General features: G+C 41.7%; 5 protein-coding genes across 15 annotated transcripts; 4 read left to right on the top strand and 1 right to left on the bottom strand.

The window, feature by feature from the left end:
* The first annotated feature begins 2,102 nt into the window (after window positions 1–2,102).
* On the top strand, window positions 2,103–99,144 carry arhgef3 (Rho guanine nucleotide exchange factor (GEF) 3). 5 transcript variants are annotated; one of them, XM_042339589.1, is made up of 12 exons: window positions 2,103–2,556; window positions 23,929–23,995; window positions 36,085–36,147; window positions 83,307–83,414; window positions 87,179–87,346; window positions 88,696–88,758; window positions 89,403–89,499; window positions 89,747–89,823; window positions 93,487–93,744; window positions 94,729–94,899; window positions 96,968–97,154; window positions 97,560–99,144. In XM_042339589.1, exons 1-12 carry the CDS (start codon window positions 2,522–2,524, stop codon window positions 97,907–97,909), a joined length of 1,644 nt encoding a protein of 547 aa, XP_042195523.1. In that variant the 5' UTR covers window positions 2,103–2,521; the 3' UTR covers window positions 97,910–99,144. The 5 variants fall into 5 exon arrangements, with proteins under 5 accessions (XP_042195523.1, XP_042195522.1, XP_042195524.1 ...); XM_042339588.1 differs by lacking the exons at window positions 2,103–2,556; window positions 23,929–23,995 and adding an exon at window positions 30,242–30,411; XM_042339590.1 differs by lacking the exons at window positions 2,103–2,556; window positions 23,929–23,995; window positions 36,085–36,147 and adding an exon at window positions 71,892–72,159.
* An 8,974-nt stretch (window positions 99,145–108,118) lies between these two features.
* On the top strand, window positions 108,119–131,341 carry tasora (transcription activation suppressor a). 6 transcript variants are annotated; one of them, XM_042339443.1, is made up of 24 exons: window positions 108,119–108,582; window positions 109,913–110,061; window positions 110,215–110,307; window positions 111,402–111,474; window positions 111,655–111,746; window positions 111,889–112,023; window positions 112,269–112,396; window positions 112,758–112,777; window positions 113,376–113,481; window positions 114,199–114,302; window positions 115,856–115,959; window positions 116,303–116,375; window positions 116,509–116,583; window positions 117,060–117,785; window positions 118,605–119,143; window positions 119,524–119,668; window positions 119,902–120,854; window positions 121,553–121,672; window positions 122,122–122,281; window positions 122,612–122,720; window positions 122,871–123,049; window positions 123,142–123,297; window positions 124,679–124,759; window positions 124,880–124,944. In XM_042339443.1, exons 1-23 carry the CDS (start codon window positions 108,207–108,209, stop codon window positions 124,711–124,713), a joined length of 4,650 nt encoding a protein of 1,549 aa, XP_042195377.1. In that variant the 5' UTR covers window positions 108,119–108,206; the 3' UTR covers window positions 124,714–124,759; window positions 124,880–124,944. The 6 variants fall into 6 exon arrangements, with proteins under 6 accessions (XP_042195377.1, XP_042195376.1, XP_042195375.1 ...); XM_042339442.1 differs by having other exon boundaries at window positions 124,661–124,759; XM_042339441.1 differs by lacking the exons at window positions 124,679–124,759; window positions 124,880–124,944 and adding an exon at window positions 130,781–131,341.
* ccdc66 (coiled-coil domain containing 66) lies at window positions 126,440–143,663 on the bottom strand. The gene is made up of 19 exons (XM_007890534.2): window positions 143,645–143,663; window positions 139,977–140,041; window positions 139,699–139,724; window positions 138,906–139,335; window positions 138,124–138,280; window positions 137,546–137,649; window positions 136,860–137,002; window positions 136,400–136,570; window positions 135,949–136,080; window positions 134,944–135,191; window positions 133,892–133,976; window positions 133,459–133,620; window positions 132,892–133,036; window positions 132,679–132,804; window positions 129,654–130,180; window positions 128,809–128,867; window positions 128,251–128,483; window positions 127,704–127,831; window positions 126,440–127,492 (listed from the first exon to the last, which is right to left on the bottom strand). The coding sequence occupies exons 1-19, from the start codon at window positions 143,653–143,655 to the stop codon at window positions 127,409–127,411; spliced, it is 3,036 nt and encodes a 1,011-aa protein (XP_007888725.1). The 5' UTR covers window positions 143,656–143,663; the 3' UTR covers window positions 126,440–127,408.
* An 18,560-nt stretch (window positions 143,664–162,223) lies between these two features.
* LOC103176771 (ERC protein 2) lies at window positions 162,224–462,140 on the top strand. 2 transcript variants are annotated; one of them, XM_042339596.1, is made up of 20 exons: window positions 162,224–162,939; window positions 182,730–182,753; window positions 184,851–185,267; window positions 215,610–215,684; window positions 221,998–222,153; window positions 226,346–226,513; window positions 253,106–253,273; window positions 281,710–281,847; window positions 296,038–296,178; window positions 297,095–297,235; window positions 301,079–301,114; window positions 303,207–303,400; window positions 311,110–311,121; window positions 322,975–323,110; window positions 330,070–330,201; window positions 337,111–337,271; window positions 379,364–379,511; window positions 384,128–384,259; window positions 424,044–424,235; window positions 459,760–462,140. In XM_042339596.1, the coding sequence occupies exons 1-20, from the start codon at window positions 162,256–162,258 to the stop codon at window positions 459,895–459,897; spliced, it is 3,393 nt and encodes a 1,130-aa protein (XP_042195530.1). In that variant the 5' UTR covers window positions 162,224–162,255; the 3' UTR covers window positions 459,898–462,140. The 2 variants fall into 2 exon arrangements, with proteins under 2 accessions (XP_042195530.1, XP_007888717.1); XM_007890526.2 differs by lacking the exons at window positions 182,730–182,753; window positions 301,079–301,114; window positions 311,110–311,121.
* Window positions 462,141–477,194: 15,054 nt separating this feature from the next.
* On the top strand, window positions 477,195–486,417 carry wnt5a (wingless-type MMTV integration site family, member 5a). The gene is made up of 3 exons (XM_042339644.1): window positions 477,195–477,437; window positions 479,777–480,069; window positions 485,693–486,417. The coding sequence occupies exons 1-3, from the start codon at window positions 477,200–477,202 to the stop codon at window positions 486,149–486,151; spliced, it is 990 nt and encodes a 329-aa protein (XP_042195578.1). The 5' UTR covers window positions 477,195–477,199; the 3' UTR covers window positions 486,152–486,417.
* The last annotated feature ends 22,866 nt before the right edge of the window (window positions 486,418–509,283 follow it).

Raw genomic sequence — 509,283 nt, 5'->3', positions numbered from 1 at the left:
TTTTAACCCTCTCCGGCTACTTTCTCTTTACTCCCCCTCACACACACGCGCACACCATCAAATTCCAGGAGATGGCACTTGTCTGGGAAAGCTCCACCGTCAGAAGAATCAGTATATAAAGCTTTGCTACTGGTGATCAGATCAGATCACCAGTACACTGGAGTCTTTATTGTGCTGTTTACATTGCTGCATATAATTATACACAACTTCATTCAGACAATGATCTGTTGGGAACAATTAGAGAAATCTAGAGGTCCACAATTCATAGCCAGCTCCCAACCATCCAGTTTGCTTCTGGTGGCTTCACAATGTCTATGTGGGTGTGTAGTGTGGCGTTTGTGGCTGGATTTAGAGGAAGGGGATTTGGAGGAAGCAAGAACCATAGAGCATTAAAACACATTATAAGGCCAGTCAGCTCATGGTGGCTGTTTGAAAGAGCGTGTCTACCTTCTTCCCAATACCCCATGTAACTTACTCCATTTTAGATATCTATCTACCCATCTCGCTAGTTTCCTCTTGAGTAATATGGATCCTGCCTTGACCACATCTCTTGTAAAGTTGTTCCACATTCCCATGTGTGTACAAAAAACCCCCGTGATCTTCCCCCTTTGCTCCTTCAGGAATTAATTGCTATAATTGACCATCAGCCACTGAAGGGAGAAGCAAAGTGAGAGAAAACCTGTCAGTAACTGCAGCCGATGGCTGTATTCAGGTGAGATTTGAGGTGGGGGACCGGGGTAATTTGGGAATTGTGCTAACCATGTGTAATGAGGGAATTATGAGTGTATTTGATTAACCAAAAAATAACACAGGGCCACACAAATTGTGTGAGAGCAGAGGAGGGGGAGGGTGGAGCTCAACAGATGTCTTTACACATTGCTTATCAGTTTTGGGAGAGGTTTTGTGTTTTTTTTAATTATATATGGGACTTTTTCTCTATGGCTCAACCAATTGACCTGTGAGAACCCAGACAGTGAGTTATTGTGTTTAAAAGCAAGGCAAAATACTGGAAATCTGAAATAAAAAAAAGTAGCTGGGAACACTCAGCAGGTCAGATCAGGCAGCATCTATGGAGAGAGGAAAGTGAGTCAACGTCTCAGGTCGATGACATTTCGTCAGTTATTGTATCTTTGATCCTCTGGGTTCTTGATATCTGTGGTTTATGGCTGTTGTAGCTGTAGTTGTAGGAATCAGGTTTGGGAACCATTTCCCTAGTCCAAAGACCCAGCTTCCAGAAGCCAAACAGCTACTGTGGTTCAACACATTCTGCACAGATAGAGATATACATACAGATATAGCAACCTTCACACTCAAATCAGCTCTGATTCCACTGACTGCCCTCTGTGTGAGAGCAGATCTCAGTGTGTATGTGTGAGAGGGAGTGTGTGGTTTAGAGAGGGAGTGTGTGACACTGTGTGTGTGTGAGGGGGTGTGTGGTTTAGAGAGGGAGTGTGTGACACTGTGTGTGAGGGGGTGTGTGGTTTAGAGGGAGTGGTGGAGTGTGTGGAGGCGGAGTTGGGGTTGTGCTCAGTGAGGCAGAAGCCTCGGGAGCTGCTCACAGACGGTTTACGCACAGTTCCTCTGCTCTCGGCTCCCAGTTCCAGAGACCAGTCTGAGGTGTGAGGCTGCCCTTAGCTACATAGAGGGTGTGGGGGCTACATAGAGGGTGTGGGGGGGCTACATAGAGGGTGTGTGGGGGCTACATAGAGGGTGTGTGGGGGCTACATAGAGGGTGTGGGGGGGCTACATAGAGGGTGTGTGGGGGCTACATAGAGGGTGTGTGGGGGCTACATAGAGGGTGTGTGGGGGGGCCACATAGAGGGTGTGTGGGGGCTACATAGAGGGTGTGTGGGGGCTACATAGAGGGTGTGTGGGGGCTACATAGAGGGTTAGTGTGGGGGGGCAACATAGAGGGTGTGTGGGGGCTACATAGAGGGTTAGTGTGGGGGCTACATAGAGGGTTAGTGTGGGGGCTACATAGAGGGTGTGTGGGGGGGCAACATAGAGGGTTAGTGTGGGGGGGCCACATAGAGGGTGTGTGGGGGCTACATAGAGGGTTAGTGTGGGGGCTACATAGAGGGTGTGTGGGGGCTACATAGAGGGTGTGTGGGGGCTACATAGAGGGTTAGTGTGTGGGGGCTACATAGAGGGTGTGTGGGGGCTACATAGAAGGTTAGTGTGAGGGCTACATAGAGGGTTAGTGTGGGGGCTACATAGAGGGTTAGTGTGGGGGCTACATAGAGGGTGTGTGGGGGCTACATAGAGGGTTAGTGTGGGGGGCAACATAGAGGGTAAGTGTGAGGGCAACATAGAGGGTAAGTGTGAGGGCAACATAGAGGGTAAGTGTGGGGGCTACATAGAGGGTGTGTGGGGGGGCAACATAGAGGGTAAGTGTGTGGGGGCTACATAGAGGGTAAGTGTGAGGGCAACATAGAGGGTTAGTGTGTGGGGGCTACAGGCACAGGAGCCGCCCTGACTGCCCGCACTGACCTCCCAGCTTTGGGGCAGGACATCCCGGCACATGCAAACAGCAAACCCGGAGCTGGAGGTTTCCAGGTGAGAACTTCCTCATTCCCAGTGTCTGTCTGTCTCCTTTTCTCTGTCTGTCTCCTTTTCTCTCCCAATTTTATGCCCGGTTGTTGTTTGGAAACTTGGGCTATTTACTCTCTCTGTACAGAAAACATTATTCTTTTACCAGACTACAATATTTCCAACAGCTTTAGTTAATGCAATCTTGTTGTTGTTGTTAGGATAATGACTTATAATAACAATCCCCGATTTGATGTACCATCGTATCACATTGTCGGATCCTCGCAAAGCGCTTCACAAGATATTTCTGTAAACTGTATTTCCAGGTGAATCAGAGAAGTGCAGCAGTTTTTTCATAATTTGGTGCCTTACACTACAATTCTACATATTTTGTGGAAATTCTCTCCCTTCCTCTCCTAAAAGCAGTGATTATTGCTGAGATTTGGTGCTATAGGCAATCCTGGTACCTGAACTCGTCTCTATGTTTAAGGGAACCACTTCGTATTACTGTGTGACAGGGTTTTGCAGCAAACAGAAAACCTGTGCCCTGGACAAACTTAGTGAGTAGCATTTCCTGATATATCCCGTTTTTCCTCCCCTTCTCACCCTTGGGGAGTGTCCTAGATTCTGCCCTTTACTTCCCGAAAAAAAAATCAAAAGAAACTGAATTTCGAGGTCTTTTTCGTGATGACAAGTTGGAATGCAATATGACAGTAAATATAGTTCTGCTGTTGTTATTTTAGTGTTTATCCTACAATGGGGTGTTACTGAAGGTGAATCACCATATAACGGCTCCAGTCATTAGGTGTGACTGGAGGAGAGAGTGACTGACGTGTTGCTTTTGGCAAATGCCAACAGTGTAACCAGCCCAGGGTTGGCCTATGTGTTTAGATTGGCTCAGGGCAAACCCACATTTCCTGGTGAATGCTTCCTGGTGGCTGTCAGTTGTTGGATTTTGTTCATTTACAAAAAATCTTTCTGCCACAGTTTTAGTTTCTAGTATTTAGTCATAATGTCTCATTAACAGCCGGTGCTGAACACTTTGAGAGCAGGAGGCTGGCGAGTGGGAACATGCACTTAGAAAGACATCCACGATACTGAAAGCGAGAATCTTTACAAATTTCCTGCAATTATTAGGGGAATCTGATCAATCTCAGTTCTGCTATTTATCTTCTGAATCTACCAATGGAGGTGCCTTTCCCTCAATGCACTTGGAAGTTCCCCATCAGTCAATAGAATTTGCTGATTGACATTCTTCCTGACAAGTCAGCACTGCTGCCCAGTCGGGGGAATGCTGATTTTTGTATCTAAACCTACATGATGGGAACACTTGTTTGTCAACGTCTGATCTTTGCCTCCGCTTCAGGGCAAATGTGAGACTCGTGTCTGAAGACAGTCATCGCAGGCTGTTCCCAGTCATCCTCTGCCAACTTCTTACCACAGGCACCGCCTGTCATTGCCTTCCCTTTTGTCGTGTGTTTGTTGGCAAACCTAACAGCCCAGTTGTGCACAGCAACATCCCACAAACAGCGACAGGACAAGGTGCTGTAGCAAATGCAAATCTTTATTTGCAAAAGCTATAAAGGCAAAGAGTTCTGTGTTCACTTGTGGTTTTGCTTTAGTTTGCCTTTCCTTATGGGAAGCACAATGTCTGTACTCACTACCTCTCACCAGACACAGATGTGGATGTAATGAAGCCATTGTGAAGTCAGTGTGAACTGAATGTTGTGGTGAGCAGTAACTCCGCTCCTCATACTTCAGTTTTCTGTTTCCTCAAAATGTCAGAGTTCTAACCATTGTTCTTCTTCCTGTGCAAATGGTTTGACATGGAAAGTGCCGGCAGCTGCTGTAGATATCGTAACCCACTTCTGGTGTAGGGAGCTAATGAAGTGCAGAAAGGAACCTAATGTTCTTGCACAGGTTGCTTACATCTTATTGAGCGTTTCTTTGATGGTCCAGTGGGTGCAAGCCTCTGCTGTAGAATCAGGAGATAGCAGGACTCCCTTTGGGATCACAGGCCTACATGTCTACTTGTTTATACCTAGCCAGTCCTCGCACATAGGACTGATGCCAGAGCCATCAATGATTTGTAATCTGGCCTGAATAGTACATCTCCATCGGTCCTGCTCCTCCGCCTACTCCATCAACTCCACCAGCTGAGGCTGTGTCACACATTGGGCTGCACCATCAGTGAGTGAGCTTTCACTCTGTGAAATAGCTTCTGAATTCCTTTTATCTTGCTCCCTCTGAGGCAGCTTGAAAATATGTCTAAAAAGCTATTTCTTTGACTGTGCCTTTACTTACCTCCATCTATTCCTGCCCCCACTCGCCCCTGGTGACTGAGTACATCTCCCACTAAGTAGTTAATAATTTGCTCTTTGGTGTAATGCTCAGGGTAAAGCACATTTGAAATAAATTCGATGTATTCCAATCACTGGCTGATCTGAATTGTGCCTTGTGAGATCTGTTGAATGTGTGTGATTCAGCTCTGAGGATTGTGAACAGAACTTGCAATAGATGTTTTGTTTTCCTGCAACACATAGTAAAAAAAATCTGTTTACATAGTCATGCATTAATTGCACGTCTGACTTTCAAATTGAAGACTTCAACACACTTATTTTTCAGCACAAATGGAGCCTATTCGCTGCTTGAACAATGTTGGTTGTGTTGTTATCTTAGGTCGGCTCATTCCCTGCTCCAGTGTTCAGCACAGGACAATTCCAGCTGTGTAAGATACTCAGGATTCCATCAGTGGGTCTGGACATGCCCAGCGGAGCATGGCATGAACTGGCTCCAACACGTTCATGGTGACACATTGCGACTGAGCTTTTATTGCCTTACAAGAAAGGACTGTTCATCACTGAGGATATGACTGTTCTGAACAATGCGGAGCCATTGACCAGCTCTGTAAATGTAGTGGGTTTCATTAATCAGATGTTATTATGCACAGTTATAATAATCCTTGCATTTGATATAGCGCTTTTCACGTCTTCTAGACATCACAAAGGGCTTCACAGAATACACTGTAAAGTGAATTGAATGTATATTTGTGGGCAAAATGCGTTGTTATAAGTTGGTGGGGGGTGGGGCATTGCTGAAAATCACCCACCCTCAACACGCTAAGTGCCAGCTTCTGTTAATAATTCAACTCTGATGGTTCATATCAGGGAAATTTGTCAACGCCAACTTCAGGAATGTTATATTCTGGGGCCGTTCTGGCCTCACAATCAGCTGTCGGTGAAGTGGTCTCTCTCTGTGTGTCATATCAATGGGCAGAAGGTTCATTCCCTGCCTGTCTGGAGGTTGTTCGGGGACTGGAATGATCTGCACAAACCGCAGCATTAAAACTGTACTTGTGTTTTAGTTTCAATATCACTGGGCATCTATTGAGTGTCAGAGTCTAATCCTACAGTAATGCAGCCTTTTATATCGATGCAGATTATATTACACGAATACAATACATGACATTAGTGTATATTTATATTATTTTATAGACCAATAGTCAGTTGTGGGGATTACGGTGCGAGCCAGATGTGTTTTGCTAGTAATGGGGATGGGATTTTGGCTGCTTTGTTCCACTTGTTTTTGGGATCGTGTTTGAGACGAATGATTGTGAATGTCACAGCTGGTGCTGCTCACACCCAATGAGGGAACTTTGCCCTTGGCAACTGCTCATCTCCTTTACAAACTGAATCCAATACCATTTGGGGTTTAACATGTGTAGAATCTCCCCCCACCCTCAGTCCCGCTCACTCTCTCAGCCTCTGTTTGTATTTCGTTTTATGGAGGAACTTGGAGAAGCCACAAGGTCTGTAAATGTCTCAAAGTCTGTTACCCACCAGCTGACCATCCACAGCAAACAGTCTAATGTTGACTTAGAAGCCGATTTTCTTTACCTCCAATAAGTCGCTGAAGCTGTAAAAGTGCAATTGTGTTGATCTTGCGGCAGCTTTAAATATCCAGTGAAGCAGGTGTGAGCTCCGAGCCTGAGCTCCGAACTGAAGCCATTTCACTGGAGTCTCTGCTGTTTGGAGGCTGAGAGCGAATAAACTATTCTCCAGTTCAAGCTGGGCTGCGACAGGATTGGAGACAAAGTAAAGTGACCACGAGTACCTTACACTGCGACATAGAACCAACTGCAAAACAGTCTGACAACACATTACACAAGGTTATAAACCTGCTCTGTGCTGATCTCAGCCTCGGCAGCAGTTAGAGAGACATAGTTGGCCTCACGGGTTAGTACAAGGCAAACAGCCAGAGACCTGGCTCCTGATCACTGTGCAGGGACCTCTGCTGGAGTACGTTTCTATGTAGGTCTTTGTGTCTATGTGTGTGTCTGTATGTGTGTAGAAAGTGGGATTACCTGTGATGGTCGCGTAACCTGCCAACTCTCTGTTTCGACTCGTGTGAGAATACTAGACTCTTGGGTAAGTTACCAGAAGGTGTTCAACTCTAGAACCATGGAATGTATGGTGTAGGAGGCCGTAAGTCTCAATGTTTTGTGTCAATGTTTGTTCCTCAAAGAGACATCCATTCTCGGTCTCTCCCAATGTCCTCCAATGCCCTCCCTCCTAATGTACTTATTCCATTCTTGTTGACATGCTCCATTCCCTGACAACATCCATTCTCCTGAACATCTCCTTTTGCTATGTTGGTCACAATCTCCAATTCACACCCTCCAATCCCTTTCCAGCAGAAAGAGATTGTCCTGATTAATTCATTCAAACCCTTTGATTAACTTAAACACCTCTATCACAACACAATGAGTTCTACCCACAGAAGCACATAAAAGGAGTCAAAATGAGAAAAGAATACATATATTAATATAACAACTATAATAGATTCAGGGAGAAGAGCTGTGACTTTGCTGAGTACTTTGAGGCCATTTTGATTTCTAAAATGTATGCAACTTAGTTACATTTTAATTTATAGATCGATTTGCGAAAGGACTTGAAATGCTAATTATCTACCTTTTCCTAAAATTACGTTCTTTCAAAGAGTGTCCATGAGTTTGAGAAATCCCAGCCCTGATTGTGTCAGATCAGGGTCTTGTGGAAACAGCTGTGGTTCCAAAGCTTCTGAGACCCACTTGTCGGAAGTTGGTTTGGAGCCAGGGAACATGTCAGGCTTTGGGACTGGAGAGGATGAGTCACACTTGGTGATTCTCTCACGCACTCGTGTGGCTGAGAAGCTCAGTAAAGCTGCTTGTGCTGTCAGCTTCACCACCATCAGGTGCCTGATGCAAAGTCAACCTGGGCATTGCTGTTCACAGCACCACTCAGAATGTTAGGCTTCAGCAAACTTATCGACACTTTAATCTCCAACTGACAGCAAAACAAATCTGTCCTAACGCCACCTTCAGATAAACTAAAGCTAGAGTTTGCCGACCCAATACGCCACAAACATAATAAACCATCCTCGGAAAAGGCTTATTGTGTCTGTGATTATGACTTGAATTCAAAATTGGATCCAAAGCTGCCCCCGGGTGGAATCGGAGGTGACTTTGCTCTCAGGCGAGGAGGCAGTGAAAAGGCTGTGAGATACATTCATAGAACAAGAGCACTCAAAAGTATTAACACTAATGTGCTATGAATCTATTCCTGCCAACAAGTGTACACAGTTATTCAGTGCTGGTATTTACCACTGAAGAAAGCTGCCTGACACAATCAAATGGACATGGTCAACAGGACATTGACATAGCTGTTTGTGTGGTACCTTACCACGTGCGGTCTTTACTGGATGTATCAGTTTCTGGTACATTTCCATATTGTAGCTAATCTGTTGTACATTTTGTTTGCAGTTTTTGAAGGAACATGCTTTGGTACATTGAGTTTCTTGGCATAGTTTGTATGTTCTGGGACTATAACATGTGGGGGAGGGGGAATGGGGATCCTATCACTGTCTAAAAGTGTACTGCTGTAAGTGGCTCAGATGTCTTTAAATTTCTCTCCACTTTCCATTGATCCGAACCAGAATAAACCCTTGAGTGGCCAAGTGTACTCCTGCCTGGAGCTCCTCCACCCTCCTGTACTCTGTTACTATGTTAGGCCTCACCATGGTGTATGCTGACTATGTTAGGCCAACGGTGCTATCCCTGGTCACGGCAGCTCTCCTCACTAAACACCCTAACGGTGACATGTTGCCAAAGTGCAAGATATGGGGTTTAGAGGCTGAGGCTAATAGATTGTATTTCCAACTGAAAGCATTTTTATTATTTTTACTTGTTTCTTATTTAATTATTTATCTTTAACATTTCAAATACCCCCCCATCTTAGCTGTGCTCAGCTAATAGGTTCAGTAAGCTTTGTGCCTTGATTCACAGTTCACTTTTTATTAAATTGAATGAAGCTTTGGCTTCTGGAGATGTTTCAAAGAGGAAGTGGAATCACGTGTGTGTTCCTCACAGTGTAGCTTTCTATTTAGTTTCAGACAAAACCAAGTCCTAATTGTAGTTTTAAACATAACAAACTTTGATTAAAGTGATTGTGTTGCCTGACTGCATCCACTCCATTGCCTTCAGGAGGCACAATATACAGAGCAGGAGATCAGGCCTTGTCTCGAGAAGAAACGTTCGTCCCAGAGGAGGAATTCTCTCCAGTGTGAAGCTCAGTTACACAGATAATAATCTAGTAAAATTAAATAGGACTTTCCTACTTACCTCAGCTGTGCCATGAACACAACTGAATCCCAGGTACGTCATATAATTAGGCAGGGTTTGGCCTGACACAGAAACCAGCATTGGAAAGGGAAAGACTGAAACAGAAATCTAGGAACAGGACTGTTTTGGTTCCTCTCCTCACTCGAGTGTAATGTACAGCCCTGAGTCAAACCCAAATCCACTGGACTAATTTTCTGTAGGTATTTCATTGCTGTGCGGTTGCCTCTACTGAAAATGTAGGTTTGAAGCAATTTATTTCAATGCATCAGCTATGGGAATGGGCTCAATTTCTCACAATGGCAACAAGCATCAACATGTTGGCATCACTTGGCACATTGGTAGGAATTAACTAGATACAAACATCCAAAATAAAGTGAGGCCACCTATACAGTACATGTGGAGAAGGAGACCGAACAATGTAAAAGCTTCATAGATACTCAGGAATTAGACATAGGTTAAAGCTCGTTTGGAAGATGACATATTTTGATTTTTTATTTGGGACAAAATAGTCCCCTTCAAGTGCTGCCAAACTAGCGAAGCAACCGTCAATGTACATACATGTGAGTCTGTATCAGCTTGACAGTTAGTGGCGCTCTCGCCTCTCAGGTTATGGGTTCAAGCCCTAAGTTAGGATTTGGAACATAGCAGTGCTAGGGACCACTGCATGATCGGAGGTTGTGGTCTTTGGATGAGATATTAAACTGAATCTCTCTCTGCCTGTTGAAGCAATGCTATTTGAGAAGAGAAGGGAGTTTCTCTGGGTGTCCTGGCCAACAATTCCCCAGATAAAATTGGTCATTTATTTCATGGTTGTTTACGGCACATTTCTGTGTGTAAATTGGCTGATGCACTTACCTACAAAAATACACAAACGATACACAGTCACTACAATGTATTTTGACAATGTGCTCTATTAAATGCTGGGTTATTATAGGGTTATTATATGATCCGATGCAAAGATTATTAATAATATAGATGGGTCTGAATAAACTGTCCTGACACAGTGCTTGAACCTACAAACTTCTGACTCAGAGGTAAGAGTGCTACCTCCCAAGCCAGGCTGGGTCTACCTCATGCTTTTCAATCTTTTCTGTATCGATGCTTTTACTAAATGATGGGAATCTACAGCTTTGCTTCGCTTTCCACCTCGAGCCTCTCACTGAATCACGTCTGCATCTCCACGTACAGTACAGACAGCAATAACATTGCGTGTTTAGTTGACCTAAATCTAATGCCTGACTGATTGTTATTGAATCCCAAATGTTTGGCCAGTTAATATTGAAATGCTGCGATGATTAATCCAGTGGAAATTGTGATGACTTGTTTTTTTGTGTGAACCACTGACTAACCTTTAGAGCTGTCCCTGTTGGGTGTATATTTTATCGGGTATTGCCCAAGAGTTCCATTCTTGTTATTTCATGTTCTCACTAATTTAACTCCCTTTTATGCAGTTTGTCAAATTATATGAAAAGCAGTTAAGTCGGGGGGTGATTCTGATTCTATTCCAGCAGTAAAAGTGCTTAGTGTAACTGATAATTAAAGACAACTTTATTTTTTGAATGTTTCTGTAGAATTGTCCATCCGACCAATGGAAGTGTGCTTGACTGGGTTCCCCAGGCGGCAGCGTAATTTCTCTGAACGTCTGAAGTCAAAAGGCAGTCAGGGCTGTGAATGAGGTTTGGGTGGAGTTTCCTGATCATGAATCAGACAATCCAGCAACTGAGTTGCTGAGCAGCCGCTCCCCTCCCTCCCTCCCACACCTAATCTGATTGAATTCACTGAACCTCATAGCCACCCTGTGTGGGGTCTCACCAGGTCTGAGCGAGGGTCACAGGGTTGTTGTGTGCAGCGTACAGTTGTGATGGAGGTCAAATTCCTGGAAGAAAACGAACTCAAAGCATTTTTACAAATACTAATTATTTTTTATATATAAATTGAACATATTGAAGGTGTTTTCCTACAAGACCCAGAGGAAGCTTATTAGAGAAATAATAATTAATAATTAATATTATTATTAGAGAAAGGGCAGTGATAAACAGGTGATGTGGAGAAAACACATCCTGAAAAGAGGAGCTGTAAATATTCCCAGATTCCTGAATGCTGACAGAATGTAGGCCAGCACTTCAATCATGATTTAACATACACAGCACTTAAGAAAAATATCCTGTGCAATGCTTGGCACTCACTCTCTTTTCCTTCTGGCTGCTGCCAGTTACAGTTGTACAGAGAGCTGGGCTTCTGTGAATGAAACACCACAAATGTAAACTGAATGAGAAGACTGAAATGCTTTATTTCTGTTCATTTGTGGAAAATCAAACACTAGCGTTTCTGATCTTCAGTGTGTTCATCTCCAGCAGGAACCCAATACACACAATCACATAAGCCTTGTCTTTTGCCAACCTGCATCTAATTGGAATCCTTTAGCTCAGTGGTTAGAGTACTCGCCTTTGCAAGCGAGAGCACCTGGGTTCGATTCTGGGCAGGGCGAAACCATAGGCAAATTTTCTTATTCCACACACACGCCTCTGTTTATCTAGCAGTAACGAGGAACCTGGTTGTTAGTTGATTGGCAGATTGCTTTTCTGGGGGAGTAATCCCTTGAAAAAATAAATACTGTAAATAAAATAATTTGGTCACTCAATCCACGACTGTCCAATGAACAGAGGAGACCTCCTTCACTTAGCTGAAGTGTTGATCTTATACTAAATTTGGATCAGGTATAGTTCAAAAGCAGTCTTTGTGATGTCCCTGCCCCTCTATGCTAATGTCAGATCCATTTCTCATTGAGCACTGGTGTAAATTGGATGACTTCTGAGATACATTGGCAGCAGAATTGCCCGAGTTCCTTCCTCCCCCTCAAACTTGTGAATGATTCTACTATAGTCTACAGCCAAGGGGAATGTTCAAGTGGCAATATTGTACAGGGCCACTTCACAAGGCAACACAAGCACAATGACAGTGAGGCCTTACATTCTTCAGTTCTTAAGAAGCCAGACTTGATTTTGTAAAATAAATGTGTTTCATTTTCCAAACAACTGCAGCTTTAATGTAGTGCTTCAAATGAACACAAAAGGTCAGAGAGCAGTCAAGTTAACACAGATTTGTAACCCACTATAAACACAGCTGTCTAGCGGACTGTCAACATGGGTCTAATATGTACATCTGCAATGATGTATTACACTTTCTTTGTGTTGCTTATTTCAGGCATTTCTCAAACAACTTTATTGAACTCGGATCCTGAGCTCATTCCCCTCACACTCGTGGACGAGTTGATTTAAAACCTCCCCCTCCCCTGCTGAGTACCACCTACATAGAAGATAAAAAGGCCTGATTGCGTTACAACCCCATGCAAGTAAATAAACATCTTGCCAACATGTGGACAGAAGTAGACCAAAAATACAACCAACAAATACTATTTTATTTTTGAAAAAAGTTGTGGCCCAAACCTTACATTACATCCTGCTGACTGGTGACTGGGAATAAACCGAAGCTCATTCACATTTACAATCAATGGTTGTACTCTGCGCTGCACTAGGCAGAAGCTGGTAGTCAGCAAGTCTAACATCCTGGTTATGTTCGAGCTGTAAGTTCCCATCAGACTGGAGTTACTGCTACAGCAGCAACACCCAGGAGGAGAGCGTGTTTGTGGAAGTGGGAACGGAAGGGTGGAGACTATGTCAGAGTGCAAAGGCAGCTATCTCCCTCACAAGCTGGGAAATGACCACTTCTGAGCGATTTGCTTAGATCTACGATTGGTGCCACAGCACAGAATCGGAAAAAAAGGCCGGGAATTCTCAGGGGCTGAGGTTCTGCTGTGCACACGAGTGGAGGATGTTTGAACAGAATATGTCTTTGACATTGGTGTCATGGTTGAGGGGCTACTTGAGCTAATTAGTGCTGTTTGAATAATGGTGGAAAATGGAATTAGGAAGCAATTCAGCTACTTTAGTCTAATGATTCCACCCGACCTCCAGCAGATTATTGAGCTGTGTGGCTCCATTTCACAATGATTTTAGTTGGTGGAAACTTTGCTCCCTGTCTGGGGGAGGGTTGCCCTTCTGGCTCTGTGCCAATTGGATTCTTGTGACTTGAGGCAATTTGCTAAGGTTAAGGTCAGTGTCTGGTGCTGTATTGGCTCACAGATTGCCTGATGATGTTATTGGTTGCAAATTGGGAAGAACTCCCTGTCCTGGTAATTTCACCCCTTGTCATGCTGAGGGCTGATCTGCTCCGCTCCTGCTGTGTCTATCCTTGGCCCTGCACTTGCGACCATGTGGTGATGCCCAACTCATCTGTGCTATTGGAAAGGAAATAGGAGGTTGTCAGGTGAGCAGCAGATGTCAGCAGGTTTCTGAAGTCTCTGAGCTCCTCTCTCTCTGACCCTCTGCCCAATGCTATCTCAGGGTGGCCAGGACGTGCCGTTGGAATATAACTAAATAGGAATCTCTTCACGTAGTTTGTTTTGTGCTCAGTCATTTCCGAATTAGTGGGTGGAACAGCTGCTGTACCACTAAACGCTGCGAGACGTGAGGGGCTGTGTATAAATACAAGTTATTATTGATAGCAAAGGCTAATCTTCGTTCCTCCAGGTCTGGCCTTCTCCTTGTCCCCCGAGTCCTTCGCTCCACCCTCGGCGGCCGTGCGTTCAGTCACTATGCCCCGAGGCTCTGGAACTGCCTTTCTCATTCCCTTGGCCTCGCTCCCTCTCTTCCTATTTTCGGGTCCCTACTGAAGACCTTTCTTTTCGACTGCGCCTTTGGTCACCTTCTTCCCTCTCCCCCTGGCTCGGCCTTGGGATCCGTTACTGTGAAGCGCTCTGAGACACCATCCGGCAAGGAGGGCACTATATAAATCCAAGTTGTTGTTATTCTTCCAGTTCCCATCAGTATCCACATCTTCCCCAGGATTGTACTTCCCTGGATTTGCTTTTCCTTTGCCTTTTCATTACCAGCACAAACAGGATCAGACACTCAGTGGCTTATGTGTTGTGGTGGTGCCCAATGTGCTGGGGAAGGGGACAGTGAGGTTGGGGAAAAACAAATTAGCGTTGAGGAGAAACCAATTAATCTGAGCTGTCAGAGTATTCTGAAGCAGTTTGCTCAGGAGGAGTCTTTACACAACGCCCTCGATGCTGACTCAGTTTGCAGTGAAGTTCCCACAGCCTCGGGAAGTTCTCGGATACTGATTGTCCACTGCAAATGTCGCACTCGCCTGAGGAAACTCTTCCCGTCCCAAATCTCTGTGGCTGTTTGACTTGCTTATGAGTTAAACTCTATGCAAATAAAGAACTCCACTGAAGGAAGACATTAATTACCCTCGGCAGAAAGGATCAATGATCAAGGTTCAAGTGGAGGAGGTTTGTTTTTGTAACTGCTTGAGGGAAGGAGCCCTCTCCATTAGTTAATGCCCCCACCCACCCCATTATAAATTCCCATTTCTTATTATGACATCCTGTCCTGTGCATGCTCATTAACCCTTCAGCCCCCAGTGTTCCTGGTTGTGTTGACATGACCTCTTATCCATTCTTTTTCTCCATCACTGTTTATTCTCTTATCAGCAATGGTCCCCACTTGTGTTGCTGATCCCAAGGATCTCAAAGCAATATTTGAAAATAGAGGGAATTCCTTCTGATCTTCTGGCCAACAGTTGCCCAAATAATAAATTGTCATTAATTTCATGGCTGTTTGTGGGATATTGCTATGCGCAAATTGGCTGCTGTATTTGCCTACAAAATACACAGTTCCTACAACTTACGATATAAGAGACGTCTTGAAGATATGATTAGGAGCTATATCAAATGCAAGGATTATTATTACATTATTATAACCAGTAAAGTGCTTTGAGACGTCCTCCAGACGTGAAACAACAACAACAAAGGTGCATATCAACACCAACAACAACAACTTGCATTTATATATAGCGCTCCTTGTGCAGGATAGAGTCCCAAAGCGCATACATATGAAATGTAAGGATGCGTCACTAGTTCCTGATGTAGGTGAAATAATTTCCCTGGATTTGGATCTTTAGGTAACCCTGAGTGATTAATGGGGATAATTTAGTTGCTGGCTTCGTGTCTCACTTACTAAGGAACTAAAAATGTCAAAACGTGTAAATGTCAGCTGTGTTGTTTGGTTGATATCGATCTCACTTTGACAAACTAACTAAAAAAACCTCAAGACATGTTGTCTCTGACCAGCAGAGGGCACGATAATCCAACAGAACATCTTTCCATCAGTGTCTTCTCAGTGAACGCAATGGAACCCATGCATTAGCGATTCACGTTGAATATTAAAGGAAGCAAATACCTTATTCCGGTACATAGGTTATTTCCTTCTCCTCCTATGGAGTGTTTAGGTGAATAAAGCCGATCGTGTCTAATTTAATCTGGACTGAAAGAGGAGACGAGGAACAATTTACAGTAAGAAGTCTCTGCCATCTTGTAAAAGGGGTGTTTTGGATGCTCTCAGTCAAATCATCCCTGTGCAGTTTGGAATGTCCGAGCTCATCACATAATGTGCTGTGACCGCAGTCGAGTGCTCCGAGACGCTATCCTCCATAATGGGGCGCGCTGTATAAATGCAAGTTGTTGTTGTTGTGATAGACTTAGGTCAGAAACGCATTGTGACAGATGGAGCTACACCTTGTCAGCCTCGGTCACTAAAACAACACACTGACTCTTGTTTCAGGCCACGGCAGGGAGTCCCCATAGTAAGCACTAAATAGTCTGTGCTTATTACTGACCTGTTTGGGGAACGAGTAACATTGCTGATGCTGATCTGTGTTTCCTGTGGAATATCAGTGATGTAATAAACCCTATAAATACTGTTTCCTTTTTGCTTCTGATTGTTTGGCTCACATTGAATTAATTTTAAAATGCAAAAAAAAGCTTTCACTGAATAGCAAGAATGAACCTAGTGCACTGAGGTCAAAAAGTGACAAACAGCTCTTCGCTTCATACATCATTTGTGTCTGTGAAACTCAAATAAATAGTGGATTGTAGGAAGAAGGAGAGGTAAGGAGTTGCAGGAATGAATTGGAGTAGGATGTGGTCCAGTACATCTTGATTTTCATCTGGTGAGGGAGGAGCAGTGTCATTCAAAGTTAAAAGAAATGCGAGAGAAAAGTTCAGAGAAGCAAATACTACAGTAGCTCCAATAAAACAGATCAGAAAGGTCATGATGGAGAGTGAGAGGCTGAAAGCTTGGGATAAGATCAGAGGAGCAGTGACTTTCCTGAATCCTGTGTAGGAGTGTGTGTGAGATAGAGAGAGAGGCCGGAAGAGGCTGCCCAGATATGGGAACAGTGCTCAGCTTTAGGCAGTTCTCTTTGGTTGAAAGCTGTGAAATGCAGTTGAACTGCTAACCGTGGACTTGTTACAGACAGAAAGGTCATAGGGTCAGATCCGGGTTGGTGCTGGGTTAGATGATCTCAGTGTAAGGACAACACTTGAGGAAATACAATTGCCCTCAGTTCTCCAGGTTAGGGCGGGGGAGAGGAGTTCCTTACCCTGTTCATTAGCCACAGAGTCCAGGGTTTTTATTGTTGAGAACTTATGAGGGTCTCAGAGGCTAGTCAGAGACTACGTTGAACCAGTTGTACTATGAAATCCACTTGCTTTGTGCCTGATCAGGTTGTGATGATAAACAGCTGGGAACGCTGGTATTGTGCTATGTGTGCAGTTACCTCTGAATCAAATCTGTTCATCGTGTTCCATACTGAATCCTGCTGTATGAACTGACACAGATGGGAATAGGAGGCAAGTGGAGCTGTTGTAGGAAAACAACAAACAGCACCAATAGTTCATTGTATCACAGGAGAGGGAACTAGTTCAACAAAAGGCTGGGATCATTGGGAAAGAATACCTGAACGAAAGTATTTTTTGAATAAAAAGTGTATAAACCAGATGTAATGTAGCCCGTGGAGTGCTCGACTCATTTAAGTGAAATATAAAAATAACCGCTAAACAATAATAATCTTTGCATTTGATATAGAACCTTATCACATCGTCAAAATGACTCAAAGTGCTTTTCCAGTGCCTTGGGACGTCCTTCCGACGTGAAAGGCGCTATACAAATATAATCTTGTGGTTGTTAAAGGATTTAGTGATCATAGACATTTGCCTCTACTGTAGTAAGTTCTAGCTGACGTGATCAGTTCTAGTTTCACTCGGGACGTTGAGAGATCCAGAGAGTTGGTGCTGTGTGTTCCTTGTCTGTTTATTGTACCTGAGCATCCTGTGCTGGTGAACAATGACTCAATCTCAGATCCGTAAAGCTGGGGTTGACAAGGGCCTGTTAATTGAACGGGAAATGGGTTGATTGTAGTTTCAATGCTGCTAATGATTTCTGGTGGAGCTGTACAAACTGGCTGGAGCCTGAAATAGCAATAAAAAGGTCTCCGGAAAAAGGCAGAGAAGGTTCTTGTGGCAGTAAATGGTCAGTGTTGCTGGGAGCCAGAGACAAGTTGCCAAGCTCAGTGGTTGCCATGACATCTAGAGCACATCGCAAGCCCCATTCAGCGATGCCACAAGCTCATGGTTGTTCCACGCACACTTACTGTCACATTGAACTTCTTATTGTTTTACGAAGAGATGATTAGAGAAAAGAGTGAGAAACAGATTGATGGGCGTAAGCCTGATTGTACTAAGATTACTTTTGTTTCATGAATGAGTGCAAATTTACTGCTGTTTTTTTTAAACCTACACAATGGGTGAAGATTCAGGTAAAGCATATTTCGTGGGCTGATCACTGGTTGGTCAATGACCTGAAAATCAATGGCCGCTTGTCAGCATGGAGCAAGCCGTCATCTCAGGTGTGACCTGTAAACACTGGAGAAGGCACTTCACGTCGTCCTCCTGTTTCACGCAGAGTATCGGAGCTTAAAGCAATGCGTTTCTGGTATGGAAACCTTTCTGTGTTGGGCACAATGTCTGAGTCTCATCTCTAGTCCACTTAACCTAAAAACATTTGGAAACCCTTTCCTCTTTCTGTCCTGCGCCCCTGAAGACATTTAGTTCTGTTTTATTTTGGTTTTCCTTGTGTTGAGGGTTTGTTCCCACAGGGACTGGCTCACTTCAATAGCCATTCTTCATGTGTGAGCCTGGCCAATAATGAGCGCTGAGTTGTTTGACCAACAGCTGAGCCTCGCCTGTCATCACACTGAGCAAACCCGGTGAGCCATTGGGGCAAGTCTCTATAGACACAATCAACAGTATGATTGGCTTTATTCTCACCTCTCCCACAATGTGATCCGACTCTATAATTAAAGTGAGAGAACAGTGTATAATTGTGTGCATCAGTTGGGCCCCATCATTAGGTATTCATACTGAGGAAGACTAATAGACCAGATAGTTAGGATTTGGTAAATCGACAGACATTGAAAATGAAGTTAGAGAAGGTGCAGGGATGGAAATCACCTGCTTTCGTTGGTTGTCATTTCTGATAAGAGTAAAAAAAGTCCTTATAGATTGACCGCAAATGTAAACCATTTCCCTTCTAAAGAAGACCAGACAGCCTTGTTTGATGTGGGCATCAGATTATTCGAAGCTCTGTATATGGGTGTCTGGAAGTTGCCTCAGTCATGTAGTGTTTTGGCCAGAGGTAGATCATGTCCATGTAACCCACCTATTCAGCTTGTCAAGACGGGTGAAGGCTCGTGTGGAGTATAAACACCTTCCTGGGCTCAATAATAATAATAATAAGCCTCGCATTTCATATAGCTCCTTGTTATATCTTCGAAACGTTTCAAAGCACTTCACAGAATATTCTCTCTCTGTGCTGCATCCCTCTTTTCCTAACTCGCCGACACGGCTCTCAAGCAGATACTTATTCATTTCTGGTTTAATTGGCTCAATGGCGACTTGTGCGGTTGAGAGTCTGCTCCACATATCCCCTGCGCAGGTCAGGCTGCCTCACACAACCTGCTCCAAAGCCTTTACGGCTATTGTAACCAGATTATTCTGCTGCAGACCCAGTGGAATCACGGCTGATGAATGGTGGGTTAGGTTTGTAACGGAGACTGGTTCAGAACTCTCGTTACAGGTCAAACACAACGGAAACTTTGTGAACAAACTTTTAAGTAGTTGGTGGAATTGTGCCCACCTGTTCTAATAACAAGGACAACACAATCCACATTTCTAGTTATGTAGCGCCTTTCACATCGTCCCAAGGTGCTTGACTATGACTACTTTACAGCAAAATGTCCGAGTTTTGTACGATTAAAATTTCAGAAAACTTGAGATAGACATCGGACAACAATAGGCCTTCAGATGCATTGGGTAAAGAAATCCACACATTATATCCATTCAGAGTTACACCATATAGGATAATAAACAAGTTGCAGTGATATGTCAAACTGACCTGGGAATGTGTAGGCAATGTCCATTCACATTACCTCTCCACATATCACACAGCTGGGACAGGAGAACGCACAAGAAGCCAACCTTTGAGCTGAGCCTCAGTGAGATCCAAACGTGTGTGAAGCCAACTCTCAGCCTCATTAACTGGCAGAGGAGCCCAGGAGCCAACGCAAACACGCGGGCAGCCAAGCACCAGAGACACCAGTCTGCAGCTGAGACTCAGACTCAGACCATCTATCAGGCTATCATCTGTAATAAGAGGAGTATTTGATATTGAGTCGCTATGTCACCAAGAGGCACAAGTTGCTGCTAATGTTTTGGAAACCTTGTTGACAAGTGAACACAGGATGGTGTAACTCATATGAATGAGCATAAATAATATTAGTGCTGATAGCTTGCTTCACAAGCACTGACTCCATTACGAGAATATCCAGCCGATATCCAGCCGAGTACCATTAGGTGAAGAGTATTCCCCCCCCTTCCCCCACATGACGTATGAAAGGACTTTGGTGCAATCACTTTACCAGGAGACATTTGAAAGGACTTTCATCCAGATTCCAGATATGCTTGTGCTTTACATTATACTGATGGATTTGCATTGTGTGTTACAAGGTGGAGGTGCCAGGCTCCTTACGATAGTGACTTCAGCGCCATCCCCCCCACCATCCCCCACCACCACCCGGAGCATATCTTCACCAAACAGCTTCCATTACCATCCTCACAGATTCATAATAGCAAGCCATGCTCTGTAGTCTTGTGGGCAGAACAGTTGAGATGAGTCAGATTGAGAATCTCAATGGTTTGCCTGTGTGGGCTGGAGACTTCTAACTGCACTTTATATAAAAGCAAAAGATAGTTACCCAACACATGTGGGAACATCTTCACACCCACTATTGGAGAGTTATATACTACTCTTTTTGACAGTGGCTTAGTTATCATCATCTTAACATCATCCAGTGGCATTTTGTGTAGCGAGACTTGATACCATATATGGTCTGTCTAATGCGCAGCACACTCACAATAAATGATTATAATAAATTATCTTTGGAGACAATTCTAATCCTTGAACAAGAGCATCATTTCAGTGTTGTGATAATCAAACTACACTGCCTATATATTATATATATATATATATATAAAAAAGGTTTGTTTATAACATGTCTACTTGCAGTGGTAATTCACTCTATCAACAAAATTGTTTCTTCAAGGATTTTGATGACTATTGCATTCCATTGATTTTTGACCATAAACGTTTTTTTCAAAAATGAGCATTTAAGATGACAGCATTAGGTGCTGGGGGGGGCACTACTTTGCTGGAGGTGTGACTTCCTTCAGTTGAGAAACCGGGTTCCAATCTGCCTGTTCAAAGTCGATGTTAAAGATCTCATATCACTATTTGAAAAGGGGGTTTCTCTCTCCCGGTCCTGGCCAACAATCCCCATGACACAAAATGTAAAATACAGCAGATGCTGGAAATCTGAAACAAAAACAGAAGTCGCTGGGAACCTTCAGCAGGTCAGGCAGCATCTAATGAACAAAGGTTCTGATGAGGGGTCATGAACTGGAAACGTTGACTCACTTTCCTTTCCATAAATGCTGCCTGACCTTGGGACGTCCTCCCGACGTGAAAGGCGCTATACAAATGTAATTTTGTTGTTGTTGTTGACCTGCTGAGTGTTCCCAGCGAGTGTTCCCCGATACAACTGATCACCCACTTCAAGGCTGTGTGTTGCACATTGCTGTGCACAAAAATTGGCTGCTGAGTTCATCTTCAAAATATATAGTCACTGCACATTACAGTAAATCATTGAGACAACAAGATTACATTTGTATAGCGCCTTTCACATCGGGAGGACATCCCAAGGCGCTGGACATTCTCCTGAAATGAAAGATTCTATATCAAATACAAGGATTATTATTATTGTCAAACGTGTGAAGTGTTGGACTTCTTATGTGGGTTTTTCTTCCATCTGAAGGTCGGTGAAAGTGTATCTAACTTCACGTCACTGCAGACAATAAATTGGCGCTATCAGCTAACTCTCAACTAAGCTGTTTCACCGAGCTCCAGGGAATTGTGTTAGTAAAGCCAGTGATGACAGTGTGTGCATAGATGAATATTCTGGTGTTCTGTTTGATAACCTTCGGAGAATATCTGTGGGGAATTTCACCTGCAAAGATTAGATGGGCGGAATGGGGCAGAATGTGTGTGGTCTGTGGAGGAACTCGATGGGCTGTGGATCTGTGAATATAAACCAGTTCCAAGTGAGCAACCTCCACTGCAATGTTTGCTCGAAGCTCAGACACATGCACGTGTAAAACACACGCACGGTTTGTTAACCAAGTACTGGATGTGGGGAGAATGCTGTGCATTATGTCCTTGTGTGTGGGGGGCGGTGGGGGGGGGGGGGAGATGGGGAGCTGACTAGATTTACAGCTTGTTGTTAACTTGTGGATAACTGTTAACCTGACCCTTTCATTGGCTTTTGTTTTCTTTTGGAAGCAGTAAAATTCCCGAGACATTTACAACACCTCTTCGTGTAGCTATCCTTGTTTTCATTACTTTGACTAGAAGGAAATCCCTGGCTTGTAAATCATACAGAAGTTCTTTACATTGTGGCACCTTTTACTACAAGTCAGTCAAGCTGAAACCTTGTGTAATTTTTGTATGAATCGGCTTCATTTTGTGGAACGTTCCATGGCCGTATTTCTTCTTTTGTTTGCACTTTATTTTTCTGTAACCATTTCCAGAGAGGCTTTCTCAACGTGCTTTCTGTAGGGTTGAGCATATTTTTTCCCATTTCCGAGCAGTATAATTGAATTCCTTTGTGCCTTTGAGTAAGAACTCATATATACAATCATCCTTCGAACAAGTGACCTGATTTTACGCTGTGTTTTTATTTCATCAATAAATGTTAATCATTGTGTTAGTTTGGACATCTTTCATTTACAGTATATCCTTTGCAGTATAAACTAGAGTTTCCATATAAGTGCAGTTTTACAGCAATATGGACTGCCACAGATTTATTTGGTCTATAAAAATATCCAGTTTGTCTTTGGAGGCTCTTATGTGGAAGATAAATTAATTTGTGAGAATTGCTTTCTGTGATTTTTTTGCTTAAATTCTGTTAGAGCCTCACACTATCATTATCTGAGTCTGCTCTTCAGGGCCATGTTTCTTAATGGCTCAATCTGCTTGTTGTTCAGTGTGGGCCGTTACCTTGTTCAGCATCTAGTTGGGAAAGACCATCTGAGGCAGCAACTCAAGTATGAAGCCATCAAAATTGGGCAGGTGTAAAACTTTGCCAGCTAGCACTTCAGGGCAGTTCCTAATGGATATGGTTTACAAGAAAGACCTTCCCTAACGGCTCCTGTCACAGCTGGTGAACAGACAACATCCTAAACCCCAAAGCAACGACTTGGCCCAATAGTCAGAACACGGGCAGTGAGATAATGTGCCGGGCTAGACTGTAAGTGGAGAGGAACATCTCCAAGTAAATAAATACTTTGCAGATTCCCATTTGCCCTTTTTTATTCCCTGAGGATTGTTGAAAGCAGCTGATTGTCACTACAAGACAAAATGGCAACTCAATTAAATAGCAAAACCAAATGTGGCGATTGATGCCTTTAGGGTAAGTCCTTTGGCTTTACAGCACTTTGTGTTGAAATATTCGTAGCATAATTAAAATGTTGTTTCAGAGAGGCTGATGGACTAGACGGGAGGATTTAACCATTGGAAATGATTGATGGATGATGTGTATTTATGGTGTAGGTAAAACCACTAGCAAATCTGTGTAAGATTGTCACAACTCTAAAGCTTGCGTACTCATGCTGGGAAATAAGCCACGTTTAATTTGGCCTTTCTGTTAGCCACATTTTAATCCTCTTTCATTGTGCAAATCTCTTGAGGTATCAAGGTTCACTGACTTTGACAAATCTTTCTGTCTGTGATCCCAAAGACAATAAGCCAAACACTTACTTAAGTCCCACCTGAACATGAAATATTAGAGAAATTTTTTCATTTTTAAACATTAACAAATGTGGAATTTTGCAAATGTTTTATTTATGACTGGTGATTTGCTGGGAAAAATATTAGAAAAATAACCATATTTTTGTTTTTAAAATAATGAATGTAAATTGTATTTAAGAATTGCCCTTTTATTTGTTCTCTGTGAATATTCCCATTGGATCTCCCCTGTGACACTCCCTGGTGCCTTTGTGTTTAATCTGATCCCAGGCTTTCAGCAGAAGGAAATGCCAGCCAGGCCTATTGCCTTTGTCAGGCCAAGCGTGACTGTTGGTAAACCTCAGGTTGGTTACCTGATGACTGAAAAATGCTCTGAATGTGAACAGTAAACAGGTGTATCTTTTCTTTGTTCTTTTCCAGGTCGACCTTACACCAAGGCAGCGCCTTCTCTCTCTTTACCCCTGGCAATGGCTGGAATCTCAAGGGGGTAAGTGCTTCTCCACTTGGAATGACTTTGTTCAGCAGGAGGGTATGTGGTGGGTTGTAACCTACTCCAATGTTCTTATCTGTGGAGCTTGGAGTTTGATGAAGCAGTGTTAGATACTGTGTAATGCTTCATTATACAAACATATTTAATGCTAGATACTGTGTATTTGACTTTAAAAAATTCTCAGCAGATCCTAGCAGAGAGGATTTTTCTGATGATCTATGTTCTCTAGTGAGGTTGAAATTTCAACACCCTTCCACAACACCCCCTCCCCTCCCACCCCTACTTGCAGAAGGAACATTTCCATGTTTGTATGTATAGCTGCTGTATGATTCATGTGTTCATCACTATGCAAAGGATCCGCACAAAGTAGTCAAAATGGAAACCATTTAATTCTTTGTGCAAAAAGAGTCCCCCACGGGAGGGGGTGAACGGCTAAACTTAGCTCACGTGTGGGGCTGGTGTGAAGGTTTATGACTCGCACCATGCGACCACCTTATGTTGATAGAAGGCTTTGTTCCTCTCACTTTCTCCGGTATGCAATACCCTTGTTACTCAGAGATGCAAAAACAGTCAGCTTTTCCATGCCATGGAGAGAGTACAGTATTTCTAATTGCTGAGTTTTTTTTTATATACCACTTGTTGATCTCTTCAACACCTCCTCCCCACCCCACATTGGCAGGTTAGGGTCTAAATCCCAGTGATTTCAAATAGGAATCTTTAATTAAGGAAGGTAACACAGACTCGCAGGGACTCACTCCACCACAGTTTACTCTGGGAGTGTAGTCCCTGTGGGTCAGAATGACACTAATGTTTATCCAGGAAACCACACTAGGATTCTTTACTGAGGGTGAAAGGCGCTCTGCAAATGTAATGTTGTTGTTATTGAGGGAATCTTATTTGAAGTTGCCAAATTTTAAACTCCAACCCACCTCCTAGTTGTCTATAAAGTCGAGCCCCCGTTATAACATGGTGGTTGGGAGTCCATTAAACCCCCAATCAGCTGTAGCGGGGCACAATCGCAGCTCAGGTTCTCTGGCCAGTGCTTCCCACCCTGGTAACTGAGGTACTCTGGGCTGGACTGACAGTGTTAGTGACCAGTGATGTACTCGCACAGACAGGAGCCAATACTCCTTTTTTCGGTTACAATTTTTAATTTAACTTCAAAGCCTTTGAGGGGGAACAGCGCAGTGTGAAACAAGACCCAGTGTCTAATTTTAGATGGACTTTGTGCCTGTCACTGCTCAAGCCAGGGAGACAGAAGCTCAAATAGATCTCAGTGGGAAAACCACAAAAATATCAATAGTTTAAAACGCTATGGTTAACTACTTCATTACTTGTTTAGACTGTTGTAAAGTATGATATTTACAATCTATCTGAAAAAATTCAATATCAAATCAATATGCAATCGCCTTTGGGAAATTTGTTGGTAATAAACACCTTTTGAATGGTTAAAAGTCTGGCTGGAGTTAATGTAAATAAGATGTTGCTGGTTACTGCAGAGATGTTTTTATAAAACTAGAAAAAAAATCAGTCGGGCTCAACCTTTATACAATCCCAGCCTAACTCGTTCCCAATGATTTCAGTTCATTTTATTTTGTTGCTGAAATGAATAAGTCTCTATTTGTGGCCACCAAGTGCCAGGGTCAAGTTGTCGCTGGACAGAGGCAGAGCAAAGCTCCCTTCACACTCTTCCAACTTGATGACTTTCTGTAAACCTTGGGAGAATGTGTGTCTCCTAATGGAGCGGTGTGACATCGCTGTCCCTGTGGCCTTTCTCAGGGCGATTAACACATTACAGGAGTGGTTTTATGCTGTGGACGTGGGGCAGGATTGTCTGAACGGCTTTGGCTAAAAGCCAGTGACTAAAAACCCAACATGACTGCGTGGGATTGGAAACCAGGCAAGTCCCCGGGGTGAAAGGTCAATGTTCCAACCCATTACACCGCCCATTTCCTAGTTCCAAATGTACTTGAATAAACACTTACTATTATTGGGTATGGGGGAGAAAGTGAACAATTGATTTTGTTGATGTCTGTAACTCTTTGCATTTCAACAAAATCAACTGTTTTTTCCCTAAACCATACTTTGCTTATTAATCTTATTAATCTCATCCAATGCCACTTTAAAACAATTACAATTCTTTTTGAAACAAAATACAAGTGCTAAAGTGTCAGACTTCCCCTCAGGCTGGGCTAACAGCTGATAAATTGTCCTAGGAGCAGGAGGAGGCCATTTCAGGCCATCGAGCCAATCATGCTAGTTTATTGAGTCATCTTTTAATTCCATTTCTCTGCCTTTTCTTCATACCCTTTAATATTTCCTCCCACATATGAAGGTTCTGTCTGTGAAGCGCTCTGGGACGCTACCCTGTGTGAGGGGCGTTAAATAAACACAAGTTGTTGTTGTTGTTCCCCACACAGTACATTTTCAGAGTCCCTGATAGTCACCAACCGCGGAAAATAATATCGTCCAGAATTACTTTTTCACTAAAACTTTTAACTTTTGTATATTTTTTCTGAAGAGACTATTCACATACTGTTCAGATATGGTTGTAATTTTAGATTTGAGGTTTGTTGGTCTTTTATGTGTTACACCATGCTTAGCCTCGTGCTAACAGCGGTTGGCATTGCACAGTTGGAAGTCAGGGCTTTGAGCTACAAATAGCAAGTATCCATTCTACCCAACTCACATCCTTCCATCTGAATCCTGAGTTTGTTTCCTTAATGGATCACAAAATAAAACAAACTTCTACCAATTCACTAACTACAAATTTACTTCAACACTAACTAACTATCCAGCGCTTTGGGACATCCTCCCGACATGAAAGGCGCTCTACAAATGTAGTTTTGTTGTTGTATATTTGATGCAGTTGAACGGTATCTGATGGGTTTATGACAGATGTTGAAGATTATTGAAAACTGTTTGGAAGTCGTGAGCAAAAAGTAAATTGCTTGTTTAAATTTGAAGCTTAATGTCCTGCTGCACAAGTACAAAGTTAAACCAATGTGGTGTGGGAGGGAGTTTTTTTGAGGGGGGTAGTGAGGTTGAGGGGCAAGAACCTTGTTTTCCAATTGACAAGCGATGAACCTCACTGTTCATTGTTAACCATTTAAAACTGAAACAGATTCCATAGCCATTAAAGTGGGTTAGCTATGCTATTCATTACAGTCTCTCCACAATCCCCTGAAGCTCTGTGCTTGTTTCTAACTTTATCAATGGTTGAGGTCTGCTCTGGACTGAATAGTAATGTCTACAAAGCAGTTATATTTTAAGGATCCCTTCTTGTTCTGCTGTAACTTTGAGCAATATTTCACAGCTTTCCGTTGGTTTATAATGTTGTAAAAATAGTCCAGTATGTTGACTGGCAGCATATAGTTGTTTACTGCACCAAAGCAATGTGTCCTCAATAGGCAGAATCCTGCTTGATGCACTCACTCTGTGCTGGAGGCAAAGAGCAATTCTGCTCGGCCAATTCAGTCAAGGCATCAGGTCCTACAGGAGGCTTCCCCTGTGCCACATTGCTGTACTTTTGAGAGCCACATTGCTTTGATTCCAGCAGTATAAACAGGGCACTAAATAACCAAAGGGTTAATGACAGACGGCGTAAGTGCTTCCTGCAATTGTGAGGCTTTATGGATAAATGAAGTTTCCAAAGTATCTCCCGACAGCACGCAAGCACATGATGTCATCAGTTACACTGTAAATGTTTACATTTTCATTCTTTTTATTTAACGTTTATAGCTTTCTTCATCCATTGTCCATTCATCCATCAGGAGGCTCAGTTCTGGTTAGGATCACGGCTTGTGAGAGACTGTTATAGGGCTGTTATTGTGTCTCTGGGTGGAGGGAAAGGCTGCACATTCTCTGGCTAAGTGGCGCCACTTTGAATTACTGAAGTCAAACAGTTGGCAGTTTATATGTGTTGGGTGGCATGCTTTATCAGAGGGCTGACTTTTCACCAATTGGGCTTGAGTCTGAATCCAGGCAAAACAGAATACACAAAAGCCAATCCTATCCTCTGTTCCCAATTAGATAAACAATGAAAATGAGCGGCCTATATCGTCATCGCAACATATGCTTTGCTTGGCTGCATGTGGCTCCCACATGTAAAGCAAATTTTACCCAAGTTGGAAATGATGGTTCTTATTCTTGCTAGCAGCAGCTATTGGGATGCAAGAACCACATTGGGGGAGCGTTGGTTACAGGGCTATTAAGATTTGTTTGTTTGGTCTTGTATCTTGGCAGCAAATCTCTGATGAATTACTGCGGTAGTTTGGCAGGAGCTCAGATCACAGGCAGACATCGGGTGCTCTAACCCTCAAGTAAACTTTACCACTCCACTGACTGAAATAAAGCATGGCTGTTGTACAGTGTGCGGAGAATAGACTGGGAAAGTCTCTCTAGCAAAAAAATTTAGCAACTTTGATGAAATAGGTTTATTGTAGGAAAATCCCATCAGGTGTCAGGCCTCTTGCCTCTGAGTCAGAAGGTTTGGGTTCAAGTCCAATATCAAGGGCTTTGAGCTCATATTCTAGGCTGACACTCCAATATGCTTTACTTTGTGGGCACTGAATGTCCATGTCTGTGTAGTGTTTCCCAACCCAGCCATTCTCAATCCTGTGTCACTGCACTTGATTTACAGACTTCATTGTGTTGCACATTTCCTGACAGCCTGTTTCCTTTGGGGATGCGGAAAACTAATCTGACTATTACTGTGGAGCTGGGCTGTGGTGAAGAAGACCCTTTAAGAAACAAAGATGGGTCACTATGGAACATCAGGTGCAGCTGTGACATGTTTAATTTCCTTACCACATTCCTTACAGAAGTAGCGGAGAACACAGCAAAAAAAACATATAAATAAATAGATGTATATTGTATCATTCACCTACAAAATACACAGGAACCACACATTAAATAATAATAATAAACCTTGCGTTTGATATAGTGCTTTTCATGTGAGGAGAACATTTCGAAGTGCTTTGCAGGATTCAGAGTAAAGTGTAGTGACTATTTATGTAGGTAAACATGATAGCCAATCTGTGCACAGGAGTGTCCCACAATAGTGACCAATTGTATCGGGGGGGGGGGTTGTTGGCCCCACTGGGGAAACTCACGTCTCGTTTCAAATAGAGGCACAAGGTCTTTAACATCCACCTCAACAGGAAGACAACATGGGTTAATATCTCTGCCGAATGACCACAAATCTGACAATGCAGCCTCCACTGTTACTCTTACTGTAGAGTCTGTCTAGACTATGGGCTCAAAGTGCTGATATGCAACTTGAACTTGCACCCTTCTGACTCAGAGGCTGGAGTGTACCAACTGAGCCAGGAACATTTTGAACCTGACTGTTATTTCACATGCAGCAGTAAATCTAATCTTTTTTGGATTTTCTTACTGCAGTTGGGAGGTGGCGGGCTATTCTAATCCTGCCTTCTCTGAGTTGCTACCCTGCACAGAGAGCACTATATAAGTCCAAGTTGTTGTTCTCACATGTTAGATATCTGCCTTTCCCAGGTCTATTATTGTTAACATTGCAATGTGACTGTGGCTCAAGTTTATAGCTTGGAGCGGTCCCTGGCTATCTGGTAGACATTTCCCAGGAGCTTTGCGGCATGGAATATAATCTAAGGAAATACAGGGACAATAGGGTTTGGTGTCGTTCCAAACTCCTAACCATAGAGAGAATGACCTGCTCCCAGCAGCACATAGTCCAGAATGTTGGGATAGCAATGGCGATTTGGAGACCTCTGCAATCAAAAATCAGCAAAGGTCTCCAAATCACCACAGATGACTGACCAGCCTGGCTCATCAACAGGACTTGGAGGGGTAGATAGTCACTGGGGAGAATCAGAACCATCGTTTCCAACTTGGGTAAAGTTTGCTTTACATGTGGGAGCCACATGCAGTCAAGCAAAGCGGGAAGGGAAGGGCAGGTATTCATCTAACTCAGTGCCTATTAACCTTGAAAACTAAAGCCCTAATGGGGAGAATGGTTGATTTTGTTTAATTTGTCAAAAAAAGTGCTTTAAGAGAAGCTCAAGCAGGTTAATTTGCTTTGTGCAGGTCTGGTCGGTCAAGTGAAACAAAGGAAGGATATTTACTGCTTTTCTGCACAGAAATAGCATTGATACTATGAGGAGACACCTGGCAGAACACAGATTGCATTACCGCTTTGTGCTGAGCATCTGTACAGTAGTCTAGCTCTACATACAGTTAGCGTAGCTTGGCTGGGGTCACTTCCTCTAGCTCCGGCTGCTTTTGGAGGAGAACAATTAAAGGCAAGGCAAGGCGTGTGGATGTGTGTCTGCAGTTGCTATATGTTAGTCCAAGGTATTGGGCATTGGTTTTCTTTTGCTGGTGAAAACACTCACAATTACCTCATGGTGTGGTGTTGTTTCTTTCTGCATCAGGTAAGAAACATTACTACAGTATTGATATTGGGCAGCTTCAACTGCATGATAATAACACTAGTTAATTACTAAATAAATAAACAAACAAAGAAACAAATAAATCAGTCAATAAATAAATGGTTTCAGGTTGGGACGTTCACTCATAAAAGGGCATTGTAAATTTTGTAAATAAATGTAAAACTTTTAGATTTAAAATGCAATGATTAAATATGTGGAGATTAAGATCACTGAAACTTACTTTTGTTATCTGAGTGAATGGTGTTCATGAACGAATGTAACGGTTAATTAACCTTGTTTGACTTTCCGTAGCTGCAGCTCGTATTAAGATTAGATAGTGGGTTAACGAGGTTTGTGCATTCCCACTTGGGTGTTCTCCAGCTCAATGATATGATGGAGTCAGGCTGCACCCAGTGTGCTCATTGTACTCATTCAACAATGACCATATGCCGACTTTCAAAGAACAGTAACAAATGAAGGAAACTGTTACCAAGAATGAATCCAAATAGGTTGTCGCTTTCAATAGAGTATGAAGTACTGCTGATGTCGGATTAAAAACAGGAACTGGCCTGTGGTTTTACACAAATCAGCACCTTATGTGGTTTAGCTGTGTGTGTGTGGGGTGGGGGGGTGTGAGTCTAGTCAGCTTTCAGCCTGCTGGTACAACAACAAGATTACATTTATATAGTGCCTTCCATGTTGGGAAGACGTCCCAAGGTGCTGGACAGATTACAGGATTTCAGACCCGAGTTGGGGAAGGGAAGCGGGGTGGCTGATGGCATGGTCGAAGAGGAGGGTCTTGAGGTGGGACTTGAAGGAAGCTAAGGAAGGGGCGAGGCAAAGTGATTCGGGGATGGAATTCTAGAGGTTGAGGGTAGAGTGGCTGAAGGCTCTCCTGCCAATGGTGGGGCGGGTGGGTCGGGGGACATGGAGCAGGCAAGAGCCGACTGAGCGGAGGGAATGGGTGGGTTGGTAGGGGGTTAGGAGGTCGTAAAGTTAGGGTGGGGCGAGACCATAGAGGGCTTTGTATGTGAGGACCAGGATCTTGAACTGGATCCTCTGAAGGATAGGGAGCCAATGGAGTCGGGCGAGAGGGGGGGAGATGGGGTCACGGAGTTTGGTGCAGGAGAGGACATGGGCTGCAGAGTTCTGGATTATCTGCAGCCTGTCGAGGTAGGAGTTGGGAAGGTCGACGAGCAGGGCATTTGCATAGTGGAGCCTGGATGTGATGAAGGCATGAATAAGAGTTTCAGTGGCCTGAGGGGTGAGGTAGTGGCAGAGTCGAGCGATGTTACGGAGGTGAGGGAAGGCAGAGCGGGTCATGGCTTGAATGAGGGGGAGAAAAGACAGTTGAGGGTCGAACAAGACACCTAGGTTCCTGACTGGCTTGGTGAGTTGTAGTGTGCAACCATGGAGGTTGATGTTGCCAGAGCCTGAGGTGCCTTACAATGGGACCTAAGGTACAATTGGTACCTTACAATGGGACATTTTAAACTGCTTGAAAGCAGCAAAGAAGTGGTGAATATCTCCTGACTTCTGTGCTGATGTGAATAGTCAGCAATCTCGCTGTGTTACTGCCATTACAACACCTCGCTGATGGTGGTGTCTGCAGAAATTTCCGCTTTGCTCCCTGCCACCAAACTACAGGTGTAACATTTGATAATGGTGACATATACAGGATAAGGTCAAGATGTAACCCTACATTCATTCAGCTTCTCATCCGGGTGCAGTTTGCCACAGTAAATAGCAACACTCAGTAGCTAGTAAATTCCCACTTTTATTTGCTAATATTCCCTTCTCCTATAGAAAGGTCACATGGACACCCAACACACACCCAAACCCACGCATGCACACACATGCACAAACCCTGTACACACACACTGCGACTTGAGCACATTGTCTAGGTTGCCAATCGATTGTAATACTGGGGGAGCGTGTGGGGTGGGGAGGTGTGGTAATCTTTGTCAACTGCTGTAGTTTCCCAGGCTATCAGTTCCCCATCATTGAGCCCTAATGACTGCTGTGCCCTGGCCTCAGCGTGAGCTGTTCCTGTGGCTCTGCTATCGCTATCCTGTGTTGTGTTAACACTGGTGCCCAGTGGCCTGCAGTAGGTTCACAGTCCAGGTACCAGCCTGGGGAGGGCAGTGTTTTTACTTCTGCACATGTTATTGAAATCTAGTTGCACAGACACAGCCTGCAGACCCCAATCCAACGACTGGTGATGGTTGTGAGACACGTGGAAAGAGATCAGGGTCTCGCTCACACCCCAAGAATTGGGTTTGACATTTCCCTGATGATGGACACTTTCCGCCTGGGGTCCTCGGGTCCTCCTGAACTCTCACCGTTCATTCCTTTTCATTTCAAATTCCAGTAATTTCCTTCTAAGCTGTCTTGTGGAATGTTATCCTCCCAGGAACCAACATAAACTCCGACATTTTGTGATTTGAGCAGTGAAAGGCACAGTTTTTTTAAAGAATTGACTTTGGCTGTTTTTTATCAAAAAATAATGCAATTGTAAACTATCAGACGAGTTCTGTCTTTTAGAACAAATGATGCCACAGAGTTATAATATTGTTGAGAATGTCTGTCTTGAAGACGAGTTTAAAAATGTTGGTGGAATATCAGTTCTGCTCTTAGCAGAGCTTTAAGTAAACACGACTATTCAGAGAATGCTACCAATAGATTGTGGCTCGCTGACTACAGTTTGTGCCATCAGTGAGGTATTTTGAGGCAATGACACATGTACAGATAGGCGAGGTTGGATGTTCTTAGTGTCGAGTTCTACGGATTGATTTCCCTGTGGCTCTGAAACCAGATTCCAATCCTACATCGTGGAATCCAAGATATTTCTTTACTGTTAAAAAAAAAGCAAACGCCTTCAGCTCTTACCTTCCACAAGGACCGATGTGATGGTGCCAAATGACCGACAAGTCAGAACGGTGCTTGCGTTACACATTTGTAAAACCACAGCCCCAATAACTGGAGAGAGGGAGGGATTTAAGAGGAATTTGTCAGATGCCATTTTTCTGATGAAGGTTGCGTCATTTTTCAAAATCTTCTTGATTTTTATTAGCCAGTATTGAGCAGCGTAAAGACTGGAGGTTTGGGAGTCAGGTGGTGGCATTAGGAGTGTCTAAACCTCTAGAGCTGGGATTTGGATTCAGACCAGACCAATCGGGTGATTGCCTCCTTTTCTTTGGTCGTCTTGGAGAAGACACAAGGAAATCGAAATGTCACACTAGACCGTAAGAGGTTCTTCGCTAAGCATTGAAGTTGAGTTACAATTGTTGGTGTGTGTGGGTATGTGTGTGGGGTGAGGGGGGTGGGTTAGTAAACATTACCCTGTGAAGTTGCTGATCTGTTGCTGACAATGGGTGGAAAAGTCAAAAAATATGAATTTACTCAGTTGAAGTCCTTCATCATGATCTGTACAAAGGTCAACGTGTCGATATCATTTTAATAGAGTATAAAGTCTGTTAAGAAATGATGACATGTCTATATTCTGTGTGATGTGATGCACTAGGCAACACAATGGTCAAGTTATCCCAAGTGGCGAGATAGGCATAGGTCCTCCCCAGCCACAGGGGGGTGCTGTGACTGGGGCGGGCACTCATCGGAGGTTGGACATGCAGAGGCCTCTGGGCTATTGCAGGGCCACACCTGGATTGACGTGTGGGCTGTTGGCGAGTTGTTGCGTGTTGTTGAGGTTGAGTTTAAGAGGCATCCGAGGAGACTTTCATTTGTGGTTGTACATTCCTGTCATTTTGGCAGCCAGTGAACTTGCATGTTTGCCGCAGGCACGAGATGTTCACTGGAATCCTAATTGTTCAGATTTCAATACCCGAACAATCCCCAAGTGAAGTGAGAGACAAGCTGGTAAACTTGAAGGAGCATTATTGTCAGTAATCGCTATCTCATCCTGTCATTGCGCCTTTGGGTGTTGTGCTCACCTTTACCTTACATTGCTCCATAAAGAGTTCTATGTAAACACATGATCTGTTTGCTGGAATCTGCAAACTCTTGAAAAGGACGTGGAACCGAATCTACCAATAAAAGTCCCCAAGCGATTGACCCAATAGGAGCAAGTGTGGGAACAGCAGTTTATTTAATAGAGGTTGTGGGTTTAAGCCGACCCAAAGCATTCTGTGAGCCAGCTCAGTTTGTTTTAGGAACAGGAGAATATGATGTTAAACAGACCTGTTAGTTTACTGCTTTCCTTCATCTGCTCATGACTAGCTGCCTATATTCTGTGCTATTTGCACTTGTGGCATAAATACAATCCTGTTGCTGTGCAGAAAACGAGAGACTATTTTGAGCTGAATGTACTAAATGATTGTCAGATGTCAGTCACGATATGACCCTCACACATAATGCAGAGCGAGAGAGAGATCTTATCTAACTTTTCCAGACATGACATGTTATCAGCAAATGTCTTTTGCCCAAATTTACGCGTACACAAGTGTGAGCTTCCGCCCGGACATTTCCTTTTGTTTCTCCTCCACTCACTTCAAAATGTTCCTCTCTTCCTTTCCCTCCTTTCAAGTTCCCGCCCCCATCTTGTTCTGCGCTCTGGTATTCTTCTCCTGATTGTCTACCAATTGCATCTGTAACCAGACATCAGGGAAAGTGGGAGGGAGCGAGAGGTCAGTTTGTAGGTAAAGGCTGAACACAGGCATTACTGTATTCCACTGTTGAACAAGAGTACTATTCTTTAATGTAAAGAAATAAACGCACTCTCAGCAGTGAATGCAGGTCCACAGGCATGAGCTGCTTGGGGCCATTATGTGTATGAATGACAGCTACAAAAGAAAGGACAAACCAATAATTCGTCCCATTAAAGTCTGCTCCTCTGCGCTGGGGAAACTTACCCAATTATGGATTGCACCCAAACTACTCTATCTCTTTTTGAGGGCGGGGGGCAAAATTTGGATACAGTAATTACTCTGAACCTGAAAATATTGAGCAAAACATCCTCCAGAATATTCATCCTCTGCCATATAATAATCCTAATAACAGTCTCCATTTTCCACCCTGTCGGAAGGACTGAGGTAGGTCAAGGTATCAAATGATATGTTGTGAAAGGCGCTATACAAATGTAATTTGTTGTTGGTGGTGATATGGACGAGTATTTGGAGTTGAGGTACAGATCAGCCTGGATCTAATAGAATGGCGGAACAGACTTGAGGGGCTGAATGTCCTACTCCTGTTTCTATGTTCCTAGATCGATTTTAACACTGGACCTGAAGACTGATAGAGAGGGGACGAGACGAAGGGAGTCCCAGAGGTTAGATAGTGGGGGGGAAAGGGGATATATACACACAAGCCCAAGTTGGCCAAACAGAGTGGGTGGGCAGAGGCTGGGCCAGGCAATCAGCAAGGTGGGACGCTGCCAGGAAATGTTGAGGTTTAGCAGTGAGGGGTGAAGTGGAGCCTGACAAGGGTGATCGATATACAGAGGAGCAGAGTTTTGGATATGTCCAGGAAAAGAGAGAAAGTAAAACCATGGAGGAAAATTTCCACTGCTATCTAGGTTTAATCTCAATGTTTCAGAAATTCCGAATATAATATTCCGTATCTAGAGTGTTTAGCACAATCCTAGAAATGTGAACCATCAACTTGGGTGGGAAAGGTTGCTGTTCCCTGGTCTGACTGAATTGTTTATGGTTTTGTTTGCAGAAGAAAAGGAAGCAAAGGAAGCGAGATGAAGACGCGCTCAGTCTATGCAGCCTGGATGGAAATGTAAGCAGCTTTCTCATTTTTACTGCGATTTATACAAACGTATTTGCTGCTGCTGCTGTTGTTGTTAGCTTCCGTTAGGTCATACATTCCTGAAGATCTTGGAGGGAAGGATCCAGAATTTATTATACACAATTGATCAGATATGTAACTGCTTGATGCCTTGTCCTCCTGATGTGAAAGGCGCAATAGAAATGTAACTTCTTGTTGTTGACTCTTGTTGATTGATGTCTGTGTGGCTCTATACTAAGTGGCTCAAGTCACCAAAAGCTGCAGCGGGGGATGTTTCTTTAGTAAAACGTATGTGAAACGTTACCAATGATTTAATTTCAATTCAGTTTTGACCCGACTTTAATGATTAATTATTAACGCTTATAAAAATGTGACATTGGGAATGACTCACAGAACACGTACAGTGTTAATGTTGAGCATTGCGTGAAGTGATACCTGTGCCTGTGTGTAATGTGCAGGAAATACCTTCAGCATTCAGTTCCCATTAACTTCTCAAAGTGTCGAGGGAATGCGGTCTGTAGAATATTTAAAGCTTCTGAAATATTTTTGACATAAGCCATCAGATCAGCTACTTGTGTAACCCACTGATATTTTGCATTGAAAAATGTTTAGAAATTCACTTTGTACTTTAAAACAATCCCATCTCTTCCGGCCCCTCTCCTGCTATGTCAGTGTCTGAATCTGTAGATACATTGAGACCTGGGCATTTATTTAATCAGCTTCAGTGTTCACCAGAACTGCTCTCAAGGTAAGGGTTGTGCATTGCATGGTCTTTGTTGTTTCAATGAAGGTGGTATAGCTCCCCTCGTACATTTTACTCAACTAGATGAAAGCACCAGCCCATTGTTTTTACACAAATCCTAACTCCTGTGTCTGTGGGGTGGGCAGGTACGATGCCTGTGGGGTGGGCAGGGACGATGCCTGTGGGGTGGGCAGGGACGATGCCTGTGGGGTGGGCAGGGACGATGCCTGTGGGGTGGGCAGGGACGATGCCTGTGGGGTGGGCAGGGACGATGCCTGTGGGGTGGGCAGGGACGATGCCTGTGGGGTGGGCAGGGACGATGCCTGTGGGGTGGGCAGGGACGATGCCTGTGGGGTGGGCAGGGACGATGCCTGTGGGGTGGGCAGGGACGATGCCTGTGGGGTGGGCAGGTACAGTGTATGGCTCAGGGTATGTTTTAATGGAGTTTGAAACCTACAAACGCAAAATGTGTCACCGTCAATCAGAGTGAAGTACCACACAGGGTATTTCCTAGTAATCTGCCGTCAAACATTCCAGCCACGCTTTGTGACATAACAGCTGAAAGCATGTGGCACAAGGTCCTTCTGTCTTCAGAAACAGACCAGCCAACACACGCAGCATACAATCAGGAGCTCTGGAAATGTGATACCCTTTATCCTAGGATTTACACAGTCTGAGGTCACTTGTAACTAGCAAACTAAAGGTAACTTAGAGAAATCAGTTAAAGCATATTGAGGAAAATGTCATACTAGGGACTATCATTGTACAGTATATTCATTGTCAATTGGCAGCAGTTAAATCTCTGGCAACATATTCAAATCTTCTCTTATTCTCCCTGATAACCACTGTGTTCTCACTGTGTCCCATCAGTCAGCAGTTATTCTGTTTCCCGATTTGTTTTTTTAAAAATCTTAGATCACTATCGAGTGGCTAAAGCTAACACAGGTCTGATCTTAAACAGAGATCTTGTTTAACTCCGAGCACACAGACAATACTACTCGTGTTGCTCAGCGAGCATGTGTCATAGCAAAGTCGTGAAGGCAATAATCTGAAAGGCAGCAAATCGCCGGCAGTGAGTCCAGGCTGTTGTCAGCAGCTCAGTCTGTGGCTGTCTCGTTCAGGTGGAACATTTTACGTTCTGGGAGAAAACCTCCCATTGTCCACCTCCCTTTGCCAGGAGTGTTCGGCCTTCATTTCCCAGACTATCGGTGAGGTTTGCCATGATTGACGTTACAGGGGGCGAGGAGGGGAGAGAGCATGTAAACCATCAAACTACGAACTCTGTTCTGGGAGTAAGTGTGGAGGTATAGGCCTCGAGAAATGTAGTTTTGCTTCAGCAGCAATTTAACAACTGTATTAATCAGCTAAATGTGACATCTCGATTTTATCAGGTTATATAGGGCGAAATTAACCAAAGACAAATAATACAACAAAGTGACAAAGTACAAGGCCCCCCCCCCATTGTAACATCCTTCTATGTAGCCCTGGCGTCCATACCAGTCTTGTGGACATTGTTGTCACATCAAAGCCTGCGAGCGCCATTATCAGCTTAGCTGGAGCATCAGGAGAAGAGCGTGAGAGGGTGAGGGACATGGCCAGTGACATCATCAACTCTGAAGACAGGCAGCTGTTTTGTGCTGAACAAAAATCCTTGTTTGTGTCCACAGTCGGTGCTGCTATTGTATCTGTGTCACCCCAGGCTGATGTAATGGCTAATGTAGGGTAAGTCAGGGGTTATTGAGCTCCAATACACAATGTTGGCATTTTACATAATGCATATTTTAAAATATAACTAATTTTGAGGGGGGAGTGAGTCATTGTCAACCACATTCGCTCACAAATATACAGTCAATTCACTTTACAGTGTATCCTGTGAAGCGCTTTGAGACGTCTTGAAGATGTGAAAAGCGCTCTATCAAATGCACGGATTATTATTATTACATACTGTACATCATATACTTCACACCCGTACTTTTAGCGTTAGTGTAATACTACATTCGGGCAGATATTTAACTCTTTGGATACCGCAGTACCTGCAGATTTCGACTGCGGTTTGGTTTTCAGCAGATTAAAGGTTAAAAAAGGGGAAAGTTTGACTTGAATGAGACGTGTTTTAGCGCTTCACAGCGAGGGGGATTCCCGATGATGTGGGTGAAATGAATAATTATTGAAAGCAAGAGCTCAGAGAGGCTGACGTTTACTTTCTCTTATGAGTAACCCTGTTTCCTGCCCATCTTCACCTTTTAAAAGGTGCCCCATGTTAGCGGTGAAGGAAGGGGCCTTAGATCAAACGTGGCTGTTTCTTCTGTTCTCCAGTCTGACTTCACATCAAACAGGCAGCACTTCAACATATTATGCTTATCTGCCATCCCTGAACCAGAGGAAATTTACAATGAAGAGGGGGTGGATACAGAAAGAACTCTCATTTTTATAGCACCTTATACTGAAACATCTCAAAGTGCTTCACAGTAATTATTAGCTGTAGTGACTATTTTTCTGGGACTGTTAATGAGGAATGTTAAATGTTCTGGTGTCTCTTTGAGGTACCTGATCTCAGACTGGCATTGACACAGACACTGCTCTTTGTCTGTGCATCGCAGTGAGAGAAAAAGGAATTGTCCAGCTTTTCTCTTCCCGATCCCTATCCAGGATCCCGGCTGGAGAAAAGTTACGTGTGGATGCAGGGCCGGGAACTCTGCTCATCCAGCAAAGGGAGGAAGCAACGCAGGAGACTCTTTGTTGATATCTAAAAGTGAGGAAGTGAGGGAAAAAATAAACACTTAAAATCCTTCCACTGTGATGATCACATTGAGGCCATATTTACTGCTTATTTTTGTCTCCAACTGAGAATGGTTCTCGGCTCCAGGGAACCTGAGAGATACCGGCTCCACAGTTAAAAAACAATCTAATATCCTGAAGCATCTGTTGGTTTAGTGAAAAGGTGCCTGTGACATATCCTCGGTCTAGCCAGACACAAACGCGGAGAGCAGTGACGTGCTGCTCACAAACCACTGCTGGAATAGGCCCAGACTCCTCATAGAGAACTAGAGGTGTCAGGGCCAGAAATTAAGCATAATACAGATTTTTTTGTTGAGGATTTCTAGCATCAACAAAAACAAATGAGATTTATAGAGTGCTTTCCACATCGGAAGGACATCCCAAGGCGCTGGATTAATCCATCAATCACACTGTCGGAGCTGGTTAATTCAGATGTTCTGTGGCTTTGGGGGTCAGTAGAATGGAAGCTGGAAGCTTTAGCGGAGATGGTTTATTCGCTTTAACAGTGGCACTCTGTAAGCACGTGAGCTTGATGTGTCAGCACTTGTGAGTGCCACACTAACAGCCTGCCAATGCTATTCATGTCTGTTGCCAGAAGCACTACTTTTGTGAGACAAATTTTCAGGGATAATGGCCCTTTTAACCTCTCTCCAGAGTGACACATGGTAACTCCAGCAGGATATCAGAGCAGCTCATGATTGTTGTGCCATCAGGAATGAGTGAAAGGTTTGTTCCTTCCATATATAAAATGCCCCCGCAAACACTACATGAGCACATTATTGTGTGACTTAATCTCAGGCCATCTGAGTGTTTCGCCCCCCCACAGGTATTTTGCCTCCCTCACCCCCCCCACCCCTTTCCTGTAAACTTGTGAGTGGATTCACTTGATGAACAGATGAAATAGGAAGATTTCTGTGACATTTAACCTGCTTTTATTTTCTGTGCCATTAATTAAAAACTCGTGTATCACGATTCTATTACCGTTTACTCTACAAACCGGCATTTATAAACCTGACGTGTCTATCACAGCTGGCTTTGCAGAAAAAAAAGATATAAACCACAACAACATCTTGCATTTATTGCATTGCATAGTGCCCCTCACACAGGGGAGGGTCCCAGCGTGTTCAGGGCTTGAATGTGGCAAAGCAAGTGCCGGCAATCAGTTGATGATGATATGAAATGCCCCCGCAAACATTACATGAGCACATTATTGTGTGACTTGATCTCAGGCCACTCTTGATCTGAGTGTTTCGCGCCCCCGTACACAGGTATGTTGCCTCCCTCACCCCCCCACCCCTTTCCTGTAAACCAGGCCTTAGGAAGACGAACGGTATGTTAGCATTCATTATGAAACGATTAGTGTATAAGAGTAGGTAAGTCTTGCTGCAACTGTATAGGGCCCTGGTAAGACCACACCTGGAATAGTGTCCAGTTTTGGTGGTCTCATTTAAGGAAGGATGTACTTGCCTTGGAGGGGGTGCAGCGTAGATTTACTAGGTTAGTACCAGGGATGAAGGGGGTTGAGTTACGAGGATAAACTGACCAATTATTACTGGGCCGATATTCTCTAGAATATAGAAGAATTAGAGGGGATCTTATAGAAACCTATAAGATCACCAAAGGCCATGATAGAGTAGATAGTGGGAGATTGATTCCCCCGGTTGGAGAAACTAAAACCAGAGCTTCAATTCCAGGCAGAGGGCGAAACCTTGGGCAAGTTTCCTTACTCCACACAGAGCCTAATAATAATTCCTCCAGATTCTCTTGGGTAGGGGTGATGGGTCGGGAGGGTAACATTCAAATATACCCACGCCTCTGATCAGCTTGATGAGAAACAGTACAGCACTGATTTAATGGCTGCAATTGGTGTCACTGATATAATCTGGTTGTTTTTCTTTCCAAAAGAAACCAAAAATATCTGAGTGTCCAGTTATATATTTTACTCCACAACTAATGCTCATTTTCCAATTTGTGTGTCTGCATATTAAACACCATTTCTCTGCTTGATCCAGGTTTTGCAGTTTCCCACTGTGCAAAGTAACATTTGAGTTTGTCAGAATTTGTAATAAATATGGATAATAATCCACCCGTTAAGTTATAGGTCTTGTGTTTAAAAGCTGACAGTATATTAACTTCACAAGCTGTTCCCAGAGGAGTGGGTAATATGTGACTGGGATAGAAACCTAATAACATAACAATGGCTGAACTTATCAAGTGTAGCTGATAAACGGAGGCCTTGATCATGTTTCAAAACAAACCTCGAGGACCATCTTTAAACAAGACAGAACTCCCAATTATATAGTTCACTTAACTCTTTGACTGGCATGAAACAAAAAACATATTCAAGACTGAGATTGATAGATTTCTAAAGAATAGAGGGATTAAGGGACTGTATATTTGTGGGCGAAATGTGGCAGCAAATTAGCGCACAGCAGTATCCCACAAACGGTCGTGGATTGAAAATGACCAATTTATTATTGCTTTGTGTCTTGGAGGAATTATTATTAGGCTCTGTGTGGAGTAAGGAAACTTGCCCAAGGTTTCGCCCTCTGCCTGGAATTGAAGCTAGGTGTCTCACTTGCAAAGCGAGTGCTCTAACCATTGAGCTACAGGACTCCACATTGGACCCATTAAGTCACATCCTACCTGTCTAGACTGGACTAAATGTAATGGGGAGTTTAGGAGGAACTTCACGCAGAGGGTGGTGAAAATGTGGAGCCCATCTATCTATATAATATGCTCTTTGAACGTATTGTAAGCTGATTAAAGACTAGTCCAGAGATGCCAGATCATACAAACAAATTGTTATCAAAAATATTTCAAGTTTCTCCAAAAGCTTTGCTGGTACAAAACAACACGGACCAAACAGTCATGGATCCAATTCCCCGTCAATGTTGAGTTGTCTGGTCTCAGCCAGAGCAGGTGTTGAGGCCCTTTAACTGGTCCCCAGTGTCTCTGGGCTCGAAAAGTCAGGTTCCTGATGGTCATCAACACGCAAAGAGCTCTGCTGGAGAGTGTACAGGTGGTTGAGAAGGTATGGGAAAAGGATGTGGTTTAATTCCACCCCAAACGAACACTCACTGCTCAGGCGGATTTGTTACAATGGTTGGCTTCTTGGATGAGTCACAGAGTCTGCTGTCCCCTCAGCACCAAGCCCCAGCCCGAGTTTACACCTTCACGAGGGAAGAAAAGCAAGTCTTTAAACCGAGCACTGGCTCTGCAATCAGTAAACACCCCACAATTAGAGGCAGTTTGTCGGCAACCTGTGAATCAGCCACAGCAGTGTATTCTTGATAAATCAGGTCAGGCTGCGCTTACACATGTGAAGCTTCTGTGGATGCTCAGCAACAGTTACTAAGGTAACGCTAAACTCTTACGTCATCACCTTCTCCAAAAGTGCCCTTGATTGTGGTGCTGGTTGGGATCTTCACACACAAACTGCATTGGAGCTTTGTTGAATGAGCTAAATGAGTCTCTTTACCACTTTTACCACCTTTGCTGTTTTTGGCCTCAAACTTGAAATTCAACGCGTAAAAGAACGTGTTGATGTGCTGTAGTAATGTAAGGCCACATCTATGTGATAGTGAGTAATCCACAGGAAAACTTGTCAACAGAGCTCAGGTGTACGGCTGATACTTGGCTCGGCTCAGAGACTGCAGGTTGTGTAGAGATATTACCCACATGGTCCTGACAACAGCAACTTACTATATATATATAAATAAGAACATAAGAAATGCTAGACGACAAAAGACCAAGGTCCATCTAGTTCGCTTTCCACCTTCCTGGCGGTCACATGCACATATGCCCAAACACCCTATGTGCTGTAACCCATAATGTTATTTCCTAAAAGAAAACTATCTAATCTGTGTTTGAAAGAATCAACACTTCCTACTTCAACCGTCTCCCTCGGGAGCCTGTTCCACAGGTTCACTATTCGCTAACTGAAATAGTGTTTCTGCAAATTTGTTCTGAATTTACCTCCTTCAATCGCAATATTGAAGGGGGAGTCCTGTAGCTCAGTGGTTAGAGCACTCGCTTTGCAAGCGAGAGACCCGAGTTCAATTCCAGGCAGAGGGCGAAACCTTGGGCAAGTTTCCTTACTCCACACGGAGCCTAATAATAATCCTCCAAAACCAAAAACAATAATAAATTGGTCATTTTCAATCCACGACTGTTTGTGGGACATTGCTGTGCGCAATTGGCTGCCGCGTTCGCCCACAAATATACAGTCAATTCACTTTACAGTGTGTTCTGTGAAGCGCTTTGGGACGTCCTCTCGACGTGAAAAGCGCTATATCAAATGCAAGGAGTATTATTATTATATATTTATATACACACACACATCCATATATATACTACACTGCCCATAGCCACACATCACCAGGAGTGTTTTATTGTTGAGGGTCCTGTATATATAAACATGTGCACTATTAATACATTCAATACAATAAAAACGTTACAGACTTACAACACAAAGTGCGGGGTTTTTGTTCTTCTGCGAAGCTAAAGCCCCTTCCCTTCCTGACACATCTGGTGCTCCGACAACCCTTCCTCATCCGCTGGTAGCCACAGCTATATATGGGACGATACGTGTGGCAGGGTTAAGAATAGACACCACAATAAACCCTATATTTAGTAAAAAGGAAATTATGTAAGATTTTGTTGTTTTGTTCCCATTGTTTGTGTGCTGATCGTTCTGAGGAAATAATGTTCACTATGTGCTTCCTGTAACTTCTTAGTGTTAAACGACCAGACTCTGGAAAAGCCTTTTTTAATTTAAAAAAAAGTTTGGTCACCAGCAACTGTGTTTCCTCACTGCATCAACCCCTTCCGATCCCGTCACTTAGAGCAGACTTTGGGAAGAGGGGTATTTCAGAAACTGGACATCACAAAAGACATCAGTTTTTGTTTTAGTGGACAGAGTCGCCCAGTGATTGGCACACTATTTGTAACTCGTTGTCAAATAGATTCTGGGTGTAAGTCATGTGGCTTAAAAAAAACACGATGCCTAGAAAAAAAAAATCTTTACATTTGATGTAGCGCCTTCCTCTGCCACAGCTCACCCCTATAAACCCTGAGAATCAGCCTTGTTATTGCCACCTGATCACAACTGGTGGGCAGCACTGCCTGCAAACCCATTCTGACCCCTTTACAACTTGTGCTTCCCTCCAGCACCTCACCAAAGTCTTCATTCTTAATGTGTAAGTGTGGACAGTGAGTGGTGAAAGTGTATTTGAGACCGAGTGTGTGTGTGTATATATACAACAAGATTACATTTGCAGAGCGCCTTTCACGTCGGGAGGACGTCCCAAGGCGTATATGTCACAACCAAGCCTGATCCAGTCCTCGCCCAACACCCAGGAGAGGTCACTGCCAAGCGAGCGGAGGCCTGTGGCCATGATGTGTTTCCCTCCGAAGGCCAATTATACAACCATCATTGCACAGATACTTTTACAGTGCTTCACTGAAAGTGCATGTGAATTTCACCGTCAGTCAGCAATGCAGACTCCCATGTGCTGCTAGAGATTATGAAGGCAGACGGGAGCGAGGGAGAGGAAAGCCTAACGATAAGCATTTTCAGGTGAATCAAAGCTTCAGCTGCAGGCCAGAGTCCCAGGATACATTGCACAAAGGGAGTTGGATAAACCATGTGAATTCAACAGATGAAAGGTTGCATGCGATTGGGGCCATGTATCTTTCTCATGGGTAATAATCATGTGTTTGAGTAAGTAAATAATTCAGGAGTGGTGGTAATTACTGAGTTTATATAATTGTATATTAAGTATTGTTAGAGTATTTGCCACAATACATTAGTTAATTGTTTATTATCAATCGCAGGTGGCTATGTCTTTTATTCACACATAGAGTTGGTGTGAATAAGCAGTTTGAGCTGCAGATAGGGTGTGATGGGATAAAGCTGCCGGGGCGGACGTGTAAAAGGCAGAACAATGCGCTGTTTGAGGACAAAGAGTGTAAAAAGCATTAAGAATCATGTGCTGATTGAGTTACACCATGAGCGGTGGCCATCAGCAGTATGACATTCCATGCCGAGATGTCATTTCTTTTAAGATTTGATCAATGCTCTTTGGAGCTGCAAATAATGGTTATTAAATACTCTGAGTTTTTCAGTATCTCTGCCCCGAGTGGACAGGCAGATGTCTTGCATATCTTCTCAATTTACAAGACAGAACGGACACAGGCTGTATTGGCTTTGGCCCCAAAGACAGCATTGTCCTTCTGCCTGTATGGAGAAGCAATACACATTGTTGTTCTGACATGAGAGCCAGCAATAAACTGTCTCAATTGCTTTGAAATATTATTTTAAGAGCTTTTAAGGAGAAAAGTGCAGCATTTGCTGTACCTGTGCAAATTGCACATCCACTGGGGCAGCAGGAGAGATGGGCATCGCTACAGGTCTATTCACGTAGCTTTACAGAGTTCCTGCTCTCTGTCACCAAGACATCAGCTTGTCACTTCACTCTCCAGCACTGCTATAAAAGGAGTCCTTTGTCTCAGGCCGGCCTGCATTCATGTGATTGATGTTCTGTGCAATTGAAAGTGTCCCTCACTTTCCTGCCAACTTTTTTTTCACAAAAAAACCCCAATGGACGTTTGCGGGGATGACATGAATGAACACATGACTTGGGTGTTATTGTGTCTTTGAAAGAGTCACTGTGTCTTTGTCTTGTTGAGGTTTTTGTGAACTTGCAGTTAATTCCATATCAGAAAAATGAATAAACGCAGAACACAGTCATCTCTGTGAATGGCTGTTGTTAATTTTACACTGAAATCTGTATTGTTAGCATGAGCTCAGACATTGCGTAAAGATTGATTTTCAATTATTCCACCACCTGAAATCAGCTGGGGTTTGGTGAGATCATAACCTGCGGGCAGCTGAATGGGGAAGGTCGCTCTGAGCTTGACAAGTGGATAATTAAAGTGGTTTGAAGCTGAAAAATCCTTAAAATTGTAATTAGAGACGTGTTACTGTGTTGAGCTAAAAGTGACACCCTTTCAGAATCTTGCAATTTCCTTTAGTGTACAAAACTGATTGGCGGGCAAGGTTTAGTTTCATGTAGAGGCTGATTCCCTCTTGCCTGGATTTTCTACCAACCATCAAGCTACAAAAAATATCACTAAGCTTTTCAGAGAAAATTCAATTTCTTTGCATCCTCAGAATCCTTAACCTTTTCTATGAGGACCTTTGTCAAGTATGAAGACCCCAAATGGGAAACAAACCACATACATTTTTGTATATATTTCACATTTGTGTCCTTGAAATGTGGCCCTAATGTAAAACTTAATTTTCCTTGATAAAATACTCATAGCCTGAACTTCAATTAGAAGGAACCTTCATTCTTTAACAGCTGGAGCCTGTCAGCATCATAGCAGAAAACGGTCCGTGTTAAAAGTGTCTTGTTTCTTTTAGGCGGTTTTCCACAAAACATCTTACTTTAGCTTTTGTTCTGATCTCTAATCATCCAGCTTTGTTTTGTATTCCCAGTGTAATTAAGGAACAAACAAATGTTTCTAGAGAAATTATAAAAGCCATCAAAACCACAGAGAGTTTTAACTGTGTGGAGTTGTCTGCTTCGGAGTGAATCAAAATGATCTCAGCTTGCGTGTTTCATCTTCCCTGAGGTCCTCTTCAATCCAGTTGTCAATTCAGATTGGTTTCATTTCTGCCACATACCACTGGAGACAGCGGGGAGACAAACTGATGTGAGATGCACCAGTGACTCATGTTAGACTCACCCCCATTCCTGCTGAGAATTTGCCACTGGATTCAAGATGGTTTAACACAACTGGAAGTGCTGCCTGATAAGCCCTCACCTTTAACAATTGCATCAATTTCTCTTGTGGGGAAGTTTCATCCACGTCTGGAAATCTGGATGATTTAATGTGACAACAAACTGGTTTAGAGGATTATCACAACCGGATACAAAAGTCTGAGTTCTTAATAAGAACAGGACTGGTCTAGAAGCCCATCAGAGTGAGATTTGGACTGTGGCTGTGGTTGTGGCAGCCATTCTCACAATGAAATGGAGCAAAGTCCACAATATTAAAGTGGTGAAGACAGATGAACCAAATTGAGTTAATTGCTCCATGTAGATCCAAAAAAAAATCCGATTTGTTATATAAAATACCTGTTACCCAATATTCAAAAGGGAGAAAATATCATCTCATGAGGCTGAGTAATTTTCCAATATGCTGCATAACATGTGATCCTCGTGTTTTTATTTCTGTGCAGAATTCTCACCGCTGCCTTTGTAAAAAAACTCAGTTGAGAGCTTTGCACTGAACTATTTGCACAAAGTGGTTTTAATAAGCGGTTGTTGCAATGTCCTGACACTCAGTTTGGTATCTCATATACAGCAGTATTTTTAGACTGCGGTTTTCTCGAGTTAGTTGCAGAATGATGGTGTTTGGTTTGAGTGAATGCAATTCCCAGTTCTGTGAACCCTACACTTCACTTAACAGTTTGTTGTTAAAAAGTTAATTGCTCATTTCTTGTAAATGTGCCCGAAATTATCTCACTGTGTGTGACTGTGGGAAGTGAAGCCAGATTGTCTCTTTGATAAGATGCTTGTGTTGCCCCAAACCTATCGATTGCCATCTGAAAGTTTGTCCTTCAGTGCATGTGCCTGGGACTGGTTACGAGCAGCATCCATTCACTTATTCAGACGATTCCTGCAGCATGATATTGATCGCAAGATAAAGATGATATATACCCCCACTATGGTCGGCCACAACACGGAGAGACAAAAACCTGTTGCTGAGGCTGAAGGCAGGGAATGAAAAGCCACACCAATGAGAACAGACATTTTAAACTTGTTTTAGGTTAGATACTCTTCAAATATATAAAACTGACAGAGTTGGTGACCCTTTGCAGAGTCACGATGACTGTTGTTACAATGAGCTGTGAAATCAGTGATTGTAACTAGCGCTGGTCCAACAACAACAACAAAATTACATTTGTAAAGCGCCTTTCACGTGTGGAGGACGTTCCATATCATGTTGGGAATTATCTTTCTCTAAACATATCTCCTCAGGATTTGGTGTGAACTGTGACACCAACCAATTGACACCAAAACCGTGACGTAGACTTGCGGAGACACGTGCACATTGTCAGAGGCTGCATTGATGCTGAACATTGAGTTGATCTGAAGCAGAGTTCCCAGGTGCAATCAGTATTTTATCCCATTTCTCTTCTCTGTTCCAGCCCTTTATCCAGGAAGGCCAGACAGCGAGCGAGCCAGATGGGATTGAGAAGTTTAAATGTTTGCTTAAATAACAGATATTCAAACCAATTGGGCCTTTGGCAAATCTGGAGATACTTTTCAGCTAATTGAGGTCCAGATCTACGAAGATTGACACATTATGCCATTGCCTGTGAAGCACTGTTAGACTTTTGTTTCAGAGTTCAAGGCATCATTACATCATAATCTGTATGAGGGTTATTATTACTGTATTTACTTACAGACGCGTTACCTGAGGAACAGATGCATCGTGTGAAACTCAGAGTTTAAAGAAGCAGCAAATGCGGTCAAAGCTTCAAGGCAATTGGGCTGTATGAGTGGCCCTTGCACACACAGACACACACACACACACTGTACAGCTATTGACACACACGTTTAAGATACTTGTAAACCATTGTAAACACATCTGAGAGAAAGTGGTGGCCTGGGCTGCAACCTAGGAAGAATGGGAGAAAAAGATGAGATAGTGGCAGCAATGTGAAGTAGCTGTTACTCAACAACAACAACAAATTGCTCCTTTGTGTGTGGGGGGGCGGGGGCTGGGTAGGGGATGGGGGGGAGTTATGTGTATGTGTGTCAGGGTGGGGGGGATGGGAGAGGGGGTTGGGTGGGGGTGGTGGGTGTTGATTCATAATGTGCCATGTATAGTCATCTTACCAAACTGACTGTACCCGACACCCACTGCTGATGGGCAAAGATTATTTGATGGTACAGTGGGTGGTTTCCCAATTTTTAATGAACACCCATCTCTAGTTGTTTGGGTGGGTGCAAAAGCTCCATTCACTAAAGCCCATTTGACTGATGGTTTATTGGTGTTTAGAGATCCCGTGGCCATGGCTTGCCAATGTTTGATACACAGAAGGGAGGCTTCCTGGTGTCCTCCCTGATCCAAACTCACAAACACAGATTAATTGTAGCTCTTTGTGGGCTGTTGCTGGCACACATTAGCAGCTGTGTTTGCCTACATCCCAACAGGTCCTATACATTAAAGTCACTCATTCGGTGAGGCCTTCAAAGTGCTGTGGTGCCATACTCAATGCAACTCTTTATTACTATTATTGTTATTTTTATTATTGTTATTATGTTATTATAACAAGCAATGTCAGGTATTTACAGATGTCTCTCGTAGTCACTTTTTTAATGGGTGAAAGCCTCACGGGGAAGACAAAGCAATAAAAATGCCAGGAATGTTGCTCTGGAGCATAGATCAGACACAAATTCCTGCTTTGTGAATATTCTTGATAAGCAAGTGCCATTTGGGGAGTTGAGCAGTCCTGTACTGAATGTGAATGCAATCTCTGTGTTCTTGTTCAGCTATTAATGGAATTCCTGATAACAGTGTGGCAGTAACACCTGTGAAACACAACGATTGCTGATGCATTAACTCTGCATCAACTCTTTCCAGGGCTGCAGACCAGCTGAACCCTATAATGAGGATCTTTAAATGAACGAGATATCACCAGAGTCGTGTAGTTGTGTGAAACAGACTTGGTTCTTTAAAGCCTCACACAGCAGAGCTGGAGGCCACCAGCGATCATTAAGAGGAACACTGTTCAGTACAGACACTCTACAGGATGTAGTGATATATATTGTAACGTCCAAATGAATGAAAGTCTCCACAGAATGATATATATAGGAGTTATTAATGAACGGGGTCTGCTGTAATCTCCCAGCATTTCAGTAAGAATTAGTCAGTTTGTAACTATGTTTACTTTACAATGCACTCATTGAGATCTTAACAAGCTTGGACTTTTCAATGCTACTTTTCAAGGTTGTGAGAATTAGATAGACAAAAGTGAAATAAATGTCTGAAAAGCATGCCTTGCCAAAGAAGTCCTTTCAATATATTTTGACAGAATCCAATCAGGTTTCAGCAGATTTTGAATTTTGTAAATGAATTTGTGTGATACTTTTTCCGAAGAGTAAAATGGCAACGTTTAGGGTGTGAGAAACCATCTCGTGATGATAATAATCCTTGCTTGATGACGAGAGAACAAAATTGTTGTATTGAGAGACACTATACTGTATGTTTTGAGTAAAGTTTCCGAGTTAAGTAATTCAAATTCTTTCACATGTATCATGTTGACGCAAGTAGAATTATATGCAGGTGGTTGGGAAATTTGTTTATTTTGTGTAATTTAAATCTTTACAGTTTGTGCAATTGCATCTGTTGTGTATTTTCTTCATGCCCAAAATGCCTCACAGATGTGAAATCCTGAACATGTCAAACTTTAAAGAAAATCCGGCGCCTGGTTGGAAACAGCCTGATTTGCACTATTAGTTCATGTGTCTGTATCCAGTGCTGCCTTTAAGTCGGAGTCTCGTTCAGAAAGCTCTTGGGAATGTTGTTTTGGTGTTGACTGCCTTAGCCCAAAAATATTGCTCACAGTGAGGGTTTCAGTTCAGGTAATTTATAGCTTTCCTTCAACACTGGAGTGTCTTGTCAGTCTAGGTCAGCGCCTTGGGACGTCCTCCCGACGTGAAAGGCGCTCAATAAATGAAATCTTGTTGTTGTTGTTGTAGGTTATGAGCCCCAAATCCTGATGTCACCGTTTGAAACCACAATTTTCTGAATCCGAGTGCAATCAGCTGAGCCAACCTGACACTTCAGATCACAAACAGGATCCTTCTCTAGTCTGCAGTGGTGGAGCCAACTGTTGTTCCTCTACTGGAAATCACCCCTGAAGACCTTCCTAGTTGACAGTGCTTACTGTTAACTCCCCCCGGCTTGGCGACAACCTCCGCCACTGTTAAGCGCTCCGAGACGCTATCCTATGTGAGGGCGCTACATAAATGCATGTTGTTGTTGTTACTGTCGCGCTAGTGAAACTAGCTGGAATTTGTTGGTTATCAAAGTAACCTTTTCAACTGTGAAAATCATGGTCAAATATCATAGCTTCACATAAACAGAAACTATTTTATGATGAGATTCATGGTGAGTAATCAAATTCATTGGGTTTGATGGAACGAGGCTGGCTTTATAAGCTGCAGACAAGGTGTGCAGTCTGCATGCACACATAAATTATTTTTACAGTTTTACAGTGTTAAAAGTACAACAAGAATAGGAAGTTAAAGGGGGGAGATGACACCTGGTAAATAAGAAGTAAAGTATCCTTGCATTTGATGCCACACTTTTCATGTAGGGACGACATAGGGAAAAGAGCTTCACAGGATTTTACTGTAAAGTACAGTGACTGTGTATTTGTGGGTGAAAAGTCCTGAGGCAATGGCTGATATGCTATGGGGAGAATTGAGCTTCTCATCTCCTCAGAGCCTTACACTGGCTCTAACTGACGCGTCCTCTCTTCGCAGTCAGTCTGGGTTTCGTCAGAATAACTTTTAAATGTCAGAGTTTCTGCCGATTTATTTCAGGACGTTCATGTTTAGACAGTGGCTGATTTGGAGGCCTTCATTTGCCGCTGGAGAAGTAATCAAATCTAAACGAAACATTAAAAACTGCCACCACAGAGAGTATGTGACTTTGACCCTAACCAGTGGCTGCTAACCTACATAACCTAGTTAGCAGTGCTCTCTCTGGCTGCTGTGCTGCTGTCTGTAATCGACTGTATCTGTCATTGTGGCTCGGTATGTGGGCGACACTGGCACATTTATTTTCCATCCCTTGTTGCTTCGAGAAGGTGAGTTTTTCTCTTTAAAACACTGCACGTCTTGTCAGGAGATGCTCCAAGTTGATGTTTGTTTGGGAGATTCTAGGATGTCGATCCAGCAAGGAGGAATATATGGCCATATACGCTCAAGTCAGGATAGTGCATGAGTTAGAGATAATGTTCCTCTAATCAACCCTGTTCTTGTTGGACCCCACCCCTCCTCAACACTACCCACAGCTCAGACTGTCATAGACTGTCCAGCTCCCTGGGACATCCTCCTGAAATGTAAGGCATTAATAAATGTGATTGTTGTTCTTTGTCTGGATGGTGATGGTCGCAGGGCTAAGAGATGACGTTTAAGCATTGCTTGTAAGTTGCTGTAGGTAACACTGATTGCAGCCGCAGTGCGCGGGAGAGGGAATGCTATTGTCTTGAGTGACCGTGATGATTTAAGCGATGATTTCTCGTAGATTGTACTGAGCAAACCTTTCGAGGTGGGAAGTGAGTGCTCCATCATGTTCCTGACTCAAGCCTTGTAGAAAGTGGAGAGGCTTTGACAGGTAGGAGGTCAGACACCTATCTCAGAGGACCTAGTCTCTGCCTTATTCTTCCAAGCACAGTGTTGCTGTGACTAACCCAGGATGTTGATAATTGTGGCAATGAAGGTCAGGAGGAGCATGGCTCTCTCTTGTAGAAGATGGTCATTGTTACCTGTTGTACTGTCATACAGGTCTTGCTGCAGGAAGTTGCTCTTTTTGGTAGAGAGAATGATCTGGATTGACCGGCTCTGCCTGTTATCATAAGGTCATCATTGGCAATCAGGTGATTAAGGGATGAAGCACATTTCCCATTATTGTTCAGGCTTCCTGTAGGTCCTCTCTGGAAATCTCCTTGATCTCTCTTAGGAAAGACCTGCGGACATGTTCAGTTAGCGACCTTAACTCCAGCTTGTCTCACCACAGTTGTTGGTGAAGTTACCCACATTGGCAATGGGCTATTGAGGATTATTTCAATATAAACTCACATCACAAAGCTCAGTAAGTTTACCTGCCGAGTGTCGCTCTTCTAGTCTGTGTTACTAAACGGGAACGTTTTAACTGCTGCTGAATATATCATTATATTTCCCCTGTTACTGAAGTCCCTCAGGGAGAATAGGAATTGCTGTATTTGTCTTTATTTCTGTACTTGCATCTACTCAATTTCAAATCACCACTAACAACCATATCTCAGTAGTTTAGGAAGCAAAACATGGAACCCAACAGTCCAATTTCTTCCTGTTTTCCCCCAAGAGCTACGGCTTAAAGTTGGGGTTCAAAACTTAGATTTGCAAAGAATTGTAAAGATGGAACATTGCCTTATACAGGATATAGTCGCAGCGCGCTATATGACTCCTGCCCACAGGAAGGAGATTCCATTGCAGTGGATTTCTTACATAACCGATTACCGGCGGGGTTGGAAACTTTACATAAGAACATAAGAATTAGGAGCAGGAGTAGGCCATTCAGCCCCTCTAGCCTGCCCCGCCATTCAATAAGCTCATGGCTGATCTATTCTAACTCCACCTACCCGCCTTATCCCCATATCCCTTTATCCACAAGAAATCTATCAATCTCAGTCTTGAATATATTGAAGGACTGAGCATCTACAGCCCTTTGGGGTAGAGAATTCCATAAATTCACTACCCTCTGAGTGAAGAAGTTTTTCCTCAACTCAGTGCGAAAGGGCTTACCCCGAATTTTAAGACTGTGACCCCTGGTTATAGTTTCTACAACCAGGGGAAAAAGTCTCCCACTATCTATTCTGTTGTGCCCCTTAATAATCTTATAGGTTTCTATAAGATCACCTCTCATTCTTCTAGAGAATAGAGGCCTAAATTGCTCAACCTATCCTCATAACTCATCCCTGGTACCAACCTAGTGAATCTACGTTGTACCCCCTCCAAGGCGAGTACATCCTTTCTTAAATAAGGAGACCAAAACTGCACACAATACTCGAGGTGCGGTCTCACCAGGGCCCTATACAGCTGCAGCAAGACTTCCCTACTCTTATGTTCTAACCCTTTTGTAACAAATGGCAACACACCGTTAGCCTTCCTAATTGCTTGCTCTACCTGCAAACTAACTTTTTGTGACTGGTGTACAAGGACACCCAAGTCCCTCTGAACGCTAACACTATCGAGTCTCTCTAGGAAACCTGAACAATCTATCTAATCTGCTCTACTGTTTTTGCCACCGAGGTGGATGACTTCACACTTCCCCACATTATACTTCATCTGCCACTTCATAATCCGTCGGGAATCGGGGTTCCGATTCCTGCAGTTTTTAATCCAATGTCTTGCTGCTTGTGGAAGTCAACTCTAGATGCTGTGTTGTGTGTAAGGTGTAATTAATCAATCTGGTACTTTTATGACAGGAAAACATACAACGCTTTCACATTGAATCCTGACACTTGTTTTGATTAAAACACTGTAATATGTTAGTGGAACAATGGATTTGTTGTGGCGCTGACTGAGAAAAGTCTTTACAATGCAGCAGCTTTTCCATTACAGTGAAAGGGGAACAAATTAGTGCCAGAGCCAATGTTCTCTCAAAACACATGTTCCTATGACTAGGATTCTGACTATCTCATACTGTACACTTGCTGATCGGTAATTGGAGAGATGATGTTGTCCAAATAAGTGGAGATTTATGTGACAAGCAAAAGTACGATGTAGAAGGAAGTAATTTAGATATTTTTAATACATTCATGCATATAAATTTTGCTTTTGAGATTTTTTTCAAGCAGTGTTGGGAGGCTAAACAGGTTTTGGCAGAATGAAAAGAACAATTAGTTTTAGTTCTTTCAGCTTCTCAAGAGCAGGAATTGTATATAGGCCTGTCTACCTTGAATCTTCTAAGACACCATATTTTAATTTACCCCCCACCCCACGTTGTTTTTTTTCCCTTTAGTTTACTTTTTAATGTATAGGATTTTTTTCCCCAGAAACCGATTTGGCCAGCTCACTGTTACTGTCGTAAAGACTGACAACATCTGACCAGCAGAGCCATGGTGTGAATTCCCCTGTTTAAAGCTGTAGTTGTCCCAGCTTGAATCCTTTCCCCTCTAGTGGGATACCATCACATAGCTATCCTGTGGTACTTGCTAATGGGAACATTATTAGTGTGTGAGCCTCGACAGTGACAATCAGGGGGCAATTCAGAATGAAGAGCAATGCAACTGAGCTTAATCTTATCCTCACTCGTCAGCAGCATGTTCCAGCAGGGATCAATGGTAGAACAGTCATCATTGTAAATCCTGGCAATGTTGCTTTAGGTTAGATCAGCTAGGATGTCATTCTGTATATGTATGGTTTAATTCCTACTGGTTTGGATTCTATTAAGCACGGTAATGGGTTTACGCATTAAATTGTCAGACACCCGGCTGACCTCCAAAAAAATCATCTCCTACACTGTCCCCTCAATCCATCTAAGCGCTCTGAGACGCTACCCTGTGTGTGGAGGGCGCTATATAAGGGCAAGTTGTATTTCCCTTTATCAGTTTATTTGTTGTGAGTAAACTTTGCTCCCATGTTCTTTTCCTTAACGTTTAAAAAATTGACTTCTGGTGTCTGGTTGTGGCTGATAAATTAGCTTGGACAGATTTGGCCACTCACTTTAATGAAACAATTATGTGATGTGTGACTCCTCCCTCCAACAATGATTGTTGTTTAATCTGTCTGAATGAATGTCACTATCAATAAGGCAACCAGGCTTGTAACATTGGCTTTCCTTCTGCTCTTGTGAGGATGCAGGGAACCGTGTCTGCCGCTGGCTATTGTACAGTGTATGAGAGAGTGTGGGAGAGTGCGGGAGAGATGGTTTGAGACCGTTTTAGGGACTGATTGTTTTCATTCTTAGCGCAAAAAACACAACATTGTTTCTGTTTTTTGTCAAACAGTAAAATAATCCCTGAAGGTAATCTATAATGCTTTCAGTTGGAAGTTCGGTGGGTTGGTTATGGAGAGGAACTCGTTCTTTGCTGAGAATGGGTTATCTGTTTCCCTTTGTGAAATGTTGCCACAGATTGTAGAGAAGATGGTAGATTTATATATCAGACAAAAGTTAGACTGAACAAAAGCTCTTTGGCTCCGTTTCTGGCAAGTGCAAAAGCCAAGTGCTATATAATATCCCCAATTCTTATTTACTTCCATTGACTTACAATAGGATTATATAAATGCCAGTTGTTGTTGTTGACTTCATTAACATGACACCAGTGTGATTCATGGGGAGAAAGAGAGGAACACTATCTGCTACTCCAACAGCTATTGTTGCACAATTTCAGCCACAAACTGAGCATGTTCATGCAGAGGGATCTGTCACATTACATGTGTTCAGCGTCTACAGGAACATTGCATGATTTAACATGATTTAATTTTCAGCAATGGGGTAGATTATAATTTCAGGAATGGACTGGCTGTCAGACAGCAACTGTGGATAAATTGAGTCTTTTGCTCCATTTTCCTATCAGACTAATCTATAGTTAGCTACAGCACAAAGAGGTTGAAGATCACTGAGTAGAGCCCTAGTCACTGTTGTCAGGGTATCTTACATTTCTATAGTTGTGAATAAAATGTGCGGAGGCATAGCCTGGATTCACAAAGAATTAATAAATATCAGATCCTGTCCCAGCGAGACTGATAGGGGATCAGAGTTGCCAAGGCTCAGTGTGACACAGACACACTCCATCACAATCTGGCTGTCATTCCTGCACTTACACTACTCTGTACACAGTAAATGACACCAGACCAGAGGCCCTGGACCTGCTGGGTTGATAGTGATTCTTGGCTTCCACATCAGCTAAAATAGTTTCCTGAGTTTTCACTCTTCACTGCATCTTGTAGGCATTGCAACATACTGTACAATCAACCATCAGTTCTCTCCAGAAACATTTTGATCCCACTGCCTCTGGCAACAGTGATGTTGGGATGGGTTCAGTGAGGTATCAAAGTCTGATGCTTAACTGGTTTTGTCAGACAGATATTCAGAGGCTCACAGAGAGCCAGACCCTCTCTAGCCTCTCATCATTATTGCCTCTTTATGAGGGGAGAAAACTAAATGCTCCAGGCCATTCTATAGCCGTTTATTGATTTGTCGACAATGGGTTTGAGATTGCAATCGAGATTTCATAGATTTTCCACCAAGCTTAAAAATCTAGTTTCCCTTCTCTTTAAACCCTCAAAATGAAAATCCACATCACATTCATGTTTAAAACATTGTGAATTTTGACAGACATGAGTTGACCTGATAGATAGTATTCATCTGCTACTAAACCAGATTGACTCACGGTTGATTTTAACCAGCTAATTAAATAATGAAAGGATTTGGCAAATTGTTTAGTTGCGGTGAATACTGTGACATTTCAGGAGAGTGAGTGCATTTTGTCTGAGATATTTTGTCCAATTTTCTTCCCTGTTTTGAGAATTCTTCCTGTGTCTAGTCTTCAGCTGTGCTCAGACAATGAGAGCTGACAGGCCATTCGACCATAGAGAGCCTCACAGCCAATCCTGAGCATTTCCTCAGCTGAGATCCACCTGTGAGAGTCTCTCTGACCTGGCTCTCTAACATAGTTTACTGAATGATGATAATAATCCTCACTTTTGGTATAGTGCTTTTCTCATCAGGAGAACATCTCAAAGCCCTTCATAGGATTCACTGTAATGGGACAGTGTATTTTTATAGGCAAATGATCAGGATCACGATAGGAATCCTTTCTGACTTTCCCTCTCTTCCCCCTCCCTCCCACTCCCAGGCGGTGGGTATTAAGGCCAATTATTGTATCTTTGATTAGATCAGAAAGCTCAGTACAGTCCGTCAATCTAACCTGAGCGACCTCTGTGACACCGACCAGCACCTTACCCACTATATTAATAGCAGAAACAATTCTTATATTCGGTGTAATTTCTTTCATGTTAAGAGGACGTCTCAAAGTGCTTCACAGGATATACTGTAAAGTGTATACGTTAAGCGAACACTAGAATAACGGAGATTAGTGGTTCAGGGAACATTTTGTTTGTTCTTGTCAAAGAGCTACATAGCAAAGAAATGCTAACAATCCATGTATTTCAGATAGCACTTAAAACTCAGTGTTTCATAGGTAATTGCTGTCAAATTAATTGACTTTGTTTCTGGCAAAACGTGAAAGCCAATTTGTGCACAGCAGTCACCCCATAAACAGCCATAAAGTCAGTCACCAACTTATCTGCAGGTGTGTTGGCCACAACTCTAGGAGGATCTGACAGTCTCTGTTCAAATTGGTCTCTAGGTTCTTTAACAGGTGGACCTCAAATAGGTGGACAGGGATTAATATAGCGTCTGAATGATGACACCTCTGACAGGTGCTCCTCAAACATGACGGAGTAGACTATGATGAACTCGAGCTCTGTGAAGCAGCAGCTGAGTTTACACTGTAAACTGATGGGACGTTTTCCATTTAAGTTGCTGTTTTGTATCAAATGCAAAGATTATTATTATTTACTTTTCTAAAAGGAAATTAAACATTAAGAAGCTAATGAGCTTTTTCTGCTACTTAACATTTTGATTTATTGTTTGTAATATTGTGTTTTTTTAAGCTCACAGTGCCTCTTCTGCTGACTGAAATCTATGATCTATTATAGCAGGTATCAGGATTATCCTGAACTAAATTACCTTGATGAGAATTGTTAAACTAAATTGTATGGTGTCTGGCGTACACTGGAATTGTACACAAGTAAATGATGTATTCTAAATCAGTGGGTCACTGCTCACCGATCAGGGAAAATTGTTGTTTCCAGAACTTGCAGGTGCCAAAAGTGAGTGAGATCAGTGTAGATTTGACACTCAGAGCAGAGTGAGTGTGTGTGGCTCACTGGTGAAAGAGCAGCCTGAGGCAGGTAGGAGTTGATTAGTAGAATATAATATTAATAATAATCCTTGCATTTGATATAGTGCATTACCATATCTTCGAGATGCCTCAGAATGCTTCACAGAGTATATTGTACAGTGCATTAACTACATTTTGAGGGAGAAACTGCAGTGTGATCTTTCTGGCTCAAAATACAGCAAAGCAAGTACCTGTTCCTGGCACTGCCCTTGGGAGATTCCCTCTTGACCTGCAAGTTTCATTGATGTTATGTTTTTAAAAAAAAATGCATTGTGTTGTTTTGTGTTTATTTTTAGGTCCCATTATCCCCACCCACCCCCTAACCGCCCAGCTGCAAAGTGCCCAGTAACAGGAGCTGACCTGGTCTGCTGTGTCCAGGATTGATCACCCAGAACGGTTTTACTGATCCCTAGCCTTGGAGCAAAATCTTTGGAATCAGTTAAGAATACTCTATTCGTAAACAATGAGGTCAGCTTGACGGGTTCTGTTACCTGAAATCTAAACGCTGTGAAGCCTGGGGGAGTCCCAGGGTGTCTGCCCCATATCATCACCTATTCATGTTTTACTGATTTTAAAAATAAAATGACTTCTGCACACGTTACTTTACATTTGAAGCAATGTTGCTTTAGAGTTAGTGCACCATCGCACACTGAGCTTGGCATCAACTTGTAACATAGGAATAGGAATTCCTGAGACAACTGCCAACTTTGCTCAAGAACAATTATTTCTCCTCTCTCTCTCTCTCTCACACACACTCACAGACACACACACACCTTTTCTCTCTGACACACACAAACACACACACTCTCTTTCTCACACACACACACTTTTGGAAAATATTGCCCGTTTCTTCAGAGGAGCTGTCTACCTTTTCTCAGAGTCGGAGTGTGAGCAGCTGAACCTATTGAGTGAGCTATTATGGAAGTGGTGCTGATGTAAATGAGCATTCCAGGGGGAGTAGCGTGAGACCTGCCAATGACCACAGCTGAAGTTTCACAGAAAAGCCTGGAGGCCAGTGAGCTCGTCTGTAGCTGTTTGTGAGATGGCAGCTTTACACCGAGGCAGCCAGCAACACATACCACAGGGGCTAGAGCACCAGCACACACAGGTCCTTGCTTCTCAACCAGATAAAAGGGAAATTGGCCCAAGTAGCTACAGATTACTTTTCAAAGCCGCAGCAAAGACATTTTACAAGCCCACCATGAGCTAATGATGAATAATCCCTTTGATCCCAAACTGGAATCAAACCCTATGTTTCATTTGAAGAACTTGATGCTGCTCTTTTCAAAGCCGTTTACATCCAGTTAAAAGTCTTTTAGATCCACTGATCCTCCTCAGACTGAAATGCTAGAATCTGTCTATGAAACACAGTAGATTTTATGTGAGTGTGGACTGTATCTGTCTACATTTGCTGGGGTGCATACCGTTTAACACTGTATAGCGCTGGTAACTTCATCTTACTATTAAATTCTGATGTGAGGGTAAAAAAAAATCAGCTTTTTCCTTGGCTGGTGACCTGAGTATTGTAATATTGTAATGCTGGCCAACATTGTGTACTTGGTTACAGACTTCTTAGAAGAATAAAGAAATGACTTGACGTTTTAAGGTGCCTGTAAACAGCGATACATCGCAAAATATTTCAGTGACTTCATTCAGGTGTAGTGACTGCTCTTTGTCAGCCACTTTGCACACAGTGAAGTCTGGCAAATTAACCCAGGAGGTGAATGGATGATTGATCTGAAGAACACTGGGAGATGAAATCCCAGGAACCAAAGTTCCTCTTCAATTCAGACACCAAAGCCACCCGGTCAATCTGTGCCAATCTCCCCGAGGCTCTTTTTCTTTCCCAACAAGGCAGCCAAGGACCGATGGGGGAGGGTTGTGATTGGCCTCAAAAACCAGTCACATTGCTGCACATGCAAAGATGTGAAGTTCAGTATGTGATTGTCAAAAATATGTTGTTTCTGCAAACCAAAGATAAACACGATTGGCTTCAAAGTGGCTACATCTCTTAACTGTATACAACAACAAAATAAAATTACATTTATAGAGTGCCTTTCAGATCGAGAGGACGTCTCAAGGCGCTGAAAGAGGGTAATAACCCCTTTTTACTACGCCTCCTGATCGTGCGCAGTCGCACTTAGAACTCTGTGTCCTACGGATCTGCAGTAACTTGAAACACAGGGTATATGTGGCTCCTGGGACAGATGAACTGGCTTCCTGTGCTAAACAAATGGCCAACTGATGTTGTTTATTGTGTGGTGCATGTGCAATCTGTAATAATAATCCTTGCATTTGATATAGCGCTTTTCACGTCGGGAGGACGTCCCAAAGCGCTTCAAAGAACACACTGTAAAGTGAATTGACTGTATTTTTGTGGGCGAACGCGGCAGCCAATTGCACACAGCAATGTCCCACAAACAGTCGTAGATTGAAAATGACCAATTTATTATTGTTTTGGTTTTGGAGGGATTATTATTAGGCTCTGTGTGGAGTAAGGAAACTTGCCCAAGGTTTGGCCCTCTGCCTGGAATTGAACTCAGGTCTCTCGCTTGCAAAGCGAGTGCTCTAACCACTGAGCTACAGGACTCCACACAAGTCACTTCAAGTTACTGCAGATCCGTAGGACACAGAGTCTGTGTGATGTATGTGCAATCTGCACATAGCGTGTTTGCTGTATGTGCAGTCTGTACACAGCGTGTTTGTATTTGTAGTCTGTACACAGGGTGTGTGTATATGTAGCACCAGGAAGTGACATCAGTGGCATTCTCCCTCTGTGCCCATTGCAACAATTCAATGACCCGGAATCCGGCCAGTTTTACCCACTTCTCTCTCTGAGAATATTGGGCTGAGATCACTGCGCTAGAGCCTGGACGTCAGTGCCAAGGCTGGTATCTGCTGGGTTCCAGTCACAGGCTCGGTTTCAGCTGTAGACTCCACATGCATCACACAGTGTGTGCTGACTAGCCTTTGCTGGCTACACTACACAGGTCTGACTGCTGTTGCTGGCACTGCTCAAACTGCCTGTAATGGAGATTATGTGGGCAGTGTTTAGACTATTACCATCAGCATGCGAGGCTGGTGGGTAAAAACTCTATTTCAGCATTACACGTTATGCCTTTGGCCAGGCAGGAGCACGGTGGGAAATCCCGTCAGTGACTCACATTGTCGATGTGTATGTAGCCCTGATTTGCAATACCCATTGGCCAAGGTATTCCTCAATCTAGCAAATCAGGCACAGGTGAGAGGCAAAGCTGATGGATGTTACTTGACTTGGTTGGTGAGAGGAGGATTAGTGGGTACAGGTTTAACCGCATGTCTTGTGGAGCTGTGAAACGTGCTCCCAAAAGAAGCAACATCAACAACTGGCATTTATATAGCAGCAGCAACAACAACAACACATTACATTTGTTCAGTGCTTCTCATATCAGGAGGACGCTCCCTTTACACGGGATAGAGTCTCGGAGCGCTGCAGAGTGGTGGGGAGGGACACGATTGATGCCAATCCAATTCATTCCTTCAGAAAAGGATTTAGCTGAGGAGACGAAGAGGCTAGCATTGAAAGTAGGAATGAAATAATATTCTGGAGTTTATCATCGATCAGTACCTATGGAGAACTTTCCCTTAGGGGATGGGGTTGGGGGAATGGAGTGGTGGGGTGGGATGGAGTTTGAGGAATGGAGTCCATGATAGATTGGAGTTTTATGTTCTGTGGAAGGAGTGAGTTTGATGGACCAAATGGCAGTTACCTGCTCCCATGATTTCGGTTGCTGTTAATGAAGGGAATTTCATCCAGCATTTCCTTTAGGAAGAACGCTCTTCAAGGAACTCATGTCAGGACATCCCATGATGATGGACACAAAGATATCTTTCCAGCACATCATCACATCGCATCGCTAATTTGTCTTATTGTCAAATGTGTCCTGGTTAGTGTTGCTTCCAAAACTGCTTCAGAAATGTCCAGACGAATAATCTGACTTGACGTCATGGAAATTGCGTATTTGTTGAGATGTAGCCCGGAGGACTGGAAACAGCTCTTTGCCTGAAATATTTCTGTGATCAAAGAGATGAATATGACTGCTACCTTTGATGTGAAATTTACCTTAGGAGAGAAACTGCCTCATTCATCATAAACACCCAGGTCTCTTTAGGAGAAAATCAAGTTGAGTTTTGGTGATTTGCTTTATCAGTGCACTCTCTGAAGGGACGACAATTATTATTAATATTGGTTATAAATCTGGGGTTGAATTTGCCTTTTGTCTTATATGACTGACTTTGTTAAAATCAAATTGATGGTTTCATTCAATTTGCCATTAAAATAATAATAATAATCCTTGTATCTGATAAAGTTACAGATTGTGTGCAAGAGAGAAATGGCCACAATAGATAAAGGAAGAGAGGTTGAGAAGGCAAGACTGAGGCTAACAACACTATGCACACAAAGAGACGGAAGTCTGGCCTTACTGCTAACTCTACCCATTGGCCTTTGCTTGTCCCACTGTGCTACTCTTCCGTTTAGGGATGATGCCTTTCCTTGAAAAAAGGTAGCAACCCTTCCTGAATTGCTTACACCAAAGCGCAAGTTAGGCATTACCTCATCCAATTAGTAGTTTGATGCATAAAGTAGGGATGTGTTTTGACATCTGGTCTTGTGGAAATGTTCTCCTCGTTGCCAATAAGTAAAAATTATTGCTGTTCACTTCTTTACATTACGCATCACATCTTAAGTGGGTTACACACGCTATCTGAATGTTGAAATTATATTCTCTGATTTGTGAACTTTTTTTTCAGGGACTGCTTCAATGCTTTTTGACTTGTGTGAGCAAAAGGCTTTGGAAATAGTGACTCCCAAGTCGCAAATAGTGCCTTTAGCTGGAACTAGACGTGTGACACACTCTCCAGTTCTAGAGAACTTGCCACAACCCTCTCATGTGGAAATGTGGCCATTGGGTTCTCTGCAATGGTAGGCACTGTAACTGTTATTACCTGTAAAACCACACACAGTGATGAGGACCTACACATGGCTATGCCCTCATTTCCACAATTACTGTATCCAGTTTTAACGATCTAACTAGGTGGTAATTTACCAGAGCAACGTCTTTAAGTAGAAACCTAAATGAAAACCAAAAGATGTCTGGTTCATACACTGTAAACTGTGTCTACAAAAGTGACAGCTTAGGGCAGTCAGCCAATAATTCTTTTAAAAATGAAGCCCTCTCGTGTTATTTAAACCTCATAGTATATTCATTTCAAGACCCGCATGTGTATATTGTATGTTAAAATAAGGGGTGTCCCTTAATGAAGGGGATAAGCTCTAGCAATCGCTAGGCCTCTAATGCAATGGATCCCCTAACAGTCTGCCCTTCATTATGTAGACATTGTTGTCAATACTATGATCTAAACTTTAGCAATTTGTAACCGGAGGAGTTGTTGATAGTAAATATGAATTGAAAATAAGAAACTTATCAATAAGTCACATCGGTCTTTCCTGCCCTGCTGTAATCTGTGTCTAGAGTGAAGTTCCTGCTGGTCAGACTGTTGTATTGCCAGTTACTAGAAGGAAATTTCACTTGTGATGGGAAGCCACACAATTCAACCTTCAATAGTTGACTGGAAACCGCTCTGTTTCTGATCAACAATGAGCCCATTTTTCTCTCCCAAGCAATATGTAGAATATGTAGAAGTTTCAAAAAGAGTATTCTAGCAACCCATGACACTGGGGGAAACTGGAAGGTGACATCTCTGTTTTCAGCCAAGTTAGATGTCCTGGGCTGGGGCTGACTTCGGCCTTCAGGAGGGTTTCTACAATTGGGACTTAACACTGAGTGAGGAGGAGGAAAATTCATGTGTGTATGTAATTGGGATGAAATTGGCCACAACATGGCTTCAGTGAAATAGCCAACATTCACCCATCAACATTGGCCTGTTATGAGTGGTTTCTGAGGTTGGCTGGCATTAGAGGAACTGAACCCAGGAGCAATTAACAATTAGCAATTTAGGGAGAGAACTATTGCACCTAGAAAGGACACTACCTCACAATTCACTGGTTTGATTAATGGAATCCAGCTCTTAGCTAAACACAAATGACCAGTTTTGTCTGCTTTACAGATGATATCATTTCCTTGGCAAAACCAGGCCTTTTGAACATGTGGTGAGCTGCAGGACCTGTTTGATGTAACACTGCAACATCTATCCAATGTAAAGCAAGATTGTAAACATTAGAAGAATTGTAGTTATTTTGGTTCTGTTCAATCTATTCAATGGGAGACCTGAGTCTCGTCTGAAGTCCAACCCATCTCAGTGTTAAGCTTTCTGCCCAGGAGTGATTTGGGGGAATTGTAACCTTGTAATAATCATAGCTGTCCTCAGGGACAATGACTTTCTCTGGAAAGTGTATAATGATTCATCTCATTATTGAGCTATTGATTGAGATGTGGTTCAATATTGGGGAATATTCAGCCAACAGCAATTTGGCTGTTTGTTTTCTTATATAAAACCATTTGGATAAGATACCTGAGAGCTGCCCAGATATATAATACCCCAGTACCAGTCAGCATCTTTAGCCAAAACACAGTATAAGAGAAATTGAATAAATCATTGTGTAAAAAAGCCTTATTTTATCAGGAATGGGTGCAGAGTCTGTGTGCAGAATGTATCACACATAGGCCAAAGAGAGAGTTTCTGTGAAATGAAGAATGCTTCTTTTCCATGGTATGTTGTTTGGCCAAAAGTGTGCATTGTTTTTTTCTTTCTACATTGCCAAGCTATCGAGTTTGCTTCCAAATACTAACCGATGATTATCAAGGAATTAGGTGGTGCCTTCAGGGAGAATTGGGTGGTTTCCACAGACGCTCTGGCCTGAAACAGAGACATTGCAAATGTGAGTTAAAGTTGTTGCATCTGTAATTCCAGGACATTGATGATGATGCATAATCATAATTTAAGATGATGAGATTGTTGATGCTGCAAATATATTAAAGGTAATGATAAGAAAAAAAATGAATCCAAGGAATCTGAATTAAAAGCAGCTCAGTATTTTAAAGGGGAAAACAGGTTTACTCCAATTATTTCTGGATCTCATGGTCTGGGCTGAGAGTCCAGTGAAGTATTTTCATGGCAGCATTGGTTTAGCAAGGGCCATCCTTTGGATGAGACATTAAACCGAGGACTCGACTAGCTATTCAGATCCCTTTGGTAGTATTCCAAAAGAATCCTCCTCTTCCCTCTTTGGTTGGACATTTCTGGGCAAACATTGGCTGCTGTGTTCGCCTACAAATAGACAGTTTCTACACTTCATATTTACTGTGAAGTACTTTAAGACATTTTGATGTGACAAGGCACTGTATCAAATTAATTATTATTGTTGGGAGTCTGTTCTACATCTCCACTATCTGTGAGAGAAAATCTTTGCATTCCCAGGTCTGCCTCTAGATCAATTGATTTGTCAGTTTTGCAGCTCAGTGACCTTCATTGTTTTTGTTTGAGTTGTGGCTTTGAAGGTTTTAAGCCAGATATCTTTTAAGAGTTGATATTTGGATTTGATTCAATTCTGATGTTTTCTCTGGATTTCTTCAGTTTGGCTTTCGAGCCATATCAAGTACCGTCATAGTCACTGGCTGCTTAATGATGCCTTACGAATGTTTATCATCTAGCCTTTTGCTGACTCCTTGAACGAAATCAAAAAAAAATTCAATTTTATACTTCTACGTAAATCAGTTTGGGGGGGAAAGTTAAGAATGCTCACAGGTCCAATTTTCAAAGCCATTCAGGAGATTTCCTTTTTGGAAAGATTTACAGTGTGGACTCCTGAGTGCTGTGCATAGAGAGAAAAGTAAGTCACGCAATGAAACCGAGAATGAAAAACATTCAAAGGTTCCTGCTTCCCCCACAAGCTGTCCTCCAGCTGTTCCGAAGGATGGTTCCAATTAATCCTTCTGCACCATAATTACAGCTGTTCTGGTTGTGTGCTGTGTGCAACACTACATTCTTCCCAATTACCAACTCAGCATTTCATTATGCTCTTCCTGCTCCATAGTGTACAGGTGTACGGCTGCATTTTAGTAACTCCGCCAAGGAGAAGATTTTTTTATAGCTGTGATTTTAATGTCAATAGCTTTTAATCTGCAGCCTTGACTTATGTGTTTTTTTTAAAAAAAACTATCACATAAATCGGGATTTTAGAGAGAATGTTAAAACTTGGATTTCAAAGTCACAATGAAAGTCTGACATTTGTTTAAGAGAATGTAAACATTTCCTTTGAATGTGAATAGTGAGATATCTGTTTATATAAAACAGATCCGCTTGGCTCTCTATAAGAATTATTCTGGTTTTGATATTTGAAGTGTTATCAAATATTTGGTTGTAAACTCTGGTGGATGAAACGCACCATCGCCCACTTTTTGATTGCTTCAAATTGTAAGATGAGTGCCTTAATAATCAGGTTGTCAATTGGTAGGATAGGGCAGTGCTTTTCGAGCTGATGTGATTTATTATCTGGCTTCAATGGCACATTGGAAAGAAAAGGTTTTTTTTGCACTTCAAATGATTGCCTGTTCACCACAATCTCTCTGTTGAAAACAATGGGTCATTTTATTCACTTAATTATTATTATTAATGATGGTGTTTGATAAAGATGATGATGATTGCGGCAATATCTAGGTTCACACCAGGCTTCATATTCTCTGCTTTACATGCAGGATGTACTATGTCACAGATGCGGCTTCCACTTCTTATAAAGAGGTTATTTCACCATATTACATTTATGACGAAGCAATAGTTAAACATCCTGTTTAAAAGGTGACATTGCCTTTTTTTAGATATCCTGCCCTAGTTTGTGTGTTTTTATGGTTTAATATGGTTCACATATTCAGTCATTTCCTAGCAACGAATAGAATTTTATATTAATCTGAAATTAAATGTAACATACATATTTCTAAAAACATCCAAATTCTGACCAGCTACCTGAAGACTTGCCAGCATAGTCATGGGCTCTGTATAGTGATCTATACTACATTACCAACATTAAACACTCTTATCTCATAGTGCCTTAATGGGAACAACTTATTCGATCAAAATATCCTTTTTGTCTAATAATTTCCATTAGGCAACACGTACACAGAGAATTACATAAAATGACACAGCATGGAAACAGGCCATTGAGCCCATCTACTCTGCCACAGTGTTTATGCATGAATTAAGGATTTTCTGATCCTGACCAGAACCAGCACATTGTTGGGCAACTAAAAAGCCAGCTCCGCGGCTGAGTGAGGCACAAAGGTCTCAAGGCAGGAGGAAGATTGAACAGATTGTATATTCCCCCCCAAATGAGATGGTTTATTATTTCAGTAAATCATTATTGGGAGAGGATATGTGACATGAGCCTATGTCGTGGCCAGACACTTGGTGTGATAAATGGACTCAAGGGCCAACTGCATTTTTCTTGATGTGGAGCTCCCATCACCTCCCTGCCAGCTGTAACACATCAATGTGGAGGGGATTTACTGCAGTGACATCTCTTTGGCAGGTGTCTGCTCTGCGGAGGCAACAGGTTCCAGTCTTGAAATGGGACTTGGAAAGAATGAAGGTAAAATGCCCACTTGTTACTACTGTATTCATTCTAATTATACGCCCCACCCCTCACCACTGCTCCTCCCACAAATAAAATATAAATCTGTGCATTCTGGAGCAGGGCCTCATCATCAGGCAAAGTGTACTAATCCTTGATCTGCAGTTTCGTGTGTGAACCTATGCAAAGCAATTCTCATCGTAGTGCTATTGGTAGATAATGTGTGGTAAGGGAATACACTGCATACACTTTATCTCTTAATTTGTATCTCTCTCGGGGACATATAGGAAGTGTTTTATTTTGCAACCGTCTCTCACCCCCACTGACAATCCCATCATGTGGTGCCCCCATGTCTTGTACAGAAACATCATGCAATGCTGCTCCCATAAGTTTTTTTTTGTCTGCATGAGCTTTAGTCACAGGACTTGGGGGGTGGGGGAGAGAGAAGGCTATGATATGATTGTCTGTGGGGAGAAAACTGCGCCATTGCAAACCATGTCATGTAGTCCTTCCATTTGATATTCCGCGTCACCCCCCCGGCAGAGACAATAGTGAGTGCTGGACACCCAGCGGCATCAAGTTGGTTAGTTTGAGGGGAGAGACAACCTAGTAAAGCCAAGCTGGCTGGTCCACAGTGTCCAGGAGCAGGTCATTACAGCTTGATGGACACAAGTCACAAAAGAGCTTAGGTTTGGAGGGTTGTTGGTGCCAATTGTCAGCCGTGCTCTGGCAGCTAAAGAGAGAGATTATGGAATAATGGGTGAATGGAATGATAGGAAGCACCAGTGGCCAAGCAAGTGTTTCTGTACAAAACACGAGAGTACAAGAGCATGCTCCTGTATAGATCTCCCATCTATTGATATGACCCTCAGTGTCATGTACTTTTATGCTACATCAATCCATCAATTGTGAGTAGTGTCATAGCACAGTACAGTGAGTGTCAGGTCATGTCTAATCTAATCAATGACAAGCTAGTTCTCTCCTTCCAGATATAGGTTCAGTTTCACAGCTGTTTTATTCCCACTGTTATCAATCGCTTGCTTTCAATGTATGATTTTATTTTAGTGGAGGTGAGCACAGATTTTATACTCAATTCACACTTGAACAGCAAGGGTCTGTTACATTGGAGCCAAGCGGATGATTTGGACAGTTTGTAATCAGTTTGCAAGTTTAATTTTTAAAAAAATTGGAATCCTTCTCCTCCCTCCCCCCCACCCCACCATTAGGATATGGTGTAACACTTCATTCTACAAACTAAACTTTCCAATGTTTTCAGATATTACCCTGACTACATACTACAATGGCTTATCACAGCTGAGAGAATCCTGCCCACACTAGTACAGTTCTGGTATAATCTTTGCAATGTGATATAGTGCCCATGGTTAAAGGTTGTGAAGCATTTTAGTTATGGACTGTGTATTTGTGTACAACAATGCCCCACAATCAGCCAGGAGGTCAATGATCACTTTATTTTGAAGCATTGTCGGCCAAGACACCAGGAGAAACAACCTTTCCTTCTTTGACAATAATAATTATAATAATCTTTTAATTTGATACCGCGTTTTATCACGTCATCGAGGCATCTCAAAGCGCTTCACAGGATACACTGTAAAGCACGGTGCTGGGTTTTCACTTGTGTCAGACACTTAGAAAGAACATTACCGACTCTCAGCCTAATTGAGCTGAAGCCAAGGGGCAGGGAAAGCTGTGTGATGATTGGCACTGAGGGAGGGAGGCTGGGGAGGGAGCAGGTCGCCTTGGGTGAGGAATGGTTTAGGGTTTGGGAGAGGCAACGAATACAGATTAGAAAGAGTGAAACCCTCATCCCTTCAGTGAGGTCAATTCTGATCCCACCCACTGACCCTGGCACCTCTCCAGTCTGTGAGCATCAGCTGCTCAATGAATAAACTCGGGGATTCACTTTAAACTGGAAAAAAAGAACTTTAATCGAAACTCAGAAAAAATACCTAATGGCAACTGTTGGTTTAATATGTTCCAGTGTAGGTGAGTGTCTCACACACACACAAGAGCAGCATTTCCCCTTTTGCAGCTAAAATAAGTTGCAGCTAAACTTCTGAGAGAGGTCAAAGCACATTTGCAAAAGATGGAGCTGCAGTGAATGTCGTTGGAAAGTGTGTGTGCGTGTGTGTGTGTGTCTGGGGGGGGGGGGGGGGGTTGTCTCCATCAGCTGTGTGTGTGTGTGTGTGATTGAGTTGCTCCATTGGGTTAATCCGGTTCCGCAGTGTAACCCGCCCCCTGATGTGGAGTGGAGTGGGTGTGTGTGTTAGTGACAGAGTCAGTGTTAGAGAGAGAGGGAGAGCCACACACACACAGGCTGTGCGCCATGCACACACCGGGCTAGAGGGAGAGCCACACACACAGGGCTACAGGGAGAGCCACACACACACACAGGGTTAGAGGGAGAGACACACACACACACAGGGTTAGAGGGAGAGACACACACACACAGGGTTAGAGGGAGAGACACACACACACACAGGGTTAGAGGGAGAGCCACACACACACACACACACAGGGCTACAGGGAGAGCCACACACACAGGGTTAGAGGGAGAGCATCACACACACACACACAGGGCTACAGGGAGAGCCACACACACAGGGTTAGAGGGAGAGACACACACACACAGGGTTAGAGGGAGAGCCACACACACAGGGTTAGAGGGAGAGCATCACACACACACACACAGGGCTACAGGGAGAGCCACACACACAGGGTTAGAGGGAGAGCATCACACACACACACACAGGGTTAGAGGGAGAGACACACACACACACACAGGGTTAGAGGGAGAGACACACACACACACACACAGGGTTAGAGGGAGAGACACACACACACACACACACAGGGTTAGAGGGAGAGACACACACACAGGGTTAGAGGGAGACACACACACACACACAGGGTTAGAGGGAGAGCATCACACACGGCAACACGGTGGCTGGGAGAGGGAGCTGTGCCTTCGAGCTTCACGCTACACTGTCAGCAGCTGTGAGCTCCCAAACCTCAGCCTCTCCGCCCTGTGCCCACACCATGGTGGCCAAGGATTATCCCTGTTACTTGGCAGCCAAGAGGACCAACCGAGCCCTGGACCTGCGGGCAGTGAGCCATCCTGTCACCGAGACCGAGGTACATGGTGTTGGGGGTCAGTGTTCGTTTGCTCTTTGTTTTGTTGCTGTACATTTTGGAAAACATTTTCTTTCCCCAGAAGCCAAACCCGTATTTATATCAACTGAAAAGCCACGTCTTCTGACCTGCCCTTTGCAGCCCTTTTTTAAAAAAAATAACTATTATTTTGTATAACTTTTACAGACTTTCTTTTTATATCAGTGAAGTGCATTTGGTGATTGGTTTTAATGGAGATTTTTAAATTTAAATCTTAGGGTTAGGGAAGAAGAACAACAAGATTGCACTTACAGAGCGCCTTTCACGTCGGGAGGACGTCCCAAAGCGCTGGACAGTTGGGTCAGGACCCGAGCAGTGGGGAGATGGTCAGAGGGAGGGAGGGAGGGAGGGAGGGGGGGAGATGGTCAGAGGGAGGGAGGAGGGGGAGATGGTCAGAGGAGGGGAGGAGGGGGAGATGGTCAGAGGGAGGGAGGGAGGAGATGGTCAGAGGGAGGGAGGGGGGAGATGGTCAGAGGAGGGGGGAGGAGGGGGGAGATGGTCAGAGGAGGGAGGGGGGGGAGATGGTCAGAGGGAGGGAGGGGGGAGATGGTCAGAGGGAGGGAGGGGGGAGATGGTCAGAGGAGGGAGGGGGGAGATGGTCAGAGGGAGGGAGGGGGGAGATGGTCAGAGGGAGGAGGGGGAGATGGTCGGAGGGAGGAGGGGGGAGATGGTCAGAGGGAGGGAGGGGGGGAGATGGTCAGAGGGAGGGAGGAGGGGGGGAGATGGTCAGAGGGAGGGAGGGGGGGAGATGGTCAGAGGAGGGGAGGAGATGGTCAGAGGGAGGGAGGGGGGAGATGGTCAGAGGAAGGGAGGAGGGGGGAGATGGTCAGAGGGAGCGAGCGAGGAAGGGGGAGATGGTCGGAGGGAGGGAGGGAGGGAGGGGGGAGATGGTCAGAGAGAGGGGAGGAGGGGGGAGATGGTCAGAGGGAGGGAGGGAGGGAGCGAGGAGGGGGGAGATGGTCAGGGGGAGGGGAGGGGGTAGAGAGGCGAGAGGGGAGCTGAAGGTACGGTTGAAGAAGGATTTTTTTGTGAGAGTGGAAGATGTTGAGGCAGTGAAAAATAATTTTGACAACCCTTTGCTGCCCTGACTTTCTGTGTCTCTGGTCTCTGTGTGTCTCTCTGTCTGTGTGTCCCTCTCTGTCTGTGTGTGTGTGTGTGTCTCTCTCTGTCTGTGTGTGTGTCTGTCTGTGTGTCCCTCTGTCTGTGTGTGTGTGTCTCTCTCTCTCTCTGTCTGTGTGTCTCTCTGTCTTTGTAGCTTTGAAGTCTCCAATCCAGACAACAGCTGATTTGTGTTCTTTTTGCCAAAAACACTGCAATTTGCACCGTGGCTGCTTCCCTCAGTGGTTTGTCCTGTGTTTATACAGCAGTTAAGTGTGTGCCACCCTTTTCAGAATTCAGATTCAGGTCTGGCAGCTCGGGGTGGGGGTGGGGGGGGGGGGGGGTGTGGGGGGGGTGGGGTGTGGGGGGGGGGGGGGTGGGGGGGGGGGGGGGAGTGTGGGGGAGTTGTATAGTTTAGTTTTGTTGAGTTTGAAGCTGTAGAGTTCCTCTACCAGAGTATGTTTTCCACCCGGCTTTAGGAACAGGAGGAGGCCATTCAGTCCCATGAGCCTGTTCTGCCATTCTATAAGATCATGGCTGATCTGTACACTCGACTCCCAATTGCTCCTTTGAGATCTTGAACTGCAAAGTAAGAATTGCAGCCTGAAAAAAAAGTGTGGAGAAGTTATCCAGGTGTGCAGGAAAGCTCAACAAGTGTCCTCGCCAGAGGGGTTCTCAGTGTCTTTGTTATAAATCTCTGTGGTACATCATTTATGTTTTGTTCACAAAATACACAATCAATTCACTTTGCAGTATATTCTGTGAAGCGCTTTGAGATGTCTCGAAGACGTGATAAGGTGCTGTATCAAATGCCAGAATTATTATTATTATTGTCTGATGTTTTCTCTTAAAATAATTTGAGGTTGATTCTGAAAACAAATTCTAACAACGCTGAACAATGTCGGTGATCTCTGGGTGTGTGCCCTTAATTTAATGGTCAGACTTAAAAAGATCGTTACAACTTAAAAAAAAAGACGATTTGATTCACTGCACAGATTTGAAAAAAAAGTGAGAAATAGATTAGTCGGTGCGTACAGTTTACAATCTGCTCAGCAACAAGTGCTTGGCCGCTAAATAAATACACACCAGCGAAGCCCATTGTTCATTGGCAAAAACCTGCATCTCAGTCTGCCATTTGTCTGTCAGGTTTCCGCCTACAGATGTGAAACATTTTGTTGAGTTTGAAGCTGCAGAGTTCCTCTACCCGAGGCTGTGCTTTCATCTCAGAGAGATTAAGAAGCCGCTTTTTACACTTTTGACAAATAATCTGTCTTGAATATTGTTCCTTTGTGTATGTGTTTTTTTTTACTTCCGAGCCAGCTGTAAATCTGTACAGACTGTTTGGGTGCTGGATAACTAATGTTCAGTCAGTGCTGGTGGCTGTTTGGGTGACAGAGGCAGTCTTTCATCTGCTTTGCTCACTATGTGTTTGCAATCAGAAGCTGATTGCTTTTAAACGATCGTCCCAGCAGAGTCTTGTTGAACTTGCCCACGTTATGTTATTCACCACAAATGGTTCTCTGGTAAAATTCAGACCCGCAAGCATAACAGCAGAGTGATTGACTATGAATAGTCCTAGCCATGGCGTAGGATGCCTTCTAGCTTCAGTGTGCTGCAACAGCATTCGCATGTGGAGAGTTCAGGCAACAAAGGGTTGTTTCTGGGTTGAGTATATTCAAGCAGTGAGCCCTGAACACAATCTCGCTTGTTAATTGTGGAGACATGAACCAGGTGGATTTCATCCTCTTCTTAACTTACGTAAGGTGTTTGTGCATCTGAGTAACCTGTCCTCACAGTACACGTTCCCCACACTCGGTGACATGAAGAATCTATCACCTCAGATTGTCTAACCCCTTCCTGTCACAGCCCGTCATGTTTTTCACAGTTTAGTTTCATGGCTTTCTTGATAGGCTTGCTTATGAAATACCAAAGTAGCACATTGAATAGCGGGTTCCAGCTGTCATTTCTCGGTGCTTTTGGTTTAAAAAAAACAGAAATTCTTATCAGAAGGATCCCTGTTGGAAGGAAAGGGAGTGATTTTTGTTTGTGTATGTGGTAACAAAACTTTAGAAGTAAAGTTGCGATTGATAGCCAGCATTAGATATCTGGTTACCCAGATGAGGAGAGTGTTTGATATAAGGGTAGAAACACCTGTAATCTGGGCTGACTGTTTATAATAGTAATAATAATCCTTGCATTTAATATAGTGCCTTAACACATCTTTAAGACGCCTCAAAGTGCTTCACAGAATATATTGTAAAGTGTAGTGCCTGTGTATTTTATCGGTTTGGGAGAAGATATATTGGAAACGTATTGGAAACAAATTCTTCTCTCACCTTCTGGTCATTTGACAGAAATACTGACTGTTTGGGGAGAGAATTAGGCAACAGTAATATTGTTAACTTTGACTCCAATAAGGTGTCAGTTGGCCACGGATTTTGTTTGGCTGAGCTTTGAAAGTGCTCGGGTTAGAGAGTGACTTGTAGGGAGCTGGGACCGGACGCACAGCTGTGGTGAGAATGTTCCTCTGACTCCAACCCCCTTAACCTCAGGGTATTAGCAAAGCCTGGCAACACCTCACTCCTCTTTGTTCTCAAGCTTCTCCTCCTTCAGAGCGAGGAGCAAAGTGTGTAATTGTGTAATTGTGAGGGGCGGGCGGACAGGTTGATCAGCCTAGAACACAAAGGATGTATTGATGGGTCACGCTAATTATTGCGGTATCAATGTTGAACTGCTCAGTTCAGTACAATGTTTACACTTTTTTTTTAAAAATCAATGAAACCTTTTAAATTTCAAGTAAGAACTTTGTAGACTATTTTACGCTGTGATATTTGAGTCTTGCCCACATTTAGAATACCCAGAATTGTACAGTACTTTGTTACAACTACAGCAACAACTTGCATTTATGTAGTGTCCCTCACGCAGTGTTGTGTCCCAGAGCTTGTTTAGCCTTCTTGTAGATGAGAACGAGCAAGAAACAGCTTTGTGGGAAATTGCAATCATTATTTTGTGTTACAGTTTAGTTCACTTCATGTTAAAGGAAATGTTCATGATCTTTGGTTTGTGATCAGTTGATGATAATTCAAGTCAAAGGAGGTGCAACTGGCTGTGGATTGGATTCTCCTCAGTCTTGGGGTGCAGGTAAAAATAGTTCACGGATTGTTGTTGTGAATCACTCAAAAGAAACGCTAGTTAGTGTGCCCTGCATAAAGGGTTGCCTGTGGCTGAGCTAATGTAATTCTGACCAGATTGAAGGTAGTGAGGAGACAGACTTCAGTGTAACTTCTGAATCCACTTTTCCTTGTAGCAGGAAACATCTGACATGTACTGTCCACAACGGGACTACAGCTCCAAGCTGATGTCGTGGGGAAAAACCTCTGTTAGTTCCAGGAGGCGAAGGTCTGTTAGTTAGCTCCTAACCAGAGCAGAGGAAGTCAGATTGTAATAATAATAATCCTTGCATTTGATATAGCGCCTTATCACGTCTTCAAGACGTCTCAAAGCGCATCACAGAATGTATTGTAAAGTGAGTTGATTGGATAATTTGTGGGCAAAACGTGGCAGCCAATTGTAATGTAGAAGAGGCATCTTTCTGTATGAAACCTTAAAACAATAAAGGCTGCCGATTTGTCAGGTCTTATTCTTTTGTGCGTTCGTCAGATGAAGGGAATCCATGGTGACAGCTTGAGTGCTCCATATAAGAGCAAATGTAGTTGGTTTGGACATTACAAATGCATGATAGGCTTCACAGAAATGTGAGTGCAATGATGCAGTCCTGGATAAGCTGATTTTTATTTTATCAATTTAAAAGAATATTCTGACCGCAAAGGGCCTGTCAGACAATTAGGCAGAAAATATAATTGCTTTTTGTTTTAAAAGGCAGCTCAAAGATAGACCTTGGCAACAAATGCAAATTAAAAGGTAGGATAATATTCACAGATGTGCGGCTAAAACAACTGTAAATCTGATCAGTCTAAATGCCAAGAATTACTGTACTTAACAAAACATTCCTAAAAGGGAGAGAGAGTTGAATATAATCCTTCAAATTATGATTTACCCAAGTTTCGAGGGTTTTCTGGTGTGGACAGAGGAAACGGGACTGCTGTGCTCTGTAAGGCAGTAAGGGGTATCTCTTACAGAAATAAATCAAGCAGACTGCACCATCTTACCATATAATTACTTTAAGCTCAAAGCACAGGCTGTTCCATCGTTGGGAGAGCAGACAGCTGAAACAATCTGTTCGATAGCGCTGGGGTCCATTTGGATGATACTCTGCGATATTCAATGCCTTTCATCTCAGGAACATCCTGTCATTGGAGAAATTCATAGAAATTGAGTGTGGTTATTTACACTTTGAAGAACCAGGGTTGTAACATTTGCCGCAGAGTTGAACTGTACCAAGGGAATAATTTACATGAAATTGAGAGTAGTACAGTATGACAAAAGACATGTTGTGTAGATTGATCGAATTGACTGAATAATTGCCATGTAAAATGTATAGACTATCACTTTTGCAGATGCTACTTGATATGTCTTTCACATATGTCCATAATCCGTCATTAGGTCAAAGATCTATTTCGAAATCATCCCTTTGGACAGACAGCAACTTAATAAAAAGAAATGAAGATTCATTAAACTTTACAGTGGTTAAAACATGAGAATGCTGGAGTCTAACGTGTGACACCAAGTTCATAATAGACTGGAAATATCACTGTTACAGTCGATAGTATTCCTGTATATCCCAATACTTGTTAAAGCTCAGCTTTCAGGTCGAAGGTTGGTGGATTTACTCCTCGTAGTGCTATAGAGAATCTCTGTAAACCACTGGACACTAATTCTCTTAAAACAAAGAAATCTGTTGAGTTCCAAAGCTGGTCTCTCTCTCTTCCCCTTGTGACAATGTGAGTTGGACCATGTCACCATGTTGGTAATAAGTTTATTACTCTATCATAGAGCTACTCCCTGCCCTGTTGTGCCCATCTCACTTTGCTCATATCCCTCTAACCCTGACCTGTCCTATAGATTTTGGCAGCCTATTCTTAAACATGTCTATGTACCGAAAAGATTAGAAATGGTTTACTGTCGTACACACAAGAAATATGTGGAGTCCTGTAGCTCAGTGGTTGGAGCACTCACCTTGCAAGCGAGACACCTGGGTTCAGTTCCAGGCCGGGTGAGACCTTGGGCAAGTTTCCTTACTTCACACAGAGCCTAATAATAATCCCTCCAAAACAAAACAATAATAAATTGGTCTCTTTCAATCCACGACTGTTTGTGGGACGCTGCTGTGCGCAATTGGCTGCCGCGTTCGCCCACAAATATACAGTCAATTCACTTTACAGTCTATTCTGTGAAACGCTTTGAGACGTCGAGAAGAGCTGAAAAGCGCTTTATCAAATGCAAGGAATATTATACTATGTGTAGGAGGATGTGGGCCAGCTATTTTAGCATCAATAGAATTATTTCAAAGGGAAATAGAAAGATATCTTAAAAAAACGAACAATTTGCAGAGACATGGGGAAAGGGCACTTCAATGAGCATTGCTGTTTCAAAGATCCAACACGCAGGATTCGCCAAATAGATGCCTTTTGTGCTGTACATTTCTGTGGCTTAGTGAAATATGTCCAGTGTTTAAAATACTGGAGTTGAGGTACAGATTAGCCATGATTTTAACAAGCTCGAGGGGTTGAATGGCCTCCTCCTGTTCCTATGTTCCTCATAATGCTTTCAGAGGTGCTGAGAGTGCAGGTTTCTCAGTCGGTGGCAACACAGAATGAACAGGTTCTGGTTTGCTTGTGGAGCCACCTATACAATTAATCACATTAGCTGCTGTGTTTGGAACCCATATCTGTGCTAAATCTGTCAGAGCTAAACAAAGGTAAATTACATGGTAGAGCTTTACACTGCTTTGATTTCTTGGCCAAATCCCCAAAATTGCTGCATTTCACAACATGTATTTGTTGGGATTAGTTGCCTCTCTGTAAATGCTGGAGCCAGACAGGTTGATTGTACAGACCTAATGGTCAATTGTGTCAGCTGAGCCTCAGTCACTTCTGTACGTGGGTGTGTGTGTGTATATATACGTACGTACGACTTCAGTCAAAGGATTGCAGCTCTGGGGACAATACTAATGGAATAAGAGCTGGAGCAATAAAAGGGAATTTACTTATTGTGATTATCCAGGTTTGAGGGTTATAATTCACTTATGTTATTCAGGTCACCGATTTACAGACTTTTCAGCAGACAATGTACTATCTCTGTCTGGCCTGGTTCTTCCTCTTGGATCAATTCATGGTCAAATCAAACTCAAGCGATGAAGTGGTCATTTGGAATTACAAGGACAAGTAGTTGGTCTGAATGGGGGAAATGCTCAGTCTTTACAAGAAGATGTGACTTGATCTGACAACTTGTTTCTCAGCCCATGCGAGAGGCCGTCTGCTGCAGAGAAATGTCAAGGCTTTGACAATCTGGTGGTTGCTTCAGAGAAAATTACATTATTTCAGCTCAGCAAATATTTAATAGAGAGAGATAGGGTGGTAACTTCAAACATAGCAGGCAAGTTTACCCATAAAATGAAATACAGCTAATAAAATCTACATACTGCTTTATCTCAACCGTTAACTACCCTTTCATTCTTCCTTACCACTTTATGTAGAAAGAATTTACATTTTTATCACACTTTATCATGTTGAAACATCTCAAAAGCACTTTACAAATGATTGCAAGCCAAGTGTAGTGACTTTTTTTTATATAGGCAGTGTAAGATGTGGGCATCCAGCAGGCAGGGAAGCTCAGTAATAATAGCCACTTAATGCACTTGAGTTAAAATCGAAATTTAACCGGGCTCTTCTCCAGAGCCAGGAACATTCCAAATCCAGGAATGTTGTGTTGTAATTTATTCTGTAGTGAAGAATGCAAGTTTGCCTAAACACAAAATGAGCAATAAAGAAAGCGCACACCCAACTATTACAATTACTTTGATTCTGTTTGTAATTTTCCAATTGTATTTCCTACACACATCCGTGTCAAGCATCGAGCAGGTTCAACTCGGGTTAAAGCCACACATGGACAGAGTAAACAAATCTTCTGTGCAAATTCCAACAATGTGCTCTACCCCTAATCTCAGTATAATAATAATCTCACCCGGATGCTTCTGGATGGAAGATTGCATCACAGTGACATTTCTATTTCAAAGAGCAGATAGTTTGGAGTGAAGGTTGTTTGATCAGGACTAATTTCCCCAGAATTATGAACTATTTTCTGCTGTGGACTTTACCAACAGGAAGTGGGTGATGGGGAGAGAAGACTTACATTCTTTGTTGGATTTGGTGCTTCAAAAGGCAAGTTCTAATGCACCATCACCCGTTCCAAGCCCTTATGGGTGTACATAAAGTCCATGCGATTCCCATTTAGTGCGATATTAACAGAACAAACATTTTGTTTTAATAAAACTTGGCACAGGTTAACCTGTCTTAAAGAACTCAGAGTTTGCATTCAGAACAACTATTAGATGGGAGTAATTCATAAAGAATTGAGTTATTCTAGGTATGTGAGATGTTTATAATGGAACATCTTAGTACTTCAGACACTGGAAGAATGAAGGATTGTGCAGTTTCTACAATCCTGGTTCACTGTTTATCATAATCATCCATGATCTTCAGTGTAAAATGCCAGACATTCATTCAGGATGATCCTAAAGATATCTTAGTTTTATTGGAACTTTTTGATACTTTTGTATATTATCTCTTTGTTTCTCCCTCTTTCTGCCATTCCAAACAGAGTGACGTATAATAGGTTTCCACCAGCAATGCCATGTCTTGTGCAGATGGCCATTCAGTAAGCTGTTTGCTCGATGAGGAGGAAAGGTGATTTCTGTCCTCACTCAATCCTTCGCACCTGATGCTCACACCTGATCATCATTACTGCTCAGAAGTAATGCGTGGTTAATCACCATGAAATTCTACAGTCAAAGTGATTGATGTTTTGTCGATGGGTTTGATTTAAGCAAGTAGGTATACTGTGAAAGGTAGCCAACTTTGCTAACATATGATGCACGAATGTGGCTCAGTTTAATGTTTACCATTATATAATCTAGCCAATGACTAAACAAAGATGGGAGTGTGGGGGGAAGGGCGGTCAGTGTTGAATTATTTTTTTGTCTGGAATTTAAGACACAAAATATTTCTTTGTGATGTGTTTTGCTCACCTGACACACATGAAATGATGAAATTATGACAGAAGCCTCTAAACAGGGAGAACTTGTACATTGATCTGAACAAAGAATTCAGAGATTTGATAAGCTGCAACTTGCTTTACATTCCACACGGCATCAGCTTCTCCGACACAACCTGAAACACCTGTTTTACACAAAACTCTGCCTACAAATACAGTCACTATATCTGCAGTAAATCCTGCGAAGGACTTTGAGACATCACGGCACTAAGGTGCTGTATATTAATAATAATAAAACTTGCATTTGAAATAGCATCTTATCACGTCGTCAAGATGTCTCAAAGCGCTTCACAAGCTATACGTAAAGTGAATTGACTGTATTTTGTGGGAGAAATGCAGCAGCCAGTTTGTAATGTAAGTGATATATAGAGCGTGGGTGATGCCAATATTAAAACTGAGAGTTGTAAAATGTCCTGACCGGCTGTGTGACTGGGTACCACACTGCATGGTTGGCAGGCAGCCACATGACTTTCAGTTGACTGGCACAGAGCGTTAGACAAGGTGCTTTTCCACAGAAGAATTATTGAGGATCTGGAAGAGGATTTGATCAGAATACAAATGAAACTGCATTGACGTCAGCAGGTCACAGTCTGATCTAGAGGAGACGCTGATTGCAGACGAGGGTTTGGGAGGCGTTGAAGGTTCTGAAGGGAGAGTTACACAAGAGAAGGTGACGAGATTGACCAGGTGTTTTTGCTGAGGTTTAAGGAAGAGCAGAACGCTGGTTGACTAGAAGCCTTATGGTGTCTTCGAAAGCCCTATAGTGAGGGTTCCCATGTCTGAGAGCATTGCAAGACACTTTACTCCTTCGCTGCAGTATAAGATGGAAAGAGAAATGCTGTTTATCAACCTTGTGGTTCTAACACTGAGACAAATGGCTCCTGGAGATCAGAAGAGATGCACACTGCTTCTGTGCCTGAAAATCCTATCGCGGTAACTGCATTCTGCTGTGCAGTTACTGCATTCTGCCGACCTCTGCCTGATTGTTTGTGCTGCAGCAATCAGCTAGACTGTCTTCAGCCAGACCGCTCACTCGCTCGCTCGTACTGAATCCGCAGAGACACAAGGCTTTACAGGCAGGGCTGAGGAGGAGAAACTGGATTTCCTTTGTGTGTCTATCAGATACAGAGATGTTTGATCTGAGGCACTTCTTTATGGAGGTTTTTGCTAATAATTTCCTGGGATTTTATCTTTTGGAGACCTTTCTTCTACAGCTTGGGGAATGGAGATTAAAAGATACAAGGTACATGTCTTTTCAAAAACAGGGACAATTGATCTTTCCATCGTCTTAATTGCCCGGCAGCCTAATTCACATCAACACTGAATGTGCTGAACATTAATTTTGGGTGTTACATGAAATAGATAAGCAATAAAAGCTGCAACCTGAGTATTATTAGAATCTCCTGCTTGTATTTTATTTATTGAAGGAAGGCACCTTGAGGGACATTGTTATTGTGCAAATGTGAAGGTAGAATGAGGATGTGTGAGGACAAGACAGTCTATTACAGCCGGTCAGGAGGCATGATAAACATCTCTGTGGTTTCTGCAGTCCTGAGCCTGACCTCTGGGCTTAACGTGGGTATTCAGGATATATCTGCGATTCGTTCTTTGACACCATATGTAGCTCAGAAATACCCTCAGTTATTAGTCCTCGGAAATTGGCTTCCTCACTAATCATTAGGAGGAACAGATGCTGGTGTAGTGTCTCCACAGTCTGGGGCAAGGCAGGTGAGTTGGGAGTTGATATCCATGTTTTGACCACGTTTTCTTCTCTTCTCCAGGAGCCCAGTAACAAGCGGGTGAAGCCTCTGTCCAGAGTCACATCGTTAGCAAATCTCATTCCACCTGTGAAGGCTACACCTCTGAAACGCTTCAGCCAGTCATTGCAGGTAAGAACCCCTGTGTGTGTGTGTGGTGTTTGTGGGTAGTGCGTGTGTATCTTACATGTGGACAATGAGGGGTGTATTGTAAATTCCCGCATAGTCTTGGTACTTGCCATTCACGCTGTTGTAAACCCAGTGAGAGATTGCTTACACCACAGCACTTACACTCCAAGCCAACTTGTTACAATATTGTTCAGGTAATGTCCATATAAAGTACAGCATCCATATTATTCTGCTGGGCAGGTGAGTACACAGATGAATTGGGCAACTTCAAGACATCTCCGTGAAAAGAACAATAAGGGATATTGATGTCAGAGGAGCACAATTACTGGGAAGTTCAAGTTGACATCCTGATCTGAAGACTTGTGAATATACGTTGGTGTTTATTTCTCTCGAGAAGCACGAAAGGCTCTGTTGTCTGAATGCAGGTTACAAGACAATGCAAGGACTTGACTTTGCTCCTCATTGAGAATTCAGAGACGCTACCTTCTGCAGTCATATAGTCTGGGATCAGTCAGGCAAAGAAAGCTCATTGGGAAAAGACTTGAATACTTGTTTGTTTAACAAAGGGGAGAAATTGCATAACAAATGCTCATAATGTCACTGTGAAATAAAGAAAACTGGTTCAAGTTGAGGTACAAAGATGTTCCTTCAGTATTTCTAGATACTCACTAACAATCCCCATTCATAATAATAGCGCTAATTGTTGTTTAAATGTCAAGCTTAGGCTGGGCTGTGGTTTGACATTTTAGGCAGCAGTCCTGCCTATCTGACTTATGTCATTCCATTTCTTATACAGTTTGGGGGATTTAAACTGGACTTTTAAACCTATTTTTTTTAAAAAGAATATTTTGGTAAAATTACTTTTTTTCTCTAATCTAATCTTGAGTGTAAATTTGTTTTTATTGGGACAGTTTGATATTATCAGGAGAAGTTGTAGATTATCCACTGTATAACAGTTATTGGAAAAACTAGTTTCTTTGAGCTAGAATATTATTTACACATCACATTGGGGTCCCTGTCGGAGATCGATCTGACATGTGCTTGAGAGCAGCCACTAATTGCCATGACACAGCGATGGTGGGATATCAAATGAGTGCCGTGTAAGTGATGATTATACAGCACATCAGGGGAAGTCATGTACTGTTTCTGGGTGAGTCTGGGTCACAGGATGCCCATTTTCATGCTCCATTAGAAGCATGGTTCCATTTTCAGTTCACAGTATCCATGTTGCTCAAATGATCCTCAACCAACTGCGGACACACTGGTATTTTAGGGTTCTCTCATGGGGAGGCTGATGGTCAGTGTTGAGCTATTTCATCTCAACTGATCTGTGGGGTGGTGAGAGAGAGAGAGAGAGAGAGAGATTGGGATAAGACAGCAGCCAGGCTCCATGCTCAATGGTTTATGGAGGAGAAAGGTCAGAAGAACTTTCTGCTCCTCATCTCTGTCTACAATACTTGTTGAAGTGGGTGGACATCATGGAATCTCGAATAACCTGCTGCCACTCGCTCACTGGCCTCAACACATGAAGAACGGCTTCTTACCTGAGGTGTTGGCTTGTATGGAGCCAGATCTCAGTCTGACTGACCCTGTGCCTCCCTGAGAGATGAGCAAGAAATGGGAGATAAAAGTTAGTGGAACTGGGAATATGGGAGTATTGTTGTCATTGAATAGGGTATTGTTTTACTGCCCCGTTACAATGACATGCGGATTGGAGCACCCATGTTAATCCATTGGTAACTGTTACAAGGAGAACAAGTGGTGTTTGTTGAGTTATGTGGGATTGTGCCCATAGGTAGAAAGGAGAATAAGGAGAGTGTTGTGTTTGCTGTATAAGTAACAGGCCCTTGCGGGAGGGGGGAGGGGAGGGAGGTAGCTGACTAATTTAACTTCAGTCACTGTTTGATGCAGAAGGTAGGGAATAGCGTGACTGGGCTCAGATTCTTGCGTTCCCTGGGGCCAATAAATCTCCTGCTGGAATTTATGTGCGAAAAGTTTCTGCCGTTTCTGAAAGGGAAGGGACTGCATTAGTTCCAGTTGTGTTGAGCGTGAAAGCAAATTATGCTTTGGCTAGACTTCAAGCCCAGCCTGGCACCCTCTGTCTACCACCACAGGCATATTTGTACAGCTGTTGGGGAAGCTTTGTAGCTTGCAGCACTCGACTTGCAGCAACTTGAAAATCAAATTCATTTGCAAACATGAATCCTTTTCCATTCCCTTGAAGACTTCCTTCCTTTCACAGGCAGGTAAGAGGCGTTACACCAGACAGCGAGAGGTTTTGTTCAAATAAAACATACATTGCCAGCGCACTCTTGTTGCACATCCCTGTTTACTGTACGGAGAAAAAAAGGAATCCATATTGGGGACTGGATTTGTTCCTGCCAATAAAACACGGTGTCAATTCAGTCTTTATCACCAGAGGAAGCAGCTTGAGCAGCAGTCTGTTAGTTTTGAGAGCAAGTTGAAATCTGGCTGTTGCACTCTGCCTCACAGCTGTACTAACTGTGTGGGTTGCTGCGTGCTGCTAACACTGAGAAACGACTGCAAAGTGTGTATGTTAGAGATGTTTAAAATAAAGGTTAAATGTCAAACCTTTATGTTGGGCGCCTGTCAAATATAAACCTGGTGCCGGAATCTGAATTGTGATCAGTGTGCTCACTGGGGGGCAGTGCAATATTTTTTCTTTAAGGTAATTTCCCATTTTTCTATATAATATTTTTTGAAGAAACTGCCTTGTGAGCTTTTGAGATGTTAGGTAAAAAGTTTCATGAAGTAAATGTTGCCCACAAACACCCTATTTGTGTAGGTAAGTGGAGCAAGTTTGTATTGGCTGTAATCCCGACCCCTCACTCCAGTTGGCTATTAAGTGTTTAAGGTACAAATACACTGGGAGTCTCACAAGTGTTTTTGCTCAAAAAGGAATCTCGATTCATTAAATTCCTACCCCAGAGAGGATTCAATGCTCTACATGACATCAATCACAGCAGTCTTGTGATGTATTGAAAAATAATCTGGTTTTATGTCCTTTTGCATCTAGTAGATTAGGTCCTAATCAGAGTCTGTTCCAGTGTCTAAGGTTTGGGACTGTTTGGTACAGTGATTATGTATGACGCCAGCAGCCCGGTCATCACTGTAACACGGTGAAGTAGGGGCTGCCAACGGCAACAATTCTCACGGCATCACAATTCTCAAAACACAGTGGGTTCCTGAGCTCAAGGTATCAAATTAAAGTCTCCAGTGTGTGTGTGTGTTACATGCTGTGAAACCGTCTTACTGAATTATTCTACGCTTCCGTGAATATTTTCAGTGAAGTTCAGATGCAGTAAAAGTGAGACTTTCTAATTGTCTTTGGCATCGGGGTCAGACTATAACTCAGCTTTACGCTTAACACAGCCACTGCCGGTTAGTGGGGTTTCTATCCCCATTCTGGGGGTCAGCACAGCAAGGCACACAGTGAACCTGGAGCATCATCTCCACCTGGAGCCAGGCTGGGCCATGTGTCTTTTCTTCTCATGCACCATGAACCTTTATGGAGTTCAGTGAAGGCCAGCAGCTGGAAACAATGTCCTGACTCTTAACTTAGCAACAGCTGGGAATTGGCAGGCTCACACTTGTCTGATAGTGTTGGTGAAGCTACCATCCCAGTACTTTGGATTCCATCCCAATGGAGCAGGATCCACACAGCCTTCAGCCGCACACATCCATTTGAGACCTTTCTCAAGTTAACTTCGTACCTCGTTTCCAGTAAATCCACTTTCTGTTTCCAGCGTTCCATCAGCTTCCGCAATGACAGCCGACCTGACATTTTCACCCCAAGACCTTCTTCAAGACATGGACCATCTGTTTCAAAGCGTCGAGATAGCAAACTCTGGAGTGAAACGTTTGACATTCGTGTCAATCAGATGCTCACAGCCAAGGAAATCAAAAGGCAGGAGGTAAGGGCTGCAGACCAGACTTATTCCTTCTCAACAGAGGAGTCACTTAATCAATGACAACTTCACTTTGAAGTGATGCTCGTCCACATTACACTTATTACTGTTCTCCAGGAGAGAGTGAACTGTTAAAGATCTTTGATTACACAAAGGCAAACTGCATTTCACCCTGGTTCTTATCGCTTAGACCAACGAGCCTTTGTTTATTGCCAATGAGTATCTGATAACTTCTTGCTAGAGTATGGGGATAATTAATTAAAACAATTGCAATGAGTTGCTGTATGGTTAATGACCAACTAGATGTCACAAAGTTACAGGGAGCCAGAGCCAAGCTGTTCTGATGTACCGCTTCAAACCAGATTTCACACATTTCCCGTTACGCACATATCTGCTGTTTGGGATTGAATACCATCGCTGTGCAAACACAATCCTAAAATGTTTTGCTCCTGGAACAGCTGTTGTCAAAGTGTCCAGTGAAAACATTCCTAAGATGTACCTTAACAATTTTGTAAAAAGATCCTGTAAACAGGCCCTTTAGGTCTATCAGTGAGAGCAGATTACACAAATTATCATGTTCTCTTCTGCTTGTATATTCCTGATGTGAAAGGCGCTATACAAATGTAATCCTGTTGTTGTTCACGTCGGAAAGACGTTAGAAGATGAGAAGGTGCCACGTGTGTTTTTTACCGGTTCTGTCAAAACTAGAGAATGATTAACTCATTGGTTTCCCAAATGGAACTGGTCACAGGCCGAGGTTAACCTGTAAACCTTGCCTTGTCTGACATCTAACATTCATCTGCTCCCCAAGGCTTTTGTGATGAAGGATACGAGCAGTTCTTACCTCTTATAGTGCCACTGAATGGATTTTCCCATTATATACACTTAGCAGGAAGAGGAATTTGGTCCTAATCCACCCAAGGGGGAAGTGCAGTTATTGTGTTGGATATCGAGTACTGGGGTGTGGAAGATCATCAAATATCCTTTCCCCTTTGGCAGGAACCTCCTTAGTTTGATTATCTGATATGTTTCAATGTCTGGTATTTGGAAATGAGGTGGCTCTTAGCCTATGGCGTGTGCAAAATTGCTGGCAGGTTTTTTTTAAGACTTGTGTCCATTCCAAAGGGTCAAGATTAACCTCTTGTTCCTCACCACATACGTTCAATTTAGCAAATACAATGTTTTGGAACAAACGCAATGTATGACAGTTCCAATTCTGGAGTAATTTTCCTCTGGGAGATTAGACCAACAACTAAATTGCGTGAGCCAAAAAACATCTTAGTTTAATCGCTTTGCATGCAATAGCAATCCTTCTCTGTATTAAACTGTTCTGTAACCAAATCTTTCTCTTGCAGGCGATTTTTGAACTTTCCCAGGGAGAACAAGTTTTAATTGAAGACTTGAAACTAGCAAAAAAGGTAAGAGAATTGGAAGTTGCATTAAAAATGTCACATGAGGATTGTTTAATGCCTTTCGCACTGAGTTTCCAGTCCTTCAGTAATGCTAACATTAAACAGACACTTTTCAAAACATAATAATATCAGGCATTGAAAAACCAGACCCTTTATTTTTCCCCAATCAGTAATTCTTTTTAAAATCTCCCCTCAGTCCATGTTTGACGTATTCCTATTGAAAAATTGACCCAATGCTGCTTGAATACCTCACAAGTGGTCAAATACTCTACCCCATCCATTTATTTCCTTGAAGCTTGAGATTGAATGCTGTAATCATTGTGGCGTGTGGGTGATTAGCACGCAGTGCCGTGCTGTGTGAGAGCCTCAGGTGCAAGAAGCTCTTAATGTGCTTGCAGTAACTGTGAGATCATGGAATCATTGTTTACCACAAGCCGTTCAGATCTCTCTGGTGTGTGCAGACAGCTCTCAGGTCCCAGTCATGGCCTCTTGAGACTCTACAGCTTTATAACTTATGATTATCAAATTATTTCCACATGTGTGGAACCAGTAATGAAACCACTCAGACGTACACACTGAGACATAATTTGACACTGTTCTATTTTCCAAATTGGGAAATTAAACACACATTATCTGTCTCTCGTCCACAGGCTTATCATGACCCGATGCTCAAGCTCTCCATCATGACGGGACAAGAGTTGAATCAGATCTTTGGCACTTTGGATTCTCTCATTCCTCTGCACGAAGGTATGATATCAAATGCAAGGATTATTATTATTATGATGATTATAATTCTGTTATCAAGCGGTTGGTTGTGTGTGTGTGTGTGTGTGTGTGTGCGTGTTTTAGCAGCGAAGATAGACATCTGTGATGAGAACCGCAGATGTAAGAAAGGGTTTCGGATGACTCATAGAAATGGTGTCGCGTTTCTGTAAGTGTTTACCTGTTTCCTCTAGAGGACGCTGAGCTGATGTTTTCTAGTTATGTTTGTCAGATCTGCTGAGCAGGCTGCGAGACGCCCGAAACCCAGATGGGACAACGGAATACGTTGGCCACCTCCTTGTGGACTGGGTAAGCAAATGTTCCATTTAAAGTCGTTACCACATCTCTTTAAAATGTGCACAAGAATGAGACTTTAACCTGAGATCCCATCTGACTGTTCAGCTGGGCCTTAGTAATCCCATGGTGGCTGTTTGGAAAGAGAAGATAGTTTCTTTCTAACGGTGTCTTGGCCAGCAATTGCCCCCCCGCAGATAAAAATACGTCAGTCACTTCATGGCAGTCTGTCAGACGTCGCTGTGCACAAACTGGCTGCCAAGTTTGCCTACTAAATACAGTCACTACACTTTGCTGTGTATGCTGTGAAACGCCCTTTATCAAAAGCACGTATTATTATAGAATGTATAAAATCTAATTATAGCTTTGCATTAAGCATATTACAACTACATTTTTTGTCTATGCGTTGGTTCTGTCTTAAAGACCTGAGAGCTGTCTACACACATCAGAGAGATCTGAACTGCTGTCTTGAAAGATTCACTGCTGTTCCTTATAGTTTATTAGATGTATCCCCTACACTGTGGTGTTTCCTATACTTTATTACATGCAACCCACTTGCCCTATGTTGGGTAGTGAGTGGATGTGGGGTGACCAGCTGTGTCGTGTGTGTGTATGTGAGAACCATTTGTCAAAATGCACTTAATCAGATTTCAAATCTAATCTTCCTCCTGCCTGGATTTCAGGAGCTGTAATAGCAGGAAACCATTTAAACATAAAACATACTCTATATATTGGAATCCTAATGCCCATTACTGCTGCACAGCAAAGTGTTGATGCAACGTTTGGGGAGAAATGCATAAAGTGTGACCACTAATTTGCAAATATCTCTTGTTTATCTTTTAGCAAATGACTGATTTTTTTAAAAAAAATCTGCTTGCTAAACGTGGATGAAACGTTAGTTGAACCTTAACTCCAGCCATCCTGTGACCCTCTTTCTCAACATACACTCTGATACAATAGCAAATTAGTGAGTGCAAAATAGTCACAGGTTGAGGAATTTGCAAAAAAAACATTAATTAATTACCCGGTAATTGTAAACAACTATTAGCAATTATTTTTTTCCTAAAGTCTGATACAGAACTTTATTAAACAACAATAATCATTGAACTAGATCCATCCGTTGCTAAAGACAGAACTAAGAATACCTCAGACAAACTCAACGGTAATTATCTTACACCAGAAGCGAACATGCATTGCTAACCCGCTCCTGCTTGTTTACCTTACAACGTGACAAGTTATCGATGGTTGCTATTTTAAGTCCATGTATATTTATTCTGCTGGCATGTGGTTTGACTCGGAATCCAATCTGTTGGTCTAATCACAACTACAGAAATGTTCAAGGTAGTGACTTTGAATAGGATCAGTCGAATTTATTTTAAAATGGTGTAAAGATTTGTCAGCATAATGGGTTAGTATGTGAAAGAACTACAAAGATACTTACTAAACAAGTACCCCTTGATGTTCCTGCTGACCCTATCGGTTCAGATGACCTTGAGTGAATTAGTCCATCTCACAAGTCTCAGCTTCTCAAATGCTTCTTTGAAAGAAAATCAAACTGCTGATTCTCAAAGCCTTTCCTCAGTGGGAAAACACTCAAACAATTGGATTTTGTTGTGTGGCTGAATCTTATCACCTTTTTACTTGAATTAAAACTGAGAGTAAACTGGATTTAGGCAATGAGACAATCCATCAAGCAGGAAGATGGTCTTATTTCTTGACCACAAGTCTTGGCGACACGTTGGCGAGAGATTAGTGGTGCAAATCATCTGCACTTTATCTTTGTCTATTAATTGCTTATTTTCTCCTTTCAAATAAAAAGCTTGAGTGTTTCTAGAACTTTTGAACATGCAAGAGATTTGATTCATATCCTTGTGATCAACATTTTTTACCCCGTGGTGTTGCTTTGCCAGTAGTTGGGATTGCTAACTGGTTTTATCACTTTAACCAATTGCAATCATTGATCACAAACTTTGTCAAAAGGAGCAAAGGAAGAAACAGCACTTATGAATGTATAAAAGTCATAATGTTGATTTTTTTTTAAGGCAAATTTTGTAAAATTTGCCGCTATGTTGCATTGCCTCAATTTGTGGAGTCCTGTAGCTCAGTGGTTAGAGCACTCGCTTTGCAAGAGAGAGACCTGAGTTCAATTCCAGGCAGAGGGCGAAACCTTGGGCAAGTTTCCTTACTCCACATAGAGCCTAATAATAATCCCTCCAAAACCCAAAACAATAATAAATTGGTCATTTTCAATCTACGACTGTTTGTGGGACATTGCTGTGCGCAATTGGCTGCCGCGTTCGCCCACAAATATACAGTCAATTCACTTTACAGTGTGTTCTGTGAAGCGCTTTGGGGCGTCCTCCCGACGTGAAAAGCGCTATATCAAATGCAAGGATTATTATTATTATATCTGGAGTATTTCTGAAGAACATAAAACAGTGGAAAGGGCTGAGGCTAAAAATAAAATTTTTTGCCATATTAATCCCAAATCTGAGTGGAAAAAAATCATTTTTTGTTGATCTTCCACACAATATCCTATTTCCAATTTCTTGTATGAAAAATGTATGTATTAGGCAAAACACACATTTTGTAATGGAAATTCATATAACATGACATAAGGCCTAAATCATAAATGCTCCACAAAAAAATACCTAAGTACAATTATTTCATGAGAAATTGAGCATTTTTTNAAAAAATCTTCCAAAATGGATGTGTTAACCATCCAATATCATCCTTTCCTTCTTCTGTATTATATAACGCTAGTATACATTGTGCTCTCACATTGTGATTCTGGCTTTTCTAGGCCTTTCTGCTTTGCACGAGCTTTTGCTGTCAGCAGTCCTGCAGCATGGGAAAGTGCTCTGCTTGCACAGTCTCTCAGTACAATACTGATCCACACCTATTGTGGGCTGATGTTGCTGATGGCAGCAGATCTGCCTTTTGTTATGATTTGCTGCGTTCCCGTCAGCTTTCGCTTTACCCTAAACTTTAAGCCGAAGGACAGTCAGAAATCCAGGGTGATCTTGCAACTGCGGAGAATTTGGGAGATGAATGAAAACGGAACACTTAAGTTTATAGTTCGAGATTTACAGATTAGCTGCCGAGAAACATCATTTGTTTAATTAACCCAAGATCTCGGAAATGCACCCACCCACAGGCTTCCTGTAAGTCTGAATAAACCTCTTCGACCTGAAAGTACAAGGTCTGGTCCTTAGGAACTGAATCAATGGTTTAAACGTCCTGAGGCAATTCAGATAGAAGAGCAGTTGATAGATGAATGTTCACACATTCGGTTATTATTAAGAAGTGACCTGTTGAAGTGAAACACCTACCAAATTGCTCCTTTGATCCAAATTGTCATGGCTCAATTACTGCCGTGGAGTGATTTCCACATGTAGGTGGGAGGCATGGAAATCTCTTGGTTTGGAGACTCTTATGCATGGTGATTGCTTTCCGCATGCGTCAAATAACTGGCTGAACAAATAAATAAATAAATATTCAGTGACAACTGATTTAGAAATCCAGTCTAGCAGTGTATCTAGTGTATGTACACCTGTGTAAGTGTTTAAGTGTTTCGAGACGTCTCAAAGACATGATGAGTTGCTATATCAAATGTTGTTATTTTGTAGGTTTCCCTGGTTTGCATCTTAACTCCACTTGTTCCTCTTTGCCTCCTAGTTACCTTGCTTAAACTCCTATGACAGTTACTGTAGTAACCAGGTGGCAGCCAAGGCTCTGTTGGACCACAAGAAGCAGGACCATCGAGTTCACGACTTCCTGCAGCGCTGTCTTGAGTCGCCCTTCAGTCGCAAGCTGGATCTCTGGAATTTCCTGGATATCCCACGGAGTCGCTTAGTGAAGTATCCTCTGCTTTTAAGGGAGATCCTGAGACACAGCCCGAACGATCATCCTGACCAGCAGCACCTGGAGGAAGCGGTGAGTGTCGGGGAGGGGGAGAAATCCCACTGGAGTGTTGTTCCTGCCGCTCTGCCTTCCCCAAATTCCCGATGACAAAAACCTTTTCCCGCAAATCAACCTTTGTGGCTGTCGTTTACGGCTGCTCTGAATTCCGCTGTTCCGCAGCTGTTTATTTCTGCCTCGTTTCATGGGCTGATTCATCAGAAAATGCCGTTTCAAACAATGAAACCAGATCTCCTTATATGGGGTTTAAATTTACGAAACACCTGGCTCGTCAGATCACAATGATACGAGTATCCATTTTTCCCCCTTTATTGTTTAATACTAAGATGATGTGAACCAAAAAAAGGAATCAGTTACTGGCTATTTGTTTTGCAATGAGACCACTTGATGAAAACCATTAAGGTCTCAGAGTGCATTATTGGACACTGTGTGTGTGTTTTGTGCGTAGTGGGTGTGGTGTGTGTGTGTGTATATAATATATGTATATATATATACAACTATAGTTATACATAAATATAAACCCCATTAATCCAGCTTTGATGAAACTTCAAAAGTTGCTAGTGGATAAAATACTTCATGAATGACTCAATAGTCATTTGGCAAATGGTATTGAGTTTCCTGCTGACGGCAAACTAATCGTCATTGAACCCTCGATACCGAATGTTTAGTTGCACTTTCAGTCCAGTGTTCTTTGGTTCCTGGCCATGTCTGAGGGGGTTGATATGGTTTATCATCGTTACAAATAGTTTTGCTATGTAATTGTATATTGAAAGCCGTGGTACTTTTGCAAAGTTTTGTTGCCCCCCAACATAAAAGCCCTAAGGTACTACTTCTTGTCTGCAGGTGCACCAGTTGTTCATCAGTACAAAGGGTTTGAATTTAAATATCCTCTCCTCTCATGTGCCCAAGGAAGTTAGCGCCTGATTTCAAGGCAGGGCCAAGGCAGTGAGTTTGGTGAATCCTCTCTGACGTCTTTCTCCATTCTTTCTCCTCCTGTAGATCAACATTGTTCAGGGAATTGTAGCTGAAATCAACAAGAAGACGGGGGAGTCTGAATGCCAGTATTATAAGGAGAGGCTGTCGTTTCCTGAGGAGAGCCAGAGAGACCCTCTGATTAATAATTCCAAAGTGCTGTGCTGTCATGGCGACTTGAAGAACAACAGAGGAGTGGTAAGTCCTGCTGAGCCCCCCCCCCCCCCCCCAACACACCCCCATCCCCCCCCGCCAACACACCCCATCTACAACCCCCCATCTACAACCCCCCATCTACACCCCCCCAACACCACCCCCCAACACCACCCCCCACACCACCCCCAACACCGCCCCCCAACACCGCCCCCAACACCACCCCCCAACACCACCCCCAACGCACCCCCATCTACACCCCCCCCACACACCCCATCTACACCCCCATCTACACCCCCATCTACATCCCCCCAACACACCCCAATCTACACCACACCCCCATCTACACACCACCCACCCACAACACCCCCCCATCTAGACACACCCCCCAAACACCCCCCCAACTACACACCCCCCCCAAACCACACACATACGCACACTCCCCCCACATACACATCCCCACACCCCCTCCCCACACACACCCCACCCCTTCTCTGTTTTTCATTTATTGCCAGTTTATCTTTTATTGAAGAATAAAATCTTGGTCTGTGATCATAAAAAAAATGGCCATAAATAGAAAATCATTTTGATTTGATTTTAAAAAAATCACTGTCCATTTTGAAAAGGTGGAAATAAACTATTCTGTGGCCTCAAAGCAAATCGGGGTCAACATCAACAAGAATATTGCAGAAAATGCACCAATCTCACTGCCCTGTCTTTTGTTTCAATTTGGCAAATGCTGATTGTTGTTGAAAATCTTAACCAAATAATGCAAATGCTGTGAACTTTATTAAAACGTGAATGCATTTCCAATAATAGTAAACCTTGGACATTGCAAAATAGTTTTTTTTAAGTTTATCTTTAATTGTGTGTTGCTGAACAATATGAAGAGCAACTTGAATTAGCATCAGCCGAGGCATTAAGAAGAACTGAGATTACGGCCTTTGAAGGTGACATTAGTAACAGGAAGTTGGCTCCTGCATCGATGAGATCTGCTTTGTGACTTAAGAGCGAGAGATGTAAAGGTCACCGTCTCGCTGCTCTTTCAAGCTCTCACTTTTATGTTCTTGCTCTGGGTTGGGCCTTCATGTCTGATGCCTTTTCCTTCCCCACATCACAGAGATCAGTCATCAAACCATCCACGGCCTGACCTTTTGGGAATTGAGGTTCATGTGAAACAAAGCAGGAAGGAGATACTTTGATCCTCTTTTTTTTCAAATTTTCTTTTTTTTTACAATAGAAAAAGTATATATTTTTAAAATAAAGCACTCGAGTTTTCTAACAGAGTAGTAGACTGCAGTGGGGGACTTGCCAAGTAACGTCAGGATAAACTGGTTAAAACTTACTGTGTGTTTGCTGTTATAATAATCATGTCTTGTGGTAAAGCACAATCATTGTCATAACAGTGAGAGAGAGTCTAAACACCCGTCAAAGACCTTTGTATTTTAACAAAGAAGATTTTTGTAAAAAAATGACTATTATAGGATCACTGTGAACTTGTAATGTTGAGATTATTTATGATCGGGAACACACTATAGCCTCAGACCCTCTAAGGTGTTTGAGATCCATTCAGTGTTTTATCAAGGTCTATTTTATACAGTCTCCATTTGTGAGTCTACTATAAAAAAAAACTTCCTCAGAACCATAAAAATCTGTTCTGTTGTGCATCGAATGCAATAAACCTTTCTGTTGACAAGATTGAAGTGCTTTCATTCTCACTTTAGGTTTGTTTATTTTGGTTCTCTCTTTAGCAGTTCTCTAGATTTGACAGGATGGAATGAGTGGCCTATATACAACTGTGTGATTAGATATCAAGTGAGATCTATCACATATAGGGGAGTATTTGCAGGCTGTTTGCAAATGACAGTGTTTAATGTCCAAGGGAAATTTGGTCTCTTCTTTCACTGGTTTAAAATGGTTCCTTCTTGTTTTTCCCACTGTGGCTGAGAGCCAGATTGCTTCCACCTGATACTGCAGTCTAGTGGTTCCACTTCTGCTTAGACCGATCTAGAAATGGGGAAATTTCAGGACATTTAGTAAAATGATGGTTACAGTATTTGAGGGGTTAAATGCATTATGCTGATTCCCCCCTCTCTCTCTCTCCTCATTGCAGAAACTCCATGTCTTCCTCTTTCAAGAGGTGCTTGTGATTACCAGAGCTGTAACGTGTAACGATCAGCTGTGTTACCAGCTGTACAGACAGCCCATCCCTGTCAGGGACCTGGTGTTGGCTGACCTGCAAGATGGCGAGGTACGATTAGGAGGATCCATCAGAGGAGCCTTCAGCAACAACGAGAGGAGTGAGTAAAAATCTCTTCTCTTTTTCCGGGTGTGATTTAGATTATGTATGTGTTTAGATACATAAAATACAAGGATTATTATTATAATATCTGTAAATCAGAGACACTTGGGGGAGGGGAGGATTCTGCCAATTTGACCATTCTGATCTAAGACATCGATAGAATAAGAGAAATTACATTTAAAACTGAAGCAGGAGCTGACCTATTTAACCTGAGATGTTCATGTAATGGCTTGAAATTTGAAAATACACATTTCTGCTGTACATTTCTGCCTGTTATTCTAACCCAGTAAATGTTAGAACACAATCTAGATGCGTTTCTTCAACACAGAAAAGCTTTTGCGTTTTTTTTAAAAAAGAAACAAGTTTCAAATCCCTATTTTTTTTATTGTTGTTATTATTTTAGCAAAAAACTTCTTCCGAGTCAGTGCTCGAGATTCATTGGAAGGACAGACCCACTCACTTCAGGCAAACGATGCTTTCAACAAGCAGCAGTGGCTGAACTGTGTCAGACAAGCCAAGGACGCTGTGCACCGGGCATTAGGGGACAAGGGGCTGATTAACTGTGACAGGAACAACCGCCTGACTCCAAACGGCATCAGCTCGTCGTGCGAGCAACCAAAGCACGAGAGAATGGACCATTCGGACAACGAGTCAGATTGTAGCATGGACACCAGCGAGATCAGTGGGGACTATGAGCAGATGGAAGAGACGGACTATTGTGCAAATCAGAGAAGAATAGAAACGAATGTTTGACAGCATCAATGCAGTGGTTATAAATCCACGACATCTTACCTGTACAGTGTTGGCATTCCCTGAGGAGCATTTTGGAGAAGCACTTTTATTCCTTGTGATACTGTCCTTGGTCTCTTGATTGTGTAAACTTGACAAGTCCAGTCCTGCCACAGTACGTCATTGTAAGCTGGGATCTCTACTGTTTGTGTGTTTCTGTGTTCTCCAACATCTACTTGATGGATGGACGAGGTGTCTGTGTACGGAACTCCTGCGGGAGAGTTCTCTTGAATGCTGTTATGTTTCGGGCTAATCTTATATAGAACGGTGCACTTAGAGCCCCTAGTCCAGCTGCTCAGGTGATTAACACAGAACCTCAGGCAGCAGTTTACTGTATTTGAGCATAAACTGAACAAAACGGTGAAACTTGCCTCTAGAACTGAACTAAAAGGATTTCAGTTTTGTATGGACACCTTCCATAACTGACAAGGAAGGTATGAGTGGAATGTTTTGAGAATAAATGGTTAGGTGGAGTTCTTTTCAAGGGTAAACTTCGAGAAACTGCCTGATGTGGTATTTATTCACCCTATGCCAGCTGGGGAGGTTCGACCACCTGTGTATGATAGCACAGATGTGACTGCTGTTTTTTTTGCCAAATCATGGCTGTGTTTTGCCCAATTTGTTTGCAAGTCTACTGGGCGAGATATAATGCAGACTGTTTGTCTGTCATGTTGCTTTTTGTACATAATGTGCTACATGTACAATATACGAGGAATCTGAGCGACACGTTAAAAATCTGTAAGAAAACGAGGACAAGCCAAATCATATTCCTTTATTATTTTGAAGAAAAAAAGTAATGTTTAATTTTATCTAGTAGATTTGTTTTTCTGTATTTATAGTTTTTACACAAGTTGGGAAGTTTCCTTTGACCATTTGTGATTTATTTGAAATGCTTCAGGCTTTAAAACGAAACCCTACAGATATCAGTGACTCGCTGTTTATGGACTGGAAGCAAAATACAGCTGTTACTGAAGACGGGTTCTGAGCTTGTTGTTATATTGATGGAAAATGAAACCCCCTTGTGTTCATCTGAATATGATTGGAAGTTTTATGAGAGAATTAATAAGGATATTGAGTGTTGCCATTGGGGTGGGGGAAAGAGAATTGATGAGTCCTAACAAATGTGATCAAATATTTTTTTAAAATGTAAAGGCCTTAAACTTTCACGAAGCATTGAGAAATAAATTGTATAAATTAAACCGGAGGGTTTTCTGCCAGCTCATTTTACACCCACATATGTCACACTGAAGACGACTATTGTTTGAGGATTCAAAGACCAACATTATACACATCATTTGCAAGTCTACTGGCGACATATAATGCAGACTGTTTGTCTGTCATATTGCTTTTTGTACATAATGTGCTACATGTATAATATACGAGGAATCTGAATTTTGCAAGGAACAGACTCCCCAGGGAGACAGTGGGAGCAAAAAGTTGTTATTTTCAAGAACAAATTAGATCGATTTCTGCTAGAAAATAATATCTGGGGAGTTGGCGTATCGTTTGGGACACGACATGTCAAGCGACTGCCATGAGGGTGGAAGGCGAACGAGATGGATCTTGGTCTTCTTTTGCTTAACAAATTCTTCTTATACACAGAACCTGCTTTTGTCAAAACTCCTAATTATGAGCAAAAACAATTCCCGTTGTGTTTAATGCAGAAGCTTGAGAATTCTATTGCTTTTTCACATTATCTTTAGCATTATTACTGTTAATTGACAGTGAATAACCTGCTTATTACAAACTACTATTTTACTTATGAAATGTTCAGGGTAAAATGTCAATACGATTTGTTATTGTAACGGAAGATTTCTAAAACGCAAATGGTTTCTTGTTGCTTTTTTTTAAAAACAGACTTAATCTCTTAGGCATCTTGCGGAAATATCAGAAAGTCTCCAAGCATAATTTGCCCTCCTCTTCTGAATGCATTTGGCTCCTTTTTCCTTCTACTGAATGTGATTCCAGAGACAGATGCTCATGTTTCCCTCACCTGTCCACTGCTGCTCATGTGTGAGCGGTGGCTGGGAGTATTGTTGGGTCTCTGATCGTGGTGGGTAGAGGACAGGTAAATGCTCAATCTGGTTTGAATCCGCTGTGACAGACACCCACCTGACCAAAAAACAAACGTTTCATTTAAATTTTGGGAAATGTTCAAATCAAAATCCAATAGTAATGAAGTTTATGGCAGCATAAAATATGCCACGGAATGTCAAGCCATATATTCTTCTGTGGATTATAATAATCCTTGCATTTGATCTCAACAAAAAATAGGCTACATGAGGAGACTATGGATGGTATGGATGGTAATACAGTGTACTTCCCTACAGCTTGTCACACAACACAATTAGCCATGGCCTAACCACATAAATCTCCTGTTTGTCTGTCCTTAGGCTGTGAGCATGTTCTCTTGCTATTCTTTGTATTTGTACCAACACAACGCTGAGCTCTTCAGAGACAAAGCGAGGCCAGCAGAGTGCATGCACCATTCGCAACGTCTGAACACGACGGAAAAGACCAAGTTTGTAATCATTGTGTTCTGCAGAAGGTTACTGCGATTATCAGTGTCGGATTGGTTCCCATCTCTTAAACATTGGTGTTGACCTCAACAAATGTAAGTACATTGCTTATTTTGCTGCAGTATTTTGTTTGTTTGTAGTCGGACATGAAATTATTGTATGAAGATAACCCTCTAGAATCATGACATTTTCTTCAGGTCAATTAAGTTACTAGCGTTGGCCGCCTGAGGTTATAATGGGATTTTTGTGAGTGATCATCAGTAGAAAAACATCATGTGTGAGAGGATTCCTTTGCCATTACCTGCAGCGACTGTAACTATGTGTGTTTTACAGTGTGTAAATCCCACTTTAAATGTGTTTATATAATTGCAAGTGCCTGACCCTAGCAGAAAGGCAACTCATTTTGGTAAAAAGTTCCATCGAACAGATTCCCAACAACATTATTCTGGCACCTCGTTGAGTGCATTTTCAAGCAAAAGTCTTGATTTGTCGACTGACCCTTTACACGTGAGCTTTTTCCAGGCGCATTGATTCCCAAGCCGGGAGCTATTCTAATAGAATCCAGTGAAATAAAAAGGAAGTTGGCATAAGAGCTTTGTATTCTAGGAAAAGGAAATCCCACCAGAATAGAGCTGGAGACTTGGGAATTTTAAAGATCCAGTAAACATTAAACCGCAAGAACTTTCCATGGATTTCAGTTAACTGAAAAGCTAGTTCTGAGAAAGTACAGAGTAACTTCTGCTGTATTTAAATAGGTGAAAACCTTGGAGGTCAGCCAGTCAGAATACAGTGAATCAATCTGAATCGCTTGACTGTAAAACAAATGGGAAAAAACACAACAAAAGAAAAAAGATTTTTTTTTGATTTACTGCCGACTGGAACAGGAGCAAAGTCGCTGACTTAGATAAGGGAGAGGAGAGTGGTGCTGAGAGGGTGATGGATGTAAAAGGCAAACATTGCCTGTGTGCGATGGTGTGAATATAATATCTCCCGTGCACACTGAATAGCAATGACATCAGTTTCCACTCTAACTGCATCCACTTTACAATATATTATTTCAAGATAATGGAAATGTAACAAATTGTCCATAATTTACATTGGTCACTGGCAAATGTGAAGCGCGATAAACTACAATAAGCAAATTAATATATTAAGCTCTGATCGGGCAGTCATTTGGATGTGGTCGACAAGACTGGATTAACAGAATAGCGATAGGAATGTGTCTGCATCGTGGGCACAGATCAATGTGAATCCAGTCGACAGCTCAAAGATCTCTGAGTACATACAATCCTGCGTAATCCCAAATCAACACTAACGCTGTGATAGGAGGCGAGCTATGGGACATCACTGATATCAGGTGTTGCCCCCGAGGAGATCCCCCGAGCATCACATCAACAATTACAACAGTAGGAGAGGCAACACAATTGGAGAATTGGCCTCAAATGGGAAGTTCAAATGTGCAGGGCTATGGGGTAAGAGCATGTGATTGGGACTAGTTGGATAGCTCCTTCAAAGAGCTGGCAATTGCACAATGGGCCGAATAGTTTCTTTCTGTGCTGTAAGACTATCAATGGGAGGAAAATAAGAGATACTGAGGAAGTGAAGATAAAATTGACCAAAAAAAAGGAAATCCCAGGCCCCCATTTTAGCAGAAGCTGCTAGTCAAACAGCAGTTAGTAAAGATATCCATCCACACAAGCTGGACTTGCAGAAAACTGTTTGTTAAACTCAGATTGGAGCTAACATTGGAAATTGGAGAACAGATGTGAGATGATGCGATTTGTATGGACTAATTTTCTTATCTTTTAAAGGGTGAGAAGTGGGAGAGCCAGGCAACAAGGAGGTTTTATGAACAAAAGCTAATAAGCTGCTTTGCAATTTTTGGGACTGAAAAGTGAGCATGATTATCAGTAACGAAATGCAGACGCACCTGACCACAAACATTCCAGACTCTTTGGTGATGTCTGAATGTAATTAGGTTTAGTCAGACCAGCCCTGTCTCTGACCGGTACAGAGAGTAAAACAGTCAATTGAACGACCTGAAACAGCAAAGAATGTGAGACATTAACACACAAGCCAAACATATGTACAGTGCAGATTTTTCTGTAGGTAAACTCCGACCATTTCCTTTTCCCAAGGCCTGCGTGTAAACATTCAGCATTCCTCTGAAGTTCAGAGGCAAACTTTCCAGAGCAGATTGTGTAACAACATACAGCCATTTATACACCCATCACATGATCTGTTTTCTAATGGTTTCTGTGTTATCTTCTGTTGGGTAGTTAAAACTTGGAGAACAATTCTAAACCCTGTTGTAATTCCAACCTGATTCCAACCTGATTTCAAACCTAATCCAGCCCTTCCTTTAGCTCAATTTATTGGGCAAAATCTTATTTTTGACTTGACGGAATCGCAACTCCCCTCTGATATTTGCCCAGATAATGACACTAATGAGTAGTTACAGCCTATTTGGGGGCTTTGCTGAGCTGAATCCAACCCTATCCTCACCCAATGTTCAAATGCACATTCTTTCCAGCAGAATCTCCTCCTCCTCTCCCCAGCCCACCCCAGGAGATCCAGATTGTCAGCCCCATTCCCCCCCTCACTCCGACCACTACACTGCACTGACTCTGACTTCATTGTGATATTATGCACTGATGCAAAAAGATTAAAAACAGGAAGGTTTTACAATCAATCGCTGGGTAAGGACCATCTCTGTTGCTGCAAACAATTCCTTAAATACATCTAAAGCTGTCAGAATGTGACTCAGGGAGACAAACTGGGCAATTGATCAACTCCACACAATGTGTGACAGAACGTTTGAGCAGTTCTCAGATGCACAAATTTATTTAGTTCCAACTTGATGCAGCTTTATTATTAATTATTGTTAATATAAATTAACTTAATGAACAACGTCCCAAGAACAGAACAATGTAGAGACACTGCAATAGGTGAGTGGATTTGGGCTGAGTAGTTTTCTCCTCAACAGCTCCCTATATTTTCGCCCCATGTAAACAATGTCTCAGGATAGAAAATCTTCTGCGTTAGATTTTTTGGGATCTAGTTGCAGACTGTATGATACTGCCTAGGATCCCACACAATACAATTGGCTTTAAGCCACACTGAATGTCTGCAAGTCAGGGGCAAACAACATGTTTTATGGTGCACTGCAAGACTGAATTACAATGTTCCGAGAAATTATTATTTTTATGCTGTGCTCTTAACATATCAACTTAGTTAACGAATAGAGTTTTTTTTGTGTAACGAGAAACATGCTGGTGAATTGCGAGTAGCATGAATGGGCGTTTGTTGTGTGATGATTGATGCTGTAGTATATACATACTCCAGGCTGTACTTTCCTGTGCTGGGTAATCTACAAGTAGGTTGAAGGTCATTGAGTGAATCGCAGAGAAGAGAAGACATCTGTTCTTAAACAGCTTAAATTAACAAACAGAAGCCACAGCCTCAAGAATATTAACAAGGAAACAAACAAGAAACACCTCCCAGCCGAACCGCAGAGCAAAATGCAGAAAATAGAGAAATATAACTGACTGTGCACTCATTCCACCCTCAGCCACTGCCACTAAATAGTCAGATTCATCCTGTTCACATCCAATTTATCTTGTTAGTCAAATGAAATGCAATTCACACATCATTTCTCTAAAACAACAACAAAATTACATTTGTATAGTTGTAACTAAAGGTTAGATTGAAAATCTTTGCAACTGCAGTAAACATGTTAAATAGATTGATTAATGCTAGGCTATTTACTCGATGTACTGACTCCAGCTAGTCTAGGGTTCACATACCCCGTATTTATTTCCATTTAAAACGACTGCAGCTATTAATGGGATGTTGGATATACAGTACCTACTTTCTTTCTCTTTCTCCTCATTTCATATTGGTTTGTGTTAGAATGTATCCTCGCTGCTACTATTATCAATAATTACCCAAACCCTGTGCCAACTCTCCTTAACGTCCATGTCTAGTTGGGAGTCTGGCCTCATGGAGCCATGTTCTGTTCCCTCGCTGAAGCCTCAGGAATGCTGTGATAATAACCACCTTGTAATGACAATTCTTTTAAAAAAAATTATAAGCAGGAATTCCATAGTACCATTGGAGGGCTTTAACTTGGTACGTTCTTTAAATAGATTATACAGTCAATTCACTTTGCAGTATGTTTGCAAGTCGCTTTATAATATTAATAATATCCTTGCATTTGATATAGCGCTTTTCACGTCAGGAGGATGTCCCAAAGTGCTTCACAGAACACACCGTAAAGTGAATTAACTATACATTTGTGGGTGAACGCGGCAGCCAATTGCGCACAGCAACGTCCCACAAACAGTCATAGATTGAAAATTACCAATTTTTATTATTGTTTTTGGTTTTGAAGGGATTATTATTAGGCTCTGTATGGAGTAAGGAAACTTGCCCAAGGTTTCGCCCTCTGCCTGGAATTGAACTCAGGTCTCTCACTTGCAAAGCGAGAGCTTTAACTACTGAGCTACAGGACTCCACAGGGGCTTTGGGGATTGTTGTTATTATTTGCTGTTGTGCTATTCCAGTGCTGCTTGTGAAAGGCCGCATTAAACAAACCATCTCAAATTGCCTTCTCTATTAAATTGGCCAGTTTTCATTCCTTCTGCGATGTGTAAGGACACTGTGCCTGGCTCCTTTCTCTGCGTTGCAGGCAAGTGTTCACCAGCGTGAGAGGGGGTCAGCTTTGCCCTGATGATCACTCATACTGGGCTGGGTCCAGTCATTACACTGAGGGACTGGCAAACAATAATAATAATAATCCTTGCATTTGATATAGCGCCTGGTCATGTCTTCGGTACGTCTCAAAGGCTTCACAGAATGTACTGTAAAGTGAATGGACTGTATTTTGTGGGTGAAACGATTCTAGAGTTATCAAAATACCTTGGATTTATACTAATTTGGTGCTTTTTATATGCCGTTGTGACCATTGAGTCTGCGGAACACCACAAGTTGGCAGAACAGCTACTGACCAACGCTTCCTGACAGCTGTGCAGATGACTGTAGAGTAACACCGTCCCCTGCTGGAAGTTCTTTATATGACTAAAGGAGAAGGATAAGAATCAGGAATGGACATGATTAGAGGTGGTTAAGAATCCAGGAGGTGCTATAGAGATATGTTTGGTGTATTGAAGTAGCAATACTAACCAAGGCCGTGCCATTTCAAGATGAATAATAGTAATAACGTACATCTACAGCAGTTGGAAGACCTGTAACTTATTTTAATATTGACTGTTCAGCTCCTCCAGTGGCCGTCTAGGTAAAGACATCATCTGCCCCTGGACCGTGACCCGGGCTAAATTCTCCCAATTTCTACAGTAACTACAGATGATTGTAAAGGTCCGGCCACAACTTGTCTTGGCAGCTGATAATTACTAAGGCCACTCATTGAACTAATGCAAACTGCAGTAGTTGTTGTGAAAGGTGGAGAATTTAGAAGCTGCAGTGGTTATGGTAGATAAAACTGGTTAAACAGCAGCAGGTGCCAGTGGTTAGCCAATCAAACCCCATTCACGAGTACTACAAACTGCTGTGAAACAGGATTTTCAGCCTTGATGGTGAGTAGGACCTTTACATTGTTCAAGCTACAATGACACCAAACTTTGATCAACTCATCAAAGAGAAACAAGCTCAAGTTTCTCATTATGTGGAACCTGTGATTTGTGCTCAAGTACTACATTTTAATATTTGCTGCATTTAGTGCTTATGCATTACATTAATGTGTGTATTATATATTGTGGGTAAGAAATATTTTGTAAGCCAGATGTTTATTTTGCACTAAAGCTATTTACTGGGTTGCAACAGGCAAATGAGCCCAAAAAGGTTGAGAACCACTGGGACTCTACCCCGTGTGGGCGCTATATAAATGCAAGCTATTTTTGGTGGTTGTCTGAACAACCTGCACCAATTACACTGCATTATGTTTTGAGCTTGGTCTGGGCATTGCTGCTGTGTAATATTTTCTGTCGATCCTAGTGTCGTGGTGGTTATGATTGTATTGTCACTTTGCAATCTCCTATGTGATTTGAAGAGTCAGTGTCTTTCGAGGCCAAGACAACTCTCTTGTTTATTGATAAAGACATCTGGACTTAAGTTTGAAGCAATTTATTAGGTCAAGTCACTCAAGCAGCTCTCCAGCAACACTCAGCAAAATAATGCACAGTGAGTGATCGAGCCCGGCGGACACACTGACAGGACTTCTCTTCAGAAGTAAAAGGTGTAGCTGTGTCTTCTCGTATATTTCTGTACTTTGATACTTTACTCAAACACAATTTAGATTGCCCATAACATCCTGTCTACCATGTAATTCGGTCCTAAATGGCACTGACGAGTTACCACAACATCCTGTCTACCATGAAACAGAGATAGCACGGTTGAATATGGGTTTGAAGAGGACAGAACGTCTGTCGGATATCAAGAGCTAACTCTCTAGAGTTGAACATCAACAAGTCCGAGGCCCTTCTGATTGGCTCCCATCGGCACCTCCTCACTTCAGGCGCTGCCAGCATCACCATCCAAGGATGCACCTCACTGAGCCAGTCCAGAAACTTTGCACCTTGTTTGACCCTCAACTATCCTTTCTACCCCACATTTGAGCCATGACCCGGTCTGCCTTCACGCAATGTCGCCCGGCTTCACCGCTGTCTCACACCGCAGGTCGCCGAGACCCTCACACACTTGACTATGCAAACTCCTTGCTTGTCGGCCTCCCCAACTCCTCTCTCCACAGTCTGCGGATCATCCAGAACTAACTCTGCAGCCCATGTCCTCCAGTACCAGGTTCCGTGACCCCATCATCCTCACCCCCACCAGCCTCCGCAACCCTATCACCCCATCCTCACCCGACTCCACTGTCTTCCCATCACACGGAGGATACAGTTCAAGATTCTTGTCCTCCCCCCAACCTCTGCCACCACCTCCTCCTAACACCCTGCCTCCTGCTCCCTCTGCCCAGTGGGTTCTGGCTTGCGTCTTGTGCCCTCCCCCCTCTGCCCCGCCCTTTATGGGGAGTGCGGGCAGGTTGGACTCTCTGCGATGCAGTCCCGATGTGAACGGCGCTATATAAATGCAGGTTGTTGTCGACAGTGCGCACATAATTTTGGGGGCATTGCCGTTCGACGTTATTAATCAATCCCGGGGTGTGACCCGGCGCCTGATCACGTCGTCGAGACGTCTCAAAGCGCTCCGCGGGACACGCCGTCAAGTGTAGTGACTGTGTGTTTTGTGGGTGAAACCCAGCGACGTCCCCACAAACAGCCGCGGGATCGAAGCCACCGAATAACCTGCAGATCATTGCACAGTGAAGCTGCGGGTGATGGCCATTGTGACAGTGACCCCACCCCCTGTGTGCAGCCCCCCATGACCAGGCCCCGCCCCCGTGTCGAGGCCCCGCCCCCATGACTAGGCCCCCCCCCGCGTACAGGCCCCACCCCCGTGTCCAGGCCCCGCCCCCAGCTTGGTTGCCGTGGATTGGCTAAGAAGATAGAGGCCCCGCCCCCATATCTGGTGGCCGTTGATTGGCTAGGACCCTGAAGGCCCCGCCCCCATATCTGGCGGCCGCTGATTGGCTAAGACGATGAAGGCCCCGCCTTCTATCTGGCGGCCGCTGATTGGCTGAGGCGGGGAAGGCGCGGAGCGGAGGCCATGGCGCCGGGAGCGTGAAGCCGCCTCAGCCCCTCACTCACTCACTCACTCACACACACACAATGGCGTCCAGCAGCGACAGCGACGACAACAGGCGGACCCAAGGCGCGGGGAGGCCCCCGAGCAGCCAGTGCGGCCCCGGGGCCGCCATCAGCCTGAGGCCGGCGCCGTCCGTGACCCGGAGCGGCTCGAGCTCCAAACAACAAAATGGCGAACACACGGCGGGAACAACAACAACAGCAGCTCCTCCTCCATCTTCATCCTCATCTTCCTCACCGCCTGCTGTGTCTCCTCAGGAGGCGGCCGCTCACAGCCACAGCGAGGAGCCCCCGGGCCCGGCCCCCGCCCCGCACAACAACAACAACAACACCAACAAACCCGGAGACCCCGCGGCTCGCAAAGCCTTTCACATCCCCAAGAAGAACAAAGAGAAGAAAGGTCTCTCTCTCTCTCTCACTCCCCCTTCCTCCCCCTCTCTGTCTCTCCCTCTCTCTCCCTCTCCTGTCTCTCCCTCTCCCTCTCTCTCTCTCTTCTCTCTCTCCTGTCTCTCCCTCTCCCTCTCTCCTGTCTCTCCCTCCCTCCCTCTCCTGTCTCTCCCTCTCTCTCTCTCTCTCCCTCTCTCTCTCTCTCTTCTCTCTCTCCTGTCTCTCCCTCTCCCTCTCTCCTGTCTCTCCCTCCCTCTCACTGTCTCTCCTCCGCGCTCTCTCTATCTGCCTCTCCCTCAGTCCTGATTAAATTAAGTTTATTTACAAATTTCGCCCACGAAACACACAGTCACTGCACTTTACAGTGTATCTTGTGAAGCGCTTTGCGGGGTCTGGAAGACGCGAGAAGGCGCTGTGTCGGACGCGAGGATTGTTATTATTTTATTAGATTCTCTCCCAGTTATCATCATCGTCCTTTCGACCGTTTCTGCTGGTATCTGCCCCCAAGCTGCGCGTTGCAAGCGAAGCTCTTGTTGACGAAAACTGACTCGTTCACTGGCACTTCAGAAGCCTTCTGCTTACAAATCAGTGCAACGTCAAATGCGGGGGAGTGGGAGGGGGTGTGGGGGCATTTGTGACTCACTGTACAACCAGCCTTTGTTCTTACCCACTGGATTAGTGTATTGTCAAACTCCGTCGCAGCCTTATCTACTGGGAGCTTTGGCTTTCATCCTGGGAATGCACGTTGTCCTTGAATCACGGTTGTGGAGCGTTCTTGGACAAAAAGAGCCTTTTGGTTCCCTCCCCTGTTCTTTCTGGAATTGATTAAGCTCGTTTGAGATGCCAAAGCTTGTTCGTGTTAGTTATTATATTCATTTCTAAAACCAGCACAATCTTAGAAGTGTACTACGTATAGGTTATCAAGGTAGTAAAATGCATGTTTCTTGAAGTATTTGAAATGTTGAAGAAAGGAGTTGGGGAATGCATATGATTTGGGCTATTACAGAGGCTGTGTTAGACATCTCATTCAGTATATTACTGTATTTGACAAAGTTTCTTATGCACCTCAAAGCATTTTCTATGATGTAGAGTGTGTTTGTAGACAAATGAGGGGGCAGTTTTTGCATATGTCCCATGCAAAGTCCCTCAACCACTGAAAATTTCCATTTAGTACATGGCTGTTACGGATCTTGGAACAAAGGTCTGTTTACCCACCAATATACTCCACTATTTCCTTCACGTGAATTTAGTTGCAGTCTATTCAAATATAGCAATTTGTTTTTTCCATACTCCCCCATCACCACCACTGTATCATTGTACTAATTGGATCCTTTTGCTTTCAGAACTTTTCCAATCTATACCCGTGGCCTCCAGAGAATTCAAGCAAGATATTTTGAAAATTCTCAGTTCTTCTTACCTGGAGACTTTGTCGAGTACTAATTTTGCTTATGTGAAGGCCAGCATGATTCACAATGACAAGCTGGAAAAAGAGGTTGGTGGATTGATTACTTGCACTGTCTTAAACGTGTCCAGGAATACTTCCCATGTGTGTGTGCCTTGGGATGTTCTCCTGACGTGAAAGGTGCTATACAAATGTAATTTGTTGTTGTGCTTGTGAATTAAATCTTTGTATCTTAACTTACAGTTCACGGAAAAACGGAAAGAATTGAGAACTGAGGGTCGGACTGAGAAGGAACTCGCTGAATTGTACGCTTTCTTGCTAGTTGACCCTTCAGAGGTGTGTGTGTATCTTTCTGTTTTAGTTTAAAGCAGTTTTGTTCAACTTTAGTTGAAGTAAGTCTCGTCTCTTTGGGGCTGCGTTGGCCTCGAGGTGACATGTCTGGAAACAGCAATTGATTAAGGAGCAGCCAAGCTGGCTTGTTGGCATGACTTGGAGGAGCAGATGAATCACTGGAAGTCTTCCCACTTGAATCCTGATAACTCTGCAAGCCAAAATCCTATTGGGAATTGTTCTCCTGGCTGGATAAGCCTCAGGAAGCTTACCGGTGTGGTCAATTCTCAAATGAAAATATTATAAGAATATATCGGATTGTTTCGCTATAAAGTCATAATCAAAGGCTACGGAATGTGGGGGTTAAGTACATCTGCACAAAAGAGCCAAGTCATGGTATAGTGAAACATAGTGGTTAAGGTGTTGCAAATTTTAAATGCTAGATGGCAAAAACAGGAACCTGTGACTTTGTGCACACCAACTTTATGTACTTGTATCTTGCCATATAAGGAAACAAATTGTCTGTCTATGGACATGTGAAAAGATAGTGAGTGAGGATGAGGTGCGATGCAGTTGAACTGGATGTCCATTGTCTCACTTCCTGTGCCATGCAAATTAAGTTTGAGCTTCGTCACACACTGATGAATCTCATGTCTCATACTGCACAAAGTTGGTATCGCAACATCAGGCTGCGCTGTTATCTAACCATCAACTCCAATAACAGTACCTCACACTCTGGGCTCTCCAAGGCTTGAGCCTTACTAACCTGCAGCTGAATTCCTCACAAGCAAGTAAGTAGGTGGCATCCACCCGAGGGGAGAATGCAGAAACCACCAACTTGTATTTATATAGTGTCCTTCTCCCGGGGTAAAGTCTCAGAGCACACTTCATATAAATAAATGGAAACCATACACAGGTTGAACTGTTTGGTTGTTAAGAATGGTCCTGGGTTTGTACTTGTGGATGACTACATGTAATAGATTGATGTACTCCGACCATGTACTTTGTGATAATGTACTTTGACTATTGGAACTGTAACTAGAACCAGATGTCCTATTTTAATACTGGATTAAACCATTGTTTTCTTATGTCTATCCTAGGCTTCCATCATTTGTGATAAAGGACTTGCTGTAGGGAAATCCAAGGTAACCATTCTTGGAAACCCTGCAATGGGTAAGGAACCATAATAATTGTTTTTCTCACAGATGAGAGTGGTTTGTTAATTTGTAAAGTTATTGCTGAAAATTATTCCAGGTTAATTATGCCCATGTATTTGGTTTAATGCAAGAGATATTCATAAAAGAATGACTAACCTGAGGATTCAATAACAGGTTTGCTCTTTTCTGTCCCCAGGTGTTTATCTTTCTAAATACTCTGATATACTTCAGCCCAATCCTTTGGATACTGGAAAACAGGCGGATATTATCATTTTCAAAATCATAAAGGTGGGTGTTTTTAGTTTCAGCTGGTTGAACTTCAGTAATCCCACCCCCAACAATCTGGCTTTTACTGACCTGCGCCGAATCATTTCTGGAATAAAGTGGGATACTTACCCTGCTCATTTCTTATTTTCTTTGATTATTTCAGGGAAGAGTAAAAGCTGTGTTTGATAATCCCACCAAGAACTTCACCCCTCCGACACCAAAGCACGATTGCCATGTTTCCAAAAACCTTAACCGGGTCACTTCACTCTTCACTTACAGAGCATTTGACATTACTCAGGTACATTTTGAAAACGTGCAGTGTCTTTTCAACACAATCATTGTAATAACCTCACAGTCATCCTTCGAAGTCTTTGTTAAATAAGAGAGCTGTTTATTTTCAGACAATCCTTAGGGATTGGAGTTCAGAATTTAGCTAATTGCTATTAAATGCAGGTGTTTGCTAAGCACGAACAGAAGTGATGTTCAGCAGAGAAAGATTGTATCCCAGTAACTTCATTAAACTTGCAACTCTTTAATTTTCAGTTTTATCTCTATGAAATTGGGAGTGAAGGTGTAAGGCAGATCCCGAGGCATGTTTGCCCATATGCTGTGGTCTCGTTTGTTTACAAGGAAGACAAGATTCCCAAAACCCCTAAATCAGCGGTGTTCAGGTAGGAACCTGTGCCTTATAATTCATATGAGCTTCCAGAAGAGTAGCTTCCTCCTGGAGTCCTCCTGTGTCAACAGTCTTAGACGCTAACCTGCGTGAAAGACACTATATAAATGCAAACTGTTGTTTTACTTTCATGGGGAGGGTAGAAAGAAACTAAAGCTGTTTTAGAAAAAGGTTCTCTGGAATATATTTTGAAAACTTATAAAGAATTAAATGTTCACTAGATTGCCCTAAGCATGGAATGTGTTTTGTGATTGGAGAGAGGCCGGGGGTGGGAGGAGAAGGAGATGGGACTATTTTTGAAATTGGATCTACATTGCTTGCATGAACAGTAAAATGAATTTCTTTCTGTTCTGCAGCATGGATGACATCCAGTCAGGTATGTATATTGCAGTTGTTCATATGTTTTAAATGTTATGTGAATTGTATTGGCTCCCTTCCTCTCCGAGCTCGTCCTTACACAGGCTGCAGACCATCCCGAACTGCAGAGCATGTCCTCCCCCACCACAGCCCATTATTGCTACGATCTTATTATAATTGTCAGTTTTCTATGAGAGAAATGATAAATGTAAGGGAATTTGTTTGTTCTTTTCCATGTTTGAAATAATTGAGATTTTTGTGGGGATTGATACAATATCATTCCCCACGAATCATTGCCTGTATTCATTCTTCTGCAGATGGAACTGGTGAAAAATATATTTTTATAGTTTATCTTCAGCCTCCAGGTTTTGATGATTAAATGTATTGAATATCTCACATTGTTAAAGAATCTAAACCTCTCAAAAGATCTAATTTTATCTTCACATTTATGGCTGCCCTGATTGTTCTCAATGAACATCCCTTCACATCAGTCCCAAGCTCCGTCTCACAGGCTCCTCTTGGAAGTGTTTCGAGATGTCCTCCTGACATGAATGTTGTGACATAAATGTACAATTGTTGTATTTTGGTTCAAATATCAAAGAGTTTTCTTTGTGCAGGAAAGTCTCACTACACTGTGTGGAAAGGACAACTGGTGAATAAGGGGCGATTTTTTTGCTTTGGTTCCCTCAGAGCAGCCTCCCAGCCATTCCTGCCTATGAAGTTGTAAGTAAGGTTGCTTCTTCACACATTATTGTTTAATGGAAATATTTGAAATAAGTAAATTTGATATTGGTTTTGCTGACCGTGCTGATGCTGTGAATTATATATAATAATAATCCTTGCATTGATATAGTGCTTTTCACAACTATATAGACAGTACAAGCACCAAAACAAGCCATTCGGACTAAATTGTCAGTGTTGGTGTTTATATTCCTCATTCCAATTGGGGGCATTCTTCCTAATTCTGTCCCTTGTCGGCCGTACCCCTCTTTCTTCCTGATATTGTGCACTGCACTCTCTCCATTGATACAATGTGCTTGTAGTATGGCAGACGGTGTTACAGGTGTGATCTAGCGAAGATTTTATGCACATTAGACATTGTTTCCTTGCACTTGTACTCTGTTCTTTATGACCTGTAAATCTGGGTGCTCAGATCTCTTTGTGAATGTAAGTTCTGCTTTGAAAGGCTCTGTTGGAAAAGAGAACTGCAGGGTTTCTCTGAGGTGGGCTGAAGACTGAAAAGTCACAAAAACTAACGTTCTGTGGAGAGTTTGAACCTCGGACAGGGTAGTTATACAGTGTTTCAAACACCTTGTCTGCTGTATGGTAATTAACTCAATGCATAATTTAGTTTAAAATATCTTAAAATGGATTATTTAATTTTGTTGGGCAGTCAAATATGTAAAACTTATTCTTATATTGAGTATTCTTCTATTTTAGACCTGAAAAACTTGATGTTGAAACTGTTATGAGCATCGATTGCTTAAAAACCAAAGTACCAGCGGCAGTGTTCCACAAAAATACTTTTTGTGGGTTAAGAGAAGGTAAGAGTTTGGTCTGATTAAGAAAAGCTGTTGTTTGTTGTGTGTGTTGGTATTGTTATAAATGATCAGAATGGCACTAATCACTCTATTTAGCATGTCATAAGGTGTGGGCAGAACAGAACCAGCTATTCTGTGTCTAGTCAAAGTATAGAAACAAGGACCTGAGAATAACAATCTTGCTTAACAATTCATTTATTACAGAAACCCATGAATATAGTTTCAGGTTAATATAACCGGCAGTAAGTATTACACTTAACTTCGAGTACGCCACTGATGACAATATCAGAGTTGTCAGCCAGCAGATATTCTCTTGGTTTGAGAGCAAGATAGCGAGGGTTGGATTGTTCATTGTGTAGGTAGGTGTGTAGGTGGCTCCCTGAACGTCTGGTGGGAGTTTTGCTTTGTTGATTATAGCAAAAGCTACAATCGTCTCGAAGGCATGATCAGGCACTATATCAAATGCAAGGATTATCAAAAGCGGTTCTCTACTGCATGTCCAAGCCGTTACACCCTAGTTGTTTCCTTCTGCATTTACTCCCGCTTCCGTAGTCTCAACACCTTGCTGAGTTTCTCCCAGTCTCACATGTTTTATCAGCTTGTGAGCATGTTTTGCAACCTTGACTAATTATTTTCTCATTGATGCAACCTTCACTACAACACATACAATGTGACAATGTGTACATTATTATGAGCACATTTTACTTTTATCACATGTTATACATTTATTTATGCAACCATCTTGGTCAAGAATAACAATACACCAACTGGGGCTGACCTTGCCCTGTTACATTCTGTAAACAATCAACCTTATTTGCATCAACAAGCAGATTATATTTCACAGCAGTGCATGTCCAGTGCCTTGGGATGTCCTCCCGACATGAAAGGCGCTCTATAAATGGAATCTTGTTGTTGTTGTTTAAGATGTTTCACTTCTATAGCATTTTCTGGTGGTACTATTGTATGGAGTCTGAACATCAGATGTATCTGAGCATTGTTCTGGATGGGCAAGAATGTTAGCAGCCTTGCTTTGTTAACGTGTGGTAGGTTTGGCACTTGAGTAACAAAACTAACACTTGATATCGTGGTTTCCGCGAAAGCCTAGTTGTGTATTTCTAGGACTTGCCCATTGAGCTTTGTGGTGAGGAGTGGAAAGTATACATTGATCATCTGCTCCTGATTGCTTTATTGTTCACAACAATATTGCTTTGCATTTAGCGGCATAAAATAAACAATCAATTCACGTTACAGTGCATCCTATGAAGCGCTTTGAGACGTCTCAAAGATGTGATAAGGCGCTGTATCAAATGCAAGGATTATTTTTATTACGATTGGCTCCAATTTAATTGGGTTGAGAAAGCGGAACAATATTCTGCCTCCCACTGCTCAAGAAAATTCATTCCTCCCTTTTCTTTCTCCCCCACCTTGCAAAAACATCCAAGTTTGACTAACCTATTGCTATGAATGTTCTTTGATTTGTGATTTCTTTAGTACTGAGCTGCGTTATTCATTATTTGCTAACCCAGGTTACCAGTTTCTCTTTGTTTTTTCCCCAGCGTTGAGGAATGGACTGTATTACAGTTTGTATGAGTTTGTGGAACGGGGAAAAACTGGTAGCAATTTGGAGGCTCTGCTTCATAAGCTGGAAGAAGATAAACAGGTGAGTGAATTGATGTTCTGGATGCTGAGATTTATGAAGTGTAATTATCACTGAAATAAATTACTCTCGTTCCCTTAAACATGGCTTTTCTTGCCCTGTATTCTGTGTGTTTGCTCAGATTGTAAATGGAAGCATAAATCTACCTGGTATTGAATTGTAGTAAATATTGACAAGCTTGTGTAGTGCGATGTAAATCAACGTGTGTGTGTGTATGCATGCAAATTTGCAACGAAAAGCAAGTAATCTCTTCTGTTTCTTTGAGTGTGTGCGTAAGTTATTGGGTCTTATCGGCTGTGCACTATGTTCAGACTATTTCAAAGACAGCCTTTGTTTTGATGCACAGGTTCTTATCAAACCACTGGGCGACCAGGGATTCCTGCTGCTGTTTTCTCCGTCAGAAATGGCTGGGAATGATGGTGAGTCTATTCATTTCTATTGAATAATTTTGTATTGATTGTCTGGATTGATCTGAGGGGTGCGTTCACCTAGTGTCGATGGAATTCTCAATCCGGATGTATTTTTATGTCTACTCCATTCTTTTTAAATTAGAATTTCAAGGCTCAAAGTCCAAGTTTCTTCAAGCATTGTTTTTGTTTCCAAAGCCTCGAATGATGTCCAGTGTTGGTAAGCAGACGATATCGTACGTGTGTGCGCATGTGTATTTTCTGTGGAGTAGCCAGAAAATGTCCAGGAAATAATTTGTATGTTATTGGCAGAATAAAGCTGTGCAGACTTGCAAGTTTCCACGGCAACAGTGGATGTAATTTTTTTCCTATTTCCAATCAACCTATCGTAATTCTGGGTTTAAAGCTAGGTGTGGGTCTCTTGACTCCAGAATTCAGAAATTTTATTTTACCAAAAAATATTTCCAGCCCTGGAGTGGAGAAATTATTCCAGAATGTTATCTTGTCACTATTCCTAGATTTTAGTGGATAATAAATTTGAGATAACACCCCCCCCCCCCCCGTATAATCTGTATTTATATCATTCCAAAGCGAGTGCTGCAAAGATAAAGTAAAAGAAGTTTAAATGTCCTCGGTTACATAACTTGAGAAATTGTCTAACGTATAACTGAGATCTTCCTGTCTGGTGTTTTGTAGAAGAAACAGAGAGACATGCGGAGACGACAGCAGTTCCCCACATTGGCCCTGAGGCATTACCTGAGCTGTCTACACTTGTTCCTGCGCTGCACTTTGCTCTGGACAGAATTCGGAAAGAGCTGCCCAACAGTTTACAGAAGACAACAATGGATGTTGCGTTTGAAAATAATCTGATGGGTTATTTGAACTGTTCAGGAAAAGAAGCTTCTGCTGAGAATGGGAAACCTAAATTCACCCTCCCTCCCTACGAGGAGAGACGGTTTTCTACAGTCAGGCAGAAGAGACCAAATGTTCACAGAATCCTGCGCTCGTACTTTTTCAACCCCTTTCATTACCAGTTTGACGTTTCTAAAGCTTTGGAGATGTTGGAACATCATCCAAATCGAGAGGCCAAGATTCCCAGTCCACCCTTGGAGTGTTCAGGAGACAAGCAGAAACTCGAACCACAGCCTGCTCCTGAGGAACCCATTAACTCCACAGTCACCAGCAGTATGGCTGACTACAACTTTATGATACCCTCTGTGAACATAGCTGATTACGACCCTGATAAAATTCAGGAACTTATTGACTTAATCCACACCAGGAAAAGGCACAGACCTGGTGAACCCAGTGTAGTGAATATCGAAGGACTTGCACATTGTATATCTGATAAAAATAATCTTGGGTTGAAAAGGAAGTTAGTATGTGTCACTGAGAGGAGTCATAAACGCATGAAGACCACTCAAGGTACTGCAAACTGTGTATTTTATATTTACTATATAAACGATTGATGAGCAGGGTTAGTGTATTGAGAGAAGAGAAAAATCAGGCATAAAAGTATCAAACAGTTCTATTTAACAGGACTCTGACTATAGAAAGTGGATTGTGGTGATTACTCTGATAGCTAGAGAGCGACTAAAGGAAGAGGAACAACAGTTTATTTAATAATCCAGAGACCCATCTGCTGAAGCTGCAAATGGCCTTGGAGAATTTGTCATTATTGCACGGAGTTAAATCGGTGGAAAGACGAGCAGCTTTGTTTTCATGGAAACTTGTATTTTTAGGAGCTTCCCAGAGTATATTTGTGGAATAATATTTGTTGAAAAATGTTATCTGTACCTTGTAGCAGGAATCTGATTTCAGGAAGTTTTACACTCACAGTGCAAGGATAGGAATAAAGAAGCTTGTCTGTGCCCATGTGAGTGTTTCCCTGGTGCGAGATGGAATTTTACTGTCTTATGGTCTACCTTTAGAGCAGACTTGGAAATTATTATTTGATGCAATTTTATCTGAATACTTTTCAGACTAGATGATTAAGTTGATATACTGATTTGCTATTAACGAGTGCAGTGGAAAGCTCTGTTAAACTGGATTAAACTGTCCTGAACCCAAACCTCTAAGCGCTTCCACTTTTCAGGAAAGCTCGACAGCCTCAACTGAACTCATAGCTGTCTCTCCTTTGTCGTTCTATTATGAACACTAATTCCCATAAGAAGGTGCACTAACTGTTCATTCTTAATGGCCCAATGTTTCTCGAGTTAACCAGACGTGTTTCTTTTCTTAAAGGTGGTCCATTCTCTGGCTTGTTGGGAGATAGTGAATCATTGAGGTTGTCTGATTTGAGTCCTGAAGAAACTAACGGGCTTGTCTCCAGTGACACTGTCTTAAGACAGTCGGATGCCACAACATCTTTAGCTCCAGACACTCAGAAACTTGTTGGTTTGTTACTGGAAGTGCTTAAATCCACCTCGTCTCAGACCCCTGGCACTGGAGCTCATTTAAAGCAGGATATAAGAATGTCTGTCTGCTCAAGCAGTGATGACGTGAGTCGGAATGCTGCTGATTACTGCTGGGACCAGAATAATTTGCTATTGCACAAGGAGACCCAGAAAAACAATGATGATCCAACTTCACAGAATGAGGCATTGACGCAAAAACTCTCCGAGGCAGGGTTTCCATCCAGTCTCAATCCAGAAAGTCCAAGATTGTTTGAAAGTGACTCTTGTCCAACGTATCCAGATAATATTCATTTCAGAACGCAAACTAATGAACAGCCTTCTGGAGAAAATGTTTCACAGCACAATATGAGGGCTGAATATCCAGAGGTGAGCTGGGCTTTGTTGTTCCCAATCTCACTTGGTCATTGTTAAGGAATGTAGAGTATGCATAATTTTATATTTTCTTCTTCAGGAAATTAAAGCACAGTCTTTATAGTTAATTCTGAGTTTTGGTAAAGTCATAAGCCACAAGACCGATGCACAGAAATGTAGCATCAAATACACTGATTTGGGGGGAGATTACTTCAACTTCTGGATAATTACTATTCAATACTTCAGGAATCTCTCAATTTATTAGAGCCCTTTATGTTAGTGCTCAAAGCCATTATCCTACCTAGACATTATCCTGTAAACAAGTTATGTACTTAATTGCTGAATATTTATTCTGTGTTCCATCTTACGCATATTTTCTTTGATCTCTTATCAAGGAGCAGAGTTTGGAAAGTGCAGGCAGCGTTGATGCTTGTAGTCCCTGTACAAATGCATCCCTCGAACAACTGTACAGCAGGAAACCAAGTACACCAGAGAGCGGCAGTGAAAACGAGATTAACTGGAAACTTGTCCCTATCACACGTAAGATTGTCGTGTAGTTTCAGCAGCTACTTTGATTTGTGACAATTTAAGATTTCTTTTCAAGAGATCCACAGTTTATATACAGACATTTGATGTGTGGGTATTGGCATAATAATGTGTAATAAACCTTGAACCCTGAGTAACAGTGGGCTGTTGTGTTGTAAGGATAAATATAATCGACCTTCTTGCGTCTCGTTTGTAGAATATGCGGTAATAGTTGTCTTCGTTTGTAGATATGAAATCACGGAATGAACAACTGTTCTATTTACCACCAGAGGATTCGTGCCCCGTTGATCCACGGGTAATAATACGACAGATCGACATTAATCATTATCATTCGCCGTCCAATTCTCAAGCTGGAGCGGGCAGTGTTTCAAACGAATATGTCCCGGATCTCCAGAATGATGACCCGGACCCCACAGTCTATGAGACCAACGGGCATCTTTCTGCTTCAAAAGACTCTTCAGCTTCAGTGATCGAGAACATGGTGTTGTTGGAATACAATACATTTGCAAATAAAATGCGACAGTTGCTTAAGAAGGAAAAGGTCCGTTACAGTGCTGAGAAAAAACAGCCAACCTTCTCTACACCAAGCAAGGTTCCCTCCCTTTCCAGATTTGCCAGTGTGTGCACACGAGATGTTGCTGTCCAAAATTACGTGAGCCAATTGCGCAAGAAGATGAATTGTGTAGTTGCTGATGCCTGCTCTCATCGATCTTTTAAAAACGTGTGTTTGAATCCAACCTCTCCTAAAGACCTGGCACAAACGGTGCAAAACAGGACTGCAGCAAGCAGTACAATTGTACAAGACCTTGATGCATCCACCAGTTCTCGGTTACATACGTTAAAGCCCACAGCAGAGGAGGCTGTAAACAATACTGGCGGTACATACGATGGACAGACTTGTAGTGAAAAGACACGAGAGCCTGAAAAAGATCCCAAAAGTGACTCTCTAAAGCCTATTCCTTCACAACTGACCTCTGGACTAAGTAGTGTTGGGTTGCAGGAAGTCAGTGGAATGACAGACCTGCCTAAAGCTCGGCCCTGCATCACCAACCTGATCCAGCAGCTAAAGCCTGAAATGTTTTGCAGTTTAGTTAAAATTATTAAGGACGTTCAAAAGAACACAGTGAAGTTTTACGTTTCTGAAGTTGAGGAAACGTCATCAGTTTGTGCAGAAATAAAGGTATTGTATTCCCATCCATGTTTGTGTTGTCTCCGATCAGTTCTCATTTAGCAATGTGATGTTTGGCAACAGTGAAGCTGGTCCAAGCCAGCCCCGAGTCAGTGACAATTCCGTAGAGAATCGTGGGAAGAGAGATCCATGCTAAGTGACAACATCTGTGGCTTGATTTCCTCATCCTTCACCCCAACCCAGAATACCTAGTTAAAAGCCCAAACAACATTTATTGATTCACATTCTTAGGGTAGGTGTTTTTATGTTTCCTCTCCCTAAAGCGCTGGGATGTGCTGGAGTGCAGCCCCTACTATGCTGCCCGGCTGCCCTTCTGAACCTTGTCCAAGTGACCTTGTGTGAGCCCAGACAGTGAGTGTGGTGAAACATTCAGTTGCAAGAGACATCACAGCCCGATTCAAATCCTCACACACATGCTTTCCAACAGGAACGGGCAGATAACATGGACATTTTCTATTTTAAACTCCTTTTAAAATCTAGACGTCTGTTTATCAGGATGTTATTTTCTTATTATGCAAATTTTTACCCTTGGTTCCTTGGAACTCCATCCCAGTCAGATGTGAAGTACTTTGAGACATCCTCCCGAGGTGAAAGGGGGCTGTCTAATGCAATGCAATTTCACTTTTGTTTTAAAAAGGTGGGAATTGTGTAGCTGATTTAAATGAATTTCTTAATTCCATACAATGCAGGAATATTTGACTGGACTGGGAAATAAGGAGTGTCATCCCAATCAGTTTCTGAAAGATGGTTGTATGGATAAATTATTGATCATAATCCAGAACGAAGACATTGCAGCTCACATCCACAAGGTAACAGAACTTGCGTGTATTTTTGTCAAATTGATTTTACTATTTTCAAAACATATGTGAATTGATGTTCTGTTATGTGAGTGCAGAGAGATTTTAATTTAAAAGTGCCTAATTTAAAATGATCGTAAAGGTGTATTGGAGAAAGTAAAAGAGTTAGTTGTCAAGATGGTATTAGAATTGTTCAGTGATGTTTTCATGAGGCAGTCAGTGGTGTATATATAAAATGCAAGTATTATTATAAATACCAAATGCATGTCAAAATCTAGTCTCCATTGCGCCCAAGCCATACATTGACCTTGTGTATGTCCCACACAGCCTGAGGTTAGTGTGTGGCAAAGACAATCTTTGTTACTGACTTTAATGTAGTACTTTCAAACTTTCCTCAAATCTAGAAGTAATTTGGATATTATGTGTTTCAATTAAAAGGCTGTGGGTTATTTTGATTGCAGATCCCATTATTGATGTCATTGAAGAAGCTGTCCTCTGTGAGTTTTGCTGGAGTGGAAAGCTTGGATGATGTACAGAATCACACGTACAATGAATTATTTGTGTCTGGTGGATTTGTGGTGTCTGATGAAACAGTATTAAATCTGAAGTCTGTCACGATTGGTAAGCTGGACTGTGTTCATCTTGTGTCTTTGCTATTAATGCTGATCAGGAGTCATTCCTATTTTGAACGTAGTGACAGGACTGTTGAAAATGTAATGTTTGTTTGGACATGGGCGTGTGATTTGTTTCTCTGAGATAGAAGACCTTATAGCCTGTGATGCTCCATCCTATGCATTGACTGAAAATCTGATTTTACCCACTGGGGTAGAGCAGAGAGACTGGAATATTCGATTGCCTCATCAATTTGCTTTTAAGTTTCAAGGGGTTACAAAGAGTTGTGCACTAATTGAGTGTGTGGAGGATTTAACCGATTTAAAATATTCCCCTCAGAAAAACTACAGATGTTCTTGAAATTTTTGGAAGACTTGAGCAGCCCTGAAAGCAAGTGGCTCTGGAAAATTCACTGCAAAATATACAAGAGGCTAAAGGAGCAGGCCAGGTTTGTGTCTTGTTTTAGTGTTTTTTACCATGACAAATTTACATCAGGTTGTGTAGAATTTGAGAACTTGTTTGTTGATTTCTAGTCGTTACTTGGGTAACGATATAAATACTCTAATCAGCTGATTTCCATTTACACATTGTGTTGCAGGACCAATACAGCAGCCTTGAATATTCTGTCACTTTTGAATAAGTATCAGAAGTGCAATGTGGTGGAAGTTCTCTCTTACCACGACTGTGACTCTAGAGCACGGAACACCATTGAACTGGAATGTTTAGTGAAGCTGCAAGCCCAGAACATACAGCACAGACACGTAGTTTTCCTGACCGGTAGGGAGTCAATCACAGGAAGTCATTTGTAGTATCTTATGGTCGTGTCATTGCTTTTCCCTCTCTAACTTCGGGGCGTGTTTCTCTCTTAGAAAAAAATCTGGAGACTCTTCCCAGCTATTCTCAGTGTGGAGTTGTAGTTGCCTGTGTAGAGGACTTTGTGAACAACTTCAGAAGTCTGATTGGCTACCACAGCTCCAGTGTGGAGAACAAGCAGTTGAGAGTAGAATCTCAAGAGAATTTACAAGGTAAGTGAGGTGTTTGAGACAGGAGATTCCCTGAAATTAGAGCTCTTGTTTTCCCGTGTGTTCCGTTTCAACTAATGCAGTTTGAGTTTATTTGACTTTTACTAACGCAGTTATTGGGAGTAGCTCATTTTCTATTAGAAATGTAAAGACTGTATATTACCTTATTTCTTACCACAACATTATCAACTAATTGAAATCACAATTTCTATTTATACTGTCGCAATAAATCTCATTTCTCTTCTCTTCTTACTTCATAACTGCTTAGAATTCACCAACCACCACTTTAATAGCTTGACATGCAATGCATACCAGGCATTACATTACCCTCTTCCATCCAATGATAGATTACCTTTCTAAGGTTGCCTTTATTTTCTTTAAAGGAATTCATCCTCCTACAAATGCAGTATCATGAAATAAGGGTTTGTGTACCATATAGTATTCCATGGAGGAGCATTTACCTGAAAAATCATTATTGGGCTCAAGAGACTTCAAATGTAATAGAATATTTATTACAAGGAACCAAAACAATAACTTGCATTTACATAGCGCCCCTCACGGAAGTTAGTGTCCCCAGAGCGTTTGTTTGAAGTGTAATTTTTGTTTAAAATGAACCCTTACTATACACGCTATTAAACATTTATTGTGATATTCACTGGTCTGGCGGAAACCGATATGAATACACAATAATATAAGGTTTTTGGATTTATTTAAATTTTTCCTGTGGTTAATTATTCATTGATTTTGTTTAAACAGTGAGGAGTGCTGACCTTGTCAGGGAAACTTCTCTCAGAAAAATTGCTGAGTCTTGCAATGCAAGGGAACTGAATTGATGTACACTTAACAGCAGGTGTGACCGGATCATTGGGAACTCGTCTCCATGGGCTGTTATTCTATGTGTCATCTCCTGCAGAATAACACTGAAACAGACCCTTGTATTATCACTGTCAGGAGCAGCTTTACTACAAGATTGACTGTGCATTGCTGAAAAGTGCAAATAATAACATTTAGCTTCTGTTCATTCAGTTTCTCTATTCTCTTGATTTTATTAAGCTTTACTTCTAATATCTATCGCATTTCTAATTTAAAATTTCCTTCTGTTTTCATGCACTTTCTGGGTCTGCCCACCATTCAGTTTGGGTGATAGAAAATCAGTTGGCCTCTAATTGATTGACAAACCAGTCTTTGTACAGCTGTCAGTCTGTTACATTCCAGGACAAGAAATTCAGACATTTGCTGCTGCAGGGCAAGTATTATGTCGTCTGTGGTGCTGCAGTTCTGTCACACCCAAGACATGGTAAATCGTAATGCAATGCTCAAAGGAGTGACTTGATCACTGACATACTTTTATTAACTGGTGATTCAGATCCCTCACACTTTGCAGCTCAGGAATTTTCTCCGACAAGTTTCCACTGGTGAGATCGCCACTCCACATTAACACATTTTTCCTAAAGAAATATTGCTGGTGAGAATTTCCTCTTCATATGCTCAGAAAAACTTAATTTTCAAACTTTTCTACCAATCTAATTTTTAATTGATAATCTCTAATGGTCAGGTACATTTTCTTCAACTGTTTTGGATTTAGCTGAAGCAGAAAGTGCTGATGCAGAGAATCTGGTAACTAGCGAAGGAAACCACGATGAAGAGGACATGTCATTGGATTCTGAAGATGATTCACCACGTATTGAAATCTGTAGTGAAGAGTCAGAAGATGTTTATGTTGCCGACAGTTCACACATTGAGGTTCATGGAACAGAAAGAAACCCGAGTCAGCCTGAGGAGGAGCTGCCATCAGGTGAGGCTAATGTGGCCCCAAGCTCCGAACTAGATTTCAACAATGTCCAGTTGAATGTTGCTGCTTCCACTTCACAAATTAGAGACAGCAGGAAAGGCACCAAAGCAGAAGAGTGTATGTACAAAAGCAGTTTGTTCTACCCACATTTACAAATAGAATCAGACTACAGGAACTTTAATGTAATGACCCATCAGAGTTTCCTAACCAGTGGAATTAAGCCTTCATATGTTGCTTCTCTAAATCACAACAATCAAGACCCAAGTAAGTTCTGTTTGCCTGGATACAGTCACAACATGGTTTACAATGAGAATGACAAAATGACCAGTAGCTGGGATCATTCCTGGAGTATGGCCAGTGAATCTCCGCTGACCTACCAACAGCAGCAGCAAAAACAGCAATACTAAGTACAAACATATGTTTTTTTCCTGATGAACTTTTGTAAAACTTGTTCGAGCAGGTGCTTACCCTTTGGAGTACACGTTAGTCAAGATGTCTGAAGACCTTTTTCTTTCTAAGCTGATATCTACTGAAACTGATAGGACGGACAGTGTCATTATGGATTAGCAAATGGGTACACCCTGTATGTGTTGATTAGTGACCTGTTTTGTTTGAAATTAAAAATGTTATCTGGTCCTTTTGATGTTTTTCACAATAGTGATTCATTTAATGGTTGAATCTTTGTCCTTAATTTCCTTTGGGTGCCTCTTTAAAGCAAGTTTTTAAAAACCTTTGCTATCTTTAAATGTTTTTGTAATCTCTTGCATATTTTCTTTATTTAAGAAACTAATGTAGAATTGTGTAATCCTCATGGCCCAAACTGCAATAGTTCACTGGCCATTTATATTAAATACAATTTTTGGTGACTGATCACATGTCCCAGGTCAAACTGTACTGCAAGTACTTCTTTTGAAGCATGTTACACTAGTGTGTGTGATCAGAATCTGTTTGATTATATGTGGTGTACAGTTTCAACCATTTCATGTTATCAGCTTATTAGTCTGACAAATGTGGTTAAAAAGATGCATTTTTGCTTAAGATTTCAAAAACGTACTCATGATCTTCAGTTTTTGATAAGATTTTATTTATTTTGTACAGTTTCATGAATTTTTTTAAGTTATGCATGTTTAGTACTGTTTATTTGGCCTTACAGCAATATGCTGTACTTAACTGTATTCATATACCTCAATGTCAAGTGTATTGGCTTTTGTTTTCTCGAGCATTTAAATAAAACACTTGCATACACTTAATGTAAATATTGTAAAATTCTTCCATTGTATTAATAAAATGTTTAAAATCTACTCCCTTCAGTTTTGAAATTAAGTTAAATTTCCTGTTTTATAAAGCTTTATAAATGATCGGTTGTGCGCATTAAACTGACTTGGTAACTAAGCATATTTAGTGCCGTAGATACTGTACTGCTTACATACTCATATGGCACTGTGTGGCTTTTGCTAAACCAATGTTGATTTGGGGCCACAGACAGAAAGTTCTGGGTTTGAATTGTGGTCTAGAATACATTTCGCATAAACCAAACTGGACAAACAACTTGCAAACAAAAATTAAGAGGTGAAACTCACACAATTACTGATTGGCACAATTTATTCAGTTGTGCATAATTGCCAAAATAATGAAAAACAAAGCTTTATTAATCACTCAAAAACACAACACATTTAACACAAGTTTAAAAGTAGAGGTAATGGTCAATCAAATAAGCTGCAATTTGAGTGTTCTGAAATCCCCAATGTTTACTTCAGGTATTCTGCATAGGGCACAGTTCACTGTTACACAGTGGCTCTGAGGGAGGAAACATTTCGAGGACTGGTCTAAAAACAAAATTATTCTATCTGCACCTGGAAGTAGTCAACTAGTAGAAAAGCCTTCTCAATATAGTATGTGCAACATTGAAAGAGGAACAGAAAGTAACTCATTAACTCTTCAAGCTCAACTTAGCAAGTCCAAAATTGAATGAGGAACAGGAAGCCCTAAAGAAATCTGACCTTCCCTTCCCATCAAAGTTGCCTCAGCTGTTCATTTCAAGTAAACGGAGTCTTTTGTCACTTTAGAAGACAATGCCGTTCCTACTTTTGCATAGTGCTGCCCAACAGTACAACCTATTATATAACTGCGGGTGACTTGATATGTAAACTTCGTAGAGGAATTATATATAAAAACAACTAGCAGCCAGTAGATGTGGTTCAGTGCATTCAATAATTTCCAATAGGTTTACAGATTACCCAGTAATGAAAGTGCTTTAACTGTTTGATCCATGAATGTCAGAGGGCATATTGAGCTGTCTCAGAACAGTTTGTTTCTAATTTATCATATATGCTGAGAGGGAATATCTTGATGTAAAACAATGGGAGTTAGACTGGTCTCTAACTCCTTCCGTTTCTGCATTAGACCCTGGGGGAGAGAAGGGAAAGGATTTAATGTGGCACTGGGTTTTGGATGTTAGTTTTGAAACTGAACGTTTCAATACAATGCTTTATACCTTTGTTATAATTGCGCAAGTCTGTCAAAACATAAACAGTGCTTCTCTCGGCAGCTACTTATTGCACAGTTCATCTCATCATAAGCGACCTTATGCTATAACTGGCTGATCAGAATACATTACCTGGCGAAGCTCAGAAAGCCCTTTCAGAATAGCCTGTTGCCTTTCCCGGTTTCTCACCAGATCGGGGTTCAGTAAGGGATCTTTCTCGTGGCCTGCAGTGGAGCTGTGAATCTGCGAGTCGTCAGTCACTGAAAGACGTGGAAATCTGAATACAGTAAAACTCACATAGATTGTATCAATCAGGACCACATTATTTGACCTGCACAAAGTCTGAGTTGCAGGCAAACTGTATAAATCATATAAAATCCAATGTAATCAATAATGTATACCGCAGGTGGGCAATTCAATGCAGTTGGCAAGTGCACATACAGTGATGGTCAAGACTATGTTAATGGGCTTCTTGACTCGTCGCCACCTGCAAATTTACCGGCTGCAGTGAATTGCATATGTGCAGTATAGATTAGTGATTAAATCGGATTTTATATGAATTGGAATCACGTTGAAGTAAGGGAAATTAAGTTCTTCTGCGCGTGCAGCGATGGATCAATACTACATTTCCCGTGATTCAATGCAGACAGTAAGTGCAAGTGTAATGGAGGCAAAGTACCTTTGCAGTGCCTGTACTGAGGGTCATTGGTTGAAGGCCTTGACATTGGAGCGTCAGGATCCAAATGGTACACCTCATCGGTGCGGACGTAAGGAACAAATTTGGATGATGGAGGCCTCTTGATGTCCGGGTCGACATTCACATTGTGAGCTGGATTTGTAGGGTCATTCACTTGCTTCGGCTCCATTTGAAGCAATTTGTTCTTCACGGCCGGAACTGGTGGAGAATCACATCTACAAGCAAGCAAACTCACAGTAAAACTCAGCAAAGGGCAATTCTCCATTTTATTTTTATAGGAGTAAAGGCTTCGTGATGAATGATTTCTGTTATTCCAGGAAAATTACTCTTAAGCATGAATAGTTGAACTGGCTGACCAAAACAATGCAAATTACATTTCACCCACATTTCACATTTTATTGCAGACATTGTATAAAAATTGTACCTAAGTCTATTGAATGTGGAACATTTTAATTGTGTTCCCTTTAAAAATTTTCCCACATTCACTTTCGCAAAATAATGCTTTTATCTGGATTTAATCCCAAATGGTTTAAATCCCACCTGTAATCTTTGCCTGGAGGAACAATGCGGTTTGATTTGCTTCTTGGCTCGTTTTTTTCCTGTCAAAAGATTTACCACCATTTAAGTTAAACAGTTATTTACACATTTGATAATTTGAAAATTATACAATTTGAACAGCTTTAAACAGTTTTCAGGGTTCCAGACATCTACCACGCGTCAAATCAATTGAACATCCTTTTCTGCAAATTTCCCACCTATTGTGAAAGAATTTATTTTAAATTTTTCACACATGTAAAATTCTCTTCTTTGAAGAGGATTTTTTAAAACCCTAAACCACTTTTCTCAGGTGCATCTTCTTAGATCAGATCTCCCTTCTGGCCACAACATTCTATTCAGCTGATCTGGCCACAGAGACAACGAGGACATTGCAGAGTATTCAATTCTCTTCTCCACGATGTGGAGCTCTTACGAGGCCCATAATCTTTCCTAACCCTGGCAAGATTGGCCAACTCAGAGGTAACTGTGTGAAGCCAGAACTCATGCTTGTTTTTCAGTACCATGTCACTCTGTGCTTTCCACCACTAATATTTGTGGCACCACAATCTTCATAGAACTAGCAGAATACTGCCTCTGGTTCTGTGTGTCCGCCACTGTTAAGCGCTCTGAGAAGCTACCCTGCATGGAGAGCACTATATAAGTGCAAGTAGTTGTTGTTGTAGTACGTATGTACAGGGTGACCAAAACATCGTTATACCATGACGATGTATAATAAGTCCTAAAGAATTGATGATACGTATTTTTTAGATAATAGGGTAGATATTTTTTGGTCAGCCTGTAGTATTTACCTTACCATGATGCTGGATGAGTTACAATATAGTTATTACCTTCCTTTGTGAAGGTCGTACAAGCTTCTCCTCAGCCTGAAAGGAAACCTTAGCAGCGACTTTGGCTTGGAGTGCAGGGGTTTCTGGTGAAGATGGTTTCTCTGGCAAGGCCTCGGCTGAGCACTGCTGCTTGTGGGTCCGATGCTCTGGAGCATTTTTTTCTAACAAATGCAACAGCTCTGCCTGTCTTCTCATTTTACTGACTTCTCTCTCTTCCTGTAACTCTACCGGGTAGCGCTTTGATGCTGGAATGTACTTTTTATTTGTTTTGCTTGAGTTCCATTCCGGCCGTGTGCTTAGTTTCTCTTTCCCCTCGACTCTCGCAGTGCATTTGCCTCCGGAAGTTTGTTTTAAAACATTTTCTTTTCCTGCAACAACCACCTTCTCAATTGGCTTCTGCTCCTTTTTCATTCTATTCTCATTAGATGCCATTTTGTACTCTGCAGAAATGTCTGGAGTGTAACAGACTAGATTGTGGTCTAGAACTTGTCGAATGTATATCACTTTCTCAGCTGGATTACAATGCTCTGCAAAACAACAAAAGTATTGACATTATAAATCAAATCAGTTTTCACCACGATCCTGTTTGCCTGATTGGGTGGAGTATCTCCTAGGGTCCTGGACAATAATCCCTCAAATAAAATTGTTCATTCACTTTAAAGCTACTTGTGTGACAGGACTATCCACAAATTGGCTGCCACTTTCATTATAAATTACGCAGTCACGATACAGTATATCATGTGAAGTGCTTTGGGATGTCCTCCTAATGTAAGAAGAGGTTTAAAATCATTGTTAAAATTATTGTTTGATACCCCAAAGTGTATGTAAAATAACTGGGACAATTTTGATTGATCTTAAGGAATGTGAGAGAGAATTTGAATCAAATGGAGTGAGGTCTGTGTTTTGGGGTTCTGTGACATGGTTGATGAAAACTTGATGGATAGGTGTTATTCCATTCCTTATTTGGGAGATGGTGTCTCTTAACAATCTATCTCAAGTAAGCAAAATGTAGATTGTGTTGATAAGAGGGACTTTACAATCAACTGAGACCAAAAGTCAACCTTCAGGAGATCAGAAATGTGTGGCTTCGAGGTAACCTGATTAATGGAACTCTTTGTGTCTTGCAGTCTGCTTGGAGGAGATCTTGAAAGGATTTTACAACATGAAGGTGTCAAGGAAGGACAATTAACTGTCGAACTGAACTCTTCACACTTGGTATCAGAGGCTTTGAGAAGAACTCCCAAATTCCTGAGAATAAACCTTGATAACCTTGGGGCCTCGCATGTGGAAAAATAATTAGATGGATCAATTCAGGAATATGGTTGGACAATCAAACTGTGAACTTTGGATTGGATAGAATGGCCTCTGGCTACAATTTCTTATTTTGTAATCATGTGTTCGAAATTTGGGATATAAAGGAACTAAACAAATGTTAAGAGGTTGGACACAGTGGGACACTGGATGGGATACCGTATGAGTTTGTGAGTTAAACAATTAGCCAAAGGATTATAAATTTCTCTTGGTGTCCCCAGGGAAGATCGAGATCAGCCTGCACTGAATCGTCTTCTGCAGTTGTAAGCGTGAAACTTGTAACTGTTCAATAACTGTCTGCAAACATTTATGACATTGATAGACCTTTTTCATATCAAATCAGGATAGTCATGTAAAATTTAAAGGATTTTGTACATTAGTGTACAACTATAAATAAATGAACCCTTTGATTTATCCATTGCCTCTACTATCGTACCTCAGGGTTGTACCACATAAAAACCCTACACTAACGTGAATGGATTATATAGAATATAAGATTATTATTATAATTAAGATGAATCCATTGGAGTTGGAAATTCAATAGTGTTCTAAAGGTTCAGCCTGCTGCACTTAGGTTAGCATTGCTGGAAGTACAATATACTAGTTACAGTAGGAAAGATGGGAAAAAAGATTGAACTGTTTAAATTCTGACTTGAAACAGCAAATTAAATGAGAAGGAAGAGAAAGAGAGAATAAACCTGAGCAAAGAGAGAAATGTAAAGAGAAACAGAATGACAATATGACAGAAAGTGTGCGTCAGGCTGGGTAAGTGATGTCCCAGGATTCTGCTGGAGATTCAGCCATTAACATGTGCACGACTCCAAATTATAACAAACGTGATGATATTTAAGCACTTCTAAACACATTCAAAATGCTTGTGGAACAGCATTGGTAGGCATGAAAACTAGTGCCAACACTTACAGGTAAGGGGCTGATAGCACTCTCTCTGATTACCAGACGATCATCTGGTCAAGAATGTAATTCATTGTCATTTCAGTTTACGTCAAAATCATGGAATGTTCTGCGTCTTGAAAAAAAAACCTCTGAGAAAGAGTTTGAGGTAAGTATTTATCTATGTCATTTGTATTTCCATTGAATTAATGGTCTCCAGGTAAACCAATTGTAAAAGCTGAGTGAGTTTATCAAGCAAGAGTAATTTTTAAATACTGTACCCAATGATGCAAGATATGTTTACATGACAAAAGCAGGTAGCGTCTCTCAGATTATGGCCTGGCTGAGCAGTGTGCTGGGTATCTAGAGGTGACTAGGTGAATGGAGGTCGGTCTGAGGGATCACCACATGGGTCGAGGCTGCAAGGTAAACAGGCTCCTCGTGTAGAGGTTAGAACAGCCCCAAAGGGTGGAATGGGATCATGTGTGATAATTGTGGCAGGTTAAAGCTTACGGATGCTGGTCTAAGTGATGAGCTGCAGCTGTCAATAGGTGGTAGAATCTAATACCACTCCATTAGGTGTGTAAACGAACACTGGAAGTTCCTCAACCTTGCAGACCTTCTGTGATACATTTATTACATTGACGGACATTTTTCATATCAAATCAGTAGGATAGTTGTGTAAAATGTAAAGGATTTTGTACATTGAAAAGGCCTTCCCAATGTGTAACTGTACACTCTCTGTGTTGTTGTCTCCAAGCTTTAGCCTTGGGAGGGAATAGTTCAAAAACTGCAGCTTAGAATTCATCAAAAAACTACCCACCTTTCTGCACACATTGTTTTGTTGTGTTAGAGTCCTCTATCCCTGACATCTGTCCCAGATCCTCATTAACCTCATCATATGCAAAGCTCAGGGCATTGCAGGGCCCTGGAGACTGACACACGCAACCTAAGACAGGAAGAAATGGTGACAAAAACAATTGAGAGACAAACAAAATATTATAATCTTCTTGAACTCAAATACAAACTTGCACACCTTCTATGTTCTTCTGAAGATTTGAAATGTCATGTCCTTTGCGAGCCAACTCTTTCATACGGTGTTCCTGTTTTTCCCGTTGCGCCATCTCTTGAGCTCGCTGTATAACCTCATACAGCTGGTTAGTTTTACGAGTGGTTTGCTTCTAGAAAATTGAAAATGATGTTTGAATCAGAAAGTTGAAGTTTTAGTCTAGTTACTAATGAAGAAGTGTTATTCTATTATTGAAAACAAATGACAGAATTTGGTCAGTGTGACAGATTCTCAATGAATCCAACAAGTACAAGTTACTGTTGAAGCAGCATGAACACTGCTGTAATCAAAGCTAAACAAACACTTATGGACTCAAGCAACACAATATCTAATCATTTTGACCAGTAGTAAAATTCCTCTCTCCACCCACTGGCACCTACAAGTGAGCAAACAGAGCTTGCATTGACATAAATCCTCACTCATTAGTATTAACTGGGTTTCACCTGCAGTACTATTCCCAACATGCAGCAATGCTAGGTGAGATGCTGGCCTATCTTGCCTTCCTGGGGATGGTAACACATCAGTAAAACCTACTTCTTTCTCTCTTAAGAGCTTCTTTTCTTCTTCATACTGTTGTTGCAACTTGTTTCTCTCCAGTACCAAACGTAACTCCTCTTTCTCGTCTTCTTGACGTTTCTTATCTTCTTGCAGCTGTTTGTGTCTGCGGCGCTCCTCCACTTGCACGGCTATGGCTTTCTAACACAGAAGCACACACAAACATTCATTTGTTTTCCCCCAATACAATAAAGGTAAAAATAACTGCATTTGTCTACCAAAACTATTACAATAATTCTTGCATTTAAAAGAGCGCTTTATCATGTAGTCAAAAAGTCTCAACATGTTTCACAAGATCTAGTGCAAAGTGCAGAGATTGTGACTAGGGTCTATACTTCACTAGAGTTTTGCTCACAGGAATGTGAAGTTGCCTACACTGCTGAACCAGTGAGGCTTGAGATTATAAAGATACCTGGTGCTCTTGCTGTTTCTGTCGTCGTAGTTCTCTTTCATCAAGCTGTGCAGGATCCAATAAAGCCGTCATGGAACGCAGAAAGCTGAAAGGCAACAAGAATACTCCATTTCTAGTACTTTTTATTATCTTGGAAAGCATAAAAAACAAGTGCAAGCAGCATTTAGGAGAGCAATACAATACTGTGTACCCCTAATACTACATTGGTGTGTCAGCCTAGACGGAGCTCAGTGTGATAAAGTGGAGCCTGAACCCACAATGTTCTGACTCGGAGTTGAGAATGCTCTAACTGAGCCACTGCTTTATTGAGAAAAGGGTCACTTTTTTACAACAAATTAATCAAACAGTTTGTGATGGTAACATACTGAGTCCTATTGGATTCCCGGGTCCAGTGCAAGGAAAACCCATTGTGGTACCTGTGTACTGGAACAAGGCAGGGGAAAGCACTTGAGTTACCCTTAAGGGAATTCTTGATGGTAGATTCTCCTGGTCTAAGGGTCACAACCCAGGAAACTGCATGATACACGAAACAGCACAGACCACATATGGTTGTGCATAGTGAGGTTACAATAGCCCAGCATAAAGCTACAGCTGTGAATAGGGGCTGAGGGGAAATGAGTCAATTAGGAAACTGATTAAGGGAAGTAAAGGGAGACAAAGCACGAGAGAAATAATGAAGTTCAAAACAAATCAAGAACAGGGAAAATGAGGAAGTAAAAATCCAAGATGGACAAAAAAGCCAGTGATACTATAAGCGGTTAAAAACTCTACTTATGGGAAGGAACAACAGATTAAACTACCAAATAATAAACAAATATAAACTTGGTAGTGAAAGGAGGCAATCAACTGAGCACACAAGTGTTCTTGAGAGCCAGAGATGTATCAGCTTGATAGTTGAGAGTTTTTCAAGAGTTTTACCGATGCCATCCAGCTTTTAGCATTAAGGAATTGTGAGTATATTTTGACCATTAGTTATACTTCATTTATCAGTACTCTTAAAAAGAGGATTATTTAGAAATTGTCTCCCTCCATCAATCCTAGCTGGAGCTAACCTGGCTTTTTGTACAGTAGCTGTTGGATGAGTTTCAGTGTGAACATCTGTTCCCACAGTGTTGAGGTGATTGGGTGGAGGAACACAATGAACAGAAGGCTGTTGCCATTCAGATAAAGCATTTTGCTGATAACTTCCCAATGGCTTTTCCACTGTTCCTCCGATCGCATTGACAGTAACTGGAAAATGGAGGTCAGATTTCTTTTGAAAAGAATCAAAATGCATCGCCCATCTGCTGTGATCTTCAGTCTATTGAAGCAGAAAAAAGGTAAAGTGAGAAAAGTGTTGCAGTTTCTAATGATGAAGTCTTAGCCAGCTTGGCAAGTCTTATGTACAATATGCAGCCGGAGGAACAAACCACTCTCACCAAAGTAACACATGAAGTCAACCTTTAGGAAAAAACACCACAAAATATACATTTTGGAATCCTGTAGCTCAGTGGTTAGAGCACTCGCTTCGCAAGCGAGAGACCTGAGTTCAAATCCAGGCAGAGGGCGAAATCTTGGGCAAGTTTCCTTACTCCACACAGAGCCTAATAATAATGCCTCCAAAACCAAAAACAATAATAAATTGGTCATTTTCAATCTACGACTGTTTGTGGGACATTGCTGTGCGCAATTGGCTGCCGCGTTCGCCCACAAATATACAGTCAATTCACTTTACAGTGTGTTCTGTGAAGCGCTTTGGGACGTCCTCCCGACGTGAAAAACGCTATATCAAATGCAAGGATTATTATTATTATTTATATTTTTGTAAATTAATATTAGTCTTTTAAAATGAAAATATTCACGGATTTTGATAGTTACAAAATCATTCAAAACTAGAGGAATAAATTAGAAAAAAATATCTGGCACACATTTACTTTTTTCTATTGTACAAGAAAAAACAAACTGATATAATTTAATATATTAGTGACTTGTAGCAACAAAAAAGAAAATACATCTTATTAAATCCTAACGGAACAACATTCTGGTACATTCTTACTAGGTTGTCATTGGAGATATACCTCAGCATATTTTAACTTTTCTTGGATTTTCCTAGCTTTTAATTCTTCCCTTTGTTTATCCAGTTCTTGAAGCCATTTTTGCTGTTGTTCCCTTTTTACTGCATTGAAAAGATCCTCGGTTGGTACGGCTTCCTGAGAGATGCAAGAGTAAACATTTCTATAATAACTTGCTTCAATAGACCAGAGTAAATCAGACATGATTGCACTGTCTGCACCAGCACCTTGGGATGTCCTCCTGACGTGAAAGTCACTATCCAAATGTAATTTGTTGTTGTTCTGCTATAAGCTAGTTTTGCAGCTGAGAATTTCACCACATCATCCAAGAGGTAGTACTATTGTATTTCAGTGCCTCAGGACATCCTCCTGATGTGAAAGGTGCTATACAATGTCATTTTGTATTGTATTTACTGGTCTTGTGGAACACATAGTGAAATGTGCTAATGGCTCTTACCCCAAGGACAAAGACTGAGCGGATGGCAGCAGGTACATCTGGAGAACTAAAATGAGAGGATTGTCCACTGTGTGCTTCTGAAGGCATTGGTGCATTCAGCACGTGCTCCCCAATGTTAATCACTCGACCATTAGAAGATGGGCCTGATGAGGATGGCACTGCTGAAGTAACCTGTAACCATAAGGAAAAGCAAGAAAGAGCTCACTTTTTAAAGTGTCTGATATATCAAAATGTTCAAACTGGTTCCCAAAATTCAATGATTGTAATCCCACAGATTAAACAAAATGGTGCAAATCATCTGTTTTATTTGCCTACATATACAGTCACTACACTTCACAGAAAAACTTGTGTGAAGTGCTTTGAGATGTTTTGATGTGATAAGGCACTATAACAAATGCAATCCCAATTCACAGGCCAATTTAAGAATTATTCTCCAGATACCAGCACTAAATTGGCCTACCTTAGCTTCACCATCTCTGAGCACTTTCCCTGTGTTCACTGACATGGGTGTTCCTACACCAGGGCTTCCCCATGGATTCCACTCCACCAAAGCTTCAGGTGCAAGACTTTTTTGGAATTGTTTCTTGTATGCCACCTGTTCATCTGCAGATTTAAACAACAACAAGATTACATTTATATAGTGCCTTTCACAGTCATCAAATTATTTCATTTATCCTAAAAATTGTAAATATCAGACCCAAATTTTCAAATAATTTCCTTAGAGGAGATTGTGTATCAATATTGGGAGATGGAAAATGTTTCACCTTTTTCACACCAAGTGAAGTAAAACACTGATTAGATACCATATAAAGCTCCCACTGAAGTCAGAAAATGCCATTAAACATCAATCAGAAAATAGTTGATCCTTGGGTTCTGCTATGATCTCATTCCACTCCCATCCCCCAATGCTTGAATAGCTTGTTGTATCAATGGTTTACCTAGAAGAACTTTAGGCTGAAATTCTCAGTGATTTTCAATTATTTACTGTCAAATGTAGCGATTGATTAATATTTTAATTTTGCTTCCAAAAACAATCACATATCCCGTTTAGGAAAGTTTAATATATATGGTAAATTCTCTATTAGTGATTTCTTTTTCCATAGATAAACTTCCAAAAAAGGTTTCTTTTTTTAAAAAAGCACATACCCAGCTCTTTCTTCCACTGGATTTTCTTGGCTTCCAGGAGTTCCTTCCCATTTTCTCTTTCTCCAAGGCAAGTGAACAAACCATATTCACCTTGCTTGCAGGTGCTGCTCAATTACAAAAATAATCAGATTTTGTTGTCACACTTACGTTTTTTCAAACAACTTTTAAAGTATAAATTTTAATTAAACCAATTATTACTGTATAGCTCAAAGCAGTTCTATCAGAATGATACGTCCTCCCAACTTGAAAGGCGCTCTATAAATGTAATTTTGTTGTTGATGATCAAGTCCAAACCCAACAGATCATTTTTTAGTTATATGAACTCTTCAAATAGACAATGCTCTGGAATAATCAACAATAGCAGGGAAATAATTATATTGTTTCCTATTAGACAGCGATAAGAGAACCGTGACATGCCATAGGATGTTTATTTAATACCTACCTGAACAAGCAGATGGAACAATGCAACAGTCAGCCCAGACTATGAGTTCCAAGTCCCCATGTGGAGCTCGAACCCACAACCTTCTGACTCAGCTGAGAGTGCTGCAAACTGAGCCCAGGCTATGTTCAACACCTACCTTTTGTCAGGGTTGGTGTTTTTGCCACCTACTCCACATTCATTAGCTCCCTCTGGTTGTTGCGATGAGCTGTTCAACTGAGCGGCCTTGCAGTCTGGCCCAGTTACTGCCTCTGTAACCACGACTCCCTCAACTCCCTTTTCTTCAACTTCTTTTTCTAATCAGAAATAAGACATTTGTAGCTCCTTACAGAAACCTAATCTTTCTACAGACTTTTGGGGGAAGGGGAGTTTTCAAAAAAATACTGGAAGTAGAATTTTAATGAATCATGTTGTTAGCAAAGAACAAATGTCAGCCAAGAGAACATTAATGCTAGTCAGCAATCTCTGTTAAAGGGTCACATACATGTTTGGGGGGGGGGGGGGGCTAACAGGTACAGGACATGGAGTAGCTCAGAGGCTCAGGCTGTCACAAATCCTGTTGATTCGCATCATTAAATCTAACTCATAAATAATGATTCCAGCTCTAGATCAGCCCTCGGGTGAAGAGTGCACTTCAGCAAGGGGATATGTTCATATTAGGCAAGATGTCCCCACAGCTAAACTGAATCACCTCCTGACATAATACTATCCACACTCACACAAGATAAATAGCAAACAGTAGGATTCCAGAGGGCTGTCAAGGCCATGGAGCTGGAGCAACCAGTGCACAGCAAAGTGAAGAAATATAGAACAATAGGAAAATTATTCTTTTCCTTTCAAATACAATGGACACGCGTCAAACTACCAAACGCTAGCAGAGCAGCATATTCCTCTGGTCACCAACAGTATCTGGGGTTGTACCTTTAACTTCTTCCTGATTTTGATTGGAATTTCCTTTCACGTGAGTTATAGAAGACAAAATCTGCTGGAGCTGCTCCTGGGTCAGACATAGCAAATTTTTTCTCACGTCTTCTGACAAAATCTTTTGATTTCTTGGTGGCTGTTTGGATGTGGGAACTTTCTTAACTGTAGTTTTAGGCTTTTGCAAATTATTTCCAGACTGACCAGTGTTAAGCACTGCTTCTCCATGGTTTGTAGAATTAGCTGGTGTATTTTTGGCTGTGATCAGTTCTTTATTTGCACTGTTCTCAGGCACAGCAGCAGTAAGATTTATAGCAGGTTTTAATGCCGTCTTTTCTGTCCTAGAATAGCTTTCATTGGTTGGAGCAAGTTCCTGGATTGCTTGTTTGGTTCTGAGCAGTTGAGTCCGAGTTCTGCGCTTGTTCTTTACCTGTCAATTATTTAAAAATATATATTGTGGCTTAGAATATTGCATTTATATTTAAGCTTCCTTAAAAGTATTCAATTATTTCTATAAGGTTATGATATACACCTATGAGTTTAACACTAAAAACCATCCTGATCTTCATCACTGGATAAAGTCCACTTTCACATGTTACAAATGCTACCAAGACTACTAACTTTGAAGAGATCAATCTGTGAGATCTACTAGAAGTGTTGGCAAGATTGTTTCAGTACTACTACAATCACACAAGCCATAAACCACTGCTGGGATATGTACGAAATCTGAAATCCTAGTATTGGTAACATGCTAATTATTTGCACAAATGAAAAATCATTTTGAACTATTTACCTTTTTTGTGTCTTTTTCCAAATCATCTGTACAAATAAAATTAGAATAAACATGAATAGTGCAGAACAGGTAAATATCGGTTTCACTTTAATTAGTTTAACATTTTTAGCTTTTCAAATGAAAAGCATTATTTAAAATAAACTCTACCTTCAATAGCTTAGGTGTCAGCATAAATTAGATTTACTACTTCTGATGAATTGGTAAATGAAAAACATTGAAGCCGATTTCTATTTCTTCAGANTTTTTTTTACATTTGCACACATGAAATTGACACTTACCACAAGGTGCTAAAAGTATTCGAGCCTTTCCATTTAAAACCTGTGTTTCAAGCTTTAAACCATCCCTACAAAAAAGGAAAGAACTGCTCATGTAACATCAATTGAAGCACTATTCCTTCCCACACCCAACCCAGTGGGTAGAGTCAGCAATAAACCACACAAACTAGGTTTTAAATCCCAGTCTCTCCAGATTCAGCTAATCTTCCAAAGTGCAGTAATAAGGCCCCAAATGCACTTTTATCCTCTGAATTCAAGAGAACGAATGATCTTAATTACATGTCTGCAGGTAATTTGTCATCCAGAAACACAAGAGCCTAAATCAGTGATTTATACGCCATCGATGGACAATCTCAGAATACTCACTGCTCCTTTGGATCAGTGGTATACTAATTCAACTTAATTTGATTAAATATTTTGCTCACTAATCAATGGATTGATATCTACAGAAAGATGAATTGCCGAACATTCTGCCACAGAAAAAGTAATGTTGGAAGTACGTATCGTTTCTACCTTTTTTGACCACTCTTAATCACCTCCTCCCTTCCCCCTTTTGGCATCCAACCCCATCCTTTGTAGGGCTCTGAGATATTATCCTATGTGAAGGAAGCTATAAAAGTGCAAGCTGTTGGAGAAATATCTTCTTTGGTGTCTTCATACACTTTCTATGCATAAAAAACATCCTCACATTTGATATAATCCCTTTCACTTTGGGAGCAAGTCTCAAAAGTGCTTTACAGAATTTACATGCCAGGGTGAAGAGGGCAGTGAACCCGGTGAATGACCAACTTTATTTGTTAATGGGGATCCCATTAATGGGAGCAAATTCTCTTCTCTCCTTGTGTTGTTTTATGGGTATGCTTATTGTTAGGGCTAAATGCTTTTTAAGAGTGTCGAGATGACCTGGAAAATTACAATCTTGATTAAAATTTGTTGCGCTGATTGGGTGATGGTTGCTTATGCTCATCAGTCACTAACAAAATGACTTGTAGACTTCAAAGCCCAATTAAATTGAGCTGAGTAGTAGAATTTATATTGAAGTGTGACGTGGTAATGGGTATAAATTGAAATAAAATGTCAATATGTTGTGTCTTGAAGAGTTACATTGGTTCAGAAAAAGTGAATTTATCACAGCTGCAGCTTGTCTTGCTAATTGTTGATGTAAGTGTCCTGCATTGTTTTTAATCAGATCAGCCAAAGGGCAGTCCCAGCTCGATTAAACAACTATCAGATGGGTGAGGACATGTAGACCTGCACAGATCATCCTGATGGTAAAAAGAATGGAACCACGTTAAAAGCATAAAGTACACTGTGATCAGTCCGAGTATTCAGTCCAAGTTGGTAAGAGCGAGTATGTCTTTTCCTCCTCCCCGTTCTGTTCCAAGGTTGCAGCAACATTGGAAGAAAACGGAACAGACTACAACGATACAATATACTGCAAGAACATAGCTGCAAGAGATTTAACGCCTTCTATTATCAGCATTCCCAAACAAGAAGTTTGCCTCCTGCTTATAAACTTTATATCGTCAGTACCATGTTATATACGAGCCTAACAGCACAATAGTCTATCATTGCCCTGCTTATTGTATCAATGCAAAGTTATACATATTTCTGCTTTATAAAGTTAATGAACTGTTGAGCATAAAATATAAGTAGCTTTGGTTCCTCTGTTCACAGGTTCTTGATTTTAAATTTCAGCTAAACAGAATAAGCTGGTCTTCTCTAGTCACGCCTTTTGTCGCAGGCTACAGCAGTTGTTAGTTCCACCGCTGGCCACACATTTAAATCCAATATTGCTCTCCCCCCAATTACAGATTATTAAATGAGATGAAAGCTAATTTCAAGATGTACTACAGCTTCAAATAAGCTATTTTCAAAACAGTGATAAATTACTTTCCTGCTACTTATTGGACAGGCTTTACTGGTTGCTAAACACACCAGGCTTCTTTTCCATGGCAATGTCAAACTACAGCTGAGTATAACCAGATTTATAGCGACCCATTGTTTACTATGGCTTCCTTTTCCATAAGGTAATTTGTTACGCTGTGCATACAGATTAAAAAGTGATCCAACATCTTAAGAAGTGGGGAAGAGGGAAGCGAGAGGAAAAGTGGCTGAAAGCAGTTGATCAGATAAAGCAGGTTATGAAGGACAATCAATCCAGAGGAACTCCAGGATAGAGTTCCAGAGTGTGGGGCAAAGTGGATGAAAGCTCACCCAACGTTGGTGAGGTGGACAAGCAGAGGACATGATATATACCAACATATGCTGAGCAGAGGGAGACTCAGGCAATAATGCGTACTCAATAATAACTGAATGGGTTTACACTGTATATGCAATACTTATTTTTATATAGCAAGTCATGTAAAAATATCCAGGTCTAATCAAGTACTGTGATCATGCAGGGAAATTAAGAGCTGCAAATACAGATATCAATCAAAGAGATGGGGAGATCAGCAAATTATTTGCTGAGCAACATGTCCTTTGGGTGGCTTAGAATTAGAGAAAGTCATACCTGGTAGGTCTGGCATTAATTTTAATGCAGACTGAAGACGTATACATTTAAAACAGTCTAAATTACTAAGAGTACTGTTCTTTAAAGTTGCATAAGATTTGAATTATTTCACAGCAAGGCGAGAAAGATTAGTGAATTAGTCATTTTACACACACAAAAATAACTGTAGTCTTAAATTTCTTTTAATTTTCAAGTAAAGAGTTGACAGGGTTGCCCCAATTCCCCCAAAATATGAGCAGAATCATATTGTACCCTGAGCAAGCAGGCAGCACGGTCCACTGATTTCTCGCCTGACTTGATTTGAGTTTATGAGATGCAGAGCAGCTTTGAGAACAGGGAAATAAAAATGTCCCAAAAAAACTCTCTCCATCTCATAATAATAATCTGAGTAAAAGAATCAGAGAGACTGCAACCGAGTGGACCCAATCCATCTCTTCGTTTCATTACAAGGCTCTAATAACCTGGTCAGACGATCAATTGGTTTGGAAGACTTTAACACAATAACTTTAACCTCTGTTTATCGAGCAGTATATAGGAACCCGCTTGTTAATCGATTGGCAGATCGCTTTTCCGGGGGTAATCCCTTCAAAATAAAATGGATGTCTGGATACATAATAATTTGACCACTCAATCCGTGACTGTTTGTTGGGACACTGCTGTGTGCAATCCGCTGCTGCGTTTCACCCACATTGTACACAGTCACTACACTTGACAGTATATCCTGTGAAGCAGATAGAGGGAGATAGAGATGGAGGCATAGAGGGATAGTAGATAGATGGAGAGAGAGATAGAGAGAGAGAGAGAGATAGATACATACATAGAGAGATAGATAGAGGGAGAGAGATAGAGGGAGAGGGAGATAGATAGATAGAGAGAGAGATAGTGAGGGAGAGATGGAGGGTGCGATAGATACATAGAGGGAGAGAGAGAGAGATATCGTGAGAGAATTAAGTAGAATGTCCCGTTCAGTTAAACCCCGCTCCGCCCCCCCGGCGGCGTGAAGTAGCCGCAGCCGCCGGTAAACGGCGCCATTGCACAACAACAAACAAACAAAACAACAACGAGCAGCGGCCACGGCCACAGGTACATACAGCGCCCCGGAGCGCTTGGTACAGTACTACAGTAAAGTCCAGAGACGGGGAAAATAGATAGTTACCCCAGGTTCATGGCACAGACGTCATGGGGGGGGGGGGGGACGACAGCCGAGCGGTGAAGCCCGGGGCGGGCGGGGGCCTGAGGTAACGACACCAACAGCAGAAGCCGCCAACGGACCCGACTCAGCCCTGTGCGCGTCGCGGTTGCTGGCTTTACAATAAGAGCGGCTGTGATTGGCCCAAACGTCTCCGGCCGGAGGCGTTTAGACCAATCACAGCCGCTCTTATTGTAAAGTCGGCCACTCAGCGCGCGCGCGGAACCGCCTCCTCCTCCCCCCCCCCTTTTTGTTTGCGCGCGCGGCCCGCAGCGACTCAGCACCAATCAGGTGGCCCGCATTACCCGGCACGTGACGCCCGGGCCGCGCGTGGAGCCACTCCCCCTTCATTCCCTCTCCCCCCCGCCGCACGCGCTCCCTCTTCGCGCGCTTTTTTCAACCGTCACTGCAGTCCTCCGGCTCAGAGGCGCGTCCGTCGGGGAGTCAGAGAAGTCGTGAGGGAGCGGCAGATTAGCGACGGATAGACTGGACGGGCGGATATGGACGGGACCGATTTTGAAGGCAGGAATCTGACAACAAACCCCGTACGATTATTGTTTTACATCGTGCGAGTTAAACCCTTGTCACCGCCCCCCCCCCCCCCCCCCCAATCCTCGCCTCGTCTCCACCGACGTCCCATCAAAGCCCCTCCATTACCTCAGCCGAGCTCCTCCAACCCCCCGCAAACTCTCTCTCTCTCTCTCGCTCGCCCCGCTGTCGGCGGGCGGGCCTTTCCGCCACTCCGGATCTCCACCCCGCACTCCCTCCGCCCTCCTCGCCCCCTCCCTCGCCGCCTGTGCTTTCGATCTCCCCGCTGCCGCCCCACACCCCCACCGCTCCGACCGCCCAGCGCCTCGGGTCGGCCTCCCCCATGCGCTTTGCAACCTCGCCCGTCACGGCAGCCATCGAGAGTTCGTGACGTGCTCGAGGCCCGGCCGGCGAGCCGTCACCCCGCGCCACCGCACCGCGATCCCCGCGCCCCGGACAGCAAAGCCGCCGTTTTGGACGGACCGTTTGCGTGTGGAGAACGCGTGCGGTTGGGGCCCGCGGCGCCTGCGGTCCCGACCGTCGCGACCTAACCGCTCCGTGCAGTTCGTTAAGAGGGCGGAGGGCGAGGGAAGGTTCTGCCCGCGGTGGCGGGAGGAGCGCAGACCCGGTGGGGGCCCCCGACGGTCTGTCTCTGCGCCGCGGTACGTTCTGACCGATTCTCTCTCGTGTGCGTTCCAAATAAACCGGTGTCGATTTTCACCGGAGAGCGCCGAGACGGAGCGAGTGTTGAGCCGACGAGAGAAGTAATAATGCGGCCAATGAAAAAGGGGGAGGGTTTCCAGCCCCGACAACGGCGAGAACATCAGCCGTCTGCGTTTTAGCAGCAGCGCCTGATTGGGGATTATTGATTTTTGGGGTTTGCTTCGGTTGAGAGCTATTGACTACTCATATGAATCACATTCGTGGGGTTACGGACTGCTCTGTGCAGCAGCAACAGGACCGCCACTCTCGGCACTGAGCAGCGATTAACCCTTTAGCGACGTAGTTCTTCTCTTCGCGTGTGGCGGTGAAACGGACATCTGCCATCCAGTCATTTGAAAATAACGGCCTTTCCCTCCGTTCCCTGAACACATCGCCTGTCAGGAGGCAGCCGTCGTGCAAAAGCTAATAACGATGATACAGCTGCACACCCTCTGGCAGTCTGTAGCATGAAGTATTAAGTGTTTAACGCCACCAATGCCAAGAGTTCAAATCCGAGGAAAAAAGCTGCACATATTCAAACTGCGGGACAACATCAGATAACGGTGTAGACGAACACCTTTCGTGAGTTCACTGTTGGCTCTTTGATGAAGGTATTGCCCCTCAAAGGAAAACCTGACAACTCGGGTCTTACTTCAGGACAGTTCACTTCCTGTGGACATTCCATATAGCTATAATGTTGAGGAGATAGTACAATTGAAAATGTCATTTGTTGTTGTCTGTGCTTTGCCAATCAAAGCAGGTGGACACATCTAGAGTGATTAGCTGGTGTAAAGGAAAACTACAAATACCAACGTTCATTTTAATATAGTGTATAATTCCTGATATAAAATCTGATCTCATAAAGAGCCTCAAACATATACATCGCAGGCAGCCATTACATATCCTACTGTCATTAACATTCAAACCTGACTCCTTTTTCTAGTAATGTATCTGGTACATAACTGACCCGTGTGTCTGTAACCCACTATAGCAAGTGTTGGATGTAAAATCCACTGAGAAAGGCCTATTCTTTCATGCACATACATTAGAATAGACAGTACAGAAACAGGCCGTTGGGCCCAACTGGTTTATGCTCCACCTGAGCCTCCTCCTGCCCTTCCTCAACTAAGCCTTCAAACATAACCTTCTATTCCTTTCTCCCTCATGCAACTATCTAGCTTTCCCTTAAATACATACTATTCTCCAGATCAGGAAGAATACTGATCCTTGAAATAATTGGGTGAAAGTTGTTTCCTTCAAATAACTCACGTTGGATATTATTTTACCGCCAATGTAAAGTAGCTTAGCTTTAAAGGGGAAGAAATGCATCATACTGGAAATCTATGAAATCCATTTGTCAATTTAATATTTAATCTGAATTCAAACTCATAATAATCTTGCAAACTGAAAGGAAGATAAATTACCCCTAAAAGTCTGTGAAGTAAGGCCATCTCAGGCAATAATTGTTTACCTTGCTATAATGTCTATTTTCAATGTGGGGATTTAAGTGCTTAACCTAAAAAACATTAAGCAGGAATACTTATTGTATAATGGTAATTGTCACATACATAAAATACTTATTAACCACCCTTCAACTTGTATTTCCAGAGATCAACATTTATTTCATACCTATTACAGCTGAACGTATTAGTTGATGAGGGAACAGCATGATTACTTTAGCATCAGCTGTGGTCCGTCAGTTGGGAAGAAAGAAGGCCTAGAAGGTTGTACATCATATCTGATAATAAAGTCAGCTGAAGATGATTCCAGTTTATTATTTTTTACATCCATTTTTATCAACATCGTGTCAACTTTTGATAAGAAAATAAAGGTCTCTCCTAATCAGCATAATTGACATTTTCATATGTTAATCAGTGTTTTAAAATAAGGGTTTATTCCTTTAGAATTTGCAAATTCTTTATTATTTCCATGCTTGACATACAATTAATTTGCATAGTCTCAATGAAGCAGTTAAGAAGTTTACTTCATGGTTCTAGCCCCAGCGATGCCTAGTGCCTGGCAATTGGATTTCTCAGCCACGTGTGCAATGTCATTTGTTGGTGTACAATCAAGCTGTTGGATCTCATGGAAAATCTGCTGCTCAGTAAAAGATAGCTGAACTATAGGACAGAATGATGTATGGATATCTATCAGCAACAATGGAAAAATAATAAGGTAAACAGGAAAGGGAATATGGTGATCACACAAGGGTGCATTGCTCGTAAGTACATTTTAATGTTTTCTGCCAGTTGGTTGATAATTGATACTGGACCAAAAATGAAGATCTATATTGTGCTTGAGCTGTAACATGAGTTCCTTGTGAGTTTAAGATGACTGACCAGTGACAACTATGCAAAGAAAAAATATCAACAAGAAGTTAATGCTTGGAAGCAATAAGGTTTTGATTTCATCAAATGCTGCCTTCTAGTTATAAGTACTGATGAGTACATTAGTTAAGCAAATGCAAGGATGATTATGATGGTTAATGTATGACATTATCTGTGAAATTTAGATTCAGGCTCAGTTGTGTCACCACAGTAGCTGCACAGCATGAAAATCCTCACAGAGTGCATAATTTATATGTTGAAGGTTGTCAATATCAGTAATTATTTAAGGTGAATTTAGTTCAGGTGATTTATATAGAAACAATTCATGATTTATGGACAAGTCAGTTATGACATATAGCGGTATTCTATTATATTAACAAGATTCATTTGCTCCTCTATTCTTTTGGTTAAATGTGTGTTTCTTTAACTCGTGAGTTGTAATCTTTCCGGAGTATCTCAGGCATGCTAATAAACTAGCTGTGTGCAATAGATTTGGATATTATCTCACAAAACAGTGTTAGAAGATGGAAATAAATACTCTGAAGTATATCAGTTTATTCTTGCCGATTTTAAGTTGATTCAGGAGTCAACTCTTTGCTTAACATCAAAGAAAATGAATGTTATATACAAAATAGAATAGGTTTAGTTGGAATTTCTGGCTAATTGTATACATATGTTGTACAAATACTGTACAAATTTAATTATAGAGTCTCCAGCAATCTGGTAGATAGATTGAGAATTCAATATAGTTAATGAGAATTTGGGTGGGCACTGAACCAAACTGAGCCATATTGGATGTTGACAATCGTACACAACTCTATATGTTCTTGAAGCAGATACACTGGAAATGTTCCAATGGTTTGAACTTTTTTTTATGTTGCTTGTACAGAAAATATTCGTTCCACTTTGTTTCTCAGTCCTTTGTTTATCTCAATTCACATTCATTACACTCATCTGTGTTTACGTGCTTTCAAATGTTATGAAAATGCTCTACTCCACACATATTATGCCCATCAACAAAAGTCAACTCAAGAACTATAAACTGCTAAACCATTCACCAATCATATCAAAGGTCATGATAATGTTTGTGAATGAGAAGCTATCTCAAGCACAGCAATCTGTTATTTGATTACACGTTTAGCTTCAGAGAAAATTGGTTCACTTGTGATGCAATCGATTGTCCAGAAATTGAGTGTTTCCCTGTAAATTTAGTATGAATTTCGAGCAGTAGTCGTCAACATTTGTAGAGCCTTTGATAGATACAACATTCTCACTGAGAAGGTAGCATATTTGATCAACTAAATCTTTGATGGTGTCAATTCTACATATTCATTATTTTATGGGATAGAAATTTTTATAATCTCTGCTTTGGGTGAAGTTTGTTCAATTTCAATCCAAGTTCACTAGATCTGTACACACAGGCTGGTTCCACTAATCTAATTGCATCTGAGTCACATGTATCATAGAGCATTTTAGACATAGATCATGTACCCCTAAGTCATTTCTCTAATGAACACTGCAGTGAAACTAGCCCATGGGATAAATATTCAACCCCACGTAACTAGTCACTCACTCAATGTCCCGGCTGTTTGAGTATACTTTCTAAATGCTGTACTTTGGATCAGTCAAGTCTAATAAGAAGTCATTTGAGCTAGTTCCGTTGGGTGACAAGTTACCAGATTTTCACTTGTAATTCAGCTCTACAAATCTCTCCCCCTAATCTAAAGTACAAGTCCTGAAGTAATCTTTATTGCCTTTCTCAGTACCTTTCTGAGACTTTATAGCTATGAATTTGTGTATGTGTGGATAGAAAGTCTTGAGCAGTGGAGTCTACAATTGTGTATGCACAATGGGTCTGATCGATCTGAGTCTCACTCAGTTCTATTCTTCCTTGCACTGCAGTAAAGCAGCTTTTACCTGGTAGGAATGTGAATTCAATTTAAGAACAAATATGTTTGAATGGTGCAGCTCCATTGCATAGACATGCACCATTAACCAAGGAGCAAAACTGTTCTTATGGCAGGCTAAGTCATCCATTAATTATTTAATACAAATATTGCTGAAGTAAATCTGATTTTAAAATAGTTTCAAAATAGAGGCCAGTTTGAGTCCATTTTGCTTTTCATCTGATTCAAATCGTATTTCTTTTTTAAAAAAATCAGTCTTACTACCATTCTGTGTATTTGTAATCATATGTTCAAATGTAGTGTATAATCTGGGATATATAATTCTGAATTGCAGCAATATTTAAATATTTTATATAAAAATTTCATAAGCAAAAACGTGATCAATCCAATTTGCTTCAAAGGTCTGTGTGATGAATGTTTTATGTTGAAAGTTATTAGGACTCATAAATCAGTACAACACATATGTCTGAAGAATTCGGTTCACAAACCAAACACTGCATAAAGATACGGATGTTAATTAACCTCTTCATTTACTATCTCTTGGCAATTTGAAATGTCTGTGCTGCATATACTATGCATTTATTTATACAAAATTTATACTGTGCATTTGTACATTATATTGGCTGTAATGCTATGAATTGGCAGCCCAGAAGTGTCGCCACACCTTTATCTTGTATTTCCATCACACTCTGCATTACTCTTCTGAGAAAAATCATTATTTAATAAATGAACATTTGTTTGGTGTATTTTTCTGGCATTCTTTCACCACTCGTCTTTGGGCTTATTTTATTTTCTCAGTCCTTTGCTGCTTTAGAAGAAATGGAGTGTCTGTGTGCTGGCTCAGCGAGCCATTTGATGCAATTTCATACTAATTTTATTATAGCCTCTCAGCTAAGATTGACTAACTATCTAGAAATAAAGAGAAACTAGGTTTTATCGATATCACCTGACTAGATGAGCAGATATCATTTTCTTAAGCTCTTTCAAATGGCCATTGGCAATGACAATTGCTACTGCATTATATCAGTAACCTTAGAAATGGCAGTTCCTTTATGATTTTTTCCCTGAAGTATGACTACTATAAAGCTTGCTACAAATAACATGCAGCCTTTCATCAGATTGTAACTGTATAGCTGAATGTACCATTGATTCCTATCTGTCTTTTTGTTTTTGCTGTCTCCATTGCACGATGGGCAATCCCTCCTTTGTTCAGTTTCTACATTGGGAAGAGCAGAATAATAAATAATAATCCTTGCATTTGATATAGTGCTTTTCACGTCGGGAGGACGTCCCAAAGCGCTTCACAGAACACACTGTAAAGTGAATTTGTGGACGAACGCGGCAGCCAATTGTGCACAGCAACGTCCCACAAACAGTCGTAGATTGAAAATGACCAATTTATTATTGTTTTGGTTTTGGAGGGACTATTATTAGGCTCTGTGTGGAGTAAGGAAACTTGCCCGAGGTTTCGCCCTCTGCCTGGAATTGAACTCAGGTCTCTCACTTGCAAAGCGAGTGCTCTAACCACTGAGCTACAGGACTCCATTGTTCCAGTGTTATAAACAACTTTAGTCAAAGCAAATGTCCCAACATTTATTTCTTCCTCCTTTAGTTTTGCTTAAAATCCGTAAGAGCAATTGTACACAGCTCTGCCAATTTAATTTTTTGTTTCACAGACAAATTCCCATTGTCATTTATATACAACATATTCAGAATGCAAAATTCCTCTAAAGAATCTTTATTGTTATGCAAAGGAAGTGTCTGGAGACTTGAAAATAAGCAGGTTTCACAGCCACATGCGCATGGTAATTTCTGCTAGTTACTAATTATGGTTCAGACAGAAAGTGAGGCCCTTAATTACATACTATTTACTGTTGTCCTCCTATTTGTCCAATTAAATTACAAACAGTTCATTTTATTAGTTCGATAAGTTATTTTACATTTTATTTTGAGGGTAGTGGGCATTTTGTGCTCATTAATGGAATCTTCAACGTGTTTATCCGTTGCCAGCATCTCCACATAAATGGATAAAAATGCAAACAGCAGTTCACTTCAGACAGCCTGAGTCCAATAACATGCCTTAATTTCAATTTCAAAAGAGCCCCCCTACTGCAACAGTATAATATTTACAATTCCCTGGTTTCCTCTCCATGGCACTGATAGGGGGAGGGAATGAGGGATTACTGACTGACTTTGATTTGGATTCTGAACCTATTCGAACTTCCAATAATTGCTTCATTTTATAGCCACTTGTATTTATGGATGATGGGAACATATGCTTGCTGGATAGAAGTGATTTCTTAGTGTTAAAGCTACCTAATCGGTATATTGTTGTCAGTCACAACAATAACAACGACTTGCATTTATATAGTGCTCTTCACGCAGGGTAGTGTCCCAGAGCTTGAGTCAATAGTCAATTAATGCAACTCGCCAGAGCACGAAAATAACTGGAAAACTCTTTAACAAAACCATTCTAACTTGCAACCAAATAGCTTCTGATCGAAAGACTTATATCCAACCTGAAAACAATTTGTGTTATCTGTTTAATTGTACAGAAATAAATGTGAATTAAAAAAAAATGAAATAGTATAAGACATCCATGTTCTATTTAAACGTGTTAAGATATTGTCAGTTGGGAGAATTCTTTCTCTGCAGTGAGTGTGTGTATGAGTTGATGAGCCCATTGTATCTGCTGCTGCCGAGGAAATCAGGTCAGGCAGTAAGCTCAGAAATGCACACCTGTAAGTCTGCAAACCTCTCAGCCTGGGCAAGAATGCCACTTTATCTGATTGAAATCAAAACGATCATGAACGTTTAAAAACATTCAACTGGAAGATTGTGGAAGTATAGTAATGGCAAAGCTCCTTTGATCAGTAATTTCGTTGGGTGTGTGGCAAAACTTTAAGAAACGTTTCAAAATAAAACAGATGTTCAATGATGTTTTACTTATCATGTCTGTGTTAGTAAACTTTGATTATAAACTAAAAATAAATGTAAACATTTGCCCCACAGCAATCTACTACAATGTTGCTACATACTTAACCTGATGGCTAACAGTGGGCGCATCCAACAGAGTTGTTTCCTCATTATTCTTGCGACTTATCCTGGCTAACAACTGCCAATATAGTCAGAATACCTTCTGCTGGAGTCAAATATATTCCACAAGTTTGTCAGAAATGTTTTTAAAAAATTTTTAAACAAAAAAAATTGTTTCATTTAGGATTATAGGAAGGAAGATAAGTACATTGGATATGTTGTGGTTTGTTGCAGTTGAACAGACAAAGAGCATACAACTGTACTGATAAGTTTCGTAGTAAAGTGCTTCCAATTGAGAGTCCACATTTTGAATTTTTGTGTTTATTGATTTTCAGAAGCATAAATTGCATCTCATTCTGTGTTTCCTTGTGCTACAATTTATCTTCCTGTGAGGAATGGATGGAAACCAGATGACAAAAAAATACAACTAGGTTACAAGTGTTAGAGGAATACATTCTAATATTTGATAAGTATATACTTTATATCAAAATGTGGCTAAATATGCTAAATTGTCAATGGCTTTGAACAGTACAGTGTACTTTTGAATAAAATACAAAATTACATTTTCAAAATTACACCTTTCACGTCGGGAAGATGTCCCAAGGTGCTGGACAGTCAGGATTTGGACCCGAGCTGGGGGTTGGGATCAGGGAGGGTGGAAGACTGGGGGGATGAAGGGTGATCAAAGATACAGTCGAAGAGGAGGGTCTTGAGATGGGTCTTCAAGGAGACGAGGTGGGGAGGTGGAGGGACTGCGGGATGGAGTTTCAGAGGGTAGTGACAGAGTAGCTGAAAGCCCGCCCGCCAATGGTTGGGCAGGCGAGACGGGGACGTGAAGCCTGCTGAGTGGAAGGAGTGGGCAGGTTGGTGGTGGGCTAGGAGGTCGCAGAGGTAGGAGAGAGCAAGGCTTTGAAGGTGAGGACCAGGATCTTGAACTGTATCCTCTATGTGATGGGAAGCCTGTGGAGTTGGGCGAGGATGGGTGTGATAGGGTCATGGAGCCTGGCGCGGGAGTGGGCACAGCCTATGGAAGGAGAATTATCGGAGGCCGACAAGCAGGGAATTTGCGTAGTCGAGCCTGGATGTGATGAACGTGTGGATGAGGGTCTCGGCGGCCTGAGGTGAGAGACTGACGGAGCCGGGCAATGGTGGAGGTGGAGAAAGGTGGAGAGTATCATGGCACGGATGTGGGGGATACGAAGGACAGTTGAGGGTCAAACAGGATGCTGAGATTCTGTATTGGCTCCGTAAATGCACAAATAACAATTACAACGACTGGAAACCTTTTAAAAAAAACTTAAGTCGAACCGACTCAACCATGAAGCTAATTAAAGTGCAGTGCAATCATCAAGTGTTTTAATTAGCACTACCCTCCTTTATACAAGAGCAGCCAATTCAGTCCGGCAATGCAGTCATTACTGGATAGATCAGGTTGCAACGTACCTTGATGTATTTTGTTTGTCTTTTTTTAATATCTTGGAAAAAATAGAACAAGGTAAACCTCAGCTAAAATTAGATAACTGGGCAACCAGTCTGAATTCTAAGCTTTTCTCAACTATCTACTGTTATAGGTATAATTGGCTTTCTGTTGGTGGAGCAAAAGCAGAGATGATTAAAACACAAGGAGCATCCAAGTGGTTTAATCATTTTTTTTGTTCTTAACTCAAACATAGTTGTGCAGGATTATTCACTATTACTCAGTAGGTAAGTCATTATAGAAGTGCGGAATTTTAGTGCACATGATATCCACTATCTCAGGATAATCTGATAACTCATTTTGTTTATCTGCTACTGGAAAATAGCAGTAATTTCAAGGACGTCAGTAGTCAATATTTAACGCATTCAACTGCTAAAGGTGGCATTGAAAGTGCATTCTAACAGAGAAAAACAAAAATCAGTGAATTTAGCTCTGGAGTACAGAACTTTTGGAAGCCAATATTCTAAAAGCCAATTTCTATTTTAAAATATATTTGAAAAAAAGATGGGAGTCCTGTAGCTTAGTGGTTAGAGCACACGCCTCGCAAGCGAAAGAACCTGGTTTTGATTCCTAGGCCGGGAGAAATGTTGGGCATGTTTCTTTACACGCCTGTTTACCAGCAGTAAGTAATAATTTGGTCACTCAGTCCATGACTGTTTGTGGGACACCGCTGTGCGCAATTGGCTGCTGCGTTTCCCAAACGAAAAATACAGTCAATTCACTTTACAGTCTATTCTGTGAAGCGCTTTGAAACGTCTCGAGGACACGATAAGGCGCTGTGTCAAATGTAAGGATTGTATATTATGGGTAGTCAGAGTACTCTTATTCTCATTTTGTTTTGCTGTGTAAAGCAATTCTTTATTAAGTTTTAATCTTGTATTATTGACTATTATGTGCATCAATAAAACAACGGGCTGCAATCATGGGTGTCAAGTCAATATCTGTTTATTATGTGCGCAGTTGAATCTGCTTATTGTAGTAGGTATAATCGCTGCATTTTCCCCTACTCTGCTCCTTAGTTGAAACAGTGACATGGATATCCGATTTCATAGTCAAATATACAGTTTCAGGAGATACAGAGGACAAAGACCTGCGGGTACCGCTCAGCGGTGATGGATCTATAGTACCAGAGACTCCAACCCCAGCCAAGGGCTCAGAACTGGGCTCTGCATCAAATGCAGCGATTATTATTATTATTGTTATTGTTATTATGAGCATTGGAGTGACACCTGGACCATGCGAGCTCCAAAGTCTGGACCCGAGGGCTGATCCTATGAACCTTGTGACTCCGGGGCCAGAGTGCTCTGGAGTGGGAATGCCAAGTGGATGGCAGAGTAAGGTCGCTGTCTCTTTAAATTCCCTCCTCTGTTGGGGGCAGTCACAGCCAATGGAGCAGAGGGTGTAGAAGGCTGACTGGGAATGCTGGGAATTTGAAGCCAAGCCTGGCTGCTGGGGGAGCTGAATGGTGAAGGGAGGAAGGAGGAAGGAAGGGCTGAGAGAGGAGAGGAGAGAGGATTCCTGAGGAACAAGCTTCTGTCAAGATAGAGAGAGACGCCTATTCACTCAGTGCTTTTGCTGCTTGCAGCCCAGTGCATTCCCAGAGCCTCTCCCTCTCTCTTATTTATAATAATAATAATTATTAATAACAGGAAGAAAAGCAGCTTAGCAATCGGTGTCACATCAGCTGCCCCCCCCCCCCCCCCTTTTTTTTCACATGTTTAATGTGACTTGTGCTGTGAGGACTCGGGATGCAATGATTGCAGGTGAGCGATTGGCTTTTTTTTAATATATATATTACAAAATTAGAAATGATTGCAGTTTAAAGGGAAATCCCTTTGGTGGGTGAATGAATTAAGAATTTTTCTGGCAGTCCACGATTTTTTTTTTCTGTTGCAAAAAAACGTAGTTGATATGAAAGCACAGATATATTTTTACATACAGTATTAGAGAGAGAAAAAAATCTCAGAGGGAGGGAGGGAGAGGGCCTGTGTAAATGATGTATCTGAGGGTAGAGTGAGTAAATGTGTGTGTGTATATGGAATGAGCAGGACAAACGCCCAATGCTAGGATGGATGGATAGATAGACAGACAGACAGACAGATAAGGAGGTGGGAATATTATTTGGGTTATTGTATTTTATTTACTTATCTATCCAGAGGTTGACATTGCTGGGTGTTTGCAGTCTCTGGGATCTAAGGCACTATATGTGTATATGTATACCGCCAGTGGTTGCAGGAGGGCAGGGGGCTGGGGGGCAGGGGACTGGGGGCAGGGGACTGGGGGCAGGGCTGGGGGGCAGGGGATTGGGGGGCTGGGGACTGGGGGGCTGGGGTGGGGGGCAGGGGATTGGGGGCAGGGGACTGGGGGGCTGGGCTGGGGGCAGGGGATTGGGGGCTGGGGCAGGGGGCTGGTGGCTGGGGGCAGGGGACTGGGGGAGCTGGGGGGGTGCTGTGGGGGTGGGGGGGTGCTGTGGGTGGAGGCTGGGGGTGGGGGTGCTGTGGGGGGGTGGGGGGCTGGGGGTGGGGGGTGCTGTGGGGGGGGGGCTGGGGGTGGGGGGTGCTGTGGGGGTGGGGGGTGCTGTGGGGGCTGGGGGTGCTGTGGGGGGCTGGGGGTGGGGGGTGCTGTGGGGGGCTGGGGGTGGGGTGGGGGGGTGCTGTGGGGGGGTGGGGGGCGCTTGGGGGCTGGGGGTGGGGTGGGGGGGGCTGTGGGGGTGGGGGGGTGCTGTGGGGGGCTGGGGGTGGGGGGGGTGCTGTGGGGGGGTGGGGGGCTGGGGGTGGGGTGGGGGGGACTGTAGCTTCACTGTGTAATGGACAAGATTTGATGGTTCCGCGGAATCTGCTGTCTCCACCAAACCTGATACTTGGGGGAGGGGGCGGGGCCGTGGCGCGTTGTGCCTGATTGATAGCTGGGAAGAACCAATCAGCGACGTGGTCTTCGGCCATCCCGGTTGCAGTAACCAATCGGGCCGGCGGATGGGCGGGGCTTTCCGACGTCAAGTTGGGTTGTAGTCTTGAGCCTTTCTGTGAAAATCAGTGCATTCATTGACAGCCTTTAACCCATTGAGAGCTGCTCCACAGCTATTGTGCTCTGTCATTTCCCACCACATCTCTAATGGTTGAAAGGATCTTCCTTCCTTCCTTCCCTCCTTCCTTCCCTCCCTCCCTCCCTCCCTCCCTCCTTCTTTCCTTCCTTCTTTCCTTCCTTCAGTTAGTTTTAAGATGTGGAAAGGCAATCTAACAAAACATGATTTTAAAAAGCGTAACACATCGTAGGGTCAAAATGTCTACATGTGTGTAAATTGTATATATTTTTAGACATTGTGTGTATATATATATATATATATTGGATCTCTGAATACTTACTGTGTGCACTGCACCCCAGAACCAATCCTAGTCATTTGCAAGATGTATGGTTTGTGAGAATCACTATTATTGGTTATCAATGTCAGATTGCAGAATGTGTTCTTTTCTCTGATACATTTTCGCCCATTAAATATATATTTGATTCACTTTACAGTATATCCTGTAAAGCACTTTGAGATGTCTCAACGACATGATAAGGTGATATATCAAATGCAAGGATTATTATATTAAAATATTGTATATTATTTAAATGCGCATGGACTCCTACAGTGATATTTAGTGAATTACTGGCTTTAATTCATTTGTGCACATTGATAATTGATATTTCGGGGTTTTTTTTGCCTATAAATTTAACTCCGCAATGAAATAACCTATAAACTGAGATCTCTTTTGTAATGTACATTAAAAAGTCTGAATAATGCTGGTTGGTAAAGTAGATTCATTGAGTGATTTTTACCTCTGCGATCAGATTGCAGCATTAGGAATGAAAGCATTGTCATTCTCTCTGATGCTGTAAGGGTTTGGAAACGATTGGAGTTTAAGCAGCCTCATTCTAGGTCTATATTGGGCGTGAACCCGCAGCCCCAATCATGTCCATAATTCAATGTTCGCTCACAGGTTGCAGAAGCTGTGGGGGAGTGGGGAATCGAATATCCTGCTGGTACATGGGGAGTGCCTTGTTCAGGGTTTAGAGCTGTATCCTGCATCTGATCCATACTATAATAATCATCCTCGCATTTGATTATCACGTCTTCGAGACATCGCAAAGTACTTCGCAGAATATACTGCAAAGTGAATTAACTGTATAATGTTGTGGGCGAAACGCGGCAGCCAATTGTAACGTGGGAGTGTTCGATCCTGCCTGACGGCAGGTGGAAAGTATTCATGCCTTCATCTGCTCAGAATAAAATCCACCCCGAAAAAGTATCTACTGCAATAAAATCTACCGCACAATGTCACAGACTACAGTAACCAAGGCAACATTTTGTTCGCCGGCTTTGACAGTGTACTATTCCTGACTACGGCAAGGCTGAGCTCACACTACCCCACATGCAACATGAGCGTTCTGTCTTGAAGGAGAAATAGCAAACTGATAAAAACGCCCAGGCATTTAAAAACACTGTATGTAACAAATCAAGCTACTCGTGACCCTCTAAACTCAATTAATGCAATTCCCACTAAATATAAAGGCTGCAAAAATATGTATCAGATATTACATTGTACATAAATCAGGACGATTGCTCGGTGCCACACCACAGTGTTGCTGTACGCTGCGGTGTGCAAAAATGGCAGCGGGTTTGTGCCTGTGATTTTTAGTAATTTATTTCCCTCAATTCTGCAACGACCTATGAGACTGAAGTCCTGACCCCTCTGTCTGCTCAGGTGGACGTTAGGAATATAGGAACAGGAGGAGGCCATTCAGCCCCTCGAGCCTGTTCCACCATTCTATACGATCATGGCTGATCTATATCTCAACTCCAGTTACCCGCCCTTGCCCTGTATCCCTTGATACCTAACAAATATTTATCCACCTCAATCTTGAAAATTTTAAACAATAGAGGTATTAGGGGACATGGGCATAGGGCAGGTAATTAGAATTAGGTCAGAAGATCAGCCATGATCTTATCGAATGGCGGGGCACAGGCTCGAGGGGCCGAATGGCCTACTCCTGTTCCTAATTCTTATGTTCTTATGATCCAGTATCCAGTATCCAGCCATATCCTTATAACATCCTTATAAATCTACACTGTACTCCCCAATTCTACAATATCTTTCTGTAAAATGGCAACTAGAAGTGTGCGTAGTACTCCAGATGTGATCTAACCAAGGTTTTATACAAATTTCAACATGGCTTTCCAACTTATGTACTTGGGACCTGAACCTTCATAACTCACTAGTTCCCAAAGAGCTGGTGAATTATGAGCCTGTTGCATTTGTGAAATCCTAGCAGTAATGTACAATCATTAAGGCAATGCACCATGTTACATGACCTGCACAAATCACTATTTCGCATTAGTGAAACCTATTTGGAGACCCATTCCATTGTTTAGGTTCCATCTGCTGGCATAATGAAATGCCATTAAATGAAATGTTGTATACCTGTTTGAAAAGGCAAGTAGAATTCCTGCACTAATTCAGCTGAGGGGTGAAATTTGGGACAGGTGTAGGCCATTTAGCCCGTCCCACCTGCTCTGCTGTTGTCTTAGATCATGGTTGATCTGGAACTCAGTAGAATTTTGCTTGCTTTTCCTTCATACTCCCTGATAGCCTTACTAGCCAAGTATTTATCTACGTCCCTCTTAAATCTTCCCTGCATTAAACTCTGCATCCACAGTACTTTCCAGGAAGATAAGAGTGTTCTGTTTGTTCATTCATTTATATTCAAATCAATGATTTAACTGCCATTTAAGAGATGTTTCACACCTTGTGAAAATGCTATAATTGGAATATTTCTTGAGCTATGGTTTTTTTTTGCTTCCCTGTCTTGCAGTCTCTTTCGCACTCTGATTTTTGTGTACATTTCAAACAAAAATTGTCGCTGACACCTGAATTTAGCTTCCCGGAGCTGCTCTAGATAACGTAATCCCTATAGATTACCGACATTCTTTCATTTTAAAAATACTATTATTCAATGTTCCCATTTGAAGATGAAAATGGATTTTAATAAAATTGGGGTGTGGTCGTGGGCAGAGATATTACACCTCCATCTCCTGTAATGGTACCTTCTTGACATATGGTGATTGCTTTCTGATTGAAACATTATTATTTCGACATTTTGCACCCTGGCGCTTGTTACTGTGGCACCTGTTTTATTTGTGGTGCAGCATTAAATTTATTCCCTTTTTCAGTACAACTAGTGGATCATTTCAACCCTTTACAACTTCTTTCCTTCCCCCTTTCATTTCCCCCATGATGATAATAATAATAATCCTTGCATTTGATACAGCGCCTTATCATGTCGTTGAGACGTCCCAAAGCGCTTCACAGAATATACTGTAAAGTGGAGTGACTGTGTATTTTGTGGGTGAAGCTTATATTAGCTACAACCATAGCTAATGAATACATAGCAATTGAGAATTTGAGGAAAACCATTAACAATTACATTTTTGTCAAATTATCACGTTTTGATCATCTTTGGTGCAAATGTGCTTGAAACGGTGGCTCAATGAAACCTTTTTTTCCAGTAGTAAATCATTGGGTTTTATTTTACTCTGATTGTTTAAAAAAATATTTATTCTTGCTGTGTCTTGTGGAATGGAATTTCCCATTATACATGATGACTGTTCAGTGATCAGCTTACGGTAACTTCCTCCCCCGCCCATCCCCATTGTCGCAAGCATTTCTGTCCTCTTTCAAGCTGTGCCCTTTGCTTGAAAAAGGAATGGCGCAAAAGATGGAACGTGGGAGGGAAGAGAGGAGGACCTGGGTGGTCCCAGTGGTTTACATGATACATTTACCTCAAGAAACCACCTTCAACTTCAACTCAGTCTGATGGACTCAGTCTCTTCTCAGCTGAACACATTTAGAATTAAGTTTGGCAGCCTTAACCTGGCTCTTGGTGGTTGCAGGTCTGTAATATAGAACTGCCCATATTACTGTACAAATTGGCGATCTCAAAGTGGTTGGTAGAATGGTTAGTGGATGACCTCAACATTGATGCTTTTGAGGGTGAGTTCAAAGAATGTTGAAATCGAGGAAGAGCGTTTAGTCAACAACAACAACAATTTGCATTTATATAGCGCCCTCACGCTATAGTGTCCTAGAGTGCTTGACAGTGGTGGAGCACGATGCCGAGCCGGAGGGAGGGAGGAGGTGACTGTTGGCCCAGTCGAAGAGGAAGGTCTTCAGGTCTTCAGATAATCAGTGTCTGTCCTTTGCTACACCTGAGCCAGGAATGCGTTATCCTTGCATGGAGTTCCAAAACTTCCTGAGCTGCCACATCCTCTCTCCCTTTGAGCACAATTTCTGCTATTTTGGTTACTTCCAGGTTTATGACACAATCTAGATTTATTTAATATCAGCTGTACCCGCTGCAGCTTCACTTGCAACCAAAGGATCCAATATGGAATGTAGGTTGACGCACAGATAGACATTTCGTCTTCATCTTTACACAGCTGCGAGGACTCAGTGGGAGGACTCCTTTTGGCTCGGCAATCGGTTATTGGGTTCTTGGTGGATAGACACGCAGATTGTCTTTATTAGTATTGATGTCAACCTAATTTTAATCATAAAATGCAGCTTTTTATTTGGCCCTGTGTAATGTCTCAAGTTCTTAGTATTCAAATGTAGAAATCTACAAAGACTCGCACAATTGAATATAATTCCACTAATGCAGTAAATGGAAGTCAAAACAGCAGGAAAATATCAAGTGATTTGGTTCCCTTTTTTTTGCAACTATCACAAAATGCAGAATTTATTCCTGGTTGAACACTTGACATCATACGTTTCACACAGCACAGAGCTGATTTCATTTTGATTACGATTCGCCCACAAAATATCCAGTCAATTAATTCACTTTACAGTATATCCCATGACGTACTTTGAGACGTACCAAATGCAAGGATTATTATTATTACTGTGCTGAATGCGGTAACACTAAGGGTGGAGCAAATACCAAATAGCTGATGGTGGGCGAAACCATACAAAAAGCCGGGGATGATTATTCAATCATATACAGTATGTGTGTCACCCATAAACCCTCACCTTAAAGTCCACCAGGAATTTGCCTACATTCTGATGTTTTGCATTTGGCAATTGTGTAGTTGTTGGGTGGTTCATCTGTAACTCTATTATATTATCTGCAACTTTATCCCACACAGTGCTTTGGGTGGCTCTAATGCTCGTCTATTTGTGTTTTTTGGGGTTGTTAAAAAATGTTCTTAATTCCAGCACCTCTCTTAGTTTTTTTTAAATACTGTATATATGTTGTGGTTTTTTTTTCCAGATCTGCAAATTTGGTGGGAATGCAGGAGTAACTATAACAAGCCAGGACAGGCAGTCAGAGACTGAGTGAGGCGGTGGTTGACACACACTCACACTCACTCATTTTTTATTTTAAGCTTTTTTTTGTGAGTGAGTGAGAGTGTGTGTGAGTGAGTGTGTGTGAGTGAGTAAGTGTGAGTGAGTGTGAGAGTGTGAGTGAGTGAGTGTGAGTGTGTGAGAGAGAGTGTGAGTGTGTGAGAGAGTGAGTGTGTGTGTGAGTGAGAGTGCGTGTGTGTGTGTGAGACTTGGGTAGACTATGTATGGAAGTTCCAGGGTGGTGGGCCATGTGGATGGCAGTCCATCACGATCTCCGCGGCTACCCCGATCTCCTCGCCTGGGTCACAGAAGGACCAACAGTGGGGGAACTGGTGGCACGGGCAAGACCTTGTCCATGGAGAACATCCAATCGCTGAACGCAGCCTACGCCACGTCGGGACCCATGTACCTGAGTGACCACGAAGGGGTGGCCTCCTCCAGCTTCCCCAAAGGCACCATGACCCTGGGCAGGGCCACCAACAGAGCCACTTACGGGGGTCGTGTCACAGCCATGGGGAGCAGCCCCAATATCGCCTCAGTCGGACTCCCTCCAGGGGGTGACGTCCTGACCTTCAGTGACCAGCACAGCGGTCCCTCCTCTCACCATCATCACCAACAGCACCACCACCATCATCATCATCAAGTGCCCTCCTCCCTCAGGCAACACCAGGTGCGGGACATCACCATGAGTGAGCTCCAGGCGCAGTTCAAGGAGGTGCAGAGAGAGAACGAGTTACTCCGCAAGGAGCTGGAGGTGAAAGAGACCAAGTTAGGCTCGTCCATGAACAGCATCAAGACCTTCTGGAGCCCTGAGCTGAAGAAGGAGCGAGTGCTGAGGAAGGAGGAGGCAGCCAGGATGGCAGTGTTCAAGGAGCAAATGAGAGTGTCTCACGAAGAGAACCAGGTACCAGTCATTTTCGTTGTTTCATCCCTCTCTCTCTCTCTCTCTCTCATCCAGAGACTTTTTTTTCTAATATATATGTACAGAGACAGAGGAAACAGGAAGACTACTCTTTCTCTCTCTCTCTCTGGCAGCAACACTGAGGAGGATGCAAAGCAAAGCATTGAGTTTAGATTGACACAAGCTGAAGCTCTCAGCGCTCCCTCCCCCCCTCCTCCCCGCCCTCTCTCTGTATCTCTGTCTCTCTGGGGAGGAAGCAGCATCCGAAATGGACATAAGCTCACAGTTGTACTTTAGCCATGAAATATACACACACACACTGGGGAAAATGCGCACACACACACACCGGGGAAAATGCGCACATACACACTGGGTCTCAATGGCTCTAGGTTACAGAATGCATTGATTCTGCACTGTCAGTGTGGACAGCCTGTGCACACATCTGATTTAAACGTTAAAGAAAAAGTGACCCACCCTCCTACAGATCACACAGTATTTATATTGTTGGAAATAACGTATGTGTATAGTGTATAAACAGCATGTCTCATTGACAGGCCCTTGTTTATGTTACCGTTCCCTGTGTTGGTGGGAAACCTTCTGTACGTGTCACTGGTTTACGCACCTTTTTTTAAAAAAATTATCTGAAATCACATAAAGTTTGATATACATCAGATGTTTCAGTCGTTTAACATGAAATGTGGATTTGATCAGAAGCAGTGACGGTGTGAAGTGTGTGCAGTTCATTGCAAGCCTGAAAAACTATACAGTACTTATAATAATATAATAACCCTTGCATTTCAGAGAGCTATTGGACTTTATTCAACAATCCAAAGATGCTATTTTCCACTGTCTTATCACCTCCTCCGCGCACCCACTCAAGCCCCTCAATCCTCACGTCAAATGCCAAGTGTCAAGAGGTCCTAGACTTCTTTGCCTCGAAAATTGAAAACATCCACTTGGCTGCATTGTCCTCTCCCCACTCCCCAACATGTCCCCTTCCGCCCCACCCAGACCATCCACACCGCCTTCTCCCTCCTCCACGACTCCTGCCGCTCCCCCTTCCTTACACTCCTTTGCCCCCATTTCTCCCTCCTCCACCTCAACCAAATTCACCCGGGTGAAGTTCACCACCTGCCGCTTCGATCCCCTCCCCATCCAGCTGCTGGTCACTCAACTCCCCCTCCTCTCCCCCTGCCGGCCGACATGGTCAACCAGTCTCTCTCCTCAGGCTCTGTTCCACTCCCCATGAAAACTGCTGTCATCACATCCCTCCTCAAAAACCCCACCCTCGATCCCTCTAATCTCTCACACTACCGTCCCCTCCAACCTGCCCTTCTTTTCCAATGTCCTAGAATGCATTGTTGCAGGTCAACTTCGGTCACACCTCTCCCCCCACTCCTTCCTTGAGCCCCTGCAGTCTGGTTTTCACCCTGACTGCCCATAGCACAGAGACAGCGCTTGTCAATGTCACAAATGACATTTTCTCTGTGACCAGGGCCCCCTCTGCCTCCTTGTCCTCCTGGAGCTCTCTACCGCTTTTGACACAGTCGACCACGCCATCCTCCTCCATTGCCTCTCCTCCCTCATCCACCTTAGTGGCTCAGCAAATGGTTTCTCCTCCCGCCTGGTCATCCCAGGGCTCCATCCGTGACCCTCTTCTTTATCTATATGCTCCCTCTGGGTGATGTCATCTGCAGACACCGGGTAAACTTTCACATGTTTGTGGATGAGACACAAATCTACTTTGCCTCCAGCACCAACCCCAGGTCCCTGATGTTCCATCAGCTTGTCTGGCAGACATTGAGGCCTGGATGCGTGTAAACTTCCTGCAGCTGAATATGGACAAGACAGAAGCCATACTCCTTGGCTCCCGTCAACCCATTCACTCCTGTGGGATCTAAACTGCTCAACTTTCCTAGGCTCTCCCTCAGACTCACCAAACCAGTGCGGAACCTAGGCGTCCCGTTCAACCCCCAACTGTCCTCCCTCCCCCACATTCGGTCCCTGACCAGGACCACCTTCCTCCACCTCCCTCCCTTTCCGAACTCCTCACTTCCCAATCCACCACCCGGCTCCTCCGCTCGACCGGCACCGGCTTCTACACATCCCTCGCATCCTCCGCTCCACCATTGGAGGTCGCGCTTTCAGCCACTACGCCCCGAAACTCTGTAACACTTTTCCTCAATCCCTCGCCTTGCCCCCTCTCTCCCTCTTTCAAATCCCGCCTGAAGACTTTCCTGTTTGACCGTGCTTATGGCCACTTCCCCCTCCCGCTGGCTGGGAGTCAGGCTCCGGCACTGTTAAGCGCTCTGAGACGCCACCCTGAGTGGAGGGCGCTATATAAGTACAAGCTCTCTCCTTTCTTCCCTCTTTTGTTCTCTCTCTGTGTTTTGGTTCAGAACAATAAATAGGTACGTACACCAACTCAGTGACCTCGTCAGAAATTAACTAATCTGTATTGTTTACAGGTCATCAGTAGTTGAATGAGACAAATGTAAAGGTGTAATGATAATCTCTCTTATTCACAACAGTGGATCCCTGATATATCAGTACATAGACATTTCTGAACTTGTACGTAATTAACATTTCTTGACATACAGTGCGAGCAGCTTATAACACGCCTCCCCTCTCCCTCCCTAATTAATTACAGGTATTCCAATAGGAGCTGAAGTCTGGAACTGTCTACATGTTATTATGGTTGTAACCTTCAGAATTCATCTGATCCTGAACAGATATGACAACAGGTTGTGGTTCTGTATTTAAAGTCTTGATACTACACGTGATTTGTTAGGTGATAACAATGCTGTTTTATATATAGTATGTAGTATCTGTTAGTTACTGTAATGGTGAGAACCGCTTAAGATCACTGCCTGTGACTCCGAGGAGAAAATAAATTCAGCTGTAAAGATTGTAGAGGCAAATTTAATAATGTTCTTATTTAGCTGCTGGGACAAAATTGTCTCCATCAAAAGGTACATCTGCTTGACTCAGCGATGTTGTGAAGCGACTGACTTAACTCTTTCGATTTCTGACAGGTTATAGAAACTCCCAACTCCCTTGAACCTACCAGGTTTGCAAATGCGACACCGGAAAAAAATGTAAAGGGTATTAGAGCAGGAATAAAGTTATTCAAGAAGGATAGCTATATTACCTTGTTAATTAACTTAAGAGCAACAAAACTAAAGGCAACTTAAAATGTTACTCATACTGCTGTCACTCTTCTCCATTCCCTATTCTCTCCTCGTCATTTTATTTTCTAACCTTTGACAAAAAGAAAAATGTTTGGCCTTTCTGCTGTCTCCTACTCTCACCATTCATTTTGCAGATGGAACCAATTGTTTTTATATAGTAGTTTTTTAAAAAATATATATAATACAATGTCTTTATCATTGATTGAAAACCATCCCAGGGGCTAGTTTTGCAGCTAATGAGAATTGCAGGCCTGAACCCTTGCCTGGGATGATCATTTCCTTGACAGGTCCCTCAAGAGATGGGAGTCAAGATGGTATTGATAGAGATAAACCTGGCCAAATTTGAATCTGCCACCTAAGGAACTCCTACGCTGAGCTCAAACTGAGATTAGCACCCACTAAATCAGATTTATTCTTCATTTCCCAACTGTTCCAACCACTGAATTAATCGCTGCTACTTTCCTACAATGCGAGCATTCATGGAATCTAGATCTCTTCCCTCAAGGCAGCAATCTGGCAGATATTCTTGTGCAATTTTAAAATGCCATTTTTAAGAACTTCTCCAGACCATTGCATGTTTAGGGGATTCACTGCTGTTTTCGTATTTAGAAGTTGCTTGAAGCTAAAATAATTTAGAAAGGAATCCACTGATACAATGCGAATATCTTTCCATCTCTATGGAGGTTCAATTACATTTTTTTTTGCTTCCTCCACAAATCGTTTCCCATCTGCAGTTATCCTAATATTGCAAAGTGGAACTAGAGCCACACAATCCTCACCCTTGAATCTGACAGATGTACATTGTTGACCGAGAGTAAATAGTTCTGTGGTGTGTTAAGGCTTTGGTGCAACATACATTAAGGTGGTTTAACGGTATGCTTGCAGTTCAGTTATATCCAACAAAAGAAGTACATGAACCAGGCTTGTAGTTTCAGCCCCCCTCACACCCCCACTCCCACACCCCCCCATCCCCTTCCCCGGTGGTTTCTGGCTGCTGCTCGGGGTTACTGTGACTGTTCTTGTAATTATATTGTTAACCTAGCAGTTGGGATGAAGCTCTAGTGTGTTCTCTCTCAGCGCCTGGTCTCTGGATTTGCTGTTTGAGGTGGTGCGTGTCTCCCACTAGCTCTTTGTGTTGCTGTAGCCTTGCCATTGCGGGTGCAATGTCAGTCACTGGGTTACTGGGTCACTCCTGTACTGTTACGCTTCCACAATATGACGGTGTTTATGATGGTCACCCATTCATCTGCTTTGAACAGTGTCTTGATTTGTTCGGTTCTTCAGAATGATCCTCACTGCATCACTATTCTTCTGGTGTGGTCCTGTGAGGGCTGCAGTGCAGATGTACAATCTCAGAAAGCCTAAATGTCTGTAGATTACTTATTAACGTTCTGCCAGTGCTAGAGTAAGCCTCTGGATTTTAAACCCAGCACCTTGAACAACACTGCACCCAGAATATCCTTAAAAAAACCGTCCTGCTTTTGACCACTGGCTTCCGCGATTCGCCCACAGAATATACAGTCAATTCACTTTACAGTAGATCCTATGAAACGCTTTTGAGACGTCTCGAAAACATTATAAGGCGCTGTATCAAATGCAAGTGTTATGGTAGGAGATATTCTCTTGAATTGCCAATGCATTCAAGAAGTGTTTAGACCACTTGATGCAAAAGAGTCAGTGACGGATGCTTTCTTTACCCACAGTTGGTTTAATTTATTTGCAGATTTGATGTTAAATTCATGCTGTGTTCTCTTGGGTTCATAAAACTAGAAGAGGACAGATGACTTTCAATTTGCACCTACATTACAACATTGCATCTCATTTACATGACTCATTTACGATGAGTGTCAGACACATGCACATGTATCTAACACCTGACTGATTCGTGCCACAGTAAACTCTTCAATACATTTTTGGCTTTCTCTTCATTGGATTGCAACCGTTGATCTAGTTGATTAAGTCAATTTTATTTTTAATCTCTTAAAATTGAACGCAACATGTGAGCGGAGACTCACAGAGAAATGAAAGGACCTTCTTCCCCCAGTAGTTTGTTTTAAATAGATGTCATCTCTGAACGTGGAAATGTTATGGAAGAAGAAATAAATTCTTTGTGGGTTGTGTAACCTAGATACGAGATTGTTGACTTCAAATAACACAACGATCATTCACGGTAGAATGTTCACTGCCTCATCGCTGGGCAATCATTCTCCTTGTATGACCCTTTACTCTAAACATTTGTTTCCAATGTACATTGGGAAGGAAAAATAAATAATGTTGGTCATTGTTTGATTTTAAAAATAGTAAAAAAAAAAGCCATAAGCTTACGAATACACAATCTTTATTACATGGCACACTCTCAATTTAAAAAAGTAACTTTTCCAAAGTTGTCAAAATTTATAATGCAATTATATCCTCCTGATGTGAAAGGCGCTATATGAATGTAATTTGTTATCATATCCTTTGTGCTACTTTTTGGGGGTAAATTTTAGTTTCCCGCAAAGCTGCGTTGGTTGGGACTGTTCAGTTTAGTTTGACAACTACTCAACCCTAGCCTTTTCATCCCCAAAATGGATGAGAAGCTTTACGGTGTATTTTCACAAATGTATTTTGTGCTTGGTTGACTGTGTTGAATTCTTTGAGTCTTGTGTTATAAGACTATCCATCAAATGCATTTGTCTGCATTGTAGCCTCAACTATAATTGGCTTCAATTTTTATTGGAAGCATTGATGAAAACAGCCGGGAGCAACCGGGAAATAATTGGAATTGACCGGTCTCTGAGCTGAGCATCACATCCACATAATCGAAGGCTACGGAGCATGAATATGGATTAATATTTCAGTTTAGCTGGAGAAACAGTGGCAAATATTCATTTGATGTTAATAGTGAGTTTACTCATGGCAAAACAACTCTAAAATGGTTTAAAAGCAATCAACATAAACAGCAATGCATAACTTGTTCCACTGATGGATCCACTGAACAGCATGATTACCCGGTGTTGCTCGATTTTTGTAGGTGACACGATTTAATTTCATGTCTGAAAAATGGGCGTGAACACAGAAAAAAAAGTCAATATTTACCAGACTTTCGAAAACCTGCCCGAGGAACTCTCCCTGGCAAAAGCCAGCTCGGAAGTAAACACATAAAAATATAGTTTATTTAAAATAAAAATAGTGAGTTTAGGAATCAAATGAGCTTATAACCCAATTAGTCATTAAAAAAAACTATAATATTAAATTATTTTAATCCGTTAATTGACTAATTTGAGATCTTCATTATGCCATTACTCTTCATCTGACACTGGTGTGATTGCATTTCGTGTCCTTATTTCTCATCCCCTCTTTCATATGTTGAAGTAAACACAATGCCGTACCCACTGCGCTTCCATTACACACAGTTGGCTTATGCCCTGGAGGGTCAAGTGCTCTGGGCGCTATATAAATGCAAGTTGTTGTCGCAGGATCTTGTGTGTCTCTCCCTTCCTCAAACTGTTGACCATGTCATGTTTGTGCAGACACATTCCCTTTGCAATACCGGAATCTAAACTGTGTACATGAGGGAGAAAATGGAAGGGTGTGGGATTAATGGCAGGTGGGCAGCGTGAGGGGATTGACGGAGCCTCGTGTGGAGTATAAACACCAGCACGGACTAGCTGGTCTGAATGGTGTTGTAAGGTGTGTGATTCTGTCTTCTATTCGAATGAGGGGATCAACATCTAAACTGCGTGCAGAAAAGAGTAGAATCCCTTGAACTTTAAACTAAATGACCTTTATTTTGCAAATTAATTGCTTTACATATTTAAAAAATTCTGGTTTTAATTAAAAAAATGAAAGCAGTGATCTTCCCCCCCACCCCCACCCCCCCGGGGGCAACTTGTAAGTTTGGATAATGAAGGATTTGCATAAAGAGATGCAGACCTTATAGCGGAGAGTGCTGACAACGTGTAGCATTTGCCTTTCCTGCTTCCAAAGCTGTCAGTATGAAGGAGGGTGTTAAGAGAAGCAGAACACTGTGTTTCCAAGGTGTTTGAATGTTGATTTGTCTTCATCGTTCTCAACTTGATGTGAGGTACCGACATGCAGCGATTCCATCACCGTTAGCAATGGTGACGTGCTGATATTCCTTCACAGTCAGCAACGTTAAGAGCAAGTGATCAGAGAAATAGGAAGACTTTTTCACAAGAAAAACTCACACTTTTTTGATACGGGAAACTGAATAAGCTTGCAAAGCCACAAAGGTTTTGTCGATTGTGGAAAATCAATTGTAAATTATTTTTTTAATTGTTTTTGTTTCAGATTTCCAGCATCTGCAGTATTTTGCATTTTGATAATAATCTTTGTATTTGACGCAGCGCCTTATCACGTCTTCGAGACGTCTCAAAGCGCTTCACAGGATACACTGTAAAGTGAATTGACTGAATATTTTGTGGACGAAACGCAGCAGCCAATTGCGCACAACAGTGTGGATTGAGTGATTAAACTTCAGTTTCTGGAGAGATTATTATTATTTTGATCATTGCAGCCAGAAGCTGTGGGATAAATGAAGTGCAAAAATCCCAATGTGGAACTGAATCAAGTTCCACTGACTCTGCTCCACCGAAACACCGCCAAGTTATTGGATTGACGTGAAATCCTCTACATAGATAATTGTTGTTGTTGCATTGTAATGTGAGGAGTTGGATGCAAAAGCCCTTAATCCAATCTGGAGCAACTGTGTGTAGGTTTGTGCTGGCAAAACACTTCCTCTGAGGAGGGCAGAGGCCGAGATGAGGAATAGTCAGCGTAGGTTTAGGAGTAGATAATCCCTTATAAATCTGCAGGTAACTAGGCTATAAAGTCATGGTAAATTACTGTACTTGGATTTTCAGATTTGCACTTAATTTGACTGAAAATATAATTTGTGATGGAGGTTGTTATTGCAGGAAGTTTTTCTGAATGAACAAGTATATAGACTTGGCTCGCGTTGAGCACTTGAAGGCTCCTCTTCATCCGTTCATCTGTTTCCTAGTCTGTGCCCTGGCTCCTGAAACCACTTTTTTCCAAGGGTGGATCTAGAGGTACATTGATTCACATTGCAGGAATATAACATGTTATAATTTATTCGGACTTCACAATGAAATGAATAACGTTTAAGAGTCCGACGTACAGTGCTTAAATAAGTTTAAATTTTTTAAAAATAATTTGTTGTGTTCCCATCTGATGTACAGAACACTCCTCAGCCCTGGCTTAACACAAGATCCTCCAAGGAATATAATTTCACATTTGTCCTCTCGCTCAAGCGGACATTACTCACATATGAGCTTTGCCAGTTCGTATTGGCAGGTTACCCAACTGCAGGAGGCACCCTAGCCATTTGGCAGTGGTCAGGAAGAAACCCTTGGGCTTAGTCTTGTTTGGGATCAGGATGAACGCTGTGGGGAGGCCGGAGAGGTTTGGGCTGGTTCTCGTACCAATGTGTGCTTGGCGGTTGCTTTGATATCAGCCAGCCAATAAAGCTGATCTTGCATATGCTCAGAAGGTGTGTGGGAATGTGTTCTCTCCTCCACAGCCTCTCTTGCACCTGAGACCACGAGGCTCCATCTATGCAACAGGTTGAGCTCAGTTGTAACTTTGTATTGATTTGGGCAGAATACTAGGAAATACCAAGACAATTCTCAGTTGTTCGTACAGTTTGGTTGGCCTTCACCTCTGGCTCATCTAAACGGTATTAATAATAACAATAATAATAATAATCCTTGCATTTGATATACTGCCATATGACGTTGAAACTTCTCAAAGCGTTCCATTGTTTTTTTGTGTAGTGACTGTATTTTTAGGCAAATGTGTCTCGGTGGATCTGTTGGTAACAATGAGCACATGAGGCACTCTACAGCGGCAGCTTTAGTTGGAGACGAGTCGATGGATTGTTGAATAATGGAAACCAACAATCCAGCCTGGAACCAGACACTCGTGTCACATGTTTATTTTAGCTTCCACCCATTAAAGATACTCCGTCTCGCTAAGCGATCACCCAAGTCATTGACTTGGGCATCATTGGGTCCGAGGCAGTGTGCATTTCTGCCTACCCGGAGCTTGGTATTGTCCAGAAAGGATTTCTCTACAGGAACACTTCTCAGAGGCTGAGTCAGTCTTCGTTACCTGCCAACGACTGTCAAAGCATCTCATTCTGTCCTACAAATCATTCATTTTGGTTCAGCGGTGTGTCGGAATGTTGATGTAGTCTCAACTCGATATAACTTCCGTTTTTACACAGCTACCTCAGCTGTAACATGCTTCATATCACTCCCAGACCTTCCTCTGAACCGTCGAGAATTCTAAAATAACACATCCAAGATCAATGTCTTCATTCACCTCCTGTTGTATTCCCTCGTGGAGGAAGAGAGCAAATAGAATTCTGTCCAGAAACCGTGTAGAATGATGTACAGAGAGCAAGAGAGTAGGGAACGGTGCTGAGTGAGTGCAAAGTGACAGAGCACCAACTTTAATAACACAGCGGACAACCAAGTATTAAACCGTAAAACTGAACAAACAGCACCACAGGCTCCAGGGGCAGGAGAGGTCTTTTAAAACGTGGTTTATCCGACTCGCAAAAGTGACAGAGCAGCACAGTGTAAGGTCATAAAGGCTTTACTTGAGCTAAGGAACAGGGATGAGTGCCTTTTTGTGGGTTGGTTAACTAATCATGTACGTACTTGTTAAAGTGCACACTGTAGGGCAGTTAACATTTCATACAATGCAGGTTTTGTAGTAAGTCTGAATTATTGTGAAGTTGTAAAGGCATGACTGGCCCTTTCCAGGCTGACTGAGCATGACTACCTCCAACAATGCGGTGTGTACAGAAGATCCCAAACCGCACCTTAATTCACTCTGGATAGGACTGTACGGAACTCACAACAACAGCAACCATTTGCATTTATACAGCACGCCTCACTAGGGACATGAAGGAGGCCGGAGCCAGGCGAGGGGAGGTAGTGGGTTGGGGACTAAGCAGGTCGGAGAGGTAAGGAGGTGCCAACCTTTCCAACAGCATCTTTTTGAACATTATAGATGTTCCATTTGGGTTGTTCCCAGGAGAATTGAAGCAATGCCTATAATTCTGTGGCTATCCTCTCCTCATTGGGAGAGGCAAGAGCAGGTCAAAGATTGAGGGAGTCTCGTGACCCCATGTCCTTTTGAATAAGAAGCGACATGTTTGATCCGTGGTCTTCATTACATCAGGAGGCAGCTTGTCTGGAAGACAAATCTTTTTTCAATGGCAGTCAAATAAAAAGAGGGCTTATATAGTCAGCATTTGCCCAGAACTAGAGGACTAGTGAAAACGTTTCACATTTGAACAGATTCAATTGCTGGCGATGCACTGTGTCCCATTTTGAAAACTCGAGTGATTCTCATCGATAGATTCTCCTTGGGATCCTGTTTGTATCTGGTGACTGTGGGAGCTTCCTTGACATCAACTGAAGAGTTACGTTGCTCACATCTGCTTTGCGCCAGTGGTGTTCGGATACTCTCTAGAGACTAATCTTGAATGCTTGGTTTGCGTTGTGTCTGCCAAGTGTTTGTGCAGACTACTAGATATTCCAGCTAGTTGCCACTGCAACCTCATTCTGTTCTGGGCAGAGCTACATCCTGGTGCAATTTGGTGATTTATATAACCATATTCCCTGCTTTCATTTCTCTTTTGTTAATGCACGTGTGCCTCTCACTTGCTTTGGAGTTGGGATAATAATAATCCTCGCATTTGACACAGCGCCTTATCACGTCTTCGAGACGTCTCAAAGTGCTTCACAGGACAGACCGTAAAGTGAATTCACTTTATAAAGTATGTGGGCGAAACGCGGCAGCCAATTGCGCACAGCAGCGTCCCCACAAACAGCCGTGGGTTGAAGTGACCATTTTATTATTATTATTTTTTTGAAGGGATTATTACTCCCGGCATTGCCTTGGCCTTGAGTCTTGGCGGAAATCTTGTTGAAACTTTTAGTGTTGCATCTGAACATCCTACGATAGCGGTGATGTGGATTTGCTATTTGACACCTTGCGTTATTTTCAGAGAGAAGGTGTCCTGTGATTCTGCCCCCTCCTGGTTTGGCACTCGGCAAAAGTTAGCGAGCTTAAACATGTCACATGTACTCGATAGACCGGCAACCCCTGCTGACAGGAATTGCCACGTTCTGCCGTGTGAAACCTTGTGAAGAGAGAGATACAGAGAGAAAGAGAGAAAATGCTTCTGTCACTTCCTGCTCTGTAGGTACTGCTGGAAATTAAAGTGATTGAATCTCTGCGCAATAAGAAAGATTGAGGCCAGTGGCGATGTTCTGAGGAAGGAGCACTTTCTCGCTTGTATTGACGTACAGCTGTAGAGGTTGGCGTTGTATATTGTAGGGATGAAAAGCAACATTGGAGATGCTGGGAATCTGAATTAGAAAATGCTGGGAACGCACACAGGTGAGTCAGCATCTGAAACGGAGACGTGCAGTTTAATGTTTTGTGTATAATGGAAGCTGGGAGAACCTGATTGTGGGAACCAGCTGGGGTGGGAATTAGGCATTGGGAAGAGGTTTAAAGAGAAATCGCACACCGAGAAGCATCAACGGGTTGAGAAAAGCGTTCGAATGAGAGAATTATGACGAACCAAAGAAGATGAGGCAGAAGTAAGAAGGTGTGAAATAATAATAACAATCCTTGCATTTGAAATAGCATCTTATCACATCTTCAGGACGTCTCAGAGCGTTTCACGGAATATCCTGTAGGGTGAATTGACTGTATCCAATATTGCAGAAAAGCAAGTAGGGCAGTGGAGAAGGTTAGCTCTGTGTACAGGTCTGTAAGCCGAGTAAAGGGTGGCAGCTGTCTTATTGAAACAGTAAATCTTCCCAAGTTCTTTTCAGTAGTTTGCTTCTCTGCTGCCACAGCGCCTTTGTGATTTGCATTTGTTCTGTGGCTGAAATTGCTTTTCAGCTCAGCTTTTTTGTGCGTGAAAAAAAAATGCATTTAATAAATGCTCACCGGCTGCATTGGTATTTTAAAAAAATACTGGAGAACAGGTGTGTGAGAAACCTGTGTTGTGGTGGTGTGACAAATTCAACTTTCACTGCATTTCTTGAAATCCATTCACAGTAAACTAGAAGCAAAGTACATAACTGTACATAAGCATGGGCGTTACACTGGGGCGGGTATTTTTGAGTGAGTTTACCGATCAGAGAATGAGCTCAATGATGCTGTCTGTGGCAACAACAGGATTCACAGGAATACAGGTTAGATATTTGGAAACGGTGTGTTTTGTGCCTATCTGGAATGTTTGGCGAGTGCACATTAATGAGGTGGGATTATTTATGTAATGCTTGAAAGTGACTTGGCTCCAATGCTGCCTATAATTGCCATGAGTGTTTGTAATTTACTTAGGTAGGACTCAACAGTAAGATTTTGATTGTAATCAGATTCCTTCATAGTGAGAGAATACAGTGAAATCCATGGGATATTGGATTATCCATAAAATGTCCATTGTTTAGGCCATTAAGGCATTGTGTGCTCCAGGGTTTACTGAATTACAGGAGTTTGCGCTTTTCAGCCTTTGCCTTTCTTTGCAGTCTGGTCAGATGCTTGCAAATTGGGTTGTAGCATTCCTGTGTGAGTGTGTGTATAAATGTGTGTGTGAGAGTGTGTGTGTGAATGTATATGTGAGTGTGTGTGTGTAAGTGTGTGTGTGAATGTATGAGTGTGTGTGCTGGGAGTGTGTGTGTGTGAGTATGAGTGTGTGGTGTGTGCTGGGAGTGTGTGTGTGTGAGTATGAGTGTGTGTGCTGTGGAGGATGTCCTCACTTAGGTGGACCCAATTTGCAAAAGTCATTCAGTGAGGGAGTGCTTCCTGCTGGAAGCCCAGGCAGAACTCTCCCATTGCAGGGACACTTGAAAACCCCTGAGAGTGGCAGTGCAATGGCTCTTTGCTGACACCCTGATGATTGCACTGCATTTTTTTGCTATAGATTGGCTGCTATGAATTTAAGAAAGACTGTACACTTGAACGAAGATAGAACAGCATTTGGCATTTTGATCTTGGCAATCTTTCAGCCAAACCCCAATGCTTGGTGGGCAATACTGGCTAATGTAACACTGCATTCAACTAAAAATTGTATCAGTAAATATTTAAGGGACCGTTAAATGAAATGACAGTTATCCTGTTAACAGGTTGAAAATGCATTTCAATGAAAATCTTAATCGGCCCTTCCCGTGTGTGTCCGTTGTAGATTTAGCTATGCAAAGTTCTGCTTTTTAATGAACATTCATTCTACGTTACTTGAACCTTTTCCAAATGGATTTCAGTACTGCATCGCCAAACCTCTGCGGGAGTCTTGTCCAAAGTTAACTGCCCTCATCTTTCTGATTCATAAAGAGAGGGCACATTCCTCAGGGGGAGGTGACGCAAAGTAAACCTTGAACAGGTTTATCAGTGAAAAGCACTGGTTGGGATCAATGGAAGTGGAATGCTCAAAAATACTTGAACTTTGGAAATGATAAAAATGTACCCGCTCTTTCTATCTTGTTTTCACGTGCCTGAGGCCGGGCTCTTACCAGCTCCAATAAATTAGAAGTTGAGTATTTGTAAAAGCGTGCAATTGTACTTATGTCCTGCTCTTTTATAACAGGCGAAACCGCTGTATGGAGCGACATTTTAATTTCTTTCTGACTTTATGCTTTGCAAATGTAAAATTACTTGTCAGAAATTCTTCATTTTGTCTTTATAAAATACATTTCTAATATTACTGCCTACATTTACCTTGAACCATGGCAGCGTATATTTTTTCCTGAATGGAGTAATTGAGTGTGGCGGGGGGGAAGAGATGGTAAGTAATAATTAGGTCTGTAATTTGTATTGCTGCTTGCTGGAGCTTGGGAGGTTATCCTGATATGTCAAACTCCACACAGAATTATACCCGACTCACTCGCGGGATATATCAACAACAAAAATTTATAATTATGTTTGCCTTTCACGTTTGGGAGGCCATCTCAAAACACTTCACACCAACGACGTCATACAATGGGCTATGCAGTCTATAATAATAATAATAATCCTTGCAGTAGGTACAGCGCCTTATCATGTTGTTGAGACGTCTCAAAGCGCTTCACAGAATATACTGCAAGGTGGAGGGACAGTGTTTGTGTGGGGGAAACTCGGCAGCCAAATTGCACACATCCACAACAAAACCAATTTTTTTTTTTTTTGGGGGCAGCGTGGAAATCTCAGGTGCAGTTGATGTTTTATACCTAACAGAACATTGTTTTCTTGCCCTTTTTTGGAGGTTTAATTTGCTTCTCGTTCCAAAAATCAATAATTCTGTGAATTATTCGGACCCGTTGCTGCCATCCAGTGGAGAGGCTGTGGTTGACAGTAAAGATCTGCTGAGGTCAAGGCGTCAGATTAATGTTGGGCTATTTCCTGGAAACCAAAAAGGATTGAACAAGGATTGTGTTTTGCCTGGTTTCTCTCCATCCCCCCACAGCCCCCCCCTCCTTCCCGCCCCAGTCTCAAAGTGCTTCACAGGATTTACTGCAAAGTATAGTTACTGTGTATTTTTGGGTGATCGAGGAAAAAAAATCCTGCACGGAAGTTTTATGTAACCCAAAGGAATTTAGAGTCTAGTGTAACTGCAGTCCATTTTTTTTATTTGGGTTTTATTTTTGAGTTAATGGAGGCTTGTTTGCAACCTCGTCATGCTACAGGTTGCATTGTGCATACTGTACATCCATTGTTGGTAGAGAAGGTCAGATAGGTTAGGAACATAGGAACAGGAGGAGGCCATTCAGCCCTTTGAGCCTGTTCTGCCATTCTATAAGATCATGGCTGATCTGTACCTCAACGCCAATTACCCGCCTTTGCTCCATATTCCTTGATCCCATGACTCACAAATATCTATCCACCTCAGTCTTGAAAATGTGAATGGAACCACCACCTTCTGGGGAGGGAGAGAGAGTTCCAGAATTCCACCGCCCTTTGGTTACTCATGTTAGGAAGCTTGGTGAGCGAGGTGAAAGAGCAGTGTGTGACTGATGGATCTCTAGCTTGGCTTCTTCAGAAATAAAATATTTAAATAACGTAATGTATTCCAGATTTGTTTTGAATATAACCAGCTCAACCCCTGCTGGTTAGTTAATGCAGGTAGAATAGAGCCATTCAAACCTCCCAATTTACTGCTCTACACTGAATACAGAATCCTGCACTGCATATTTGCCGTTCAGTTTGTGATCTTGTGACTGGCTTCAACAAGGAAAATGCTTTTTAATGATAAACAATCAATTCAGAAACCTTTCAATTACAAAAATGTCTGTTGTGCCATTTGTGGAAATATTTACCAAGCGAGTATATATAAAAAAAATCCCACCTTTCTCCCACTACAGAAAAAGAGCTCCTTGTGCTTGGGTAAGGTGACATATAATGCGGGTGTTAAGTTCAAGTAATGTCAAGAGGAAGTATTATTAAATTGCTAGCAGATTTTAATTGCTTTCATAACACCTTCTAAAGTTAGAGATGCCAGGCTAATACTGGTCTGATCCTAGAATATGAAAAATTGGTTATTTGACTAATATATAAGCTAGGGCTAGATGCCAGATGGTGAATAGGCTGTGAAGTATTGTTACTCTTGACTTTGATTAATATGATGGGGAACTGGTAATTGTTAGTTGAAAACTGTTGTGTCAAATGTCATTGAAAGCAGCACACATACTGTCTACACTAAACCACTGGCGAACTGAATCTTCAGTTACAGTGAGTGGAAATGTAGTGTAGCAACTTTTTAAAACAAAATCTAGTGAATATTGTACTATACATAGGAATAGGAGTAGGCCATTCAGCTTCTCGAGCCTGTTCTGCCATTCTATAAGATCATGATTGATCTGTACCTCAACTCCAATTACCCGCCTTTGCCCCATATCCCTTAATACCCTGACCTAACAAATATCTATCCCCCTGAGTCTTGAAAATTTGAATGAATCCAGCATCCACAGCCTTCGAGGGAGGGAGGGAGTTCCACGTTCCCACTACCTTTTGGGTGAGAAACTGCCTCCTGATTTTACTCCTAAATAGCCTAGCTCTAATTTTAAGAATATTAAACATATGACTAATAATTCTCTAAAGCAGGATCAATAGCACAATGACATTGAACCCTTGAAACTGCTTTGTGGGGTCTCTGAGTAAATATAGCTTGGTTTTTACATTTGGTAGTTATTACTCATTATTATAATTGCTTTGGCTTTCAGTGCAGTCAACACTTCAGCTTTCTGTGCGTATTTGTTAAAATTCATTGTATCATCTTATCGGAGCTTATCCAAAAATATTGAATATAATGCTACTCAATGTTTAATTGCAGATCAATTTTTCTCTTGCGTCTCTCTTCCACCCCCCCCCCCCAACAATTGTAATTAATTGCGCACAGCAGTGTCCCACAAACAGTCGTGGATTGAGTGACCACATTTTTTTTAAGGGATTATTACCCCCAGAAAAGTGATGCGTCAATTGACTTAACGACCGGGTTCCTACTTACTCTTAGGTAAACAGAGGTGTGTGGAGTAAGGAAACTTGCCCAGTGTTTCGCCCTGACCGGAAATCAAACCCAGGTCTGTGAGTGCTCAAACCACTGAGCTACAGGACTCCACTGGACTGGTGGTGGTGGTGGTGGTGGTTGTTGTTGTTGTTGATAGCCTGTGGCTAAAGAAAATCTGAAGAGGGGCAGAGAGAAGGAATAGGACAAACCGACCTCACAAACAGGATGAGTAAGGTGATAAAACCAATGCTGCTTGTAAAGTTATGAAGTGTTATTTTGTGTGCTAATGAGCACTTTGAGCTTCAAAAAAGGCACTAAAACACCTTCCTAATTGCGCATTTACTCTTTCAAGTGCAACTAAAATGTTTTGCTTCGGGCGAAATTCCGCAACGAAAGATGAAACTTAAAACCACCCGCTTTTGGTTACCAAAATATATTACTGTACAAATAGACAGAAATAGTCATTTTTTTTCAGTGACATTTCATTAATATGTACACTGGGGGCAAATCTGTTTGAAAATTCCATTTGAAAATTTGACCTTAGATGGGAATCTCTGCCCCCTTTTATGATGGAAAGCTGCCATACGCAGTACTCGACTGAGCAACCTGCTGGAGACTGATTGCCTTTCACAAGCAAAGTGGTTTATCTACTCCTGCATCGGACGACTGTGAAATATATGCTGACGAGTGGATTTTTTTTATTATTTTACAATTCTGGCAAAGTACTGGACATGCTTTATTCGAGAGAAACGTAGCAGGTCTGTCTCATAAACTGATTGTAGGTTTCTGCCAATTGTCCTAGTTGGATTGTATTGTAATCTTTTCCCTTCTTTATGGGATGAAAACTATTCGACCTTCACCTTCTACTTTAAGTGTATATTTTATGGGATTTTTACTGTATGTGAGTTCAGGATTGTACTCAATATTCCATTTGGAATTGTAAATGACTACCTTATAAATGACACTTTTTCACAAACCTACAACGAACAATTTGGATTTTGGTTTTCAGCCGCACTGATGCAAGTCTTTCCGTCACATCAGCTCTGGAATATTTAATGATGTCGTCATAAAGGTGCAAGTATCACCATTACAGTCAATGGTTTTAACCCCAGGACCAAGGCTTATAAGATGAGGCAACCAAGTTCATTTCTCATCTTGTATTAACTAAGGCACAGAAGTGTATTTCTTCCTCAGTGGTGATGTTTTCATATGTTGACTTGTTGCTAGTCATTGCTCTTCTCCTTCATATTTTTCCCCCCCCTGCAGTTGTCTCTTTTCGCAACTCACAACTTAAGATGTTTTTCTCTGATCTTTTGCATTTTAGCTCCTTGTGTTGCTCGTTTGTGGTGCTTCAAGAAAAATGGTGTCCTGTAAATGTGAAGTGGAGAGAGTGTGCGAGACCAAAGTAACCACTTTCCCGGCACCTCAAAGCTTTTGCAGTGTCTCGCTCTAACTCGTCTCAATTTTGTTGTGGAATTCTAACCCACAAAATTGTTGCCCAAGGATTTCACAGCCTAAGTGAACAAACAACTCAATACAATTTTTCTCTCTTCAATACTCGATTCCTCCAAAGAGGAAACGGGATGTTCTTGAAAGTGCCTTTTTATATATATATACACATATTTAACCACACACATACATTTTAAATGTTGACTTTGCTCTGCAGCCACATTGGGAATGAAGTGTATGGATGGTATCTTGTCTGTATCTGCATCCCCTGCACGAGTCAGTCTGAGTTTGTTCTGCATCCTCCTTGTTGCCGCCTTTGTTAGTAAAAATGTCACGGTGTTTCTATAATGTTCTGCAGGCCGGGTGTTTTGGTTGTGATTTCTGTAGCATTTCATATGAAAGCATGTCTCTTTCTCATTATGCTTGTCTCTTCAGAGTTGCTTATCCATATCGCTTGCTGCCTCCTTGCCTCGGGGAGCGATTGGGCCGAGTGAAGCTGTGGATTAAGCCACAAGTTGGCCACTAGTTTCTGCTACATGGATCAGTGGGGGAAAGACTTTTAGTATATGTAATATATACATATATATATATAGACACACAAAAAACTCCAAACATTGAGTTTAAACAGAAACTTGAGTACAAGCTGACAGCGAAGCTAGTACTCAGTAGTACAGCAACAACAACAATGACTTGCATTTACACAGCGCCCCTCATGTAGAGTAGCATCCCAAAGCACTTGACCGTGGTGGAGCACGACATGGAGCCGGGGGAGGAGAGGGGAGGTGACCATAGGCCCTGGTCAAAGAGGAAGATAAAGTGACTCATTTGAAGACAAATAACGACCTGTTCAGATAATCTACCCTGTTCTTGCTCTTGTTTTTTGCGCTCTCTTTAATAATGACTGTTTACCTTTAGCCCCGTGTGCAGCGGTTTTGACGGGTGCGGGAGTTGCCTCCTCACAGAGTCTTGGGTGGCCTTCCCCCTTTGCGAGTTATTATTGAATCTGCCTCCACCTCCCTTTCGGGTTAACTTTTACCGTTGAACTTTGTGTGATATGAAATTGTAGTGAGTTGACACGAGATGTGTTGTCGGCTATTGGCTGTCACTGTTTGTGCTGTGAGGAAGCGAGCTGCAGTACACGATGGGGTTTAAAGCGTGGACAGATGCCCGTTGTTCCTCAGGCCACAACGCCAAATGCTGGAAGGAAAAATGTGAAATCCAAGCAAAAAACTATTAATTGCCTAACTGTTAATGGGAAATTCATGAGTGGCAAAACTCACTATATTCCATAAATGTATAAAATATGAACGTGTGCTTTTTTACAGGACAATAAACGTCAGGTATAAAAAGTCAGGGGCTCTCATTTAATTGTGCTCTCTCAAGAATTTGGAACAGAAATAATTTGCTGAGAGCCTCATGAGTTTTATGACTGATCCATTAGCCAACGTTGATGTTGTAACTTTCGAGTCCTGTTTTTACAAAGAATAATTTGTGGCTAAATTAATCTTTTGTGGAGCTATTTTTAAGCATTGCTTCTGTTGTTTGCTATTCCTGCTTGCATTATCTGTATCCCATTTATGTTGATTTTTGCTACATTTTTTTTCATTTGCCATGCTATTCAGCCTTTGGATGCCAGGAGATCAAAGGTTTGTGTTATGTTTGCAAAAGTTTAGTTTGCACAACATAAAATAAATTGCAATTTGCTTTGTGTGTCTCAGTGATGTGTGTGTGTGTGTGTGTGTGTGTGCGTGGTTGTCGAGTGTCTTTTATGTGTATTAAATGAGATATTAAATTTCTGATCTGAGAAATCTTTTTAGTTGGTGAGACAATTAGATTACACCTTTAAGTAAAATTAACGGTTTATTTTAGTACCGTAACCTCACATAAAATGGTAATGTATTTTGTAGCTTTCACAAATAAGAGCCCCTTATCGTTACCTGACTGATGGATGGTTTATATATGTTTTACAAATTGTAAATATAAAAACTTGGGTGTAATCTAATGTCTATGTGTTCTAACGCCTGAGGATAATATCATACCCGATGAGCAGTTACCTACCTCTCTGTGAGGTTGCTGGTGAATAAGACAAGACAATCAATCTGAAAGAGTTCACAGGCAGTTTTGAAAATGATTAAAACATATTTATTCTGTACTTTACAAATGAGGTTCATACAGAAGTCTCTCACTCACTCTCTCTCTCACTCTATTTCACTCTCTTTCCCGCTCACTGCTGGCAAAGGCTAGTTTAGATTTTTGTGTCATCAAATATGGTAAAATGGAACGGAACATTTCAATGTAACAGAAGTTTCAATCCCTTCTGTTCGGAGGGGTTTATTATCCCCATTTGGTTTGGTAGTGAAACGCCTCAATATTTGATAAATCACAGTCTGCGTAAAATAATGTTCTCTGTCACAGCGAATCTGTTTTTAAAAGGAACTATTGTGTATATCACAATAGTTATTTGAAGATCATTTTTGATTCTGTAATGAACAGTCTGGCAGGTCTGTGTATAACGCTGTTCAGCTTTTCTCTCGAGGAAGAGAAGACTTAAGATGTACGTTACCTTTAAGATGTATTCTACTTCAGAGAGGTTGCATTAAGAAACGTGTTTTAGCTTTGATTTTAAAAGAGCGCGAAAGCTGGGAATGTTTTTTGGGGGGATGGGGGTGGCTGGGGGGGTAATCTCGTGGATATTTTGAAAGAGCTGCTGGGTGCAGTATAATGATTGAGGGACTGACTGATTGGAAGTCCCAGAGCTGCTCGTTTCACTGGCTTGCCTTGGTTCCAGTCAGTGAGCTTTCAGGAGATGGTGGAGCTGCTGCGAGATAGGAAGGCGTTTGATTTCAGTAGGGAGAGGGGACAACTGACATTGTTCAGCTGGTCCCCCGTGATTTACAGCTTTGCCTAACCAAGTCTGGAATGTCGTTGACAGCAGTGATGGGAAAAAGTTCACTCCGCAGGCCCGACCCTCATGTCCTAGCAGCTGGGCGAGAATTGGCAGTGAGCTGCCCACAAGGGAGAGGAGTTAAGGGGTAAATGAAAGAAAATTGTCAGCTGAGTACAGAGGGCATTAGCTCGCTTTGTCACCTGGAGCAGATTTTTTTAACATAAGAATTTGCTGGCGAAAGAAAGACCAAAGTCCCATCTAGTTCGCCTTCCACCATCCTGGCAGTCACTTGACAAGTCGTGTCCCAAACTATACACTGTCTCCCCAGATATTATTTTCTAGCAGAAATCTATCTCATTTGTTCTTCAAACAAACAACACTTTCTGCTCCCACCGTCTGGCTCCCTGGAAGACATAAGTCTACTCCTCGCTCACTGAAGTAGTGTCTCCACAGATTTGTTCTGAATTTGTTCCTGTTTAAGAGAGAATATTTTGACTATATGCTAGGCACATGTGGAAGTGCAGAGATACTTTTAGTTTTGAATATGTAGAAGCTTCTGAAGTTTTCTGCAAGCTTTTAATATGCAGTAAAGATGCTAGCAGGAAGGTAAGGTATTCAGATAGTATTTGCTCATGATCAAGAGACCTGTCTGTCTGTGTGTGTGTGTGTGTATATATAAATAAAAAGTACATTTCATGTGAAAATAACTTGGGTAAAATAGACTCTTAACAGGTCAAGGAAAGTGATACTAGAGACGATTTGTAGTGCGGGGTGTAGAATGTGTTCTTTGTGAGAAAGCATTTCTTTTCAGAAAGGTTTGTTCAAAGCCATTCTGTTTGCATTATCTCCTGTACAGCACCTGCAGCTGACGATCCAAGCATTGCAAGATGAGCTGCGAACACAGAGAGATCTTAATCACCTCCTGCAGCAGGAGAATGTTAACCGGGGCGCTGAACACTACACCATTGAGCTCACCGAGGAGAACTTTCGCAGGCTGCAGGCGGAACATGAACGGCAAGCCAAAGAGCTCTTCCTTCTGAGGAAGACTCTGGAAGAGATGGAACTGCGGATCGAAACGCAGAAACAGACACTGACCGCCAGGGACGAATCCATTAAAAAACTCCTGGAGATGCTGCAGAGCAAAGGGTTACCTTCCAAATCCATGGAAGAGGAACACGAACGGAATCGCAGGATATCGGAGGCAGAATCTCAAGTTAATCACCTGGAGGTAATTCTGGACCAGAAAGAGAAAGAGAATCTCCATTTGAGAGAGGTATGTGTATATCTTCAAATCAATTTTCTCTTGAACCCTTGTAATTACTGATAGCCTAATGCTTTCCCGAATTAGGTAAGCAGGATGGATGCATCCCATTAGGGAGGGGGAGAGAGAGAGAGAGAGACAGGAGAGGGAGCGCATTCCATTCCAACAATCTCTCTCTGGGATGAACATTTGTAGGTGGGATGGTAATCTCAGGTTGGTTTAGAGACTGTTAAGCAACGGTAATAACATGTGTCAGATACCGGGCTGGGCAAAACAAAATAATAATTACTGATATTACGAGATTCCATTAAATTAAGCTTTTCTGGTAGTAAATAGATTGAGTTATCATTAGAAAGAAAGAATCGATGTTTCTATAACCTCTTATATCATGTCTCGAAAGCAATTCCCAAGTGTTTTTGAGGATATCGGAAGTCATTTTCTGAATGGAAAATCTAAGCAGGATTGATTTTGTTTAGTTTGGGGCTGGGCTCTTTGGAAAGGGAGTCTAATTACAATTGTATCCCATACGTTTTAAAACAGTTTTCACTGTTGAATACAGTTCCTTTAGACGCGCTGTCTAAACACTGGGCTTATTCCTACATTTGAAAACTGAGAAGCTGAAATCTTGTTTGAATAGAAATTGGAAATAGATTAATGAGCAGCTATTACTAGAGGTCAGTTGCTGTTCTCATGACACTCACTGTACTTATTGATTGCTCCCTGTTAGGGTTGTCTGCACATGAAAAGGCAGATTAATTGTTAAGAAAATCTATACACAGCCCGATCAATTTCCCTTTGTTGTAAGTCTGCCACTGCTCACCATGTGGAAACGTGTCGTGAAATCAGCACCATTGCAGCCGGAGAACTGATTTAGTTCTCCGCGGTGAGAGTTAGGGGTTAAATGTGCAGTGAGTGGGAATGTCAACCTTGCGCAGTGTTGTAACTGAATGAAAGGTGTTGTGTCTCTCTTGTACAGCACACTGGTTTCACATAACTGATGTGTGTCTGCGGCCTGTTTTCAATCCTTTGACTTGATGGCATAGCCCACTGAAACCCAATTAGATGCACCAACTTACAGTAAGACAGCTGACCTCCCATTACAATCGTTCCCAGATGTGCAGACAAATGAAATGCAGTAGTTTTCATACATTGATACACTTGACCTTATCATATTGAGCCCGGGGGGAGAGTGGGAATGGGGGGGATTGAGGTGGAGGGAAAGAGGGAAAGAATCCTGTCTTTTTGACCAGGTGTACTTTATCTAAACAAACCCTTTATTGAACAAGATTATAATTTACTTTCCGTGAATAGGAAAAAAATAAAGTACGTTTCAAAATAGGCTTTGAATATAAAGATTAGAAGTCTAATTTAGTGTGTGTGTGCACATAGACACTAGATGGCACTCTGGTTTGGATTTAGATTGGATTTGAAAGTACGCTCATTTTTAAAGCCTGCACAATTGCATAAAGTGTTTGCAGCTTTCAACGTTAACATTTCACTGTTATATTTTTGTGTTCTCATAAAAAAAATCATCTGTTCTTTCCTCTGAATTAGGATATTAAATCCTAATAATAATTAGGTCACTCAATCCATGGCTGTTTGTGGAACACTGCTGTGCACAATTGGCTGTGCAACAGCAAACAGGACCCGCTCCAGTGCTCACACCCCAAGTGTACCTTACACGCTGACTGCTTCTAAGTGAATCTCCCCTGCTGCACTGTTCTTCAGAAATTCTGTTGACTTTCTACAATCTGAAGCTAGCTGGTAGCACAAAGTGGAAATAACTGGAGCCGCGTGTCAGAAACGGTTGTAGGAGACAGACACCATTTGGCTTTTTATAGATTAAATAAAACTTGACCAAGTAGGGGAAAGTTCTTTATACATCTTGCAAGAAAAGTATCTGTCCTCCTCTTTCCCCCATTCTTCCCCCCGCTCCCTGGGTTCAGGGAAACTGAAGCTAATTATGTTTGCCTAAGATTGAACCAAAAGACGTATCGGGTCTGAATGGCTTAGATTCACAATAGACGGTGGCTCCACGAACTGATCTTCTGAGCTGTTCTGTAACCAGATCCTGTTGTGGGTTCCTGGCTGACAAATGGTCCCTCCGGTTTTCTTCTCTCCTCCTTGGGATTTGCTACCTCCTCTGCTGTATTTGACAAATTCACCATTGGCTTGAGGTCAGGAGCTCATGTTGTGGGGAATTCTGAATGCGTGTGGTTTCTCCATTTGAAAATTGTTTGGAGAATCTGGGGAACAGAGGCGGCTGAATTCCCCAACTAGGAAATTCGAATGGGAATAGCTGTCTCCTCCCTTAACATGAGGAGATAGATACAGACTGCTCCTGAGATATTTGCTATCGAACTTCGCCTGTTTGCATGCAAAATATCCCAGCTACAATTAGGAACTAAAGCCAGAATGGTTTCACCAGTAAAGCTTCACACAGCTGCCAGCCAGCAGGTACTTAATGTAGAATTCAAATAGTAATTTTACTGAATGTCCCATCTGTTTGGAATGCCAAACGTATTGAATCCACAAACCCTTACATTGGCCACAGTCCACTCTGAGTCAGAGTGTTGGTCATTAAATAGTGTGTATGTGGTTCAATTCTATGTGTCTGCAAACATGACCGCTGCAATCCAAACCCTCCTCCTCCTCCTATTCCACAGCATTTCACCACTTACCTTGGCTGCTATGTTGGTAATCTTAACACAGCCAATTGTCCAAACAAGATTCACAAGACCATTAGACTGGATGAGATGAAGAAAGTTCTTTAGCCTCTTCGATCCTTCCAGAATACCCACATGGGTTTCTGCATGTGTCAGACATTAATTAAATGCGGCTTTTTAAAAGTAACTTCAATTAGATGTTCGATGTCAGTGCGAGCACGCACTGCTTTTTTTTCCCTTTGGTCTTCTTTTGTTGAGGTACATTTCTTTGCTAAATTTTGGGGGAAAAGTGTTGGGTTGGGATGAGCAGTCGGTGAGCTCTGTCAGTGTGCTCACTGACGAAGTCTTAGGGACATGCTGGCTATGCTTTTCTTTACCTAACACCTGCACTCGAAAGGGACAACTGAAGCTAACAGGGAAGATGGATGCAAATTCCATGAAGATTCAGGTAACAAACACCTCATTGGTAACGGTCCCTTTGGCTGGACAGTTATTTCAACATTACATAGAAAGTTACAGTAACCTGATTGGGCCATTTGGTCCAACTAGTCCATGCCCATGTTTGTACTTCAAGTTGTGTCTCCACCTTCCCAATCATCTCACCCATTCCCTTCTCCCTTGTGTCTGCATCTCGTAGACATTCCTCCCTTCTCATTTCTTCACTCTCATCTGCAGGATTCAGGGGTGGGGCGGGTGGGCAGGGTTATGGGAGGAGTGGGAGGGTGTGGAAGGGGGAGAAACGGTCATTCTGAAAACCCCATAGTTCAAACCTGGTCCTGCTTCTCCTTGCCTTGAGCATTACTCTAAACCTAGTTCATTTGGCGCCTGCTTTTTTTCCCCATGGATTCCTACCCAACATCCTTGTAGTTTAGTAGAAACGCGAAGGATTGCGCTTGTCCATTCCATCATATCAAAGGAAGGGTTATATTTATTTGTTTTTCGCAGCCCATTTAATTTCGTGCAAAAACTTCCGAGAGCGAATGCAGCGAAGTTTCAATGGGCCGTGCAAAATTCGGGTTCTACACCAGTCGCCTGTACGAGCTCACTGGCAGACAGAATCTGTTTATATGGCAACCTGTCAATAGCACAGTTCTTAAGAGAACCAGCTTGTCCAACCTGTCCTTTTTAATCTCTGTATTTCAAATGTTAAAGTCATAAGCCTTTGCATATGATGTTCTCAGCATCTAATAAAAACTTAAACTTCAATGACGAGATGTTAAGGTAAATCTAAATTCCTACAAACAAACTGTATTGTTGGAGTGAATAATGATGATGCTTTTCTCAGTGAGTCACAAAAATCAGAAATGATTAACAACAACAATAAACCACATTTTACACGGCGCCTTTCACATCGGGAGGACGTCCCAAGGCACTGGACAGTTAGGGATTTGGACCCGAGTTGGGGTTTGGGATCAGGGGGGCTGGAGGGTGGGGAGCGTAGGGGTAGGAGGGTGACCGAAGGCGTTGTCGAAGAGGAGGGTCTTGAGTGCCTTGAAGGAGGTGAGGGAGGGAGCGAGGCGAGGGGACTGTGGGATGGAGTTCAAAAAGGTGGATTAACAAGTGTCAAGTGAGTAAGAGAATTTGTGCAAAGTTAGGCACAGAGTATAAAGCTCTCCACATGTCCAGTGTGTATTTGAAGCATAACGTTTTTGTCATGTAAAAAATGAAGCTCATATGAACACGGATGATTTATGCAGGGTTACACTGTGGGGCCTCATGAATACATTTATATTTTCAAACCCAATTCTGTAATGTTACTGTACTTGATCTGTCCCTGAAGAGTATTAAATAAAACATAGAAAAATCAAAATATAGCAAAGGGGTCATTTCAAGTTTAGGCAGATTGTGTCATTATTCCCTGAAGCCATTATGAGAAACAATAATGTTTTAAGGACTACTATGATTTAAAAATGTAATTCGATTGTGACTGTAGCTGCCCCAGGGAATATGATCAGTGTTTTACGTTTTAAGGGGTGTTTTAAATTTATTTTTGACTTTTTTTTCCCCCTGAAAAACGCGTTTTAATTTCTTTGGTTAGTTCTGTGATGTTGGGAACCATTTAGCACGTTTCCCACAGTGAGAACAGCGGGGGGGTTGGTGGTTGATGGGAAGTTGTGGCTTGTGTCAAAGCTGCTTCATTCTTGGCAAGACTGAAGACTATATTTATTAGATCAGGTTATTTAAGGGATACGGAGCAAGGGGGTGGGCAACTGGCCTTGAGGTAAAGATCAGCCATGATCTTATAAAATGGTGGAACAGGCTTGAGGGGCTGATTAGTCTACTCTTCTTTCTAAGACGCAAACTTCTGGATGCAAAACTACCTTTTCGTTCTTCTGAATTTGAAGCTGCCGGTCAGTCTCATGGCCTCACTGAGGGCTTGTGAAGTTCTCTCATCGAAGGCAGTCTAGTTGGAATGGCAGTCAAGACTTACTTTAACCTTGTCTCTGCAAATGCAATGGCGATAGCTCCACTGTTAAAGCTGCGTCTTACTTAACCTTGAGGTACTGACAAACTTGCATTTTTTTGTAAACACAAAGCGGAAGGAAACCTTTGGAACAAAATGGACTTATTGAAAGTGCCATCCACCAGCTTTATTGCATTAATTTTTCCCTTCACGATCTAGAATTGGAATTGGAAAAAAAAGAGATACATTCCAGATATAGATTCTAATTACCTGATCTTCTGTATAATATCATTCCAAAAAACAGACCAGTGCACACAAACCACAAGGGGGTTAGAAGGATTCCAGTACATTTGGAAGTGTGATGCTCTTGTTTGCTGTAATAAAGGTTGAAATGGAGAAAATTGCATTTTTTTCAGTCCATTCATCCAAATGAATTTCATGCAGACTGGAATTGTTGTCCTTTTGGGTCAGATTGGAGTTGCATTGTGCTCTTTGTACCATCATCTTTTCCAAAAGTTCATGTAATAATATAATAATCCTTGCATTTGATATAGCATCTTATCCCGTCTTCGAGATGTCTTAAAGCCTTCACAGGATATACTGTAAAGTGAATTGACTGTGTATTTTGTGAGTGAAACAAAATGAATGTAGGAAATTAACCTACCTGTTTAGGGTGGGTACAGTCTGATTGACCTTTGCAGCTCCTGAAATCTCAGTTACTTCAGGCAATGAATGAGTTGCCAATCGCAGCGATGAGGTACAGGGGGAATTCTGTTCAGCATCATTAGCGTATTGCCTTTAGTGATGTGGGACTTTAGTGAGATATCTCATTATAGTTGCGAGTTGCCAAAGAAGCTGCAATGCAACGCTGAATAGATTGTTTTAATCTAGTGGTGAGTTGTTTTGAAATTTGGAGAGAGAGGTGACCCTAACTATTGCTTACTATTTTGTGACTGCCTTCAGACCAGCGGTGGTTGAAATCTGGGAATAAGCAATTGGGAACAATCTCCCAAATCAAATTGTTCATTCAGTTCAGTGCCTTGGGACGTCCTCCCAACGTGAAAGGCACTATACAAATGTAATCTTGTGGTTGTTGTTGTTGCTGCTGTGGGCAAATTGGCTGACACATTCACCTACCAATACATGCACTACACTTTACAATAAATCCTGTGAAGCCCTTATTAGACAACAACAGCTCTCGAATGAACAGATGAATACAATTATTATTACTATTATTATTAATGTTATTATTATCTGGCTTCCTCAATGTTTTCTTTTTCTCTCTTTATACAGTAAAACTGCACATGGTTTAAAAAATATATATAAACCCATCACCGCAAATCTACAGAATAGAAAAATAGCAATTCAAATAAAGGATTTGTCCGGGGTGCCCCTAGGCTGTGATAGCATGTTAATCGTTTCAACATCAGATTTTTATGGGAACAGAGTTGTCCTTCCTTCAGACAGTTCTTTCCAAAATAAGTCATTTTCCCATTTGAGTTTGTGCGTTGTAACTTAACCAGCAATGACTGAGTCAGTGCATGAGAGCACGTTCTGTCTGCTTAGTTTTATGTAATTGTACATGGCCACAACTGTGATGGAATCTCGGATTGTGTCAGTGAGTTGGAATCGCTATAAGATAACATGTGTTTTTCATACCTGAAGGACAGTTACATCACTGTAAGGACTCATGGTAGTGTTTTTGCAGCTGATATTGACCATTCATGTCTTAATCTTTCCGCATGATCTGGGTCTATATTATACTTAACGATACTTCGGTTTTTATTTTAGCTCAGGGAAACATTTTTTTTGTAACCTAACCTTAGAAATTTACAGCGCAGAAGAAGACCATTATGTCTGCCAGGCTGGCTCTTTGAAAGAGCAATCTATTTAGTCTCCTTTACCTGCCTTTTCCCCATACCCCGCTCAAATTACCACTCTAGATATTTGCTCAGTTCCCTCTTGAAAACTTTGCTAGTTTGTTGATTATCTTTTTAATTGATTCCCTCTAGTCACTGACTTACCAGCTAGAGGAAATCATCTCTCTCTCTCTCTCTATCTCTCAACTCAAACAAGTCTCCTCGTAGTTTTAGAGACCTCAATCAGATCTCCTCTCAACTTCCTCTGTCCCTGTAAAAATAGGCCCAGTTCCTCCGGTCTCTGCTCATGGGTCAAAATACTCAGCCCTGGTATCACCTCAGTAAATCTCTTCTCACTCTCTGGCTCTGACATTTTAGGGCAATCAAAGTAGGGTGACCAAAACTGGACATAATATCCTTACTGTGGCCTAACTAACGATCTATACAGGTTAACATCAATCACATTCGGTGCCCCCATTTAAAACAAAACCAAGAGCCATTCGCCACCTTCCCAGCTTTGTCAACCTGCCTTCCCGTCTTTAAAGATTTCTGCGTGTCAACTCCTCAGTCTCTGTCTCTACTCTTCTACATTTACAAAGTGACTATTTAGCTCTCCTTATTCTTTATGGCGTATATTTCGTTTAAAAAGCTTTTTTTTAATTGATCTTTAATCTCTGGGTGTTAAGGGCAGGTAATGGCAGTTGAGATTCAGATGAGCCATGATTTTTTTAGAATGGCGGAACAGGCTTGCGGGGCTGAATGGCCTACTCCCGTGCCTATGTTTCTGTTTCTATATTTTGTACGCTGATTCATTTTAGCTGTGGTGCATGCCTACATAAGCCACTACATGCCAAGTTAGCAATTTGTGTGGATCGCTTTGACCTTTAAACATAAGGTGCTACATCAACTTATTCTATGTATCGGCCAGAAGTTGCTGAGCACATTATATCGTTCAGTATTACTATTAAACGATTATTCTTCTGAAACAGTCCCTCATCACATTTTAAGTTGCATTGAACCATTTTTTGTTCAGAACGTCCTCTGAAGATGAATGCAAGTAGTCTTTGTAGCGTTATTGTTTTCACAGGTAGATTATTATTAAAGTTCGCAAGGGGGAGAGTTGTGTAAAAAAAAATTATGAACAATTGTGTGTCTATATAAATATATGTCCAAGTTGCCTGTTTTCACCATGCAGGTTGACTCCCATGACAAACTAGCTACGCTGTGGATGATTAAGCACTTGGTCCTTTTAAGTTGAAAGGTATTCAGACATCCATAGTTGATGGGTTAAAATCACTTCCTGTAATTGTGGCATTTTTAAGATGGCCACTGCAGCTGTTACCAAATGCCTTTTCTTTTTATTAAATGCGTGTCCTGTAAGTTAACTTTTACAATGTCTCGATGCTTGGGGGATGGAGAGTGGGGGGGGTGGGTGGGGGAGTGGGTTATATACCACATGCATAATGCATTTTGGGTTATTAGTCTCAAGCCTGCTGTCCACTTCTCTTTCTGGAGCCTATTTACTGTAATGTAAATTGGCCCTGCCTTTGAGCAGTATTTGGTGGTTACTTTCCTTACACAAAATGGGTTGATTGTGAATGTCAGAAGTGGGCTGAGTTTCTGCACCTGCTTTGAAGGGAAACTGTTGATTACAAACAGCTGTTGAGCAGGAGGTAGATGACAAAGTGCGTCATTTAGTCCACATGTTTGTGTGAAAAGTGGCTGGAGGCCTCCGGCATATTTTACTTGGACCACAAAGGGGTTTGGGGAAAAAAAACTGGGAACGAGTTCCGCACCTTTTTTTTTAACTCCCTGTTGTAAAGTGCAGTGTTTGCAGTATTGCTAAATGGGTTCTCTCTCTCTCTCCTTTCCTCCCGACTATAGGAAGGAATATTTTTTATTCTACACAGGCATTATTTCTAAACTCAAAACTGGAGACAGCAGTATAGGGCAGTGTTGAGTCAGTAGATGGCAGTATTTGTTGGCAGTTCCATTACTGAAGCCCGGTCTTATGGTGGATGTGGGAATTTTTTGGGGTCTCAACAACAACAACAATAAAATGACACGTGTATAGCGCCTTTCTGTGTCAGGCGCTGGACAATCAGTGATTCGGACCTGAGCTGGGGGTCAGGAACGGGGAGGGTGGAGGGCAGGGGGGGGGAAGGAGGGTGTCCGAAGATAAGGAGGGTCTTGAGACGGGTTTCGAAGGGGGCAAGGGAGGGGGCGAGGTGGAGGGACTGTGGGATGGAGTTCCAGAGGGTGGGGGCAAAGTGGCAGAAGACCCGCCTGCCGATGGTGGGGCGGGCGAGGCGGGGGATGTGAAGTAGGCAGGAACCCGCTGAGTGGGGGGAGCAGGCAGGTTGCCAGGTGCGGAGCAAGGCCATGGAGGGCTTTGAAGTTGAGGACTCCGAATTGTCTCAATATTGACTGCTCTTCATTTGAATGTTTGAGAAATCACTTGAGCACTTAACACAGAATAAATTCTCTAGACTATAGCACCTACCTGGAGCTACACACTTCACAGTGCAAATAGCTCCTGTAATCCTTTAAAAGGTTGCATTGACATTTCTTGATGCACACTTTGATTCATATCATGACAGTACTTTGCATTTTTTTTTAAAGTTCAAGATAACACATTAAGTCTGAACTCGTCCATTGACATTTGGTGTCTTATGGAGAGAGGAACATTTTCAAAAGATCAGTATTTTTCCTTTGGATTTGAAGTGAAACACTAACTATAAGCTATAAGCTATAAAATCGCTGGCTTCCTAATAATAGAGGCTTCCCTAGCAATACTGATGTTGCAAAGTTTTATTTTAATTGAAAGTCAAAGTTATTAAAGACCAGGAAATCTACTCCTTTCTCTACCTGTGTTTTCATTCCTTCACTTTTGTCTTTTAAAAAAAAATTTCATTTAATTAATCAATTTCTTTTTTTTCTTTTTGCATAATTGCTTCGTGCTTAGAACTCTTGCTCCCACTACCCCGACCTGGCAACAACCTCCCTTCACTTTATCTGCCACATTTTTAAAATCGATTTTGTTGTATTATTCTTAACCTGATTCTCACTGACTGTTGGCCTTTTGTCAGGTAGGACTTAAATAATCCGATAATAATCTTTGCATTTGATACAGCGGCTTATCACGTCTCAAGGCGTTTCAGAGAATATACTGTAAAGTGAATTGACTATTATTTTGTGTGCGAAACGCGGCAGCCAATTGCGCACAGCAACGTCCCACAAACAGTCATGGATTGAGAGACCAAATTATTATTATTTTGACTTGGAACTAAAGGAAGAGCTGCTGCTCCAGTCATAGCTTCCCCCAACTCTCTTGCTAGTTTTATTTATTTCTGCCAGGGACCTGGTGAAGAATTGCTGTAACCCTGGCAGCCTTGACTTAGCTCTTGTGCAAGTTATTTCAGCTGGCCCTGTGCTTTTAGGCCAATAACTAATTATAATTTATATACTGTAGTGCGTATGTATTTGAAATGTAGGATCAAGAAAGCAATTTCTCTAAATACCTTCAAGTCACTTTTTATCAGAATTGTGAATGTGAGCCCTTCTGCGGTTTATTGCTCTGATATTGAGGGGGTGGGGGGCGGTGGTGGGGTAGGGGAGAGAGAGAGAAAGATAACAATTTTACAAACTTTGGTTGACTAGCCATAATTTAGAAAGCTGGAAAACAGTAGCTGAATCTGAAGACTCCCTTTACTCATTGAATTTGGAGCAGCTTTGATCTGTGTCCAGTTTACCATTGGGTTCAGGATACCTCTGCAGCAGTCTTTTCCACTGAATGTGATCTGGTGTCTTTGCGTTACAGCTTTAAGAGAGCTGGCCTTGTTGAAGAGCGAGCTCTCCACGTGTCTGTCAGTTGGCAGTTTTTCTAGGAATGAGGTGTCTGCTAGAGCTCAAGACAAGGTTGCTTTAGACAAGTCATTGTGGCCTCATGGGGCCTGAGTGGACCCAGGTTTCCTGAAGTCAGCGGGAGACACCCACACACACTGCCAGTGAGTCACATCCTTCACATTGATGGGTAATTGGGTGTGTGACTGTATCAACTACATGTTTTGTACAGGATTCAGAGATGGGAACACTAACTACTATTTAAACCATGGTTCAGCCTATTTTAAAGTCTTGTATTTTGAAACGGTTGTGAGAATACTGTAACAGTGAAAATGTTTCCAATCACGCTCATGGTTGCTTCTGCTGAAATTTGGTCACTCAATTCACTTCTGTTTGTGGGACACTGCCGTGTGCAATTGGCTGCCAAGTTTTGCCCACAAAAATCCACTTTACAGTAAATCCTGTGAAGCTCGGGTCCGTAACTCCGTCTGCCCGGCACCTTGGGACATCCTCCCGACGTGAAAGGTGCTATGTCAATGTAATTTTGTTGTTGTTGTTGTTGTTATCTCAATGACATCATAAGGAGCTACATCAATTGTCAACATTATTATTAATGATAAATGTAAAAAGTTATTTGCACAGTTTCTATAAACAGTTCAGGTTCAGTGCAAGTTCTTATTTGCCATCTTCCAAATTGTGGATTTGTATATACACTCACACACACTCACACGCACTCGTGCTCACATAGACTGAACCACTAAAAGCAGATGCTGGAAACTGCCTTTTTATATAAAACTCAAATATTGAATGTGAAGCTTTTATGGAGTCCTTATCCCAACTTAGTAAAAGATACTTTATTATCTGTGTTTTGTTCAGGATACTTTGCCCACTTTCCAATGCATCTCGAGGAAGATGCTAGTGACACAAATAATCCCTCAGGCTCCAATTTAGGTCCCTTTGACATCAATACTTCTGAGGGTGTATCTCTTTTTGATGGGTTTAGACGGCCATTTGGCCCATTGTATCAATGCCGACTCAGTAAAAGCAAATCTATTCAGTCCCATTTACCTGCCTTCTCCTCATATCCCTGCAAACGACTGCTGTTTAGATATCTATCTCCTTTCCTCTTGATAGCTAATCATGGATTCTACCTCGATCCTTGCACCCGGCAGTGATTTTCACATTCTTGTGACTCCCTGACTTTTTTTAAAAAAACTTTCCTCCACTGATTATCTTAAATTCATGCCCTCTGGTCACTGACTCGCTGAGTTTCTTTTGGAATCAGATCAGTTACCAAAGTACAAATACATTTGGTTTTGTTGGAAACTGCACATGGCCTCCTCCCCACATGCTGGGGTCCACTTCCTTAGAATAACTAGATCCAAGGATAACTTGATCCAGGATCAATTCCCTTAGGACTTCCTGCAGATTGGCCCTTACAGCAGCTTTGCATTGTGGTGGTGGATGAGCCTCTTGTTATCCATCTTAACCGGGAATGAATTGGGGAGAAGTCTTTATTTTCATTTCAGGACAAAGGCCTTGTTACCATCAATTGTCACCACCTGAAACTCTTGCTTTATCTTGTTCTGTAGACACTCCCTCCAGCAGCTTCCATTACAGTTAATGTCATTAAGGAGATTTCCATTCCGCGAGCTGGCTCCAGCGTGATGGACATGCTTGACAACAGAATGTCGGAACTGAGTCAACCTTCTATGCCGGGCTCGGTAGTCTGGTTCCTGATCCCAGGGTCTGCTTTACTCCAGGCCAATGCTATTGACAGACCACCTAACCTGGCTGCATAGCAGCACTTCCAGGGGCAGATCAGTCACTGAGAATGGGGATTCTTCCTACTTAGCTCCTGAAACCCGAACCCCTAATGGGTAGGGTTGTTGCTCTGCTCGGACCATCCAACTCGTTAGGACATGCAAGAAAGCTTGTCAGACAGTGCTCTCAATGGCAAGCAGGTTTAGCTGGGTACACTCCAGCAATACTGCACTCCACGTTCTGAGATCCCTAAGCCTTGTCTCTTGCCAACCTGTGCCAAATACTCTCTGGAATCAATTAAGCACAGTGTGTCCCTCAAGGGAGAGAGTGCGCTTTCCATGTGTCGCTGAGATACATATGTGGAACTCTGGCAGGTTTAGATACTCCTAAGCACGGTGATAGGTTTCTGCATGTATTAAAACAAAATGAAATATAGACTGAAAATCCAGGGAAGAGCACTGTTTAGCATTGATTCGTGAAAGCAGCCTTGAAGATCTGACCTTGCCAGTGAGCTTCAAGGTGTTGTAGGAGTCACTATTTTTTCTTAATTTACCAGTTCGATTGGGCTGTTCTTAGACTTCATCCCGGTTTTACCTAAAATGGTTTTCCGAACGCTCTTTCTCAAGAGATTACCATGCTGAACTTCTTTCAGCCAATACATTCCTTCAAGATTGAATGCAGATTTCACTGCATAGACGTCTTTAGAGCTCATACTATACAAATAACACTAAAGATTTTCGTAAGCTCGACAGTTATTTGCTTCCTTTGGTGATAAGTTGAGATAACCTCATTGCAGACCAGTGTATTGCTGGATGAGCCATGGAATGTGTATTTTGAGCTGCAACACTGATGATGGCAAGATGAATTGAAAGGTAATTTTGCTTAGGCTGTGGCCTCAGATCTGATGGGAAGAGTGACATGAACGCCATTGTAGGCATTTATTATAAATAGTCAGTACACTTTACAGTAAATCCTGCAAAGTGCTTTGAGATGTTGGCCCAAACACCGGGAGAAACTCCCTTCTCTATTTGAATATCTTTAACATGAGATCTTTAACATTTACTTGAACAGGCAGACAGAATCTTGGTTTAAACCTCTCACCTGAAGAATGGCACCTCCAAAATGCAGCAACTCCCAGTGATTCACTGCAGTAAATAGAATGATGAAATTGTCAGTTTCCACTGTGTGTCAAATTAGACAACAACGAGAAAAAATTGCATTATCTGGCATCTTTCACGTGGGAAAAGGTGACATTGTACAATGAGTGGAGTTTGCAGGGTTCCACACGTAGGAGGTGAAGTAGTTGGCTTCTAATGCGGAAGTATTGATCAAGCCTGTGTTCAGTGAAACGGAGAGGAAGATATTTTGCGCAATTTATATTCAGGGCAAAACGGCATCGTAGGCTTTCTCTGGAATAGTTTTATAAAGACGTCATTGTGAAAAGCTTGACCTTTTGCTCCCCACTCACCTCCCCCCACCTCCCCCTAGAAGTTAGAAAGTGTTGACAGATTTAAGTATTATTACCATGTGCCTTTCCCGCGTGTGAATTCTGTTGAAGACAAAATGAAATTAGAGGTTGAATTTATCGCCTCCAGGAGGATACCTTGTTCAGAACACAATGACACTCGTCCAATTAAATTCTGAAGTTTCTATTGTGTGCTCTGAGATGCGTTAATTCTCTTTCTCTCGAGTGTTCCACCTGGCTTACCAGATGTTGGGCAGACTCTCTCTCGGACCTAAATTGAAGGATGTGAAAACCTGGGAGAACGATTCTTGAGAAGCAGCTGTACACATTTTCAGCGCGACACTTCATCAGAATTACTCTAGCAGACACGTATGTAATGGGTAAAGTCATTGTGTGCTGCATTCACATGAGATGTCTAAGGATTGTACCTTGAATTTGTTGGCATTGCCTCATTGAGGGCAGCGTTGTGGAACAGCAGACAGGGTGGGTTTGCTTAGTCACGAAGCCTGTTAGTCATGTGTCTTAAAACAATGAAGACCACTTGGGATCATTAGCTGTTTGAGTTTATGGCAAGATGCTACAGAATGTATATGGATAAAGGTTTGCATTTACTGGTCCAAAGGGAGTTATCGGGGACTAAATCATCTAAAGCAGCTGAATGTGTGTAAATCGTGTTCCTTTTTTTAATAACATTGAATTCTCCCTATTCAGATTTTAAGTTGTGTTTAAATCGCTGGCAGGCAATTTAAAAAGGTGCAACTAGATGCATCATTTTTTCTTAAATTGCATTTATATATTGTGGCTTTCATGTCAGAAGGACACCCCAAGATGTTAATCCTCCCTTGAGGTTGAGACATTATCGATGAAGTGTTCATTCTTTCTAAGGTTGTATTTTATCTACCACCTTTAACACCAGGCAGATGTGTCAAAGTGCTTTGAATGCAACAATCAATTTATGCACAGCAACGTCTCACACACAGCCACGAAGTGAACGACCAATTTTATTTGGGGGGAATTGTTGGCTCGGACACTGGGAGCTTGAGTCGTGCCAGGGGAAACTTTAACATTCCCTTGAAAACGCAGATGGGATCTCGGTGTAACATCTCATCCGAGGAACCATGCCTCTACCAACGCAGCACATCCCCAGCACCGTGTTGGTGTGTCAGCCTAGACCATGTGGATTCAAAGTCCTGACTGACTCAGAAGCAAGAGTAGTAGCAATCGAGCCAGGCTGATATTTAGCAATAGAGCCAGGGTAAGGACAACATAAGCCATAACAGCTGCTATTGCCTCCATAATCTTTCTACTACCTGAATAAAAATCTGCGCATCAAACTTTCAAGTGCACATCCAGAAATGCATGGAGAATATACTAACTGGAAAATTATTTTGTTCCTTTAAAACACTCCATCATTATTTTCAACGCATCCTGAGTGAGTGCTTGGCGTTCTCCAGTTTATTTTGGCTGGGGTTGTGTTTTCATAATTTATTTGCAAGGGACTGAGAAATTCTAAACATAAAATATGACAGGAATAAAATTGCCTCTGCATCGAAATCATGAGATTTTTTTTGGCTTGAATATGAAAATCAAACTCCCAAAAAGCCCAGGGTGTGATTTATACAGTAGGTGACTTTGCTTACTGCTGGCTGGAAATGTTTATGAGGAGCTATGTTGCTCTGCTAGTGGTATGAGCATTATTAAACGGTTTTAACTCCTAGCCTGCGGTAGTCACTTACTTTTAATGCCTGAAGAGCACACATCAGGGCACTGATGTACATACACTTCAGGACTCGCAACTCAATGCTGGCCAAATAAAGAAAAATATTAAATTCCCTCCCAATTCTCATGAATTTAAATATTTAGTCTTCTATAATCAAAAAAAAGGGCTTGCATTTAATGTTGAGTGGTTACTTTGCACGTCAACATCTTACACTTGAGGTACCTTTAGGATCATTGCTTCTCTGGCCCATCGGCTTTTGTGCCTCCGCAGGTAGGTGAGATGGATGATTAGTACCATGCTGGTCGCATGGTGTTTTGAATGAACAATTGCTGCAGAAACCTATTGGAGCCAGCAGGTGTTTGGTGAGCATTCCAAACCTGGCTTCTGTTTCTGTGTGTACCTGAGAGGCTACTTGATGAACTGTGGAGCACAGAGAGTGTCGCACTTGAAGGAAAATCTGGATAACTCGAGCAACCAATCAAGGACTTTTATGAGGACGGGGAGAAAAAAAATTCTCTGTTCTACGGTTCTCCATTTTAGTGTTTGGTTTATGCAACACATGTTTTCTGTTTAATTCCAAGTTTTTTTTTAAAAAAATCTAAGTATAATGAGGACTATTACAAGCGCAAAGAGCTCTTTAGTAGGTAATTTGAACCGCCTGTCAAGCTTTTCCAGAAGAGAGTGGCTGCCATCTTGAAGATGCCTTTAGGGTACAAAAAGTTGAACTTGCAGAACTAAAACGGAATGTATTGGGGCAGTCAGTCATGAGGCAGACTGATTGTTTTAGTTTTGCGACTCCATTTCAAGAACAAAAAAAGTAATGTTAACTTTTTTTTCCCAAATTGGAGTTTGGCTATTGTACAGAATTAAAATATACCATTACCCTCGAATACTCAACAGATGTTGAACTCTGGCTTTCGGCTGTGTTTTGGGCGGGGGGGGGGGGCGGGGGTGGGTTGGTGGGGGGGGGGCGGGTTGTGGGGGGGTTGCGGGTTGGGGGTAGAGGGAGAGAGGGGACAAAAAAACTTTACATCAAATGAAAGAGCATAAAACCGCCTGTCAGGCTGTGTGTGGAAATATTCTCTTGTTTAACCATCCTGACCTGTGAATTTCCTCTTCCCTGCAGAGGGGAGGTTTCTGAATGACAGCGCTGGGGATTTCTGACTGGAGATAGAATTTTGTTGTTGCCTCCTCACACCACACCAGCAGATTCATTCCCCCATTTGCACCATTGGGTTCACATTTGTTACTGGCTGCAAGATTTATGCAAGTATTTTATTTGCATGCAACTCTTCTAAGCCCTCTGCTGCACTCATGGTTCTTGTTGGCCAATGATTAGCATAATTTCAGTGGAAAAATATCAAGCTGCTTCCAATAACATTGCAGCCCTCAAGGTCTCGGTTACACTGGTCTAACAGAAGACCCTCCTATTGTATCAGTGCTGGGGGTTTGCCTAATGCTAGTCGGCCTCTGATTTTACAGTAAACTGCCTGTTTGGTTTCAGGCCTCCATTGTTTGAGGGGAAAATCTCATCAGTTGCTTTACAGCAAATATTGGGGTCCCAGTACTCTGTAAATAACTGTTGAAAGCAAGAACTCTGATGGAAAGTTGTGTCGGCAAGACGTGAGCACTGAAGCACAGTTTTCTTCCCAAAAACGTTTTGCTTAAGAAAGAATTGTCACCATACAAAATGGTCTGATTATTGTGCTTAAATACTTAATCGAGCTTTGTTCAGCAATTTAACCCTTAAAGTGCTATTTCTAGCATTTGACTGAGTTGCTAACCCTACAGTAAGTGATATATGTGTGCCAATTGCAGATGTGATTGACCAAACTCACAAGATCACAAGACCATTTGGATGATAAAGGCTTTTTATCTTATTTGATCTTATCCTTCCTGAATACTCAACCTACCATCCTCCCTAAAAGCAATCAATCCATTTCTTAAATGAGTCCCGGATCCTAGAATATTTTCCTCATTCCTTTACATCTTGTATCTGTAAACAGAAGACCTATAAATAAGAGGCAAACCTATAAGAATGAAAACTATCACAAGAGAGGTTTGGATGAAGACATTTCTTCAGCCCATTTGATCTCATCCTTACAGATCTCCCACATTGCTGTCCTCCCATTACAGTATCGAGCTGTTTGCGTCCTGGCCTCCAACACCTTCCCTAATAACTCATTCCAGTGGTTAATTACCTTCTGGGTAAATTATTTATTTTCGGTGTCTGACCCAAAATTTGGCTTTACAACCCTAGACCAGAGCCTTCTTGTTGTGCTGTCTTGACACATTCAAACATGGGTTTACTTTCTCAATCTTATTGACAACCCAACATACCTGTATAAGATCCACTGTAAGATATGTCTCTTCAAGACTAAAGAGTTTGCATGTTTAACCACTCATTGCTATAACAGTCAGGATCATCCTCATTGCTCTGCTCTGCCTCAAGGGCCAAGGCAGCCCCTTTAGGTCAGGACGACTGCAACTGTAGGTAATACCCAAGGTCTAGCTGACCAGAGTGCTGCGTGGATGAAATGTCGCTGGAAAAGCTGAGATAAATTAAGTTATATAATGGAAAGGTTTAGTTTACAACTTAGTTCCAGTCCACTTAGGTCCACAAATTTAAACTTCAGTTTGTTTTATGCTGCATTTACTGAACAATGTCTGAAACTAGAAACATAAATAAATTGCAGACTGTTCTGTTTTGAAATGATCATGTTAAACCCAGACAGAAGAAGCTAAAGAGCAAAAAGCATTATGGGCAAAATTTCCATCTAGTTTCTCAAATGTTCAGTGTAGGCAACTGGTTGACGGGTTCATCTGTTGCTGATGCGTTGTTTTGGCTACTGATTAGTGTATGAAAGAGATCTGAAAGTGAAGATGAAAGGTCAGTGGCTGTGCTAATCTTTGTTCGTTTAAAAAGGAATTGGAAGCAGACTGGTTAGGAGACTGTGACGGTAGTAGGAAAACCAAATTCAAGTTGGGCATTCATTTATTTCTTCTATATCTTGTAATGCTAATTTCAAGTGAACTATCTGAACAGCATTTGAGGACAAGTGGAGAGTGGGGGCTGGTGGGGAGGGCGGGTGTAGCAATGGGAGAGCCATTAGCTATGGACTTTTTTTGTTGATGAAGTGATGCTTGATGCTCCAGATCCAATGCTGGACAGCACTCTTTACTTTCAGTGTTTTGTGTTTTTATTGGTACTAGTTCCTTGCCTGAGTAAGTGTGGTCAACCTATTCAACCACCCTCCAATCCTGTTTATACCTGATGATAATCCTTGTGTTCCACCGGGATCTAGATTTATTTACCCTATTCTCTTAGCGCCGCAGACCGTCCAGAAATGGGCAAATTGTTGAATTTCATTTTAATTTTAGAGTCAGTTTTCTGTCATTCTTAAAAGAGCTTGCAAAGAACTGACTTCAAAATTAAGGCTGTATTTAATTTGCCAAATTCTGAAGTGTTGCATTAATAGAGTAAATCTAGACCCAGGTGGAATTTCTACCCTGCAGTCTTTCCTTAAACCCACTTGGTCATTATGGGAGCTATGTGAATGGTTTAAAGCCAGTTTGGGCAGCTATTTCAAATTGTTATTTTTGATAGCAAGTCCGTCTGAATCTTATATAGTTTGCAGCATTATGACTCCTAGTTCTATGTCTTTTTGAAGTCTGAAAGCGGAGAAGGTTGAGTTATACTGGAAACACATTTTCTCCCTAAAGCCTTGTATGTAGTCACATTTCTGAAGCAAAATGAATTGATTAACATCACTGTGTGTCTGAATTTCTTCCTCAATTTACACAGCAAGTTACAGGAAAACACTGTGGGGATTAAAAATTTGCAAAAGTTCTTTTTCTCAGCATAGTTATTAGAGGACTGTTTCTCATTATCCTCCCATCCTTTCTTCCCGGTATCTTGAGTTGCCTCATTTTTATGTATTGCTAAAGGGAATGTGGTTTTGTTAGTCCTGATAATTGGGCTAAGGTATGTTTTGCTGTCTGGAGAGAGGGGGGATGTTCTGTTGCGTCTTTTGCTTTAAAAAAAACTCCCCTTATGCATCTTATTTGTAAGATGTAAATGGATTATGGGGCAAACACTGTATTTGGATTGCTAAGTCTAAGGTGAAATTTGTAAATTAATCAGTGGTCTTTTTGCTTGGCATTTTGACATAATTTTCCTTGATTTTATGTGTGGTTTCTGTTCGCCTAAAATAGCAATAAGCAACAAAATGAACATTTTTACTTAAGACAAGACCATAACAAGAGCTTAAACCCATGCTGGTATTTAATAGAAGCAGTCAACATTTTAGAAGAAAGTAGCTGTAGCGCTTACATGCTTGGGGAAACCACATTTTATACTGAGGATGTGAGACAAACCCATAATGACAAAGAGGCATTAAATCTCATTGGAGGTGCTGATTAATCTAAAGTGAGGCTTGAGTTTTATATCATTTCTTATAAAGCAATTTTCTGCTCAGGATGTTGGTAATTAGTTTAACAATCATACAGAGAAATGCATTTATTGCATCATTTTTATATCCTTCCCACATAGCGTACAATTTCTAAATTTGTTTCCGATTTATGAGTAATTTTCATAGAATCATTGAATCTTACAGCACAGAAGGAGGCCATTCGGCCCATCGTGCCTGTGCCGGCTTTTTGAAAGAGCCACCAACTAGTCCCACTTCCCCGCTCTTACCCTATAACCCTGTAATTTTTTCCTTTTTAAGTATATATCTAATTCCCTTTTGAAAGCTATTATCGAATCTGCTTCCACCACCCTTTCAGGCAGTGCATTCCAGACCGTAACAACAACAACAACTTGGATTTATATAGCACCCTCTCTGTGGTCAACTCTCTGTGTAAAATAACTCTCTGTGTGTGTAAAAAAACAACACCTGGATTTATGAAACCCTCCATGGCAGTTTTGTTTACTGTGAAACTGCAATGGTGTACGTCAATAGAGAAACTACCCCTTTAATTTAACCGTTTTTGAGTTGGAAGCTGCGCTGTCACATTTAACCCGAGTTAAAGATTTGACTACAAGTTCCCAATTTGCCTACTACTTTCAGTAACTTTCTCTTCTCCCTGCACCGCCCCCCCCCCCGCACCCCTCCCCTTCCCCACCGCACCCCCAACAATTTACTTGTCTCAAACCCTTCGCTTGACATAAAATTGGCATTGTATCAATATCACCATGCATCCCTCCAGGATGTGCTATTATTAAACACACCAAACTAAACGTACAGCCACTCCGATTACTCACCAGCCATTGCTGCGGCGCTGTGCACATCTCAAGGAAAAGTTTTGGCTTGTCTCGTTTTGGAGTGGTTGATGAGAGCTTTGGAGACGTCTCGTAGGGATTCTAGAATCCACACAATTCTAACCAGCGCATTCATCACGGCCTTTCCTGTTTCAGAAGCGATGCCAAACTGTCTTGATGCCGGGGAAGTTGTGGGATATGTGCTAATTTTATTTTTGACAAATCTACAGCAGCTCAAGAAGATCTTTATCATAATGATGATAATAATAATAATAATAATAATCACCATCATCATAGTCCTTGCGGTTGATATTTGTACCTTTCGCATTGGGGAGGTTTCAAAGCGCTTCACAGGTTCTACAATCAAGTGCAGCGAATATGTCTTTTGTGGGTGACCAGCGCCTTCGCGTTTTTTTTAAAGCGATCATTTCAGTTCTGAAATGCAGCCGCACTCGTCAGGAATAGAACCAATCTCGCAAGAATGGAAATCATCAACGGAATGCCAGTACTCCAGTGGCGATGGAGCGCAGTAGGGAGGAATGATTGCAATAATAATGATGTACCAATCCCTTGGAAGAGGAGGAACCTTGGTTTAACGTCTTATCCAGAAGTTGCCATCTCTGACAGCGTATCATCTCCCTGGCCCTGCACCAGCATATCAGCATGATGGACTGAAAATGTCTGTTTCTATCCCTTGGGCAGAATTGAGGTCGTGTTTTCACATCTAACTTTTACCCCAAAGATTCTCCAGGTAAACGCACCATTTGCTGTGGCCCCGAGTCACACGTAGAGCAGCGGGAAGGATCAGTGTTTTTTGTACTGGGGTGAGCGAGCCAATCTCAACACATTCAGGGTCAGCGAGGGCAACATTTATCCACGGTTTCCTTTCCTGATTCCTTCCCCCTAACCACTAAAGGTGTGCAAGTGAGAACGTCTGGTGAAAACTGGCTGGGGGCCAGTGAGCTATGTTGGCTGCCACGATTGAACAGTCCAGCAATGCTTGCTGTCCAGGTTGAAGAATGGCCTCTATGGCAAGCTGCCAGCGTGAATCATTACCTTTGGGAGAATTGGGATTTAATCGTGAGCTCACCAGAGCACAGAGAAGGGGGTGGGGAGGCACAAGCCAGTTTTATGTCCATCACAAAAGCTAATATCTGCCCCAGGCACCTAAGACTTAAATATGACTAGAGTCCCCGGTTCCTGTGTGCAGATCCCCATTCTTGACTGCTGTAAGTTTTTAACACCACAAAGCAAATTGCCACGTGGGTGGTCTATCTGTCTGTCTGTCTGTCTGTCCGTTGCATTGCTGGCAGCAGCCATGTGCAATCCCACTACAACACACACAATCCACTGAGAGGATTTGTAAAAAAAAATTTCAATCTTGCTTTGTGAAGGAAAAGTGCAGACTTTGGAAGCACTGTAGAGATTTTTTTAAAAGTGTCTTAACAACTGCAGAATGTCTGTCCAGTGCTTGTTAAAAAGAAAGAACACACTGTTTCAGAAGAGAGCCTGAAGTCCAATTGTGCAGATAATATTGCAGTGTTTTTTAAGATAAGTAATAATAATAATAGTTGCATTTGATACAACGCCTTTCCATGTCTTCGAGAAGTCTCAAAGTGCTTCACAGAATATATTGTAAAGTGAATTTACTGTATATTTTGTGGGCGAAACGCGGCAGCCAATTGCGCACAGCAGCGTCCCACAAACAGCCGTGGATTGAAGTGACCAAATTAATTTTACCCCTGGAAAAGCGATTCGCTAATCGACTAACAACCGGGTTCCTATTTACTGCTGGTAAACAGAGGTTTGTGTGTGGAGTAAGGACACCTGCCTAACGTTTCGTCCTGCCCAGGAATCGAACCCAGGTCCTCTCGCTTGCGAGGCAAGTGCTCTAACAACTGAGCTGCAGGACTCCATAGTCCTGCAGTAAATGGCCAGAATTAGTTAATGGTAAAATGTTCCCAGAATTATAATCTGTTGAAAAAAATTGCATCTGTCATAAGAACATAAGAATTTGCTGGCGAAAGAAGTCCAAGGTCTATCTAGTTCGCCTTCCACCATCCTGGCAGTCTTTTGACATGTCGTGTCCCAAACTATACACTGTATCCCCCAGATATTATTTTATTTTTATTATATTAAGAACATAAGATGATGCTTTCATGATTTAACTGTAAATGGGGGTTTATAACAGGTGGCTGGCAATGCGTAGCTTAATATCTATAGGCCACCCAGGTTGGAAACAAAGCCTCTAGTGAACTGCCTTTCAAATGTTTCACTAACATTCAAGGAGCTTTGAAGAAAACCGAATTGTATAAGTCGAGAGCTGGTCCAAAACCCTGGACACTGATTGTGATAAATTCAGCCTAATGACAATGTATATAATATTACTGTGGGAAGTTTGAGCTGCTCCCCATAACAAACATCTATTCTGTTGTCTGAAGCATGTGCATGGGGAGCGACTGACTAGTGAACGGTTCTGTGGAATCAATCACAGCAGTGAGTGTGTGCAGTGAGACTGGGGTGTAAAATCAAAGAGCTGAAGTCTAACTGTTGACATTTTCTTTGTTAAGGAAAAGCAATCATTTTTGTTCCAGCAGCAGGCAAGCATTTTGTTTTTGAAGGAAATACTATTTGTTTGTACCTGGGTTTATTGAATTCAGAACATGACGACAAGTTGCATTGATACGGTGCCCTGCACACAGGATAGCGTCTCAACAGACATTTGCAACCTGATGGACCTGAAGATTAGGTTAAATCTACTGATGTGTGTTCCTTTCCATCAAAGCCTTGAATTGAAGCATCTCTCGAGATGGGGAGTGTATGATGGATTACAACCTCGGCTTTCACCTTTGGACTGTTGTTTAAATCCAACTCAAGATGGAATGAAAGTCTCCCTGTGACTGACAGCTGCAAAGGTCATAAGTATATAATGAGTTTAAAGTTTCAATCTAGGTCCTTGTGGTTGATGTTCACAGCTCTGCAAATGTCGTCTCAATATACCCGGTAAGAGAAATGGAGATATACTGGCCCAATGGCGGATGATCTAGTGAGTTCCCCCACATTGATACACACTGTAGAGAGAACTTCACTCAATGTCTAACCCATGCTGTGAGTATTTGATGTGTAAATGGTTTAAAAAAAAGGCAGCAATTTCTCTTCTTTGCATTCAAGTTTTGGGATTTACAGCTTGTAGCTGAATCCCCAATAATAAATTCCTTACAATAAGTTTGCTAAACAGTGTGCCTCTTATACAGATGCGGTTATATAGGAATGTACCCTAACCCGTTATACACTAACCATGCTCCACTGTACAATGTGGTGCACCTGGTTGTGAAATGCTCTGTGGAAATTTATTGCAAGTTCTCGTTGTGCTGAGTAGCAATCAAAATTGGCGAGTAACATAACCATTCAGCCAGTTTAGAGCTCAGTCATGTGGGTTATGACAGTGGGGTTAGACACTTAAAGTAACCCTCAAGCCAGAGGTCAGGAACTTAAATACAGGACAAAGCATTCTTGTTTTACCTTGGCTTTACTGGGCTTTAGATACTTAGTTATGAACGTCCATTCAGTATACAGTAACTGTCTGTTTGACTTTGGATCTCTGAAGTCCATCTTGACACTTTAATTAAGTAAATGAGGGGATATTGGGTGATCTTATCCTGATGAACAATGATAAGCTGTTAATGGACAGAAGCATCTTCCATCAGGGGGTTAGGTTTCCCAGTCACAATGCAGTCTATGGTTTGTCTTTGTTGGGCTGTCAGCCTAATGACAAATCCCAAGCTGTCTGCCATGCCAACGCTATCTCGGGGAGCATTAAACTGATCTATTTTGTTGGAACATTTGCAGGATTTAATATTTTTTTAAAAAAAACAGTTGATCAGTGTAGAAGCAGAATGTGGAAAGGCATTGTCGTATAGTGCAGTAGTTTTTGCTTTCAGGTAATGAAACACATCTGTTGAGCGTTTTACTGTCTATCTGAATATAACGTAAGCTTTTGTAGTAATGACATTTGAAAACAACTTTAATGTCATTAGCTCGACTCCGAACAAAGTATCGGTTTTGTCGAGCTGTACATAAAGTATGGTAAGCATGTCAGGAAAACTGTTTTCCTGTATTCTCACAAATGTATAGTAGCACATTGATGGCCTTTGGAGATTGGTTCCAGAAATCAGCAAAATGTTGCGATCCCAACAATGCTGGTTTTGTGTTGGCTCTCAGTGTTGGACACAAGAGATTTCAGGAGAGATGTGGATTTGTTAGCCCCATAACACCACCTAGATATAAAATGTACTCAAACTTTATTTGATTACAGCGAATCATTAATATTAAAACGTTAAAGGACATGCTGATATCCGAGGTGAAATACAGGTATTCTTGCAAAGGGTGCAGTTGGGTCAACGGGTAAACAAAGGCTTTGCCCTGTACCTGCGGAGCGTAGGTTGGACAAATGGAATGCTGTGCGGTGTATGTTCATTGTGTCTGTCTCGCTGGCATTGATCCTCCTACTCGCACGTGCTCAAATGGCTTGGAGCGACATGTTGAATGTGGCTGGTTCCCTTGCATTCTCGTTTTCCCTCCCAGTAATGTATTTTACAAACTGAAGTAGGGCTAAAAGAACAGCTGGAGATGGAAAAGTCCTGTGATTAGCATTGTTTAACTCAGTGGGGGCTTGTAGGTACGTTGTCGGAGTGTTGTCTACAACAGGATTCAGCAATTTCAAAACTACCTGATGTTAGCAGGCAGGAGAGAAAATGTTTCTTCTCTGCTTGACTACCAAAACACACACGTTCGTGTTTACTTTACGTACGCTCTGTATCCTGAATCACAGCAGCATTTATACATAGTTAATTGCATTTAATTTCCTTAATGATGTATACCATCTTTTAAATAAGCTGCTTGGAGCTAACAGAATAGGGTTTTTTCTTAAGACTATAAAAACACTTGCTTCGGTAAGTGCTTATAAATACTTCAAGGAATGGTATTTAAAAAGTAATGGGACCGTTATTGCCTGAAGCTTTTTCCAGCAGAAAGTGGTGAAGTTCCCACATTAAATCAATATTCCACTGATAGTGATATAATATTTATGGTCAGGGTCTGCCTGCTGTTGCAAATAATTTGTAATGCTTGAAGGAACAAAATGGGTTTGTAGTAACTGGGGAAAGTGCAGATTGCTGAGAATAACTTTGAGAGTTTGCACTGACCATTGGGAATTTGATGTTTTCATCTATTCGTCACATAGTGAAATGTACATTGACCTCCCAGGGAACAATACTGTGAATAACTGGCGTTACTCGATCCTGCTATATTTCTGTACAAGCGAATAAATGGGCCAAGTACTATTTGTACAGTAGTCCTATTCAAATGTTAAAAAGGGATATGGCCTGAAATTGACCACACATTTAACAAGTAGCAGCAAATCTGGCAGTCACACAGTCGGAGTTCACTTTGTAAAGAGATTTGGAGTTCCGAAAACGTGACATCTGATTTAAGATTTGGTTACGAATTTGAACATTTCAGACTTCGTAACTGTAATTGTTTTTAACAACAACAACAAAATTCCATGTGTAAAGAGCCTTTCATGTGGGGAGGATGTCCCAAGGCGCTGGACAGACAGAGTTTCGGACACGAGCTGGGGGTCGGGGAGGGGGTGGTGGGGGTGGGGGACTGTGGGAGGGCGGGTGGGGGGAAGCAGGGAGATCGAAAGCATGGTCGAAGAGGAGGGGGCGAGGCGGAGGGACTGCGGGATAGAGTGGAGGTAGAGTGGCAGAAGACCCACACCTAATTTAACCTAATTTACATCTGCAATTCTTCCCAAACTGATTACTCCGAAACCCAGGACAATTCTCACGCAGAATATCAATAAGGGATCTCCCCCCTTCCCTCCTTTATTTCATCAGTCGCTTATAACATATTAGGTCACATTCTATACATCCCAGTAAGTAAAATATTGGATGTATCTTTCACTTTCGTTCTCTGTGCCCTTATTTATGTTTCTGACTGCGCTTTCTCTACCTCCGTTCCGACACTGAATAAAAGTAAGGATGTAAACATTTAACCTTAACGCTGTGGCAAAAAGTGTAATTGTGAGGGTCGTATGCAAGGTTGGTAGGGACTTATTCGCTGTGTGTGTATGTGTGTGTGTGTGTGTGTGTGTGAACCCGTAGCAAGTTAACAGCCTCTCAACTTCTTACTCGGGGATTTTGCTGATATCTCACAGCCTTTACACCCACTTCTGCCGCAGACACTGATGTGTATAAACATCAGCATGAGGAGAACCGGTATTCTTGTAATCCTTTTGTCATTTTACATTGATTATATTTGTCTCCTGGTGATAAATAAGGAGCTAATTGATGATTTCTGTGACACGGACAATCCTGCCTTGTGACGAAGGACAAGATAATAATAATAATCCTTGCATATGACACAGCACCTTATCACGTCTTCGAGACGTCTCAAAGTGCATCACAGGATACTCTGTAAAACGAATTGACTATATATTTTATATTTTACGATAGTACGTGTTTGACCGGAAAGAAATGAACGGTGAGTGAGGAACCTTTGGGATAACTGCCAGGGTATACAGAAGCAGTGTTTTCAAACTGCTTTAGAGCAGCCAAGAAAGAATTGGAGAGGGACGCAGTAGTGGATGCAAAACCCAATGCTAAGAATTCTTCCAATATCATCAGCGTTAGAGTTGTGGAGAGGAAGTTAAGCCCTAAGGGACCCATGGGATTTGAAGTTGAGAAACTAGCAGGAGATAAATATATTAAGAGACTACTTTTTAGAGTTTTACCGGAGAATAGACTAAACATTATGCTGTCCAACATCCTAGCACTTGGTCTGTGAGCTCTGGAACCTTGTCATTAGGAGCCTGGAAACCCATACATTCCCCCAGGAATGGGTGAATTATATCCAGTGTTACAATAAATAAAATTTGGTCACTCAATCCAAGGCTGTTTGTGGGACGCTGCTGTGCGAGATTGGCTGCCGCGTTTCGCCCACAAAATATGCAGTCAATTCACTTTACGCTACACTCTGTGAAGCGCTTTGAGATGTCTCAAAGATAAGGCGCTATATCAAATGCAAGGTTTATTATTAAGGATTATTATTATCCTGGGAGGAGAATTGTCAAGTACTGACTCTCTTTTCGAAGAGTCTGTGGACAGTATTATATTGTGAATCAGATAATAACTTCCACAGTTAAAGAAAAGTCACACCTGGCCAATTCAGATGCTGTTTGATGGCACTGAGGACTATAGTTTATTAGATGACCCAATGGACAGTAAATAGGGCAGGCAATCTGTTTGTATTACAGCTATTGTCTGAAATAGATTACTTTTGCTCGTAGCGGTTTAATTTACGGTTCAGGGCACTTTGAAATACAAGTTAAGATAGATAACCACTTGAAAAAATGCAGACAGAACACAGGCTCCTATGTCGGATGCCTATACGAATAATTGCATACAGTAAACCATTACAGTCTTTGGTCAGATTTATTAGAATATTAGCTTTGTACACATAAAACAGCTTTAAAAATGATGGCCCTGACGTTACAATCAAACGTTCTAAGACCACGACAAAAACCCATTAAGGAAATGAAATGTAGTGCAGAATGTTTAATCTTTTTTTGTGTGCTCCTGCGTTTAAAGGTTGGGGCCAGTGCTGACTGGCTCTGCTTCAGAATCTTGTGAGTGGCATCAATCCATGTAACAGCCAGGAATAACAAGTGTGTGACGTGTCGCCCACAAGATATGCAGTCAATTCACTTTACACTATATTCTGTGAAGCGCTTTGAGACGTCTCGAAGACGTGTTAATAATATAATATTAATAATCCTTGCATTTGATATAGCACCTTATCACGTCATTGAGACGCCTCAAAGCGCTTCACAGAATTTGCTGCAGAATAGGTTGACTGCATTTTGTGGGCGAAACGCGGCAGCCAATTACGCACAGCAGCGAGTGTCCCACAAACAGTTGTGGATTGACAGGAGGCTTAGATAGAGCGGACGGAGAAAGCTTATTTCTGGTGGTCGGGAGGGGTGGGTGGGTGTCTTGAATTCAGTTATAAAATCTGAACTGGTGGGTCCATACTGCAGATTAGGAGGAATTTTTTCACAGGGAGATAAATGCCATGTGGAACTCTTAAAATATTTCTGTGCTTTAGTATATTTTATTGGGTTTGTGAAGTTTTGACGTTTGTTGAACAAATGATGGGGAGGTGGGGAAGGGGTGTTTCAACACAGTTAATGGCTCTGCCAAATGTTAGCAAGATATCTCTGCCGGAGAAGTGAGAGGATAGAGTGAGTGTAGGCCCATCTGTTTGGATAAAATCCTGCATATTTCTTGTCCTTTTGGATCATATCAAATTGATTGCAGATTAAAGAGGAGCTTTGACTGGACTGACTGTAAAATTGCACTGTAAATTTATGTCCTTATTTTAAAAAAAACTGTAAGAGGGCAGAGAGGCTTTTACGGAGCAGTGTTGATAGATTATTTCTAACTGAAAAAGAGAAAGGTGCACTATCTTTTGATCTGGGACCTATTTTCATTTAACAAATAATGCCAGACTAGATTTGTTTCTGATAAGTGTCCAGCTGTTACACGGCTTGGAATAGCCGGACAGTATTGATGTATATTGTAGTCAAAGGTTTGTCAGAATTTATAAATATGTTTGTTTGATATTTATTTTTTCTTGGTTTCTTTTTACACGGTCTGGATCTTTGCCTGTTAAGTGTGTCGTTTCACTTCTAGTCAAATGTTACTTGATTATCGGGGACATTTGTTTTCACTCATTTGCATTTTTTTTCTTTCTTTTCTATCTGTGGCTTCTTTCAAAGCTGTTTAATTCTTCCTGTTCAAGAAAGCCCAAGGTAGTGTAAACACTCCCACATGTAGTGTAAATACTCACCCTTTTATATTTCTTCCCACAAAACCACTCAATTTATCACAATCCTTTCTATTATTTCTATATAATTAAGTATTGGCTTTGCCATGTTTAATGGTAAGCTGAGTTGATTAGACTATCTGCGATAGAGAGGGACGGGCAGGATTTGATGACTGTGGAAGTTGCACTGTTAAATTAAATGTGCTGAACATTTGCTTGCTGTCTCTATCACAGTTGACATTAATTATTGATGGAAGCTGACATGGCGCATGTGTTGGCCGTGATGACTGTAATATAAGATAGAAATTGCAGTGTTCCAGGGAGATTATCAGGGGAAGGACTTGCAGCGTGCAGGTCTATTTATCTGAACCTTTTTATGAAGTAATTGCTTGACTTCTGTAGAGTGTATTGTCTGTCTGGCCTTGTGCGGAATGGAACCATGAGTAGTCACCAGGCTTACTTTTACCGGGTGCCTCCACAGGAACTGCACAGGAGAGCTCCACTGCAGCCCGAGACCGCCAAGACCAAGGCTCTTCAGACTGTCATTGAAATGAAGGTAAGGCCATTTAAGGTCCTTCAGCGAACTAAAGCGGTTTGACATTGAAAAAACTAATGAGCCCCAAGTGTCATTGCTGCTGTGTGTGAACTTGGAATAATTACATCAGTGCGGAGTAGCTGTTGCGCTGCACACATCAAAGCCTGCCTTTAAATTGGATCGGTTTGCTTCTATAGCTGAACGAAAATGCTGCACATCTAAAGCTTAGCAGGAAGTGAGTGAGGGTGTTGTTTCCCAATCTGTATTCAGGGCCAGGATTTGTGCAGACCAAGGACACAGTTAATTCTCTGATGATAACACCCATCTTTCCGATTTCACGTTTTTGCAAGTTTGTTCCACTCCTCCAGTTGTAACAACAGCAATAAAATGACATTTGTATAGGCGCCTTTCACGTCGGGAGGATGTCCCAAGGCGCTAGATCGATCTGCTTAATCCGCTAAATTTTAGGAAAAAAATTGAAAACCCCCGAAGACAATATTTTTCTTTCCTGACAGAAAATAATTCTGTGCCACATGGCTTGAACGATAATATTTTGGTGTGCCCTCAGTGCAACCATAATTGTTAAAGCCATTATCTCTGCTTTCTATCCTGGTAGGATAAATAACCAGGTTAGTGTTAGAATTTCCCATTAAAAGTGATATAGAGATTTTTTCCCACTCTGTAAATTTATATGATAAATACATCTTAAAATTGGCCCATCAGTTCAATGTTGGGTTTCAATAGATCCAATAAATGTTGTTGTGAAATAATAGTCAGGAAAATTTTTAGATCCTTACTTTCTGGGCTACATGGCCAGTTTCCTCACATTGGGAGGAATTATAACATAATTACAATCTTAGAACATAAAAACATAAGAATTAGGAGCAGGAGTAGGCCATTCGGCCTCTCGAGTCTGTGCCCCACCATTCGATAAGATCATGGCTGATCTTCAGACCTAACTCTAATTACCCGCCCTCTCCCCATATCCCCTAATGCCTCTGTTTTTTTAAAAATCTCTCAGTCTCAGCCTTGAAGATGTTCAAGGACTGACATCTACAGCCTTCTGGGGTAGTGAATTCCATAAATTCACTACCCTCTGAGTGAAGAAATGTTTCCTCAACTCTGTTCTAAAAGGCTGACCCTTAATTTTAAGACTGTGACCCCTGGTTACAGATTCTCCCACCGGGGAAACAGACCCTCAGTGACTACTTTACTTTATCAGCCCTTTAAGAATCTTATATGTTTCAATAAGATCTCCCTACTCTTCCTTAACATTGTGGTGATGTGGTTGAGTTTGTATTTGCATTTGTCTTGACAAATCTGAAATGTCTTGGTGCTTGTCAGCTCTGGATGCTTTGATGTTGTCTGCTGTTTGACGTTGTCTGATATACCAAGATGTTAAAGTTGAAATATGCTTGTTAATCTTTCAGGTAAAGGTTGAATTACAGTTGTTTTAATTTCCAGAGCAATTGAACATTGGTTTCTATACATTATTACATAACTTCCTTTTCTCCTTTTAAGTAACTGCTTATCCCTCCACTAGGCCAGATGCCTCGAACCATCTCCGTGAAGCTTTGGGATTTAACTGACTTAATTGAAGATGCTCTCTAGTCATGTAGAGTCTGCTACAAGGCACAAGTTTCATTTGTTATCCTTTAAGATAACAGTTATTTGATTTCCCCTTCGTGGATTTTTTTAACAGAATGTTTCTGATATTATTTAAGCTATGCACCGTTGCTTTTGGCAGTGAAACGAATCTGAGAAGAAAAGAAAAGGACGGGTTTTTATTACCAGCAGCAACAAGAACATAATGAGTCAAAAAGCTTTTTGGCCCATCCAGTCTGCTTCTCCACAGCTCTGATGGTTCCCACCACTCCATCTCCTGGGAAAAGATATTGCTTTTGGAACAATTGTTTGTTTTTTGGCCAGTATGGTAGAAGGCGAACTAAGATGGACCTTGATCTTCTTTCGCCTAGCAAATCCTTACGTTCTTATAACCCGGGGGAGAATCGTGCAAATATTTATTCATTGCTGCGTCTGAATCATTGAATGCAGGGCTCCCCCATACCAGAAGCCCATACTTCTCAGACCTTCTCCACCCACTCACTTCCTAACTCCAGTAGCACACAGATGCTTATGGCCTGCAGAGCGCTTGTTCATTTTAATCTGCACCATTAGCCTTTAAAGGAAATTCTATCGTCGCCTCAATCTTCCACCCCTGCCTGCTTGGTGTCTGACCCCATCATTATGAAGCACTCCGACGCACTCTCCTACGTGAAGGGCACAAAGTAAGTGAAAGTTGTTAAAGGGAATCCCATGAGAAAATGCAGCTATAGAAACAACTATTTGAAATATATTTGAACCAAACTACAGTATAACATAGTTCACCAGGTTAAGTTGGACCTGCCAGATAGGGTAATTGTGACCAGGTGTGATTTCCAGGAAAGCCTTATTGCCTGGTGATAAGAGGCTTAAACTATCTGTAATCCTCCCAAGGGTTTAATATTTAAAATTCCCACGTTCTGCAATGACCATTCTTTTGCCCAAATAAGTGCACAGAATCAGTGCACGTCAGTACCTTTCAGAGTAATCTTATAACTATATTAATATTATTTCAGTTGCAACTAAATCCAGTGTCAGGCTGCTTAACTTATTCCCTGTTTAAACTATGTGCAACACTTAAATCCATCCCTGCTCCAGCGGTGGAAGCTATATTCCAGCAGTATAAACACAGCATAAATCAGTCGACAAAACCTGATTCTCCAACCTTCAAATGCAGGTTATTTTGAATAGTAAATCTATAAATTCGGAACAAAAGGGTTAAATAACTGATGTGTGGTCGTGATCTCGAGCATATGCTATCAATATTGTTGAGCCTATCTTGAGCTAGCCACCATGGCAACAGAGCCTTATGGAGGCCTATCAGTTTTCATGAAAGAATTGCCTACAGACTTTCCTCAGCTGGGTTGAGCTCCATCCAATGTCTCTTATTTCTCTGGTTGATTTTACGCAGCCATGTATATTTAAAACTCCAAAAAGGGAATTTCATGTAATGTTTTATTGAACTGTTTCCCTCCTTGTTTTCCTTCAACACACCATTTATTACTGATCTCGAGTACCGCATCTCCCGTCACCGTTTACCCCCCCTCCCCTTCCCGGTACAATACAGCATCATCTTTTCTTTGCCTTAAAACCAAATTGCCTATGAATTCTTCCAACTGGTGAGTAGGGTTTGGGCTGTTTGGTATGATTGCTTTCAGAAATGCTATGGCGGCAGGAAGAGCAAGAGGCGTAGGTTCAGGGTTGCAAAAAGGGTCATTTTAGAACAGTCACCAGGAAGTATTTATTTCCTAAACCCCAGAACCACAGAGATGATTCTGGACGCGGAATGCTTCTGAAAACCTTCCTCTTCGACCCCCCTCCCCAGCCCCCCACCCCGGCTCGGAGTCAAGCTCCGCCACTGTTAAGCGCTCTGAGACACTGCCCTGTGTGGAGAGTGCTATACAAGTGCAAGTTGTTGTTGTTGTAGTTGCTCTTTCATTTCAATCTGCGTTTATCCCTATATTCGTTCAATCTGTTTGGAAACAGAATACCCGATCAGTTCTTTTCTTGAAGGAGTTAATCTACTCAGTTCCAACTCCTTGTGATCGGAATCTGTTCCTGTATTCCAAGAGTCTTTCTTAGTTTTAAACCTATGGCCTCCGGTTCCATTGTTGTTTTTCTAAGTAAAATAAAGCTTCTGTTTATAATCGACATCATCTATACCTCTCACCACTTTAAAATATCTGGATCCAGCACTGATCTTCGTTCTCAGAAGACAATGTTCAGCCCTGCGCGAACCATTTTTGTACAAAATCCTGAAGTGAAAGATTTATAAAGCTCATGGGGTCAAAAGATAGAGTGGCCATTAGGCTCAACATAAGACTTTACAGATAAAGTTTTTTTTTTTAAGAATCAGATTAAGAGAGCCACGAGAGAACTAGAAAGGGACATAATAGTAACAAATGCAAAACAATGTCCAACCAATTATTTTAATATTGCAATATTTAATAAGAGGGTAATTAGAGAAGAAAAGAAGTTGATAAAGAGAATGAACAGGAGTAAGCGTAAATGTTAATTACTACTGGTGAGGTTTTTTCACCACGAGAACACTAAAAACTTGTTCCCCCCCCTAACATCCAGCAAACATTGACGTTGGGAAGTGCGAACAATGTATCTGACTAAGATATTTCATGATAAAATTAACCTAATTTATTCTCCTAACTGCATAGATTTGTGGAGCTAATTAATATCTTGCAAAATCACTTGATTTTTGTTTGGCGAATCACATCATTTTAGCTCATTCTACTAAAGCATTGAATGATATTGTGTTGGTGACAGGTTAAACCCTTGACTCCTTAGTAAGTGATGATAGTGCAGGACAGGCAGCGCTGAACTACATAAATACTGTTGAGTCTAATATATGAATTGGCATGTGACCTTTAGACTCTGACATATATCTGGAGAAAGACAAGCTGATGAATCAAGATACGGCAATCTTAAAATGCAGCAAATTTAAGCAACTCTTAAAAGATCTTAACTGCTATTTTTTCAAATCGATGAGTCTTATTTGATGTGACATCAATTCCAATAGTAAAACGATTTGGAGCGGGAAATCAGATTTCTGTTCCAAAACCGCTGTAGCCCGGGGCTGACGAGAGCTTTGTGCATGCACAGGATTCCATTATCTAGCCCCAAACCTATTTTTTTGTTAAAGTTATGAAAGAGCCAGGAGGGTAACTGGTTCTCTATATCAGTAACATTCTCAAGGCCACTTACTTCAATGACTAGAAAAGTTTAAACTCCGCATTTTTTTAAAGAAAAGGTTAAAAGTTTGCTGAAAATATTTTTTTGGGACTGGAGTCCAGAGAACCTTAAAATAATTGCAGCACAGAAGACGCTCACTTGATAAGCAATCCCTGCAGTCCCTTTTCCCTGCCTTGAAGCACTTTGAGACATCTAGAAGGCGCTATAATCAAATGTAAGGATTATTATTATTTTATTATTTCCCCTAAACCCTTGTAGCTTACCCCTTTTAAGATGTTTATCTAGATCAGTGGTGGCCAACCGTTTTGGTCGGCCGACCAAATACATGTTCCTTTATTGAATTCTTCTTCATTCACAACGACGCCATGAGTATCGTGACTTGGTACCTATTGGTATCAAGATGTTGGATTTGCGCAGACTTGCCTGGACTGATGGGGGTGTTCATGTGACCACTTCTTGATGTCCCAACAGGGGCTCCAATACCAACATGGGTTTAGCACATTGTGTTAGATCTCTCTCCTCGCAACCAGTTTTAGGAGTCAAAGGAAAGTTGCCTGATCTGTCCTTGTTCAAAATTCAACCCCTGTTTTCAGTGCATGGGTTGAGTACGTTCTCTTTGATAATAAACACTTTTTGACATTTTAAAACCATATTAGATTACCACTTAACTCATTTACAGGCTTTTGCAGTGAAGATTTGCTAAAAAGTGCTGGCTTACCAGATAGCACTGGTGCTACGTAGGTTTCGAGGAGTAAAGTACACGGTTTTAGCGGTAGATTTGAGTTTGAACTTTTGAAATTTATTCTTCTGGGGCCTGTTAGTTTAGTTACTGTCTTCCTTTAATATGTGGATTTTATTTTTCTACAGATATTAATCATAAAGAATCAATATTTTACAGACTTGATATATTTGAAGACCATTTGATATCCTATCCCTCTAGTTATTTACGTCCATAACAGTGCAGCTCGTAACTGAAGTGAAATTTGTGTCTCGTTTTCAGAATACAGGAGGTTTTAGTGGTTTGGTATCTCACTATTCCAACTGAAGCTGGGAATCACAAAAAGCAAGTGAAGCAAAGCTATGCCAAGTCGCCTTCTCCCATTGCTGGCTCTTGTAAAAGCAGCAAAGGATCTGACTCTCCAGCAGAAGATTAAGAGGTTGAGTCTTGAAACGTGCAGGACTTGTTTGGTCAGGTGTTGCTTGCCCAGTGTAGGGTGAGCCTGAGGAGAGAGAGTGCAAATGGTCATCGTTTGCTTTGCCACAGGTAAGTAAGTCACTCTTCCTGCTGCCTGACCAGTGAGAGTGCTGACTGTGGAGGACCCCGACCAAAGACCTTCTCTGCGATGGGAGAGCCACCCACGTCATGAAGATGCGAGACAAATGTTGTGTTGCTTTATTAATATGAAACCAGACTTTCATTGGCTTGGTCTCCTTCAGTAGGTGTTGATTATTGTACTTCCTATGACTATTATACTCTGCTAACCGTGACTCAAAACACTATTTGCTGTTTATTTCCTTGCATCAATAGGACACCAAAATAGCTTCACTTGAGAGGAATATCAGGGATTTGGAAGATGAAATTCAAATGTTGAAGACAAATGGAGCCTTGACTTCAGAAGATCGGGAAGAAGAGATTAAACAGATGGAAGTTTACAAGAGTCACTCAAAGTTCATGAAAAACAAGGTGACATTTTCCTTTTGGATAAAGTGTTAAGATTTGTGCAAGTAACTGTGACAGCTGCCCCGAGGAGAGCTCCTGTATTTGTTGTTATTTAATCTGCCGATCGCCGTACGTTGATAAAATATTTGAACAAATTAACACCAATTTGTTTCAATGCTTTGGGAAGTAGTCCTGTGTCACATGTGTTTATTTTGGGGAGCTGCTGTCGACCGCTCACTGGATAACATTGGCGCTCAGGAATATTTCTGGTATCAAGGGTATTCCTTCTTAAATTGATATTTGCTTTAGCAAGCTCCACGCATTTCACTCAACGAGGGACTCCTACTGCTGTGTTAGTGCTTGGAAATGCATTTTACTCCTTACTTGTAAGTGGGATGTGGTCAAGATGATAGTCTGGATCGCATTCCACATAGTGCTTGGTGCTGTCAATGTGCCAGGTTGTTGGCCTGATTGGGTCTAATATCTTACATGTTTGGGTTTATTAGAGCCAGTTTTCATCAAATCAAGGATATCTCAGTCTCCTTAAAAATAGGACACTGGGGGTCAAGAAGTTTCAGTGTCCTTGGGACCTGCTGGGCTTCGGAGGGTTAATGTCAACTTTTCCACTCCTGAAGAAACGTCCTCACAAAGTGCTGCAGCACAGAGCTTCTGATATGAGAAGAGGATTAGGGCTACGTTATTGTACTGAGATAATGTGGTTTTATTACTATTGATTCCTTTTCAAAATCGTTATTTAAAGCATCATTAGCACCCACTGATGAGATAGCTAACGGCGAGAACGATAGAGGTGGAATGTGCAGTGGGCAAAACCTAGTTGAGGAATAAGTGCTCGATTGTTGGCAGCTTTGCATATGTTATCACCCGTGTGTTGTAACTAGTTTCGTGAAATTTCAACCTGCTCCAGGTGCTTGTCTTTCAAATTTATCATGAAAAATACAGTAGGACCCTGTTATAAGGCAGGTATAACGCGAGTTAGCTTATAGAGTGATTGAGGGTGGAGACTCTGACATCTAAAAGGCACATAGAAAAAAACATCTGGCTCGCTTCAAAACACCATCTGACTAAGAATGTAAAAGCGTTGACACCAAAGAGGAGCGAGACTGTCCTTTTTTTATAATAATAATAATCCTGGCATTTGATACAGCGCCTTATCACGTCTTCAAGAAGTCTCAAAAGCGCTTCACAGAATATACTGTAAAGTGAATTGACTGTGTATTTTGTGGGTGGAATATTGAGGAATAGAATGACATTTTATAGTGCTGTCCAGTAGCACATTCCCCCCTCCCCACCCTCAACTTTTTATTATGAAAATGGTGTTGGAAATGGACAGGACTGTATCAATGATGTGGGCCCTGTCTGGTTTCACCCTTTGACTTGTTCAATGACTGTGTGGCTGGATTTTAGCCAGTGTTGACGAACCATTAATTTAGAACTGTTAATAACACCGCAGGATACAGAGACACTACAAAAATGAACAGCTGGAGGCAATATTTTCATGGAGCACCTTAACCGCTGATCTACCATGTACCACAACCCAGCATTGATTTTATCAACATAGTATTTGTGTCTAGTCATTTGAGAGAAAGACTTTAAATTCCTCAGCTTTAAAATGGGGTTTAACAAAGCAGAGATGTGTTTAATGTGCTTGTCATTGTCTATTCAATAGCTTATAACAAAGGACTATCAATGTAATGGACCTATCTTGCTCCTTGTTACCACAGTTGCATGTTGCAGAGGTCTTTCAGCAGCAACTCATCACCCATCCATATACTTGTTTTTAAGTAACTTATAGATTGTCTTTCCACCCCAACCCACCCACCCCGCGCTTACATTCAACAAGTGACCTTTTGAGGTTGGAAACGGTATTTATTTTTCTGTCATCATTAAGATCATCTCTTCCTGATAAATAAGACCAACATTTCATTGACCAAATTGCATGATAAGAAAAATAGGAAACTGATGACCAATATTTGCAGAACAAAGGTCCCCTTTCATTACCTTCAGGCTGTGGGTGCTATAATCCCTGTTAGTGCATCAGGTAGAATCTGTTTCAGCAATAAATAGCCCAGTGTAGTGAACAGTGCAAGGCAACAGCTGAAACCATCAAAGGCTCCAAGAGCCTTTCCTACCCTTGACTCAAAGTCATCCCTGGCGGAAGCGTCGAGAAGTACAGCACAAGAGGAAGCCATGATTTAATAGTTGTGGTTCCCTGTGTTTAGACTGTTGACAAAGGGGTTGTATGGACCTCCCTGGCAGCGTTACTGCCTGCAACTCTGTCTGTTGTAGGTTAAAGTTCAAACACTATCTGTTGAAGCGGAGTTATTTGAGCACGTGATGGGTCATGGAAAGGTGCTGAGCTGAGCTTGTGCCTTGGAATTCCACCACATGTTCTCAATGGTATATCTCTGTGTTACTGCCATCCACAATGGAGGACAGATGTCCCACCCCAAGTCTGTGTTTATATCTCTCTGTGGAGCAGACTGCTCAAGAGGTGTGAGAATGGTTTGGGGATACAGTCCCACTAGGTGTGCTCCTTCCTCCAAGCGGTCCACACAAATGTCCACACTGGCCGGGTTGGCATTGAGCTGTGCAGTGTGGACGTGCCTTCGTTCACTCTGTGGTTATGTCTGGTGGGGCTCCAATGAATAGGCTGTTTTGCTGAACAGTAGATTTTTTTTCTCTCAATTCCCAATGTTCTTTGAACAACAATGTTCCCAAATTCCTGGTGTTGAAATGCTGCTGCAGTCCTCGTAGGGTTAATGGTTTGGGTCAGCATACTTTATGAATGCTATTTATCTGTCAGTAAACATTAGGTCAAATGGTATTTCGGCTATGTTAACCCTTTGCGTGCAGGTTCAGAGACCTCAGTATGACCTTTAGGGTCAAAAGCAAGAACAATCAGTGAGTGACTTTGGTATAACAAACCTTATTGAGGTCTTTCTTAAATACTATCAAGGATACGTTGACAACGTTTTATTTTATTAGATATTATTTGAATATCCTGCCTTCAAAACGTGAAGCGGAAAAGTGCTACATTTATAATTCATATCATTGCAGAATAGGAACAATAGATGAATTTATAATCTAACAGCAGTAGCTTCTGAGCTCTTAGCATCATTACTTTTCCATTACATCACACTTTTTTTTCCGTTCTGTTGTATTTCCTTGTGTTCAAATGAGTTGAATGCATGTGAAACCAGTTCAATTACTGGTAGTCATTTTGTAATCATTGGTTGTGTGGAGAGTTTTCTTTTTAAGAAGAAAGCCACAGGTCTGTGTGTAATGTGCTGTTTATTCCCCAAGACTTCTCTTGAGCTTCATCCCCCTATATCCTTTGCTGACCTCTGGTTTTCTTGTAGTTTTGGTGCTCGCTCTCTTCCTCTCTATAGTTTCCCTGCTTATTTTCTTCTCACGTGCGGTTGCTTTTCTTTCACACAGTATGGTTATTTTCTTACTGTCTTATTTTCTTACTAACTCTCTGCCTCCGTTCTTGACTTCCCTTTCAACCTCTCCCTGACACGCAAGCAAGTCTGTTCCTCCCAAACTCTTAAGATAAGCAGCGAGTACTGTACTAGTCCTGTACATGGTGCTGAGATTAGTGGGAGAGCACATACACATTGTGCATTGTCTCTGACAATGTATTTATGCAGTTACCCAGACTGGAAACCGTGGAGCTGTAGTTCTCAGGAATTTCCTGCTCATCTGCATTCATCTGCAGCCAAGCATTTCATCCCAGTACATCCGAGAGCACTGATATATCATTTATATAAAAGAACTTCCAAGATATTGGAAGTTTCATTGCCTCATTAAAATACATTTGAGGCTCCATCCCCCACTCCACGATAACTGGAGATGTTCGTGTTGCAGTATTGACTTGTGATTTGAATCAGAGACATTGTTTGTGTTTAATAAATATAAGGAAAGTCTCAGCTCGGTATTGTTTGCGTGATGTTTCAGCACTAAAACCTGCCTTATAGATAAATTGAGACATCTTCATTTCTAGTTTCTCCAGATAATTGCTGAGTGTGACCAATCTATTAAAATGTTCTGTTACTGAAAAGTAATCCATTTTGGACTAGTGTATGCCCGAGGACATTAATGCGTGTGCAGAAACACTGCGTTGAAAATCTCCTGTAAATTTTTAGCAGTGGTCTTCACAGTTTGTAGTAAAAACAGGCTTTTTTTTTAATTTCAGATTGATCAGTTGAAACAAGATTTGTCCAAGAAGGAATCCGAACTCCTTGCCTTACAAACCAAGCTTGAAACGTTGAACAATCAAAACTCCGACTGCAAGCAACACATTGAGGTTCTCAAAGAATCTCTGACTGCCAAAGAACAGAGAGCTGCCATACTACAAACAGAGGTCAGTGACAGCATCAGCCCATCGATTAAATTAATGAATTGAATCCAGAAATCTTTGGATGGCAACACAGCTGATCTTTAATTCAAAGATTTCTCACTGTCAGCAAATGCTACATTCAACCTGTTGGAAGTTTGAGCAATTCTTGATTTTTACTTTACTTAATTGGGTGGGAGTTGAGTTTCTCATTCATGGGGAGATCTTGGGAAGGACTTTACTGCAGAGTTTTAGTGCTTCTCCAGACATGTAGCAAGTGAATGAAGCAAGTGCTCTCAGATGTACTAGAGAGCTCACTCATCATTTTCTCTCTTTGGTCTACAAAATGCACAGTCACTGCACTTTACATTCACTGAAACATCCTCTTGATATGAAAGGTACTGTATCAAATTCAAAGATTATTTTCATTAATTAAATTAACTGAGAATCTTTAACAATATGTCCATCATATTCTTAGTATGTAGTAGTTTTTCTCTTTCTTTAAACTTATTTAATCATTGTGGAGAGCCAATGATCATTTATATTATTTATAAAATACAGCATCCTTTCATTTCTCCTTCACAATCCTAACATTTGTATAGCGCCTTTCACATCGGCGCTGTTACTGTAACACCAGGTGTTGTTACGATCACCGTTACCGTGAGCACACCAAGCCAGTGAAGAAGCTACACCCCAATGAAATTGGAAAAAGAAAATAGGGAGATTAATTTTTTGTAAACCATTCATTCACAATCTTTGGGGTTTATTCACCTTTCGCAGCATTAACTAATTGTGACATTACCATCCTCTTTATCCTCTCTGTCTTTCTATGCCCCAGTCAGTCAACAACAGCCAGTTCAGATCATTTGAGGACTTGCAATTGAGACTGATCCACATCCAATGTGTTCTCTCCATTTTAGCTGGCACTAATCTGGAGCATTTTACAATGCCAACTATTGAGGAGGTGTTGGAGTTAAACGGACTGTTAAATCTGTGTGAGCAGTTTTTGAAACTGTTATAATTTTTATTGTGCCGAGAAAAACTGAAAGCCAGCAGCAGCCTCGCAGGATTGGTTCAATTCCAATAGAAGCCAACGGGATGATGAGAGTCTAGACTTAATCACAGGGTGTGAGCCTTCTGGTTTCAAATCTGTTTCCTGAACATGACTGAAGCTCAGTGTCCTTGAGGTTGGAGGCTGCCTATGGGAGTGCTCTGTAACCTGGTAGCTCACCATACATTGGGCACCTCATTACCAACCAGTGTACGATAGGACTTCACCAGGAGATCATCCCAGCACCCACTGACAGACATCTGCCGGTCGGTTGGATATCATTCTGTAAGATTATATCTGTATAGAGTGGTTGAGCAATGGGAGTTTTTTATTATTGGTCTCTCGATATAAGTTTTAGCAATCAACAAATTTGAGCACCAAATGATTTTGTTTTTAAAAAGTTCGGTGAGATGGGATATAGTCAGTTCTACTTGTGTTGTTTTAAAAGTTCCCAACTGAAAATGCCAGGGTTCACACAAACAGAAAGAGGCATAAGGTTTTCAATAGGAAGTTGATGTGCGACCATGATAAGAGAGAGCTCATACTAATGTCAAGAATCCAAATGGGGTTATGATCATTCTGTGCCTCTGTTGTGTCCATTCACGTTGAGACCTTGATTCTTCGAGGGTTGACAACTTTGGTACCTGCATTACCCTCTTGGCTCATGTCTCCTGCCTTTCCTATGGCAGGGATTACTCTCACATCTATACTGATTATTGGGTGATTGATCAACTGCAGATTGGGTAGGTAGGCCAGCTGAGTAGGTCGGCTGAATGAGCCACACATCAGTGCTACTTTGGGAGGACAACTGGTGTTTTTCTAACAGAATTCCCATATTGTTATTAGAATGTCACTGAATGGTAGGGAAGAGCACTTTAGAGCAAGTTTTTAGACCAAAGGGGAATGTGATGTCCTCTTGTGTTTCTGCTAAAACAAGAACTTAATGGAGCCCTAGTAGAGATCAGTTGGTTGGCAGTGATTCTGGTAAGAGATTGCCACTTTGACATTGATGTGAAGACACGGATGTGGTTCATAGGATTATTCAGCTTACATTCCCCACCCCACCCAGAGGAGTCATACTAGTATTTGATGAAATTGAGTATGGAAATGGCTACACATATGGCAATATTTTAAAGTGTATTTAAAAGCTACATTTTTTTTAAAAAAGGTTTTACCCTCGATGCTGATCTAGGGTAAAACCTTGGCATTAATAGCACTTTAGCCAGAGAGTTTATGAAACTCCATTAATTCTAATCTCATTCCTCCTTTGGGACTGTTTTAATTTATTTTGCCATCTTCTTGAAAGGTTTTTGCTCCACATCTGTTCTCTGGCTGAGAGGCTGTGCCAGTGCTTCATTCCAGCCAGCTGTGACATTGTGTCTGGACTTATTTACCCGATTCTGTTTTAATTACTTTAGGATGGACTTATCATGACAACCGCTCGATTTGCCCATTGATTTCCCAATCAATATTTGGCATTCGAATACCCACCATGTATAGTAAATTAATCAAAAAAAAAACTCACTGTTCTGTCTCCATAACACATGCTGTAGATCCACAGAATGAAACAGCACGAAAACAGGCTATTCGGCCCATGAATGTGGTTATACTCCACACCGGCCCTCACCCCCTCCTCTTCTCCTCACCCCCTCCTATTGCACTGACCCCCTCCTATTCCCTTCACATATAGCCGTTCTCTTCTCTTCTTCCTTGTGTATGTATCAAGCCTTCTCTGAAATACATTGACGCTTTTTTGCTTCAACCACTGCTTCCAGCACTGAGTTCCACATTTTTGCCACCCTCTGCATGACGAAGTTCCTCTTAAACTCCCCATTAGATGTATTACTATCTTATATTTATGCCCTCTTGTTTGGGACTCACTGACACGTTGAAAAACAGCAAATTTGCTTACAAAATGCACAGTCACAGAAACATAGAAACAGGGGTAGACTATTCAGCCCTTCAAGCCTGCTCCGCCATGCTATAAGATCATGGCTGATCTTCGTCAGATCAGCACTACAGTGGGGAGAGAGCTGCAGTGCGTTTGTGTAAAGAAAGAAATGTTTTAATTCCAGTGTAGCAAATCGAATAGCTTAAAGGAATGAATATAGATGCTGTAAAACTGCACCACAAAATCTGAGGGCATTTCTGGCTCTGTAATGCCTTTTAGAATAGTGGAATGTTTTACAATGGGGGTCACTTTTTCCTGTACCATTGTCTGCCCATCTGTTTGCCAGCCTCACACTGAATATCTATTTCATTCTGTCGGACACACTGTGGCGCTCACGCAACAAGCCACTTCCATCCATCTGCCTTCAGTTTATATGTCAGTAAATTCAGAACTTGCTGATGCAGTTTCCCAAACATGAGAGACTTTTCCTCTTCTTGTTCCCTGGGATCCTTTTGAAGAGAGACATGCTTTGGAATTGTCAGCGCATCTGTAAACATTCTAGGCTTGAACATAAATTTATCAGCACAGTGACTGAAAATCGTGTTGGATTTCCACCAAATTCCATGAACTAACATTTCCTTTCAGAAAAAAATCAAACTTTCTATTTCATTACTTGGTTTCAGTTGTACTCCCCTGTTCGCTCTGTTGCTGGCCCCAGTTAAAGATATCGTTAGATTTTATCTAGACTTACATTTCTTTCATTAGGCATTGGATGTAAATATCCAGCAGGTGGGAACATTTTGTTACTCAGTGTGCCAGCTAAACAGCGTGGTGGGGAGATGTCAAATGCTTATAGTGCGCCTTCCAGTTTTTTACAGTGACATTTACCAGCCTGTGCACTTTTCATGACATTTTGACTACTTGTGTAGGCTGATGTAGGCTGATTTCTACAGCTTTATCTATCAACACATTCTCTGAGGCATATTTGGGAGTGTTTAAATTTCTCAAGTTGACCTTGCGGTGGAAAATAAAATGCACAACTCCCAATTTGCCTATTTTTTGTTGAAGTCTGTTCATCTCTTCTTCCGACTCATTCTTCATAATTTTTCGACCAATCTTGTTACTGAATGAACCCTCTGCCTCCCGTTATGCATATCAGAAGAAGTTAGATTGAATTTCAAAAGGTTATTCCAAAAGCAAGCCTTGCGGTATTCTATTTATTTGGTTAATTACCCAGAGTCTTGGGACGTCCTCCCCACATGAAAGCTGCTCTACGGATTGAACTTGTTGTTGTTGTTATTAACATTGGCCTCAATAAAGAATCCACCCCAAAGAGGATGTATTTCCAAAAAGCAAACATTTTATTTTTTTCAGAGTTAATTAACAGCTTGGAAGATCAGTAGTTAGTTGTCGAGCAATTGGTTGAAATCTACAACTTGCTTCAGAATGTGCTGTGATCTGTGAAGATCGCAAAAGATGCTTGTTTTGGGTGCAATGCTTCTTGGTGAATAAGTTGGGCAGATGTTCATTGATTACTTTTACATCAATCCTATCATTTTCAAATATGTAGAATATCATTCCTACCCAGATGAGTAAAAGTCGTTCTTGCCAATCTAACTAATTATTACACGTGGTGCAAAACGTTTGGATGTTGACAGTTTACATTTTCTTTAGCGCTAGTGGAATTGGGACCTAATGTTTTTATCATTTAACAACTCGACTAGGAGTTAACTTGACTAGTCCTCAGTTGGGAAGATTACTCAGTTTGCTTGTGGCAGAAATGGAGAAAGCTGGTTAATGATGTCGTCTCTTCATTACAGGAAGCAATTTTGGGGAAAAATGAGGTGTAATTGTCTATACATGTGCAAAGTATTTTGGCAATAGGGAAGCTGAATATGTCACACTCCAAGCTATTAGCTGGATATTTTCTGGAAACAGGAGCCTCAAACTGCCTAACGGGTTAATAGATAATTAGCTCTAATGCACGGATATATTATGCTTAATTGTGAAATATGCAGGAAAAAGTTTTCCAGACTTCAGTATCCTGCATAGATTACGTAAGGAGACGTGTGTGTGTGTGTGTGTGCAAGAGAGGATCAAAATCTGGTTAAAGTACAGAATTATTAAGACATAAGAACATAATACAGGACTTTGCTAAGTGAAAGAAGACCAAGGTCCATCTAGTTTGCCTTCCACCATCCTGGCAGTCACTTGACATATCGTGTCCCAAACTATCCACTGTATCCCCCAGATATTATTTTCTAGCAGAAATCTGTCTAATTTGTTCGTGAAACAAACAACATTTTCTGCTTCCACTGTCTGTCTCCTGATGGAGCCTGTTCCATAAGTTTACTACTTGCTCATTGAAGTAGTATCTCTGTTGATTTGTACTGAATTTACAGTCCTTCAATGGAACCATTCACATGTCCACATTTCTGACAGTTTTGGCTGAAGTCTACAATTATATATATTAAAAAAAAGTTTTTGCTAGTTTTTACATCCTGGGTTCGATTACTGGGCAAGGTGAAACGTTTCCTTACTCGACAAGCGTCTGTTGAGCTAGCAATAAGTAGGAACCCGTTTTTTGTTGATAGGCAGATCGCTTCCCGAGGATAATAATCGTTCAAAAAAAAATTATATGAACAAAAATGTGGTGACTCAATCCACGGCTCTTTCTGGGGACGCTGCTGTGCGCAATTGGCTGCCGTGTTTCGCCCACAAAATGTACAGTCAATTCACTTTAGAGTGTATCCTGGGAAGCGCCTTGAGATGTGTTAGCGTCCAGAGGGACTTGGGTGTCCTTGTACACCAATCACAGAAAGTTAGTCTGCAGGTGCAGCAGCGATTAGGAAGGCAAACGGTATCTTAGCATTCATTATGAAAGGATTAGAGTATAAGAGTAGGGAAGTGTTGCAACTGTATAGGGCCCTGGTGAGACCACACCTGGAATACTGTGTCCAGTTTTGGTCTCCTCATTTAAGGAAGGATGTATTTGCCTTGGAGGGGGTGCAGAGTAGATTTACTGGGTTAGTGCCAGGGATGAAGGGGTTGAGTTACGAGGATAGGCTGACCAATTTGGGCCGATATTCTCTAGAATAAAGAAGAATTAGAGGGGATCTTATAGAAACCTATAAGATCACCAAAGGGCAATGATAGAGTAGATAGTGGGAGATGGTTTCCCCCGGTTGGAGAAACTAAAACCAGGGGTCACAACCTTAAAATCAGAGGCAGCCCTTTCACACTGAGTGGAGGAAGAACTTCTTCACTCAAAGGGCGGTGAATGTATGGAACTCACTACCCCAAAGGGCTGTTGACGCTCAGTCCTTGAACATATTCAAGACTGAGATAGATAGATTTCTTATTGCAAAAGGGATTAAGGGATATGGGGATAAGGCAGCGTCAGGTTATTAGCTGGAGTTAGATTAGAAGATCAGCCATGATTGAATGGCGGGGCAGGCTCGAAGGGCCGAATGGCCTACTCCTGCTCCTACATGTTATGTTATAAGGCGCTGGATCAAATACAAGGATTGTCTATCTTTGGAAAAGTACAGCATTGTTTTGTGGATCTCAACAATGGGTCCTTTTTGTCAGCATTGCCGTTGAGAAGTGCATGTGCCGGGATCACCCACTCTCTTTGTTTCCTCTTTTCTAACCAGCAAAGCACACTGCATTCAAATGGCCACAATTAGCAAAATGCCAGTTGTTCGGTCACGGAGCAATGAAATAGTGGCGACTAGGAGGGTTGTGTTACAGGGTTAGGATAGGATGTCATGCAGTCTATTGGTTTGATTACGATGTGAACTAAATTTCACCTCACCGCTGACTGAATTTCTGATTTGAAGATGCGCATCAGTATCTGTTGATGACCTGGGTTTGTGGAGAGTGCGTGAGGGTTGCTTTCTTTCCTAGGACCTGAAATTCTCAATGAAATATCACACATAGCATTTGCTCTGCTCAGTGAGAGGGCAGGTGGGGCCATCCACGTCAACCAAAGTGGCAAGTGCTGGAACTAATGAGAGCAAGAGTGCTTCATGCTCACAATGTTATTGCGTTTGATGCCTCTCTGTGGAGTCTATATTTAGCTGTAGAAAGGTTACACTCTTGTCAGTGTAATTTCAACGCTGCTGGTACCTGCTAGCATTTTGTTCATTTTGGGAGGTGTTGGATTGGGCTCACTTGTATGTAAGTGGGTAGGTTTCAAATGACAGAACACATATACTTCACTTTTACGGATGGAAAGCGTAGAGCGTGTTTCGGATTCCAGGGCACTATGTTTCCCAGAGAATTCCAGAGATGGGCAGTGATAGTAATGATTAATAATCCTTTCATTTTGTATAGCACCTTTTATGTTAGGTGGTTGTCTTCAAGCGATTTGTAGGATTTCCTGTAAGGTGCGATGACTGTATATTTTGCAGGCAAATTTCTCATTATACTTGGCTAACCATCCGTGGCCCTCCTTACTAGAATCCAGGCAAACTGATTCAGTCTGGACATTGATTCTGTTACTGCTGCAGGTTGGCTGCTGCCTTTTGCTCTACAAAACAATCGCTTCACATTAAATCATTGTATGAAGTGCTTTGATGTGATAAGGTGCTGTGTATATATACAGATATACTATTATATATATATATATATATCAAGTGCAAGTCATTTATTGTTATTATTGCCAACTTGAAAAGCAAGTATCTGTCATCAGATTTGGGTTCAGAATCAGCAGGCGATTGTGATCGTGTCACACGAGCAACAAATCATTCTCTTGAGGACCTTAACTCAACTCCTACTTAACCGACTTCCTCTCAGCCCATTTCTGCTGCATGCCGGGAACAAAATGATCCATATACCAGCGAGTCCATTTGTACACAGCCACACGTCACTGAAACCACTTCATAATTGTTCTGTCACCTTCTCGCTGAACTCGATAAGTGGGTTCCTGGTGTCAGGCTGATGGTTAGCAAGTGGAAGCTAAATTCTTTAGGGGAACAAGGGAGGAGGAGCGGGGTAGGGTTGGGGGGGGGGAACATGTTGGGTTCAGTCCAGTAGGTGAGTTAAGAAAGCAAATATTATAAGGGAATGGATGGAGAACAGGGTGTTGTGGGAATCAATAATAATAATAATAATAATCCTTTGATACAGCGCCTTATCACATCATCGAGACGTCTCAAAGCACTTCACAGAATATACTGGCCATAAATGTCTCTTCGCCTCCCCATAATATATTACAAGGGAAATATTGCAGTCTTCTCGTAACTTGTGTTTAGGTTTGCGTGTTAGTACCATCATGGCTGAGTGTTTGCTTTCTTAGTTAGCGTTCACCAGGGGAAGATAATTCCGCATGTTAATTAAATGGAACAGAAATGACTGATAACCAAACCCTCTTTGGCCAACCTGATGAGTACCTGGGGGAAGTTTGGACCGACTAGGCTGGCGTGTCATATAAATAATTTTAATATTCTTGGGCTCAGCTCAAAGCAGAATTTTCAGAACTGAAGTACCTGACAGGCTTTGCAGCGTAAATTCCGCGTCAGTGTTTTATTAGTGACTGTGCTGCTGGTTTATGGCCATTCCAAATGCCTCCTGACCTCACTTAGCAAATGCGTTTAGAGCCTTGCTTTTTACTGTGCGCTCGAAGAACAGCAAATTGTTTCAGTAGATTTCAGTGGAGGGTTACATGAAGCTATGTAAACTTTTCCTGTACCAATAGATGTAGTCTCTGTTTAGATTCTTCCTTTATTAATGATGTAAAAACATTAGGGTCAGATAAAAATGAGCTTAGGTCAGTTTACCAGAACGGCATAACATTATAAAATTGTAGGGACTGTACAGAGATGTTGTTTGAGGAGGATGAAAGGAGATACAATGAACGTTTCAATGTTTTGCAGCTGTTAGGTATGGCTTATCCAATAAAGCATCACATGGCTTACACACAGCCCTGGAAAAGCGCTGGCTTTCTCAACTGTCCTGTTTTAGTGCATTTGCCGTTCCCATCACTTTTGGGAGATTAATTCGTGCGTTTTTTTTTTTGAAAGCCGTTATCCTGTTCCATTGCTGCTTTTCCAGACCAAATGGTTGCCGCTGCTCAATGATAGATTTGATCAGAACAAACGTTTTGTCTTGTGTAACTTTTAGCGAAAAATAAATACTGGTGCGTTAAAAGTCCCGTGCATAAATAAATCAACATAATTGCGCGGAAATGCAGTCAAATCGTATATCATTGTTATCTTTGGTTACATTTTCCGTTCTCTGTGTTGGCTTTAATGGCACTAAAATAAATAGCACTAACAGAGGAGTTCAGAACAAGCCTTGGCTGTATTTTACCCTAATTGTGGGCCAACCAACCGCACTGTGGAGGTGTTAGCTGTATTTCCTCTAAAAAAAAATTCCTTTGGCTACTCAGACAGGCAGCATTACAATGTTGTTGAGCATGTGCGCCCCACAGCTCTGTGGCCAGTGTGTCCAAACCTTAAGGTTTTAGACATGACCATCTTGGATGTGCAACAAATCATGCTGCCTTGCCAACCCCACCACCTCCCAGCCCCCCTCCCCACACACACACACACGCGTGTGCGCACACACACACATACACAAGAGATGTAACTGCATTTTAGAGTTGCAGACACGGAATGTATGCATTTAGCAATTTAGTAGGGTGTTTTATTAAAGCCAAGTGCTTGCTTGTACATATAGGGATAACTAGTAATATCATGCTGTCTGTATTTTGTGAATGTTAAATGTGATGAGCTTTTTTTTTAAAACTAAGAACAGACTATGGGGTAACCTCTACCTGATGGCGTTTAGAAAGTGGGGGAGTGGAAGCAAAGTATTTTGACACCAGCCACCATTGTAGTTGTGCCTTGTGCGACCACCATGGTTTCTTGGCTGCACACTGCATAAAGAGATCTAAAAACTGCAAGTAACATGGTTAATAGGGCTGTTTAGTGGAGTGCCAATAAATCAGGGTGTCAAAAATGTAAACGAACTGACAAAATGATTACCATCTGTGAAAGAAGTATTTATAAAACACTAATGTACGTGAGTATGCTGTGGTTTCAACGGGAAATGGAGTAACATTAGATGCGCTTTAGTACCGGTTACAATTATGAGCCTTAAGATGATCCTATGTTGCGGCTGAATGCTGATTAACCTCTAACCTCCAACCTCACCCCCACCCACAGTTTCCAACGCACAGTTTTACAGACAATGTTTAAGCAAAATGTTCCTTTATCCCTTGAGGTGGTTTTCAAAGGGTTTCAATCATATCGCGCAATATCCTCAATTTAATTTGTACTTCATCAAAAAAACAGGGAGTATTTCCATTCCCAGAGGAAGGGATTCTTCAAATGTCCAGTCTTTATGAAACGTTAATACTTTGCGCCCCGGCTTTCTGTCTTCTCTCGGTTTCTGTTTTTTTTTACGCACAGCATTGTCCCATTTTCAGCCTCTCATTAGCAGCACTTCACCCTGGAGTCGTGAGACTGCCTGGCTGGTGCGGTGGGGGGGGCGAGTGCAGGGGGGAGGGGGAGACGAGTGAGGGGGGAGAGAGGGGCAAGTGCGGGGGAGAAGGGCGTGTGGGGAGAGAGGGGCGAGGGCAGGGCGGGAGTAGAGGAGGGATGGTGGGCGAGGGTGGGGAGTGTGTGGGGGTTATTTGGAGTTGCGTTTACAGTTTGTTCCCAGATTGTAAATTGAGAAGATTGGATTTGGTCACATTTGGAACTCGCCGGCAGCTTCGCTGATCGCTCGGGCTTCGGAAGGTCAACAATAATCACACGGCGTGGAAACACAATGTCAGCCCACTGAGAGGGCTGCCCTCAATTATCTTTGCTTCTGGTTCCTCGTTTCAAGCTGGAGATTCATTTGAACTTCCCCCCTCGTGGCAGCTTTTCCTGGCGAGTGTGACGTCAGCCGACCCACCTCCGTGGGCTGTTTATTTGGGGGAGCGGGGAGTGGGGGCAGCAGGTTGGTGGAGTGAAGGGAAGCTAATGGGAGGTTTTGTTGATGTAAAGCAAGAAACACGAAGCGGCATTTTAAGAATTCCCTCCCCCATAAATATTCACACGCGTGCTTATCCAACCCCCTAGTGTATTACATACTTTGAGAGGTGAGAATCTTGTTCAGTAATGTAACATTAATGGAAAGGAATGGCTTGGAGGAACTTCTCTACAATTAGAAGCCCTCTGCATCCCCATCTCTCTTTTTTGCCACGTTTCCCCACAAAATACACAGTCACTACACTTGACAGTGTAATCCCGTGAAGCGCTTTGAGACGTCTCGAAGACGCGATAAGGCTCCGTATCAAATGCCAGGATTATTATTGTTGTTAAAAGCAAGGTTTCTCTTGTCTTTGTTTTCACCGTGGATCTTGTCTTGCAGTGGAGATTGCCTTTTCAGTTCCCTGCTTGCAATCGCAGACATGTTGCTGGAGAGCTGACATTGTGTGGCGCCCGTGTGCGGCTTAGAATAACTCCGTTCAACATTGGCTCACGTTCCAGTGGACGTTTCTGCTGTCAGAAATTCGAATGTTACAGTTAAGCACGCCAGTCAAACAAAGACTAGTGTGTGTTTTGTTTTCTACTGGTTTTTCAGGCACCATTTTGGTTTTACAGAATCTAAAATTGGTAAAGAGTCATTTGTTTACTTTCCAAATTACTTTGATTGATTGGGCTCGTCATTTAAATTCTTTTTAAAAAGAAGCCTAATTTTACTCACCTCTATTTCCAGTGTGTTTGAAGGGTTTATTTATGCTGTACTATATTGATGTCTGCGTTATCTTTAGTCGTTGGTAGTATAAATGTAACTTTGAGAAAAAAAAGTTTTACAGAGAAATGTAAATAACATAAGTTCCCAAATAGCATGACATTTTTAGAAAGATTTAATTTAGCTCTGACTCAGAAAATTGTTTATAGGGCCACTCTTCACCTCTTTACTTCCCCCATTCCCCAGGCATCAGTGTATTTAGTTTTTATTAGAATTCAGGTTCCCCTTTGACCAATTTTGTTCAGTTTTATTCTTGTAGAGTACATTTTTGACTCGATTGCTTGAAACGCTCAAATATTATTATACGCATAGAGTGAGATATAAATGCAAGTTTGTAGAGTCCTGTATCTCAGTGGTAAGAGCACTTACTTTGCAAGCGAGAGACCTGGGTTCGATTCCCACAGGGTGAAACCTTGGGCAAGTTTCCTTACTCCACACGCCTGATAATGATCCCTCAAGAAAAACAATAATAAATTGGCCATTTTCAATCCACGACTGTTTGTGGGACATTGCTGTGCGCAATTTGCTGCCGCATTTCGCCCACAAATATACAGTCAATTCATTTTACAGTCTATTCTGTGAAGCGCTTTGAAAAGCGCTCTATCTAATGCAAGGATTATTATATTATTATAAGTTGTTGTTGGAAAGCTTCCTGTTAATATAGGGCCTCGACTTAGGATATCTGCAGTCATTTATCATTTTGTTTGGCAGTGTTTCACCGTAGATTTGCTCTGTTAATTTGTGAAATGTTTGGTGTTCAAAATCCTAGAGAATGGTTTTGGAAGAATTCCCCCATGTTCCAATAGAAAGTTAATAATAATAATCCTTGCATTTGATATAGCAACTTATCATATCTTCTACACGTCCCTTTTTTCTAGACGTTTTTTATATCGTAGATAGTAACATAGCTGTTTCTGACATTCAAAAAGCTTTGTTGCTATAATATCTTTGAGTTGAAAACTTACAAAGTTGCTTGGTTCAGGCAGACAGGAATTTCTCTGGATCTCCTCGCACTCTGAAACTTATCTTTTTCTGTTATATTTTGAAGGTCACGTGTCGAAGCTTACTGGCTGACATTAAAGGCTCACTTCAGGTGTGAATTCCAAAGGCATTGGTCATTAAAATGCAATAAAAGGCTAAACATTACATAGATAATACGTTGATATATGTTGCATTTGCAGTCTGAAGTGAACTCTGGCAAATGCACAACAATAATAATAATAATAATAATAATCCCTGCATTTGCTCCTTATCAAGTCATTGAGACGTCTCAAAGCGCTTCACAGAATGTACTGCAAAGTGAATTAACTGTATATTTCGTGGGTGAAACACAACAACAAAATTATATTTGTAAAGCGCCTTTCACGTGGGGAGGACAAAATAGTGCAATTGTGCTGGACAGTCAGGAATCAGGATTGCAGGGATCAGGCAGCCATTGCGCACGGCACTGTCCCACAAACAGTTGCGGATTGATTTTTTTGCAAAAAATTTTTAAGCGCCTAAATACCAAGGATAGAGCAGTGTGAGCATTCCAATAAATATTGTTCTTTAACGCTCTTAACTTGGCTTGAATGCAGCTATTTTGAGATGACAAGAACTAAAGAGTCACAAAATTGTGCAATTTAGTCATTTGTATAATTAGGACCCATTTCCCGTGACCAGTATCAATCTGCTGACCCACAGTTTACCTGCAGCGCCCAATCTACCCCAGCTCATCTACATCAAAGTAAGTTCGCAAGAATGAGTATCATGGTTTCGCCCACAAAATACATAGGCAATTCATTTTACGGTATATTCTGTGAAGCGCTTTGAGAAGTCTCGAAGATGTGATAAGGCGCTGTATCAAATGCAAGGATTATTATTATTATAGATTTAGGACTTACAAATGGGCTGAGGAAAACTTGGTGTGTGTCAAAATAGATGTAGCATCGTTTATTTTAAAAGCAAAAAAAAAAACCCACAGGAAAATAAATTAAAATTCCTTTAACTGTCTCTCATGGGATTGAAAATGCTGGAATCTGCACGTTTATAAATTACTTGTAGTTCATTGAGAAGTGTGATTAGTTCCAGTGTATGTATAATGCCGTTGCTTGCCTGAAGGGGGAAGTAATGCTTGCTAGTTAAGCTTAGTGGAAATTTAATATCTGCTGCGTGTTTTTCTGGCCTTTTCCGAGTATTCACATATCTCCTTTGCATTCGTTTTACAATTGTTAAATGGAATCGAAACAGAAAATGCTGGCAATACGCAGCTTTTAAAAGAAAATAATTCGAGTCAGCCCCTTCATTGGTTTGCTCCCAGCTCTTACATTGTTCTTTTGGAAGCAATCTCCACAGATCAAAATCTGATCTAACGCATCGTACAGCGAACTGCTTTAAGAAAGAATAATGCCGTACGGCGGAAGTCTTCGAATAAAATATTGCCTGTGATTTCCATTTTGCCACAGTGTAGGTGTCAGCCAAGCTCAGTGGGTAGTATTCTCTCACCTCTGAGTCAGGAAGTTTTGGGTTCAAGGCCTCGCGTAGGGAGTTTGAGCTCAGTGTTCAGAGCTGGGGGGGTGTGGTGGGGGGGTGGGTTGCATACTGCTTTGTCGTGGTGTCATCCTTTGGACGTTAAACCAAGATCCCATTGGCCTATTGAGGTAGATGTTAAAGATCCTAATGCACTACTTGAGAAGAGAAGGCAATTTCGCCTGGTGTGCTGGCCACAATCCCCCAGATATAATAGGTCATTCACTTCATTGCTGTTTGTGGGATATTTCTGTGTACAAGTTGGCCGCTGTGCTTGCCAACGACTAAATAGTCACTGCACTTTACAATAAAAATCCTACGAAGCCCGCGGAGATGTCTTGACAATGTTACAAGGCGCTATATCAAATGCAAGGATTATTATTGTTACTGTAAGTGTATGTGTGCACTCACTGAACTCGGAAAGCTTGAGGAGGTACTTGCAATTCCAATCGCCTGGACAAACAACATAATGGCAAGGTAGCCACAGAGAGTGGCACTCCTCACCCAGCGGAACAAAAGCCTTGGACAAGGTCTTTAACATCAAAGACATTGTCACAGATCCTCCTGATCCACATGGAATGGTGATGGGGTGAATGTCCCTCAGTGTCTTAGCTCCTGGGTGAGCACTGGCCACTCAGAGCTCCATAATAAGAACTGGAAATGTCTTACTAACCAAACTGTGCTGGCAGCTAAGACATTCTTCGGGGGGGGGAACGAACATGCCACAAAATTAGCATCGAGTTGATTTGCTGCTGCCATTCCTTAATGAGAAGGTTTTGTTTTGGGTATTGGGTCAGTTGATAAGCCGGGCTCTAACAGGAATGCCTGATCTGCATCCACTTCTGGTTCTGTTTACGTTGGTGATTCAGGTTCTTGAGCCCCGGCTGGAGTCCTCTTAAGGGTTAAGTCCATCACACACAACTGACACTTCTCTGGTAACTTTAGCTTTGAGTGACTCTGGCAAGAAATGTGCATTCAAATTGAAAACATAACCTGGTGCAACTATTGGAGGTTAGTGAGTGAGTCCTGGGCCTCGCATCGCTTGTGCCCTCACTCCCTGCCGGGCTGTTGATTAAGAGGCAAGACGTTAACTGCAGACTGCAACACCGTTCTATTGTCCAGTCAAACTGACACCATTAAAAATACACAATCATATTGAGATGCTTCGCAATATTTAACGTTTTTCAAAAAAAACTATAGCCTCTCCGTTAATATACTGAAAGACTTAATGTTTCGATGATCGCTGTGACTGTGATTGTACAGTTTGACCCGTGTTAACTGTGCAGATAAATCTGTGCTAAGAAAAGTCTTCGGTTTACAGTTTTTGTGGACTGGGTGTATTCATTTTAAAACATTACAATTATTAAATGCTCATTCAATTGAGAGATGTTGCAGTGGGTTAAATGGAACTCATCTTTTTTTCATGAACGGAGGCTAAAGAGAAGAACTCAGACATTTTTCGTGTAAAGGTAACATCTTTTTGTTTGTCTGGGCAAAGCGAAACAAACCTGGTTCCTCTGGTAACACATGTCTGGCACAAGAATCCACAACTCCTTTGAAGAAGCAGAATAACATCTCAGCTACAAACTTGCTAAAAGGAGCCCAGAGTAAATTATGTATTGTTTGATGTAGACGCAGAAGATTTTAACTTGAGATGCTTAAAATGAGGCCTTTTTAACAAGGCTTTCATTATACACTAAGTGGTGGCGTATCCGAGCCTGACTGGAGTGTGTGGGATGGCTTTGCCATGGTGGGCCATGGCAGGGATTTATTTCTGTTGCCCAAAGGGTTTCCAGTGAATGAAGTCCAACCAATGTGTATGAGAGTTTGTTGACATGTGTTAGTAATTTTACCATTTTCTCTTGCTTCAGGGAGGAATTAAATCAGAGGTACACTCTTAGCCATGAAAGCTGCAGTTGTGTGAGATATGTGTCATTTAGCACTGCCTGAAAACTGAAATGAACTATCACGGTCCATAATGATGTCTAGCAAAGAATTTCCATTGATTTTTTTTGTTTCCCCTTCAAACAAGGGTGTTTTTAAGAGGAATATTTCCATTTAACTTCAGGCTAGGAGTAGAGAGTGACAGTGAAAGCTATCTGATTGTGTTTAGCGAATCAATCGAACAGAAAACATTTCTATATTATTTTCATTAGATTAGAGATATTGTAGGCTTTAACAAGAAGAAGGATTATTTGCCTTTGTTTTAGTTGGATCTGCAGGAAACCCCAGCCCAGACATTAAGAGGGCAATGTTTTTTCGAGTTATTAGGTCACAATGCTATGTTTAGATAATTATTTTATTGAATCTATATTATCTTAAATGTAATAAAGTTCATATTACCATAGTTATGGATATTTTCTCCTAAATGAAGCCGCTGTTTTTTTTTCTTTTAAAAAATAAGAGATCAAGCACAAACCGTTGGTTAAGAATACCAGCGCATATTAGGAGATGACCACACACCACATGGTGTGTTGGTTTTGTATTATAATACTCCCAAATATTATTTTGACATTAGTATTTACTGTAGGGAATTTTAACTGTATATTTTAACTAGTAAGCCAACCCCTAAAAAGGACTTCAAACTCAATCGACGGATATATACCTATCAGTATTTGTAATAATACACTCTTTTGACAATCGCCTTGTGTGATCTGCCAGTATTTATGTTGACGCCAAATGTAATTTTCTGTTTCTGGCGAGTGTTTTTCCTTACCCCACCATCCCAACCCCGACTCTCACCCAAATACCCAGAAAAGGTGTTTGCACATCAACAGCAAAGAGATGAACTACCCTGGGTTGTGTGTCTGTATGCATTATGGCTGTTGATTCCTTGCATTTAATACAGCGCTTTATGTGTCAAAAGTGCTTCACGAGAATAGTTTGAAATGAAAGCTTGATCTAAATGTGACAATGTTGCGTGGAAAATCGGAGACAAGTTGGCAAGTATGGATTTCACAACACAACCTACATTTATATAGTGTCAGCGAACCTTGAGTCACAGCTTGTGGAGGAGAAGTAGATTCGGATGTCGTCCACTCTACATGTGGAAGTTGACTCTGTGGATGGCATCACTGAGAGGGATCATGCAAATGAGGAAAAGAAGGGGGGCCAAGGATGGAACCTTGGGGTACTCTACCGGTGACCGAGTGAGGGTGGGAGAAAAAGAAACGTTAGCAAAGATGAAGCGATCGATGGTGGTTGGTTATGTTTACAATGTTTGGCGGCTGGAAGTTGTGCAGTAAATTTGGAAGTGACTCTACCCATGGTTTTGAATCGTCACCGTGTGGATGAAATGTTGCCAACCTTTCGTTCCCTCTGGATGGATGAGTTTTATATCTGTTCTCAGCAGGCTCGCTGGCTGGCTGGTCAGCACTCTGTGTTGGACGACTGCTGCATATTTCCCCCAACTTGTCTGATAACAATCATGCCATTTGCTGGCTTACCGTAGACCTGTTAGACGTGGAGAAGTCCAACACTCTGGTTGCCCTGGATGTAACCTTCAGAGAGAGAGAGAAATGAGGAACAAAATAAAAGCTCTAAGATTATAGAGTGTGGAGCAAGCCATGGATATTCTTTCCAAGTACAGTGTCTACGAGCAATGGAAAATCAATAAACAGCAAGTGGCTGATCAGAATTGAGTTGACCCTCAAAACCTAGTGTCGAAACTAGGAATGGTAGAGAATTTCGCTTTCACTTCCCTCCCCTAATAAAAGTAAACTGACCCATCTGTTCGCAGACGGCTGGAGATGCAATACGTTTCCATTCCACTAATTGAAGGGCTTGATGCTGCAGGGAAATCTTTCCCTTGGTTTACATTGGGCGCTCTACGGGTTTTGAACGTCCCTGAGCATTTTATAATGTGGCTTTCGTATTTAGTTGTTTTGACCCGAGCATTCATAAATAACGAATGCTGTAATTTGGGGGAAAAGTAGGTTGGCACATGTTTTAAGTTATTACAGTGCTCTTTGGCCGACGATGGAGTATTATACACAGAAGGCATGTTCCAAAACATTGTTCTGCAAGGCACAAACACACTGCGTGCGTGCTCGCATTCATTTTGAATTGAAGAAAAACCTTCCAGACTAAAACCCTAATAGGCATGGTTGGTTTCAATTATTTTTGATGATTTGATAGAAGATAATGATGAGAAAGTTCACTGCACTGGTCCACAAAGTCTTTCAACTGAACGGGGAAAAAAATTCACTTCCCTGCTCCAATTTAAAGTCCCACATACAGGCTTTTTAAACACTGTTGTTCTTCTCTTGCACGGGAAAGCGCTTTGAGACGTCTCAAGGATGTAATAAAGCTCTGTATCAAATGCAAGTATTTATTATAAAGCAAAGAGTCGGCCTGAGGAAATAGAAAATACCTGCATGCATGGCTTTGTAATGTTTCATCAAACTCGTTTGGTCAATTTATTTTGCATTTCGTATAAAACCAGGTAGACTTTGCAAATGAACGAACAAAACATTTTTTTCTTTTCTTGCTTAAACCAGTGGTAAAATCTTGTCCGTGCTGAGAGGGAGGTTGGATGAGAGAGGCTGAGGCAGACAGATTGTGCTGCTGAACTGTTATGTTTTGCTGCTCCATCACAGAGCTGTGTTAACATTGACTCCTGAGAGGTCTGAAGCCCAGCCAGGTTTACTCGGGTGGCTAAAGGGCTTTGCGTGGTTTGCACACAGTAGGGTTTGGGATGGGGTGGGAGAAGGGCTGTCCAGATTTTTCAGTGACATTACAAGTTAAATCAGAAAAGACACATCGAGCCCCATAAATGATACCAACATTCAGAAAACACAATGCTAGTATGACCTAAAAAAAAAACCATTATTCATCTTTAGCAGAATAAACCATGCCTTCCCTGATGTGCGGAGGTTAGGAGTTCAACTTGAAGTAAGGGATGTATACATAAGCTTGCACTGTAGCCCACAAAATGCATTTGTTTGATTCATTTGGTAGCACTCTCGCCTCTGGGTCGGAAGGTTGTGGGTTCAATTCCCACTCTGGGATCAGAGCTCACTGTCTACGCTCACACTCCAGTACGTTGCTGTCTCTTCCCTTCTATCACTTACTAAAAGGTTTATGTCATTTAAACAGACATCCTCAAATGCAAAACACTTTTTGGTTAACTTTCCCCCTTTTTTTTCTATATAAATATATTTATATATATCATTAAGAATCATAGTCCCCACAATACGTTACAGCGACTTACTTGAGGTGCAGATGTGACGTGAATAAGACCGATGGAATAATTTAATTGCAACGAGAGGCACGGAAATTGGAAAGGGAAAGTTAATGGTTTGCTACATCTGTGATCTGTTTGTCGGCGATCGTGAATTCTCACAAACTAAAAGTCAAAATCAACGCAATAAAGAATAGTTTGCAAATATGGTCAGTCAATCCATGACTGTTTGTGGGACACTGCTGCGCACAATTGACTGCTGTGTTTCACCCACAAAAATAAATACAGTCAACTTTACAGTATATTCTGTGAAGTGATTTAGATGTCTCACAGATGTGATAACGCATTATATCAAAAATGGAAAGATTATTATATGGCAAATTAGACCCTATTTCTTCGCATCAAACCAAACGTTGCACATTGTACAATTCGAGACCTGACTGTATTGTTCAGTCGAGGAATTGAAACCGTATCAAACTGTGAAGCAACTATACTCTGTCCTTGGTTTCTAAATAGGTTATATTAACTGACAAACAATTGTAAACATTCATGGGATCCACTGACTTCTGTTAAAATAACACATGCTAAACTGTTGCTGTTAGTTCCATTAAAAGAAAGTTTTGTTTAAATCTTTGAAGTAGTATTGAAGGTATAAGGAGCGGGACATTTTTCAGATGGACAGATGATAAAATAACATCTCTGGAGAGTGGGAAGAAAATTTGTTTATTCTCCCTTTCAATGTGAATAATAATGATAAATTATTCCAAATCCCTTTTATCGGGGGAAAAGATTGCAGAACAATAAATCACACTCAATTTTTCTTTTCAAGAGGCTTTTGCCAGAAGTCAGATTTTTGAGAGTTGAGTTTGAGCTTTTGTACTATTTATTTTACTAGTTTTCTCCTTTCCTGCCCTCATGAAAATCCCTTAATTGTTGTTTTACTAAGATTCAGTTTGGTGGACATCAGAAACTCACCCATCGCTATGATTCATTCATACGCCAGGGACAAGGTCCATTGCGGCTGAAATGCGCGCACATGCACACACCTCCACACACACGCACACACGCTCATTAATAGCGCGTGCACATCCGAATGAACTTTCTCATCCTTACAATTGTACTTTTTGTCAGAATATATTTTGAACGATTATTTCCTGAAATGTATCTTGTTGGAAAAGGTAGTGTACAATTAGTGAAACTTCGTTCTCTGGAGATATTTTGGACCAGAACTGGTGCTTTCCTCATAAACTGGAATAATTTTTGGAGCTCTGTGTGTGTTAGTGTTTCTGTTCGCGAACGGCAGAAGGGTATGATCTAAGTGGCTGGGATTTTATATGTGTTTATGGCACAAATAAGAGTACCACATTATAATGTGTATCATGTGAAGTGATTCTCGTCATTCAGGTCCAAGATTCAAAAAATAGCAGGGAGTTTTTCCCAGTGTCCTGGCCAACAATCCAGCAGAGAGAGAGAACAAAAATTGGTCGTTCACTTCACAGCTGTTTTGTGGGACACTGATGTGCACAAATTGGCTGCCCCATTCACCTACAAAATACACAGTCACTACACTTTACAGTAAAACCCGTGAAGCGCTTTGAGACGACCTCCCGATGTAAAAGGCGCTATGTCGGATGTAAAGATGATGATGGTTATGAATCCACGGTTGGTGCTGAGTTGGGTGACGTCAGGGAGCTCAGTGATGGGTTAGGAGACCATAAATAGCCTCAGTCCCCCTGGCTTTGTAGAAGGGAGAGGGAGGGAGGGGTTTGGTGCGGAGGGGTGGTGAGCAATGGACAGGCAATTGGAAGGAAATAATATACACATCTTGGAATATTACACTGTACTGGTAGTAAAGGAAATCTAGGTAAGGTGAGGCGAGGATATAATTTGTGGACCAAATTGAACCAACTTGACACATTAGGATGAAGTGCAGGAAAGTAACATAGGCCCACACTTACTTAACAAATCGGTTTACATTGTGTTGGCTTTGAGAGGTTGGCTATACTGGTGTGTCTGTCGCCAGTGAAGAAATTTATAATATCTTATGTTTGCAATTCATGTATACAGTGCATACAGTCTATCACGAGAGATCTAAACACCAGATGACTGCTCTGTATAGTGTAACCATGGAATTTGACAGAATATCAGTTTGACACTACACAGCGCACTTCCATTTACAAGATGAAAGGATGCAAAATTCACCACCATGTAATATTAATTTATTTTGGGCAAAGTGCAGAATAGTTTTGAAATGATTCAAGATTTTATATATATATATATATGTGTGTGTGTATATAATAAAAATATATGTGCGTGCATGAATGTGTGTGTGTGTGTGTGAGTGCGTGTGTGTGTGTACGTGTGTGGGTGTATGTGTGCGTGTGTGTATGTGTTTGTGTATGTTATATAAATCTTCTACTCCTCATTTTAGGTATTTTTATTTAACACTTGCAGCTTGGTCAGGAGACTGGGGGCTGTCAGTGGATGTTCCACATTCTGACAAGCTGCTCGGAGTGTTCTGTCGAAGTGATCTTGTGTTTCCTCCCTTCCCCTTTGGGCATTGTACAAATGAGAGAATATATTGTAAATAGTTTCACTAGCAGGTCGAACATCTTATAAAATGACGTGGATTTTTCTGGTGTTGCTTGGCTCGGTTCCCACCTCTGCTGTCAAGAGGGACAGATGAGTATGCTGCTCCTACAGTGTCTCCGGTTATTCAGTGGTTAGAGCGCTCGCCCAGGAAGCGAGAGGACCTGGGTTAGGGTTAGGGTTTGATTCCCAGGCAGGGCGAAACGTTGGGCAAGTTCCCTTACTCCACACACACGCCTCTGTTTACCTAGCAATAAGGAACACGGCTGATGGTCGATTGTTGGATCACTTTTTCAGGAGTAATAATCCCTTAAAAAAAATAAAAGATTTGGTCACTCAATTATTTGAATCTTTCCCTAATTTTCTTTTTATAACCTGTTTCTAACTGCGACTGTTTGTGGAGACGCTGCTGTGTACAATTGGCTGCCACGTTTCGCCCACAAAATATGCAGTCAATTTACTTATAATGTATTCTGTGAAGTGCTTTGAGACATCTCGAAGATGTGATGAGGCTCTATATCAACTGCAAGGATTATTATATTATTATTTAGTAAAAAAAAATTGAAACTTTGAATAAGAATCCAGGAATCAGGCTTGCCAATAGGTTGAGTTAAACCTCTCGACTCTGTAGGTGAAGTGAAAGTGGAAAATTATTTCTCCTTGCCATCTGTTTATGTTTTCCAAAAGACCAAATTGTTTCAGCTTTTCAAGAGGCTAAATTCTCACCCAGATCTCCATCTTATTTGAAGCTGGGAAGGAATGTGTGAAGCTCGATTGCATTTATGCCTTTCGTGCCCTTGTTTCTATTCAGGCTGACCACTAAGACATAACAAAATCATTCCTTCATAACTGAAATACCAATCTGTCATATAGTGTTAGTACAGGTACTGTCCAGGTACTGGAGTTCAGTTGTAGCTCACACATGTGCCACTAGTAGCAGTTCTTTTTTGTGGTCTTTACCCAATGACATAGATAGTTCAGAGTTCTGAGTGGACTTGTGCTTTGAACCTCACTATTTGTGTAAAAGTAGCTATTGACCTAAAATAAATAAACATAAAATATACAGTAGTATAAAACTACAGGGGAAATTTTTTTTAATGAGTTTAGGAGCATTTTTGCACCCAATGTATGTCCTTTTTGTTTTGGTAGATATTAGTATTTAATCATTGTGTTGAAATGATTTCTTTGAATAAACGGTTAACTTAAGTCACATTTGCAAGGGTCTATAATGCTAAATGTCCCAACATGAAGTCCTGGGCAGGTATCAAAAAGTCACCCAGAGTGCAACCGTACTTACTCTTGTGGTAACCAATTGGAAAGCTAAAGGATACCGACTGCTTAGACCCAAAGAGGCTTGTGCTGCATATCTACATCTAGAGCATGAACATCATATAATGCAGTATTGTATTACGGCAGATTGTAAATGAGCTCACTGAAGAGACTGAATGGACGGAGAGAGATTAGTATTAGATGGATGACACCGTGCATATATTAGGGAAACTTGAGTCTGAACTTGGCAGCTTGAATAGACCTCACTCAAACCAGATATTTTAGCCTTTGTCCAAGTGATGCCAGTTTATTATTGCTAGGTTTGTTGCCAGTGGGTTGCTTCTGTCTCAGTGGGTCTAATGTCAGCAAAAATGTTCAACTCATATTTGAGACTTGCCGGAATAAGATAACTTCATCTAAGATTTCAGTGCAACAACTGTTGAGTAAAACCCCCTCCTGTTCTAACAAGCAGTCATAATCAGAATTTACAATGATAATCCCTAATGTAATGTTAAGGAGTGCCAAGCAGAGCACAGAAGCTAATGGAAGAGTAAGTAAGGATTTAAATGCTACTGCATGACCCTTAAAATTATATGGCGTTGAATGAAGTCGAAGAACAAAGCCCCTCATTCTGGTGTGAATCTGTAATATGACCAGCGTCATATTTCATTTCAACCGTGTGTTTAAAAATACATTAGCGTGTACTTAAACAATCCTCGCCCGAGCATCAAACCCAAGAGGTGGGCTGCTGCAAACTTCTGATCGCTCACGTGAACCCGAATTTAATTTGTATGAATTTCCAGAACTTTATACCTTACATTTACAGGACCAGCGCGGCAGGCAGGCAGGCAGGAAGGAAGGAAGATATTGCAAAATATGTAGAGGAAAAACCGATCAGAACTTGAACAAGTGGGTGAACGAGTAGTGTCACACGTTCAATCCACTTTGCCATACATTCCCTGAAGCGCTTTGAGATGTCTTGATGCCTGTGACAAGGGGCTGCATCAAATACAAGGATTATTATGGTCTAATCGTAAAACTGATTCAATTCTTGTATGTGACACAGAGCCCATCACATCGGTGCTTCATATGATTTTACTGTGAAGTGTAGTTACTGTGTATTTGTTGGCAAACAGCGCAGCCAATTAGCACACAACAATGTCCCGCAAACAGCTGCGAAATAAAATGACCAATGGGAAATTGTTGTCCAGAACAGAAACCACCTTCTCTTTTCAAGTCGTGCCATAGTCTAAGGGTTAAGGAACATCTTGCTGTTTTATGAGGTTAGTGTGGTTGTGCAACACAGAGTTCAAGATCTTCTAATTATCTTGTTTTTTGCGTGCACGTCGTAACAGGGCACAATTGAAGGTAACTACAAACAGAACAAATGTCTTGTCGACTTTGAGCCAAGTGCCTATGGCGTGGGAAGCGTGGGTGGACTTTGTAAAGGTTTAGAGGTTTCTCACAGTCTGGTGCATGGTCCATCGCCCCTGGATCAGCAGTTGTAGTTAAGACCATGTTTGGACTTCTGTATACAAGGGACCAAACATGAGAGGTGGTGGGTGAAGTTTGGCCACTAATGTTCTGTACAGATGACTTGGATTAATGTAGTGGTAGGGTGAGGTACAGCTGCAGTCACTCGCTGGTTCTTGGCATAAACAGCAAGGCCTGATTTAAGTACTTACCGCTTCTCGCGTGCAGCTGCAGACATGATGGTGTAGAAGGCTCACAGCCACCTGGGCAGACCTTTTAGATTTTATTTTCCTGGATGTAGTTAGTCATTCTGGTTGGGCTTATTTGGAAATTGCTAAGAAAAGTTTTCTGTGCGAATGCAGGGCTTACTGCAAATAATAATAATAGCAACAGTTCTTGCATTTCACATACGGCGCCTTATCACGTCTTCGAGACGTCTCAAAGGGTTTCACAGAATATACTGAAAAATGAATTGACTGTGTATTTTATGGACAAAGTTGTATTGCTTGGGGATATATCGTTTGTGTAATGACCTTTGTGCCTGCAGTGGACTGATTAGAAAAAAGAGTAATTAACTGTAACCTCTTTGCAGTAGGTTAGCGTGACTAGATTTTATTTTTGGAAGGGGCCCATTTTGAATAATAATCCTTGTATTTGATGTAGTGCCTTTCTCACAAGCTAGTTCTAATGATACCACCAGCGCTCTGTTTAAAGAACTATTTCAACAAAAGGATCTTAAACATGATCATTATTCTTTATAATTCGGTGACTTTTCAAATAGGTTTTGGTGGGTGAAGCTCGCTGCGTGAAATTCAGAAATGGAAGTTCAATTTGCTGCTATATATTACGTTTAAGACCACCTCTTCAGATGTCTTTCAAAGTGGTGCAAGTTTATACTTCACACAATAAAAGCAGCTTGTAAGAAAAACAAACATGCGTTGCATGGGAATGAAGGGTTTCACAGTAGTCAGTGGGTATTGGGTGAGTTCCAATGTTAACCACAGCAGTGAAATGCAAACACGAGCTCCATGTGGGCAAATGAAACTTTGGCAAATGTTACCATTAAGCGCTGATGTGCAAGCCTCATCAATTTCTTGCCCTCGCTTCACCAGTGTTGAGCGAGCTCAGCGATTGTCCTGTTTGTTCCCACTTTGTGTAGCACATTGTGAAAGGTAAAAGTTGTTGGTGAGTCCTGGCTTCTCAGTGCTCACGTCCCACACTACCGTAATAGGCAACGCGTCATCAATAAAATTCTGCAATTGGATTTACAACAAGAGGACAGTGGATGTTTCTTTACCGCACAGTTTCGCCTCCAACGCCAGGACCTGTTGGTGAGATGGGAGCACTTGCTGCCCAATATCCGGCTAGGCTGACAGTGTACATGCTCAGGGCTTGTTTCCTGTGGCAGTCAGGAGAGTCCTTGAAGCTTTTTAAACATGGTGTCATTTGACCACAAATGTTGAAGCTTGTGCTGTATGTTTAATTCAGTCTCAAAATGAACAAGACCTGGTTAATAACCATGGGTGTCTGTTCATGATGGAGACATTACATTCTTCACGTCAATTCTGTGAACCCTAGAAAATCCCATTGAATTATCCCTAGATAATTGTACATCTAGATGTGTTTTACATCTAGATGTGTTCACATTTACTGTTGGGAATTTTTACTGGCCTGGAAATGGGGAGAGCGTGCTGGAAATTGAACCGATGCCATGATGTCTCGAAGAGTTTCAACTCCTGTCCCAGTGTCTGGTACCAGAGCTGGCACAATGTTATTCATTGACCAAATGCTTGGGTGAAATCCATGCATTTCATATGCCCTGTATGACGAATTTCACATAATGTCCCTTCTACAGTTCAATGATTGCATTATGTCACTCCATTACGCTGCTTTTTATACCTGCAGGTGGATGCACTGAGGTTACGACTTGAGGAAAAGGAAACCTTTCTCAATAAAAAGTCCAAACAGCTTCAGGATCTTACGGAAGAAAAGGGAACACTTGCAGGAGAGATACGCGATATGAAGGATATGCTGGAGGTGAAAGAGAGAAAGATTAATGTCCTTCAGAAAAAGGTAGGTTTGTGTTTGTGTAACCTGGAATATTTATTGTGAGATATCTCTGTCTTATTTCCTTTAAATCTTAAAATCCTATTTGGAGGATTTTATTTGAGTCAATGTATAGATTCACATTTATTTGGCCGGAACAGAATTGATATTGTTTTGAAGCCCAGTGACACCGTGTGATACTTAGAGCATCCACCGCCTGTCGAGATTATTCCATGTACTGCCTGTCACAGCATTGGATTCTCTTGTTTTCACCTGTTTCACCATTTTCGACTAGTGTTATTTGCTGAACCACCAGGCCTTACAAGCGCTCGTTCAAAATAGCAATGTGTTTGGCAGCACTTGAGGAAGCACTTTCCAAGACTGGGTTTCAGCTTGTTGTGCAGTGTGTTTCCAGGGCAGAGGATTCACGCCATCTCGTACAATGTGCCCTGAATCCTAGAGGTGTTGAGTTGAAAGTCCACATCAGGACGTGTGCAGGGACTTCATTTTCTGGTGATTCTGGTTTGGATATAGACCATGTTGTAGAAATCGGAATGTGAACGTCTTTAATTTCTCAAAGTATTCCATTTCGACAACCATTCCTTTGGTATACATTAGTCATGCTAGTTACCATGGCAAGTTCACATTTGTCGAGGCCGTGATTCGGGTTTGCTTTTATCTGCAGTGTTTAACAATTGAGATGAAAGAATTTCAATGACTGGTTCCTGTTTCCCATGTACTTCATCTGGTCCCTGGAGCAGCACTCAGATGGCAACTCTAATCGACTGCACAAAGGGAAGGTAATGCTGACAAAACAGCAATACGCTAGGCTTCCTTCGAGGAACGAACACCCTTATTGCACGTCAAACCTTCCCTTTTCTACAACGACACTCACTAAAGCAAAGGCTGTAAATGTACTCAACTTGAATCTGTGGCTGAGAGAAAACATTCCCTTTAGACTCGTTTCCCTATTAACACCATGTCCATTAACTCATGCACTGCACTGTGTTGCTAAAGGGATTACGAGCTATGTTTAAATATGGGTAAACTGTATTGTATAACCATCCTGTATCGACACTCGAAAGTGCAAATTGGTAAGTCACCAGCGAACTGGATCTGTTTCTAATTTGGGTTCTGCATTGATTTGCCCGAGCACCTGTGGCTCTCTGGTATCTATGTGACCTTCTCCATATGTGTATAATGTGGCTTTTTGTTCTTGATGACATAAATCTGTTCTTCGCATGATAGTTGTTTCAGCTAAATGCTATTTCCTGTGATTTCATAGCAGAGCATATTTAGTTTAATTTCTTCCTTCCTGCTCTATCATGAATATAAAACAGTGTATTACATATATCCAAATTTATCTCATAGTCCGCTTGATCAGAGGTGACTTTGAGTCATGTGAAATTACCGGTAATTCTCTGATCATTGCATTCAAAAGTACTGTTTTTCTCCATTCAGAAAGAGAGGCAGAAGAATGCTTTGTAACAAAGGATTTTAAGCAGTATTACCTTTCCAGTGATGTTCACTTCTACTCAAAGTAAAGGATGCTGCATAGATCTCTCAACAACGAAAAATTATCTCTTCCTTTCAAAGTGTTTTTTTCCCCTGGTTATGAGGTGGGGAAGTAGTTATTTTGGTATAATGTGTGGTGAATTTCCAGTGTTAGAAGAGAGTTGTGTCCAAAAGAAGAAATCACACTTCACACGCCTGCTTTCAGGGATTCAACTTTTATTAATATTTGGTGCTTTAATCTATTGGCCAAGTGAGTGAGTCCCTTGACTGGCAACTACGTGGGGGAATCTCACCATAGTGTGACATAACAAGCTGTGTTTGGTGGGTCTTGGATGAAAACTGAAAACAAAAAGTCATGCAATCTGCATCTAAATTAGATCCAGCTTCCATTAAGTTATTTAAAATATTTATTGCTGTGCCACTGATGTGGTCAATTCTAATACATAAATCGCTTATCCATTCAGCTTGATACAGTCTCTATTTTATCCAGGTTAGATTAGGGCAATCAATAGGAAGCAAAGGCCCTATCTCTTCCCCTCTGTGGTGCAGCTTCTCTTGGTCTGGCACGTGGCTGCATCGGATACGCTTGTCAACTTCGGGCATGAAATAGGTTGCATTTTCTTTTGAACCCTTTAGACTGGCAGCAGATCTGAGGACTTCAGCTGAAGCTCTGTCCCTCTGGACTAAACCCTGAGACAGTGATACAGTGCAACTCAGCAAGAACTGCCTTTACTGGAGCCAGTTTGTTTATCAACGCGTCCATTGTCCATGCTCCTACATGACCCGCAGGTTTCTCACACCCGGATCAGCTTTTCACTCTAAAATAGCCGGCATCTGGATCATTAGGTTTCTGTCAATGTCACTTCCCGCTTTTCAGTGTGTAAAAGGTATGCGTTGTGGAGCTTTGTCTGGTTTGGGTACTCGTATCCACGGTGATGGGTCTCTGCACTTGCCAGACACGCGGCTGAGATCCCAACCAGCTTCCCTTTTTGCTGCACATGTGCAGAGCAGAAAGTGACAATCCTAATGATCTGGAAGTCGATCATCTTAGCCGTTTGCATGGCAAAAATGGCTGAATCCTGGGTCATCGGGTCACGGACCGAAGTCACTTCCTGCTTTTCACATAACCCAACAAAGAGGAAGTGACATTACGGTGACCCGCTGACTTGGAAGTCTAGACTTTTTCTTTTAAGTGCAGGAGCCAGCTGTAGCATTCCCCACATGCCAGCTGGTTTGTGCATGTTCAATAAACCCCGCTATCCCACCGCGCAATAACACGAGTTGGGATTTTATGAATTCCAGACATCGTATAATGAGACTCCAGTATTACAGTAAAGCTAGTTAGCTGTCAGGAATCACTGTGTAAACTCTGTGCTTAAAAACAAGCGTAAGTTTAAAAAAAAAGTCTTATTGGTCCCCACTTCTTCTCCCCTTCGAGCCATGTGTTTCCTCAAAGTAGATCAAATGTATTGAGCTCCTCGGTTGCACAAATCAAAGGTCCTGTGACAGGTAATTCCACCATTAGGGCAAAACGTTCAACTCACTAAACCGCTTTTTTGATCATAGACGAGTTGCCTGTTCGGGTGGATGTTAAAGATCCATTGGCACTATTTGAAAAGAGACGGGGAATTTCTCCCAATGATCTGGTCAACGATTCCCCAGATAAAGCTGATCCTTCTCTTTGTGGTTATTTGTGGGACACAAATTGGCTGCCATGTTCACCTCAAAATTACAGTCAGTATGTTTTGCAGTAAATCCTGTGAAGCACTTTGAGACATCCACCTGATGTGAAAGGCACTATATCAAATGCAATGTGAGGATTATTATTACTCAAATGGACAGAAATGCATCATTAAATCATTGCTCTTCAAATCTCGCCTCCCCACCCTCCCTCGCACTCCCCTGGAGAACAACTTGAACTGCTGTGGTTGAATACTGCACTGTATGGTAACAATTCACTCTGGTTCAATCACACTGGTGTCTAGATCAAAAACCTATATAAAAATATCATTAAAAGCAGGAGAGAAGTCGCATTTTAAACGCAAAATCCAACCATTGAGCTCCGCAGTTTGCCTTCATTAAATGTGTGAATATATTACATAAAAAACACTCCACACCACACCACGCTACAACCTGTCAGCGACCGAAGGGAACATTTAACGACAGCCTCAGGCTCAAAGCCCACGCATAACAACATCTGCACACAACAGGGACCCAAAACCAACTGAACTCCCTAACAACTGGCTCACCTCAGGGCAATTCCCTGCCTAAAATACCAGCGTGTCGCCACATCAATTCACTTTTCTTTGCAAACAATTGTTTATTTACTCTGATGTGAACTCTAGCGCTAAGCAATTGTATAAACAGACCATTGCACAGCTCCCCCTTTGTGAAACAACATTTACACAACTCGTGGTCCTGATCTGCAGACTCTCGAGCCCCGGCTCGTGGGCACTTCTGCTCGTTGTTTCTGACGAGGTGTAACCTGGGACCCATTTGCGATCCTCTATATGATTTCCACTCCAGAGCAGAATCATTTCCCAACGCTTTCACTGAACCTATTGCACTGCCCTCTCCAAGAACCATAAAAGCTTCGGAGAGGATTCCCTAGGCTCCGATGTTAAACCCGAGATCTCATCTGCCTGTTCAGGTGAACAGTAAAAGATCCAATGGCACTTAGTACAGTCACTACATTAGTAGTGTACAGTCACCTTGCATTAAATCCTGAAGCAATTTGAGATGTTCATCGATGAAATAAGGTGCCAAACCAAATGCAAGGACTATTTTTGACTAGATTACAGCAAAAATAATACTTCTGATGTTGCTATTACTTTGTAGAAAAGCCCTGCTTACGACGGGTGTATCGCCACTCTCAGAATGTTGTCACTCAATCCACGACTGTTTGTGGGGACGCTGCTGTGCGCAATTGGCTGCCGGGTTTTGCTCATAAAATACACAGTCAATTCACTTTACAGTGCATCCTGTGTAGCGCTTTGAGACGTCTCGAAGATGTGATAAGGCGCTGGATTAAATGTAAGGATTATTCTTCTTATTATTTCCTACACTGCAGCACTGAGAAACTTGAGGAGTTGAGTCAGCATGTGCGTGAAGGTTGAGCAGAACACACAGAAAACCTTCCAAGTATAGTAATAAACTAGAACTCTTAAAATCAAGCCACCTAAATTACTAGAGTAGCTAATAAATTGGACCCAATGTATGATATTTATCCAGACATGAATACGCTGAAGGTGCCCAACAGACTGGATTTATTTAAAATGCTAGAAATCACAGTTGCTGAACAGGTGCAAACCATTTATTTTCGAGGTGGGAATGTTTTTCATGTGAAATGTTACATTAATGCTAATACATTAAGCCGGCTGACTGGTTTGGGAGATGGCCGGGGACGTCCGAGTGCTGGGTTTGTGCTGCGTGTTTGCACGCTGACGTTCTGTTGCCAAACCTGCAGTTGAAACCTGGGGCTGAGGGAGTGACACCACCCTCGCAGAGACCTCTCATCAGCAGCCGGGCTCTGTCCTGTCCCTTTGAAACAAAGGAGCATAGGAACAGGAGGAGGCCTTTCAGCCCCTCGAGCCTGTTCTGCCATTCTATAAGATCACGACTGATCTGTACCTCAAATCCAATTACCCGCCCTCGCCCCGTATCCCTCGATCCCCTGACCTCACAAACATCTATCCACCTCAGTCTCTGTGCACGACGTCTTTTGTCTGAATGTTTGGCCGACTGACACCTGTGTGTTCGGGGGGAGTTCACTGTCATAAGAATTCTGGGCTAAACATACTGGAGGTCTTCCCCAGGTACTGGGGCAGGGTTCCTGATAAGCACCCAATGGGCCGCTTCATTGATCTCCTGCTGTGTAGCCTGTGTCAGTCCATCCCAAGCTACTGGTGCCAGGGCAGGAGATTCTCGCGCTGTTGACTGAATCTGAAAATAGACCAAATCCAAGAGAATAAATAATATGTTTCCTGCGATTGATGAGAGCCAAGGTCAAGCGTACCTGCTTCCCCTTTCAAACCGTAATAGAGTCTAACATGTACAACTTGAGGCTCTGGCCTTGAACAGCTTCGTTTAATCTCTCCTTTTCAGGGCCTTTGACACAGTTACAATAATGTCTCACCAATGACTGCTCCCCCCTCTCTCTCCCCAACACACTCACACGCTCCCTAATAGAGTTTAGTGCTAATTGCCAAATCAAACATTCGTTGGATTCTCTCTCGCTTTTTTTTTTCCGCGAGTCTCTCACTGTACAAACTAGCATTGCAGAATAAACTTCTTTTTTTTTTAACAGAAAAAAACTGGTATTTTGCTTTTTAGAAAAAGAAAAGAAAAAGTGTGGCTACTTTCCGCTCACAAAAAAAAGTGTCCGTTGATCTAGTTCCTAAAGGTAAAGTCGCTGAATACCTTGACCCAAGTTAAGAATGTGCAAAAGTGATACCATATGTTAATTATTTTGGTAATTCATAAACCTGCTGTGACCTTGTATTTCACCAGTGTGCATTGTTCAGCTTCAGTTTTGGGCCAAACTCACAAGTTTGCTTCAGGATTAATGTGGATATTTGTTACATTTTATGAAGGATTCTGCACTACTTGTGTTTGACATTATATCAGAGTGAGAGTTAATGACAAAACATGATAATATACCGTTACCCAGTGTGATAATATCTTTGCTGTCGCACACTCAAGTCTCTGCACTGTGTAACACTGACACAGACGTTCAGACAGACTTGCACATGTTTTAAAATGTGTCTTATCCTGATGCGGAGGGTCCAAAGAAACTCTTGTAATGAGGTTGGGGTGAACCTGACCCTGGTGTTTATCTCTGTCTCCTGGTAGAATAACATCTGCTCAAAGACGAGGTTTGATATTTTTCTGAGGAGTGGGGGAGGAACGAGAAATGAAGAGGTTTACTTTTCGGTGCGTTACTGACCTGGTTAGCTGACTCTTGAGTTTGCTTGTCGCCCCCACTTACGCTGTCAACGTTTCGTAGGTTAGATTTCCGACGGACACAGAAACTGCTTGATAAAGTTGCATTCACCTTCCAACCTAGGCATTGGATGAGGGCAGCGTTTTAAAATTAGGATTGAGTTGTAGCAAGGCGACATAGACACAACCAATCACACTGTTCAGCCCAACTAGTCCATGTTTGTTCTCCACATGAGCCTTCAACCATCCTCATTTCCCCCCTTTCCCCAACCAGCCTTTCCTCATACCGTACCCCTCTATTCCCTTCTCTCTCGTATATCCATCGAGCTTCCTCTTAAATGCATCAATGCTTTCTCCTTTGACCACAGTTTCTGGCAGCGAGTTCCACATTCTAGGCACCATCTGCAGAAAGAAGTTCCTCCTTAAAACTCTCCTTTAGATCTAGTTACGGTGGGGTGAAGAGAAACCTAAACTGAAAGTTTAACATTGGCGTTATAAAGCTACCCTCGATGGTGACTATTTTACTGTCAAAGTACTGTGATGCTGCAAAATGCTGTGTGTTGCTGCCCCTGACTGAAAAGGTACAGAATGATTATCATTGCAGTTGATATACAGTAGTGCTTTACACCTCGAGAGGATGTCTCAAAGTGCTTCACTGGATTTACAACAGCAACTACATTTATATATTGTGCTGTAGCCCTTCAGCAGGCTGGTGTCTCAGACCTCTGACAACTGTATCAAGTGTAGTAACTGTTTGTTTTGTAGGCCAGTGTGGTAGCCCATTTGTGCACAACCAAAACGTCTCCCATTGTGAGTGACCAATTTATCAATTCCACCTTTTTTTTTAGAAGACTTTCCTCTTTGACCGTTACCCCCCCTCCTTCCCTCTCCCCGGCTCGGCTTTGTGCTCCGCCACTGTCAGGTGCTCTGAGTCGCTTCCCTGCCTGAGGGAATAATAATAATAATAATAATAACAATGCCGGTTATTGTTTTATCGGAACCTCTTTTCCTGTGGAGATTAGGCTCTGTATGCAGACCTGCTGGCGATTTAAGGGTTAACAAGGAAAGGCAGCCTAATAATTACTTTGCATGTTGTTTTAAGACTCGTATGAAAGTCATTCCATTCCTGGAACCATTTTTATCCATGGCGTTGACCTTTGTGTTCAACTCCTGTTGCTTATTTTTCCTGTTATTTTTTTTTACAGATAAGTTTCCTCTTTCTCTCTGCCAGTTTCAGTCACATCACCACAAGGAGTCTCGAGCTCTCACTGCAGTGGCCGGCTGCACTGTACTTTCAACATTGATTTCAACGGTTTCCACATCAAACAGACGTAGAATGCAGCAGAGAGTAAACGAGGCTGGTTTGATCGCAAGTCCCACTCCCATCAAACAGGCACAATTGACTGACTGACTGACTGACTGACGTATATAACTCCAGTTTTTAACTGCAGCGAGCTGATTTGAAGTGAACTTTCAAACTTGAAAAAAAAGTTCCACTGTTTCTGGGCGGTCGAGAGGACCACCCGTAAAGGTTTCTTTTTGTTATCGGAGGAACCGGTCGCACTCCCAGCTCTTTCCTAATTTTAAACATTAGCTAGCGTTTGGCCCTGGATAGGAAAGCTCTCTACATGCACGCAGCTTTGCTCTGCTTGAACACAGCCCCCAGGCCAGAGCGATTCGGTGTAGGTAGAGTAATTCCGGTTTCTAGGCTTGAATCACTTTACAACTGGCAGCAATATTGCGTTGCTGACCCTCTAGGGTGTATGAGAATGTGACATCTTTTTTGTGGTAAAAGCTCAGAGTCTCTAGCACAGATCGGTGGTAGATGTTGCATTTTACATTCTGCATTTTACTTTGAATAAGAAGTGCCTTTTGTAGGTAGTTCATTTACTATCCCATGTAATCTAGAATAGTAATTCAGATATACAGGATGTTAGAATTTAATCGATGGTTCATTTGACATCCTTTAACCACAGTTCAAAGAATCATCTGAACCCCGAGAGTAAAGTGCAGCTTTAAACTCGTGTGATTTCATGGGGTCTTGAAGTTAAATACTTTTGTTTCATGAGCATTCCAGTATATCTTGTCACTTGGAGGGTAGATATATCCAGTGGCATTGATCAAATCAGATGTTGTTCTCCTGTGTGATACTCTTAATTGCCCACCTGACAGGCAGAATATTTCACAGAAGCAGGATGAGTTCTTTGTAAGACATCAAGATCATTGGTGAGACTGTTTGGAAAGTTGGGTACAGTTTAGGCCAGTGAACCTTCAAAAGGGCCTTGATGTGTTGGAGAGCATCCAGAGAAGAACCTCAAGAGACGTAAAGCTGTAAATTATGAGGAGAGGGTAGATGGTGAGCGATAATTCTTATTGCTAGGTACATCGATAACAAAGGGGTTTAAACTCAGGATTGTCACTGGACGCGTTAAGGGCAAATTAGAAAAAAAACGAAGCAGGTTATTAGGATATGGAATGGATTACAAGGGGCTATTGAGGCTGAGAGCGTAACATTTAAAAGGTTGTTAGATACACACTTGAAGAGGAAGAAAAGAAGAAAGTACGAGCAGGCAATTAATAGAGCAGACAGCCCCAGCTGAGGCTCAGTGGGCCGAATGGCCTCTTTACTATTCACTGTTTTCTATGAGAGGATTCCAGAGCTCAAGTTGATTACTTAGCAAAAGGGGGAACAAGGATGAGGGGGATATAAGCAGGCTGTTTGACTTGCACCATGGGAGCTGGAGTAGAGAAGCAGAGAATGTGTGTGCCAAACCAGACTGAAAGGATTGCTCAATCTGGGCGATGATTCCATGTCATTTCTCGGGGAGGATGGCCAGGAGGATTCCAATCAGTTGCACTAAAGCTCACGAAAAGCATCAAATGTGATAGAATGCATCGGTTTGAAAGTTGGGCAATGCTCATCTGCTGAGAGTCGTTGCATCATATTGCACTATTTTGTTAATCTTTGATGTGCTTTGAAATAGTGCAGAACATTGGAATTTCAACCCCTTGACCAAGACATGTTTCATATGATGATAGAAGGGTAATCTTCCTTTTCTGTCCAATTTTAAATGATTAAATCATAAAATAATAACAATCCTGGCATTCGATACAGCGTCTTATCACATCTTCGAGACGTCTCAAAGCACTTCACAGGATAGTGAATTGACTGTATATTTTGTGGGTGAATTATTAATACTGTATATCAAATGCAATGATAATATCATAATAACATCATAATACATTTAAGCGATGGTGGATGGTGGTGCCTGATAGATTACCTTTCCAGACAAATCACTGCTATGTTTGTTGTGGACTATCACAGTTTTCCGAGCTTATAACACAGGAAACAGGGCAAGTTTGGACCAGAAATTAAACAGCCCCACTTGTGTCTTAGTGAGCTGGAACCATGTTATCTTTTCAGCTTTGCAAACACTCAGTTCCTCTAGATACTTTCTCATTTCTAATTGACTATTACAGTTATTACGCACAACCGAGACCGAGACGTGGCAATGGGTCTTTAGTATCTATTGGATGGAGTTTCTAGTAACATTGGATCATCAGGCAATCCTGTCATTGGAGATTATTGGTGGAAGGTTGAGGCTCCCATTGGGCATGTCTGGGGTCTAAGCTGATGAACGGGAGTCAATGGAAGCCTTGAGGGCTAGTTGGGGAATCCTGGACATCCTGTCGATGGTAATCTTAGAGTGACAGACCCCCTTGGGAGGAAATCCTCCAGAATTTTCTAAGAGAAATTTGAACTTCTGAAGTGTGGGTTGAGGGAAGTGGTCATCGGGGAACTTTACATGCTGGATCTCACTGTTAGTGTCACTGTTAGTGTTAGTGCGAGTGTTAGTGTGAGTGTTAGTGTTAGCGTTACTGTGAATGTGAATGTTAGAAGTAATGTGGCAAATAGTGAAGAAAGAGAATAAGAGGAGAGAGTAGGAGCTATCGTGAAGAGGTGTAACAGAAGTGAAATGTAAAATGTTTTATTTAGATTTATTTATGTTTATTAATATTTCTGTATGACTAATGAATCTGCTCCCGCTGGAACATTGGGGGTTTTCATGAGATGAAATATGTTTTCTTTAAAATTTGACTGTCCCAGCAAGTAGTGCTTTCCTGTAGCTGCCAGCGCTGTTATAAGGGTTAAATGTTCCAGATGTTACTTTCTTATTTTTTGCATTTTTGTCTTAAATAGATTAAAATGATGAGAGGCATTGATAGTGTAGAGCAGTAGCTTTGTGGTTGGCCAACAAAATAATCATAGAAATGGCTAAATAGCCATAGATTTAGGCTACAAATCAAGAAATATTCAATCAAGAAACATTTATTTTGTTGGCCAACCAAAGTGTTTGATCAGCATTGATGTGGATATAAATACAAAGTTAACCCTTCAGCACCAATAGAGCACTTGCCCCGCAAGCGAGAGGACCTGGGTTCGATTCCCGGGCAGGTCAGGGTGAAACGTTGGGCAAGTTTCCTTACTCCACACACACGCCTCAGTCAGTAGGAACACGGTTGTCAGCCGAATGGCGGATCGCTTTTCCGGGGGTAATAATCCCTTCACCAAACCAAATAATAATTTGGTCACTCAATCCATGACTGTTTGTGGGACGCTGCTGTGTGCAATTGGCTGCCGGGTCTCGCCCACAAAACATATAGTCAATTCCACTTTACAGTATATTCTGTGAAGCGCTTTGAATAACCCTCTACTACCACTCTCTGTTTCCTATCCTTTAATCAACTTTCTGTCCATGCTGCTACCTTTCCATTTATACCATTAATAGTGGTCTTTTTTTTTAACAAAGCTTTTCGTTTTGAATAGTACTTTGTACACTCTTTCCAATTTAGGCCATTTGAGAGTGTATGTATCAGGCATTCCTTTGTATAAATAAAAGTTATTGATTTAAAACATTTAGGGCTTTATTTTTAAGTGTTTGTTTTACAAGTTTTTGGTACATTTTTCTACCTTCCCTCCTGATCTCTTGAGTATGGCTCCACAACATTTTCTGTTTAATGGTAATGTGTTTGTATTTGGCTTCTTATTGGTGATTCTGTTAACAAGAATCCCATATTAGGGCACTCAACTCCTTTTAAGTCACTCCTATGCGATCACTTTTTTCCTACTTTTGTGCATACAGTCTCGTCCGCTACCAGTTTGAACATGCAAAATATGTCAGCCATGTCAGTGAATTGATGGAAGTTGCTGATAATTGAAGTAGAGCATAAAGTGATTGTGGGGAAATTTATAGCACATTTTATGAGTAATTTTGCTCAGGCAGAGAAATGAGTCAGAAGTTTCACTCGAGTTTATTTAATGCGGGTGTCACTTTAGGTGTGTATTTATGTCCTTCGCGAGTACATTCTAGTCAAATAAATAATGGGATACGCCAAATAACATTGCTGTGAACTTGCTGCAATATTTATGCCTTCTTTTTATACATCTTCAAGGTCATGAGTTCAGGGCTTGATAGAGATAAGGATTCCAACTGCAGTTTTGAAGGGATGTGGGTTTTACTCTCTCGGAGAAACCTTTTTGGTTTGGTTAAACATTGTGCAGAAGCGTTCATCTCATCTGCTGTTGACTATGTTCCAGACTCTGTTGACTATCGATCCCGGAAAAAGCAGAGTTTGTGTTTCCCTGAGCAATTTTTCTCTTCGATCACTGGTCCATGGGGCTTTGAATGCTTGCTGAATCGCTCCTCGTGAGCTCTTTATAACACATTGCCACTTGTGCAATATTGCTAGACTTCAGAATGATCGCTGCACCAGACCACTGATACAATCAGGGTTTCATCTCACACTTTTAAAAGTCTTTAATTTTCAGAATGGATTGCAGCAATTGCGCTTATTCCAGAAATGAAGAGCAGGCACCAAATAAATCTTTAACTGGGTTTTGTTCAGCAGACAGCTAAGATTTTGTGGGACTTTGTGAACTTTTCTCTGTTGTCCATTTTTCTGGATTTGAAGCCAGCCACTAATAATAATAATAATATTAATAATCTTTGCATTTGATACAGCACTTTTCACATCAGAAGGATGTCTCAAAGTGCTTCACAGGATTTACTGTAAAGTGTAGGGACTGTGTGTTTTGCAGGCCACCAGTTTGCACGCAGCAATGTCCCAGAAACAGCCGCAAAGTGAATGATGCACCCAATTGTATTTGGGGATTCACTCGATGGGTTAACTCATGTGTCATAGACACCAGGCTGACCAAAACAACAACAATGCTTTGGTGTCTAGACTGATACGATATTAGAATCAACCGACGAACCATCATCCCCAAGGCTTGCGATCATACCACATGAAGATGCTCTGTCATCACATGAACATTCTGTATAATCCCTGTACACCACGTCCCACTGCATAGGGTTTGGGTTTCCAGTTGATTCTGCAGTTTCTAATGAGGGTAAAATAGAAACAGCTGACTGGCCAGCCAGATAGTTGGTTAGAGATTTGTGGGCTCTGGCCATCATCTCTCGTGGAATTACTCAAACAAAGTAATCACAAACTTCAAGACTGATCCACTCCAAGCCAAAACTGTTCCTCTGGTGATCTAGCCTGGCTTCCAGCAAAGAAATGCTTCTTTTGATAGCAAAATGGACATAGAGGAGTGTTATGGAGTTTCGATTTGAAGCTTTTCTTTAGGGGATAGTGAAGTCTCATAGCAGAGGAAGCCATTTAAGACAATGGTGGAAATGGTCTTCATGGGCTGAAAAGCCTTTGGTTTTTGCATGCTTTGTCTTTAAATAGCCTCGCTACTTCTCTTAGTTTAGTGAGTTGTAGCTGTTGTCTTGCACTTACCTGCACTTGATCTGGATTTTCCGTTAAAATACAAAAAAATTGACAACAATATGCCGATGCTTCTTAGCATTGAACTTATTTGCTTCTCACAGCTAGGTTCTCAAGTTCAAAAAAAGTTTGTGGAGGATGGAGCATGCATGGGTTTGGGTAAATGATGGATGAGACCTTCTCTGTGCATGTTTTGTGTTTGCTGTGTTTCATGGTTACCAGGTGCAGTTGATGCAGTTGGTGCCAAATTGTGGAGAACATTTTCTTTGATATAACCTGATGCTGGTATTAAATCGATGAAGCTGAAAGCCAAGTCAGTATGTTTGAATTAGTGTAAATGAAAGAGTCATCAAGCAGCTGCCTTGGGTCAGGCCCGAGATGATTTTTTTTAAAGTAACATTGCGACTTAGCAGATCCGAAAGCCAATTATTATTTGTGATCACAGGTTCTGTAACGATATCGTAAGTGAAGACGGCTGAAAATTATCCCAAGTGCTTTATACCCAACATCGGCTTTGTACTGGAAACAATTCCCTATTGATGAACATTATCAAGTATTTTATGAAAAAAATTGTGGACATTCAATCTGTGCCAGTGTTTATATTGCACATAGGTCCTCAAGGCTGTTATAGAAACATAGGAACAGGGGTAGACCATTCAGCCCCTCAAGCCTGTTCCGCCGATGGCTGATCTAACTCAACTCCAATTACCCGCCCTTGTCCCATAACCCTTGTTACCCTGACATAACAGATATACCCTTCTATTCCCCGTAGTACCACCCTGGGGCTGTGTGTACCAGCCTCACACCTGGCCCCTGCACCAATCCTACAGTTTCCGGTTCAAGGAAACGGTAAAAGCAAGAATTTAAAGCTTTCCAAATCCCAAGTAATCCAAATCAGATGAAATTAAGATTCGTGCAAAGCAAATGCCGTTGGATTTCACTTTCAGGTTTGGTGCTTCTCCCCAGGGGACTAGGTTCAACATGGGAACTGTGCGAGTACACCGCGAGATCCTTTTCCCTTCATTCTTAGAAAGGAGTTAAAAGAAAGTCATGGTAACCCGGCTGACCTAAATAAATATACAATGTTCTTGACCAGATGAATAAGAAACAACTGAGGATAGCGTGATATGAAGGAGAGAAAGTGAGGAAATTATTTTATTGTTAAAGCTAAATTCTGCTTTTTCAATACACTGAATATTGGTCCTGACCCAACTGTCCAGCGCCTTGGGACGTCCTCCCGATGTGAAAGGCGCTCTATAAATGGAATCTTGTTGTTGTTGTTGTTGTTGAATATGTGTTGCATTAATGTATATTTACAGTATAATCTGTGAAGCGTTTTGAGACGTCACGAAGATGTAATAAGGCGCTATATCAAGTACAAGGGTTATTATTATTTTTATATAGATTTATTTTTCCAACAAATATATTGCACCCTTCGACTGTCCTCCTTGAGGGGAGGTAAAATAGGTTCTCCTTGGAGAATGAACAGGCTCCATGATGACATATTTGGCAAAGGAATCTCAGAATCAAGCCTAACCTCTAGGTGGTCTTGTTGGTCCAGAACCTGAGCCAGACAGGTCTGCAGTTCTCCAAGTTCTCCAGGGCATTGCTGATAACAGCCCAGCCAGCCTGGCTCATCGGCAGAACTTGGACAGGCTGATCAGTCACTGGGGGTGGGGGCAGAAACTCTCCACACTCAGCTCCTGTTAACCCCGCAAGCCAAAGCCCTAATTGGTAGCTGGAGTAGTGGTGGGAAAGCATGCCAGATAGTCCTTTCAATGAGAAGCTTTGTGGTTTTAGCTTTACTAATGCCTGGCCCAATAAAGAAAGGTCCCAGTACCTGGAGACTTTAATTTTCCAGCAGTAAAGTGTTTTTAATAAACTCAGTCTTCCGGTTGATGCTGAGAAAGTAAGGTTAGGATGCACTGTTGGCAGCACCAAACGTGAACAGAAAACAAACAAAAAACTCGGCCAATAATGTGTCCACTCCCAACATCCACACACACTTTCCAATCTTTTAAAGAGTCTTTCGGAATTATGGCTTCATGTAATCCCACTCCACTTTTCAAATTATGATGTTCTGATTTGCCAAGTTTGAGATTTGTTTGGCTTTTAGTCCGAATGCTTTGTGAGTTGCCTGTTGGCTGCCTTTGTTCAGTCTTGTTGAAGTTGTTAATTGGAAGTTCTGTAGTATGAAGGTATTTCTCATAGCTTTGTAATAATATTCTTACTCGAAATAATAAACGGATAAAAGCGATTTGTGTAGAAAGGTTCAAATGACTATCAAAGTGCTTATTCACCGCATTTTACCCCCGCTTTTCCCGGCGTAATAATCCCTTCAAAATAAATCAATAAAAAATTATTTTGTCATTTAATCCACGATTGTTTGTGGGACGCTGTTGTGCGCAATTGGCTGCCACATTTCGCCCATGAAACATACAGTCAATTCACTTTACAGTATATTCTGTGAAGCACTTTGAGACGTCTAGAAGACGTGATAAAGCTCTGTATCAAATGAAAGGATTATTATTATTACTTTTAAGATCTGGTGTGAATAATAATAATAATAAATATTGCTATAGGGGGATAACTGACTATAATTTTAGGTTTTCTTTTCTGTTTGCTTCCTGCATTATTATCTGAAAGCACAAACATGTTTATTTCTTTTCATCCGTACCTTTTAAACTCACCATACTCTATTAAACGATAGTTATTAAATACTGGAAATATGACAAATTATTTAGGTTTTATGTGGAAAATCTAAATGTGGATTGTCTACTTAATTTCATCTGTTTTTGTATGTTAGTATTGATTACTCGTGAGAATTCAATGATAGCTGGTGACGACTTAATCCAGGGATAATGTTTGGCTAATTCAGTTAGAACACTGTTGTCTCCGAGACAAGTGACGGTTTAAGCAGGATGACCAGACAGAGAGATTTCTCTACACATATGAAGGGATTGACACTAGCTGTGTAGCGCAGGTCACCATGAAACCTGATAGGATTGGTTTTGTTTCTTCTTTACCAAACGTCTTTCACAGTGGATTATCATTCTTTCAATTCTCCCTATCATTTGAAAGCCTGTGGCAGCTTTGATATGCTAACCTGGTTGGCTCTACCATGGTCCAGAGTGTAAAGCTAAACTCCTTCGCTATACATTTCAAATTCAAATCTTCCCCGCTGGCCCCTGGGGTAGACACAGGACCTGTGCTTAACCCTAACAAGTCAAAGCACTAAAAGAGTAGTGTGATCCTTACAGTTACTGTTACATCAATCCAATGGCTTCTGAAAGTCGACATGTCAGAGGATGAGGGGAGAAAACAGGAGTGTGAACTTAGACTTGTTGGCTAATGTGGAGGAAATCTTTAGCGCAGACTTGATTGATCGAATGACCTCTTTCAGTGCTGTTAACGTTTTATGATCCTCACTAAATCATATCGACTGGCTCGTCTACACACCCGTTGGCCTTGGAGAATTTCAGTAAGTTTGTGAGACAGGACCCACCGCTTCTAATTCTGCCTTGGTTGCTCTTAATGGCGTCTGTGCCTTTCAAATGAGCAGTCACAACATCCTGTACAGGCTGCTCAAGTCATTCTCCACCACAGATGTTGCACAAACTACTCCACAATTTCCAGGCTCATTTCTTGCTAGTTTTTGAATAACAAGGATAACCTTTGCTGTCCTCCAGGCCTTGGATGCAGCTTCACTGTTTATACAATTCCTAAAACTATTAACCAGAGCCTTATGTATTTATCATAATCCAAGGGTGTTGTCTATCTGGCTCTGGCCTGCTTGCTTTGTACGCACTTAAGTTACCAATTACCAATTCACAGTGAATTTTCCGAGCAGAAAAAAAATTAAATTGCAGTTAAGAGTGAATTAATTTGGAGCAATATTATTTTGCTTTAAGCTTACAAACTTAACATTTTCTCCATGGCTAAGAACAGCGTGATATATAAAAAAATCTAAGTAGGAAGTTTGCAAAAAAAATCTTATTTGGAGGAGTGTTCCGTATTTTCTTAGTCTTTCTCTGTTCTTTTCTCTCCCCACACCATCACCCGTATCCTTCTTCAGCAGCAGATGATCTGAATTCATAATTATATTCTCAGACACCATCAACTTTGGTCCACAGTGGGCTTCCGTGACTATAAAGCCAGATTCACCTTATTACCTGAGTCCAACCAACGTTAATTGGCTGTAAACTTCAGGCAGAGCAGTGTAGGCTTATACTTTGTGCGTGTGAGAGAGAGTCGAACATGGGTTTCCTGATCAATGTCACATTGATCTTAGATTCTTAATTAATAGTTGTTTTGTTTCAATAGAAATTTAATTAAAAATCCATTGATTGAAAATATGCACGTTTTGGATTGATTCATAAAGATTGATGCTCAGCAAAGGGCTAAGTGAATGTCAATCAACTGTATGTTAATGTGTTCAACCTTTGTTAAATGAATGCATCTTTGTGTGACTAGCACACCACAGCTACTCTGTTTCTTGTTGTTTTAATGGGCGGAGGCGCTTGCTTACGTTTACAACAACAACTATTTTTATTATTATTATAACAGCTTGCAGTTATGTAGCGCCCCCTCACACAAGGTAGTGTCTCAGAGCGCTTATTCCTAGCGCAATGGCAACTAGACTTGGTGAAGCCATGGACAGTTCAGAAAGTTTGTTGACTCAAATGGGAAGAGTAATTTTTTATCTTTTTTTTTGCCCAAGGTGCTTTTTAACAAGCGTCAGCCTTGCAAAGATGAACGATAGAACCGGACGTGGAAAAAAAAACCGCAGCATTGTTCCTTTTGTCTTCTGCCAAATGTATTTATGTGTAAGGAAATGTTTCATTATATTGGAGTAGTTCCAACTGATATAAACTCTGTATCTGCCCATGTATATCGTTTTTGTTCCAAACCTCTTGTTTCATGGCCCATATTAGGTAAGAGTGAAAACATTTCATATTTGGATCTAATGTGCGATATCGGAGAGACTGATTCTAATTGAGAGCCAAACGTTGAGTCTCATTGGAGCTAAGATAAAATACTTCTATAAAACTGTATTTATTCTCAAAAGCTACAAACAGATCTGCCAGCCAAATACCTGATGTCAGCTGGAGCACAATGCTTTGTAGAGGAGAATTGAGCATCCAGAGATATGGAAAAATGTTATAAAACAGCGAGTTATTGAATGGAAACCAGACCTGTACCAGTCGCCTGTAAGGATCAGTACTCAAGCACCCTTTAAAGGTCATTATTGACCATAAAGACACACAAATGTTGCTTTGCATGTTGATTCCTTTTAATTCCAGGTTTGTAATTACAGGCTTCAGATCCTATTTCAGATCCTGTTGGTATTTGATTATTCCAGTGACTTACAATGTTCCACCTTTTGAGAGCTTAATGTTAAATTGATCTGATCTCTGGTTAGAATGAGGTGTGACAGAAATGTCATGAAGATATAAATTACATTTTGAAACCAAACCTTGAGCTGCCCCTCATTGAATACCAGAAATAGTCAGCAAAAGACTTGACCTGATAACCCACAAGTGCAAAGTTGTGAATGAGTTTTGAGCTTTGACCTCTTGCATAATCTCCATTGTTTATGTCTCACTCACCGGTTGGTAACCGTGTAAAATATCCTCATTGTAACTTGCCCTTTGTGCTCTGAGTGTGACTGCTGGCCACAGTTCAACACATGGCTTTGGCGCACAAGGTTTTTTTTGTAGCAGGTTATAGTTCCACAATAGCTCAGTTGCCCTTTGCTTTCTTGCTTTGGATTCCGGAGCCTTGCTTATCCAATGCTTGAGTTAAGTTAAGACTTGGCTGTCTTAGCCTTGGTATGTGGGTTACGTGTCAATGGATTCAGAGAACTCTACTGCTGTGACTTTGCATGTTTGGACATTCCTAAAACTGCTTCAATGATATTCTCCCCCCCAACCCCAAACCAGGGGATGAGACGAGGAGACCTCACAGGATAGTGAGGGCAGTTTATTTTTGTCAAGTTGTGCGGATTCCTGAGCTCTTACCCAACAGAGTAGCACACTTGGTCTGATGTGTTGATAAGATGCTGAAACCTTTTGTGTCTGTGACTCTTCCATAAAGACGTTTCCATAATTCTCCCATGGCAGCGAGCATTGGAATGCAATGGAAGGTAACGCAGGGAGTTTGCATTCTCCCCAACAGATGCTTATCTTTAATTTGTTTTATTTTTCTATTTTCTTTTTTTGGGAGGGTGGGGGGGAGGGGTGGGCGGAGAGAAGGGGAGAGGGGAAAGAATTGAAGAGTGTTCAGTAAAAATTAGTGAATGAGATTAATCAATGCTCGTTATCGAGCACAAGCTTGGAAGGTCATGTGGTTTCAACTGGAAATGTCTTAAAGAAACCAACATCAATATAATCTCCTCCCCCTCCCGCTGAAAAGTGTCCCTGAGGCCTGGCTTTGTATGTAACTTGATATAAAGAATGAGGAGACTGTCATCACAAAGGTAAGTTGCAGATCTTTCACAGGAGGCGTGAGGATACTTAGATTGTTACACAAACGCCTTTCCAAAAGAACGCTGCTTAGTTCAGTATCTCCTCCCTGAAGTAAGTTTTCTTCATATGTTACAAAACAGAGCCTTGTGCATCACCGAATGACATCAATGGCAAACACAATAATAATTTGGTCACTTCAATCCACGACTGTTTGTGGGACGCTGCTGTGCGCAATTGGCTGCCGCGTTTCGCCCACAAAATATACAGTCAATTCACTTTACAGTCTATTCTGTGAAGGGCTTTGAGACGTCTCGAAGACTTGATGAGGCGCTATATCAAGTGCAAGGATTATTATGATTATTATTATAATATATATAGCCATTAGAAACTATTCCTGAGCTCATTACATTTAAATGGATGATATTCAACAGGCCACATTTGGACCGACCACTTTCAAAGTGAAATAAATTCTCTTTACAATACAAATCTAGGATTAACATTTAGTTAAGAGCTCAAGTCCAAACACTGTAATTTAGTGAATTGGAAGAGAGAACATTGGGAGATGTAAATATTGTAAATGTTGTGGGCCGCTCTTAATGGTTTTAATTTGTCCAAAAGAACACTTATCCCAGCAATGCCTACAGGCAGTCCCTCATCACAGGACAATCTCTGTACTTCCAGGGTAAAAAAAAAGAAAACAATTTGATAAAATATAAGACCGAAAAATAAGATTCCTGCGTACAAAAGGCCTGTGCTGATCTGTAGCCAGAGGTCACAGCAAGACCGCAACTTGGGGAAGATCATAGGAGTTCTTAAGACTTTCATCTTAATGGCTTCCATCTGAGTTCTAAGGATCTGATATAAGTAGAACATTCTGTAGCATCAGGCTATCTGATAACCTAACGTGGCCAAGTTACAAGATTGTGGTATTTACATATATATTAGTGGCCATGTTCTGAACACTCTGGAGATGTTGGGGTGGAGGGGAGGTGGGCTGGGATTGTTTTACTTCCATGCTCTTTGAAAGATGGTATCGGATTCCTGGCTGCAAATGCTCAAATTAATCTTAGTGGCTTTATATAACTTTTTGGTGTGTGGCAAACGAATACGTCTGCATTTAATTTCCTCGCTCGCACTTACAGTGAGTAATTACAAATCAATTACGCAGTCAGTAAGACTACACATATGTTGTCTGCAAATATCTAACCTAGTAAAATAAATTACCCTTGCATCTGATATGGAGCCTTATCACATGGTTGAGACATCTCAAAGGGCTTCACAGAATATATTGTAAAGTGTAGTGACTGTATTTTGTGGTTGAAAGATGGTTGTTTATTGGATATGACATAGTTCCTGCAGCAGTTGTGCAATTGATAATAAGGACCAATGATTTTAGCCTTGCATTTGAAACAGGATTTCCATTTGATTTATAGAATCATGGTCGTATGAATAAAGAAACCCCATTGAAATGAGCACAACATTTCCTATTAGGGTTAATTGTTAAAAAAAGGCTGCTTGATATTTTTATTAAATTTAAAAAAAATTTAGAGTCTAGACGTAGATCAAGAGTTCTTGTTGAGACTAGTAATCCTTCGCTGAAGGCATGTTTAAATTGATCTTGTGTTTATGTAAATGTTAGACTTTTTTGCTATTATAAAGCTGTTATAAGGTAACACAATGTTACTGGAAAACATTTCGTAATAATCTAATAATCCTTGCATTTTGATACAGCGCCTTATCAAGTCTTCGAGACGTCTCAAAGCGCTTCACAGCATAGACTGTAAAGTGAATTGACTTTATATTTTGTGGGTGAAACGCGGCAGCCAAATACTCACAGCAGCGTCCCCACAAACAGTCGTAGATTGAGGGACCAAATTATTGTTTTGTGTTTTTTTAAAAAAAAAATTAGGCCAAAAAGAGATAGAAACAACTTGCTTGTTTGACAGAAGGGCAGCAAGCATTTTGTTATGTCAGTAATGTATTATTTCCCCTGATCCATACATAAATGCAACTTGTTGTTGTTGATCCCTCAAAGATTCAGATAGTTTGATAGCTCTTGAAGCCCACTTTGACCACTTTTACACGGAAAAGGGTTTGAAAAGTTACGGCAGGAATCTGCCCTAGCCAGCAGCAGGTGCAATATATGGATTAGGGTGGATTAATATGTTTAAAAAAAACATGTCTGATGCTCATTCTAACCTATCCAGTCAGGAGCATGACATTACAATAGAGAGGCCAGTTACCTGCCCCCATTATAGATAAGCAAACAACATGGATAATTGGACATTACATGCAATAGAAATTAGCTATAGCATCACTACAAATAATTCTACCATGGGTTATACTGTCAATTATACTACCACACTATGCTAACCCTTCTCTCTCGCTGTCATCCTCTCTGATTTCTCTCTTTTTTTCTCTCTCTCTCTCTCTCTCTCTCTGAGTTCTCGCTTACTTTCTATCTCTCTGTTTCTATGAGTATCTCTTTGTCGGACTCCACACTGTACAAAGGTACAAAGACGTACAATCACATTACCATAAGAAGGTTCCAGGTACGCTTATAGCCGAGGTCCTTACACATGCACTTTTTAGCAGGAGTATATACGGTATAAATTATATATATATATATATATAACACTTTGGATTTCAGCTTCCTGCATATCCACAATTGTTTCCAATCTCTAAAGGCAAGTCCCACCAGAAGATTGTTCAACTCCTCCGATTCAATCAAAGTCTAGTTGAAACATCGATGGGTCCGGATTAGGGAGGGCGGGGAGGTACGCCAGGAAGAATTGACATTTTCATCTCATGGGCCATTCTACTGCTGATACTATTCTTGAATTCTATGGATAGGGTGTGCCTCTGTTTTTTCCCCAGTAGTGCAACTGAGTGTTGTCCCTCGGACAAGGTCAAGTTAATCAATCACAACAGACCTTGACCTCTTGTCTAAACTGTACTATGACCATCAATTCTAATTTGTCCCAGAGCAGTTCACCTGTCTGCAGAGAAACCTTGTGAACAGACACTATTGAACAACATATTCTCTCCAGAACCTGTCACCTCGGCAATGGGATGATGATTTAAAGGCACTGCAACTTCTAAGAGTGGGATTTATTCCCGTTGATGCTGGAAAAGCTTTAGTTGCCTGTGACCCTCTGTATCAAGTCGAAAATTTGTTGAAATGGGTGCAAAACTGTTCCAGGTTCACCCCACAACCAGAGCAGGATAACTACACATGTGTAAATTAGCAACGATAATTTAATCCCAGAAACCGGCAAACACAAATTGTCTGTCGTTATAAGTCGCTTGTTTTTTTTTCACATCCAATTGTTTTTCATATTGATAATATTTCGGGCTCATGGCTCTATTTGAATTTCAAATAAATATGATTTAAGTTTACGACAGGCTTGGCAGACTGTGGTTTTACAATGCGCACTAAACCAGCATTATTAAAAAGATACAGAGACCGGTATATGACATTCAGTTAGTGATCTCAAGAAGCACAGGAGCAACGCTGGGATATTTATATTATTGTCCAGTAACCACTTAAGATGCTGCACAGTTTATACTGTAACTCACGCTAACAGAAATACATGTCATTTATTTGCAGTGATTTCTGTGGAGCGTCGGATTGGATATTGTCCTGCTTCAAGTATCGGTTTCCCTGCCTTTCCCCTCGGTTTCTATTAGACTGACTGCTCGCCACCAGAGGGTGGATGGGGGTTACCTGTTGCCACGTTTTGAGCTGAGCTGCTGTTGTGTGGATGAGTGATGGCTTTTCCCATCGATGTGAAGGCTTCAGACAGAGTAAGGGCACTTCTCCATGAAGGAGGATAAGGAGTGCTAGGAAGGGCAGACCAGTCACTGGGGGGGAGGGAGTCATCCCCCTCAGCTCCTGTTAACCCTACAGCCAAAGCCCCAATGGGTAGGGTGGTCTTAGTTGGACAAGCAGCAGGAAATCTTGCTTATCAATGGCATATCATCTGAGATCATTAATATCAATGGCAAGCTATGTGTGGTTAGTTTATTATTATTATTATTTTAGCTGCTTAGACTCCAGCAGTTAACCCATCGCACACTCTGGGCTCCCCCCCAAGCCTTGACGCTCGCCAACCTTGCACCTAATACTTTCCGGAATTGAGTAAGCAGGATGCATCCCTCCAGGGAGAGAAAGAGAGTGAGCGCATTCCATTCCAACAATCTCTCTCTGGGATTTCCATGTGTAGGTGGAATTCATGGAAGCCCTTCAGCTTGGTTTGGAGACTCAAGCAACGGTGATGGGTTTCCTCGTGTGTCAAGACACCCGGCTGGCCCCCCCAAAAAAGGAAGCATAGTCTTGGCAAGGGTTGTGAAAAAAATATTGTCCACTGCATTACATGTGGAGTATCAAGGCCTATTCCACTGAATATAATATGATCAGTGGGATGAATTGAGGGATTATGTTTTGAAAAGTCCATTTCAAAAGCATGCAGTGTCTTGTTTTATTAATGCTTATTCAAAATAGTATTCATTTAAAACCTATTTGTTATAGTTCAGTCTTTACCGTCAGCCAATTTAGAAAAAGGAAGTATTTTATTAAAACATTAGGAAGGCTTAATATCTAAATAATCTTACCAGTGCACTATTATGCAATATAGTAGCCTAGGAGAAGCACTCATCAGTGTAATAGTGCAGATGAAGTTTGTGTAAAAAAAATTGAATTACTGGTAGAAATTGAGCCAAAAAGAATTTGCTAACATTTCTTCTTGTAAAAAAATAGCAATTTGGTTACTCAATCCACGACTGTTTGTGGGGACGCTGCTGTGTGCATTGGCTGCAGTGTTTTGCCCACAAAATATACAGTCAATTCACTTTACAGTGTATCCCGTGAAGCGCTTTGAGACGTCTCGAAGCAGACGTGATAAGGCACTGTGTCAAATGCCAGGATTATTATTATTGTTATTTCACTGACATCATGCAGATATTGCAGTGTTTGTCTCTGAAAGTGTTCTTTGGGAAAGGTGACCCACTCGCCTGTGCCGTCATGTTACTTTGGCACAGGCAAACCTTTCTCCCAGTGAGACAGGCACGTAAATGTACCTGTATGTACAGCAACGGGTGGGCGGGGAGTGATGTGCAGTTGGCTTCGGGCTTGTATGTGCAAGTGTGGCATACTCCACATACGCTGGCCGAAAGCCAGCTCGGGAACTCAGTCACCACAGCCATTCATCATCCTATACCTGAATATTTGCGTCTATCAGAAAATCATTTTTCTTTGTATCAAAAACACAAACGGCGAGCAGCATCCAGGGCCTGCGAATCCCGGCCTGCAGCAAGAGTTACTCGTTTCACGTTGTGTTAATGGAAAATGCCTTTCATTATGGAACCTCTTACCTACCTCAGGTTTACAGGGATAATGTGCTGACGGTGCAGCAAGTCTGGTGGGCCACTGGGTGGCAGAAGACAAGTGTTTAAACTGAACCCTCAGAGAGAAGGTTTTTAGGGGCTGTCTTTACTTTTTTTATTTCCGATTATTACATTTTTCGGTGTTAAGATCAGACAAACGCATTTTGATTGTGAGGCGTAATGGCAGTGAAATGCTTACTGTCAGTGAATGCAACTAACTTGTAATTGTGCCCTCTGACTATTCTTGTGACTACTCTTGCCAGTGTAGGGGAGAGGGGCAGCGAGATCCACTTCTTCATTACCTCATCTCTTCCTGTGTGATTCTCGCCTCCTCTTGCCCCTCCGCCCACCCCCCCCCCACCCACATACACACACAATGATCTGAGGCGGGTGGGCCAAAGGATTGCACACATACTCCTTCACAGATTTCACAATAAACGGCTCGTCTGTTTTCAGTGATAGCTGCACTTGCTGTAGGCACGACCCAATATGACAGGTTTCCTTCCCCTCCCTGAGATGAGGCTTCTTGTATGAGGCAGTCCACCTGGCAGGCAGGCAGGCAGGCTGGAGAACTGCTGAAACTCGATACCCTACTGCTGAGCAGATCTGAATGGCTGGGAAAGCTGAGACTTAAATCCCAAAGTGGATTCCTGTAGCTCAGTGGTTAGAGCACTCGCCTCGCAAGGGAGAGACCTGGGTTCGATTCCCGGCAGGACGAAACGTTGGGCAAGTTTCTTTGCTCTACTCACACGCCTCTGTTTACCAGCAGTGAGTAGGAACTCGGTTGTGAGTCGATTGGAGCATCGCTTTTCTGGGGGTTAATAATTACTTTTAAAAAAATGGTCACTCAATGCACGACTGTTTGTGGGGACCCTGCTGTGCCCAATTGGCTGCTGCGTTTTGCCCACACTTTACAGTATATTCTGTGAAGCGCTTTGAGACGTCTCGAAAACGAGATAAGGCACTATATGAAATGCAAGGATTATTATTATTAAGACCACATGGTGAGAGCCCAGAATCTTATCCTGTACTTTACTAAGCCACTGCTGCTACTCCAGTTGTCTCTCACCTACATTGGCAAGAGGCTGAGTCTTTGTGCCATAATACATACTTGGAAGCAAGGCTGGAAGCAAGGTTCTGCTGGAAGCTAAACATTTGCTGATGTTGCTGGTGAATATTATGACTTAATAATAATAATTCTTGTATTTGATGTAGCCCCTTATCATGTCTTCGAGATGTCTCAAATTGCTTGGAAGAATTATATTGTAAAGTGTAGTGACTGTATATTTTGTGGGCAGAACGCTTGTTGTTTGTTGCTCTGAATGTTATATTTTACTTAACGTGAGGTGCTGTAGTTACAGCTGCGCAATTATTCTGTACCCCATCTTTCTGGGAGGGGAACATTCCCCCTTCAGCCGTAAGGAAGGCCGCAATGACTTAAAGAAATCATTTCCTGAATAGAAGAATTGTAACCATTAGGTTTACTGAGCTGATAAAATTCCACATTAAGGCGTCTCTACCAGAATCAGTTGATGAACAGGCGTCACTTGAGAGGCTGATAACATGTCAGATTTTTTAAATGCTTTATCACAATATTGCATGAGCTGTGGGGCAGGGCGGAATATTTCTAAGCCTCGGTACTATTTGCATAAAAATGATAGTCCTACCGTATATGTCGCCTTTTCTGCTCTGTACGAGGTGTTAAGCCTTTGCAAAACTCTTGGGGTTGGTGTTGCATCCACCTCGCTGCTCGCTGCAGGAATGGAGAGGATATTGGAAATGCTACACCTCCCTCAACACTGGGATGTCTGTGTTACTTTCAGCCAACCCCTGCCTGGTGTACAGAACCCACTTTACAACACCTGGGGGAAGCCATTGTGTGTTTTCTCTCACATTTCTTTCTTTTAGCGATTCGAATTTCAGATTCTAGAAAGCTGTGGTAGTTACAGTGGGCATCATGTCGCCCATTAGTAGACGGGGGCTTCAGTGCTAAGACATACGCACTAATCTGTCATGTGGTTAGTTTTCGATCTCAGTGGTTGTTAGAAGCAGACACCAGGCATTTCCTCACAAGTCCTGTAGTGTAGTGGTTAGAGCACAAGTGAGAGGACCGAGGTTAGAATCCCAGGCAGGGTGAAACCTTGAACAAGTTTCCTTGCTCCAAATGCCTCTGTTTACAATTCACCAGGTCATCGAGGTAATTCAGTACAGTTCCAAGGTTACCTTGGCAGTGGTTCTTTCTATTCTGGCCCATTTACCACCTATTGTCATATAATTCCCTGCACCAGATGAGAGTTTCAGTAATAAACATTCCTACTTCAACAGTGGGCTTGAAGAGCATTTCATTTGGTGAGTTACAAGTTATTGGCAACCAGAGTCCGGTTGTCTAACACCAGTATTTATAAGACCTCAGTTTTTTAACACGATTGAACATTGCATAAGTGTGTCTGGCACAACTATCGCTACCTCCTGCCGCGTTCACTGTTGGTGGAAAATATTGTTAAAAAAGTAATAGTTAACAGGCGACGGTTGTGAAAGTATTCATTATAAAAAACGAATACCAATCTCGGAAAATACCAAAGCCTGTCCCATTGTATAAACAATGTTGTTCTCTATCCATCATAACTTTCAATCCCCACCTTCATCATAAATCTATCTACTTCCCTGTTTGAAATTGGGCAATGCTGTCTGTCTCCACCTTTTCCTGGGGCAAAATGTTCCACATATTTTCTGCCCTCGGCATAGTTATCTTAACATTTACATTCACATTCCCCTCGTTGGGCTTTCGAACCATTTACTTCTTGGCTCTTATCAAACATAAAGTTCATCTTATCTCCAGGATTCAATACTTCAATACGATCATCTTTTAAATATATGCAGTTTCTCCTTGTAGCTCAGGTGCTCTCTCTCTCTCTCTCGCTCTCCAATACATCTGTTTGGTCACCCACTGATGTCCCCCATCTAATGGTAGAGCTTCCCTACTTGTAGGAAGGACCTCAGACTGTGTAGGGCAGGGAAGCTTGGTGCTTTGTACAAGTCCATGATGATATTGTCAAGAGGTCAAGCGCAAGGCTCACAAAGGGAGAGTTGAGAAGTTTAGATTTAACTTCTCTGCACAAAGAGTGGTGACTTACGATTAGCCCCTTGAGCCAGACACCCTATCATGTCCTTTGCTTTCTTTGTTGTTGCTGCATTGTGTGTTAATGATTTCAGTGAATTATCTGCCAATAGCCCACGTCTCACAGGCGTTCCACAGTTTGGTGTTTATGGAGATGAGTGAAACAAAAAAGGTTGTCTTGCACATAAGCAAAGTACGGCTCTTTTAAAGTCTGCAAATTTTATCTTTTTTTCCTCCTACAGATTGAAAATCTTCAGGAACAGCTTAGAGATAAAGATAAGCAACTTAATAACCTTAAGGACCGGGTTAAGTCGCTACAGACTGATTCTAGTAATACAGACACAGCATTAGCCACGCTGGAGGAAGCTTTATCAGAAAAGGTAATGGATTTCAGTTTAACTCTTTAACTACTAACCGTGGCGGTCATGGAAATTATACACTGGTCTATCAACAGTGAACACATCTTCTCTGTGTACCTTTAGAGAGGTAGTTTGGTTACTGACTTGTGAGTAACATGGAAGTGTTTGTTGAACGGTATTTATTCTGAACATCGAGGAGTCAGCAATGGACTGTGGGCTTTAGCTTATTAGCACTTTCTGGGACCAATGGATTTTGAGGACCGTGAGTGGGGTTTGTTCTCTAACACCGTACAGTCCTGGGGGTGTAAAGGTAACTTACATTTCAAAGATTATTTGTGGTATACAAAAAGCATGGTAAAAAATGGTAATAGAATATTTGTTTTAAAGCATAAAACAGACAGAGACATACACGGACACACAGACACAGGCACACACAGACACACACACACAGATAGACACACGCACACAGACGCACACACACATGCACGCATGCACAGACAGACTCAGACACTGTGTGCGTCTGTGTGTGTGTGTGCCTGTGTCTGTCTGTGCATGCACACAGCACACACACACACACACAGACACAAGCACATGCACACACAAGCCTGAGAATAAGTTGGTCAACATCATGTACACAGTAACTTTCTTCCCACTCTCCACAAACAATCTTGATGATTTGCGTGTCTCAGCCAATAAACGGCAACCTTTTTGTGACCAGAGGAGTTTTCAGTCCAGCTCCTCACATTGTTAATCCTCTTTCCTTCCCCGAGGCAAAGCAATGACTGATTAATGGACACGGTGCTGTCTGTCCAGTCGTCATCTGTGGTCAATTGCATTCTGTCTCGATAATGTGGGTCTTAACCACTAAATTCAGTTCCTTCCAAAACTGGGATTATTCAGCTCATTAGTGGCCCGATGTTCTAAACCTTGGAACAGTAATTGGAATGTATTCCCACCACTCTCCCCCGATGATTCCCTGACCTAACTGTGTCCGACTCAGGAGCTACCAAGCGGAGGTGAAGAACCTCTTCTCCGGGAGAGACCAAGAAAGTCAGAGCCTTTAGCAAACCTGTTTCCTTCCTATCAGCCAACCGTGTGTCGGTGCTGACCGTGTTAGGAGTGGACTGGCCAGTGTTGCGGTTGTTACACTAGAGACATGCCAATGGGAAGAAAATAATACTCACCCGCCACCATTTTATTAGGTCATCTGCATTCTCTCCATATGCCTTAATATCCTTTACTTTCCAAGGATCTATCTCCTTGTTAAACCCCCCGAGAGGGGGAATTCTCTGCTACTGTTACAATAGCACACATAATAAGTAGAAGATAGAGTTAGTTGGTTGATGAAAGGAACAATGGATTATCCCCATTGATGGTCCCATTAATACAGTCACTTCACAGTAAATGCTGTGAAGTGCTTTAGGATGTCCTGCCATGAAAGACGCTGTAACAAATGCAAGTATTATTATTATGATTATTAGTAGTATGATGATGATAATGGGAAGCAGTAATACCATTGGTACTAACCATAGTTTAACCTGGTGAAAGATGTTCGTTTTCAGGTTTCCCGATCCAGACTCCCCCCAAACTAGAGCAGACACTGAGCCATGTGCCACGTAACATTTAAAAGGAAGGTTTGTTTACCCCTTGAGTGAATTCCTACCAGCTGCTTTGCAGTTTTCTCACCAGCGGCAGCTTAAGTGATAGACCGCAGCTGTAAGGAAAGTCTGTTCTGGGCTCATTTGTACATATAAATGTAGGCCTTCTGCCACCAGGAGCAAAACCATTGGTGGATCTGCTGCTCCCCACCCTCCGGGGAAAATGCCAATTATTCCCTTCCGCAGTTTGGGTATTTATCATCTCTGATGGGATGTAGCATTACCCTCTTCATACACGTTTGAAATTCCCAAGCTTTCTCAAGGTTTAAAAGGTGGCCACAATCTGAGCTCATAATAATATAATAATAATAATAATAATCCTTGCATTTGATATAGCGCTTTTCATGTCGGGAGGACGTCCCAAAGCGCTTCACAGAACACACTGTAAAGTGAATTGACTGTATATTTGTGGGCGAACGCGGCAGCCAATGTCCCACAAACAGTCGTAGATTGAAAATGACCAATTTATTATTGTTTTGGGTTTTGGAGGATTATTATTAGGCTCTGTGTGGAGTAAGGAAACTTGCCCAAGGTTTCGCCCTCTGCCTGGAATTGAACTCAGGTCTCTCGCTTGCAAAGCGAGTGCTCTAACCACTGAGCTACAGGACTCCCTCAATACCCTCTTCAGACTCATGAGTCTGAAGAGGGTATTGAGACTTCTTTCCAACAAGACTGATTGAAGTCTATTTGGAAATATCTGAATCGGTATTTTGCATTCAGACCCAACTGTTTGTTTTAAATCTATAGTAGCGTTTCGGCAGAGGACAATTTGGATAATGAGTGTCCCTCTGGACGTGTGTAATGCCATTCTGTTTGTTGTGTTGCATGCTTGCCTGAAGGCAAGTGTTGACAGCTGGAAGGGAAGCAATGGTATGTTGTATTGTTTGTTTGGGGCTCATGACTGGATGTATAAATAATTTGGGTGGCTATATATGTTCAGTGGGTCCATATTCCCTTTGTGTCTAATAGTGCCTGCCTCCTTTCCCCTGCCAAGCTGGGAGTAAGTAGAGGAGTGAGGGGAGAGTGGGTGTATATCTCACACTTAAAGAGTGAGGTGTTTTGATGAGAAGAGGCATGGTACAAAGCACAAGTATCAACAATTAAGCTGGGCACCAAGCTTTGAGCAACCAATCTATTGAGCGGTGGTGGTCTTGTGTGAGGAGAATTCTCTGGATATGCAGAAATAGTTACTACTTTTTCTGCTAGAAACAGGATCACAACAAAGACTTAACAGAGTACTCTTTGGGGAGACCACTGCAGCTGCCTTTGTGGATCAGCATGCCAAAGTCTACATGAGGCCATTATTTGGCACAACAGAGAACAAAAAGTTTAACTTTCCTCCACCCCCCCCAGGGCAGTGAGTCATACAAGGTACAATTTCACTGACAGCCCTCTGCTATCTCATCCAAATGACAATTTTTCATGTGTGAGTCTTGACGAGGTGGGGGCATGATCAGTTGTCTGGCATACGAGTGAATTCTAGCAGACAATTCATCCATGGCGGACATTACATTGAGCCTTGCTCAACTTTGCGAATAGGGTCACAGGACAAGGATCAGGAGCAAAGACCCGGGGAGGAATGCTTTCTTCTTCTTTCTGTTCCAGAATCTCGAGCGCTATTGTGCTTGCACTGTTGTCCTCGATGAGATGAGCTCATTTGACGGAGACCAGGGATAGAACCTAACACCTTCATCATCTGTATGGCTCACTATATTGCTGCTCAACTATTGAATCATCTAGCGCACGGTGCCTTGAAGGAACCTCTAAAGTTCTAGGGATTGGGGATAGCTTGGCAAACGCTCTCGATCGTTTTCTCGTTTCCTGGTTGTGGAAATTGCTGAATGTATTTCCTCCCTTTTGGAAAGTGAGAAGAGTTGAGGGGAGGCCAGAAAAACAGTTCATTTCTGGCCATAATGGCTTTTATTTCCCACTAAGTTGCGCCAATTAAAAAATCACCTCATTGTTTGCCATGCAGGGAAGTTTGAAAGTCCCATAAAAAGGGAGTTTTTTCACTTTCCAGTCTGACTGACTGCACGCTAATTGAGTGTGAGCGTTGAGTGCTCAAAGCCCACAGAAAGAGGCAATTCAGACAGTTATTGCGCACAGAAAACCTGCCACCCAAGTAGTGTTTGACAGCAAGTGGCAGAAGCTTTCTGTCAGATTCTAGGACCAGTAAAAATGGTCTGACAGAAAGTCAGAATCTGACAAAGTGTGTGGAATCCTTCAAATCTGTTCCTGACTTCAGAAACATGCTAGACTTTGGTTTCACACCTGGTTCTGTCAAGGTTCATGTTAACTGGCTTAGTGAATATCTCCATTCCCACAGGAGTAGGTTCAGTAGGTAACATCCTGCGAAGTCCAGATATTTGAGCAGTGATTGGAACACAACAGGCTCACTCTGAGAGCTCTCAATCCTGCCTGATAGCTGAACGGAGCTTAAAAACAAACTCAACCAGACTGACTCATTGTGTTAGAGAACAACACGGGTTTGACCTCACTCCCTCCCTCTTTCTCTTCCCTCCCTCTTTCTCTTCCCTCCCCACTGTGACAATCCCTCACCCTGAGAAAAAAACATTCTTCAATACGGGTGAACAGGGGATCGTGGGCCTGGGAGATTCTAGGACACAGACACGTTAGCCTTTCCCCTCGCAACCGACAGAATGCAGTCAGTTCACTTTACATGGTGTTCTGTGAAGGGCTTTGAGATGTCTCGAAGACATGATAAGGCGCTTTATCCAATGCAAGGATTGTAATACTTTCAGATATTCTGTGAGTCACACAAGGAGTACAATGTTGTGGGATGTTCCTTATTTAGATCATGCTACTGCTAAAAGCAACAGTTGAGTGTTGGCTCCTCTGCTTCTCACACAGCCTCCTCCAGGTCTCACTGCAGCTCTTCACCACTAACTACTGTTGAAAGAGCCTCTTTGTCATCCATCACCCACAACAAAGTTCCTTTGTCCTTGAACTAAGGGCAGTGACATTGAGTCCATCTTTCAATACAGCAGCTTCAACTAGTTCTTCGACCAATGTCTCCATCACCAGTTCAGGCTTGATTTAAACAAAACTAGAGATGATGTAGCATGCAATAGCATTGCAAGAACCAGGAAAGGGGAAGGATTCATGACGCTGGATAGTTCAAAGTGCTCCAAAAGGGATAGGCATACTTTCTGGTGGGCTTTGCCGGGATATAAGAGTTCCTGGACACTAACCCACGCGATATAAATGCAAGTTGTTGTTGGATATTCACTCACGGATACGGAGGAGAATGCTAAGGGTGACAGGCACAATAGCACTTGTCAGCCATTGCTTTTTGAGAATTGATCTTCAAATTTAGAATATTATAATAATAATCCTTGCATTTTGATATAGCGCCTTAGAGAGACATCCAAAAGCGCTACACAGAATACACTGTGAAGTGAATTGACTGTATATTTTGTGGGCAAAATCAAATAATCTCTGTGGAAAGGTACCAAGTCAGTTTTTAACTAGAACCACCATTTCTGCACTTAATGTTTCAAAGCCATGCCAGTAACGCCAGTCTTTTTTGTTCCAATTATCCTCCAGATTAATGAAATAATGAAGAATAATGCTGACTTGGTGCATGGGTTTGACTGGCTTGTAGCATCAGAGCTGCAATAGGATAGTGATAGGGAAACAGAGTGAAGTCTCAGCTTAGTGATGAGACATGCAAGGCAGGGAGGTGAAGCTCCAGACCACTCTGCTTAGTCACAGTAACACACACTTTCTGTAACACTGATAGATATGAATGGCATATCTGAACATATCAGTATTGATAGTCCATCCCAATTAAATCAGCTCTTTTTCTGCAGCTCGGAGGACGACAGTAGCTAAGTTACACCATATGGGAGGCTAATATTCTAGAAGCTGCTGACGTTAATGGTTAAATTACTGTTTCCAATTAGCGTACAGTGATTTTGTTGCAGTGGAATGCTATAGAATTTCTCCTAATGAGTTGTGTAACCATTGAGCTCAGGGACACACTTGCTACTCAGTTAGAAACTGGCTTGCTACCTTTTGACGTAGATTGAAATGGAAAGAAAATATTTAGTAGAAGTACTTAAAATATCTGAATAGTATGGCGGAGGCACTGGTGCTGCATATTCATTGATAAACGCACATTGATTCACGTTAAATCGCATTATTTTTCCACGGAGCAATAGGAATTTCTTATCGAATCCCAGGTTAAGGGAAGGGAGGGCCAAGGCTCGTAGTCTTAAGATTGCTGCCGGGTTTTGGAGGTGAGAGAGAATGAGATTAATTGAAATGTAATGCCTAGGAGATGCAAAGCACATTTTTTTAAAAAAAGATTGTGGATTGTAGGGGAGACTGTGGATGGCACCGTTTCCTTACTCGGCGAGAGCCAACAACCATAACTTGACCTTATACAGTGCCCTTCACACAGGGTAGCGTCGCAGAGTGCTCCAGTTGTGCCACCAGAGAGAATCATTGAGCAAGTAAGCTTCAGTGGCTTTGGAAACCAAAAGGGCAAGTGGCCCATTGCAACTAACTACAGTCTAACGCCTCTCTAGCACCTCTCGTGGGCAGGGTATTAGAAAAACATTTGTCTGGTTATCTTCCAACTTTTCTGGCCTACGTTTATTTTATGACACTATTGTGTGCTGCTTCTCTTCTCTTTTTTTTCCTCCAAATACTTTGCCCCACACGGACTTCTTTTCCTCTTCCCTTTATTATCCCTTTATTGAAATCTAAATTCATCGCACTGTCTCTTACTTAACATTCTTTCCCAGGCCCTCCAGCTTGTGAAACTGCCCAGTCCTTTCTTCCTCATTCAATCTCAAGGCTTTTAAAACCCAGGCTTGGCGTCACTTAACCACTTGCTTATTTGTGCGTTACTCTTTACCGCCTCGGTGGTGTACTGCAATTGAGCCTTGGCCCTTCACCTAAATCCTCAATAATAAAAGATTAAGAGCAGCTCAGAGTAGGTCACCTACTGCTCTCCCGTCTGGGAAATAACTTGGGAGACTTCAAGGGGGTGAAGAACGAATGGCAGTGGAAAATAAAAGTAATTTAAAAGGGGCGAGAGTAAAAAAATAAAGTAACCTGCTCTGCTGTAAGGCTTTATTTCAGTCAAGTTCCTGGAATTTGGATTAGTCGTAACCTAATGGCCACAGTTGTATCAGAGAACATTAAGACTGGAAAGTGCGGTTTTTCACAACTGCAAAGGATCCTTTAAACTTTGAGTTTGGTTTATTGCCAAAATAAATTGTGGTCTGCCAGTATCAATAGTAGTTATGTACCTCTGTTGAGCATAACCTGGTATTACAGTATAAATGCCAAGAAAGTACATCATTTCAGACAATTGACACCCATCGATGACTGTGACAGTTCGATATGCAATGTGTTGATTGGCATGTTGGTTTTGTATGGCACATTTCTCCCTTTTGAACACTGGGTTGATTCAGTTGACTGCAATAACATCCTGACCTATTCTAACTCAGATCATGTTCATTGACGTTGGAGTGGCAGAGGTACAGTACGTGCCTGTAACTGTCATCAATCAAACTGGTGTGATCTATCTCGGTTTGCATTGCCATGTCACATTGTTCCTTTAAACAAAATACCGAATGCAGTATGCACTGCAAACATTTATTTTGCAATCTTTTTTTGTCTGAGCTATTTCAGACCTATTCACTTCTAATTCTTATGCTTCCAGTTACTGCATGAAACAACATCACATCCATGGTATATGGCAGACAAAAATACAATGAATTATGCACTACTGTATGGTACTTAGTCATTCACTTGATGGCTGTCGGACATCGTTGCACACAAATTGCTTCCTGCGTTCGGCCACAAAACACACAGTCACTGCACTTTACATTATGTCCTGTGAAGCGCTTTGAGACATCCTTCCGACGTGATAAGGGGCTATACCAACGAAAGGATTATTATTATTATGGCATTGTGCAGGTGAGTCACTTCCAGGTGGATCTCTTACAATTCTGCCCTAAATCGTAGCGTCAACTGAAGTTGGAAAGATTGCTAATTTACCATTTGACAAATTCCACGTACAAACCCGTGCCCTGCAAAACCTGTGGGGCTATGTAATATAATAATAATAATCCTTGCATTTGATATGGTGCCTTATCACGTCTTTGACACGTTTCAATGTGCTTCACAGGATACACTGTAAAGTGAATTGACTGTGTGTTTTGGGTACCCAAGGCATTAATGTCCAGTTATTTGCAAACGATTTTGACAAGCGATCAGTGGGTTTCAGGAGCACTGGGGCATGTGTGGAGAGTGCTGTAGATAAATTTCTGCTCAGTGAGCGTGGGTCAGAGGAAGCTGCTTTCTCACTGCATGCATCGTAAATCTGTCTTAAAGAAATAAAATAACCAAAATGTATCTGAAACGATTTAATGCACATTGAAATTTTGGGGGAGAGATTGAAACTGATTGCTGAGAGCTCTGCTAAACAGAATGAAAATGCTAGCCTGTTATCAGAATTTACAAGTTTTAAATATTTTAACACCGAATTAAAACCTGGGAGCCTCAGATCCGCTCTTCCCACAAGCGATCTGCGATCTGGCCTGTTATTGGCTTCCACCTCACTTAATCTCCCCAGGAAACGCCCTGCAAGTACATTTTGTGAAACAATCGCTTTTCCAATCTCTCCATCTCCTCTCCGCCACCCCAGGCCAGCTGAACAAATCCTGACTAATGTTCTCTCCTTCTCTCAAAGTGTAAAATGTCTGGCCTCTGATGTATTGTCGGAGGTGAACGGCTCTGGACTCTGCCACCAGGGACGGTGTGGTTGGCCTCAGTGTGGCCTGGACTGGGAAAGGGGAAATCAGACAGTGCCTTCCAGTGCTTGTATTGTTTCTCCAGTCGCTGCTGCTGCTGCTGTTGCTTTGTTACTATCAATCAGCTGCTGTCATTCTCCCCCCCACACCCCCCCACATGCTATTTCTAAACAGGGTAATGTTTCTGTAGTGCTGCTATACCTTACATCCTTCACGTTATGTCTGCAAGGGATAAATGCTGAATCAGAATCAGTCGCACAGATTAAGGAGGGCATAAATCACCCAGGACTCTTGTTCTTAATCCTCATTGAGAGTGTCCCCGGGAATGTCAGTGTGTGCGTGTCAGGTGAGGACAGAACTGGCTTGGCTCCTTTCACAGTCGAAGAGCCTGCCAGCACTCAAGGTCAAGGCTAGTGTAGGAACAACAGCTAGTTGGGTAAGGTATCACAGGGCCAACTGTCGAACTTGAGCACAGAGGGTGAAAAATAAATGTCTATGAATAGCGGTTATACAATGAATCAGAAGGTCTGGATTTAAAAAAATCATCTCAGTTGACATTCCAGTGCAGTGCTGGGGATGTATTGCGTTGCTGTCAGAGGTGCTGACCTTCCGGTGAGATGTTAAACTGAGATCCTGACTCCTCGATCAGGTGGAAGTTTGATTCCGCTGCACTGCTTAATGCTTAACAAAGAGAGTTTCTCCCAGGGTTCCTGCGAACAAATCATGCAAAATAAAAATCAATTGCTCACTTCATGGCTGTCTTTCAGGGCATTGCTTTATGCAGAATTAGCTGCTGCGTTCCCTTAAAAAATATACAATCAGTACTCTCTGAAGTCATTCCTCTAAAGCACTTGGAGACGTTGTCTTGATGTGAAAGGCACAATATCAGATGCAAGGATTATTATTAGTTTCTGCTCCTCTTTGTACTGAGGTGATAAGTTCATCTGTCACAGGATTTGGCAAGTTCCGATGGTAATACAGAGACTTTACTGTTAGTTCAAATGTATGTACCCTGAAATCCTGTGATATGTGAGTGCTTTGTTTGGTAGTGAGCTCTGGGGGAGGGGAAGAGGGTACAGAGAATTTGTGATTGTAACTATGAGAATGAATGATGTCACTATTAGCAAACTAAAAAGAAATTCCCATTGCTGATAAGGAGTGAGACACGCCTGATAATAAGCTACTCATTGCTTTAATTTAGTTCCTGCTTCTATGATAAAGTGCACATAGATTAAAGTTCCACAGAGTTAGATTGATGTACAAGTTAACCATTGCCAATGCAAATAAGATGGATAAAAGAGCATATTGTTGAGATTACTGCTGCTGAGATCTGAAATGGAACGCAACATCACACCATATTGGAGTTATTTGACATTTGGATTACTTTTGACATTTGCTCTTCGAGTCGCCCTGATTTCAAATCTACCTTCTGGTGTTTTTCAAGTTATCAAATATGTTATTGATGTACATCAAACTTTAGACGCCCGATTCTAAATAACTCCACTGTGAACGTCGAAATCCACAGACCCATAGTGAACGTGTTTAGTTTGATATCAAAATGAAACCGGAATACTGTTGATCTGAAATAAAAACAACAACATAATGCTTTCAACAACAATAGGTCAATGGAAAGAGAAAATAGTTTTACCATTTCTGGTACCAACAACAGCAACCATTTACCTGTTGTGCCTTTCACTTCGAGGGGATCTCTCAAAGCACTTCACATAACTGACTGGGATATGGCCTAATATCCCATTGTACTGTACTGTACTGTCCCGCACCAGGCTTCGGGACCACATCACTCCTACCCTCGCTCGCCTCCACTGGCTCCCCATCCCCCAGAGGATTGATTTCAAGATCCTCATCCTCACCTACAAGGCCATTCACGGCCTTGCTCCCTCCTACCTCTCCAACCTACTATCCCCCTACCTACCTGCCCGTACCCTCCGTTCCTCTGGCTCCGGTCTGCTCCACGTCCCCCGCCCCAACCGCCCTACTATCGGTGGTCGGGCCTTCAGCCTCTCAGCCCCCAGGCTCTGGAACTCCATCCCCCAGTGCCTTCGCCGCTTCCTCCCTTTCCTCCTTCAAGGCCGGTCTCAAAACCTTTCTCTTTGACCGTGCCTTCAGCTCCCCTCTCGACTCTCTTCCCCTCCTCGCTCCCTCCCTTCCCTCCCCTCACCCTGACCATTTCCCCCCTCCTCGCTCCCTCCCTTCCCTCCCCTCACCCTGACCATTTCCCCCCTGCTCGGGTCATGACCAAACTGTGCAGCGCCTTGGGACGTCCTCCTGACGTGAAAGGCGCTCTATAAATGGAATCTTGTTGTTGTTGTTGTATGGAGGAGGTCAAGACTGTAATTAGGAAGAATCCCAATTAATTTGAGAAATAGATGTCGATTTGAAATCGTGGCAAGAGCCTGTGAAGGACTTAAGCAAGAACTAAATGTCTTCCATGAGGAGACGGATTTCACATTGGGGTCTTAAACGCAACGTTTGCAAACAGAGGCTCTTGCCAGAGGCCGATGGTGCCTTGTGCCAACCCACAGGAACTCTGCTCCGGTTTAACCGACATCCAGTGAACAGCTCCGACTCCCGTCAGGATACACTATACGCAAACCTGTTAGCAAATATCCTGTTTTATTTCCTCTGTGTATTGATTTCTGACTGTGTCTGTGCATTTTTGTCTGTTGCACGTCTTTGCAAAGTCCCCTGTTTGAAGCGGAGAGGAGGGGGTGTGGGTGACAAGTTTTTAAGTTCAAATCCATTTTGACTGGGGCTTTTTTTTTGGGTGTGGTTTCTATTTCGGCTGTCATTTTGTGTATTTTTGTGTTCTGTCTGGTTTACGATGTGATTGATGTGGTAACAGTATTCTATAGTATGCCACTGCCCCCTCAGGCCTTTCCGACAGATTTGTGATGCTGGGATTATGGGCGGTGTGTTTCTGTGCAGTTCATCGTGAGAGAATGATTTGAATTCATTTCTGTGGCTGTTTCACAATGTTAACATTTATCTCAGAGTAGTTGTTTGAATGTTTCCACCCCCAAAACTATTAAAGGATTGTAATTGTTCAAATGCAAGGAAATATTGTCATCATCATTATCATCATCATCAGGGAACTTGATTTAGACAAACTTAACAGCAGTATTGGGTTAATTGTGGCTTGAAATTCCACCTCACATCAGCCTCGAAGATCATTTTGTCTTAAAATGTAAGATCTTGCAGAAATGGGGGAGAGAGAATTTTACATTCAGCCTCAACTTTCAACAACTACAGAAAGCTTGTTTCCAAATAAAGACGGAATTGAACAATTGAACATTATTCTAGACCATCTTATGTTTTAAGGCAAAATGGTCTTACAGGCTGAGACTAGCTGGAATTTGGGGCCCTTTGAAGCCACGTAGAATGCACTTGGCCGTGTTTGACATAGTGCACGTGAGCAAATGGCATCATATTCCCCCTGGGGTCACTGCTGCAATGTGAATGGTTGCCTCTCGGATGCTACCCTCCGTGAGTGGGGGGGCTACATAAATGCAAGTTGTTGTGGTTGTCTCAAACGGACGAGAGCAGAACTCGACAAGAAGTTACTGTTGTATTTGCAGCATCTTTTAGTATCTTGATTCCCTGGCGGTGAAGAACTCATACCGACCGGATGGAACTGTAGACTTTTTTCCACAATGAGATAAAGTTAGTGATATTTCTCTAAGGCAATAGAGTCACTGTGTAAATGCGAGTAGTTATGGAACATTGATATTCAGCCCTTATATCTGGGTTTGGCAAGTGGCCCTGAACTGAAGGAATGTTATCGCTTTACTTATGGGATTTCCCCGGAAAATACCCTGGATTCTCCAGCCCCTGCTCAGAGTGTGAGGCACGGCCCTATAGCACAGCCTGAGTTCCCCTGCCACGCTGACAGACCGTATAGTACATGGACGTGTGACTTTGACAGATTATTGACATGGTTGCTGGTACAGTGTGTTCCCCACGATGTGTACATGTAATGCTCTGGGGCTGGGAGGGGTCAGGGTAGACTTGCTGTAGCCGTAACTCCTCCAGACCCCTCAGAGAATTGTTACGTGAACCTTTCTGGTGTCTGCATATTTCCAGCATCGCACCCAGTGACCCACCTTAGTTCAGGTTGGAGCACGAGGAACTACAGTGGAGTCCTGTAGCTCAGTAGTTAGAGCACTCGCTTTGCAAGTGAGAGACCTGAGTTCAATTCCAGGCAGAGGGCGAAACCTTGGGCAAGTTTCCTTACTCCACACAGAGCCTAATAATCCCTCCAAAACCCCCCAAAATAATAAATTGGTCATTTTCAATCTACGACTGTTTGTGGGACATTGCTGTGCGCAATTGGCTGCCGCGTTCGCCCACAAATATACAGTCAATTCACTTTACAGTGTGTTCTGTGAAGCGCTTTGGGACGTCCTCCCGACGTGAAAAGCGCTATATCAAAAGCAAGGATTATTATTATTATTACAGGAAGGAAACCCCAATGGCACTCGTTTTGTCTCGGAAACCACGGCAAATGGTTTCATGATCGCCCAGCCCACAATAGCTAAACATTTAGACACGTAAACTTGTTGGGATTCCAGACCAAACTCCTTGACCTCAAAACATGGGGTTGGGGCGGGGGGAGAATTTGGTATTTGTTAGCTCAGGGGATTAAGGGATACGGGGCGAGGGCAGGTAATTGGAGTTGAGGTACAGATCATACGTGATCTTATAGAATGGTGGAACAGGCTCGAGGGGCTGAATGGCCTCCTCCTATTCCTATGATTTCTGTGTTTCTAGAGTACGAGAGAGTCAATTAAATGCTTCACCTCTCAGTTTTAGCCAGAACTCAATTCCATCAGTTCGTCTCTTTCCCTTTCGTGGCCCGTTTGGGATTAAACGATCTGTCGGAGGCAGAACTCCGTCGACCAGTCCTGGCACCAGGCCAAGCAAGCGCAGGCCGTGCCAAACAGCAACCATGCCTCAGGGTCAGAGCCCGTTTCCTTTCGCCTTTAGAAAATCCAAGGTCCCCAGAGACTGAAAAACAACTGTGTGATTATATAAAAAAAACTTGCATTTTTGTGGTTTTATTGTAGAAACTGTGGTCTAGAATAGCACCGTGACACAATAAACTCTGTTATAAACATTTCTCTGAGTGCTGGCTGACGTTCTATGAATGGTGCAAATCTCAATTAGATGAGCCTGTGTTTAGAACTATTATTTTGCTGATCCTATATCAATCAGATCAGTTGTTTGACAATGTATTGTCCCGAAAGCTATTGTGACTTTTGTTTGACGTATTAAAATTTCTTGCTTAAAAACGAGGAAAACAGGGCTATCATGAACACGATTGAAAGGACATATTTTTACTGTACTTTTATACTGAAATAAATGTCAATCAGGTAACTTAGAAAAAGCCGGTTTTCAAAGGCATTTTTTGTTTCAATCCGATCTATAATCCTGTGCTTTTTCGAAACTTGATCGAAAGCAATTTGTGAACATTTTTGCGTAAGCTACGCACTGAATGCCAGTAGCTGAAAAGTCCTTGCCTGAAATCCACACATAGAGCCGTAGCAGCAGGCTTCACTGTGGACACTCTGATTTGTTTTCCTGCTCCCCAGTTCAGGGGCACAGAGACCAACGGTAGGGCCCAACTACTATCCCAGTCAAGAACAAGTGAGTGAGTGAACCATTCAAATCTTTAAGTTGTGCCGTAGGTATCCTGCGGCAGTCAAGCTTGTTAAACTTCCGATTCTCGTATTTGTCTCTTTTAGGAAAGAATCATAGAACGTCTCAAAGAGCAACGGGAAAGAGATGATCGTGAAAGAGTGGAAGAGATTGAGTCGTATAAAAAAGAAAACAAGGACATGAAAGAGAAGATTAATACTTTGCAGTCAGAACTAGCAGAAAAAGAGGTTAGTGTTTTTTAAAAAAAACAAATTATGTTCATCGTGTAAGAATCCAAATCATGACTTTATTTCAGTTATGTTAACAATTATACATTTAAATAGCTGCAACAGGTTAATTAAACATTACAAGATCAACGGATAATGTGCTAGAAAGATGTCAGTTGGAAGCATTATTACCTCTGAGTCCAAAGGTTGTGGATTCCCGTCCCATGTTGAGACTTGAGCTCATAATCTAGGCTGGTACTCCACTGCAATGCTGGAAGTGATGTCCTTTGGATGAGATGTTAAAAACCAAGATCCTGACTTCCCTACCAGTGTCCAAGCCAAGAATATCCCAAACATCCACTCTCCCTCTTTCTCTCCCTCCCTCGCTCATTCGTTTCATGGCTGTTTATGGGACATTGCTGTGTGCAAATTGTTTTTCACTTTCACCTAAAACATGCGCAGCCCCTACCCTTCACTGAAAATCCTGTCAAGGACTTTGACACATTCTCCCAGCGTGAAAGGTGCTGTATCAAATGTAGATCAATATACAAACACTATTATTTGTCATGTTCATGAATTTCCCACGTGGGGCGAAACCTTAGGCAAGTTTCCTTACTCCAATCACCTCTGTTTGCCTAGGAACCCAGTTGTTAGTTGATTGATGGATCGCTTTCCACGGGTTATAATCCCTCAACAAAAATGGGGTCACTCAATCCACGACTGTTTGTGGGACGCTGCTGTGCGCAATTGGCCGCTGTGTTTCGTCCACAAAATATACAGTCAATTCACTTTACAGTATATCCTGTGAAGCGCCTTGAGACGTCTCAAAGACGTGATAAAGCACTGTATCAAATGCAAGGTTTATTATTCTATTATAATAGAACATACAAATATTATCCAATATTCCTTGCATTAATGACGGTTTGTTTCCTTTCAGTCTAGTTTGATTGACTTGAAAGAACACGCGTCCTCTTTGGCTTCCTCAGGCTTAAAAAAAGATTCAAAGTTAAAGTCTCTAGAAATGGTCATTGACCAAAAGAAGGAGGAATGTAGTAAGTTGGAAGCACAACTGAAGAAGGTAAGTGTTGGGTCAAAAAGAGTTTGCTTGTCCTGCGTAATATTTACAGGCAATCGTGTAAATCTTTTGCTAAATGATTTCCTAAGAGTTTTAAAATTGAATGATCCAGGATGGGGGCAGGTGTCTTAACTCTCAATTCTCATTCCCTGAAGTGCATCACATCAGATGCGTGGATCACATATCGACATAGTCCTGCTGTTTAGCGTAGCTAAAATGTTTACTTGTACTTTTTGTACTTCACCTATAGACATGATTCTCTGCTGTGTCCCAGCACTAGTGTCTTGGGCTGCTTTAGATTGAGTTCTTCCTTTTTCCTCTTCAATTTAATTCCATCAAAATCCTGGTGCCTTTCCATCAGTGAAGTATTGGATTGTTACCCAGCCTCAAGTGATCTTTCAAGGACACAAGCTCTTCTGATGGACATTTTATGCTACTTTAATGTCTTCAGGTCAGGAAAGACCGTTCCCATTGTACTGTCCATCCCTTTGGAATTCCACTGGCTTCTTGGAGCTGCGACAGAAGCCAGTTAACAACCTCAAATGAGTGTTTTTTACCTGGAGCTTCACTTCTGTGCAGCTAATAAATGGAAATAAATGTCCTTTCACTTGAATGAGAACAAATTGTGAGATTGTGAGTCTCCCTGGTGATAACCTCAAAGCCAGCAGAGCACAGGTGTACACAGAGGAGGAGGGTGGGGAGNAAAAAACTGTGTGTGGAATTAGTTAGGTTCCAATCTTAGGCAACTGCCAAAGTTTCTTCCGTAATTGAAAAGGAAAAGGCACCTTTTCTCCTATCGAAAAGAATAGTTCTCCAAGCATAGAGCACTGGTTATTTTATGGATACTGTACTTTATGGATGTGGCCACAGATAAACGTGAATGCTTCGGGACTCCAAGACGTCAAACTTTATGTCAGACACTTTATGACTTGGCTGAAACATTTGCAGACATGTCAAAGATTCATAACAATTAACAGTTTGCTGCTTGCTGGAATCCAAACCGATAGTTATCAAAACAGCCAAAGTACAAAGAGGTTTTGTAAAGCAGCCACTGAAACGTGAATTTCCTCATAAACATTTTGGCCAACAATCATTTATTTCCAAATTGAGACAAACACTAAATGCACGTGAAACTTTTCCCAATTTCTCTAAAAGGAACATTGGAAAGCTGCATAGTTTTTACCTTTGGAATATGAATCATTTGGTGCTGATTTTCAGTGAAGTGATAATTATCTCAAAAAAACTTAAAATAATGTGATAATAAGCATTCCATTGGCCTTGTGATTTCTACTGGCTCTCTGTGTGATGTAACTTGGTTTATTTTGGCTGAAAGTCACACAGGCTGAATCCAAATGTCTGATGTTTGATGTTTTAATATTCTAGGTTTTCTATTAGGTTGAGAAATAGACGCCTGTAAAGCAAAGCTTTATCTGAAAAAGGAAAGTGATTTATATTATGTGTTTTTCTCAATTAAACTTGCCTGAAACTGTTTGGTACAAAAAAGGCTTCCTTAGGACGCAAGGAAACCCTTGTTAAATGGGACGTCTATCACAGTGATGCTGGCTTTCGTGATGCTGAAAACTTTANTTTTCTTGATTAAAATCCTTAAATAGCTTTACAGATTTGTGTTTTTTTATAATTCGTTATTATGTGCTACTTTTCCTTGGAAGCGAATCATGTGGAGCACATGATCTGTGAGATTGTTAGACTTCTTTCAATGTATCTGTCACCACATACCCTGTAGGCCATGTATTTTCCAAGATAGAAAGTAAGAAACAGTCTTCATAATTAATTGTTAAGAGTGTGATTGAAGCAGTTTCCTAGTTTTTTGTTAAAAAAATTGTACTTAAAAGTTGTTTCAAAATATATCATTTATACTAAACCTTATCAGCAGTTATTTTAATTAATTTAACCCAGCCTGTTCTGTCCCCATTATTCACATTTGTTCTTGTGAATTTTTAACAGAATGTGGAGACTCGAAATTTATAAAAATTGCAGTTATTTCATTCGCTGCATGTCTAAGTTTTGAATTCTGGACATTGAAATCTAATGAAAGTGCAACTTTTCAGAAATCCGTTTAAATCCTGATCTGAGGTTTTGCAAACGCAAAGATGGGGAGTACATAATACCCAGTGTACTAACGTAGTAATGTGTTTTTAAATTTTAAAACAACAGCATTACTAGCAGTGGTATTTTATTCCTTAAGAGTATTTATTGCATTGTTTGGTTTTTGTGAGTTGTGCAAAGGAAAGTTCAATCTGTGCCCAAATATTATGCTGCACTTTGGGAGTGGTGGCATACCACAAACCTCCTCATACCAGCTCCCACAGTGTGGTATAATGCTGCCTTTGTTGGCCTGACTGCACCCATAGTAACCCTAGCGAGGCTGTCTCCGACAGGAGAACTTGCATTGTTTTTTCCTCTGTTTTCTGTCATTTCCTTGATTCTATGGCATGCACTTTCTTGCTCAATGTTTACATCAAAACTGATGGTTCAGCCCGATCTTCTCCGTCATGAGAGGAATGAATGGCAGTGCAGGTGGCAGCACTAATGCTAGTCAGGGCCAGCGTGTTTGAAAGTGGACGCACAGTTTTCTTATCAGCCTTCCCCGATCTCCATAGCAATGTGAGCAGCCAGTGTAATTCATAGCTCCCACTCGCACTGCTATGTACTGTACCAACAAGGCCAATAAAACCAAGGCTTAACTACTCAACCTAATGCCTTAAAGTGAAAGTCACAGTTCAACATTATCGAGCTGTTTTCCTTAGAAATTCCAAATTGTGCGTTGAAACACCTCATGTGAACGTTGCCTGAGGGAGTTCAAAGCAACGTTGGTACCAGTTCTGCCACAAACCACGTTTGGGCAGAAAAAGACAGGAATCTGGACGGGATGGTAGAGTGATGTGATATTGCCATCGAGTGGCGGATGTTGTAACATTTGCCACCCACGGTGCTGGTTGTGAAAAACCCGAGCTTTCATTTTCTGATTAAAATTGTCACTAAATAAGTTTCATTATTACCACAAATTGTCACGGCTATCGATGAGAATAGTAACTGGGTTCTGTTTTATCTCACGCAGAAAATGGTCCAACGTATCCTGTGTACATGGTACATTCATATTGTTTGATGAGCTATATTGTAATTAAATAACAGGAACCTTCTATTGGCGAAGCCCACCCCCCCCCCCCCCCTTTAATCCCATAGAGGAGCTTCAGAATTCACCATCTGAATTAAATGAATGAATGCTTTATAAGAGCAATAAATATAAATGTGTAAAGGAAATGGTATATTAATGAAGAATTTCAAAGTTAATCAGATTAAAGGCATTGAACATTCAATCGTCTGTCCTGCCAAGATTACATTTCCTTTTAAAAAAAAGTTGTTAAATAACTTCAACGTTGTACTAAAAAGAACAAGACTTAAAATTTTAATATTGTGAATTAATCGAACTTATCTTAACAACCAACTTTGAAGCTGTTTCTGATTAATTATAGTCCAGCGTAAACTAGCAGTGCTTTCGTGATTCATCACTTGAGCAGAACACTAAATGTATCATCAGCAGTGGGAAGCTTGCTTTATTTCATGGGCTATTTAATTTGAAAAAAAAGTAAAGTAACACAAACCCCAAAATTCTTACTCTAGCTATTCTTTTTAGCAGCCAAAAACAACATTTATGTTTCCTTAGTGCCTCTCACTTTCACATCGGAATGTTTGGAAACTTAAATTTCTGCTTTTAAAAAGACGTTCTTCTGTGTAAATTCGTTGGATTTGTTGAGCTAATGCTGTTTTCCTGAATCTTTCCTTCTTCCTGTCTGTGCTTCACTTCTTCCCAACTTTGCAATGTAGCAAGCTGAACAGTTGTTCAATCAGATGTACACACCAGTAAGTGGTTCTAAAATGCCCTCTGTAACATATGAAAGCATGAGGACCCATTGACCTGACATTGTGCTTCTATCTAAGTGCACCTCTGCAAACATTTCAGACAATCACAAGTTTCAGTCATGGCTGGAATAAATGAGTGATGTAGACTTCAAGGTCTTGGCTACTTATGCATTAATGGTAACTAATTAGAAACTGACATGGTGAAGCCATGATATTGTTTCTGTTAATACTACCTTTAAGTCTACAGACCCTTGCTGGAAACTGACAGTTCAACTCACAGAACAAATTTACTACAGTAGTATTTTGAATATGTTAATCAGTACGTCTGCCTTGCCAGGCTATGATAACTGACAAATTGTGGCACACTGGCGTGCTTTGCAACTAACATTTACCCTTAAAATTCTGGTGGGTTTGTGGACGCTTATGATGATGATGATGAAGAGACATAATGGAAAATACAGGACACCTTTTGTTCTGTGCCTAGACTGTTCTGTCAGACTTAGGAACTCATTGCAGAACTGGGAGCACTTAGAGGTTCATTTATTTTATTGAGAAGACTTAAATTTGTTCTAGTTTGCATGTTTCAATTACTTTGTTTTAAGTCACACCAGTTCCCAATTCTTCTGCACCCAATGATTTCTTTTTTTTCCACTAAATCCAGCCCCTGAATATTTTAAGTCGCTAATTTTGTTCCATCGGCTTTAGTTTAAGGATTTTGGTATTTACTTTTCTTGCTTTTTCTGTAATGTACAAATTTGTAAGCACTACACAAATATTGATTGTTTATGAGGTTTAAAATCTTTTTTTACATAAAAGAAAGATTCTACTACTTCAAGGCATGTAGCTTTTCACAAAGAGAAATACAGCAACTTTGAGGCTGTATTTTAATTCAAGTTTGAACTTAGTTAAGTGAACTAATGCTTAAACTGGATCCATGGATTGCTGGCATCTGAATGAACTATTATTGGTTAACTATGCTCTCTTGAGACTCAGATCATGGAATTAATACTGTTAACAGTAACTTGTTTCATTGTGTTCATTACACTTTAGGAAAGCTGTTCAATCTGCTTTTCTTCATGCTGTCAATCTAACATAAATAAATGAGAAACCCTTTAATGTTGAACTCAGCCATTAAGATTTTTTATTGCTGACGTGTGTATAGCAATACAAAGACTACATTGCGTTGTCTTTTCTAGATTTATTTTAGTAGTATTTAAATTAGTAATGATGGATGAATTTGTTCTCATCTCCTCAGCCGCTTCGTGCCTAATAAATGAGAGATAATAAACCACTGGTTTTAATGACCTGTTTAAATAACTTTAAATCTTAATTCACCACACAATGTCATTTATCTTGGCAAAAAAAATTATATTATAAATGCAATTTATCCATAAATTAATCGCTGTGCTCTTGTGTTATCCTCATGCTTAGAAATATGTTACACAAAGTCCAGCAGTTTCTATTCTATTCTATTAAAAATTTCAAAGTAACACAATGATACTTTATTCAATGATATGGTTGTATTTATATTGGTACCTTTGGTCAGTTTAACATCTAATACATCTTATTGGTATAAAACATCATTGCAAAGACATTTGGCATCCTTAGAGTAGTAATGCTGTATTTTTCATTGAATATGTTGGTGTATGATTTTGCTCTGTTTCATTGCTTGCCTTTTCCCTTACGTGCTTGATTTTTTCCCTTCCCCAAGATACCAATTAGGGATGATGGGAACCATAGGGTAGGCCAAACATTGTAGTGTTTTTTTTTCTCTCTCTCTCCATTTCCACCATTGCTTAAGAGTATATTTGAAGCCTAAAGTGTGAACTCTTTGGCTGCACATTATTCTGTGTGGTTGTTCATAGTATCTTCCCAGACTATTACAGTTCGTAAAGTTTTCTCTCTGTGTGTGAAACTACTCTACCTCAAAGCATGTGTGTTAGGTTTTGTTGTGTGATTAAAGTGTTTGTGTGTGTGTGTGTTCAGTAGACTGTGGAGTGCTGTGGTACAGTATAACGTCTCCGAAACAAAAGCAGTGATGTTCGTTCGTTTGTGGTTTGGCTCATTTTTCATTTTTTTTCCCATATAAAAGGCTCACGATGCAGAACAGGATGCTCGTTTGAACCCAGAGCTGGGTGAGAAAGTCAGACAACTTGAGAAAGATGTGGTTTACTACAAAGAGGAGTCTGGCAAGTCCCAGGCCGAGGTCGACCGTCTCCTCGAGATCTTAAAGGAAGTAGAGTCTGAGAAAAATGACAAAGATAAGAAAATAGCAGAACTGGAGAGGTAAGCACCAATTTTTTTTTAAAACCAGCGTAAAATGTAGAACCTAAGCAAGTTTAGACACTTTCCTTACATTGTCGGACAAGAATATTTTATTAAGCACCTGGGCAAGGCAAAAACAATGGTTAAAAACAAACTGTAAACAGCCCTGGGTTAACCTGAAATTTCCATTAGTTCATCATTAAGCTTCTCAATCTGCAGAAGGGCATTCAAACAGAGTTCAACTACGGTTGATGTCATGGAGGAAAAAGTCATCCTATTTGAAATGCTCACCTCATTCCCTCAATACTGTTTATCTAATTCCTCAGATTCCCGCTATGTTCCACACTTTCTCCTTCAACCTGGAGAATAGCCTGGAGGCCTGTTGACCAAGCCTCTGACAAGACATCTCTTAAACCACAAGAGACAGGGTGATTTATCCCCAAGTTTTCTCTCCCAGTACTCTGAAAAATCTATTGTTAGCATCAGCTACGCCCACCCCCCCTCCACCCCGCACTCCACCACCCTCATAAAACCATTAAGGAAAGTGACTCTACATGGGTATTATCTTCAATCACCCAGGTTTTGTTGCTATTTGGTATTGGATTCACTTTACATTTTGCAATGAAATTCATTTTTAGAGCATCTTATGAGGGAAAATAATATCACTGGTCATCACAACAAAGGTCTGGTTTGAAGACATTTGATCTCCACCTTCTAGATCTCAATGCTCCCACCTTCCAAATACAGCTTTGAGCTTGTTTAAAAATGAGTGCAGAACTTCCTGGGCTCACCTATCCTGTCACTGCTGTTAATTACCCTGTGGGTAAAGAAATGCTTCCTAGTATCTGTCCTGAAATTGCCCTTTTCAGCCTAAAACCCCTGTGCCTCTTGTTCTGCTGTCTGGGTACATCCCACATGAACAACATCAGATGCTGTATTCTCTTTACCAGTGTGTTCGAATGGTTATATTTTTACAATTAGGTAACGTGTAGGTTATTATACTGGAGAGAATTGTGCACTTCTGTGGGCTCTTGTTTCGTTCCTCTGTTCATTCGAGTGAACAAGTAGCTGGATTCTGTCTGCAAATGGCAATGGCTGATAGATTAATGAAGCCCCATTTAATCCTTGTGAAAACAATGCCTAAGAGATAGCCAGAGCTGCATTTTCCATGGACTGTGCAAAATAATAAACCCTGCAAACGCCCAGATTATTAATGATACTTTGCTTTGATCAGTTATTTTAACCAAATCAGTTAAATTGCATCAGTTTTTTAAATCTACAGACTAATGAAATTTAGTGTTTAGAAGAGAACAGAAATGAAGGGGATTGCTTTCATATACTGCGGTGGGGTGGGGGGGGAGGGGGAGAGGTGGTGGGGGGGCTGCTAATGATTGACGGGGTAGAGCACCAAATTGTCTAACAAACTTTCTAACAGTATTAATTGTTTTGGCCAACGGAGCAATTTGCTTTTTCTTCATTGGAAACTTTTTTGGGATTGGAGTAATGAGATTTTCGAAACGTAATACGTTTTATAATCTTATAAACCAGCTCCGTAATAATTCTGAACAACTATGTTTAGATAGAGACTCGAAGAGTTGAACAATCTAGATATGACGCTGCTGGTAAGTATTCCAAGGGACTTTACAAAGCTTTGATCATCAATCACAGTGTTGATGTGGATCTCAGTCTGGTCTGACTTTCTTTGATCCATATTAAACAGAGTCGCAATTTTCGTGAAAAGCTATCAAATATTTTAATAAAGACTTTGCTTTTGCTGCCGGTGGAAAATTCCAAATATTACCGTTCAGTCTTCAGGATAAAGAGTTGTAAATTCCTGTTAAAGTTCGAGTTGAACCCAGCCGATTCCCTACGTTTTCTTGATAATAATTTGATCTTTACAAGTTTAAAATATTACTTTTCTTTTCAAAATCTTAGAAAAGCAGCCAATTCTGTTGAAATCTGCTGTAGATTTATGGTTCTCAGTTTCGCACTGACCGTCCCATTGCTGACCTCTGTCAGTGCGAAGATGATTAATATTCTACAAGGTTATGTGCTACATATGAATTTTGGAGATTCCTTTATGAAATGTGAAGTGAAGACACATGGTTCTTTTGGATTTGCTGTTGAGCAAGATACTTTGCGCACAGAATATACAACTGTTTTAATGGGTTGAACAATTTAGACAAGCTTTTGTTTTGCTGTAGGTGATTGTGGTAAATTTGTAAAGTATATTGTAATTCATGTAAAGATCTCAAACCCGATGCCATGGTTTCAGTTCCCAAATGTTATTTGATAATTGGCTGGCACCGTAGTCCTGCCTTGATCCCTCTGATCAGTTTGACAGTCATCATAACCTGATTGATTTGCTTTGTGTAAGAAATAATACAGATTGGTTCTTACAGTTTCTAGGAAAGTGTTCCTTTCACGTTACCAAGCCCCATTCAAGCTTCCCACTCTGCGTGCGAATTCAAACTTAATTTTAATCGGGCAGCGTTTTATTACTGACAGATTAAGTGGACGCTTTTGAAGCTTTAAAAGATGGTGATTAACGGATCAGAAAACTTTTGTTACACACCCCCAAAAGAAGCCGTGAAATAACATTGGAACTTGCTCTTTGCAAGGAATAATACCAATTTGAATAATGGCCTGGCTTAAAAGAAATACTCTTGTTAAGTACGCATCTAAGGAAATAAAACAAGTAATTGGTCTAACCGTTTACCCGGAATGATCATGCTGTACAATTATAGAAAGTCCAGTTAAGTTAACCGTAAAATATGCTGGGACAAATCACATTGGTGTTTGCATCAGAGGAAATATAACATAATGTGTGTGTGATTTCTATATGAACTCAGAATGCTTATAGCATTGACGTGAAAAGAAAAATAAGTGAAAGGGAACTGTGCTATAGATCAGTGTATCCGCTTTCTAAAAGAACAGTGGCAAAAATATCCCACTTGTTTAGAGAATGTACAGGTTTCAATTCTGTTGTCACTCTTGTGTACTTCAGTTCACAGTATTACTTTCACAGTTAAAATTAAAATCCTTCCACAAAACCGTTCACTATTCTTCTGAATGGAATGGAAGTTGGAAGTGAACTTACCAGATAATGTTGGCCAAGATTTCAGGCAGCTGGAGATTTGTGCAATGGCTGCTGCTGCTTTCGCCCACAAAATATACAGTCAATACTTTTCACAGTATATCCTGTGAAGCGCTTTGAGACGTCTCAAAGACGTGATGAGGCACTTTATCAAATGCAAAGATTATTATTATTATTATTTATCCTGTAATAATTAGTCTTTGATGAGTTTGTATCCATTCATGCACCGCCATCCTAACCCAGGTTTGTTGCATGGAGATTCAGAACACAATGTGTATTGCTGATGTTATTGTGTTTTGTGTTTTCTATTGTATGATTTGTGAACTTGGTAAGTGTCGGTCTTGTTGACGAGAATCTTCTCCTCTTGTCCCCCCCCTGCTTCTGTTTGTCTCTTCCTGTCCAGTGGCAGAGCACAAGCTCAGCAGCACGTTTCGGTCTCAGCTCCACAGCAGATAGGGGGGTTGGTCTGGGATTTCTTGGGAAAGTGAGTGCTCTGCCCTGACATGCGTTGCCAATGCAATATATGCTCTGCTGTGTTTGCACATGCCCCTCCCGCCCAGCGTCTTGTCTACCTGGCGCTGGCGTTTCCTATCATTTGCATTTTGTTAAACATGCAGTGTCCTGTTTTGTTTCAGTAACTACCAATTCACAGCAAAGAAAATGCACAGTTTTCTTGCGTTCCCGCAGGATGGGAGCTCTCGAGTCACATCTGTGATGTATTAAGATTCCAAACGGTAATCACGGCCACGGAGATACAATAGCAAACGTCTACGGCTGAAATAGTTTCCTTTTCTCCAGATTTGATGGTGAAACACAGTTGCTGCAATAAACCCCAGAGCAGATGATTGTAAACACTGTTAGATGATGTCTTCCTCCCCTAAACCCAGACTAATTATCTAGATGTCCCTGTAGTAGGAATTCCAAAACTTGACAAAGGAATGGTGGCTGAAGGCAGGTTGTTGGCTCCTTGCCCACACACACACCTTCCTGTTATCTCAAAGTTCTCTGACCTTCTGAGGGAAGTGGTAGTCAAAACTAATGAGGAAACCAGTTGACAAAAATATGTTTGTGGCGTTTCTCACAGTACAACTGAGTGCCCGATAAGAGCATCTTCCATTGACCAATTCTGTTCAGTTTCCATTTACTTCTGACCACAGTAAATTGGGTTTTCAGCCTTTCGACAAGTCTTACATCAGACTCTCAACCATCTCCGGCTCATGTCTATTTGAAAGTTGTATGTAACTGCTGCTGATCCATTTTAACACCCACATTGGAGTCCTGTAACTTAGCGGTCAGAGCGCTCACCTCACAAGCAACAAACAGGAACCCGGTTGCTAGTCGATCGGCGGATTGCTTTTCCAGAGATAATAATCCCTTCAAAAACAATCAAACAAATAAACAAACAAACAAATATTATGATCACTCAATTCCACGACTGTTTGTGGGACGCTGCTCTGCACAATTGGCTGCCGCGTTTCGCCCACAAAATACACAGTCAATTCAATTTACAGTATATCCTGTGAAGCGCTTTGAGACATCTCGAAGACGTGATAAAGCGCTCCATCAAATGCAAGGATTATTGTTATTTTGTGAATGGCTGAGACTGTAACAGCCTGCAGAGTGATGCTGTCCATTCCAGTTTCACCTTGAATAGTTTGCTTGATCTCTAATCTGTGCACGATGTGTTAATGTCACAGATGTCGATCTACAACCTGATTTTCAAGGGCTTTTTAATGGTTTGTCACTGGCGACATTTATGTTGGTTCCAACCAACCAGATATGAAAACTTGAAGGCGGTAGGGAGGAAAATGGAAATAGATACCTACAGGATGAAGGCATCTTAAAATTTTTATGTGATCTCAATGTTCTCACTGCCATATGGCAGCTCTGATCAGTTATTTCCTGTAGGTTGCCATTTGTTTCCTTGTACAGTATTTCCATGGTGAGGCACAGTAGTCAATGCTTGAATAAACAAACTGCTTTACGATGCTTGAAAAGTTAAAGTAACGGAAGTAGATGGGAATATCGGAGAACAGGAAAGAATGGATGGCGGTGGATGGTAGAGAAATACTAGTAATAAAATATTGTACGTTTAAAGAGCGAAGAGGTAGTTGAATTAGAAATAAAGTAGAAGGCAGCGCGATCAACTATAGACTATACGAGGGAAAAATGGCTGGCTGGGAGCTCTTGATATTCCCTGGACCTGCTGGCTATTATCAGGGTTAATTCCCGTTTGGGACTGAATTTGAGTCTAGATTTTAGAGGTGAATTTGCAATGATTTAATTCCCCATCTCACTCAGTCGATGTGTCGAATCTCAACTTTGATAAATTTTCTCCAAAATAATACTTGATCGTGGCTTAATTTAGAAGTTACCGTCCTCCACAGTCAACTCAGTAGCTCAAATGGCTGAACACTTAACACCCCCACCCCACCCCAGTCAGGAGGGTGTGAGCTCAAGTCTGTGCACTGCTCAGGGGAAGGTTTCAGTTCTCAACTGGTTAGAGCATCATACAGAGGAAAGGAATTTTATCTCAGCGCAGTGGGGAGAGAAAAATAGCAGAACTTGGCTACATCCTTTGAATTATGCTTCAAATCAACCAATTGAGGAGCAATATCTACAGCAGACGTGGGCGTGGGGGAAGATGTGATCTTCTTCCAGTTTAAGAGAGAGATCTGCGGGGGGATAAATAACTGGCTGCACCAGGAAAATCCATTGTATGACTCGAAACCATTCCTAGACTTTCTGGAAATCACAAGCATCTGACTTAATAAACTCTATCAGCAAATAAGCTTAATGGAAAACTCTTAATGCTGAAAACTATACCTGTGCACACTTCAAAAACTTAGCCTATTTATATGCTACCACTCAAAATGGGACATTGCATTTATTATAATTTTTTTTAACAAAGGTGCATTCAATTGTGTTTTGTCTTTCTTTTCGGCTTCTGCATTTGTTTGTTTGTTTGTTTGTTTGTTTAACCACCTCAAATCAGTGGCAACATATATTTTTTCTTCACTCCCTCGTAGCCTTGATTCATTGAAGCCGGTTGTTAAAACACTGAGCTTTTGCGCTGCGGTGTTAAGCTGTTATTAATATGCTCGAGTGGAGCAGTTTATTCCAAAGCCACTTAAAAAAAAATAAACTCCTCGTCTTTCACAGTCATGGTAACTGCTTTACTAAAGATATATATAATTTTCGGGATGGCAAAGCTTCAATAAATGTTAACCCAGCAATAGTGTTGAGACTTTGTTCAGAATTTACTGAACCTCCATTTGTCTTCATTTATATCTTAGCGAACATTTCTGTCCAGGAGATGAAATAAAACAGAGTTCATTTATAAAAAAAAGTCATCGTTTATCTTCTGTACCGCAACCACCCCCCACCCCCTTGCTCCCCCCCACACCCTCCCAAAAATCAAATTCCTAAACATAAAGAATGATGCTATGTAAATAAAAGTGAGTCCAGAATTGAAGCACTTTATCATTATTATTGTTATTGTCCTTAACTACTGTGGGAAGAACCAGAGACTGGGGTGGCCCCGTCTGTCCCACTGTCCACCCCTATTCACTGTACCTTTGAGATAAATCAAGGAAGTGGGCGGGAGAGGTTAAGGGAGGGGGGGTTGATCATTGTTTGGTAGGTCAGGGATTAAGAGATATGGGAAGAAAGCGGGAAATTGGAATTGAAATGGATTAGTTGAGGCACAGATCAGCCAAGATCTAATTACATGGCGGAACAGGCTCGAAGGGCTGAATGGCCTCCTCCTATTCCTATGTTCCTATGGGGAGGGGGGGTGGGGTTGCAGTGTTCAATCACCTGGAGTCCTGTAGCTCAGTGGTTAGAGCACTCGCCTCGCAAGCGAAGGACACAGGTTCGATTCCCCGGTCAGGGCGAAAAATTAGGCAAGTTTCTTTACTCCACACACACGCCTCTGTTTACCAGCGGCAATTAGGAACCCGGTTGTTAGATGATTGGCGGATCGCTTTGTCAGGGGGTAATAATCTTTTCAAATAATAAATAAATACATAAATAAATGATGATTTGGTCACTTGATCACACCCGTTTGTGGGACACTGCTGTGTGCAATTGGCTGCCGTGTTTCGCCCTGAAAATATACAGTCAATTCACTTTGCAGTGAGTGATAAGGCGCTTTATCAAATGCAACGATTATTATTATTATTATTATTATTAAAGCTGTTACCATGATTCTTTGTAAACTGCACCTTACAAAAACTAGTGTGTGGAACTGAATGTGCATATGTGACAGTTCTAGGAAATATTCATGCTTCAAGTTATAGAATGTTGAATGGTTTAATTTAAAGGGCATGTCATTATTATTGTACAAGTGAGTCAAGCATCTGGATATTGTCAATGACCAAATATGTGTCGTATTGACTACCATAAAAGTCGTTCAGAGTTTCTGAACTTTTAATCTTACAAGTTTGGTTACTTTTTTTCATATATTGCCACGTTCTTTTAGAACACAGTAGATTTGAATGCTTTTTAAACTGCTTGTATTTGCATAATTATGTTGAATTAATCCTAAACTAATCTTTTCCCACATTATTCTCAACTTTCTCTGATATCTTCCGCATATCCTCCAACCTCTTATCTCGCTTGCTTCAACCAGCTTGGCTTCCAGGTCAGTATCTTCTGCTATCTTGTTCTCTTATGTGCCACTCATTCCCTTTCTAGCTTGTACTGTGTTTGGTAAGCTTTGTACTACTACTTGCTCAAACCGCATATTTCTGATCTGTCGTGAGATGAATTGAACATTACCGACTGCTACCATTTTTATGATCTTTCATAAATCCATTACTTTTACAAGTCGTACAGTTCTCAACAGACGGTTAGCACAACGATAAAGACGTCAGGTAATTGGCCTGTACATAATGATAAGGTACAGCCCATCCCCAGTAAAAACTGCACAGTGAAATACAGCAGTGATCCGAATCTGTTTATATTGTCATACACCAATGGTATTGGCGCACAAAAACATGGATTGATTTTAATTTATTCCAAAATTCCAAAAATTTTCTTGGATGAAGAATTAAAAAGCATAGATTCACACAGACCGTCCAACAGCAACAAAATGACATTTGTAAAGTGCTTTTCACGTCAGGAAGACATCCCAAGGTGCTGGACGGTCGGGGATCAGGACCCGAGTGTGGGCGGGTAGGGTTGGGATGAGGGAGGGCGGAGAGTGAGGAGGGCGGCTAAAGGAATGATCAAAAAGGAGGGTCTTGAGTTGTGCCCTGAAGAAGACGAGGGAGCGAAGCGAAGGGACTGTGGGATGGAGTTCCAAAGTGTGGGGGCAGAGAGGCCCGGCTTCCATTGGAACACGAAAGCAAGCCGCAAGGTATCATCTAGTCCGTGCCAGGGAGGAAGGAGGAGGGAGAGAGGGTTAATTGTGACTCAATTGCATGAAAAATTAAAAGTGAAAAAAAAATGAAACCTGTTTAGTTTGAAATTGTATTTTAAGAAACTTTTAGCCTGAAATAACAACTTTCCATCTTCATGATGTGGGAGGAAAAATATTAATAATAATTGTCACAATATGGTCACTCAATCCGCTGTTTGTGGGGACGCTGCCGCGCACAATTGGCTGCCGTGTTTCGCCCACAAAATACACAGTCAATTCACTTTACAGTGTATTCTGTGAAGCGATTTGAGACGTCTCGAAAATGTGATGAGGTGCGATATCAAATGTAAGGAATATTATTATTAATCCTGTGATAACTGTAAGTTACATAGCTACTCCACTTTGTACCTCTTAGGACTGAGTGCCTATTCGCCTACCGAAGGGAGGGAGGAGAGCTAGCTAGAAAATATTATATCCGTCATTCCTGAAGTCTCAATATTTGTTTAATGATAAGAATAGAAATGTTCCATTTCACTACAAATATGAAAAATAGGTAGTAGGAGGTGAGGATGGGGGAGAGGGGGAAAGGTTAGCCGTGGATGTCATTCCGACAATGAATGTTTGACATATATTCCTGATCTCATACACACAAATTGGCCTGAATGCATGTTATTGCTACAGAAACCCCAGAGTACTGTAGTTTCTTTCTGTTGCATACTCTTGTGACAGTGCAGAATATTTGGTACATAAGTCCATGCCTGGCTTAGACTGACCTAATAGATTTATATTTGATTATTTGAATCCTTCCCCAATTTTTTTATATAACCTGGATCTAACTACGAGTTTTTGTGGGACGCTGCTGTGCGCAATTGGCTGCCGGTTTCGCCCACAAAATATACAGTTAGTTCACTTTACAGTGCATCTTGTGAAGCGCTTTGAGACGTCTCGAAGACGTGATAAGACGTTCTATATCAAATGCCGGGATTATCGTTATATTAAACGACAATGACCATGCAAATAGCTCCATAACCTACTGTAGCGGTAACTGCACCCGTCACTATCCTTTAGACACTGATCTGCTATGCATTTCCAGTACTTTGTGTTGATTTATAGGCTGATCCTATCTGAAGTGCAGTTTCTCCCTAAATCTCAAATTGTTCCAGTAAAAGGGTTAAAGACAGCGGCTCGATGTCAACACGTCTCTGCAGCCAATCTCTGCAATATTCTTGTGAAGCGGGAGGGCGCTCGGCATGACCATTAAATTCTGAGACCCAAGAGCTTGCTGTTTGTTCAACCCTTAAAGCGAATTTAGCATCTCGCAACTTCAGTGGAGCGTGGATAAATGGCAGCTCTGTGGTTTGCAGAGCAGACTGAATGTGTTGACTGAAGATCATTACCTTAGAGGAAGAAAGAAAAGAGAGATGCGGACTTGTACTGCGGACTCGTACTTGTAAAATGAGCTAAAATTTGGATATAGGCGTCTTTTACAGGGGGTCGAACTAGGCCTAGCTGACTATGTTCAAGTAGCAGAGCATATCCTTATTGGTGAACCTTATTCCCTGCCAAATCCCCCTGAAGGAACTTGATTGACTAAACAGATTTTTAAAAAGTATTATTCACATCATTTTTTTCCCCAAAGTCACTCTATGGTCCTTTCCTCAACAGTGCTGCTAATTATGCAAGTAGCTCATGGCCAGTCTTCATTTATGAAACTGGATGGTGAGTGTTAGATGGCTTTTGGATCAGAGGGAACTTTGCACATAGGGATTGTCTCAGTCCACATATGCAGTTCCAACAAGTGTGGCTGGACAGTGATTGAGAAGAAGGATCTTTGTTGAGGAACTCAGTGATCACCGTGAGCAACTCCATGTCTGGCTGAGCATGACACACTCAACAGAGATCGAGTGTCAGACGTGGTGGAGCCCACCTGATCCATCGCACTCAGTAAGGCGGCAGCAATTTCACTTCTAAATGTACAATATTTAAGTTGAGGCAACCTAAAATTGGTTTCTAAAAAAAATGACTTTATATATATATCTATATATAAATATAACTTTCACAGCAAACATTGTTTTATTAAAAAAAGAGTTGAATGTGGATCTTTCATTATGGGAACGTTACATCAGATTACGAAACTTGGCACCCTCTGAAATTGTTGTGGTTAATAGGAGGTCTCTCACTCTCAACAAATATGTGTGTCCAGTATTTAAACCATTTAATCTTTGTCATTTCATCTCGAAATAACTTAAATGTTTCAATTAGATTTCTTTGAAGTTATCATCATGATTCCAATTACAACAGATACTTTAATGCTATTAAACAGATGTAATTCAGCAATGCTCGTCTCCTCCAGTGGGTTAGTTCCATAATCTGCAGCCCAAATGGGAGAGTTCTGTACCTTCCCCTGTAAGATCATGTTGTTAGGTTGCTCCTATATCACACTTAGCTTTCCTTTTGTACTTACGGTACATGTGTACTCACAGGCCCGTTGCATCTCTTCTTTGATGTTTATGCCAATGTGTCACGTAACAGGTAATGAATGCACTTGCAGGGAAATTGCAGCTCGCTTTCAGATGTTTTTATTGCTTCAAAAAGGTTTTTGTTTGATAATCAGGAACCCAGCACAATCTGGGCTAGGGTAGTTTCCCACTAAGTGCTTGAGAACTGGCGGTCTGCACTGTAGTCCTTGTAACTCGCTCCCCACAGAAGTTCCCACCTCCTAATTTGGGTTGCAAACTGATTTTGGTTCCCTCGAGAGGAACAGATGGTTGTATTAGGAAGTGCTATCGATATTAAAGTGGAAGAAATGCTATTTGAATTAAATCACCACTCGACCTGTTGGGTTCCTTTTCCAGCCCATTTTGATCGTTAGAGGAGTTTCCTGGGTTCGATTCCCGGGTAGGGTGAAACGTTAGGCAAGTTTCCTTACTCCACACCCCTCTGTTTACAGCAGCAAATAGGAACCTGGTTGTTAGTCGATTGGCGGATTGCTTTTCTCGGGGTAATAATCCCTTCACAAAATAAATAAATAATAATAATTTGGTCACTCAATCCACAGCTGTTTGTCGGACGCTGCTGTGCGCAATTGGCTGCCGTGTTTCGCCTTTAAAATATACAGGCAATTCACTTTACAGTATATTTGAAGCTGTGAAAAGGTGCTATATCAAATGCAAGGATTATTATTATTATTATAATAACTCACTGTGAAGGTAATAGGATATTTGACTTGGGGGGAACACAGAATGCAACCACCTAAACATCACCTACAATTATAAAGAGTACACTTCCAGCATTTTCACGTTTTGGGATGTTAAAACCTCTTGATTAGTTCCTGGCTTGAATGTACACCTCACCTTTGACGTGGGATAGAATCTCGGAGTGCTGATCAGATTGGGACGTGATGGTTGTGTGAACCAATCTCAATTTAATGGCTTGGTCCATCATTGCATTTGTTGTGTTAAGGCAATCCTTTTCCCAGACTACCTCGGTTAGTGATTACTATCCATGACATGGCTGAGATTTTTTTTTCTCTCACGTATTGAGGTTTTATGTTTCTACCATTGAGCCACACTAACTAAATCAGTGTATTCTGGTTAATGTTTAAAGTTCATTTGGCGGACAGCTTTTCTTGGGGATAACTAATATTATCCAGAACTGTGATGCGCTGTAAGGAAAGGCAGACCACACTGAGTCCAAGTGGGAAAGATACACCATTTTGCGGTTACATTTTTGTTTCCTTGCCATTATAAGCAGTACACAGATCACTCGAATAACTGGTACAGCCTGCTTAATGTTGAGATTTCTTGGAACTATTTTTTAAAATTTCTTGAAGTGATAAAACCTGGAGGTCACGCTATACTCAAATTGTTACTCCCACGTGCTTCACCGGTGGAGGGAGGTGATTATCTGGGTTAGACAGTTAATAGCCACCGTAAAGTCTATTCCTTTGTCACTTGCCTATTACCTTTTGCCTTCCTTCCATCCATCTCCTGAAATAGAGTGCAACATATACAGTGCTGCATCATTCAGTTTACAACCAATAAAGGTCAACCAGTGGTGGTAGATGGATGAAGTTGCTATTTAAAACCTTATCGTTTCTCTTTCTCTCCCCCCCCCCCCCCCCACCCCCGTCTGCACCCCAAACTCGAGTCCAAACTCCAGTGTGCTACAATATATGTCCAGCTCCGCGGAAATCTATTTTTTCTTCAGTAGGTAAAGAAGGACATGTTAAAAAGCAGTGAGATAGGCTTCCAAATAGCTCATTCCAATGTTCTCCTGTGGAAACCTGCTTTTTCAGATCTGTTCACTCTGACCATGGAGGTTGCTGGCGTGACCGACGGGAATAGGCTCCAAAAAAGTTTTGTTCCCATCCACAGGAGCTGGCACTTGTTTGGCCTCTCACCAACCTCCTGAGTCGAGTGCAATTGGAGCCAGCAATGTGCCGCAGCAAGAGTATTTCAACTATGACTAAATTGGCACCCACCCTTGCCGTATACATTTCATTCGATATTGAGCAAGGAGTTGTGAAGGCTTACCTGTTAATGACTTTAGCTATGAATATATAAACATCTGTACGTTTAAGAAAAAGCCTTCAGTTTGTAACTTCCTTGAGTGATTAGTTGAGTTAAAACCCCATACTGTTGGACTCCAGTTGTCCTCAAGGGGAGATTTCTAGTTTCATGTTTCTTTCATGTTCGCTCCTGGCTGCATTTCCCATGTTACTGATGTTTGGGTTTGGTTTCCCACGAGGATTTTCAGCCAAAGGTTCAGAGCCTTGACTTCTGTGACTTCACAGACTTTTGTGTAGATGGGGAATAATTTTTCATGATTGCAAACTTCTGATAAGTTTTCATTCAGAAGTACAAGGGAATGTCAACACAATTCTTGTAAATGATTTTGATATTGCGGAGTTTAATTAATTCCAGAAAGAGTGGTGAACGATCAGCTCCATTAGGTTAGGTAAGCTGTCGTGTCCCTTGTTGCTTACATTATTGTAAAACAATTCAATGGTTCAGACAAACATCTAGAGTAATATATCTGCTCGTCCATTCAAAATAGGTTTCATTTTAAAAATTGAATTGTTTTGCAATGGTATTTTAAATTCATAATTATTCAAAACTCAATGACTAAAGGTTAGTCTAATTGGGCACAGGCTTGTGTGTGGCTAACTGTCGTAGATTATGTGGTTGTTAGTCATGTACGTCAAAAAAGTTTCTTTACAATCGCGTTTCATGACAAGCTCAAAATATGACCTGGTAATAAGTTCCTACATTCAAACTCTGCTCTAAGGTGGTCCATTCATGTGGCTTTCTCTGCTATTGATATTTCCCCTGTAGATGTTATGAGTTGGATTCTTTAATAATGCCTCCAGAAGAGCTTCCTTGCATTGGGGAGGTTTCTCTCGATCCAAAAGCGATTTGCTGTCATGTGGCTATGTCTAACAGCTTACTTTTATTTCCCGTTGGGGTTGTGCACTTGCAGTGTTGCAGGCATTAGATCCTTGTGGATATGGACACAGAGTATTTTGACACTAAGCAATCCCAATCCCATATCTCTGTCAATGATTCCTGGAGCCAAACTTCTACAAGTCAATAAACAATTTGGCTTTGAGTAAATCCTTCCAGAAGGAGTGATGTATGGGCACTCCAGAACCCTCAGTAATCCTCACATCTTCAGCATTTATGTCTATCCATGTACTTTATCTTTGGGGCTTAGATGAGTCATGGAGGACATGTAATACTTAAGAGTCTAAGTAGAACACTCAGATATGCCTTTGAGCCTAAGCAAAGACGTGAATCTCGTCATTAATCTTCTTTCCACGTCTCTTTGGTTTCAGATTTGGATTATTGCTCTGTGATAAAGGGAAATTATAGCTAGTTAGTTTAGACCAATTTATCCCCTTGGGAGGTTTCTGTTCCTCCATTTATGATAAGAGTCTCTTGGATTCCGTACTGATGGGATCATTAAAAGCTGACCTAATTTATAAAGCCGCCCCCCCCAAAAAAAAACCTAAAAGCCATCAATATCGAGGTATAAAATCTCTCATTACCTTCATCCATTGTCCATAAAACCAGCAACAAACTAATGTGCATTGAATTATCCACAACAATATTAGAGTATGGGCACAATGAGAATGCTCCCTGAAACACTAGGTTCCCCTTCTCACTTGGACTGGTTGGAGGAGATGCCAATCAAACAAACAATATTTTTACAAGAGGACAGTGTGTCAGCTTGTAAACTACTACGACATTTGTGTTTGAGCACCAACAACAACAAATTATATTTGTACAGCGCGGTTCACGTTGGAACTAGTTGGAGTTCAACAAGAGGAGATCTGGAAACCCATTGCCTTACTATGCCATTGCTCGGAAATTGTGGGCAAAAACAATATACTTTGGGGTTTATAGGAATGGCATCTCTCTGGAAAGAATTTAGTAAACTTCCCCAGAAGCCCCCCCTGTCCCCCCTCCAAAAAAGAAAGTTTGCAAAGTAATTTTTCACCAACAGTGTCCCTTTAAGTGTGAATTTACAAGATTGAAAAAGTTTAGTTCACAAAGGAATGCATGTTCACTGGGTGATGAATGATGGCGATGCATTCTAATCTGGTGCCATAATTTATAGCTATGGTGGGTGTTTTTATTTATATAAATATAAGAAATACTCGTTAATGCCAGCTTTAAATCAGAGGAGGGGTAACTGGTGTTTGACTGTAACAGGTTGAAGCAGGTGCAAAAGGTGACTGTGTCCAATATTCCTGTAGTAATTATCTAGACATGCTGTCTTCAATGTCACATTGGACAAGGAGGCATTACTTGCAACAAGTGGAACCCTGTAGCTCAGTGGTTAGAGCACTTGTCTCGCAAAAGCGAGAGGACCTGGGTTCGATTCCCGGTCAGGGTGAAACGTTGGGAAAGTTTCCTTACTCCACACACTCGCCTCTGTTTACCCAACAGTGAGTAGGAACCTGGTTCTTAGTCAATTGGCAGACTGTTTTTCCACGGAGTGTTCACTCAATCCATGAAAGTTTGTGGGACGCTGCTGTGCGCAATTGGCTGCTGCAGTTTCCCCACAAAATATAGTCAATTCACTTTACAGTGTATCCTGTGAAGCGCTTTGAGACGTCTCGAAGACGTGATAAGGCGCTGTATCAAATGCAAGGATTATTATTATAGCTATAAGCTGCATGAGCTACACTTGTGTGTAGGGGCTAGGCATTGGGGTTGGTGGAACAAGCCTGACTGCTACTCGGTTAACTCTTGCTGAGGGGCTTGGCTCCAGAGGTCATATTTTACTGGAGCCGATTCATCAACCCTTATCTTGCTCTTGCATGTCATCAATATTTCAGTTGGAGCCAGCATTGATGGTGTGGATTTGGCTAGCTCTCCTCAAATCTTTCTTTAAACCAAGGGGGATAACCTGCTACTAACATTTGTAGTTTGTCTTTCCAAACACATTATTACAGCTAACATATTTTTGCCGGACTGACATAATTACATCAACACTGAGGTTCCGCGTATATAATAAATAGTTGGAGGTTCTGGCATTGGAACTGTTACATTTATCCTAAATAACAGAAATTATTTTTTTTTAGATATTAGATATTGCGAGTGTGATGTATTTCTTTTGAGGAAATACTGTAATATCAGAGACCCTGTCATTTGCTTATTGTTTTGGGAATCTGTCTCTTGTCTTGAAGTCCTATCACCACCTTCAGGGATGTTTACAGTAAGCCTAAGTCTAGTTCCTCAGTCCATCTTTCTTCTTTAACGTTGTGTATTTGCTTTAGCAGATATCCCATTCCGGCTAGTATGTTCACTGAAAAAAAATCTGCTTGTATTGCCCTGCAGGCAGGGAATAATAGTTACTCACTCGCACTGGTGTTGAGTACTTCAGACATTTAAACAAATAACGCTTGCTTTACAACGTAAGCTAGAAATCAGAGGTGATTTGTATACTGTATTTGGTAAGAGACTGAAGTGTGCAAGTAGAGACTGGAGCATTACTGGAACAATTTAATACCAGTTCTGCATGATTCAGCGAATGATGTGATATTTGAAATGGAAACGAAATGGCTTTGTTAGTTTTAGATAATCAGAGTGGGGCGGGTGGGCGGGGAGGAAGGCAAAGGAAAGAAAAAAAATTGTAGAACGGCTTAAATGGACCTTCATCAAAGAAAGTCTGAGAAATCTTCTCACCACACTTTCATTCTTGATAGTTATATAGCTTTCTCTTAAGTCTAGCGATAATGCCTATTTAAATACAATACCATAAGAAATGTTTTATGGAGCCTTTGAAGCCTATCCAATATCCCGTTGCTGACCAAAACTTTTGGAAACCATAAAGGGCTAATTTGTAAATCAAACTTGAGTAAACATTTTTCCAAACCACGAGAGATTTGCTAACTTTCAATGTTACACGTATTTTATCGTGGCGCTCTTAAGAATGTTGCTTGAGTATCAGAAAATATCACAGCATATAACTCATGTGCATCATCTATATATATATATATATCTGTGACACCTGATTGATGGAATAATGACAGGAGCACTGAGTGATATTCTCTGAAATAATAATAATAATCCTTGCATTTGATCTAGCGCCTTATCATGTCTTCGAGATGTCTCAAAGCGCTTCATAGAATGTACTGTAAATGCCAAAGAAAAGTTTAATTGTGACCCAAATCAAGTTTGTGAACCATTGATACTATTCCCATTGCTTCGATTCTGTTTCATTCTATACCAAAAAAACAGCCTTTGCCTCTGCTTAGCAGAGGAAATGTTTTACAGTCCAGAAGTGCATGGTGAAAGGAAAACCTTTTCCCCAGGTCAACCACACACCAATGATGAAAAGATAGTAAACTGGTTTGAACAAAAAGCATTCTTTCTGAAGTTTGCTATCTAAAAAAACTGGAATAATTTTTGTGCCTCAATTAGATGCTATCATTTAAATAGTCCAAAACTCGTGAGAAAACACTTTGCCTTTGGAAAGAAGAGATTTTGTACACTTAACTTATTTGTTAATACAGTGCTTTTCAGGCCATATTGTGGAGGCAGCAGTATTATTTTTGCATTTAAGCTGTAAAACGAAGGGTTCTCCTTGCTTATATAAGACATGTTAATAATTAATACTTTCAATGAATATTTTAGCTGGTCAAAGTTTCAAGACATCTTGTCTGTCGCTGTTTAAGCTACTCATTCAGGTTTTATAATATCTTCTGCAATGTAGTTTAACCCCAAAACCATGACCAAATTGTTAGTGGTTTCATGATGGCAGAATCTATGCGGTACACAACAGTATATTTATTTTTCGGCATAAGTATACCCCTACTGGCTTTTGACAACTATCTTTCTTTATCCACTTCGCTTTCCTTCGACAATTGTAGATGTTTTGATTATGAGGCCTTGAACTTAAATAGCAAAGTAAAACGTTTATTTTATCTGATGTGTCAGAGATACGGCAAGTTTGTTTACTGGAAAACAACTCTGCAAGTTTCATTGTGGCTGAGATATGGCGAATGTTGGAAACAGGCCCATTGTGTGATGCCTGCGTTTTTGCATTTCTAATTGTGGAAAGAAATGGGGTGTGGAGACGTCTGCGTGGATCCTGTCCAAGAGCAGAATTCAAAGTGACCCTAAATGCCGAAAGAATTGAAGAGAGAGAATAACTCTGCCTTGTTGCTACTAAAGTGACTCCCGTGCCCTAAAGAAGTCAAGCTTTTTTTTGCTCTGTTCACGCTGTGGCGAAAGTGCAAATGAAAGTTTACACTTGAAAATCTTGCGATCAGTTTGGAGCATTAGGGCATTTACTGTGTGTGTACGAGGGACCTGATTGTAATGCGAATGCTGGGACCTGGAAAATCCCAATCCACGTCCAGGTGCCAAACCAGCTGTCGGCAATCAGCATCTCCTGGTTTGCGACATAAGAATTTGCTGGCGAGAGAAGACCAGGGTCCATCAGGTTCACCTTCCACCATCCCGGCAGTCACTTGACATCGTGTCCCAAACCATACATTGTCTCCCGGGATAATATTTCCCAGCAGAAAGCTATCTCATTTGTTCTTGAAACAGACAACACTTACTGCTTCCACCGCCTGTCTCCCTAGACAGCAAGGGTGGAGTCTGTCGCTGAGGCTCACTGCGCAGGGCTGCTGAAGGCTAGCCGCTAGCTCTCCCACAGCGGACAACACCATTCTCGCGATCACGAGATTTTCATGTCTTGACGTCACATAATGTCGAGCTCATAAGCTGCTTGTCTTATAAACAAGGCAGCACTACACTGAAGGACATTACAATGTACATATGTATAATGTAAAGAATAACCCAGCTTATTCAGTCAATGATATCTCCACTCACCCAAGTTTAGCCTAAATGACCGACACAGTGATCGATGCGCTAGAAATGGTGAATGCTTCACCGCTTGTATTTATTTGCCGAGTTAATCCGATGATAAAAAAATGTAAAAAATGTTGCCTCTTGTAGCGAGGCAAATAATGGTTGGATTTTTACCATTGCTGGCTTCCTGACGTGCTCCCCTTAAAGAGGAAGCAACCCTGAGTGGTGAAGTAATTGACTTCATTAAGATGCTCATGTTCACTCATCTCTCTATTTAATTGCTATGAATGTTTCTCAGCTGTTTCCTACCACCCCCCCCCCCCCCACCCTCAGGCTCAGAGTGTTCTGTGCTAATTATTTAGACCACCTGGGTTGCCATGGCATATTAGTCATGGAGGAATTATAAGCAAATTGTCATGTACATTCATAGGTTGGAATGTTATAATTGCTATGAGCTGTAGCATAAAATGCTTCTTTAGAAAAATGTGTCTACCATAATAGATAAAATAGTTTTAAAGATTTAATAGGTGTGGTATACGCCACAGACTGGCTTCATAACTGAGCAATGAGATATAAAGCAGAGGCGTTCAAACCAATTACAACAACTGCATTTATAGAGTATTTTTGAAAGATAAGGAAGGGTGCAGGGGGTGTTGTACAAATGGGCCTGTTATACTAAAAGCAAATTCATTTTAAATCGTGGTTATATATATATACTCTGTGCTTTAAAATGAATTCCATCGTTTAGAATAAGCGATAAGTTTCCATCTTACCTGGCCTGATCATTCTCTGACATTCCCAGACAAGTAAAGGATCAGAACAAAAAAGTGGCCAACCTGAAGCACAAGGAGCAGATGGAGAAGAAGAAGAATGCTCAGCTGTTGGAGGAAGCTCGCAAACGGGAGGACAACTTGACGGATAATTCTCAGCACATGCAGGTGGATTCATCTAATATTCTCTTGTACGCCCAGAAGTCTCTGAATTGTGTGTTTGTTGCCTTTACCTGTTCACTCTATTACAGTATCTTCCTTTTTTTTGTGCTGAAACTCCCTCGTGAGATGGCGGTGACACGAGCCCCGTCTCTCTTTACGTTCAATAACTACAGATCGTTCAAACGCAGCTGAAGCAGGAGGGTAACAACCGCTGATGGTCTCGTGACAAGTGGACTCACTTTGCCCATGCATTTGAAGCCGCAGTATTAATTAATTTCAGCGCCTTGGGACGTCCTCCCGACGTGAAAGGCGCTGCACAAATGTAATCTTGTGGTTGTGGTTGTTGTAATCCAGTCGTGAACAGAACTGATGTCAGCAGTTTTTAGTTCACGACCTTCTCTGTCGCACCAGCACTCCAAAGAAAAAAAAACTGTGGATGTCTTCGACGTGTTTTTTTTTGAGATGGAAGACAGTTCTTCTCGGTATCGTTTATTTTCTGCAGGAATTGATCAGTATTAGAATTCGACAGAAACTGTCCACGTAGCCACACTCGGTTTTGCGAGGCAGGTTGACATGGTGGTGAGTTTATGCATTTCCGAGAGACTGTTAAGTGTAGTGTCTGTGCTACGTTCAGAGACAAAAGGCAAAATAGTACAGATGCTGGAAATCTGACGATAGGTCATCAACTTGCCACGTTGACCCACTTTCCTCTCTCCATAGATGCTGCCTGACCTGCTGAGTGTTCCCAGCCACTTCTGTTTTTATTTCACGCTCAGAGACAGGGTGATAAGCAATGAATTTCAAGTGTCAAAATGCAATTGATCTTGATCATTAGAAATCTGAAGATATCATAAACCCGGAGGATTGTAAGAAGCAAAGTCTAGAATGGTGTCTCTGATGATCCAGAGTTCAAACCAATGCTTTTATTTCAGATTTTTACTAATTTGTGTACATTTTGTAACATTTATTTTCCCAGGCAAACATATGTAAGCTGTTAACATTTTATCTGAGTAAAAAGGTTGCCATCATTGAAATAACCAGATTGAAACCGTAGCTGACAATTATTTCCGTAAATAATTCATTCCCTTTTTCTCTTTTACTTCCTCCCGAAGAAGTGTTGCTAATATCCACTATTCTCAATGCATTCCATATGATTAATGCACTTTAATCCCTTTCCTCCACAGTCAATCTCCATGAGCTAGCGGCCATACAACTGCCCAAACAGACAAATACGTTTAACACGTCGGAGTTTTTCTTGTTTATTTCAGAGGATGGGGTTTGTGGTGCAAGAATTTCCCTTGAGCTTCCCTCTTGAGTTTTACCTTTTCTGTCTGAGTAGCTGCAGCCTGCGTATGTGGAGAGGAGTTAGATCCAGAGTAATGAGCTGTATTATATCTGCTTTGGATAGTTAAGTTTACCGTAGAGTCAAAACAATTTATATCGTTGTTTTTTTTAAAAGGTATTTACAGATTTGAAAGCTTGTTTGATTTCAGGCTGCTTCAAGACTTGGTGTAGGACAATTTATAACCTTCATCAAATAAAGTTTCTCAGGTTCCCCAGCAATAGTAAAGCTAAAAATCAATGTCCTTGGTTCAGCTTAACCAGAAGCCAAGGTTACGGGCAGAGGCGAGAATCGATGTCAGACTTGAAGGGGGTGAAATTCCTTATGTTGCCGTGTCTGGTGGCTTTAGACTCCTTGTGATATGAATAGGAAAATGTGGTTAAGGCACACATCATCAAAACACTTTCACTTAGTACGTCGAGACTGTAGGACCCCAAATAATTCCTGCAGGAAAACTATATATAACATTTCTAAGGATTTTCAAAGCAGCCTCCTACACCTGTAATGCAATGTGCTGCTTTACCTGACCCGCCTCATCACATGACAGGTCCAAACTCGGCCAAACACTGAGCCAACGAAGGAGCGTTAGATTAGAATCCATCGATGATAAATAGGTGATGGTGTACAGTTCACTGTGGTCACATTTTAAATCAATCGCCGCCTTTGAAACCAATTGGCCTTTATCTGCTTTACTGAGTAAAGTATTAATATGTTTCAGGATTGTTAACTTGGATGAGTTTGTGTGCATTTGTCTTCACTTGACCAGTGGGGGTTCTATTAAGTGGTGGATCAATTCCATATGTGATTTGAACTACAGCCAAAGGTTTAAAGATATGTTCGGGAGAAAAACTGTTCCATTGTTGAAAGAATTTAATTTGAAGAAATCTGCAGCTGAGGGGAAAGTGCAGGCAGGGTATAAAAAGCCAAGTTTACACAGGTCATTAAAGTCAGTGAGGAGCAAGTTAATATATAAATATTGACTGCTACAGAGGCAGTTACAAAGTGATATTTATTGCTTAGTAAATGGTGCTGACTTCACAAATTCAGACATTGCCAATACAAATGTAAACTGTCAGGTATACATAGCTGTCTGGAATTATAAGCAGGTATTTGTAAATGAAAATGCACAAGGTGATTTGTAGCAATCTCCAGAGACCTCTCACATCTTCTGAGCACCAACAATCACACTGTACGATCTACTTCAACTCCAGAGTGATTTTAGGCATCTCTTACACTTTACAGTATCATTTCAAATGGTTTGGACAGAGAGATTTGAACTGGGAAAACATATGTATAACGGGCATTTTAAGTGTGCTTTAATAAAGGCCTTACAGTTTAGAGTAGAATTTTTTCAACCTGAAATCATTTACATCAACAATGCTCAACCGTTCAAGAACACTGTTGAAGCTGGATTCTTTCAAACAGATCATAACTGGGAGACAGGATTGTGATACAGAGCTTTTGTCCAGAAACTTTAGAGAAGAACTATTTTTTTACTGGGGTTGGAAGGTACAGTATTGGCACTTTAAACATTTTGTGTTCAATAAATAAATAAATAAATGGAGTTCAACAATTACATCAACTGTTCAGTTTTTCCACAAGAACTGAGAGAAGGATCACCTTGTTAGATAACAATCTACTTGTTGTATCTCGACCAGGGGTGCAGGGTAGATTTTTTCTTAGCCTCTTGAAAAATGAGAGAGGTTTTAGATCAACTTGAATGTCATGAAGAATATTTAGAGGTAGAGAAATGTTTGGCTTGAAGCAGGAAGCCTAGCTTCTTGCGGCCTGCTTTAGCAAGTTGGGAATTCTATCTGAGATCAGAGGAAATGCTGAAGTGACTAGAAAGAGAGGAAAAAGGATGGAGATAAGTCATCATGAGGAACATGAGGAAGTTGTGTCTTTGAGCAATTAAAGAGTCCAGACAATTATTGCCCATCAAGTAAACAGAAGACATCATGGTCTAGTAATTCAGCCATCACATTGCAATCTCCGAATGCATTAGTTAGTTAATTAATTAATATAAATTACCACAGAATGAAATCATCAACAACTAAAAGATCAGAGTTATTGTTGAGTAAATGGCGGGTTCTTGATGTGGAGAATGAATAAAATGAGAAAGAGAAGTGGACTCTGGAATAACCCTCGGATTGCTGAGGAAAAGATCACACATCAACTTCATGAACAATATCACGAGAGGGAGTGATTTGACTAGATTTTAGATGGACACAAACAAACTTTGTTTGGTGGAAGATCTGAAATTTGTTCAGCAAAGCATAATGTCCGACTCTGTCAAAGCCTTTGGAGATGGCTAAGATGGCGACTATTGATTGTACAAAGTGTTCAAGTCGTGTGTTAACAGGAAGAGAGAAAGTACAATTTTAAATCTATAATTTGTGGGCCTTTCGCCAATTATAGAGTCACAACACTTTACAGTATGGTCTGTGAAGGACTTTGAGGCGTCTCGAAGACATGATAAGGGCGCTATATCAAATACACGGGTTATTATTATTATTATTTATTGTTCTTTAGGGTCTTGATCCTCCCATGTAGTGATATTGGCAGTAATCTTGGAGTAATTTGGTTGCCTGCTTCCTGTCTTGGCTGGGCTGTGTGCAGGAGACCCAAAGTGGGGGAAAGTGGAGGAATATAAATGGTTTAGCAAAATAAAACATACAGCTGAAGCGAGTTACTAGTAATTAGGTTATATTCTTTCTAGATGCATTGTGCTTAGCAGAGAATCTGGTGAATGTGGATCCAGATTTTCAGGGCTAATGATTAAAGAATTTGCATTTTAACTTTCAAACCTGACCTTAATTAGCAGAACACCATTAAAATGTCTTCAAATAGAAAAGTAAGGTTTCAACAGCCTTGAAGCAAACTTCTTCTAATGGTATATTGCTATTTCAAATCAGGCAAGATCAAAATTCAAAGCAGTTCAATGGCATGAGCTTAAACATTTCTTTTTTTTTTAAAAATCACATAATATACCAATTTCAGTCAGCACAATGCCATGTATAACACTCTGTGCCACAATTATATCAGGCACAGGAAGGGATAAAATCAACCATAAATTATAGGGAACTGTTCAGCCTACAATAAGACATTTGAAGGCCAACTGGAATTTTAAAAGGCCACGTTTAAGTATTAAAACAGTATGACTACCTTCATTCATGATTGAAACCTTCATTAACAGATGTGCTGGATTATAGAAGTTAAAGATGGAAATAGAAATATTTGCCATGTTAAAATATAAAAAGAAAATGTGTTTCCCCTCCCCCAATAAAAGTTTTTTTTTAATTAAATGACATGTTCTGCTCTAATTGGAACAAGGAACCTCATTTGCCGAGCTTTTTGTGGTACTTAGCGTTAGTCCAGTTTTAAAGTTTTTCATTTTGGAGGCATGACCTATTCTCGCACCACAAGTGGCCAAATCCTCCACAAAAGATTCCTCTGCAAGGCTCGTATTCCGAGCATATTTCTCATTGCAGCTCGATTGCAAAACACTGAGATATTTTATTTAGAGATAAACAGACCGGTCTCCTGCCCGTTGGAGACGTTTTAGGGAGTGTAGGGGTGGGCAAGGTGAGTAATCTATTATTGAGGATTTTTTGCAAAAGTTAAGGAAGAAAATGACATCTCTTTTTCACAATGATGACACTTGCATTTTGTACTTCACTTGGCATTGCCGTGTACATCTATCTTATAAAATAATTTCCCCAAACGCCACCATTTATTTCCACTCGGGATGAATTCTGTTTCTGTCGATGAATCTAATGGTGCGTACTACAGACACCGATTTGGGGAATTGTCCAATACGGCGTTAACCATTAAATGCTTTACGAGTCGAATGTGATTGTAAGCTGTGAACCTATGACTATTGATGTTCAAAAGTCCACTGTGTTGTGGGGGCGAAGAGAAAGAATTGGCTCAACATTTCTTTGTTTTAATCACGTTCTGGTCTAATTCTTGTTGAAATGCACTAAACCGCCCTGATTATGAAGGTATTTTTTAACTTTAAATGATGAAATAATGCACAGTTGTTTTCTCTTGTCAAATAAAAAGGAGCTGCTGATTTTTTTTAAAAAAAGGACATTCGTACGTTAAAGATATTTAATTTTTACAGCCCAGTTTCACCAGCTGGGGATTGTGCCATTGAACTTCCTTTCATTGGCTTGGCTGCCACTTTAGACACAGACAAACCTGTTAGCTTAAGTACCCAGGATTGTCTGGTAGAAATGCACTCGAGACCTACCTTACATCGACCACAGATTTAAAGAACTATTCTTAACTAGCCCGTGCTGGCTGGCGTGTGGCTTTATTCATTAACCCTTTAAACAAAGCATCGCTTGTTTCACACCTGAGGCAATTACAAAACGAGCTGAAAATACAGAAAAACCTGGAACCACATCATTTCTAAATCAGCTAAAGAACACTTACTCACATGGTTATATCTGGGATGTAATTGACTGAACATTCCACTGAAATAGTCAAGCGGGGATGAAAGCAGCACACCTTGTTGTGGTGTGTGATATATAAGGCTTAGTTTGCTTATTATATTTAAATCTATTATGTTAGCTGACACATTTCATCAAATCTAAGTGCTCAGTCTTGACACAATTAGCCTAAATTACAAAGCACAAGTTGGCTTGTTAATGATAAGGTTGGGATTGATTTATATGACTGGATGGTGGGAAGAGGATTTAATTAATACTTCCGGTACTTGGAGTGACTTTGACACTACATACTTATAAGGTGCAGTAACTAATGAGGGACAAGTGAGTAGAAGTTACTTTGCTTTTGATGATGATAATAATAATAATAATAATGATAATAATAATCGGCTTCTGAATACATTTAGAAATCTCTGTGACCATTTAATAGGCTGCAAAATTCTGAAAATACCGGCATTGTCAGCTCTCACATCTGGGGTTTGAAATTGCTCCTTCAGTACCGAGGTGGATAACACATTCATTCACTATTGATTTTAGTGAATTAAGTTGTTCGCTTCTGTCAGATTCAATTTGTAGGTGGGATTTGCCTGCACACAGCTTCCCTGTGTTACTGGCCAGCACCAACCACAGCTGAGGTATCTTTGATTTGTTTTGGCTTTGTTTTCCCTCCTAGTTTGTGAAAAGAAAGGATCATTTTCATTGAATCCAATGCGCCCAGGCACATCCCCGCTTCGCGGATCAGGATCCGTTTAACTTTTTTCACGTTTGTGCCATTGATTCAACAAAATGGCTTTAAATCGTGAGCAAACCCAGTACCATCGGATTGCACTGAATTAACCTTTTTTGATTGCAGGACTTACCTTTATACTCTTTTACAGTTTTATCCAGAGCGGCAGAAAGAGCTGAAGCATTGCTCATTCCTGTGCTTAGCGCGTAAGATTTTTTGGGGGTGGGTGTGTGATCATTCACCTCATGTTTAAATCTCTCAGGTTGCTCTGTAGATCCAGGGTTAGCGTTTGAAAAAAGGATCCCGCTTTCACTTTAACCCGTTGATCTCGATTGATTTCGTTTGTTCGAGCGGAAAATAGTCAGAGAAGCCTTCGAGCGGTTTCCTTGCTCCCGTTGCTCCCACTGAAATAACGCTCCCAAGTTTTCCTGCCTTTTCCCAGGATACGATGCAGCAGAAAGAGAGTCGGATTAAGGAGCTGGAGGAAGCCCTGCGTGAGAGTGTGCAGATCACTGCGGAGAGAGAGGTGGTTCTAGCCCAGGAAGAGGCAGCTCGATCTTCTACAGAGAAACAGGTCTGCATGAGAGAACTTGGCTTTGCTCTTTGCTCTTGACGGCATATGTCAGGAGGCATTCAATGGCTTAAAAGTATCTTCTATTCCCATGAGGTGAAGTTGCCTTATAAAATAACTGTTCTAATCCGTGGAAATCAGGGGCAGGAACCTACCCGGTCTGAAGCTGATTTACCACATTTGGTTCTGTCCCACCCTCCACCCCTCCCCGATCCCGACCCCCCCCCCAACTCGGGTCCAAATCCCTGATTGTCCAGCGCCTTGGGACGTCCTCCTGACGTGAAAGGCAGTGTGTTGTGCTGTAGTTAGATTTATTTATATTTTCTTCAGTTTGGAGATGATACCTCGGTGAGGCACTACCGTAATCTGAGAGATGTTTAGTTATCGTGAATAATTTGGGGTTATGGCGGCAGTTTTGTGGGGTGGGGGGGGAGTGGGGGGATTTCCTCACTAGTTTATTTGACTATTTTTCCCAGTCTTCTCGAGGGACTTCCTCACCTTCTGCTGATCATTGGCCAGTGGGACTGAGAGAAGGTGAACAAAGGCGGGTCCTCATACTCCCTTGTCAATGGGGAGGGACCTGTCTTCTCTACCATGAGCCTCCCAGTGATGTAGGGAATCTCTCCTGAGACCGTGTGAGAGATTATGCCCGACCACTTCGACACTGAGCAGGCCTCGGGGCTTCTGAACCTCCCACTGGTCTTCATTTTGTTCCTTGAAACTCAACAAGGAGCTGATGGAGAGTTCAGATTGCATTGGATTTGAGCAGATCAGCCACAACTGGTGCTTGTTGCTTCACCCGAGTGCAGCTGCGGCTCGATTCAGATGTTTGGTTTGTGGTGTGTGTTTTTAAACTCTCTCTCCGTGTAATGGCTACCTGCCCTTTTTATTTCTTCCGTTATTGTGAATTTTTCCATCATGACGTGCTGATCTCCAGTAGCCATAGAAACGACAGTCCACAGGTGCTTCCCTGAGACTTCGTGCCCTCCGTATCATTGCGCTTGTCATCCATCATGAAGCCAGTGACTGCTCCCTGACAGAAGCCCTCGTACTGAAAGTTCTTTCATGTCCTGTGCTTTTCATTCTCTGTACCTTTCAGCCGGGCTTCACATAATTGGAAGTGTGGAGCCAGGCAGATAAAGAATCGATCTCTCCTTTACAAGATAACCACTGGCAGATCTTGGGCAGGTGTCACCATTACTGTCATTAGCAGCACTTACTATACAAAAGACCTGGAAGGAATATGAATTACAGGCGAAAGTTTCAAAGGAAGTTTGTTCATCAATTCAATACTAAAAAACAAATTAAGACATGCTGCCAACCACAGACTCCTTTCTTGAGATCCTAATGGATTATTTCTTCACTGTAAAAAGATGGATTGAATTGCGCCAAACAGTGAAAGTAAAAGGTACTGATCTTCACGCAGTGATGCAATGATCAGATCAACTTACAGAAACAAAAGTGATTTTTAAAAGACTTATTATGGAATCGAAGCACATTGAAAATGTTAGCTGGGGAATTATCAAAGTTTATTATCTTAAGGGCAAATGAGCCAATTGATTTCTCTTTTTTAAAAGAGGCTCCATTATACCTAAACAATATTACATTGGGGCAAATAATCACTTTTAAAAAAAAATTATAAGTCGGTCGCTCGATCAATGGCTGTTTGTGGGGACGCTGCTGTGCGCAATTGGCCCCCGTGTTTCGCCCACAAAATACAGTCAATTCACTTTGCAGTGTATCCTATAACTTTGAGACGTCTCAACGATGTAATGAGGAGCTATACCAAATGCCAGGATTATTATGTTATTATGTATTCTGAACTCAAATGGCTAAAATGACAACTGAGTGATATCTTGTCCAGGGACCTGGGGTGCACATTGTTTCAGTGAATCAGCTGCCTGCTGAAGAACCAGGTTTAAACCTCTGTGCACTGTCTCTCTCTGTCTCGTTTCTTCCTGTAACATGTTGTTTCTGCTTCTGCTGTTTTTACAATGTGTGATTGTGAGGTCTGCACAGGTAATGCATATCAATCGCTCTTCTTAACGTTATCTCTTTTCAGTTCTACAACAATCTCTTTAAAAACTAATGGCTTTGGATTCATTTTGTGACTGTTAATATATTTTTACATGGTGTTTATGTAATCTTGCCCCCCACCCACACACACACACACACACACACACACACACACCAGGCATATTAGGAACATTACTGGGACTTGACCTGAGATGCTGTCAGATATATCTGCTGCCCTACCTTCCCTGATCTGCCTCTTAATGTCTTTCTACAGGCAAAAAGAGTCATTTTAGTGCCTTCATAAGTATACAGAGATTGTCAAACGAAACTTTCATGCTAACAACTCTTGAATTTTCACAGCTGTCTTAACTTTCTTCTCCATTTGCTTCTCGTTTAATTCCATCCCTTTGGCTCTTGAGCATAATATTACGTTAATAGCTTGAATTGTTTCAACCTAGTTCTGCACATCTACTTGCTAAATAAGTGAGATCAAACCTAGTGATTCATTCATCTCACAGCCTCTTTGCATTCGTGATCGGAGAATTCTAACTTCACTTTCTGCTCTCTGGACTTCTGTTTCCTTGTCGGGTTTTGAACAATTCTGATGACCCCAGTATTGTGTTGTGACTGTTGTACTATAGATAATGCAAACTTTACCCACAGAGTCAAACTGGGCTGCTTTTTTGCAAACATTTAAAATGCGATTATGGGATGCATTCTAGAGACTTTTAAAGTTCAGATTATTGTGCACAAGGAAACCGTTGTGGAGTTTCTTGTAGTAAGAGCTTGTTCCCAATGGCTCGGACCTAACGTGAGAGCTGAATGGGGACATTGTATGCCAAACCTACAGGGTGGGATTTTTACAAAGGAGTTAGATGATATGACCATATCATCTTAGTTGTTTACAGTATTTGCTTGACCGCCTGATGCCAAGTTGTTGGAATTACTGTGAAGTTTACTCCACCATCATATGTCTCAGATTCCACTCAGGGCTGAGTACCTACCAGCATCCAGTAATCCTCACACACGCAGGTGTTGATGCACATCCCGGCCTCAGGCAGGAATCAGTGGTGCAGCTGTTCCATGCATTCTGGCAACATGACACAATCATAAGCAAAGAGGATTTCCTATTGCGCTATTTATTTAGATTCAGGTGGCACAGGCAGCACCAAAATTCACTGCTTCTATCCAACGTAAACGTTACATCTTGCAGCTGCGCCTTTGCTATCCAAGCAAAACCACCATTGATTGTTGATCAATCAGTTGTGACTTTGTACTCTTTTCAGAGTTGCTTCCTCCTTAAATGGTTCGCTGCGCTAGACTTGGAAAAGATCGTAATAATAATAACAATCCTCGCATTTGATATAGCGTCGTATTACATCATTGAGACGTCTCAAAGCGCATCACAGAAGATAGAGAATGTGTATTTTGTGGACAAATGCTTGTTGGGTTGCATATTACTTCAGGCAATATTCCAAAGCGAGACATAAACTGCCTACATGCTTTCAAGTACAGCTAATGTTGATCATCTAATACATGCACTATGATGAAAGTAGTTCTATGTGCATGTATCTTTGCAGAGCTCAGCACATTGTGGGAAAGAGCTTTGATGTGATGGGGTCATGTGGGTGGAGAAAAGAATGATGAAAATCTGGTAAGGCCATAGGTAAATCAAGGGTTAATGTTTCCTCCATAAATTCTCTGCAGTATTTTTGGATACAAACTTTTTTTTCCCCCTGAAATGCCCATTTAATGTTGCCGGCTTTTCAGTCCACAATAAGAATAATTAGCAAGTACAAATGTTTCTTCAGAAGATTGTTTAAGATGGGAGTGGATAGATAATTCAGTTGCACAGTGCAGATAAACAAATGAATGGGATAGCACTGTTTCAAATAATAGCTTTTTTTTAAGGCAGGTTGAAATGCTGTGTGGCGTAAATGAGCTGCAATGGTCTGCAAAGTTGCAGCTGAAAATTATAGGCAGAGAGCTGGAGTAGTGGTGTAATGGGATAAAAAGGCTTAGAGAGCAGTAACCCACAACCCGAGCTTTGTGTTGTATAAAGGCAACGTTTGGCAGTCTCTGAAAGTAAACACACATTTTCTTTGATGGTGTTTATAGGATTAAATGCTTGAATTATTTAAAATATATAGTATGAAATGAATTCTGGCGGCCTAAATACAGGTCCCTGGACACGAACAATCCGCAGCATGAAACCGCTCTCAAGTTCCGCACTAATTCTGAATTCCCACTTGGAATAGCCAAGAATAGTTAGAAATAGAAATGTGAGCGCGGAGTAAGTGGACCTTTTCTTTGCTTCCCATCACACGCCATCCTTTGGACGAGATGCCAAACTGAGGTCCTGGCTATCTATACAACAACAACAACAAGATTGCATTTATAGAGCGCCTTTCACGTCGGGAGGACATCCCAAGGCGCTGTACAGTTGGGTCGGGACCCGAGCAGTGGGGAAATGGTGAGGGGAGGGAAGGGAGGGAGCGAGGAGGGGGTAGAGAGTCGAGAGGGGTGCTGAAGGCACGGCTGAAGATAAGTTAAAGGTGGGAGTTAAAGATCCTCTGGCACTATTTGAAAGAGAGGATATGGCTCCTAGTATTCTAGCCAACAATCTCCCTAATAAATGTTGTCGCTCACTCCATGGCTGTTTGTGGGACGCTGCTGTGCGCAAATTGACTGTTGCTTTCGCCCACAACGTAGACACAGCCGTACAACTTGACGGTGTATCCTGTGAAACGCTTTGAGACATCTCGAAGACATGATAAGGCGCTGATTCAAACGCAGGGATTATTATTAAAGAATTCTACAGTGACTCGAGACACATTTTGCATTTCCTGCAAATTGCACTTAAAAGAAAGACACCAAATAGGGAAACAATTAGATGTTAATATATATATATATGTACACACATGCTGTGAATGCGCAGAAAATCAGGGTCTTTGTTCTTAACCCAGAGCTGTTGTAATTTTGCTAAAACATGTGACCTTGTTTCCCACGTCCCACCACTCTATTATGTTAGCATGAGTTGATTTGAATCCAATAAAGAATTTTAAAAGCTGTAGAGCATTATAAGAAACTGTCATTTACTTGGAATTGTAAACCCGATTTCGGTTTTACTATTTTATGTTCATCAGTTTGTTCCTTTTAATCTTTCAAAATAATTAATAATGCTTAATCTGAAGAACCCTTCAAATGCTTTAATGTGCTTTAATTACAAGAGGGAAGAAACAAATTGAACCGAATAACTTTCCCGAGTTCAGGCACCCTAGGAAAGATTGGCCATCCAGGATAGCAACTATATGGCTCTACGTGTTACACACAGCCTGTCAAATAAGGAGCAAGGCACTTACTCCACATACTGGAGGCTAAGAGAGCACTCTCTCCTTGCCCGCTGCTGGTTGACTAGCCAGGTGTAATAAGTATATCGTATTTACTGGTGCCCAAAACGCGTTGGTGATTCAGCCAACCACACAAGACACTATTTGAAACCATCTTCCGAGAGGCGTTTCATGCTTGACTGGCCATGTCGTTAGTTGTAAGCTATTTGATGCGTTAAATGGTTGTGATTTGGGATTCCCTCAGAATGTTCAGCAAACCTTTACTAACTAACCACTCTCTTGCTCAGTACAAGGTCTCCTCGTCTGAATTCATTCTTCCCCAGGATCTCAAAAGTGTGGAACTCTTTACTCCCTCGCTCTTCCATTCCTTCTTCAAGCCAGAGACTTTTAAAACCCAACCGTAGCGCAAACTAACCACTGCTTATTGTGTTATTCTCTTACTTATTTTGTTACTCTGTTATTCTATTCAGCCTCACTACTTTGACAAGAATTCACACAAAAAGGTGATTATTTTGAGGACTGATTTGATAAAAACAAATTGGATGGAAAATGTGAGGTGGAGAATGTCAGAGATAAACGTGATGTGTGTGCATTTTTTAAGCCAAATAATACTTTTCCCACAAAATACACTGTTTGCACAACAGTTCTACACGCACCTAAACATACTTCACGTTTTGAAAAAGAAAACAAATCGCTATTACTTTTTTATTAAAGGTATTATTATCACAACGATAATGTGGTATGAGATGTAAATGTTAGGGTAGAAACCTGAAACTGTTGTTAATCTCGGTGGTGTTTTTTTTACGCTGAAGGCATTTTCACCGGTCATATTCAGCAGTGAATGAAATAACCATATTTGGTATCCTGATGGAGTTCCAGGCAATCCTGATCAAATTGGAGTGCAATTGATGCAATTACATCCTTACCGGCTTCAGGGACAAGTCCAAAGTGCACTAATCCAAAGTGTGTCTTTAAATAGGGCAGTGGGTGAGGGAGAAGGTATTTAGGTCAGTTAATGGCCAAATATGGACCTGTCATGTTTGGATTGTAATAATTTGTACAATTTTTTTAAAAAAGCGGTTGACTTTCAGAGGCAGTTCTGAATCGGCTCTCGTTTACTGGGTGCAGTTTCTTATTAAAATTAAGTCAGGAATGTTTCGTGTACATTTTGTCAACTAGTTTATATAAAAAAAAGGCTCCATTTGGAGAATTGTGATGTGAAGACTGTGGATGTGATCTGCCTACTGTATAGCTGATATCACACCATTCATTCACATTGATATATTCATCTCTATGGATCTGTTCACCTGACTAACTTAAAATCAAGACGAGAAGGGGAAAGTTTTAGGCTGGACTTGATCTTGAAATCAAACACAATTTACAAGGTTATGTGTCTTGTTGGCAATTTGAGGCAAGATACATTAGCCATCAGTGTCTCACACTGTTCAAATGTGAAGCTAAAGAATTGTTGGGATTCCCAGAATGACTTTAATTTGTGAGTTTTTAAAGTTCTCTGAAGACTTATTTATACCAGTTTCTTTAACAGTTGGAGGAGCTGATGGCTGCACTGGAGAAGACAAGGCAGGAATTGGATTCCACGAAGGTTAGGCTGACCTCGACACAGCAGTCTCTGGCTGAGAGAGAAGCACACCTTGCCAATCTGCGGATAGAACGGAGAAAGCAACTGGAAGAAGTGCTGGAGATGAAGTAAGTGCTCTCTGCGAAGTTTATCAGAATTAGAGTTCTATAAATGTGAAACAACTGTGATGATCATTGTTTTCTGAAGAATAAAGTTAAGTAGCAACTAGTCAGAAGTGTTAGAGTAGCATTACTCTACCTTTTGTCCACAATGGTGCTTGAACTTGATTTGTTTAATAATAATAATAATCCTTGTTGATGGTGTATATGTGTATTATGTGTGGGATGTAGCTGAACTGCGTGGTGTCTGAATCTTGGTGGGAGGAACGTCGAGAATACAACAGTAAGGAGAGAAATGCTATCAGGAATTGTTTCCATATCTGAGCTAGAAGTGGACTAAAGCCTTTTTTAAAAAAGAAATGAAACCAGCTTAAGACATTAAAGGCAAGGTGTTCAGCCAAGTAACAGCCAGAGCCACCAGACTGCCCTTCCCGCAATGAGGAGGCTTCTCCGTAGGGGGTCAGATGTGGGTCAGGATCACTTCTTTGATGAGTTCAAAGCTGTATTTATTACCTTCGGTGATTGTTCCCATTGCTGTGGTGTTCTTCACAGGTGCCTTCAAACAAAAGGGAAAGAAATAGGTCATTGCAACTGTGTTCCTGGTCAAACTGGTTTATTCTCTCATGGGATTGAGTGTATGATCGGTTGCTGAATGAGGCTTGACCATGTTGTCAGTCCCACTTGTTGACCATCAATCTCCATGTCCCAGAATGAATTATAATAATCAGTATTGTTTAGTTACAGTATCATTTGTTGGTCAAAGGTAAAAGTATGTGCCTTCCTTCCTTTACAAGCAAGCATACTGTCTTTTACTATTTCGCTTCCAATGGTCAGATGTAGGCATGGAGTAGTAAACAGTCTTTTTCTAGCCAGGAAAAATTGTGCTGTTATTAGCTGTTAAATGGTTCATGGGGTGAAGTGTTTCCAAATGGAAAACTTCCAATACTATTATTTCTTAAAGGAATCAGAGTAAACTATGTGATAGCAAGTATAAAAATCCGTGCAATAGATATGAGCTTAAACGTCTTATTCTTGCACGTTTGAGAGTGTTTTCACCAAGGAGACTATAAATCAAAAAGTTGCACAGTTGCTTTAGATTGCACCCCCTCCCCATGAGGTTAATGGAATATGCTTTCTTCTCACCAAAGATGTCTCCAAAAAACTCAAGTTAAAATGAAGACCATATCTGTTACCTTTCTGCACATCTACGATAGTCTAGAGGGAACACTGGGCTGCATCTGTGTTTATCCCAATGAGCTGTAGTGGAGTAAAGTTCGGAAAAAACGATGAAAGGTGCCGCTTAACAGATAAAATGGTTCAAAGAGCCAGTCTGCTGGGGAAAGTGGACTTGCTAGTGTGTGGCCAGGCTGACAGGAAATGTGAACGGTATACATGCCAAGTTCCAAATAACGTATTTAGATTGGTGTGTGGGTGTGGGAGTGAATTTCGCTAATTTCAGAGTTTCTGAAGTTAGTTCTTTGGGTTGAAATTATTGATTGGAAGCTTGGGGGGGGTGGGAGGGGAGTGTTTATCATACTTGTTGTCTTTATCAAAATGTACAATTCCTGTTGAACACTAACTTCAACGATGACTGAGTCCTTTGGGACTGTGGCCGACAAGGTGCAGAGGGCTATTTTCATCTCACAGCGCTGAGCTGACGAAAGTTATAATAGCAGCTTAAGAAAAAGCAACTTCCCAAAGAGTTTTCCTTGAAGAGGTTCTTAGGCAAGTACCGCAGATCCTTTCTTAAAGCCCAGCTGTGAGATTCAGGACCGAGTTGTCAGTTGGATTTGTGAGAAAAGGAAAGACGTGCTTACGGTGGGGAGGGAGGGCACTGTTTATACCGAACTGTCATCACACAACCTGAAGGTGGAGTCAGTCTCACAGAGACCTTAGCTTGTCTCTCCCTAATGGTCCATGTATTGAGGACCTGTGTTAAGTCGTTTGTGTCAAGCGAGTCACATGAGCAACATTGGACTTGTGCATTTAGAACAGCGGTGACCAACCGGTGGCAAAGGTAGTCCTCATAGATCTGTTGCTGTTGTTGGAGACCCTTAAGGTCAGCAAGGAACTTCCTTGAATGCCAGATACCCAACTGTATTGCAATTACGCTGCCATTATCATCTTCCTGTCTGATGACCAGAAGACTCTAGAGATTTACAGATGACGAAATATCAGGACTATGTACTAATCTCTTGACACCCACTTCTTCAACATCAATGCTATATTTGGTCTTTTATTGAAACAAAGCCTACGTTTAAAGGCACACTGTCTTCCCAGCCAACAGTCCAGTTACACATCTCATCCCCTCAGCCCGCATGGTTTCCCAGTACTGCCACTCTCTCTCTAATGATGAGGGCAGGAAGAAGATAACATCACAGGACCTCCCAGCTCCCGATTCGTCTTTCACCAAAAGTGCTCTTTGTTGCTGTAAAGCTCCTGTGTAAGTTCTCCGATTTGGTGCCAAATTCTAAACACGGTTGAGCAGAAAGGAAGCGTTTGCGGTGTTGAGTAATGCAGATAGTTATTATTCACACTCGTGTACAGAACAATCGCGCCTTCTTCGGCCAAACGTTCCTGAGATGGGAGCGTAGACGCAGCTGAGAGGAAGCGCAACTAGATAGACCGAGGCAGGAAGGGAGATTTTGCCCCTTTGTAGAGTGTATTGGGAGAGGGAATCTGGGACTCTCTGTCTCTCCCCCAAAAGACTGTGGATCCATTCACATTTTCAAGACTGAGGTGGTTAGATGTTTGTTAGGTCAGGGGATCAAGGGACACGGGGCGAGGGAGTTGAGGTACAGATCAGCCATGATCTTATAGAATGGCGGAACAGGCTCGAGGGGCTGAATGGCCTCCTCCTGTTCCTATGTTCCCAGTTTAAAGCTTAGTTTCTTTGGGTTACCAAGGAGTCTCTAAGGAAGAATCCAAAATCAGGGTGCCATCATCAGGTTGGGACGCACAATGTCCTTGCAGTAAGTTTGTGTAGGAGACAATGCAGCTGAGATCCCATTACTACTGAACATGACCTAAGATGTTTGACTTGCGTTCTTCACAATTACTTATCCAGTGTTACTATTCCCATTCACAGTTAAAATCTTTTCAAAACAAATTGATTTCGTACTATATACCTTCTGAATGAATGCCCACAGTTATCAATGATCAATTGTTTTTTTTAACAAATTTTATTTGTTCACTCAATCTACGACTATTTGTGGGACACTGCTGTGCGAGGATTATTATTATACTATTATTATTAAGGCTGTTTAAAGTGTGATCTCCAGTTACTGAAACAACTCAGTCGCCACTCGAAACATTCTATTAAAAAAAACCTAAATTCCCTGGTACCTGTTTTGCACACGTCGGGGTGAAGAAAACGTGTTGCTTTTGGTCAACGTTATCAACGAGGATGATATCTCAGTTGTGCTACTAAACGGTGTGTGTGTGTGTGTGTTTTGGGTTTTGAAAAGTCGCCCCATCTGGAATGAACTGGAACATTGTGTTCAGAGAGCGAGAGGAGAGAGAAAGAGAGAATTGCCCTGAAGAAGTTAGTTTGCGGGATTCATGCTGGGAGTATAGAGAGTCATAGCCAGAGCTAAATACTTCATGACACACAAAACAGCAGGATGTTGATACAACTGTGACTTCCACAGGAAGTAGTTTGAATTGTAGCAGGCGTTCTTTAAGAAAACCACCTACTTGGCGGAAAGTCTCCTGTGACTGTATTTGCCTCTAAGCAGGACCTGTAACACAACAGCCCCCCCCCCCCCCCCATCACCCCCAAACCAATGGCTTTCACACAGGCTTGCAAACGTCGTAAAGATTAGAGGAAACACAAACAAAGGCTTTTGTTCGCTGCAGATGAAATATATCGGAGCAAGGTGAGGTAATTGTTCTGTGAAAGGGTCCAGCAAATGGGCAGAAAGCAGTAAAACTCTCCTGTGAATAAGAAAGAATATATTTAAGGATAGCAGTCGTCTGTTTGGCAGTAAAGGCTCGAATCCATTTGAAGGAAAGGAGGGAGGGGCGGAGGGGAGAGTGTGGCTGCTGTGAAGCCTTTTGCAGTGTTTATTATGATTGGAAGCCATTCCCAAATTTGCCATTATGCTGCAGTCATACAATGTCAGCAACACTGTTATCTGGAAGATGGATTATGATTGTGTTTAGGGGTTGGTGACACCGTAACAGAATCACTTTGTTAATAAAAATATACAAAAGGAAAACCGATATCTTTCATTAAAACCAATTACCGTATACAGTGATGTAAATTAGCTTTGGAAACAGTAGGAGCCTCTGTGTCAGGTGGTGAAAAGTACCTTCCAATTTACACCACGAGCAATCGACAGGTCGTGTCTGCATTGTTCGAGGAGCCTGCGAGGCAAAAGATATCCTTGTTCCTGAATTCCTGTCCCTGACTATGTGTGAGCGACAGAGACTGTGCCTGAGCAACAAAGACGACCGACAATTGCAAGCCCTCCATCAGATTCTCAGCCAATGTGGAGTCCTTTAGCTCAGTGGTTAGAGCACTCGCCTCGCAAGCGAGAGGACCTGGGTTCGATTCCCGGGCAGGTCAGGGCGAAACATTGGGCAAGTTTCCTTACTGCACACACACACACGCCTCTGTTTACCAGCAGTCAGTAGGAACCCAGTTGTTAGTCGATTGGCAGATCGCATTTCTGAGGGTAATAATACCTTCAAAATAATAATAATAACAATAATAATTTGGTCACTTCAATCCATGACTGTTTGTGGGGACGCTGCTGTGCGAAATTGGCTGTCGTGTTGCATCCACAAAATACACAGTCACTACACTTTACAGTATGTTTTGTGAAGCGCTTTGAAGCGTCTCGAGATGCTATATGAAATGCAAGGATTATTATCATAACACTGCGAAATGCACCTCTTTGTACAGTACACCCATTCGTGTGTTTAGTTGCATTATCTTTTCATATCGGGGGCTAACAGTTTAATTGATGTTTTAAAGTACCACCTGTGCTCCTGGCAGTGAGTTAATAGCAGCCGCACATCAAAATGGATAAAAACCCTGATGAAGTGAATGCTTGAAATTAATCTCAATGGGAACTCGAATATGGAGCTTAAATGTGGCCTGCAGCGTTTTTGAATAATTGTAATAGGAATGTGGTCAGGCAAGAGTTTACACAGTACAAAGCAATAAAACTAAAATAAAAAGGATGGATATAAGCTGCTCGAAACATCAGTTACACTGATTCAGCCAACACCATCTTTCCTCCCTCCCCCCCAGAGGCAATGAGTCAGCCTGGGTACAAATCAACAGCCCACCAACAACTCACTCCAATGTCTATTCTTCTCTTCAATTTCCTAGTATGGGTGCACGGGTGTGCAAGTGCTTGTGTGTGCATTTGCTTGTGTGTGTGCACTTGTGTGTGAGTGTGTGTGCATGCGTGTGCGTGTGTTGGTAGGGTGCTTGACTGTGGGAAACATCAAAGCTGAATCCAAACCGACTTTCCCCATCCCACCTTACCTTCCCCCGGGGACATGCGAGTGTCGCTCACGTTCCATTTGGGATTGCAAACCTCACGCCGCTCCGGGCAGGAACACTGAGGTCAGAGTTGGTGCCGTCCATCCCTCGCTTGGTGAGATCAGCTAACTCAGCCGGTTAATCTTTACCGAGGCGAGGAGACTTGCCCAGTTTGAATGTGCCTCTTAGAAGACTGGGTTGTCTTTAAAAACGGGCCTGTTGACTGCAGTGGAGCTCTCTTACAACACACTTTGTTTTAATGTGGCTTTGCTTAGATAATAATAATAGTGCCCATAGTAATCCTTGCATTTGCTATCGCTCTGAAACATTCTCCCTCAATCCCTCCGCCTTGCCCCCTCTCTCCCCGCCTGAAGACTTTCCTGTTTGACCATGCTTACCTTACGGCCATCTCCCCCCCCCCCCCCCCACACCTCACTCCGGCTCGGAGTCAGGCTCCGCCACTGTTAAGCGCTCTGAGATGCTGTCCTGCGCGGAGGGCGCTATACAAGTGCACGTTGTTGTTGCTGTTGTGTTTTTCACGTCTTCTCGACGTCTCAAAGTGCTTCGATGACATCAGGTACTGCAAATTCCAATGGATGTTACAAATCCCACGACTATTGAAAAAGGGAAGAGAGTTTCCTCCAACAATTGTCCTGGCCAACAATCCCCCAGATACAGTTGGTCAATCACTTTATGACTGTTTGTAGGACATTGTGTGCAAATCCTGTGAAGCACTTTTGAGACATCCTCCCAAGATGAAAGGTGCTCTGTCAAATGGAAGGACTGTTTCATTATTTATTATAGTGCTCTGCATAATGCCAGAAACTCCACACCCATGTTAGCACCTGCGCAACAGGTGACGATCTGATTGAACAGATGTGCGGAGATCAGTGTGCGGGATGTCTAACATTCTAACTGCAATGGAAAACTGGTCTATTAGGAACAGAAAGTAAAACTTCTGTGCTGTGTGTGATTAAAAGCGGATGATTTTGCCTATGTCACACAGTCACTGCACTTTTACAGTAAATCCTGTGAAATTTTTTGAGATGTTCATCTAAAGTGATAAGTGCTCTATCAAATGCAACAATGATTATTTATTATTATAACAATATATTGGCAATAATGATTATGATAGAAAGCCAGGAAACTATCTGGGTATTATTTAAGTGAACTTGTTGTGTAAGATTTGATTTTGAAAAAGTGGACGGACAACTAATACCTCCAACTCCTGAACAAGCTGCGTGAGTGCCAGGGCTTTATCTGTGTATATTCTTTCCCTGCACAAAACTAATTAATCTAAACTACTTACCAAGATCCTTTTCCGACAGAGTAACTGCAAAATACCACTGTCCTCTGCCAACGTATGACTCCAAACTTCATTTTACAATCAACATAAACCCAAACATACAAATCAGGGCAGATTGCTGATAATGTCCTTCCTTTAGCCTGCGAGTTGTAACGTTTCCCAATATAATAAAGAAAGATATTGTGGGANTTTTTTTCTCTCTTGTAAATTCACAGCAATGGATTTACCAGGAATCCATTACCTGCCAAAGCTGATGTTTTCGCCTCATAAATACAGATTCAATATTTAAATCCTGAAATATTCACCCGGCTAGTCCTCTCTTGTCAAATACCCATTAGGTCTGACCCCTTCGCCGTGGACAAACAAGTTGACTGTGAGATGTGAACGACTTAATAAAGCACACCCAACAGTGGTACAGTCACGGGTCCTCTCCTCCTGTGTCAAACGCTCACTCTGCATTCACTCAACATTTGGGTGTTGGGTGAGGGCTGCAGTTTTTAACCTCATGTGAAGAAGTGAGGGTTGAATCCTGCAAGAATAATGTTTTCATCTTGGGACCAAAAGACTCACTGGAGAGTTCCAGGGAACAAATAGCTAAGTGGTACCGGCCTCTGTCTAGCCATGTGATTTTGCAAAATAATTTCAAGATCGCTTTAAACCAAGTTTAGGGAGGTGAATATCTGAACAGCAATTTGGCTGACCTCGGTGTGCAATCTGTGTTGTTGCAACTGCAGAAGGAATGCAAGGTGTGATCGTGACTCTCTCCCTCCCTTCATAAGAATACTCCCTGGTAAGGTTGATGGGTTTGTCAGCAATGAGCCATTCCTATATAATGAATGGAAGCCTCTTTGTTTTTTGTCAATTTTCATGAAGATTTTTAAGAAGGTTGCGGTGGAGGCGGAGGGGAGGGGTGGTGGTGAATGAATAAGCCCCAGCGGTTTTTGTGAGCTGGATAAAAGTGGAGCATTTGCTGTGGTCTCAGCCTAGACCTGTGCGAGTCTTGGAGTTCCAGTTCCAAATCCACAAGTTGGAAAATAGTTGGGAAAGATACTGGAAGACAGCCAGCGCTTGTGAAAAACACTTTGAGAGGCAGCGCTTCACAAGTAAACATGTCGGAATTGGCAAGACTTCTTCTTTGGAATGGAATTGGCAAGAGTTTTTTTTTAATAAAGCTGTTTCTAAACGTGAAGGGAAGATACTGTAATTGATAACATTGAAAGAGCCCAATTAATAACCTTGGACTTGACCAAAGCCATGCTGGTAATCAGAAGGCCTATAGTGGGAGAGCAAAGAGATAAGGAAGTGAATGGTGGCTAGTCCCTGCATGTATAAATCTGGGGTGACAACAGCAACAAATTACATTTGTAGAACACCTCTCATATTGGGAAGATGTCCCAAAGTGCTACCGCCCACTTGTAGGAAGAGCGTTTTAAAATGCAGTTCTTTTGGGTCAATTGCAACATCTTTTACATGATTTCATTGCCTGTAAAAATAGTCACTACACTTTACAGTAAAACCAGTGAAGAGGTTTGAGACATTTTGACGATGTGATAAGGCGCTATATCAAATTCCATATTTATTATATTTTTCATTGAAAGAGACTTGAGCAGAGGAAGGGTTCCTTTAGCTACAACAACAAGTTGCATTAATATAGCACCTCCCATTGCCGGGTAGTCACAGACGATCTGCAGCTCCGCACTGATCTGAAACGGATCTTGCTGAAGCTGAGGGTGTAACTAGTTATGTAGTTAATCTTTCTGCCCTTTTGGCTCGCGACAATGCAATCGAAACATGTTTTGTTATGTTCAGAACGGCGTAGCGAAATAAAACCTCAGGTCTGAAGAGAGAGCCAGCAAGCGAACAAACGAAGGATAGTTAACCACGTGGATTATTTACATTGTCTCGCGTAAACATCAGCCGTCGCACCTCCATCTAATTATTAACTCAAGATCGTAGAATTCTGACTTGCTGACGAATCTGTGAACTACGTTGCTTCTTTGGTCCATGTGAACCCGAGGTGCGGAAAGGAGAAGGGTTCTTTCCTGCTACGCTGACAGAATGAAGTGTTGGGAAATCCACTGAATTGTTTGCATCCTGTGAAAGTAAACCTGTCACCAGGAACAGGCCGGGGGCATTGGTTGGAAAGAAAATACTGCACTGCTGACTAGCAGTGAAAGATTTTCCCCATTAAGATTAAAGCTTAGAGCGCGAGAGAGAGTGTAGTCAAAGTACTCTCGTTTAGAATTGGGGAAAAAATAAGACTGCTGTACTAAACCCTGTCCCCTGCACAGAATCTGTTTGGTACGCACTGCTGCTGAGTGTCGCTGTGCACTGCTCACGACAGCGGTACATGTCCTCAGAGTTAACTGGCTCTGGATTGACTTATCACATAAAGGGCCTGGCCTGGCCCTGGTAAACACATTGAGACCATTCCATCTGCTCTCCACGGCACCCGTCCTCGAGTGTCCTGATTGGAGTTGGTCAGATTGGTTGGAGAATAATTCTTGCTCGCTAGTTGCATAATTTTGCCTCTTCCTTCAGAGTGCCCTGGCGATTGAAGAGTGCAGAATGGTGTTGCTGTGTAAGCTGAGTACAGACAATAGTTTGGGTACTTTGCATGCGATTGTCCTCGTGACTGATTGACACGTTGGCTTTAAGCGACAGGAATTCGGGGACCTTTTGGAAGAGGTTGGCATTAATAATCAAAAGAGGCGATTGCTTCTGGCCCGGGGCAAACCACCACATGCTTCCGTTACGTCACCACAAATAGATTGCTCCCAATTCCACCGAGTTTCAGAAACAAAGCTCTGAACTCTGGAGTAGAAGGTTGGAGCTACAGTCCCCTCGCCTCGCTCCCTCCCTCGCCTCCTTCAAGGCACGTCTCAAAGACCCTCCTCTTCGACCGCGCCTTCAGTCACCCTCCCTGCCCTCCACCCCTCCTGATCCCAACCCACAGCTCGTGTGCAAATCCCTGACTTTCTAGTGCCTTGGGACATCCTCCTGACGTGAAAGACGCCGTGTAAATGTAATGCGTTGTTGTTGTTGGCTCCCGTGGGTTCAGTTTCTGTGAATAATGTGGTTTTCGTAGATTTGTAACTGTTCCGAACCAATTGGACTTTTTGATTATGAACTGGCAAAAAATGTTCTCTTGGCTTGCGGGTTACTTTATTTTAAATATCTGTGGCTACAGCAATTAATAATGGGTGTTGGGGGGGGCCTTTTTTTAAAAAAAAAGAGAATGATTTTAGCTGATTTATATCCGAAAAGAACGCTAATGCATTCCTTATTAGCTGTAAGCCTCTGTGCTTCTTTTGAGGGGATTTCCGTGTACGCAGGTAACCTTTTACAGCAATCTGTGTGGTCTTTTAAAAAGGGGAAATGAGTTACATATAAGTCTATGGGGCTTCATGCAGCAGTGAGTGCTGGAGCTATATGTAATAGGCTTCACTTTCAACAGCAGGAAAGCAGGGCTAGATTGGAAACTCATGGTAAAAGCACAGCCACCTATACACTGTGCCATATTTCTCAAACTGACATCCAACCGTCTAATGCATTTAATCTAGAGAAACGACTCCCAGCGTTTGCAAGGAAAAAGAAATCCAACCTGTGGGTAAAAAAATTGGGTGTCCTAATAATATTGATCTAATAATAATAATCCTCATATAGATATAGAGCCTTCTCACGTCTTTGAGGCGTCTCAAAGTGCTTCACAGAACATGGTGTAAAGTGAATCGACCGTGTGGGCGAAATCATCAAATCATGGAAATAAAAAAAAAAGTGAATGCTTTCCACATTTTCACAATGTGTCTGGCCTGAGTTAGGGAGAGACGTTTTTAATCCAAATGTTTTTTTTTGCTGAGAATTTTTTTTTAAACGGAATGAAATAATGACGGAAAATGTGAGAGATGACATGAGGCCGATCCTGTGAATGAGAAACAAAAGCTGGTTATGATTTTGTGCCGTGTTTAAAGTATAAAAATAGTCTTTGCGTTTTATATAGTACTTTTCACACCAGGAGAATGTCTCAAAGCGCTTCACAGAATTTACTGTAAATAAAATGCAGTCGCTGTATATTGTTGAGGCGGTGATTGAATGTATGAAAATTCCGAGATCGCAACTTTGCTTGGAAAAAAAATCAATCTATTGAGTAGTCATATCACACTTGGAATATATTTTGTTGGTGGATTCAATATACATTATTTCTTATATAATATATAGATATAGTCTGCAGTGCTGTGTTTTTAAATAGGTCACTCATTTGAGTTAAATCAATTCTTGATTTGTGAAGTCTAACGTACCGTTATTAATGATGTGGTTCAGTTTCTAGTAACAGGAGTATTTTACAAAGAGAATTTACAAAGAGAAAACCAACAGTCTGACCCCAAACGAGAAGGATGGACATGTAATATGGGATTTCTTACTCTTACACCATATGATTCCACTTACATTTTAATTGCTTGTCTCTATGAGTCTAGAATTAGGTTATGAAGGAACCATTTCACTGTGTTTACGGTAGGATTTTTGACAGTCTTTTCCTCTTTCATGATATACCTTTGACTCAGCTCCACATTCAGAATAGCTTTAAATAAACTCCCCTCGCCTCGTTACATTAATAAGCCTCCCATATCTCAGGCAGGGTTCCAGGTACAGAGGTGTGGACCTAAATATTTGTGGCCTGGATCATAAAGCCCCACTGGGGTTTCTGGTGGAGAAGAAGGTGATTGTAGGTAATTTGAGTCAAAAATACCAAATTACCTTTATTGTCAAAGACTAATGATCAGGTAAAAGAGAAATTAAATGATTTGGAGCTGCATTAGGAAGAGTTTACACCTGTTAGACTAACCATTTAGCTGCAACTGACCTGGCTCCGAGATGGCTTACTTTACCAATGGGCAACCCTCTGAGGAGGTCTCAATGGTCTTGTTCCTGAGCCAGTTGGGTCCGTGGCACGGCTGATGGTAACTGAGGACAGATCAGTCAGCCTGGCTCATTGGCAACACTTGAAGGACAGACTTGCACTGGGGACATGGGTACATGTTTTAGTGGGAGATGTTATACCAATGCATGTTGTTATTATTAGCCCCAGCGATAAGCGTTTTACCGCAGAGGACTTGATCTATCGGAGTTAATTATCGGAGTATTGAATCGCTATTTTATTCGTCCCAGGTTTTGTGATAATTAAGGTATATTGCAGTGTAAGTGCTGATTGCACCACTGGCCTGCACTGGCATAAAGTATCTGTTTGGACTTCTACTGACAACTTAGCAACACAATTGCTGGAAGCATCTATTTGTTTCCTTGATGTTTACACAATCCGAGTAGAACATTTACCCTCTACCTCCTCGTTGTTGCCAACAGTTAAATTGGGCGATTGTGTAGAAGTGTTTGTAATGGTGTTGTAATGGGAAGTCACCTCATTTGACGAATGTGTGGCAGAGAGAGAGAGAGAGCGGTTTGTTGAGAATAACTTGGCACAATTTAAAGCCCTTTTGCCTGCATGGAATTTGCTTTATAACTTACCGAACAATTCAAATGTCTAAAATGGATATATGCCAGTTGTTATTCTCTGATTCACATCAGATAAACTTGGTAGTTATTATGCCATTAAACCTTCAGGGTGGGACATTACACATGGAGATTTCCAGCTATTTGCTCTCACGCCTACTGAAGATTAATAATATGTTGAACATTAAGAGTCTTCCCTCGGTGACTGGTCAGTAAGGGAATGATGCCATGCCAGTGAATAGATTATGAATGTCTTACATCGGATATTGTGCCTTTCACATGTGGCACCATCTCAAAACGCTTCACAGGATGCACTGTAAAGCGTAGTGACTGTGTATTGTGTAGGTGAATGCTCCCGAGGTACTTTGTTCCAAGTGGCCGTGATTCATGAGCCTCATCATTGACGTGCTGGTAAGGTACTCGACCTGGAGGGAGTTGGGTGTGCGTGGGAGGTAAACCAGACCCAATTCTCGCCTGAAATGTGCGATTAGACGCGGGAACCTTGGCTAATCTTTCTCTTCCTAACCTAGGGCTCCTGAACCTAATGATGCCACTGGAATGACATCAGCAAACTCTGACTTGGATTTGAACCTACAGTCTGTTGATGGGTATGGCCTAGTGCTTTTGAAGTGGTTGCTGTGCGTTTTACCCTCTAGGGTGAAATAGATACAATAAATAGAAATGACGAGTGTGTGTGATTTCCTTCTCACATCCGGCATCATCTGCAAGTTCACTTTTTAAAACCTTACATTTTAAAAAGCCATAGATGTAGTAGTGATAATAATATTAATCCTTGCACTTGATACAGCACCTTATCATGTCTTCGAGACGTCTCAAAGCGCTTCACAAGGGTACACTGTAAATGTCGATTAAAGAGTGTGTACAGGGGGTGGTGGGAATGTGGAACTCACTGCTGAAACCTGCGGTCGAAGGAGAAAGCATCAAAAAATTTTACGAATAACTTGATACATACACGAGGGGGAAGAGAGTGGTTGGGATTAGGAGGGGTTGGGGGGAAGGCTCGTAAACACCAGAACAGACTAGCTGGGCCGAATGGTCCAAGCTGCAGAGTCATAAAATGTCACTTGGAGCAGACCTCACCTTTGTTTGAGTCATTCTCATCCAAGAAAACCATTCTGAAATCCTGCCCAACCTCCCGGGTAGCCTTTAAATTCCTATTTTGGTCCCGAAACACGAGTTTTAAGAAAAAATGCACCAGTTTGGTTTTCGCTCGTCCGCCTTTTCAATTTGTTTTGCAGCAAAACCCTGTGGGAAAATTCAGAGTCAAACTATATTTGCTTATTTAATGTGTCTTGGAGATAAAGCTGTGTGGAAAATAAGTCTAGGCCATTTTTGTTTTCTCCCAGGCAAGTCAGAAGCACGGTGAAGGAATTAAGTTGTAACAGTTAGATAGTTGTTTAACTGTATCAGCCACTACTCCTCAAAACTCTGGAACACTCTCCCTCAATCCCTCCGCCTTGCCCCCTTTGCTCCCCTTTTTCAAGTCCCGCCTGAAAGCCTTCCTGTTCGACCGTGCTTACTGCCACCTCACCGGCTCCGAGTCAGGCTCCGCCACTGTTAAGCGCTCTGAGACGCTGCCCCGAGTGGAGGGCGCCATACAAGTGCAAGTTGTTGTTGTTGTTTGAAAGAAAAAAAATGATGTTTTTTTTCCCCCAGACATTATATTCTAGCCCGGCTATCTCTCCCCTGACAGAGGAGCACAACTTGAAGTAGAACAGTCACTGCCCTGTGGAATTCAGCCCCAATGCAGACAAGGAGAAGCGGATTTGGGGAGGTGCATTGTCCACACACCGGGCGTAATAATAATCTCTTGCGTTTGATATCGCGCTTTATCACCACTTTGTGGGTGAAACGCGGCAGCCAATTGCGCACAGCAGTGTCCCACAAACAGTCGTGGATTCAGTAACCAAATTACTATTTTTATGTATTTTTGAAGGGATTCTTATCCTACTGACTGCTGGTAAACAGAGGCATGTGTGTGTGTGCAGTAAGGAAACTTGCCCAATGTTTCGCCCTGTCCTGCCCGGGAATCGAACCCGGGTCTCCTCGCTTGCGAGGCGAGTGCTCTGACCGCTGAGCGACAGGACTACACATGAATAGACACATGGCAGGCATTGTGGCTCTGGCTCGGCTGCTGTTCTAATCTACCTTGACTTTTAAGAAAAAGTTTTAACCCATTAAAACTTCAGCAAGTAATCAGGAATCTGGGCAAAATGAGTGCCCTGTAAATTGCTGAAGAGAATCTATTGATGGTGTACAGACATCTATCCCTTTTTGTGCATTTCTGAGGCCACGTGTAGAGTTTGTGGTCTTCCCTCTACACCCACCAGGCCTGGCTTGGCTGTCATTAAGACTTATTCAGGAAACTTTTACTCACTGAAACTATGCACGAGATCCAATTAAAGGCAAAGGCTTACAGTGGTCTGATGGCTGACTGGGAGCAGCGGGACTGGCCTACATCAGGTATACCTTGTAATCTTCAAGCTGGGAAATAAGTGTGTAGGAAGTCAGACGGCCACAGCTGTTGGTTGTTATATTTACTGCGTAGCTAGCGAGGTTGCTTTAGTGTGTGACGTCAAACTCGTGCTCTGAGACGCTACCCTGCACGAGGGGTGCTATGTGAGTGCAAGTTGTTGTGGTTTACACTCCTCGTTATACCCTCAAAAGATCAGCTGCAATTTATTTATTCTCACTTGGTACTGCTGGAGTCGGTTTTATATAAATATATCTAGCCTGTGGTGGACTGCACTCATGCAGATCACCGTTCCGATGACATCAAAGTCTTTTTGGCGACCAGACTCCAGTAAACAGTGACTTTGTATTTATATTCTCTCCCTCGTGAAACACTGATTCAAAATGGGAAGAGAGCATGTGTTTCCTTTACATGGTGCATGTGTGTTGGTGTCTCCAGAAATGCTGAAACCTAACTGTGACTGCTGAGCAGACCTGGACTTTTATTGCAAAGCAAACAGAAACTGCAGTAAAAGTATATTGCTGCAGTGGTGCCCTCAAGATGTAAGCCTTGGGGGACTACAGAGCTATTGCTGATCTCAAACCAGTATAAATGCAGCACGACCACCATAAAATTGAGTAAACGATGTTCGAGCACCTGATGGTTTAGTTTACGTGAAAAAAAGTAGCGTCCCTCAATCCACGGCTGTTTGTGGGGACGCTGCTGTGCGCAATTGGCTGCCGCGTTTCACCCACAAAATACACAGTCAATTCACTTCACAGTCTATCCTGTGAAGCGCTTTGAAACGTCTCGAAGACATGATAAGGCGCTGTGTCAAATGCCAGGATTATTATTATTTCAACAACTTGCATTTATATAGCGTCCCTCATGTAGGGTAACGTTGCAAAGGCGCTAATTATTTAAAGAATAAGGATTTTGCCATCTATTTATCCAGTCAGGGAGTGGTGAATGCAGCGGGCGAAACAACTAACCCTCCACCAAAACACAACAAACTAATGTTTCCTATCCTAATAGTGCTTTTATTTGACTGTATTTGCTCCACAGAGGGTGTGTGGGGTGGGGGGGAATTTGTCATCATTCCTCCCATTTTAAGTCCTGCGCTTATCATTCTCTGCTGTTCTGATCATCACATTCTTGAGAATTAGTTGTGAAACTAATCACTAACATCCTGGCCTAAGTCGCTTGAGATTTTACACAGAATGTCTACGAAACTGGGGCCATATTTTATCTTGAGTACTTAATTGGATTCCGTTGCAGATAAATTGAACAAGATGCCATTGAACTTCACAGAAAGCGTGGATCTTATAGAATCCTAAACATTTAACCGTCGAGAAGCCTAATTTGAGTCTCTGAAGTCCTGTGACGTCACCTAAATAGCAGCTCACGAGATACGCGGCGAGTGGAATTGCTTTGCACTGAGAATAGATGCGTCAGTTCCACGATGGACAGCTCAGCTTCTGCTGCAGGAGAAGATGTTCCATACTCCCCATCAGAGACCCCGAAGTGCACTCTCGTCTGCCTGTACCTCTGGGAGTCGCACAAAGGTGTTTCTTCACCTGGCTCCAATGCACAACAAACATGTTAGCTGTCAGTTCCTTTTGCGGTTTATTTATGTTTGACACAGCGAGAGAGGTCTGCAGTATATCATCCATCTGCACTATTTGCATAACCTTTCCAGGCTAATGGTTGCCACCTTGACAAGCTAAATTGGTTTCCTATGTCTCTCTCTATGGTGTAAAATCCCCTGGAAAAACCAGCCCCCATTTTAATTGGTGGATGTTATTGGGTAAATGTCATAAACAAATTGGTTACAGGCTCCCATTATACTGGTAAATGAAGTTCAAGGGAAAATGATCATCTTATAAGCTTTGAAAGCTTTAAACCACAGGGAATTTAAAAACTGTCCGAGCGACAGGGGACTTAGTAACGTTTGGGGATTGCCCGTGTTAAATGGTATAATTATCATAATAATAATCCTGGCATTTGATACAGCGCCTGATCACGTCTTCAAGACGTCTCAAAGCGCTTCACAGAATACACCGTAAAGTGTAGTGACTGTGTGTAGTGACAATACTGAGAGATCACTTGTTGTGATTATCAATCAGCACCAAGCCATTGACAATTGCTTCATATCCACAGATGGAGTTCACAACACTTCTTCATATTGTATTTCATGAACAGTAATTGTTTCTCAGATTGCAGTGGTTTTGAAGGCAAAGAAAGGCTAAGACAGTAATATGCTTTTTTACTTCAAGAATATAGCGCTTTATATATCCTGGTACCTCCCTCTATTCCCCAACTTCCCCTTCTGCCTCCAGTCGCGTAAGCTATGGATCCTCAGCCCATTCCAAAACGTGATCCGGCATTAAATCAATAGCGTTCCCAGAGAGACATTCCCGTTAGGCCACGCTGATTTCCCAGCTGTCAGAGGGTATCAGGGCCACCCATGTACACATTTCCTCATGGTAGTTGATATTATAGTTTCTGCTTGGTACTTGTCTACTCGATAGAGCTTAGTAAAGGAGTTGACTGAAATGCATTTCACTCTGGGGCAGCAAGTGATAGCTGATCCCCCCCCCCACATCACCACCTCCCCCCCCGAGGAAATTATTCCAACTCTAACCCTCGTAGTAAGTGAGGTTTGTACAGACGAGCAGGAATTATATGGAGGAGCGCTGCACAGGAGATATCTAGGCGTGGGACGCTGCTGTGCACAGTTTCCTGCCGCGTTTTGCCCACAATATACACAGTCACTGCAGTTTACAGTGTATCCTGTGAAGCGCTCTGAGACGTCTCAAGGACGTGATGAGGCGCTGTATCAAATGCAAGGATTACTATTGTTATAATACAGACTCACAGGTCAGGTGGAGCATGAGTTAGGCAGAGTTTAATGATTTCCTGCACAAAATATGCAGCGTTTCCATTTCTCACAACTATCCTTCGGCTTATCCTTGTGAGAGTGAGATTGCCCAATTAGCCCCAATTTGTGACAAATTTTCGGTTGTGGTCACAGCCACTGGAATGTAATGGAGCTCTCTGTTCAGAACCTTTGACTCAGCCTTTGACACACAGGGTGCGAGAAATGGGGGAGGATTTATTTGTGGACAACGCTTTTAGAATGAGGTTAGGTACTTGTAACCTGGAGTGCACTGTTCACCAGTAACTTAGTTTATGACTCTTGTGTAATACTGGTGTGAAATGAATGAAGGACAATCAGCAGCCCTGTTGGCAGGAAGGTTTTAGTTCTGTGCCAATGAATATGAGGGTGGGGAACATTGCTCATCTTGTGCTAATAAATGGTAAACACGGATCCTGACCCCTCTCTCTGTGTTTGCACGTAAACTTGTGCTGTGGTTCTTCAACCTGCACATTCTTACTGCTATATTTATCGCCATCACTGGGCGTAAGACACCCAGCTTGTGTTTTCCCTATGAGGACTCTGCCGAAAATGTTCTCGATAGCTTTTTAACATTGCAGTCTTGGCCTTCCAACACAAAACATTTTGATGGCCTGTTGACATCTTTCCTGCAGCTGTGTTGACTAACCTTGCAGCTATGCAGTGCATTGAAACAAAGCGAAAGGAAATGCATAGATTTCCTGAATGTGTACATATGAATGTCCAGTTGACTTTTGCAAATATTTAAGTTAGGTCATTGATTTGCATTTTATAACCACTGTTAGTACTCACTTTTTTTTTGCCCAGCCGTGTCTGACACATCCAGAGACCCATCACCGTTGCTTAAGAATCTCCAAACCAAGCCGAAATTTCCCCGCCTCCCACCCACACATGGAAATCCCAGAGAGAGATTGTTGGAATGGAATGCTCTCTCTCTCTCTCTCTCTCTCTCTTTCTCTCCCTGGAGGGACGCACCCTGTTTACCTAATTCCGGAAAGTATTAGACGCATGTTGGCAAGAAGCAAGGCTTAGAGGGGGGAGCCCAGAGTGTGTGTTGGGGTAACTGCTGGAGTCTAACCAGCTAAACCCACACGTAGCTTGCCATTGATATTGCTGTCTGGCCAGTATTCCCACTGCTTGTCCAGCTAGGACCACCCAACTCATTGGAGCCTTGGCTACTCACTGTACCATGGCCATGAGATCTTGGAAGAATTCATTTGACTGTATTAGCAGAGAACTAGCAACACCTGTTCTTTCTGTTTAACAGGTAACATTCTTAATGTGCACGACTGTTTACCTATAGCATTCCTTATGAGTGGAGCCAAGCTTTAAGTCTTAGGTTAAACTCTTGGCATTGACACTTGTGTGAAAGCTAAAACTTTAAAGCGTGTGATTTTCATAGACTTAAAGATGAACAAAATGGCTTTATTAATTGCAGAACCTAGATTGAAACAAATGAGTTTGTGGTGCTTTGAGGTTTCTGCTTTAAAGACACTTGTGTCCTATATATATTGTTGAATCTTAATCTTTTAATGGAGATACCTTGTACTGATCAGACGGGGTTTGTTTTCTTAAAAAAACACAGATTGATTGGTTATCGCTGTTTGTGGCATATTCATGGAACTTGTCTACATGCTGATCAGCGTTCACTATATTACCTCATTGTGTTAGACATCTCAGGGTGATAATTTGCTATGTCAATCCATGGATTATTAGAAAATATTTTTATTGGATGATAATAATCCGTGCATTCGATATAGCTCCTTTGACCTCGGGAGGATGTCACAAAGCACTTTGTAGGATTTAACGTAAAGTGCAGTGAAATCAAAATGTTTTTTTGAGTATGTTCACAAATATCTGAAACCTTCATTAACAGACGTATTCCATTTGGTCTGCATCAGAGTTTGATTACAGGGACTTGAGTCTTTTATTATTGCTACAGCAGTTGAAGTTTCAGCTAGAATTCTTGATTCAGCAAATTCCTGATCCCTACAAGGTGAAGTCCTTTTTTTTTAAAATATAACATAAAATGTTGACAATTGTATACTTTGGGGGGCTGCAAAAGAGGATAATATCTCTTTAAAAAAATCCCATGTTAAGTAGGGTAGAGGTGAACTCTAGTCCTAAAATTCTGATCCTGAATTTGCTGACATAATGTTTCCTTTATAAAAACCAAGAGTTTTAATATTGAGTAGTAAAACCATCATTATCAGATTGTACATGGAATCCAGTGTGGTTGTTAATCAAACCCCTCGTAGCATCTGGTAAAACTTAGTGAGTATGGACTTGTTACAATTAGAGGTTTGCCATGTCAAAGACATCATTCACTCATTGCAATGACCCATGTTGTGCTGAACAAACACATGAGTTTTTAATACAAAACAATAGTCTAACAAACTCTTTCCCAGCTTTTCCTTGAAAGAAAACTATGCGCCTGTGGCAAATTTGGCCCCGAGTCATATTTTTGTGTTTCTGCTTATTTAAAACCTTGGCCCACACTTTAAGAGTAAACTCGAATATGCAAACAATTCCTGCAACAGGGACTACCACGTCACAAAGATTGTGTAAACACAAACTTCAATAATGTCATATTAAAATCAACATATAAACACTACCTCCAAAGTAACCTTAACAAAACAGAACAACACGTTGCCTAGAATAACTAGACTTAAATACCCTTATAAATATAAAACCGGAGTGAATTTACGGCACGGGTAAACATACAAGCACAAGCTCTGGTTGTATTACTGGTTTTGACTCAATGTTGCCTCTTAGCTTTGATAATCCGCACTGTGAGTTGCCCGTAGAAAGCAACAATAATCTAGGCCATGGAATAAGTACCAAGACCGTCATTTACACACTGCCCTCAGTGTTCTGTCAAGTAGTGTCTGACTTTAGCATAGTTTCGGCATACACAGTGTGTTGCGGAGAGTCCTGCGTGAAGTTAGAAAGATGGTGTTATGATGAAATGACGTGCCACTACTGCTAACCTGGGGAACGTAGGACTGGGAAATGATGTCAGCACTTGGAGTCAGTGATCAGCGCAGGCTGCTTGGCTTGTTTTCCTAGTTCAGTCAGCACCATCTTTTATGGTGGAATTCAAAATGTCACACGAGATGCAAAGTGATGGTGTAGAACCACTAAACTAAGTCAACATTGTTTTATGTTTGCAGCGAAACATTAATTAAGGCTGGGCTTTTTGTTTCAAACCTGTGCGTGGATTTGGGCTCTCTAAAATTACAGCCGTCGTCATGACCTGCACATGAACCAACACATGAACCAACACAAACCATTGGAGGCTCGAAAAATTTTCATATTGTTGAAATTCGGACTGTTTTGGGTAAAAAAAAATCTTAAAAGGGAAACCTGTGGAAGCGACTGTCTGTATTAATTGTAATCCCAAATGTAAAGGTCCGTTTTTTTTAAACTGACGTTTGTTTTCTTATATTAAGAAGTTTTGTAATTTCTTGAAATGCGATTGCCAAAGCAAAGGGTGCTTTGTGGACATGATATTAATAATAATAATCATCCTTTGCATTTGATATAGAGGCTTATCACGTCTTCGAGACGTCTCAAAGCGCTCAACAGGATACACTGTCAAGTGGAGTGACTGTATTTTGTGGGCGAAACATATTCACAGATTGATATTGAAACATAGCAGCAACAGTGAGAGACTCTGTGGGTTGGAACACTTCGCTTTGACGGCGAGAGCCTGAGTTTATATCCACAGCCTGGTCTGGTGGAACGAGGCTCATTTCTTGGCCAGTGAAGTGGGGCTGTGCAGTCTTCAGGAGGTTCCTACTGGGTGTGAAGCCACGGGTAACACTAAACTGTTCATTATTCTAAATGAACTGGTAAAATCTCCCTCCCAAACACAACGCGGTTATATTGTTGGAGTAGAGAAGGGGGAGCTTTACTCTACATCTTGGTCGAGATCTATTTGACAACAGGAGCTTCACACTGAACCTCTTGCGTTAAAGGTAGATCCCATTCTACAACAGCGAAGCTTACTCTTAAATGTTCAGCACAAATATTTTTAGCAGCTGAATATGCCTTCAAGCAAATGATGTACCAATGTGTGTGCAATGTGCTGTGCGCACTGAGTGATAAACGATTGAATGTGGAATTTATGGCATTTAAGAGCTGGACTTAACACAGCGACTTCTTGTCTGAGGCAAACACAAAATGCCCCTAATTTGCTGTTAAGTTAGAAATCGTACTGTGAGAGACCTCAAGAATGGCTGAGTGGAAACTTCACACTAATGCAGTGGGCAGTGCTTCTCTTAGTTATATTAACGTTAATATAATAACTGCTCTGAAACATTCCACATATGAAGTCTGAGGCTCTATGTACATACAAGTTGTTGTTGTTGTTAATAAGCCTTGTATTTGACACAGCATCCTTCACAATAGGAGGACATCTCTCTTCTATTCACAGTGTGAAATGTGTTCTGAAGGCGAACACAGCAGCCAATTTAGCACAGCAATGTCCCACAGTCAAGTCATGAAGCAAATGCCTTATTCTATCAGGAGGATTGTTGACCAGGATAACGAGAGGAACGCCCCTCTCTTTTCCAACAGTGCCAAGGAACCTTCAATGTCCACCTGAACAGATAGACGGGGACCTTGCTTTAACGTCTCATCTGAAGTCTTAAAGCACGTATGACAACACAACGCTTCTGCCCACACTGTGCTGAGTGTCAGCCTCGACTACATCAGTTCAGAGTCCCAACATGTATCTTGCGTCACGTCCCCCCTGCCTGACCCATCACCCAAACGCTCTTTACACAGAAAGATTCCTGATTTCTTCAGGCTTTTTTCTGGACTGTGTAGAGCTGACATGGTTAGGGGCAGGAAAGAACGAAAGGAAATTTGTAGAGACTTTTTTTGGGTTTTTCAAAAAAAAATACTCCTGAATTAACACTTCATTCATCTGAAACCGCTGCTTGATCTTGAACCAGAAGAAACAAATTTGATTCACTCGTGACACAGACCTTCAGTGCAGACAAGGCCCTAGTCATGTGGCTTGTGGAAGAACTTCTAAAGAAAGAGCTGCAGCAATGCAGGTTGAAGATGGAGAGATAAACACATTGATGTTACTAGCGAGTTGGTGAGTAGGTTTTCAGTTCGCGAGAGCTAGAAAGTAATGTGCCCTCAGGCAAGTTAGCAAAAGGAATTTTCCAGCCCCGGTTCTAATGCATTCTTGGCCTTCAACATGTAATTTTAAATGGTAGAAAATAAAATGCGATCGATTTCCATTAGCACCGCGCTAGCATTCTTAAACAGCAATGTTTGTTGCCTAATATGATTATAAAACGTTGCTAACTTGCTAGAGTAAAAGCGGGTAACTGGTTCTAATTTAATACACTTAGAGATATCTGAAATATCCACGGAATATCCAGCAACTAAGTCACCGACCAGTCTAATGACCCTTTTGTAAAGTTTGTGTCTGGCTTCTGCTCCTGGAAGTGATTAATTATCGCTTCCATTAGTAGAGTGGAATAGTTTTATTTGGTGGGACTGAGGAGAGCTCGGAGCATGTGTGACTAATGTTGGTTTAGTTATTTACTTTCCATACATTAAAAACGTTGCCTTATAAAAGATCTTGGGTGGTCTATCTATGGCACCGTTTTGGTGAGAGCAAGAGGTCAAGGAACATTAACACAGGTACGGTGACCCAATGTCCTGCTGAAACCACTTCTCTTTTCTGTGCTTTCAGTAACCGAGCTGTACAACCAATTGCTCCGTCTTACCACGACTTCTACAGCTCACACTTACGTGGTCCTTCATCAGAGGTAGAATTAAACGTCTTGAAGCATTTTCCAGGGGTAATAATCCCTTCAAAAGAAAATGCCCCCCAAAATAATAATAATTTGGTCACTCAATCCACGGCTGTTTGTGGGGACGCTGCTGTGCGCAATTGGCTGCCATGTCTCGCCCACAAAATGTACCGTCAATACACTTTACAGTATATTCTGTGAAGCGGTTTGAGACGTCTCGAAGATGTGATAAGGCGCTGGATCGAATGCCAGGATTATTACTATTTGATGAGATATCATCGATCAGAAATGGGTTGATTGTTGTCACGTAAACACGTGCAGTTGCCAATTTGCACCAACAACATCCTGCGAATCGCAATCAGAAGAATTTGGGCAAAATTTGGTGGGGAACATGTAATGGGTTTGTTTATTTTATAAAATGTGTCTGAAACCAGATTTTATATCACAATGGTTCAGGTACAAAGTGCAAAACCAGGGATAAAAGGTTTGTCTGAAGGGATAGGACGCAGCTTTGGATTCTGATTATTTTTTAAAGAGTTAAATGCTCCCAGGCAAAAATAATTTACTGTGAAGGCCGTTAGATTTCCTGCCACAGGTGCAGTGGTTGCTGTGCCTTAGATCAGTCTGCGAGCGAGTGCGATGATTTTGCCGTACGGATGATCGATACTTTCCAGAATGTTCCACCAACGCAGCAACTCTCGCGCAAGCAAACCATCCTCACCGGGCGCTGGGACCTGAAATCCACAGTTGCTTATTGGTCTTGTTTTGCACCCACACAAAGCGAGCTGCTTGCCGTGTGTCAGTCCTCGGGAAGTCTCCCTCATTTACACCTCGCTTAGTGATGCAGTCTATTATTTATAATTAAAATAAATAAAAATAATAACTCGGTCACTCGATCCGCGACCTGTTTGTGGGACACTGCAATTGGCTGCTGTGTTTCGCCCATGAAATACACAGTCGATTCACTTTACAGTGTATCCTGTGAAGCGCTTTGAGACGCCTCGAAGACGTGATAAGGCGCTGTATCAAATGCCAGGATTATTATTATTGCTATTTCATATTCTGTTTTCCGTATGCTTACCTGCCAGTAAGAATTATTCGTACAGCATTAAATCGATTAAACCAATGTAAGTGTGAATCTTTCCGACCATTTCACAGTCTGTTACCTCGCAATTACAAGTTTCCTATCATTTCTAGTTCCCTGGCAAACAGTTGGAATGCATTGAAGCACAAAGCACTCCTGTTATTTTTAGCTTTCCGATTTTCTTCCCATTCCTCTTCCTTCCTCTCCTGGAGGCACCAACTTCACTCTGGTGCATTGCTCAAGCACTTATTCTTAACTGCCATTATCCAGTAAGACCAAGGGAGCAGTGCTACCAGTGCTGTGGTTACCTGTAGGGTGGTCCTAGTTGGACAAGCAGCAGGAAAGCTTGGCCAGACAACAATATCAATGGCAAGCTGTGAAGTTTTAGCTGGTTAGACTCCAGCAGTTTCCCCAACACACACTCTGGGCTTCCGCCCCGCACCCCCCCCCCAAGCCTTGGCTCTCGCCAATCTGCGCCTAATACCCACCGGAATTAGATAAGCAGGATGCGTCCTTCCAAGGAGAGAGAGAGAGAGAGAGAGAGCGTATTTGATTCCAACAATCTCTCTCTGGGATTTCCATGTGTCGGTGGGATGGAGGGAAATCTCAGTTTGGTTTGGAGACTCTTAAGCAACGGTGATGGGTTTCCGCGTGTGTCAGACGCCCGGCTGGGCAAAAGAAAATTAGCTTCCCTGCCCCTGTGCTTCCCAGCCGGGGGCAGAGAGCAGTGCTGAGGAGCAACGTATTTAGCCACTGAACCATTGGGGGAGCAAGTGGTCTGTGTGTTATACCTAAACTCTGTATTTTAGCCAATTCATTTCTTGATCAAAATTCCTGAAATGCTTTGGCCCCCGTGGTAGGAGACTGAAGCAAACTCTAATGTATATTAGCCTGATAAGCACTTCAATGTGCCGGAAAAACGTCTGACCTGACATAAGCACATAACAATGTCAGATATAGGCTTAGGGTACAGGTCACATAACACCCACTACAGACAGCAGTGACAATGGCCCTGGCATTGTGACAGCTCGACACAGCATCCCACACGACTGCACTTTGTGAGCTCGTGTTGCTGCCCTGTTTACCTGAACGTTTTAACAGCCAGTTTTAATGGGAACATCCTTTCCCAGAATAAGCTGTCTTCCCCCACGCAAACCACCAAATCAATTAAAGCAGCACCCGTCAAACCAGCACTACAGAACACTACAGCTATCTCTCTTAATTTTCTGACACACATCCAGTGCTATCGCCTGTGTATGTATGTATATATATATCACGTAACCATAAAAACACTGGTTCTATGTCGGCTTTCTCCACCTCTGGAAATGACTTCACGAAAAGACCAGAAAATAAGTGAGATGTCCGGTTGCCCAACATCAAACACTGAGACAAACCATTAGAGCAAGTGTTTCTCTGGGACTGTGCCCTGCGTGAGGAGGCACTATATGAATGCAAGTTGCTGTTGTTGCTGTTATGTAGCAACGTGCAATTTCTTTTATATAAAGACAGTGATTCTTCAGAGGTCAAACTGAGTAAGATCTCACAATGTAATTAGCCACAAACATTCTAAAGCTTGTGAAATGTAAGTTCTCTCCACATCTTATCAGTCCATCTCTTATCACCTCTAGCTTAGTGCACACGGACCTCTTCCGAATGCTTTTAAACCTCTTGCGCAAGCGGGTATCCTTTTGGTAAACTTATGGAAGTCTCTTAAAAGGAGAAAGAATAAACTTGACCAGCATCCATTCCAGTGGCTTGTCTGTGTGAAGATTCTCCTTGTGTTTCCCGTGACCCCCCCCCCCCCCACCAGCCACTCTTCAGAATGGTCACGCAAAGTCTGAAGAATACTGTGTTGCTGATTGGATCTCAGGGTGTATTGCCTATATCACCTCTGCAACTGCTGTTTAATGTAATCTGGCAATGGCTCGTGGATACGTGACTATACCTTTTTGGATCCCTGCAAGTTTTGGACCATTGCGAAAAAACGTGACTGCTCAAATTGCTCGCAATTTCTGCTGTGTTTTCGGTGCAGAGAACAAATAATTAGAACTGATTGATGGCTTCCTTTTCTTTCTGTGTGCAGTCTGTCGAGTTAATCATCCTACTTTCTATTTTGGTATCAGATGCTGAGAGTGGGTGGATGCCAGTTTTGCACTTGAAATTGAACAATGCTCCTTCTCCTGTGAAGTGAATTCGTATTTTATTTACATACAGAAACAATCTGGTGGCTGTACTTTAGTTCCGGCTTTCGGTTTCATAAAACGTGTGGAACGAAACCCAGCAGGAGATTTTTAACACAGTCTTGACCTAGTTATTCTCACTTTCTGACCGTGTGGATGAGCAATGAGTTGTTCAGCTTTAATTACCCAAACTAAATGGAGTTTTGAAATGAGGGTCGCCATCAGGATGTTTGATAGTATCACGGGAATTTTAAGAACGTACCACCCACACCCCCCCCCTCACAATTTACATTCCACACATTTTGCAATATTGCTATTTCCTTTACATTTATTTGCATTGGCAATGCTTTCTGATCAATTAGGCTTCAGATTTATAACTTTTGGACTCAGGCTGCTAGAAATGATACGTAAAAATGAAAAGCAAAAAGAAACCTACTGCGAGCTACAGCATATTCATTGAAATGAATAATAATTCTTGTGTTTGATATAATGCCTTATTCACGTCTTTGAGGTGTCTCAAAGCGCTTCACAGGATATATTAATAATCCTTGCATTTGATATCGCGCTTTTCGAGTCTTCTAGACGTCTCAAAGCGCTTCACAGAATATACTGTGAAGTATAGTGACTGTATATTTTGTGGGTGAAACGCAGCAGTCAATAGCACACAGCAGCGTCCCCACAAATAGTTGTGGATTGAGTGACCAAATCATTATTTTTTTTGAAGGGATTATTATCCCAAGTATATCTTAGTTAAACGTTTTGTGCATCCGCACATAAAAAATAATCATCTGAATTATCCTCCGTGCCAGCTGCTTCTATTTTTAAAAAAAACTTCAAATGTAAATACAAGTTCAGAACCTCTCACTGTCATCCTCCCCAAGTTCACTTCATAACATTTTGTTCAGCTAATGTGTCTGGGTAATTTAATACAAAGAAAGCAAAGGCCTTGCTCATCAATTTTCTTAAGGGAGATTGTGTGGGCTATATTTACTTTAACATTTCCTGTTAATTGACCTTAATCTTTGTTTTGTACAACTTTGGGGGATCCTGAGGAAATTAATGCTAGATTGAAAGTATTTCATGCACACAGATAGGTTACGTGGAACAGTTTATTATAGACGGGTTATTTCAAAAGAGAAACAAAATCCAAATGATATTGTGACTGTCTGAGAGGGTCAGCACATAGTATTTAATATGCTCCCTCTTCTCTTTCTCTCTCCATTAACATTCCACTTAGTTTTTAGTTGTGACATATGTGAGAATTCTTCACAGTGAATTTGCTCGGAGTAAAATCCCACCAGGAGGTGACCGTAAGTCCTTTAAGGAAGCAGATGAATTAACGCACAAATTTTTTTTATCACATTGAGTTTGGTGTTTTCTTGTGAATCAAAGCGTATCAATTCTCTGCTGCTGGATTGCCCTGGAATGCTGTACACACTCTCTTTGTTTTAGTTCATCCTGACTCTCTGGGCCTCTCTGTATTTTCTGGCTCGGGAAGGCGTGTTGATGACCTGCCCCCCAGCTCTTTGCCAACTTTATTCCTGGTCTCCCCTGCCAGCCAGTATATGGTGGTGGGGGGGGGGGGGGGGGCGGGAAAGGGGGTGGGGGCAAGGGGAGAGGGGTGGGGGGGGGCGGGGGGTTCGGAAAGTAAGTGGCATCCTCCTTGCTGTGCTCCACTCAGTGCCTCCAACTGGCCTCACGCCGAACATCGGGGAGTTAGCTCTAAAGGGAATCACGGACCACATGCTCTTCTTTAAAACGGAGCCTCAGAGCAGGACAGGAACCTGACTCTGTCCTTTCAGTATTACACAGCGGATCCAGGGGCTGTGAAGCCAATCAGTCCCTCGCTCTTGTGCTCAGCGATCTCTTCTCTTGTGCTTCTAAGTTGCCTCAAGCCTCTGCGTTTCTCGACACTGAACCCATTCCACATCTTGCTCAAATTGCCACTTCACGGCTTGTTGGCTGAGGGGAGCACCGAGTAACAATACAAACCCATTTCAGATTTATTCTCTAAAGCGTGAATTTGGAGTTTCATTAACATCATTTATGGAAGACGCGTGTTTCGTTTTTTGTGTTTTTTTGCTTCCATCACATCGCCCGCGGCCAGCCGAGAGCAGACAGTTCCTGCGGGCAGTGTGATCAGCCGCCGGGGGATGTGTGTGTGTGTGTGTGTGTGTGTGTCAGGTCTGCTCGGCACATCATTTCACAGCACAGCAGAAATCAGGAGCTAACCGGGAAGGGAAAGGAAGGGAAGCGAGGCCTTTGTGGTTAGGCACCACTCACTGAAGCTCCTCAGTGCTGCATCGTCTCAGGCTCCTTTGCGTTTCTCACAGAGAATTCATTCATTCATTTTTCCCCCAGTTGATATCTGTGCGCAGTTGGCTGCCGCGTTTCGCCCACAAAATATTACAGTCGATTCACTTTACAGCGTATCCCGCGAAGCGCTTTGAGACATCTCGAAGACGTGATGAGGCGCTGTATCGAGTGCAAGGATTATTATTATTATATTCTTTATTGTGTAGGTGTAAGAGCAAGTGTAAGATCTGAATGATAAATGCCGAGCAGGTTATTGAAAGCTGATTCAGTGAGATGTAGGGACTGGTTTTCACACAGGCGTGTTTCTATACATTTAGACAAAAATTTCACAGTAACAATTAAGCGAAGTTTCTTCAGTGTTTTTGCAGGATGTGGTATAAATTTAATTTCCTCGTGACTATTCCATTTCTTTGGTATTGGACATTGAGATGATTGTTTGGCGATGTGAGTTACTCGAGGCTGCCAGAAAAGTTTTCAACAGGATAAGGACATTATTTTTTACCTCTTGTGAGTCTTGAGGATAAAAAGACCCGAAAATTCCGCAGTCCTTTTTTTTCCAAACTTCCTGCTATTTTGTTCTTCACAGCCCACAGACTCTTCCATCCATGGAACTGTGGTATCAAATAAACCAGGCACACCATAATTGGCAGGAACAACAAAGACAAAAGGCTTTGTGGCCCTCTGGGCACTATGGAACCCAGACTCCTCTCTCTCTCTCTCTCTCTCCCTCCTTCCCTCCCTCTCTCTCGCTTCACATCCTCTTAAGTAACAGATGCAATAGGTGAACTTTCTTTTAAAAAAAAACGCTAATGTGTTTTTTTGAATCATTTCTAAAAGTGTAAATGTTTCTTCATGTGCCGCACTTTTATGTCTGAAATACGAACAGACACATTTGAGATCAGCATCGAGAAAAGTGTACCAATAATGCCCTCCTTTGATCTGGCTTTTTACTGGGTACCTTGTAAATGTGAACAGCCCCGGTCCTTGCCGAGATCTGGCTCTTTAATGTTTGCAATAAGTTCCTAAGCTTGTGGTTCCGAGGGAGGCTGCAAACGGATTCTGCAATTCTTTGTTGCTGCTTGAAATGCAGCTCTCAATGGTTGTGTGTCAGTCGACTTGCATTTTGTCGTGCAAGATTTTTTTAAAAAAAATGTCGTTGCCTGTGGTGCATTTACATTCCCAAACCACAATAATAATAATAATAATAATTTGGTACAGCGCTTTATCACGTCTTCGAGAGTCTCAAAACGCTTCACAGGATACACTGTGATTGTGTTCTGGGGGCATAGCGCCTCGGGACATTCTACCCCATGTGAAAGGCGCTGTATAAATCCCATTTGTTGTTGTTGTTGGTGGTGGTGGTGTCCTGGCCAGTTTTCAGTGATGTTTAATTAAAAAAAACTGGTTAACTTCCATTTCTTTCATTTGAATGTGTGGGGATGAATGGCATGTGGCAACCAACTTTGGATTAGGAAGAAAAACATTCATATTACTCATCTCATATCGTTCCTTTTGGTGACGAAAGAGAGGGGGGGAAGTGTAGATGTGTACCACTCGCCCATTTGTTAAAGCTATTCATTTGCTTGAGGAAAATTGTAAGTTCCCATCTTACTAGAGACAACTCCATTTTAAGCCTGAGGCCCTCGGGCTCTCCTCTCACGGGTCTAAGTGTATCTGTGGATCTAATTTGGCCCCAGAATTGTATTATTGTCTTCCAGCACATCTGTTGCAATGTCACTTCCAAATGTAGTAATAAAGTCTTTTTTTCCCCATTTTTTTGGTGGCCAGTGATATTCCCTTCATAGATGTGCATCTCTGTTAATAAAATAATACAATTCCCCTCCACCAAACGTGTAGCAATGTGGCTTGTTAAGCAGACGTCAGAGTTAGCTGAAGGACATGTGTTTCTGAAGAATGGATCATACCTTAGAAGTCACAAACAAAAACACCGAATACTGGTCAGGACAGTGGGAGAAACTCCCTTCTCTTTGTGAATATATTTTCCGACATCAATCTTTTTTTAACGTTAAAAAACATCAATTTCTTTGTACAAATGCATTGATTGCGGTTTGATGGAACTGTTGACAACTTGGACGGCGTTAAAAAGGGAACTTGTAACTACTCTTAGGCCAGTTACAGAGAGAGAGAGAGAGAGAGAGAGAGTCTGGGGCATTTGAGGTTGGTAACTGATTGAGCCGGAGGCAGATAAAGGCAGCTCTTTTTGTGCTGCTTTACATCTTAGCATCAAACTCTGCATTCTGCTATCTCCAGTCCCAAAACAATTACCCCAACTTCCCAAACATGACCAGAAACCTTTTTTGCCAGGAAGCTGTGTAAATGTGCTGCACGTTGCATCACTTGTTGGGATCCCGATCAATTAGCTCAAGAACTTGATACCTAGAATTCTCGAAAATCAGAATCGACCCTCGGCACGTCACGATGGGGAAGAAAGCAAAGGAATCTGAATGTTTAATGCTCGATACACTTTTATTTTAGAATATCAGCTACGTCTCAAAGCACTTCACAAAGATAATGTCAAATGAATTGACTGTATATTTTGTGGGTTAAATTCTGTGTTGGAAATTGTTCACTTAAGTGACAAGCTTTTACATTCGTTACCTCTCAGTCTTGTGGCTCCACAAGTAAAGCTTCTTTATATTCACTTTTTATATTCACACACACTCTCTATCTCTGTCTTACCTGTTTTTGCTTTCTGTTTATCGTCCACAGCTGCAAATTTGTTATAGAGGCAATCTCATTTCCTCTTAAAAAGGCCTTAACTGCTCGGAAAAAGTTGATACTCTAAATAAAATAAAGTTAAACCAAATGTGTTCTTTGGGGTTACCACACACACATTTATTATAGTAGTCACATCACTCAGTTAACTATGGCTGTGACAGACCAATTTTGCTTAGCCTTTAGAGTCAGCATATTAGAAACAGCTTCATTGAACCTCATGGGCCTTATGCGATCGCCACTGTTTGGACAATGTTTGCGATTTTTATTTGGACAAAATCCAGGATATAGTTTATTCTCTATTAAAGTTTTGCTGCACGGGTTAAGCAGAATTGCTCCAATGCATTGCTAATACAGTATGAACTAATCTCTCACCTCCAATTTAATGTACAACTTGCAGTGCTTCATATCAGAGTTATTTTTCCTCTTTCTCTCTCTCACTCTCTCTCTCTCTTCTTCACATCTGCATATACCTTGCCCCATCTGTTTTACACATTCTTAGTTTCCAGTTTCTTCACACAGGTTTTCATTATATAGATGTGCAGTTGCTTTCGTCAAACGACATAAAAGTGCCAGTGTTAACTATCTCAAACTTGACTCATTTCCTGAGATAGGGGAGAATAAACACAAAGCAATCACAGTTTCCATTGTATGTTTTCTGTACATAGCATTGGATTTTTCACCACAAGCCAGGCCTTTGAATAAAAAGAACCCGAAGATTAAAAAATATGTTTGGAATATTCCCAACTAATAAATCATTTTATATCCAATACAGATTGCATTTTTCTCTGGTTTTGATGCTACTTGTCATGGATATAGTACAGTTAATAAATTAGACTGCAACTTGTGCGTGGTTTTCCTGACAGAAGAAGAAACATTTAAGTATTTTTCAGCCTGTGGGGGGATATATCCCAGAGACTAATACTGATAGCTGAATAGAGAAGAACGACCTGTTTATGATTGTGCCAATTGGCATTTATCCATAAGTTAGAAGAATGGAGTCCAATGAGCATTTTGCTGTAGAAAATGTTAGTTTTTACCCCCACCAACTAATTTTTCATTAAAATGGATTTGGGTAATAGAATACAATGAAGTATAAATTGTGGCCAATATATATACAGAATTTGAGCATGTTGGAAATCCAATCCTTTAAAAAAAATCTGCCATCTTTCATGCAGCCGTAGTTAATAATTAGAACCTTGCACGCAAAGATACGGTGGGATCAAGTGGAATTCACTGTGGTCAACAATGGAGTAGGGAACATTACGTCACTCTGTTGTCGTTCGCCTACAGTGAGAAGAGGCATTTCCAGTGTTTGTTCAGTTTAAAGTGCAAGGTACCTTCAGAGTTGTACCAGACTCTATCCCTGGTTGTGGGGCTTGCTGAATTGCACTGATTATTGAATGATATATTGCGTGTGCGTTAAAGCTCATCAAAAAAAGCTTAGGAACAATTATAAAATAAAACCAGTCCTGCGTGAGCTAAATGGCTGAAAGCAGTTGTGTTTGTTATGTATGTGCACTATCAAAAACTCATTGGTATTGTGACACTGTAAGAGAGATTACATGCTGCCGAGGCAGCAGTTTATTAAAATAGAGCAGGTTTAGAAAAACACATTGCTTTTCTGACAGAAGGGAGTCTAGCCACAGAGCGATCACAAGTAGCAGCTTTTAATGCTCGTTTTTGAGGCAGGCACAGTTTGATGATGTCCTTGGAGGTTTCAAAGCTACAGCACTCCTCCTCAGGATATGAAGGTTGAATGTCACGTGCAGTAAAAGCAGTCGGGGATCTGCTTTCAGACGCATGATTTTTATTTCATTCCCAAAATCCAAACCGATAATGCTTGGGAGCGCACAGCGGTCAGTCAGGCGGCATCTGGAAGAGAAAAAAGGAAGTTTTAAGATTTTTCTGGAGTATCCCTTCATCCCTATTCCTGTACGACAGGCGCTTACAACAACAACTTGCATTTCTATAGCGCCCCTCATGCAGGGTAGAGTCCCAGGTTTATACCTGTTTAACAGAAGCATGTGAAAGGAATATTTAAAGAACTCGGAGTGGTTTGCAAACCGCTTTTGTTGCTGTTGTTTTGCGGTATCTGCTTAGATTAGGATTATAGAGCAGAATGCTATTGGATGAGTCCTGCAAAGCCAGTCAGTTGCTGGTCACATCTGGTGTGTGACCTGGGGAATCTATTCCTGTAGGAGTCCTGTAGCGTATTGGTTAGAGCACTCGCCTCACAAATGAGAGGACCTGGGTTCGATTCCCGGGCAGGTCATGGCGAAACCTTAGGCAAGTTTCCTTACTCCACCCGCCTCTGTTCACCCAGCAGTAAGCAGGAACCCGGTTATTGGACGATTGGCGGATTGCTAACTGGTGGTAATAATCCCTCAAAAAAACAATAATTTTTTAATGAATCCACGACTGTTCGTGGGACGCTGCTGTGCACAGTTCGTCGCTGCATTTGGCCCACAAAACATACAGTCAATTCACTTTACAGTATATTCATGCTCCGCCACTGTCAGGCACTCTGGGACGCTACCCTGTGTGAGGGGCGCGGTGCAAGTGCAAGTTGTTGTTGTTGTCATCATTGGGGTGCCACCTTGTAGCTCTGTGTACAAAGGCAAAATACTGTTATTTCATCGAGTCACATTCAGTATCGGTTGCTGGATGGAAAGACTCCCTGCTTCAGGGTTTGGGCCAGTTTACGTATCTTCTGCTTTCGAGTTCCTTTGACTATCTTATTGCTTCATTCCATGTGGCATATTTTTATTGAACAAAATATTACTTTGAATGCATCTCGTATTGTGCAACCAAACTCCGAACACTACAGATGTTCGTACAGCTGGCTCTTAAGTGAAGGGCCTGATTGAAACATTGTGATCAACATCCTATCTCAATTCTTCTTTACTCCCACAGCATATAATTCTTGATGTATTCCTGAATTAAAACACGCTCCTGTACGCTCCATTTATTGTCAGATTTCACTTGGAGGCAATGGCATGTTTTAGAAGCCTTAAATCACTTCTGTGTAAAATATATATTTTTTTGTTAAGTGTTTTCTGTTGGTTTTGTTTGGATTAAATTGCTGAATGGATGATTAATGGGCTGTAATACGAAGATCAGCAAACTGGCCTTTTTTATCTGGAGTTTACAGAAACTCTGATCCAAGTATAAAAATGTCTTGGCAAGCAAGCTGTACATTTATCAGGATTCCTCTGTAGTGCAGTGAATTCCTGTTGTCACTTTCCATTTGCCAGCCAACAAAATGACAAGCAAGGAAGTGACGCTAACCTGATATCATTCTGGGATGAGATTTGCACTGAGAAAAACTTCCACGAATGACCTATTTTAAAACCATTAAATAACTCACGTTTCTAGAAGTTCCTTCCCAAGAGCTCTTCCCACCCCCCCCCCCTCACCCCCCACCCTCCAACTCCCACCCCCCCCCCCCCCCACGCACACACACCTCCTCTAACAAAAAAGTGCGATCGTAACATTTAGCAAAGAGTAGGAAAGTCTTCCATTGAGCTAATTTGATTAATGACAACATTCAGTGTAAAAAAAATGGGTGATGGCAGAATTGCTCGCTCCACAGAACAGTGTTTACCAGAGAGTAAAAAAGCAATCTTAGCTGAGATATGACTACAGTGCATGTGACCGGCCTACTTTCACTTCATAGCCATTTGTGAGACATTGCTGTAAACAAAATACACAATAAATCTAATTTGTAAAGTAAATCCTGTGGAAAGCCTCCTCGAAGAAAGGTGCTATATCAGGTACAGGGATTATTATTATTATTTATTATTTACTCTTGGACAAAGGGGTTTGGAGAATTTAATCAGCAAGTGGGCGAGGCACACAGATTGTTATAGCTTGGCTGACTTCAGCTCAGAAAACGAAAGACACCCAAAACAAAGAATTAATTCCACATTGCCTCTCACTAATTGGAACATCTGTCTATTACGTGAAGAATTTTAATTGTTTTGTGCGGTGAAGATTGCCACAAGGTACGGGGAATTTACCACTTCCTACTTGCTTCGGTGCACAGATCGAGTGAACGTGTTTCTAATTGTTTTTTCTGTTTGTCTGGAGAATGCTGTAGTTTGGAATTCTCACAGTGGATTTCAGTTTTGTGACTTTGTGATTTAGCGCATTGCGAAAATGTTCACCAATCTCACTGTGAGTTTCTCCGACAGCATAATAATAATAATAATAATATCAATAATAATAATAATCTCAGAATAACAGCAGTTTGTCCCACAAACAGGCGGGGGTTGAGGAATCGAGTCAACATAAGATCCTGTTTAGCTTCTGAGTGATTTGATGGGAATCGGGGAAGTGTTGATTGGTTCATCTTCTGACCTTCTTGACAATGTGTTGGATTTACCCAAGCTGCTGGTGACGGATGAGTTTAGACAGATGACTCTGTTTCATGTCAGGGTCCACATTCTCTTTAATGATGTGATGTGAATGGTTAATCCCACGTGTAATCTGGGAACAGCTGGCTGGTGGCATCGTGGCTCAAATGGATCTTGACCTTTCTGTGTGAGGACCCCGATTCTGATTTAGAATAAAATCCAGGGGCAGTGTGGCTTTGTAAATGTTAATCTTCAGATCAAGTGGAATAGAACTTAATCTCCAGAATGTCTCGAGCTTCCAGAATGCCACCCAAGTGAGAGTGTGTTTGTGTCCTCTTCAGATGTCATCAAGAGGCTGAGAAAAATAATTGCCTTTCTCAGTTACGTTTCTGTCAAGTGCCAGGCTCCGTCTGCTGTGAACCACTTTTGCAAGTTTATTTTCTTAAATCGGTTGTTGCAAAATCAACCTCTCTCTGGCTGCCTTTTGTGGTGTTTCGGGACGTTTGTATTTCGACCAGAATGATATTGTTTGGAAATTCTGTGACATTGAATGAAGGCTTTACATAGGATTTCTCCAGATCCCACTTAGGTAGGTTGCAAACGAATGAATGTGACTTGTGCAGCAGGGGATACATAACTGATGAAAGGGAAAGGGCAAAACCTTGAACAGTATTAGGACGTGATGTGTAATTTGTGGTTGACAGACAGGGTGACTTGAGCTTTGGTGCAGGATTCTGATCTTCCAGAGGTGGGACACGTTATTAATCCAATTAAAATTTCTTAAAATCTACCAGCAATGTAGCAGAGCCTTCTGAGAATACTGTGCAGTCTAGTGCAGTCCTGCAGCTCAGGGTTAGAGCGCTCGCCTGGCAAGCGAGAGGAAGGACCTGGGTTCGATTCCTGGGCTGGACGAAATGTTGGGCAAGTTTCCTTACTCCACACAGCGCTGTTTACCAGCAGTCAGTAGGATCCCGGTTGTTGGTCGATTCGCGGATCACTTTCCGGGGGTAATAATCCTTTCAAAAAAATAAATAATTTTTGGTCACTGAATCCACGGCTGTTTGTGGGGACGCTGCTGTGCGCAATTGGCTGCCACGTTTCGCCCACAAAATATACAATTGATTCACTTTACAGCATATCCCGTGAAGTGCTTTGAGACGTTGCAAAGACGTGATAAGTTACTATATCAAATGCAAGGATTATTATTATTATTATTATTATTATAGTTCTCCCATGCAATTGAGCCTCGTTACGATCACATTTCCATGGATGATCATTCCCATAGAGAAGGAATGATTAATCACAGTGGGCTTGACAAAGCTTGATATATTGCATTGTGATATTGCTCTGTGTGAGGAGCTGACCCTATACACCAGGCCCTGGCAGAGGGTGTAACAGCGTGAGAGTAGACTTAAATTTTGTGTGCGCCGCACTGGTAGTTCTCATATTGTGAAACTCTGGCCTCAAATCATTACAGAAGTCCTGTGTTTAGTCATTCAGTCTAAACAGTGGATAGATTAGTGCGCTTCTGGGGATAGAATTAAACACTTTCCACCTGCAATAACGAAAGCAACGTGCAAGTATTTAAAAAAAGATTCAACACTATGTTGCTGCAATTGACCAGGGCAATGTTGGCAAAACTGGTGACTTTATCACAGCCTAGAAGGCACGCAATACAAGTGGAGAAATATCTGGAAGAAATTTTAAAATTGCTGCTCTTGTTATATGCTCTACCTGAGTAAGCCTTCCCCAAGCTTTCTGCGTGAACTGTGTATAAACAGCCAGGACAACCATATTATGATCTATCAGTTTATGTAACTAAATATTTTTCTTGTTAACTGTCACGAGAATTGTGCCTCGTTGCCATCGAGTCCTTTGATTCGCTTTCTCATTTTATTGCCGCTATATCCTGCTTAAATGTCTGTTGCTTCCTTTTCACACATTTACATGTGATTTTAATAAACGGTGCTTTAATGTTTTTACACAAGCCGGTTTCTCTGTATAGCCACAGAGCTGCTATTTTCTCCAGGATATACCGGAGTGTCTTTTATAGTGTGCCTGGATTCAGTTTTCCCCTCGAGCACAGATTGCTCTTATTAGAGCTTTGCATTCTTTTGAAACCGCTCTTAAACCTTAAAAACTCGGTTCAATCTCAGGGTCTTTAAATGTGCCAGTTCCTTTGAGTCTATCAAGGGCTTAATGTTGAGTATAAATATACCCCTCGCTAAACTAGATTGGGGTCTTATTGTGGAATATATTGTCGCATTTGGTTGCTTGTTTTCTAGTCAAACTTACTCAAACCTTTTAGCTTGCAACTGCCTTTACGTTCCAAATGGAAAACGTTACGACATTATTATTATTATTATTACAAACTGCTGCAAAAAATGTTTTCTCTCTGAAGTTCCATTGAAGTCAGGATAAGATTTCAGACCTCAAAACTATGAGCTCCTGATAAGAGTGATTATTTTGTATGACTCTGGGTTGTAATCATATTTCACCCTAGTAGCGTTATTTGAAGTGCAATAAGCAACGAATATCAATTCCGTTTCAAAATGTTTTACAATCTCAGATGTGATTTGACTTCACCATTGTCGTCTTTTTGCATTAAAGTTGCATGAGTTCTGACAAGTTGCATACGTGCCGAGAATATAGAACACATAAAACCTGTCTCCTCCACCACTAACATTGCCCATATTGCACTCAGGTACTGGCTCCTCTGTTGTGATGTGCATAAGGTATAACAAAATTTTTTAAAAAATAATATGGTCACTCAATCCACGGCTGTTTGTGGGGACGTTGCTGTCCGCAATCGGCTTCCGCATTTCTCCCACAAAATATACAGCCAATTCACTTTACAGTGTATCCTGTGAAGCGCTTTGAGATGTCTTGAAGACGTGATAAGGCGCTGTATCAAATGCAAGGATTATTATTATTATTATTATCTCTTTTGAATATTATAAATATTTAATCCACTAGAAATGCCACTCAATTTTAACACAGTATATCACTCTAACTGCAATATGTATAGACCAATCTGTAGCTCTTCTCCTCTTGTTAGAATCTGCGACTTTCTTCTTGTTTTCTTTCTCTCGGATATAATCAGAAGGGACAGGTTTTCGTTTTCTTCCATGTTTTTATCCTTTACCACTCTTTATTCCAGCACAAAGGGAGCTCCACTAAAACATGCATTACAGGTGTCGGAACTTTTCAAACGCTAAAGTCTTTGTGGGTTTGAAAGCTGAACATATATCAGATATAACTCACCAGAAAATCAATGCACATATGAAGCATCCTCATGGGTACAACAAGTTTTTAAATACATATTAAATTACTTGTGTGTGTGTGTATGTGTGCAAGCGTCAAAGTGTTTCCACAGACCTTTTCTCCATTTACTATTTATGGGTCCCGATTTGAACTGATTTTCTATTTATCTTTAATACCTTGAAAAGATCACTTGTTTGGTGACTGGATTTTTTTCAAGTTTCCTTTCGCTCTCCCTTTTTCATTATCTTTTGTCATTTGTTAACACTGCCTTAAAGGTTTAAATGTTAATGGTGCTCCCTCTACATGCTGTCTCCATTCTACCCCCCCCCCCACCACCCCACCACCTATTTGTTTAAGAACTATTCCTTTGACAGCTGTTTAGGCTAGCGTTTGATAAAATAATACACTTTACCCCCTTTTTTTTTATCAGTGTTCAGCAGCTCCATGTTGCCCTTTTCATAGCAGCGTTTTATCTATTTTCTCTGTGGTTTTGAGTTTCCCTATTACATATAAAATCCTTTCTCTACCCTGTGCCAACTGCCCCCAAAAACTGCGCTCTACATGTCCGTCCGTACCTTTGCTGTTTTATGGCCATCTTAAGCTAAGTACATATTCTGTAACCCAATACATTATTTTGTAGATTTATATTCTCCTACCCTCTTTTGCTTGTTTATTCTGGTACATTCTTTTTGAATAAACCCGAGAATGAAAGGATTGGAAGACAGAGCAATATTAAGTCGAGGCAGTTGAATGAAATGATTAATGTTACGATTAGGTAGTGTATCAGAGCCAGGATTCTGCGCTAGACGTTAGTTAATTGAATAAACTAGGCAATTCCAGATGTTTTCTTCAGATAATTGCGCCCAAAAAACACGGTGCTGAATTCCAGAAGAGTAATGTTGTTTATTTTCAATCTTATAGTAGGGATTAAATAGTGAAAAATGGCTCTCGCTTTTTGGAAATAAAAGTCAGAATGGCTAGTATTTTTAATTAAAGAGGCACTTCGCATGGGGGATGGTGAGACCAAATGTGTCGTACAGCTGTTCGCTGGTCCATCGGGTTGATATTAGCGGGCGGGAGTACTGACCAACATTAACTGGATGGTTTCGAAGAGGATTTGGGGGAATCGGGAGTACAGTCTGATGGACACCAATTCCATTCAGTGCGATAAGCAAAATGCTAGGCTTTTTGTCTGTTCCTAAACGTGTGGTAGACTGGGCAAACCAGGGAACATATTCCTTTTGTAATCCATTTTTTAACTGACTCTTGAAAACCCTGTCGAGAGAACAAAGCATTCATAGCAACTTTACTTGTGTTTTTACTTAAGCTCCCAGTACTACTTACCAAACATAATGGAGGAATTCTAAATAAGCTGTGCGTTTTGTTTAGACTAGAAACTGTTGAAGATGGTGTCAATTAGGTTTGATTTTCACAGTTAATAAGAAGTCAGCGTAGGGTCTCAACAAAGCCTGAAGATCTTAGGAGAAGCGTGTGAAATGGGGATATTTTCTCCTAATTTCCTTAAAGAAAACCAAACTGCATGTTACAATTCCTACTGTTTGTTCCTCCGTTTGTTAGAAATACCCAATCTTTAAGGCAAAAGGAGACCAGAAATGTTGTGCTTGTCTTTCTCTCAAGTGTTGATGCAGCGATCAACCTTATTCAATGAAATCTGATCTTTCTGGCACAATAGTTTAAAGCTGAAACGGCTAACCTGTGCTCCTTTGTAGGCAGAGCAAGAATGTGCTAACTCAAATAAGCCAAAATCGTCACAGATTAATAGAAGCTTTTAAGTTTATAGAAATATTGAATGTACGACTGATGCCAATTCCTGACAAACGTAGCAGAAAATATTGAATCCAGTGTTCTGTAAATACATACTTCACGTCGATAGAAAAGGTCAATCGGAACGTAATATGAATAAAACGATTTATTCACTGTATTAAACCAAAGGAACATGTTTTCATACATAGCTACACTTGGAGATGTTGTCGGTGTTAGGGGTTTTATAATCATATCATTTTTTCAGTATGTATTTTAGTTGAGATATGTATAACAAAGTGTAACTTTCTTCCATTCTGTGTTGGTTTCACCAGTATATTATTTGTTACTTTGCTCGGAAATTGATAAATGTGTAAAAGTTTTTTTTTTATTCTCAATGTCTTCCACATGGTGAGGGATAATGTCCAGGCCAATCCCAGAATCTTACTGTATCCAAAAGGTTTGAGGCAACGCCTTGTGATGTCAGCCATATAGGTACTCGCCAATGTTGTGGACCGTACAAAGTCTATTTAGGAAAGAAAGCTCTTTGCCTCACATGAACAGGGTAATATCCAAACAAACATTGGTTAAACAGCCAATTGGGAATAGATGTGGGGCGAGATTCCACCTGGATCTAGATTGACTCTATACGTAGTGTTTGAGAGCGTCCAGAATTTGGTAAATGTTAAATTTAGTCTGAACGTTTCAGTTGGTTTTTTTTTGGTAGTCCTGCAAAGAACTTAAAGGGGAAAAAAAAAACAGCTTCAAAATGAAGTTTGGAGGGTAGGGATAGGAGGGTGACAGACAGGAAGGTCGCGGTCGAAGAGGAGAAAGGAAACTATTATTATTATTATTTGCAGAAAGTTCAGCTCGAGGTGCCTGAGAATCGTTTGATCAGATGTGGATTTGTTTTTTTTGTTGCAGACAAGAAGCTTTACTCGCGGCCATCAGTGAGAAGGATGCAAATATCGCCTTATTAGAATTGTCCGCCTCCAAAAAGAAGAAGACACAAGATGAAGTGATGGCTCTGAAACGGGAGAAGGACAGACTGGTGCAGCAGCTCAAACAGCAGGTGAGCTCTCTGATCTGCCGTCGTGTTGGTCGACATCCGTTTCCTACAAGAGAAGAGCAGCGGCGATCTGTATTTCACTTGTATTTTTCACGGTGATCTGGTCTTTCGGTGCATTTGGTCATTAATAATAATAGTATTAACAATAATAATAATAACAACGATAATAATCCTCGCATTTTGATGCAACGCCTTATCACGTCTTTGAGATGTCTCAAAGTGCTTCACGGAATATACACTGTAAAGTGAACTGACTGTGTATTTTGTGGGCAACCAATTGCGCACAGCAGCTTCCCACAAACAGTCGTGGATTGATTATTATTATTATTCCCCGTGGCAAATGGCTGCAGGAATGGAACCACTGATGTCTTAATTGGTTAACATTTATAACTGGTCCACACTGGCAAATCAGTACCAAACAGCAAATCAGTACCAAACACTCCTTAGCAGGTCCAGGAGAATTGAAGTGAGAATGAACTGCACAGTTTGAGAAAACGCTTATTTTGCTTTGGATTTTGTTCAGCCACAGGAAAGCACTTTGTCATCTTCACAAGGGATTTCTTTAGCTGCAAGAATTTACCGTTGCTGCTGGTACTTCAGATCATGCTGGTTTGCTGTAGTCCTTCAAAGAACCTGTCAGATACAAGTGAGACAAATTAATCTCACTCTGAGCACATCCCTTTCTTTTTGGGAGAGTGTCTTAATGCAGGTACTGTTACCTACAGAGCTAAGCAGGCTTTCGTTTCAGGATAAAATTCCAAGTCCCGGCAGTGTGGCTTTTTTTGTGTTTTTTTAATCCCAGTTAAGAATTAAAAGATGATTCAGGATATTGTGATTTCTCTAATTTCAGATCTTTAACATATTTTAATCAATTATGAGTGTCTATTGATCTGTGTTCAGAAAAGTACAGGGATTGTGAAATGGGATGCAAACGTTGTGGAGATTAACTAGATTTCCCCATCTGTAGTCTGTATCTAGTATAGAGAGTAGTGAGCTTTACTATGTAGAAATGCCATTTGGGTCTTTGCAGGGTTAATGTTACTCTGCCAAAGCACAGGACTTGTTAGGTTGGGAACTCATTGGGTGGGGATTTGCAAGGCACACAGGCGTATCCTACAATTGTGGGATACACTGAAAACTACGATGATGGCAGTATTGTTGGCAGGAATGCAGGAATCCCATTATATTATGCGCTATATATAATATCCCATTATAATCCTTGCGCAATATCAAATGCAAGGATTATTATTATTATTATAATGAGGAACATTCATGGGTAAATTGTAACTTAGGTACAGGTTCATTACTTCTGAAGATCTCTATTAAATAGTTTCTTCCAACTTGCTTTTCTCCTTCTGGGATCAATTGTGATTTTATTTCTTGTCCACTTAATTTTATGGTTATTAAACATTCATTATTATCCTTTTTTTTTTGCAATTTACTTCATCAGCTCATTGGTATGTAATGATTTCCTGTGTTGGAACAAATTCTGTTAAAAGGTGCAATTAGAGCATTTTTGGTCATTTAAAACTTAAGTGAGATTAAATCAATAACATGGTATTTCTCACCTTGTGTTGCTCTTAGTTGCCAACATCGAATTCAACTCCATTTTGAATCCTCCCAAGTGGAATTGTGGAAAGTTCATTGATAAAAAATGTTTTTTTTGGTCGATCATACATCTGACACATGCAGAAACCTACCCTTCAATAAATTGGTCGCTCCATCCACGACTGTTTGTGAGGACGCTGCTGTGCGCAATTGGCTGCCGCATTTCGCCCACAAAATACACAGTCAATTCGCTTCACAGTATATTCTGCGACCAAGTCGTGATAAGGCGCTATATCAAATGCAAGGATGATTATTATTATTATGCTTTCAGAGTATCTAGACCTGACAGAGTTCCGCATACCCGTGCAACTTATACATAGAACTTTCCCTGTGTTGTTAATAGAACTTGCACGGTCTCTAGGAAGGGACACATTCTGTTTATCTAATTCCAAAGAGTATTAGTTGCAGGTTGGTAAGTCCCTGAGCCTTAGCTCTTGCCAGCCTACGCCAAATACTTTCCAGAAATAGATAAGCTGGATAAGGAAGTGCATATTCCATGCCAATGTGCAGGAATTTCATGTGTAGGTCGGATGCACGGAACTCTGTTTGGTTTGGATACTCTCATGGGGATGGGTTTCTGGTTGTTTCAGACCCCCGGCTGACCAAAACTAAAGCTACTGTATTTGTAGGCAAACAATTTTGTATTCAATCATACATTTTAAGGAACGCAATTATGTCAATCAGGTAACTCATTCATAGATATTATCTTAAAACAAAATGTACCTGCCCTCCCTGGGAGACTGCCTACAGACTCCACGTATTGTTGGGTTTCAGGTTTAACATGCTTTGAAGGTGCACAGTATTTGCATACCAGGTTTGGCAAGTGCGTCAATTGACATAAAATGTGCTTAATTGTTTCCAGATTCAAAGGCTAAAGCCACGTTACTTTACGTGATTGTGAACGCCCTTGATTTGGTCTATTTTGGAATCCCATTTATGTTCCCATTAAGTTGTTTGCGCGCATTGTTTCTCCTAACCACACTCTCCTCGGTTTGTGTTTGAACTTTAATTGCTCACCAACTCTCACCGTGAATGTCCAGCTTCCTCCTACTAACAATTTGCTTCTCACTCTGTGGTCAGTCAACAGGCATCTCTGACGCTCTCTCTCCCCCCCACTGACAAACACTCAGCTGCCGTGCGTGGGCTGTTCCACATAATTGACTTCTCGGTTGTTTTCTCTGCTCTCGCCAGCCTCAATCTCACGAGATATCGGGCTGGTTTTTTGTTGTTGTCTTCAACTTATTCCTCTTGTTCTGTCTGGTGGAGTCTTGTACCTCAGTTAGAGCAATGGCCTCGCAAGTGAGAGGAGTTGGGTACGATTCCTGGGCAGGGCCCAACTTTGGGCAAGTTTCCTTACTCCACACACACCCTTTTGTTTACACCTAGCAGTAAGTAGGAACCTGATTGTTAGTCGTTTGACAGATCAGTTTCCTGGGGTAATTTCTCTCCTTGTTCCATTTGCTCAGGTACCAAAGGCAGTTAGTTCTCTCGGACCTGGCCCAAGTGGCCATTATTCTCAGCTGAGCCTAGACAGTACGTGCTGACAGGATATTTGGCCATATTACCCAAGGCCAATCTTGTACTTTCCTGAGAACCACCCACACACACTTTGCAACATGCATCACCTGATAGCAATTATTTCCCTCCTCGCTAGCCAGCGCGGCTCAGTCATAACATCCCATCTTAGTTAAACTATCTCAACACTGACTGGGAATTGACTCACGCAGCCTTCTTCTTGCTGCCCTCTTTATTAGCGAAGCCATTACGGAACCAGATGCAGCGCGGTTTACAACCTTGTCAGTTTTGTATATTGCCCACAAAACACACAGTCACTCCACTTTACGGTATATTCTGTGAAGCGCTTTGAGACGTCTCAACGAAGTGATAAGGCGCTGTATCAAATGCAAGGGTTATTATTATGATTCCCCCTGCTGTGGTCGTGACACTTGACAGAGCCGGGTAAACAGTCTAACCTGCTGCTGCCAGATGCTGTGGTCACATCACTGTGGGTTTGGCACCATTGGCTTCTATGCACCTTCCCCAGAGATCAGCAAAGATTTAAACAACTGTGGTTTTATGAGTCCTCCCACATGCAGTTGTTTCCATGTAGCAGATGTGCCTTGGATTCCACCCTGCGGTGCAAATGGGCGGCAACCCTTAGGTTAATTAAGAACCAGTTTTATTTCAATCGCTGCTTCTTAGCTTATTCCAATCGCTTCTTGACTATAAACTAAATACACCACAGGCTCCTTTTCCCAAACACTTGTCTCTTAACCCTTTGTTAATGCTTTTGAAATATGTTTCTGTATTTTTCTGTTCGCCTGTAGCAGTGGGCGACGTGAGTGACCAGTTTTATTTGGGGGAATTGTTGGTCAGGACACAGGGAATGAGAGAGAAACTCCCTTCTCTTTTTGAATAGTGCCGCGAGATCTTTAACCTCCACCTGAACAGGCAGACAACATGGCAACGCGACATTGGAGTGAGCGTCAGCTTAGACTATGTCTTTCTATATCCTGACTTGGGGCTTGAACCCACAACCTCCTGACTCAGAGGCAAGAGCGCTACTAATATGTCAAGATGACACACGTATTAGTGCCTAACATCTTCCTAGGATTACTTGTCATTAACCAGATTAGCATCTACTTGCCAAGAAGTGGGATGATCTAATCCCTCCAGTATGTGCTTCCGAATACAATCAAATAAAATGCTCTTGCCATTTTGAACAAGACTTTTGCTTTTCTTCACATATGGTTTAAAAGCCGGTTCCTCTGTGAAATTTACCCCGGAGCAGATTATACACTGCCGTCATTTGGAGGAGAGGCACTGGCTGTTGGCGGGAACCCTTCGGCCACTCTCTCTCTCTCTGGTGATGGCTTTGTAGAAACACGTTAATGGTAGCATGTTTTCATTTTCTGTCTCTTCCTTGAACTGTGGCAACTATCTCTGCTCTTCATACTGAAACACGGCCTAGAAGAGAGGAGATGGCTTCAGAGTGTTTGTTTTCTCCACAGACGCAGAATCGGATGAAGCTGATGGCAGACAATTATGAAGATGACCATCATCAGCACCACCATCACCATCATCATCGTCACCGGTCACCGGCTCGATCTCAGCATAGTAACCACAGACCCTCTCCTGATCAGGTACATCCCCCAGTCGGTACTCAAAGTGTTCCGTGGCCTTGTTCCTTCCTACCTCTGTGATCTGCTAACGCCATCTCAACCTGCCCGCTCCCTCCGCTCAGCAGACTCCATCCGTCTGGCCCTGACAAGCCATTTTACGGTGAAGCTGGCTCAAAGGGCCAAATGGCCCACCCCTGTCTGTCCCTGACTTCCTTCTACTGAAAGTGCTTGTTCATGTGTCCTTATCTTTGTCATCTAAATAGAGTCTGCGGCCAGCTCGCTCTGAGGAAGGGAAGAAACGTCTCTGACAATGATAATACGTTGCTGTGTACTCACACCCTCACATGCACTTTCTCATAGGATTTCCCCCCCCCCTTCATTACTATTGTCCTGGAAGCCTAACTACACACTGCTCTTTACTCTTGGCAAAGTGGTCTTTTTTTTTCTGATTTGGAACGAGACAAATGGGTAGGAATTGAACACTTGTTACTCATAAGCATTTTTTTAATAAAAACTTATTTGGATCCAGTATTGTTACAGACAAAGGAATGTCTGGTTTCACTGGACTTCTCTGCAAAGATGAAAAGAATCTCTGAGTATTCCAGATTGGTTGACCATAAATATTACTTGTTTGTTATTGAAGAAAGATGTGTTTTCATCAGCAAATATGACACATGTTTAGTAACGCACTGTTTTACTAACACACTGCTCAGTAACGCACTGTGGAAATGTCTTGTCTTTTGTCTTTTTTTGTTACCCGAATGCGTCTATCTGTCCTTGTAGCTGTGATCACCTGAGGCTAAAGGCTTTATCAATGCTGAGCTTTGTCACCTCTCCGTTGTCTTCCGAAGCTGACATTACCCTTTGTAGTGAATGCCCCTTGAACCAGCAGGATTCGCCTGCAGTTCTTTTCAACCACAGCAAAATATAAGACAAGTTGCGGTAGGAAAAGTTTAGTTGGAAGCTTGGACCAGATTGACAGATGTGCTGAGATTGTAAATTGGACTTATTTCTCACGAGATGCATCCTTTTGTATGTTGTTTTATCATTCGAAAAATGAGGCAACATTAGCGTTAAGTGACACATGATGGGAATTCTTCCGCCCCAACCCCCAACCCCCTCCCCACTCTGCTTCACAGCCATTGAGGGAAAGTGTTCCTCCCCAGATCCCAGTGTTTGGCTTATTGTGTTCCTCTGTGGATGAAGCACTGCTTTATGGCCCGATGTGTCTTTGTGAAAAGGTTAAAGGGAATAACCAGCTCGTAAAACTTTGTGGAGTGTACGGATTTTACAATACTTTAGGTGCTGGGGCTTATCGTAGAATCAAAGAATTACACAGCACAGAAGGAGGCCGTTCAGCCCATCGTGTCTGTGCTGCTCTTTGAAAAGAGCTTCCAAATCAACCCCACTCACCCGCGCTCTCCCCATAGCCCTGATCAACCCCACTCCCCCACTCTCTCCCCATAGCCCTGATCAACCCCACTCCCCCGCTCTCTCCCCATAGCCCTGATCAACCCCACTCACCCGCGCTCTCCCCATAGCCCTGATCAACCCCACTCCCGCGCTCTCTCCCCATAGCCCTGATCAACCCCACTCCCCCGCTCTCTCCCCATAGCCCTGATCAACCCCACTCTCCCGCTCTCTCCCCATAGCCCTGATCAATCCACCTGTACCAAAAATACAGCTTGCTGGCTTTCTTTATGACTCATTTTCCACCTGCAGCAGAGAGAGGTTTGAACATTTCAGGGTAATACATTGCGATACAGATGCTCTCTTTTTAAAAAAACAAAATCTTTTTTTTCTCCAGAACACTTGTGGTCAACGACGCCTCTTGTTTTTGTCCAAAAAACGCTCATTTTTTTTTACCAGCTCACTCCAGTCCCAGTGTGTAATTCTCATCACTGGGGTCAGGTCAGCTCTTGAGTATTCTGAATTCAAGACCCATTAATTCTGGCCTAACTTTTAAAGAAAGTTCTGTCTGAGCCATGGGATTAGAATTGGGTGGATATGTCAATGACAAGCAAAGTGCGATCATAGCATGTCATTCGGGGCCTTGGGACGTCCTCACAACGTGAAAGGCACTATACACATGTAATCGTGGTGGTGGTGGTGTTGTTGTTGTCACGAGGAGAGCCCAGAATCCTACAAGCGTGGAGACCTGAGATTACACATGAATTGTGTGAGACCTTTGTCATCCACTTTGCTCTACTCCTACTACTCCTGCTCCTGCTGCTACTCCTGCTGCTGCTCCTGCTGCTGCTCCTGCTGCTGCTCCTGCTCCTGTTGCTACTCCTGCTCCTGCTGCTACTCCTGCTGCTACACCTGCTCCTGTTGCTACTCCTGCTACTGCTGCTCCTGCTGCTACTCCTGCTGCTACTCCTGCTCCTGCTGCTACTCCTGCTCCTACTGCTACTCCTGCTCCTGCTGCTTCTCCTACTGCTACTCCTGCTACTGCTCCTGCTGCTACTCCTGCTGCTACTCCTGCTCCTACTGCTACTCCTGCTCCTGCTGCTTCTCCTGCTGCTACTCCTGCTGCTTCTCCTGCTGCTGCTCCTGCTCCTGCTGCTACTCCTGCTGCTTCTCCTGCTGCTACTCCTGCTCCTGCTGCTTCTCCTGCTCCTACTGCTACTCCTGCTCCTGTTGCTACTCCTGCTGCTGCTCCTGCTGATACTCCTGCTCCTGCTCCTGCTACTTCTCCTGCTCCTGCTGCTACTCCTGCTCCTGCTGCTTCTCCTGCTCCTGCTCCTGCTGCTTCTCCTGCTCCTGCTGCTGCTCCTGCTGCTACTCCTGCTGCTGCTGCTCCTGCTGCTACTCCTGCTGTTACTCCTGCTCCTTCTGCTACTCCTGCTCCTGCTGCTACTCCTGCTGCTGCTACTCCTGCTGCTTCTCCTGCTCCTGCTCCTTCTGCTACTCCTGCTGCTGCTCCTGCTACTACTCCTGCTGTTACTCCTGCTGTTACTACTCCTGCTGCTGCTACTCCTGCTCCTGGTATTGCTGCTCCTCCTATCGCTGCTTTCCGTTTAGCGATCAAATGTGTTTACAAAACGTATGGAACTGAAATGAAGAAGTTGCAAATTTTGTTTTTTAAAAAAAACTGTTGCATCGTATAACTCCCGAGACCTGATTACTTTTATTACTCACCACTTAAAACCCTGGTTCTTTTCACTGCTGTTGATCGCTCATGTTCGTTTCCTGTCTGCTTTCTCACTGGAGTCACTGGATGTCTCTCAGGATCATAAACCTCGTGTTTAATGAGCCTCACCCAGTACTGATGGGACAGAACTAAAAGTGGTAAAAGATTCTGCGTTGTGGGAAACTAAATCACTTAAACGTGCTTTGTGGTCAAAGCCAAACCTAGTGGGTGTCTTCCCTTCGTTAGACAGGGCGAGGAGATTCTTCCTCAGCATTTTTCCCAACTTTTGGTGAGTGCGTGTTTCTTATTCTCTCCTGGTTGGAACATTTACTGACCCTTTGTGGCGTGAGCTTAAAACAGTGTGTTTCCGTTATAATCTTACACCAACGCATTGTGGTAAATGTACCGAGCAGGCGAGAATTACCCGGGATTTTGTTTAACGACAGGAACTGGGATAATGTCCTTGTTGTGAAGCTGTACAAAGTGAAAGAGTCACTGATTTCAGTGTTGGTGGGTGCAATGCATCGCTTTCACCTTTCAAGATTGAAATAAAATCCCACTATTCGGTCACAAAAGCATCAACATACATTGAAACAAATGCAATTTTTTGGATAAGTGGCCCTTTTTGGGTGCATAATAACACTTACATTTGTATAGGCATCTTATGGGCATTTAGCTGCTGTTCAGTATTGAACCATTTCCACATCCTGCCCGATCTTTCCATGGACTTTCCATTTTTCAATGAAAAAAGATTTTTTTTTCAGTGAAAATTCAACTCGATGACACTTGAGAAATTGAGTTTCAGTTCAGTTGAATCTGAATAAACACAGAACTGGTTTGCCAGTAAATGTTATGCTTGGGTCAGGATTTCTATAAACTGAGGCTAAAAATAACTAATTTTCAAATCGTACCACAGCCCATTTAATCACCTTTCAGCAATTCAATCTGAACAAAAATACATACAATTAGCACAAAAGGAAGCGAGCACACAACTAAAGTGTGTTACATGTCTCGGCCAGATTTGAACCAGTGTTTTAATTTTTATTCTGAAACATTGGATAGATGAGAAACATTTACAAATGTTTGCAATGTTCAGGTATCGTGTTTGGGTCAGGGAAAGTGAGTGGAGAAAGCGCTTCATCAAATACAATGTTCAGATGCAATTGGATTCCACACCTCATTTGTATAAAAGTAAATGGGTTCCGGGTTTCATAAGAACGTAAGAATTTGCTGGCAAGAGAAGACCAAGGTCCATCGAGTTCACCTTCCACCATCCTGTCCGTCGCTTGACATCTCGTGTCCCAACCTCTATCCTGTATCCCCGGATAATAATAATCATAATAATAATAATAATCCTTGCATGATTATTATTGTTATTATTATTATATCTTGGGATGCAGTATATGGTTTGGGAGATATTAGTTTCTATTTCATTTTGTTCTTGAAATAAACAACACTTTCTGCTTCCACCGTCTCCCTGGGGAGCCTGTTCCGTACGTTTACTACTCGCTCACTTAAGTAGTGTTTCCGCAGATTTGTTCTGAATTTATCCCCCTTTCACAAGCTGTGATTTCCCACAACACATGTATTATTAGTGTGGTAGTCTCAGGCTCGGCTCACTGGCTGGAGAGCGAGCTACTCAGATCCCAGAGATTGCTTGTCCTCTATTCTCATGGCTTCTAAGTACTGAATTAAACACAGCCAATGAGTGGCCCCAATGACCTTCAGCACACGTCAGAACTCAACATAAATTCTGGAATCCTCGGATCGAGAATATTGAGAGTGTCACCATCTACAGTAAATACAATAAATACAGGACCAAGGGAGTGGGAAAAGATTGATCTTTTTCTAAGATTCCCACGCTATCATCCCTCATCTTAATGAGCATTAGAAGATGAAGTGATAACTGAGATTGACAGGTTACCTGGGTGACTTATTTAAGAACAACCTAATCACGCTGAGGGACTTTTCTGGCTACTTGTGAACGTTTCTCTTCCCTGAGTTTTAAAGACAAGTAACGTTTAGATCCTGGGGGATTACAAGGACATGAACTACTCAAAAGAATTAACAATGATCTGCGATTTGCTAACTGTTCCCAACTCTGTAACTTCCTGCACTGTGGCACGGTGCCCGAAGAAAGGAGTTTCTTCACAGCAATTTTTCTCATGATGATGAGACCTTATAAAGCAGCCTTGATAAATGTTTAGCCGCACTCAGTCCTTATGAGTGCCCTATAATCTCCTGACCTGTGGAACTGCACCTTGTTTTTTTTCCACTACACTGGATAATGACCTCAAGTACAGAAGTTTGACGAACCATAGTCAGTGATTTTAAGGATGAGTAAAGAACTACCTGGAGGGCTTCGACACTGATTGCAATAGTATCTCGAGCAGCAAAAAGCCACTGCAATTCAGTGTGTAGCTAGATTGTCTGAGCTGTACGTTGTACTGTTCGCCAGTAGCAGAGGGAATAGGGGTGGCTGGGGGTGGGGGGGAGGAAGGGAACTACTCTCCCGCTTCACCTCTCTTCCTGTCGCTCTCCGTGAAGTCTCGTACGGTCTGGGGAGAGGCAGTGCGGAAAGTGACGGGGAGAGAGACGGAACAGGAGATATGAGGCAGCGCGGAGAGGGACAGGAAGGTTGGTGGCACGAAGGCCCATCGGCCCCTCTAGTTGCCAAACCCCGGCTCCCCCACTGGAGTTCGCACTTACCTCTGTCCGGGGTTGAGATCCTATTTATCTTGCAAGATTTGGCTTGAGACACCCATTTGCTTAGTAAAAGCGCAGGATTTCAGATTTAAAATGATTTTCAGATTTGATTCTAAAGCCTCTCAAACTCCCCAAAACTACCTCCAAATGGGATTCCCGGGCTGGTGTTCCGGTGTGGGGTTCCGGGCCGGTGTTCAACCGGTGTGGGATTCCGGTCTGCTGGATGCTTTGGAGTATCAATTGGAATCTGGACGGCCGGCTTTGAGGAAAGGAAAAGAGCGGAGCTAAACGGAGCTAAGCTTTTAAAAGGTCTAAATTTTTTATAATATTAGAAAGCCATCTCACTCCTAGCTCTTTACTAACAGGGCACCGCTAACCAGTTCAGTGCTTGCTCGTGGCCTTGGGCAACAGCATTTTTCAAGTAGGGAATATAATTCCCCCTTCCTGCTCTGAATTACTGTGCAGCTGGGAGTGCAGCGAGATTGCTTCTGCAGTAATAATCATGTCGTGCGCAATGCATTACTCCAGTGTGTTTAAAACCAGAAGTGGCTGGGAACACTCAGCAGGTCAGGTCAGGCAGCATCTATGGAGAGAGGAAAGTGAGTCAACGTTTCAGGTCGATGACCTTTCGTTAACTCCGCTTTCCTCTCTCCATAGATGCTGCCTGACCTGACTTGTTCAGTATTCCCGGCGAGGTCTGTTTTTATTTCAGATTTCCAGCGCCTGCAGTATTTTGACTCCCAACTCATTCGCTGAGTTCCTACTTGTGACAAGATAACAATGGATGACTAACATTGACCATTTCTTACCAGTCTAAATAACAGGTCTCCAGCTTTGCAGTTCAGATCAAATCCACTTACAAGGGATTATTAAAAGTTTTCACTGATTTTTATTTTGAAGCTCTCCGCGCACTGCCAAGTTAGTGCCAGCGTGAATCCGCGATATAACCGTCATCCCGGCATAGAGGTTTTGCCAAATTGTCTGCTCGCGTGTTCTGTGGAACACAGAGGTTTTTGCCACCAGACAAGGTGTGTTTTCGAATGGAAGTGTGCGCAGCACTGGCACATTGCCCTGTTCATGTAATGTACAGCTGTTGGCGATTATAAATAAAGGCGGAACTCCCAAACTCAGGGCTACCCCTATGACATGCAGTGTAAATCGGAACAGTTCCATTTCAACCGTTGCCTTCGCTGCCGCGCCAGTCAACTCTTAAACGTGACGTAGATCAGGAACGAGTCCCTTCGTACCATTTACACCAGTGATGTATCACCAGTTGTCTGAGGATCCACAGTAAATGCCAGTCGACAGCAGAGCTGTGAACAGGGTTGAACGTCGAGGCCAGAAGGCCTTGTTGCCACACACTTTGGAAGTTGCAAATACACTTGTGACTGCAGACTCTTATTCCACCTTTAAATTGGAGTTTCTGAAGTTTGCTTCCCTAATAATAATAATAATCCTTGCATGTGATATAGCGCTTTATCACGTCTTGGAGACGTCTGAAAGTGCTTCACAGAATACTCTGTAAAGTATATTGGCTGCATACTTACCCTATAATAATAATAATATTAATAATAATAATAACCCTAATGCACTCCATAGAGTTTTGAAGAGATCAGAGGGTTTTAATGCCCGCTGCAGTTACTTCAGAATGAAGTAGTTTCAGACACTTGCGTCTTCCGCACTAATCAGAATTTCAAAGTGAAGAAGAAAGAACTGAGAGGAATTTGAGCAGCAGTAACGCATGTTCCAGAGAGCCACGTGAGCCTGTGGGTCACACACCGCCCTGATGTGCAGAATGGCGCCGGAGGAATTTTGAGACGTGAAAAAAAAAACAGAGGATTGTCAGGGGGTCTCTTTAACAAGCGCCACGTTAGTTCATTCGATTCTAATGCCCTTTGAAAGGATAACTAGCTCAATGACTTGTAAGCACAGAATAAATGAACGTGGATTCCTGCTATTGCACAAAGCGGCTTCTCCCACCCACTCCTCGCAAATCGGAGACTAAAATATGAAAAGGGCCTCAATGTGAATGGTAATCAGTCACCAAAGCCCAGCCATCTAGAGCAATTTCTAAGTGGAGATTAAAGCAAACTGATCTGAGGCTGACTTGCTATAACAAGGTAGGTATTAGCGTGTGAAATGGCCAGTACGTGTCTCACTAGAAGCAAGTGATTAACGTACCACTCCATGTGAAGTGGCAGGAGCAGATAATTACAGCGGATGCTCACACACACACACACACACACACACACACAGACGCATTGTGGCTGATCTGTCTTCCCAAGTCCTGCGAGGACTAACGCTGCCCCACGTTTATCTTGAAATGTGTTTGNTTTTTTTCGCGTGTGAAATCCTAGAAGTGCCATTCTTTTCAGAAGTCTGCTGTTAGTTTGACACGACCTGCTTATATACCAAGTTATGCCAGAGTATGTCTGGATCTTTTACATACACGGCACACTCAAATTTGTTTTCTTCTCCACTCTAACAACAAGATAACCAACTTACTCATGTGGTTTCATCTCTGTTTCTATGCATCTGTTGTCAGCCACCCTACTACCCCTTACCCGCCCTGCCCTTTGCTCCTCTTGATCCCAACTCCCTGCTCGGGTCCAAATTCCTGACTGTACGTCCTCCCGATGTGAGAGGCGCTGTGTAAATGTAATGTGTTGTTGTTGTTCACTGTGGCTTTAGGTGACCATGGAAATAGTACTTTCTAAAGACTCGAGATGCTCTCTAGGGTGTAAAACATGATAAGTATGTGCTGAAGTACATTAAATTGCTGCACGCACTTAAATCTATTTTTCTTAAAGACACTGTTGTAACATGTATGATAATTATACCTTTATTTTTGTTGGTTTTGCTGTGTTGGGTTCTGCAAGAATGCTTTAAGTTTTTTTTAAAAAAATGAAGCCTAGTTTCTTAACTGGAACATAGATTTAATCAGAATTCATCTTTTATTAGACTGGCAAAGTTTATTTTCTTTTGTTGATAAAATAGGTTACCTTTTGTTTGATAATAATAATAATCCTTGCATTTGATATAGCGCTTTTCACGTCGGGAGGACGTCCCAAAGCGCTTCACAGAACACACTGTAAAGTGAATTGACTGTATATTTGTGGGCGAACGCGGCAGCCAATTGCGCACAGCAATGTCCCACAAACAGTCGTAGATTGAAAATGACCAATTTATTATTGTTTTTGGTTTTGGAGGGATTATTATTAGGCTCTGTGTGGAGTAAGGAAACTTGCCCGAGGTTTCGCCCTCTGCCTGGAATTGAACTCAGGTCTCTCACTTGCAAAGCGAGTGCTCTAACCACTGAGCTACAGGACTCCACAGTGATTAGAATCACTGGCATTGTTAGACAGAACTCGTATGTTCCTACAATGGATAAGATCAGCCAAACCACTGATATTCTATATACAAAGAGAGAAGTGGTTTCTGGTTTACTTATGAATTCAACCCACTATACATTTTATGCACTTTGGATCTAACGTTTTCCTCTGCATTTGTTTGTAGATGTTTCTCAGCACCCTCCGCTCCCTGTAGCCCCTCTCAGTCTATTACCTGTGCCATGCTTAGTCAGTTACAGCTCTGAAAGATTTGTTTCTAATCTTTGAGAAAGTCTTGCTTCGTTTTATTTCCGTTTTTGTTTCCGATTCCTTGCTGAGGATGTTAACGTTTGCATAACTAAAGTCACAAAGTCCTCGGCTGTAAAGAAAGCTGCTTTGTGAAAGGTATTATATTCTGCGGATTTTACAAGACAAGTCAATAATTCAAATAATTTGAAATTCTAATCCCAAATATCAGGTAAATAATTCCTTCAAATCAAAGGACACCCAGTTGTTCTTTGCTTGTGTCTGCTTTGGCTCCTATTGCATAGGTTCTAACCATTTGTACAGTTTTATATATTTCTTGTCTCTGCGCTGATGTTTCAGGCTTTTTTTTTCTAATGTTGAGAAACAAAACTTACATTTCTACCAACAGAGGTGAAAAGGTTCCAGTGTGTGGCTGACTAACCTTCTCTTTCTTTCATTCCAATGCTGCATTGCATGCCCTCAAACCGCATGGGCCAAAAGGATGATGAGGAGGGCATATGGGCATAACAGTACACATGAACCAAAGCTACAGTTTTGTTCTGAGGGGTGAGAGCCTGGATTTTGTCTTCTCAGATCAGATTGCCATGCATGCTGTAATGCTCGACCTTTGTGTTGTCGTTGTGCAGTGTTTTGCCCGCAATGTGTTGTGTGTGTGTGCGCGTGTGTGTTCTAACGTGTTTGATCTGACGACTCTTATGTCTGCAGTGCTTTGCAAAGAAAGGTGCTGCATTGAAACACATTCAGTGGTTCATAGTGTGAAAATGCTCACAACGTTGCAGATTTTAGCTAAATTCTATTTATAAAGGGTGGTGGAAGCCAATTCGATAACAACTTTTAAGAGAGAAGTAGATAATTATTTGGGGAGGACAAGTTTGCAGGGCTATGGGGAGAGAGCGGGGGAGTGGGGTTGATCAGGGCTATGAGGAGAGAACGGGGGAGTGGGGTTAATTTAATAGCTCTTTTCAAAGAGTCGGCACAGACATGATGAGCCGAATGGCCTCCTTCTGTGCTGTATAATTCTCTGATTCTATTAACTATCTTGTGTTGGTATAAATTCTTGTGTGAAAAGCTTCATGATGGAGAAATCCTGGGATCCAACTCACTGGTGAAGTCAGAGAAGGAATTTGTGGCAAATCAGAGGGAAGCGGATAAACAGTGACTAAGTGTTAAAGAATATGAATTAATTCTTTGCATGTTCCAGTGCAAAGGGATCTGGTTATCTAGATGTTCAACCCTGACCTGATTAAAGACAGCAATTCTGTTTGTGATAACAAAACTAAACTTAGAAGAACTCACAGGGGCAGTGTAGAAACTGGAGCTAGGTGGGGACAGAGGTAGAGAGAGGTGAGTGAAAGCATGATTGAACACAGAGAGAGTGAGGGGTAGGTTGATATCTGGAGATTGAAAGCGGTGAGAGCTGTGCAAAAGGCCTGAGTTTGCGGAGCGGGGGAGATGTGTGGTAGTGGGTGGGGGGAGAGTAAGGCCAGAGGAGATTGTAGAGATGGGGTGGTGCAAAGACATGGGGATTATGGTTGTTTGTACCCACCTTCTACTCTTTGTTCACTCTTTGATAATCGGGAGCGCTACTGAGACCCGGGACTGACGAATTGAGCCCAAAGGATCTATTTTTGTGCCGTATCATCTGTATAATTTGTTGAAGTGAGCAATACTGGAACTCTGCAGGTTTTGGGGACAAAAGCCTGAAGGTTCTTGTACTCAAACTCCTTGTAAAATGAAATGATGTGAGTTGATATCTATTTAAAATGCCTTATCACAATTTTTTTTAAAAAAGTGCATTTTGTTTTACCCAGTTCCATCTTTCCGTGTTCAGAAGGGAGACATGACTATTCCTTTACCAACATTCACATTAACTGGAATGGATGTTAAATTTGGTGTTTAAATGAAACTAAAGTTTCAGTTCCTGTGGTTCATCAAATGGTAGAGAAGCTTCACGAGGTTTGGATCAGGTTTGAAACTGATCCGAGGCACTTGCAGCCAATCTACAGATGCTACACATGAAAATAATAATCATTGTGCGATTATGGAGAAACAGGAATAACTAATTCTAATTTCCTGCCTCTTTTGGTAATTGAATCTTAAATGAAAGAAAACACAGATGAAAACGGGAGGTTATGATAGACATTTGTCTGCATGCTGCGTGCGTGAGCTTCATTCAATAGCAATTTGTTTTGACAGTTTGATGTTGCCTGGAGGGATTTGTATCGCTCTGTGAAACTGGAGATTCTTGAAGAAACTCATTCTCAATCCGTGTTTAATCTTGCTGTTCCACAAACAAGCCCAGCTCTCGTCTGAGGGTGAATGTCAGGGAGAGCATCAATTATCTGTAGCTTGGGTCCATGTCTGCTTTAAAAATAATTGGTACTTCTGTGTCTTAATGGTACTTGATGCTCTCTTATACATGCGTGTATGAACATGTGTGTATGAACATGTGTGTATGAACATATGTGAATTTGTACGCTTTCAGTGCAAATGAGCATGCATTACATCTAACGAAGGTGAATGTTTTAACGTCGGTTGCTGTACCGGGATTACTGCTGAGCCATTCAATCAGGGTTATTCCAGGGTTGTCTCGTTGTGTAGACCTTTCAACTGGAAATAACAAAGTCACTTACTCATCAGGCCTTTTTCATTCCAAACTCACGAGATCAAATTAAAATCTCCAGGAAAGCAGCACACCCTGATCATCTGGGCGAGGTCTGTAGCCAGTCATCCTCTTGAACATTATGGAAAGGATGGGGTGAGGTTGGTGAGACTGATCTCAGCAGAGTTCGCTCAAAGTGATGCAATGATGCACATCCTCTTGTCAAATGCCGTGAGACCAAACTCTAGTCATTAGATGACTGGTCCTCACAGACTCCTGTATCGGGAGCTTGTGGTATATACAAACCTCCTCTGGAGATTGCTACATCCAGCAGTTGTTTATAAGGGATTTAACCGCCCAGATATTGGTACGTGCAACTCTGCACCAAATGGACGAGTTCCACTAACTTCTGTCTACCCGCCCAAGGGTTTTAGAGGCTTTGAAAGTTTTGACTCGTGCAAGTAATCTGCAGGCCACCTAACGTGAGGGATCCTTTTCACGGACGTGGCCCATAGGCAAGTGCTAACTGTCTGTCTTCTTCTGAAACCTGTTATTTTTCATTTTTAACATATTTTGAACAATGGTGATGTGTAGGTACATGCATAAATGGATAAGATACACATGTAAAGGGCATGTGGTGTCTAAGCACAAACCTCTTTACACACATGCCTCCAGGGATCAGGATGGATCTTACAACCTTGAATGAGGCCCTGGGGACATTCATTTGACCTTCAATATTTATTTGCATTAACCCTGGTGAATACATCGATGACAGTTCTGTGGAAACGAAACAGTGTGTTTAAGCTTGTAAACGAGCAGAGGTGTGAAAAGAATTCCTTGATCCAAGTCACTTGTTAGATTGGGGAGTTGGAGTGAGGTTCTGCTGTCGGAGAAGAAGTCACCTGGGTTCAAGTATGAACATTTCTTAAGATGTTGCTGTGGTGGGTGACACGGATGCTGGTTTGCGTGGCTAATGTTATAGATGCTTAGAGAGTTGCCTTCATTTAAAGAATGTGGACTATTTTGCCTGAAGACAAGGACGTATTTTTGTTGGAATCACCTATTGGTAACTCTGGGGCAAATTGGATGAAACGTGCAAAAAATAACAACAATGTGATGTTTTCCTCAGTATAGACGAGGGAAGTGAGTTTGACAACTTGACAATTTACCTCTCCGTTCGGTGTAGCTTTTTTGTAGCTCTAACAGTAGCCAGGTTTCTGGTGCTGCAGTAAATCCTGTGAAGAACTTTGAGCAGTTTCAATGACGTGATAAGGTGGTATATCATCAAATGGAAAGACTATTTCCAATAGCGGATGCACATTTTTCCTGAAAAAACTGCGGACAGACCTTTACGCCGTCATCGGCTTCAGTTAGATTATTATTGCCCCCATTTGCGACCTTCTCCAGGGCAGTCTAGAGCAAGGCAGACTAGGTCAGAAAATATTCTCTCCTCATAATGTAGCATTCCAGTTAATATCTCCTGTCGAGTTGTTTTACTTCAATGCACTCCTAGAATATTTAGAATAAAAAAATCCCACTCATCCACTGTAATTCCTCCATTAGAAATGTTTAGAAACAGTGCTGATGTTTTTCTTCATTAAGTTGGCTTTCCTTTGCCTTTATATGACTCAGATAACTTCGCTAGGTATTCTGCTCTATGTTCTCCATGTAATGAAATGGACTTTTCTAGCGTTTTGAGACGTCTTCCTTGCGTGAGAGGCGCTCTATAAATGTAAATTGTATCGTATTTCCTCCCAACAAATTTGTCTCAGTACATTTACAAATACTCACTGCACTCACTGCACTTTACAGTAAATCCTGTGAAGCACTTTGAATGGATTTGACAGCCTGATAAGGCGCAATATTAAATGTGAGGATTATTAGCATTATTATTGTAACAGATTTTCATTTTACTTTTAGGGTTTATAATTTAAGTTGTTTTTGGAACCGGGCAGTTTGTGATGGTATCGGAAAGGTTTAACTTTTTCCTTTATTGCCGTGTTATTTCTAATTTCCAATAGCCTTGCATTGTTTAAATGGTCAAAACTTAGTGGACTTAAGCACACAGCGAACATGAAGCAAATTAATCCTCCCCAGTCCGCATCGCCTCCCACTCATTAGAAATCTGCTCTGGAATGTTTTGCGACCATTTGTTTTATGCTGCTTTGAAACATTACTCAAAAAGTGCGTCCAGCAGGTTTAGATTAGGAATAATTTTGGAAAGCCTTTTCGGCAGCGCAAAGGATTCCAATACAGCAATGTCTTTTAACGCAGTATTAAAAAAATCATCGATCCGCGGACATTTACATTTAAGTTTACCTTTAAATGTAGCTTTTTTGACAGGAAGGCGAGAGAAAAGATTTTGTGTATGAGGTGAAGTGAGGTGTTCATCTCTGAAACAACAAGTCAACCCAGTCAAGTGGAATATTTGAACAAAGTGCTACAAATGCCAATCATAGACCTTCCTCTCACAACCCCCTCCCCTTCCTGTAATCGGGAGAGTTTTACTTTACATAACATGTTACAAACACTTTACATGTGATTGGGTAAGCTTCCCTTTCTGCCTTTATTTCCAAAATCCTTTATAGTAATAATAATCCTTGCATTTGACACAGCGCCTTAACACATTCTCCGAGACATCTCAATGCTCTAAACACAATATACAGTAATGTGAATTGACTGTATATTTTGTGGGTGAAACGCGGCAGTCAATGCGCACAGTCGCGTCCCATAAACAGTCGTGGATTGTGTGACCAAATAATTATTATTATTATTATTTTAATTGAGTCTCTGGTTCGCTGCTTAAATATAATGTGATTCAAAGATGTGCAAATAAAGCTGTGGAAAGCTACAGTCATAATTACAGTTGCGACATTCATTGATCCAAAGCACTGTGGACATGTAGTCAGTCTTAACCAGAGCAGTTCATCAGAATAGGCAAAGAAACCGAATGCAGATTTCGCAGGATAAAAATGTTGTTTAAGTGGCATCTGCTGAAAAAATGCAAAAGCCTAAACGTTTGCGAGTTTCTTCCGCTCACATGAAAGGCGGAGGCTGCTTTCATGTCGTGGTATGTACTTTCTGTTGGCATTGTCCAGCCCAAAGCTGCACAGTTTCCCATTGTCTTTATACAAATTTGGCTGCACATCAGAATATCCCGATTCATAAAAAGCTCCAGATTGTTAATGGTTTTCCTTGCAGTTTAACACTGCCCTGATATTCAGCAGCTGCTTAACAAACCCCTGAATCTTTTTGTCTAACATTCAATAAGCCAGCCTATTGTTATAATTCACGCCAGAAAGCTATCGCTGGATTGCTTGGGTCATTTAGATGACGTTTCATTTATATTAAATGTCACTGACAACTTTGACAGCATTGGCTCTTTAATATGGAGCACAGGCCAGAGTTCTTTGCAGATCTTGTTTGTCTAAATCGAGGCAGAACTTGATCATTAGGCTGACTAATCCATTTTGGGTCTGAATTTTGTTTCAACATTTGCCAACATCCCAAGATTAGCTGCAGAGGCGAGCAGCATTTCCGCAGTTCAGTTTTTATTTGAGGTAACGGCTGGCATGATGTCTTAAGTTTGTTTTGAAAGAAACAGAATGCTCACAAAGATTAGGACAATTTTAATATTCGATCTCATGAATGTATTCCCCCTTTTTTTTAACCGGATATAAAGCCCTTATTTCTATTTTTCCAAAGATTTTTTGTTCATAAAAATTAATCATTTGTATCTGGTAAACTTTCTGCAGTGAAGGAAATCTCTGATTGTGATCCCTGACCGTCCAGGGTTGTGGGATGTCCTCCTGATGTAAAAGGCGCTATATAATAATAATAATAATAATCCTTGCATTTGATATAGCGCTTTTCACGTCGGGAGGACGTCCCAAAGCACTTCACAGAACACACTGTAAAGTGAATTGACTGTATATTTGTGGGCGAACGCGGCAGCCAATTGCGCACAGCTATGTCCCACAAACAGTCGTAGATTGAAAATGACCAATTTATTATTGTTTTGGGTTTTGGAGGGACTATTATTAGGCTCTGTGTGGAGTAAGGAAACTTGCCCAAAGTTTCGCCCTCTGCCTGAAATTGAACTCAGGTCTCTCACTTGAGTGAGAGTGCTCTAACCACTGAGCTGCAGGACTCCACAAATGTCATTTGTTGTTGTTGTTGATGATTCATAAAATTGAAAGGAACCACATATTAACTGATCCACTGTTAGTCACACAAGCATATTATAATGTTCCCTTGATGATCGAATAGGTAAAGGCACTGTCTCTTGCAGTATTAACCCATATAGACATGAAGCTCACAGACTCGATTCCCAGTGGGTGTTCGGATTGACTGATCCTAGGAGACAAAGGTTTAGGAGCTACTATCGGCCCCTTAGCGTCACTACCCGAGGGAAGATAAGATCATCCATGGTCTTGCTCCTGATCAATATCTGTTAACCTCTAGTGAAAATTGTGTACGTGCTAGGAAATAAATTGGGTGAGGACAGGTTTGGGTTTGGCTTGATTCTCTCTCTCTCTCTCTCTCTCTCTCTCCGCCCCCCCCACCCCCCACCCCCCCCCACACCATCGCCCTCCCACCATCCCCCCCCACTCCCCAAAGCACTTCACAGAATATACTGTAAAGTGTCGTGACTGTATATTTTCTGGGCGAAATGTGGAAGCCAATTGCGCACAGCAGCATCCCCACAAACAGCCATGGATTGAGTGAAAAGCGATTCACCAATCAAATAACAACTGGGTTTCCTACTTACTGACAGAGGCGTGTGGAGTACGGAAACTTGTGAGTGTTTTATACCGTTGGAAATGTGCTTGATGTTTTAGTTTGCCTTGCCCCAGCCCGTACACCTAAGCAAGTTTGTGCTGCAGGTGTTCCTTTTTATAGTGTTACTTTCTTGTGAGCTTTCGTTGAAAACATTCAGCAACAATTGGCTGGCATTCTTGTCCATCTAAATATTGTAATTTACAAACGTACATTTTGGAAACTTGACGTAGAGGCCGAGCTTCTAACTTGTTTCACAACGACTTGTTTCAAAATAAGGAAAGAAAGAAAGGAGGTTGTCATCTTTTAGCTGCATTTGAAATCCTTTTAAGGGTCGGCTTGAATTGGTAATGATCTGGTGGCTGTCGTGTGAGAGCGCCACAGAGAGTGTTTGGATTATACCCTGATGCCTTGAGTGGTGGTATGCAATAAGTAACAAAATACTCAGTATAAAGAGAAATCCTGAAATTTATCCCTGCAGCAATGGGTCAGTTTAAAAGACAGACAGGATGTAAAGTAAAACCATCACTTGGCCCTTTGATCAAAGGACAGGTTACCTACCCCCACCCAGCAGGCGATTAACACATAAGTACATTCCTCCGTTAAACAACACTGACAAGGCAGTGAGAACTATTTGAAGTTTCAATCTTCATACAAATACAAGGAAGTCGTGGATAATTTCAGATTTTTTTTGACATTTGTTGGTACTATAGCACTTAAGTATTGCACGGCAAGTGTTCAGCAACACAGTAAGTACACTTTGAGGTACATAACTGATTTCTTCCACAATGCCACAGTATTTATTTATCCAAGACATTTCAGAAGGCACATGGCATGGTTTAAAAATGTTTAGAAACCTGACTTACTTAAAGAATAGGACCATTTAATGAACTCTGACATTGTGAATGATAGGGTGTCAAACTGACCCGTGTAGATGAACAGCTAGCAAGTGAGAGGAAGGACTGAGGCCTAAAGATTATGATCGCTCCTACAATCCTCAAAACAGTCTAATTAAATGAAGAGAAGGAAATATGGCCTTGAAACGTTACTTAAGCAGCAAATGCAATTGAGTGATATACTATATCTGCTCTTTCAAACAATGTATTTTCTTTTAAGAGATTCCCTTTCTGATTTCTATATTTTCCTCGATGATTTTTCCTCCTGCTTTGGAATCTGATACTTTCTTCTTTCTCCTCTCTTCCCCACCCACCCCCTGAAGCTGCTCGACTGTTCTGAATCTTGGAGGGCTCCCAGGCTTAATAAACACTAGTTTATGGAAACATTGCAAAAAAATTTGCCATTGTATTTGAAGCTAAAATCTAAGGGTTTTGACTTATCTTCAAATCCTCAATCTCGTGTGTTACTTTCTGACAGACTTGGTTGTTGTTAGAATCGAAAACCACATGAATCATTGGGTGTAGAAAATAACCTGCGGTGCCCATGTGATATTTATGCAACTGGATCCCAATTCCAACTGAGCATTCAAATCGTGTCTAACCTGTGTCTCGTTTGGGAGCACAAGTTGTTTTAAGTATTGTTTTGCCCCAACGTTGCTGTAGGGTTAACAATCCACACAATGCACGTACTGAGCGATGACAGAACTTTTAATTTTTTTTTCTAAAATTCTTCCGCTCTATTTTCTTTAAACTCAGCCATTAGTTCGGGTCCTCCCTTCCCTGGAGGTGAACACAAATCGACACCATCCAACCCTCGTCTTGACTTTGAAGTACTGAGAAAAGTCAATACTCCCACGGAGTTGGGCTTGCTTCATAGTTACATTGGAAATGCACCTTTAGTGTGGGTTGTCCTTCTGTCTAGTCTAGCGAGGCTTCACATCTTGCTCAGAGTCTCTCTAACTCCACAAACAGTGGCTGCTGTGGCCTACAGGACATGAGCTGCTTTCACTGTATACGTCATCTCTTCCTGGTCCTTCAAAAAAAGACTAATCTGTACTCGGTTAAAGTAAAACAATGTGTTGGCCACGCAGACTAAAGCTGTGTCATTTTTCTTCACTGGCCCGGCTTTTGAAATATTTTTCTTTGCATCATTTACACCATTCCCTGACCGAGGGAATAGACAACCGACTCCCTGGCCAAGGTCGTGCTGTCACTGTGGTATGCACGAGAGCCATGAGAAAAGACTTGTTCTGCAGTTCTTCCTCAGCTCTCCCCGGCCGAGGCAAGTAAATAACTATGTATAAAATCCCCTAAGTTCTGTCACTCTGTGGCACAGCTAGTTAGCTGACCGGCATATCACACTTCAGCCCTGCCTCACCATGTGGAGGATACTTCCTGTGCTTATGTGATATTTATACAACTTTTTTTCACTCGCACAAAAAAATACAGTGAATTCACTTTATAGTGTATGTGAAGCGCTTTGAGACGTCTCAAAGACGTGATAAGGCGCTGTATCAAATTTCAGGATTATTATCATAGCTTGATCCAACTGAATATTGAAAAGGTGTCTAACTTGTGCCTGGTTTAACAGTGTGAGTTGGTTGAAGTATTGTTTTGCAGCCATAGCCGTAGGGTAAGCTAAACAATGAACATACTGGAATAATGTGATGACATGTATGTATCTCGCCATTAAGAAACAATTATCCCTTTTGACCCAAATACAGTACATGCACAACACACAGTTTTCATTTCATTAAACACGTTGGCGACAAAGTTTTAAAAGTGAATGTTGCTTCTGGTAGAATGAAATATTTGCCATTGGCTGGGTTGTGTGTTAAATAATAGGGATTAATCACAGATAATTATCCTCTTTATCATATTGCTGATGTTCCTGTTTTACTCTTTGTCAATGTTTGTTCATTTCCCTGAACAGGACACAACCCAATGATATAATTCTCATACTGGTTGCAGCGTCACGATGCATATTCTACAGACTGTTCACAGTGATAATAACACAGTGATTTGATAAAAAGCCCTATTCTGTGGCATTTCTGCTTTATAAACAGTAAACATAATCTCCTAACACCTTGTGATGTCCTTCACTTTGTTACCTGTGCTGACAGGCTAAGATTTGTCATTCAAAGGAGAGGTGTATAAAACCTGTCTCAACTGATGTTAGGTGATGATTTATGGCGACATTTTCAACATGTTTGGAGAAACTTCACTTAAAATATATTGTTCCTCAAAACAACCAAGAAACACACAAGATGTTGTTTTTAACAAATGAGTAACAGCTAAGTCTGAACAGCAGAATCCTAATCAATCTGAAATGTTCAGGGCGTCAGGTGCGTGTAATTCATTTCCTTTTGACAACATTTTAGCTTTGTGAGTTTTACACAGTTATTTGTCCTGTGTTAGGGGATAACCATTGATCATTTAGACCTTTCCAATTGCCCTTTATAATGCTTGCCTTCAGATATTTGCAGAAAATTGAGTGGTTTGAACATCTTGGAGAGAAGCGGTTTGTACTTTGAAAGCCAAAGCTGTCCAGTTATGCTCAAGTGGTTATTTAACAAATAGAGGCTATTTGCTCTGCAACAGATGATTTTTGTCTCAACCGGTGTGACCCAACTAAGCATCTAAGTATGTAGGTGTGTGTCAGATTGGATGACTGGTTTGGGGGTGGGGCGGAAAGTCACGGCATAAGGCATGAGCAAATATACCTCTTGGAAATGGAGAGGAATGCCATCACTTTCGAGATGTGTAACATCTTGTGTTTTAGTTGATCCCAGAGGAAATGATTGACAAGCCTCAAGTAACAAGCCTCAATATTTTTGCTAAATATTTTGAGGGTTCTGTTTATCCCTTATGCAGAACAATCTTGCCTTCGGACCTGTAGAATGCTTATGGCTTCTGTTATGTGTCACTCGGTTACGCTTGGATCTTGCAACCAGCTGATGAAGTTCTGAAGTTAAGGTACCAAACTTATCCTTCAGAAACCCACCTATTCTACAGCAAAGACAAAAGCATCCCGAAGGCAAAGATTCCCTTTTTATTTTGCTCGGTTTATTAAATTAGGTTTAGTCTGAAAACGTTAGCCGATGGGAAGGGAGGAATCTGGACGAGTTATTGGCCACCTAAATTGTATTCAACCTGTCTTTAACTGACATCCAAATCCTTAAATGAATTATACGTGGAAAAAAAAGTACTGGATCATTCCTCATTGGTAAATTAAACTGAGAATGATTGAGTCATCATTGGCAAAGGTAAATAGGTTAAAGATAAACTATCAGCTTTGTTATTTTTGGTATATACTTTTACTTTGTTTTTTTCGCATAGATGAGAGACAACGACAGATACTTTTAAAATTCAGGTCTGCTTCTGTGAAAACACTATTCAAGATATCTTGGGGAATTAGTAAATATCAGGGGGTTTTGAAATCCCTTTCTGCCGTGAGGCTGGCGAGCTAGGAGTATTGTTTTAAAAAGAAGTGCACTCTCCAAACAGGTGTGGAGATCAGACCTAAGTGATCTGTTCTGTGCTGTCAACTCGTGTGAAACTGGAGGGCTCAAAGGCTATTCATTGTTCTGTTTACATGTTAACTCGCTGTGTTAAATAAAAGATCAATTCCACTGTGTTGCTGTTTAAGCCATTCTTATCTGGGTGCTTTGTGGAGTACTGACAAGTGTCTTTCCCTAGCCAGCCCTTGACATAGTGTCACAACTGCCAATCACCCAGAGCCTTAAGTAATCAGCCGGTCCCTGGGGTGACTATTTGTTTGCTTTCCTGCGTTTCCTGTCAGAAATACCACTGGGCTTTGTTACACCTGTAGGTCATGAATGTCACTGACCTATCACCTGTCTGGTAACAAGCATCTAACCCTTTAGTTAGAACAGCATGTTTTAACATCCAGTCTCCTAAATAAAAGGAACTAATTAAAGAACGTCCCATGTGTACACACAGCCTACATTTCTCAGTTAGATGGTGTTGGTGTTGTTAGTATCTGTAACAAGATGTAGTGTTAGCCAAGCAGGGAGTGTTTGTTGGCCCCCTTCTAAAGTAAAGTGTCTCACTTGATTGCTGTTTAAGAATAGTTTTAGACATTGTTGTACAGGTCATTATATACGCGGGTGGCCACGCAATTTAAGAAGCTGGTTTTATTTGCAGATTTTATAGGATGAATTGCTTTTATTCACATCATCTACTTCATTCGTGTATGTTAGCCAAGCCCACGGCATTGCTACACTGCAGATGTCATTTCAGTAGTTAATACACCTCCAATTGGTTATGTTAGAGTTGAAATTATAGCAGTGAAATATTTTGTTAAACATCAGTAGATCCATTCTAGTGTCTTTGATTAAATAACTTGTCTGTGCTTCCGTAAAACACCTGAGTAATCTTCAGTCAAACGCAGGCATAGACTTTCCTACAGCCTTTGCTTTGCTCAAATCCCAATCCCCATCTTAACGTGTGATCCGTAACCCCACCTCAACGCTCTGTTCTTCACACACAAACACAGGCCAACAAAGGCCACGGCCGGGAAGAAAAAGAGCAAAAGAAGAGGGGAAAATGTTAAACCTCATTTAGTGGTTAGTTATTGAAAACCCACATTTAGTTGACAACCAAGTTGCTAATCCCCATTACAATCCAACATTCCTAAAGTGCAATTGATCTCTCTCTGTCTCTTTCTCTCTCTCTCTCTCTCTCTCTCACTCGCTCTTCCACCTCCTTTGCCTCACACACACTTCCCTTCGACCAATGCATTAGATCACAAAGCTGTACAATTTCACATGGTTGACGTGACACCCTTGCCTAGTAAAGCATGTGTTGTTTCTAGGATAATTGATTTTATGCCTGGTATATTTCTGGGTGATGAATGTTGTCTGCTCAAATCTTTCACATGAAAAATACCCATCTTTGCGTACGAGCCCAACTTATACACAGGGGAAGTCCTGGGTGCTCTTACAATCCAGCGAGACTGCTTTGTATCTGCTTGGCAGACGTTTTGCAGAAGGGTCTTTGACTGAGATAACAGTTTGGTTCTGTCGTTTATTACAGTGAGGAAAACAAATAAAGATTATAGCCGGGCCATGTGTTTCTTTGTTTTAGGATTGTTTTCAGTTAAATGACCGATATCAAGACTTTCAGGGGTGTTGGCGGGAGAAAATCAACAGTGCCAATTTTGTGAGGAACACTTCAAAAAATTGCATTTGGTCTTTCTCTGTTTGCCAGAAAGTTGCGTAAGTCTGACCATACGTGAATGTTTGTTATGATTGATAGCAGGAAAGGAAATGGAAGTAGTTACCTCTGACATATTCTGTTCCCCACTGAGTTTCTAAAGTAAAATTAGTGAAAACAAATGTGTGGCTTTTTTTTCCCCCCTTGTTTTATTTTCACTATGATGGGCTGTCGAATTTCCATGTTTTGATGGCGTTGAACCTGAAAGTCTATTTTGAACTTTTCTTCTTATTTTTGGTGGGGGTGGGAGGGGGCTGCGGAAGGCATTGGCTTTCCCTCGCTAATCTGAAAACTGATCTAGAGAGAGCAGTCCAAAACTGAGGAACGGGAGGTTATTTCAGAACATTTTCATTGTTGGACAAATGAACATATCCACATCGATGGAAAGTGTCGCCTTTTGCTAGAGTGAGTTCTTAGGCACATCGGAATAATAATAATCCTTGCATTTGATATAGTGCCTTATCCAGTCCACGAGACGTCTCAAAGTGTGTCATGGAATTGGCTCTATATCTGTAGGCCAAACATGGCAGCCAATTGTGCACAGCAGTGTCCCACAAACAGTCGTGGATTGAATGACCAAATTATTATTATTATTTGAAAGGATAATGCTACTTATTGCTTACTATATGGAAGGAGGGAAAATGAGAGATCTGAACAAGCCATTTTATGGTTCTATTCTTTAAATTTACTCTCCGCATAAACACGCCACTTTAATTTTCAAACTACCTCAAACCTTACTCCTAATCCTCTCTCCTTCCTCCCCTCACCCCAAAGCTCTCTGTGTTGAATTAGAATTCTGTCAGTTCCCATATGTTGAAGCTGGGGATTTATTCAGGTGGTGTTACACAGATGAAGCAGCCCAAATATCAATTGGAAGAATGGACTAAAACCATTGAGAAGTTATGATAATAATAATAATAATAATAATCCTTGTGTTTGACATGGCGCCTTTCACATCGGGAGGACATCGCAAAGTATTTCACAAGATGTACTGTAGAGTGTACTAATTTGTGCCGTTCGTTAGGGCAACTGAAGAATAAGCATCAAAAATAACATTGAAAATGATAATCAAAAATAATAATAATAATTTGCCCCCTCAATCCACGGCTGTTTGTGGGGACGCTGCTGTGCACAATTGGCTGCTGTGTATCACCCATAAAATATACAGTCAATTCACTTTACAGCGTATCCTGTGAAGCGTTTTGAGACGTCTCGAAGACGTGATAAGGCGCTGTATCAAATGCAAGGATTATTATTATTGAAAGTTGTTGCAAATCGGATTTGGGTGGAAAGCTGGAGCTCTCTGATTCAACATCTTATTCCCACCATCTGTGTGAAACATGGACAATGGGAGCAGATCCATGAGCTGACGTACATGAAAGCTTCCTGGATCTATGTTTACTTTTACAGCCCCCTTTGTCAGGATACGTTTTAGATAGGTTTGAAAGACTCCGCATGTTTTAAGTTATATTTTAAATAAATCCTCTGCATGAGGTCTCACCAGTACAGACCGCAGACTGACAATAAGCTCAATCTGTTCCTTCCCTTCCACAAACGCTGCTCTTGATTTGACCACCAAGAGGTGAATGAAAGTGGTTTGTGACGCCTTATCGATTTTCTCTCTCAGTCTCAGTCATTGCCTCACCACCTCCCCCTCTCGCCGTAGCATATCTCAAATTGAGATTTTGCTATGCGGAAAGTCCTAATTGTGATTAGAAGCGTAGTAACAGGAGGAGGCCATTCAGTCCCTCGAGCCTGTTCCACCATTCTATAGGATCATGGCTGATCTGTACCTCAACTCCAATTACCCGCCCTCGCCCCGTATCCCTTGATCCCCTGACCTCACAAACATCTATCCACCTTAGTCTTGACATTGTGAATAGATTGTGCCCCTGATTACTGACAGACTTTACATCTTCATCCCAGGGATTTCCACCAGCTGATGAGACTAGACTATTTGATGTGGTTCCCCCTGAGAACTTGAGGCCTCAATTTGTTATTGCATTATATTATTTTATAGAGGTCGGTAAGGATTCTTACCCCCGCGCCCTCCCCCCCCACCCCATCTTCCCCCCCCCAAAACAAGTGTTTGGGGATGGGATTTGTACAAATGTCGGTGGGAAAATATCTCAAATTGTACTTTGCAGGGGATTATTGACGGACTTCTGTGGCTTATTGTGCAAAGGTTCGTGTGGGTTGCCGAGTGGAATGCCTTGTGTAGTTACGCCTGTCAAATGTAAAGGAACCCCGCAACTTGTTCCTCAAAATCTCCATGTCAAACATCTGGCTTCCTGACCAATCTGCCTGTATAAATGTTCAGTAGCTTTTCAACCGTACAGATAGTCTAAACAGAGGGCAAGTAGAGAATTTCGGGGATATTTGTTATGAACTGAACCTTTTTTTTTGGAAGCATTACATCTGTATAGATACTCAATAGCAGGCATTATAATTCATAATTCAGACCTGTGTGGTGGGAGATGTATATGATAACATTCACTTTTATTAAGTCCCTGAAACTCCATTTTACGTTTTAACCTCTGTTTGTAAGAATAAATCTTTCTATCCTAAAGTAGATGTACTTACACATTGTAGGTAAGGGAGTCGCTGTGTTTCCAATCTCAGTTGTTGTGTAAATGTTTACCAAGTACGTTGTTTGGGTTAGTATCTCGGATAGCCTGCACTGTGATGGGCCGGGTCAGAAACCTAACCTGCAAGTACATTTTTTACGTTCCAGCACAAACGTTTCTTCCAATACCTGAATGGATTTGGAGCTACTAATGGATAGATCTTCACTCTTGCCAAAGAGAAATTAGCATTCTCAGAAATGTCTTGGGCGTTCCAGCAAAATTAAACTGTCGTCCCATGTTACTAACCGACCGACATAGTGAAGATATACAGCCAGCAGTTTACCACAAAAACTCTTGATTGTGCGGTTTGGCTTTTAAGGAAAAAATGCCATTCCCGAACTATAATTACAGTTTGGGTAAGCTAAGAAAACNTTTTTTTTAATAAAAAGAAAATTGAAAAGATTGCTATGACATTACTTCAATTGGACATGTTGCAAGATATTTTCTAAAAATATGGCCGTTGACAATCTGAATTCCACATATGTAGCTCATGTTATTCTCATTAAATTTAATGCCTGACAACCATTTGGCAGAAAGTCTATGAAAGCATTTCTTTTGGGCCACGCCAGCTGGGATCCTTGTAACCAAGATTTGCATCGTAACCATTGTCATTCTTGCAGATCAATAACTTGTTTAGGTGTTGAGCAAGATCCTGGGGGCATGGTCCAATGTTATTTATACTTATTATTAACAATAATACTTGCATTTGATTTATCGCGTTTATCACATCTCCCAAATGTCTCAAAGTACTTCACAGGATTGCCAGTGTAGAGACTATATTTGTAGGCAAAACTTTGTTTCACTTGTGCAAAACTCAACAGAGAAGCTGGTGACATATTTGGTGATATGAAACCTAAGAGTAAAATGTTTTTACTGTTTACTGTATTCTGTATTACCAGGGCTGTTAACATGTGTATTGACTCAAAAGGCTAAGGCCACTCACCGGTTTTCATGAGAAACTGCTGGGTGCCCCTGAATGTAGTTTTTAAGAGGAGGAGGGTTTCTGTTTGTTAAATGGTTAAAGATTAAGATTCATATCCATTTCATTTCCTTCCTTCCTCCATCTCTCTCATCACCTACAGCTTGGAGGAGAGGTGGGACTTTGCAGAGCTGGTGAGGGGAATAGCAATTTTAACAACCCAGATTTAATTGGAAGGCACATAATCACTTGGTGTCTGGCAACCATCAATGATGCTCCAGAAATAATTTGAAGATGTGTTAAAATTAGAAGCTGCCCTAATGTGCTACAACATGGCGTGTGTCTCTCAAGGTCTCGTATCAGAGATGCATTCTGGGGAAGGTGATTCAATCAACTGCGACCATTTAGAAGTTTGTTTCACCCGTCTCTTCCTTAGAGAAAATGTCTCTTCCTCTCCCATAGACTACCTGTCTGAGATAAGTGACCTGTTGTTCAGGTCATTGCAATCCGGAGTCCCCAAACTATTATACGAGGGATATGCTAGTGCGCTGTGATGGACGTGGGCCTAATATTATCTATCAAATGGTAAATCTTGGATAGAGAGACGTTTTAAAATGCATTCCCAAGATGTGAACTTTTCCCCAAAAAAAAACTTGTTCAGAACAAACATAACACTTCTACTTTTTCAATTTCACTCCATTAAGATCTCCCAGGACCTTTGGACCTTAGAACAACGATACACTACATTTGTTTAGCGCCTTTCACGTCAGGACGATGTTGCAAGACCCTAGAAGGAACAAGTGAGGGCAGTGAGGAGCATTGTCCATAGTGTTATCATTCAATGGAGGAAATGATCACCTGTTGGATAGTGGAAAGGGGAAGGTATATCTGGAGTCGTGTTAGACTCCGCTCTGTGGAGAGTTGTGAGTTGTTGAGAAAATAAGTATTTGGCACAAAACAGGAAGGAAGTCCATTCAGCAATGGGGCAATGTGAGAATTTTGTTCCATAATTGAGAATTCTGCACAATGAGAGGCCAAAAATGTCAATAACGGAGGTAAAACCATCGAATGTAACAAGTGGTTACTCAAATTTATCTGTTAATTGAGACTGAGATTTTAATGGTGGGGGGGGGGGGGTTCTGACTGAATTGCCCAAACTACCAGGCTGCATGTGTTTAATGTGTGAGCTGTGTGTTTTATGAAAAATAATAAATCGGCAACTGATTTTGAAGACGCACCATAATAATAATGATAATAATAATAAGGAATTGAAAAAGAAATGCTTTGAATCTCAAGCTAGCTGATTGCTTCCAGAATGTGCAGTGATGAGTGTTATTGCTGCGGAACCTTGCTGAACAGAAGCTAATGCACTTTCTGACCCTTTTTCATACAGTCCACCTAACATCATTTAAATGAATCACAGAACTAATTTGTTTTTGGGCCAAGTAATGAAATGTCACAGGCTTCAAATAGGGCAGAATGTGGTGTTTGCTTTCTTTCCAGGATTGATAGGTTGGGAGTTGAACCCAGGTCCCAGAGGTGAAGGGACCACTGTGCCACTCAGTGTGACTGATTTGTCACCTGTTCTGCAAAGATTTTTGATAGAGATAAATAAAGTCATCTCATTCCTTTCGTCCAAGACTCCTGAGGCATCAGGATGATTGGTTTTGAAAGCTTTTTGTGGGTTGTGCTATCGGCTGTTTTATTGGTTGGATTTCAGAAACAGCCTTTTAAGTTGTGATATGAGGACAGCAATGTCAGGACCTGATAAGTAGGGTTGTTGCCACACTTGTGCTCCCCATTATACACACTTTATCAGGTTCAGTTGCTTTTACTGAAGGCGTAAACTGACCCTCATCCTAGATTTTAGTTACACCCTCTCTAGATGGATGACCTACAGACATTCTGCTTCTGCCTGTGGTCAGTGCATACATCTCAGTGCATCAAATAGTCTCAAATAACATGCGAGAACAAGAAAATCACTTTTGACGTGAATGCAATCAGCCTTGAGTTGCCATCCTTTTTATTATGCTTTTGTTTAAAATGAAGTCCCGTCATCGCAGTGATCTGCGGTCAAACAGCTTTATATACTTTTCTTTATCTGTGATTCTCTTGCTCATCCAAACCGGTTCTTGCTCGACCACATTTACCACCGCATTAATCTCTGGTATAACTCGGTTCAACTTTCTCAGATGCTGCCAAGTTGTTCTTCATAGGCTGATCTGTGCTTTGGAAAAGCCTGTAATTTCGCAAGTATTCGTAATGAGGATCTTTCTGTGTCACGGAATATGAATGTGGTCTCTATGTTATCTCATAGATATGGCTGGTTAGCAATGGTCAGAAGTGCGAATAGATGGCACCCCTTCGATACGTTTGCATCTTGAAGACTTCAAAACTCAGTTTTGTAAAAAATAAAGTTTTAAAAATGCAAAATACATGTAAGTCTGTATATTTAAACATAGCCCAACCAATAAGTGTCAGGCCTCGAACCCAAAACACCCTGACTGAGCTTTGGAAACGAACTGAAAAGAGCTAGTGACCAATGGAGATTCTTCTGCAATGGTTTATTTATCAGTACATTCCTGTTGTGTGTATCTATTACTCCATGTGTATCAAATGCCAGCAGAATGGGATTGGAAAGGAATAAGAAGTTGGTCTGAAAGGTTTACGTATAACACACAAAAGCATAGACAAAGGAGGCAAGAAACACAGAACAGAACACGTAGAGTTGGAGTGAGATACAATAAAAGGCCACAGCAGATCAGAATATGAAAAGAAAGGGTAAGCGACATTTTAAGAAAACATTTGAATCATCAGTGTATCAGCTGAGAGAAGACTTGTGCTTGTGTGGTCAAGAGAGTAATGATAGCGCTTCCCAGTCATATCTGTTAAGCCCTTCAAGGCACTTTATAAGTGTATGGTGTAACAAAGCTGAGTTTTTACAGGTTCATATCCGGACTTTTGTGGGCAAAAATAATCTGAGCAAAAGAAATACTGTTTTATAGACACCATTAGTTTTCAGAGCATGTGTGCAATACCTTCTGTAAGGAATGCTGTACTTGTATAAGTTTGAGACTTCTAATTTAGCCTCGATTTTGATAAAACTGCTGCCCGAGTGACACTTTTTGTGAAGGGCGTATTCCAATATATGCGTTTGTGCATTTTAAAGCTCTCTACTTACAGAGAGAGAGAGATTAATCTCCAATTAAGATAACTATTCCTCTAGATACCGGGTAGAAAAGTATTTGGGAACTCAAAGCACTGCAGGTGCATGTGTAGTTTAACACCAGCTATGTTTGCAGTGCATCTGACTCTTTATTTGAATGAGTGACTAAGGCCAGGTTTCTGAGTGAGCTCTTGAACTTGCAACTGAAGCGGTAAAGTGTACTGTAGTTTTCTGGTTTCGCGTGACTTAAATGATTAGTTTGCGGGGGAGTGAGTGAATAAAACTCCCCCAACAAATTCAGGATAGCTGAAAGTCAAAAACCATTTCATTCCTTCAAGTGTCCAAAGAAATTAAAGTGGATTTAGACGTATCATCTTGTTAAAGCCCCGCATTTGAATTGTTCAAAGAGTTGATTATCCTTGCCTCGGTAACAATTCCATGGGATGGTTTGATCTTATGAACCTAAGCTCTATTGACAGTTCCTCATATTAATGGATTAGGTGGCTTTGGGATACTTGTATCTTTCTTGCTCATTCCTTCTAAAGAACGCTTGCTCATACATATTTTACAAAGGCTCAAAAAATGACTCATCCCCAGATTATATCTTGCGTTTCAAAAATCACACAGATTATGTTACCGACTACGTTGCCAATATTTGAAATGTAAAATCCAAGGCAGACTGCAAAACAGAGCAAGTCTTAAGGCGCTGTGTGAGCGACGAGAATAGTTCTATTCACTGGCGGTTTCCCGTTTTTTCTGCCACTGCAATACAATCCGGCATCAGCGAATTCTGCAGCAAACTATTTCTGTTCTTTTATATCTCAATTAAACTAACTATACCCTTATTGTGCTGCTGGACAAGGCAAGCGAGCACAGGAATCAGGCTGGCTGCAAACGGATCTGCCTTGCAGCTATTTACCTGGACACGAGTAGAGAGATCTACTGCGAGTTCAGGTAACACGAGGCTTCTTCTGTGTGCACCGTGACACTTGTGATTGGTAAGAACCCACAACACAGTCAGAATCGTGCTCGATTGTTAGGTTTTAAAACTGTCCAGAAATAGAACTGATGAATTAAGAAAGGAATTGCAAGAGGAGTCTTATCAAGAAGGGAAAGGATGTTTCAGAAAGTATGGTAGAGGGGGAATAACTGACTGCAATTGTTGCAAAAAAAAATACACTTTTGTACTCATCCTGGGAAGAAAGTATTGGGAGGAGAGTATTTTCCACTTGTCACCCAGTGAGAGGATGAAGCACTTTCAGGTCAAGCCTAGGTCTGGTGATATATAGTGAATCCTCCAAAACCAGAAGTTACTATTAGTGCTGCTCGACTCAGAAATCTTTGTTAATCTTCCTTCCTTTATTCTAAATGATTTTGAAGTAGATCCAGCTGGGGAGAGGTTTCAATTGGATCAATTGGATAGAGAGATGATGTGCAATAACACAGAATGCAGGTGTGTAGTGTTACCTATCTACGTGTAGGACAGAAACTATGCCTTTGAACAGCCTGACTCAAATTGGTGGTTTATAATATGGATTTGTAGATCAGTAACCTAGGCAAAGCGACTGATCCTACTCAAGACCAAAGTCTGATGTCTCCTGACCTGCCCCGGCTTGTGCTGAACCCTGGCTGCAACCCACGTCACTCTTGCATTAGCCATTCCATCCATCGCTTACGTGATGTCTCTTCTTTTATATACTGTGTGACCTTGACACCTGTTTCTTCCTCTTTGCTCACACGTACTCTGCCAACAACAACACTATCCTCCTCAGTCAGTGAGTGGGCAGGAGCCAGTAGATAATCCCCTTACACACTCACACAGACAAATGACTCCTTCTCTGACTGTTCCTCTCTCTTCCCAAACCCACTTGCTCAGTTGAGACTTGCCTGCTGAATCTTTGAGCAGTTTAGGTATCAGCATCCAGAATCATGAGTATGATATGAAGAATCTTGACATAATCCATTAGAAAAGGGATGGGTTCTTTTTGTTTCTTAAAATCGGACGGGTCCAATTATTTTTTTCTCTATCTCCCCACGGAGGCTAATCTCACAAATCTCCTCTATCCGGGGTGCGGTCCCACAGGGGCTCGTTAGCCTCCAGCGCTTCTCCTAAGTGGCTGCCATTCACGTGCGAGCCTTGGCAGTGAGTGTTGACAGGCCACTCGACTGGAGAGGAAGTCACAGCAGAACTTGCCAGCTTCCCCACTCACTCAGCCACTAGGGGGTGCTGTAGAGGGACCAGGAGCAGGATCCCTGGCTGCTTTTCCCCTCCCCAGGGCCTTATTCCCAAAACCAGTAAACATAGTACGGACTAGGATTTGAACAAGTGTAATCCCTGTTCATCAGCTACAGCTCTACCCACTGCACCATCAAAGCTGCCCACTCGGTTGTTTTTTTTTGCTTTGTAGGTTCCAGTTTAGGCAGCACTGGGACGTGAATCTGACTAACTCCTTGACTCGTTAAATGTTTATTCACAGGGAGGCAACATAACAAAACAAAACCTGTGCTGAGATTTATATTTATAAGCTCACTGTGTCGGAGTTACAATAGGAAGACTATCATTCAAGTGGTCTAGATTCATTGTGAACTGGAAATTAAACCTTTTTATTTTATGTGCAAATTTGACCTTATAAAAGAGAGGGAAGGAACAACAAATCTTGTACCAAATTGTTCTCTTATTACTGTTTGAAAAATCACCAGATTCCTGTGCCAGTCACTAAATGGTTTCCATTTAAGAATCCCATTTAATATTAATGTTTCTAAACAGGGAAAAAAAACTATTGATGGCACCTGACATCAACTGCAAATGATTTTTACCTATTTACCGGATGAAGGCGGGTCATTCAATAAAATAGTGCGTCTCCAGCAATGCTTGGAATTTGGGTTGTGAATTGTCTGCCAGTTAAATGAGTGGATTGGATTTGTAGGCTGACTACGAAGGGTTTGATGTTCAGCTGCTTTTATCAAACATTGGTGTCATCTTGGGGGCTTTTCTGAAGGGTCTGGATGTCTGGCCATTCAACATCATGTCCGTCGTGTAGACAGCATTAAAGGAATGGAGATGTTGTTTGCAAAAGCAGCATTCCCAGAAGCTACGGACAAGAAAGATGTGCGCCATTTCCTACATTTAACTCTTTAAATGATGTTAGCTTGGCGGTAGCGCGTAGATTCCTGGTTTATTTTAGTGTTTCAAACTAATCGATAGATATCAGATTTTAATAAGTTTGTAAAAATGTAATAAGTAAATGTAAAATATCAATTAAATAAAAATTGTATTGAGNTTTTTTTAGTTTAACTATTCCTCTTGTGTTACTCAAAATTGCTTAATGTAGTTGTTTAGTTTTATGGTTGTTTTTGTGTTGTCTTAACAAACTAGCAGTTCAAAACCTTGGGAGGAAGAGGACTAGTTGGCACTATCTAATGTATACTGTGACACAAGGCATATCTTTTAATTTTCCTCATTTTCTCAGTCTCAAAAGGCTCGCCTTAAATCTGAACTTGTGCGGTGTTAGCCGGTTAATATTTAGCGCTGAGAATTGAAGATGTGTTAAGATTTCCAGTATATCTGAATACACAAGATGTTTTGTTTATAATGAGGTGGTCTGCACTATTCAGCCTATATTGGGGAGAGTCAGTCAGTCAGTGTGTTTAAAGGGTTCCAAATGAAGTTGTTTATCACGCTTGACTGCTCCTGATTATTTTGGACTTTGAGTGTCTGGTTAGTGGTTGCTGGTTGTGTATCAGGCAGTAATTTGGGCTGATCCGACTTAATTTCACGGGCAAAGTTTGCCTGTGCTCATTGCCTCAGCTTAGCCCTAGGACAGATGCTTCTTTAACATCAAGGGATGTTTTGTTAAGGCAAGGAGAATGTTACAGACACGTCTGCAGGAGTTGTTCTGAGCCCTTTGCTTTGAGGATGTGATATACTGCCTGTATATGAGATCTTGTATTTACTCATAATAGTTTGAGCTGCAATTACGCAGTATGTTTTACTCCGGTTAATGAGGGAACAAGGGGGTGCAGAGAAAAGTTAGAACATCCAGTGAATTCGTTTGCTTATCACTTGTGTGTAACTAACTATCTGCTGAAGGTTTGTACATCGTATAAAATAAACCGGATGACGAACAAACTAGGCGTTACATTTTATGGTGATTGTACTTCCCAGGACTGGAGAGAGAGAGAGAGAGCAATAGTTTGGAAAAGAGGCAAATTCTCATTCTACAAAGAACACTGTTTGTAATGTGCATAAACATTTCGGTAAAGGCACAATTATCAAATGAAATAAAACTTGTAATACTCTCAGAGACCGTTCGTTTTCACTCCTAGAATATAAAAAAACTTTCTAAATCATTGTTTCTCATTAAAAGCGAAATTAACAATTCTCTTAATCATTTGTTCCCTAGATTTCTACTTGAGAGTCAAAGAACTTTACAGATTTTCAGCAGGCTAAGGTCAAAGGACTCAAAGATAAACCCTCTTGCGATTGCAATAATAAATGTTGCAGTGGGGTCCACATTTCCATGGATGTTTCTCCTTTCTGATAGCTGTGAGGGTACGGTTACAAATGTCCCTGTGTTTCCCTCTATCATGCCCTAATGGAGTTGAATTCAGAGCTTTCTAAACCATTCCTCACTGTAAACTCAAATTCACAAGACCTCAAACGAGTATGTTGACAATGGAAAGGCACCTGACAAAGTACAGAGACATCTGCAGCAGAGGAATGGCAGCTTGACGTGGCATCGCAGTTGGTGTGTGTTACAGTCCGTTGGTTATGAGCAGAGTGGGAAAGGGGTAAAACTGCGATAAAATGTTGACGTATATTTGGAGCTGGATCTGTAAAGGAACACATTTTTTTTTTTCCGTTTTGCTATTTACTGACCAAACTTGCTGCGAAACGAAATCTGTTTCAGCAAACTTTGCATGGCTGTTTTTTTTAAAAAAAAACAATTCGGATTAACGCTGCTTTTTAATGTTCTGGCAAAGGCTACTGGTGTCACAGCAGTAGTCAAAATATACTTTTGGTGGAGTGTACGCAAATGCAGCAATTACTGTAGATGCTAACCTGCCCTTATTGTAAATGAAAGTACAATTAAATTAAACGATTTACCTTTTTTTAAAGTACAAGTAAAGGTACCAATTAAATGTTAAACAATTTGTACCTTCTCCCCCCTACCACCACCCAAAAAAAACTTGATGTACTCAAAGCTTTGCAATTGTCACAACGCAAACACGCAGACTGAGGAGACGCTGATACAATGCAGCGCAACACTAACTCTCGGCTGTAATCTAAACAAGAAAACTTTGCCGTTTTAGAATTTTCCCCATTTTGCTTTATGACAGCCAGCTCTGCCTTTAATCTTTGTGAAATTTGTTAAAGCCGGGTGACAGGAAGGGGATCAGTTTCTCTGTGCCTTTTTAATCAGTTTGGTATTTGCTCACCAGTCTAGGTAGTAGCTTGGCTTTGCGATGACAGACTTTGCACTGAGATAAAGATCTGAGATTCCTATTACAGTGCTTTGTCTTGCACCAGAGAAATCCATGTCAATATTACTTATATCGTATCACTTTGAATTACAGTTAGCTTTATCTGGAGGTTGCTGCTTTGAGACCGTTAACTTAACTCTCTTTACTTTCCTTGCTCTTCGTATATTGAAAGGTCAAGCTTCTCACCAGATGGTTTATTGGAACGCGTGGATATATATTTGGAACATCATCCAATAGGCGCTTTCAACTCGTTATCGTCTTAAGATAAAAAATCATTAGAAGGGCAAATAAACAAATTGTCAAAATGAGACTCTTGAGAAAACATACTTTAGGAAGCATATACAGGGTTTATAAATCCCCTGGATACATTTAAATCTCTAAAGTACTCAGTAGAAGAAGCGACTATATCTGTACTGCGGAAATCAGTGATTGTGAGTAATGTTTTACTGAAGTAAATACAGTGCTGTTAAATGGCCTTCCCAGATGTACAAGGGACCTTTATGTGGTGGATTTTGTGGAGTAGGAACAGGAGGAGGCTATTCAGCCCCTCGAGCCTGTTCTACAAGATCATGACTGATCTATACCTCAACTCCAATTACCCTCCTTGGCCCCATATCCCTTGATGCCCCGACCTCACAAATATCTCTCTACCTCAGTCTTGGAAATATGAATGGATCCAGCCATAATCCACAGCCTTTTGGGGGGAACTTTGTTAAACTTTGCCATTGTATCTGCAGCCATCACGGAGTTAAAAGTAAAACGTGAGCCGAGACCTATCATAACTAGTGTAACACTTCAAAGTCAAATTACATTTTTCTAACACGAAAATCGCAAGAACGAACTAAGTGAAATATGTTTAATGAACCTGAGGGCAAAGGCTTCAAAGCATAGCATGCGGTCTAACCTGCACAGGGGCTGTCGTCTTTGAACTGTGGAGAAGTAGTTTATCCTGGGTTAGCTTGATCTCTCAGCTGCCCTCCTAATCTGGTGAAAAAGCCCTGAATGTGAAGGGTTACCCCCATGTGAGAGTGACAGGTTTGGATAAAAGTGATCTATAGTTACACATACTGCTGCTCCCTTGACTAGGAGTCGCTGAATCAAGGTTGGTAAACCCAATGGATTAAAGGCATTTATTGAATATTAACCCATGAATGACTCATTTGAACCTTTTTCTGCCCAAGACAGTCGAATAATAATAATAATAATAATGATGATGATGATGCCTCATTGAATAAACCGAAGACAGATTCAGGTTGGGACTTAATTGGATTCTAAAAGTGAAAGTACGCATTGTGGATCGAACAACTAACTGAAGTTATTTGTTAATGTTAATGTTACCGATTGGTAGTCATCACTCCCCACCCCCCCCCCCCCTCCACTTCCCCGGGGAAAAAAAGAGTCTAAGGTGAGGTAAAGTTGAAAAAGTTAAATGCACAGTGTTAGAGAGATTATTGTAATAAATTGCGAAGTGTATGAGTGTGATAATGTGTGTGTGATTCATCGTGATTACAGACGAGCAAACAGGCGAGCAAAGCCGCTTCACACACTTATCCATTGCTTTATCCTGGGAGCCTTGATATGAGAATGCAACACTTTAGCTTTCACACCTAATTTTTTTCCCCCGATCTATCATTAAAATCAACTGGACAGAGTGCTTCCTGCAGCCCTGATCAAAGTCAGCTCCTGGTCCCAGCACTGGTCAACGCAGCTCTCCAACTTATGATGATGGTGTCGGAGGCGCAGTTTGTCAACTTGTTCCTAAAAACAAAGTTGACGTACGCTTTGCCTGAGAACAGATGATGAGAAGAAAGATACTGTGCAAATGTGGATCCTCCCGAACACCAAATTTGTCACCGAAACAGCAGCTCGCTGGAGGCTGTTCCCTTCACACAGACTTGTCCCTCCTGCTAATCCCAGAACATTATTTACAACGCTTTGAAAGATGCAAATTGAAATAAAACTAGTGGAGGTGGAGACGTAATGGGTGAAGTTTGTTCTCAATACAGTCAGTACATGCAAGGAATATTTGTTAAACAGAAACCTGCATTGGGTTCAGTGGAAGCAGTATCCGCTGTTTACCATGACTGTTTTGATCAGAATTAATCATACGTTTGAGAAACCTTTTACATCCCTGACCTTTAATTAAATTCAGCTGTTCTGCAATTTCAACTTTTAAAAAAAAAATAACCTCTTTGCTCTGACATGTGGTAAGTCAAACCCTTCCTTGATAATGGGTCGTCACAAAACTATTGGCGCAGTTTGAAGTATCGAGCCATATATTTTACCATGTGAAAACACAACTATTTTTAACCCTTACATTTGGAGTTCCTGTTTGCGGAGCAGGGTAGGTATGAGCTTGAATAGCACAGTCTAGGTCAGATGAGTGATGCTGGCCTAACTGCTAGCTGGTTTCACAATGCTCTGCAACTAATTTACCATCCTGTATGTCTATCTCTCTGCTCAAGAACTTCCTCTGCATAATGTTGTGGTTCTGATTAAACACAGTTTTCATATCCTAAAGGACCCCAGAGGTTTGCATGCGAGGAAATGATATCTGCTTGAAATTGAGTTTCCATCCTCCAGCCAGATATCTGATATTGATGATTAGGATACAAAAAAGGAAAGGTTATTTGATACAAAGTGCAGCTTTCCCCTCCAAACTATGTGTATGTTCATACCCACATATTTAATCTACAATTGATACTTTCCTCTGCCTCGCGTGCAGTAATCCTAATAATCCTTGCAGTTGATATAGCGCCTTATCACATCGTCCAAACGTCTCAGAGGGCGTCAGAGGATTTAGTGTGAAATGTAGTGCCTGAGAATGTACAGCCATGAAGTAAATGACCAATTTTATCTGGAGGATTTCTTGGCCAGACCAGGATTATAAAGATATTTAACCTATTATTCCTACTCATACGCAGTGTCTCTCTCCCTCTCACTCACTAACACACACTATCAGCAGATGGTTATAAAGCGTTGTTTGCAGTACTAAGCAAGTCAACGAGCTAACAGTTGTCCTTGCCAAATCTTGTGGTATTTGCTCATTGATTTGAGTGCAATGGACGGCAGGAGATGTAAATATACACTGACTTTTGTTGGTGCGTTGCGTTTACCAATCTACTTTTAAGGAGAGCAAATGTTGAATAAGTATGAATATGAATATTGAAGTATTAATGTGATAAGTATTTCTGATCTTTAAATGAGCTCCATAATCCCGTGTCAAGATTTATTGGGTGAAATTGACAGTGAATAATGGTAGATTTGGCAGCGTATCGGAATTCTTAAACTCTATGGCTGAAACTTCAAATGGCATTGTACTGTGATATGTTTTGGTTCAAGAGCTCGCTAAATATTTTACGCTGTAAATCTGAGTTCAACATCCTTAAAAAAACTATACATTTTTTTCGAAACTGCCTCACACTATTTGGCCTCATCACAGCGCCTTGGGACGTCCTCCCGACGTGAAAGGCGCTAGACAAATGTAATTTGTTGTTGTTGTTGTGTATTGGGATATAATATTCTTGTAATGTGTCAGATATGCTCTTCTACTTACTTACAGCTGATTCTATTTCCTAGAGAAAAAAAATCTTAATAATCCCGGCATTTGACACAGCGCCTTATCACGTCTTCGAGTCGTCTCAAAGCGCTTCACAGGATACACCTGTAAAGTGAATTGACTCCGTATTGTGTGGGCGAAACACGTCAGCCAATGGCGCACAGCAGCGTCCCCACAAACTGTTCTGTTTGGGTTTTGACAAGGTTATTTTTGACACCGAGGCACGTAAGGAATTGTTCCGCAAGGGCTGACAGGCACGGAACGGGGGAGGGAAGAGGTTTCAAAGCAAGTTCAGGACTTGTTGAATCCGAGCAAACAAAGCGTAGCACAGTTCCAGGGAGCTGTGTTGGATTGATGGAGGTGACTAGCGAGCTAGGTGCCTGAGGCTTTAGTGCCACCGCCTTTATTGTTTACAGTGTACATAAACGACTTGGAAGGAAATGGAAGCAGAAACAAAGTCGGCCAAGTTTGTTGACATACCAAATTAGGTGGGGTTGCTAATTATAGGGAACCAGCAACCAAAGTACAGAGGGTTCAGGACAGAGTAGGCTGTGGGGCTGAGAAGTGGCAGATGCAATTTAATGTGAATAAATATAAAGCAATGAGACAGAGCTGGAGAGGGAATGTGGGTGCTTACAAAATAATTACTAAAACATTTTATATGCAAATAGCACTTATTCTGTGGTCACTTGTTCCATTCTTTCCCCCAACTTTTCTTGACTATTTCCACGCAATCTATTTAAAACGTTTTTAATGTTTTAAGGTCAAACAATTAACTCATCTGTTTTTTTTCCTCCCACAGTACAGTTTGTAGAGTTTGGAGCATTTTTTTAAAAAAAAACATGCTTTTTTTCCCCCCCTGCTTGCAAAGTAGCATCGTTTGACACTAGCTAAAGACTTGCCCATTATTTGTCTCCACTTTATTGCTTTGGGTTGTAATTCCGGTATATTAGTGAATGTCAGGAGCCGAGGTTACTCCACTGGAATAAACTTCTACATAGTGTTACAATCCGATGCCAAAAAATAAATGCCTGTTACGGTGCAGTCGGTAGCAAAAGAGGGGGAGCTGTGGGATGTAACTAACTCTCCTCTTGCGCCAGATGATCCAGTCACTGTTGGAAGCATTCAGCCACCGCCTCAAATTAAAACTCTACATCGACCACCTGACCACACTTTGCCTGGAGCGGAATCCACAAGTTCTGGCTGAGCTGCCAGTGTTACCAGCCCACGAGGAAGAGGAGGAGGATGAGGTTTCCCGAGAGCGTCAGTTGCAGAGTTTGACACCTGAGCAGGTGAGCTGTTCCTGTTGCATTTTCCACCAAGCACTGTGGTACGTTATCCGGCTTGAAGGGCGATATATAAATACAAGTTGTTGTTGCTGTTGTTGTTGCTCTCACAACAACCTTTGTCTTTACCCGTTACACCTGATCATAAAGAGAGGGAAACAAATCCTTGATTTAGCCTAAAATGCGGTTCGATTCGAATGAATGAGCAGTGCGATAATAATAACAGTAATAATAATAATCTGCATTTGACACAGCGCCTGATCACGTCTTCGAGACGTCTCAGAGCGCTTCACAGGATAGACTGTAAAGTGAATTGTTGACTGTGGGCGAAACATGGCAGCCAATTAGCGCACAGCCTCGTCCCCACAAACAGTCGTGGATTGAGTATGAAAAGCATCTTATTAATGTCACGTTATACGACTGCAAAAATAATAATATTCAGCTATTTATTGTCCAAAATAATGAAAACGTGTCTCCCCTTTGTCCTTTGGGTTATCAAATGGATGAGGTTGAAGAATTTGCTACATAGGTATTTGACCCCTTAACCCAATCATGCTGAGTGGTGTCTGTAAATGACAAAGAATGTATTAAAGTGCGGCTCCATTAAAAATAGGGAGAGGTTTTTAAGATTTTGCTGCTTGACATTAATAAAAGTGAAGTGATCTGAACATGTGCACCAGTGGGTAACACAAAGCAACTTTGAGCTATTAAATAGCTCATTATATAGCTTTTAATCCAGTCACATGGGAAGCTACACTCTGGAACAACCCTCATGAAACGTGAAACTATGGGAACAGCTGAGTAAGTGCAAACACATTGTTAATTTTGTGTTAAGAAAACTGAGCGTATGAAAAGATAACTGCAAGGAAGGAGAACCCCCTTTTGTTGCAGTTATACAGAAAGCAGCTGGATAGAAAAATGACAACTATACCAAATCTCTTTTTAATTTTCCAAGTGTTCCCCCCCCCCCACACACAACACACACAACACACACGGATGTGTGATATTGAAATACAATTGTTGTATTGTGAACTCTTCCGACCATTTGGAAGCCACTGGATAAACAGCGATGTTGCAACAACAGCGTTCAACAGCACTTTAGACTTTAAACTCACTCACTCACGTTTATAAATAAAATGTAATAGAAAGGAAGTAGCTTTCCGTTATGAGCACAGAGGAGTGGGACGCTCCAGAGCAATGTGGAGTGATTTATTAGTATTTGTGAACCAGCGATATGAGCAGAGGTGGCTTTCCGGAATCGCCACTAGTTATCCTTGTGTTCTGCTGAATATCCCACAAGTGTGATATTGCTGGGAATACTGCTCAATAGGACAGAGGTAGAGACACGGTGTCGTATGCTTTATGAAGACATCAAGCCCAACACTTAACTGCAATAAATCCATTACAAAACTCTGCTGCTCTCCCAGCAAGCGATTGCTTCAAACCCTTCATCACCTGAAGAGCGTGAAAACCCCACCACCGGGAGGCCGAATGGTGTGAAGTTTGTATCCGTTTTTCCACCTGCACGTGGTACGTTTCGCCATTTGTTACCAGGACAGGAGCCAAATGGCATCTGATGTGTCAAGAATTGGGCAAAATAAAAATGGGCCTTTGAGAAAGAAGCAAAAATGTCTCCACTGTGCTTCACTTCGTGCTTCTGAACTGTGTAGAGATGCCACCGTGAGCAGCGAGCCAATATAAATAACCACTTTACAATTGGTTTAGACTTTTAATTAAATGAGTTGTGAGTGCTGTTAATAAATAGAATAAAGTCTGAATTACTGACATATGCTACAGTTACTGTGAGCCGTGCACCTCACACACTCCAGATGTAAGAATAGCATGTACGCAGCTTGTTCCTGCTCTTTCGCTCCATTGTGTAGACTTTATGATGCAAACATGAAATATGCCTCCGACTGTTAGCGTTTTAATAATGAGCACATGGAGCGTCAGCCCCAATGCCCTGCGGCACACTCTAAAGGTCTGATTACTTTTCTCGTCGCTTACTTAACAATGCGTGTGTCTGGATGGAATCGCTAAATGGTGAATTTTAACTTTAATTTTAGGAAAACGTGCAAATTTGGTATTTGTAACTTCAGTTTGTAGAGATCCTTAAACCGTAATTTGTGTTGGTGCGCCGTGTTTTTTTTTTGCTTCGATTGTATGTTGTCTTTCTGAGATGTTAAACCGACGTCTCGTCTCTTGCCTGCTCAGGTGGACGTTAAAGATCTCGTGGCTCTGTTCAAAAAGAGAAGAGCCTGTCCTAGTGTGCTGGCCAACAGTCCCCCAGATACATTTGGTCGGTCTCTTCTTGGCTGTTTGTGAGGCATTGTTGTGGCAATAATTGGCTGCCATGTTCACCTCCACATTCGTAGTCAAAAAAGCGCTGTACAGCAAATGGTGTGAAGCACTATGAGACATTTTGATGACGTGATAAGGCGCTTTGTCAAAGGCAAGGATAGCAATAATAAAAGTAACAATTACCACGTCTTTGAGACGTCTCAAAGCACTTCACAGGATATACTGTAAAGCGAATTGACTGTATATTTTGTGGGCGAAACGCGGCAGCCAATTGCGCACAGCAGCGTCCCCACAAACAGCCGTGGATTATTATTATACTCATATTCAAAACAACCTAACAATTATACTCTGATTAGCAATAATGTTTGACATTTGTGTGCTGTTCTACAATTGCTGAATTCTTCATGTTCTGATGCCTTTTCCTGAGCTATAATGGAGCTGTCACCTACACTGTAAAATGCCAATATAAATTCTGATGTGTGTGTGGAGGAAAAGGATTTGACTTTAAAAGCGAATGCTGTGATGTGGTCCATGATTCTTGGCAATGCCTGGAGTTTTTCCACCACCTCCCAATTTTCTTCAGCAAATTGCTACACATGGTGGGAATATTGGAAAGTGTCCAGCACGCAGTGCATATGGCAACAGCCTTTATATATAACCCTTCATATTCGATAAACAGCTCTGAGGATTTCACAGTGATCGTTCCTAGATAAAGAGAAAGGTGGGAGGTGACCATAGGCACTGTCGAAGTGGTAGGTTTTCAAGTGGGACTTAAAAGGTAGATAGAAAGTGTGGGGTGGGGGTGGCGGGGGTTGAAACAAAGGAAGGCACTTCGAAAGATGTTGGGGGTATAGTTGCTGAAGGCGAGGTCGCCGATGATGGCTTGGAGGGGGTGAGCAGAACAGTGGGATAGGAGAACAACAACAACAAGATTGCATTTGTATAGCGCCTTTCACGTCGGGAGGACGTCCCAAGGCGCTGGACAGAGCACAGCATTTCAGAGATGCGAGGGCACGAAGGGATTTGTAGGTGACGATCTTGAAAGCCATGCTCTGGGAGGCTGGGAGCTGGTAGAGCCTAGCGAGGGCTGGGGTGATGGGCATGCAGAGGTTGGTGCAGGTGGCAGAGTTTTGAACAAGTTGAAACGTGGAATTAGGGAAGAATGCCTTTAAAAACTCGAGTGGGGAAGGTAACCAAGTTGGGAATAAGGGTTTTGGTGAGGCTCTGCGTGAACAGAACAGGTGCTGATGCCTTGTCAGCGACCGAATGTGAGGCAGGAGGGGAAACTGAGGACTTGAACCTAACCCTAGGAGTGCACACTGACAATTTTAAATTGCCTTTTTTTCAATTCATAAAGACTGGAACCTAATAATAGTAATTAACGTGGCTGTGAGAGAGCACTGATCATCCTGCCAGCAATGCTGCCTGTAACCCATCCAGGGCTCTGAACTGAGAGGTTGGCAGAAGCAATTATAGATTGTGCTTATCGGATGTCGAAGTGATACAAATGAACACTGAGAACATTGTGGGAGAGGGTTGGGCACATCAAAAAGTGTTGCGGTAGAGATAAAGAGAAATTGAGCTAATTTAAGTGTGCTGTAATGACTGACTGGAGCGCAGATAACTAACTGATGATTCACGTGTTACTCTGCGAAGCTTTAGTGATTGTGATTGTTTGTGACTTTGACACACCTGGTTTACAGGCTGGAGGTGATGTAACATTGCTTCCAGCAGTAGAGCAATTCGGAATGGGCAACGGGATCTGCATATCCTGCTTCTAATTGCTCTCGTCTAGGGTTGAGGAGAGAGAGAGTTCAGGGCACATAAAAACCTGCACTAACTGCTGTTTGTTTTTTAATGTTATTAAGATCAACTCTTTAATGACTTAGCAATGGTCCCTTCAGAAATTCATGCTTGATTCATTGGACGGCTGAAAACCGTTTAAGGGACTGTTTTTTTCTTTGAGCAGGGACCAACTTGTTTTGCTGTTGCCTGCGATGATGCACGTCAATGTTCTGGTACCAATCACTGCCCTTGTGTGACCATATGCCCTTGATAATAACTACCTCTGCATTTGAAATTATGCAATGCCTTTCGCATTGGGAGGACGTCTCAAAGTGCTTCACCCGGCAGGCAATTTGCACACAGCAGCAACGTTCCTCAAACAGCCACGCAGTGAATTCTGAACTTTATCTTGGGGGGGTGGATTGTTAGCCAGGATGCTGGGAGAAATTCCCTTCTCCTTTTCGAATGGTGCAAAGGGATCTTCCAAAATCCATAAACAGGACCCGCGACCTTCTAATTCAGTGGGCGCTGGGCAAATCTGTTTTGTTTGAGGATGCCAGAAGACATGTGTGCTTTTGTCCTGAAGGCACCATGAACAAATAACACATGATGCATTTCAGTGCAATTTACCTCATTGCACTGTGTGCTTGGAAACCATTTGCCAAACCCTTTTGACATGAAGCAGAGTCCCTTTCCTATGTTTGCATTGACCAAGTAACATGCATTTCAGCTCATTGAGCCGAGCTCCTAAAGTGTGCAGGAGTCCCAGCTATCTTCCTTGATGTTTCCATAGTACTTAAACCGATATTAATTCTTTAAACTGTCTGTCACATTGAACGAACTTCATTTAAAACCTGTGAACCGCACTAAATAGCTTTTGCTGATAAACAATATTACATAGACACATGCAGCAATATAATAAAAAGTATTTTTTTTAAAATATATGGTATTCTGGGCAATATCTTTCACTTAAGCCATGTAATAAACTCACGGTCTGTGATCTTCGAAAGCGAATACTGGCCAATGGACTATCTGTCTGCCAAACCAGTCATAAAAATTCACCAGTGTACTTAACAGAGGGTGACACTGAATGTTTTCCTCATAAAGCGCTGATATTGAGTGTACAGTCGTAAAGCCGAGGGCAGTAAAAATGAACATATTAAGGGACCCGAGTCCTTGTGAAGGATGACTGAGCAGGGAGCAGCAATTTGGCCACATGTCGGGAAAGATGGTAAGTTGATTACACGGCCCAGTTAGATCGTCTAATCGAAGGTGGAATGTCCTGAAAAATAAAGTGATTTCCGTTTAGTTCCCTGTTTTCCTTTAGTTCCCTGTTTTCCTGTCTTTAAAGAACTTTGGCTTTGGTATGAGTGAAACAAGATTATTGGCCTCAGACTTTCAATGAACCGAGCTGTTGACCCGCCTGATGTCATTAAAGCAAGCATTCATAAACACGCTGGGAACACTGGCTGCCGATAGTCCATGACCATGTCGCACATTTCTCTGCTGCTTTGACCAGTAATTGAGCCTCAGGGTATTCTCAAACAGTGACTGCATTGGTTTCTGGCAGTGGTAGTAAAGTTATTGCTCCCCTCTGGTTTCTGGCTGCCACCAGTGTGTAATAATGCTGGTTATAACACCCTCCGCACACTTTTTCACTTCCCTGGAGGCAGCACTCTTTTATTTATGACATTTTTCGACTGTTGCGAAACAGATATGACATTAAGCATTGAAGCCTAAGTTGAGAATTTGCAGATTGTTCAAAACTGGATTTAAAAACCTTTCTCAGCCATCCTTGGGCTAATCATTAAAGCCACCTAGTTTGTCTGTGATCATTTATGAAGAGGATTGTGGAAAATTGCACATATTTAGTCTTTAACACCTCTCTAGAGCGCTTCACTGAAATAAAAATATCTTATGACTAAAAGTTCTGAGCACGTGTTGCAGCTTTTAAGATTAATATAAAATATACAATAAAATACGTTCAAGGCTAAATAATTTTTCTTCATCCCTTCCTCGTTGAGGTCTTCTGATGCGAGTGGAAATACTTATGCAGTTTGCCCATCCAATATCCCCACGAACAAATAAGATTGTGATTGTTTACGATCTCAGGGTAGTGCTGAATCATACAGACAGGAACATCCCTGCTTCCAGCCTGGCTCGGTGCTCAGTGAGTTGACCTCAGTCGGACTGTGAGTTGAGACATTACAACTGTACTTCAGACCTTGGGAGGGAGGTTAATCCACTGATTCTGAGTCCAGGTTAAATGTGAAGAATGCTCAATGTGAATAAGGTACTTGAGGCCAATGTGTTAGATCACCGCAAACATTTTAATCCCATTTTGTGGCCTTTCCTCCAGATCCACATTACTTCCCGACAATCAGTCTATCTCTCTCTCTTTTAAATATCCCAATTAATTCTGCATTTAGAGCTTTCTACCTAATCCCAACCCTTTATGTGAAGCAATGTTTTCTAATCAAACTTCTAACAGATTTAGCTCTGATTTTAAGACTAGATCCCTACCATGGTCACCCCTTTTCAAGCTTGTGAATTCTCTCATTGTATTGAATACTTCAATGAGAGAACGTTTAACCCCCTCAGATCTTAAACGTTCTTCCAGAAGATTCTTTGAGGGTGTCTTAATGATCTTAGCCCGAAGAGTAGCGTTGGAAATCATGGAGAAACAGTGAAATTTTGGCCGACCCTCAATATATTAGACTTTTTTAAAAAACATCAGTGATTATTTTTACCAAGTAAAATGTATCTCTTGTATAATATTCAAACACGCTCTGATTCTGCTTCCAATCAACTCAGTGGTGAAATTCAGCACTTTTTGATTTGCTTGTCTTCATAATGAGCTCCAGTGGATCTGGGAATATTGATCTGAGTTGTGTTTGTCTGCCTTTCAACTTTGCATCGTAATTTTAAATAGAGCAAGTCAGAATCTGCTTCCTTCGAGAAAGTTCACCCTGTCACAGATGGCTTTATTTTGGTCCCAGGCATTGAACCGTGACTTCACATTGTGTGAGTTTTGTTTCCTCTCGCTGGGAGGACAACACAGAACAAGCTCTTAAGTGTTTGAAAGTCCAAGGTTGCTGCCCGAACCCCACAAATCAAAGGAGCCATGAATCTAAAGCCTTCATTCTCCCATATTTGTTAATCAGAAAAGAAGCATTAAAACCCGATAACAGTTTGATCAGTCAGCACAAGCCATCGTCCCTGGGGTGCAAGTTAAGCGTGTGGTTGTTTGTGTAGGAGAGGTCAGTAACCAGCTGTTACTATGGAATCCATCAGGGCCCAAGCTGTGATGTAGGTCCTGCAGTGCAACCCTTCAGGTAGACTGAAAGCCTTTATTTGCACAGCATACAGGGGGATATCACTAGGGCTGTACAACTCACAGCAAGAGACCAGCTATTTCTCAGATGAGTCCAATATCCTGGCTGCAACCAAGCCTGCATCCCTTGACTACGATGGTTTGAGCTCAGAGCAAAGGCACGGGCGAACATAAGTTAGTAAAATTGGAGACAAAATACTCTCTTCACACCTTAGCTGAGCTGTTTGTACAGACAGCAAATGAATGGAATGGAATATACGCTCAACTCAAACATATAAGAAAATTGGTTTTAAGTGGTCTCATTGGGTTTTCCTCTTTACTGTACTCCATTATGTCACCTCGGCTGAAAAAATGTGCTGGAAAAGTGGTTCATAAAACCAGCCCTATTTTTTATTATATGAAAAATTTTGTTCCATTTTTAATAATTCTTACGATGAGATGTTAATGAATAGGTGGAATACAGAAACCTGCTTTTATTTACAGATATGACATGTTTAATAGCATGTGGTAGGATATTCACAAGGAATGCATAGACTGGAACAAGTCTGTGGATTTGCATTCCAGTTTAATGTTCTGATGTACGTGGGAAAACTCTTTGAACCTCAGGACAGGAGTGGCTGTTTTCTTGATTATCCTTAAAAAGAAGTATTTTAAATTAAATTTGTCTTGTATATTTCCACCCCATAATCTGCATTGTCAGTCCAACTAACCTCTGTTTAACCACATTGTTTGGGGTGAATAATAATAATAATAATCCTTGATTTGGTATAGCCCTACAATGTCAAAACATATGAAGCTACTTTCACATTAATTGCTGTAGTGAAATGACCCGACTGTGCATTTGAAGGCAAACATGGCCTCCAGTTTGCCCACAGCAATAGCCCACAAAAAGTCATAGAGGAACGTTGAAGCAAGATACTGGAAGAAACTCCCTTCTTTTTCGAATAGTGTCAGGAGATCTTTAATGTCCACCTGAACAGGCAGATGACACCTTTGTTTAATGTTTCTAACATAGTTTACTCCAAACTAGTAGAGCTGACAGCTGGTTTAGCTTTAAAATGAATGTCTTTGCATGTCCCAAAGCAACAGATCCCAATTGGTGTTTGTTTTACTCTTGTAGACAGCTGCTAAGTATCCCACATAAGCACCAGTATGTTTTTCTCTATGTCTAGATGGTGTCTGATTTTTTTTCTTCATCATTACTTCATTTATGCCAATCCAAAAACTTGGCGTCCGATCTAAGAAGATGCTGTTTCTTCGCATGAAGTGCCAGTGTGCAGACATGAAGTCATCTATATATGTGCTAGATTCAAATTAGACCATCTTTTAACTGATGTCAAGGCCACTCAAAACGGATGAGTGGTGAGTGCTGTGTCACTCTGTCTACCTGGAATGTTCAGTAATTACTGACAGTCGGCTAAATTCTTGCTTCACAAATATTGCTTCGCGCTCAGATTTCCTCCGCCAGCACCTGTAGTGCGTGCCATGGCCTGGCTGGCTGCAGAACACAAGCATATCATTTCACAAGTTAAATGATGATCAATCTCAAAGTGCCAGGTGTACTGGCGACACGGTGTAGGAGCCTGGGACGTTTAGGTAGGCAGTTGATTTCAAGCCTATCTACACATTGGCCAGAAAAGGCTTCACACACACACACACACGCACACACACGCACACGCACACACACACACATACACACACATTATCCTTTTGGCACTTCTGCAAACCTACATCAAAATAAAAACTGATGATAGCACCGAGACATTGCCTGTACATGCCAGTACGTGAGTGCATGCACACTTGGATCGGAACCTCTCCTACAGTGGTCACCAGGCCAACAACCGTTCAGTTTAGATTAAAGGGAACTTTTTTTAATGCAGTCCAGGCATTTTTATAGCATCTTAAATCTGTAATAATAATAATCCTTGGATTTGATACAGCGCCTTCCCACATCTTTGAGACGCCTCAAAACGCTACATAGAATAAGCTGTAAAGTGAATTTTGTGGGCGAAACGTAATTCGGTGAAATTCTAGCATGCGGTAACTTTGGAGCATTCATTTATTGTAACAACAAACACGCTACTATTGTGTGTTTTCTTAGAGATAAAACATAATAATAGGCATTTTTACATTTAAAAAATTCCGATGTTTTTAAGAGCCGCCTTGTTTCCCGGTGGATTTGAAAAGTGTGGCACTTGGTATCAATTTGTTTTTCTTATTCTTTATAATACGAATGCCTCGCCCACTCTTCAATCCCTCCATTTTCAATACCAAGCATTCATGCTTCATTTGAAGTCTTAATTTCCCAGTGCAAAATATTCAGCTATTCAGTAATGCTTTCCACTTTCAGTCCGTTTTCTTCACTAAATGAACACAGACCAGTTAAGTACTACTTGTGCTTTACAGTACGGGGGTTATTGAACTTTTGCAATAAACCTGTCAATCATTCCCAAATCCATGTGTGGGACTGGAAGCAGTTAGTCATGGAGTTCATTTATTTAAAAGAAAATACAGATTATTTACATATTCAAGTATTGAAACTTGGACTATTTTTATTGAACATAAGAATTTGCTGGCGAAAGAAGACCAAGGTCCATCTAGTTCACCTTCCACCCTCCTGGTAGTCGCTTGACATGTCGTGTCCCAAACCATACACTGTATCCCCCAGATATTATTTTCTAGCAGAAATTGATCTAATTTGGTCTTGAAATAAACAACATTTTCTGCTTCCACCATCTGTCTCCCTGGGGAGCCTGTTCCATAAGTTTACTATGTAGTGTTTCCGCTGATTTGTTCTAAATTTACCCCCCCACCCCCTCCCACCCCTTCAATCGCAGGCTGTGTCCTCTGGTTCTACTGTTCAGAACAAGATAAAACAGCTTGATTCAAATTTAAACTTGAAAACATTTTTGAAAATCTTGTGAAACGCATTGAGAAATCCCCTGGGCATGCATCAAATGCCAGGATTATTATTGTTGCAATACTTACCAAAATATTGGTAAACCCACCGCCCAGACTGAAACAGATACAAGTTCCACTTTCGAACCACAGTTCGGGCTGAGTTAGCTGAATTGGGAAGAGTAAGGGTACCGAAATTGACTGTTGCACCCTTGGACTAGAGAAGAAAATATCAGGCTGGATTCCTGCCTCTGACCACTATCCCACAAACTTTCTACTGGAAAACGCACATGCAGCGGCATCAAGTGAAGCCAAAGGCAGAGTTGACTGTGATGTTCCTTGTGGTTGAATAGCCTGCCAACGGTCACCACAAGACGAATGGCCACTTGGATGAGGTATCATTGGCCGTCCAACCAGCCCTCACAGGCCTGTGTCTCAGAACCCACAGGTGAGGGAATGCATTTGTTGGCATTCACCTACAGATAAGTGGTTACTGCACGTTATAGTGAATCCTGTGAAGCATTTTGAGAGGGTCTTGATATGAAATGGGCTGTATCAAATGTAAGGATTGGTATTAAAACAGCTTGGCCACACGGGGAATTAGTCGAGGTGCTAAGCACCCTTTTTGGGGGACCTTTTACCATGGCAGGAAAATGGAGTAAGAGTGGAGAGGAGTTTTAGGATTACATTATGATGTATAAAATAGCAAATGAGGTCACGTTTTCGTTCATTCGCATTTTTTACTGCAAATCAGCAATTGCTTTAGGGGAACGTTATACGGGTTGTATTGGGAGGGTTAGCTGATGTGAGAAGGGCATCTCATTTGTAATTGTAACCTTAAAGAGCAGTACATTTACCAACAGTATCCATTGACTAAGGAATTACTTCTTGGAAGTTGTCTATAATCAGTCAGCTACCATCAGTATAGAGAGATTTTCAGTGGCGTTACGGTGATTTTCTTCTCCATATCTCCGTGCAGTTGAACTGATTTGGAGGCTGATTAGTTTCAATAGATACAGAAGGTTATGAATAATTTAACCCATTGCATAAACCCTTGGCCATAAACAAACCCTCCTGAAAGACTTCCTGAAGTATTCCTGTTGTGTTCCAATAAAGGTTTTCCATAATATCTATTATTGAATATCCCATTCCCTAAGTGATTTCAGTATAACTGAAGCCCAGTGGGTCTAAACTTCCTTTTGTATCCATTGAAGTGTGTGTGTGTCTATGTCTCTGTGTGTGTACACACATGCCTGCCAAGAATTTTTTAAAGAATTTTTGGAAACTGAAACTTTGAGATTTCCAGATGGTCACAGAACCATTCTGTACTATATATACATGTAGTCATATAAACCTGTCTAACATTACTGAGGCATTGGAAATGCAGAAGTTGATGTATGCTTTTAAGAGAATGTGTAATCAATTAAACTCACATTTTCATGTCTTTCCTGTCAATGGCGTAGTAGGACAAGCCAAATTGAAATGTGTATTCTTACATTTTTTGCGATGCTTCCTAGTATGCAGGCATCTACTGTTACCATAAGTGTGTCTTGTACAAACAGGCGAGGTATTGTAGGGTACACCATTGGCTCTATGCTGAACTCTTCCTGCTGATTCTATGAATAGATGCCCTGGATTTCCTGACTCAAAGCAATGTGTTTAAATTTGCAGGTGACACTAGGTTTTCAAGGGGAATAGGGTGTGTAGAATTGGAAGAAGCAGATTACATCGTACAATGAGAGCCGGACAGGAAGTGCCCCTGGGCTGATCCATGGCAAATACAGTTCAGTACCGAGAGATGTAACGTACTGTACATAGAACGTAACGATAGGACTATTACATGTATTCCAAGGATAGGATTGAACTTGCCAAAGGGCAAGTTGAAAGAGACCTACTGTGTGTCAACCTGATTCAGTTGGTACCACTCTGATCTTTGAGTCAGAAGGTGGTAGGTTCAAGCCCCACATCAGGACTTTAGATTCACACATACAGTTGAGGCTAATACTCTAATGGGGATGTGCTGAGAAGGAAAAGGAGTTGCTTCCAGCGTCCTGGCCAAAAATCACCCCGTTCAAATTGGTCATTCACTTCATGGTTTCATGTTGCTGTGTGCAAATTGGCTCCCACATTCACCTATAAACATACACAGTTACTACACTTTACAGTAAAACCTATGAAGCTTTGAGACATTCTCCCGGCTCAAAAGCCGATTAATTAACTAGTCACTTACAATGCTCAGTTTGAGGTAGCGATGAAAAACACTGAAGGCCATTAGACTTTAAATGTTATAATGTTTTTTAAAAATTATTTTGATTAACCATTCTTTTTGGTCAACCGGGTGTCTGACACATGCGGAAACCCATCACCAACCAAACCGAGCTGAGAATTCTATGCCTCCCACCTACACGTGGAAATCCCAGAGATAGATTGTTGGAATGGAATGGGCTCTCTCCCTCTCCCGGGAGGGAAGCATCCTGCTTATCTAATTCTGGGAAGTGTTGGGTAAAGGTTGACAAGAGCCAAGGCTTGGGCTGACCTGCACCTAATACTTTCTGGAATTAGGTGGATAACATAACACGTGAAGGTGCCCTTGAATAGTTCGCTGATGTGCATATAAATGTTGGCTTGTTTATAAGCATCCCCTTGGCTCAGCTTCCAGCACTCTAACTTCTGGATCAGAAGATTGTGGGTTCAAGCTTCATGTCAGAACTTGTGCTCGTAATCCAAGCTGAAGCTCCAGCTCGGAATGAGGGAGTGCCCCATTGTTAGAGGGACCATCCTTTGTACGAGACATTAAACTTCGGCACTGTCTGCCTTAATGTTTAATGTTTGGACATTAAACATTCCGTGATATTCGAAAAGGGAGTTTCTCCCACCGCCTTGGCCAACAATCCTCCAGATTAATTGTCATTCTCCTCATAGTTACACTACTTTGCTGGTGCAAATGACTGACATTTTCGCTTGCAAAACTAATCATTATACAGTACTTGACAGTAATTACTGTGAAGTACTTTGAGACATGATACGGCATTATATATAAATACAAGTTCTTTATTGGTGACTGTTGTGCAATATCTTTCTTGTTCACCTACAAATACATTGCCACTGCATTTGAAAAGTATAGTATTAGGTGCAAGAGCAAAGGCTTGGGTACCCCAGAGTGCGCTTTTAATAGTCCTACAAATATGTGCAGAACTTTTGAGACATTTCAACATTATTGGTGTTATTATCAAATGCAAGGATTATTATTAATATTACATAATGAGTCACTCAAAAGTACATAGTTTTAGTTTACTTTTAATCCAGTGCCAAACTTGTCATCTTCATTCAAAGCATTTCGCAACTCTACCTGGAAATGTGTATGGAAATGTCACAGAGATTGACACAGATTGAAACCCTTTGAACACCTGGCATGCTGTTTGTTTTTCAGAGCTCCCATGCATCAAAACAGACCACTATTTATGACCTAAAGGACAATCCTCAACAGATCAAAGTAGACACTGTTGATATTTTTGTCTTATAAGAATCCTGTAGGTGTTGGTTCAAGCCCTCGCCTCGCAAGGAAGAGGGTTCGATTCCTGGCCGAGGCAAAACCTTAGGCAGGTTTCCTTACTCCACACATACGTCTCTGATTACCAGCAGTAAGTAGGAACCCAGTTTTTAGTCAATTGGCGGATCGCTTTTCCGGGCGTAATAATCCCTTCGAATAATAAATAAATATAAGAATTTGGTCGCTCAATCCACGACTGTTTGTGGGGACGCTGCTGTGCGCAATTGGCTGCTGCATTTTGCCCACAAAGTATACAGTCACTTCACTTTGCAGTACATTCTGTGAAGCGCTTTGAGACGTCTCGAACACATGAAAACGCACTATATCAAATGCAAGGATTATTATTATTATAGTATTTGACCTTCACTCAACAATGGTGGAATCGCTTAACAATTTCTCCAACGGATTAACCACTAACTTTCAAAGTTAAATAACCTTCTTTGCAATTTGAGGGCCATTCTAGAAAGAATTAAATGTTGAAGTATGAATGTGAATAAAAATGTTTGTTCAGAAAAGTGCTAATTTAGGGGAACGAAGGCGAGCAAAGGGGATGCTTTTCTTTCGTACATGTGCAAAAGAAGAGACAGTGAGTGAGAGAGAGAGAGAGAGAGAGCGAAGGTTGAAATCCCAGCCTCTGTTGGCAATCTCATCGCAGCACCTTCCAGATGGCAAGTTGCCACTTCTATTGATTTGTTGGCCACATAAGCCAGCAAATGTGAGGGGAAAATCCTCAGGTTCCGCCTCAAGCTGGATTTGACCACTGTTAACTGGCAGCATTTGTATGAGGCCGTGAACATATCTGCAGTTCCCCCACATACACAATACCCTTTCTTGCTACAGTGTTAAACAAGGGATAACATCTAGAGAAAAAAATCTTTTCTTTTTTACGCGTTGCATTTCCTTTATTGGTTTTAAGTTACATCACCCTCCTCCCCTTCCCCCGCTAAAAAAAAACCTCTTTAATAATGAAAAAAAGCCAGAATAAAAATGTTGCTTTTATAAATTTCATGTCACTATATTTTGCTGCCAAAAATGTTAGCGTTCTGGAGTAATGTGTCTGTAGTAATAAATCTTTTATATTTACCTTCAACTCCGAAACATCATCATCTTTCACTTATGTTCACTATTTCTGTATTCTTAATATACCCAGCATGTAATGTTAAAAGCTAAAAACTGACCCAACTTTTCCTTTAATACAAAGTGCATAAATTTACCTACAAAGTACATATAGATATAAACTATTCATAATATAGCGAACGCTTGGCAATGAGTTTAAAGTCGGAACTTGCTCTCATAGATTATTGACATCATCAGAACTGCTCAATTGAATTACTTCTAACTTGCTCCCAGCTGTCTATAATCCTGTATATAATAATTGTATAAAGATAGATGTAGATCGAATTGCAGTTTAAAAGATGATGCAACTCGAACAAGAAAAAAAAAGTGTTACTGGGGGAATTAATCTGAGTGAATTGTTCAAGGCCAGGTATGAATTAACATGAGGCTTTGAAGAGAGTGATTACTTAGGCATGCTGAAATCTGCACCCTGTGCATCCTCAAAAGATAGTTCTACAAGTAAGAGCCTTGTCTGGCCCTCATTAAAATCCATTCCCAGAGCGAGATGCACATGCATAACCTCAATGAGGGCTTTTTTTTTGTGCGTTGTAAATATTTCCACCGCTGCTTATCACAATATCAAAGTACAGTACCTTCACATTCTCTGAGCAGCTTTCACCCAAGATAATTTCAGCAGAACGCCACTCTAATTACTGTACCGCTGAACCACATGTAAATTTTGACCATGACCCATTGCAAGTTGGTTCTTTTTTTCTCTCTAGTGCGCCTCAGTACTTGTTCCTCAGATACTCATCTGATTATCTTTCAGTGTCTTCTCATATTTCTACTGTTTCTTCTGAGCGCAGTTATGGGTGTTGGCAATGCGGTTTTTTGCAACCAGCCCTGGTGGAGAGAGAGAGCCCAGCGATCAGATTATGATTGATGAAAACAACAAATTAGGCAGAAAAAAAATTTCATCGGTTCTGTCAAGCACGTAACAAAGGTTTGAGAAACAAGCCGGCAAAATTCTTTTTTTCCGGTTGAACACCAAAACACTGGTTTGCTTTTGTTTAAACCACTTCAGCCTTAATGTCTTTGAGATTTTAAAATACTTCTAGTGTAAAAAATCCTAAACCACATGCAATAGATTTTGTTTAGTGAGATCAGTGGTAATGTTTCCCACATGTGAGCTTATAAAACATAAATCTCTTAACTGTGCTGGAAGGGGAGGATTGTACTTTATTTTATAGCTTCCATGAATTGCATTACAGGATTTTTTTTTTAAAAATTGTATCTGTAGCCATCAACTTTGTCCAATACCTGTGGCGATCAGAAATTTATAAGCGGTCTTCGATGCTGCATCTTGCTCTCTCTCTCTCTCTCTCCCTTTTAAATTGAAGAACTCACAATCATAGCCTGTTCTGCATCATTTTATCAGATTCACCAAAGAATTCCATTACACCGATGGCCTGGTCAGTGAAGATGTGGAAAATCTTACAGATTAGGTGGTCACAGTTAGAATGCGAGTCTCAGCTGAGTTAGCTGATCTCAGTTGGAATAGCCAATTGAGGTTGGGAGGAGGTGTGGGGGTGGTGGGGGTCTACCGTTAGTCTCAGCACCCCTTGCAATGTAGGGGGAAATATTTATGTGCAGTCCTGAGGTTCAGTGGTTAGAGCACTCGCCTCGCAAGCGAGACCTGGGTTCGATTCCCAGGCAGGGCGAAACCTCAGTCAAGTTTCTTTACTGTGCACATAGGCCTCTGTTGACCCAGCAGTAAGTAAGAACCCGGTTGTTAGTCGATTAGCACATCGTTTTTTTTTTAAAAAATAATAATTTGGTCACTCAATCCACGGCTGTTTGTGGGGACGCTGCTGTGCGCAATTGGCTGCCGCATTTCGTCCACAAAATATGCAGTCAATTCACGTTACAGTATATCCTGTGAAGCTGAGCGTCTCGAAGACGTGGTGTATCAAATGCAAGGATTATTATTATTATAACATCTCTGATCGCTGTCCCTGCTGGAAAGTACAGCTGTTTGGATGTTGGGTACGGAGGCACTGGCCTCAGCTGTGATTCCACGATCACTTTGCCTGTGAGAATAGACAAAGTCCCGTAAGCTGGTTAGGGACCACAAAGCTGTATAGAGCAAGAGACATTGCCTCAAGGAGAGAAAAGTGGGAAAAAATGACAAAGGATTTTACAGACAGGTGTGGGGTATGTGATATCCTTAATAATTACAACAAATGGTAGTTCATTTTAAAACCAAACAAACTTAAATGGAAATATCTCAAAGTATAGCTTTGAACCCTTTGAGTTTATAAATTCCAATCCATCTTCTCAAATGCACGTGTTATCTCGTATTGGAATCAGTATATTTTTTCTTGCAAAGGAAACAATGTGCAGGTGTTAAATTAACAAAACTGTTCTGTTACTTTAAAATACTCTAAAAAGGATGACATAATTGTTACTTTTGCCTTTTTGAATGAAATGCCAATTCACTGATACTCACTTGCAGATAAACCTCTCTATCCACCTGACCTCAAAACAAACCCGTTTTCAGTCTGTTAAGAACCAACTGAGAACCAAAGAGATTCCACCTACCTGCCCAAGGCTTTATCTGTATGGCAGAGGTGCTTATTGCTCCAGTAATAATAATCCTATAATAACCCTTGCATTTAGTATAAAGCCTTCGTGTTGGGAGGACGTCTCAAAGCCCTTCACGGGATTTACTGTGAAGTGGCTGACTGTATATTCTGCAAATGAATGGAGCAGCCCATTTGCGTACAGCAATGTCCCACAAGCAGCCATGCCTGTTTTTGTTTCGAGGGGCTGAGGGTATTGTTGGCCCAGCCCCAAGGAGAAACTCCCTTCTCTATTCGAGCAGCGCTGCAGGATTTTTAATGTTCCCCCGAAGAGGCACATGGACATTTGTTACAGGCTCATCCGAAGGACAGCACCTTCGACATTGCAGCACCCCCCCAGTTTTACACCACTGGGGCAATAACTACAGTCAGTGCTTCTTCTGTGATGAACAGTTTCAATGGCAGACTATATTTATATGCTGAAAGGGCTTGAGTTACACCTCACCATTATGAACTAGAAGTAAACAGCGTAAGCTTGAGTGTGCTGCAGCTGCACTTAGAATAAATAGTTCAACGTTTAGGAAGTCACTTAGGAATACAGCCAATCCCAAACAGCCTTTGTGGATCTTCTTCAATGGACTATGTGAGCAAAGTGTGTCTACTACCTGTGGATAGCTGGGTCCACCATATCGATGTTCCTCTAAGCCAAAAACATGATCTGACTTCAGGGCACGAGACAGGGAAAGAAGCCCACAGAAACTCAGCCCTCATGTTACGTGCATAATTATGAGATGGATAAAGCCAAGGTATAATCCCTGGTGTTTTGCAAAGCTTTCAGAATTCATTTCAATGGACCTAGAACAGTCACTGAGGCAAGAATTTGTGTTCAGCAGAATTCAAACCAAATATATTAAACAGATGCAACAAGGCATGTAATTTTAGTCGAGCTACAGACTCCTTTGGTAACCACCCTTTCTTTCAAAGGATTTATTTTAAAGGAAAGAGTATCCCCAGAAGCAACAGGGAAATTATCTCATGCAAAAGCTTCTCGAGACTCTGATTAGTCAAAGTAACGGCCTTTTCCTCTGCTTAATCACAGACAGAATGGAGTGAGCTGTCGTCTTTAACTTCCAATCGATTTATCCACAACACATAGAAGTATTGGGCTTGTGTTACCGGTACAATTCTTTTGGAATTCCTTCTCTGCCCACCTGACCTCAAAAGATAATTACTTTTGGGTCTCAATAAGCTATGGACAAGAGAGTAGCCAGGGAACTGTAAAGTTGGTCTTTATTTGACAACCTGCAGAAGTTCTACTTGTCTTTCCCTTTAACTTTCCAACGTGGAGTCCTGTAGCTCAGTGGTTAGAGCACTCGCCTCGCAAGCGAGAGTTCTGGGTTTGATTCCCGGCAGGGTGAAACCTTGGACAAGGTTCCTTACTCCATACACACGCCTGATAATAATCCCTCAAGAAAAAAAAACAATAATATATTGGTCACTTCAATCCACGGCTGTTTGTGGGACACTGCTGTGTGCAATTGGCTGTTTTGCACCGTTGGCCTTGACCAGTGGTCATGGGCTCCAGCCTGTTGGACAAAAATATCCATTGCCCCAAATGAAGCAAGAGCTTGCACAAGATGAAGGTAAGATGAGCTTGCAGTAAGTTCTCGGGTAAAGTAATTGTACTTGTCTGCTCGTACCTATTGGCAAGGCCTCCAGGGCAGATGCTTGGTATTATCCAGAGCAAAAGTTTGTTTTAAATCAGAGAAAACTGAGGTCTGGTTATAATTCGTGGATCATTTCAATGGAGCCACCAACTCAATTCTCAGCTGTGCGTGGACAACAAACAATTTCTAGCTGAGCGTAGGGTAAGTGCACACACATGTGGGAGAGGTTGTGGCTAGCGAGTTACCTCCACGGCTGCTGGCAGAGTCTTAGTGGCAGTAACTAAACCTTGGAACCCTCAGCAAGACCACGGGGCGCGTGTAGAATTAGGTAAAAACTGCTGCCCACTCTACAGGCCAGCCAATGATAATGGGCACATAGGCTTCACGTGAATAATTCACATAAGTCATTGGAGTTCTTCCAGAGAGAAAAAAGTGCTGTAGATCCAACCTCTCCCTTGGCCACTGGCAGTCAGTCATTTTGTTGGAATACATGCAGTTTCGTCTGCAAAGTGTAAAAAAAATGTCAATTCACTTTACAGTATATTCTGTGAAGCGCTTTGAGATGTCTCGAAGACGTGATAAAGTGCTGTATCAAATGCAAGGATTATTATTATTATCTATCTGCCTGTTTGAATCTTCACCCAAGACATGATTTTATTCTGGTATGTCAGCAGACAATAGAGACAGAAGATGGGACTCCAGAGTAATTTAAAGGGCTTGCTTGGTGATAAGGAAAATATTGGAAGTTGAATAGCGCAAGTACTGTCCTGTGATCATCAATGGACTGATTCCCCATCACACCAATGCTCAGTAACTTTATTATTATAATAATCTTTCATTTGATATAGTGTCTTATCAAGTCTTCGGGACATTTCACAGCATATGCTGTAAAGTGAATTGACTGTATATTTTGTGGTCGAAACGCAGCAGCAGCGTCCCCACAAACAGTTGTGGATTGGGTGACCAAATGATTTATTTATTTATTTAATTTTGTAAGGATTTTTATTCTCGGAAAGCGCTCTGCCTATCTGCCAACCAGGTTCCCACCTACTGCTCGGTAAACAGAGGCGTGTGGAGTAAGGAAAGTAGCCTAATGTTTTGGCCCTGCTCAGGCATCGAATCCAGGTCCTCTCGCTTGCGAAGCAACGGCTCTAACCAGTAAGGTACAGGACTCCACAAGTATTTTTTACAGTATTATAGCCTAATACTATAAACTCAGCGTCATCGCTCATAATAACTTTGCATTTAAGGATCAGACTGCATCTATATTGTTTTATATACTGCGTATATCATTATTATATTCCACTAATGATACAAAAGCATTAACATGTCATGATACAAGTACCTTCAGATTGTAGCGAATAATATAATAATCTCAAGGCTCTTATAAAAGATGCCACCAGTGCTTAGAGTTTGCAATCATCGCAGAGGCATCCACCTTTGTAGAGAATTAGAGACCTATAATTGCTGCAATAAAGGTCTTAAATTGTTTGGAAATCGCAGATCATAAAAGTTACATTTTGTCATTGCTTTTATAGTGCCGCAGCGGTTACTGAAAGCAGATGCCTAGTTTTGCCTAAATCCTGAAGAAGTACAGACTTTATAGTTAAATACGGTGTAATTTTGTGGTAAATTACCTTTCAAGACTTTGCAATCAGATAGTTTCCAATCTTCCACCCACCTCTGTCGTATGTTTTTCCCCAGAGAGATTGCATGTCCCCAATCAGCTTTGAGATGTTTTTCCGACCTGACAGTCTCTATAGGATTGCAATTGTTAAATCGTTATCAATTTATTATCAAAGCTAAAATCACTGATTTTTTTTGTAACGGGATGAAGTAAGTTTGCTGGGCCTGAGGGAAGAGCCAACGACAGTTATTGTTTCTCAACGTATTGGGTTTCTCATCGCTGAAGACAGGTTCCATTGTTCCTCACACTGTCCAAATCTGCAGGTTGGATGTACAGTCACCGTTCGTCTCTCCGCAGTAAGACAACTAGTTTCTGGAAGCTGGTGTTAACGGAGCTGACAAAGAGTTGGTGACCCCCATCAGCACAATGATCAACAGTGTGCATCTTCGCACTGCGGCCTCGGTATTGCGATAAAACCGTAAACCGTGAGGAAGTCACCAGTCCAGTTAGCAGCCCCAAGGCAAGTTGCCACAGGAAGATCCGGTGTCTTTATTTCAGGACAGGATGTCGTCTGGTAACAAAGACTCCAGAGCTGCAAAACGCTTGGTGCTGCGACTCAATCACATTCTGAACCATGAGATTGAGAGTGTCAGGAGTCAATCGATTTGTTCTGAAGCTGACAGCCCGTAACTCAGCGAGTTACTAACTGAGATGAGGGATGGAGGTTCCCCTGTAGCCATCCATTCCATGAGCTTTGATACAATTGGCAGTGGGCATATTGGCTGCAGTTATCTGGATTCGGCTTTTGAACACTTCTCGTGGATAGATATGATGTTCATTCTGTTCTGCTTGGGTCAGATTGTCCTGTTTGATGTGGTGATAGGGATAGCTGAGAAAGTAGATCTTTGGATAGGGTTTTCAGTATCAACTCATCTGTGCCAACAGAGCCGGTAGCACTCCCAGGCCCAAGCTTCAAAAGGTAACGTGTAACTTTCTTTTACTTGGTTTGTTTTAACAGGTTTGGATTGCTGCATTTAGACAAATATGTTTGTAGAGGCGTTCAACTTGAATAGTTGGAATCCTCCCAGTAACACAAGTTGCAGCTCAAGTAATTCTGTTTGAACAGTTTTGATAACGATAGCTGCGTAAAGCAGATACGGGTCCTGCCTGGGTTTAACTCTTTCACTTTACACTCGCAAAATGTCTCCCGAGTTTGCAATAAGTGTAAATTTAGATAGATTTTTGAGCAGCCACTAAAATGGCACATCTATATGGCATGTGTGTAGATGCACTAAACAAAATCATAGACAATTCTACAAAGGCTTCACAAAACTATTTTTTTCTTTAAAATTCAGTCCAATAATTAAAAAAGGGCAACTTGAAACAACCTCTGAGAAGCCAAAGTTTTTGCCATAAAAAGAGCTACAATAATAATAATAATCCTTACATTTGATATAGCGCCTTATTATGTCTTTGAGACGTCTCAAAGAATATACTGTAAAGTGAATTCACTGTATATTTTGTCGTCGAAATGTGGATTCCAACAGTTGTCCAATGACCACACCATTACCAATCATTTATTATATCTTAATAGTCTCAGCATACCTCTTAATGCTCAGAAAAAGGCATAAGATGCAGTAATTAGCCCCCTTCTTTACATATGTCTGGTTCTGCTTTCTAAATAGAATGCAATAAAATTCCTTTGCCAGAATAAAATGTATACAGTACTACATCTTGACTTTATTTGCTCGTAATCAGCCCTTGATTATCCCTCAATAAACCTGAAGTGATTAATAATTGTGGCATAATTTCCCTGTGTAGACGTTGGCGTACATCATTCAAATAACTTCCTAACTCTTGTTGTCTGCCGTAAACATCTGCCGACAGCCAATGAAAGAGAAAAAGAGAATGGAGTTTCTCTTTGACCCGGGTCCTGGACAATAAATAAAATTGCTCGCTCACTTCATGGCTGTTTGTGGGACACTGCTGTGCGCAACTGGCTGACAACACATTTCATCATACACTTAAGCAAATGTACCCATTTGCTGAAATGTCCCAAAGATATTTTTTTTTATTTGGGATGTCTGTTTCTAAGGCCCCAAATTCTGTATCTAAATTGCATCTTTCTAGGAATCCATAGAGACCCCAGGGATTATCCCTAACCTCGCCTTTCCAGAATGCATTGTACAATTTTGACTCCACGTAGCCATTCTAAAGGGCTGCAAAGTTTGTTGTTGTTGTTGTTGTTTTGTTTAATGAGAATAATAGTTCGGGAAGGTATTGAACGTTAGGTTTCCCTGGGAAACTGGGCACATGAATTCCTTAGAAACAGGAAGCTGGTTAACTGGATTTTACATCTGCTTATAATGGCCACTTAGAACCCAGTATTGCTGAAGAGAATATATAGCAATCATCTTTGACACAAGTAGTCTGCCTTCCCCTCAAGGATAAATTATTGTGATAATGCTGGTGTTTGGCAGTGCGTATGCAGGCGTGGAGTGGCAATAGATCCAAGGTTCTCCACTTTCTTATCCTTTCTGCTTCTATTGTCCACCCAGCTTCTCACTATTCGGATCAACGTATTTGATGCTGTTCAGAAATGCGGATGTGCAGTCGCTTTGCATTGCTGTTGCTCAGTTGTCTGCAACTACAGTGTTAACCCGCACGATTGGTGGTTGACAGACTTGTAATGCTAAATATCACGAAGGGTTACAAAACCTGCCCCCATTGTATTCGGTTAAATGTATTACAATTACATATAAAGAAGCACAAAATGCTGTTGAGTCACTGTTGGAACTTCCGCGGAATGTAGGTTTAAAATAATACAATTAAATTTGGCCTGAAATTTTTTCAGGGTACTTTGTAAAAGGACGACTATATTTTGCTACAACCTACATCATAATCCAGAGATAATGATAGAGGTTACATTTCTTCCTGTCATTCTGTGTGGTACTGTTTGTATTCTCTCAGCCTCTGTTTTCTCAGATGAAGAAAATTATGTAATTAGTTATGGGGGAACTTTTCATATTATTTGAGACGTTTTCTACTTAACTTACAGCCCACTCCCTTCCTCAATAATTGACTCAATCACCAAAATCTTTTCAGCTTGATTTGATTGTTGGACGCTAAGTTTCGTCTGAAACTGGGTAACGTTTCGAAGGGATGTAAGAAATCAAGTCAGTAACGGTCACTTAAAAGGGAAAAAAGGTTTTTTGCCACTAAATCTTGCAGTGCCAGGCCTGACTGAAAAACAAATACAGCCCCTTAAGTTTACTAATACTTTGCCCATATATTATCTTTCTAATGCAGTGATCCCTCCTTGATACTTGTCTCTCTGTGCCACTCCTCATCGGCTGTGCAAACAATATTCAGTAATTCGAAGAATGTGGAAATGTGAAAGTTTGAAGAATGTTATGAAAAGATTAGTTTAAAATAGGATCCAAAGGGAGTTGATACCGGTAACGTTACAGCTGTAAGAGAGTACACAAACTTGGAGGGATTATCTCACAATCAAACTATTCCAACCAAGTCTCCCGTCAAGTGGACGTCAGCAGGGTTGGAGCAATGCAGGTCAGCCATTCCCCAGAATGTCAGCAGAAACTATTCCTTGTTGTAACAGTGAGTCGTACATCATTGCCTCTTTGCCCCTGCAAAACGTAAAAATAGGGTTGCAGTGAACGCTGATTTCTGATGCTGGAATGTTTATCGCAAGTGTCCGTCTGAAGGTCGTTATTTTTCTTGGGCTTGAGTAAAATGAAAGGGGACAGTGCCCACTTTGATGTTGATAAACTCACACCTTTCTCGGTGGCTGGACTCTGTCAGAAACACCCTGGTGCAGTTAGCAGTGACAGTAAAATCAGCAAAGAAGGAGGTCACTAATTTAACCCCTCAAGGTAATCTGTGCTGCAGTTTGTAACCACTTAAGCTTTCTAAAAGCATATCAATTTGATAAAAGGGACTTGAGGTAAGAACTCTCCTTATAACTACTGTCTCAGCTCAAGCCAATAAATTACAACTTTTACAACCTTAAAGGTTTCACTTTCGTAAGTTGATGAATTGATTTTGAAAACGTAACACTGTGCAGTTGTAGTGTTCGTTTACTCTTTTTCTCCCGAGCATTTTAGAAGGCTTGATTTTAGCAGAATAGGTTTTGGAGACTTTTTTCAGGGCATGTCCACAAAATATACAGTCAATTCACTTTACGGTATATTATTTGAAGTGCTTTCAGAGGTCTCGAAGACTTCATAAGGCGCTATATCAAATGCAAGGATGATTATTATTATTATGTTATTTCATTGAGAATCTGCCCAACAATCTTGCTTGACAATCATACAGTACTAAGCAGCAAACTCACAAAGTGGCTTGCGACATATACAGCTTTGTGGTATTGTATTAAATGTCTGTAGTTAAACATTAGCTAATACAATTAGTTCTATTAAAAGTAATAACAGTATTTGGAGCTACAAGATGTAATCCTTTAACAAGTAATAATTCAATCACAGGAATGCTACTGTTGTGTTTAAAAGGTTAAAACTCTGAGGTCATTGCTAACCAGAGTGGTGCCACATTCAAATGTTCAGAATCTTCTTTGACCCAGAGTCTGCAGTCACTTCGTATGGCTTGCTCCAATTCACATCATAATCATATAATAATAACAATTCTTGCATTTGATACAGCGCCTTATCATGTCTTCGCGATGTCTCAAAGCGCTTCACAGAATATACTGTAAAGTGAATTGACTGTAAAGTTTGTGGGTGAAACGTATCAGCCAATTGCATGCAGACAGCAGCGTCCCCACAAACAGACGTTGATTGAGTGACCAAATTAGAATGTTTTCTATTTTGAAGGGACTATTCCCCCTGGAAAAGCGATCCGCCAATCCACTAACAACCGGATTTCTACTTACTACTGGGTAAACAGAGACATGTAGAGTAAAGAAATTTGCCTAAGGTTTCGTCCCTGACCCACCCAGGAATCAAACCCAGGTCCTCTCTCTTGCGAGGCGAGTGCTCTGACCACTGAGGTACAGGACTCTACAGATTGTTCAAACTTAGTACTCAAATGGGTCAAATGTTCTTTTTGTATTCCACACTTATTCAATAGCTCTGACCTCTGATGATTTCATCTAAACCATAAAGCTACAGCTTTCTCTCAACAGCTTGCATGCAGTTGCCTGAATGAGTCAATCCATCCACCAGTAAGCATCTAGGAAGATAAAGCTGCAAAATTCTCCTTGACCCCAGATTTAATTGAGCAAATCTCCAGGATATCAATCCACTTTTACAGCCCACATCATTCAATTCTGGCCAGTTGCATTCCATAAGTGACACATTCATGGGTCAGAGGTACATGAACCATCTTGTTTCATGAAGTATTTGATCATTTATCCTCCCGACCTTCACCACATTAACTGCCTTTGCTGGAAGTCCATTTCACATGTTCACTCCCTTCCAATCTCAAATCTTGTTTGAGACATGTTAATTTTGTGATCTTTGGCTTTTCAGCGTTCTAACTTCAATCCTGCTTACACCACATCCACATCAACCATGTTTTTTTAAAGATCTAGATTGAGTTCCTGTTGTTTCTGCAATGACAATTTGTTCACTGCTGTAAATCTTTGTTTGTCCTACAATTGCCCTTATTACTCCATGGTATCAACATTCATTCGAGAGCTCGGTAAACCCAAATTACACAACAAATCTCGTGCAACTTTAACCAAATTATTATTTTATATCCTTACAATAGTCTGCTAAAACAGTATGTAAACTACATCTATTAAGTAAGTTCTCACCACTTTAAATTATCACTTCAAATAATTTCAGTATGTTCACAGGACATGACTTAGTGCTTCGAAAGACGTGTCAGTTATGCCTTGCACCCTCTCTTACCCTGTAGAGGAATTTCCTCACCACTGAATTAGGATTAAATTGGCTGGTTAATACCTTGCCAGTTTCCCACTTCATACTGTATTTTTTGAACAATAATAATAATAATAATCTTTGCATTTGGTACAGCGCCTTATCATGTTTTCGAGACGTCTCAGAAACATTTCACGGAACATACTGTAAAGTGAATTGACTGTACGTTTTGTGGGCGAAACGTGGCAGCCAATTGCGCACAGTCCCACAAACAAACAGTCGTGGATTGAGTGACCAAATTATTATTAATTTTTTTGAAGGAATTATTACCCCCGGAAAAGCGATCCGCCAATCAATTATCAACCGGGTTCCTACTTACTGCTGGTAAACAGAGGCGTGTGTGTGGAGTAAGGAAACTTGCCCAACATTTTGGCCAACATTTTGCCCTGTCCTGCCCAGGAATCAAACCCAGGTCCTCTCGTTTGTGAGATGAGGGCTCTAATCACTGAGCTACAGGACTCCACAATAGGATAAAATGGATTATCTTTCAGTCTTGGGTTTAAAGCCTTGTATTTATGGGGCGCCTTGAAGTATCCTCTTGAGGATTCTGGGGTGTATCTCATCTTGTCCGGATCTTCCGTAAATGTTTCACATCCACATACGTTGGACATGCTCTTGTGTTATAGGTTCCCAAGTCAATTTGCCTGGCAATAGAACTTATCTCCATTCTTCATCTGCGAAGACTGATGTGAACACGCACTGAACAAATCTGTCTTTCCTCTCATCCACCCTAATATTTCTATCCAACCTTTCTGGTTTTTTTTAATAGTCTTGTCCACTTAAAAATTATATCTTCCAGTTGTATAAGCAGAAAAATGTCTAGATTTCTTCGTGCTGCTATCTAAACACTGCCTTTCCTATTTTCCACTCATTCACTCCCAATATTTAAGTTGGTTCTAAACTAATTTTCGTGTTATGACTTCCTGCATTAATTTTTCCCATGCATTGTTTAAATTAATCCTACTTAACCCTGAGTTTGTCTTTGTCCTACACATTCAAACATTACAGTCTTGTTTTTTTTCATAGGAATGTACTTCCTTTCCACACCCTTTAAAAGTGGTCTATTAAACAAATTCACTTTTTCTCCTGTTTTATTCTCGAGTTCTGTTTCCCACTTAATCCTCCCTGGAGGTTCTTCTCAAAGCACCAAAATTTGCTCGTTTAAAGTCTTGCACATCGGTATTGTTGTTTTTGGCCTTAACCTTTACTGGAATTTTTTTTGTCAGGCGGGAGTCTGACACGCGCGGAAACCCCTTGCCGTGCTTTAGAGTCTCCGATTCCAGCTCCTGAGAACTCACAAAAGCAGAGTGTCGGTTTGCTAGTGCTGGGGTGGCGGGAGGAGATGAGAGACCAGAGGTGGGAGTTGTCAGAAACTAAGGCATTAGAGACACCGAGTGCTTATTGGGGCACTCCAACCGTTTCATCAGCTAAACCTGTGGAGACTTGGGTCATCTTCAAACTGCTTGTGCTACTAGGATCTTGGCTTTGCAAAGTTACCAGGAGCAAGTATGGCTGAACCTGTCCCTCAATGAGCTTTCGACCTTTAAAAGTCCCATTGATGAACCAAACAAGTAGGTCAGACATCTGCAATGTGCAGACTTGCTTTGTAATAATCCTTACCTTATCATGTCGTCGCGACGTCTCCAGGCGCTTCACAGGATATACTGTGTAGTGAATTGACCGTGTATTTGTGGGCGAAAAGCGGCAGCCAATTGCGCACAGCTTTGCTCAGGCATGGCATTACTGAATCCACCACAAGAGTTGACTCATTCCTTTAGTTCATCTCCATTCATAGTGTGTCCTCGTGAGCCAGAGAGACCCTGCTTACGCCTCCCCGTGCCCCCTCCTCCTCATCCTGTGCATCTACGGCTCACATTGAGTTAGTTTTAATAATTTCAGTATCTTTTGCTGTCAGGTTATATATGTGTATGTAATATTTTGTTGCTAATGATGCTTACATTATCATTTAGCTGGACCTCCCTCACCTTCTTATCTCTTGTTGAGCCTTTTATTATGTTTGCATTTCTCTGAAGAACATTATTCCCTTCTCCATCTTGTTCAGCAATAACCATTTGCTCTTGCGCTATGTTTACCGAAGAATTAGCCCCTCTATTCCTAATCATTTAAATGACACCCAATTACTGTTTAGATCATTTTCACAGCTTAGTTTCCCAGGTCATTATGTGCAGAATTGCTGTTTTGTATGTGCTTTCTACCCAAGAAAGCTCCCCATTGATGTGCAAGGCCAGTTTCCTTCGATAGGCATAATTTCAGTAACAACTCATTTAAGTCAATTATCCTGCTCATTCTTTCCACACCACCACCTGTGCACCGTTTACTCTAAGTGTAAACATCAGACCTCTACTTTTCTTACTTAGTTCCTCAAGTATACTGTTCTTGATGATATTGTCCCCATAGATGATGCCACCATTTCCCCCTTAATTAGGCGTCAGTGCAGTGCGGTTGGCAGCAGTCTTGCCTCTCAGTCGAAGTTGTGTGTTTGAGTGAGTTCCACGTCAGATATTTGAACTGACAGACTGGACTCACACTCTTAATAGATTGCTGAGGGATTGCTGCCTTGTTGGAGGTGCCGTGCTTCTGGTGTCTGCCTGTTCAGGTGGACAATAAAGATCCCTTGGCACTATTTATAAATACGAGGGAGTTTCTCCCGATGTCCCGGCCAGCTTTCCCCCAAATAATCATGACATCATAATAATAATCCTCGCATTTCATCACGTCTGTGAGACGTCTCAAAGTGCTTCACAGAATATACTGTAAAGTGAATTGACTGTATATTTTGTGGGCAAATCACAGCAGCCAATTGCGCACAGCAGCGTCCCCACAAACAGTCGTGGGTTGAGTGACCGAATTATTATTATTTCTTGACGGGCTTATTAACCCCCGGAAAAGCCATCCGCCAATCAATTTAACAACCAGGTTCCTACTGACTGCTGGGTAAACATATAAAGTTGCTGTGTTTTTTGCCTTCCACGGGTGATTGCTTTTTCCAGCCAGCGATTGCTGGAAGGACTGGAAGCAGTGTGGCTGCCAGCAGTGGTCAGTAATTCATGCCGAGGCAGTAATGGTCGATCCTCAGCACTGCCAGAAAATGTTAGTTTTTCAATATCTCTGAGGACCGGCAGTAAGGAGCCTGCTGATGTTGCTCAGTTAAGGGACTGGGCGAGTTGACAACAAATCATTCGACTACCAGACATCATAGGATTTAACATGAAGATAGAAACATAGGAACGGGAGGAGGCCATTCAGCCCCTTGAGCCTGTTCCGCCATTCTATAAGATCATGGCTGATCTGTACCTTAACTCCAATTACCCGCCCTTTGCCCCGTATCGCTTGATCCCCTGACCTCACAAATATCTATCCACCTCAGCCTTGAGGATCTCCTTCTTTGCCAGAACGTTTCCTGTGTCAAGGGGTTGCGGCTGGTCACAAACTGGTCCTTTAGCTCATCATCACATCAGATGGAATCAGCCTTAAGTCCTGCCTATCCTTGGGAGCGTGACCAATGGATCAGCTGTGATTGTATAAGCTGCGGGTTTATGATTTGCGGTACCCGGTTAATAAAACCCCGATGCTAGAGGTCGCTGCCATCCTGACTTAAATGTTTGATAAAGTGACTTTATTGCGGTGGAAATCGTTTTCCTATAAAGTGAGATCACGAGTGTATCTCACGCTCAGTCTTTGCCATTATACTAAGATGGGAACGATTATAATCTTCCCACTTTCCAGCTTTATTAGTAGAACGTGTAGCCGAAAGAGAGCCTGGTGAAGTAGCATCCCGTCCTCCTCGGGCAGTCTATTGTAAAGCGCTTTAATTGCCCATATTTAGGGTAGTTGGCCAAGGTTACAAGCACCAATTTACCACATACCTTTAGGCTTTTACAGGAAATATTTTAATTTCAAAAAGCCCCCATTTTCACCCACGCAACACACAGCCGATTCACTTGACAGTATATTCTGTGAAGCGCTTTGAGACGTCTGGACGATGTGATGAGGCGCTGTATCAAATGCAAGGATTATTATTATTATTATTATTTCTGAGCTGTTGACATGAGAAGCAGTGATGGGATTGTTCAGCACCCACAAGTATTTTTTTTATTCTGTGGGATGACGAGACGTAGAAATATGTTGTTTGAAAAATGTGTTGAGCCATTTTAAAGATGTTTGGAACCACATTGTTGCTCAATGGCCACAGCCTGCAGACTCTTCACAGTACATCAACGCAGAAAGACACTTTAAAATAAGCCACGGTGAGAGCTAAATGTTATATTTCTGTTTAGCAGTTTAGTTGAAGCTTATCGGGCGGTGACATATACCGAGAGCATAACCTCATCCTTGTATTTTACCGCAAAAGTCCCAGCGGGTGTTCAGGAAGACAGACAAGTCAAAGGCAAAAGGCAAAACGGACATCCGAATACGATGGCTGCCATTTGATTGGGAAATGGCCGAGTTAGTGAGTGAGCGAGTGAGTGAGCGAGGGAGTGAGGGAGGGAGGGAGTCAGTGAGTGAGTGACAGGGTCACACATGTAACAGTATGAGAATCGAGGGCTTTCTGTCTGCACTTGCTCTAACCCTCGGGCAGTGTCTGCCGTTGGGAGAGAGTAGCTAAGCCACTCCCAGATGGTTGGCAGACAGGCACTCTGTTATTAAAAACACAGAGATTCTGAGGCCTTGATCTTGTCGTATAGACTGCTAATTAGTCCCTTGCAAAAGAGTAAATGGCATGCCACGTTAATAAGAAGAAAAAGTAGAAGCCAACTTTTTATTGCCAGATTGTGATCTCTTTTGTTTTGCTAATTTTCATACTGTGCTGGCAGTTCAGGGATTGGGTCTATAGCAATCTAGTCTAGTTTTTTTTTCATTTAGACTTCAAATCAGTTACGTGTTCCTTGTGTTAAGATCGTTAAAAGCAAAAGAAAAAAAATAAAGAGAGAGGGGGGAGATTTTTTTTATAATTCTCGGGACCCTTAAAGATGTTTTTGCTGATTAACTTTTTATGTGAAACTTTTATGATAAGCAGTTTCAGGTGACGTGGGGTGCATTTGATAGACTCCAGTTACATGAAAGCGAGAGAGAGAGAAAAAAGGGAACGCAATGCACATGCACATGGCCCAACCTTGTTAAAATACCAATTGTGTCAAGTCACGAAATTAACCATGTTTGTTCTCATTAGGTTGAAGACTGCGGAGACACGGGGTTTAATGCTATTTTTTGGGGGTATTTTCTGCAGTGGTTTTTATTACTTAAGGCCATTGAAGTAAACAGCAAAAACCTTTTTGTCTTCCTCAAGGATTCTTTCTGTATTTTGTGTGAAAGGGTAGCAGCGGGAGGTTTGAGGCTTTTGTGTAACTTCTGAGAATGTTATATTGTGTTCAGATACATTTGGCACCGCACACTAATTCAGCAAAATGAACTAATGTTGCTGCTCGGATCCCTGCCAATGTGCAAAAACAAAACAGCATAAGGTCATCTAATATCACTGTGGTGGTTAGCTTATTAGGAAAATATACATTGTATGTTCTGGATGCCTTGAAAATCAAAGGGCGAAATGTTGGGCAAGTTTCCTTACTCCACACGCCTGAAAAAGTTATAATTTGATCACTCAATTCACGGCTGTTTGTGGGGACGCTGCTGTGCGCAATTGGCTGCCATGTTTCGCCCAAAAAATATACAGTCAATTCACTTTACAGTGCGCCCTAGTGAAGCGCTTTGAGACGTCTCGAAGGCGTGATAAGGCGCTGTGTCAAATGCGAGGATTATTATCATCATTATCATAGAGTCGTCTTTTTCCTTGTCTTTGTTTTCACATTGATTGTTGATCACCAGCCGTTAATAATATTATTATTATTATTATTACCAGCCGTTAAAATAAATTCTTTGCTGAAACTTCAGCAGATGCTCAGAGTTGGGAGATTTGATTGAATGTACATTGTCACATCTGGAGGACACTACTATTGAGTATTTTAACTGGAATGGGATGTTGATCTATAATAATAATAACCCTTACATGTGATACACATGATATGGCCCCTTTCACTTCGGGAAGACATTCGATATTTGACATTTGACAAAGTGCTTCACAGGATATACTATAAAGTGTAGTGAGACTGTATTTTGTTGGCAAACATTTTTTGTATCTGAACAGTTAATGAAATAAACAACCTTATACGTAATAGTAAATAATCTCGTTAGCAATTCATTTCCACATCAGAGATAAAATATCATTCTTTGTGAGTTTTGCCTCCTAGAAACCCCCCCCCCCCTCCCCCCCCAATTGATTCAGCACAGAATCTGATTCACACTATCACAAAATAATTAACACTTACGTGACCCAGGCTGGGATAGTGGATTGATAAGTGCCGTTCACATAACCAGCTTCCCATTTATTGCTATCGTTGAATAGAATCCAAAGTTCACTGTATTGTGAAGCTGGACTGTATTAGACAGTGATGAGAACCAGACTGTCAGAGGGATCAGATAGAAATCCACATCAGAAATGTGGCTTTCGGATCTGCTTCTTTGCTATAGTGCGGAGTGTTGTTAAATTACATACTACAGCGCGAGTTTGAAGTGAAAGAAGAAATAATAGCACAAATAATTTTACTGCCGTATTATTACTTGTGCAATAAATGATCACCTAAAGCGTTTTGCCAACAAAATGCACAGTTAATTCACATTACAGTATATTGTGAAGTGCTTTGAGACGTCTCGAATACGTGATAAGGCGCTATATCAAATGCAAGAATTATTATTATTATTATTAAGTGATTTAGATAGAAAACAAAATCCTTTGATCATTCAGACAATAAATCAGCAACCTGCAAGGGAGAAAGAATAGTGTTGAGGTTAGGTTGCTGAATGTGGTTATGATAGGATTGTTTCATTCTGGGATCCACATGGACAGAATGCTGTGTTGACTTTCAGATGAGAGAGACTTGATAGCGCAGCTCTGCTGGAAGTTAATTTCTGAACAATAAAATGTACTATTCAGTCTTGTTCAGCTAATTTAGCCGATCAGTGTGGGCCTCAGTGTCTTTTTGGGACAATGTGTGTCTAGTTAGGAAAGCCAAAAAGCTCTCTTTTTTTTTAAAAATCAAATCTCTGGATTTCAGATTTGTGATCTGGACATATGTTCAAAGCAACATTTGTTAACCACATGTGTGTAGAAGGCACTTTCGCCTCAGATCTGAAATCGCTGTGAAACATAGCTTATGAAATGTGAAGCATGTAATTGTGAAGGTGTGTCTGTGTTTAGAATAACTGTCCCTGTTAATGTACAAGTCGATGCTTTGCGTTCATATTTTGTTCGATTTCTTGGGACCAAAAATACTGACAGGTTAATTGAAAGAAATGCAAGAAGGAGTTTTATTTTCCTCCTCTCCTCTCCAGTTTCTCCCGACTGCCCTGAAATCGCTAACTTATGGCCATGTAGTTTTTCAAAGGGCCTGGGAGCGCTCTGGTATCTCACTCAAGTGGTCGGTCTTTATGTGTGAGCCTTGAGGGTGAGTGTCAGCAGGATGTTTGACTCCAGAGGCCTTCATACCCAATCCTGATTCTGTCCTTCTTTAGAGATAATTGCATTTGTCAGGAGATCCTCAATCACTTGGATGGGTGTCCTTGTGAACTACAGTTTAGTAAAACATCTCGTATCAGAGGCAGATTGCTAGTAAATGCACCACTGGGTAATGTGCAGATTTACTCTTTCTTACCAGGTTGCAGTGTATAATAAAATAAATACAATAACTCTATCAGAACTCGGCTCCTCCCTTCTCCTACATCTTCTATTCCTCCTGCCTCAAGTTTCTTCTTCACGAGAGTTTCCAGTAGTGGCTTCCCCAATCTCACCACCCTCTGCGTAAGGAATATCTCACACAATCTCTTCTTACTATTATACAGTTACTAGTTCCAACCTCTGGCCTCCATTATATTGTATTTTTTTCCTTTTCACCCCGCCATCAAACAAAGGTTTAGAATAAACGTAAACAACTCCCCTCGTGCTCTCCTCCAAACTATTTTGCTAGTGTTTCTGTAACAGAGTGGATGAGTTCGCTAATATTTAACACCCTACTAGGTTTCATCAGTCACCATCCGGCTTTACTTATCACAAGGGGATGAAGTGTGCTTGGATGATTTATCCCAAATTGAGAGCTTTGGATTCAGATTGACTTCCAGACAGCTCTAATGTTTTAAAGACTCTTCCCCTCCCCACCCCCCACCCCCCCAATGCTACATGGATAACACAATGTGCTTGTCTGTACCAGTCTTCCTGCATGAATTGTTCGGTGTAAAGCCCCTTTTTCATAATCTCATTAGCTTGAGACGTTTTATTCAGTTTTTTAATCTGAAACAAGGTGAATGGCTGGACTTAATTTTCCTCGGCAAGTCTACTCTGCAAGAGTTATGTTTGAAGTCCGCGTTCCTTTTGCATGTAGTTTATAATCTTATATATTAATCCTCATCTCATTTAAACGTCCCTTTGTGCTAAAAGCAAACTGTTCATTACCTTTATCAATTAACAAGTTCTCGTTTTTAAAAATTAATTCTAGGCTATTATAAATCTCCACACAGTTCTAGACATCTTCACTCTACTTATTATTAATTATTTGAGGAAGTAAAGCATACAAATTACATGTGTATAGCGGCTTTCACATCAGGAGGCTGAACAGTCAGGGAACTCAATACAAAAGGAACTTAAAACCCGAGATTGAATCTTTAATGAACCCTGCAAGAATTGTTTTCTTTGTAAATAACTATGCGTAGTAAAGACTAAAGGATTTATTTATGTCTTTCGCAGCTAGAAGAAGAGTTGGGGAAAGAAGAAAAGGAAAATTTGGCATTGCAGGAATACACCAACAACCTGCTTCAACTAATCTCCGATCTGCTACCTGACGTCCTGGAGCAAGTCGTCAAAATGCTGGAGGAAGCTGTGTGATCCGTGTAGGAAGGAAGTGAGGAGTTGCTTAAATTCTGGAGTTATCACACATGTCCTGAAAAGCTTGGTGAAATCGCTTCGTTCAATCCGATCGGATCAATGGAAAGAGAAGATGGTGTTTCAAGCGTTCAAAGTAGCGTATGGCAACCTGGACCATCGTCTCAAAGCCACTCTTCAGCAAGTTGTGTTTGTGTATAACTTGACAGAATATTAAGCCTAAATTGTTCCAGAAATAAAATCTCAGCGATTATTTAGTGGCATTTTTAATAATGATCTGTACCTCCCGAAACCAGCATTGAGATTAGAAAGTCCAGGTGGTGTCAGGGATTCAGATACATCTCAACTCCCTTCTGGACATGGCTCACTGATTATACGGCCTTTCCAAGTGTCCTCTCCTCTGTCTGCTTTTAACCCACTTATCGTCAACCTCTGCTGAGACTGCAGCCACAACGAGTTCAGGGAATTCCACCAGTAATCTTTCCTTACTTTCTTGTACCTTAGCTACGCTCACATCTAGACTTCCAAAGGGGCGAGAACCAGGTCAGGAGTTTTGTAAAAAAAATCTTTTCATATTTTTAGTGGGCAATGTGCACTAAACGCGAAACTCGCCATCTCTTGTTGTCTGAAAGAGTTGGGTTTTAATGGTGAAAGAATTCTCAAACAGTGGACGAAGATTATCCTTCTGAATAAAGAAACCTGTGCCTCTCAAAATGTACTGTGCAGCTGAATATGTTGATTAGATGATCACATTTTAACAAGGAAAAGTGGTAAATGTGGAAGAGTATTTAAAATTCAGAAGGTTGCCCGTTAGACTGGGGTTGCTGTATGTAAAGCACACGTCAGTAACTATGTATTGTTCTTTCTTACTGATATAGCTCATTGCTCTGATGGTAATGGTTGTAGTTTATACCATTACGATCAGGTTCTTAAAGGAATTCATTACCACTTGATTTCTAAGCCTGACAATTTGTGCATATGTATAATTGAGTTCTTAATGTCCCTTCACATTCCATAGCAGTCGCACTTTACTGCTGTGAGAGGAGGACCAATAGAAAACTTTTTTTTTAAAAAAATAAAAAAAAACTGCTTAAGTGAAACCAAACCTCAAGAGCTTTCGTCAGTAAAAGGGCGAAAGCTCTTTGGAATATGTTCAGCACATCTGGCAAAGTTTGCACTCACAGAGAACACAGGCAACAAGACGTATGTAAGTAACATTGTTGTCACTTTGCGGTGATGATCTTTCCGAGTGCCCTAACAAGCAGTTCTCTATGTTTCTCAGTACATCTGAATACTTGAAGTAGGTGTTCCTACCACAAGGACCTAATAAAGTAGATGTCATAGTCAAAGCATAAAAGCGATGATGTTTAGCTGTTAGATCATTTCTATGTAATGTGCCAATCTTGGAGCAGTTATTGTATTGGGGACAATGATGTTGTTCCTCGGATTATAGTTTAAACCTCAAACCAGGGTCTCAATATAAAACTCTGTGGGCAAAGGAGACCTGTTGCTCCATCAAATGAACATGGACACTTCTCATCGCATATTTTACATCAATACATTTTCAGTATATTTTTTTTGATACTTCGGTGTAGAACTCTGGGTTAAACACTGTGATAAACAGAGTAACAAAATAAACTACCAGTTCACCCACCGCTTCTCTTTACCCTCGGCTCGTTTTCAGGTCAATAACTTGACCGGGTGTTCTGATTGCTATTTGCGACTGTACTACTACATACCGTGTCAGTTTACTGTACAGTAATTTTTTTTTGTATTTGAGATGTGTGTAACGAAAAAAAAGCACGTAAATTCAGTTTGACTGTCATTTGAAAGTGGATTAAAGATTTAATTTCTGAATAGTGTTTACAAGCGGACCATAAAAATGTTGGCACAATGTTTATCTGCAATGTAGTCGTGTAGAATGGTGTTTGAATGTGATGTACTGGAACAAGTGGATCAGTGATTCCCCAAGGTAGCCCCTTAAATGTCCTGTCAAATTCTAGTAACCTCTAGTCCAATTATTTTTCCCAAGTGCGTGGCATGTCATGGGTTCTGCTGTTGATATGTGGTGAAGATGTTGACATGGTACCAAAAGGAATACTCGAGTATGGTTTAAAAAACAACCATGGGCATGTTTCAAAACTGTTATTGTACATCATTATCTAGTAGACATTTAGAGGATTTAAAAGAAACGTATACCACATTCGAAACATTGTCATCAATGTGCAAGAAATATTTAGCGTTGACCAGCTTGTTTATATTCATTAAATAAAGATTTCTTTCTGATATTAGTGTTGGTCGTGTCTGATAAAGAAATATGCAGGTTCTGGTCGTGGGATGTTGATCGTTTCTCAAATTTCACTGATGAATTGTGTCGAGGGAAATTTAGCTGAGAATTCTTATCTTTTGGCAGCTTCTCTGCTTCTGTTGTCCTTTAACTTCCTTCCCCTCATTTACTGGACAACCAACCTCCTTCACTGCACGGGCCATTGTGTATGTCGTACACCTCTGATGGGCCAAACAAATGTGCAAAGAATCTCTTTTCTTCAATTTAAGTTTCTGTTATGTTGACCATTGTACTTGGCTCCATGGCCAATCCAACACGTGATCATGGAAATGCTGCCCACACGTGACAGCTGAAGCTTGAGTATAGGGCAGCGTTTCATACAAATGGGGCAAGTCCCTCCACCTCGCCCCCTCCCTCGCCGCCTTCATGACCCACCTCAAGACCCTCCTTTTCGGCTGTGCTTTCAATCTCCCTGCTTCCCCCCCTGCCCTCCACCCTCCCCCACCCTGACCCTCAGCTCGGGTCCGTAACTCTGTCCAGCACCTTGCGACATCCTCCCAACATGAAAGGTGCTTTACACGTGGAATTTTGTTGTTGTTGTAATTGAGGGAAAGCAATATTAAAGATGGAGGCAAATATCTGTCAACCTTTAGTAATCTGCTAATTAAATGTCTGGGTGATTAGTTATAAACTCCACCAATTAAGCTGGTTACACACACTCTGAGGATATCAAGCATTGGCTCTTGTCACCTGTGCTTAAACTCTGGGAACAGGAAACACAGAGAGAGAGAGAGAGTCGGTGATATTCTACAGACAGACAGAAACCATAGATATCTGCAGCTCTCATGAGTTTGGAGACTCCTTTAAGTAGAAGTGATGGGTTTCTACATATGCCAGATACCTAACTGACCAAAAAAAGGATATATTGAATCCATGTATAATATATATAGGTATATATGCATTTTTCTGATGACCGAAATTGTTATGTTCAGTCTTTTTTCTTCCCTAGTTATTTCACATCTGGTTACAAACAAATTTTCCCCCTGCCTTCCTTCAAGTAATGTTCTAAAGCAGGTTTCTACATGATGTTAGTTGGAGGAGGGGGAGGAAGTAAGAATAAAGGAATTTCTTTGTACTGTATATGGGTATTCCAGGGTTTCTTAGTTTTCGTTTATCTTTGAAGTTCGGAGACAGCCTTCTGGTGCTGGAGTCCAAGTCAAAGGAGCCTGGAAAAGGAGTTCCCTCCAGATGGCAACTTCTCAATTAATTCTCCCACAGGACAAGGAAGTGACCGCCTAGCACCAAGGTATAGTCAACCTCCCTTTTGACCTTAAAAACCTTTGAAGTGCCGGATTGGCAGAATACTTTAGCCTGTTAGTTTGAAACGCTCATAATAAAAGTTTTCGTCAGTGTTCTGGCTCAATCTCCATATAAAGTTGATGGATATCAGACGCAGTTACTCGTTTTATCAAAGACCCACTGCTGGTGAGTGTTGGGAGAAACAGGACTGATTTTTCAATGTGTTTTCAGGTAATGGATTTAAGTTACACGGGGAAACTATTCCTGCATATTGGATTTTTTTTTCGTAGGACATACTGTGTTCTGTCCTCACTTGGAACTTTATGACAATGACAACCCGTTTCAAGCACTGGTAGTGTCGCAAACAACTTGGTGGGCCAAGGTGACCGTAAGCACGGTCAACAAGGCAGGTCTTCAGGTGATCTGAAAATGGGGAAGAAGGGGGTGGAGCAAGGCGAAGGGATTGAGGGACAGAGTTCCAAAGTTTCGGGGAGTAGCGGCCATCGATGGTGGAACGGAGGAGGGCACGGGGGAAAAAAATGTTGCAATGTACAGTGTCTTCATATTCTGCAAGATTATAGGCTGTGATTTGGAACCACATTTTTATTCAGTGAAAATAAATTCAGATCATTTTGACATGCCCCCTGCTGACATTGACATCATCTTAACAGGAGTTAAAACATTCACAGGATTTAAAACACTCACAGTGGCAAAACCCCATTTAGTTCCACAAAGAGAAGCTAACGATAGTCATCTTTCTAATATAAAGCATATGGAAACCTATCTTCTGATCTGAGTTGGTTCTTTCTGATAAAAAGTGCTGTATACTTAAGGCCTGATGGCTTGCATCTTGGAGATTGAGATGAAAGTAAACAGCTCCTTTGTTTGACGCACAAAACGGGAAAGGGCGATTGATGTATATGAATGTTTTCTATGCAAATTAACCTCATATGGAGAAAAATAACTTATTAAAAGATAAAGGTAATCTACACTTGGAAATCGCTTTATAGTATATTGTAGACAACCCTCTGTAGGACTATTTATTCTCTGTGACTGCGGTGCATTTGCGAGAACTGTTGAAATGTTTCAGCTAATTGTGTGGTGCTTCTCAGGAACAGGAGGAGGCCATTCAGCCCCTCGAGCCTGTTCCGCCATTCTATAAGACGATGATTGATTTGTACCTCAACTCCAATTACCGGCCCTCACCCCGTATCCCTTGATACCCCGACCTCACAAACATCTATATCCACCTCAGTCTTGAAAATTTGAATGGATGTAGCCATAATCCGCAGCCTTTTATCTCAGTGGTCAGATAACGGTGTAAACCTTACTTAGTGTCCTTCATTTATTGATTTGACAGAAGCAACTTTCACGTTAGGAAAGTTGACTTTGAAACATAAGCTTCCAAATTCAGCACTCTCTCTCTCTCCTAGAATCGAATTACCAAAGTGATTGACTGCTGAATAGCCATTTGCCCCGGAAAAACAATTCATTACTGAAGCAAATACGATTATAATCTCAAACCCTTAAACCACATGACCTCTGACAAACTCAAATACCTTCCTCCTGGTTCATTAGCGAAGCCCAACATGTTGCCATGCTGCGAACTTGGGTATCACCTGCTCAAAGGAAACTGTCGGTCACTCCAATCAGTTCATTAACACCATACCACAGGCAGTGGTTTCAGAGATATAAAAACTAACTTTGACAAAATTTCTTTCATTAATAGATTCACAATGTTATACAATTCTCCCTCGATAATATGAGCAGAAAAATCCTTGCACTTGATCCAGCGCCTTGTCACGTCTTAGAGACACCTCACTTCACAGCACTTCACAGAATGTAACGTAAAGTGAATTTAAACATTTTCCACAATTCAGCGCATAAAAATCTTAAGACAAAAAGGTCTGAGAGACTGAGACTCAGTGGAACTTTGCACCTCTGGGCTGGTAATTTCCACTTTGAGACGTGGAAAATTGAAAATTTGGCAAATAAAAGCACTTTGGGCATTTGACTGAGCGAAAAAGTGACAATGCATTGTGCAGGAGTGGATGTGTGAATGATAAAGTGCTACACTGTGCAATATTTAACCTGAGAGCCTTCACCACAGTCATTGTAAATTGAAAAATATCAAATAGCAGCTCAAAAGAACATATTAATGACTAGAAAAACGCTAAGTTATTGGTTATTACATTTTAATTTGAAATTGAAAAAAGATGTATTGTGCAGTAGCCGATAACTCCCGTCAGACTCGATATAATATCTACCAAATTGCAAACCATTTTTAATGCAGGTACCATGCACCAGTGTTCAGAACCGACTTGCATCCCGTTTTCTGCAGTCTTTGCGATTAATCATCTTTAATATTCAAAACGCAAACCTTACGCAAAAGAGTGCAACTATAACAAGTTTGCAGCCTTCTCACCTCAGGTGCTGCCAGCATTGATCTGAGCAGAATCCTCATCCGTGCCCTCACGTCCTCAGCCAGTCTGAAGCACTTGACTTCAGCACGAAACCTGCATGTAATTGTGGGCTCGAACTCCACCTGGGTCTGAATTTATTCCATTAAAGTTTATTAAAGAGATTTGGTCCCATTCTTCAATGCAGCGTTTAATTTCGAAGCCGGTTTAAGTTAAGTTGCTTTAAAGAACTTTAAAGAAAATGAGCTTCAAAGTTAAAATTGAAATTCATCGGTTTGCCAAACTCGGAACCCTCTGAAATGCTACATTAGTTAATAGAGTAAATCTAGACCCAGGTGGAATTTCTGCCCTGCGTTTCCTTAACAGATGTTTGTACGATGGAAAATGTCACACCTGGAATTCTCGTGCTCAAACCATTAAGTGGGACAATCAGACAAAAGAATGTATTACAATCATCACTTATTCTTAAAAGGCGCTCGCATTTTTACTCTGTTTTTTTACACTGATGGTTTTTTCACAGAATTATACTTCAGGGAACTTTGGCTGCACTGTGTCTCAAACATTACACATTACACAAGTGCCTTAAAGCGAGGAAATGTCCTGTAGTATTAAAGACCAAGTTTGGGATTAATTAGTAACTAGAAAAGTGAATTCCAGATGAGAGCAATTTCTGTTAAGAGCGTCTGTGGGGGAGGGAGGGAGGAGGGAGCTCTTTCCTCCAAAGAGGAACTTACTAATAGCAGCGAGTCCTTAAATTATTTTTTACTCGGTAAAGCCAACGTCAATGGAATAAAATGATCAGGAGTTTATGGCACAACTTTCTCATTCTACTCTATACACAAAATGAGACGACAAGAAAAGGGAAACATTCTTTTCAATGACACGATTGTGAGAGGAACTGAACCTATTGGTTTATTGGTTCAATAATTCTTTTGTCTATAATTGTGTTGTGTTAATCCTAACCACCGATCTGCCCTCTCTACATATAATTACTCCATGGGTGGGGGCGGGGTGGGGCAGGGTGGAGATAATTAAGGTCCTCTTGAAGCTGAGCTGGCACCAAGGTGATGTACTTGGCAAAGGAATGTCAGAATCGGGTCAACCCGCTGTGGCGGTCTTTGTAAACTGGTTCCTGTGCCAGGCGAGTCCGCATTACTCCAGAGCTCTGCTCCTGATAGACCAGTCAGTCAGCCCGGCTCATTGGCAGGACTCAAGAGACAGAGACCATGATTATGGGACAATCTGAAACGCTACACTAATCGCAATTTCTCCCCCCCTTGTTTGCCAATACTAATTTGATTCTCTCCCACCCCCTTCCCCTCCCCCAACACCGTCCCCAGTATGGTACGTTCAAATGGGACAAAATAATCTAAATTGGGCACAACCACAATAATGGTATTTCTGTCAGCCTAGAGAGGGTAACACAGGAATGGTGCCTTTACCTATAACTAATGCCTATTAAGCCCTCTGGGACGTGAAGGGTGCTATATGAATGCAAGTTGTTGTTGTTGTGGTTGTTGGTGCAGAGGACTTGACATCTTGTCTCTCTCCCCACTCCCTCCCCACCCCGATTTCAACACAAGACAAAGACCAAGATAATGTACAATAATTGTTTATTGATCTTATCGAATGGCGGGGTAGGCTCGAGGGGCCGAATGGCCTACTCCTGCTCCTAATTCTTATGTTCTTATGTATATCCCCCGTTTCTGGTGTGGGTGGGGGGAGAGGGAAGGCAAGGCAGGCACAAGGTGCAACAACAGGATGCACCTGGAAGAAAAACATTTGACTCGAGTGGTTCCTGGGAGGACAGTGAGGCAGAGAGAGAGAGAGGGAAAGTGTCTGTTCGTACCCAGATGAGTTGCAGATTTCTCCAGCCGCACATCTGTTCCAATGACTGTTGTTCGGCGAGTGACAGCTAATCCTTCTTACAAGGGACAGCATTTCATTTGATGATTCTGCAACCTGTGAAGTTCCGCCGCTAGTATTCCTTGCGGAGTTTTTGAGCTAACGCAGAATGTTTAGATGCAGCTGTAGTCCTTGTTATTCTGGTGTGTGCGCGCGTGCGTGTGTGCGTGTGAGCACGATACGGAGCTCTTGACTGCTATCCATTGTGCTGCTGAGCCCAGGCACAGCCTCGAGCACGAAATTTCCTCCAATCTTAGCCTTGTGAGGCCACTTTGCCTAAACATTTAAAATTGTTTCAGAATCGGAAAAAATTCTTGAAGTCAGTCTTAATTTGGAAGCCAGTTCGTTTTATGAACTGCAGAAGAACCGGTTTCCAAGTTAGGGCTGAATTGAAGAATGTTCCACAATTCTGGGCAATCCTGAGGTTTAAGACAAAATTGTTTCACTGTAGATGGAATTTCATATCACTTGTAGGGTCTTGCACTTTCACACAACTACTCAATGTCGTTGCTCGTGAGATTCCAAGCCAACTTTTAAATATAACAGGCATCCTTGCATTTGATATGATCTCTTAAAATGTTTCACTTGCTATCAAGTTTACAGACTGTCTCTGTGGGCATATATTGCATATATTGCGCACAGCAGTATCCAACGAACAGTCGTGGATTGTGTGACCAAATTATTATTTTTTTTTAAGGGATTATTACCCCGGGAAAAGTGATCCGCTAATCGACTAACAACCGGGTTCCTACTCACTGCTGGTAAACAGAGGCGTGTGTATGGAGTAAGGAAACTTGCCCGAGGTTTCCCCCTGTCCTGCCTGGGAATCAAACCCAGGTCCTCTCGCTTGCGAGGCGAGTGCTCTAACCACTGAGCTACAGGACTCCACATTTAGTGGCTAAATTACTATATTATAAAGTGAGTGAATCCCATATCAGTTCAGAAGATTTGCAGAAATTCACATCTTTCCATTCCTTCTAAGCCACGGGGGCTTGAAGTGCTAGAGGACCGACTCCCTGATGTCTCCAATATCTCGCCCACCTGCGAAGTGTGCATGTACATCAAACACTTTGGCCAAAAATAAGTCATATTTTATCTTTGGTTCTATCTGCACAGTTGAGGTTTCCAATTAGCCCCATGTACTCAGGGAAATGTGTTTGTGTTATTCGTTGCTTAGCAATGAGGATGTGGTTTTAAACTTGCCCAAATTCACTTTTCATTTTGTTTGGTCATAATAATAATAATAGTAATACACTTTACAGTATGTTCTGTGAAATGTTTTGAGGCATCTCAAAGACGTGATAAGGCTCTATATCAAATGCAAGGATTATTATTATTTACCTGCCTTAGCTAAACCTTAGCTAAGCCTCAGTCTTAGTCTTTCTTAGAAAGTTGCCTCTTGAACGTGTTTCTTCTATGGGTTCAATGACTTCCTGTACTAAGTAATTACAGGTTTATTCCCCTTTGTGTGCAAAGCCCTGCCTGGTTCCTTTTATCTATTCATCCTGAAGCTGGTGAGGCGCTATGTTCAATCTGCCCAGTAACTTGCCCTGCCTAGTTGGAGAGTGGAAGTTTCCTATCCTGACATATCCTTTGCCTCCTGTGACCTGTCTTCAAGTTTAATTTTTTTCTTATTGAGTTGCTGACTGTAAGCAAACTTAAAAATTGAGATTGCAAGAAGTCAAACAGGACCTTATGTTATGGTTCTTGTTGATCTAATGATTATGGGGAGATAATTACTTCACCAATCCTCATAAAAGTCAAACCCTAGTGTCAGCAGACTGTGGATAGGTTTTTTCCTCCACTGACACGACTCCTGTTTTTTTCCAACCAGGAAATTTATTGTTGCTACTGAAGAAAGCTGAAGAAAAAATTATGAAACATACCATGGGTTCAGCGTAGGAAATACAGTAGACCTAGGTAATAAAGGGACTTCTGCCCTTTGATGGTAAATTTATCTCACTCGCTTCTGTCTTGCAGTCTCACGTCTGATCCAAACAGTCTGTGAACAAGTTTTGTTTTACAGACTTTTGGCTAATTAGTACGCAGTGACTGATAACCAAACTTATAACAGCGTCCAAAAGCATGTTTTGTATTTCAGCATACCCTTCTCCCCCAGTGTCTGTGATGTGGTACTATACAGGAGGCAAGAGACATGGCTAATGATTTTGTGCAGTGTTATCACAGTAAATCCACTGACTTTCCCCATACACTGTGAATCTCACCACCTCTACTGCCATGCCATCTGTCCATGTAAACACCTTCATCTAACAACTTCTAACAGAGTCCTATAGCTCAGTGGTTAGAGCACTCGCCTCACAAGCGAGCGGACCTGGGTTTGATTCCCGGGCAGCGCGAAACGTTGGGAAAGTTTCCTTACTCCACGCACACGCCTCTGTTTACCAGCAGTGAGTAGGAACCCGGTTGTTAGTCGATTGGCGGATCGCTTTTCCGAGGGTAATAATCCCTTCAAAAAAAATTATAATTTGGCCGCTCAATCCACGGCTGTTTGTGGGACGCTGCTGTGTGCAATCAGCTGCCGCGTTTTGCCCACAAAATATACAGTCAATTCACTTTACAGCTATATCAATTGCAAGGATTATTATTATTATTGTTGTAGGTCAGGTGCATAAGTGATTAGAGGGGATACAATCTCATGAAATCTTGTCTTGCGGATGACACTTTTTGCCATCTGCAGATAATCACTTCCTGCCTTCCGAAAGGATGATCCCAGTGTCACTGTCAATTCCATTTCATCTGACCCTTGAGGGAGAGTGAGAGTGTGAGCCTCGTCGGCCCAATTAATTCTGTTTTGGTCTTTCAGCCAAGAAAAAGATTTCAGTAAAAGTTCAGTAAAATCCTTTTGGAGTTATTTTTATAACTTTTTTTGTGTTTCCTACCAAAATCAACGTTCTGTGTGTCTCTTGGGTAAATTATTTCCTCCCCTTCCCGTAGCCAAATGTGTTGCTTCTTTTCTCTCTCTCCACCCCCCCAGGTCTCTCTGGCACAGCCTCACTTGATGTCAAACTTGTTAAATAGTTTAGAAAAAGATTACGCCCAAAGGGCTTTAAACCTTGCCAAAGTGAAGATGAGTAATTCAAGCAAAATCACTCTGGTTTCCCCCAGTGGCACAGTTTATAATGCACCGTCCAAGGCAACACAAAACCATTCAGATGTAAAGGTCAACAGGTCTGTATGGTGTTGCCTGATCTCAGCCTGACTAGGTTAGACAAATAGTCTCAGCTTCCCTGAGCTAGAGAGAGAGTGGGGGGGGGGGGGATTTCAGCTGTACTTGATTGCTCTCCAGTGACATCTGCTGGGAAGTGTATGTGTGATAGTTGGGTGAGGGTAGGATTAGTGGAGTCCTGTATCTCAGTAGTTGGAGCTCTCGCCTCACAAGCGCGAGACCTGGGTTTGATTCCCAGGCAGGGTGAAACCTTGGACAAGTTTCCTTACCTCACACACACGCCACTGTTTTCCCAGCAGTAAGTAGGAACTCAGTTATTAGTCGATTGGCAGATCGCATTTCTGGGGGTAATAATTCCTTTTAAAAAAAGTTGGTCACTTCAACCCACGGCTGTTTGTCGGGACGCTGCTGTGCGCAATCGGCGGCCGCGTTTCACCCACAAAACATATGATCAATTCACTTTACAGTGTGTCCTGTGAAGCGCTTTGAGGCATCTCGAAGACCTGATGAGGCGCTGTATCAAATGCAAGGATTGTTATTATTATTATTATTAGGCTCATCAGTTGTGATGCTCTCCACAGTCAAATCGCCTGATGCCACTCGTTCACAGGCTAGTCGAGTTGAGCACATTAAGAACGGCCACAGGCTGAGGTACCAGAACTCCTGGCACTGTATCTCAGCAGCACTGAGCACCTACAGGATAGGGAGAGATAATGTTGACAGAAGAGAAGAATCAGATTGATGCTTGGGTCTATCTTATCCGCCACATTTGCCAACAGGATCCACTGAAACACACACTCAACCTTTCAGCTTCGTTATCGAAACCACCTGAAAACCTGACTCCATACAGAGCTCAGGTGAAACAGACGATAAAAACACTTGGGGGAAACACTTACTTCCCGAGGCTATTCCAAGCTTTGTTATCTGGCAAAGGCGCAGAGCTGGGAAACTGACAGGAAACCTTCTGCATTGTGTTCTGGCAAAGAGGATTTCTCTCCGCTGGCTACTATATCAGTGCAGTCTCACATAACGGTTCAAAGCTCATTATCAGGCTTTCTACAAGACATTTATTGGATCGACAAGGTTGATCCTGGCAAATTGTTCAATATGGTGAGGGTTTTCAAACACTAGGAAACACCAGTTAGTAATTAGGAAGTTGGGGGTAAGGAGGAAAGTCAGGCAGAACCTTTGTGCTTAGAAATAACTCACTTATAAAATATCACCACTGCCTTATGAATGTAAAATCAAAGTATACATAAAATTGCACTCCAGTTATTTTAAGCACACAGGGATATAGTCATAAAACTTGCCAAACTGAGTAGAATAGTAACTCGCCACATCAATGAGTTTGAAACCTGGAACACAAAGAACAGAATAACACCACCCCCCCCCCCCCACACACTCACACCCCCACACACCCACCCCCACACACACAGCCACACCCCCCCACACCTCCACCTACACACCCGCACACACCTCCCCCCCCACACACACATCCACATACCTCCCCACACATACCCCCACAGACACCAACCCCCCCTCGCACACACACACACCACACACCCACCTCACCCTCCGAGATAATACAAACCCTAAGCTGTATCCAACACTCAATGGGAAAGTGATTGAGTTCCTTCAGGGGGTGGCCTGTCCCTAGTTCTGTTTTTTACATATTACATAAGGAAATGTATTCAGATTACATCCATAGATTTTTACTTTTATGAAAAGGGTTTGGCACATTTATGCCTCTTATGAGAATTGAAATGCTCACAGGAGATTTTAGCCTTGTACTGTACAAACGTATTGGGCCAACTCTTTCAGCCTATGACATCTGCTGTCACCCAATCTCAACCAGCATTCTCGGCAGCTTCAGACACATTTGCAGCTAATATATTCCACATTCTGGGATGAGGAGTGAAATGCAGTACTTTGCTGGGTTTAAGCCTGAACATCTAAAGGGACATCTGAAGTGAAGGAATAGGAATTTGAATTGAATTTTAAGAAGTGAACAATTAGCTTGAAAGGATCTTAACGGTTACATCAGCGTTTCTACAGACAGCGGAGGGAGTCGGGAGAGGAATCACCAATAACTTGCAAGAGAGTTCATTTGCATAGTTACTTGGCAACTCAACCTGAAGGAGAACAAGTGAAATGGATCAACCAAACATAACCCCCCCCCTCCCTCTCCCCCAAAGTGATGAGGAGGGCCTCTGAAATACGCTACCATCTCCAGTGGTTTGAATATATTTAATGTGGGTTTTTTTTTAAAAACAAAAAAAGCTTAAATGGAAAAATATTTTATGCCTGGATTAGGATTTTGTATTTAAGTGTTATACTTGGAACAGAAATGATACACAAAAGGAAGTGGTTTTGTACATTGGAATTCTGTAATTGGATCAGGTTTGCGTTGATCTGGATTCTGCTGTAATAAAACATTGACTTGGGTTTAAAAAATAAAACACTATTGACAATTGTTATAAAATCCCCAAATAGAAATCAATTACCATCTTAATGCACCGCCTTCTGGTACAACTGTACTTTATGTTTTACAACAACAATTGCATTTACACAGTGCCCCTCACGCAGCTTAGAGTCCCTGAGCACTACACTGAGCCGGGGGAGAGGTGGGGAGGGCGGGGAAGGAGATGCTAATAGTGCTAATCCTGAATTCGCTGCTGTTACCTGTATCAATGTGGCTCTAACCCACCATCACTGATCCAAGTCTGACCCAGAAGATTGCCACCCAGACACTAGTACAAGTGTTATCTCCATTACCGCTGCTGCCATTGCAACCAAACATCTGGCCCAAGGTTGGAAACACTCAATTCACCATCACCTTTGCTCTCAGACATGCCAGTCTCTTCTTCAAATCTTATGCACAACCACTTTATCCTGATCAACAAATTTGAGGCATTCTGGTCACATTGATGGTTCCAGCCCTGGCATTTTGGAGCTTCCACCGGTTTGAGTTTTGAGTACATTTTGGAACTTGGAAATTAATAAGAGATAGAGATGGCGACACGATATGCAATTATTCACTCTCTCTCTAGTCATATGTCATGGATAAGAGTGATACAGAAATGTCCTGTGGTTTCAAGTGGTAGAACAGGACACATAGATTTAAACAAAACCCCTCATGGTTTATAGTAGGTATCTAACAATGAGGAAGTACACATGTTGCCATAAGAGTTTTATAATTCATCCATTAGAAAATCGCTCATGTCAAACTGGTTGAGATCACACACTCCAGAAAGAGTCGGGGTTTGTTTGTAAGGCAATTGAGAATCTTGGTTCACACAGAGAAATCTCAGGTGGAATTCTCCCAGACAATTCACCTCAAAGCACCGAGTCCACATTATCTTTCAGCTGATCTCGCTAAGCCAGGAATGCTCGCTCAATATCTGGACACAATTTAACATCCTTCTTCTCAACAGGCTACAACAGAACTGCAATCCAACTGCTAGGCATTTGATTATGTCTCAATTAGTTTGTGCATTGCATCTGCAAAGGTTCCACAGTGTTTCACAGAAAGGGACACAGTTATGGCAGGTGTCAAACTATGATATTCACCACTTTGTTTGATAATTACCAGATTCCTCCCCTGACTGGGCTGGAAGGCACATCTGGGGAGCAGATGCACAAAGGAAACATGTTATTATCAATAGGCAAATAAGCAGACTGCAGTTGACAGTAGGGTGTGTCTGTCTCTCTCCTGTGTTTCCATCTTCAAATACAAGGTCATTCAGTCCGAGAAATCAACTGAGGGTTGGGGAAATATGTCATGAAGATTAATGCAGAACCCGAAAATATTTGTTTTGGCCTAGGATCCAGTAATAATACTGAACTCTGACAAATGACCTCACAGCCCGGCCTAGTGGGCTTCAGTGTGAAGTGGCAGATTGGTAGTCATTCCATAACAGAATTGCACCTCTTTAACACAGGAGAAATGTACTGGATTTCCTGCTCCGGTGATTATGGCATGAAGACAGTGACAAGGTAAACAGCTGGAAGCCTTCACTCTTTTACCACCTTGACCTCCATGGTTTTTACAAACACTCTATTGAGTATAATTTCTCCACACCAGGTATTGCTGACTACACTGTCTCTCTCAAGCCGCCTCTCGCAACCGAAGGAGTTTCCCAAACTTGCTCGTTGGGGATTTATTTGCTCTCTCAGATGGAGGAAGCGACTGGGTGACCAGCCATCATTTTACCCACACATGGCAACCTGGTTTAGTGAAAGAGAAGGGGGTTGTGTTACAAGCAGAAGCATGTTCCTGCTATGTGCACGGTTTACTGTAGCTGTCAGAAAGCTAACTATTCAGAAGCCTTACCATAAATGGTATCATGTTCTAGGAAGAGATTTAAATCCCTGTCCCATCATATTAAGGCACACGGTTATAAATAACATTTCTAATGGCCCTGGTATCGCTTTGAAAGTCGAACCAACTGTTTGCCGTGAGCTTTAATCTTTTATTTCTCTCCTATCTGCAAAGTTTATATTTCTGGGTAAATAATGGGAACATACATTTCACATATCGGCATGAATTCTACTCAATTTGACATGGTAACAGGGCTCGGTTGTCTGAACTTCTCCTAAATTCCTGCTTAATGTTTTCTCTGAATAATACCATGTGGCTCAAGGAATTGCCTTCTCGTTTTCACTCCTTGCTCTACATGAACCTGAAGTGGAATGTTGGATGCCCCATGTGGATGCACTGTCTTTATCTCCCGGTGTTCAGACAGAGATGAGACATCCGGTCATCATTTAATTTTAAAGACAATAATAAATAATAGTCCTTGCCTTTGATGTAGCGCTTCACAGGATTTACTGTAGGGTAAATGCAGTGACTGTATTTTGTAAGCAAATAGATTTTTTGCACTGAAGAACATGTGTGTATGGTTTCGCCCACAAAACACGCAGTCACTACACTTTACAGTATATTCTGTGAATCCCTTTGAGACGTCTTGAAGACGTGATAAGGTGCTATATCAAATGTAAGGATTATTATTATTTGTATTATTATTATCACACTACCTGTTAGGGCTTTGGTTGCAAGGTTAACAGGAGCTGAGTGGGAAGAATCTTTGTTCCCAGTGACTTCTCTTCTCTTCCAAGTCCTTTCATTTCTGCTTTGGCCTTTGACGTTGATGGTCTTTGGTGGAAACCAAGTGTATCTGAATGGGAGCCATTCCTCTTTGCTTCTACCTCCTCTATTTTAGAGACATCAAAACATTTTATCCAAGTAGCAAATGAACTCTGTACTATTTGTGCAATTTCTTTTTGAACTGGATTTGTGCGGATTTCAATTCCACGGGATTAAATAATTAGGAGATAGTCTTAAGTGACAACCAATGGTCGGTTGTGGACGGCAAAATGCCGAACAAACAACATATTTGCTTTTATCAAATCTTCAAATGTTACCGAGGAACAGAACCACATACACACGACCATTTCATCTGCATCGATTCAAATTCTGGGGAACTTCAATACACTTAAACCCAGTGAATACACAGTGACTTATCTTTACAGAACAACAACAACAAAATGACATTTGTATAGACCCTCTTTGTGAAGCGCTCTGAGACACAGCGCGATATCAAACACAGTAATTATTATTATAAACATAATAACAGCAATCCTTGCCATTGATGTGGCATCCATGGCGTCTTAAGAGTGTTCACATGTAATATAACCAAAAGGCGGAGAATAATAATAATAATAATCCTTGCATTTGATATTATCAGGTCTTCGAGACGTCTCAAAGCGCTCACAGAATAGACTGTAAAGTGAATTGACTGTGTATTTTGTGGGCGAAACGCGGCAGCCGACTGCGCACAGCAGCGTCCCCACACACAGCCGTGGGTTGAGTGGCCGTATTATTATTATTTTTTTTGAAGGTATTATTGATGTGTATTTAACTGGTTCAATTTCCAGTCTCAAGTTTCTTGCTGTGGATAAATCCTACAGCTTGGTGTCTTCAATAAAGACCACGACATGTCTCCATTCTGGACTAGCCTCTGACCACTTACTTGTAACTTCCTTTATTTCAGGCTGCGTGGCTTCGCTCAGCCCTCGGTGACTTGTATTCTATAATCACAAGGATGCTTGGAGTGTTTCCTGTAAATTACACACTTCAGATGTCCAGACAACGAGACATCCTGTTTGACTGAACTTCTATTTTGCCTCCTACGCAGGTCTTTAGCCATGAATCCCATTCAGATTCCTGAGGTGTACATTATCGGAGCCCAGCCCCTGTGCAGCCAGCTGGCTGGACTCTCTCAAGGCCAGAAGAAGCTTTGCCAGTTGTACCAGGATCACATGCAGTATATCGGGGAAGGAGCCAAAACGGGCATCAAGGAATGTCAACATCAGTTTAGACACCGGCGGTGGAACTGCAGCACCGTCGACAACACATCAGTATTTGGCCGAGTCATGCAAATCGGTACGTTTGTCAATTACTGTGGGTGTGTGTGTGTGTGTGTCTGTGTGTGTGTCTGTCTGTCTGTGTGTGTGTGTGTGTCTGTGTGTGTGTCTGTGTGTGTCTGTGTGTGTGTCTGTGTGTCTGTCTGTCTGTGTGTGTGTGTCTGTCTGTCTGTGTGTGTGTGTGTCTGTCTGTCTGTGTGTGTGTGTGTGTCTGTGTGTGTGTGTGTTTGTGTTCGGGGGTTTGGGGACAGGGGTGAACAGTGACAACGGGCTTTATTTCTGTTCTATTGCCGGACAGACAAACGCACACTTTGATTAGGAAGGTAATCCTGTGTTTAATAGTCATGATACTATTACTTGCATTTGACACAGCGCCTGATCACGTCTCCGAGACGTCTCAAAGCGCTTCACAGGATACACTGTAAAGAGGGTTGATTGACTGGCACGTGGAGTAAGGAAACTTGCCCAACATTTCGCCCTGACTTGACCCGCCCGGGAATCGAACCCACGTCCTCTCGCTTGTGAGGCGAGTGCTCTAACCCTGAGCTACAGCACTAACACATGTGCAAGTTTGAGTTGATCATTTTCATCCTTTTTGTGAGGGGTTTAACTTTTCCCCTTCTGATCGCTTAATAAGTCCACCCCAGGCTCGGCCCAGGAAACAGTGAAGTGACTGTGCAGCCAACAAGCTGTGTGGGTTCCCTCTGAGGAACGTTCATTATATTTGGGGACTTTTATTTTACATCATCTGATCCTGGAGCAGCTTGGGACTTCCTACCCCTGTCAAAGGCGCTATACAAATGTAATTTTGTATTGTATTTTGTATTGTATGTAGCAGCCTCACTCAGCACCTCAGTACCCCACTGACTGGCACCTTCTCTCTATCGAGGGGAGTTTCTTTTTTAATTGATTTATTTCCTTTGGTGAAAGTAACACTTCTTGACAAGTGGAAAAATTAATCTCGACTTTACTCCTCCCAAGAGGCGAGTAACTTTTCTCTTTTTTTTAAAAAAAAACCCCTCTTTTACAATGCTAGTTGCGTTATATTAGTTGAAGTTAAGTGCCTAAGTTTTTTTTCAATCAAACCTCCCAAACCATTATTTTGTTTCCAAATGGAGTATTGGGCATATCTAACAATTAGTACGGGATAAAGCGGAGAACACTTGCGCAAGGTGATTTTCCAAACAAGATTGCCAAATACTTGCTGCTAAATCTTTTTTCACATTCTCAGTTTCTCTTGGAGAATGTGAAGTTGTCTGAACTTCACGTAGTCTAGTTTGCGCTGTTCTTGCCCCAAAACTCTGGAACTCTCTCCCTCTATCCCTCCCTCCGCCTCGCCCCTTCCTTCCTCTTCGACCGTGCCTACGGTCACCTCTCCCACCAGCCCACGCCCCCGGCCCGGGGTCCTGCTCGGCCACTGTCCAGCTTCCCTGAGTGAGGGGGCGCTGTGTAAATGCAAGTTGCTGTTGTTCTCGCTGCGGTACCAGTGATCAGTTGTAAACCCTGCCTTTGCAAACGGGAATGGAACCTTCACTTGGTGAACTTTTCCATTCAATAAATATGGTTCTTTCGTACTTTTAAGTTTAAAATTATTCTGTAGAGATTGTGCCTGTCATATTACGTCACCTTACATTAGGCTGAGTCTGTCATCCTCCATACAGACAGGTGGGATAACGTGTGGTATGAAAATAACATCCTCTAGCAAGCGTGACTTGTCTGCCTTCATCCATTTGAGAGCCTGTTGTTATTGAGTGTGAGCTGGCTGTGCTCAGTGGTTTACACACTGGGTTTCCGTTTGTCTTTCAATAGTATTCAATTTATAGTAATAATAATCCTTGCATTTGACGCAGAGCCTTATCACACCCTATCACGCCTCAGAGCGCTTCACAGGGTACAATATAAGGTGAATTGACTGCGTGTTTAATGGGCGAAACGCGGCAGCCAATTGCGTACAGCAATGTCCCACAAACGGTTGTGGATTGAGTGACCAAATTATTATTATTATTACCCCAGGAAAAGCGATCCACTAATCAACTAACAACCGGGTTACGACTTATTGCTGGTAAACAGAGGCGTGTGTGTGGGGTAAGGAAACTTGCCCAACGTTTCGCCCTGCCCGGGAATCGAACCCAGGTCCTCTGGCTTGCGAGGCGAGTGCTGTAACCACTGAGCTACAGGGCCCCACAATGGATGCCAAGCTGGTAATCCCCGCGTGAGAAGAGGAAAATTGAAAATTTGACAAATAAAAACAATATTGGGCATTTGGCTGAGCGAAACAGTGCGTTGTGTAGGAGTGGACGTGTGAATGATGAAGGACGCTTGTTTATGATGACCAAAGTATTTACTGTTTCTCTGCAGGAAGCCGAGAGACTGCCTTCACTTATGGGATCTCTGCGGCTGGAGTAGTTCACGCTATCAGCCGTGCCTGCCGTGAGGGGGAGCTGGCCACCTGTGGCTGTAGCCGGGCCGGTCGACCCAAGGACCTCCCTCGTGACTGGCTGTGGGGAGGCTGCGGAGATAACGTGGAGTACGGCTACAGGTTTGCCAAGGAGTTTGTAGATGCCAGGGAGAGGGAGAAGATCTATCAGAAAGGAACGTACGATAGTGCCAGGACCCTCATGAACCTGCACAACAACGAGGCTGGGAGAAGGGTAAACACTTTTATTTATTTTAATTTAGAGATTCTGCTGTACAAACCTCTTCAGTTGATGATCCATGAAAATCCATGAAAATATTTTTGTTCATTTTCTTAATGCAGTTTTTTTTAAACAAAACTTATGCATGTCCTGCGATAATAGCAATAATCCTGGCATTTGATACAGCGCCTCATCACGCCTTCGAGACGTCTCAAAGCGCTTCACAGGATACGCTGTAAAGTGCAGTCACTGTGTGTTTTTGTGAGCGAAACGTGGCAGCCAAATGCGCACGGCAGCGTCCCCTACAAACCGCCGTGGATTGAGTGACCGCATTTTTGTTCATTATTTTGTATTGTTCTGGCACTTGAATTAAAGGTGGCACGGTTGAGGTTTTAAACCAGCAGCCACTTGGCACAACCAGGTGGAACAACTCCCGCTTCTCACACACCAAAAAGCCACGCCTCGGACGGACCGTTGGCAAAGAGGTGAGATCTGTCTCACGTGAAGCAAAACTCTTGAGACCGAGTCAATCTACCGTTCTCTTTCCTCTGGTCTTTGTGACCCATCTCGACGTTACAATCCACCGAAAACCTTCTGAGCGAGCTGCAATGAGAAAAGAAAAGAGAGAAGAGGTTAAAAGATAAGTTGCTCGGGCCACACTACTGAGTTTCTTCACTAAAGTGTTAAGTGTTAGGCTCACGCTCTAGTATTCTATTGTATTATGATCTGCTTTGATATAATGACTCCCAGAGCTGAAGAGTCACGGACTGCACTGGTGGCTGATGAACCCGATGTGAGACAGATGTTGACCACACACGTCGTACGTGGAGTAACTGGATCTCGCCCGTGGTATTTACAATCCGCTTCGGTTGGTGACTGTCCGCTCTGCTCTGCTCGGGCTGCGTGCAATCACTCGGACTCGAGAGCGCTGAACTCCATTGACTCTCCCTCTCCGCCATTCAATCTCCCCTGTTCGCGGCAGCTGGCTCCCATGTGTCCGATGTTGTGCAGCTGGACTTGATGTTGCACAGCACCCACTGGCAACCGAGCAGAGCCTACGATGCAGTCATCGTGACCCGACTTCTCTACGGGCTGTGTGTGAGACCTGGACAACTTGCAGAAGCCACATCAAAGGAGGCTGGAGGAATTCCACCAGCGCAAAGATCCAGAGCATCGTGAGAGTTTCACAGGCAAGACCTGATCTCCCAATGATGAGGCTGTGGTCCAGAGCTAAGAGAACACTGAAGGCAGGAAAGCCACCATCGACTGCTGCCCTGGACTTGCCCACCTTGTCACAATTTCAGGAGCCCATCCCGCTGCACTGCGCTGCTCTTACCGCTAGATTAAACGAGGCAGATGATTTCTTGGCAGTCGACAAGGGGTGCTTCAAGGTGACTTTGAAGCCCCAACCAGCCAGCTGTGCCACATCTTTTTTTTTAAAAAAATAATAATTTGGTCGCTCAATCCACGACTGTTTGTGGGGACGCTGCTGTGCACATTTCGCCACGTTTCGGCCACAAAATATATAGTCAATTCACTCTACACTATATCCTGTGAAGCGCTTTGAGATGTTCCCGAAGATGTCATAAGGCTCTTTATCAAATGCAAGGATTATTATTATTTTTTTGTATTTTTATGAAGGACCACCTTTTTAAGTCCTTAATAAAAATACTTTTTTTAAATCCAGGCAAATGGGGCCATGAGCACTTTGTACTTTGGGGATTGATTGTGTTGGTTATTCCTGAGAAAAGTACAGTGGAGAGACATATAATATAATAATAATACTTGCATTTGATACAGCACCTTATAACGTCTTTTGAGACGTCTCAAAGCGCTTCAAGAATAGACTGCAAAGCGCAGTGACTGTATACATTTTGTGGGTGAAACGCAGCAGCCAATTGGCACAGAGGCGTCCCCACAAACAGCCGTGGATTGATGTGACCAAATTATTATTATTTTATTTTTTGGAGTACTTTATACATGGCTGCAATTACCCATTTATCAGGAGTAAGCACGGCACTCAAATCCCAAATCCTGCCTTAACTCAAACGTCTGTCCATGAATTTTTCTAACAAGTGCTCCGATAGAAACCTCGGGTATCTTTTATACCGTATGAAAGCAAAGACAAAGTGAGTTTTCCCCCACTGTTTTATTCCTCCCTGCGCCCACCCCCTCCCCCCCCCACCACCTCTCCCCCCTCCCTTCCCTCTTCCTAAATTGGAGGCTCCTGCTTTGTTTTAAGGAATGTTCCAGTGTACTGTAACAAGCCCGGGGCGGTGTGCAGGGGTTGAGTAATGCGCTCAGCTGGAAGTATTTAAACTTTTTCTTTTCAGTTGCTGACAGTGTGAGAATAAGTTAAACCAGTCGCAGTGTTCAATGTGAGGTTTTTATTATTTCATGATGTATAGACAACTATTTTAATGACGTCTCTCCTTGTACTCTAGGTATAACAGAATTCCAATTTAACTTGCTGTGTTGATGGTGGTTGTGCGCTTGGAGTTGGAGGGTAGGGGAGAGACCTCTCGGGGGGGTAATAACTAAAAGCAAGCTTGTACATCACTCTGTTAATGATAGTGCTGTGTGTAAGCCAAGGCCTGAAACTCACATCTGATTTCCTTCTGGGATGTTCAAATTGAGAACCAGTCACCGAGAGAGAAATTCCATCATCATAATAACAATAATAATAATAATCCTTGCATTGGATACAGCGCCTCATCACGTCTTCGAGGCATCTCAAAGCGCGTCACAGAATGTACTGCAAAGTGAACTGACTGTGTATTTTGTGGGCAATAGAATAACAAGTTGATGAAAACCAAAGCATTTAGTTCCTCCCTCCACTGACTGCTTCTGACTTCTCCGTAACAGTTTGAAAGCTTCTGAGCCTCAGTTGATTTTGGCCAGAAGTAGATGATAAAATGGCAGAAGCTCTTGGCCAAAACATGTCAGCACTCCAGTTAACAAAAAAAATGCTTAGATTTGTGTACCATCAATTTATAAATAGTTTTCAATTTAGTTTGTCTCCGTATGGCTTATTGTATGCAGACGACTGCCTATAGATCTGATTTGAGATTTTAGTAAGAGAGAATTTAATAGTGAAACAGGATGGTCCATAATTCGAGGCTTATTGGGTGAATTAATGGATCATAATACTTAAAAAAACTATGACTGCAAAAGTAAACTCTTTTGAGTGAATGATTACACCCAGTTACAGTACATTCATTTTTACTATTACGCTTACCAGACCACGTTTCAATTCCAATGGCTCAAGTCAGGCCAGCAGCAATGTTTATTGTGGTCGAAGGGTGGGAGACAGTTATGTGTCTGCACTCTGTCTCTCTTTCTCTCTCTACCACTTCGCTAAGCCATCAAAATATCAAAGGCTCTCAGTCTGTTTTGGGCCTTTCTCAGACTGGGTGGTATATAATGAACATAAGAACATAAGAATCTGCTGGTGAGAGAACACCAACTAGTTTACTTTCCACCATGGCACTATATATCCTACCTATATCTACCTTCTGTAATAATCAATTAAAGGTTAGAATGTAAATGTCTCTAAATGCGACAGAAATGTTGGTGGGCTTCGTGGGTGGGTGGTGGGGGAAGGAAATACTCGGAACACCAGGGACATTTTAACAGTAATGTGCTGAAAACTGTCATCATTCTGCAATGAATTCAGAACATGTAAAATCTCACTGAAGGGCACACGTCTCAATCCCCCAAATGGCCTCGAGTCCACACCCAGTCCTGTTAAATTATGGTTTTAAATCTTGAATGTGTGTGTGTATATATATATATACAATTTATAGTCTTTGCATCTTTACAAGTACGGTTACGTGCATAGCAGTGCTTTGGTTCTGTTACATATCCTTTTCAGTCTCGTGTATGTATTGTGATCTTGTTGTGCTGAACTAACTGCCGATGCTATCTTCGGAAAGCACAGAGTTTCAGAATTTGTACATGGGATAATAATAATAATTAATAATCCTTGCATTTGAAAGAGCGCCTCAAAGACCTTCTCTGCAATCTTGCAACCAATCTTCTGGCAATGTAACTTTATAAGTGGTTATCCTCGCACACCTTGCCAGCACCTTTTGATTGATTTTTTCCCCCCCCTTCTCCCTCCACACCAGCCTGTTACTGAGGATTTCTTTTCCCAGACCAGGGTCAGTCAGTCAGTCAGTCAGTCAGCCTGGCTCAGTTAGTAATATTCTTGCCTCTGGGTCAGAAGGGTTTGGGTTCAAGCCCATGTTGGGAAGCCCAGAAGAAACACTCTATATTGCAACACTGGGGGAGTATCGCATTATCAAAGGTGCAGGGAAGAAATGAAAGAAGGCTTTTACTGTTTCTGAAGCTGCACTGCACCCCTCCTGGGGTCTGCTTGCAGAAGTGCATTCGAATGATCGTTTGGCCAATTGGGCTTTTGAACAATGATCCATCTTGAGAAGGTGACAACTGGCTGTCTATTCAGCTTAACCCATCTTCCCTCCAGTTGCCAAAATGAATGCACTTACTAACACGTTCCGCCACTCGTTCTCCCAGTTTGTTACTGTTATTACCTACAAACCTCGACAAATTGAATTAGTTGCCTGTGAGAGGCACTGGATCTGTTCAGACCCAGGCATGACCGACTCAACCAAGTGTCACAGGTTAATGCACTTTTTTTGTTTTGCCCAAGCCGGGTGTCTGACTCACACGGAAACCCATCACTGTTGCTTAACAGTCTCCAAACCAAGCTGAGATTACCATCCCACCTACACATGGAAACCCCAGAGACAGATTGTTGGAATGCGCTCTCTCTCTCTCTCTTCTCTCTCGCTCTCTCTCTCTCTCTCCCGGAGGGACACATCCTACTTACCAAATTCCGGAAAGTATTAGGCGCAGGTTGGCGAGAGCCAAGGCCTGGAGGTGGGGAGCTCATGGTACAGGAGGGAGAGCGATGCACATGTATTGTTATAACTAACATCTTACTATTAAGGCTCTGTGTTTTTTAATATATTTTGCACTTCCACTATTTTATGAACACACTTCTAGATTTATCATCTGCGTTTAAAATACACATCAAAAATATAACAGTGGCATGGGGGCATTGAACAGTAATTACACACTTAGTAAAATAAACAGTTGGCACTGTATATTGCAGTTTAATTTTGACAAGTGGGGCAGGACTGAGCAGGAAGAGTACTGTAGTATGCTGTAGCATAACCGACTGCCTAGTTTTGGCAGCGGGCGTTGTGAAGCTTTCCCTTCCCGGCCTCAGGAATTCTGGAAGATTGTTCTGGGAACCTGACCCACTCGTAAACTGTCCCATCACCTCCACATTTGCCAGCCAGTAATGTCAGTTAATACGAAGCTGGGCCCCAAAAATAAATAGTCTCGTCTTGCGTGTCTACGCGAAGCAAACTGACTGCGTTATTCGATCCACGGCTGTTTGTGGGGACGCTGCTGTGCGCAATTGGCTGCCGCGTTTCGCCCACAAAATACACAATCACTACACTTTACAGTCTACTCCGCGAGAGCTACGAGACGTCTTGATGAGGTGATCAGGCGCTGTATGAAACGCATGACTGATTATTATTGCTATGCGCAGTGTACAACGACGTTATCTAAAGCTGCTCCGCGGTGTGATCTGTTGTTACAGACGGTGTATAACCTGGCGGACTTGGCCTGCAAGTGCCACGGGGTGTCGGGCTCCTGCAGCCTGAAGACCTGCTGGTTGCAGTTGGCCGACTTCAGGAAGGTGGGCGACGGACTGAAGGAGAAGTACGACAGCGCAGCAGCCATGAAGCTGAACAGCCGCGGCAAACTGGTGCAGGTTAACAGCCGCTTCAACCCCCCCACCACCCTGGACCTGGTCTACATTGACCAGAGCCCAGACTACTGCGTGCGGAACGAGAGCACGGGCTCACTGGGCACCCAGAGCCGCCTGTGTAACAAGACCTCGGAGGGCATGGACGGCTGTGAGCTCATGTGCTGCGGCAGAGGCTACGACCAGTTCAAAATGCAACGCACAGAACGCTGTCACTGCAAGTTTCACTGGTGCTGCTACGTCAAGTGCAGGAAGTGCACCGAGGAGGTGGATCAGTTCGTCTGCAAATAACCCTCCTCCCCTCCTTCCCTCCCTCCCTCCCTCCTCCCATCCCCTCCTTCCCTCCAACCTGCGGAGAGAGAGAGAGAATAAACAATCTCCGAGCACTTGTAGCTGCAGAAGACGACAACATCAAACAGCATCATCCCTCTGTCCCTCTCTCTGTTCCCTCACTCGACCCCACTCTGAGGACACAAGTAAAGTGACAACGAGAAACAAACTGACTGTTGCTACGTACAAAAAATACTCTTCCCCCCCACTCCCCAATCCCCCCACCCCACCCAACACTCACACACACACACCTGAATTTGCCTTTTTTATATACACAATACACATATATATAAAAAAAATACTTGAGCTAAGTATTCGAAAGGATAATCGTACGGATTGATCAGAACCAAAAAAAAGAACCTTTACCGAAATGCAGACGGTGTATAACTAAGTATAAGAGAGCAATATGTAAATAAAAAAAAATCCATTCCATGATATTCACAGTGTGTGGATAGAGACGTACAGTCAAGGCTTCACACTGGCTAAAGAGAAACCCGACAGCTGGGGCTTTGATCCAAGGCAATTCTGATCGCTGTCCTATACGCAGGTCTACCAGCAATCTTAAACCGATGTTACAAGAGAACCATTGAGACAACACCAAAGGGTGTCAGTCGCCCAGTCACTCCATCTCCGCGGTAACCAGGTGCAGTCAGGAAACAGCGCGCATGTGGTTTGGACGAGAAAATTACTTGATTTCCCTATTTGAGGGAAAGGAGCTTCTACGAAGGCGCCCGGCGGGATGTTCTGGAACTGACTTGCTCTCTCCAAAGGGGAGGGCGAGAGAGTCACATCGCCCCACAAGTCTGGGACGGGGTGGGGGGGGTGTTGGGAGGGGGTGATTTTTTTTTGGAGAAAAAACCCCCAAAAGATTCTGTTTGGGAATTTGGTAGATCAGTGTCGCATTTCTGCAGTGTCCCTGAAACCACCCACATTCTCCACCCGGACAAACGACTCACAAGATCCAGAAAATCCCCACCTCCCCAATTCACGCCAATCATGACGGAGAAAAATAAATGTTTCTTAAGGTGTCGCTTTGATATTTAAAAAAGAAAGCATGGTTTAATTCATGGTTTGTCATGTATTTATTTTTGCTGAAAAAATATTGGCTGTGGTAGCAATCTGGTTCCCATTATTTAAACCCAAGGAATCTCTTCGAAGGTTGCAAGAGAACTTCAGCAAAGTTATGGACAATTAATGTAGAGCGATCATCGTTATTTGCAATATTTTTAGTTTCCAAAGTAATAGATATATACTGCAGGTCCAAAGCTATAAGACTTGCTGGGATGGTAAGCTATATATTACGGGCAAACTATGGTTTATTTGGTGTCTAATATTCCAAACGTTGTATATACATCTACAATCAGCGATTTTAAAATTGTATGTATTTATTTACAGGTTATATTTAGAGTAGGTTTGTCTACCTTTCTGCATTTTAACGGATTCGCTGTATTAATAGTCATCTTTAACACTTTCCAGAATGGGTTCCTTTTTTCAAATCCGTCTCGCTGTTACGTGAAGTGTCCGTTGCTCGGTGTTTGTCACGTATTAAATCCAAGGCCATTTTTGAGGGGGGGTGTTGGGGTTGGGGCTGGGGTTGGGTGGGGCCGGGAGGGATCAGTTCCATTGAAATGTTGCACTGACACAAGTTGTAAAAATTGTCACAAAAGGCACTTGTGCTTCTGTACTCTTCCCGTGTGAAAATAATAATGTGGCCACAGGATTCGGGTTCGGAATCTGTGCGTTTCTCCGGGACAGGTGCTTTGGTGCCCAAGTACACTGGGCAGCGCAGACCTGGGTACACACACAGCGATGTCGTCTCGGACTAGTGCCTTTATAACGTTGTAATGCATGAACGAACCACGACGGTTCGGTACAGTATACCACACGAGTTTCATTATCGGCAATGGATCCAATCCGTTTTACGTCTTGGGACATTTTCAAGTGAAAATTTTGTTCCATTATGTCGCAGAAATAGACATAATCCAGGTCAGTCCAGAAAATCGGTTAAAGTTGGATTTAACCGGGGATAACTTTGCTTGTATCCTCCTGAAGTGTATTGTGTTGTATAACTTTGGCGAATGGAACTGAACCTGGTCGGAGTTCAATAACGGAGTAACATTAAACCATGTACCACCCATTCCTAATGTTTAATGGCTATTTATAAGGACAGATCGTTTGATAACAAACATTTTCAAAATAAAACTGCTCTAGATTCAAACGTGTTTAATTGTTTACATGATGTTAAATGTCACTGTTCCAGAATGTGTTGATTTAAACTACTATTGATCTCGTGTATAAAGGTTGCACTGAGGCAGCAAGTCCAATTGCATTAGTGTATTTTTACACACACACTGGAATGGGGAAGTATCTCACTAATTTATTGCTAGGAATTTTCTCCATTGGGGATACCCCTAATTCCTAACTAACGCACTTCCAAAGCGTTCAAAAAAAGCCTGATGAAAATCACGTTAAGAAATCATTTGTCAATTAGAACACCCATTTTTTGTTATACATAATAATAAAAATAATCCTCGCATTGGATATAGCCCCTCATCACGCCTTTGAGACGTCTCAAAGCGCTTCATAGAATACACTGTAAAGTGAATTGACTGTATATTTTGTGGGTGAAACGCGGCAGCCGATTGCGCACAGCAGCGTCCCCACAAACAGCCGTGATTAAACGACCAAATTATTATTATTTTTGTAGTGATATTGGATTCATTGGAAGCTCACTCGTGTGGAGTTTTGTTACCAGAGAAATCTGAAGTTGATCTCTTTCCTGCCCTCGCCTCCCCCAATCACTCGCTCCCAAAGTTTTCCAAATTGGCATGTTTCTTGCCAGCAAAGTTGTGTGTGAGAGAGCCTCAGACAAACATGCAACCACCTCTTTGGCAATTGTAACTGATAATTTTAATGTAGGAAAAGAAAAATCTGATATCCCAAAGAATTTTTTGAAGTGGTCTTTGCTATGAAAACCGTGAAAACCTCACTTTAAATCTTGATTTGAGCTCCACGGAAAAGAGGTTCTGGCTCACTTACTCACTTACTAACTTACTCACTTACTAACTGACTAACTAGCCTAACTAACTAACTAGCCTAGCTAACTAACTAACTAACTTACTTGCAAAGTGCTGTTTGAGGCTGGAAATTCAACATGGTCTTTGCATTTCTGCTTAGTAACAGAACATAAACATATATATAGATATAAATAAATAAATATATATACATATATATTAATTTGGTCACTTAATCCCTGACTGTGGGACGCTGCTGTGTGCGATCGGCTGCCGCATTTCACCCACAAAATATAGTCAATTCATTTACAGTGTATCCTGTGAAGCGCCTTGAGACGTCATAAGGCGCTGTATCAACTGCAAGGATTATTATTAAACATGCAGCCTTGCTGGGGGGAAAAGGAGAGGGTTGCTTGAATAAACAAAAGTATTCCACAGGTTTTGAAATCATCTGTGCTATTGGGTTCGGAAGACAGTTTAGCACACAACCAGTACAACATTTGTTTATGTCAGCCTCTTGTCTGACATATGGGAAAACCCATCACCATGCTATAGAGTATCCAAACTAAACAAGAGTTCCACCCAAATATAGAACCCACACTTGGAAATCTCCCCACGTCCACCCCTGACTGAGCACTCGGACTCTCTCCCTGGAGGGACTTGCCCTGCTTACCTAACTCCACAGTAGAATATTAGGCACAGGTTGGCAAGAGCCAAGGCTTGGGGAGTCCAGAATGTGCTTTGGTACACTACTGGGTAACGATATGGCTAAATAATAATAGTCCTTGAATTTGACACTGGGTCTTCTCACACCTATGAGACGTCTCAAAGCGCTTCACAGAATTGACTGTGTATTTTGTGGACGAAACGCGGCAGCCAATTGCGCACAATTGCTAAATTATAAATAGAAGAAAAAAACTTAACAACAATTTACATAAATATTCAAAGTCTGTTCCCGATGAAAACTCCTCAACGAGCACAGAAATAAACATTTAGAAATGTCTGTGCTTAAACACTCTCGAAATCCTTTTCCAACACACTGTAACCTCCCGCTGTGAAACATAACAGTGCAAGTTTATGAAATACGCCAGTATGAAGTGTAGCCTTAATTAAAGTTTCCACCAGATTTATCTTATTCTGAAAAAGAAGCCAATTCGAGGGTAGAGAGATCACAATGAGAAATTGCCAATCCCAGTTTCCACTGTCTGATGACGGATTTCCAGATTTAGACGAACATCACAGTTTTTGCTATAATAAACTACAGCACGGAGAAGAGAAAAGTAAAGCATCCGGTTTCAGATTTCACCAGAATGGCTGAAAGATCTGTTTAACTCTTAATACGTATTTCCAGATAAATACTGAGGTAATCCAATCAATGTAGCAACTCATTTGCTCCCAAGTAAGAACTGCCAGGCTATTCTACTGTAAGAGGCATTGCAGTTGAACTCAATTGTGTTTTTCACCCCAAAACCAACACAATAATTATTGGATAGGGATTAGGTATGGAAACCCTGGATCCTTCCCCCAACCCCCACCCTCCCATCTCTCTCCCTCCCTCTCTCTCTCTCTATCCCAGACTGCTAAAGACAAACTGTATTGCTTTCTCCACGATCAGATCACAAAACACAAACCAGAGCACGATGATGGAATCTGACACCTTCCTGTTCACTACAGTTCAGTTTCATGCCTTGGCTTTACCAAGTGAGCAGCCAGAGAAGAGTCCATGTTGGTCAATAATTTAGTCGATTCATTTTACATTATGTTTCGCCCACAAAATATACAGTCAATTCACTTTACAGTATAGTCTGTGAAGCGCACTGAGTCAAATACAAGGATTATTATTATTACATTAGTGTTTTTATCATGATGGAAAAATGGAGGATAGTTTTTAATACTAGAGAATCTCAGAGAACTTAATTTGGACGAACAATTTGATGAAGACTCCTACTTTGCTTGGGTTGGAATGGTCGGCAATTAAATTAAGCATCAAACTGTAGATCAAGCATTAAATCCAGCGCCTTGGGACGTCTTCCTGACGTGAAAAATGCTATACAAATATAATTTGTTGCTGTTGTTGTAGATATCTTATTTTTCCAGTTATGCTACTACATGTTTAACAAGTCCGCTCATAGCACCACAGTGCCTCGGTTTAGAATTGCAGAGGCATTGCACCGGGTTAGAGCTTTCGAGGATGGAAAAGGACCAGATGTGCATTCTTTGTGGTTTCCCCACATATTGCCTTTACAATAAACTGTGAGGTTTGCAAGATTACTAAACGGATCCAGTGGGAGCATGCGTGTCTACATCAAGTCAACAGATAGAACCCATCAAAGCTTCTTCTCCACAGTAACCAGATATCTCGAAGGCCAGCGATTTATAATTAAGGCTGTCCAGAGTGATGAGGTCCAGAAGAAACCATTCTGTACAGGAATTTGATGCTTTATGTCCCATTTATAAGGGTTGTAGAAAAACTGTGGATTCCAACTTTCCCTATGTAACTTTATTGATTCCCAGTTGGCAGAAAGGAAGTTATTAAGTTGACTGGAACACTATTCTGACTCGCCTCAGTGAGAGGTTGGTTTACTAATTTTGGAGAAATTACCAAAGCTCCTAGTGACTGACTGGTTTCACTGACCTGGTTTGTGCTCCCAGAATTGTGCTTTTATCTGATCTTGTTGACCTTCTTCTCTTAATAAACCAAACCATCTGTTTGTACCAGAACTCAAATTTGCCAGATAACATTTCAAAAGTGTGTGAAACATTCTTAGTGGCAGGCCTCATTTACTTTTACCACAACAATAATAATAATAATAATGATGATGATGATAATCCTTGCATTTGATATCGTGCCTTATCACGTCTTCGAGACGTCTCAAAGTGCTTCACAGATTATGCTGAAAGTGAATTGACTGTATATTTTGTGAGCAAAACATAATGTATTCATAAATTGACTAAATTATTGACACACTTCCACAAACTTCACAGAAATTTGGTGCATATCTGGGCAGTGTATTGGGTGGCCAACTAACCTACGATGGGGTTGAGTCAACTGATGAACTGCCTGGGTCAAAACCACCTTATCAAGGCCAGAGTTTGCTCATCTGAATGTAGTGAAAATATTATGATGCAGTGAAAATAATATTACCTTGCAGTCAGCAAGACACCTTCTTAGCATGGGAATGGATTCTGATGTGGAGCGAGTTATCTCTGGGAAAGCTTATAGAAACTTGGGATGATAGTTGTTTGGCAAACAAGTAAGAACATAAGAGCATAAAAATTTGCTGGTGAACGAAGACCAAGATCCTTCGAGTTCGCCTTCCACCATCCTGACAGTCGCTTAACATGTCGTGTCCCAAACTATACACTGTATCCCCCAGATATTATTTTCTAGCAGAAATCAATCTCATTTGTTCTTGAACAAACAACACTTTCTGCTCCTACCATCTGTCTCCCTGTTCCATAAGTTTACTCCTCACTCCTCACTCACTGAAGTAGTGTCTCCTATTGGCCAAATATTTCACACAAGTGGTAAAACCCAAATGGGTCAGGGTTGGGGGTGATGGAGCTTCATACACTGACATTTTCTCATCTCTTCATCATTTTCTGCTCAAGCCAATGAATCCCTGGAGCCAAAGTGCGGGGAAAAGCAGAGAGTGAATTGGATGCCTGTGTTCATTGGGGTTCACAGATGGAGTTCTGGCTTAATAGTTCTGGAATGGATTGAGCTCTGAACTTTGCGGATCTCACAGCTGAAAGCACATTTTTTTTTGTTTCATGGAATAGATCAGTGAGATAAAGGACAGAGTTTACGACTACCATTTATGGAAGACAAAACGTTGCAAGCTGTGAGGGACGCTGAAACATATTTACACAACCCCAAAGATATCTACTGAGGACAACAAAGGAAAATAGCCTGGAAGATACGTGGAATATCTCCAAAAGCAACTAAAAAATACAGTTTAACAATTCCTCCTTCTCTGGCATCAATGTCGGGGCTAATCTTTGGCATAAAAATGTCCAGGCTAATCTTATCGGTGACCTCCTCCATGCGGTCAAGTATCATTTGCAGGACAATCAGATTTTCTTCCATTAAGCAAATGTCAGCATATTCTAGTTTGTGACAAGACGTATCACCCTTAAAAAAGCACTGGAGATGTTAAGTTTGTCAAGTTGTCACATTATTCATGTTAGAGTGCACTCAAAAGCATCTGCTGTTAGTCCACTACAGAGCTACTGAGCAGGTGGAGTCAATTGATCCAGTTTTACAAAGCAAGCATTGATTTCTTTTTGGCCAGCCAGGTGTCTGACACGTGCGGAAACCCATCACGGTTCTTAAGAGTCTCCGAACCGAGCTGAGAATTCCATGAATCCCTCACCTAAACATGGAAATCCCAGAGATAGATTGTTGGAATGGAATGCTCTCTCTCTCGCTCTCTCTCTCTCTCTCCCCCTGGAGGGACTCCCCCTGCTTACCTAATTCTGGAAAGTATTAGGCGCAGGTTGGCGAGAGCCAAGGCTTGGTGGGATGGGGGGTGGGAGCCCAGAGTGTGTGTTGTGGTAACTGCTGGAGTCTAACCAGCTAAAGCCACACAGCTGCTTGCCATTGATATCGTTGTCCGGCAAGCTTTCCTGCTACTTGTCCAGCTAGGACCACCTTACCCGTTAAGGCTTTGGCTTGCAGGGTTAACATTAATATGGCATTGATGTCAGTGTTAATCCTGTCGACATAATAATCTCACAAAAAAAATTTTAAAACAATAATTTGGTCATTCAACCCACGGCTGTTTGTGGGGACGCTGCTGTGCGCAGTCGGCTGCCGCGTTTCACCCACAAAATATACAGTCAATTCACTTTACAGTGTATCCCGTGAAGCACTTTGAGACGTCTCAAGTGCAAGGATTATTATTAGTATTATATTCCATCTTCTCATCCGTTACAACAAGATCCAAACCATTTTATAACCAGCAGGACCGACATTGTCCACAAGCCCCGTGGAATCTATGCAATCATATCCCGCCCACCACCCCACCCCCCGCCTCACACCAGTCTAGCGAAAATGATCTACTATATTTTTAAAAGCTCTGTCTCCCTCTCCTGTCTGGCTCATCATTTACTTCACATTATCTGTCTTTATCTGTCCGTTTGCATCTTTATTTCTTTCAATCTGTCTGTGTCTGTCTCCCTCTCGCTGCCTTTCTGTTATACTCTCTGGAGACCTCCGTAGTCTGACTGTCTAATCTGTAGACGTCTCCATACCTCACCAGCATAAACAGGCAAGTTCTTACTGATATGCCGTTACACTGAGGTCTCCATTGTTTCCAATAGCAATATCAATGGCAAGCTGCATAGCTTTAGCTGGTTAGACTCCAGTAGTTACCCCAACACACAATCTGGGCTCCCCCCACCCCCAAGCCTTGGCTCTCGCCAACCCGCGCCTACGGGATGTGTCCCTCCAAGTAGAGAGAGAAAGAGAGAGAGAGAGAGCGCATTCCTCTCTGGGATTTCCATGTGTAGGTGGGATGGATGGAAATCTCAGCTTGGTTTGGAGACTCTTAAGCAACGGTGATGGGTTTCTGCGTGTGTCAGACACCCAGCTGGGGAAAAACAAAATCTAATAGTCTATCTAATTTCTCTTACAAAGTGGTAGTGTTCCATTGATGTCCAGACCCTCACTTGCTTTCTCCCTCACTCTCTATTCTGCTGCTCTCTCTCTCACCCCCCACCCCCCACACCACCCCATTCCTTTAACATCACAGTGGTTGTGTCATAAAGTTGAAAGGATATCACACAACATTCCTGAGTGCATTTCACAACTAGGCTCCGTTTCTGCACATGGACGAGATTCGCTGGATTCTGTGGTGAGTTCGGCTGATAAGGATATCTTGGCTAGACGTCAAAATCAAACATGTGTAACGCACCCACATGGTTTAACATCTTGCCTCTGGCGCTAATAGTCCTTACATTTGAGCCTCAGCCATCGACTTTACATCAACGTGAACAACTGATGTAAAATATAGTCAATTCACTTTACAGTGTATCCTGTGAAGCGCTTTGAGACGTCTCGAAGACGTAATGAGGCACTGTGTCAAATGCCGGGATTATTATTATTATTGTTAAGTAGATTAATGTGGGCACATTTAGAATGTTCTGATTTCCATTGCTAGTATAACGGATCTGTATGTGTTGTACGTGTGTGTGTGTGTGTGTGTGTGTTTGTCTCTCTCTAGTTCTGTCACACAACCTGCAAGTGTAAATTGCACTGAGTTTTCAGCAATAGAAATTAAAGTGCTGCCAGAAAGAAATACAATTACTTTGGGAGTCGTTGTCTCCTAAAACCTGACCTGGTTTCTACAATAACGTTCAGTGCAGAGACAGAACCGAGGACTTAAACTGTATCAAGGGGGAGGTAGGGCACTGCATTAAGTGTTCCCCCATTTTATTTTTATGTACAGTTGAAGAAAGATTCCGGATCTCAGATCATTTTTAATCCTGGTTTTCATTTGAGCATTTAACGGCACAATATTCACCAACACATTTTTAGTGGCATTTTGGTCCTCAGGCTTGTTTAACGATGGTCAGATGGAGTGATTTGTAATGTAATCTCGCTCTGTGCTTCAGATGTTTAGAATAGTCATGTTAGGACTGTAAACCATGTTTTCTCTTTGAATGAAAATTAATCGCAACACTTATCTCTGAAGCCTAACCATTCAATTCTTTCCGACGGATTCAAAATTAAAATCAAATCATTACAACCGATTTGGTGAAGACAATTGCGTTTTTTTGATGTGATTTAATGAACGTAGAGAAGTTGTTCATTACATTTTCCTTCCCTTGTCTTCCCCAGACAAATTACAGAGTACCTTCCCCATGTTGTGATGGTAAAGTTCCGAAAGTTTCACCCGAATAAAACAGCAATGCCCTTTTACTGAGCATTAAAACTCACTGTTTCACTTAGTGCATAAACCTGATACTATCATAGCCCAAGTCCTGTGTATATTGAGGATTTGGCTACACTTTTAATTGGACAGTAATGTGACTGACATGCACAGAAATCTATTGCCCGTGCTAAGGAGTATCTGAACCAAACTTCAAATAAACGTGGAGAGTTCCATGTATATATAGGAACAAGAGGAGGCCATTCAGCCCTTTCCTTCAATAATAAATTGGTCATTTTCAATCTACAACTGTTTGTGGGACATTGCTGTGCGCAATTGGCTGCCGCGTTCGCCCACAAATATACAGTCAATTCACTTTACAGTGTGTTCTGTGAAGCGCTTTGGGACGTCCTCCTGACGTGAAAAGCGCTATATCAAATGCAAGGATTATTATTATGCATATATGTGTGTATATACATTTCTTTTTGTCTGGAATGGAGGGTGTACTCTTGCACTGGGGGAACCATTGGAGTCTAAGCAAAACCACGCAGAATGCCAACTCAAACACTGTCTGGCAGGCTTTTCCGCTGCTACGCTATACAAATTAATGTTGTTGTTGTTGCTGCTGTTGCTGTGGTTGTGTAGCGAGGATCATTTCGGTTGTTTATTAAAACCAACCCATAGTCACTTATTGAAATCAGCCGCTAAGATCGTTCGAGCGAGTTACAGCCAAGTTAATGTTTCAGTGTTTAAAGTGAAAAAACTGACGAGTAGATTGCCTCGTTTCCTACCCCTACCCTCCCCGCCCTCCCCCCCCTTCCTGATCCCAATCCCTGACTGTCCGCATCCTCCTGAAAGGCGATGTGTAAATGTCATTTGTTGTTGTTGTCGTTACTTCCTGTGGTAACGTGGTTACTGTTTGTCCTAATGACTCGTCCTGGCCCAGATCACAATGACACGAGGCGAAAAACACGGATTATGGAGCTTTTAATGGTTCCGTAGTTGACGTGGCAGCCCCTTTTTTTACTGCGAGTCGGGAACAGTAATGAATGGATGGAATAGGAGTTGCCTTGTATCACGTCTAAGAATTTTAAAGAGTTAAAGAGAGCCTTCTCTTTCCAGATACGATAATGCGCATTTCTGGAAATATAGACCCACTTGGACTAGAGCCTGGAATCATTCCTCCAAAGAACAGAGCTACCACGTTTCAGACCAAACGTTTTCATGATAGAGTCCAGTGATGTAATCATCAGAGAGAATTTGGACACAGTTTTGCATCCACAACTTCCTGCAGTGTTGAGTTTGTGTTCTGGCTTCAGTCATAAGTATGGATTGGAGCCAAGTGTGGGCTGGGCTGGGTGGGGGCAGTAAAGGTACGGAGGATAGGAGTGGGGTTGGGGTGGGGTGGGATGGGGGGGTAAGAAAAATAGGAAGTCAGGTCTCCTTGGGTCACTTGTCCGTCCTGCTCCTTGTGGCCTGTTATACAGTCAGATTAGTCGACATCTGGCACTTGGCCGAGCTACCCTTTTGATGAGGGAGTAATGCCTGGTACGAAGGCAATTCAAAAGAGGAGAGAAAATAGCTCGTAACATGGGAGGTAAGAAAATTTCAATTTAATTTCAGGAAAATTATAGGGGAAGGCGTAGATTCGGGGCGTTTGCTGGGGTGAAGCTAAAGCTCGTTCCCTATGGGTGGTCACGGCTCGGGCCAGTCTGAGGGATTTGTTGGTTTTGCACAAGCACAAATCAAATCCCATGCTTTTCCCACGCTTAGAGCCTCGGTTACTTTACACACAAGAGAGGAGAGGAGAGGGAGAGGCACAGCAAGTCAAGGCAAGGCCAGGCAAGGCAAGCCATCTGGCCGGCTGTCTTCGCTGGAAAGAGCCACCCAATGGAGAGAAAGAAAGTGTTTAGCAACTGAATCATTTGTTCATAGTTTCTTTCACTGCAGTTGTGTGAGCTCTTCATAACATCCTGGCCAACTGCAATACAACCACTCCCTTCCTTACCATCATCGTCAAATGTAAGGCTTTGGGTATCACTAACAACTGTTTAGGCTGTTGAGGGGGAGGAGGGGTGGGGGGGGTGGGAAAGACGAGATTTAAAAAAAAACTTCTTTGTGAATTGATGCATTTCATAAAATAGTTTGATTGTGCACATTACATGACAGCAACATTCCAGTGCAGGTATTAACACTTAACCAATCGCCCACTTGACTTAACAATGCAATCACATTTTCCACAGGCTGTGTGGGTTGCCTCAACCAGACATGCACTGTGTGTCAATCCATCGCATTCATTTATTTTCAACAAACGAGCGAGAGAGCAAGATTTATGATCTTTCCATCTGGTGCAGTTCAGTACCTGCCTGCCCTTCCATTTTCTACCTCTTCTGGTGTCATTTCCTCTTCTTACCCATTAGTGTCTCGGAAAACAGTTTGGGTTTAAGTGGACAGGACAAGTTGACAGGCTATTTGAATGTAAAATAGAGCCCGCTTTGATTCTTCTAGGCAAACGTGGCCGAATTTGAAGCGCACAAGGAAGTTCAATCTCAAGAAGGTTGAAGTGCTAACATCTGAAACTGAAACTCATTGACGGAAAACAAGAGGGGTACATTCTGAGACAACATCGGATCAAGGAAAGCTTAAAGCTTAAAAAATACACCGTATTCTAATTTAAAAAAACATTTGTCCTATCTTACGCACTGATAGGACTATTGTTCCTTCAAAATGATTCCCTCAAAAGAAAAATAATAATAATAATAATTTGGTCACTCAATCCACGGCTGTTTGTGGGATGTTGGTGTGCGCAGTTGGCTGCCGTGTTTCACCCACAAAATACAGTCAATTCACTTCACAGTATATTCTGGGAAGCGCTTTGAGACATCGTGAAGATGTGATAAGGCGCTGTATCAACTGCAAGGATTATTATTATTATTATTAATATTAAACACCCTTCTCTTTTTGACTCATACCAAAGTAAGCTTTGTTAAATGCAGTTGGTGTATATTTGCAGATCTTGGAATGGGAAAAAGGGGAGAAAATTGGCAAGAAAAAAGAAGCGTTAATCTTCATGAAGATATTTTGGCAAATCTGTCTTCATTTGGTATTTATGCACAAGTCGGAGTGACATAATTTCAACAAAAGCAAAGGCTTTGCCAACACCCTACTTCTTGAAGATAGTGCCCTCCTTTAAAGTAGTAACTTTTGGCTTTCTATTGCATTTAAGCGCTTTGGGACGTCCTCCCGACGTGAAAAGCGCTATATCAAATGCAAGGATTATTATTATTATTATTATTGGGTTTATCTAAGTTATCAATGGTTAGGACTATCTACTCTTAACTGATTAGAATTTTCCTGACATGACCTACAGTGTGTAAATCTCAGATATACAGAATCTTCTTTATTGATTTTTGTGGATAATAATAACTGCCTGTTATAAAATTTTAAGAACTTGGGTTTTATCCACACATGAAATTCCTTGTTTTTTAGAATGTGTCCTCACATTTTCTTCAGTCACAAAGTATTTCTTTAATTCTGTGGTCGATCTTAAAACATAAGATCTTAACGTNAAAAAAATTCAACTAATTTAGCTGTTGATCGAAAAGAAAATGGAGTTTCTCCCAGTGTCCTGGCCATTTTATAATCTCGGTCCAATTCCTGTTGTTGTACATGACTATTCCTGATCATTGACTGTTCCTATAATGAGTTTCCTCACTCCACACACAAACCACTTCTGTTTACGTAGCGGTAAATAGGAACCCGGATGATAGTCAACTGGCGGATCATTTTTCCGGGGGTAATAATCCCTTGAATTTCTCAGGATATGCAGAGGGGCAGTATACATCACAGTTCGACACGGAGATTCACAATCAGCTTGGTGCATATGCACAGCATTGCCCAGGCTTCCATCCAATGCAATTTTGAAATAGCATAAATGCTATTTCCTATTCCAAATCGCTTGAATCCTGGAAATCCTAATGAATTGCTCCAGTAGAAGATGTTATACTTTGTCACTGCAGTCGTTATATGTTACTGAGTTGATTGGCTCTTGAGAAAGATCTTCTAATGCACTTGGGCTTGCCAAGACTTTCCCATTTGTGACATGATTATCAGGCAAGGATATGGCATTAACTCTGTGGTTGTTTCTTGGACGGTTGAAGTTTGGGCTCATGAATCATTTCACTTCTTGCAACTGATCCAGAATACTTAATAATCTTTGGCCATTTCTCAAGTCTGCATCCCATATGTAAGGGCCGTCAAGAAAGTAAGTAGACGAACACTTAAAAATGTGTGTGCAATATAGCGTAGTGAGAGCATTAAATTACAAATACAGTGGTTTTACAAATCTACTTTAATAGCCAGAAAATCAGAGCACTTTTACAAAAGCACTTCAGTCCCTGTTGGCAAGATAGTTCCCACTTGGTAGTTTGGTTTAAAAAAAACCCTTGCTATTGTTATCCCCTTATTTTGTGTTTGTATCAATAACTGGACACGTAAGTATTGGTTTGAATAGATAAATTATACCCGGGTCTAGATTTACTCTATTTGTGTAGCATTTCAAATCTTGGCAATATCTTTAAATAAGGCCTGAATGTTGAACTGGATTTTCTGTAAGTTCTTGTAAGAACTGTGGGAAACCTGACTTCAGAGTTTGAGACAAAAGAAGATAATTGAAGATGTTGATTAAAAGCATAAAGGCAATGGCTGATCCTACATCAAATACTTGCGTAGGGGGTAGAGAGCACTCATTAACTACAGCAGTATTGGCCAGAATAGCTAAGCCTAGATATGTATCCTTGAGATCCACCAGCAATCTTCTGCTTAGATCCTGGACATCACCAAGTGAACGTGGTCAAGATACAAGTCTCCTAAGGACATTTTGCCCTCTGCTTTCATGTCAACCTCTTATCTCCAATGTAGCCTGAAGCTTATTCCTCAACGATAAGCTATACCTTCCTTGGTGGTCCACGGCTGTGAGTAGTTTGTTTTGCTTTCAAACCAGCGCCCCATTGATATCACTCGTACCAGACATTTATTATAGACCAATAAAGAGAACAAAGCACTTAAAGTGCATTTTATCCTGACTCCACCCCTGTATTAGGGGAGATTGTACATCGCTGTGAAGCTACACTGCATGAGGGGCGCTATAAGAAAAGTGCAAGTTGCTGCTGTATTACAGTCACTAAACTTCACGGTGAGATCTTGGGAGTCGCTTTGAGATGTTGTGATGATGTGATAAGTTGCTGTATCAAACACAAGGATTATTATTATTATTATTAATTATCACCTTGTGTTAAATGAAGTATCATTTGCTTTTCACCAGTGCCTGTTAATAATGGATGTCCACAGGGTGGTGCTGTGAAAGAGTTAGTTAGAGCTCTTGCAAATTGAACCTCTTCGTTGTAGCAACACAGTCCTGGGCATCTGACTGAAACATCCTACATTATTTATTGAAGTCAAACAGCTCTCGAGAATACAAATCAACACTGACTTGTTTTTAAACAAATGACAAATAATGGCAACCTGGAGAGTGAGGTGGTGATAGATTTCAGCCTGATTATAAACAAACTGTACAGTTGTAGTTTAATTGCTTTGGCACTTCTAGGAAACTTCAGTGGAATCACAATCCCTGGATGCAATTTTAGGTCATACATATCGATCCAATCAAGGAAAATCTTTGTAAATTTCCCCTATTGCCCTATCTTATATAGACAGGTCACTGGTGGATGGCCTGCTATCTCTTCGTTTGGGGTCTTATTTGCCTTATGCTTTAATAAAATTAATAGTTAATAATAATCATTAGTTGTGAAGAAATAATAATGGAATTGGTTAACAAGGCATCGTCGAATGTACGTTAGTTTGTTGAAAATCCAAATGAGGTTGATTTTAGCTTTGATTATAAACAAATTACATAAGACCATTTGGAAATAATCTCATTTGAATGAATAAATTTCTAACCCTTTAGATGCTAGAATTTTTAGAAGCCTTCATCCATAGTCAAATCACTCTACGGTATATTCCGTGAAGCGCTTTGAGACATCTTGAAGATGTGACAAGGCGCTATATCAAACGTAAGGATTATTATTAATGTAATAATCCTTGCATTTGAGGCCAAATTTGGCCTCCTTCCATAATAATAGTAATAGTAATATACCTTGCATTTGAGGCAGGTCAAATCACTTTCCTCTCTCCTTAGATGCTGCCTGGCCTGACCTGTTGAATGTTCCCAGGGACTTCTAGCTTTATTTCAGATTTCCAGTGTCTGCAGTATTTTGCCTTTTGTTAGAAAGAAATCAGTTCAATTCACTTATTATGTGGTTGTGAGTAAAGGTCAAAACAGGAATTGAAATGGCATCAGGACACATATTTGAACAATGAGGGCAGAAAATGAGCTTTCAATAAAGGAACATCATTTGGATTGTTTGCCTACACTTGTGATTAAAAGTAACCAGGGGATTAGGATGGATGGGTGGAGGCTGTTGTAATTATGGTCTGCTATAGGAAACAGGAGTTGATGACGACCTTGTTTTCCATGCCTTTGTAAAAGGAATTATGTACAAATTATATTCCCAGCCCTTGGCTTCTTTCTCATCTTGGTGTGTTAGTCACCACATCACAAGGGTGGAATCCTCGACAGAGAATGGGTGTTACACTGTACCAAAAGGACCTCTCTTCCCCCCTGCCCTGCCCGGGTCCGTAACTTTGTCTGTCCAGCGCCTTGCGATGTTCTCCCGACGTGAAAGGCGCTATACAAGTATAACTTTGTTGTTGTTGTGGTTGCTGTTTGAGGTGCTTATGCTCAAAGGATTTCAAGGTTGTTGCAAGCCAGAGTTTGGCAACCCACTTTGTACAGCTTTAACCACATGCTAGCCAAAGGGACAGATACAGCCTTTTCCCTCATCTGCTCTCTTAAGTGTAACATGTCGGGATTTCACAAGAACATCAGAATTTGCTGGGCGAAAGAAGACCAAGGTCCACCCACGTTTGTCTTCCAACATACTGGCAGTTGCATGCATAAATAACAATAATAATACTAACCTTTGCATTTGATACGGCGGCTCATCATGTCTTCAAGTCTCAAAGCGCTTCGCAGGATACACTGTAAAGTGAATTGACTATATTTTGTGGACAAAACACGGCAACCAATTGCGCACAGCAGCGTCCCACAAACAGTCGTGGTCACAGTCGTGACCAATTTTTTTTTGAAGCAATTATTACCCCTGGAAAAGCGATCCGCCAATCAACTAATAACCGGGTTCATGTTCCAAACTATATATTGTATACCAAGTTATTTTTCCTAACATAAATCTATCAAATTTGCTTGTGAAAGAATCAACACTTTCCGCTTCCATCGTCTCCCCAAGTTTCAACATGATTGCGAGGCGGCAGTGAGATGAAATACCATATTGGTCAGCCTTTTCTTACATCTCCAACTCAGAACAATGTAGTTACGATAATAACAATCATTGCATTTGATACAGCACCTTATCATGGCTTCGAGACGTCTCAAAGTGTTTCACAGAATTATACTGTAAATTGAATTGACTGTATATTTTGTGGGCGAGATGATTGCCAAATCTAGTGAGCTTTTCTCATCATTATAAGTGTGTAACAAAATGTTTGCTATTTCTAGCAAATAACATGGAATACACCGCAAAGTTGATACCAGCGACTTACACATGCCTTAGTACTGAGTAGCAGCGTTGGGCAAAATAAAATCAGTTGCATTGTGTCATAACGCATCAGTAAGTTTGAAATGCTCTGATTTCATGTGATTCTCTGGTGGGTTTAAGTAAAGGAATTAAACCTTTAGGTCTGTCAACAGTAATCAGACCAGGTTCAGATTTGACTTAGAGTGCTGGTGGCATGGAGGGGCTTAAAGTATTGCAAAAATGGCAGACTTACTTAACGTAATTGGATTCTCTCACCTCATAATGGGCTAAATTGGTATTTTTAGTTGGTGTTAAGCATTTGCTCTTTTTATTAAATCCATATTACAAAATGGCACTGGGCCATTCTGTGTTTCAGTGCTAATTGGGCAATAAAATGACTGACAGTCTGAATATAGGGCTCTTTATATTGTTTGGGATTTTCCCCTCGTTTTCTCCCCTCCTCTCCTGAAGGTGCTGATCCCTGCTGGGTTACGGTTCCACAGGTGCCTCCAATACCTTGTCCCAGGGAATGGTTTCCATGTCTGAGCCCAGACAGTAAGCACTAGTCGTCTAATTGCCTACTGGGGGGGGTGGGGGGGGGAGTCACAGCCGAGGCTGAACTTGTAATAATAATCTGATGCCACATATGGGCACTTTCCACAGCAATTAGGGAGAGAAATGCTTTTTTGATGTGTTTTTTTTTGTCCTTCAGATGTCCTTTTTTTGGTCACTCAATCCACGGCTGTTTGTGGGACGCTGCTGTGCGCAGTTGGCTGCCGCGTTTTTCCCACAAAAATACACCGTCAGTTCACTTTACAGTTATTCTGTGAAGCGCTTTGAGACGTCTCGAAGACGTACATCAAATGCAAGGATTATTATTATTACTTTCAACAAAACTTTTTAACATGACCTTCAGCTACCCTTATATGTATTTGAAAAACTGTGTAAGGTTGTTTCCAATTTTTATTTAAACTCTGCAATGCAGGCAATGATGCAAACTGTTGTGGTTTCAAGGAACATATGAGTACGTTTAGAGTCTAACCTAACCAATGGCCCACCATTTGGGCAACAACCTAATTCTGCTTTAGTGCAGGTCTGCTTCGCTTGTTGGTAAACAAGAGCAATGATGCATTTAGTAAAGTTTATGAGGCTAGCTAATGATATAGTATCTGGAGGTTTTAAGCAATACTGTAGCTCCTAGTAACTGAAGCACATTTCAAATTCAATTAGAAAGATAGACAGACTGATTCGTTAGCAAAATATCTGGCTGGAGTTTATCTGAGTTCATTCAACGAGAAAATAATGCTTAAAACCCCATTATTTGCAGTAACACAGAATGGTTGGAAACTTAAATCACAGAAAGAACAAAAATCTGTGACTCATTTAAAGTTGTGCAGTTATACAGTATTTGTTGGGCTTGATTGATTGATGACACCTCTGAATAAAACATTCACTCAATCACGGGGGCAATCAATTTATTTTATGAAGTTTCATGTGCTCAGGACTTTGTGCAGGAGGGATTTATCTGGGGTTGTGTTTTTGGAGTCTAATATCATTAATCTTTCTGTGAATCCTCTATTAGTGCTGCAGAGCTGCCCAGCACCATTAATCTGAGGGATGTAATATCTGTATAGACTGCCCTCATCAACAGCAATCTGTGTGGGGCAGATCTGTGTGTTATGTGTTTCTGCCAGTACAGTTATTTATCTATTTGGCTGTAATAGCGCAGTGTATATTTTCCAGTTGTATGAATCTGACCATTTTACTAAGTGCTGCGTACTTTTCCATCTATTGCATATTGTTGCCATAGTATAATTTTAGGCATTAACAGACAATCGTAAAAATTCACGGCGTATTGATCACACACAAACCTCGGTTACAGATTGCCAACGTTCACAGTATATACTGTAGATCAGGTATCTAGTATTGTGTTTTTTTTAAAAGTCATTTATTTCCTTTCGATTTTTTTCTGGATCGCTTTTCCAGGGGCTAATAATCCCTTAAAAATAATAATAATAATAATAATTTGGTCACTCAATCCACAACTGTTTGCGATCACAATCGGGTGCCCTGTTTCTCCCACAAAATACACAGTCAATTCACTTTACAGTGTATTCTGTGAAGCGCTTTGAAACATCTCGAAGACGTGATAAGGCGCTGCGTCAAATGCAAGGATTGTTATTATTATTGTTGTTTGAGGTTTTTGGTAGCTGAGCGGTGATTGCACTTTGGTGGCTGGGTTTGTAAGTGTGATCTCAAATAGTCGAGTGGCCACTTGTCTATCCTGCTTAGTTAAGCATAGCATGTGTTTTGAAGCATAGTATTTCCTCATGTTCTGTCTAGCCATCCTTTGTCCATTAACTTTGTACAGTTTTTGTTAATGAACCCCAACGTAGCATTAGTTCTGGAAACTATTAAGCAGTAAAGAAAAGCTTGCTGCTTGTCTCATCTTCTGGGAATAATGGATGGGACCGAGAGAAATAAATAAGCGTAGAAAAAGGAAAAGGTACTTTTACGATAAATTAAAACGTCCAACGTCTAAATTTGTAAAATGGGCGTATTGTACACGGCATTTATTTACCGAGCGGAGCAGCAGACATTAATAATAACATTACCCCAGGAATCTTTTGGGCATGAAGTTGAACTTCATAATGAAAAGCGAATGTTGTTGAAAGTTCAATCAGAACCAATTCTACTGTCATTGGGCAAAAGTATAATGTTGGAGGAATGAACTCTTGCTGAAATTGTTACGAGGACACTCTGTCTGCGAGATTAGTCTCAGAACTCGTGACCTTTCGAGTATATTATTTCTGAGTTGACAGGTCACCCTAACATACCAGCTGGCTAACCCTGTAAGCTTCAAAGTGACTGTTTGGCCAAGTGCCGAAGACCATGACAGACTGGCTGCCAGCCCATAACTTGACAGCCTGGTGTTCTGCCTACAACCTTGGCTGACAGGCTTGCTGCAAGGCTATGATGGATGTTTTCTGGCACCTGACTAGTCGACTGTTAGACTATTTAAATAATATCCTGTCAGGGACATTCCAATACCACTTTGAGGACCTTCCTGCCTGGTTTGTTGGCTCACCGTTAGATGAGCTGCATGTGTGTGTGTGTGTTTACACCCCAGTGCACGTTATCATTTGGTTACTGCTCACCGCTGCCCAGGTGATACTCGAACAACAAATTATTCACAACATTTCTTATAACCATCGTCAATAGCTCAAAGCAATTGCTCCTGTTTAGCACCTGGTCTTTAATCTTTACTTGAGTTCATAAATATCTGAACTGTTGAGTCTGTGACCCGGGGTTTATCTGCTATTTCTTATTGAACACTCTCTTCCAACGGAAATTTATCCCAACGTCCTCTTAGTCTGCCACCTTCCAGCTCTTTTGCTATAAACCTACCTGAACCATTGGTGTACTAAAAGGAACATAGGAACAGGAGGAGGCCATTCAGCCCCTCGAGCCTGCTCTATCATTCTATAAGATCATGGCTGATCTTCACCTCAACTCCAATTTCCCACTCTTGCCCCGTATCCCTCGATCCCCTGACGTAACAAATATCTAATCATCTATCGTAAAAATAAACAAATAAAACCAAATTATTATTGAGCAGAAGTTGACACGTTATTGTTGAGCAAAACAAAGCTTTAAGTTGAAAATGTCGGGGAAGCCGGGTTAAAGGTCTGCAGCACAATTAGTTACAGTGGTTTGGGGTGGGATTGCGTTGTTACTCACTTTGCCAAACAAATACAAACAGTCAGTGGTTATTCTGGATCGAGTTCACTTCACAAACTCTTGATACTGAAAAATACCAACATTTTACTGACGAGCAGCAACAATAATAATAATCTTTGCATTTGACACAGCGCCTCATTACGTCTTTGAGGCTTCTCAAAGCGCTTCACAGGATACATTGTAAAGTGTAGTGACTGGAAATTTTGTGGGTAAAACGCAGCAGCCAATTGCGCACAGCAGCGTCCCCGCAAACAGTCGTGGATTGATTGACTACATTTTTTAAAAAAAAGTTGTATTGACTTTAAATTCTTAAAATGATGGAATTTTACACACTGCAGGGAAGCGAGTGGTGCTTTAAAAGGTTAAGGTACAGTTTTTGGTGAAGCCACAAGTGAATTGTTCTGGTTTTTAAAATCTAAAATGGAATAAAAGGATAACTAAGGACAATGTAGCTGTATGGACTATGTGGTTACACAATATTAGGGATAAGCAGAAGCTTTCAAAACATACAAGGAATCTGGTAAGTTTATAAAGAAAAGTAAATGCAACTTTAGAAAAAAGTAACCGGAGAGGCCAAGAGCAAGATTGAACATAAGATGGCTGAGAACTGCTCGGAAAACTGCCTCCTGCAAAATAGTGCAAATAAATTCAGCTCAAGACAAAGCTGTTTTAGAGTAAAACAGCAACGCTGGAATTTGATGCAGACCATGTTGGTGTGTGTGTGTGTGGGGGGGGGGGGGGCTGTGTGTGGAGGACTGTGTGTGGGTGTGTGTGTGGGGTGTGTGTGTGGGGTGTGTGTGTGGGGGGGGGGTGGGGTGTGTGTGTGTGTGGGGGTGTGTGTGTGTGGGGGTGTGTGTGTGTGTGGGGGGGACGTTGGATTTTCAAAAGTTTTTTTGTCAAGTTCCAATTCAGTCATCAATGGCAAAGGCCGGTGGATAGGAGGTAAAGTCTGGTGCTGGCGAGTAAATGGTTTGAAACCGGACAGCTAGCTTGGTTGAGCGACCATAACCAGGAACTTTGAGGGTGTTATTAGGAGCAGGTCACTCTCAGGTTTGGGATTCTCAGATATAAGTATATATTATGCTATGTTGGACGAGAATATTTATTGCCAAGTTCTCCCAGTTTGCAGATGATGTGATATGATAAACAGAAGCCAAGGAAATCCACCAAGAGGCAACACAAACCAATTCGGACACATTTTGATATTTTAGGACTGGGCTAATAGATGGCCCGTGCGGTTTTGAGATGGATTTGATTACAAAAGTTTATTTGGGAGCAATGAAACAATGCAATGAAAGTCAAGTTAAATGCATTTATGATGTTGTGCTATTTCGGAAACCGTTTGCGGGGACAAAACTGCTAAACTTATTGAACCGAGCATTCCACAAATTTACCGCAAAAGGTGTTCAAAATAATTTAAAGGCCAGCTTAACACAGCACCCTGAATAAATCAACATGTCCGATTTGCTGTTTCACTACACATTACACCTGAAACCGTAAAAATATGTTTTTTCTCCGAAGTGTTCATGCTTTCACTGAAGAACATGAGCGAAAAAAAGACTTTAAAATAGGAAAAAGGTATGTTAAGGTTGATGTAAGCAACGCTGTTTGACGTGAACAATACGCCAAACAAACTCGCGTCAAGCCCACAAATATACAGTCAATTCACTTTACAATATATTCTGTGAAGTGATTTGAGACGTCTTGAAGATGTGATAAGGCGCAGTGTCAAATGCCAGGATTATAAACTCTACTAAAATTAGAATTGTTTTCCTGACAATATTGAGTACAGTGTCTAGATTGTAATCCCA

Source organism: Callorhinchus milii, unplaced genomic scaffold, assembly GCF_018977255.1.
Source record: "Callorhinchus milii isolate IMCB2004 unplaced genomic scaffold, IMCB_Cmil_1.0 Scaffold12, whole genome shotgun sequence".
Lineage (NCBI taxonomy): Eukaryota > Metazoa > Chordata > Chondrichthyes > Chimaeriformes > Callorhinchidae > Callorhinchus > Callorhinchus milii.
Note: the sequence above shows the minus strand (reverse complement) of the source record. Positions and strands in the feature narration are given on the sequence as shown.

Coding starts and splice junctions, on each gene's coding strand:
- LOC103176771 (XM_042339596.1), top strand. CDS start 162,256: ATGTATGGAAGTTCCAGGGTGGTGGGCCATGTGGATGGCAGTCCATCA. Junction 222,154..226,345: donor CAAAGTTCATGAAAAACAAG/GTGACATTTTCC, acceptor TTTTAATTTCAG/ATTGATCAGTTGAAACAAGA. Junction 379,512..384,127: donor TGCAGCAGCTCAAACAGCAG/GTGAGCTCTCTG, acceptor TTTTCTCCACAG/ACGCAGAATCGGATGAAGCT.
- arhgef3 (XM_042339588.1), top strand. CDS start 30,298: ATGTGTGTCTGCAGTTGCTATATGTTAGTCCAAGGTATTGGGCATTGG. Junction 88,759..89,402: donor ACTTGAAACTAGCAAAAAAG/GTAAGAGAATTG, acceptor TCTCGTCCACAG/GCTTATCATGACCCGATGCT. Junction 89,824..93,486: donor GCCACCTCCTTGTGGACTGG/GTAAGCAAATGT, acceptor TTTGCCTCCTAG/TTACCTTGCTTAAACTCCTA.
- wnt5a (XM_042339644.1), top strand. CDS start 477,200: ATGAATCCCATTCAGATTCCTGAGGTGTACATTATCGGAGCCCAGCCC. Junction 477,438..479,776: donor TGGCCGAGTCATGCAAATCG/GTACGTTTGTCA, acceptor GTTTCTCTGCAG/GAAGCCGAGAGACTGCCTTC. Junction 480,070..485,692: donor ACAACGAGGCTGGGAGAAGG/GTAAACACTTTT, acceptor CTGTTGTTACAG/ACGGTGTATAACCTGGCGGA.
- tasora (XM_042339438.1), top strand. CDS start 108,207: ATGGCGTCCAGCAGCGACAGCGACGACAACAGGCGGACCCAAGGCGCG. Junction 114,303..115,855: donor TTTTTGTGGGTTAAGAGAAG/GTAAGAGTTTGG, acceptor TTTTTTCCCCAG/CGTTGAGGAATGGACTGTAT. Junction 122,282..122,611: donor TCTGAAGTCTGTCACGATTG/GTAAGCTGGACT, acceptor TATTCCCCTCAG/AAAAACTACAGATGTTCTTG.
- ccdc66 (XM_007890534.2), bottom strand. Junction 133,037..133,458: donor AGCTCTTAAGAGAGAAAGAA/GTAGGTTTTACT, acceptor TCAATTTTCTAG/AAGCAAACCACTCGTAAAAC. Junction 127,832..128,250: donor TCAGTACAGGCACTGCAAAG/GTACTTTGCCTC, acceptor CACGTCTTTCAG/TGACTGACGACTCGCAGATT.